Source organism: Pieris rapae, chromosome 24 (genome assembly GCF_905147795.1).
Source record: "Pieris rapae chromosome 24, ilPieRapa1.1, whole genome shotgun sequence".
Lineage (NCBI taxonomy): Eukaryota > Metazoa > Arthropoda > Insecta > Lepidoptera > Pieridae > Pieris > Pieris rapae.
In genome coordinates this window covers 95345-592265 of record NC_059532.1, presented here as the reverse complement: position 1 = coordinate 592265, position 496921 = coordinate 95345, and the positions used below count along the sequence as shown (strand labels likewise).

The 496921-nt window shown below is 33.7% G+C and overlaps 24 protein-coding genes and 3 non-coding genes across 36 annotated transcripts in view; 12 read left to right on the top strand and 15 right to left on the bottom strand.

The window, feature by feature from the left end:
- Nucleotides 1–19166: 19166 nt before the first annotated feature.
- LOC111001772 (serine protease snake) lies at nucleotides 19167–34525 on the bottom strand. The gene is made up of 11 exons (XM_045633795.1): nucleotides 34463–34525; nucleotides 31022–31092; nucleotides 30511–30611; nucleotides 29143–29234; nucleotides 28113–28201; nucleotides 26905–27050; nucleotides 25234–25340; nucleotides 23774–23923; nucleotides 22712–22844; nucleotides 20307–20438; nucleotides 19167–19392 (listed from the first exon to the last, which is right to left on the bottom strand). Exons 2-11 carry the CDS (start codon nucleotides 31080–31082, stop codon nucleotides 19225–19227), a joined length of 1179 nt encoding a protein of 392 aa, XP_045489751.1. The 5' UTR covers nucleotides 31083–31092; nucleotides 34463–34525; the 3' UTR covers nucleotides 19167–19224.
- A 3102-nt stretch (nucleotides 34526–37627) lies between these two features.
- Nucleotides 37628–44938, bottom strand: LOC111001770 (protein phosphatase 1 regulatory subunit 3C). Its single transcript, XM_022271776.2, has one exon. It carries the CDS (start codon nucleotides 44905–44907, stop codon nucleotides 44065–44067), a length of 843 nt encoding a protein of 280 aa, XP_022127468.2. The 5' UTR covers nucleotides 44908–44938; the 3' UTR covers nucleotides 37628–44064.
- Nucleotides 44939–54916: 9978 nt separating this feature from the next.
- Nucleotides 54917–54998, bottom strand: Trnal-aag. The gene has a single exon. It is a non-coding gene; the product is annotated as a tRNA-Leu (tRNA).
- Nucleotides 54999–64756: 9758 nt separating this feature from the next.
- On the top strand, nucleotides 64757–76705 carry LOC110991556 (serine/arginine repetitive matrix protein 1). 4 transcript variants are annotated; one of them, XM_045633663.1, is made up of 15 exons: nucleotides 64758–64876; nucleotides 65139–65266; nucleotides 66118–66218; nucleotides 66395–66515; nucleotides 67957–68028; nucleotides 68551–68721; nucleotides 69701–69827; nucleotides 70595–70704; nucleotides 71177–71288; nucleotides 71948–72150; nucleotides 72761–72946; nucleotides 73065–73192; nucleotides 73649–73758; nucleotides 73981–74124; nucleotides 75060–76705. In XM_045633663.1, exons 3-14 carry the CDS (start codon nucleotides 66119–66121, stop codon nucleotides 74026–74028), a joined length of 1488 nt encoding a protein of 495 aa, XP_045489619.1. In that variant the 5' UTR covers nucleotides 64758–64876; nucleotides 65139–65266; nucleotide 66118; the 3' UTR covers nucleotides 74029–74124; nucleotides 75060–76705. The 4 variants fall into 4 exon arrangements, with proteins under 4 accessions (XP_045489620.1, XP_045489619.1, XP_045489621.1 ...); XM_045633664.1 differs by lacking the exon at nucleotides 65139–65266 and having other exon boundaries at nucleotides 64757–64876; XM_045633665.1 differs by having other exon boundaries at nucleotides 64758–65266; nucleotides 69701–69818.
- Nucleotides 76706–83558: 6853 nt separating this feature from the next.
- On the top strand, nucleotides 83559–190845 carry LOC110995215 (protein slit). 2 transcript variants are annotated; one of them, XM_045633644.1, is made up of 37 exons: nucleotides 83559–83680; nucleotides 120337–120510; nucleotides 142793–142864; nucleotides 143393–143464; nucleotides 143766–143837; nucleotides 164554–164697; nucleotides 166190–166351; nucleotides 166501–166571; nucleotides 167279–167423; nucleotides 168808–168951; nucleotides 169810–169881; nucleotides 170787–170858; nucleotides 171021–171092; nucleotides 172670–172833; nucleotides 173360–173516; nucleotides 173908–173999; nucleotides 174271–174397; nucleotides 177738–177809; nucleotides 178283–178443; nucleotides 178849–178978; nucleotides 179054–179231; nucleotides 179699–179808; nucleotides 180249–180632; nucleotides 181278–181417; nucleotides 181959–182128; nucleotides 182483–182650; nucleotides 183324–183399; nucleotides 184024–184125; nucleotides 184682–184814; nucleotides 185574–185683; nucleotides 186099–186212; nucleotides 186686–186852; nucleotides 187767–187896; nucleotides 188837–188911; nucleotides 188982–189046; nucleotides 189210–189371; nucleotides 189630–190845. In XM_045633644.1, the coding sequence occupies exons 2-37, from the start codon at nucleotides 120350–120352 to the stop codon at nucleotides 189735–189737; spliced, it is 4554 nt and encodes a 1517-aa protein (XP_045489600.1). In that variant the 5' UTR covers nucleotides 83559–83680; nucleotides 120337–120349; the 3' UTR covers nucleotides 189738–190845. The 2 variants fall into 2 exon arrangements, with proteins under 2 accessions (XP_045489600.1, XP_045489601.1); XM_045633645.1 differs by lacking the exon at nucleotides 143766–143837.
- On the top strand, nucleotides 133719–133837 carry LOC123690395. Its single transcript, XR_006751058.1, has one exon. It is a non-coding gene; the product is annotated as a 5S ribosomal RNA (ribosomal RNA).
- A 2488-nt stretch (nucleotides 190846–193333) lies between the features above and the next one.
- On the bottom strand, nucleotides 193334–204403 carry LOC110995217 (suppressor of cytokine signaling 5). Its single transcript, XM_045633674.1, has 12 exons — nucleotides 204120–204403; nucleotides 202399–202466; nucleotides 202005–202101; nucleotides 200795–200896; nucleotides 199621–199700; nucleotides 198730–198799; nucleotides 198204–198279; nucleotides 197505–197594; nucleotides 196727–196841; nucleotides 196333–196511; nucleotides 195872–195989; nucleotides 193334–195439 (listed from the first exon to the last, which is right to left on the bottom strand). The coding sequence occupies exons 2-12, from the start codon at nucleotides 202421–202423 to the stop codon at nucleotides 195327–195329; spliced, it is 1065 nt and encodes a 354-aa protein (XP_045489630.1). The 5' UTR covers nucleotides 202424–202466; nucleotides 204120–204403; the 3' UTR covers nucleotides 193334–195326.
- A 471-nt stretch (nucleotides 204404–204874) lies between these two features.
- On the top strand, nucleotides 204875–215215 carry LOC110995214 (putative pre-mRNA-splicing factor ATP-dependent RNA helicase PRP1). The gene is made up of 10 exons (XM_045633622.1): nucleotides 204875–205050; nucleotides 205388–205512; nucleotides 205644–206796; nucleotides 207276–207412; nucleotides 207984–208121; nucleotides 209220–209342; nucleotides 210217–210316; nucleotides 210960–211050; nucleotides 212366–212528; nucleotides 214281–215215. The coding sequence occupies exons 1-10, from the start codon at nucleotides 205001–205003 to the stop codon at nucleotides 214406–214408; spliced, it is 2208 nt and encodes a 735-aa protein (XP_045489578.1). The 5' UTR covers nucleotides 204875–205000; the 3' UTR covers nucleotides 214409–215215.
- A 1794-nt stretch (nucleotides 215216–217009) lies between these two features.
- Nucleotides 217010–237957, top strand: LOC111000447 (gamma-interferon-inducible lysosomal thiol reductase). 3 transcript variants are annotated; one of them, XM_045633792.1, is made up of 7 exons: nucleotides 217010–217107; nucleotides 232101–232184; nucleotides 234192–234323; nucleotides 235563–235631; nucleotides 236269–236373; nucleotides 236712–236864; nucleotides 237855–237957. In XM_045633792.1, the coding sequence occupies exons 2-7, from the start codon at nucleotides 232107–232109 to the stop codon at nucleotides 237942–237944; spliced, it is 627 nt and encodes a 208-aa protein (XP_045489748.1). In that variant the 5' UTR covers nucleotides 217010–217107; nucleotides 232101–232106; the 3' UTR covers nucleotides 237945–237957. The 3 variants fall into 3 exon arrangements, with proteins under 3 accessions (XP_045489748.1, XP_045489747.1, XP_045489749.1); XM_045633791.1 differs by lacking the exon at nucleotides 217010–217107 and adding an exon at nucleotides 226650–226737; XM_045633793.1 differs by lacking the exon at nucleotides 217010–217107 and adding an exon at nucleotides 229261–229386.
- A 3750-nt stretch (nucleotides 237958–241707) lies between these two features.
- Nucleotides 241708–249757, bottom strand: LOC111000446 (zinc finger Y-chromosomal protein 1-like). The gene is made up of 7 exons (XM_045633754.1): nucleotides 249519–249757; nucleotides 248311–248396; nucleotides 247062–247230; nucleotides 245151–245482; nucleotides 243554–243738; nucleotides 242947–243112; nucleotides 241708–242435 (listed from the first exon to the last, which is right to left on the bottom strand). The coding sequence occupies exons 2-7, from the start codon at nucleotides 248370–248372 to the stop codon at nucleotides 241766–241768; spliced, it is 1584 nt and encodes a 527-aa protein (XP_045489710.1). The 5' UTR covers nucleotides 248373–248396; nucleotides 249519–249757; the 3' UTR covers nucleotides 241708–241765.
- A 3013-nt stretch (nucleotides 249758–252770) lies between these two features.
- Nucleotides 252771–254530, top strand: LOC123690353 (zinc finger protein 569-like). The gene is made up of 2 exons (XM_045633727.1): nucleotides 252771–252976; nucleotides 253140–254530. The coding sequence occupies exons 1-2, from the start codon at nucleotides 252792–252794 to the stop codon at nucleotides 254173–254175; spliced, it is 1221 nt and encodes a 406-aa protein (XP_045489683.1). The 5' UTR covers nucleotides 252771–252791; the 3' UTR covers nucleotides 254176–254530.
- Nucleotides 254531–257171: 2641 nt separating this feature from the next.
- On the top strand, nucleotides 257172–265507 carry LOC111000448 (myb-like protein X). Of its 2 annotated transcripts, XM_045633682.1 has the most exons (8): nucleotides 257172–257585; nucleotides 257750–257818; nucleotides 259015–259758; nucleotides 260538–260686; nucleotides 261214–261327; nucleotides 261877–261981; nucleotides 262933–263699; nucleotides 263946–265507. In XM_045633682.1, exons 1-8 carry the CDS (start codon nucleotides 257371–257373, stop codon nucleotides 265398–265400), a joined length of 3618 nt encoding a protein of 1205 aa, XP_045489638.1. In that variant the 5' UTR covers nucleotides 257172–257370; the 3' UTR covers nucleotides 265401–265507. The 2 variants fall into 2 exon arrangements, with proteins under 2 accessions (XP_045489638.1, XP_045489637.1); XM_045633681.1 differs by having other exon boundaries at nucleotides 262933–265507.
- A 1244-nt stretch (nucleotides 265508–266751) lies between these two features.
- Nucleotides 266752–273327, bottom strand: LOC111000444 (probable proline--tRNA ligase, mitochondrial). 2 transcript variants are annotated; one of them, XM_045633778.1, is made up of 9 exons: nucleotides 273093–273327; nucleotides 272569–272820; nucleotides 272300–272380; nucleotides 271520–271700; nucleotides 270457–270623; nucleotides 270183–270301; nucleotides 269510–269606; nucleotides 268541–268683; nucleotides 266752–267897 (listed from the first exon to the last, which is right to left on the bottom strand). In XM_045633778.1, the coding sequence occupies exons 1-9, from the start codon at nucleotides 273240–273242 to the stop codon at nucleotides 267726–267728; spliced, it is 1362 nt and encodes a 453-aa protein (XP_045489734.1). In that variant the 5' UTR covers nucleotides 273243–273327; the 3' UTR covers nucleotides 266752–267725. The 2 variants fall into 2 exon arrangements, with proteins under 2 accessions (XP_045489734.1, XP_045489735.1); XM_045633779.1 differs by having other exon boundaries at nucleotides 273150–273327.
- Nucleotides 273328–292493: 19166 nt separating this feature from the next.
- Nucleotides 292494–369797, bottom strand: LOC111000449 (RNA-binding protein Musashi homolog Rbp6). 2 transcript variants are annotated; one of them, XM_045633650.1, is made up of 4 exons: nucleotides 369675–369797; nucleotides 299132–299265; nucleotides 297489–297676; nucleotides 292494–294664 (listed from the first exon to the last, which is right to left on the bottom strand). In XM_045633650.1, exons 1-4 carry the CDS (start codon nucleotides 369740–369742, stop codon nucleotides 293981–293983), a joined length of 1074 nt encoding a protein of 357 aa, XP_045489606.1. In that variant the 5' UTR covers nucleotides 369743–369797; the 3' UTR covers nucleotides 292494–293980. The 2 variants fall into 2 exon arrangements, with proteins under 2 accessions (XP_045489606.1, XP_022125572.1); XM_022269880.2 differs by lacking the exon at nucleotides 369675–369797 and adding an exon at nucleotides 299836–299930.
- Nucleotides 369798–376899: 7102 nt separating this feature from the next.
- Nucleotides 376900–389578, bottom strand: LOC110993709. Its single transcript, XM_022260060.2, has 13 exons — nucleotides 389289–389578; nucleotides 388920–389079; nucleotides 386802–388156; nucleotides 386193–386311; nucleotides 385974–386104; nucleotides 385435–385542; nucleotides 384761–384878; nucleotides 384111–384246; nucleotides 382509–382668; nucleotides 381201–381303; nucleotides 380152–380262; nucleotides 378877–379088; nucleotides 376900–378240 (listed from the first exon to the last, which is right to left on the bottom strand). Exons 1-13 carry the CDS (start codon nucleotides 389456–389458, stop codon nucleotides 377095–377097), a joined length of 4029 nt encoding a protein of 1342 aa, XP_022115752.2. The 5' UTR covers nucleotides 389459–389578; the 3' UTR covers nucleotides 376900–377094.
- Nucleotides 389579–390238: 660 nt separating this feature from the next.
- On the top strand, nucleotides 390239–391698 carry LOC110993698. The gene is made up of 3 exons (XR_006751047.1): nucleotides 390239–390835; nucleotides 391044–391239; nucleotides 391411–391698. It is a non-coding gene; the product is annotated as an uncharacterized LOC110993698 (transcript).
- A 4245-nt stretch (nucleotides 391699–395943) lies between these two features.
- LOC110993707 (putative Dol-P-Glc:Glc(2)Man(9)GlcNAc(2)-PP-Dol alpha-1,2-glucosyltransferase) lies at nucleotides 395944–398212 on the top strand. The gene is made up of 2 exons (XM_022260058.2): nucleotides 395944–396171; nucleotides 396371–398212. The coding sequence occupies exon 2, from the start codon at nucleotides 396372–396374 to the stop codon at nucleotides 397815–397817; it is 1446 nt and encodes a 481-aa protein (XP_022115750.2). The 5' UTR covers nucleotides 395944–396171; nucleotide 396371; the 3' UTR covers nucleotides 397818–398212.
- Nucleotides 398213–400101: 1889 nt separating this feature from the next.
- On the bottom strand, nucleotides 400102–406125 carry LOC110993702 (phospholipid phosphatase 5). Its single transcript, XM_022260052.2, has 6 exons — nucleotides 405914–406125; nucleotides 404959–405145; nucleotides 404402–404471; nucleotides 403158–403286; nucleotides 401964–402131; nucleotides 400102–401307 (listed from the first exon to the last, which is right to left on the bottom strand). The coding sequence occupies exons 1-6, from the start codon at nucleotides 405988–405990 to the stop codon at nucleotides 401099–401101; spliced, it is 840 nt and encodes a 279-aa protein (XP_022115744.1). The 5' UTR covers nucleotides 405991–406125; the 3' UTR covers nucleotides 400102–401098.
- A 2035-nt stretch (nucleotides 406126–408160) lies between these two features.
- LOC110993706 (pyrimidodiazepine synthase) lies at nucleotides 408161–416339 on the bottom strand. The gene is made up of 6 exons (XM_022260057.2): nucleotides 416191–416339; nucleotides 412419–412592; nucleotides 411377–411543; nucleotides 410057–410159; nucleotides 409609–409742; nucleotides 408161–409536 (listed from the first exon to the last, which is right to left on the bottom strand). Exons 1-6 carry the CDS (start codon nucleotides 416216–416218, stop codon nucleotides 409417–409419), a joined length of 726 nt encoding a protein of 241 aa, XP_022115749.2. The 5' UTR covers nucleotides 416219–416339; the 3' UTR covers nucleotides 408161–409416.
- A 357-nt stretch (nucleotides 416340–416696) lies between these two features.
- Nucleotides 416697–418632, top strand: LOC110993697 (gastrula zinc finger protein XlCGF49.1). Its single transcript, XM_022260048.2, has 3 exons — nucleotides 416697–416910; nucleotides 417306–417388; nucleotides 418128–418632. Exons 2-3 carry the CDS (start codon nucleotides 417306–417308, stop codon nucleotides 418600–418602), a joined length of 558 nt encoding a protein of 185 aa, XP_022115740.2. The 5' UTR covers nucleotides 416697–416910; the 3' UTR covers nucleotides 418603–418632.
- Nucleotides 418633–423538: 4906 nt separating this feature from the next.
- On the bottom strand, nucleotides 423539–431971 carry LOC110993701. Its single transcript, XM_045633788.1, has 10 exons — nucleotides 431954–431971; nucleotides 431448–431497; nucleotides 430759–430844; nucleotides 429864–430008; nucleotides 427377–427445; nucleotides 427052–427162; nucleotides 426151–426332; nucleotides 425675–425799; nucleotides 425173–425292; nucleotides 423539–423788 (listed from the first exon to the last, which is right to left on the bottom strand). The coding sequence occupies exons 2-10, from the start codon at nucleotides 431453–431455 to the stop codon at nucleotides 423660–423662; spliced, it is 975 nt and encodes a 324-aa protein (XP_045489744.1). The 5' UTR covers nucleotides 431456–431497; nucleotides 431954–431971; the 3' UTR covers nucleotides 423539–423659.
- Nucleotides 431972–437696: 5725 nt separating this feature from the next.
- LOC110993713 (trypsin-1) lies at nucleotides 437697–455093 on the top strand. Its single transcript, XM_022260063.2, has 10 exons — nucleotides 437697–437855; nucleotides 439210–439307; nucleotides 447890–447966; nucleotides 448818–448951; nucleotides 450182–450333; nucleotides 451072–451184; nucleotides 451518–451670; nucleotides 452018–452147; nucleotides 453588–453719; nucleotides 454755–455093. Exons 1-10 carry the CDS (start codon nucleotides 437798–437800, stop codon nucleotides 454920–454922), a joined length of 1215 nt encoding a protein of 404 aa, XP_022115755.2. The 5' UTR covers nucleotides 437697–437797; the 3' UTR covers nucleotides 454923–455093.
- Nucleotides 455094–459145: 4052 nt separating this feature from the next.
- Nucleotides 459146–463062, bottom strand: LOC110993704 (grpE protein homolog, mitochondrial). The gene is made up of 6 exons (XM_022260055.2): nucleotides 462882–463062; nucleotides 462489–462645; nucleotides 462035–462148; nucleotides 461836–461955; nucleotides 461430–461513; nucleotides 459146–460907 (listed from the first exon to the last, which is right to left on the bottom strand). The coding sequence occupies exons 1-6, from the start codon at nucleotides 462968–462970 to the stop codon at nucleotides 460803–460805; spliced, it is 669 nt and encodes a 222-aa protein (XP_022115747.2). The 5' UTR covers nucleotides 462971–463062; the 3' UTR covers nucleotides 459146–460802.
- A 315-nt stretch (nucleotides 463063–463377) lies between these two features.
- On the top strand, nucleotides 463378–472055 carry LOC110993710 (pyridoxal phosphate phosphatase PHOSPHO2). Its single transcript, XM_022260061.2, has 4 exons — nucleotides 463378–463651; nucleotides 468959–469147; nucleotides 470547–470765; nucleotides 471231–472055. Exons 1-4 carry the CDS (start codon nucleotides 463508–463510, stop codon nucleotides 471369–471371), a joined length of 693 nt encoding a protein of 230 aa, XP_022115753.1. The 5' UTR covers nucleotides 463378–463507; the 3' UTR covers nucleotides 471372–472055.
- A 125-nt stretch (nucleotides 472056–472180) lies between these two features.
- LOC110993703 (sorting nexin-7) lies at nucleotides 472181–486852 on the bottom strand. The gene is made up of 10 exons (XM_022260053.2): nucleotides 486604–486852; nucleotides 485985–486123; nucleotides 485598–485717; nucleotides 484904–485045; nucleotides 483933–484015; nucleotides 477272–477363; nucleotides 476068–476196; nucleotides 475463–475662; nucleotides 474887–474932; nucleotides 472181–474489 (listed from the first exon to the last, which is right to left on the bottom strand). The coding sequence occupies exons 2-10, from the start codon at nucleotides 486117–486119 to the stop codon at nucleotides 474093–474095; spliced, it is 1344 nt and encodes a 447-aa protein (XP_022115745.2). The 5' UTR covers nucleotides 486120–486123; nucleotides 486604–486852; the 3' UTR covers nucleotides 472181–474092.
- Nucleotides 486853–487378: 526 nt separating this feature from the next.
- LOC110993705 (cyclin-dependent kinase 9) lies at nucleotides 487379–491221 on the bottom strand. The gene is made up of 5 exons (XM_022260056.2): nucleotides 490317–491221; nucleotides 489965–490050; nucleotides 489521–489658; nucleotides 489097–489176; nucleotides 487379–488433 (listed from the first exon to the last, which is right to left on the bottom strand). The coding sequence occupies exons 1-5, from the start codon at nucleotides 490996–490998 to the stop codon at nucleotides 488214–488216; spliced, it is 1206 nt and encodes a 401-aa protein (XP_022115748.1). The 5' UTR covers nucleotides 490999–491221; the 3' UTR covers nucleotides 487379–488213.
- Nucleotides 491222–494274: 3053 nt separating this feature from the next.
- Nucleotides 494275–496921, bottom strand: part of LOC110993696 — a 4503-nt gene continuing 1856 nt past the window's right edge. The window contains exon 3 of the mRNA XM_022260047.2: nucleotides 494275–494387. Coding sequence (XP_022115739.1) covers nucleotides 494275–494387 — 113 coding nt within the window. The remainder of the gene's footprint in view (nucleotides 494388–496921) is intronic.

Here is a 496921-nt window from a genome sequence, read left to right as displayed (position 1 = left end):
GCGAAGCAAGCTTATGACTAACGTCCGTCCGGCACGGCTGCGTAAATCTATCTGAAGTATACAAATAATAACTTAAAACTAAGCCTTAAAACTACACGCTGGTAAAAGGGGCCGACCGTCCCTTTTGATACCTGCGTAGCCGCCGACCGTTTCGTAGAATAACATCTGGCTGGCAGCTTCGTTTACCAGCTTTCTAAGTTGCATTGTTCGTTGTCCGTAACAAGAACCTTCTCCTGACAATAACAAAGACAACAATTTTTTGTTGTCTTTGAGCGAACGATTTCACTAATTCTTTTTTTGTTGTTTTTGTTGGTTGATTATTATATTATCGTTTTATGATATTTTGACTTATCGAAACATCAGAAATGTGTTGCAAAAACAGCATTTTTTAAATTATTTATTGGACCCCATAGATTTTTAGGAGCAGTGTTGGCCTAGTGCCTTCAGCGTGCAACTCTCATACCTGAGGTCGTAGGTTCGACCCCGGGCTGTGCACCAATGAACTATCTTTCTATGTGCGCATTTAACATTTGCTCGAACGGTGAAGGAAAACATCGTGAGGAAACCAACATGTCATAGACCCAAAAAAAAGTCGACGACGTGTGTCAGGCACTGTAGGCTGATCACCTACTTGCCTATTAGATTTAAAAATGATCACGAAACAGATTCAGAAATCTGAGGCCAAGACCTAAAAGAGAGTAAGACTGTGAGTAGTTATTATTGGACACTTCTAAATATTGGTTAGATCAGTGGCGTAGGTACCTTGGGCGCCACTCGGGAACTAAGCTATTGCATAGAATTTTTTAATCAACTTATTCAATTATTAGTAATATGAAAATTAAAAAAAAAACAATATGTGCAATTCACACATGGTAAAATTGAAACCTTCAAAAACAATTTTTTTATTATTAATCGTATATAAATTAATCATTTTCCATTATCTAAATGTGTTTATTATTTAAATTATTTAAATGTTCTTTTAAAACAGTATATTTTAATGATAAATTTTAATTTATCAGTTTAATATAAATTTTTAATTTGGCAAAAACTAAAACATCGAAAGTTTGAAATTCGATTAAATGAAAAAGCGACAGTAAAAAGAGACAGAAACATTAATTCATAAAATTTAACGTGGGAGAAAATGAGATAAGAGGCATATGCCTTATGCCTGCTATCTCATCGCTTTTTCAATTGCATCCGGTTTGAAATTACGATTCTAAAGAAGTTTCTCTATCTATCTCATTTTCTCCCACGTCAAATTTCGTCGTCGCTTTTTCCGTTGCATTCGGTTTGAAATCACAACGATTCTAAAGAAGTTTCACTTTAATAACGTGGATCGCATCGCATTTCGCTCAAACCAGTGAGCTTCCGCCCTACCCTTCAGGTGTTTAAACACCCTGCGCCGGCGCAAGCCGAGTTCCGAGTCTCGCAGTAGACGCCCTTGTTAGTTGTGGGAAAACGCCCATTTCGGCCGAGCTACGCTAGCCGAAACAATCCGAAGCTGAACTGTAAAAAAGGCGTTGCAATATTCTGAAGCAAATAAACTTTATTATTATTATAACTGACCAATTCAAGCATAAAATTGACTTTTTATGGATTAAGTTCCTTTATAATGAATGTGTAGTGGCAAATAAATTTAGCACGCTAATTAATTAGCAATTTCTCATGGTTCAAATTTGTAATATGTATGGTGTAGCTAATATATTGCGTTACGCACTGTCGCTATGCAAAATGAGTAACTATGGATACCCGTACATGTATGCAATTCATCTATATGTTATATCCAGTAGTAATACAATCATCATATATTATTAAATATATATTACCAACACACAAATTTACAGTATTAACAATATTCTACATAGTAATAATAGATAAAAAGGCATAAAAACCAATTTAGAAGGTTTGGTACCTGGGACCTTTGGATTGCGATACTTATTAAAGTAATATAACTATTACGTAGTCTTGAGGGGTGTAGTGCTTACCTGGGGTGTAGTGTACTCCAATAACTGGGTTTCTTATTACTTATGGGATATTTGTATGTTCGCAGAGTGAATTCACAGTAGCGATATTGTGTATAATATTATGTGTTTAATTTTTAGGTACTTTATTATATTTTATTAAATGTTTCTCCTAATTGTCGTATTGGCATAGGCTGTAAGGGTGAAACGTGGTGAACGTGCAACATTAGGCGTATGAGGGTAAACTTTTACGGAAACGTCAGAAAGATGTGCAGCGCTTTTTGCCGAAGAAAAGGAAGAGCGATTGTGACCGATTGAGAGAAGTGAGACGGGCCTTATGGAAATACTATTTTTATCATTTTTAATTTCGTTAAAAAAATTTATGAAATATTATTTATAGAATGCAAAATATAATTTATTGAAATCTCAAATGTAGAATTGTAAATTAAAATGTCACGTGAACTATCGAATAAATAAATTAATAATTTGTATTAATTTTCGACACTTAATTTAATGACAATAAAATTCATTAAATTCCTAACATTCCTTTTCCCTCCCTCTAAGTATCGGAAATCTAAAGTTTTAGATTTGTATAAATACGAACAAGACTTAAAAAATTAGTTTGCCAAAGAAGTTTCACTTCTGAAGGCATAAGTGAAACCTGTTGTGGATACATCTAATGTGTTTATTTTATGTTTTATTTTTAACTTTATTTTTATTGTCAAGCTGTGTCCGTTTTGTTTCCAAGTAAATAAATAAATAATAAATAAATAAATACACCTGAACTGCATCGCTTATTCAAACTCAAACTCAAAAATATCTTTATTCATATAGGTAAACATGTACACTTATGAACGTCAAAAAAAAAACAAATTAAATTTAATTGTAAATTTTCATTTACAACCAGTTCGCAAGTCAAGGGCGTAGAGCGGTAAGAAGAACTGGCAAGAAACTTTCCGTAACTCTTTTCAATCGCCAAGTTTTTAATACAAATTGTTTCAACTGGAGCAAAACAATCCCAAGGATTAGGAGCATTTAAGTATTCGTAACATTTATAAAAGGCTTTATTAATTAATTTACTTTTAACAAGGGCTTTGAATTTATTTAGTGACAGTTCTCTAATTTCGCTTGGGAGTTTGTTGTAAAAACGAATACAATTTCCATATAAGGAGTGGCTCGTACCATGACATCGAAAAACGAGACAGTTTATTTGACATATAGAAGTCATACTACGTCTTTTCGTTCACAAGAGACATTAATGAATAAAATATCTCTCAGTTACATTGTTAAAATAAAACGCCTGACAAAATTTATTAGCAAAAACACTCGCCTTATATTTAAATAAGCGTCTCTGTTAAGGATTGATTAGTGTTTTCGTATCGCCCGCGCGTTCGAGACATGTCCAGATAATAAATATAATTAATTTTTTTGGTAAGTTTATTATACATACAAAAAATAAAAATCATTTAATTCAGAACATTTTATATCCATATATTGTTAGAGTAATATGTATAACTAAAAATAAAATAAATCAGTGGCGCTACAACCTCTTTAGTCCTTGTCCTCAGATTTATGAATCTGTTTCATGATCATTTTTAACTCAATAGGCAAGTAGGTGATCAGCCTCCAGTGCCTGACACACGTCGTCGACTTTTTTGGGCCTAAGATACCTATGTCGGTTTCCTCATAATGTTTTCCTTCACTGTTCGACGACAGTCCATTGGTGCACAGCCCGGGATCGAACCTACGACCTCAGGTATGAGAGTCGCACGCTGAAGCCACTAGGCCAACTCTGCTCTCTAACGTTCTAAAATTCCAACACACAAATATATAGTATTTACAATATTCTTAATCCAGAAATTCCTTAATATATTCCTTGCCTTATAACTTAACTATCTCTTTTATAAATGTTTTCCGGATTTTTCTCTCGGCCTACACCCTCTGTCTTCTTTTCCGATGAGGGATGCCTACAGATTCAAATTTAATGCCGTGGAATAAGAGATACCCTGCATTATGTTCCATAGCAAACATTTTTTTGTTTTATGTAATTAAAGAATATTTTAAATACTGTATATATGTGCGTTGGAAATAAATATCCATTGGTAGAAAAGGCTTACCTAAATAGAAAAAGATTATTTTCTTTTCAGATCCAACGAAATGCTGCATCTGACAATATTGTTGTCAATATTGGCGTGTAGCCAATCTCTAAGTGAAGGTAATCTTCTTTAATTTTTCTAAAAGTACGACCAGTCATCAAAAGTAGAACCCGTTCACGAGTATGACGCATGGCCAGCCATTGGCCCCCTCGCCATATTTTAGGGAGAGAGACAACCCGACGCATGGACGCCGCCACAAGAAAAACATTTAAGTAAGCATGACGATCCTAGAAATGTGGACTTGGCTACACAAGAAAATAGTATAATAATTATACTGAAATAATTTGATACCAGATGTATCACGGTTTGTTCCCACTTTACATTTAAAAAAAAGTCCTAGATGTCGACGATCACCCCATAGTCTGAAAATGCAGCCGAGAGATTCTGTCGCGTTACCTATTTATACTGAAGCAATTCATATCCAAGCACTATGACCGTTTAAGTTTGTTTTATTAACTGTTTACAGGAGACAGCTGCACCAAAACCGATGGATCTCCTGGAGTATGCAGGGCCATAAATGACTGCCCATTCGCAGAAGATGACTTTCAAAGACATCTTACACTAATGGTAAGGAAGTTATAGAAATTTTTATTTGTGACTTTTAAGAACTGTTTTTCTATTGTATTAATTTTAACTTTCTATTATAAAAAAAAAATAAAAATAAAAAAATAAAAATAAAAAAGCCTTTTTATTTCCTACAAATATACGCTTACTTATCTAATTAAAATTAATACCATCTACTATATATATCATATTTACTACTAGATTATATTTACTATTACATTATTTTTTTGTATTATTTGCTAGCTTGGTTAGATTTTAGTATACTTAAATAATATTATTTGTAGGAACCCCATTATTGGGTGAAGGCCTCCTCCAAAGATGCCCATTTGTCTCTGTCTTACTTTGTTTTTGTTTGGCTATTTTTAATGTTGATCTAATTAATCGGTGGTCTGACGGATAGTTTAAATTTTTTTTCAAATAATAAAATTTCAGGGCTTCAAAGTTATTGAATAGTTTTGGTTGGTTGGATAATATATAGTAGATCTCATTTTTGTGTTGTCCATTTGGGGATCGCCACGTCCATCTCCGGCTACGGTTTTTCTTGAAGCATGTATTGATGATAGTTAAATTGTGTTCAAGTGCGTAGTCGACAAGTCTCTGTCCTCTATCGTTTCTTTCACCGTCCCCATGTTGATGCAGTATTAAGTATTCACCTTCTTTAGGAGCCCCTACCTTCGCATTAAAGTCGCCCATTAGTATAATGTTCTTATGTGTTATTTCCATAGTTTTATAAAATTCCTCTATTTCTTCTTCTTTTGCGGATTCTGTGGGTGCATATACCTGTATAATGGATATCTTAAATTCGTGAAGTATTAAATTTAGCATTGCCACTCGTTCTGTTAGGCCGATGAAGCTTTCGATGTTGTTTTTAAGAGACTTCTTAATAATGAAGCCCACACCAAATTTACCTGGTGTACTACCAATGTAGCAGAATATTAAGTTGTCATATTCCTCTATTTTATTACCAAGTCGTCTGATGTCTGAGATACCGATTACGTCATAATTGATTTTTTTTGTTGCTTCATTTAACTCCAAACAGCGTTCATGTGAAGATAGGGTCCTGACGTTGTAAGCTGCGATTTTTAATTTGGTTGTGTTTTTGTATTGTCTGATCACCGTCTGTGTGGCTTTTTTTTGGAGGGTTTTGGTCGTACTCTCCCGCGGTGACCGGCCGTATTGGGAGAATTGAGGTTGGGAGAGATTGCTATTCAGTGTTGTGTTGTGATGTATTCGTTTGGCGTTGAGTTGTTTCTGCTTGAGTGAGGATTAGTTTGGGCTTTTGTATAAAATAGTTCTTCATGCTTCCTTTGTTTTTCTTAGGTTGTTGCTTTTTAGTTTGTTGAACATCTTGGCTGCCGGGGTGAAGTGTCTCCGGGGATTCAGAGAGATTTCTTTTGTTTGACTGTTTATACAACGGTTGTTTGTTGTTCAATATAATAATTTTGTCGTACTTTATAAAGGCAGTATTGCCTGCATCTTTTTCTTTTTGAACTTGGACTTGAAGTTCTCTACGCTTATTTAAAATTTCGATTGGGTAGTCTTCTTTTAGGTAATATGAAGTATTTTGGAGGTAATGTTTATTTTTTTGGATTTTTAATTTGAATCCCAATGTGTTGAATGTTATTACTATAGGTCTAACTTTTTTGCCTTTTTTCCCCAGTCTTCTAACAGCTTCTATATTGTGAGTTTCGCATGGAATTTTGATGTATGTATTTATTATGTTTATGACCATTTCTTCGAGTCCATCGTATGACTTTTCGCTCTCTTCTACGCCAAACAAGATTAGATTTTTGCGTCTAAACTGTCTTTCTAGGTTGTTTATTTTTTTTGTTTGTTCTTCTAGGTTTTTCTCCAAAAGCTCGTTTTTTAGTTCTAAGTGATTAAACTTCTCGTTGAGGCTGTTGATTATTGTACATTTAATATCTTCTTTCATATCTAGCATGTCTTGTTTTTGTTGCTTTATATCTTGCTGCATGATAACTAACATATTTTTTATTTCCTCCATCGCCTGTTATGATGCACTTAGTGCCCTCTATGAAAGATGTATATATATTTTTTATATTCTATTTGTGATATTCTTATATTAAAATTAAGTGTTCAATATTTATTGAAAAATAAATTTTTGAAAGTTATGGTACTCTTGAGTGATTTGAACTCGAACCCAAAGAACGCCACCGGCACCGCAAGCGATTTGACTAAGTGTCTTTACTGCATATGCTTGAAAATATCGTACAAGTTACACACGTCACAGACACTAAATGAGTCAGTGTTATACCAAGTCTTGACACTTGTGCCGTTATTTTTTGCAAAAATTAGTTCACTTCACATCACTACACTATTCCACTTTAATATTGTTCATTGTGCACAATTCCTGCATTTTAGGTATTCTTTTCAACATAAGTTATCTACAAAAGTCACTCGTTTGAAGCGTTGTGATTTTGGCGAATTATTTATGCTTTTACAATGTTTCTCGGCGGAATAACATTTACACTTTTTTATCTCGAAATATTACACCACTTTTTCTACTTTTGAAACGATATTATTTCTTGTTTGATTTTAAAAATACAAAGAATTGGGGACACGATACGAGTTGTTTCACGTCTACCCTCAACCTCTCTTTATAGTTACTTCACTTTCTATTATAGTTACTTCCAATTTCCTGCATAGTATTAACTTATCTGTAATGCTAACATTTTCTCGCTGTAATAATAATAATAATAATGTATTTATTGCAAGAATATGGTACAAAATGTTAAGGTGGTACAATCGTAAGTCGTTCGTATATTCTGCCACACAGTGGCGCGTATATGTATCGTATATATCATACTTTATTAAATTTGTATAAATTACAATGTCTCACACAAATAATCATTTATTGAATAGTACATTTTTTCCAAAAGCAATGCACTAAGTCGCTTTTTAAAGACTCCAGTCGGAAGGTCTTTTAATTCTTTCGGTAATCTATTGTAAACTTTAATTGCCATACAAAAGATGTTTCTCCGAAACAGTTCTAAATTTATTTATATATGTGTGTGTGTGTGTGTTATGTGCGTGTGTATAGTTAAAAAAGCACCAGCTCTGTTGTCACCGGTACTATCTACCAGGCGCCATCTTTAATCTTCAATTAGCGTTTGGAATTGAACCTCATGGCCCAAGAGTCTCTACTCCAAAGTTACCTGTTATTTTCTGCCTGGTCTGCGTCTACCCCAGCCTTTTTGCATCATGTTATCAGCGCAAAATTTCGCAGCGAGCATTCTCTTGTGGTCTGAGAACAGGAAAAAACTTTGTGATGGCCAAATCTGGAGACGTTGGATGCCGCAGCAATTCATGAAATTTTGCCATTGAATTGTGACATGGTAATTTTGATCGTATATGCCAAAAATAATCCAGGATATTATGTCCTTTGATATCTTTAGGACTCAGCATGGATGGCAATAACAGCCAAGCCTGACTCTTCCACGTCACACGACCTGACTCTTCCACGCATAAATATTCAAAACCATCTATCAACAGACGTGCTACTGTCAACTTGTCCAGCTCCTAGGTCAAAGCTGCTCAAAGAGTTGAGAATCTGATGATTTTTAATTTTTCAGATATGCGGAAACAGTGATTCTAATCCAGTCGTAATATGCTGTGGGCAATCATTTGCTGATACCACACCTAAAGTTAGGGGGAGGTTTAGAAGGTGAGTAAAAGCGATGGTATAATTATCTTTGGTGAAAGATTTGACGGATCTTGTCAAAACTGACAAGGGCCTAAAAAGAGAACTGGTATTAATACTCTTTCTCTTTTAAATCGCTAAGGTTTACTCAAAATCTTTGTATACCTGCAGCCTTCATCATGCTCTTCATCACGTTATTATACCCAATTAATCCAATTCGTTTTTGTTTTCTGTACAAACATTTTTAGAAATACGACCTGGTTAATACTCAAGAGACCAAAGATTTTATACCATTTCAAGAGTTGGACCACACATAGACGTCAATTATATTAGAACATAAGCAAGGGTAGAAAATTGAATAAGGAACCACAAAATCAAATAAATAATAATTAAAACTTATAGAAACTTCACCCCCAAACCCTGTTCTGGAGTATGGGTTTAAGAAAACTGTAATATTTATTACATGGCGTTCAAATTTTTTATAGAACAGGGGGCAAACGGGCAGAAGGCTCACCTGATGTAAAGTGATACCGTCGCCCATGGACACTCTCAATGGGCTCGCGAGTGCGTTTAAGTGTATAGATATCGCCTATATTCTCCGGATTTATGTACTGGTTTTTGCTGTTTTCAATACATGGGGAAATACCCAATGACCAAAATTTATTATCAACAATTCCTAACGGCAGTGAGAGAACATCGATCGATTTCGCGGAGTGTGACACCCTATAACTTCGTTGTGGCTTCTAGAAGCCTGAATAACATCATATTAGTAATATTGATATGGCCACTATAATTTTATAGTTTAGTTAATTACGGGATTATTTCTGTTTACGTTAGTGTTTTATATTATAATATGTATAAGTATAAGCTGTTAGATTACGTAGAATTAAATAAATAAATAAATAGGATGTAACCGTGGACATTGATAACTCGTGTTTTTTATACAGAAATACTACTACAATGGTGCGACCCAAAGACTTTTCGTGGAAATGCAACAAAGCAGAGAGCAGTGGACGGAGAGCGTATAGTAGTAAGTTTCTAGTGTTAGACTTGTGTAAGGGTGCGTCCATATTACGTGTGGTTATTTTTTAAATCCCCCCCCCCCCCCCCCCCATCGCCCAATCTATATAAAAAAAAATTGTTTCTCAAATTTTACATTAATACATGAGTGACAGCCCCCGTAAGTAGTTAAGAGACACTTGTGTTGGGGTTGACTCGCTACTTCCCTGATACAAATACTAATAATTCTAAAAAGAATAGTTATGAACTTATTGTATGCATGCGTGTTCGTGTGTGTTTGTGCGCGTGTGTGTGTGTTTATGTGTGAGTGAGTGTGTTTGTGAGATTTTTCAAACTGGGTTTCTTACATAGACGCGTTGTTTATTAGTGTAAAAAGAAAAAAAACTACGACTATATTGCTGAGAGTTTAATTATAAGTGAAATAAAAAAACAATAGAATACATTAATCGTAACTACTGTGATTAAAAAAATAATATTAATTACTCTAATTCAGTCCATGGAGTATTATGCGCAGTCTCAAGAGAGATAATTGGAACCAACATATCCATAGGATTTTCAGTAAAATCATCTGCGTAAATGTACAGTTTTCTAGAAAATTTACATGTTTCTATAAATCAAACATACCGACTGATTCATTTGATTTTTTTTAATGTAGCCTTAATATGTAATCCAAATATGATAAAACGTTGATTTTGGATTTATTCAAAACCGACATTGTTTTACGATCATTACGATCAGTTCAGTGTAAATAGTCTAAGATCCGGGATTAGAAAAATATACCCTCATCTGTTATTTAGATAAAACAATTTTTTATAAGATGATTTCAATATCATGAACTTATAAAAACAACCTCTGCCATCATAAGCCTGCTGCAATTAATAGTAATTAATTAATTAACAACTAATTTATTTTTAATTTTTACTTTCTCATGTTAGTTACATGTAGTAAGTTAAAACCGTCAATATTTTATATGTTATATACCTCACTGTTGTAGGCACCCATCTCTATGATTGCTATACTTACTTGCATCCAGGTGAGAAAAGGTATATAAATGTAGCTTATTTCCCTCACATGTTAATTAAAAAATTTAAGTACAATAATAAACGGCGTAACTTACTACATGTAACTAACATGAGAAAGTAAAAATTAAAAATAAAGTATTTGTAAATTAATTCATTACTATTAATTGCAGCAGGCTTATGATGGCAGAGGTTGTTTTTATAAGTTCATGAAATTGAAATCAGCTTTTAAAAAATTGTTTCATCTAAATAATAGATGATGGTATATTTTTCTAATCCCGGATCTTAGACTAAAAGTAGTTAAATTTAACCTCAATTTCAGAATGCCTTGAATTCCAAGAGAAACATGTGGGCTCTTGCAGGCCTACTCCTGGTATCATGAGGCCAATCATAGGAGGAGAAGACGCTTATCTGGGGGAGTTTCCGCATATGGTGAGTAACTATTCCAAAACTGCGATTTGAGTAGTTAAAAAATCTGTGGAGTTAAAACCCTTGTTCTTGGACATCATTTTTTCTAATAGATACCTGATACGAATATTTTTGGGTGTTCGTGATGTTTTTCTTCAATGTACGGGCGACTGTTTACGCACGTAGAAAATCCATCCAGGCACAAAGCCGGGTTTCGAAACTACAAACTCAAGTCTCTGAAAGAAGAGAGGAGTATTGTCCCTCCAACATAAAAGAAGGATAATCGACCAGTTTAACTTGACTAGATGGCCCCAAGGCCCCAGTGGCTTTGGGATTTTTTAATGGATTCCAGCTCATGAATTTAAGGGCCATTACACACCAGCTCGGGCTGTTTTCTTATAGTGCCATCTCCTTGCGATTGACGATCATAATGACTATTTTAATTTTGGATGCCGCGCTTCTAAACAATTTTTTCGGGCTGTTTTGGCAAGCATAGCTCGGCCGGAATGGGCTTTTCTCGCGATTATCTATCGCCTGAAGGGCAGGATGAAAGCTCAATTGAGTGATTGAAGTGACGACCTCGCCGTCCACGTTGAAGGTGGTTTTTTAACCAAATCTGACTAGTCATGGCAGGTATTTGTACAATTGTAGGAGGGTAAAACTTGCTGAGTTTCTTGCCTGTTCTTCTCAGGGCCTCTTTTTTATAGAACAGAGGGTAAAGGCTCACCTGATGTTAAGTGATACCGACGCCCATGGACACTATCAATGTGTTAGGGCATGTTTCTTTAGGCTAGTTTTGCGAACGGATGGTGTAGTCTTGCTTGTTGTTATTTTGTAAACGTTTTGACATTCATAAGCATGCCCTAACACATCTAAATTGAATAAATGAATTTTGATCTTGATTGATTTTTGATTTTGATTTTGTAGATGTCGCTACAATTCTAAAGATTTGAATAACATATCTTAATTCTTCTCTTTCAAATGGCGTCTATTATATGATGAGAGACTTGGGGTGGAACTGAAGATCCTCTTAACCTGTTATTGAATTAGTCGGAGCGATTTGTCAGCCCCTGACTGATTATGCTGTCGTAGACCTAAACATACATAGTGACTAATAAGAATGTGGTTTTTTTTTTAATTTATAGGCTCTCCTGGGCTTTGGTCATCATGGTGATAAATTAAATTGGGTTTGTGGAGGTGTCATAATCAGCGAACGTTATGTGCTCACAGCAGCACACTGCACGTACAGCCCAACTTAGTAAGTAGAGTTTTTGCTGTTTTTTTTTTTTTTTTATAGAATATATTTTTTAAGTGATACATGAAATAGCTCGTTCCATAGGACATGTAATTTGAAATTATGGTAATTGTAATCAACGCCATCTATCGACGAGCAGCTGGTGTTCGTATTCCGCTGGAAATATACAAAATCCGATTCGTTAATAAAGAGCGTACCAATTCTTAAAAGGCCGGCAACGCACCTGCGAGCCCTCTGGCATTGAGAGTGTCCATGGGCGGGGGTATCACTTAACATCAGGTGAGCCTCCTGCCCGTTTGCCCCCTGTTCTATTAAAAAAAATAGACCGCCCCACCGGGAGTTAGTGTCTTGTCTCTCTGGCTGAGTGAATTCTACAAGAAATATTTATTTATTTAAAGTAATCTAACAGCTTACTTAATATATATTATAATACAATACAGAAAGCCAAAACAAAAATTTTAAGGTGTAAAAAATGTTTTCAGTGGACCTGTCAAGAAAATCCGAGTTGGTATATTAAAACGAAGTGATCCCGTGGATTCGTCTAAAGAATTCAATGTGATGCCGATCCAGCACCCACAATACCACTCACCGCTGAAATATCATGACATAGCATTACTGCGGACTGACAGAGAGTAAGTATAGTATGACCTCATTCCCGTTTTTTTTTTTTTTGAAGTGAACCTTCTTTAGAATCGTGATTTCAATAGGATGCGACAGTAAAAAGAGACAGAAACGTATATTTATAAGATTTAACGTGTGAGGAAATGAGATAGATAGAGAAACTTCTTTAGAATCGTAATTTCAAACCGGATCTTGTAATGGAGAAAGCGGCAGTAAAAAGAGACAGAAACATATATTCATAAGATTTGACGTGGGAGAAAATAAGATAGCAGGCATTATACAGCCTGCCGCTTTTTCATTTGATCGAATTTCAAATTTTCGATGTTTTAGTTTTTGCCAAATTAAAAATTTATATTAAACGTATAAATTAAAATGTATGATTAAAATATACTGTTTTCAAAGAACACACACATTTAGATAATGGAAAATGATTAATTTATATATGATTAATATTAAAAAAAATTTTTTTGAAGGTTTCTCTTATACCATGTGTGAATTACACATATGTTTTTTTTCACAGACAGTGAATGCGAATAACTCAAAAACTATTTAAGTTATCAGGGTGTTATCACTCAAAATGCTTCATAATTACATTACCCTCAACGTGGTTCGGATAAGACTGACAATAGAGAACTAAACTTACTAATAATTTATTAATAAGTAATGTATGTTTGGTACAGCATACGCCACTTGATAGTGTGAGTCCTAAGGAAGGTATAAATTTATAATTCATTATGGTTTTATGTAAATTGACTGAATTATAAGTATCGAAGAAGACGAAAAAAAATTGCCGATATCGGCCGCAATTTATCTGAAAGTATATCTCAAAATCTGCGCTAATTCGCCTTGGGATTCGCGACTGAGCATTGAAGCCGGAATTACCATCGCTGAGAGACTTTTATTTCTTTAAGTATTGAAATAGATAAAATACGTTTATTTTGTAACATAGGATCATAATGGTATCACTTATTCCGAGCCTGTTGGCATCCCTACTCATCGGCAAAGAAGACAGAGGGTGTCGGCCGAGAAAAAAAGCCGGTGTAAAAAACTCTCGGTACTCTTTAAAAAAAAGCCAACCATCAAACAATTCTACAATATTTAAAACAAATATAGCAAATTAATTAGAAGATAGATAGGGATTAGAGCAGTATTGGTCTAGTGGGTTAAGCATGCGACTAACCCAGCAATGGAATTTCTTTCGCGCATTGAAAATTCGCTGGAACGACGAACAAACGTTAGGAAACTTCAATCAACACAACGATGTGTGACAGACACTAATCACCTACTTACCTATTAGATTGACAAATTATGAAACAGATAACTGAGGCTCAGACCACTAAATATGTACCGCCATTGATTTATTTTATTGTTTTTGGAAAGAAGTTCCTTATCGCGCATTGTGAAAAGAGGCTAGACGGAAAAAAATATTACGCAAAAGTTGTCACGACACTTTTTGCTATAGTTGTTGTAATTCACCGGTTCTTGACCGATCATCGAAGTTAAGCAACGTCGGGCGAGGTCAGTACTTGGATGGGTGACCGCCCGGGAACACCTCGTAATGTTGTCTTTTTTTTTCTTTTCCTAGGGATAAGTAATGAAAACAACAAAATATAATACTACCATCGATGCAGTTTTTTCAAGACATAAATAAAATAGAATCCAAAACATATGTTTCCAACTTCAATTACCACAAGCCAATTATTACTAATGCCTACTACTGATTAAGTTTAAATAGCATTATATTTGTTAATATTAAAAAATATAAAAAATGTATTACAATTCCTTCACTAATTAATCGAAAAAAACTTCGTTCCATTCGGGTGTCCCTTGATCAAGTTTTTATCTTTTCAGCATAAAATTTAACAGGCACATCATGCCAGCGTGCCTTCATGATGGCGACGAGGCACTTGAAAAGCATGCCATCGTCACCGGTTGGGGAACTACGGTTTTTAGAGAAAAACATTTACCGGATGTTCTCCAAAAGGTATTTTGATTGAGTCTGTCATAGCAAATCAATTCCAAAGGTTCGGATCATTTAAATTATATTCGTCTTTATAAAAACATTCATACATAGATTAAGTTTATAGCTATTATTTTTAGAATTTGTATAAGGGAAGGAAATACTAATTTATATATAATTAATACTCATTAATATATATATTTTTTTAAAAATGTTTCTTTTATGTACTGCAACGAAGTGTTAATAAATAAATAAATATATTTTCAGGCAACAGTCGAAAGATTTAAAAGTACCGAATGTGATTATTTGAAGTACCGCCTAATGCCAAATGGATTTGACCCAAAAACACAGCTGTGTTATGGAGATCGAGTTTCCGACAAGGATACATGCGAGGTAAGGCTTTTTCTTTTGTCACAGGAGGCTTAATTGATGTTTAATGGTACCGCCGCCCATGGACACTCGCACTGCCAGAAGGCTCGCACGCCGCCGGCCTTTTAGAAATTGGTACGCTCTTTTCTTGAAGGACCCTAAGTCGAATTGGTTCGGAAATACTTCAGTGGGCAGCTGGTTCCACATTGTGGTGGTGCAGTAAGAAACGCTCAGTTGTGGAACGACGTACGGCGAGGTGATATGGTATTTTGTATTCTGTCTTGTTGATCAAACTCAGCTGCAGGTCCGAGCAACACCTCTGAACCCTTTCCATGCGGATACAGAGAGATCCTACATCTCTACGCAACGCCAAGGAATTAAGTCACTTGAAGGATTAACTGTGTTAGTTGTTAAAATAAAATTACTTTGAGTATTTAATTGAGGCATTTTAAATGATGACAGAGGTAAATAAAAAGAATTAGGATCCTTCAAGAAAAGAGCGTACCAATTCTTAAAAGGCCGGCAACGCACTCGCGAGCCCTCTGGCATTGAGAGTGTCCATGGGCGGCGGTATCACTTAACATCAGGTGAGCCTCCTGCCCGTTTGCCCCCGGTTCTATAAAAAAAAATGTACTCAGTTGTAATATATTGTGTTAATCAAAAGTTTTGTAAGCTTTGACTTGTGTTAGCTATATCGCGGAAGCTTAAAAGGAGTATTAAGAATATCCATAGTGCTGAATCTCCAGCATCATTACCACAAAAAAAATGAAATAACTTAAATGTAAATAATTTTTATCTGATCTTTTCCCTTCGCAAATGCTTGAACTGTTTTGTATATGTATTCCATCTTTGGCTATAATTTTAGTAATATATAATGTATGTTAGCTGTATTGCTAAATAGATGAGTACACATTTTTGATGTGAAACATCTATAGCCGCACGTAAAACCGATTTCTGGCGTGGCGACGCATGCCGTGGCGACGCGTCACCACGCTGTATGATATACAACAGTCTATATGCAGTAGAAAATTTTACATTAAAAATATTTATTGTATAAACATTATGAAAATAATGTTTATTCAACAAATAGTCATCGTTATCTGGAAAAATATCGTAATATTATATTTTATCATTATGACATATTTAGTTCCTATCACAGTCTGTTCTTTTCTGCATATTACTTTTACAAAATAATGTCGGTGTTTCACATCTGCCAGGCGTCCCGTGACGGCTCACATTTTTTATTGGTGGTTTGCGAGAGTGTCGTATCAGTTCTTATTCATGCCCTATATAATATTGACGTTCAGAAGAATACATTTTAAATTTTAAATTACATAATTATTTCAGGGAGACAGTGGTGGACCCTTGCAAGTTAGCCACCCAAGCGTTTGCTGTATGCACTGGGTCATTGGAATCACCTCTTGGGGCAAATGGTGTGGTATAGCCGGCAAACCCAGCATTTACACTCGGCTGGAAACTTACATACCCTGGATCGAAGAAGTTGTTTGGCCTTACCCCTAAACCGACTTACTTATCTCAATCCACTTTTGAACATCTGATATAGACCTGTTAATCCAAAACATATATATAATAATATTGATAAAAGCCAATAACCAATCGACGGTTTGTAATTGCCATCTGTCGATACAAGCTATCCATGGTAGGTGGGATCAGTGTATGTCGATAGACCTTTGTATAAAAATGACAGTTCAACTGAGCGAATATCCTATCTTAAGATTTTACACCAGTTTTTAAAATAATTAAAAAGCCTTTTGATGTTTTAAACATAGACATGTATATTTTAATATTATTTGTACGGTTTTTATTTACTTTATTTGGTTTATATTGATTATCAAATAGGAGTGTAAAGAAAAGATTGCATTCTATCCGTCGCCAAAAATGGATTGTCTTGTCGATTTGGTCATTTAGTTATCGATCGACTGTCACGGTCTTGATTGAAAACAATCTGAAATTTTGGATTAATTATTGGGTGTTTGACGCATTACTAATAATATATTATACCTACTGTTATCGACGATTTAAAAAAATAAATAAATCAATAACATGCTTTTTAGTTCTGGTCCTCAAATATGTTTCATTTGTCAATAGGCAAGTGCCTCCTGTGCCTAACACACACCACACTTTTTGTGTCTAAGTGTGCGTCCATACTGCAAGCCTAGCGCTTGCGACGACGCGAAGTATCACACGTATGAAACGCGCCTTTGTGTCCATAGTGACTAAGACTATGTTCACATGGCAAATCACACGACATGATGGTATTTTCATACAACTGTTTACATGAGCGAACGTTAACTTGCTTCAGCGACACACAAGTTTAACACAAAAATTTATTAATTCACTCTTTATAACTCAACGACCAAAGTTATTGTTAATTGCATCAGCACGTGTGCCATTATTCTCAGATTACAAGGGTAGTAATAATATAAATATAATAATAATATATAAAATATAATATAATAATAATAAGTAGGAAATTTTGGTCTCAGTTACTATTGACGTGATAACGTCTTATAATTCGATGGATCCGGCTGCACGCACGTAAATACATGACGCATGCGGCGTTACCTCGCTCTGAGGCGTTCCATTTAAGGCTTGAAGTGCAAGCGAGAGCGCGGAACGAGCGACAAAGAGGCAGCATCGGCTGCGTTCGGCAGCGTTCATCCGTAAAAAAATTACATAATTGTATTTATGCGTACAAACAAATGTAACTTAATTCAATTGTGATTTCCATTTACCTCCATCTCTATATATATCCATACCAAATAACTATCAAACAAATAAAATTAAAATTTTCTTTTGAAAAATGCAACCATTCCTTATTTTCTTATGACGTCACGTTCAACTATCTTCAGTAAACCGACTTAACAGACAACAGACTTTTAAATACATGTCTTTACTGAGACATCATCATGATCTAGCCCAGTGTTTACCCCAAGTTTTTGTGTGCCGTGCCCCCTTAGCCTTTCTTAAATTCTTATGAATTATTTTATTTATATTTTATATATTTCATAAAATATATTTCGAATGCAACCATAGATAAAAAGTAATTGCGTAGATTGTAAAAGCGTGCTTCTATTTCACCATGCCTCCAAAAAGATTTGTCCTCTATCAGCAGATAGAGGACAAATCTTTTTGAAGTTATACTTCTTTTGGCGCGATGGAGAAAACGATGAGAGTGAATTTTTACGATGCGTACACCGACACCTAAATTCGACATCGTAAAGTTATGTCTAGGTGGAATGGAAATCGATAACTATGTTCAAGTGTATCTTCTAGTATTTTTATATTTAGAAAACGTGTTTTGTAACAGTACAATTAAACAGTGTGAATAAACAAATATTATTTTGGTGTTTTTAAATCAATTTCATATACGACGGTGATAGTATTTACTAATAATTTGTTTATTTAAATACAATCTTTTTGATTAATTTTAATATTTATCGTTAATCACTAAGTAATACATTTTAGTTTTTTTTTTAAATACGACAAAGAAGTATAACTTCTAACGCGTGTGCATAAGCACACACACTCTTTTTTTTATTTAAAATAAAGGATTTTTAAATTTGAATTAGCAAATAAAAAGTTAAATATACGAATACAAATAAAAAATATACATAAATATATAAATGAAGATGTCTGCGTCTATTTCATTTATTATTTAAGTATGGAGAGATGGCGCTGATAAGGAAAAAATTGTGAACGCAGATTTAATGTAGTTAGTATTTATTTAACTTATAGTCTTGAAAAGGGGAGGCCTTTGCCAAAATAAATAAATAAATAAAAAGTAATCAATATACTATAACAAAATAATATACAAAGATTTCCGTGTCTATTTAATATAATAATATTTATTGTTATAATTATATAATCTTATATCTTTAAACGACACAACACTAAAGCTATTCCAGCATATAATAATAATAATAATATATTTATTTATTTATAATAATATATTATATATAATCTATATTGTTCATATTTCATCATTTTATTAGTATGTAATTCGTACTTAAATATAATTTCCAAAAATCACGATTTATAAAAAAAAATACCGAGCTAAGCTCGGTCATCCAGGTCCTTAAATATTTAATATGAATTGACAAATGAAACAAATCTGAGGGCCAGCACTAAAAATCAGTATTGATGTTATAATTTTTATTACAAAATTGTATAAAAAATCATCGGTAACAGTATACATAAGTAATACGTCTAAGGCCAAACAATATCTTCGATCCAGGGCACGTAATATTCCACCCGGGTGTAAATGCCCGGTTCCCCGGCTATACCGCACCATTTGCCCCAAGAGGTGATCCCAATGACCCAGTACATACAGCGGACGGTTGGGTGGTTCACTTGCAGGGGTCCACCGCTGTCTCCCTGAAAAAAAATATCTTTTCTTCTGAACGTTAATTAATTTAGATATTTCTAATATTTTTAGGGCATTAATAACAACTGATCCGTCACACGCATACCACTAATAAAAATTATAACCAATTTCTTCATTTTGTAATCCTACAGCTATCATAAATTATATATAACTACAGATATAGCCAAAGATGGAATACATACAAAAAGGTTCAAGTATTTACGAAAAGAAATAATCGATAAAAATTATTCAATTTAACTAAGTAATACCTAATTTTACTTTATTAGTAAGTTATTAAACCAATGTGTTGTGTATATGGGCGCATATCAAATCAATTCATTTATTCCAATTAGACCACCTAAAATGGCACTTTTGAAAGTTATTTTTTTTTTATAAAACAGAGGGGAAATGGGCAGGAGACTTGCTCGATGTAAAGTGATACCGCCGCCCATGGACACTCAATACCAGAGGACTCGCGAGTGCGTTGCCGACCTTTTAAAAATTGGTACTCTCTTTTGTGATCCTAAGGTCTAAGGTTCGGTGGGTAGCTGGTAGAACATAGTGGTACAAAAACTGCCTTAAGACGGACGTTAAGGTAATTCGGATATTATTTTGTATGCTCCCTTGTCCGATGATGAAACTCAGCTACAGGTATTGGTCCGAACAACTCTGAACACTCTCCATAATAAATGCGGTAGAAGATGCAGAGAGATCTCCCTTCTTTACGCTAAGGGATAAAACCGGAAAGTATCGATATACATATTTTGCGCTGACGTAGAGGTAATCGCCGAAATAAATTTAACCCCTCAGCGTTGCGTAAAGAAGGGAGATTTCTCTATATCTACATGCGAGTGTCCATGGCGGCGGTATCAGCATCAGATGAGCCTCCTGCCAGGGTGCCTCCTGTAAGATAAAAAAGCCGTACCTCACAACTGTCCTTGTTGGAAACTCGATCCCCATAACACAATTGGGTTGTTGAGTTATATCCTTTTGACATTAGGCGGATGTTCTTAAACTTTCTTTCACATTCGCCGCTTTCGAATCCCTCCACCGTTGCCTGAAAAGATAATCGCTGTTCAGTAATTAATTAATAATTCGACTCAGGGTCCTTCAAGAAAAGAGCGTACCAATTCTTAAAAGGTCGGCAACGCACTCGCGAGCCCTCTGGCATTGAGAGTGTCCATGGGCGGCGGTATCACTTAACATCAGGTGAGCCTCCTGCCCGTTTACCCCGGTTCTATAAAAAAAAAAAAATTTCATTTGAACATTGACCAACTTCTGATTGAGCTGATACGGCTCTAATTTATCTAAAAATAAATAGCTCTAAATTCTATAATAATAATAATAATTTATTTCAAGTTTGTTTCACAGGAAATCTTATATCTAATTGCGCTAGTTATATTACTATTTCTTTACCTTGTATAAGTTATGTTATGCGATCCCCACTATATTATTCATACTTCTATTTACCTAATTACTATTTATATATATTGTATAAGTTAACCATCTGTTTACGTTATAAGTTAAGATTATTATAAACAAAATTTATTTATTTATATATTTCACTACATTAATCAGGTTTATCTGAGGCTGAATTAGGTGTGAACCTGTATTTCAGCATACAGCGCCTAACCCCTTAAATATATCAGACAAAAACTCTAGCATCAAGTTCATGACTCATTGGCGAAACTTATATGATGTAATTTACAATCTATTTAACAAGTAATTCTATTATGGTGTGAAGTGTTCAAGTGTTCTCCCTGTGAGTAAGGTGAAAGGGTGTAAGTGTGTGTGTGGGAGAATGTGTTAAATACTTTATTACAAAAAAAAACTATTAATATACTAGCGGATCCGACAGACGTTGTCCTGTCTACACGTCTTTAATTTCAAAATTTCAATTTTTAATAAGCCATTTACATGAAAATTATTATTCAAATGTTATGACAATATCTAACGATCCAGCACATGGTCACACACGATATAACACAATGATAACAATACTTTTTTTAAATTTCGGGACAGACTAAAATTAAAATTCGAATATTATTTAAAATTTGACACTGCGATGGTAGCGCCGTCTGTCGGATCCAATGTAAAACATTCCAAAATCAACAACAACTAATAAATTGAAAATTAATTAAAAAAACATTGTTCAGCGGACAAAATTGTGAATCTAAACCATTCCCAGATCCCCTTGAACACACACAAAAAATTTCGTCTAAATCGGTCCAGTCGTTTAGGAGGAGTTCAGTCACATACACACGCACACAAGAAATATATATATTAAGATTATACCTGTATATAAATGATATAAATATTAAATATTATTTAAGTCCAATATAATATAAATAATACATACATAATAATAATTTTATGTGCGTGTGAATGTAAGTACATAGTTTCGGATATATAAAACAATAAATCTGTTGTTTTGTCAGTGGGTTTGGGTTCTTTGTTGTTAATAAATTGAGTCCGAGTTGACAGAGAATGTTCGTTTTATTTGAACAATATTTCAAAAGGTACCTTTTGAATCATATAATAATACTTGTTTTGATTAATAAAACTCGCAATACTTAACAAAAATTGATATAACATACTTTGAAGCCTCTTTCTGTCGCTTTTTATTTGCTTGCTCGCTGTACAATGAAGTTAATGCTAAAACAAATGACGCTTGCCAACTTCAGAAAATTAAATTTCATATCTACCAACTATATAATACAAAATAATGAGGATGGGATTGGGTTAGGTTGGGTTAGGTTAGCTGTCAGTTGATCAAACTTCCACAAAATAAATATCGAAAAATAACAAAAACAATAAAAAGAAAATTAAAAAAAAATCCCCTTTCCCATTCGGTTCGTTTCAAATGTGTAATGCGTGGGTGCTGTAGCTGTAATTGGCCCTGGCTCAGCATCATGCTGAAGAGCGGAATGTTCCACAGCGCTGGTCATTCTGCCAGAGACGACAGCAGCTAGTTTGCGCCACAGTCGCAAAAAAAGAAAGAAAAGGAATGTAATATGTCTATATCAAATATGTCTAATAAATACAAAGTAGAAAAAATAACATTAAAAGTTACCAGTGTACGTAATGCAATCTATAAAAACCTAAATAAAATAAAATGTTAAAAATAAGAATTGTTAAGAAGTAGTAAAGACATAATTCGAAATAATTCCCCCCCACCTCCATTCCTGTCAAGTTCTTTATTATTAAAATACTTTTAGGGGATATATATGAAAACTGATAAATAAAGACAGTGTTCAATAATGCAAAAGTTTACTTGAATAACTGACATATAGACTAATAAATTGCCGCATCAGCAGCGTACCTAAATACCTTTTGGAGTACATCCGTGCGATCCATATTTCTAAATACAGTCGTTCCCCAACCGGTAACGATTGCACTATTGTTGAATAACGCGCCGCCATCATGAAGACACGCTGGCACGACGTACTTATTAAGTTCTATACTAAAAAAAAACAGTGGTACAACCTTTTTAGGTAGACCTCAGATTTGTCTGTCTAATAGGAGATTGAGAACTACTTGAATTGCAGACAGTCCTTGGTAGTTTTGCAATTACATCACTAGAGCGCATTATGCGGCTAAATGCTCGACGTTGAATGTTCCAACTACAGCAAAGCTTCGCACAATTGAGCACTCTCAAAAGTAATGCAGAAAATTGACTAGTGTTTTTTCTTTAATTGATCGAAATTATCGTTAGTAATATTATTTATTGGTGAAAAATTTATAAGGCTTTCGTTTCGTCGTAAATTTTGGAAATCTTCTTCAAGTGCCCCTCCATTACTGGAGGTTGGCCGTCAGTTTCCTGAAACTCGTCTCGTCCCGCGACAGATGCAGCAAGCAAGCAATTTTGGAAATAATCAAAGTTAATAAAGTTGTTACTGCTAAAAATATAAATATTACACTGTACTTAGCGCAATCTGCTGATACATTTGAAAACAAATTCACGTTCCAATTAAGCTTCAGTATAATTCGGCATTGTGCGCCACTGAGTCGCATTATGTCTGTATCGGGGTCGATATTAGCAAATTTTTCGCGTCTTCGAAGCTCGTAATTCGGTCAATTTACAAAAAACCATATTAAAACCTTCCTTAGGAATCACACTATCAAATAATGTAAGCTGTATCAAAATGGATCCGGTAATTTTTGAGTTATTCGCATTGACGTGGACACCACCACCATGTGGAACCAGCTTCCCACTGAAGTGTTTCCTAAGCAATTTGACTTAGGATCCTTCTAGAAAAGGCCGGCTGCAGTCATGAGCTTTCTGGCATTGAGAGTGTCCATGGTCGGTACCACTTAATATTAGAGACTCCTGCCCGTTTGTCCCATGTTCTAGAAAATAAAGTGGGGTCAATTAGGAAATACTATACTTACTCTCTGTCAGTCCGCAGTAATGCTATATCATGATATTTCACCGGTGGGTGGTATTCTGGGTGCTTGGTCGCCACCACATTGTATTCTTTAGACGAATCCACGGCATCACTTCGTTTTAATATACCAACTCGGATTTTCGTAACAGGACCACTGAAAACATCATTTATGAAAATGAGGGCTCATCTGATGCTGTACTGCCTATGGAACTTCAATGCCAGATGGACAAGACACTTTCTTCCTCTTAATTCCTTTTCCTGATGGATATGAACTTCCAACTGTTTAACAACTTAAAATGGGTAACCATGGAGTACGATGACCTCCCTTTTTGGAGGTCCTGCAGTTACTCAAACTGAAAATTACTTTTTTTTATAAAGAACAGGGGGAGAATATGCGGGAGGCTCATCTGATCTTAAGTGATACCGCCGCCCATGGACACTCTCACTTTATCCATATAGCTAAGTACACGTCATTAGAAAATATTTTAAATTAATTTTAAATTTACATTTACTACCAGTTCGGAAGGGCGTAGAGCGGGCAAGAAGAGTTCTTACCAGTTGGTAAGAAACTCCCCTCCACTTTTTATATTGCCAAGTTTTAAGTCATACAGTAAGGACGAGTAGCCAATTGAACTAAAGCAAATCAATCCCAAAGAATCATTTAAATAATCAAATTTGTAGGCTAGTTTCTGTTTATACTATAAAATAAAGAGCGTAGTTCGTTGGCGGCCCTTCAAGATTTGGTACGCTGTTTCCTTGTTATGTGTATAAACACATGCATTACAATGTATAAGATGTGAGAGTAAAAAATACCTGAGTCAGGGTTTTAAGCTCTTCCTAAGAAACTTAATTATACATTTATTAAAATACATATATACATACATATATATAATTTAATGATCTTTTTGTTTTTTAACAGTTTTCAACTCGCGTTAGTGCATGAGTGTGTGTGTGGCTGCATATGAGCGAATGAGTAAGTGTATGCATGTGAGTGAGAGAGTGAATGAGTGAGTGAGTGAGTGAGTGATGAATGAAATGTGTACCTACGTATTAGGTCTCAGAAGCAATAAGCCAGTCCTTTTATCGTGTTTTTAAATTGTAGATGATGACCAAATGGTAAAAAAAAAGGGTAGATACAAAGCAGCCTATTAATTTTAATATACATAAAGTCTGCTTGCATACTGCGTATGCGTCAGTCCTTGCGGTCTGACTGACAACATTCATATTTATTTTCAAAAACAGCCTACAGGAGCGCTTTGTGTGTTCTCAAAATTACACATAAAGCTCGTCAAAATATTTAAGTAAATTATTAAAATGTTTTAATGATTTATTAAATCACTTGTTTCGTAAACGCCATAGAGAATTAATGTAATATGAAATTATGGTAATTGTTATCAACGCCATCTATTGCCGAGAAGCTGGTGTTTGTTTGGATTTGTTAAAACAGCAAAAAGCTTTACTTACTAAAATCTGCTGACCGTACAGTGACCTGCTGTGAGCACATAACGTTCGCTGATTATGACGCCTCCACAAATCCATTCTATTTCATCAGTACCATAGCCAAGGAGAGCCTGGAAATTAAAAACACCACTTTTTCACACACAATTTAAGTTTATTTAACAAATTTCTGTAAAGTTGCAAATACTAGATAATTTTTCGAAAAATAAGGTCATAAAAAAGTTTCATTCCTTGCGTGTTAATTTATTTATTTATTTATTTACACTTCGTTGCTAAAGAAATACAAATAACACAGTATATATAAATTACAAGGGATGCAACGGGCGGCCTTATCGCTAACAAGCGATCTCTACAGGCAATCCTAGTAAGAATAGAAATAAATTTAAAAAAATGATGGGTGCAAGAAGTGCAGAAGTTATATAAAAAACAAAATAAATTTATATTAAAATATAGAACCTAAATCTATTAGTAACTATATATATTATAATAACTAACTAAAACTAATCTTACAAAATCAAAAAAATAGAGAATTTACAAAACGAACAGGAGATACAAGAATTACACAGGTCACGATTGATCAGGATATGATAAGGTTAGGAAATATTTATATAGAAGAGTTTTAAAAGACGATAGGGAGGAAGCCAATCGTATAGACTCAGGCAGCTTATTCCACAGCCTAATGGCGGAAATCCTAAATGAATTGCCTAAGAAGGAAGAGCTGTGGGATGGAATTTCCAATAGACATCTATTGGAAGAGCGTAGCGTATAGTTAGAAGGACCTAAGAATTTTATATTTATAATATTGTTTACACTACTACACGCACAAAAGTCTAATGTACATATTAATAGTAAAAACTTTGTTTTTGAAGATTTTACTTCTACCACGTGTGAATTGCAGACATGTTTTTTTACTACTGATATCGCTTGGAATAGAAATAATAATAATTATTATTTATTGCAAGAATATGGTAAAAAATGTTAAGATGGTACAATCAAAAGTCGTTCGCATATTCTGCCACAAAATGGCGCGCAAATTTATCTTAATTTACATTCTACATTATTAGTCAAAGTCAATTCTTATATTATCTGTATCGTATATATCATACTTTATTAAATTTGTATAAATTACAATGTCTCACACAAATAATCGTCATCACTACATAGTATAAAACAAAGTCGCTTTCTCTGTCCCTATATCCCATTGTATGCTTAAATCTTTGAAACTACGCAACGGATTTTGATGCGGTTTTTTTTAATAGATAGAGTGAGATTCAAGAGAAAGGTTTATATGTATAATAACATCCATTAAATAGTGGAGAAGTACTGTTATTTTTGAGGTTTCTAATGTGATGTCGTAAATAATTACATTTTTTCCGCTTACATTGCAAACGCAGGCTGAACCCTACGAGTTTTATCAAAAGAATGTACTATGTACACATTGAAAAGCTCTACAGAAAAGTCCGTGATGGTATATATCTATATCTATATATATGGTATATCGCGTATATTATCGGAGCTTTCCAGCGACGAAAATAACAATACATAATAAAAACCTGCTTTTCATCAGCATTGCACCCGTGCGAAACTGGGGCGGGTCACTTGTTAATTATAAATAGTACATTTTTCCAAAAGTAGCATTAAGTCGCTTTTTAAAGACTCTAGTCGGAAGGAACTCACCATATGTGGAAACTCTCCCTCATACGCATCTTCTCCTCCTGTGACCAGCTGTTCTGGTTTGCGAGAGCACTCGTCAACTCTAAGGTTACCAGTCGTAGGTCCAGGACGGCATGGATACACATATTTCTCTTGGTATTCAAGGCATTCTGAAATTGAGGTTAAATTTAACTACTTGATACTGATCGTCATGATCGTGGCATAATGTCGGATTTGAAAAAAATCATTCTTATCTTATATATAAAATTCTTGTGTCACGGGGTAAGTAACCGAACTCCTCCGAAACGGCTCGACCGATTCTCATGAAATTTTGTGTGCGTATTGGGTACGTCTGAGAATCGAACAACATCTGTTTTTCATCCCCCTAAATTTTTTAATTTATGTTTTAGACAAAATTTTTCGTTTTTATTTTTCTACGATACACCATACAAAAATACATGCAACCCTAAATTTTCATCCCTCTACAATCATCCCTTATGTTTTTTTTGTTAATTATAAATTTAATTTTTTGGCTCAAAAACATGGCAAAACAACGTTTGCCGGGTCAGCTAGTATTTGTATATATATTATGTATATCAATGTAGTAACAGTAACACTGAAGTATTTCCGAACCAATTCGACTCCTTCCTTCAAGAAAAAAGCGTACCAATTCTTAAAAGGCCGGCAACGCACTCGCGAGCCCTCTGGCATTGGGAGTGTCCATGGGCGGCCGTATCACATAACATCAGGTGAGCCTCCTGCCCGTTTGCCTCCTTTTCTATAAAAAAAAACTAAACATAGCCAAAGATGCAATACATATATACAAAAAAGTTCAAACATTTACGAAAGGATTAATAAAAAAATATTATTGATTTGCTCCAGTTCAAACAATTTGTATTAAAAACTTGGCGTTTGAAAAGTGTGGCGGAAAGTTTCTTGCCAGTTCTTCTTACCCGCTCTACGCCCTTGACTTGCGAACTGGTTTTAAATGTAAATTTACAATTAATTTAATTTGTTTTTCTTGACGTTCATAAGTGTACAAGTTAGAAGTACAAGAGATTTTGATTTAATTTGAGTAAATACATTTAACTAAACAATACCTACATACTTCAACTGTGTTGTGTGAAGGTGTGTGTGATGTTCTTATGTAGGTGATTTAGCGCTATGGATATTCTCAATACGTGTTTTAAGCATCATCGACAGCTTACACAAGTCGAACGCTAGAAACTTACTATCATACGCTTTCCTTCCTCTTCTCTCTGCTTTGTCGCATTCCAACGAAAACTCTATCTCTTTCGGTTGCTCTGTTGTTGTTGTTTTTCTGTATATAAAAATGTGGTCACAATTCAACTTTAGGCGCGAAGCATACAGAAAAGGCATGTGAAGGCGCGGCGCTTGAGTATAATTAACAACGTGACGCTTATTAGTAGCGGCACGAAACTCTAGCGCTGACCGTTATTGCGCAGAAGTAAAAAATAAGGTACCGGAGGGGGACTAGCGGAATGAAGAGCGTCGATTGGCTCTCCAGTCGCATTCCGTCCCCCGCACCACAGCACACATTCGCAGCAATTCCTCCACGTATCGGCCAGCGCTAGACTTACGCGCCTATTGTAATACGTACATTTTGTATTGACGCGTTTTGAAGCGGCAAGATGCCTGCGCCGCGTCTTCACCTTACGCCTTTTCTGTGTTCCGCGCCTTATACGTCAAATTAAATGCCATTAAACGTGTAAATATGTTTGTATAGAAAACAGAAAGGAATTGTCTTCTTCTTATCCGGTACACTCTTAACAGAGCGGTCGTGATGTGTATTAGTGATAATAGAATGGCAGATGTGATGCGTTTAACGACGATCCACCATCGTTGCCTATTGGAGGTCATTCGAACCGAATTGTAATCAACGGCGGAACCAGGGGGGATTATGGGTCATGACCTTCCCCCCCTTAGCTGGTTCCAGGACTTAGGTGGACCACTGATTGAACATAATGATTATATTTTTATATATAGTCACCATCCAGATTTTATGTATGATATCTTCAATATTTAATTAATTTAATATAATATAATAACTTTGTATGATGGCTGGATTCGCCCTTGATTGTATAATGACGTGATGAGGAGCATGATGGTTTTACAAACATTTTGTTAAAACCTTGGCGATTTAAAAGAGTATTGCCAGTTCTTCCCTTTTTATGCCCTTGCCAGTTTTGGCAGGATCCGTCAATACTTGACCATAGATAAATATACTTGTCTTAGACTCACCTGCCCCGAAACCTTCCCCTAACTTTAGGTGTGGTAACCAAAAGTGATTGTCCACAGCATATGACTGGATCAAACTGGGTGTAACCGCATGTCTGAAAAATTTGTTTATTTACATTCTCTACTCTTAGGGCCTGTTTCACAATGTCCGGATAAGTTCCAAATAAGCTATTTGTTACTTATTGGTATGATAAATTGTATTTTTGCGTTTCACGACTGTCAGATAGCGCTATACGTCATGAAATTCGAAGTATCTTATTTGAAACTTTTATCTTTCGAATAATTTATGTGTTGCATAGCTATTTGGCACTTTATCCATACATTGTGAAACAGGCCCTTAGTGTTGGCCAACGACGAATACTAATACTCACCTATAGTGACCTTGTCTTTAAACATTTATTTATTACATTACACACATATCCTTACAGACTATATGCGATAATGTCGAGAAACATTAGAAGATAAAAGAACCTACATAGAAGATAAAAACGTTTGGCAATATCTCTTAATATATATAAATCTCCTGTCACGATGTTTGTCCGCGATGGACTCCTGAACTACTTAACCGATTTTAAATTAAATTGGCACACCGTGAGCAGTCTAAACCAACTTAAGAGATAGGATAGTTTAGATCTTTAATTATAGTCGCAATTTTATTTTATTGCAAATTATTTGTTTATTATTTCATACAATTCTATCACATGGTGCTGTGTTAAAAGTACCAACGTTTCACAAAGTTCTCCTACCGTTTCCTTTGAATAGTTTACTACTATGTAATATAACCTTAGCCACAGCAACGCTTGGCCGAGTCTGCTAGTATTATATAATTTTGTTATTTATGGCTTCGAATCTCTTCGAATTAAGTGTGGTAGTGACAAGAAAAATATGACGCGTAACCGAAAAATGTGACGGTAATTTTTTTCCAACGCCCATAAAAAAATCACTTTAAAAAAATCGCTTACGTTGCATAATCAAAAATAAACAATAGAGCAAAGTGATGTACTACAGTTTTGTACAGGGCATTTAAATTTATAAATATATTATTAATAAAGTGTATTTATAGATTTCTGAAGTATTTCCGAACCAATTCGACTTACGGTCCTTCAAGAAAAGAGCGTACAAATTCTTAAAAGGCCGGCAACGCACTCGCGAGCCCTCTGGCATTGAGTGTCCATGGGCGACGGTATCACTTAACATCAGGTGAGCCTCCTGCCCGTTTGCCCCCTGTTCTATAAAAAAAAAAGTATATTTCAAGAATAGCTTTAGGCTACCATCGTTTTACGACAGAATTGACGAATGGAACAACTAGTTTTAAAACCAATTCGTCTTTTTATTAAGAAACATATTTTAAACATTTCATTAAAAATTTACCATTGGTTTAAGATGTCTTCTGAAATCATCTTCTGCGTATGGACAGTCGTTTATTGCCTTGCAGACTCCAGGAGATCCGTCCATTTTGGTGCAATTGTCTCCTGTAAAAAGAAATGCCACAAAAAAGTGCGTGTGTTATAAATTTTATTTTTTACATTTACATACGTGCGTACAAAGTACATGTCAGAAGTGAAAATTATTTGGAAGTTAATTATTACTAAAAATACTAAAAACTTAAAAGCCAAAATAGATGATCATGTACCAATATATGATCACTCCATTTGTAAATATCTATATTCACACTATTTTTAAGTAAGTAATTTTACACCTAAAGAAGTTTCACTTCAAAAAATAAGTTTGTAATACCAAGTTCGCAACTCAATTTATCTATCTGAAAAAGTGATATACATGTTATACCTAGTCGGTTAATTTATTCAAGAGTATCATGTTATCTTCTATAGTTCGCCCTAAACACGCTAAGAGTTGATGAAGTAAAAATAAAGAACATTACCTTCATTTAGAGATTTGGTACACGCCAACAGTGAGAACAATATTGTCAGATGAATCAGCATTTCGTTGGATCTGAAAAAGAAATAATCTTTGCCTTTTTGTACAATAGATATCTGGGCGGAAGCCCCTCATCATCAGTATCAGCTATATCTTAAATAAGTTGTTATGTGGGTAGGAACAAAAGATTTTCCAAAGTCCCAATCAAAAGTTATTTAACCGCCTCTCGATAAAAGTATCTATCTCCCTTTCAGAATTGCATTAAAGCACAAATCCGTATAAATGCAGTAGGTGAAAAAAAATCGTAGGAGTAGTTCAATAAAAGCAGGAAGAAGATTTAGTGCTAAAGGGAAGAAAATTTCTGCGACGTCGAAGGACAGAACATATTTATGTTATGAATAATGTACTATATTGCGTGTTGGAAATAAATGTTAATCAATAATAAATAAAGATTGCATTTCTGGTTATCTACTCGTCGATTATAGTTAAAGATGATTTAATAACACACAACTTGACCTTTTGATAATACCGGTTCTGTATTAATTGTATTTCAAACGTAAACCATAAGAAACTGCTAAACGATAAACTTGCTAAATTGAATTTGTGTAAAACTAAAATGAAAAAGCAATCAAATCCACAAAAAGTATTTTATTTGTTAATTTTTAGTTTTATTTTGATTTTGTGATTATAAGTTGAATTCCTTTGGTAGATTACTTATAATCTAATGTAATTAATGCCATATTGCTTCGAACGAGTTTACATGGTACAGGTAAATTCAAGGAAATGAATATGCTTACCTTTCTTTTGCAATATATTTATGAAAATAAAATCTTTGTACACAAAAATAATTATAAGTTTACTCGAATAGAAACGGGCTGCAATTTCCCCGTACTAGACTATCTAATGTTAATAATTATTTTCTGGGAAAAGGGATACTCTTCTTTAATAAAATCCCACAGGCTCTTTTATCTCTGCCTTTTATTAAATTTAAGAAATGTATTAAAGAAAAGCTGAGTAAAAAGGCTTACTATAAAGTTAACAATTATCTGCTTGATAAAAGGGCCTCAGACTTAGCTGGGCAGAAATTAATAAAATTAATAAATTTCTAATTAATTTGCTATATTTCTTTTAAATATTAAAAAAAAAATATAAATATAGTAGTATTGTAAGCCGGTGTTTTAATGTTTTGCTTTTTTAAAAGAGTACCGAGAGTTTTTTACGCCGGCTTTTTCTCTCGGCCTACACCCTCTGTCTTCTTTGCCGATGAGTAGGGATGCCAACAGGCTTGAATTTAATTCCGTGGAATAAGTGATACCTGTATCTTATATTCCAAAATAAACATATTTTATTGTTTTAACGAGTTGTATTAACTTCTTACGTCATCCGCATCCTGATGATGATCCTGATCCCGTCTTCCACGGTCCATTTCACTAGACCCTCTCTGGTGAATGTCTCTAGCAGATACGATGTTCAATTGTTTAAAAAAAGAGTACAGCAACGCACACACTGAAATGTGTTAATGGCATGGCTGCCTCGTTTGCCTCGCCTGCAGAAACAGGGTTGGTGATAGGACATAGCCTTGAGGGACCTTAATTATTATTATTACTTTCTAAATATATATATTTATATATATGTAAAAATGTTATGTTGGTTATGCTTCAAAAACTCGGAAAGTTCTGCACCGATCGAGGTGAAATTTTTGGATTTAAAGGATTGTTTTAGGCCTGAACCCAAAAATTAATTCACAATCTCAGAATGAAAATGATCTTAGTTTTTTATTTTATTATTTTAATATTTTAATAACTGGTGTAAAGTTGAAATCTTAAGATAGGATATTGGCACAGTTGAACTGTCATTTTCATACAAAGATCTATCCACATACACCGATCCGACCTACCATGGATAGCTTGTTTCGACAGTCAATCAACAATTGGTTATTGGCACACTTTTATCAATACATATATGCATTAAGACGTCTATCTCAGATGGTCAAAAATGGATTGCGATATTGGGTCATCCGCGACCGCGAAAAAATTGTTTTTTTACAGCGCTCTCGCTAATGCACATAGAAATTGATTTTTTATAAACTATTAAATTTGTATAAATAAAAATTCTGATAAATAGCCTAGAGATGTCAGAACTCATGTATATATAGCTCTGTCTGTCTTTGATAACTGTACAAAAATCCGTTTGAGTAAGTTTATCGCATTTATACAAACATAAATTTTATCTTGTATTAAGTGTGCCAATACAATGTCTTCGCCGCGGTGACCTTGCAACTTACGACCTCCTTGGCTTTAGATGAACCAAAGTTTCCGGAATTGGACTCAAATTATTGTCTGTATCATTGACCTTGCGTTTTGCACGCAAATTATACTTTAATTAATCAATGGTTTTTCTATACCAATTGAAAGTAATAAATAATAATGCATTTTATTTATTTATTGCTAAATACAGCTAACATACTATAAAACAAAATATATCTCATATACACATGTAATCTTTATATTTTTATTTTTAATATATAGCAATTAAAAAATAGTGGTTAAACGTGAACTCGGAGGATCATATAGAGAAAAGATTCACAGAACAATAAAAAAAATTTCATTCCGAAAAACCGAACAGTCCCTGATATAGCTGAGCAAAATGTTCCATGATGGTATGTACTGAAAAAGTAAGAAATGATGTTCGCGGGGTCAGCTAGTCATATAAATATTTTATATTACTAGCTGCCCCCAATACACGACTCGCGCACATATTTAAAATACTTACACCAGCAGTTGAATTAGCTAACTCTTCTTCATCATAAAATTTAAGACTATATATATAGAGAGAGAGATAACTGTACAAGAACCCATGAGCTGTTTTAGAGTAGTTCATATCAGACGTGGCTTAGGTAAAGATATTCAAACGTTGTGGTACACCTTAAATACCATAACACACCAAGTTTATCGGGTTAGAAGGAGAAACTACAACTGTGGACCCAGCTAAAGTATTGCTGAATCGATGCGACTAAGGGTATTCAAAAGAACGAGCAATTCTTGAAATGCTAGCAATGTACTTGCTAGATCAAGCTTCTGTCAGAGTATATCAGTTTAATTGGCATTAATATAAAAGTTGTCATCATAATTTGACATGCAAATTATGATTAAGGACTCTTGAGTCTTTTTTAAAATGCGACACTTCTAAAAAGGCATCTAATATATAAATCACAAAGCATTTTAGCTGTGGCCTACACCAAGGGTGAAACCTTTGTCCTCAATTAATGAAAACGCACAAATAAATTTTCATTACAAACCCGTATTTACTAAGATCGAGATAACGTGTTCCACCTAAGAAGATCTTATGTAGCTTATTCCACTCGTTAATTTATTAAAAAAATCAGTATTTTAAAGTGTTAGATTAAATCAAGTTATTATTAGTATTATTATATAAATAAACTTACCAAAAGAACAAATCAATATATTTATTAACTGAACATGTCTTGCACACGCGCGTGATATGATTACACTAATCAATGCAACACAGAGACGATTAATTATTTAAAAATAAGCGAGTGACTTTGCGAATACACTATATCAGGCGCTTTTTATTTGAATAATTTTATTTAGAGATTTCATTTACATAGCTTGTCCACGTTGTATAAATATTTATTATCTGGACTAGTCTTGCATACGCGTGAGGCTCGAAAATACTTATCAATACAAAGCAGAGACGCTAATTTAAAAATTAAACGAGTGACTTTGCTAATAAATTTTGTCAGGCGCTTTTTAATTTAACTGAATTTAACTGAATACGACTTCTATATGACAATTTATTTATTTTTTCTATATGTCAAACCAAAAACGTTTTTGACATACAGGAGTGTAGCACCTGCAGTTTTCACAAAAATCCCTAGGACGACGAAACGCTAACACAGTTATTACAATTAAGGATATTCTTCTTGACCTGCGGGCCACACTGGTCGAGTAACTGTTGAAGGAACATGTCAAGTTTAAAGGAATTAGATTCTATTGAAAGTGTTCTATGACTGCGTCTTGGCTAAACCTGTGCCGCTTCCCGCCAGTTGCGGCGGCATACTTAACAGTTTTGGATGCATCTGGTCCAGCTCCATTCTGTCGATCCAGGCTTATCTGGGTTTCCAGGTTCAGCAAATATGCAAGGTATGCCGAAGGTATTATCAGAATTGTCTGAAATCTTTCAGTGCCTATCTGTTATCTAATAGGCTTTTTTGCTAGTAATCTTTATTCTATTTTTTTTCTAACATCAATACTATTATTGTAACATAACATATTTGTAACATATACTGTAGATATCTTAATATATATATTTCTTGTGTGCGTGTGTATGTGACTGAACTCCTCCTAAACGACTGGACCAATTTTGATGACATTTTTTGTGTGTGTTCGTGGAGATTCGAGAATGGTTTAGATTCACAATTTTGTCCGCTGGACAATGTTTTTTTTAATGAATTAGTAGTTGTTGATTTTGGAATGTTTTACATTGTATCCGACAGACGGCGCTACCATCGCACTGTCAAATTTTAAATAATATTCGAATTTTAATTTTAGTCTGTCCCGACAGTTAGCGCTGCGATCAAATTAAAAAAAAGTTTTGTTGTCATTGTGTTATTGTAGACCATGTGCTGGATCGTTAGATATTGTCATAACATGTGAATAATAATTTTCATCAAAATGGTCCAGAATGTTTTAGCTTATTAAAAAAAGTTTGAAATTTTCAAATTAAAGACGTATAGACAGGACAACGTCTGTCGGATCCGCTAGTAGTACTATATATGCGGTGACTCTTTGTAAATTAATAAGATATACATTTTACACTAAAGGTTCTCCATAATGAACTAACATAATATACAGAATTGTATAATTAACATTTATATAGTAATTATACTAATTTACTGTGAATGATTTTTAATAACGCCTGCAGTCTACAGTTGACCAAGATTGGTTGAATTAAAATGTGTTTTATTTAATTCCTGATGCAGCATATCTTGACATATTATGTATTTGTTTATAACGAAAAAACCTCAAAAACTTATCAAAACGAATCCTTCTAGATTTAGAGGTCTGGAGTCATGGCTCCAAATTATTTTCTAATAAAATAAAAAAACAAATTGTCGAGTTTTTAAATCATTAATTTATTGTGAAACCAAGTAGATTATTCGAGTGTTTGAGTGTTTAACAAACATAAAAATATATCAAAAGAAATGTTATTTACAAGTGTTTTCTAGTCGGAATTTAATACAGTGTTTTTTCAGATGTCGCTTTTGTAGAGGCACGTTTTCTCTCCCCTTCACTCTCCTTCACGATATTGCTACATAAAAAATGTTTTAAGTTGATCCCAAATATATTTTTTAGAACATGATGTAAACGGGAGGCTCATCTGATGTTAAGCGATACCGCCGCCCATGGACACTCTCAATGCCACAGGGCTCGAGTGCGTTGCCGGCATTTCTATAGAAAGACAAATCAAGACAAGTCTTTGTAGTGTCGTTAAATCGTTATCAGCTTAATCTTAATCACGTTGATCTCATTACGAAAGGCAAATGAGCGAGTAGAGTGGCTTTGTGTGTGACCAGTTGGGTCATACGAGTCTGGATTCGTTGAATGACCCAACTGGTCTACTAATACATCAATTATAATTTTTTAATGAGGTGTAAACGCACTAATGCAGGCCCGCATCAAGAATATCGAACTTGACGCGGGGACTGTGGGGCTGAATCTACACTCAAAACCCTCTGCTATTCAGAGGGGTAGCGAGACCCTACCCACCTCAGAAAACACCTCAGCCCATCACACGCCCTTAAGATGGGCCTTCGGGGTTCGCTAGGCACTAGGTGTCCTAGATTTGAGTATTAATATATTTATTTATTTATTGTAATCCTGAAGTATTTCCGAACCAATTCGACTTAGGGTCCTTCAAGAAAAGAGCGTACCAATTCTTAAAAGGCCGGCAACGCACTCGCGAGCCCTCTGGCATTGAGAGTGTCCATGGGCGGCGGTATCACTTAACATCAAGTAAGCCTCCTGCCCGTTTGCCCCTGTTCTATAAAATAAAAAAAAATCCTACAGCTAACATATAAGTAAATTATATATAATAACAAACACACTGAAAATATAGCCAAAGATGGAATACATGATACATTTTACTAAAGATTTACAAAAGGGAACAAACACAAAAAGTGTTCAATACATTTAACTAATTGTGATTCAATTTATCTAACTAAGCCTAACCAACCAATTTAGTTGTGTTGTGTAATGGTGTAAAAGTGTGGGTATGTACGTGATGGTGTGTATGTGGGGTGTGCTCATGATGCAGATGATTTTGCACTATGGATATTCTTAATACACTTTTTAACCACATTCCGCGATTACCTGAACAAGTCAAGGCCTAAACAGTGGTCATTGTATGTCCGGGCTACGCGATACAAAACTGAGTTTTTTGCATAGTTAGTGTTGATGTGAGGAACATATGCTCTAACTACTGTATATATCCTACTATTTCATATTCTTCGGTCTAATAGAAACTATTTACGTAACTCAGTCAGATATATATCTTTGGCTCTTGAAAGGTTGTAAAAAAATAAATTGAATTAAATAAAAAAAACAATATTTATTCATACAGTCATCAAATACAATAAATTATATTCACAACTAAAAGTACTTATAAAAATATAAATTCATTTGACATTTAATAACCTCTATAACATATACAACATATAAACTCCGTGGTCTACTTCAGCACATAACAAGGAGAAATAACATTACGAAGGAAATTAATCTTTAATTAACATTAACAAAATTATCTTTTAACACAAAATGTATATTAACTTACAGTGTCAATCATAACCATACAAAACTCTTAATGAATTAATCACTTGTACATAACTAACAATAATCACTAGATTTATGGCTTATTACTCAATATAATCATGTTTACATTAAATTGGTAATGTTCATTATATAACTACATAAATGGCTACGCATAGCCACAACCGGTTTAACATGGCCAAGCGCAGCCAAAACTATTTAAAAGTTTAGCTATGACTGGTTAGACTTGGCTAAGTTGAGCCAAAACCATTTACAAGTTTAGCTATGACTGGTTAGACTTGGCTAAGTTGAGCCATAATAGTTTACACATAAGATATAATATAAATGAAAAATTAATTACAAAAATAAATTACATTTACTTAAATAAACTTACTGAACTTAGAGTCTGAACGACGCACTAATTAATAAAACTTTCGCTGATATAATGTTCGGATCTGAGTTCAGGTATATCACTTACATGTCATTTAATTTGTTTATCAACATATAACCACCGCTTTTGAAAACGAAAACGTATTTAATAATATACATCAAAATTTTCGTATAAAAATAAATGTTTCACTAGCGATATTAACATGGCTCGCTATCGCTACCGGAAGTTAGTGAATCTAAATTAAGATATAAACACGTTTTCATTCGGAAAGGGTATAGTGTGTGAATATCTAGACATCTAATCAGTCTTTAATTTCACTTATCTTAATCAGATATAACGGTATAATATTAACTATAAGATAAATAGATTTGAATGATTTTCTAAAAATATAGTCCATATCGATCTAACGAGGCTTCTAAACGGGCCATGTTTTGTTGCTATGATGGCTGCGATAAGTGTGATTTCGTCAGCCATTGCCGGTATGTGTAGCCCGTTTAGGAGTGTATCATGGGCCATACTAATGCAGACATTGCAACACATGGCCCGGCCATAGATGGCTCGGCCATTAGCTGCATTATAACATTTTTGTGATGGCCGGGCAATCACTTGCAGCAGAACATGGCCCGTTTAGAAGCCCCATAACCAAATGCTTTCACTCTTACTTTCAATGGCAGGATATCAAAATGGCCGCTTCCTGTAATTGGCAATAAATCATAAAATATGTGCCGCTAGTATTAGACACAGATTATGCAAAGTGTCAGTCCATCGTGTCAAATTTTGATTGAACTAAAGGGACAATAAACATAATTAATTCTATACATTAAGTTATGTACATATTAATAAATGCATTAAATTTTTGACATAAAGTGACGTAGTTTGTGCATAATCCAACTTGGATGGACACCAATTGTCAAAATCAGTTGACAGTTAAATTAATAAAGTCTCGTAAATGCGTTACCACCAAATCGCCACATAAAAAGTGCAGAAGCGGTGAAACAGCGGCCTATGCATTCAAAAGAAGGGATTGATCGATATCCTTTAGTAGCAGACAGGGCGTCTGTCAATGATACTTGCTGAGGGAAGTATAATCACAGACTAACCACGGATACGGCTTCCCTGTTACCGCAGCCCGCCTAGGGCGGTTGTTAATAGCCTCGGGATTTTAGTGGTAAACACGCTAGTTCCAGATAACCCTCCTGCACTAACGGACGTTCCACAAAACGGTATAGGCAATGCTGTCAACTGTCAATGGTAATTATATCTAGAGTATACAAGCACTATAATCACGCGAATAAAGATATTACCACAAACAATACATAAAATTGAGTTATCGTAAAATCAATATAGATTGTAGTCTATAATCTCTGGAACTAAACGAACGATCTGATCGAAATTATTGACGTAATACGTAACGTGTGTTATAAAGATTGCTTAGGCCTCGGTTGCCAAGTGCCAACTGAGATCGAAATACGCATGGCCAAACTTCGATATTAAATCTAAAATTGTTTATGCTCAATTATTACTTAGGCAGTATTTACCACGTTGTCTATCTTTTTCTCTCATTAAGGATATTTCGTTACCAGGCCATAAAATTATTTTTAAAAAATATTGAGGATATTTAGCACAAAAACAATAGACAAGAGATTCTAGAAGTTATCTAATCGAAGAAAGTATTTCAAAATAGTCTACCTTGGGATTATTTTAATAAGGCTCAACACAGACGTTCCGTTTGTCAACGACAAGTCTTTTATATATATTATTTTGCTAATATATTGTACTTGAACTTATATCATAAAGATTTATATTGCTCATATTGGAATGGTAAATTATCTCTCAGTGAAAATTTGTTTCATGTTTCCATGACAACAGTCTAGGCAACAGTTCAGAAATATATGAAACAGTTTAATTTTGTTGGAAATCATACTATATTAATCTATGAATTTTTTTTTTAAGAATTTGTAAATCTGGAAAAAAACAAAAATCTCAAAAAAGTTCTCTCTCTCAAACTAATAATAACTCATTCCATAGAAACTATAAAACATCGAAGTAAAATTTAGACGTTTTGACCAATAAAATTTTGAGTCTGTAACGTTTTATTTGACATATGAATTGTCCGTTTACGCGCGAACTTAGCATGCCAACAAGAGGAAATACAAATGACCTTATGAAAGGTCATCGTGGCGTCGCCTTGAATTTAAATATTACACATTGATAGTAAGTGATACGAAGCGATATAAAAATGTATCGCACAGGTAAAACGTTACCATTTCTATGTTTTTGTGTAATATAGTGAAAGCCCGCGTTAATTCCATTGTAATGTAACCTATTTGTCAAAATAATTCTTTATTTGTACACACCCCAATCATTATTAAAGTTGTATAGTTGAGTTAAGGCAAAACGTTACAATGCGTGGCTGGGATTAAATTATGCGTCATTGTTTAATTGTAATTTTCGACTTTCCTATAGTTTACACCACATAAATGGCAAATTTTAGGTTTAGTGCGTCACTGAGTGGTGACGAACCGTTTTTCTATTGGGTTACATGGGTTCAAGAATCTCCAAAAATGGCGTGACGTAATGAATAATGCCCTATATGCTGCGGGAACTATTGACAATAGAGAATAGTGATTCTACAGCTAGTCTTTTATTAACATAACTTTTACTCATTTAAAGAAAATACTTTTTTAACGGATTGAAGTTATGTATTATTGTAAACTTATAATTATTTAAACATAATTTTAAATTTATCCGACGTTTTCTTTAGATTCTACAGCTTTTAAAAACGTCCTTGATATATAAAAAAATCTTTCTGCATTTAAAAGTCTATAGTCTATACCGAGAAAAATTTACAGAACAACGTGCTACGACCGAATGAATGAGGAAACCACAGGGTAGTTATTCATTGAAGATTTATTCAAATGACGCCACAATTAAGTAATAATAATATATTGCAAGAATATGTAACAATTATTATGTGTTAAGAACACTCGTCATTTCTCATATTCTGCCACACAAAATGGCGCGTAAATTTGTCTTCAAAGGAATTTTATATTTTACCTTATTAGTCTTATGAATTGTTCAATTCTTATATTGTTTGTATGGTACATATCATACGTGTAAGCGAAATTAGAGAATTATCAGTAAATTAATTAATAAAGCCTTTTATAAATGTGACGAATACTTATATATGATCCTAATCCTTGGGATTTATCTGCTCCAGTTCAAACAATTTGTATTAAAAACTTGGCGATTGAAAAGAGGTGCGGGAAGTTCCTTGCCAGTTCTTTTTACCCGCTCTAGGCCCTTGACTTGAGGACTGGTTGTAAATGTAAATTTATAATTAATTTAATTTGCTTTTTTTGACGTTCATAAGTGTACATGTTTACCTATATGAATAAAGATATTTTTGAGTTTGAGTTTATTAAAATATCAACTAGATTGTCTCGGGTTACTTTAAGATTGCGAGTACTTAATTCTTTTCTGTAACCAAACCGATTTTTAAACGTATCGGAGTTTTAAAATGTCAATTGTCAAAATTATAATGAAGGTTAACAACCTAATACAATAACGTTATTTAAATCAGGGGAAAGGTTAATTAAATTAATTAGTTTTAGGTATATTTTTAAATAAACATTCTAGAAAATTTTATATATATTTCATTTTGGTAACAATGTCTAAGTGAATTAGTAGACTTTTCAAATGAAAAGGTAAAAATCAAATAGTACTATTTCTAGAAACTTTGTAAGTAGTTTCTAGAAATTTTTACTCAAAAGGAATAAATTTTTTACCGGCGCTGCATTAGATCTGGGCTAAGTATCTGTTTCATGATGTGACTAATAGGCAAGTGGTGATAAGACACCTGTGCCTGACACACGCTTTTCGGGTATACGACAAGTTTTCCTTTACTGTTTTTTGAAATCAAAAATTGATTATAAAAGCAATTTTTTAAACCACATATTCTAGTGATCCCCGGTAGACCCGGACCGCGTTATAGAAAATGGCGTAGTAATATTCAAAAATTTTACGATTAAATAAAGTTATTTTGTCTATTTTTATAATCATTATAAATTTCACACTACAGAAATATAGCTAAATATATATTTCCGTTATAGGGAAATACTGCGTTCTATGGGGGACAGAAAGTACTAGTTATTATTACGTAGTAAAACATTACTCCTCACTCAAAGGCCGGCAACGCACCCACTAAGGGTGTCCATGGGCTGCGATTACTGCCCTTTATTATAGGGCTCGTTTGTCCCCCTATTATTAAAAAAAAAACTACTGTTAGAATTACTCTTAGTATTCCAATATTCATTCAACGGATAAAGGCAATTTAATTATTAACAAAATACCGATATTTCTAGTTTATACGTTTTTAAAATGTACTGTAAAACCATAGACTATATTTATCTATTAAGGCGTGGCAATCAATCAAACCTTTTGAATAAACATGATAGAATGCAAATAATTTCAATATAAGACGCTTTTTCTCCTTCAGAGGCCCTTTCTTAAACTTTTAACTTTAAATTTACTTTCAAAACATTATAAATTCACTAACATTCTGTACTTTGCTTTAAGATCTTGTTTGTGTAATTATAATCTAGTAGGTTATGTAGAAATTATTGTCAATTAGAACACACTAGACGCAGGGAATCCAAGTAAGTCTAGTACTTTTAATAGAATATTTTTATTATTAAAGGTTAATGACGTTCAATTTCCAAGAAATTTGTGGACTTACGAAAAATACATTTACCGAACTCATTTGTCATCGCGTGTGCTGTTTTTTATTTGATAATGGAGAACCAATAAAATCTATGTATTTTTTAAACCAATAAAATCTAAAAAAAACAAAGATACTGTGAATGTGTTTAACACAGAATTATTGACACAATTTGGGGTTTTATTTTTAACCTGTCCATATCGGTATTATATTTCACAGGAAATAACGGTACATATTGAAAAATTATGCTTATCCGCGCGACACGCCACCGAAACCGTGCTCCCAACTACAATCCAAACTTCAAAGATTGAAATCTTTTCATGATTCAAGAATGTGAATGAAATCTTTTCATGGTTTTGGAGAATATCAAACACGATATGGTAGCCAATGATGCGAGGATTTAAAAAAAATTGGAATAATAAATTATTATGTCCCCTAGTTTCCAAGTATACTTTAAGTCGCAGTGCCAATATATAATTAGAAATATACACCCTACAAAATACAATAAATAAAAAAAATTTGTTTCGTAATTGGTTTTACAGCTATCCTTTTGTTCGTAAAAGTAATTAGCATTAAGATCATATAACATATCTATAGAAGAGAATGTTTTTAACCAACACAAAATAAATTTAATGATTATTGAAATATTTTATGATACATACCAATTATTTACCATTGAAGTATGAAAGCATAAAAACTCAACAGTTTAATTAATTAATAAATTGATAAATTATTGTGATTGATGTAGATACATTAATGAAGATAATTTATCAGTTTTTGTAATATAATTTGATGGTTTGCTAATGACTCATTAAAATTAATAAATAGACCTACAGTTTAGTTTTTAACCTCTCAATATTATTATTAATCAACAAAATCTATTTACTTACATATAAATCTCATCAAAACCAGACATCTTTAGTCATAAAAACTATATTCCTGGTCTGCCATGTCATGACATGCCATGTAATGACTGTCAGAGCAAGAATCATGCAAAATTATTTACTCTGCTCCGAGTCAAAAGTAATTTAACAATCTTGCCGTCTCTGAACTGGACTTTACCATAGCACAATTCACAAAACTTTTGCACAAAATCCACGCAACACAATTCACCAATACGGCGTGTGACCAACGATGGAACCACTCCACGAATTACCATAATTTATCCTAGCACACGATATCGCTGGCGTTTTTCTCACTGACGACTTTTCTATCGTAAAATTTTCACCATTCCTATTATCCCAATACTCCTTATCTTTGCAGCGGAAGCACACACAGAACTCTAACTTCCTCGAATGTATGGGTAGCTGCAAACGGAAGCCAAATGTGTCGTAAGTTGATACACCAATCGTGTTCAAAGGCCCAGATTCGACAAATGCACAATATGTGTCCTCATGTGTACTCCACCCGTCGGATGATGCACGGATCAGAACTTCCTTCGCGAAATCCAAGTTCTTCACTTTGACGGTACCATCCACGGCGCCTTCGTTCTGTTTCACAATCACATTCTCCAACGCGACATAGTTCTCTGTTATTCTCCTTCTGAATTCTAAATAATTGGAGGCCGGTTGCGGGAACCTCACATCCCAAGTGTCAACCAGTGAAGGTTTTCTTTCCAATGGTGGACTGGCGACAATCATCAGAGCCCAGTATGGTGGTACATGGGACGGCTCAGTCATGACCTTCACATGCTCCAACGCGTAACCTCTGTCGTCCGCAAACACTACTCGTTTTTGCTTCTTCTCCGTTGATAACCGTATACAGCTTCTCGGTGCTGATGATTTTAATGACAATTGCACCGGTTTTAGCACAGAGAGAGAGGGCGCCGAGTAACCTCTAGATGTTAGTTTTGTTGGTCTTCTAACGGGAGCTGAATAGTCTGTTAGAAAACCGGCTGGCGGGCTGCACCCATAAAATATTTGTTCCGACGACAACATGTCGATAGCGGCCATTTTGAAACACGACACGCGTTACATGTGCCGCTCTAAGCGACGAACTAAACGGTTTGCAATGTGTTGTGTGTTTTTATAGCTGCGCTCGCACATACCACGAGCTTGATACGGGAAAGTAGAGTGACAATAATTTTGGAGAAGTCACGGATTATCATCTCTTTAATTTGGCAATAAGGCTTTTGTAGATATTTCATAAATTTCATAAAAAGTCAATAATACGGACTACAGTTCAACGTGACTACGTCATAATTAAACACTGATAAAGTTAATGCATACTTTTATTTATAAAATTGTATCATTTTTAATAAGTTAGCACTATTTTGATGGATACAAAGAGGGAGTTAATCCTCGGATAGCATACCTATCGAGTAGAAGAGAGATAGATGTGGCAACGTACCATAAGCGTAGGTAAAGGAAACGTCATGTTTTTTCATGCATGCTATGTTCATCTATTTACTAGACTTTATCATGTTAAAACTATAAGTTCTATGTGTATATACTTAACAGACGAAATTAGGAATGTCACTTTTTCGATTTTCGACTAGCAAACTCTTATTGTTTTAGTTTTAATCAAAATCATACAACTTAAAAATTAAAATTGAAATAAAAGAATTAATGAAAGAAAAGTCTAATACATTTAGATATTAAATACAAGTCTGTATTTATTTTTTTTTACTTTTTTAATCATTGTAGTTTTTATCAAAATTAATAATAATTGATATTTAACATAAATATTAAAATAACATTATCATGAAACTGAAATATTTGAAAATTTCACTTCTACCACATGTGAGAAACAGGCTTACAAATTACAACTAAACGTAAAGATATAAAAGTCGTATAAGATATTAAGTATGAGTGAATGTTAACAATCATATAATTATTACGATTCTACCCATGTTTACACAAAAAGCTTTTAATTGTCTAATTCTCTGAGACGTCTTTCTAATTTCCTTCCTATCCGCACTAAAACTATGATAGCACAATCTCTTCTGCTTCCTATTCTCGACTATGCGGACTCCTGCACCTCTGATATGAATGAAGAGCTACTCAACAAGCTCGAACGCCTGCAGAACTTGTGCATACGTTTCATATTTGGTCTTAGGAAATATGACCATGTGTCTAAGTTCCGCAGGCAGCTGGGGTGGCTACCTATTCGACTCAGACGTGACGCTCATATTCTTCAGCTTCTATATTCAATTCTTTTCAATCCCAAAACCCCTTCTTATCTCAAAAATAATTTCAAATTCTTAAGTCCTTCTAACTATACGCTACGCTCTTCTAATAGATGTCTATTGGAAATTCCATCCCACAGCTCTTCCTTCTTAGGCAATTCATTTAGAATTTCCGCCATTAGGCTGTGGAATAAGCTGCCTGAGTCTATACGATTGGCTTCCTCCCTATCGTCTTTTAAAACCCTTCTATTCAAATATTTCCTAACCTTATCCTATCCTGATCAATCGTGACCTGTGTAATTCTTGTATCTCCTGTTCGTTTTGTAAATTCTCTATTTTCTTGTATTTGTAAGATTAGTTTTAGTTAGTTATTATAATATATATAGTTACTAATAGATTAAGGATCTATATTTTAATATAAATTTATTTTGTTTTTTATATAACTTCTGCACTTCTTGCACCCATCATTTTTCTTTATTTATTTCTATTCTTACTAGGGTTGCCTGGAAGAGATCGCTTGTTAGCGATAAGGCCGCCCGTTGCATCCCTTGTAATTTATATATACTGTGTTATTTGTATTTCTTTAGCAACAAAGTGTAAATAAATAAATAAATAAAAAAAATAAATAACCAAAACTCAGGGGCAACACTAATTAAGACATTACTAGATTATTTGTTTACACTAGACGCAGAATTCAAGGGGTGCTACCTATAGCGATAATGATAACCTCTCATCTATTTTAATTAGCTTTAAGATAATTTAATATCTCGCTTGAAACATTAACTATTTTAGATTGTTTCTAGTTAATATATTTAGTGGAACCACGAGTTATTTATATTTTGTATTAATGTATTTAAATTGTCGAATCTTTCAATTTAATACCAAAATATACATATATTTAATGACACAGAATTCAATCTCCAGTCCTCCTTTCTTTTGCAAGCCTTTTACTATGGCCTACCTTAAATTGGTCTAGTGAGTAGGGGATTGTCCTCGGGATCCTGTGACTTCTACCTCGGTAGGTATTTATTCTTAACCTAGATAGCAATAATAATATTTTTTTTCTGGGACTCCCTTTCTCACTCTATCAATCGGTCTCACTCCCTCTCTCCCTTTACTTCGACAATAACCGTGCACATCTTGGTGACGTTCCGTAAAAAGTTAACCTCGTTTATTAAAAAAGTTTCACTTCAAAAATTATGACATGAAAATCCCACTATCACCAAAATCATGGCGACTGTCGTGTTCACGCGTCGAGCACAACGCTGCGCCTAGACATGGCGTGATCGCTGTTGGGACGCATTATTTTATTATTATAAGTTATTAATTCTATTCATAGTTTATTAATTATACACTTTCGCCCGTGTTGTAATTAAATATAGTATTTGTGATTGTGACACTGAATTCGTATGTTCTTTTATATGATATTGGTAAATATCGATCACAAAAACGCCCAAACCCAATAATTAATGCATAATCTCGGGTTGTTCTCAATCATGGATCAGTCCGTGACAGTCGATCGATCTCCTATTTGCATCCCAATAACAAAACCCTACGAAGACAATCCAGCTTTGGGACGGATAGAATGCAATAAAAATCAATATAAACCAAATAAAGTAAATAAAACCGTACAAATAATATTAAAATATACATGTCTATGTTTAAAACTTATCAAATAGCTTTTTAATTATTTTTAAAACTGGTGTAAGATAAAATCTTAAGGATATTGACACAGTCGAACAGTCATGTTCATACAAAGGTCTATCCACATATACCGATCCGACCCACCATGTTTAGCTTGTATCGACAGATAGCTAGACTAATCCGTCGATTGGTTATTGGTACACTTTTATCAATAATTGAATTAAGATGTCTATTTCAGATGGTTAAAAATTTTACTTATTACGTCATTAATAATTTAAACAACAAAATAATTTTATGCAGCCATTTTATGAAATTCTGACACAGAAATATCGAGTCACAGTTTATAAGATAAACGAAACTACAGAACTAATCATTACAGCTCATGGACATCCATGTTAGTTGCCAGCCTATATACTCTTTTTTTTTAATTTGGAGATGCTTGTAAACGAGCCTATGTTACTAACGGCTTCAGCGTTATAGGTACCTATACTCTTTTATCCAGGAATTGCACTGGAAATTACTACCAATGCAAACCGTTACAGACATTTTAGTTTAAATTTACACTAATAATTATTTATTTAAATATGAGTTAAAAATCCGTTAATTTTGATTTCTAATAGCTGATTGAATAAAACGTGACAACGTCATAAGAAAATACTGATGGAATGATTGTATTTTTCAAATCAAAATTTATAATATTTGTTTGATAGATATTTTGTATGGATATAGAAGCAGATGAATGGATTGTGCCTCTTTGTCGCTCGTTGCGCGCTCTCGCTAGCACTTCAAGCCTTAAATGGAACGCCTCAGAGGGAGGTAACGCCACATACGTCATGTTTTTTCGTGCGTGCAGCCGGCTCCATCGAATTATAAGACGTTGAAACGTCAAAAAAATATAGCTACATTAACAGCTTCTAATTTTAGTTATCAAATCAAGGGCGTAGAACGGAAGAGATCTGGTAATAAAATCTTCGCCACTTAATAATCGCCAAGTTTTTTTTTAAAATAAATCTTAGAGTTACCTAACACTTAGAGTTCAGTGTGCCTCGAACGAAGTCGATTTACCTGCGTAATTTTCCAATGTTTAGGGTTTTGTCGAACTACGACAACCATTGTCAAGACATTGATCTCTTCTACCACAAAAAGAGAGATGTCAAGAAGTACTTGGAGAAGCGGGAAGACTCCGATTTTTTTAAGTAGTAGTTTTTTACTTAAGTAGTTGATATTAATAAATTCTTATTATTATTTGTTGCTTTTTTTTACTTTTGCAGTTTTTAATTTTATTCTTTTGTTTTTCTTTTAAAGCTTGTTTTCTGTTTTTTATTTAATCTGTTTTGGCTTTGTGTAGTGTATTTGTATTTTGTATAATAATATGTATTAAGGAGCTGTTAGATTACTTATAATTAAATAAATAAATAAATAACACACATTTCCGAACCACGCATCGGACGCGTGATGCTAATTTTTTAACGGGCGTGTTACTCACGCGCCGATTGTTTAGGTAGACACAAAATTTTCGTGTAATTAGTTGCGTTATCACACACATGTAACACACAGGGTTGTCAATGTCAATCGAATTGCAGATTTATTTCCAACTCACAAATATACAGTATTATACAAGAAAATTAGAGAATTACATATCACTAAACAAAAACTCTCGTTAAAAGTAAATTAATCAATAAAGCTTTTTATAAATGTGACGAATACTTAAATGATCCTAATCCTTGGGATTGATTTGCTCCAGTTCAAACAATTTGCATTAAAAACTTAGCGATTACAAAGAGTGGCGGAAAGTTTATTGTCAGTTGTCCTTGCCCGCACTACGCCCTTGACTTGCGAGCTTGTAGTAAATGTAACTTTACAATTAATTTAACATTTTTTGACGTTCACAAGTGTACTTGTTTAGGTATATGAATAGATATTTTGAGTTTAAGTTGAACGTAAATCTAAGGAAGACTTATATTTGAGACGTTTCTTATTTTTTGCTTGCTTTCCTATTGGAAGCCCCAATAGCATTTCTTTGTTCGAGGGAGGAGAGACAGGGCTAACGTATCCACAGATACAAGTAGTATATAATACCTACAAATATAAAGTAGTAACAATATTCTTCAGCTTATTATTAAAAAAAAAATTTAAAAAAATCGGTGTTTTAATACTGTCAAATCAAATCATTTATTCCAATTACACCACGTAAAACTTGTACTTTTGAACGTTAAATATAAATAAAGATAATTATAGTTCTCCAAAAGGTAGTTTCGTGTGTAGAAAAATGGATAGGTAACTCCACACTTACTCTTTTAAAATTGGTTTTAACAATATTTGTATATTATTTATTTATTTATTCAATTACAGACATGGGTAAACTCACAATAAAAGTAGACTATTATGTAAGTTAAATATGTGAAGACAATGTACTGGCATGTATACTAATTAAGTACCAACTGTGGGGTTACCGGTACCTACCACGGAACTTTTTTTTAATTAGCAGTGCCCTTGAACCCCATGGCCCAAGACTACTCCAAAGGAAACCCGTGACCCGTTTATTTATCGTCTGCTCTGTGTTTGGCTGGAATTGGAAAAGGTTCACCAACCAGGTGGACCGATCAACAGAAAGACTCATTGTCCTCAAAATTATACACTGACATCTACTCCAGATGTTACCTAGCTGATCACGAGGCTGCGTGAGCTACTGACGAAGAGAGATGAAATTCGCCGAAGGCTCTGCTACTAAATATTCTGTATTATTAATAAAGGCATCTAATCATATAGGAGCAACCCTATATTCTCGTCTAGACAGATAGCATGTGGGAATTTCGTGGTGATACGAGAATATCGTATCAATATGATCAAGGACTTTTTAATATTTCATCATAATCCACATGTATATCACTTTGTATATGTAACAACACAAATATAGTATTGACAATATTCTTAACATAGTAATAATTAATAAATAGAAAATTAAAACTACATAATTTAAAAACTTTGGTATGTAGGTACATTTAATAATGGAATTTCCATTAATGTAATGTAAAATTAGAAGCATTTAATGTATATTTCTTTTTTTGTTTTGTTGTTCATGTAAATGAATAAATGATGTTAAATTTGAATTTGTTGCTTGTATAAATCAACAGTGCCTGGGCCAATTTTACCAATTCTTATTTTTTGACGTGACGTCTTATAATTCGATGTAGCCGGCTGCACGCACGAAAAACATGACTCATGCGGCGCTACCTCGCTTTGAGGCGTTCCATTAAAGGCTTGAAGCGAGAGCGCGGAACGAGCGACAAAGAGGTACAATCCTTCGTAATCGGTCACAGCCTCAGGCCTCATTAAAACAACCAATTCAATTGTTATATTTCCCTATCATTTAAATCTAAAAATAAAAATGTTTAGTAATTTAAAAAAATAAGAGTGAGAGGAAACAAAATAATTAACATTCTTGAAACTTTTACTAAATAAAAAAAACATTTTGTACAGACTTGGGAACTCCACGTTTTCTATCATCTCTATCACATATCTAAGCAAAACCGTTTGAGCCGAGGCCAAAACTCTTCGCTTTCTCTCTGCAAAGATTTAGTATTTCCTTCCAAATGACCGCGAAAACTGAACGTCGTTCGAAATACAAAAAAAAACAAAATTTAAAAATCATTTATTCATATAGGTAACACTTATGAACGTCGAAGGAAAACAAATGTATGTATATTTAAATGCTTCTAATTTTACATTTGCTGCCAGTTCTCAATTCAAAGGCGTAGAACGGAAGAGAAGAACTGGCAATAAACTCTCCGCCACTCTTTTTAATCGCCAAGTTTTTTCTTTTACATGTTTGTAAAGAGCTGCAACCATTACACCATGTTCCATATGACATCTTGACTAATAAAGAATAATAAAATAAATTAAAAACAAAGATTTGTCCTCTATCAGCAGGAAGCATGGTGAAATTCAATATGTCAACGTAAAGACATATAACTCTAAAACACTAATAGACGTACAATATAAACACAATAAACTGGACATAATGAACGAGTGTGTATTTTTAGGTATAACGATAGATAAATTTTGTAATTGGAAATCACATATTGAAAAATTACAGAACAAAATAGACCGTTTTGTTTTTGTGTTAAAACGACTAAGGGAAACTGTTAACCATGCTGCGGTATTAGCTGCTTATCATGCATATATTGCATCTATAATTAGATATGGAATTATAATTTGGGGAAATTCAGTCGAAGTGAATAGGGTATTTAAGGCCCAAAAAAAATGTATTAGAGCAATTTGTGGAGCAAATTGCATCGATAGTTGCGTGCCTCTATTTAAGAGACTCAAAGTGTTATCTCTTCCATGTATTTATATATTAGAAATGTCCCTGTTCGTACACAGAAATATACATTTTTTTAAATCGAATGTAGTAAGTAGTAGACATGGGGAGAAATTGGCTGTGCCAAAAATAAATTTAGAATTATTTCGGAAAAACGCCTTCTGTATGGCAATTAAAATTTACAATAGATTACCGAAAGAACTTAAAGATCTTCCGACAAGAATCTTTAAAAAGCGACTTAGTGCATTACTTTTAGAAAAAACGTACTACTCAATAAACGATTATTTGTGTGAGACATGGTAATTTATATAAATTTAATTATGTATGATAATTGACTTAATTGATATGAATCTGACTAATAATGTAAAATCTAAACTAAGATAAATTTGCGCGCCACTGTGTGTGGCAGAATATGCGAACGACTGACAATTGTACCACCTTGACATTTTGTACCATATTCGTGCAATAAATAAATTATTATTATTATTATAAAAATTCCGATTTTTTAACCTTCATTTAAACAGCTTGACTGTAAACGATAATAGAAAAATATGACACTTTCCCTGTGACAACAGCTGATAAATAACGCGTGCTTAGATAACATATTATCTAGTGTTTGTAAGATATTCTGTAAAAATGGGAAAATATAATAAAAACGTTAAAATAAATAATTCTGTGTTTTTTTTAGTTTCTAATGAAATTCCATTGGCTCAGCCGGGATTCTACGAGCTTAGAAATGAGAGTTACACTAAAGCTACTAGGATAACACTTCTCTTCTTTATTACTAATCTATTTTTTAATTATCTTGAATAATAATAAAAACCTAACAAGAATAATTTTAGAAAAACAATTGTCACTCCAAGAGCGAAAAACAAATGTTTAAATCAAGATTATATTGCGTCCTTGACATTGCTTTAAATTTGGAATGTCACGATAACAATTTGCGGCCATTGACCGTCCTCTATCTAATCTATGCTTTTGAATCGATGCCTACAATTGTTATAGTTACAACAATTGTTTTTTGTTTTATTACGATAACAATAAATTATTGTGTTATCGTAGTCACGTTTTTGTGAAACTTTTTGAAGATATACCTCTTTTGGCACGTCACAAAATCCTGACAGTCTGTAGTTAGTTATAGTCAACAAATTAAGCTAGATAATGCGTTATAATTAAACTTTCAATGTTTTAAATACTTTTTTTCTATTGTTGTGTCGTTTTTTCAAAAGCAGAATAAATTTTTTGGGCACATTTTTATCTTGTTACGCCAATGTAAAACTTCTAACGCGTGTCCAAAGGTATATATTTAGTGCGTTGGGAAAAAATTCTGAGTGTAAATTTATAGGAACCGTCACAAAAAACCGATACCCTGTAGTTACCATAGTCAACATTTTTTTTAACTTTATTTTACTAGATAATGGGTTATAATAAAACTTTAAATATATTAACTACATTTTTTCAATTCCTTATGTAGTTTTTTCTACGAACGTAGAATAAGGCGAAGGCTAACATTTTTAAAGAGATTTTTATAAATATTTTACGCCAAAATTCTTCTAACGTATTTTTTTAGTTCTCTTTTGAGTTTATAAAAACTTTTTTTGTATAGTACATCAAACGGCTCACCTGATGTTAAGTGATACCGCCGCCCATGGACACTCTCAATACCAGAGGGCTCGCGAGTTCGTTGCCGGCCTTTTAAGATTTGGTAGGCTCTTTTCTTAAAGGAACCTAAGTCGAATTGATGAATAAATATTTCCTTTTTATAATAAATATATTTATTTATTAGTTTAAAAACAACGTTTTAGCATAGAATTATTCAAGAAAATATGTCACAAAAGCAGCGGGCGTTACAAAATAGATTTCCACAACTGAGAAACGCTCATAGTATTTTGTATTCGGTCTTGCTCGTTGTCGACATAAATAATTGGCAATGCGCCACCAAGTCTTCATTAGATACATTGTGAGTACACCAAAATATACGTAAACTAAAAATGGAATTATCATCTTCTTAAACAATCTTGAAACAACCTTGTTTCGTTTATGGCGTTCCACATCTTATTAACGAATCTTCAAGAGTTTTTAACGCCCAAACCCAATAACATATCCCAATCCATTTTTGACCAGCTGAGATAGACATCTTAATCCAACTATTGACAAAATATGCCATGCTATCCAATGACAGTTCAACTGTGACAATATCCTATCTTAGGATTTTAACTTAGTTTTTAAAATAATTAAATAAAATATATATGTTTTAAACATAGACAAGTATATTATAATATTAACGGTACGGTTTATTTACTTTATTTGGTTTAATTAATTAAAATAATTCAAAATCATTTATTCATAAAAGTAATATAATGTACACTTATGAACGTCAAAAAAGAAATACATATACATTAAATGCTTCTTATTTTACATTTAACGCCAGTTCTCAAAACAAGGGCGTAGAACGGAAGAGAAGAACTGGCAATAAACTCTCCGCCACTGTTTTTAATCGGCTTGTGAAGCTGAAAAAGCTAAAGGATGCAAATACAGGGTGATGATTTTTTTCCATTCCCTCATCGCAGGGGACCGAAGAGCTGGCAGCTACCTCGGACAAAGAATTAGTCTAGCTATTCAAAGGGGGAACGCTGCCAGTATCTTCGGAACCTTATGATTATTAACTAGACACGGTGAATATAGTATCACCTACATATATTTGTAAAACAGACCTATTTTTAGTATTTTTCTTCATTCATTTACTTTTAACATTGTTTAAACCTTCCCTGAATTTATTTTTATTTCAGGATCGTCATTCTCGAATTTAACAAAGACAAACGAACAGCAATTAATTACTATATAGATCAGAAAAATAATTATAAAAATCTGGCAGCGGTGGGATTCGAACCCACGCCTCCGAAGAGACTGGTGCCTTAAACCAGCGCCTTAGACCGCTCGGCCACGCTACCTATACAAAGAAGATGATAAATTAAAACTATATTACTCTATCAATAAAAAATTAAGAAATCAAGACTACCGGAGACAATTAGATTAAATAATTTTATTAATGTAACTTAACATAACAATCAATTATACAGTATTAAGAATTTTCTTAATGTACATAGTAATAATCATTAAAAAATATATAAAGAAAATTAAAACAAATGTTAAAAATTGAGCTCTGTAGCAGTGTATCCACAATGTTATGTATGTGGCAGATTTTTGTAATTTATGTAACTAATTGTAAGACTAATGCTGTCAGCATATCCTCGCTGTATTGCTATTCTTATTCGTTACAGAGAGCACCATCTCTGGTTACCAGTCGCCAACTTACCTGTAATTAGCTGTGCCCTTGAACCCCACAGACCAGGAGTCTCTTACTCCTATAGGAACATGAATATTTTTAACGCCAGGGGGTCAGCCGTGGTGAAGCACACAAAACAAACAAAAAATGATTTGTGAATTTACATTTACTGCCAGTTCTCAAAAGGACGTAGAACAGAAGAGAAGAACTGGTAAAAAACTCTCCGTTCTTTTTAATCGCCAAGTTTTTTTAAACGTTTGTAAGGAGCTGCAACCATTACACCATGTTCCATGTGACATCTTAAGTAATTAGACATAGACAGAACCTGATTAACTCTTAGGCTAATTAGGCTGCAGCATTTACTGCCGTAAATAATACTACTTAGGTATGGTAGAACTTATCCGAGGTATCTCCACCAAATATATTATAAACTCCAAATGCGAATCCTCTAACACTTCGTATCGAGAAATCTGCTCGACTCATATAAAAATGAAGAAAGAGGACTTCTTTAAACACTGCAAAATATTGCCAATAACAGAAAAGTAAAAAAAAATGTGAGCTGTCACGGGACGCCTGGCAGATGTGAAACATCGACATTATTTTGTAAAAGTAATATGCAGAAAAGAACAGATTGTGATAGAAACTAAATACCTATGTCATAATGATAAAATAAAATATTACGATTTTTTTTCCAGATAACGATGACTATTTGTTAAATAAACATTATTTTCATTAAATATTTTTAATGTGAAATTTACTACTGCATTTAGACTGTGTATCATATAGCGCGGCGATGCGTCGCCACGGCATGCGTCGCCACGAGAGCATACAACGTATGGCGAGAGAAGGTTGCGGTATTTGCTACCGCGGCTAATAAATAGTCTACCCAATCACATAACAGATAGCCTAACACTAACCAACATAAATTCTAAACTAAAAAACTACTTTTACATGCATTTGTCGCGCTCCTAAACAAGACTGCTGTGGTTACATTAATACAAACCACAGCGGTTTTCTAATGTAACATATTGTAATATACTATATTATTTTGTAAAATAAAGAGAAAAAAAATTACAGGGATATAATATGTATTTCTTTATAACGTTTCATAAGTGTACATTGTGTTACCTAAATGAATTATGAATTTCAATACGATAATAAAATCCCTTGATCAACCTTACCAAAGGATAATGTATGTATTTGTTTACAAATACAAAAAATGTTCACAAAATTCGCAAAAGACCAAGACTACGCCATCCGTTCGCAAATTACCAAGCGGCCTTGTTCTGAGAAGAACGGATTCTGATCGGATGAGTCATGAATCTAAGCTTTTTTTTTATAGAACAGCGGGCAAACGGGCAGGAGGCTCACCTGATGTTAAATGATACCGCCGCCCATGGACACTCGAAGCTATAGGGCTCGCAAGTGCGTTGCCGGCCTTTTAAGAATTTGTACGCTCTTTTCTTGAAGGACCCTAAGTCGAATTGGTTCGGAAATACTTCAGTGGGCAGCTGGTTCCACAAAGTGGTGGTGCGCTGCAAAAACTACCATGAAAAACGCCAAGTTTAAAGTATACACCATTGCAAGACCGATATCTTGCGAGTGTATTTACCGACCTTCTGTACTCTGTTTCTTGAACCTTGAAGATTGCCTTTATCAGACAAAACACCCAATTTATTAAGTCAATATGCAGTTATTTTTGTTGAGTTATCACTGCGATAAACTTTGCCCGTGCACAAAACAAGAAAACAATACCTGATATTTTGTTATATGTTCTATTACATAAAAAAACGAGGGTGCTCATGATCACACGGCTTTCGCTTTCCTTCCAGGTTCCAAGCAAGCGCCTGCTTGGGAATATGATTGGGACCCCTACGAAGTATATGGTCTATCCTTGGATTGGATATATGTATGTACATAAAATAAATAAAATAAAATAAAATAAAAAAGCCTTTTTATTTCCTACAAATATAACTTTTTACATTGGCCCATCTCCAAGCGCTTACTTATCTAATTAAAATTAATACCATCTTATTTTTATTTATTTTCTATATTATTTACCTATAACTATTTTATTTATTATTATTTATTGTTATGTATGTACATATACATATATTAATTTTCTACAAATATTTAAATTTATTTCATGTTTTCATTGGTAAATTAATATTTTTGTGGTGTGTGGAGAGGAGTGGAATTACGTACAATATAATATGATACCTCAAACTTTGAAACTCAGCTGCAAGTAATAATACGAACAACCCTTTCTCCGTGGTAGAAGATACAGAGAAATACCACTTCTCTATGCAAGGCTAAAGGATTAAGTCGAGATAATCGGGAGGATTCTTTGTGGGAACCAGATATTATATAAATATATATATATATATTTTAAATTTAATTATTAGTAATCTAACAGCTTATACTTATACATATTATAATACAAAATACTAAGACAATACAGAAACAGAAAGCCAAAACAGATTACATAGATAAACAATTTATGTATATACTAGCAGACTCGGCCAAGCGTTGCTGTGGCTAAGGTTTTTGTTATATTACATAGTAGTAAATTAATCAAGGGAAACCGTAGGAGAACTTATGTGAAACGTTGGTACCACGACACGGACCTAAACTAAACTACCTTTAACTCAGCGCCATCTGTTAGAATTGTATCAAATAATAAACAAATGTTAATGTTATCGTAATTTTAGTAAGGATGCCTATTTTTTTTGAAAATGAAATATAGCCTATGTCACTCAGGAATGATGTAGCTTTCCAACAGTGAAAGAATTTTTCAAATCTGCCAAGTAGTTTCGGAGCCTATTCAATTCATACAAACAAACAAAAAATCAAACCTTTCCTCTTTATAATATTAGTATAGATATAGAAAACAGAAAACAAACAAGTGCATTAATAGATAAAGATACATTAAGAAAATAAAACTAAAGTAAACTGAAATTTAACATTTAAAAACAACAAATAATACTTAGAATTTAAAACTACTACTTAAACAAAATCAGAGTCTTCCCGCTTCTTCAATCTTCTTGACATCTCTCTTTTTGAGGTGGAAAAGATCAATATCCTGATAACGGTTGTCATAGTTCGATAAAACCCGAAACATTGGAAAATTACGCAGGTAATTCTACTTCGTACGAGGCACACTGAACAATTTTGAGTATCTTGTCGCATACGCAGGAGGGATTTCAAAAGAAATTAACGATAGCAAAGAGGGGCTATCTATCCCTCTCTATCTACCTATCTGCCCATTAAAAATAGCAAGTCTTGCTGAATCCGTCGACATTCTAGTTAGTCTAAATTAAAATATAAGCAAGAACCTGCATAACTATCGAAACATTGATATTTTTTAAAACAAAGAAATTTGACAAACTTTTTTAGTATATTTTCCACAGCTTTTTTATATTTCATATAATTTTACTTAATTTACTTCATGTGTAGCGAAAGTAATTAATATTATATAAGAGTCAAGGAAACAGTCATTTCCGCATTCATGCTTATCACATGATTGCAGCATGCTGAACAAGCTTTTCTCCCAGTGGTTTTGTGATTATATATATACTAGCGACCCGCCCCGGCTTCGCACGGGTGCAATGCTGATAATAAATACACTACAGAAAATCTGTGAACGTTGTATATAAAAATGTGGATTATCCATAAGAGATAGACATATACCATCACGGACTTTTCTGAAGACCTTTTCAATGTGTACAATACTTACAATACAGTACATTATAATCAAGTCATGTTATTATACATATTAACCTTCCTCTTGAATCACTCTATCTATTAAAAAAAACCGCATCAAGATCCGTTTCGTAGTTTCAAAGATTTAAGCACACAAAGGGACATCGGGACAGAGAAAGCGACTTTGTTTTATAATATGTAGCGATTTAGTAACGGAATGTTGCGTACCACGTGTTGCACCATTCCCGCTACCACCTCGCTGGGTAAAATGCACGCTAATCAGCGTATTGGTAGATGGAAGAAATCATGGCAACGTTAGGGACGGGTATTGTGACTGCAGAAGAGTTGTGCATCTGGCACAAGACTAGTGCTTCATGAGACGGTCAACCTCCAGTAATGGAGAGGTCCTGAGAGAAGATTATGTATAACTTTTCAGAATACGGTTTAAGATTCTTTTCTTCAGTGACGGAGAAAGAATTAAAGAGAACGTAGTGACAAAGACACGATTTATCCCGGCAACACACTCGCGATTCTTCTTATATTTAGAGTAGATACCCATGGGTGGCTGTATCACTATACATCAAGTGAGCTTCCAGCCCGTTTACCTTTTTGTGCTCTAACGCGTATTGGCAGCACCTATCGTTATCGCGTGTTAGGTTTTTTTTCGTTACGAAACTTCTTGCTTCAGTTGCCGCGCTCAAAGCCCGCGTTAAAATTTATGCAATAGCTTTATGTTTTATTTACTCGGTAACAAACACACACATTATTACTGATAATAAGGAAAATGTTTTTCTTTACTATCTTAAGGGTTAAATGTCGTAACTACATAAATGAAAGTGAAAATATAATGGCGCTTATTATAATTAATAAACAGTTTAAACTAATTCAAACTCAAACTAAACAAATGTTGTGTGGTGGAAACCACGGTAAAAGTTACACTTTTTTTCACATTATAGATATTTAACTAAATTTTTTTGGAATAATATTCCATTAAGGGTATAAAATCGCTTTATCAATCTTAATTTTATAATTGGAAAATTGGAATGATAATGGGACTAATAAAAGTTGACTAAGTCTCCAACTAATATTTTTATTGAATTCTGTGTCTTAGAGACTACGACATACATAATACTTAACAATTGTTTAGATAATATACACACATGAAATGAATAATAGTTTAATTTAATAATTTAATTCCTATTTTTAGCAAAACTTATGTTTACATATTATATTGTCGTACATATTAGATAGAAGATTTTATAAAATTATCAGTAGATTTCGTAATATGTATGATGTAATAAATCAATATACAAATGGCGTTTTTCTTTCTTTAGCGTTTTGCCCAATGTGCCCGTATTAAGTATTCATATTTATTTATATTTAGTACATATAGACACGGTATCAGTGAGGCCGCGCCCTAGGCTGTAGCCTAATTAGCCTTATGCCGCCGGCTTATACCGCCGGGTTTGCCGCCGGCTTATACCGCCGGGTTTGCCGCCGGCTTATACCGCCGGGTTTGCCGCCGGCTTATACCGCCGGGTTTGCCGCCGGCTCACAGACCGTATGACGCTAATAGGATCATCATCTTTTGTTGCGATTCTTGATCCATGTGCCTTGGCTTCCACAATAGTTCATTTTCTTGATACTTTTCTATTAATAAAAGTACTGCACTATCATCCCAGTTAAATTCTGTCATTTCGTTATTATTATGAAATGAACAACACTGCCATTCCGTATCGTGTGCCCACGGGCATGTATAGATGCGTCATTTATTCAGGCCCTAACTACACCCCTGAAGACTTTCAGTCTCTCCGCCACTCTTTAATTGTCATGTTTTGAATTATACAAATTGTTTGAATAAGCATTAACGGTGAACCGCTATAATATGTTTTCAATAAATAAATAATAATATTATCGTAATTGGTGTAATAATATAGAAAAACAACTTACTTTCACGATAAGAGAATTGAGTCAAAACAAAATAATGAGATAATGGTGGCGTGATTGTTATACACAAAAAATTGTCGTCAATCTCAGTTTATTTTACGATTTTTCCTTTATGTATAAAAACATAAACTGAAGTATTTCCGAACCAATTCGACTCAGGGTCCTTCAAAAAAAGAGCGTACAAATTCTTAAAAGGCCGGCAACGCACTCGCGAGCCCTCTGGCATTGAGAGTGTCCATGGACGGCGGTATCACTTAACATTAGGGGAGCCTCCTGATGTTTTCCTTCGCCGTTCGAGCAAATGTTAAATGCGCACATAGAAAGAAAGTCCATTGGTACACAGGGGATCGAACCTACGACCTCAGGTATGAGAGTCGCACGCTGATGCCATTAGGCCAACACTGCTCTTCGTATATGTCAGTAATATGATTAAATTTTCTCCTACAAAAACAAGTGAAACTCAAATAATAATGCGTAGAATCTATTCACTATTGCTGCACCAATATCTAGCCTGATGTAGAAATGATGAGGTACAAGGCTTCTAAGGTGTACGACTCACAGTTTCTTGTACGAAGCCGGGGTGTGTAGCTAGTGATACCGTCACCAGTGATGTAATCAAATACTCTGCGGTTAGTTATTGTGATAGCATTGCGAAACGCGAATCTTTTAATACAAATAAATCAAACTCAGACTCAAAATATATATTTATTCATATAGTAAAACAAGTGAACGTCAAAAAAATTTAATAAATTGTAAATTTACATTTACTACCAGTTCGCAAGTCAAGAGAGAAGAGGGCAAGAAGAACTGGCAAGAAACTTTCCGCCACTCTTTTTAATCGCTAAGTCATGCAAATTGTTTGAACTGGAGCAAATCAAAAAAATTAGGATCATTTAAATATTCATAAATTGTTTATCAATCAAAATAGATTTATTCATATAGATAAACAAGTACACTTATGAACGTCAAAAAAATTAAATTAATTGTAAATTTCATTTGCTACCAGTTCGCATGTTGAGGGCGTAGTGCGGACAAGAAACTTTCCGCCACTCTTTTCAATCGCCAAGTTTTTATTACAAATTGTTTGAACTGGAGCAAATCAATCCCAAGGATTAGGATCATTTAAGTATTCGTCACATTTATAAAAGGCTTTATTAATTAATTTACTTTTAACAAGGGCTTTGAATTCATTAGTGATAATTCTCTAATTTCGCTCGGGAGTTTGTTGTAAAAACGAATACAATTGTCATATAAAGTGGTTCAGAAAATTACGACAAACACATTTCAAAATTAACATACACAGAAAAATATAAGAAGCGGTGTCGTCAGTAAAACATTTGGACACAGAGTAATTCCAAGATAACTAGTAGTAAGACTTCTGTAGATTCTAAATCTAATTTGGCTAGTGTAGTTTCTAATAGTCACATATTTTTGGTCCACTTATCTTACCTTCAGATGAAGAGGTGACACGGGTTATATTAACATAATTAATTTGAAAACAGATTAATTAGCGCCAATCAGCCCGACAGCACGCTGTTATTACATGCACTATATATAATGCAATACTCGTAACAAACGCAGGCTGCAATTTCCCCGTACTATACGGTCTAAAGTTAGTAATTCTTTTTTGGGAAAAGGGATAGTCTTCTTTAATAAAATCCCAGAGGCTCTTTTATCTCTGCCTTTTATTAAATATGAGAAATGTAGTAGAGAAAAGCTGTGTAAAAAGGCTTACTATAAAGTTAGTGATTATCTAGTTCATAAAAGGGCCTGGGACTAGTCCTGGGCAGGCTACTTCTAATTAACTTGCTATATTTGTTTTAAATATTGTAGAATTGTTTGATGATTTGCTTTTTTTTAAAGAGTACCGAGAGTTTTTTACGCCGGCTTTTTCTCTCGGCCAACACCATCTGTCTTCTTTGCCGATGAGTAGGGATGCCTACAGGTTCGAATTGATTGACGTGGAATAAGTGATACCATTATGATCCTAATTGTTCCAAAATAAACGTATTTTATTTAATACATGTTTTGTATGCGTTTAATTGTTCACGCGATGAGAAATTTTGAAAACATTTATGTTACTCTCTGGCGGTAGTTTTGACTTGCATTCCTTAGACAACCTAATTCTTTAAACTCCTATTCATAAGACTGAATTCTATCACTCCTCCTTTTTTGTTGCAAAGTATCCTGCTATGAAATTCTCTACCAATCGATATTAGATGCGCTCGTCTTTAAATTTATTTAAAAAGCTTTTTTTATAGAACAGGGGGCAAACGGGCAGGAGGCTCACCTGATGTTAAGTGATACCGCCCATGGACACTCATCTTCTTTTTGATGATTTTCTTTCTACCTCGTAATTAGCTCTGCTTATATATATTAATTATTATAGGTAAACCTTTTTATTGGCTTTTAAATTTTTGTTTAAATAATTATTTTTATTTATTATTATTGCTATTTTTTCTTTGATTTTATTTATTTTAGATATTATATATTAGTTATAGTAACGTTTGTTTTGAGTTTTTTTTTTTTTGTTAATTATTTTGCATTTTTTGTACATATTCGTTGTTTCTCATTAGATTTGCCTGGAAGAAATCCTTATCAGTTTCAAGAAACTGACGGTCAACCTCCAGTAATGGAGAGGCACTTGAAGAATAAGAAGCCATGCCTAGCCATGCCTGTTGGTGGCTGGAATATTGACAGAGGCAAGAGACCGGTATGTTGTCTTAATATTAAGAAATAATGAGGTGTCGCCTTTCTACCAATAAATAAATCGTGTTTATTGTTAAATTACAATACAGATAGATCAAGGGAAATTCAATCTTATGTCTAATATACTAAGTTAATTGTTACTTAACAATATTCTGTTTGGTTCAAACGTGACATTGATCGTCTAGACTCTAGAATTTGTTCATGGTTTACTTTATAGGTTTTGTGATTAGTATTAAAATTATGAACCCAAGAGGTTTATTCCCACTAGTTATATATTTTGTTATATTATATACTAACTGAATTTATATTAGTATAAATAAGTAAGTAAGAAAGAGGAGTTTTATTGATTAAAACGTTTTATTCAATCGCTTTAATGGAAGAATTAGTTTTAACTAAATAATATAATATAATAATACTTAATTTTTTATTTAATCTATGCGAAATATTTACCTAGCTCGTTATCGCTAACGATTTACATTATTAAGTCAATAAACCTACATTTTTATCATTAAAAAATGAACCCAACCTTTTTATCACACCATAAATAATTATTAATTAAATGTATTTATAATGTTATTTAGTACAATGACCATTGATCACTGTTATCATAAGTTCCCAAATTAATTTATACTTATACTAAAATTATAAAGGTGTGTTTTGTGTTGAACGGGCTATGCATTTAGAATTGACCAAAGAGCTTTAATGATACAAATCAAATAGCTAAAATTTTCAAGAAAGTGCAATAAAATTACGGTGGAAAAATATCATGTAAGTTAACTATTATCTCTGTACTTTAGTTAGGCGATAAAATTATTATTAAAAGTAAATCTATACAGGTATAGCCGATGGTATAAGTTAATAAACTTGTTTTCTCGTAAAACATTTATATATATATTTTATATTTAGTTTCCGAACAAATTACAATACAGGTAACAAATTTGACAGTTGATAGTGATATATGCTGTCAATGCTTACTGTCAAGTTGGTTGTCATCTAATCAACTAATATGTCAGCCATCAAACTCAAAATGACAAAGTAATTATCTGAAAATTGAAATTGATGAAATCAACAAAATTCAATATGCACAAAATGGCCGATTCTTCGAGAAAGGAGTGTCGTGAATTTTACTGAGTGACCATCGGCTTATCATCATTGAACATCTGTGAAAGTTTTGGTGTTTTACTGGTTCGTAACTTTGTATTGTGATAGTATAAGGTGGATTTAGATTTGTCTACGCCAGGATTACATAGCACTATGGATTCCATAAGGGATACCCAGGAGGTGATTCGTCATCGTTTGGCCTATATCGCGAGGCCGCCGCCGCGTAGGCCCGAAGGTTGCATGTTCACCTGGCGTGGCCAATATCCGTACGCGCGATTGTTCCGTGGAAATCGCGATTCCGTCGCGTCGCGTTGTCGTGTTTCTAAGTATGTCGATTGGGTTGCAGCGGCGGGGTTGGCGTTCGCGTCTCGCCGTGTTACGCCGCTGCACGAGCCCTGGGGCTTTGCCCTTCCGCGTCAAGCCGCGCACGCGTTAGGAGCCCTTGCTCCAGTTAGAAAAGTCGGAGTAACCTAGGTAAGCTTTTCATGAGTTTTAGGTGAGTGGCTCGATGCGATCAATACCCGCCATCTTGGGAAAGTAATAATTATAGAATTTGAGTAAGTATTTCGTTAGTGGGTTCAATTAATTACTTATTTAATTGTATTTAATTTATCTGGTGTTTGCATTACACTACATTTCGGTGTAGGGGTCATTGACCTGGGTATAGAGTACTTCAAATTATTGTAGCTTTGTCTATATCTACATTTCACCTTTCTCAATTGAACTGCATTAATAACTGATAGTTTTGCTAGAAACCATTTATACTGTATATAGATAAAACTACTAATAGTTAAAATAAAGATATTGTGTATTCCATCTGGCTATATTTTTAGCCTAATATTATCTTATTATTTAGAGTATATTTGTGAATTATCAATAAAGATTTAAATAAATTACACTAAATTTATTATGATAATTTAAATTGTATTTCTAATTTTAAATGTTTGTTATTAAAATACACTTAGTTATATATTAAAAACAAAATTCAAGATTTAAAAAACTTGTAGACAATCTGTTAAATAATAAAATCATATTATACAATAAAAAATGTGAGTTACAGAATATGTGATTCTTCTATACTAAAAGGTGTGAAGAGGTACTATTAATACTATATGTGTTGTATTATTTGTGTTTGTTGTCATCACTCAATAATCATTAATAAGTGTTAAAACAATTTTTTAATTGATTATAATTGCACATAACTGCTTCGCGGGATTGGTCTAGTTAATAGAGATACTTTGAGAACACCTATGATACAATTTTCTAAATTTACAGTTACTTACTTATAAACAACACACAATTTAAGACAAGACAAATAATTGCAGAATGTCGTCCCGACGCAACGGATCGGTGTCCCGCGCTGCGGAAGCCGCTTCTAAGAACAGACTGCATATGGACAGGAATCCACAGCATGCTAAGATCACTGGTAATATTTGTTTGTTATTAATTTGTTTTACATTTTAAGCAAAAATATAAACATTTCAAAAATTATTTATATATATATAGTTCCATTTTTTATGGAATTTGATCATTTGACAGACAGGATAGAAAATCTTACTCAAGGTATTTAATGAATTCTCAATTATTAATAAATTGGAACAGATCCATCAAATCCTGCTGGTCGCCGTAAGGAGATTGACAATGTCATGAAGAGAGCCAGGCAGGCCTCACCTGGCAGCTGGGATAGAAAGCTGTTGCAGGTGGAGGAAAAGGATCCAAACAGGTGATTTATTATTTTAACATTAAAAACCTTCTTGGGTTAGTTGTAGTTTACACATATTATTTTTCAGGCAAAATTTTCTTTACAGTCTATGTTATTTATTTATTAAAATTCACCACATATTTAATGCTCTATGTACAGTATATGTTACAAGTTTTCTACTTCATACAAATATGCTAAACATGACTGTTACATAAAAAACACACACACACAAATTTTACTAGTAACTAAAGCATAAAATTACTAGTAAAATAGCGGATTAGGTTTGAATTTGAAATAAGCACTTAACAAAGAATTTCTTAAGATTGATAACCCCACTTCCAATACTAAGTTCAATTTAAGTTTCCAATATCAACACTTGCAAGCCCTCTGGCATCGAGTGTCTACTCGGACGGTGGTATCACTTAACATCAGGTGAGCCTCCTGCCCGTTTGCTCCCTGTTCTATAAAAAAAGTTCTTAATGTATATAAATAATTAATATAAGTAAATATGTAATATGTAATATATAATTGAAATATTATTATAAGTATAAATAATAATATTTCAATAGTAAAAATTAATAAGTGAAATATGTATAAATCAACTGCATTCACCCACCACTCCTTTTGAATTAAACTTGATTATAACGGAAACAATGCTTATCTGGAGCTGGATATATTATTATTAAGTTTGGTTTTAAAGAAAGCATTGTTATGTGTCTATCTGGAATGTAATCATAAATGATGTTTTGGTGGTAACTTTTTTCTGCATATATAGCATTAATTTAATGATCTGAGCTCAGGTTTATTCAGTCAAAGAGTTTCCTTTCTTATATTGAAAAAAAAAAATTGAATAGTGGCGCTACAGCCTTTATAGGACTCTAGGCCTGAGATTTCTGTATGTGGTTTATGATGTCAATGTAAGAGGCAAGTAGGTGATCATCTGTGCCTGACAACGTCGACTTTTAGGGTATAGAGCGGGTTTCCTTACAAGGAAAACCTTCACCGTTTTAGCAAATGTTAAGACAGAATAGAAATATTTGCACAAAAAAATTGAAATTGAGACCAATGAGTTTGAACCATTTAACCAAGGAGTTCGAAGAGTTTGAACCCCAGGAGTTGCATGTTCAAAATATTCTGGCATAAACTTCAGACCACTCAACATAACACAAATTCCCTAAAGAACTTTCTCCTGACTGGGAAGTGGCCAACTGGAATAGGCTTCCTCGAAGTATAATCTGTGCACCATCATTGAACTCTTTTAAAAATAGATTGGATCTCCAAATCTCAAAATACGCAGCTTATTAAGCTGCTAGTGTGTTTAAATATATAATAATAATAATAATAAATCACAAGGAAATTGGTATGTCTGCAATAGTTGTAGAGATACTATAAAAAGCTATTGGAGGTTATAATCCGTTCCGGGTTCTAACTCAAGTGTTGCTAAGTTCCTATTACTTTGTAGGTGGCGGCACACTGGATACAAGCAGCTGTATCTGGATGGAGGCGGTTCACCCAGATCTCCAAGACGTTCTAGGTAATTATTTTTCAACAATAGTATTATTGAGGAGAGTCTTTGATTTTCTTATTTGTTGGTTACGTCTACAGTAATCATTTACTTTTTTACACATACTATTGTCTATGCGTGGAAACGAAATGGAGTTTGAAGGTAGCTTGAGGAATCCTTCAAAATGCATTTCGTTTCCAGGCATAGACAATGTGGGGGTAAAAAAGTAAATGATTACTGTTGACGTAACCAACAAATAAGAAAATCAAAGAATAATAATGAACTGAAACTAATGAACGTCAAAGACAGAAATATACATAAAATGCTTCTGTAGAATGTAGAACGGAAGAGAAGAACTGCCAAAAACTAAACTCTCCGCCACTCTTTTTGATCGCCAAGTTTTTTTACACAATGTTTGTAACGAGCAACCATTACACAATATTCCATGACATCTTAAGTAATTAATAATAATAAAATAAATTAAAACAAACTTGAATAGTCGCAAAGCTTATAAAAGTTAATTATTATTCTAATGTATTTTTTAAATTACAGATCACCGGTCGGTCGCCGGTCACGTTCACCCGTAACCCGACGGTCAAGGTCACCGGTACGTCGCTCGCCTATTCGTAGATCACGGTCGCCGGTACGCCGGTCGCCGCGTAAATCGCGCTCACGCTCAATACGGCGAAGCCCTAGGCGATCACCACGTAGAAGCCCTGTCAGGTGAGTTTTTAGTGACTTTAATGACTTTGAAATAATAATGGTTTTATCATTAAAACTATTCATATATAAAAATGCAGTGTTGGTCTAGTAGCTTTAACATGCGACTCTCATGCCATTATTTATTTATTTATTATTATAAGTAATCTAACAGCTACTTAATACATATTATTATACAAAATACAAATACAATACACAAAGCCAAAACAGATTACACAGATTAAATAAAAAACAGAAAACAAGCATTAAAAGACAAAGTAACATTTAAAAGAAAAATCAAAAGAATAAAATTAAAAACTGCAAAATTACAAAAAAAGCAACAAATAATACTAAGAATTTATTAATATCAACTACTTAAGTAAAAAACTACTACTTAAAAAAATCGGAGTCTTCCCGCTTCTCCAAGTACTTCTTGACATCTCTCTTTTTGTGGTAGAAAAGATCAATGTCTTGACAATGGTTGTCATAGTTCGACAAAACCCTAAACATTGGAGAATTACGCTATTAATTAATTAAGTTTCAAATATTCCTCGTTCCTAGGATAAATAATTGAAGCAATGTAATATAAAATACCTTAATGTTACACACTTTACATTGTCCCTAAATTCCGTTACATAGAACAGTTATTACAAATCTCTTGTCATTAGCTGACTCCATTTATAAGAAATTGATAAGCATTATTTGGATTTTTGAGAAGCGTTTGATCAAGTAGGTTGATTAACATTTAACAATTAACATGGATCCCCAAAGTTGGCCGTAGTTGGATGTGGTTATGTTCTGCTTAACTAGTTTTTCTAGTTAACTATTGAATCATAAACAATATGTTAAATACAGACTATGTATCTCGAATCCATGCACAAGTTCTGGTGTAAGCCAGGGTTCAAATCTAGTACCGTTATTATTATTGATTGTGATTAATAATGTTAATTTTATAGAAAATTTTTTTTCCATATTGTCCTAAAAATTAATTTGTTTGTTTCAGACGCAGCAGCCCAGTGCGAAGTCCCCGTCGGCGGAGCCCCGTCCCAGCCAGGCCTAAGCGGGCTAGGCCTCCACCGCCGCCCAGGAATAGGCCGCCGAGCCCACCTGATCCTAGAAAGGTATTAACTGTATGTATGCCTTGAGGCAAAAATTTTGAAAACTTTTACTAGTATCATATGTACCCATGAGCATTTATACTGATTTTCATATGTTTGTCCACAAATTTTGTAGATAATAAAATTCTATAAAAATTTAATTAAGATCATTCAAGATTCAGTTAACTTGATGACTTTCTACAGTCGGCTTCACAAGACACTGTACTTTCTTTTGCTATCAAATTGAGGATGTTTTTACGTTTCTGTGGACGTTTCATGAGAGGCTATGTTTTTTTTTATAGAACAGGGGGCAAACGGGCAGGAGGCTCACCTGATGTTAAGTGATACCGCCACTATGGCTCTATCACATATTAGAAAATTGTAATTTGCATAATATTTACCATCATAAATAAATTTAGAACTATTTTAGTTGAGTAAAATTTTCAGGAAACCCGTTTTCAGGCGTTTTCAGTATCAAATTCTAGAATCAAATTTCTAGTTGTACCACACCTAGGCTTGAATCACACAAAAGAGAGAAACATGATTTAATAAATTAAATAACCCTTGGAGAAAACAATGAGGTCTTCAATCAAATCCCCAAGCTCTTAACAATAGAAAGATACTCTTCCCTCTAAGACCGGCAACGCACACACTTAATTGGGTTTCCATAGGCTGCTGGTTCCCTTTTTGGGTGTCCCGCTTGTTTGCCCTATACTATAAAATCATCCACATATACATACCCTTGTATAATATAAGTTAAATTATGTTGACATATTTTAAGTCGGTAATTTAATTTACAGTCCTCTTCGGGGTCATCAGCAAGCAGTTGTTCAGACGAATCCTGCTCTGTTTGTTCGGCTAAGAACAAGAAGACCGCTCCACCCAAGCCACCACCAGGTGTTAAGCCTCCGTGAGTATACTTATCATTTGATATCAGCTTCTGACAGGAATTGACAAAGAAAGGTTCATTACCTGCTGAATTTACCAGTCCATCTGCAAAAATTGCCTCAGTTCAGACACTTCTCTTTTGAATTCTTTTTGATTTCAATTGAATTGAATCTGGAGCTGAATATGTCGGTTAGTAGGCTGATGAACTTTAAAGCAATGTAAATAATTTCTATTGACGTAATCACCAAATACATTTACTATGAAATGGTATACTGCAATGTTATTAATTGATTAAATAAATAACTTAAAATTAATTAGGTACCTTTTGATGGGAATTTCTTTATGAATACAGAGTCAAAATGACTTTATTAATATTTATTTATTAACAAGTACACTTATGAACGTCAAGAAAATTGTATTTGATTGTTATAATTTTATAGTAAAATATTTTAATAACGTAGTATTTTTGGATTATATAACACTAATATTTTCAGCGTTCTCCCGTCACCATCGAAGCGTCCTTCTGGTTCCAGTGGTGCAGTGGTTCTACCAACTCGTGAACTTCTCAAGGCAAGGGAGGCCAGCAAGCGTACTCGAGAAGAAAAGGTGACATTTATATTCTACTAGCTGACCCGGCAAACGTTGTTTTGCCATGTTTTTGTGCCAAAAAAGTTTATAATTAACAAAAAAAAAAAAGGGATGATTGTAGAGGGGTGAAAATTTATTAGTATCGTAAAAAAATAAAAACGAAAAAATTTGTCTAAAAAATAAATAAAAAAATTTAGGGGTGGACCACCCTTAACATTTAGGGGGATGAAAAATAGATGTTGTTCGATTCTCAGACCTACCCAATACGCACACAAAATTTCATGAGAATCGGTCGAGCCGTTTCGGAGGAGTTCGGTTACTAACACCGTGACACAAGAAATTTTATATATAAGATATAAGTCTTGTATAGTCTACAAACAAGATGATATCAGTTTGTGTGGTTTGAAATTAGATACAATAGTTTAGATGTTATATATGATTTCAAGGATAGGTGATATTTAAAGGCAAGGTGTCTTCATAGGGACAATACTTAGACCACAAGTTTTGACAATTGTTATAAATGACTTTGCATGCCTATTTTTATATAATTGTGCTATAGTTTTTTTATTGTTATAGGCAAGTGGGTGAGGTTTTCTTCACCGTACTGATACTTGCATACATAGAAAAATACGATTAATGAACACGTCTTTCATACATTTAAATCCTCAAAATTTTAGGTGTTGGAATGGCAACGCTCCCAGCTGGCAGTGCGTCCTACCCCGCCCATACCCCCGGCGCAAATAAAAAGGGAAGGCGAGAGACGCCGAGAGAGGCCGGACAGAGCCGAACGCGGCGTCTCGCCGGCAGCCATCGCCGCCGCCCTGGCCGACAGCGATTCTGACTCCGAGAGTGATGCGAGCGCTTCCCCTCCGCCACAGAGGTTTTTTTTTTTTTTATAGAACCGGGGGCAAATGGGCAGGAGGCTCAGCTGATGTTAAGTGTTACCGCCGCCCATGGACACTCTCAATGCCAGAGGGCTCGCGAGTGCGTGCGCTGGTGGGTTCAGAAACATTGTTACCTTATGCTTGGAGACTATTTACTTACAAAGGAGGCATTTTTTGGAACTTAAAAAGGGCCGGTAACGCACTCGCTACTCTTAAACATTGGAGTGCGTCCATAAGCAGTATCACTTTTTGGCACCCGTTATAACCGTACCAATTTAAATAGGCCGGTAACGCACTCGAGAATCTTAAGGATTGAGTTTCCATTAACGGTATCATTTACCATCAGATGAACCTCCTGTCCGTTTTCCCTCGGGTCTATAAGTATCTATTTTTAAAAAGCCGGCAACGCACTCGCGGCTCTAGCATTGAGAGTGTCCACAGGCGGTGTCACTTAACATCAGATGAACCTCGTGCCTGATTTCCCCCGGGTCTATAAGTATCAATTCTTAAAAGGCCGGCAACGCACTCGCAGCCCTCTAGCATTGAAAGTCTCTATAGGCAGTTTGCCTACTTTTTTATATTAAAATACTTATTATTTTTTTATAGGCTTACACTCTCCGAGCGTTTTGGCAAGATGGCGCAATGGTCGGCTGCGAGATCAGCTCGTGTGGAAAATATGAATATGAGGATAACGAGACGCGAAGCAGGCCTCGATGTCCACATCGATCCGGCCCCGAGGGACGCCAGGCCCAGGTCTTTGAGTCCCGGGGAAAGACCTGATGATGATCTACCGTAAGTATAGAAACTGATAAGAACAGTGAGGAAACAGGAGATCAGGATACAATTATGTTGGGTCTAGAAAGGATGAGAGAGAGTCCTTGAAAATCTAATTAAATTGTTATCATTGCAGTGGTTTGGAACCAGCTCCAATAGGGAGTTACCCAGAAGAGTTGCTCGCTGTGGCTCCTGGTGGTCTACCTTCGTGGGATGATGTCAGGGTCAGATACGACTACTACAAGAGGCGAGGATATCTTAGGGGTGAGGGCTTACCGATACAGAAATTTTCTTAGATGATTCAAATTATATACTAAAATAGTTATTATTATAATCCACTGGGAATAGATAGCTATTTAGATTTATTTTCTTATTTTAGGTTTAAGGATTTAATTAGATTTATCATTGTAATGTATATTTTAATTAATTAACAATTTACGCAGAATTTGCAATTTTTATGATTGAAGTGTAATATTTAAAAAAAAGTACAGGGAATTTTTATTTATTGACACTTGGTTAATAATAAAAAAACTCATAACAAAATACATAAAAATTACAAGGATGCAAGGGGTGGCTTTATCGCTAATAAGCGATCTCTTCCAGGCAACCCTATTAAGAAAAAAAAATGATGAGTGCAAGAAGTTATATAACAATATATATAAAACACCATATTATAATATAGTCATCTAGTGCACTAACTAATACTGAAAATCATTTCAGGTCTATCCCTCGGTGATTATGTGAAGTGGGAGGAATGGTGGTACAAGTACCAGGAGTGGTTGAAGCGCGAAAGGGCATATGAGCGGTGGGCTGATGGGGAAGCACTGCCGGTAAAAAAAGTTAACATTTTTTGCTTTGCAACCGAAAAATGCATTTTTTTTACAACAAAAAAGTGCAAATTTTGAAAAAGGGAAAATTGGATTAAATTTTTTTTTTGTTTTACAACAGAAAAATACATTTTTTTTTGTTTTACAACAGAAAATGCTTTTTTTTGTTTTACAATAGAAAAATGCTAAGTAACATTAATGTAGTAATAATTTGTCTAATTGTAGGTGCGTCGCGACCGGCGTCGTCGCGGAGGCCGGCACCGGCGAAGCTGAGGGCGCGCCGCCCCCGCGGCGGTCCTCTGTGTGGACTTGGCCGCGGGGGCCGCACTCCGCTAAGGGTGCGACCGCTTCCACCGGACCGACCTGCAGGTATACAAACAGCTTGCACACCAGTGGACTTTAAATTATATGTATTTAATATTGTACAGTATATACACTTATATACTAAATATCTAAGAGGGACCTAAAGCCTAACAATCCTAATACATAAATAGTTAATATTTAAATAAGTATGTCTGCAACGGGAGACTAAAGGATGGAGCCCTCCAAGGATCAAATGTGGCATCACCTCGAAATCTGAACTGATATTAGTATAGACTATTAATTGCTGATTAAAGGTCTTAAGACAAAAGATATTTATTCATATATTACTTATGCAGAGATTAATCTATAAAAGGAGTAGGCAAAGTGGCAAAGACTCTTCATTAATTACTGTGGTGATGCCAGATAGCTTAGAGGCAATCCCACCACCTTGAACCTCTGATCCTAGGAAGACTATGATATGTAAGATCTGTTACCTGAGGTCTCTTGGTGCATTATATACTTATTTATATATTCACTATTTATGGGTTAGGGTTATGATCTAACGTTTTAGTCTGTCATATATTTAGTTATTCAGTGCAGCTTATTACATACACTACATATACTATGCACATAGTTCTGACATTTAAAACATAAATTGAAACATTCCAAACTGTATATTGAATAAAAATTACCAATTTAATCTTCTTCTAGTGCATCTATATGACCTTCTTTGTCAAAGGCCTCCTTCAAATCCCGCCATACATGCTATTTCTTTAATGTAGTCTATCCACCAGTTTAGCAGTTTTTTGATCCAATTTTCTATTCTGCTCACCATGTGCCACGCCCATTTCCACTTTAGTTTATTTATTGTTATTGTAACATCTGGTACCTTCGGTATTTTGCTTATTGCTGTATTCTTTATTTTGTCTCTTCTTTTTTTTCCCTATACATCGTCCCATCGCTGTTTGACATTGTAATTATATGTTTAAAACTTGTTACAGATGCACTTGGCGTGGTGAAATATGTGAAATTGTGTTAGTGTATAGTGAAGTGTCAAGTGTATAGTGCAAGGATAGTGTACAAACGGTTAACGGTGGTAATAAGACAATTATGACTATGCTGATAGTCGTAGAGTGAAGTTGATTTTAGATAGTATCATTAAATTAATGATTATCATTAGAATCATTGAATTAATTGCCAATTTTTTTTTATATTCATTAATCATTTATTAAGTCTTTGAAAATCTTTATTGTCTAAAATCAACTTCTAGAGAAAGATTATTTATTTGTATCTACTTATAAATCGAACATTAACTAATTGATTCATTACTAAAACATTGATTATATTAGGCAATTTATGAATCATATTAAGCAGTGAATTAGTTAAAACAGTGATTTAGAAAACTAAAACCGAAATGTTTATTGGTCTTAGAATTAGAACAAATGGTAGAATTTATTGAACAAATATATTCGTAAAATATATTTCTGTAAATTCTATAAATGCTTCCATGGCTTAGTGGTTAACGTATGTGGCGTTGATAGGTTTGATCCCCAGCAAAAAAATTATATGCCAGGTTAAGCACACAAATATAAGTACTGAAAATCAATTTCTGTTTAGGAAAATATATTCAAATGAATTTTGAAATGATTTATGCTATATAAATGAGGTACAATACTCAAATATATTATTACATGAAGAAAATGGTTTAACTTTAGTCTAAAAACAAGCCCGCTTCCAACAATGCATTATTTATTGCAATTTATCTCCCTCCCCCCTCCCTGTCATTAATAGTAAGCAAATCTCTCAGATATAATAGTATATAAACATATTAATTTATTTAGGAATCTACCAATATGCCAAGTAAATTCTATAATATATATGTTGCAGCTAACTAGCTTAATTAGCCTTTCAAATAATAGTCAAGGCTTAAACTAAATAGCACCGTTTAACTACCTATATATACATATATATACCTTTTTTTTAATGTATAGTTAAAATATTCAAACAGATTGGTTATCTCAACTGAACTAGTCAAAAATCATTAACTCCAGTTTTCTATTTAACTTTTGAGTGAATTTGTTCTCGGTACTCTTAAAAAAATATTTTTAATACTCATTGAAATAGTTCTAATACAATTTTTGTATTGCCATTTCAGTATTGAGGGTAGAATCAAATTTGTTATATATTTAATTGACCAAATGCTTGTACTTGGTAGCTTAGTTCAAAAATATTTTTGTGTAAATTTATATTTAAAAAAATTGTATAGGACCCAAAAATCTGTCTGTTTTATAGGTAATATATCTGTGGTCATAGATCTTTTTTTCTTTTTAATTTTATGACCTGGCAACCTAGACCTTTCAGTCATAACTTATTTGGAAAATGTTCTTGTCATAGATCAGACAATGATAAGACCACAGATTATTAAATGCTATTTTTAAGTACATTTTATAGTTTTTGATGACTTGACTATATTTGAGACCCTTGGAAATTGGTAGTGAAGACTACTCATAGTTAGCATTAAGCAATTCTATGGATCTTATATGTTTGTATTTTAAATTGGAAATAATTATTAGTTTTAAGTTTATAAGTACATGTTCGATGTTAGAATAATCATGTATGTACGTTGTACAATAAAGTATTTATAACTTTTGGTTTTTTACTTCAGTAGCCATTTTTTTTCTTAATCATCTCTAATATAAATGGAATCTGATAAAAGCTAAGAGGCTGATTGCAGATGGATTAAATAAAAAAAAAACTAATACAAATAATTTTGTTTTTTTTTATACCCCTCGTACACTCTTGACAGAGCTGTGATCACTATGTATAGAAAATGTGTAGAAATGAAACCACGGTAAAAGTGAAACTTTGTTGCACATTATAGACATTTTACTAAAAAATTTTGAAATAATATTCCATTAAGGGTATAAAATCACTTTATCAATCTTAATTTTATATCTGGAAAATTCTGTTATAGAGAGTACGACATACATAAAACTTAACAATTATTTAGATTATATACACACATTAAAATAGCGTGGAGCACTGACACAAATGAATAATAGTCTATACACTACACTATCAGCTGCTGCGAAATATGTGCGCCGCCATATTGGCCTTGGCTGCTATGACGAGCGCCTTTCGCTTTATCCCTACACCGCGGCCGACCGTCACGCGACATGCGCCACACAGACCAAGAAGTTTGAGACGATGTAATAAAAGTTTCACTTTAATAATATTAGAAGAACCAATTCGACTTAAGGTCCTTCAAAAAAAGAGCGTACTAGTTCTTAAAAGGCCGGCAACGCACTCGCGAGTCCTCTGGCATTGAGTGTCCATGGGCGGCGGTATCACTTAACATCAGGTGAGCCTCCTGCCCGTTTGCCCCGTTCTATAAAAAAAGAAGGGCAGATTTTTTCCGCCACCGGTGCTTATTGTAAGTCGTCTTGCTGAACTCATTGAGTGAATCTGGAATGGAATTAAAAATAATTTGCTTCAGCTATTTAATTTTACTTTAATTAATCTAAGCATTGGAAATAAGCCTAGCCCGAGGTTCTTGCCTTTCTTGTGTGATGGTCGCGATTCCGAACAGGCGGTAGCGTTGACTATTAAAAGTTATCAGGCCCTAGTCTAGACAGATTAACAGTAGTGTATGTAGAAAGTCGAAAACTAAGTTTGTATGAAAATGACATGTAGTGTCGACAGTTCGTACCAACTACAGCTGTCATTTTCATACAAATTTAGTTTTCGACTTTCTACATACACTACTGTTAAGCCGTTTTGACTAAGCCCCCAGGTGTTTCAACTGAATAAATGATATTTGATTTGACCTCCTACGGCAGACTTGATTGTCTGACAGTCAGAGGTTCCGTATAATGTAATTTTTAAAAACATGCCATCGTCTATTTCATAAGTCAAATAATCTTAGTTTTGCCAACGATCGACAGATGGCAGTATATTACAAATATGACTGGGATATCATTCGTAAAAGCCAGGAGGTGTTTTAGCCAGATGAGGTCCAACCCGTAAATAGCATATAATTGTTGGACAGAGAAATAATGAAAGAAGAATAAATGTCGTGGAAATAAAAGCTTAAGAAGTATGCCTCAACATTAGATGTTAGCATATTTCGAGTTCCCTTTGGAAAAATGGCGTGATAATATAAATAAATAAGATTAAATTTTATGTATGCATGATAATAAAATCATTTATTTCAAACCAATTAATGAGTCCATATGTTGTTGTATAGTAAAACTTATAACTATGTTAGTAAAATTATTAAAAAATATTTAATTAATTAGTCTACGTTAATTTGAGACACTCGGTACATGGGCATGAACCCAGTGTCTCAAAACAGCACATTCGGGCTTATTTGCTATAACCATCAGTATATTGTTGGTACTCGTACGAACCCCACGCATCAGTGCGGCTGTCCGTTTGATTTAAGAAAGACAAATTTATTCATACGCACACAACGATAAATCGAAATATCACTGCAATATGGTGCAATTTCGTATTCTGCCACGACACACGATGTAATTGCTAAGACCTGTATTATGGAGTAAGGTGATCTTCCGCCGACAAAAAAGGATTCAAGACCAGTCATTATTTTTCTTTTTTTATAAATAAAAGATTGCCAACTCTCAGCTCACTGATACATCGCTAAAATAACCGCGATATAGAACTTTAAGGATCTGTTTCACAATGTATGGATAAAGTACCAAATAGCTATGCAACACATAAATTATTCGAAAGATAACAGTTCCGAATAAGAAACTTCGCGTTTCATGACGAATAGCGCTATCTGACAGTCGTGTAACGCAACAATAGTGTTTATCCTACCAATAAGTAATAAATAGCTTATTTGGAACTTATCCGGACATTGTGAAACAGGCCCTTAATGTGATAAGCACAGGCAAACATGACATACATGAAGACAATACAATTTTATTTATTAATTAATACTTTAATGCACATAAGGTAAGCAAGATGTGCAAAATACATTATAAATAAAGTTACACATAACTAATACAGGAACAAAAAATAACTAAACTAAGGACACATGAAAGAAAAGTGTACATGAACGACAATTCTAGGCCAGTCTCACATCAGTTGGTACAAAATTTAAAGAAAGATAGAGAACATAGATAAATATTAAACAAAACAATTAGCATTACAAAAATAAAGGGGAGGGGGGCAGTGTTGGCCTAGTGGCTTCAGCGTGCGACTCACACACCTGAGGTCGTAGTTTCGATTCCCGACTGTGCACCAATGGACTTTCTTTCTATGTGCGCATTTAACATTTGCTCGAACGGTGAAGGAAAACATCGTAAGGAAACCGACATGTCTTAGACCCAAAAAGGCGACGTGTGTCAGGCACTGGAGGCTGATACTTGCCTATTCTTGAAATTTGAATAATTCAAAATTCAAAATTTATTTATTCATGTAGGTAACAATGTACACTTATGAACGTCAAAAAAAAAATGAAATGAATTTAATTTTACATTTACTGCCAGTTCTCAAATCAAGGGCGTAGAACGGAAGAGAAGAACTGGCAATAAACTCTCCGCCACTCTTTTCAATCGCCAAGTTTTTTTTTACACAATGCTTGTAAGGAGCTGCAACCACTACACCATGTTCCTTATGAAATATTGAGTAATAAAGAATAAAAAAAAAATTAAAAACAAAGATTTGTCCTTTATCAGCAGGAGGCATGGTGAAATAGGAGCACGCACTTACATACTCGTGAGAACAACACGCAAATACGTAGTATAAACAACTAATATCACCGCATACACGAATTCAAGTACGACCAGTCACCACAAGTAGCACTCGTTCACGAGTATGACGCATGGCCAGCCATCGGCCACCTCGCCATATTTTAGGGAGAGAGACAACCCGACGCATGGACGCCTGAGAACGTAAGACCTACAAAGGTTGTACCTAATGCGCACATAAAAAGGAAGTCCATTGGTGCACAGCCGGGTTTCGAACCTACCTTAGGGAAGAGAGTCACACGCTGAAGCCACTAGGCCAACTTTGGACTACGTTGGTGACTGATTCGTTTGCGCTGAAACAAACGGTACAAGGGACTGTCTGACGCGCCACGGACAAAGAGATGGCCCGTAGATTTACATTTGTATCTTTTTCATTTTTTTTATAGAACAGGGGGCAAACGGGCACTAGGCTCACCTGATGTTAAGTGAAACCGCCGCCCATGGACACTCTCCATGCCAGAGGGCTCGCGAGTGCGTTGCCGGCCTTTTAAGAAGTGGTACGCTCTTTTCTTGATTCGTGTTAATTATTTTCTTAATATACAATTAGGGACATAGAAGGCCTGGACACGTCCCTCTAAAAATATCTATTTCCTCGCAACTTAAGTGGTAATGACGCAAAAACGCGTATTTGGTTTTCAAACATAATTTTTCATTAGAAAAAAAGTCTTTTTCTAGATCAATTATGAACTATTGTGTGCTTGTACTCTGTTTTTTTGGAGTTTATGGCCTGGTATCTAGACTTGTAGGCTAAGTCTTGAGTATTTTTATTTGGTTTATTATAATTTTCCCACAGAATTTTTGATGAATTTATATAGAGGCACGTAATAGGATCTATTTTTTAACTGTACTCTGTTTACATACAACTAAAACGTAGAATAAAAATAGAATCCACAATCATCTTGGCAGCAGTAAATATGTCAAATCTGAATTTTTATTATGGCAGTAAATTAGCACAAAATGGCGGGCAACTTGTCAACTGTCATGTGCAATGCAGCGCGGTAAAACGCCGAAAAACTGCGAATATTGTGAACAAGAACGGAATTTATACTAAATGTTGTGTCAGCTAAGGATTTATTGTGGAAAACAAGCATTTAATTTTATTTAATATTAGTATTTGGACAGTTTATTTGTGAATCTTATTTATGAATCACGCATCTGTAGACCGTGGATGGAAAAAAGAGTGTGTGTACTTATGTACACGCGTTAGAACTTATATTTCTTTATCGTATGAAAAAAAAACTAAAATGTAGTAGTGATTAACGATAAATATTAAAATTAATCAAAAAGATTTTATTTAAATAAATAAATTATTAGTAAATACTATCACCGTCGCATATGAAATTGATTTAATAACACCTAAATAATATTATTCACACTGTTGCGAACACACGTGTTCTATATAATATAAAAATACTGGAATATGCAACTTGAACATAGTTATCGATTTCCATGCCACCTAGACCTAACTTTACGATGTCGAATTTAGGTGTTGGTGTGTGCATCGTAAAAATTCACTTTCATCATTTTTCTCCATCGCGCCAAAGTATAACTTCAATAATATTGCATTAAGCTTTATAGGAGTAATAAGAATATTCATAGCACTAAATCACGATGTCTCACCTCCGCCGCACAAGCCGAATTAGGTATTACTTAGGTGAATTGAATACATTTTTATCCTTTCGTACATATTTGAACCTTTTTGTATGTATTCCATCTTTGACTATATCTTTAGTTATATATAATTTATGTTAGTTGTAGCATTAAGAAATAAATAAATTATTAGAACTAACAGGGATCGATCCAAACAATTCTTCAGATAATATATAAACAAGTGTATGTTTAAAAAAATCAAAATTTTTATTTATCATTTATTTCATTTTTTTATCTAAATACTAAAGCAAAACAGAAGACTTTGGTAAAATACGGAAAACTCGCTCATACAGTAAAGAAAAACATGATAAATAAACCTTCATAATATGTCAAACGATCTGTTGTCTATGAAATAAAAAATATCAAAGAAAAACAATCTGAGCTTATTATATTATTTAATAATTCACGCCTGTATAATGACAATGTAACAGTTGTTATCAGGAATAACACTTGCCGGAATATGAAACAGTGTTAGCGTAGTGGTTTTAGCGTGCGGCTCCCATCCCTTCGGTCGTTGGTTCGATTCCCGGCCGTGCACCCCAACACTAAAGGAAATAGGCTTTAGACCCAAAAAGTTCATGTCGTGTGGCACAGGCTGTCTATTAACAAATGAATCAGATACAGAAATATGACTAGTATAACACACACACCGTTACACAACACAACCAATTTAGGTTTAATTAATTAAATTTAATCAGTTAAATGTATTAAATACTTTGTTTGTTTGTTCCCTTTTTTAAATCTTTTTATTATAATGTATCATGTATTCCATCTGTGGCTATGTTCTCGGTGTATTTGTTTGTTATTATATGTATTTTGTGTTAGCTGTAGGAGTACAATATAAATAAATAAATAAATAAACGTGATTTTTTATTTTAATATGTAAAAGTATCATTATTTGGAATGTATGTAATTACATAATCATTTTCGAACCCGGAACCAGTTTTCATCAAGCATGCATCCCTCTCTATGTGTGCACGTGTGCGTGAGTAAACACAAGACCCTTTGAAAGCTCTGCGCGTGTGTGCGTTAATACAGGTATCGAAATGGGTGACCAGCGTTGAAATTTTACCCATTATTAGGGTCATTTGCCATGGGTGATTTGGAATAATTATTAATATTCTGTTTAAATCATAGACCTGGTGCACAGCCCATCACTGACTGCTCATCTTAAAATAATAATAATCTTAATAAGCCATAGAATTTAATGGGCAACGTGGATCTGATAAGTTGTGTCTTCGATGCTATCATAACTATTTCTCAACCACAACTATAAACTTCTTTGTATACAGTACAATTAAAATAAAATAAAATAGATGCAACGGGTTTACTTATTTATATGCTTTTGAGTAATCTCTTCCAGTCACGCACTGAGAAAAAAATTAGATTTAGAGCACAAAAAGTGCAAAACTGAGACAAAAATTAAATATAATATACTAATGACATTTCTACGCTGACTACCAGTACGCAGCAAATAAACATGAAATAAACAGTTGCTGAGGCTAAGTTTTTTGTTATTTTACATAGAAAACTATCCAAGGGAAAGGATAGGAGAACTTGTGATACGTTGGTACTTTACAGCGCCATCTGTTAGAATTGTAGCAAATAATTTGCAATAAAATAAAATTGCGACTATAATTAAAGATCTAAGCTATCCTATCTCTCAAGTTGGACCAGACTGCTCACGGTGTGCTAAATTAATTTAAAATCGGTTAAGTAGTGTAGGAGTACCAATTCTTAAAAGGCCGGCAACGCACTCGCGAGCCCTCTGGCATTGAGAGTGTCCATGGTCGGCGGTATCACTTAACATCAGGTGAGCCTCCTGCCCGTTTTCCCCCTGTTCTATAAAAATAAAAGGAGTCCATCGCGGACAAACATCGTGACAGGAGATTTATATATATTAAGATTAATTATTCATCTCAAATAAAGCAGTTATCTTCTTATCTTAAAAAAAAAATATATATATATATATTATATATATATACAAAATGTTTTTTATACACAAATGCATTTTATGTATTACACTCTTGCAACACCGGTCGAAACTAAATGAAATTCCCGATCGGCCATCACAGCAGTTCGTGTTCCTTCCCCGTTCGTTACGCGTGTTTGTTTACACACAATTCTGTGTTACACTGTGTTTTGTGTTTCTGTGTCATTCCATACAATTGTGATTCATTTCTTCTGTTTGGAAAACGGTGAGCTTTTAATTCTATAGCTTTTATTCTTTCAAATCAATCTACCAGGGTATAATAAGATAATTTACATACAGAGAAAATGATAAAGCTTTATACAAATAGTTTAACAATTAGGTATTTGTTTTAATATATACGTCAACGATTTAATAATAATCTGAAATGACTCTATCAGAGGAATTTAGTAAAAGTAATTTAGAGACGATGAAAGCTTTAAAAATTAAGCATTTTTACTAAAAACTTGAGACACGATTTAATTGGCATAAACATAATTTTCTTAATTCATATTGTCAGTTTAAAATAGAAAGTTTCTAAGGCCGGCAACGCACTCGCGAGCCCTCTAGCATCAAGAGTGTCCATGGGCGGCGGTATCACTTAACATCAGGTGCCTCCTGCCATCCTGCCCGTTTGCCTCCTGTTCTATAAAAAAATTCCAACTGTATCAGAGTTCCGTAAAACCCTAATGATTGAGTAGGGGCTCTGTTAAAAAACATCGTCCCGATTGACGTGTAGAGTAAGCCTGCTGGAATCAAGATTTTTTTTTAAAGGCAAAACAACTTATACAATTTATAATAAGCTGCGCGCAATGATGAGAGAGATGAGAGCGTAGAGATGTAGGGTCTCTGCATCTTCTACCCAATTTACAATGGAGAGTATTCGAAGTAATACCAGTAGCTTAGTTTCTTTCACGTTTGGGGCACTATACAAAATTCCATCCGTATCACGACTGTCGCGCACTACCACTATGTGGAACCAGCTGCCCACTTTTCCGAAACACCAATTTTTATTAAGCTGGCAACAATCGCAAGCCTGCTGGCAATGTGAGTGTCCATGGGCGCTGGTACCAGTTAAAAGGTTAGCCCGTTTGCCTCCTATCACATAAAAAAATGCGAAGTCAGCTAAAAAAACCTTTCTATATGATGCGACTTTGAAAATTCTTTTTTAATTTTTTAAATTACGTCGAACGTGTCTTATCATCCTGTATTTATTTCTTAAATAGTTAATCGTTCAGCCCTAGGAAAAATTGTCGCTGTTTTTAAATATATAATTATATATCAATACTTTTAATTGTTTTGCAGTAATAATTAAGAAAAGAATATCACAGAATAGAATCTAAGGCCTTAGCACTCAACTTAAGTACACTTTAGCATAGGTATTGTTGAGAAATTTACTGATAAGCATGCGGGCGGATTTGAGTTGTTAAATTATCCTTTTATAGATAGATTCTATCTAACGTCGCTGATCACGGTCGTAATACAGTTTTTCTGAAAGCATCACTAGTGTCTCAATATTTTATTTTTATTTTATTTTATTTATTAAGTCTAAAACAGCATACATATTACGAATTCTACTGATAATTGTTTATAAAATCTTCTATCTAATATCTACGACAATATATGTAAACATAAGTTTTGCTAAAAATAGGAATTTAAAAAAATACAATTAAAAACATAAACAATATAAGACAAATACACAATAAAATAAAATTACCAAGAATTTTGGTACTTAAAGCAGACTAAAAAAAAATCATCAGCAAATCAGCGAATTAGGTTCAAGAAAGGCAAAAGGTTAATAAAAACTTTGTGTTTGTTTTTTCTTTTCTTATTTTGACAGTTGGGAAAGAGAACGCACGAGTTTGTAAAAGGTAAAGAACAAGCTGCAATACGACACTTTTTGAGCAACTGTATTAAAAAAAAAATATTTCCAGAACTCAGTCATCTTCTGTATATTAGACAGATAGTACAAACAAATTTGGTCCCTCTGCTAGCCTCTTAATGCTGGAATTTCGTTGAAGATAGCACCAGCTCTGGTGTCTTTTAAATTAGTTTGGTGATACCTGTAAAGTGGCGGATTATATTTGACAAATCCGCGAACAAACTGACAGAAAATGTTTTCATTTTTATGTATTTTGTAGGTTTCAATTGAACCTTAAAGTGCGAATTTAAATATTTAACAAAGCTACAGATATCAATATCATACACAAATAACACAACATTAAATACTACAGTTTAGTTTTAGTAAATTTAATTTTACATTTCACACACATTTAAAAACGTCTGTTAATCTAGTCCATTAAATAAATAAAATCAAAACATTTATTCATTTAGGTAACACAATGTACTAGACTATCTAAAGTTAGTAATTCCTTTTTTGGGAAAAGGGATACTCTTCTTTAATGAAATCCCAGAGGCATTTTTCTTTCTGCCTTTTAATAAATTTAAGAAATGTATTAAAGAAAAGCTGTGTAAAAAGGCTTACTATAAAGTTAATGATTATCTAGTTGATAAAAGGGCCTGGGACTAGTGCTGGGAAGGCTACTTCTTATTAATTTGCTATATTTGTTTTAAATATTGTAGAATTGTTTGATGATTTGCTTTTTTAAAAGAGAATACCGAGAGTTTTTTACGCTGGCTTTTTCTCTTGGCTTACACCCTCTGTCTTCTTTGCCGATGAGTAGGGATTCCTACAGGTTCGAATTTAATGGTGTTAAATAAGTGATACCTCGATGATCTTATGTTCCAAAATAAATGTATTTTTTTAATGTACACTTATGAACGTCAAAAAGAAATACATATTAAATGCTTGCATATTTACATTTACTGCCAGTTCTCATATCAAGAACGGAAGAGAAGAACTGGCAAACTCCGCCACTCTTTTCAATCGATTAAACAAGTACCAACTCTGAGGTCACCAATACCTTAAATCTCAAATCAAAGTACATAGATAAAAGACTCTTATATGTGTGACGTTATATTTTACGGCCGCAGACCGCGCAAGCTTTTTTACTTGTCCGATAAAAATATTTGTGATTCCCACGATATGTTATCATATATACTACAAATATATTCATGGAAATCTAAACATAAATTTCAATAAATGACTTGCAAATACTCCTCTTTGAATATCACCTCCTTCTTACCAAGTCAAAGTTTCGATCGCCAATTCTTGTCTAACGCCCGAACCCACAATCACACAAATCCACAATCTCAGATTGTTCTCAATCGGAGATTTTGGATTGTTAGACTGTGACAGTCCTTTCTGCATCCCAACCCTACGAGGATAATCCATTTTTGGTGACAAATAAGAGAATGTAATCTCTTTACACTTGTATTTGATAATCAATATAAACCAAATAAAGTAAATAAAACCGTACAAATAATATTATTAATATGTTATATGCTATGTTTAAAACATATCAAATAGCTTTTTAACTCTGTTAAAAACTGGTGTACGTTAAAATCTTAGGATATTGACACCGTTGAACTGTCATAGTCATACAAAGCTCTATCCACATACACCGATCCGACCTACCATGGATCGCTTGTATCGACAGATGGCTATTACAATCCGCAGATTGGTTATTGGCACACTTTTCAATATTTGGATTAAGATGTATCTCAGATGGTCAAAAATGGATTGATATAGGTTATTCGGTTTGGGCGTAAACCAGTCCAATCTCAACTATATTTAAGTCAGACTCCAGAAGAAGAGACAAATAAACCTGGCCATATCTTGTCCGGCTTTCATAAACTAAGACTGCTAGAAGAGGTAGTGAGATTTTCATTTTTTTTATATTTATTTATTTATAAAAAGACTCCTGCCTTAACAGGTGACCCTAAACTGCCACGAGTAAATAATAAGTACTTAATATACTTTACAAACGAAACACAAAAAAACAAACATATAACATTACATAATTAAAAATACAAGAAATTTACTAATTATAGACACGAACCAATAATAGAACTTTTGTCAATTCACTCAACGAACAATGCTATATGTTATCTATGTATTTCGTAAAGAAAATTAATACACAGAATAATATATAACATGAAAACACCTCCAGTAAATAAACTCAATGACGGAATGTCTAGACAGGAAATGTAATCGAATTGGATCTAGCATAAAAATATATCTTATATTTCCAGATGTTTTGTTCCCATAATGGTATGGATTTGGGGTGCACAGGTGCTAATAAAAAACGCACCTCGTACTGCACCAGAGATGGTTTTCTCAACAAATATCGCAATACCTTGCCAGCATTAAAATTTACAAGCTTTTTAAATCTGTCTTTATTTTCTGTGTTAAGAATATCTGTATGTGTTGTTAACACATTGAAAGCTTAAACATATATAAATTGATACAAAGTAATAGCCGGAAACCAAAACATTTTATGGTGAATTTTTATTTTAATATTAGGACCTGGATGACCGAGCTTTAGCTCGGTATTTTTTTTTATAAATCGTGTTTTTTGGAAATTTTATTTAAGTACGAATTACATACTAATAAAATTATGAAATAGGTATGAATATAATTATCCAATAAAGATAATTATATTCATATTTAAGTTTTTATTTGACTGACATCTTTAAACGAGTAATTCTATGTTTAAGTTGATAAAACACAAATAAAATGACATTTTCTAGAAATGATTCCTAGCTAAATCGATTTATCGCCCCTGGAACCCTCCGTATACTAAAATTCAAATATACAGGAATTATTCGTTTAAAGATATAAGATTTGTACGGTTTTATTCTGCTATTTTTTTCTCTCTCGGCCTTCAACCTGTCTTCTTTGCAAATACAGGGATGTCTGCAATAGAAATTTAATGACGCAAAGTGATTTGTAATTAATACTGTTTTTATTTTATTGTAATCATAATTTATATTCTGTTAAAATACTGTAAATCTTCCTAAAATGCAATAAATAAATGAATAAAATAAAAAAATAAAATAAATAAATAAAATATATCGTAATAAACATATTTTTTTTGCATTGCAAACACTTTTAAAAATTGCTAATAAGCCTCTTAAAGCCCGGCTAATCAGGCCCCGGACTAGCGGCCTTTGTCTTTGGACACTTAATGCACTTGAAGACAGACAGTTTAGTATTATGGCACAGCGTATTGCGTCATGAAAAGCTATAGTCGAAACTACGGAATAATACTCAAACTAAACGCGTAAGTAAATCTTATATATAAAATTGTGTCGCGGTGTTTGCGATTAAACTCCTCCGAAACGGCTTGACCGATTCTCATGAAATTTTGTGTGCGTATTGGGTAGGTCTGAGAATCGGACAACATCTATTTTTCATCCCCCTAAATGTTAAGGTTAAGTTTCAATTATAGATAAAAAAAAATATTATAAATGATATACATGGTTTATATAAACAATACCACGTTTGCCAGGTCAGCTAGTTAAATATAATAACTTAATATATAACGAAATGGTAATATTTTCATTTCGTAAAATGTTTACGCACTATTAGTCCAATCACGTAAGCAAACTGTTACTAACAGTTATACATGAAAGGAATTCAAATGTTTAAAACGATACAACCTTTTTAGGTCTTGGCCTCAAATATCTGTTTCAAGTTGTCAATAAAATAGGCAAGTAGGTGATCAGCTGTGCCTGACAATCGTAGACTTTTTGAAGTTCTACTTCTTTTGGCGCGATGGAGAAAAATGATGAGAGTGAATTTTTACGATGCGCGCGCACACCAACACCTAAATTCGACATCGTAAAGTTAGGTCTAGGTGGCATGGAAATCGATAACTATGTTCAAGTTGTATATTCTAATACACATTGGAAACAAATACTATATTTATAATATTCGTAACATACAAACAAACAAAAACATATGTGCTATTCACACGTGGTAGAAGTGAAACCTGCAAAACAAAGTTTTTATAATTAATCATATGGAAATTAAACATTTTTCACTTTCTAACTGTACTAAACTTTTCATTTAAAACAGTACCTATATTTTAATGATAATTTTAATTTATATGTTCCATATAAATCTTTACTTTGACAAAAACTAAAACAACGAAAGTTTGAAATTCGATTAAATGAAAAAGAGGCTGTATATTGCCTCCTATCTCATTTTCTCCCGCGTTAAATCTTATGAATATATGTTTCTGTATCTTTTTACTGTCTCTTTTTCCGTTGCATCCGGATTGAAATCACATCGATTCTAAAGAAGTTTCACTTCAAAAACACCTCATTTATGATTGCCCCCATAGTAATAATACTAATTATTAATTGAAACTTCACAAACATATTTAAAAAGTTTGTTCTGTGGCAGTGTACTTTTCTAGGAAAATAAATATCGATATATCGGTACGTCACTAGCGGCTGCAGTGGAACGATAAGCTGCTCAAATAGTGATGCGCATACAATCTGCATAAATTTACTTTGAATAATTGGGGATTGACTTACGAAGCATCTAAGGCTACTTTCACACTGGCATTTAGTTGTGTCCACTAATTGTCTATGAAGGAATTACTTCATCTCAACTAAAATATTAGGGTCAATATATGGGAGTCCTAAATGGTGACTCTGAATGTCATCTTAAGACCCAAAAATTGATAGCGTGTCACAGAAGGCTGACAAATATCCATCTCATTACATCTTCTTCTTCTTGTAGCCTCTCCACTACTAGAGTAGCGGTCAGCTCGTCATACTTCTTTTTATTCTGCGCCAAGATCTTTAGCTGTTCTATGCTGGCCATTCCCGGCCATCCTCTGAACTATTTAACTTACCAATATAGTACCGTGTTTTAAATACAAGAAACGCCATCTAATTGTTAGTATGAAAACTAATTCATTAAACACTTAGAGAAATTCTCAGTTTTATAAAATCAATCGAAATTTATTCATGAGATATATTTACATTTCCTGTTTCCAAATGATTAAACAAATCATCATCATGTTTCATCATCGGACTTAGAGGCAGATTACGAAATTCCACCCGTAACATCTCGACGTCCGACAAGTAAGTTTTTGCCGCGCACCACCGTTTTGTGGAACCGGCCACTAAAGTATTTCCTAAAAAAATCTATGGGTCTTTCAAGAAAACAGCGTATTAATTCTTAAAAGGCCGGCCCTCTGGCAGTGAGTGTCGATGGGCGGCGGCATCACTTAACATCAGATGACCCTCCTGCCATGTTCTATAAAAAAAATATATCAAAAGTGAAACTTCTTTGTACATTTATTATTAATAAGGCAAAAGCCCCATGTATTATATAAGTAAATAAAGATCTGCGTTTACTGCGCAAGACATTATGGGACAGAATTTCGATCTAACCAATAGCTATCCAATATACCATCAAACAATTTTATCTCGGTCTCTCTTTTCTCACTCCCTCTCAATCGGTCTCAATCGCTCTCTCTCTTTTCTTTGACGCTGCAAATCTTTGTGATGCGCCGTAAAAACCCTGCGCCTAAAGAAGTTTTATCAAAAGTAAATTGTAAAGAACTCTACGCTATGCTTATGATAAAGAAACAGCAAGTATGTCAACAATAATTATGAGGTCACATTACAACTGATTAATTACAATTGTCTTGTACGATAAACATAATTTATGACATTGCTTCGTAACATGGAAATAGTCGTCAAAGTTTATATTTATTTCCAACACACAAATATATCTAACCAAAATATTAATCATAATAATAAATATAAAAATTGAATAAATTGTCCCCGTAGTAGACTTAAATGCTGGAATTTTGACAGACATAACATTTATTCCAAACAAAAACAAACACATATTTACACAAAATAACAAAGAAATAAAATGAGATATCAAAAAAATAATAAAGTTTATTTTTTCTTTCGGCTCGTTTCAAATGTGTAATGGGTGTGTGCTGTGGCTGTAAATGACCCTGGTTCAGCATTATGATGAGGAGCAGAATGTTCCACAGCTGGTCATACTGCCAGAGACCACAGCAGCTATCGCCTCAGTCGCAAAGGAAAGAAAGAAAAATTTCTCGCTGTATGTATACATATTCGTGGTAACTGGTACTATGTACCAGGTGCCAATATAAATCTTTAATTACCTGTATAAAACAAAAATATCTTTAATCATATAGGTCAACAAGTACACGTCAACGTCAAAAAAAAAAATTAATTGTGAATTTACATTTACTGCCAGTTCTAAAATCAAGGGCGTAGAACGGAAGAGAAGAACTGGCAATACCGCATGGGCTAAGTCTACTCCGAAGGGATTTAAATCAAAGTTAAAGACGTAGTAGACGTAAAGACGAGGTGTATAACGGGAATATATGACAGTTTTACCTGCGCCCTTACCAGCCCATTACAATCATAAATATGACATTTCATGTATTATGGAACGATTCATAAATCGTAAAGTTTTAATTAAAAAATATATGCGTGGACTAGTGACCGTGAGAATTTAGTTTAGAAGTTAATTTTCGTAAAATGATATTAATAAAGTTAAATAGATAAAGTTTAACAAAAGGTTTTTATTATCATAGATATGAATACAAATAAATAATCTTTCATTAGATTGAGTTTTTGCAGAATTTCATTAATTGTAATAGATTTATTACTATCATTGTTATCCTTATTATATATTTATCTTATTAATGGCTTCGAATCTCTTCGTGGTAGGGACAAGAAAATGATGGCGCGAACGGAAAAATGCGGCGGTAATTTTTTTTCCAACGCCAATTTAGAAGTTTCACTTCTGCTGATTTTATAGATCTCTTTGACAAATTTAAATCCACTAAAGTAATTTTGAGCAGTGTTGGCCTAGGTTCGATCCCCGGATGTGCACCAATGGACTTTCTTTCTATGTGCGCATTTAACATTTGCTCGAACGGTGTAGGAAAACATCGTGAGGAAACCGACATGTCTTAGACCCAAAAAGTCGACGACGTGTGTCAGGCACTGGAGGCTGATCACCTACTTGCCCATTAGATTAAAAAATGATCATGAAACAGATTCAGAAATCTGAGGCCAAGCCCTAAAGAGGTTGTAGCGCCGCTGATTCGAAGTAGTTTTGAGTCTTGGAGCTCAATTGCAGGGGATAATTCAAGATTTCAGTTGTCTGATGATGCTGCTCGCTCAACCAACTATCGCAATACAAAATGTCAGCTTAGAAGTTAAAACAATCTGATTGAAACTGGAAACAGATTTTCATACAATTCCTTGTTCTTGGACATATATAACATATATAAGGCATTATAAGGTCACGATTTCGTTGCACAACTGTATATCATAATGTGTATGGTCTTACGGTTTTGTGCACCACTTTCTCTACGAACTCGGTATTTTGACAGTATCATGTTTATATATAAGTAGAAATGACAAATAATTTGTATTAAAAACTTGGCGATTGAAAAGAGTGGCGGAAAGTTTCTTGCCAGTTCTTCTTGCCCGCTCTACGCCCTTGACTTGCGAACTGGTTGTAAATGTAAATTTACAATTAATTTAATTTATTTTTTTTGACGTCCATAAGCGTTCATGTTTACCTATATGAATAAAGATATTTTGAGTTTGAGTTTGACTAGAAGACACTTTATATTTATCAAGGGATCCAATCCAATATATGTTACTCCATCATCATCACCTTCCCAGAAGTTATAGATCACTGCCGTGTTATGCTTTCAAGGGGAATGTGATATTTAAAGATATGGTATCATTAAAGGGAGAGTATTTAGACCATAAGTCTTGACAACAGTTGTAAATGACTTTACCACTTCCTTTGCAAATAAACGATTATTATTTTATATGTTTATTTATTCCATCTTCAAGGGATTGGAACCTCGTAGCCACTCTTGGAGGCTCCGAGGTCAGGCAGATGAATGGAATTTTTGTTTGTGTCTCGTCATAATTAAAACAATTTTGGTTAAAATTTGGACTGACTTTAACTGTACCCAGTAACTGCACTTCATTTATTTTACCGAGTTTCTACATTGTTCAGATATAAAGACGGATTTTGTAAATGACCTAACTCTCTCTCTACGCAGAGACATTGTGTCTATAAACTTGAGACTGCTTTGAAAAGTTGTTTTTGATCCTTCCTCGTTTCATCACCGTACGCGCCGTATTAACTCCAGATTTTATCCTTGGAAGTCTTCCACCGTATGCTTCACCGCTTTCAATTGGGAACTAGCGAACTGTGGAATCCACTCCTGTATGTCTTACGGAGATACGATCCCTCCCTCCCTCCCTCTTAAGGCGATAATAATCCTTTTTGGACGTATCCTATAAAAAAACACAAAACTTCTTTGATTTTTGGTTTGGGAGGATTTAGTATTGTCTTTTATTAACATAACTTTTACACATTTAAAGAAAAACACTTTTTTACGGATTATAGTTTTCAATAAATATTCTGTGAACGAAAATTTATTTTATGAAACGGCGAAGATACCATTTATTATTGTGCCATGAGAACCGGTACAAGTCTAGGTATTAATGCCAGTTATGGCTTTGTTGACTGCGCAAGAGTTGCATGTTTTAAATGTATTAATCAAGGCAATGTTTGTATTATTTATTTAAAAGCTTTTATAACTCTCACTCTGCGGTGATTCTGTATCTTCTACCGCATTTACCATGAACAGTGTTCAGAGGAGTTAAAAGAGAGACAGGCAGAATATGAAATTACACCCGTCATACGATGTTTATGCGTCACCACTATGTGAAATCAGCTGCCCACTGAAGTATTTTTATTATTTTATTTAATAATAATAATAAATATATTATATAAATATATAATACTAGCAGACTCGGCCAAGCGTTGCTGTGGCTAAGGTCTTTGTAACATTACATTGTAGTAAACTATTCAAGGGAAACGATAAGAGAACTTATATGAAAGCTTATGTGAAACGTTGTTTCTTTTAACACAGCGCCATTTGTTAGAACTGTATCAAAAAATAAACAAATATTTGCAATAAAATATTTGCGGGTATAAATTGAGATGTAAACTATCCTATCTCTTAAATTGGACCAGACTGCTCACGGTGTGCCAATTTAATTTAAAATCGGTTAAGTAGTTTAGGAGTCCATCGCGGACAAACATCGTGATAGGAGATTTATATATACATATTAAGATTTAATAATTTTATAGAGCAGTGTTGGCCTAGTGGCTTCAGTGTGCACCTCTCATACCTGAGGTCGTAGGTTCGATCCCGGGCTTTGCACCAATGGAGTTTCTTTCTATGTGCCCATTTAACATTTGCTCGAACGGTGAAGGAAAACATCGTGATGAAACCGACATGTCTTAGAGCCAAAAAGTCGACGACGTCTGTCAGGCACTGGAGGCTACATATACACCTACTTGCATATTAGATTTAAAAACGATCATGAAACAGATTCAGAAATCTGAGGCCAGGACCTAAAGAGGTTGTAGCGCCACTGATTTATTTATTTTATATTTTAAAGAACAGGCAAACGGGGAGGAGGCTCATCTGATGTTAAGTGACACTCCCAATGCCAGAGGGCTCGCGAGTGCGTTGCCGGCCCTATCGTTTGCCCTATTGTATGTTTGTTTTGTTTTCTATAAAAAAAAGCGAAATTGTCGCTGTTTAATTAAAAAAAAGACTGATGTTTGTACTGTTTGTATAAGGAATCCATGGATTCAAGAATCCCAAAGTGGAAGATTGCTTTGAAATAGTTTCCATATGCCCAATGGAATTAAATTGTTTGTAAAAATTTAAAAGGCTGTTCGTTCTGAATGTTTGAATACTTCATGTTGATCTCCAAAGAGGTCAGTTTGTCATCAATATTGACAAGCGATATGTTTGTGTGTTTGCATATCTCACAGTTAGCACCGGCAACATATTTAATTAACAATTAGCAAGTCGCTTTCTCCTGAAGGTTTTTCGTTACTAAAATTATAAAAAAGGGTGTGTGTACTTTTGTACAAGCGTAAGAAGTTATACTTCTTTTGGCGCCATGGACAAAAAAATGATTAGAATGAATTTTTACGATGCGCGCACACCGACACCGAAATTCGACATCGTAAAGTTAGGTCTAGGTGGCATGAAAATCGATAACTATGTTCAAGTTGTATATTCTTGTATTTTTATATTTAGAACACGTGTTTCGTAACGATACAATTAAACAGTGTGAATAATTAAATATTATTTTGGTGTTTTTAAATCAATTTCATATTCGGTGGTGATAGTATTTACTAATAATGTATTAGTATATCTATATATAAATCGAATATTAGTGATAAAACTGATTTGAATAAACAGTTTTGAGTGCATTAGTGCATAGAAAATTTAAGATTTTCCTTTAAGGCCCCTCTGAAACATTTTCGTTCAATTAACTTTCCTTTCAAAGTACGCCCACCTGGAAGCCTGCTGAACTTCCACCTCTTCATTGTTGACATCCCCAGATAGTTTACGATTTGGATAGTTTTTAAAACAGCAAACAATAAAAAAAATTGAAGTGAAACTTCTTTATAGGCGTTGGAAAAAAATACCGTCACATTTTACATTACGCGTCACATATTGACGTTACCCGTCACATTTTTACGTTGCGCATCATCTTTCTTGTCCCTACCACGGTTGATTCGAAGAGATTCGAAGCCATAAATAATAAAAATATATAATAACTGTAGCAATGGTAGAAATAATTCTATTACAATTAATGAAATTCTGTAATAATCTTAGTATGTCTATGATTTATATGTCATGTCATGTCTATGATAATAATAATATGTTTTAGAATGTATATATAAATAAATAAATAATAAAAGCCTTTTGTTAAACTTTATCTAAGTAATTTAACTTTATTTAACCAATTTCTGTAAAGTTGCAAATACTAGATGGCTTGTTGTTGATTCGGAAAATAAGGTCATAAAGAAGTTTCATTTCTTAAGTGTGTACACTAGTACATACACACATTGTTTTTTTACTCATTGCCTCCAATCCCTAGACAATTCTTTAATCGGATAAATAGGCATATCTTTAACAGTGACTTCCAATATATCGCATTTCTCTATATTGTATAAAAAATAATTTCGTCCATTTATTTGTAATGTTGACTTAGCAAAGTTGCAGGTGTTCTGAGATTCCGAGTATTTCCAATTGTTCTGTGAATTGCACTCATTGCACCTGTGTATTTGACGTTGTAAACACACATACTTTACATGTCTTACTTTCATAAATGTGTTTAATACATTGAGTTGATGAAGAGGTAATCAAAGTAAATATGTTTATAATGAAATATAAGATACAGGTATCACTTATTCCCCGTCATTTAATTTGTATGAGCATCCCTACTCATCGGCAAAGAAGACAGAGGGTTTAGGCCGAGAGAAAAAAGTAAAATAAATCAAATCAAATCAAATCGTTTATTTGCTAGTAATAGTTTATTTGTTAATAGTCTTACAATTAGTTACATAAATTACAAAAATCCGCCACATATAAATAGGCATGCAAATGTCATCTTATATTTTATTTATTTACATAAATACATTTATTATCCTTTCAGACATGTATGTACTTCTGTTCATGTTCTTATTTTCTACCTTTGTTTATTCATTGGTTTTATTCATTATGACACACTTATAAATTATGTAAGGGATTCCGTAGACAAGTAATAATTATGAATAATAATTATGAATAACAAGACTGGTTATTAAATCTTACATTTAGAAAAATACATTTAGAAAAATGACAGCGCAGAGTTAGACACCAATATTTTTTAATAATTCTTATCTAAAAAAATATAAAGAAGATTCGAGTTGCCCCTTGCAAAAAGAAGAAGTGTGGAGAATGGGAAAGAAACTCCACACTTATTCTTTTCAAATAAAATTTACAATACTTGTATAATAATTAATTATATGTGAAGACAATGTACTCCCAGAATAGAAAATATGTAGGTCAATTACTGTATTGTTCGTAAACATGTTCCTTACATATTTACTTAAAATTATACATAAAAGAGTAATAAAAAAAACATGAAAACAGTAATACAACATAATATAATAAAAAAATTCCATGTTAATGTCTATTTGAAAATTTCTTAATATTATTTGGAATTTGATTTTTTTTATGTAATAGAAGTAGGCTCACTTGATGTTAAGTCATACTCCACAAACACTAACATCGCAAAAAGACTCGCAAGTGCGTTGCCGGTCTTTCTAGGTACGCTCTTTTATTAAAGGACCCTAGTCGAATTGGTTAGGAAATATTTCAGTGGGCAGCTGGTTCCACATAATGGTGGTACAGCTATACTGGTGATACGGATGGTAGGTAATCAATCTAAGTAATTTCTTCCAAAAACCTACCATCAATTGAACAATTTCATTATTTAAATATATGTTATATTTATGCATTGCATGGTACACGGGAAATACTGATCTAAACGAACACGATGTAACAAACACACAAATATTGACATATGAAGATAGGGCGGGGCGACCTTCAATTCGGTCATAGACAATTTTATCGATAAGTCAACATTCAAAACTTCGACACTCTTGAATCCTCCTGCCCTAAATACTTCATATCAGTGGCATATCAAAGGTAGCGTCAGCAGCAACGCGCAGCCAACCCTATGGATCATTGTAGGTTATGTGAATTAAATATGTATGAAATGTACCATCTGTATCACCGGTCGTTCAACGACCGAAGCTTTTCTAAAACAGTTTTTGCCGCACTATGTGGAACCAGCTGCCCACTGAAGTATTTCGGAACCTTTTCTTTTTTATATATGTAATAAGGGGGCAAACAAGCCTGCGGGACGCCCAAAAAGGGCAGTCATCGCAGCCCATAGACACTTATTTTTAGTGGGTGGGTTGCCGGCGTTTGAGGTTGACCTCATACTCCCAAGCGAAATTAGAGAACTGTCACTTAATAAATGCAAAGCCCTTGTTAAAAGTAAATTAATCAATAAAGCTTTTTATTAATTTGACGAATACTTAAATGATCCTAATCCTTGGGATTGATCTGCTCCAGTTCAAACAATTTGCATTAAAAACTTGGCGATTGAAAAGAGTGGCGGAAAGTTTCTTGCCAGTTCTTCTTACCCGCTCTACGCCCTTGACTTGCGAACTGGTAGTAAATGTAAATTTACGATTAATTTAATTTGTTTTTCTTGACATTCATAAGTGTACATGTTTACCTATATGAATAAAGATATTTTTGATTTGATTTGACGCTCGAATTTTCAATAGTTAAAGGTCGAATCTCTCAGGGAAGACCCCCACCGGGAGTCGATCCCACAGTTCGCTAGGACTTTGTCCATCAAAGAGCGTATGAATTCTAGAAATAGCGATCTTTGAAGGACCCTAAGTCGAGTTAGTTCCGAAATACTTCAGTGGGCAGGTAGTGAAATATAAAATACCACTGAATGATTATCATATAATGAATGTTGTAACACCATTAACCTCGATAGGGGAACCACGAAATGTCTAACAGCGCCCTGATTTATCAGATTTGCCCAATATCTCATAGATACACGATTACACGATTTTAATACGACATTTTAATTTACCACTGCATACTAATGTCATAAATTCGCTAACAAGTTATTTTATTAATACGCAATACTATCGTAAATGGATGAACATGAAATATTAAGATGCTTGCGACTCTCATACCTGAGGTCGTAGGTTCGATCCCCGGCTGTGCACCAATGGACTTTCTTTCTATGTGCGCATTTGACATTTGCTCGAACGGTGAAGGAAAACATCGTGAGGAAACCGACATGTCTTAGACCCAAAAAGTCGACGACGACCTACTTGGTTATAAGATTTAAAAATGATCTAGAAACAGATTCAGATATCTGAGGCCAAGACTTTGAGGTTGTATCGCCATTGATTTTTTTTTAAAGATTTACAGCAACAGTATAACATTTTGGGTTAAATAAAATCTTCACATCTAGTTTTTCATGAAGAACCATGTCAAATATACTAAATATAATGTACAACAAAAAATAAAGAAACAGAATTTAATTTAGTTTAGTTTTTTCAATTAAAGGTTACAAAGTACATATTTTATCGGAATCGAAATATCGATTTCATCTCAAATATCTGCTAGAAAACAGTGTGTAGTGGTGTTTGACACCAAGCCCTCAGGCGTTGAGAATGTTCACTTTACATTAGAATAGCCTCCTTTAAAATCGTATAAGTATCGTTTGAACTGGTTGGATACAGTCGCGTGCCAAACTTCAATAAAACGCCATGTTTTGAACGAATTATTCTCACGTTACAAATGACTCACCTCTACCTTATTAATATAAATCTGTCATACCTACAATTATTTACGCAAATATCACTTTGGATTTTTTGAAGTTTTTTCTATGTTAGCCATTATTTTCAACCGCAGACCATATTTAGGTTTTCCTGTAACACTCCATTTTTGTAAAATAATGTCTACCAATTTTATTTCATAAATTCATCTATAAGTTTTGTTCTTTATGTAATTATTTAATATCAACTAGAATCAGTATAATTTGTTTCGAATTAAGACTAGAACACTCCAAGATTGATGTTGTATCTGTCAATTAAGTATATTATTGGGCCAATAAAAAAGTTATAAATACTATTCCAAATAGTAAAACAAATGGTTATCATCATGTAATGACAGAAACAATCCACAGCAGTAACCAATTAAGATAAGGATCCGATTCAGAAAGATTTACTACCACTTGTGTATGTAATTAATAGTTGTGGACCCAGAGGGCGGCCCAGCGAACACCCGAGATAGTTTGCTTTTTATATAGTTATAATCGATTTTATCGCGTTTTTTAATTACTTTTTTAATTTCGTTTCCCTTTTTAGGTCTGAATATTATTTATATGTTCAGTTTATCATTATTTTTTTTTTATTATTTCTTTTTGATGAATGTTTTAACCCTAGATGATTTTATTATGTCTACCTACATTTTTGTTTTGTAAATTTTATATAAGTACCTACATCTGTGCGTTCTAATAATAATTATTAATCTCAGTTTATAATGTTTTCTCAGTAAGCGAATTTTTGTACATAATTTATATGAGAAATAAAGTTATTCTAGCCTAAAACCAATAAATTTATACTGTATTCTTTGCAAACTTCATTACTGATTTATGTAATAGGAGGTAAGCGGGCAGGAGGTGATGCTATCCCCTTCCCAGTAGGTCATCCTATTGTAGTTCCAGTTTCCAAATTGATCAGCTACTTGCCTATTATTAATATAGTTAACAGATTGGTCTGACAGAAAGCATCTGTCCGACATAAGAGTTTGGTTGTGGACGCACTAAGACAAAAAAAAATAATTCTAAGAAAAGCTCCCAAAAATAAATTAAACAAAATGTGTCAGCATCAGACAAAGGAATATTTAGTTTAAGTTTAATATAAACTGGATCAATACGTCTGTCAGTCTGTCGCCAACGAAAACAACGGGAAATATTTATATTTTAGTTTTCATTTAAGACGCAAATAGGATCTCCTAAGTGAAACCACCAATGGATATTCAATGATGTTTTAAATATATATGCTCTTAAAGGAGTCAAAGAGAGTGTCCATGGGCGGTATCACTAAACATCAGGTGAGCCTCCTGCCTGTTTGCCCCCCTAAAAAAAGAGTTGATTACTTAAAATAGGCTAAGTTTATTTATTTATTTATAAAAACACTCCTGCCTTAAGTGACCTTAAATTGACAAGAGTGAACTATTGTTCACTCTTGTCAATTTAAAATACACTTTACAGACAAAACAAATTAAAAACAAACATATGAAATTACATAATAAAAAATACAAGAAATTTACTTCTATACACACTTACAAATAATATAACTTTTTCACTCAACGGACAATGAAAAAGGTCCGCTAACTTATGTATTTCGTTAAGTAAATTAACACACCGAATAACATATGTGCCCTTTGCAGAAGGTTAGTCCTAGCTGTGCCTGTGGGCACATGAAGTAACGGCGGGGGATGTCGCTTTCTGACGTACCCATCAGGTACATTGATGCTAAGGTACCGAAGTACTGCCGAATTACTGTCCTTGCCATGTAACAACTTTATTAAGTACATGACAAGCGCGAATTCTAGGCGTACTCTCAGTTCGTTGTAGCCTACAGAAGCTAAAGTCATACTAGGCAAAACGCGGGGGCTAGTTTTTAATATAATTAAATATTTAAGAAAGACGGTAAGCCGATGCCAAGACTCGTTGAAGGAATTCGAGTAAAAAACGGTGGGATTTGTAACTTAATACGATGTTTTGGTTTACGTCAAAATTCTTTCAAAGATTAGTTAAGTTTGTCTATTTTTATTTAAGCTTCGTTAACTCGTCTAGTTGACTGCATGGGGTAACTAAATGCATGGCTAAACTGGAGTAGATTCCGGATTGAAACTGAAGTCAAATGTCAAAAATCATTTATTCATATTCATAACGCAAAAAAAGAGATAGTAAATGCTTCTAATTTTACATTTACTGCCATTTCTCAAATCCAGGGTGTATAACGGAAGAACTTGCAATAAACTCTCCGCCATTCCTTTTAATCGCCGTTTTTTTTTGTTTTACACAATGTTTGTAAGCTGCAACCATTAAGTATTAAGTATCGGAGTAGAGCGAGGTAATGTGCCAGCGTTACCACAGGGATCTACATCAAATAAATAATAAATAAATCAGTGGCGCTTCAACCTCTTTAGGTCTTGGCCTCAGATTTCTGAATCTGTTTCATTATAATTTTTAAATCTAATAGGCAAGTAGGTGATCAGCCTACAGTGCCTGACACACGTCGTCGACTTTCTGGGTCTAAGACATGTCAGTTTCCTCACGATGTTTTCCTTCACCGTTCGACCAAATGTTAAATACACACATTGAAAGAAACTCCATTGGTGCACAGCCGGGGATCGAACCTACGACCTCAGGTATGAGACTCGCACGCTGAAGCCACTAGGCCAACACTGCTCTGAATCTACATTAGATACATTTTTATTTTCTATTTATGAATCTGGTACTACTGACCCCAATGCTTCGCTCAATGAATATCAATACAAAGAGGAAATGCCCACATTAAAGGGACTGCCACAGGAATCAAACTTTGATTTATTTAAAAAGAGTACCGAGAGTTTTTTACGCCGGCTTTTCTCTCGGCCAACACCCTCTGTCTTCTTTGCCGATGAGTAGGGATGCCAACAGGCTCGAATGTAATGACGTGGAATAAGTGATACTTATGTTACAAAATAAACGTATTTTTTACTTTTATTAGATTTTTATTTATCCATTTGTAAATATTATTATGTAGTTTAATAATATATTTATCATACACCTCCACTTTTAAACATTAAAATCGTAAAAAATCTTATTGCAGCGTTTGAAAGCGTGAACCCCATTGTAAAGAAAGAGACGAAACTAGTTAATTTTTCGGACAACATTATAATGCAATGTGTGAACTGGTGAAGGGCGGATGAAACCGGTTCCAAATAATCTGATTATTAAATATATTTACAATTACGACCAGTTTGTGCCACCTGCCATATTTTTAAAAACATGCGCCTTTGGGCGTGGCGATAGCTGTTTTATATTTTAAGAGCAGTATTGACCTAGTGCGACTCTCATGACAGAGTTTGTGGGTTATCTGTACCAAATCTTTGTGGCTTCAGACCCAAATGTGGACATATCGGGAACAGAAGGCTGGTTATTGTTTTATTTTGGGTCTGAAGACGGTTTCCTCACGATGTTTCCCTTCCAATATGTATGCAAGATAATGTGCAACTTTAAATGATTTAGCTGATGACGTCACACGTTAAAACGCGCTATCGAAGTAATTTCAATTAAGCATATATAATTCCTTTTCCAATTAAGTATATATAATTTCCTCCAAAATATTTATCCAAGATAATGTGCCACTATAAATGATGACGTCACACATTACAACGCGCAAACGAAGAAATTTCAATTAGGCATATATACCTACAAATTGTCAATCTTACTACTGGCTTAATTAGGGCAAAAACCCGCCTTCATTATAAAAGGCGTGGTCCTCTTCTTCGGACGTCCGTCCTACTCTTCAGGCGATTGACCACTCTGCAGCAGCCCAAAGCCGAGGTGTGTAGCAGGAGACTTAACCATTGATGCCTTTGGACTAGTCAGTGGTCAGACTAACCGAGGATACCCTAAGGGTGATGGAACAGCACACCAGCACTCCACTACTCCATAACGCTTTTTTTCATTCAAACTTTTTTTTTATAACCCTTTCTTTATTATTAGGTGTAGGTAAATAAAATGTGTTTGAAATACGTATTTTTCAAATGTGAGTATATAAAATTTATTTAGTGTTAAAATTTATATGTTAGCACTAGTTTTCAAGTGCACCCTAAGTGTACCCCACTCGCTAAATCTAAAATCAAACAGCGCCCCCTCACGATCCCTCTCCCTACTGACCGCTGTAAAGGAATTCGCACGGGGACACGATACATCTGATCGCATTTATCCGCGCTATCTCTTTGGTGCTAAAATAGGGTATCGTATAAAATCGTGTATCAAAAATAAAAAAATAAACTTTATTTTAGAGAGTATTTACAATATTCTTATCCTATATAAAGTCACTGTAGAATGACAACCGCGTATGTCAAACCATTTATTTTTTTATTCTAGACTCTAATGTCATTTAACTGGTATTGTAATAAAGTAAGGACCTATTTAACATTGACGAAATGAAACATTTTTTTCTTATATTACTACTTCTTATACTACTATAACTTTTATTTATTTTTCTTATATGGAAAACTGTTTAAAAAGATACAATTTTTACAGTATTTTTAACCTTTGTAATAATAATAATTTAAATAGTTTGGAGTATCTTTTCTAGGTCGTATAGATGTAGAGCGTCCTTTCGGCCACGTGTCAGGGTAAAGTGTACCCTGGCGCTTAACGGGTAATTCCTCGAGCCTACATATCCCGAAAAGTGCCTTAAAGGATTTATTTAAGTCTCAAATAAGAATATAACATTTAAAAAATTATCACAGATTACAAGATAAACGCTTCCGCCATTTTGGCGTACAATTGGCGGCAAAATGTCGTATTAGCTGGATCTGGATCTGGACTACTGGATCGTCTCCAAAACTTCTGTATCCGATTTATTTTCGGTCTAAGAAAGTATGATAGGTTGGTTACCCATTCGACAGCGACGTGATGCTCATATTCTGCATCTCCTATATTCCATCCTGTTCAATCCTAAAACTTCTTCTTATCTCAAAAATGATTTCAAATTTTTGGGTTCACATAACTATAGTTTACGCTCTTCCGAAAACTATATCCTTGAAATCCCATCTCATAACTCCTCTTTTCTTGGCGATTCCTTTAAGGTTTCAGCAGTTCGGCTATGGAATTCACTTCTCGTCACTATTCGCTGAGCTCCTTCTCTATCTTCCTTTAAATTTCTGCTGTATAAACATTACCTGTCCATGTCATATCACTAACTACTAACTGACGTGAGACCGATCTTGAATCTTGAATTGGATTGTCATGATTCATGTGCACTGTTTACTTTTTGTTTTGCTTTATGTAACTTGTATCAGTTTAGTTTATTTTTATTTCTTTTTGTTTCTGTTAAGTATATATTTTTTTGTTTTCCCTTTTTTATTTTTACACTTCTTGCCTACCTTATCTAATATACTCATAGTGGTTTTTTCCTTTACTAACAGAGGTTGTCTGGAAGAAATCGCTCTAAAGCGATAAGGCCGCCAGTTTAATATTTTCCTTTTATGTAATGCAACGAAGTGTTAATAAATAAAAATAAATAAATAACGTCAGTCTAAATTTGTTGATATTTTTATACAAATTATAAATAGCTCTAACACTGGTTTTCATTTCTATATCTGATCAGTATCTGTAGGATGTGTTTTATGCCTGAAATGTGTTATGTCATTAGTCTTGGACCTTAGGGAGGAGTTGCTGAAGCTGCTAGACCATTAAAACACCTCTAATATTTTAAAGAGATTTCTTAATCGAAATAAATTATTTATTGCAAAATATGTACAAGCGGAAAACGCCGCTAGTAATATTGAATATAATCAATCAATAGTCTTGGCTTTAAATTACATTGTATATTTATTCTAGTTTCAAAAGCTGTCAAACCATATTCTCTGTATGAAGTTTGACAAATTTTACAGTATTTAGTATGCTACTAATATCAGACTTGAGATACGAATAGGAGCATCTAAGTCTCTGAGTGCAACAGAAATAGTACAGTTATAATTCCTGTACGACAAAAAATAAATTTAAACTAACAAAAAATAAACATCGATATTTAAAAAACAACTATTATAATATTTGTATGTCATATGGCCATTGTAATATTGTTTAGATTCTGTGGCATAAAAGTTTCATACATACTTTCTATTGTCTATTCCATTGTCTGTTATCAATCCCTTTGTAAACGTCACATTGAAACAATACAGTTTTAAAACAGTATCTCTATATAAAAACATTTACGCAAAAACAATTTAAATCCACAGAATTATCGGTTTAATCTGAAATCACTAAAAATTAAACAATATCTATATAATACCTAATTCATGCAAAGACATGTTTTACGTCTTTACATAGAATGATGCGACGCCATCTTGGCGAAAGAGTTTTGCCGGGTTTTTAAAATGTTTAATATGAATATAGTTTTAAGAGAATTTAAAATTGCAATTTGTTTATTATATAGTCTCTGTAATTTTTTAAATGGACTGTAAATCAATTTAAATTGCTAATAAAATAAAATAAATATTCATTAAAGGCAAGATTTTGCGACTAATAATCGTAATTTTTCTGTAAGTTTATATAAAACTATAATTCATTTTACACATAAACCTTACAGAGGAATCTATTTGTCACAACTCAAACGTCCGGTCGGTAATTTTTGACTTTATATATATTTTTTGAATGCAGCAGTTATGTGAAAACTGCTACTACACATGTCCGTTTACCCGCCAAAAGTGCTGTCAAAACTTCGATAATTGTCAGTTTTGAATTTAGAACGCTATCTTGAAGTTCTAAAATGTTATCTTCATTCCCAAACCGAAATAGCAAAAAATGGGTCATCTTCCATCTCTTTTACTCTCTATGTTTAGAGAGAGATGTAATCGTATAAAAAGTATCATAGTTTTTTGTTTTGAACGGAAATTAATTTTTAATTTAGTTTATGACAGAAATACGACTCAGCTCTCATTCTCAGAGAAACAATAATTGTTTCGTAATTAAAAAGATCAGACAATCTATTTTAAATATTCTTTGACTATTCAAATGCAATAAATGTTGTATTTAATACATATAATATATATACATACTTATAACATATACACATCTCCTCATATACATATACGATCACTCTACAGTCAATAGAATATCCACGAATGGAATATAAAATATGTTTCAACTAGGCACACATAAAGATCTACAATTTTCTATTGAATTGATTTAGTTTGGAGTTGAAGTCTTACGAAGACAAATTTAATTATTTATTTCCATTCATTCCCTCCGACATTAACATAGCTCCCGGTGGAGCGCGCCCTACCTTTTATTAAATTTATTAGAACGGGGGCATTGACCTCCCAATGCACCTCCGGCATGTTTCTTAGACCCTGGTACCTCTTTGTTAGAATATAGAATGGATTGGATAGCGCTCGGGTTTCTATATTTAACCAGTCGTCAAAAATACGACTCATACTGCTGTAATGAATCATTTACTTAATAATTTATTAATTAATGTTATTTATATAGCGAGTGTTTTTTTAATCATAACTAAGTTTACATAGCAGCTAGATAATAATTAAATAAATGTTTATTTTGAGATTTTAATTTGGATATTACGAAAATGGAGGACACCGTGAGCAATTTCTGCAAAAACCCTACATCTTTTAGTCGATACCAACTCCGGGGAAATAAATACAGATAACACAACATTTTCTGCAGCTGTAATACTTTTTTGACATTTAACACCTTTGTCTTCAGTCACCGTGACCACGCACGCTGTTAAGCACGCGAAACGTCGGCTTAAATTTAAAATTATGTACAAATAATTATAAGTTTAAATACAAATACATAACTATAATCCGTTAAAAAAGTGTTTTTCTTTAAATTAACTATGTTTTTAATAAATACAAAAGAAGCAAATAATTACGCGATTTAAGACAAGCGAAACCGTTAAATTATAGACCTCTGCTATATTATATTATGAAAGCCTGGTAATTTTTAATTCGTCAATTAATTTTTACAATTAAAAAAACCTTTTTTATTATAAAGGGTGGTAAGCAGAGAGAGACCTTACTTACTCTATCTCTCTATCTACATCCACTTCCATGATATTCGCCATGCATGCTCATTATGGGTACAATTATATTGTCCCTGCAAGTACGTCTTCTGGTGCAAACGACAAGGCCCACCCAAAGAATTCATCATCCTTCATCCATCATCATTCTACGGCATTCTTTTCATTCTTTCTCAACACACATTAACAAATTTTACTGTAAAAAATTATCTACACTAATCTCATAAACTACTGGACCGATTTTAAAAATTCTTTCACCATTCGAAAGCTACATTATCCACGAGTAATATAGGCTATATTTAATTTTGAACAAAAGTAGGGTTCCGTAAGATATTACGGGTTTTCGGACACAAGGTGTAAAAAATCAACCAAAAAGTTACTTATTTTGCGTACCCTGCCTAAACTATTAAAGATAGAAACATAAAATGTTCTAAGTAATTGTAGATCTTATAAATATCTACAAAAAAGTCCGCGACACACTATACCTATCTATGTCGAGTGAGGCACAATAACCATAAATGATATACATGGCAAAACGACGTTTGCCAGTTCAGCTAGTATTCTATAATTGTCACACGATAGAAGACCCCATTTCTCGTCATAGATTAGTGGATCTGTCGTTAGTGCACCAAAGTTTGGATTCGAATCCGGAAATAAAATAAAAACATTACCGGCGTGAATCCGCCACCGTCGAAAGCTAAACGAGCGATAAACGCATCGTCATTACTGCCAAGTGATATATGAGGTACAGTGATGAATGAGCATTTAAATTTCTTTAAGCGTTTTCAGGACTTCTTTAACTCATGTTATCCTGGTAGCTAGAATCGTAACGAAAGGTTTAGACGCTAGGTATGACATGTTAAATGTATGTAATAAATATATATACATGTTAAAAATATGATTTAGAATCGTGACTCATGCATTAAGTGTCACTCCCGTATGTCAAAATCCAAACTTTGCATATAAAAGTAGAAGTAAGCGTAAATGATTGAGTAAGTGATCAGCGCTAACCATCTTATTTATTTATTTACACTTCGTTGCTAAAGAAACACAAATAACACAATATATATAAATTACAAGGGATGCAACGGGCGGCCTTATCGCTAACAAGTGATCTCTTCCAGGCAACCCTAGTAAGAAAAGAAATAAATAAAAAAAAATGATGGGTGCAAGAAGTGCATAACCAGAAGTTATATAAAAAACAAAATAAATTTATATTAATATAATTATAGAACCTTAATCTATTAATAACTATATCTTCTTATTATCATCTTGAGTATAAACTAGGATTCAGAAACGCGATAAGGGGCTAAGTATGACTTCCGAACGTCAAAATCCATTCATATCAGTCATCCATTCATATTAAGTCGTACTGTAGATTCATAAACTTAACTTGGCGATAAGTATGACTTTCATATGACAATATACATATTTGGCATACGTAAGTCGTACTAAATATATTCAGAAACGAGACCTAACGCTAAGACTGACTCCTGTAAGTCATTTGGGACATACAGGCATTTAATTTTGACACACGGAAGTCATTACTAATTAAAAAGAAACAATCTGTACCCAATTCAAAAATTCTTTCACCCGTATTATACTAATTTTGAAAATATTTTTAACAAATAAACATTTTTCCGTGCCAAGTTGGGACAGGCTTTATCATCTTCATCGACACACGCCAAACCACAAAACACAACTACGCAATAATAACAATAGATAATAAGCTAATTAGAGAATAAACGACTCGTTTTGAGAAAGCGCCATCTTTCTATCTACTGCTATGAAAATAATTATATACAATATTCAACCGTATTGCAATGGCTCATAGTATATTTTACAATAAACACAAATAGTGGAGTCAGCCTAACGAAGCACATGTGATGCGATCAGAGGTCAGGCATAGACAACCTTTGGCAATTAGTTATAATTGCTTTGACCATGCAGTGACTATGACAGATGTAAGAATTATTTTTATTTATTTCTGATGATATTTATTTAGTTACGAGTTATTAGGTGGACTAAATAGATTGGCTGTCTTAGACAAAACTTTTTGATAGAATTTCATTTTATTATTCAAAATGCCTTCGATACAACGGTCATACAATTTGCAAAAGCTTGTTGAAATAAATGTGTGTGCGCCTGGGTATCAGGAAACTAAATCCAGGATGCTCATTTTCCTCGGTATATTATATGCACTGGTTTGGCTGTCGCAGGTCAGTAAAATAAGAAAAGGGATGCAAGAATCCATCAGACTAAGACTAGCACTTACCATCGACGGTGGTGTATCCTACACCCAGCCCTGGATCTTTTAAAAATAATAATAATAACGGAATATAGGCAAATACGCGTTAGAATGGGACAGAACGCATACTGCGTCTCACATGTCTGGCGAGATCGGTGACGTAGCGGAGGTGCGTTAGAGTGGGACAGAATGCATACTGCGTATTAACATCTTTCTGAGGAGATCGATGACGTAGAAGTGCAGTAATTGCATAAGTTAATTAAAAATGTCTAAAAGGTGTGTCTTTTTTTTGTGGGGATATGCGTAAGGAACTAGCGCTACGATTGCCTCGTGGTGAAGCGTTATATCGCTGCTGCATACCCACTAAAACCCCACGGGGCCACCAGCTATCGCCCGAGGCAGGACAAGGAAACAGTGTAGCCTAGTCCGCATACCACCACGAGATCAGCTGTTGAAATCACAGTCATCTATGGCCATGAAAAACATACCTAAATAGATAGCAGAAGTTCGGCAAGCCTAATAGCAATCTGGGCTAACTAAAACTCTGTGTTTACATCTACAACAAAGAATAACTTAACTTCTAGATTTTCTTAAGTTAGAGATAGGTCACACTTCCCTCATCTAATAGAACGCCCCATGCCCCATTTGTTTTGACCTGCAGACCAAATGTTGATAAACCCTGATTAATTCAATCAGATATAATTTCAAAACAGGGCATGTTTATTATGCACTTTTTGTATTGTTTGATTACATTCAAAAATCACTTCGGTATGTCAAATGTTAGAAATTATTTACGTCATATTTGTCAGAAAAGTTCGCTTTATCTTAGCTTGGCCAAGTCAAGTGACTTGTCACAAAGGAATTTGGCACCAAACGAAAATTCAGATGATAAAATTACATTAAATACAGCATTAGTAATTTTATAAAACTTTGTTTTTAAAACAATTCAAGCTTGACAAGCGTCACATCATTCTGCTGTATTTTACACAATTGTCTTTTTGGCGCCAAATTCCCTTGGTCTATGCCAAGTCAAGCAACTTGACTGTAAGCTAATTTGGCGCCAAACGGTAATGAAGATACAATCATGTCATTTAGCATCAATCTATCATTTTAATGATTGAATAACAGATTACCTTCAAGTTCTTAGTTACATTAAGTTATTTTCTTTTAATTTATATTTCCTATTGATATTTCTTAATTATATTGATATTTTTTACTAAGAATAAGATTTTATATGACACATTACTTAAAACATTTATTAAAAACAATAAAAGTTTGACAAGAACACATTCGACTAAATTCGGAATTCGACCGTCTTAACTCCTTTATAATTAAGAATTTATAACGTTTTAATTAAAATTAACACCTGTTCCAATTGAAAAATTCTAAGAAAAGAATAATTTGGCGCCGATTCTCTTAATTTGTGATATTTTTTTAAAATATAGACTTATTTTACAATTTGTTTAAGTATTATTTGACACTACTGAAGCCCTATAGATACCAAAAATTAAACTTATACTAACAAAAGCTTTGTGAAATATTAAATTTTAAAGGAGAGCCCACAAGAAACCTGGCAATAAATAAAAGGTAATGCAGTAATGAATTGGAAAAGGATGGCCAGGATGATAGGCAAGTGGTAGAATTTTAGAGGCCTTCACTCCATCGGATGTCGTGTAATAATGCGAAACTAATGGACCTAATGTAATCCTGATTATACAGCTTGCCAGCTAGATAACTTAATAAATGAGAGGATAAGACCCTAAAACCTAACACGTAAATGAGGTAACGGATGGAGTTCTGCTAGAATCAGAGGTTTAAGGTAGTAAAGCTATTGTGCATCACCGCAATAATTAAGGGCTTGAAGAAGTCTTCGCCGTGAGGAAGCGAGAATAAGACAGCAATATTCAAATCTAATTCATTGTTTAATATCTTACTGTACCACTTACACCTATTCACTCACACATAATATTATTCTTTTGAACTGTTGGTGTTATGACCAACTTGAACCGTGTTAACAGTTGGTCAATGTTCAAGAAGTGTAGTAATCGAATAAAGGAAATTTTTATTCATCATTAATGAAACGTGACTGTCGTAGGTGATATAAATATCACATGCGTGAGAATAGTGTTCGGTAAACAAGAATGCGCCATATTCTAATTAATGAAACAACTGCTGTACTGTCATTTTAGACAAAGAGCTGCTGTCTTTATTATTTTTTATTTTATTGAAGGCCAATATATTTTTAAGCAAGTGTTTGCACTATGTAGAACCATCTGAAGTATTTCCGAACCTTCCTTTAAACAGCTTACCAATTCTTAATAGGCCGGTAACGTACTCGTTAGCGTTAGCGTCCATAGGCTTTATCCCTTAACATCAGGTGAGTACTAGTCTATCAGTACCAACTTTTAAAAGGCCGGCGACGCACTTAAATTAAATTACGCTTTAAACAACATTGTATTTACGACATCTCTTGGTCTTCATGCTTACACAACTGGTTCGTGTGAGTTCCCACGCTGACACATCACTATTCGTTTGTTCATATATTACCTCGGACGTGCTAATCATGCTGTGAGGCTGATTTTAACAAGAAAGGTGTATTTCATAATACATTAAGAAGAACAACTAAAATGGGCGGGGAAAGAGGAACGGAAAACAGCAAGCATTGGTGTCCAAGTAAACGCAAAAGAGAAAGACTATTCAGAAGGATAGACCAGATTAAGGATATTGCAGCATTGCAAAGTGGGACAGTGTAGACAGTGGCAAGATAACTTGACTTGACTATAATATGATAGCTTCACTTTAGTAATACTTTCAATACTGTAGACTTTAAAATTCTGCTTGGGTTTCTTCGTTCTATAGAAACCTCTCCAACCCCTATTCACAGGTTTGATAATCAAAGTCAAAGTCAAAATTCATTTATTCATATAGGTAATATAATGTACACTTATGAACGTCAAAAAAAAATTAAATGAATCTAATTTTACATTTACTGCCAGTTCTCAAATTCAAGAATCGGGCGAAAGATTTTAAAAGATATCTGATCTTCACTCGAACTCCGAATTGGCTTTTATATAAATAATTTTAATAATTATTAACATATTAAATTGTATTAACGAAATCAGTATTTATAAAAAAGCACGTAAACGGAAGAAAAAAGGAACGTAAAAAGAACAAAATCTAAATTAAACATGATAATTGTAGGATTATTGTTGAGTCCCGAATCCCGGCAGGATGTGAGGCAACGCGATCAATCAAAAGACGACAGCCTCACAGAGATTAAGAGATAATCGCCTCATGATTTATGACCTCACTTGTTACTTCGGTACTTGTAATAAAATAAGTGAAATGTAGTTAACTTAATGTTTATATTATGTTTTTTGGACCTTTATATCTTTATATTGCATTTTTTGGAATATTTAACACTTTATGGCTTTTTTGGCTGTTTTTAATACTTTTTACATTATTTTTACTGCTTTTTTTGCATTTTAAAATACTTTCTTGGAATATTAATACTTTTTAGTGATTTTTTTTAATTTATCTTATTTCAGCAACGTAATCTTGCATTTTTTACCAAATTTATCGTATTTACAGTCGCGTTAGTTCAATTAGTAATTATGTATTTACAAAACAGCCAAATTTAATAAATATAAATTTAATTGTATAAATTTAAAAAAAGTCTCAAAGGCCGGCAACGCACTTGCGAGATATGGTGCGATTTGCTTGACTTGACTCAGTTTCCTGGGTCTATTATGCCAGAAATTAATAAAACGTGTACAGACAATATCATGACATCATGAAAACTGCAATTAATTGAGTTGCGGCGCCGCCTTTCGCATTCACAATAGGGTTGCCAACATAACTATAATAATAATAATTAAGCGTCATATTTTATGCCTTGAAACTATTTATTTATTTATTAAGTACCTTATTCAATAACATACACATAACAAAAATAAAAAAACAAGTTACAAAAGTTATAAGGCAACGGGCGGCCTTATCGCTTACAAGCGATTTCTTCCAGGCAACCCTAACGTGAAACAAAGAAAATGAAACACCAACAGAGGGCGGAGTACAATAAATGCAAAAAAATAACACTACTACGAAACTATCATCCATCCATCCATTCAAGAATCCATCTATCCATTCAACAAAACACACTTTTTCGGGGACCTCCTGGCTTGACAAATTCAAATTGGTTGCTGATCTAATTTTATATATTTTGTTATTAAGCTATTGCATAGTTTTTATCGCGGGCTTTGAGCGCGGCGACCGAATCAAGAAATTCCGTAACGAAAAACCTAACACACGATGACGTAATATAGGTGCAGCCAATACGCGTTAGAGCGCGACAGAACGCATGCTGCGTATTCACATCTCTCTGACGAGATGTTGCAGCCGGTACGCGTTAGAGTGAGACAGACTATATAGGCGTGTTAGTCTGAATTGCGGTAAATATGTTCACTTAATACTTGAACCCCCGTATCGCTCGATGATATTATCTTCATAAAACTGTCATAGAGTTTGCTCTATTGTCAATATGTCAGTTACACTGTCAAAGTCAAATGAGTGATTAAATATCTATATATAAATAAAGCAATACACCCCATTTAGATTAGATTTACACCGATAAAGTTTAAATATTAATTATTAATTACTTCTATTAGACAAAAACAGATAAAACCCAATAGGTACATAAAACGTTTTATGAACCCATATTAATCATATAAATGTATTTACCTAAAATATCTAAATAGAACAATAAACTAAAAATAAAATAGTCTTGAACCCTATTAGACACGTAATTGTTACCAGACACAAACACTTTAATTAAATATATCTTATTTATGAATCATGATTTATTCATAAGCGAAAACGTTTATTGATTTACCATAGCCAAGTTTAAAAAAATATTGTACACAGATGTTTTGTTGCTCTATTGGCAATTAAATAGTTTATAATAAGATTATTAATTCAATTTGAAATTATTAAAAAAGATTGTCTATAAAGTCGGTTTACTGACGATAGTTGAACGTGACAACGTCATAAGAAAATACTGATGAAATGGTTGAATTTTTCAAAAGAAAATTTTAATTTTATTTGTTTTATAGATATTTTGTATGGATATAGAGGAGGTAAATGGCTCCAAAACATAAAATAATTATTCTGCCACAAAACAAAACTACGTCAAATGTTGTTCATAGGAAAGTTCTACAAATACATATACATACATTTCGAATGTTTGTATTTATTTCTAATAATTGTATATATTGTAAATCTATTAATTTGAAAGGAAGTAATTAAAAACTAAATAAAATTAAATTTTTATGATAACAAAAATAATATCTTAGACTTTCCACTGAGATCGCACACAGTCACAAGAGATCGGTATCGACGCGAGTGGCATATAAAACTATCTATCATGTTTTGTTTTAGGCTAGACAAACAAAATAACACAGCACATGAGATGAAAGCTGTCAGGCGTTACCTACATCAAGCGTGTTCCCTAATTGAAACGTCATCTTAGAAAAAAGTTCAAACGAATTCAAACCTCCTTTTCAATAGCTTCTCTATAGTCTGTGGATGTGACAATGGCGCGAGGCGTGAATTCAATACGAACAATGCGTTGACGGATGAATAGTTTTTTTAAAGAGGTTAACACCAAGGAGTTCGCATAGCTAATTAATTTTTAATGATCTTTAGTCTTGAGCAGCGTGTGAAAATATCAAATCTAATATCCAAATTGCTCAATTATAGTTGCTCGTTCAAGTATAGATTCTAGATAAATCTAATAAATATTAAATATTATTTGATTACATTATTTTGTAAGTTCTTAATAATAATAATAATCAGTGGCACTACAACTTCTTTACGTCTTGGCCTCGGATTTTTGATCATTTTTAAATCTCTGTTTCATGATCATTTTTAGGAAAGTAGGTGATCAGCCTCCAGTGCCTGACACACGTCGTCGACTTTTTGGGCCTAAGACATGTCGGTTTCTCACGATGTTTTCCTTCACCGTTCGAGCAAATGTTAAATGCACACATAGAAAGAAAGTCCATTGGTGCACAGCCGGGGATCGATAAATATTAAAACTAATCAAAAAGATTTTATTTAAATAAATAAATTACTATGAAATACTGTCACCGTCGTATATGAAATTGATTTAAAAACACCAAAATAATATTGATTTATTCACACTGTTTAATTGTACAAAACACGTGTATATATAAAATCGATCGCACTTATAATTAACTAAAAATAAATAAACTAATGTTGGTTTTTTTTTGGTTATTATTATTTGCGAGACTATTTTGACACTCCATTGTTTTAGAATTACACTGTTAAACAATGGAATCTCAAAATAACAAGTGTATTGTGACAAAAGAGGAATTGTTGAGAAAATATATCAATGGGCGGTCAGACAATTGGGTTTACAGTAGCAAGTAAAGAAAACCTTTATATTCGAATGCTTTATTCATCTTAAGCAAAATTATGCTACCTGCTATCAAATTCTATGATTCCAAATCGTTTATCTACTAAAGCCAATAAACGACATTATTTTTTTATTTATCAGTCAGTTCTAGGCAGTTTTTGCCGCGCACCACCACTTTGTGGAACCAGCTGCCCACTGAAGTATTTCCGAACCAATTCGACTTAAAGACAATCCATTTTGGCGACGGATAGAATGCAATCTCTTCGCTCTTTACACTCATATTTGATAATCAATATAAACCATAGCATACATGTACATATAATATTAAAATAATAAATAATATATAATAAAAGGGGGAACGCTGCCAGTATCTTCGGAACCTTGCCTAAAGGGACTCCTTTTAATAATATTTTTTAATAATTAAATTTTAAGGTTAGTTATTAGATATATTTTAATGTATTATGTTAAGATAATTGTAGTTATATCATTATATCACTTCTTATATTAATTACAAATATGTATATAACCACAGAATATATAATATATGGTATATTGTATATGCGTATATTAAAATATAAATGTTTGAAGTATATCAACTTATTTTAGAAACTGGTGTAAGTTATATTAACACAGTTGATATCATTTTCATACAAAGGTCTATCCACATACACCGATCCAACATACGATGGATCGCTTGTATCGACAGATGACTATTACAATCCGTCCATTGGTAATTTTACTTTTATCAATATTTGTATTAAGACGTCTATCTCAGATGGTCAAAATGAATTGGTATAGGTATTGGGTTTGGGCGTTATAATCGTCCTCGAAAATCCATTTCGTTTTAAAAATGTATGGGTAATATGTGTAAAATAGTAAATATTTACTGTTGACGTAATCAACAAATAAGAAAATCAAACCCACACCCCCCACCCCCATATTCCCACTTACATAACACAACACAACTAATTTAGGCTTGGTTAAATAAATTAAATCACAATAAGTCAAATGTATTAAATAATTTTTGTTTGTTTGTTTCCTTTTATAAATCTTTTTGTTGTAAAATGTATCATGTATTCCATCTTTGGCTATATTCTCAGTGTATTTGTTTGTAATTATACATAATTTATGTTAGCTGTAGGAGTACTAAATAAATAAATAATACTGGAACGGCCTCTTTCTGTATCCTACTACAAATTATCAATTATAGTTGACATCTGACTGCTCATCAGTCCATGAATAGCAGAGCTATGCTTGATTCTCATCCTCCTTTTTTAAACAGTTCTGGTGTTTGAACGAACTGTCTGCCTAGCTGCAGGCACTCGCTTCTAGAATAATTGTCTCTGTATGAAAAGGCGAACGACCGAGTTATTATATCTTTAATTAATTTATGAATATGGGGTCGACTTGGGTCCCTCACTTGACCCCAATCTTTTCATTGATTATTAGGTTATGATTTCCTTGATGCATATACTAATATTTTAATACAAAAACAGGAGGCTAATTTGTATTATATTTTTTTATAGGGCCTAGTCTTGTCTTAAAAAAAGGTTTCTAGTTAGGTTGACACACGTTTGTTTGATTAAAGACAAGGAATCATGTTGCAATAGAAATTAAACCTATGATAGGCCTTTAATAAGGTAGATCAGTTAAATGTAAAAATTCTGGATGAACTACTTAGATTTGAACCTGCGACCCGTTTAAAGTGAGCCGGCAATAACATTAAGCATTAAATATAACAATAATCTTACTATAACCGCTTTACTAGCCGTGTACAGATAGCAGAAAAAGTTATATTTAAAATTAGTGTTGTTTTTGCTTTAAAAAGAAACAGGTGAATATTGCATAATTCTATAGATAATTGATTCTGTGTTTATAGATTAAAACCAATTAAACTTTAATTCCAACACACATATATACAGTTTTTACAATTTTTAACACACATAGCAATAATAATAGTAATTAAAAATTAATAAATAGACAATTAAAAGAAATTTGGTCCGTTTGGCAGTGTACCTTTAACGCTGGCAGCATTTCCTCGCTGTATCGCGATACTTAATCATTGAAGAATGCACCAGTTCTGGAGATACCGGTACTATCTACTGGGTGCCAATTTAAATCTTTAATTAGCATCTGCACATGAACCTCACGGCCCAAGTCTACTCCAGAGATAGCAAATCGAATTTGGACCAATTAAATGTACTCAAATTATTAAGTTTTTGAGTTGCCCTTTTGAGAGAACTTCATCTAAATTGCACTTAAAAAACTCATAGCCGCGTTATCGTTTAAAAATACAGCTCCCGTCCGATAGAAGCCCACCATCTTTTTCATCCCTATTTATTTTGCGTTCATCATCCAATTTTTACCAGCTACCCTTTCAATCTCGTCAGCCTATCTCTCTTTTAGTCATACCTTGTCTATTTGACAATCTAGATAATACCTAACTGATAGATTAATAAGAAAGAATCCTAGACCAAGAGTGGTAGTGCCTCAAGGTAACTAACCTAAGCCAGTATTGTTCATTGTCTTTAAGTATCTGCTGTTTTGCTGTCGGTACAGGGAGCAATGTCTGAGCACTCAGGGTTTATCTGCCCGGTAATGGAGCACCACTCGGGAGATATTTTTGTAAATCCGCTTTGCGCGCGCGCACGAATAATTTAAAGGCTTTTGTGTATAAGCTTCTAGGTATAATATTTACTCGCCTTCATTTGGTTGTCTTCGTTGGTTTATTTTACTTAGTATACAATGCCGTTATAACTAGATGGGTACACAGAACTCCGCCGAGACCTGAGATTTGGCTCATGGGGCAAGCAATGATAAATTTAAATTTTAGATCGTAAAACCGATAATCCTAACAGCCAATGACGTTGTTATAAAGTTATTACTTAGTATTGAATGTTTAATACACTACATTATGTAAATAAATTAAAACTACATTCCGCAATCATCCTTTTTCTACACTAACAAAATCTGTTATTGAAGTTATACTTCTTTTGATGAGAGATTTACGATACGCGCACGCAAAACTCGCACTCACAAAAAACCGACACCCTGAAACTTTTGCAAATTTATTGTTATGCCAAAGAAGTATAAAAGTGGACTCGTAAGATTTTCGAATCCACTTCAACATTTACGACTTTAATTAATAATAATAAATAAATAAATAAATGAATAATAAAAGTCTTTATTCATTTTAAGTACATTTTCTTTTCAAAGTGTAAGATTTGGTAACCCTTTTAAGTAAAAATACCTGTGTCAGGGTTCCCAGCTCTTCCATAACAAACTTAATTACTTAAATAAACATTTTTTAACCCATTTTTTTAAGCGTTTCCTTTTTTTTCTTTTTTGAACCGTTATCATCACACCTAAGTGTGGGCATGAGTAAGTGTGTGGGTGTAAATATGTGAGAGAGTGAATGAGTGAGTGAGTGAGTGAGTGAATGAGTAAAGTGTATTACATCGTGGGTCTCAAAAGCAGCTCTAACACTGCATTAGGCGTGATCATAGGCCAGTCCTTTTTTAGGGGTTTTTAGGCGGTGAGAGGGTAGATGTTAAGCAGCCTATTTAATACATATTATATAATCTTATATATCTTTAAACGAGCAATTCTTGTATATCGGAATAGCAATTCTCGGAATCGGCTCCAACGATTTTCATGAAATTTAGTATACAGAGGGTTTCGGGGGCGATAAATCGATTTAGCTAGGAATCACATCTAGAAAATGTCATTTTATTTGTGTTTTATCAACTTAAACATAAAATTGCTCGTTTAAAGATGTCAGTCAAATAAGAACTTAAATATGAATATAATTATCTTTATTCGATAATTATTTTCATATTTCATAATTTTATTAGTATGTAATTCGTACTTAAATAAAATTTCCAAAAAACACGATTTATAAAAACAAAATACCATCATGTCATCCAGGTCCTATTTAATTACATGCAAGATTTTTGTAAATTGTTTCAGATGTCGTAGCGGTATGAGGTGGTGGGTGTGTCTGGTGGTCGGGTGCCTGGTGGGCGTGGTGGGCGTGGTGGGCGCCTGTCCATGGGCCTGCGCATGTAGACCTTCAGCTGCTGACTGCGCGCATCGTGCGCTCACGCATGTACCAAGGCCTTTACCGCCTGATACACTGAGATTGTAAGTTTTGATATAATAAATGCGTAATGATGATAATTGAGCCGTGGAAGAGTGTTTTTGTATCATCTGGACGACCTTTCTTTTCTGTGTCTTATATATAAAATTCTCGTGTCGCGGTGTTTGTGGTTAAACTTCTCCGAAACGGCTTGACCGACTCTCATGAAGTTTTGTGTGCACATTGGGTATGCCTGGGAATCGGACAACACCTATTTTTCATCCCCCTAAATGTTAAGGGTAGTCCACCCCTAAATATTTTATTTTAATTTTTAGATAAATTTTTATTTTTTTATCAAATGTATCAACGGAATTAAAAAATACATACAACCCTAAATTTTCCAAGCTCTGCGATCAACTCCTATTTTTTATTATAAATGGATATACATGGCAAAACGACGTTTGCCAGGTCAGCTAGTCACTACATAGTATAAAACAAAGTCGCTTTCTCTGTCCCTATGTCCCTTTGTATGCTTAAATCTTTGAAACTACGCAACGGATTTTGATGCGGTTTTAATAGATAGAGTGATTCAAGAGGAAGGTTTATATGTATAATAACATCCATTAAATAGTGGAGAAGTATTGTTATTTTTGAGGTTTCTAATGTGATGTCGAAAATAATTACATTTTTTCCGCTTACATTGCAAACGTAGGCTGAACCCTACGAGTTTTATCAAAATAATGCACTAAGTATTGTACACATTGAAAAGGTCTATAGAAAAGTCCGTGATGGTATATGTATCTCTTATGTATAACCCACATTTTTATATACAACGTTCACAGATTTTCTGTAGTGTATCTAGTATCAGCATTGCACCCGTGCGAAGTCGGGGCGGGTCGCTAGTATGTTATAAAATCAAACAGTGATTAAACAATCCGGAAGAAACTTGTCATAATCCAAGACAGTCACTCAGACACTAAAAAGGTTGTAGCGTACTAATTTTACTAAGAAAAGTTGATAGCAAAAGTTTTTCTGGTATTAAAAAAAGTCCACCATACATAAAATAGATATATTTCATGAAGAAGAGAAAAAGTAAATAAACAGCAAGAAGGTTGTATTCAATATTGTTTCTGTATTGGCTATTACCGCATTGTGAAGCGCACTAGTTCACGTGCCGATAACTTTCCATTTTCCTTTATTGCACTTTATTAGAATGGGGTGTGCACAGACTAATACATACAGAGGCTACTTTTATATTTATATACACTTTGCACAGAATAATCAAAGGTAACGAAAACAATCGACTAATCTAATATAATGTTTATTATGTAATGGTGTTTCGCAAGGATCATAGTCTGATCCATAATCCTTCCTAATGTAGCATTCTAGATATATGGATCACAGTTCCATGCAGTATTTTTGAAGTGAAATTTAGTTAGGCACATGATGGTATTTTTTTACAAAATGTTACGAAGATGTGCAGCGTTTTGTCGAAGAAAAGGGAGAGAGCGAGACCGATTGAGAGAGAGTGAGAAAGGGAGATCGAGAAAAATCACGTTGCTTGATGTATTCGTTTAGTACATATTAGAACTTTAGATAGAAATTCTGTCGTATAACGTCTTGTGTATTAAACGCAGATTTTTAGCACATAAGCACGTAAATAGTTTGTAAACAGTGTGAATATACAAATACATGGAGTGATCAGAAACTGGTACATTATCATCTCTTAGGGCTTTTACCTTAGTAATAATTAATTTAAAAAGAAGTTTCACTTCTGACATGTGTACTTTGTACGCATGCACTTTTTTAAAATTGACTTGTTTTATATAATAGTACCTGGATGGCCGAGCTTTGCTTGAAATTTTTATTTTTTTATAAATTGTGTTTTTGGAAATTATATATAAGTACGAATTACATACTAATAAAATGATGAAATATGAACAGTATAGATTATATATGCTGGAATAGCTTTAGTGTTGTTGTGTCGTTAAAGCAATTTAAAAAAAATAGTATTATTATTCGCCGATAGATGTCAGGAAGATTCATTTTTCAGTTTAAATTGGGACTACTCAAACACCACCTTTTTGTTATTTTCTATCATTTATTCCTAGCTAGATCGATTTATCGCCCCCGAAACCTCCCGTATACTAAATTTCATGAAAATCGTTGGAGCCGATCCCGAGATTCCAATTATATATATATATACAAGAATTGCTCGTTTAAAGATATAATATAAAAGTTAGACATGTGCTTTCACTTTTGTATTACCAAGCTGTACAACGTTTCTCTAAAATTCAATCATTTTAGGCAAGTTTCATACGAAACCATTTCATTTGACTGTTACTCCGACTTCTACTAAACAATCTTTTAATTTTGTATCTATTAGTAAAAGAATTTTTAAAATCTGTACAGGAGATCCAGAAATTACATTACAATTAAGCCTACTGATATTTAAAATGTTCAACATTTTTCAAGTTTAAGTATTATCTTAACGCCTTTAGTTTTTGTCAAACTCAAACTCAAAAATATCTTTATTCATATAGATAAACATGTACACTTATGAACGTCAAAAATCAAATTAAATTAATTGGAAATTTAGACATTTACAACCAGTTCGCAAGTCAAGGGCGTAGAGCGAATAAGAATAACTGGCAAGAAACTTTCCGCCACTCTTTTCAATCGCCAAAGTTTAATATATTTTAATTAAATAAGTGTTTGAACTGGAGCGAATCAATCCCAATGATTAGGATCATTTAAGTATTCTTCACATTTATAAAAGGCCTTATTAAAGAATTTACTTTTAACGAGGGCTTTGAATTTATTAGTGATAATTCTCTAATTAATTATCTCTCATATTCTCAGTCATATTCTCTTAGCATGATTTTGTTGTCTTGACAGACAAAGTGTTTATAAAGAAAACTCCAGTCCACATTACTCTGTAAGACAATTTGCGGGGGGAAGACCAATTTAGTCCGCGCAAACATACCTTTACACAAGGGAAGCATGAATGAAATAGTATTATTTTGAAATTATTTTAAATGGTGTTGTCTCGATCTTGATCTGGTGTTCTTTAACCCTACGGTTAGATTTATTTCTTTTTACCACCAGTAGAATGAAAACATCATAAGGAAATCAGTCTACTACATGTATCAGATACTTCTTGCTGATTAAGGAAATTATCACGAAACAGATGAGGATATTTCAGGCCCATACTATAGGTTGGCTGGTTTCATTTTGAATATATATATTTATATCACTCTTAAAATAATGCTTTGGACAATTACGGGCTACTCTCATTAATAAACAGTACCTGGATGGCCGAGCTTTGCTCGGTATTTTTTTTTTTAAATTGTGTTTTTGGAAATTATATATACGTACGAATTACATACTAAAATGATGAAATATAAACAATATAGATTATATATGCTGGAATAGCTTTAGTGTTGTTGTGTCGTTAAATCAATTTAAAAAAAATAGTATTATTATTCGCAGATAGATGTCAGGAAGATACATTTTTCAGTTTGAATTGGGAGTTCTCAAACACCTCCTTTTTGTTATTTTCTATCATTTATTCCTACCCCCTGTATACTAAATTTCATGAAAATCGTTGGAGCCGATTCCGAGATTCCAATTATATATATATATATACAAGAATTGCTCGTTTATAGATATTAAACATTTCTTTGTCCTTGGTGCGTCAGACAGTCGTTTGTGCAGAGGTTCCTTCAGTGCTGATGATGAACTATCCACTTAGCCCTAGGATGTCTGAGTTCAAGAACATGGGTTGTAGGGCTGCTTTCTTTTTTAAATATTTATATCAAAGTATGCAATCCTCCCTCAAAATGAACATTTACGAGCAACTGTCTCCGTAGCCCTGTCCGCAGCAGTGATTCAGTCACCCATGTAGTAGAGCGTTCTAACGTGGTTCTGGCTTCCCCATGAATAGAAGTCATTGGAATAGTGAGGTCGCTTCGCGAAGTCTGCAAGGAATCAGGAAGCGCCCAGGAATTTTTTGAGCTGGTTTCTCTGGAAGGAGCTGACTGGTGTTATTAGCCAGGACCAATTGATACCAAAGTCAGAGTCAGATTTTATGAAATACCAATACTTGTAGAAGATCGGAGGATTGGAAAAGGAGAAGAGAAAAGGAGAGAAATGAGAAATCGTCTCTCAACCGTAAATACCAGTTTTTTATGGAAGCGTATATAGACTTAGGTATAAGTCGAACCAATTCGACGGACAATTCGGGTGCGTAAGAAAAGAGCGTACCAATTCTTAAAAGGCCGGCAACGCACTCGCGAGCCCTCTAGCATTGATAGTGTTCATGGGCGGCGGTATCACTTAACATCAGGTGAGCCTTCTGCCCGTTTGCCCTGTTCTATAAAAAAAAAAACAAAAATAAAAGTGTGATACATAAAAACCCGGCAACGCACCTGCGATACTTCTGGCAGTGTGACCAGTATATTTTTTGGGTAACTGCGTATCCCACGGCTTGCATTTGGGTTATGCCATTAATTAAACGGTGTTACCAGCTTTAAGGTAATGCAGCCTTGTCTGCATCATCAGATTATAGAACTTATATGAGCGGAGTAAAAAAAGTTATTACAAAATTGGTAAATTGATCGTATGAAATCAAATTTTGTTGAGAAAATTCAATTTTCCGAACATTTCCAATATTTCCCTTTGGTAGTCAGCTATGCGATGTTAAAGTACACTCAACATTCGCTTGTGAGTTTGTATAGAGTAACAGAAATCAGTTTGAAATTCTGTATTTTTACTAAATGTTTTACGTTAGGGTATTTTGGTGATGACTCCCGTTAGACATAGACATAATATTTACTACTAAAACACACAGAAACACACAAAATAACAATAATAAAAAAATATAAAAAATAATGAAAGATAAAAAATTTTTTAAAGATAAAGGTGTACGATTTAATTGTGTAAGTGTGTGTGTTGTGGTTGTGATTGGCACTGGATCAGCATTATGGTGAGGAGCAGACCACAGCGTCAATCTCAATCACCTGAAGTAAAGAAGTGTATTTAGACCCTTAGCGTATTTATAATAGGTTCTGTGGGCTGCAACGAACTCATGCGCCGACATTTTGAGCTGACCATGCATCTGATATTTATTTATTTATTAAGTTTACAACATCATACATATTACTAAATCTACTGATAATTTTATAAAATCTTATATCTAATATGTAAACATAAGTTATGCTAAAAAAATACAATTAAAAACATAAACAAGATAAGATAATTAAACAATAAAATAAAATAAAATTACGAAGAAGGTTGGAACTTAAAATAGAGAAAAAGAAAAAGCAAAACAGCGAATTACGTACGTAGCTAGTTAGCGTACCTACAGGTTTGAGAAAGGCACCCAACAATGCTTTTTCTAAAACCGATCAGCCCACTACCGAATATGTCTGATAAAGTTGTTACATGGAAAGGAAAGCAATACCTGGGCTAGGCGTCACTATTCGAACCCAAAAAGGCATACATGACAATGTATGGAAATAATTAATGAACTGAGATTAACAGACTTTTTTTGGGCAAACGGGTAGGAGGCTCGGCTGATGTTAAGTAATACCGCCGCCCATGAAAACTCTCAATGCCATAGGGCTCGCGAGTGCGTTGCCGGCCTTTTATGATTTTTTTTCAATTGTCCATTGATTTGAAGTTTCAGTTTAAAAATTTTGATCTATTTAATGTTGTGTAGGTATTTAATTTGTAAAAAAAAGAAACTGCAAGTGCATGGCAGAGAGAATTGGCGGGATTTGGAAGCCTTTGTCAAAAAAGTGTTTATATGTTAATTACGAATACATAACGGCTATTATTATTATTTAATATATTGTTTTATGTGTAATATAAATGTAAATATGCACTGACGTAATCCGTAATGACAGGTTATTTTGTTAAAGTGTCAGAATCCTGCCCGAATTCACTTGTTAAAAGAATCATTGTTTAAAAAACGAGCCTTCAGGAAGCCCAAAAAGATCAGTCGTTGCAGTCCATTTATACCTATTTTAGGGTGCGTTGCTGGCCTTTGTATGCTCTTTCAAAATTGGAGGGATCACCAAAGGACTGGATAGTTCGCAAAAGCAAGTGTCTTCTTAAGTGATGGTAGACTTGCAGCCATCGAAGTGATAAGAACATAAGCATCCAAAATTAATGCTGCCAGCCTTAAGTAGATAAAGATGATTGTGTCAGTATTTCACAGTACTTAATTGTCTACTACAAGGTGTCAAAGGCTGGGCGGGCGTTTGGGCGGGCGGCTGGCGGCGCGCCAGGCGCAATGCGGATTCGACGTTTACAATTTATCTGTCATACAACCTGCATCGGTTTGTCTTAAAATGATAATTAACCTGAATCTACTGAATCTCCTGAATCCTTTTAATTTAATTTATAAAAAGGCAATTGCGAAAATTTCAAAATCATTTATTCATGTAAGTACGTAACATAATATACACTTATGAACGTCAAAAAAAGAAAAATATAATATTTATATAATATTTTTCTTTTTTCGTATATATACACTAAATATGCAATGTCCACTAATAAATGTTTATAATTTATTCTTACATGTTTTATTCCAACGTTCGTTTTTAACCAACACACAAATATTTACAATATTCTTAATGGTAATAATGATAATTAATATTTAAAACAATTAAAAAAAAATCGCTAAAAAATCTTTAATTAGCCTTCACTTGAAGACAATCAAAGTTGGAGGGTAGGCATATCTTCCGCCTGCTCTGTGGCCACGCCAACTTTTGTACTTGAGACAGGAGAGATGGGACAAGCAGGCGGTAGTCTTTAAAGTAACTATCATAAGTACAAGAGATTAGCATTGTTTCGGCTAAAAAAATACGTTTATTTTTAAACATAAGATCATCTAGGTATCACTTATTCCACGTCATTAAATTCGAGCCTGTTGGCATCCCTACTCATCGGCAAAGATACAGAGGGTGTAGGCCGAGTGAAAAAGCCGGCGTACAAACTCACGGTACTCAAAGGCTGATCCCCATGTAATTGTTTCACGACCATAAATATATAGGTATATATTTTTTATAGAACAGAGGGCAAACGGGCAGGAGGCTCACCTGATGTTAAGTGATCCCGCCGCCCATGGACACTCTCAATATCAGAGGGCTCGCGAGTGTGAGAGTATGCAATAAAAATATGTTTCGGTTGTTATGCAGGTTCTTGCAAATATTTTAATTTAGATACACTAGAATATCGACGGAATCAGCAAGACTTGCTATTTTAAATGGACGGATATATATTTGCTATTGTTAATTTTTTACCCTCCTCCTTAAGCGAAAAGGTACAGAAAATTACAATTAAAAATTATTATTAATAATTATTAAATAAGGCGATTGCTGCAGCCAAGATTGTAATCCACAGATGCCTTTTAAGTTACTGAAGACGAACGGTGAGCTTCCTCATCTGAGGATTAGTGATGCCGCCGCCCTAATACTTGATGCCAGAGGGCTTTCGAGTGGGTTGCCAGCCTTTTAAAAATTGGTACGCTCTTTTCTTGAAGGACCCTGTTGAATTGGTTCGGAAATACTTCAGTGGGCAGCTGGTTCCACATAGCAGTGGTGCACTGCAGAAATTGCCTAGATTAATTGCCTTACATAGAAATTTGACTGGTGCACAGGAGTTTCTAACTTACGACCTCCAGGTTAAGAGCTAAGTTGTGAGCTCTAGACCAATACAGTTTTTCTTAAATAAAATACTTTTGCCAGACTAAACCTTGTGAATATTGAATGAAAACTATAAAATTCCACTTGGGGTTCATCAGTTTCTAGGTTTTGGTGAAATTCATTCTTGTCTCAAGGCAATAGAATACATAATCCCTTACAGCGCCATTTCTGCAACATGGCACTGAATTCATGCAATCGTAATACTGTTTTTTGTATTTCATTTGTATAATATTAATTTATTTATTTTTTTACTTTATTACTTACCTACAAAAACATACACATAACAAAAATAAAAAACAGGTTGCAAAAGTTACAAAGCAACGGGCGGCCTTATCGCTAACAAGCGATTTCTTCCAGGCAGTCTTAACGTGAAATAAAAAAAAGAAACATCAACAGAGGGTGGAGTACAATAAATGCAAAATAATTAACAAATATTTAAAAAAAAATCAAAACAAAAGCCTCAAAATAACATGTTACTATAACTAATATAAAATAAAGTAAAATCTAAAGAAAAACTTTTTTGAATATATCGAGTTATTTAATTAATGTATTTAATAAAAATAATACGTTTATTTTTAAAGAAAGCGGTACATTTAGATTATTTAAAAAGTACAATCAGTTATATATAAATAGCCATTCATAACTGTTGTCAAAGCTTATGGTCTAATTTACTCTCCCTAATAAAAAATCTTTTATTATTTTTATGTAATCATAAATATTTCAAAGGGAATTGAAAGTATTACACCGAAGTGATCTTTAAGTTTATCTCTCAAACTCCCTGGCATTAAGTGCCCATGGGTATCACCTTAACGTCGGGTGAGCCCCATTTTTTGTAAAATTAAATGGCCGACAACGCACACGCGAACCTCTGGTATTTCAAAGCGGCTGTATCATTTAAAATCAGCTGAATCTCACTGCACAATTTTCTACAAAATTAAAAGGCTGGCAACGCACACGCGAGGCCTCTAGCATTGAAAGCGGCGGTATCGCTTAAAATTAGCTAAGCACCATTGCCCCAATATCCATAAAATTAAAAAGCTGGCAACGCACACGCGAGAATTCTACCATTGAGAGTGGCGGTATCATTTAACGTCTGCCCGGTTTCCCCCTATTCTATGCTAATTTTTAAAAGGCCGGCAACGCACTCCTCTGGCATTAAGTGTCCACAGAAAATCACACCAAAGTCAGGGACCAAAGATAATGACATCAAATCTGGCGAAATAAGCGTTCAAGTTAAATCATAACTCATTCGCAATCCGACACACAATTTGTATCAATTAGGATTACATCATCAAAGCAACATTTTAATTTACACATTTCGATAATACTTTTCGTTCAAATAGGTTTTATCTATCTATTTATTCTCTTGCTGCTAGATGGTTTCCTAAAATAGTTGAAATAACTTACTTTAAAATAAACTTACCCCATCATATATATTAGTTATACAATTTCTAAAAACGTCACAAATTTATAACATTTAAAGCCAAATAAAATGTGATAAATTTGATCCATATCATCATGGAAATTCTTAAAATGCCGGCAACGCACTCGCGAGCCCTCTAGCATCGAGAGTGTCCATGGGCGGCGGTATCACTTAACATCAGGTGAGCCTCCTGCCCGTTTGCCCCCTATTCTATAATAAAAAATAAAAAAATGATGCTTCATATTTTTTTTAAATATACTTACTTTAATTGAACAAATTGTACATATAGTAATTCTATTAAATAACTAACCTTAAAATTTAATAATTAAAATATATTATTAAAAGGAGTCCCTTTAGTAAATTAGTTTTAGAAATAAAACTAATTTTGTATAATGCCACATACTTTTCACCAGTATTAATAGATAGATAGTTAGATCTCTAGGTGCAGACATCCCATATACATGGGCTTGTAACATAATATGTCGCAGTAAAGTAGTTAAATCAGAGAGTTAATTGAATCTCTAGACGTTTTCATGACGACTAATATCGATCTTTAATTAATTGTCTAAAAAGTAGTATAGTAGTACATATATAGTAAATACAGATACATTTAATACACATAAATTTAACCTTTCACAGTCCATTGGCTGGCAAGCTGAAAAATATATATCAATCATGTGTATTTAAAATAAATTTATACTTTATTTAAACAATGTCGAAGCAATTTAAATTTTATTTTAAAAAAATTATGTTAATCAAAATAAACTTATTTAATCCAATTGTTATCACAAAACAAATGCTAGCCATAAAGAATCACTACTATTGTAAATCCAAACACAAAATCAATTTTTTTATGGCAATACATAGTTTTAAGTGTATGACAGTTTCATGGAAAAGGTAGGGGAATCACACGCGATTAAAAATAATCATATCAATCAATCATAAATATCACAAGGAAGACATACAACAAACAATATATGTACATAATCATATTAATAATTAGTATTTTTATTAATTCTGAAAAAAGATAATAATACAATAAAGGACAAAGCAAAAAGTAGGAGATTTTAGTGCGATTATATCAAAATCACGTTTCGCGCGTTTTTACCGTTACAATTTCTTTTTAATGGTGTATTATTGTCCGCCAGTACCAATATGTAATGTTTGAAACTGAACTCTTTGGTGAAATATTAACATTCCAAATTCAAATTATTTTAATCTCTAGATTAATTGTATAGTGCTGTCCTCTCCGGTTCTCAAATTTCGCCTGAAGATTTTCTACAAATATACTTGTGAATGCATAAAGAATTATTTTTAGACATATGGTGTGTTGAACTGTTTTATAGATATTGATGTCCTCTATAAAACCGTAGTAGTAGGATTGTAATTTGTATTCACAATAATTCAGTCGCAGAACAATGTAAAATACGACGCTTTTTTAAAAGTAGACTTTTCAATAAAAAATATTTTTGTTAGACATATGGTGTCGTGGACTTTATTGTAGACATTGAGGTCCTCTATAAAACTGGTACATCACCTTGCTCTATTGTCTATAGTTTCGTAGCAATACGATTCGCATTTACGGATATTTATTGGTTACGTTGCCAGAGGGCTCGAAAGGGCATTACCCTCCAAAGCACGCTCTTTGAAGGACCCTAAGTCGAATTGGTTCGGGAATTCTGGTTCCACATAGTGGTGGTAAAATCTGGTGTCCTAACGCCAGTATTAGGTACACTGCCACAGGGACCAAATCTGGTTTGGGTGAAGCCGTGTGGCACAGCAGGTCAAATCAAGTTCAACGGAATGTCTGAATTATTGAAAAATCAATAACAAAAGTTATAATTAGCGGGGCATACCGTACACTCGCGTAGACAAATGTAAATAATAATTTACTAAGTTATTAAAAATATACTTCTACCACTGGTGTCTGCCCATCTGCATAGTGCTGCAACCATAGCAGACACACATTACATACTTGAAACATATTTTGTTCCTTAAAAAATTGTCACCTTTTTTTTCTTTGATTATTCATATTTTGTGTGTTTCCGCGTGTGTTTTATTAGCAATAAATGTTATGTCTCTGTTTACCTCAGAGGCTGTTATTTCTTTACCCTCTGTAGGTGTTTTAAACGTTCCATATTAGGGTTGCCTGGAAATTTAATATTGGAAATGAATTTTGTACACGACTGTACCACAAATTTAATCAATGCACAGCCAAATAGTTTCGAGTTTGAGCACTCAAACTAAAGTTTGCGGACGTACGAATATCCAGATACCGGTCGTAATTTCAACGAAACGTTTTTCAGAGTTACGTGATGTTTTTTCTATACAAAGTTTCATATGTTTGACAGTGCTCAAGCAGAGATTGCGACTTGATACGAATTTGAATATGGACCTCTTCAGCTGTCCAAACTAATGACATTTGGGAGTCATACTTAGAGCTGTCTCGAATCTCTGAATACATACAAAAACGTAAAAAAATTTTTTTTATTCATAAATTGTATAGATATAAGATTTTGATGAACCTGTGACAGTTCAACAATTAAAATACCACAGATCCTAGAAACCCAACATTCTCAAGTACTAAATCTCAATCACTCGATTTATCGATAAAATGGGACATCACTAATGATTGGTCAATCAAATAATTTCTTTGATAGCCGGCTATTTACAATTATTACTTAATCATTAATGGCTCTACAAAGATTATTACTATAAATAAAACAATTTTTTTATGCGCCTGCGCATTTGACGTATTTAAAATGTTCCTGAAATTCGAATATAGTATATTGCATAGGTGTTTTAACAAACACACATATATGATCTCTGATCAGCAACAGAAAGCCGGATTGGCCTAGTTTCTTCAGCGTGCGACTCATAACTGAGATCGTTGGTTCGATCACCGGCGGTGCAACAATGGACTATCGTCTATCAATGTGCGCATATCAACTCAAATCAAAATTCATTTATTCAATTTAGATGCGTCTTAGGGCATGCTTATGAATGTTAAAAACGTTTACAAAATTCGCGAAAGAGCAAAACTACGCCATCCGTTCGCAAAACTACAAGGAGGCCTTGTTCTGAGAAGAACGGGCAAGAAACTCAGCAAGTTTTACTTTCCCTCTACATAACAATAATTCAAAGAAAAATGTCATAAACCACAACGTCATTTAAGTTACATATAACATTCGCTTGTAAGGAAAACATTGTGAAGAAACCATCTTCACAAAACGTTGACTTGTGTCAGGCATCAGAAGCACGAGTATCCTGTAACATTGACAAATCATAAAACAGACCTCTGAGGCCCACACCTCAAAAAGGTCGAGCTACCAATATTACGATCCAGAGAGACTAATATTGAAACATTTATCCATCTTTACAAAAGACATCTCTGTTACCGCAGCCCCCGTAAAATACATCTTTTTTTTATAGGACAGGGGGCAAACGGGCAGGAGGCTCATACGATACTGCCGCCCATGGACACTATCAATGCCAGAGGGCTCGCGAGTGCGTTGCCGGCCTTTTAAGAATTGGTGCGCTCTTTTCTTAAAGGACCCTGTAAATGTAAAATTAGAAGCATTTAATACGAATTAATTGTTTGACGTAAATGATTTATGTTTTTTTTACACACTGAAAATAGATGTATGTGTCAATATAAAATTCTAAAAGTCTTTATGCGTTTACAGTAAAACAAGAAATCGTTTCCCTAGCAGTTATTTTCAGTATTTCTGTAACAATTCAACTTTGCCTCCTGCCCGTTTGCCCCTTGTTCTATAAAAAAAAACTTCAGGTCCTTTAAAAGAGCGTACTAATTATTTAAAGGCCGACCGAATTCAGTTCAGGAATATGTGTACGTCATATTATATATAAATCTGTCAGAAAAACCGGAGTCATAGATAACAAAATGAGCAAAGCTATCGACTCGGGCGCAATCAAACCGAATTATGTAATTTCGTTTGAGTGATGTGGTTATACGATAGACAATTTCTATCTTTAATATATTATTCGTTTTGTTTTTGTAGCTGGAACGAAGTTCCTTATAGCGCAAACGGGGGCTAGACGGAAAAAATTAAGACGAAAAGTTGTAACGACACATTTTGCTATAGGTGTTCTATTTAATATTTTCGCTTTAGTTATAGCCAACGTCCATACCACGTTGAATACACCGGTTCTCGTCCGATCACCGAAGTTAAGCAACGTCGGGCGAGGTCAGTACTTGGATGGGTGACCGCCTGGGAACACCTCGTGATGTTGGCTTTTTTACTTTTTAATAAGTAATAAAAATCATTTTTGGAATCACTTAACTAAATTAGTGCAATAAGTGCAAAATACAGTTACATCATACATAAAAATATTCATTATAATATATTTTAAAAAAATGTTTCACATAAATGTCATGAAATTCTGCGCATTCGAGCTATTGAGCGATTGAGCGAAATTGAAAGAGCGATTGAGACCGATTGAGAGAGAGTGAGAAAGGGAGATCGAGATAAAGTCAAGCGAGAACTTATTATTTATTTAAATTTTGTATTATTAATCAATTTTTAATTAATTAAATATATAAACAAATTCCATACTATATTTTTAAAACTCTAGTGTACTGCCACTTACGACTTGACAATTAATTTGTGTTACAAAAATAAATCTTAGCAACCTCCGAGTTTCTGAAGTGGTTTCGTCTGACAAGACGTATATATCGCATCATATGGAAATGCAAAATGAAAATCCATATAAAGAAACATGTTTGTGTACTTATGTACACGGGTTATATACTTCTTTTGCGTATCAAGATAAAAATCTTTTTTTCAATGTTATCTTTCGCCTTATTTTACGTTTCTAGAAAAAAAACTAAACATAGAAAAAAGTTATTTAATACATTGAAAGTTTTATTATAAAGCATTGCTAGTTAAATAAAACTTTATTTAAATAACACTAATATTCTACATAGTTAAAGAAAATGACAAGTTTTCTTTTAGAAATGTTGACTTTGCTTACTTCAGGGTGTCGGTCTCAAAAGAACGTAAAAATTCTTTAAAGGCCGACAACGCACTCGCAAGCTCTATGGCATTCAGGGTCCATGGGCAGCGGCATCACTTATCATCGGGTGAGCCTCTTGCCAGTTTGCTCCCGTTTAATAACCCAATTCTCAAAAGGTCCGCCGCGCACTGGCGAGAACAATGGCAATATGAGGATGAACTTGAGTTAGGCCCCAAAAAATCGACAGCGTCTGGCACAGGATCGCCTAAATGCCTATTAGATTGAAAAAAGGTTGTAGCCTACAATAAAAATGACTGTACTTAATTCATTGTATTGAATTTAGACTCTATGGCTTCCAGTCCTCGAAAGACAATGTATAGACATTGGCCATATGATAAATATAAATTACGACATAGAGAATAGGATATGAACTACAGCTAAGAACTGTAAAGCAGTGGTCTGTGAAATGTGTTTTTAAATTTATGTGGTCATGCTGGTCCTCCATCGGACAATCATGGAGGCTTGAAGAGATCGATTGGTTGCTGATCTAATTTTACATATTTTTGTTATTGAAGTTATACTTCTTTTGGCGTGATGGAGAAAATGATGAGAGTGAATTTTTACGATGTGCGCGCACACCGACATCTAAATTCGACATCGTACAGTTACTTCTAGGTGGCATGAAAATCGAAGACTCTGTTCAAGTTGTATAATCCAGTATTTTCTATATTTAAAACACGTGTTTTGTATCAGTACAATTAAACAGTGTGAATAAATCAATATTATTTTGGTGTTTTTAAATCAATTTCATATACGACGGTGATAGGGAGGAAACTGGCATGAGGCTCACCTGATGTTAAGCGATACCGCCGCCCATGGACACTCAATGTCAAAGGGCTCGCAAGTGCGTTGCCAGCCTTTTAAGAATTGGTACGCTCTTTTCTTGAAGGACCCTAAGTCAAATTGGTTCGGAAATACTTCTATAGGCAGCTGATTCCATTCTGCTATTATTATAATTCCGAAATTGTATATAGTATGTTTTTTATATTTAAACTTAAATAGTTTTTTACGTCTATCGAATTTCCTTTATTAAAAATCGATAATTCATAATCGAAAGCCGATCTCAACACTAGACCAATATTTGTAAATCGGTTAATTACACGATTGATTGGTTGTCGGGAGCATTACCGATAATCAAGTCGATGAGATGGGATTAATTAATTACTTTGATTTTTTGTCATAGACATAGACGAAGTTCTTTTAATGCTGTATTTATTTATTTATTTGTAAACACTAAAGCTAAGAGCAGTGTTGGTCGTAGGTTCGATCCCCGGCTGTGCACCAATGGACTTTTTTTCTATGGGCGCATTTAACATTTGCTCGAACTGTGAAGGAAAACATCGTGAGGAAACCGACATGTTATGACCAAAAAGTTCACGACGTGTGTCAGGCAGTGGAGGCTGATCACCTACTTGCCTTTTAGATTTAAAAATGATCATGGAACAGATTCAGAAATCTGAGGCCAAGACCTAAAGAGGTTGTAGTGCCACTGATTTATTATTTTATATGTAAACACTCCTGCCTTTACAGGTGACCCTAAATTGACACGAGTAAACAATAATACACTTTACAGACGAAACACAAAAAAACAAACATATGAAAATACAAAATAAAAACTACAAGTAATTTACTAACTAACTGTAGGGACTAACAAATAATATTACTTTTGCCAGCTCACTCAATGGACAATCAAATAACAAATGTCCTTAACAAAATACATATTACATAAATTACATATTTAGTATCCTATCACAGTCTGTTCTTTTCTGCATATTACTTTATATCTAATAAATATTTATATACAATTACAAACTAAAAATATATCTAATAACTAACCTTAAAATTTAATTATTAAAATATATTATTAATAGGAGTCCCTTTAGGCAAGGTTCCAAAGATACTGGCAGCGTTCCCCCTTTGAATAGCTAGACTAATTCTTTGTGCGAGGTAGCTGCCAGCTCTTCGTTCTCCTGTGATGTCGACTAACCTTTTTGATAATTCCCTAAAAAGCTTTAATGCGCTAGGACCCCACGGACCACGGGTCTCGACACATAAATTATATGTACATATTTTGTTAAGTAAATTAACACACCGAATAACATGTGCCCTTTGCAGAAGGTTCGTCCTAGTTGTGGGCACATGAATTTATGCCAAGATGTGTCAAAAATGTATTTTTAAATCAAACACATCGCCGCCATGGATTGAATTAATACATTATAACACAAAAATGTGGCTGCATTGCATCTAAATCTTCACATGTCACTAGAGCAAAAGTATCCAGATGTATACAAAAACCACAGAAATTTCAATTTTCAATACGTGGCAAAATTTGACTTTGATTGATCAAGAAATCGTTAATTTAATAGCAATCATATAAATAGTTAAAGTATATTAGCAGATCACTGGTTTGACAGTGATTGTCCATAGACTAATGATAGATGCAAGTGTCGATGGTCTTTTAAGAATTGTTTCTCTTACGGACTCTGTCGAATGGTGATGAAGAGTTCCAGTTGAGGAAGTGGCTGCGAAGATATAACAGACCATAGCATTAGCTAGACGCAAGTGTCGATGGCTTATTTCTAATTCTATTCTCGATTATATTTAATATACAAGTTAGAGGCAGAAATAATCTAATATTATTAAAGCCGTATCGTCTTACATTATAATTAGACGTTGTTTTGATCTTCACTTAACTGGAACATTGAACCTTGCAACGTAGTAATTACTGTAACAAAATTTATATGAAGGAGTTGATTAAATAATTTTAGTTAAAGATACATAGATAAGATTATCATACTTCCCGCCAAAATGTTAGACAAGATGGCGTCGCGCACCTGTCACTTTAACACGCCAAATTTTTTACGTTTTAATTATACATTATGAACGAACTAAATTAAACTTATATTCAAATTCAATTCATTTATGTAACAATGTTTGAATAATAATTTAATATTATTGATGAATAAAGAAATACTACATGTTTCTAATTTTATATTAACTGCCAGTTCTCATATCAAAGGCGTAGAACAGACGAGAAGAACTAGCTAACTCTCCGCCACTCTTCTTAATCGCCAAGTTTTGAGTCATACTTATTGTTTGAACTAGCAAGTCAATCCCAAGAATTAGGATCATTTAAATAATCGTAAAATATATTACTTATATAAAGCTTTGAATTGATAATATATTTTTGTTATCATAATTATTTTATTTCACTTAGTTTTCTGATTTAGATAGATTTACTTAGACTATTAGATACTCGCAGTCATAATTTAATCAATTCTACTTATATCTTATACATTTTTAAATTCGTAATATTGTTTGCGCAGAATTAACATTTATAACACTACTAAATTTAAATATACTCTTGTTAAAATACATGATTTGAAAATTCTTTCAAGTAGGTCATGAAATAATATTTGTAATCCAGAATTTGTAGCGTGATTAGTATAAACTGTTTAAAATAAAATCAACAATTCAAAATGCAAAAGTTTCTTCTATAATATTAGAAATTTATTTGAAGAACTACAGTGTAGACAACATTTGACGTAGTTTTGCTTTGTGGTCGCATAATAATTTGATATTCTGGAGTTCCGACTGTATAGGCTAATATACAATTCAACGGCGGATTCAGGGGGCGTCATGGGGGTCATGACCACCCCCGAACTCCTTCCTGGACTTAAGTGGACCACTAATTGAACATAATGATTTTATTTTAATATTTTGTCGCCAGATTTTATATAACTACATACCTCCAATTTATCACTACATAGTATAAAACAAAGTCGCTTTCTCTGTCACTATGTCCCTTTGTATGCTCAAATCTTTGAAACTACGCAACGGATTTTGATGCGGTTTTTTTAATAGATAGAGTGATTCAAGAGGAAGGTTTATATGTTAAATAACATCCATTAAATAGTGGAGAAGTACTGTTACTTTTGAGGTTTCTAATGTGATGCGTAAATAATTTAATTTTTTCCGCTTACATTGCAAACGCAGGCTGAACCCTACGAGTTTTATCAAAATAATGTACTAAGTATTATACACATTGAAAAGGTCTACAGAAAAGTCCATGATGGTATGTCTATCTCTTATGGATAACCCACATTTTTATATACAACGTTCACAGATTTTCTGTAGTGTATTTAGTATCAGCATTGCACCCGTGCGAAGCCGGGGCGGGTCGCTAGTTTAATATAATATAATATAATAACTTTGTATGATGGCAAACGTATAAGTTCTTAACTTGACCACGATTATATGACCTCCTGGCGCCAAAGCTAGATCCGCCCTTGATACAATTGCCCATGTGTAGATATTGATACGTTCTATAATACTGTACAAAATATTTTTGCTCTGTCATCAATTGTTTCCACAGCGCACGCGATAACAGATTTTTACGGATATTTTTTACACCTTAGTTAATAATATTGCATTTTTATTAAGAATCCCTATTTTTTTAAATGTAATATATGTTTATGTCAATCAGTGAGCATGCGGCTTTCGAATAATGAAAGATTTTTCGAAATCGGTCCAGTAGTTTTCTCTTTATAATCTAATATATGAAATTCTCGTGGCAAGTCGCCCGCGCGGCCTATAATAATAATAGCCATGAACAGATTAGAGTAAAAACCGCCTTCACCGAGGAAGGTTAAACCTTTACTGCGTACTTCGCTCACTCCTGTGGGCTTCCATCCTGCCCTTCAGGCGATTGAACCCCCCGCGACGGCCCAAAGGTTCGAGTTTGCAGGAGCCCTTTCATGCCGCTGTGCTCGCCAAAACAGCTCTAGCTGAGCTATCGACATTTGGATTGTATGTTTCAAGCAAAGTTTAACTATAGAGTGTGATCGACCAAACAAACCAAACAAACAAAACACAAAAATTAATGTATTCCTAGGAATTATGAAATTTTTCGTTAGGTTTTTAATAAAACTATAAAAGTGCAATTGCGGAAAGTCGACACCGTTTAATTCCATTCCTGTCACATGTTAGTATTATGTAAAATTAAAGTAATATATAATTCTAACAATGAGCCCTTTAAGCCAACAGCAAGATTCCTTAAAAAAAATATCGTGTCACGTTCTACGAATGTTAGTTCCCATACTCCTCCGAAACGGCTCGACCGATTCCTATGAAATGTTTAATGCATATTCAGTATGTCTGAGAATCGGCTACTCTCTTTCAAACCCCTAAGTAATAAGTGCTGCGAACCAAAATTTAATTTTTTAGAAAAAACTTTTTTTTATGTGTATCATACACAAATACATATAACCCATAATTATATATATTAATATAAAATTTATTTACATGCCCTTTGCTGATAGAGGACAAATCTTTTTTTAAATTTGTTTTAATTATTAATTACTTAGGATGTCATGTGGAACATGGTGTAAGGGTTGTAGCTAACAAACATTGTAAACACAAAATTAAATAGAGTAGCGGAGAGTTTATTGCCAGTTCTTCTCATCCGTTACGCCCTTGATTTGAGAACTGGCAGCATTTTGAGAAGTGTATTACCTAATTGAATAAATTATTTTGACTTTAACACGGCTTTTGTTTTCGTTAGATTCATTTTCGATGTAACAGTTATTAAATAAATACGCTGCAAGAAACTGTTCAATTAGACTTTTTACTAATTTAATTCCAGTAGTATTTTCAAAATAAATTACAAGAAGCGGCTCTATTTTATTTAATGATACTCATAATGTAACATGCATAATTGTGCCACAGATAAGTTAACAGATAGGTAATGCCACCATTGTACGCTCTTGATACATTGCTTTTCTTTTAAGAACCTCTCTTTGATAGTCACATACGGGCTGTTCATTACGTAAATAAATAAATAAATAAGCAAATTTACTGTTATTTATCCCCCCCTCCTCTTGTAAGCCAAAGTAAGCAAAGCTCTAAAAAATAATACATAAACGTATTGATGTTTTATGAGCAGTGTTGGCCTAGCGGCTTCAGCGTGCGACTCTTATACCTGAGGTCGTAGGTTCGATCCCAGGATGGAATTTCTTTCTATGTGCGCATTTAACATTTGCTCGAACAGTGAAGGAAAACATCGTGAGAAAATCGACATGTCTTAGACCCAAAAAGTCGACGACGTGTGTCACTCACTGTGCATTCAGAAATCTGAGGCCAAGACCTAAAGAGCTTGTAGCGCCACTGATTTTTTTTATTGATGTTTTTTTGAATCCTTGAAAATGCATTTTGGGTTGTGGGTAATATGTGTTAAAAACTAAATAATTACTGTTGACGTAATCCCCAATAAGAAAATCAAAGACCCCACCACACCCCCTATAGCGCTGAGAGAGTAATTAAGTGTGCCCCCCCCCTGTTACATATTAGTACAGAAAAACGTTACGTTCTGTACCCAATAGTAAAACGTTTCGTTCCCAGTGACTCATTTACCCTAAAAAAATGCCATTCATGTGATATAAGGTACCCCCCCTCCCAATCCCTTACGAAATACTTGAATTTCGTATTATCCCTCAATGATTAAACTCAGCTGCGAATCTATCATCTGTATGTATACGCTCCTGGTAGGATATATACGGAAGCATCTACGTATACATAACATGAGACCTTACATACATAGAGACCAACAAAAGTCCACATCTGCACTTTGAATAGTCTATGACACTATCCCGGTGGGCGGTCAATCGCGCCCGCGCAGTAATGTGATATCAGTGATCGCCGGGGGTCCAAACCCCTCGTAATGTATGGTACAACATGCGATGTTCTGCAGTATTCATGTACTAGGACGAAATCTGTAACGAATTTATTGGACTATAATTATTTATATATACTTTAAAGAACAGTGAGCAAACGGGCAGGTGATAAGGATAAGTGGAACCGCCTATGGACACTATATGTCAGAGGGCTCGCCATGTCGGCCTTTTAAGAATTGCTTCGGAATTATCTACTAGCAATGCTAGAGAACTCGCGAATGCGTTGCCGGCCTTTTAAGAATAAGTACATTATTTTCTATTCATAAGTCGAATTGGTTCGGAAATATCTACTGCAAATGCTAGAGCACTCGCGATTGCGTTGCCGGCCTTTTAAGAATTTTTACGTGCTCTTTTTGAAGGAGCATAAGTTGAATTGGTTCGAAAATACCTACTGCCAATGCTAGAGCACTCGCGAATGCGTTGCCGATCTTTTAAGAATTGGTACATTCTTTTCTTGAAGGAGCCTAAGTCGAATTGATTGCCATTGAAAAAAATAACATTTTCTATCGTAACAATGATAACTTAATATAGTGGTTAAGTATTCTTAAATTTTCTGATTTTCTGCGCAATTTTCTTTAATAATAGATATTCACAGGGCAAGGAAAACATCATGAGGAATTTTTTTTTAATAGAACAGGGGGCAAACGGGCAGGAGGCTCACCTGATGTTAAGTGATACCGCCGCCCATGGACACTCTCAATGCCAAAGGGTCGCGAGTGCGTTGCCTGCCTTTTAAGAATTGGTACGCTCTTTTCTTGAAGGACCCTAAGTCGAATAGGTTAGAAATTGGCTTAGACCCAAAAAGGCGGCGTGTTTTAGGCACAACTGATCACCTAGCCTATGAAGAATACAGAAATTTGAAGCCCTGACGTAAATAGGCCCCGATTAAATTAACTGGTTTAATTACAGATGTATAATAATATACTAGCAAGCGTTACCATGGCTAAGGTTTTTGTTATATAACATAGTAGTAAACTATTCAAGGGAAACTGTAGGAGAACTTGTGTAAGGTAGATAGCTTATGTGAAACGTTGGTATTTTCAACACAGCGCCATCTGTTAGAATTATACCAAATAATAAACAAATTTATTTATTTCTTTATTTATTTATTTTGTACTCCTACAGCTAACACAAATTACATATAATAGCAAACAAATACACCGAGAACATAGGCATAGATGGAATACATGATACATTATATAACAAAAAGATTTACAAAAGGGAACAAAAAAACAAAGTATTTAATACAATTAACTAACTGATTAAATTTAATTAATTAAGCCTAAATTGGTTGATATCAAATATTTATTTAAAAACATTGTAAATATTGCGGGTATAAATTGAGATGTAAATAAAATTAAAAATTGGTTAAGTAGCTTAGGAGTCCATCGCGGACAAACAACGTGACACGTGATTTATATATATATATATATAATTGTTACAGGGATCTGCAAGGAAATAACATCAGTCTCATAGTGCAGAGTGATTTTCAGAAGCTGAAAGATTTGAAGACATTGTAAGTATTTCATTTGTATTACTCGATTATCAAAAGGCTACAGTAGTCCATGGACACACGTTTTCGTATTTTACGTTGCAGGCCTTTGAGTGTGCTCCTTTCTTAAATACTCAAAGGTCTCGTTAGGAAGAACAAAGCTAGTGGTATATATAAGCTACCCAAACGCATCTTCTTAGGTCGTTTTAGATGCGTTGCAGGCCGTTGATTATGGTCTTTTCTTAAATACTTAAAGGTCTATACAACAAAAAATAACAAAAATATGTAAAATTAGATCAGCAACCAATTGATTTTGTCATGGCCTATATCATTGTAATATGGAGCAGGACCTCCCGATCATAACTAAATTTTAAAATGTCAAATAGAAGACCAGGAAACAGGGAACCCTGTGACAGGCTGCAGTATCTCTTTTATCAGTCCAACTAAGAATTCTATATCGTAATTGTTAATGTTTCGTCTGTCAACATTTAGTTTTCATAAATTGATGCCTATTACAGTAGTGTATTTGTGACATTATTTATGTGTTCACAGACAATTACAAGAAAACCAGATTCACACAATCGAGAGAGATGCTTTTGTGGAACTGACTGCGTTGGAGACTCTGTAAGTATTTAGAATAAGCTAATTACGAATGTAATATTCAAATAGCAGAACTTTAAGGTACTATTTGAAGGGGTATTCATTGAATCAACAGACAGTAAACTCTCAAAACTGACAGCTGTCAAACCCCACGTCAGACGTCAGACATTGGCGCGCATTGTTGCGAAGTTTTGGCGCTCATCGGAACCGAAGAAATAATAGATTACATTCGTCGTTTACGCGCCAATTTTTCAACTGCCAATATTAAGTGTAATCTGTCGATTGTAGGCAAATGACATTAATCAATGGTGGTTTGAATTTGCAGGAAACTTTACAATAATCGGCTGAACCACTTGCCCGAAGGTCTTTTTGTGAGATTGAGGCACCTACAACGTTTGTGAGTAGTTGGTATGGGCTGCCCCCCCCCTCCTCTCATCACCGGTGTGGTAAATGACTGACAGATTTGCAGTTTAAACAAACAAAATATATTTATTTCCAACACACTAATATACTCAATTTAATGTAACGCCTCGACAGTGAGGAAGTACCAGCAGTAAAGACTTTAAATTTATTTTAATTTTCTACTTATTATTTATATGTGCATTATAAATTAATTTAAATATCGATCGAATATATATCTTCTATTATATATTCATAGCAACAATATGTATATGATATTATATTGTTTTAGCCTAAAATTGGATTTTCCATTAATTATAGGTATATTTAATTCTGACGTCATAAATATTATATGTAATTTTTTGTTTAAACTGTCAAATCAGCACAAAAAGTCGTTCAGTCTGTTCATTCTACTCTTGACGAGTTCCCTCAGTCTTTGCGTCTTCTGGTGCTTGAAACTCATTCTGGCTTTAGCAAACCCCTCGCTTCCCGGGCTCTCGATGACATCCATCCGTCAAAAAAATGACACATGTCAGAGTTGACACATGTCTATTGCGTTTTATTAATAACTGTACAGTGCCACATACTTGGTCACCGGCTGAAATTGGTACCGTCGTCGCCATTTTGATTTGTCAGACTGACATTGTCAGTTGACACTGTCAATCAACTAAAAAGTATTTATTTGTACCTTGCATTATTCATTATGACAAAGTTTTGATTATCTAACTGTTCTGATTAACAGTGTTAAAAAAATAATATTACAACAGATAACACACCGACCATATCAGTTGTTTTACTATGTCATTGAAATAAATTTTTAAGAGAGATGTAATTAATTTTAATGATTTTTTTTATTTACTGGTAACATTAATATCAACAACGAATCTCTTACCGGCCAAGAAAAGTATGTGGCACTGTGATTCGTGATGTAAATTTAATTTGTGTTTTAGTCTCAGGCAGATTATTAACAAAACGTATTCATTAAAAATCATACTTAAGTAATACACTCCTTTACCGGGCTTTAAGTGGTGTACGGTGTAACCTCGTGCTAATTAAATTATATACCTAATCCAGTGTACATAGTAACATTAATTATAAGTACATAATTCGACTAGAGAGGATAAAATGTAGCTCGTCTGAAGTTCTATTAAAATCTAAAAAATACGTCAAATGTCACGCAAATAATGTTTTTTTTTTATTAAAGATAAAAAAGTGTGGTCAACTGTTAGTCAGATAAGATATTTTGTTTACAGCATATATATAGAATAGAAATTTCCTAAAAAAACATTCTCCAAATCTACAAATACGCGCAATTAGCTAGTTGTAAATTGTTGAGGAGATAATTTGACACTTGTCATTCATATTATATAATCACTAGCTGCCCCTGCGAATTTCGTTTCTCCTTATTGCCTAGCCTAAGAAGAAGAAAGACTATTCGGTTTTCCGGAATGAAAACTTTTTTGGTTTTTCTGTAATTTTTTCTCTATATAAACCTCAGAGTTCAAGTCTAAACATTTTAACTAAAAAATAAGAAATAGTATTAATTGTATGTGTTTTTGTATACTGTATCAAAAAAAAACGTTCGCTGGAGCCGTTTCGGTGGAGTATCAGACATTGTGACACTAGAATTTAAGTTATTATAATATACTATTTTTAAAGAACACACACATTTAGATAGTGGCAAAGGAATTATTTATATATGATTAATTATAAAAAAATTGTTTTTGAAAGTTTCACTTCTACCACGTGTGAATTGCACTTATGTTTTTTTTTTAATCTGACAGTCAATGAAAGATTTAACAAATTTTTGAGTTATCTACGAAGGAAATACAAGTACACAGATAAGGAAGAGATTTAAATTGACCCGGTTCGGTTCGTCTTAATCAATGATATTACTAGAGCCCTGTACAATCGTACAGACATTTAACTCAAGTATTCTTTACTACCGGATGATGTACACTCGCGCACAAATTGCATTTGAAACGGATACGAAGGAATTGGACAAAATGTTAGAAATTCCCAAATGTATGTTGTACCCAAATGCGATAAATAAACCGAACACGATTATATATATTATGTAAAATAAAATATAAATAAAGGGCGTTAAAATATCTGTATCGTCTATAAATTTATTTAAAATCTTCTTTTCGTTCATTTTTCTTCTGCCATGTAATTAGCTACTACTTATTTATATTAATTGTGATTCAATTAACATTTGGCAATTTTATGTTTATACCTATTTTTTTATTTAATTTTAGTTATAGTTTTCAACATTTTTTTAAAGTTAAAAAAACCACATCTGTACGCGACTGTCCACGGCTAATACGGTTCAATGGTAACGTGAGGACGCAGCTAGTGTTGGGATCACGATATATTAACGTCGATAGCGTGACTCTATGTTTGACGGAAGAGATTATCGTCGGTAGCCATTTTTATAACCAATTGAAAGGATTGTTAAACGTTGCATGTGCTTATAATGAGGATTACAAATATATTTGTATTGAATAAATAAGACGTAGAGACAAAAATACTAAAGGGAATGCTTATACTCTAACTTTAGATACTTTATTCATATAGGTGAACTAGCAGACTCGGCAAAGCTGTGGCTAAGGTTTTTGTTATATTACATAGTAGTAAACTATTCAAGGGAAACGGTAGGAGAACTTATATTAAAGCTTATGTGAAACGTTGTTTCTTTTAACACAGCGCCATTTGTTAGAACTGTATCAAAAAATAAACAAATATTTGCAATAAAATAAAATTGCGACTATAATTAAAGATCTAAGCTATCCTATCTCTTAAGTTGGGCCAGACTGCTCACGTTGTGCCAATTTAATTTAAAATCGGTTAAGTAGTTTAGGAGTTAATCGCGGACAAACATCGTGACAGGAGAGTTATATATATTAAGATAGTTAAATCATTTGTAATTTTGTATTTGCTATCACTTCACAAGTCAAGGGCGTAGAGCGGGCAATAATTACTGGCAAGAAAGCCTCCGCCACTCTTTTAATCGCGAGTTTTGAGTCGCACAAATTCTTTGAACTGGAGCAAATCAATCAAAATTATTGCCAAATTTATAAAAAAAGTTTTTTCCTGGCTCAGCATTACGCTGTGGAGCAGATGTGTTCCATAACGCTAGATATAAATATATAGTAAAAAAAAATTATTTGCATTGACATGACTGAAACTTTCGTGATGTTAGTTTTCGCTGTATAACCAATAACGGTGATCGAAGTCACCTCCTAATCAAACACCATGAGGTCTAGGCACTGAAGCTGAAGGATTCTCTTCCTATCTTCTTCTATGTTCTATCTTCTGTCTTAGTTAAGTCATTTGGCAAATGGGTCTTCGAATAGCGACATTGTATATTTTAATCCAGCTAACTCCAGACAAATAAATCCAGGATTAAGTCCTTGACGTGAAATGTAGTATTCTTTCCCAATAACACGTTGTATATAAAAAAATTTATTTCTATCTACCAGAATTGGAATCATGTTTTTCACTTTCCTCACATCAACACAATTTTATATTAACCACTATCCACTGATCCTTGACTTGGAACTATCGCGGCTTAAAAAAAGTATTAAGAATATCCATAGCGCCATCTTAAGCACACCACACAAACCATCACACAACACACAGGAATTAGTTATTACTCAGTTAGTTTTAATAAAAGTCAAAAGTCAAAAATCATTTATTAATATAGGTAACACAATGTACATTTATAAACGTCAAAAAAATATACATTGAATGCTTCCAATTTTACATTTACTGCCAGTTCTCAAATCAAGGTGTAGAAGAGAAGAACTGGCAAAATAAACTCTCCGCCACTCTTTTTAATCGCCAATTTTCTTCTTGTTTTACACAACGTTTGTAAGAAGCTGCGACCATCACACCATGTTTCACATGACGTATACAAAAAAAATAAACACATTTAATGACACAAAAACAAAACTTTTAAATGTATTTAACTTTTTGAACCTTTTTGTAGTAAACATTTTTCTGTATGTATTCCATCTCTGGCTATTTTCACTGTATCTGTTTGTTATTATATATAATTTATGTTAGCAGGATTACTAATAAATAAATAAACTAACTAGAACTATTGCCACACGTTTTTGTTTCTTAGGTAGCCATTGTGTAGTTACTAATCTTTACACATTAATGTTTTTTTAAATATTTGTTTTGAAACTGTTTAAAGGCAGTTCCAATATTTCACTAGGAATCATGTTATAAATGTATTTTAGCCCATAAATGAAGTATTTATTTTCTGCAACCTGTACTGGCTGGTACTGTAAGTAAATACTTACTTAATAAACTTAGTATATAATTATTTGTACCCTTTGAAGCCATCTCTTTAGCCTCTTGGGCCATGGGGTTTAGTGCACGGAGGCTAATTAAAGATCTGAGGTAGAGTTGATGCTTTTCTCGCGAATAATCGCAATATACGGAATCGGCTGCTTTCGCCCGAACCCAATAATTAATCCACAACCTCTGATTTAAAACAATCTGAGATCAGACCGTGACAGTCGATCGATCTTCTATCTGTATGCTAATAACCAAACCCTACGAGGACAATTGATTTTTGGCGACGGATAGAATGCAATCTCTACGATCTTTACACCCATATTTGATAATTAATATAAACCAAATAAAGTAAATAAAACCGTACAAATAATATTAAAATATACATACATGTCTATGTTTAAAGCATACCAAATACCTTTTTTATTATTTTAAAAATTGGTGTAAGTTAATTATTACAATGACTTTAGACAATATTTGGATTAAGTTGTCTATTATTGGGTGTGGGCGTTTAACTACCACAGAAAAAAATTCTAAATTAACACTTATCATTTCTTAAATCAAGCCTATAATGAAGGTGAAGCAGGAAACTTCACATCAAAAGAAAGTGTCATACAAAAACTTAACCTAAATTCTTTGATACGATTTTTACGTTTCAGAATTTACCTAACTGAAACCAAATCAAAATTTTCTATTAATTTTCCTTATTATTTTCTTTTTATTTTATTAAATATTCTACAGCTACTCATAAAACAATATTCAAACAATTATATTCTATACAACGCAAAATACACATTCAAGTATAAGGCACAGTTTCACCTATTTATACAAAAAATATAACAAAGCCCAAATTCATACTAAATTCTAAATTATAAGTCATAAAAATCATTGATCATTATAATAAATACGAATTACATACTAATAAAATGATGAAATATGAATATTATTTTTCGATCTTACCGACAGAATATAATTAATAAAAAAATAAGCATGAATAAAATGATATTTTCTACAAATGATTCCAAGCTAGATCGATTTATCGCCCCCGAAACCCCTCGTATACTAAATTTTATAAAATCGTTGGAGCCGATTCCGAGATTCCAATTATATATATTTATACAGGAATTGCTCGTTCAAAGATATATTTAATATAAAGGAAGAATAAAAAGGCCATTATTAATAAAAGATACCAATGTTTTTTAATAATTTTTTAAAGCATTAAAAATGCTTTAATAAGATCGAACCTACGACCTCAGGTTTGAGAGTCGCACGCTGAAGCCACTAGGCCAACACTGCTTTATACTATTAGTGTTTCTAAATCTTATAAATGAAACAAATAAATCAGTGGCACGACAAGCTTTTTAGTTCTAGGCCTCTTCTGCATCTGTTCCAAGTTTTGTCAATCTAATAGGCAAATAGTTGCTCTCTTGTGACTGACACACGCCGTCGTCTTTGTGTTTAAGCCAAGTTTTCTCCACGATGTTTTCCTTCGTACGAGTGAATCACAGAAAGTCCATTGATCCAAAGCAGGCTAACACCGCTTTTTTTAATAGAATCTCGCTGTTGGCCTTAACGGCCTTTACAGCTAAGCTAGCCAAAACAGCCCGTTTTGGCGAGCTTAGCTCAGCCGGAACTAACACTGCTGAATGTTTTAGATACTTTTATATAATTACTAGCAGACTCGGCCAAGCGTTGCTATGGCTAAGTTTTTAAATAAACTATTCAAGGGAAATGGTAGGAGAACTAATGTGAGAGCTTATGTGAAACGTTGGTACTTTGAACACAGCGCCATCTGTTAGAATTGTATCAAATAATAATTTAATTTAAAATCGGTTAAGTAGTTTAGGAGTCCATCGCGGACAAACATCGTGACATGAGATTTATATATATTAAGACTAGCTTTAAACTTAATTTAGGATTGTATTAATACAATTTTTTTGTAAATACAGAAATGTTTTATTGCTTGCAATTGCGAATTAAGAATGGCAGTATTAGGCCTCTTCTCTTGAGCGCCAATATTGCAATAACATTTTTTGATGTGGTAACACATTTCTTGGATCAAGATCAAAGGCTGGATATGCATCTCCTCATTCACCTCAAGATCAGAATATCTTGATCTGACACGAATTCGATGTAAAATGCGTAGTTTTATCAACAGATGGCACCACATGCTATTTGCAATCGTAAAATTTATGTATTGTTATTTAATAACTTATCCGATATTTTATGACTTTTTGATTATTCTGCTATTCGGAGTGGAGAAGAATCCACCAAAAAAGAGACTAACATCGCTCCAGTTGATCTTGAGTTATAAGTTGTGTAGCAAACACAACTTTGTTTTATATATTTAAATGTGGTGAATTTTACTTTATTTCTTAATTTACACCCTTGATTTGAGAACTGGCTGTAAATGTACAATTATAAGCATTTAATGCAAATATTTGTTTGACGTTCATAAGTGTACATATAATTGTAGTTAATTCTAATTGTACCTAATAACTAATTTTAAAATATATTATTAAAAGGAGTCCCTTTAGGCAAGGTTCCGAAGATACTGGCAGCGTTCCCCCTTTGAATAGCTAGACTAATTCTTTGTACGAGGTAGCTGCCAGCTCTTCGTTCTCCTGTGATGTCGTGTGTGATATGACTAAATAATTGTTGACTTCATCAAACACAACATATCAAGACTCAGTAAAAATCTCAAACAATATCTTGTTAACCTGTCTATGCTGATACAGAAAATATTCTAATTGTACAAATAGTTTGAATATGAATGTGTTATGTAGAAATCATTAAGTTAAATACAGTTTACATGTGAAAAGGAAAAGGCTGCCTACAACATAGGGAATACTAATGTGGGGGCCAGTGCACTATAACTTATATAAGAAAACTTTATTAGATTTATTATGTCTAATAAAGTTTCTTTCTTTCTTTTAAAAAAGAGTGCCAAGAAAAAACATGACGTATGCGGCGTTACCTCGCTCTGAGGCGTTCCATTTAAGGCTTGAAGTGCAAGCGACAAAGAGGCAAATTATGTGTGTGAGTGCAATTGACAAAAAAAATGACATAAGTCATTTATGCGTACAAATAAATGTAACGTGATCAATTCAATTGTCATTTCCATTTACCCCCTCTATATCCATACAAAATATCTATCAAACAACAATTTTTTTTTAAATGCAACCATTCCATCAGTATTTTCTTATGACGTCACGGTCAACTATCATCAGTAAATCGACTTTACATCCGATTTTTTTTAAATAAAAGTATTATTTTGGTTATCGATAATGGTACATCACTCACACCAAATTGTTGTCTTGTGCCATCGTTTGGTGACATTGATTTATGCGCTGAGAACTGAGCAGTTTCGAAATGTGGGGGACTAGCGCCGATACCGGAACTCAATTTGGTTCTCCTGTCATTGGTCTGGTTCAGCTATGTCTTAAGTGACACATATTTTCTTGATGACTGGAAATCTTCTACAGTACATTTCACAAGGCATTTTCTTTGGCGTCTTCCCTGAGAGATACGACCTCCAACAATTCAAAATTCGAACGTACTCCCTTAAAGGCCGGCCACGTATCTAAAAGTGGGTGTTTATGGGCTGGGATTACTTTTATGGGCGTCTCGCAGGCTTGTTTTTTTATATATTAAAAAAAAGTAATTAACTAATAAAGTGTTTATTAAAACCTTAACATAATAATCGTGCGACTCTCATACCTGAGGGTCGTAGGTTCGATCCTCAGCTGTGCACCAATGGTCTTTCTATGTGCGCATTTAACAGTTTTAACAACTAAACAGTTTTTACGCTACAGTTATTTCAATAATGTTATAGTTTCTGTTATACCTATATTATATATGTAGACTTAAGAAATGTATGCCATTTCTAGCAAATGTTTTCTTTATAAAAAGGAAATTCTTTGACATTTGTTTGAAAATGTCATATAATATTCAAATTGTGAATTGTTTTGGGGAACGTCTTGTTCCCTAAGGAATTGAAAGGTTGCATGTAGTAGGGAACTCTGCACAAATACTGCAGAGGGAAAATAAATTGAATTCTTAAGAACAAGCATTTTGTGACTTTAAGAATTCATTTATTTGAATAAATATACATAAAAACCATAATAATAATAATAATATATTTATTGCAAGAATATGGTACAAAATGTTAAGGTGGTACAATCGTAAGTCGTTCGCATATTCTGCCACAAAATGGCGTGCAAATTTATCTTAATTTACATTTCACATTATTAGTTACTTTATTAAATTTTTATCAATTACAATGTCTCACGCAAATAATCATTTGTTGAATAGTCAATTTTTCCAAAAGTAATGCACTAAGTCGCTTTTTAAAGACTGTAATCGGAAGATCTTTTATAATTATTTCGGTAATTTATTGTACACTTTAATTGCCATACAAAAGGTGTTTTTCCGAAACAGTTCTAAATTCATTTTTTGCCTATATCTACTTCTTACTTCGACTACATTATACTTAAAAATATGTATATTTCTGTGCACGAATAAGGATATCTCTAAAATATAAGTACATGGAAGATATAAAATTTTGAGTTTTTTAAATAGAGGTACGCAACTATCAATACATAATGAATTATATATCAAAGCCTTCCTCGGGGACCACACTACTAATTACTGAAAACCGTATAAAAATACATCCATTAAATTTTGAGTTCTTCGTGCGTTTATAGTTAATTTCGTAATATAGTATTTATTGAAGAATAAAATATTATAAATAAGAATCTACACAGATTACATAGATTTGCACAGACCATCATAGAACTTAAAAAGATCTTTTATCTGTGGATTTCTTTGTGCACAAATAGCATATACAAAACTCAATCCCGCTTCCAATAAAACTTCGTTCAAATGTAAATGTGCATTGTGTGAATTTCCGCGGGAACTGCATTGACTGGCATTTATAGGTGAATTATAAATCTAATCATTTTCAATTCATAGACAAGTCATCAGCCTGACCATAGATTATTGCACCGTAATTTAATTTTACGACCTCAGGGTTCAGTGGAACGATCACGACTCGTAAATTACTGTCATGATTATATAAAAATAACGCATTTATAAGAAAATGCTGAGTCACACAGTAATGTATTCAACGTCACGAAGAAGTGCTTCATATTTTCTTACCTCCTGGTACTTCACTGGCCTCTACATACAGGTGATAAAGGAAATTCCTTTTTAAAAATAGAATAAAACGCACTAAGTAAAAAAAATAAACCTGGGAGTTAGTTGTAGCGCCATTTGGTTTAAATAAATAAATACATCGATTAAAAAATACTCTTGATAATATGTTCTTGACTCCTTGTAGTTACTTCACTGGCCTATATAACAATGTTAATATAAATATGTTAAAAAATCCTTTTTAGAAAGTCTCTAAAAACGATCTTCCGAATAGTCTTTAAAAAGCGACTTACTGCATTATTTTTAGAAAAAATGTACTATTCAATAAATGCTTATTTTCGTGAGACATTGTAATTTATACAAATTTAATAAAGTATGATGATATATACGATACAGATAATATAAGAATTGACTCTGACTATTAATGTAAAATGTAAATAAAGGTAAATTTGCGCGCCATTTTGTGGCAGAATATGCGAACGACTTATGATTTTACCACCTTAACATTTTGTACCATATTCTTGCAATAAATAAATTATTATTACAGGCGTTCGATTTCTGTATATTTCGTCACTCAAAAGGCCATTTTCACACGATATTTTCAGTGTCAGTCTGTTAAGAAATACAATAATTTGTAAATAAAATCTTCATGGTAAAAACGTAACAAATATGTTGATTTTTCACGGTAACATAATAGACTATATAGGTATATATAGTGCGTATGTCAAAGGGTGTGTTGTACTTATAAGTGTCTTGAAGTGAACTGCGACCCCTGAACTACACTATACGACATTTTTTGTAAATTATATTCAGAGCTAAGGATAATAAAGAGCTGCATTATAGAGAATTGGAGGAGAATGGTGAAGATAAGAAGAAGTTCGCAACTATAACGGATTGAACACAGCTTATCCGGAGCTGGATATATTCGGTAGTGGGCTGATCGGTTTTAGAAAAAGCATTGTTATGTTGTATGGTACGCTAACTAGCTCCGTACGTAATTCGCTGTTTTGCTGATGATTTTTCTTTTTCTCTATTTTAAGTACCAACATTCTTTGTAATTTTATTTTATTGTGTAATTATCTTATCTTCTTTATGTTTTTAATTGTATTTTTTTTAATTCCTATTTTTAGCATAACTTATGTTTACATATATTGTCGTACATATTAGGTATAAGATTTTATAAAATTTTCAGTAGAATTCGTAATATGTATGATGTTGTAGACTTAAATAAATAAATAAATAAGATAAGCTGGACCGAAAGAAGACCAATGAAGAGGTGATGTTCGGAGAAAAACGAAATCTGCTAAGTACTAAAACCGGAAAGGGAAGATGATTGGACAACTTCTTTCGGACCATCTTGGAGGGGAATACAAGGCAGGAGAGACAAGGATGACCGGATTGGCTTACATAGACCTGATTAAGGAAAAAACTGAGGTACACACAAAACATATTCTGTATTAATTTCTTGACCTCCTGGAGGTCAAGAAATTAATACAGAACCGCACTGAGAGGCGATTAATCATCAGACAAGAGCCCGGCTCTTAAATTTGAAGAAGAATTATAGAGACGCTGCTTTGGTTTAGTGCATCAACCTAAGATTCTTGAGGTCGTAAATTTTTGCTGTCATTTTCATACAAAGGTATGAAAATCTAAAGCTTATCTAAAGATTTTAACTTACTTGAAATATGTAATTAAAAAACTATTTGATATGTTTTAAACATAGACATGTATATTTTATTATTATTATTATTTGGCTTATATCAAATATGAAATATTAGTGTAAAGATTCAGATTGTTTTCAATCTGAGATTTTTTAATTTCGCTTTAAAACATGTCGCATAGTGTACACTTAAAGCTCGTTTAACGGAGCTTTGTGTTCTACGCTCGATAAGCAGCTTCTAAGGCCAATCTGCTTTTGAGTTTATCAAGAGAAAGAGGTATTTACTAGTATATATTTACTTAGAAGTCGCGAACTTTTCGTGTTACAACAAGTGTGACATTTGACAGCTCTCTTGTGTCTTGAAATACGAAGAGGAATACAGGTCATGGCATAACCTAAAAGCTGAGACCTCTCTTATGAAATAATAGCCTGGTGTAATATAATTATAATACTCCCACACGACATTTCAGAGCCAATTAATTAGGGCAATTTCGCTGAGAGCTCAAACGCCATCTTGTGGAACGCCACAAAATGGCGGCCGCAATTCAATATTTTAACTGAAACGTGATTGCCTTCTTAATTGCGCAATAAAGGAAAGATTAATATATGTATGAATATTAATATTAAATAATTATTAAACAATTTGTATGAAGTTTTGTGAAAAAATAAATAAAGATTATTATTATTATCAAAAATTCACCAAATTAATCATTACTAATGTTACTAATGTTATTGAAAAATCAATTATTGAACACAGAATATTTATAGGTTGTTTGACAATTTTTAAAAACCATTAAAGATGAAATATTTATTAATGATTTATATTTCTGGAGAATTATTTTTTTTTGAGATAAGATTACGATTTATTATTTTACCCGCCAAAACGCTTCTCTAGACAATATAGCGTCGTACCACTCTAATGTCGTCTCTATAATGTCACAAACAAGAAAATAAACGCCATGGTTTTGTTATAATTATCATTCTTAATTTATATATATTAACAAATATGTATAATGCATACATATTATATTATTCAATCAATAACACTCTCTGATGAAATGAAACTCCACAGTATTAGACTACCGACTAATCTGTGACCTTGTGTCAATATTTTTGTCAATTGTTTGACAAATAACTGATTATTACAAGTTATTTTAAGCCTAACACTTTTAAAACTACTTTTTATAAACTTTAAAAAACACGAATTTTCCATCCTGTCATGAACTCAGACAGAGTCTGAGTTGACTGACAGCGATGTCAATTGTCATCTACAAAGCTTTGCAGTGACGCATGACTGATGTAATAGGGATGCTAGATTTAATTAGCCGACTTGAGTACATATCCTTTACAAAAACATTTTTGAACGAATTTTTCGTAATATTCAGACGCCGACGCTATTACAAGCAGTTTGGCGCGTTAGATTTTTTTATTTAATTTCAGATAGCAAAGTTCTATCAGCAGTCGTTAAGTATAGGAAGAATATGGACAGTAGGGTCTCTCTCTCTTATGGAATAACAATTAACGGGAAAAAAAATTTAAAAAAAAGAAAAGGCCGGCAACGCACTTGCGAGCCCTCTGGCATTGAGTGTCTCTGGCATGGGCGGCGGTATCACTTAACATCAGGTGAGCCTCCTGCCCGTATGCCCCCTGTTCTATAAAAAAAAAGATTGTAAGACAGACCAAGAGGGGAGAACTTCACCGATAACAAGGATCTCTATTTCTTAACAATAAATAAATAATAATAAATCAGTGGCGCTACAACCTCTTTAGGTCTTGGCCTCAGATTTCTGAATCTGTTTCATGATCAATTTAAATCAAATAGGCAAGTAGGTGATCAGCCTCCAGTGCCTGACACACGTCGTCGATTCTTTGGGTCTAAGAGATGTCGGTTTCCTCACGATGTTTTCCTTCACCGTTCGTGCAAATGTTAAATGCGCACATAGAAAGAAAGTCCATTGGTGCACAGCCCGGGATCGAACCTACGACCTCAGGGATGAGAGTCGCACACTGAAGCCACTAGGCCAGCACTCCTCTGCATTGCATTGCAACATTGCTTATCAAATAGTCGTAAATTTGACCTGACAAATTCTAGACTTCTACAAATCATATAGAGGCCTCACGTTCATGGGCAAGGTAACAGTTGCCTCCAAGTTAGATTGTGTTTCCTTGGGAGTTTTAGGCTGTGGGCCTCAAATGTAGACACTAATTAAAGGCACCAGCTCTGGCCACCAGTACCAAGTGCATTATATCTTTAATTCGACTTAGGGTCATTCAAGAAAAGAGCGTACCAATTCTTAAAAGGTCGGCAACGCACTCGCGAGCCCTCTGGCATGCAGAGTGTCCATGGGCGGCGGTATCACTTAACATCAGGTGAGCCTCCTGCCCGTTTGCCCCCTGTTCTATAAAAAAAAAATTAGCAGTGCATTTAAAGTCACGACCCAAGAGTTCTCCAGAGAATTGGCAAAAATAAAAAAATATGTTTTAATTCCAATGTATTTATTATATACATTAAAAGTAATTACAAGTTACTTGGGAGGCAATAGGTGGCTTGTATCAATATTAAGTTACAATTATGTAGAAATATATAATATTAAACTAAATAAAAAATAACCCAAAAATTAAAGATAAAAAGAATGCTTTCTAAACACAATCAAAAAATTACAAATATTAAATAAGCTAAAATGTTTTTATACAATTTAAAATTACACTCAATACGTAAAGAGAAATAAAATGAGCGTCATTCCCGTAAGAGGGACCGGAAGTCCTGTAGACTGAGCGCCGGAAGTGCGGCCATCTTACCGGAAACGAGGAACGCTAATGAGTTTTGTTTGAGCTTTATTGTTTTAGAAGTGGAAAATAATTGATTAAAGTTTATTAATGGTAGAATTACTTTGTAAACATAATTGCTACTCGTGTAATCAGTGAAATATACTAAAACTATTTATTATAAAATATAAAGATGTTAACTAAATTAATATTTATTTGTGTACACTCCGTTACATTTGCAGAAAAACAAATAACACTACATAACGCAACGGGAGGCCTTGTCGCTAACAAGCGATCTATTCCAGCCAACACTAGTAAGAAAAACTAAAAAATAAATATGGGTTAAGTGCAATATAACCAAATCTGATAAAAATAGATATAGAATCAAAAACCTTCATAATACATAATCTAAAAATTATTTATTATTTTTTCCTTATAAAAAAAACCTATTATATTTCTAACACACATGTATAATGCATTTACAATATTCTTAACCTACATAATAATAATAAGATATAATATAGAAAGCAAAAATACATTTTAAAATATGGTATGTGGTCACCTTTAATGCTGGCATTGCTATATTTCGAATCGTTATTTAAAATATTTCGAAATATCATCGTTAAGGAAAGTACCATAATAAAATATATGAATGGAAGAAAACCGCCAAAATGCTGTTCTAGACAAGATGGCGCCCAGACGTCAACGTGTCAAGTTTTATGTGTAAATTGTCATTCTTACACATTATATTTTGATCATAAACGATTCGAACGTCTTTGTGGAAATTATATTATAAATGGTATAAATCTAAAACGAATATTTATGTTAAATACTTAAATTAAAATATAGCATACAAATATAATATATTTACAATATTCTTAACCTACATATAAAAAAATTGATTTAATTTTCTGAAAGAAAAACCTCGTTAGGAAACTGGCTAATGGCTTGCCTTAGACTAAAAAGTGGACTTGTTGACTTGCCCATGATATCGACAAATCATGAAACAGATACAGGAATCTGAGGACCACCCAAAAAGCCACTGATTATTTTTTTTTTATAAAATATATATTAAACAGTTCCTCATTAATATGTAATTATCTCTTTGTACTTCTACCATTTGGCGGATTTTCCCACTATTGCACCCTTAGTTTCTCACCTAACAAATAGTTATCAAAGGGTTCTTAAATTTAAACGTGGGTTAAATAGGGCTAAGGACACACTGTGGCTAAACCGTTGCGGGTTTTAACCGCGCTGTTTTTGTGTAAAGCTGGTGCGTAGTGTGACTTTCTGACATTTAAATCATCTAGGGCATCAATGAAATGGGATGATCAATTTAAAAAAAATGTAATTGCCTATCTGATACCTAATCCGCACTCATCATTTTTTTAAATTATTGTTTTCTTTTCTTACTAGGGTTGCCTTGAAGAGATCGCTTGTTAGCGATAAGGCCGCCCGTTGCATCCCTTGTAATTTATATATATTGTGTTATTTGTGTTTCTTTCTAGCAAAATATATAAAATAATCCGCTGTTTTATTCCAAACGGTAGTTTTGTGTGGAGAAGAATTGGCGAGAAACTCCATGCTTACTCTTTTAAAATATGATTTACAATATTTGTATACATTAGTTAAATAATTATATGTGAAGACAATATATTCCTAGAATAAAACTACTATACAGGTCTATTATTGCATTGTTAGTATACATGTTCCTCACATATTTACAAATATCGAAACAGTAGAATATTGTACATTAACGAGTAATTAAAACAATAAATCAGTGTATTATAAAACAAAAAACAAATATGTAAAATTAGATCAGCAACCAACCAACAAGCAGGACTAGCATGTTTCCAAGCATTCTTATCTTGAATATATATAATCTTATTTGTAATATGCTTGTTAAAAGTGTACTTTTAATAAAAAAAATATTTTGTTAATTTAGTTTTAATATGTCACAACAAATATTTTGAAATTTAACACAGTACAAAAATTTTGGCACATTTTATTTAAAGAAAAACACTTTTAACGGATTATAGTTATGTATTATTGTATTTAAACTTATAATTATTTGTACATAATTTTAAATTTAAACCGACGTTTCGCGTGCTTTACAGCGTGCGTGGTCACGGTGACTGAAGACAAAGGTGTTAAATGTCAAAACGTATTACAGCTGCAGAAAATGTTGTGTTATCTGTATTTATTTCCCCGGAGTTGGTATCGACTAAAAGATGTAGGGTTTTTGCAGAAATTGCTCACGGTGTCCTCCATTTTCGCGGACATTTTATTTACCATAATTGTCATGAATTAGATAGGAAAAGATATCTTATAATATATACTGTAAATATAGCATTATGTATGACATGGTGAACTGTAATAAACAAAGTAAACTTAAATCTAGATTTTTTCGTATGAAGTTTGACAAATTTGGCAGGACGTAAGATAGGGCGAGAAAGCGGTGTGTGAAGCAATGTCTATATTAAAATGCTAAAATCAAACTTGAGTTTTACCAACTTTAGTAATTAATTAAGACAACTTACACATATACAATGTGTTGTGTTGTCCTTACACTATTTTGTTTGGTTTAAGAAAACTGTAAAATTTAAAATATCTTCTTTATTAAATTCAAACTCTATAACTTTGCCATTTCAGCTCTCGGATCCGAGTATTCGGCACCCAATGTGCTGTATGGCGACAAACCCATTTTTTTTTAATTTCAATTTCATTAATTGTGTAAAAAATTCCTATGCGGTTTTGCGGTTACACAGTGTGTCTAAGCTTTAGAACCGCCATTTTGCGCACTCGAAGAAGGCGACACAAAGACTAATAGCGCTCTCAAAACACAATACTTTGGAGTACTCAAGAGGAATAATTCACACTTTTGTGTTCGACTCCGACATTTGTGTCACCTGCTTCGCGAACCCTCATCGACTATTTGACAAGTTGTCCAAACCCTGCACTATTTATTAGTGATTGTAAAACCGATATTTTAAAAACAATTCTTATCGGTTTTCTGTTAATGTCTGATAATTCTACCTAGGGGCCTTCAAGATAAGAGCATACCAATTCTTAAAAGTCCGGCAACGCACTCGCGAGCCCACTAGCACTGAGGACAGTATCCCATAAGCCCGATAATTTTTTATCTATTTAAAAAAAACTATGCATTATTAGTATGGCCGAAACAATCGCTATACAATCGAAAATTCTGCTATATTTCTCAGGCATATTATCGCTGTCTCGCTATACGATAGCCGTTATAAGTGATTTTATTAAAGAAAAGTATCGCTTTTCCCAAAAAAGAATAACGTAGAAAGAATAAAGAGTATTAACATTGTATGTTCTATTGTAGTAAACATATAACTATTTTTATTATTAAGACATATACTATAGCAAAAATATTGCTGACACAAACATTCAGCCATGTGCTGAAATGTTTTTGTATTTTTGGTATATAGTCGGCCATCTACCCACATATTTCATTAAAAGTGTAGCCCGTGTAGAAGACGCCTAATATATCAAATCAAATCAAATCAAAAATATCTTTATTCATATAGGTAAACATGTACACTTATGAACGTCAAGAAAAACAAATTAAATTAATTGTCAATTTACATTTACAACCAGTTCTCAAGTCAAGACGTAGAGCGGGTAAGAAGAACTGGCAAGAAACTTTCCGTCACTCTTTTCAATCGCCAAGTTTTTAATACAAATTGTTTGAACTGGAGCAAATCAATGCCAAGGATTAGGATCATTTAGGTATTCGTCACATTTATAAAAGGCTTTATTAATTCATTTACTTTTAACGAGGGCTTTGAATTTATTTAGTGATAGTTCTATAATTTCGCTTGGGAGTTTGTTGTAAAAACGAATACAATTTCCATATAAGGAATGGTTTATCTTCTGGAGCCTGGTATAAATATACATGTAGTTGGAACTAATTTAGAATTGAAATTTAACATGAATGTGAAATGAGCGGAATTGTCTTGGAATATTAATACCGCAGTGGCCTAATAGATTTCAGACAGAGAGTAACGCGGCTGTGGAAAATGGAGGCGGCCTATAAGCGTCAAATAAAGAATACGGTATCGCTTCTAAATGGGGTTTGGTAGAGTGGGAAATATATATTTATTTACCAATTCAATTCCACATTTATTTTATTTTTACATTTAGGTACAAAAACAGAAAACAGATTGAATACATACCTACATTACAGTTATTAATAAATTTATAACTATCAAATGTGCATTAGAAATTATCAATTTTTATTGTATGGTTCAGTATTTTGGCTATAATGGCTTACTCATAAGATATATACTGTGGCGGGTTTTTTCTAGAACTATTTAAGATAAACATTTCCATCATACATTACATGTAACTCTAGCGGTTTTGGCAGCGCATGCCAGAATATCTCGCAGATGGTTGATTTTTTTCTACTTGGCATTTTTGACAATTTACACATTATATTTATTAAATGTAGCCTATATGTGAGAGACTTTAAATTAAAAAAACAATGCAACAAGAATTGCAAAAATACATATTACAAATACAATAAGAAGGAAAAAACATACTTAACAGAAACAAAAAAAAATAAAATTAAAAATAAATTAAACTGATATAGGTAGGATACATAAAAAAAAAACAAAAAGTAAAAAGAGACATGAATCATGATAATCTAATTCAAATATACCTTATTCCTAACCTTAAAATATAATAATTAAAATATATTATTAAAAGGAGTCCCTTTGGGCAAGGTTCCGAAGATACTGGCAGCGTTCCCCCTTTGAATAGCTAGACTAATTCTTAGTGCGAGGTAGCTGCCAGCTCTTCGTTCTCCTGTGATGTCGACTAACCTTTTTGATATTTTCCTAAAAAGCCTTTGAGCGCTAGGACCCCACGGACCAAGGGTGTCGACGACGAATGGGACCAAATCCTATATTTTAGTCTAATGTATGAAGTATATTATTGTAAATAAAAAAAACAGTGGCGCTACAACCGCCTTAGGTCTTGGCCTCAGATTTTTGAATCTGTTTCATGATCATTTTTAAATCTAATAGGCAAGAAGGTGATCAGCCTCCAGTCCCTGACACACGTCGTCGACTTTTTGGGTCTAAGACATGTCGGTTTCCTCACGATGTTTTCCCTCACCGTTCCAGCAAATGTTAAATGCGCACATAGAAAGAAACTCCATTGGTGCACAGCCGGGGATCGAACCTACGACCTCAGGTATGAGAGTCGCACTCTGAAGCCACTAGGCCAACACTGCTCATATATTACTGTAAAGTTTAAATAAAATCCATTCAGTTGTTTTTACGTAAAAGAGTAACAAACATCCGTCTATAGTAACAAACTCGTGTTTATAATATGGGTAATGCCTCCTCCCTGATATTCGTTTTCGGGTTGAACGCCGGCGGTCTTATTAATTATTCAGCTGCAGATATTTGGAACTCATGCTCCCTTAGGTAGATATTTAAAAGCTATTAAATACATAGAATATGCTAGAAATATGAAAGATATTTATTTAGTTTGATTGCTGAGACTTGTGACTTCTAAGCTCACGCGTAATTAGTAACATTCTTATACCAATTCGACTTAGGGTCCTTCAAAAACAGAGCGTACCAATTCTTAAAAGGCCGTCAACGCACTCGCGAGCCCTCTGGCATTGAGTGTCAATGGGCGGCGGTATCACTTAACATTAGGTGAGCCTCCTGCCTCTTTGCCCCCTGTTCTATAAAAAAAATTGTACCAATTTTATACACATTATTTTTCAAATTGAAATTGCCACTTGTCAAGGCGGATTTTGATTCCTAGTGATTTTTAGGATAGTGTGAGAACAGACTGAGTAATGATGATAGTATAATATAAAGCATCAAACAAAAAGTGCGGACGGACAAAGTACACATGTAAAAAGTTATTTTTTTTATAAATTAATAATTACTAAGGTAAAAGGAAAATTTAATTAAAAATTTAATTTAATTATTAGATTTACAAAGAAGTTTACACCCCAATTCTCAATTTCTGAAGTGAAACTTCTTTAGGCGCATGAGGTTATTTTTTACGGATGACGTCATGAGATGTGCAGCGTTTTTGTCGAAGAAAGAGAGAGCGATTGAGAGAGAGTGAGAAAGGGCGATTGATAACACGCTATTGGCCGATGTATTCGTTTAGTACATATTAGAACTTTAGATGGCAATTCTTTCGCACAACGTCTTGGGCAGTAAACGCAGATTTTTTATTTATTTATTAATTAGCAAGTATACAATGTGCATATAAATATACAAATGGAGTGATCATATACTGGTACATGATCATCTATTGGGGCTTTTACCTCAGTAATAATTAATTTACAAAGAAGTTTCACTTTTGACATGTGTACGCACGCACATTATTATTAACATGTATTTAGAATTAGATTTAAAATGTCTAAAAACCTGTATAAATACAATTCACACCAAATATTTGTTTTTAAACGGTTTTATTTAGCTCACCCCGTTTGTTTTATTTATTCTTTCTTCCCCAGTTTTATTTTAGTCTAGTCTATACATATGTTGATAATTCCTACGACTGTATCTATTTTATTATTTTTTGGTTTTTAGTACATTTATCTTAAACATTGCAATGTATGTTTAACATAAAACCGTTTAACTTAAAAAGTGTTTTAACCTATTTTTATTTAGTTATAAGCACCTTTTTACGAGTCTTTCTTCCGACCTCTGTCCTTCGCAATATATATAACATTCTATATTTTAATGCTATCAGATCTCCAATAGCCTGCAGCGATCCAGATATATAATTAAAACATCTTTTAAGTTATAATTCCCTCGTGTTCCAGAGACCTAAGCCGTAATGACCTGTCAGCGATCAGTCGACGAACGTTTCGAGGTCTTACAGCACTAAAGTCGTTACACCTGGGATGGAATCAGATAAAATGCATCGACGACAAAGCGTTGGAACACCTCAAAAGTCTGCAATACCTGTAAGTTTATTATTTCCTAGTACAATAGTACTTATTAAATATAATAAGTGTTTTATTATAGAAACCTGAGGCTTACGTCTAAGGGTTGGACCACATCTGGCAGCACAGAATCGCCTTTTACCGTCGTCCTTTCTCTTTCTGTCGCTTAGAACTGCCATTTGCTAGACCGAGACAGAAAGCATAATGCGATAGCGCGCGAATCCTCGAGGTGATCGGCATCACGGACAAAATGCAACGGTCGGCAGGGAGACTCCGGAACGCTGAAGCGCGCGATAGCATGCTGTGGCATGCTGTCTCACTCTATCGTACAATGTGCCACCCATGCTGCAGCATGCTAAAGTTACCATCAATTACAGAGAGAACAGCTTTATGGTTAATAAGTTTAACAGTTTAACTTGCGATATTGACCTATTCGCGTCAAGTGTGGCGTCGGCAAGGAGAGCTATAACTTCTGAGCTCCTCAATGGAATAAATAGTGAATAGATAGAATAAATACTTACTAGGCTATATAGAATCAGTACTATATGTAAAGATTTGTTTATGGCATAAATATAATATTATAAGTATCAGTTAGTAAGTTAGTTATAAGCTGTACATCTTTCGAAATAAATAAAAGTACCTGGATGGCCGGTATTTTTATTTTTTTATAAATTGTGTTTTTGGATATTATATAGAAGTACGAGTTACATACTAATAAAATGATGAAATATGAACAATATAGATTATATATGCTGGAATAGCTATAGTGTTGTTGTATCGTTAAATCAATTTAACAAAAATAGTATTATTATTCGCCGATAGATGTCAGAAAGATTCATTTTTCAGTTTAAATTGGAACTACTCAAACACCACCTTTTTGTTATTTTCTATCATTTATTCCCAGCTAGATCGATTTATCGCCCCCGAAACCCCCCGTAAAAATCATGAAAATCGTTGGAGCCGATCCCGAGATTCCAATTATATATATATATATATATATATACTAGCGGATCTGACAGACGTGTAGACAGGCTACACGTCTTTAATTTCAAAATTTCAATTTTTAATAAGCCATTTTGATGAAAATTATTCTTCAAATGTTATGACAATATCTAACGATCCAGCACATGGTCACACACGATATAACACAATGATAACAAAACTTTTTTTAAATTTCGGGACAGACTAAAATTAAAATTAGAATATTATTTAAAATTTAACACTGCGATGGTAGCGCCGTCTGTCCGATCCAATGTAAAACATTCCAAAATCAACAACAACTAATAAATTGAAAATTAATTAAAAAAACATTGTCCAGCGGACAAAATTGTGAATCTAAACCATTCCCAGATCCCCTTGAACACATACAAAAAATTTCGTCTAAATCGGTCCAGTCGTTTAGGAGGAGTTCAGTCACATACACACGCACACAAGAAATATATATATTAAGATATACAAGAATTGCTCGTTTAAAGATATAAGATAAAAATAAAATTTCTGATTTCCATTCCAGGACATTGAGCAACAACAATCTGACATCACTGTCAGTGGAGGCAGCGCTGGTCGCGCGTCTTCATGCTTTGCGATTGGCTGACAATCCCATTGTTTGTGATTGCCGAGTTGCGCGGCTCAATGCCGCAGTTCGGGCCGCTGGTGTCATGGGCGTGGGGGCCAGGTAACTTTGGAGACATGGCCGTGTCCTGGATTCGTATGGCTGGATGGCCATTCGTATGGCTGGACATGAAATTCATATAGTTTCTCTGAGATGAAGCATTCGTGGGTGATAGTTTTTTTTTGGAAGATCATAAATTGAATTTATTGCAGATGCCAATCGCCTGCGGCCCTGCGTGGTGCGTTCCTCAGCGAAATAGAGCCTCACGAACTTGTATGTTCTGGTAAGAAACCAATTACTATTTATTACCTTATTCAATAAAGAGCAATCCGAGCAGCTTGATCCCTTGGTTTTGTGTAGAGATGATGAAGGATTTAACATGTTCAGAGAAGATGGTTTAATACCAGCTGAGCTGAAGAATTTGGACGAAACTAATTCGTCTTAGGGTCCTTCATATGTAAAATTATCTATGGGCTTAACACTTAACATCAAGTAACTGATAATTAATATGATTGCACGCCTATTTTATATATTATATCCTGTGGTGATTTTAAGCTATTGCATAGATTTTATCGCGGGCTTTGAGCGCGGCGTACTGAAACAAGAAATCCCATAACGAAAGTAAACCTAACACACGATGACGTAATATAGGTGCGGCCAATACGCGTTAGAGCGGGACACAACGCATATTACGTCTCTTATCGGTCTGGCATGATCGGTGACTTAGCGCAGGTGCGTTAGAGTGGGACAGAACGCATACTTCGTATTCACATCTCTCTGACGAGATGCGATAGCTTAAACACGGCACGAGTTAGTGTCAGGCAGGCGTGTTAGTCTGAATCTGGTAGAATAGTTGATTGAATTATTATCAAACAAATAATACTGCATAAATAATTATAATTGCAGTCCCCTAGTGCCAACGTTTTTTTTATAATTAAACATTCGAATGTACCACATTCTTTGCAAAATAATTTATGATTATAACATCAGGTCCAGCGAGTGCTATAACATCAGAATGCTCATCGGAGGCGCGATGTCCTGCCGCTTGCCGATGCGCTGGTGATGGGACTGTGGACTGTCGGGAGAAGATGCTCACACGGCTGCCAGACAATATTCCACACAGAGCTACTGAAATGTAAGTATCAATATTGGCTTATTTACTTTATTTATTTATTTATTTTTATTTTATTTATTTAAGTATTCCTACAGCTAAAACGAGAGTAAACACAAATTATAGAGGGAGGAACTTTATGGTTAGAGCAGCAAACAAATTTAATAACTTAACGATGGATGATATGTTCGCTTGGAGTGTGGAGGCAGCAAGGAGAGCTCTGGTACAAAATTATTTTAACCAGGATGAATGAAATGTATTGACTTCATTTTCATTGTCAACAAATTAAATTCTGTTTTTCTTTTTATTGTTTTGTTTAACACTAAAAGTGTTTAGGTACCTTCTTGTTATATATTAAATATATATAAAATATTAACTATTTGTGAAGATTTATAATTGGCCCATATTGTTATGTATATATATATATATATATATATATATATTCATCTATTTTTGTATTGTGTTGTGAATCTTCTGAATAAATAAAAATAAATAAATAATCACTAAGCAATATCCAAACATTACACACAAAAGCCAAAAAGGAATACACATAAAGCACAGTTGTAAGATTGATTGGTTGGTAAATTAAAATATATATTTAATATTAAGGAACAAACAAATCCATAATTAGTAAAAGATACTAATAATGGCTTTACTTTACTCTTCTAATGAAAAGGTATTGAGAGGTTCAATTGCCTGATGGGTACGTCAGCAAGCGTCATCCTCTGCCGTTACTTCATGGGCCCACAGCTAGGACTAACCTGAAATGGGCTCATATGATTCGGTGCTTTAGTTAACTAAATACATAGGACATGGGTTAGCGGACCTCTTTTATTGTACGTGAGTGAGCTGGAAAGTTATATTATTTGTTAAAGCCTATAGTAGTTAATCTTGTATTTTACCTTATTTTTACTTTATATACTACTTATACTTATTTATTTATTTATTTAGTACTCCTACAGCTAACATAAATTATACATAATGACATACAAATACACTGAGAATATAGCCAAATATGGAATACATGATATATTTAACAATAAAAAGATTTAAAAAAGGGCACAAACAAACAAAAATTATTTAATACATTTGTGATTGTGATGAACGAAATTTTGTTAAGGAAAATGTAAATATTGTCATATTATATCCTATTAGAAAGCGGTTTCTTGATTGTCTTGCTTTTCAGCATAGGCCTCCCCAAGTGTTCTCCACAAAGATCTATCTCTTGCTTTCCTCATCCATGTAGCTCCTGCCACCTTTTTAATATCATCTTCCCATGGAGAAAAGAAAAGAAGGAAGATGGGAAGATGTTAGACTACTTATAATTAAATAAATAAATAAATAATTATTTCGATACCTAATCCCAGTGAAATAAATATTTCAGTATTAAATTGAATTAATCTTTCAGACGCTTGGAAAACAACGAGCTAACAGAAGTTGCAGCTGGCGCGTTTTCATCAGTAAAGCGAGTTGCCAGGATCGATCTCTCCAACAACAAGATAGCTGACATCGCCGGAGATGCCTTTAATGGACTAGTTCATCTTACTTCGCTGTAAGTTTTTGATAAACATCGGTGGCGTAACAAGCTTTTTAGGTCTGAGCCTCAGATTATTTAGTTATTTATTTATTTATCCTTTATTGCCTTATACAAAAACACACATAACAAAAATAAATAAATAAAGATTACTGTATGTGTCTGATGATTTGTCAATCTAATAGGAAATCTGTGAAATGGAATGAGATCATTTATTTGCGAAGATAGGGGTACTATTAAATAGATTAATTATAAAAAGCCGCACAATTAATTTAACATAATGTCAAAATGTTAAGTTATTTAGAATTATTACGAATTATATACATAAACTTATGATATAGATACTCGCCCACGCTATGAAAGCATGTTTTTTTTAATTTTCTCGAATTCGAATAATTAGAAGTGTGATATTTTTATTATTATTTTTGTGCTTTATTTGAGAAAAGATAGGTTGTTACAGATTATACTATAGATAAAGCATTATATACTGAACTGAAAATCGGTTTACTAGTTGAAAGTGACAACGTCATAAGAAAATACTAATGGAATGGTTGCATTTTTCGAAAGAAAATTTTACTTTTATTTGTTTGATAGATATTTTGTATGGATATAGAGAAGGAGGTAAATGGAAATCACAATTGAATTGATCCAGTTACATTTATTTGTACGCATAAATACAATTATGTTCATTTTTTTGTCGATTGTGCCTCTTTTTCACTCGTTCCGCGCTCTCGCTTGCACTTCAAGCCTTAAATGGAACGACTCAGAGCGAGGTAACGCCGCATGAGTTATGTTTTTAGTGGGTGCATTTCGTAAATAATTCGTTCAACAAAGTCTTGTCTTAAATTGTGTTTTGAGAAATTGTTCCTCTTCCAGAGTGCTGTACGGGAATAAAATTAAGGATTTACCATCAGGGATCTTCCATGGCCTGACATCTCTGCAATTGCTGTAAGTTCAATAACATATGTATACCTGGAAGCAGTTGCGTAGCTACCTTGTGTGGCACCCGGTGCGGAAGTTGGTGGTGTCACCCCATCGAAAGTAAAAAAGCAATAAATGTTATATAATAAAGGACATGGTTCATTTATTAAAAGACCGCGAGTATGGGGGATCCCCCACGACAGCAGACTCTTTAGCGGGAATCCCCGAATTCTAAATAATGCTGAGCTAGTGCTAGTGGAGAAATCCATGAATAAGAAATTTTTATGCTAGCGATTTTTTAATATATAATAAATAGAGTTATGACTGTAATGTTTTCCCTTTTTATCACAGCGTTAACACAATTTGACAGAAAGAGACGAGATTTCTTTATTAACTAAAGAAAGAAGAGAGTATTTTATTATATAAATATCGTAAATGTTTTATTTAAAGCAGTTTAATAGTTTTCCATGTGTAATATTAATAAAAGCCCGTTTTATTTCCAACCATGAAAATAAAAATAATAATGTACAGCTTAGATATTTTACATTTTACACATTATTTTTATTTCGTTTTCCTGTATTCCCTATATCTTAACTACCTTCAGCGCCATGAACCGGAACGTCTTCATGGGTAAAGGCTCCTGGAGCGGGAGTTGAAAAAAATCTATGGCTTTCTTTCTCCATTCCTGCTACCGCTTCTATTTCTTCTATCCTTCTTTTTTTTGAACGCCCTTTTCTCTTCTCCACATTCCTTTCCATATATTTGTCTTTAAAGCCTACCTTTTATCTGTGTATCTTACTACCCCGCCCATCGTCACTTGTTTTATAATAATGTAAGGCTATCACTTTTGTGTTTCGTCTTATGTTTTCTCTTTTTATTTTAGTCTAAGTTTTGCATAGAAATGATCGATCATTCTTAATTTCTGTCAACAGGTTATTGAACTCAAACGAGATATCTTGCGTGCGCAAGGATACATTCAGAGATCTACAAAGTTTGAAATTATTGTAAGTATAAAAACAATTGCTATTTTTGAGGGAAAATAAAAAATAAGGTTTTATTTATATATAATAATGTCATGAGAGGTTGAGTGAACAAATTTTTGTGTTCTCTGCTTTCGGAAAAAGAGCCGTGATAATAAATTATAATAAAATAATGTTTATTTTCAGATCTCTTTACGACAATAACATTCGCTCGATTCCAAACGGCAGTTTTGACGCGTTAATCTCTATACAGACACTGTAAGTAGCTTTAATGAATATTTATTTACTTTTTCATTAAAAAATAATAAGATATTTTGATGTCAATTATATGTAGCCAAACTTCACAATTTAATATATTTTTTAAAACAGCGCCATCTGTGCCATGCATGAAACAACTCGTGGTCATGTGAAACCTTGAATATTTGGGTGCATTTTTGATATTTTGGAATGGTTAGGGAATAATTTTGCAGGAATTTCTTTAATTATTATTTATGTGGTAGAATAAAATATTTATTTATTGCGCTATCGTACACAAACATAACAATTTATATTAAACTAACAGACTCGGCCAAGCGTTGCTGTGGCTAAGGTTTTTGTTATATTACACAATAGTAAACTATTCAAGGGAAACGGTAAGAGAACTTATGTGAAAATAAGATAGCTTATGAGAAACGTTGATACATTTAACACAGCGCCATCTGTTGGAGTTGTGTCAAATTATTAACAAATAATTTGCAATTAAATAAAATTGCGACTATAATTAAAGATCTAAGCTATACTATCTCTTAAGTTGGACCAGACTACTAGACACGGTGTGTCAATTTAATTTAAAATCGGTTAAGTAGTTTAGGAGTCCATTGCGGACAAACATCGTGATAGGAGATTTATCTTATCTTATCTTATATCTTTAAACGAGCAATTCTTGTATATATATATATATAATTGGAATCTCGGGATCGGCTCCAACGATTTTCATGAAATTTAGTATACGGGGGGTTTGGGGGGCGATAAATCGATCTAGCTAGGAATAAATGATAGAAAATAACATAAAGGTGGTGTTTGAGTAGTCCCAATTTAAACTGAAAAATGTATCTTCCTGATATCTATCGGCGAATAATAATACTATTTTTTGTTTAAATTACTTTAACGACACAACAACACTAAAGCTATTCCAGCATATATATTCTATACTGTTCATATTTCATCATTTTATTAGTATGTAATTCGTACTTAAATATAATTTCCAATATACACAATTTATAAAAAAATAAAAATACCGAGCAAAGATCCAGGTACTGTATATTAAGATTAAATACGCCGCGCCAGCTACTCTTCACGGGTCCTGAGTGCGAGTTTAACATTTTTTACGCAAAAAAAAGTGTACAACGCTGCTAAATAAGTTTTCACTTCAAAAAGAAAGATTTTCTGGAGCCTGGTTGGTCGTAAAACAATCTTGCTAATTAATATGATCAAGTATTTACTATACATACTTAAAAACTCATTTATAAAATTAAATGTAATCGGTAAGAATATTTTTTTAGTTAAATTTTTATTCATATTAATCAAAACTGTTTATCAATCAAGGGTAGAGTGATATTTTTTTTTAATTTCGGTGCTTGTATAGTGCCCCGGCGGAGAACACCCAGAGGGGGATTCCCCGCCGCTAGCACTAGCACTTGTGGTACCCTCCTGAGCTGTTCTGTTTGTCCTGTAACATTTATATTTACCATAATTGTCTTGAAATACAAAAGATGGCTTGTGAGATACACTATGTATCTCAATACGCATTACGTGTCAACGCGCGATTCTCTTTTAATGTATAACAACTTTTTCAGACATTTGGGACGAAATCCCTTCTCATGCGAATGTGGTTTGCGCTGGTTAGCGACGTATCTTCGAAGGAATCCAATCGAGACATCAGGGGCCAAATGCGATGCCCCTAAACGACTCGCGAGAAAACGGATCGACGCGCTTCGAGAGGATAACTTTAAATGCAAACGTGAGTGTAACAAAAGAACTTCCCGCGTAACTTGACAGTTGGCACGGATTGACAATTGACAGCGCGCGCGCATTTATGACAAAATGGCGGTGAATATAATGATTTTATTACGTTGGAATATATTACAAAAATAAGTGAGGAAGTGTCTGACAGAAGTGATACTTAACTAATCTAAATCAAACTATTTAAGTATGTAATATTCCGAGGATCAATCGAGGTTATATGCTCACTATCAACAGAAAATGTAACACATACTAAACACAGAGTATAGAGGGCGTCTGCCTGAATTATGGTGCTACGGGTTAGAGTGAGAGAGGAGGAGCCTGTCTACCATTGCCATATGAGTGAAAGGGAAGCTAGCAGACTGGCGTCGTAACGCGTTACGTAACGCGTTACGACTGGCTGTAACGAAGCGGTTTATCCTTCCAAGAAGTTTTTACTTCAAAAAAAATAATGCATTGTTTTAAATGAAACCAATATAATTTTATTACCATAGACAATACTTATTTAATAATAAAATTAATAGCGGGCGATGATGCCGCCGAAGTATGCGGCGACGAGCCACCCTGCCCAGTGCTATGCGCATGTGCACGTGGTGCTTGGGGGCGGGGCTTACGTGTGTCCTGCGCCCGCGCAGCCCTTACTGACATACCTCGGGACTTGCCACTAGACACGCATACATTGTAAGTATCCAGGCGAATAGTGTTGCCATATCAAACAATATTTTTAGGCTTTTTAGTTTTTTTTAAATATATTTTTGTAAGATGTATAAATGTCATATTTAAGATAATTTAGCGTGTTATCTATCTTGTTAGAAATATTATTTTAGTAAAATACTAGTTGTGCTCTGCTGTTTCACCAGTACATTTTCACGTAAGTACATGAAAGGCGGGTCCATTTTATGGCAGTTTATCATTGTTTGCCTTCAATGTCAATGTCACATTTGTCTTTGATGCACATTCATGTTTTCTGTTTGTCGTCTGTTCATTGCAAGTGTTTGGGTGTGTTTCTTTAGTTTGCCTTAAATTTGAAATTTATCTGTTTTAAGTACACTTTATAATTCTTTTATTTCAGAATAATGCCAGACAATAATTTAGGTCAAATCAAGTCAGACGGGCTGTTGGGACGACTGCCAGATCTCACGAAACTGGACTTCAGAAATAATGGTATCAGATAAATTCAATCAAATATAATATTTTCATTAAAATCTTAGAAATTAAATTGTTCTTTTTAAAGTCAAATTAAAGGAGTCGGTACCTCAAATAAGGTTTTATACTTCCTAGTAGAATGCGCCGACTTTATGGCTTCCAATTTTGACTTATCTGTGGCAATGGCTGCAACGCGCTCATTTTGGCGCCAATCGCCATTACGTTTTACTTTTAATATTTTTAGACTTTATATAATTTTTGTGAGTGACTATTATAATGTGCTATGCAGGTATATCAGTGATAGAAGATAACGCGTTCGACGGTGCCGCAAACATTCAGGAGCTGATGCTGGATGGAAACCTCATTCAGACGCTGACTTCGAGGACTTTTCTTGGTTTACACAGTCTTACTTTGCTGTAAGTTTTTACTTATTAATACCACGATCGACTTACAAAATTTTTTTATTTTTGATTTTGAGTAAGTTGTTAGTCTCAAGTGACTTGCTAGTCTCTAGTCTCTGATAGTCTGTAGTCTCTGGTAGTCCCTAGTCTCTGACAGTCTGTGTAATCTCTAGTCTGTCATACCCTTAGATGAGATAGAGACTGTCAGTAGTGATATGGGACATTTTTTTTTTTAATTTATGGCAATAGATAATTTATGCCAGTTTCAAGTAAAAGGCAGGGAATATTGGACAATTTATGTTAAATATCCTATATAGTACATTTGTACATCATTTTATTATACAAAGATCTACAGATTATTTTCCGGATTGTCTGCTTTTAAGTGACATCATAAGGGTCCCATATAATTTTTTTATTTTTTTACGATTCGACATTAAAAGTACATAATATATCCTTTAAAGTTTAAAAATCAGTGGATTTTCAAACCTTTGTGGGTATGTATCTGTTTCATGAATTGTCAATGTAATAGGAAAGTAGATGATCAACCTATACCTGACACGAATCATATCTTTCTTCATGACATTTTCTTTCACCGTTCGAGCGATTGTGAAATGCAAAAGGAAATTTCTCAATTATTATAATTTTAAAATGAATATAACTTGTATTAGAGCATGTAGTAGAGCAAATTGTATTGATAGTTGCGTATTTGGAACTGTTTCGGAAAAACACCTTTTGTATGGCAATTAAATTTTACAATAGATTACCGAAAGAAGTAAAAGATCTTCCGACTAGAGTCTTTAAAAAGCGACTTAGTGCATTACTTTTGGAAAAAATGTACTATTCAATAAATGATTATTTGTGTGTATTGTAATTTATACAAATTTAATAAAGTATGAAATGTGCGATACAGATAATATAAGGATTGACTTTGACTAATAATTGTGATAGTAAGAGGGTAGGAACGAGAGGACAGACACGGTTGGTGTTTGCCGATAATTGGACGTGTCGGTGACACAATTAATATTAACATTTTGGTTCTAGTGTTTTTACTGTGTTGAGGGGTATGTGTTTTTTTTATGGGGCTTCTAAACGGGCCATGTTTTTCTGCAATTGATGGCTGCACTATTGGCAATTAATTGTCCGGCCATCACAAAAATGTTTTAATGCAGATGATGGCCGAGCAATCTATGGCCGGGCCATGTGTTGCAATATGTCAGCAATAGTATGGCCCATGATGCAGACTCCTAAACGGGCCACACATACCGGCAACAATGGCTGATGAAATCACACTTGTCGCAGCAGCTTATATTAATTTTAAAAGAACAGAAAAAGAAGAGATTGAGGATTCGACCTTATTTAAATAGGCGTGAAACTGTAGACAATTTGAGTCTAGCAGTAATAAGCCTTGATAATAAATTATTCAAGAACTTGGCTAGAATTTCAAAAGGCGACTTTGACTTTCTCTTAAACAAAATTGGACCAAAAATAAAAAGAAATGATACAAACATGAGAACAGCAATACCTGTTTCATCGCCATCACGAGATTTGCGATAACTCTACGGTTTTTGGCAACAGGAGATTCATTTAAAAGTTTTATGTACCTGTTCCGTGTTAGATGTTAGATTTCAAGTAGAGTGTTAGATTTCAACTTTTATACAAGAGGTGTGTACAGCTATTATAGAAGGATTAAAATAATACATCAAGGTAAGTTAACATAGGTTTATTAAATATGTTACGCATAGGTAGTAACTATTATGTACTTTTTAAATTTAATAATAATAGGTATCTAGTAGCAGCATATTCGTTTTTATTTTCGCCAGCATCGCGTATAATATTTTGAGCCTTTTAGTACGTGGTTTTGGAGTAGTATCGACGGCTTCCAAAGTGTCGGTTGTTTCTGATTCTACGACTTCACGTGGGTCAGCACTGATGTCAGTATGTAGTTTCAGTCGCCTGTGAATGCATAAAATTTTTAGTATATCTTTAAGCCTTTCAGATGCCGTCAGGAGTAACAGAATGGAAATAAGTTGCAAAAGATTTCGAGGGAAGAAGTTCAATTTATCAATCGATATGATACATACCTAATACAGAGATATGTACATTTATAATGACTAAAATATTTTATTAAAGATACTTACGTTAGAAGTTTTCATTTTCACTATGTAATCCTATATTCGTGGTATTTTGAGTAAAGAGAAACGATATCGCATCTTAAGCAAACCACTTTACTGTTTTACCGCCAGCACTACCACTTTTCTTCTTTTTCTCCTCATTATTTGCGTAAGTTCTTAGGCTTCTGAATTTTTTGTAAGCCTCGTTACTTGTTATGCCAAACTTTTCAGCGATTTCATTCCATGCATCTTTTTTAGAATTTCTATCTTTGTATGAGCCGGTTTTTATATCCCACAACTCGGGGTGCAAATGTATTTCTTCAATAAAATCAGTAATTGTCTTGTTAGACCAGTAACCATTTTGACGTAGTTGTCAAAATGCAGCTGATCGCAAAACACAGAATATAGCAACAGGCACACTTCACTCATAGCAAACTTCATGTCGCGTAGAAAAGGATACACTATGCCATAACAAAGAGAGTGACTGAAACAACAATAGAACTGGCTGTGCAATATTGCAGTTGAAATCGATAGCCTAGCGATCGTTCGGCAACCCATCGGGGCCATATCGGCCATAAGTGGCTACACAAAACATGTTTGGCTATATGGCCGGGACATTACTGCAACATTGCATAGTGTGGCTGACATTGTTTGCAATGTTGCCGGGCCATGTGTTGCAGCCATCAATTGCAGCAAAACATGGCCCGTTTAGAAGCGCCATAATGGCGCTTATTATTATTATCTTGTGGCTTAATTTTGTTTTAGTATTTGAAATGTTCTTTTTCTGGTTTGTTTTTTTAGCTTTATGAAATGCCCTCAAATTTAATATTCATAAAACAAATGTTTGGATGAAGATAGTGTCACTGTGTTGTGAACACTCCTGTACAATACAGCGGGTTTTGGTGGGATGACCCAAGAATAAAAATTCTCCTGGCGCCCATAACCTATTAGTTAAGGTTAATTTTAGTTTATAAGTTTAGTTAATTAGTTAATGCATGTTAGTATTTACTTAGCTTAAGGTTTGTCATAAATATTTCAAAATGTGTTTATTTTGTTTTATTTTATAGTTAAAAAACCCATAACATTTTTTTTTTGTAAAATGTCATGTAAAATGTAAATTAAGATAAATTTGCGCGCCATTGTGTGTGGCAGAATATGCGACTTACGATTGTACCACCATAATATTTTGTACCATATTCTTGCAATAAATAAATTATTGTTATTATATGTTGTTAATTTTGCAGATCTTTGGGCGACAATAAGATACGATGCATTGCGCCAGGTTCCTTCGACCACCTCACCATGTTATCCACTCTGTATGTATTTGCAATTTTGAAATTCATTTAAAAAAACTTCACAAAACTAAATTATCTATTTGAACCTGACGCTGAGATTTGAAGTGTTCATGAATTTCTCAGAATTTTGAAGCAATTTCTATTATTCCAACTAAGAGAGCGTTCAAGTATTGGTTAACCAAATTTGTGGGAGAGGGGGGAAAGGGGGGGTACTTTTACTCTTGTCGTTACGATGCTGGGTGGGGATTGGTAATATTAACTGGGTGGTAACGAACCGTTATATGATTGAGTACACAAAACCCCCCCCCCCCACATTTTTTGGGCAAGGATCTCCAAAAATTGCGTAATACTTTAACGCTCTCTTAGCTGACACTAGTTCCTGCGCATACGCACTCCTAGAAAAGACGTATATGAACAGTAGGATAAATTATGATGACAGGATTTCAAAGATGGTGTTATTCTATATTAGTCTAAAAGTTAAAATTGTCTTCCAGCACTCTATCAGGCAACCCAATTCAATGCTCATGCCACATGGCATGGCTTTCCGGCTGGCTTCGGTCTCGTCGCCTCACACCCGCGGCCCTCTGCGCCTCACCACCCGCCCTGGCAGGCACTGACTTGACACACTTGGAAATTGCAGATTTCAAGTGTACAGGTATGTACACCTGAGAAAAACTTAATTTTATCAAAGTACTTTTTTGTCCCTTTCTTTCAAATTGTTATTATGCTGTTATGGAAAGAGATAGATTTACTTTTGCAGGTGAAATCATATGAACTTCTATTATATATATTTTTTTTTTATAGAAAACAAATGGACAGAAATCTTACCTGACCTAAAGTTATGCACTGCTAAAAGGCTCGCTAGTGGGTTGCCGGCCTTTTAAGTTAAGCTCTTTTGAAGGACCCTAAGTATTAAGATGTTAAGTACTACTGCCCATGGGCTTATTGCCAGAAGGCTCGCAAGTGGGTTCCCGGCCTTCTAAGTTAGTGTTCTCTTTTGAAGGTCAAAGTCTTCAGCACGATAAATTGACATCCACCCATAAATGTGATTCCTTTTCAGCCGAAGATGTGGGTTGCCTGCCATCAGACTACTGCCCCGAGGGTTGCACGTGTGCTGGTAGCGTCGTTCGATGCGCAAGAGCAAAACTCACCGCCCTACCTTCGCGTGTTCCGCCCTACACCACTGAACTGTAAGACTTCTTTGACAACTCTTTTCAACTGGAACCAGTGGAACAAAAGACTATAATGGTACATATTACTTGCAGGTATTTGGAATCCAACGAGATTAGTAGCATATCATCAGAACAGCTCCGACACTTGGTGCATTTGACGAGGTTGGATTTATCCAACAACAAGATATCAGTTCTATCCAACAACACATTCGAGGGTTTGACCAAACTGTCCACGCTGATTGTGAGCTACAATCGTCTAAGATGTGTGCAGGTACTCAATACCAGCAGGGTTATTATGTAAACTGTACATTTTTACTTGCTAAACTGGAATCGACATCAAAAACAACGATTCCAATAGTTTCAACGTTGTACAAAAGTTTAAATTAGCTGGAACAATCAATAAACTAGTGATTCCAGCATATATCATCATTAATTTAGGTGGAATCTGAACTTTATGTAGCCGATTCTAATCACTGATGATTCCAGTAATAATGATGATGAAAAAATTCCGTAATTGTCTGGAATCGCGAATATGATTATAATAATTACATATATTTAATGGAAATGTGTGGTCTCAATTCCATTAATTCCAAACCTTGGAATCATCATATGACGATTCCAGTATAAACCATGCCGTAACACAACTATAATTGTCTGGAATCGCGAATAAATTCCTAATTCCAATAATAATAATTTTCCAAACTTCCTTCAAAACCTTTAATAAACAAAACATTCCAGAGAGACGCTCTCAAAGGCCTGACCCAACTTCGAGTGTTGTCCCTTCACGGCAACAATATCTCAATGCTCGCTGATGGTGTATTCCGTGATCTGGAATCCATCTCCCATGTGTAAGTATGCCCTATTTTGTCTCTTTCTGTCAAATTGTGTTTATGCTGTTGAAAAAGAGACAGTATGACTTTTATTAAAAAACAATCAAAATAAACGACCAGCCATTTTGATACTTAGGTCTACCATTTTATTACCACTTCTCAATTCAAATGCCTATTTGATTGAAAGAAATCTGTATCTGCCGACAACGCACATGCGAGCATTAAAATAACATTTTGTATAAGTTCTATAGCCATTAACAAATCATCTCTAATTGTATAATATAAGTCCCTCAAATAATAAAAGTATGACGATTACCACGTAAACAATCTTGACGTCTTCTGTCATAGAGAATGGGGCGACGCCATCTTGTGTAAGCGTTTTGGCACGGTTTCTTGAAATATTTAAAATAACATTGTATTAGACCTTACAGTCACTAATCAAAAATGCCCCTTTTTAGTGCTCTAGGCTCAAACCCACTGTACTGTGATTGCTCCCTCCGCTGGTTGGCGGATTGGGTGAAGTCGGGAGGAGAGTTTGTGGAAGCGGGAATAGCGAGATGTGCTGCCCCCTCCAGGATGACTGACAAACTGCTCCTCAGCACTCATCCGACAGCATTCACTTGCTCCGGTGAGCCACCCGCCGACATAGTGTCGAAATGCAACAAGTGCTATCGGAACCCATGTGCGAATGGGGGCAGTTGTTCGCCAAGTCGCGCTGGCGGATTTACGTGCACATGCGCGCGCGGTTACCATGGCGACACGTGCCAATACCAGATCGACGCGTGCTACGGCTCGCCCTGCGCCCATGGAGTCTGTCAGTTGCTGGAGGAAGGACGGTTTCAGTAAGTTTTTTTTTTTTTTATTGGACCACAAAATTTGGACAAACACATGTCAACATCAACTTACATACGAAAATATAAAAAAAGCGGTGCCGTCCCTACATGAACATGTGGACACGACCAGCGAAATTAGGTAAATACAACAAGTGTCAAAACAAAAAACAATCAAAAAAATTGGTTGCCTGTAAAGTCGGTATACGGGCGAAAGTTTTACGTGACAACGACTTTGAGTGGTAAAATAATTTTAATGTGAATATTCATTCGTATAGTAGGAAGAAGGATGAAATAATAGTAACAATTTAAAACATTTATTTATACAAAGAATTATATTTAAAACATTAATTTATACAAAGAATCTCGCACTGAATTTCATATGTCTGTCTCTCTCGCTCTTAGGCGGGCTAACCATGCCCGAGTGGAAGGGACGCGTGCCTCTCACTCGCTCTCATTGTGAGCGCATAACGTGAGCGGAGCGTAACGCAGTTTCTTGAAGTGTCACCCGGCAAACCAATTTATAAGACGTTGTCACGTCAAAATTTAAAAATAATAGCTATAAAGAATTAAAACACAAGTTATTTAATTATATCCAGTGGCGTTACAACCTCAAGTACAACTCGACATAAATGTAATTATAATTATCATTTGCAGCTGTGCATGCTCAGCGGGTTACACGGGCGTGCGATGCGAAGCGGACATAGATGACTGCGTATCCCACAGATGTCAGAACAATGCCACGTGCCAGGATCGACTTGAGGGCTACGCTTGCAAGTGTGCGCCTGGATATATGGGTGAGACATACCCATGTTAAAAAATCATTAACATAAACATCATTTTCATTAACATTATCATTAACAGTTAGCTTGTTTAAATTTAAATATCGTTAATGTATGTGATATATTTATTGATTTCTTTCTGTCGTTAACGTTTAAATTTTATGTATATGTATTCCATCTTTGGCTATATCTTTAGTAATATATTTCATTTATATTAGCTATACGATTACGAAATAAATAAACATCATTATCATTACATCAATCAAAATATGTTTCCTATGCTTGAAATTCTTACGCATAAAACTGAATTTCTCCTACACAGATTATTTCATTTATAAGTTACTTAAATTTCTCTGTCTGTATTAAGTTTTATTTATTTCGGTAGATTTTGACTCTAAAGCATGTATGTTTTTTATCAATTACATTAAGACAATCAAGAGATTATAAAATAATTTCTCTTTATTTAATAAAATAATTTAAAAAAGACTTTCACTGCGACGTAGAGATGTCTTTTTCTTCTTTCTTTACATTTGTGTTAATAGAAACATAAAATTAGGTGAATTCTGCGAGAAGAAAATCCCATTCTGTACTTCGGAGTTCGCGCCATGCGCCAACGGAGGCACCTGCGTAGACCACGGCAGCCACTACTCCTGTGCCTGCCCCAAGGGTTACGCCGGCCAGAACTGCACCCTCAACCCTGATGACTGTATCAACCATATGTGCCAGGTATAGCTTGTGGAATCTTTTTGGCCCAGATCCATCTTAATTCCCTTCCTCTAGCAGCAGTCTTGCAACCCCACAGTCCCAGCATCAAGTATACGTAAATCCTACGTATTCCCATTCCCGAGTCCATTTAATTCCTGACCCTGGAAGATTGATGAACTGTATTCTGGGTTAATGACTTTTCCATGGCATCTTCCCGAGGGGAAGGTGCAGCAGATGCATCCATGGATCCATGCACTCCAGATGCACTCCCCTTCACGGGGGGCTTTGGTCCGTTTGGGGCATACCACCAGATTTTACCCTCGAGACGAGAGTCATGGTAACTTTAGATATGGAAAAAGACTTTTTTCGCCGTAGAATGGAGCGACATGTGTGGATGGATTGGACGAGTACCGCTGTGCTTGCGCCAGTGGTTATGCAGGGCGGTACTGCGAGGCTGCGCCCCACGCCGCCCTCGGGACTTCGCCATGCGCGCACCACGACTGCGTGCACGGGGTCTGCTATCTGCGTCCACAGCAGCATTTGGTAAGACATATATTTTTATATGTATAAAATCTTATTTCATATTTACAATGCGCAAAGATGATGAGAACTTGGAGATACTGATTGTGGTAACAGAAGGCAAAGGATCATGTGACCGTTCACCAACCAGATTGACCGATAATACTCATCGTAAGAGAGACGCTGGAGAGAAACCGATGGCCACAGTCCGCCCCAGGTGTTTCCTTGCTGACCATGACCTTAGACATGAGCTATCGACTGATAAGAGATATATATATATATGTGTCGCGGAAGCAAGACATTATTCATCTTCGATATTTGGATTTTATGTTATTAAGTACCTACTAACTTTGACTTATTGACAATTTACAATGGGTCTATGACATAACATGGTGTTGCCATTGTAATAAAACTAATGAGGAGTATTTCTACATAATCTCTGACATAAAAATAGTTTTTATTACATTTTTTTTAAATACGTGACTTTTATTCTATGAAATTTATTCCCAAATTTAACATTAACCATAACATTAAATTAAAAATACTATAGGGAATATTTAAGACTTAAAAGAAGCAAAAAACCGTGCTTTTATATTCTTTCTTTATCAAATAAACAGGGGAAACATCGAAAAAAGGCAATTTTAGTTACTTGCCTCTGAGGTAATATCTATTTAAAATATTTTTTCCTATGTTACAGGACGACATAATGATGGATCGACCCCTTTTGACGTCAAATAATGATTACCTTTGCAAATGTGCGCCAGGATACTCGGGTGAGTGGCTTCACGTGGTAGAACCCTGGCTATGCACCAATGGACTTACTTTAGCATTTAACATTCGCTTTTACGAAGGAAATCTTGCCATAGAGTATAGACCCAAGTCGACAGTGTGTGTCTGATCTATTCTTGCCTATTAGATTGAGAAATAATTAAAAGTACCAATTGTTAAAAGGCCGGCAATGCACTCGCGAGCCCTCTGGCATTGAGAGTGTCCATGGGCGGCAGTATCACTTAACATCAGGTGAGCCTCCTGCCCCTTTGCCCCCTGTTCTATGAAAAAAAAATATAAAAATATAAAAAATAATGAAATAGATACAGAATTGAGACGATGGTACCCACAGATTTTTTTCCTAGCTGTCGTTCCCCCCCCCCCTGCCTAGAGGAGGGGGGGGAACACTAGAGTCAGAAAAAATAAGCAAATCTCTCAAAATCTCTGTAGGAATCCTCGAAAATCCATTTCGTTTTCAAGCATAGACAATGTGAGGGTAATATTTATAAGTAAATAGTTACTGTTGACATAATCACCGAAAAAAAGCACCCTCCCCCCCCCCCATTTTAGTGCTTGCGTAATAGTTAATAGCTTGAACACATTAAACCATTAATATCATTCGTGGACAGGTCGCTTGTGCGAATACCTGACATCACTGACGTTTAACCACAACGACTCCCTGGTGGAGTTAGAGCCTCTACGGACCACGCCCAACGCTAACATCACCCTAGGTGAGTTATAACAGTGTTAGTTTTACAGTTAATTATAAAAATTAATGAAAATTCTGAAAAGAACAGAAAATCTACCAGGTATCTTCTCTTAAACTGTGCTTATTTTAATACAAAATTTAAGGGTTATATACAGAAAGTACTCTGATACGTCAAATATGTCTTGACTATTGGGACATATTTGGCATATAATATAAACACAAATATGTTTAGTATAAAAGTAATAACGTTTGCCCCCTGTTCTATAAAAAAACGTAGTATATATATGTGTGTCATTTACAGTATATGTACCTATATGATTGTATATATGTATATACTGCGTTTTTCAAGGCAGTTTTTGCCGCGCACCACCACTTTGTGGAACCAGCTGCCTACTGAAATATTTCCGAACCAATTCGACTTAGGGTCCTTCAAGAAAAGAGTGTACAAATTCTTAAAGGCCGGCAACGTACTCGCGAGCCCTTTGGCATTGAGAGTGTCCATGGGCGGCGGTATCACTTAACATCAGGTGAGCCTCCTGCCCGTTTGCCCCCTGTTCACATGTACATCCGTATTGCAGTGTTCAGCAGTGTGCAGCAGCATGGCGTGTTGGTGTACGTGGGGGCTGGGGAACATCTGGCGGTGGAACTCTTTAACGGAAGGATAAGAGTCAGTTACGACCTTGGGAACCATCCTACGTCCACTATGTACAGGTATTGATACATTATTTACTTTATAAAAAGAGCGTACCAATTCCTAAAAGCCAGCAACGAACTTGGAAGCCTTGTGTCCATGGGCGATCCACACTTGATCAGATGAGCCTTTTGCCCGATTGCCCCTGTTGCCACTGAGGTCTTCGGGCTAGGCTTTTCTTGCCTCCGCAAACCTTATATAATTAAAAGTACTCTTTTGCTTTCCACTGGGCCATTATAAGTACTCTTAAAACGTAAACACGGGCAATATATTACTTTAACTTTTATTATTATTATTTTAACTTTGCCTGTGTTACCTCTTCGGCTTCGTATTACCGTTTTCACTGTGTCTTCTTCAACCGAAGAATAGAACTCTCCATATGGCATACTCTTCTTTCTTGGCGTCCACATGATTGACACAGAAGTATGTATGTGTTGTATAACTCAAAGTAATAATAATTATTGTGCCATTTATTCTTTTAGAAATTTAACCACTTTTAAAGAAGCTTTTATAGAGATTTTTTTCAAGGGGATTGCTATAGACTATAGGCCTCCTCCTGGCTTGATCTATCTCTCTATCTAAAGCATTTATCTTCCACACTTCTCCACCAACTGGCTTTGACTCTCTCTATCTTGAACATTCTCCCACTAACTTGTTTAAGCTCGTCAGTCTACCATGCAAGAGTACTTCTATTTCTTACTTCTGGTCCATTTTCCCTCGTTACCCTCTTCCATTTGTTACACTAAAACTAAAGTAAACTGTATATGTATCAATCGCAGTTTTGAAATGGTGTCAGACGGCGCCTACCACAAGGCAGAGTTATTGGCTCTGGGGAAGAACTTTACTTTACGTGTCGACGACGGACCAGCGAGGTCAATTATCAACGAAGGTAATTTTAATCTCACCTGACAGCATATATTTGGTAGAATCTTATGAATGGACTAAAATATAGTTTTTTGATACATATCTGCAGCTCAGTTCCGCTAATGTTTTAGAGGCAGTTTTTTCGAACCACTCCTATGTGGAACCAGCTGCCCACTGAAGTATTTCTAAACCAATTCCACTTAAGATCTTTCAAAGAGCGTACAAACTCTTAAACGCCGGAAACGCACTCGCGAGCCCTCTGGTAATGACTGTCCATGGGCAGTAGGTATTTCCGAACCAATTTAACTTAGGGCCCTTCAAAGAGCGTACAAATTCTGTTAAATGCACTTTCCTGGTTTTGTCTATGGGTATCACTTAAAATCAGCTATGCCTTTTGCCCGTTTGCCTCCTTTTAAAAATAATAATAATTATATTTAAAGGCAATAACGAATACCTGCGAGTAGACCGCGCTTTGTACCTTGGAGGAGTCCCCGAAGACGTCGCGAGAGAAGCCTTCTCCAAGTGGCATTTGAGGAATATTACCAGTTTCAAAGGTAGGTTCTAGTTGTCTGTTACAATATCGTTTTCAGCTTCCACATGAATGTATTCAACGAAGAGCAGTTCAAAACGTCGACAACCAGTAACTTTCTGCGGGCTTAATGGAGATTGACTCTGCATCTTCTACCGCATTTACTATGAAGAGTGTTCAGAGGTGTTGTTTGGATGACACCTGCAGCTGTGTTTCATCATCATCGGACGTCGAGACAGAGAAATTCCTCCCTCTCCATCTCGAGGCCTGTCGTTCCACAACAGACCGCTTTTTAAGGCACTCTCTGCTACGCACCATCTCTTTGTAGAACTAGCTACCAGTAGAGGTGTATCAGGTTCATTGGTATCATTTTCGGCAAATACCTCCATCAAATCTTCCCACTTCTACATTGTCTCCCTCTTTTCCTATTGTACCTTGGGCACCAGTTTATCGTTCCACTTATCACGAGTCAGAAGATGATGAAACTCCATTTATTAGGTTGCCTGAAGGAAGCGTGGATGAACCACAAACGCGTGGACTTCGTGAACGCGGCCCGTATGGTGCGCACGGGGGCCGGGTGCGGGGAGGGGCCTGGGGAGAGGGCTGACGGGGCTGGCGCCCCACCCTTCGTTTCCGCGCTTCAAGAGGACCAGATGCACAGATCGGTGAGTATTTGTGCCAATTAAGATTAACCGATCTGTTGATCGGTTTCAATATTTTAGCAGTTTCTCAAGAACTCTTTGCTTTCCATCGTCCCTAGACAGTTTCATATTGGTTCATTTAAGCGGTTGAACAGGCATCTCCTGGACCGGCCCTCCAATAGGCTGCATCTTACATCACATGGGAGTGTGGCCAAACGTCTACCCAGTACAAATTCCCGTAGCCGTAATATTCATTTTCACCTGATCCTCTAAGGAATTTTCTATTGTCGTGAGGAAACTGGGGTTAGACTTAAGAATAAATCTCAGATCAAGACGCAAAATGGTCTCATGGAAATGACAAAGAAAATTTTCAATAAATTTGGGCAAAGATGACAAAAATGCTGATGATCCTACAATGCTGCAGATGGCAGCCATTAAAAAAGTGTCAAATAGTACAAGAGGTCAAAATTAAACTTAGCTGGTAATCAGAGTGAAAGACCTTGATATGACTTTACATTAGATGAGCCTCCTGCCCGTTTGCCCGTTTGCCCGTTTGCCCGTTGTAATAAAACTGTGCGTGACAGCATCACGATGTATTTAAAAAACTGTAAAATAGTTGTACGTCAGAGTAAAAAGCCGGCAACGCATTCGCGATCCCTCTGACATTATCCATAGGTATCACTTACCATTACATCAGCCTCCTGCTCGTATGTGGGTGACAGTACCACGAAGTATTAAAAAAATTACAAATAGTACAAATTAGTATCAGAGTAAAAGGCCGGTAACACACTCGCGAGTCCTCTGCGAATTAGTGTCCATGGGCGGTAGGTATTTCCAGACCAATCCAACTTGGGGTCCTTCAAAAAGCGAACCAATTATTACTCGGCTTGTTCACTAAACCAAATTTGTCTTAAAACATAAATAACGGAATGAATCAGGACCCTTGCGTGCCCAACCCGTGCGGCAGAGGTGGGCGTTGTGTCCGCGAGGAGCATTCGTCTTCTGACTTCACGTGCCGATGTCGCCCTGGTACTGCCGGAGCTCAGTGCGAGCTGCTAACTTCGCTGGGTAAGTTTTTGCGCATGAGGGTGATTCTTTACACAACGTCACGAAGATGTGCAACAATTTTGTCGAAGAAAAGGGAGAGAGCGATTGAGAGAGAGTGAGAGAGAGTGAGAAAGGGAGATCGAGAGAAACACGCTATTGGTTTATGTATTCATTTAGTAGTTACATATTAGAACTTTAGATGTCTAGTCTCTCGTATAAAACGTATGCAGTAAAAGTAGATTTTTTATAGAACTCACTATGTATGTATGTGCGTTAAAAAAATAATCTCAATGACTGCCTCGACATTTTTTATTTAACGTTACATATTATATTATTCAGTGGCGTTACAACCCTTGAGTCTTGGCTATATATTAAGGAGATTGTCATGGAGATTATGAAGTGTCGTTTTAAATAATACTACAAAAAAGCATATGAATACGTTCTGCAGATAAAAAGTTATTTGAGTTTGTCAGTATATGTCAAATCATTGCTGGCTTTTACTGAAAAATTAAAGTAAAAACGCGCGAAACGTTCTTTTGTTTGTTTGGGATTAAATATGATACCTATAATGTGTCAGCTAGTATTTATGAACCTAAAGTTATTTGAATTTGGAATATTGTTAGTACATCAAAGAAATTGGTTACGAAAATTGTAATTCAATACTGGCTGTCAAGAATTACATTAAAAACTTTTTTATCTTCTTATAAGTCAGCATTGAAATACAATTATTTTCGTAACCAACCTCTTTGGTGATTTACTATAAATAGCAATGTTCCAAATTCAAATAACTTTAGAACCCAGGGACGTATGCAGGAGACTTTTTGTCCCAGTATTAAATAAAAGTTTACAACACTCCTCATGAGAATCCCCTTAAACCTATTTTTTTGTTTTACTTAACCAAGGGTTGTAACGCCACTGTATTATAAATTAGTATTGCCTATTGAGTTGTTTGGACTAACAGGTGGCGCTCCAGTCATAACACAGAGCAAGTTACCGCCTAGGAAACAAACCATCAGCAATGTGCAGGCTTCACCTGGTAAGATTGTCAATTGTATAATACACACATAAAAATGAGGCTTATATATGACTAATGAAATTAATTTCAGCGGCTCCTGCTAAACCAGCAGATAGGGCCTCGGCCGCCTCACCACCTCAGGCGGCTTGTCGAAAGGTAAGTTTTGTGATGCAATAAGTTTAAAAACAAATATATATACATATATATAGTAAGAAATTAACAAATAAAATTACTTTAAAAAAAATAGATTATGTACACGAAATTAACCACACAATTTCTATTAATTATTAAACTTAATTATATTGACTATCATTTATAGGAAGCGACTCGGGAGTTCATAACCGAAGGCTCGTGTCGCAGCCGTCGCGCTGTGCGTGGAGCCCGATGCGTGGGCCCCGGGGGGCGTGGGGCTACGTCTGGGGCGTCGGGGGCCTGCCCGCGCTCACAGTGCTGCGCGCCGAGGAAGACTAAGAAGAGAAAGGTATATCAGCATATTAATTATAAATATTTAACTCGGAATATAATCAGAATAATAAGAAGTACCTGCCGCTCATGAACATTAAATGTCAGAGGGTTCGCGAATGCGTTGCCGGCTTTTGAAGAAATGGTACTCTATTAAAACCTTAAGTCGAATTGGTTCGGAAATACCTATCGCCCATGGACGCTAAATGCCAGAGGGCTCGCGAGTACGTTGCCGGCCTTTTAAGTATTGATAATTAAATATTCTTTAAATTTACAGATTCGACTTGTATGCTCTGATGGCACTCGATACACCAAAGACATAGAGATCGTGCGGAAGTGCGCATGCGGCAAGAAATGCAACAGAAGCACGCCGTTCCTGCACTAATTTGACATAACGCCATCATTTTTGACATTAAAATAACACTGCCGTCTCATTTAACCACAAATACTGCCCAAATGTATTAACAACGACCTAAATGGCCTAATTTGCAACAACTATACTTGGGGCCCCTGATGAGGCCCCCGCAAGGCAAGGAAACTTTCAAACTTTGTCGATAACCTCAATTTTTATATCATAGATTAGTTTAGATATAAGTACCCCAGTAGTTGTGAGTTATGTACTCAAAGATTTAAAATAGCTTTACTGTTGGCATAATATTATTTGCCCTAGAGGCTGATCTGGCATTTGAAACATAAATACTTCAGAGCCCTTAATATATCTATACTTAGGCCCTAATCTTTTTTGTATAATATCTTTAAGTATGTTAAGCAGTTGGATTTTTATTAACAAACCTCAGGGCCCCAGGATCATGTACGGCCCTGAATACTTTGACTTGAGGAAGAGTTTATTTAATATTTTTTTTAATATCAAAACCTCTCGTTTATAAACAAACATCGGGGCCCTAAAATCAAGTATTTAATATTTAACTTGATTTCAATGTTTTATGAATATCAAAAACCTCACATTTATTTACAAACTTTGGGGCCCCAAAATCAAGTACGGCGGAATTATTTAATAAATATCAAAAATCAGACATTTATTACAGTACTTTAAAATATTATATTTTTATTTACAAACATCGTGACCTTAACATCAACGGCCCTGGATATTTTGACGTGATTAAGAGTTAATTTAAATATCTATTATCGCACGTTTATTTACAAACTTCGGGCCCCCAAATATTATGTATGGCCCTGGCTAACAATTCTTGCCTGTTTCGAATTAGATAAGAAATTTTGTATAAAATATTTATTAATATTTCGTTGCTAACGCTAATTGTAAATGTGTAGTATAGGTTTTTAGCATTCCGTATTTATTTCTACCTTCGGTAGCCATTCAGTATTAGTTAAATCTACTGAGGAATCGAATCCTTCGTAGATCACTTAAGTAAGCTTTAAGTTGGTCATGTGGTCGCATGCGCTTCTGTAATCTATTATGTAATATTGTCTATGAACTTTATAATTTATTGATGTAATAAAGACGATGTTAGATATTCTGTGTTTTATTATGCCTTTAGATATTTTACTTACTGTACTAATTTTATTCTGTGCTGTTTGAACTCAATACAAAAAGAACGAACAAATTATAGATATAAGAGAGCTAAAGATGTAAACGTTTCAAAACTTCTGTGCACAATTGGCGGGAAATATGTAAATGACGCTTCGTGCTTGGAAATTGAATCCTACTAGTGCAAATATAAGTAAAACAGTTTAGTATGTTAGCTTTTAATGTTTTAACTAATAAAATATCGACATATTAAAAAACTATTCGATAAATCCGATATAAATAAATTGTCGATTCATTTAGGTAATATCATAGTCTGTGGAGGCAAAATTGGCGGTAAATGCATATGTGCGTTGTGCAAAAATTTCGGTAATTGGTATCGCAACAGTGCATCTGAATCAGGCGTGTCATCACAACTATCAGGCGTATGTGGACTTATTAAACTTGGACAAATATGTTTACTATTAATATAATAATTTTCCAAAACGAAACATTCAATTTATGTAAATTTGAAGATATCGCCATTTTAAAAACAACAATTGATAACTCCTGGAACGGTCATTTCAAACATCTGTAAAAATATTCCAATATGAAATGAATTTCTTGGTAAATGTGATTTCAATAGCGTTCAGAGTGCTTCCATGTATCTAAAAAGAAATAAGCATGTTGTCGGCCAGTAAGGACAGACTTCGCCAGGTGCAGATGTAGGCAGACTAGATCTATATAAAATTAAATAGGCTGTTTATCCACGCGTTCACCGTCCGCAATTTAAATGGTTAAAAGACTGTCTTCTCACCTTACGCAGATTTGGAGTAGCTCCTGAGACCTTATATGTAATATACCTACTTACACATTCGCTTAAAATTGTTAAGCGTTTTATGAATGGGAATAAGACAGAAGTATTTTACACTTATAAGGATTCGTTAATCGTACACAATTAATTAACACATTATTTATTTACCTTTAAATACATTTTATTCACTCTGCAATCTGAATTTAGTTTTTTTTATTTCCGCAAGATTTTTTTATTCATAAATTTCCCAATATCCCCGATTCTTGTGGTGCGGGACCTTATTTTATACACATATTTTGTACTAAAAATTTATTTATATGAATAAATAAATTTTGACTTATATATATACATACACACATTAAGAAATTTCCCAATATAAATATATTATTATAACACTACTTATAAAGAATTTTGTTGTTTTAGCGGTATGGGCATCTGTACCATTTATCCCACTCCGATATCGTTTTCCCGCCTTTGCTAAGGCGTCCGCTCTCTCATTTCCCGGTATACCAATAAAGTTCTACGTTGATGATCAGGGGGTTAGAGAATAAAATTCAAAAATTGTTTAAAATAAATTTATTATTCAATATAATTTGTACGCTTCGCGCTGATTACATCCTCAATAATACAATTCATTAATGAAAAATACATTTACAAGTCTAGTCTACCGGTTCCCTCAACCTACTAACCATAGAGAATTGGAACCGAATATTCGATAATTCGTATTGCCAACATTAATTAGGCGGTTACAGGCCAACTACATTTACAGAGCTGCCAACATAAATAGACTGTCAAACGTCAATGTCACAGATTAAAAAATTATATAAACGCGAATTTAAATCTCGAATTTTCTAGTTATGTAAATAATACATATTCGCGTTTATTCTGTGTCATTAGTCAAACATCAGTGTTGCCTACTTCATCGCGATACCATTTATGTTGGAAGATATTTTATATTAGTCCCTTAATAGGGGTACGTTTACGGCTCGTTCACACATGCGAGTCCGTTTTAATAATTAATGCTTTATGTGTGACATGGACACTCTCGATGCTAGAGGGCTCGCGAGTGCGTTGCCGGCCTTTTAAGAATTTTGTACGCTCTTTTCTTGAAGAACCCTAAGTCGAATTGGTTCGGAAATGTATCCGTGAACGTATTTTTTTTACGGAACGATCTTTTTCGCTGTATACAGAATACTGTTGAAGCCTTGTTGTATGTACAAGAAAAAAACTATTTTAAAACAAATGGTGACTTTCACCAGTATAATACGCGTAATAGAACTAATTTGAGTGTGCGACCAACCAGGCTCCAGAAGATAAACCACTCCTTATACGGAAATTGTATTTGTTTTTACAACAAACTCCCAAGCGAAATTAGAGAACTGTCACTAAATAAATTCAAAGCCCTTGTTAAAAGTAAATTAATTAATAAAGCCTTTTATAAATGTGACGAATAGTTAAATGATCCTAATCATTGGGATTGATTTGCTCCAGTTCAAACAATTTGTATTAAAAACTTAGCGATTGAAAAGAGTGGCGGAAAGTTTCTTGCCAGTTCTTCTTACCCGCTCTACGCCCTTGATTTGCGAACTGGTGGTAAATGTAAATTTACATTTTTTTTTGACGTTCATAAGTGTACATGTTTACCTATATGATATTTTGAGTTTGATACTGTGCCATGTGTGAAGTCGCTCATACATACAAAAAAAACACGTACACAATAAAACGGAGACATGTGTGAACCAGCCTTAACTTCATTAAAATAATATAAAAATGTACAATACACGTCCTACGCAAATTCACTAGCCATTTGTGAATTTTCATATTAAACTAAGTATAATTTATTTAAAACTAAACAAATTTTGAGAAATTAAAGTTTTTTTTTATAGAACAGGGGGCGAACTGACAGGACACTATTGCCATTAAAAAAAAAAGAAAAAAAAAATGTTCCCAAAATGGCCAGTGAATCACCGCAAGACGAGGTTTTAAATCTTAAACAAAGTATTTACACTTATATATAGTCACTAGGAATTACATAATTTGCAAGCTCAATTGTCAAAATGTACATGTTGAGGCCCTTTGACGTGTCAATTGTCAAACACTGAATCTGACAGTTCGTGAACAGGACAACACTGTCGAATACTAATTCTTTGTTGATATGAAATATAGGCGATTTTAACTTCATATTAGATTTTTTTTAATTTAGTTCTAGGCCTCAAATTTTATAAACGTGTCAACCTAATAACCAAGTAGGTGATCCTGTACCTGGCACGCAGTCGACTTCTTACTTCTACGGTAATTTACTCAAGAAGACTTCACTTCAGTGTTGCCAGATGAAATGACGACATACCCCTAGACTAATTTGAATTCCTCCCAGAAATCCCCTAGGATACACCCTACTCCCCTTAAAAATTAGAAAGAAAACCCTAGAGGAAAATCCCTTGATCTGGCAACACTGCTTCACTTCACCAATAAAGCGAATATACAGGCGGGATTGAGCCATTAAAGGGGCTTAGATAGCAGTAAAGAAGAAGACTGAAGACTAAGAACTAAGAAATACTAACTAAGAACTCATTGACCAAACATGAACGCTAAAAGAACTATTGATTTCTTATTGGTAGACTAAGATATTTCAATAGCGCGTGTTAATAAGCCATCAGCGCCATCTCTTGAGGAAATATAAAACTATCAACAGTGCTGCCGTCCCAGTTAAGACATTTGATCTTGAGGCCATTGGAGACTTCATTAAATTCCGAAAACTCGTATAAAAATATTACAATTAAATAACATCTAGGGAAAAATAGTCAACTAATTGAGAAATGCATTATCCATAACGTTTCATAGGATTTTGAATGTTGCCATTTTAAACAATTACAGTATCGCAGTACCAACTAGTCTATAGTCTATACTAATACTTTCAGGGAAGACTTAAAAATATTCCAGATTTAACCCTATACCACGACTTATATTTCGATTCCACATTTGACAGCTACTGTAATTTTTTTTTTAATTTATTTATTAACCGGATACAAAGTCCATTGGCATATTGTCATTAAAATAATGATACCACATATAAAAGTGTAGTGATGTACAAAAAAATTTATAAACACTAAATTATTGACTTTTATTTAAATACGTAATTATTCATAATAATGATTGATTAATTAGTAATCGCTGCTTTATTTTATAAAAAGTTCATATTTTTGTTTTTAATTACAGTATTGTTTATAGTTTTTTTGTGAACTTGAGTGAATCTATTCGCTTTGATTTTCCATCAAAATGGATCCTCAGCCAAGTACATCACAAAAAGGCGTGGAATCTTGTCTTCAAGAAAAAAAAAGCGTCCAGGAAAAGCTTTCACTGAACTTAATAAAATCGTCATAACTAAATTATCCGTTCAGAAATATTTAAATTCCTGATATACTTGGTTTCTATTTAAGTAGTAGTTGTTTAAATAAACTACTATAAATCAGGGAAATCGATCCGGAAATATTCCATTTCCGTCAATAATTTTACACTGAAATTGTCAAATGTGGAATCGATTTAAAAGTTTTAGTATAGTCCAAAATTATTCACAAATTCCTCTTTAGTCAAAACTTACGTAACATAAATGATAATTATTTTAGATATTTTCGCTTTCTTCAACTTAACTGTATTAAAAAAAATTAATCTAAATGACGTCAGTGCGTCAAATAGAGATCCGTCTCTAGTCGTCTCACGCGCACCCTTTGGCGATAGTGGTACTCCTTGAGGTAGGCTCGGAGGCGACCTGGAAGTGGCAGCTGCTCTACACCTGGAAAATCATTCATTCATTGGAATACCAGGAATTGGAACAGGTGAGCTGTATTCAAATCGTTTAATTTCAATCACCACCAATTTCAGATTTATTTATTTATTTTTTATTTATTAACACTTTGTTGCATTTCATAAAAGGAAAATATTAAACATAATTTTATGACAAGCAACTGGCGGCCTTATCGCTTAAGAGCGATTTCTTCCAGACAACCACTTAATGCGAATCAAACTAATTTTTTTTTGAAAAAAAAAAACAAAAAAGTAAACTATATAACAAATTAAAAAATATATAAAATATTTAAAAAAATAATAAAACAATTATTGAAATTAAAAAAAAAATACTTACCTAAATTCATTGAACTTTTTAACAAAAAAATTTTTTTTTTCCTATTCTACTAAACTATAAAGAATGCGTTTCTAAAATGATTACCGTCGTAATTGGTGTGCGACACGATGACGGCCCTGGCCAGCTGCTGCAGCGAGAAAGGGTTACTCCGGGGAAGGGGAGCCGTCAGCATCGGCTCGAAGAACATCACGCACGCGGGGTCCTGGAATTTTTTTAAATCATTTAATTATATCATTCATTTCAATCATTTAAATGTGTGTTGTATGTTTGAATTTGCATAATGGACTAGCGGTGCCAGTCTGGCTTACTAATACTTATAAAAAAAATTCTTGTCACAATGTTTGTGACCAACCTCCAAAATGGCTTAACAAATTTTAATGAAATTTTCATACAAGTCTGAGAGTGTTCTCAACAATTTTTTTACAACAGGGAGCAAACAATCAGGATAGCGTCGCCCATGGACACTCAATACGAGGGCTCGCGTATGCGTTGCCGGCCTAAATTGCTGAAAGACTTCAGTTCTCAAGATGAAAGGGGCGTTGTACCTTGTAGTGCTCGATGAGGCCGGTGACTGTGGGCGCGGCAAAGACGGCAGGGTCGTGACAGTCGAAGCTGAAGCGGTGGCGGTAGTGCTCGATGCGCGCGTGAAGAGACCGCCCGTACTTCCGAAAAGACACCGAGAAGAGATGCTCCTCCTGGGCCGAGTCACGAAGCAGGAACGTACCTGTTCGACGGAATTAGAAAAAATTATTGTGAGGCAAGGGGTATGCATGTCCTCAAATAATTTCGGCTCGAAGGACCAAAAAAACTTTTCTTCCGTAGTATTCTTACAACTATCATTTTTTGACATATCGGGGATGGCAACACCTTTTTGTCCTGAGACATTTTTCAATTTCTATACGAGTCATTGGTTATTTTCAAAAATATCCAAAAACAAACCTTCAGGCTTATTGTCCAAGAGCCGCTCAGCCTCGTAGCGGTCCATCTTGCCCCAGTAGAAGGAACAGGCCGTTATCTCTTGCAAGTCGGGAACTAGACAATGCTTGTAATCCACCTGAAACACAATTTTTTATAAAAAAAAAAATAAAACAAATTTGTGAGGGTATTTAAAAAATATCATCAATATATACGGTACCAAAAATAAAATTAATAGTTTTTTTTTAATTCAATACAATTCCAATAATTTGCAATATGCGAGGGTATTTAAAAAAATCATCAAAATATAGTGTACCAATAATAAAATTAATAGGTTTCGAATATTTTTCAATTTGTGAGGGTATTTAAAAAAAATCAACTATAGAGTAATTATACAATTGGTAAACTCTTTAATTATGTGAATCTTTAAAAATACACAAAAAAAAATGTGTGCCGTCACGGGACGCCTGGCAGATGTGAAACATCGACATTATTTTGTAAAAGTAATATGCAGAAAAGAACAGATTGTGATATAAACTAAATAGGTCATAATGATCAAATAAAATATTACGATATTTTTCCAGATAACGATGACTATTTGTTGAATAAACATTATTTTCATTAAATATTTTTAATGTGAAATTTACTACTGCATTTAGAGTGTCATCATATAGCGTGGCGACGCGTCGCCACGGCATGCGTCGCCACGCCAGAAATCGGTTTTACGTGCGGCCATAGATGTTTCACATCAAAACTCGAAAAATGAGGTTATATACAATATAGAATAAGTTGGAAGGATTACCTGCGTGTGCACCTTGGTGGGCTTGGTCAGCGTCTGCTGAAGACCAGGCGCACGAAGCAGCAGCGCACGCAACTCGCCACCGCAGACCACCTGTAACCAATGTCTCTTAGTGAAAAACTTCTCCAAGACTGACTCACACAAAAAAAATATATTTAAAAATGCACATGGGCATCCAACACTTCCAGGGGGCATAGACAAGATTCCTTAAGATGTATGTAGAAAATCGAAAACATATCATTTTCATATAAATTAATTTTTCTACATACCGTTAAGTCATCTTCACTCAAGAGTTACACGTACGTATACGTGTGGAACGACCACTAGTTACGTACATACGTACACATGTCACAAGTGAAACTTCTTTGTAAATTAATTATTACTAAGCCCCAATAGATGATCATGTACCAGTATATGTTTACTCCCTGTATTTGTATGTATATATATGTGTGTGTATACGTGCTAATAATAATACATGTACGTAACAAAAACATCAACCAATAGCATGTTTGTCTCGATCTCCCTTTCTCACTCTCTCAATCGGTCTGAATAGCTCTCTCTCTTTCCTTCGACAAAAACGCTGCACATCTTCGTGACGTTTCATTTAAACGAAAAAAACATTAAGGGCAAACGAATTTCGCGGATGTATGTATGTTTGTTTATTGTTGATAAATAATGGCATAACAGTAATGAACTACTCACTTGGAAGCGTCGTATGGAGCCATCCGCACTTTGGGCCAACTCATTGGGTCGACCTTCTTGTGGGACCTCCTCGTTACTAAAGAAAGAAAGAAATAGAATAAAGAACTTTATTAGACTTGGATTTTACTGGAACAGCATTCATATAATAAACACGTTGCCATGGTAACCATATAAAGGGCGTTCACGTATTACGTAAGCCTGGAGGGGGGATGGTTTTTCACATTGTCTAGGATGAAAAGACTAATGCGTCAGGCACGAGTGACTGACACGTGCACTTTTTCTATAACACTCACTTGTACTAGTAAATATCAAAATAAAACTAAAACCCAAAGACCCATGTGTCCGGCACAGGTGGCTGACACGTGCACTTTTCTCTAACATTAACTTGTACTAGTAAATATCGTAAGATAATTAAAACCCAAAAATACATGTGTCATACACAGGTGGGTGACAAACTTTAAAATCAGTTCAGCAGTTTCTGTGTTTGATACAAACACAGCAATATCTCCTTATATAGATTAAATACCTTCTCGGAGTGACTGACAACACGTAGACTTCAGCAGTTGGTTCACCATTCTCATTGCTCTCTTCACTCTCTGAAATATAACAACACTCTTGAGTATATTGAAGGCATCGCAAGCGTGACGCAAATATAAGACGTAATTAAATCATCAAATAAAATATTAATTTTTAAAATAATTGTATAATTCTTAAAATAAAAATAAAATGCTTAAAAAATAATCATAATTTCCGGATTTAAAAACTATTTATTTATTAGGAACTTTGGCAACTGTAAGTAAATTTATAAATAAACTAGTGGATCCTTACGTTGTTCTGTACAAGTTTTCCACACAAAAAATTTCATCAGAATCCATCCAGCCCTTTAGGAGTTTAATTGCAATCACAGAAGATTTATATATTTGTCACAGCCAACTAGCTGCTAAAAATAAGTACCGACTGCGGCGCAATCTGCCGGACGGATTTGTTGAAACAATTCAGGGCGCTACCGAAACGCTTACAAAATTCATTCAAATCGGTGCAGCCGTTTTAGACGACGGCAGTGACATACACACGTAAAGTAAAAATATATGTATTTTAGAATTAGATTAAATTTAGGGGTGAAATACCCTTAACATTAAGGGGGTTGAAAAATTGATGTCCGATTCGCAGACCTAAATCCACACAAAACTTCACGAAAATCGGTCGAGCCATTTCGGAGGTGTTTAATTACAACCGTGACACTACAGAATTGTATATATAAGAATTATATTTTTTTTATTCTTCTACAACTTATCTGCTCATAGTCAAAAGACTGACTGCACTATGCGCTCTTGAAAAAAAAAAGAAAAAAAAATAGTTTTGAAAGACTGAAATTATAAATATTAATTCAACTTAAAATAAATAATTTTAAAAATACCTGTATTAATAATATTTATATTAATGGCGTCCAACTCGCGTCTGAGGTCCCTCGCCCCCAATGTCAGTACTGCAGCCAATCTGGAATTTATTTATTTATTTATTACATAAATACACACATTATCTTTACAGACTATGCCAATGTCAATGTGGAGAAATATTTAATTAAATATAATAACCCAATTAAAACCCTGAGGTCAAAGGCTCAAATCCCAATGGACCATGAACAAGTACATTGCGACAAAAACAACCAACCAAAAAAAATCCATTGCATATGTCATGCACAAATGACCGATCAAATTCTCAGATGTCCTTGTATAGACTATCTATAAAAAAATAAGTAAGCAAGAAAATGATATAAATGTGATTAAATTTTACTTTATTAGTCATATGAATTGGTCCCATCACCTTTTGGTGACAGAGTTCCTTTACCGCTGGCAAAGGAAAGCCAGGTCCAGGTACCAGGTCATGGTCACCGGTACTATCAACCTATATAAATCTTTTTTCTTTCTTACAGAACGAGGGACAAATGGGCAGAAGGCTCACCTGTGTAAAGCGATACCGCCCATGGACATTCTCAATGCCACAGGGCTCGCGGGTGCGTTGCCGGCCTTTTATAAGTCGAAACCCACGGCCCAAGTCTCTATTAATTTTCTCTTTATTTATTATTATTACTAGCGGATCCGACAGACGTTGTCCTGTCTACACGTCTTTAATTTCAAAATTTCAATTTTCAATAAGCCATTTTGATGAAAATTATTATTCAAATCACATGGTCACACACGATATAACACAATGATAACAAAACTTTTTTTAAATTTCGGGACAGACTAAAATTAAAATTCGAATATTATTTAAAATTTGACACTGCGATGGTAGCGCCGTCTGTCGGATCCAATGTAAAACATTCCAAAATCAACAACAACTAATAAATTGAAAATTAATTAAAAAAACATTGTCCAGCGGACAAAATTGTGAATCTAAACCATTCCCAGATCCCCTTGAACACACAAAAAATTTCGTCTAAATCGGTCCAGTCGTTTAGGAGGAGTTCAGTCACATACACACGCACACAAGAAATATATATATAAAGATTACTAGGTACGTTAAGAATATTGTAAATTTTAAATAAATTTTAAATCTTAAAAATAAAAAATAATTTTTAATTAGCTTACCTATCATCATTACAGGCATCGCTGACCCTCCTATAGGCCGTGCACACACACGGCGCTCGACGCCAGCGACGACGCCGACACGCACACTGTCGACCACTCCATCTGCGGACAAATTTTTTTTATTAGAACACCTAATAATGAACACTGTTGCCCATGGACGCTCACTATGGCAATGCATGGTGCAGTTGGTACACTATTTTTATGAAAAAAGACCTTGTACACTCTTTTCCTGAAAATAAAGAAAGAGTTCGTACACTTTTCTTAGAAAAAGGTGCTGTTTTCACTAAAAAAGAAAGAGTTGTTACACTTTCCTGAAAAATGGACTCTTTTTCTTAGAAAAAGGTACTCTTTTCCCAAAAACTCTTCCGAAAAAAATGGTACACTCTTTTTTTAAAGAGCCAAAATCAAATTGGATTATAAACACTGCGGCTAGGTCCAAATAACTGCCCATCCCAATTAAAAATTTCCATTAATCATATATGTATTGATTGATGTATTTATTTGTGTATGTATACATATGCTAGTCATATTGCCTTGGAATGCCCCAATGGAAAGAAATATAGAGATAGCAGAGGAAATGGAAAATGAATGACAAATGTAAGAATTTTGAAGCCTTTCGTGGAGGTTATGTACTAACATTAAACCCTATTGTGTAATAACTATTTTTATATATTTTAGCCCATAATACTCACTGATTATGTAACTTTTAACTATTGAAACTACAGACACACAGACTGACAGTTTTTAATAACATTGATCATGCATAAACCTACAAAGTGTTTTCTTTATACATAACTAGATGTCGATAGAAGAATAAATTACTATTTTGATACATATTTAACACTTCTTTATCTATTAACATATTGTCAAATTAAAAAAAATCTGTGGCACTACAACCTCTTTAGGTCTTAGCCTCAGATTTCTGAATCTGTTTCATGTTCATTTTGAAATCTAATAGGCAAGTAGGTGATCAGCCTCCAGTGCCTGACACACGTCATCGACTTTTTGGGTCTATGACATGTCGGTTTCCTCACGATGTTTTCCTTCACTGTTCGACCAAATGTTAAATGCGCACATAGAAAGAAACTCCATTGGTGCACAGCCGGGGATCGAACCTACAACCTTAGGTATAATAGTCACACACTGAAGCCACTAGGCTAACAATGATCGTCAAACTAAAGGTAGAGTTAAAATCATTAATCAGTTATACCTGTCAGTCACAGCGCTGACATAACGATGTACGCTACTCGGTGACTCCACGTATCGGCGACGCTCCCACGCACCACAGCCACAGCTACACTCACCACCTGAAAAAATTAAAAAAAATTACTAACTAAAAAAAACAAAAAATATTGTATAGTGTAGTGGAGATAATATCTAAGATCACTGATAGCAACATAGCAAGTCAAAGGTGAAAATTGACACAGACTATATCATCCACATATATCAAAGTACATTAGAAAGAGGTAATAAATATGTATGCATATGACATAAGTATAATAATACCATCATAATAATAAGAGCAGTATATACAGAAGTATAAATCTACAGGTATATTTTAAAGTATTGCCTTAGTTACTTATGTTATTATAATATAAACTTACTCTTCCTAGACGTTTGTTGTCCCATGTTTCTATTGGTACTATGTGTAGTTCACCCAGCAAACTACCATCTGAAATTAAAATAAACAGTTCTATTATTTATTTCTACAGTAATTTGCAATCAGTCCTAAGGCTATGAGCGAGCCGGTCTTCTAGCTCTAGAATAGGGTGACGTTTTAGTCGACACATATATATGTATATAATATATGAGATAAAAAGCTATAAATTTGATTTACAGGTGTTTAAATTTCTACTGATTATACAGGCTCAATTTCATTCAACCTTAAAGACAAAACTAGCTTAAAAGGATTAGCTCATCCTTAGTAAGTATTACGCATTATGTAGAACAATAATTTCTCACATTAAACAATGGTTAGTGTTTCATTACAAAAGCAATTATTCCACTGCATTAAAATGGATTAATCTAAGTATGATATAAGCAATATAACCATAGTAATACGGCTACCTAGTATAACTTGCTACATAGTAATATGGCTACCTAGTATAACTTGCTACATAGTATATCAGAAATAATGATGATAACCCAATAGGGTGAGAAGTATTTTGGTTGTTTCAGCGAAGTGGAATCAGTCACTCACATAGTGCTGGAATGCGAGGCTCTGGCTAGTCAACATACAAAAATCCTTGGACCAGTGAAGTCTCTCTCTGTCAAGCCTGCAAAGTGCCCAAGAGACATATGTGCTTATGAAGAAACTAAGCTGGCTTAGCTTGCCAGGACTTTACACACAACAGACCTAGTGGATCTGAGTGTGGAAACTGAGTCCACAGACCTTTAACCTTTTTAATTTAACACAGGGTGAGAAGACATCTTCTTCTCTTAGTTCAACAGAGGATGACTTATTTAAGGTGTTGTGCATTAGAACAATACAGCATTAATAAAATTACAGTCAAACAATAATTACATTGGACTGGAGTTACAAGATGAAAGTGAAACTTAAAGAATGATAAATCTGTTTTAATCCTAAGAATTGCAAACACAATAATGTGTGACTCAAATCAGTACATAATAGCAGAACTATTAAAGTACTGATTAGTGCAAGGCAAAAGTAGAAAGTGAATGATAAAAGTATCATGCTATCAGCCTCAGATTTGTAAGTTTATTGTTATAGTAAGCATTCCTCTTCTCAAATTATTAATAAAATTAATGTTTTTATATTTCTTTAGGCTCATAAATTAAACCATACTAATTAAATTTATTTATAAGAAAATTGAGGAAATTAAGGAATTAATTAGCTCTTGTCCTATAGACCCTAAAATAATGTTTAATTTATAAGACCAACACATAATTATGACAACCTATTAAGAGTTATGTTATTCAACCTAGAAAATAATATATACCGAAAAGAAAATGTTTTGAAAATGTAGAAATTCATACACGGAGTGAATAACGGAGACACTTTTAGCAAAAAACTAAATATTTGCAATATGCTGCAGAAGTTTAGAGTGTTTCTGTGAGATGTTTTGAAGATTTTATAATAATCTTTTAAATATTTCACGCAGCCCCTAATATCATACGTCAATTGTATTGATGTGTTAGCAAATTAAACATCAACATTTATGTGTACAAAAATAAACAAATAATATTTCTCTACATCCGCCATCTTGAATGGGTTATTTCATAGCATGATCTAATTTTGTCTATTATCACATTAATAATTGTAAAAACTATTACACATGTGGAAAATAATTTAAATGATACTTACGTCTGCCAAAATAATATATTTATTGCTTTGTCGTTATCAAAAATATCATATGAAAAATCTCTTCGTAGGTCGGCTGTACTAAGCATTTGTCGTTGCAGTAATTAACACAAATATCACTGTATTTATTAACACACATCAAAAAAGTAGTTCAATAATCTTAGAAATACTAAAGAAATATTTACAGAGAAAATTAAAAGTAATTAGAAAAACACATTAACAAAATACGAATAAAACGCAATACCTTTCGTGGTGTGACATTTTGTTAATCTCTTTAATATTATTTGACGTCTATTATTTCCTTGGCGTTTGGTTATACAGACACAAAACCAAGAAATGAAAGAGTATCAAAAATCCAAATGCTAGTTTTGTCTTATCCTTATTGCTCTATGAACCTGATAATTCGCAGAAAAACCTCACTAAAATGAAGAATTAAGTTGACTTTAACTTCCAATGAAATCCTAATGCTATAAAATTATGTTTGTTATGTTTTACTTTACATAAGTTGCTAGTTGTTTTCTTTAGGATTAGTCTTTAAGGTTAAACAAATATAGATTTTTTTTACAAGAGTGATTAATTTTACTCATTTTTATTTAATTAATGCTTCATATTAGATATAATTATGACATTACAACTAACACGTTTCGTCTTCAGAATATAGTATATACTCTCTATAATACGGTATGTCTATGGAATACCATAGACCAATTTATCATAGACAAGTTAATAAAAGACAAAGTTGTAGAATATTTAAAAATATTGTTTATGTCCGATTGACGCCATTTTGTAGGTAGTCGTTTGTTATATTAAAAAAATTAGGAATTTCCTCGTTTCAAATTCAATTGAGTTTATTTATCGAAAAAGTTGTATGTTTTAATTTCAAAATGTCTAAACGGAGGATAGAAGTAATGGATCCTTTTATTAAAAAGAAACGGTGAGTCGCTGTTGCATTTTATGAAATCTGGTGTAATCAGGCATGGTTGCTAAAATTTTATTGTTTTCGAACACTACAGCGTGGTTCAGTATTAATTCTAAAAGCTCTTGTAAACCCGTATTTCATTCATTTTAAAGAGTATCAACACTATGGAGTAGAACAAAGTCATGAAACTGCACTATTTATTAATTATATTGTGTGTGTGTGTGCCGTAATTTAGTGCGGTTAATTTAATAAATAGAAGTATAAAGGTTTTAATTGAGACAAATCAAACGCGCGCTTAATAAATATAAACAATTCTAACGTGATTTCAAGTTTGTTACTTATTTGTTTGTAGCGAGGAAAAAGCTGCGGCTCTTGCTAAATCCGGTGGCAGTGGTGAAGGGTCCTCAGACACCGGGGCCAACCTAGGAACAGCTCTATCTAGCACCTCAAGCGCGCCTGGGATTAATTCATATACGGGTATGGTAAACTTGTGTTGCTTTGTTGGTATGGTGAAGAAAACATGCAACATTTTAGTTAGGATATCTCACTAATGATAAAATAATTTACAACCTATCAATGATCTTACTAAGAAATATCTTTATTTTCAGGTCTACCACACTCCCCACGCTACCATGAATTGTTGCAAAAACGACTGGGTCTCCCTGTATGGGAGTATAAAAATGATTTCATGCGTCTCCTCAACACACATCAATGTGTTGTGCTTGTTGGAGAAACAGGATCTGGTAAAACTACCCAAATTCCTCAGTGGTGCGTGGAATTTGCTTGTGTCACTGCAAGTAAGTCCAAAGGTGTTGCCTGTACTCAGCCAAGAAGAGTAGCAGCCATGTCAGTGGCTCAAAGAGTGGCTGAAGAAATGGATGTAGCATTAGGACAGCAAGTTGGTTACAGTATCCGTTTTGAAGACTGTTCAGGACCACAGACAGTATTAAAATACATGACAGATGGTATGTTGCTTCGTGAGGCAATGTCGGACCCAATGCTAGATCAATACAGAGTAATTTTACTTGACGAAGCTCACGAAAGAACATTAGCAACAGATATTCTAATGGGTGTCTTGAAAGAGGTTATTAAGCAGAGACCAGACTTGAAACTAGTTATTATGTCTGCTACACTAGACGCTGGCAAATTCCAACAATACTTTGATAATGCACCACTAATGAATGTACCGGGACGAACACATCCTGTAGAAATCTTCTATACACCTCAGCCCGAACGCGACTACTTACAGGCGGCCATACGTACAGTAATACAAATACACTTATGTGAAGAAGTTGCAGGTGATATTCTTCTGTTTTTGACTGGTCAAGAAGAGATTGAGGATGCCTGTAAGAGGATCAAACGGGAGGTTGACAACTTGGGTCCTGATGCAGGTGAACTAAAGTGCATTCCATTATATTCCACTCTGCCCCCAAATCTCCAACAGAGAATTTTTGAGCCTGCACCCCCAAACCGTCCCAACGGTGCTATTGGAAGGAAAGTCGTGGTATCAACAAACATAGCTGAAACTTCTTTAACGATAGATGGTGTAGTGTTTGTGATAGATCCTGGTTTTGCTAAGCAGAAAGTGTATAACCCAAGGGTCCGTGTAGAGTCTTTACTGGTGTCTCCAATCAGTAAGGCTTCTGCCCAGCAGCGGGCTGGACGTGCCGGGAGAACTCGCCCCGGAAAGTGCTTCAGGTTGTACACAGAGACAGCCTACAAGAATGAAATGCAGGACAACACATACCCAGAGATTTTGAGGTGAGTTATTGTAGTTTATAAAAGTAAATAGAATAAAACTTCTACTAGATGCACTTCAATTTATACTTTTACTTACTACTAATTCAATCATTAATTAGTAATTATATTTTACATAATATTTAATTCATAGTATTTATTGTTCCCAGTTTAAGGACATGCTTTAAATGGTCATGTTTATAAAAGTAGGGCAGTTATATCTTTAGGAACTTGTTTACACCTAAAACTGGTAAAATTTTAAAAAGTAAACTGTTAATACCATTGGTCTTTCAACTCAAATGGATTCTTTCTATATACATCTTAACACTCGCCGAAGGAAAGTATTGTTATGAAACTCACTGACACATTGACTAAGAATTTAGGATATAAAGAAAATTGATGAAGAATTCAGAATACTGTAGCCATGCCATAATTTTATTGCTGGTTTTATGCTTGAAAGAAGCATATTATGAGTACTAATTCCTACTGCCCTCCGTTTGCAGATCAAACTTAGGGTCTGTAGTTTTGCAGTTGAAAAAGTTGGGGATTGATGACCTCGTGCACTTTGACTTTATGGACCCACCAGCCCCCGAGACGCTTATGAGGGCTTTGGAACTGCTTAACTATCTTGCTGCTCTGGGTAAGTTAAACTCTATATAATGACACTCGAGGGATTGCAAGACTCCGTAAAGTAGTTAAATCAGAAAGTTAATAGAATCACTAGACAGTTAATTAAAGCTCAATATTCAATCAAGTTGCTTGGAGGGGAGGCCTTCACCTGTAGAAGGGATCTTGCAAAATAATTAGGATATAAAAATATATATGTGTTAAATAGTATTAAGTTTACTCTGTTCTTTTTGCAAGAAATAAATAGCCTTTTTTATTTACTTATTTATTCAATCAAGTCGCTAGCGTTTCGATTTAAAGCAGCTTTGAAAACTTTTAACTATCTGTCTGACTGAAAGGCAGTGTGTTGATTAACATGCAGTCCCTTGAGTGTCGTTATAGACATACAATTGGATTAATACCAGGTTAATTATAATTGATTTATACCAGGCTTGTGCAATTACATAAATATGTGTTAGTCTACAAATTTCTGGGAAACTGATCTGATTTTGTGAACAATTTTTTTAATACCTAAAATTGTGGATAAGTATTTCAAGAAATTAAAATAAAAGTTAATTATTTGTTTATACTTTTATGTCTTGTAGATGATGACGGAAACCTAACAGACTTGGGTGCGGTGATGGCAGAGTTTCCCTTAGACCCCCAGCTGGCGAAGATGTTGATTGCCAGCTGCAACCACAATTGTTCCAATGAGATTTTGTCTATCACAGCCATGTTGTCAGGTAAATATAAATTTTATTAAAATGAGTTTCTATATGTTATAAATAATAATAAATAAAATAGCCTTTATTACTGTTAAAGTTACTATATATATGTACATTAAAATTATAGAATGTCCCTAATAACAGTGTGCCTTTCGGCAAAGGCCTCCTCCAATTCTTTCCACTGTGTTGTGGTATTTTAAGGTATTTTCTATTTCTTCTTATCTTTCAAGAATACTCGAAACAGAACTAAGTCAGTATATGTCATGTTTCTTTAATGTAGACCACATTAAAGAAACAGCAGGTGCATCAGCAGGCACATCCACTAGTTTAGTAGATTTATGCTCCACTTCTCTATTCCTCTTGCCATGTGCCCCGCCCATTTCCCCTTCAGTTTATTTATTGTTATTGTAACGTCTGTTACCTTTATTTTTCTTAATGCTGTATGCTTTATTTCGTCTTTTGTTTTTTATCATACGTTGTTCCATCGATCTTTGACACACAATTGGAATCCAATATTCCTATAAAGTAATAATAAAAATTAATAAAAAGAAAATTAAAACACATTTAAATAGTTTGGTCCCTGTGTACCTTTAACACTGGCAGCATTTCCTTGCACTAGCTCTGGAGTCAATTCGAAATCATTAGTTAATTTAGGTAACTCAATGTACACTTGAGAAGTTAATAAAAGAAATATATAAAATGCTTCTAATTTTTCATTTATTGCCAGTTCTCAAATCAAGGGCGTAGAACGGAGAAGAACTGGCAATTAACTGTCCTCCACTCATTATTTGCCAGTTTAAAGTTATTATATTGCACCATGTATATTATTGCTAGTAAACATTTCTTTAGTTAATTAAAAATAGGGGTTGATCATAGAGGGGGGAAAATTAAGGGTTGGATGCTGTGCCATTAAAAAAAATGCCTAAAAAATATAAAAACATCAAGAATCGGTCGAGCCATTTGGAAGGAGTATGGGAACATTGTGACACGAGAATTATATACATATAGACATACAAAATTACAATAATCAAAGAAAGAAAATAAATAGAGATAACATTTTTTCTTAAAGAACAAAGTTATGTTTTTAGTATGTTATATATATGAGATTAATTTCAGTGCCCCAATGCTTTGTTCGGCCAAACGAGGCGAGGAAAGCCGCAGACGAAGCCAAGATGCGTTTTGCCCACATCGACGGAGACCACCTCACATTACTCAACGTTTATCATGCGTTTAAACAGAGTGAGTTGATTTAACTTAATAGACTTTTTCTTTTTTTTTTTAATCTTTATTATTTAGTAATTGGTTTTTTTATTACCAAAAATTGTTTTGATTTTTTTTGCTGTTTTTTTAATTTACACAATGAGCTAATTTAACTTAGTCTTTGTTTTTTCTGTTTCACATCCTGTGTTATATTAAGTTTTTCCAAATTGATCTAAAAATTCTTGTTAACTGTTCATTGTTTTGCTGTTTCTTTTTTTTAGTTTACAGAATGAGCTTTTATTTTAAAGACTAAGTTAAATTATATTATATAATTTAAACTTTGACTTTGGTTCGTTCTATTTCACTTCCTGCATCATAATTATTAAGTTTTTCTAAATTCTTAATCAACGAATCTCCTTTTCTTATACAATTATCATTTTTTTAGTTTTGGTAAAAAAAAATATATATTTCTTTTTTCATTGTTTTTTTTTTTTTTAATTGTGTATTTGATCAATGAGTCTAGTTGAATTTTATGATTTTTTTAAATTGTTTTTTTATAAGTCTTGGTAATTTTGATTACCTATCAATTCTTTTAAATTGACAAACAATAGTTCTCCTTTTTGATTCATTTATTTTATGTTTTGGTAATTATTCTAAAAATTCTTGTTACCTGTTCATTGCTTTGCATTTTTTTTTTCATTGACTAATGAGTCTCGTTAAATTCTTTGTTATATTGATTCATAAAATATTATCTTTTTTTAGAATAGTTGTCATTCTTAGTAATTTTGATTACCAATAAATTCTTTTAAAATTTAGCATTAACCTATAATAAATAATTTAGAATTCTCTCTCGCTCAAATTAGGTTTTATGGTGTGATAAAAAGGTCGTTCTAACTAAGAATAAAAATTTCAGACATGGAGGACCCCCACTGGTGCTACGACAACTTCATCAACTACAGATCACTCAAGTCTGGAGACAATGTCAGACAACAGCTAAGCAGAATTATGGACAGGTAAGAAGTTCTCCATGGCTAAGATGATGATCATTCACCGAGTTGTTTTAGCTTCGATAGACTTTTGGATAGCATTTGTCTCTTAAATTTTTTTAAAGGTATCTAAAAACATTTATGTAAAATATACATTCGAATTACTATTCACTAACAGTAAAATCAAACATAATTATTTATATAATGATTACAGTAATATTGCAAACTACTCTATTATGTATTTCTTATGTTTCATTTACAGATTTGTTTTTAATTTTTTATGGTACATATACATCCGAATTATAATTTAGTATTTATCTAAAGTAAAATAAAAAAAAAGATTTTTGCAAATGAGGGTTGCAATTCAATCTAACTTCTAATATCTATATATATTATTTTTAAACAACATTTATTTTTTAATTTTTTTTTAAGTATATTCGAATATAATTCAGTGTTTATCTAAAGTAAAATAATAAAAGATTTTTTAATGTGTATAAGATATTGGAAACAAGAAATATATATTATTTTTAGTCAAAAGATTTGTTTCTATTTTTTTAGTATATATTAGAAATACAATTCAGTATTTATTACCAGTAAAATCAAAAATAAAATTCTTCAAATGAGGGTTAGTAGTGGACTACCCTCAATTAATTATTTTTTTAATATTCAGATTTAACCTGAAGAGGACAAGTACGGAGTTTGCGAGTAAAGATTATTACATTAATATTAGAAAAGCCCTCGTCAATGGATTCTTTATGCAGGTTAGTAATTGCATGTAATACTTATAATGGTTGGCAATGGATAGACTAAAAACTTAATTTAAAGTGAAACTTTAGGTATATGAGGGTAAAACTTATACGGAACGTCACGAAACTGTGCAGCGTTTTTGTCGAAGTATAGAGAGAGAGAGAGAGAGAGAAAGGGTGATATAGAACAAAATAGACGATATTCGTTCAGAAGTTACATATTGGAAATTTTGTCGTACAACTTGTGCAGTAAACGCAGTATTTTATTTATTTGTATTATCACTAATGTATGTTAGTATGTATTTTTTTTCTATCTCCCTTTTTCGCTCTATCTTTATCGTTCCCTCCCTTTCCTTCAACAAAAACGCTGCACATCTTCTTAAAAATTTTACTCTCAAGCGCTTTAAGAAATTTCACTTTAAAATACAATTACTAACACTATTCTGATTGTTTCTTTCCATTTATCGACACCTCTTTGTAACGTTGTTTGACAGTTAACGTTTTCGACGCTGATTTCTTTAAATCAAAATAATAATAGTTTATTTATTTTTCTCCCATATAACATTAACAATAATAATTAATTAATAATACAGTGACGGTATTGGGAGACTGGTTTCCAAACTAGGTAAGAACCTGTGATATGGATAACCAGGCTTCCATTCCATAGCAAGTCATATACATAACAACATGGAAGTTTGTAAGTGTGTATGTGAGTGTGTGCTGCAAATGCTAGCAACTTGATTGAAAATCGATTATTAATTAACTGTCTATAGTACGGACGCGGAGCACGAAGAATTTCGTACCTTTGACCTTTGGGCCTACTGCCAGTGGTTAAAAACATTTTTTTTATAAGTACGAATATTAAAAACGGTAGCTTTGATTTTTATTTAGACTAAACGGCTTGATGAATTTATAAAAAGGAAAAGTTATGATTGCGACTAAGATTTGGTAATAAAAACAGAAATACTCTTAAAAAAAACATTTAATTTTAGTCAGAGGCATCTATTTCTGATGAACTATCAGATGTTTCGCCAGATACGTTACTACTTATATACTATACTATAACATATATACTACTTATAACAAAACAAACCAAAGTACATGTGCACCACCGCATGTCTTTATGGTTATGACTAAAAGGTTTACAATCTCTGAATACGGCGGTCACTGCATCTGTGTGAGCGCAACGGCAATATGTTTATGCGCGAGCGACAAAGACATAAGATGACGGGTCATACGAAATTCTTCGTGCTCCGCGTCCGTACTATAGAGATTCAATTAACTACCTAACTGCACTTGATTCAAATGTGACGTTAAATTATGTTTTCAGGTAGCTCACCTGGAGCGAAGCGGCCATTACCTGACAGTGAAGGACAATCAGATCGTTCAGCTCCATCCCTCGACCTGCTTGGACCACAAACCTGACTGGGTTATTTACAATGAATTTGTGTTGACCACCAAGAATTATATACGAACTGTTACGGATATTAAACGTGAGTATTGCATTATTTGGCTTAGAGCGGCTGGAAAATACGTATGAAGGGAGATGGGGCTTACAGTTAACTTTCTTAGTCTTGCCTACTGGGGGGGAGAAGAGAGGGGGGTTCTTTGGTGATTACGCCAACGGTCATTATTTAGGTTTAAAGGTTTTGATAGACTCTATTGAAATATATAATAAAGATTATTCAAATTCAAATCATTTATTTGCTAGAATTAGTCTTACAATTAGTTACATAAATTACAAAAATCCGCCACATATGAATAGGCATGCAAATGTCATCTTATATTTTATTTATTTGATCTATTGAATAACAAGACTAGTTATTAAATCTAACATTTAGAAAAATGACAGCGTAGAGCTAGTTAGACACTAATATTTGTAAAAATTCCTATCCAAAAAATACAACGATTCAAACGTTAGGCTTCTTTTTCTTGTATTTAATAACATCTGAAGTGATGTTCTCCACGTTAATTTCAAACCTATGATCTAGGTAGTCGCTAACCTAAAGTATTATTATTACTAAAGACTTTATTTCTCAAAAAAATGAGAATAATACTTTAGGTAATTGTCGTTCCCAAAATAATCACAATAAAATGTAAGTACGTACGTAACATCACTCGATTTAACGGCAAATTCTCTAAAGCGTCGATATCAATCGATCAACTTTGGTTGGTTTATAATGATACACTCTACATAGCATCACACACACTCAATAACGACAACAATTGAGTAATAAAAAGTACCTTACCTTACCTAAGCAGTTAATTATTGGAAAATTATTTCCTTTATCACAAAGATGCCTCAATATAACAAGATATGAATAAAATAAAAATACCACAAAATTGCTGCAGCAACAGACGTCAGACACCAAATAAAAGAAATAACAGACCATACGCAATAGTGTTCAAAAAAGATTGTTTGTGTACTAGTGTAAGACTAGTCTGAAATATACTTTTTCTTTTTCTTCTCTCGACGATTTAACGACACCTCTCTATAACGTCATAAAATGCACAGTGTTGTTATGTAGGGGTTACACTGTATACATTTTATTAATAATTTGAATTGTAAATTAATGTATATATGTATGCAGGAATTGTGAAGGTTTTTGTTTTAAGTGAAAATACACATTTGAGGGTAGTTCTCTAAAACTTAAGACCACTTAACATAACACAAATTTCTTAAAGAATTTTCTCCCAAAGCGGGTAGTGGCCGACTGGAATAGGCTTCCGGAAAGTGTAATCAGTGCACCATCATTGAACTCTTTTAAAAATGTATTGGATATTTTCTCTTACTTACTTATTAAGCTTTAGTGTGTTTATCTACGTAAAAAAGAGTGTGTGTAGTATAGAAGTATAACTTCTAACGCGTGTATATAAGTACACGCACTCTTTTTTCTGACCTGGCAAACGTTTTGCCATGTATATCATTCATAATAAAAAATAGGGGTTGATCGTAGAGGGTTGAAAATTTAGGGTTGTGTGTATTTTTTAATGCTGTTGATGCAGTTGATAAAAATATAAAAAATTATCTAAAAATAAAAATAGGGGGTAAAAAATGTATTACCCTTAACATTTAGGGGGATGAAAAATAAATGTTGTTCGATTCTCAGACCTACCCAATACGCACACAAAATTTCATGAGAATCGGTCGAGCCGTTTCGGAGGAGTTTAACCACAAACACCGCGACACGAGAATTTTATATAATACAAGATAGACTTTTATCCAATTAATTTTTTTTTTTCAGCTGAGTGGCTCCTACGCATTGCCCCACAGTACTACGAACTAAATAACTTCCCGGTGTGCGAAGCGAGACGGCAGCTGGAACTGCTGCAGGAGCGTCTCGACTCCAAGTCCTACCAGGAGGGCTTCTAAATTTACTTGGGGCCCCAATGGGGGCCTTCCAGTAGTGGGTTCCATTAAAAACTAAGTGAATGCGTGACTTTTATATGTGCTAAGTTAGTAAATGTATTGGCACCTCCTGAATACACCAAGATAACTGGCTTATTGATGCATAGGATCCTTTGCCAGTTGGGAATCATCATTTTTATAAAGATTTAAAAAAGTAAAATGTTTCAATTTCTAATATCCTGGAATTTAAAAAGCCGGCGACGCATAGACCCTGCCGTGGCACGCGTGTGCGTTGCCGGTTGTATCGCTATTTGAAGGACCCTTCTCAGCAAAAAAAAACTCAAATCTTTAGGAATCCTAAATAACTGAATTTAAAAGGCCGGCGACGCATAGACACATTGTCTAACTTGCGAGTGCGTTGCCAGTTATATCGCTATTTGAAGGACCCTTCTCAGCGAAGAAAAACTAAAATCTTTAAAATTCTAAAATCCTGGAATTTAAAAGGCCGTCGACGCATAGACTCATTGCCATGGGTCGCTGAAGAATCCTGCAAATAGTGCTACTTTATTTGCAGGATTCTTCAACGAGGCATAACTGAACATTGGGTTAGCCGTCTGCCTCATCACAAAACTCCCCAGCACCGATGCCACCAGCTCGTTGGTGATGACTTTTGGTGATGAATAGAATTTAAACTAGTAATCTTTCCCTTTGTAATTAATTTGATAGTTTAATAGATTTTGTTCGCAATATCCGAAAGGGGTTTATAGCATTTTTTTTTTTGCTAAATGTTGGGCGATGTTACAGAAGTATGCTAATTATACTTTAATACAAGGTTTTGTTTTATTTAATCCTTCTCAATAATGATGGATGCTGAAGGCAGATCACCCAGGATTATAGGAAATTCAAAGAAGAAAGAATAATTCACAATCTGAGATCAGACCTGACAGTCGATTGATTTCCTATCTCCATCCAAATAACCAAACCCTACGAAGACAATTTTTTAGAGACAAATAGAATCTCTTCGCTCTTTACACTCATTTGATAATCAATAGAAACCAAATGAAGTAAATAAAACCGTACAAATAATATTGAAACATACAAATATCTACTATATGTGTCATTTTCATACAAAGGTCTGTCCACATACACCGATTCTCCGATAGCTTGTATCGACAGATGGCTATTATAATCCGTCGATTGATTATTAGCACATTTATCAATATTTGGATTGAGGTGTCTATCTCATATGGTCTAAAATTAATTGAGATATGATAGTTTGGACGTTAGGTAACACAATGTACACTTATAAACGTCAAAAAAGAAATATACATTAAATGGTTTTGAATGTAGAACGGAAGAGAAGAACTGGCAAAAACTAAACTCTCCGCCACTCTTAATCGCCAAGTTTTTTTTTACACAACGTAGTCCACGTCATATATAATGCTATATCTACAGTATATTATGTTTGCTATCTTTTCTAATTTATGATACGGGGCGTTCAAGAACATATTACGTAAGCACTATAAGGGATTTTAGGCGATTACGTCCACAGTAAAAATTTACTTTTTTTAGCATTACCCACATATTGTGTATACTTGAAAACGAAATGCAATTTTGAGGATTATGTATATTTTTGAGGTGAAACTTTATCAGCGTTGGAAGAAAAATTAACGTCACATTTTCACGTTAGGTGCCATCTTGTCCCTTCCACGGTTGATTCGAAGATTAATAATAACAATACATAATGATAGTAATAATTCTATTACAATTATTAACGAAATAATCTTACTTGTAATAAGGTAAAATGAAATAATTGTATTATTTGTATGTGTATGATAATAAAAGCCTTTCGTCTTTATCGAGTTTAATTTTATTTAACCAATTTCTGTAAAGTTGCATACAGTAGATCAATTTTCGAAAAATAAGGTCATAAAGAAGTTTCAATTCTTACGATACAATTCTTACACATTTTTTGCGAGATTTACTACTTTTGCTGACTAGAGAAGGGGCGGGGGGTTTATAAATTGCAGTAAGTCTGCTTACGTCATACATGAACATTTATTTACTCAACAAATTTTGAAAATAATAAAAACATTACCTACACTTACAATTTTTTTGCCTCTTTGCTTTAGCTTATTGTATAGTTATACACGACATCACATAAAACAACAGTATTACCAGCTTTTCTAATTCATGACAATTTTGGTAAAGAATGTTACAAAAAAAAAGGTTTTGAAACCCTCCGCGCGGAAGAAACTTTGTAAAGTGGAAATGAAAATAGGAAGGGGTAGAAATTGATATTTAGTGAACACATTCTGGCTTTAAGACAAACTTTATTTACATTGCTTACAATTCATAATTAGGTTTAGGTTTAAGGACTTTTCTCAAAACAGACAAAAATGCCACTTACATGAGAAACAATACTTCAGGTAAACATAACATTGTAATAATAATATTTACACATTATCACAAATCGTACCTGCAACAAAATGACACTAAAACGTTATTTTGCGCGTTTTTTTTACAAAGAAACAAAAGACAATTATTTGGTCTATGCGCTTTTCTAAAATAGTATGAAGTGATTACATACTCTTTGGTTCACAATGGAGAGTCGGCAAAGCAAAAGTATAAATTACGGCCAGACGCCAGTATAGACGCTAAGCTCTCGCAGTGCGCGTGTGTTCGAACTGTCAAACTAACTGCTACTTTTTGCCGCGCAAAACGTAAGTTTTTTTTCCTTAACCAAACAGGTTCTAATTGTACTGTACATGTAACCTTGATATGGTGTACCAACGCTTTGTGAAGCTACTTCAAGTTGCTTAATAAAAGTCTTAGTATTTTTATACGCAATCATTATTAGATATGTATGTACCTAAGTGAAAAGACAAGAAACTTTCAAATTTCATGGTTTTCCGTTCAAAGATACTTTATTTCTCAAAGATCACTTAGCGAGATAATTTAGAGTTGGTTAGTTATGTACATGTGATATGATTTATTTGAAGATAAGCTATATAAAATAAAAATATTAGTTTCTGCGTACAATATTATTTACAAAAGTGCAAGTAGCTCACATTGGTGTTACAACAGGCATTATGTGACTATTGATTAGTAATAACTTTTTAGACTCGTTCTCTGATATAAATAAATGCTAGATAGGCATTTATGATGTTTTGTAATATTTATTCCACTAATAAACATTTAACTTTTAACATTGATTTATGTATTTTTATTATTGCTAATTAATAGGTATGTTGTTAATTATGTGTTAACGACCAAAACCTTTCAAATTGCATGGCTTTTATATTGTTATTTAACTTATAAGCACTTTTTGTACACGCAATACTTTTTTAAGTGCTGATAAATCAATCGTTTAGCGTACAGTATAAAATGTTGAGATTTTATACATTTGGTACACAAGTAAATAATAAAAATTATTGATTTAAGAAATTATAGGCTACATGTTAATGAAACTTGTCGAATCGCTTATATCACGTTGTTTAGACAGACAGACATAACATTTATTACAAAGAAAACACACAAACATACACACAATAACAATAATCAAAGTTAAAAAAATATTAAAAAGAGATATTAAAAACAATAAAAAGAAGAAAATTTTTTTTTTCTCTATTATATCTATTCGGCTCGTTTCAAATGTGTAATGCGTGTGTGCTGTGCCTGTAATTGACCCTGGCTCAGCATTATGCTGAGGAGTAGAATGTTCCATAGCGCTGGTTATTCTGCCAGAGACCTTATCAGCTAGTTTGCGCCTCAGTCGCTAAGGAAAGAAAGAAAAGGAATGTAATAAATACCAAATAAAAAATAATAGTAATAAAACTGACTCGACTTTATATCCGTAGTTTAAGCATTGAATGTGTTAAAACTTTTATGAAGAACGTAATTTAAACTCCAAAGAGAAATCCTTTAACAGATTTTCTTCAACATAGAAAAATAAAGAGTTGTAACCCAACTTATGTATAGTAGCACATAACTCAATTAAAGTTAGGTAAATTCGTAAACAATTTTCTCAAGTACACAAGCATTGTTATTGACGTGTGTATACGCAACATTTGGTTGAATGGTCAACCTAAAAAAGAAATATTACATCAAAACTGTTTCAAATACAAAATCATTTATTCATTTTGGTAAGTAATAAATAATTATTTAATAATTCGACTTAGGGTCCTTCAATAAAAGAGCGTACCAATTCTTAAAAGGCCGGTAATGCACTCGCGAGCCGTCTGGCATTGAGAGTGTCCATGGGCGGCGGTATCACTTAACATCAGGTGAGCCTCCTGCCCTTTTGCTTGTATTTGTTATATAAAAAAAAATTAACGCTTCTAATTTTATATTTACTGCCAGTTCTCAAATCAAGGGCGTATAACGGAATAGCAAATAAACTCTCCGCCAGTCTTTAATCGCAAAGTTTGTTTACAAAATATTTCTAAGGAGCTGCAACCATTACACCATGTTCCACATTACATCTTTAAGTAATTATTATTATTATAGTCTCCTTATTTCCATAATGAATAATATATTTTAAACAAGTATATCGTGATTATACATAATATATGATTTATTATTACATAATACGTATTAAAAATAAACTATTACTATTTCATTTATCCTTAAATTTAAATTCCAATCATAAATAGTAATGTCAATAAATGTTAAGTAATAAATAAATTAAAAAATCAAAATCATAAATCGATACTAGCGAACTAAAAAAAATGTTTGGTGCATAAGTAATGGTAATAATAAACAAATAAAAACAATGATTTGTCCTCTACCAGCCGCAGACATGGTTTAAATTCAAAATGTCTAAGATTTGACATGTGTCTATAACATCTTAGCATCTAAACGATGGACTGATAATAAAAAAAATATTAGAAAGCTCGCTCGTTGGTTCTCACGAGTATGTAAGTGCGTGCTCCTATTTCACCATGCCTCCTGCTGATAGAGGACAAATCTTTGTTTTTAATTTATTTTATTATTCTTTATTACTCAATATGTCATATGGAACATGGTGTAATGGTTGCAACTCCTTACAAACATTGTGTAAAAAAAACATGGCGATTAAAAAGAGTGGCGAGTTTATTGCCAGTTCTTCTCTTTCGTTCTACGCCCTTGATTTGATAACTGGCAGTAATTGTAAAATTAGAAGCATTCTATGTATATTTCTTTTTTGACATTGTGAACATTATGTTACCTATACGAATAAATGATTTTTGATTTAATTAAAACAGTGGTTTTGAGGCATTTTAGACGTCTATAAGATATGTTTAATATTGAATATAAGATGCTTACATAAACCACATCATTAAATTTATATTGGTATATATCCCTTCTCATCAAAGAAGACAGAGTGTGAACTCTCGGCTCTCTTTTAAATTATCGTACAAAGTGACTATGGTAAACAAAAATAGAAGAAACCAGAAAAGAAGATCGATGGCGTAGTTTTGCTCTTTCGCGAATTTTGTAAACGTTTTGGACATTCATAAGCATGCCTTAAGGCTTGAACAGTGCTCAAATCGGTCAACTAGCCCTAGTTTAAATTAAATTGTTGGAAGAACTGTCGCTCATATGCATTTGAAAAAAATATATATTGTGGGTTGAAGCCTACTGTATCGATTGATAAAATCAAAAAAGATAAAAGCAATACCAATTTCCCAAAAAAAAATTTACCATCGAACCGTAGATTAGACATAAATTACAAATTCGCTCCAAAACGGTTTATGCGATTTATTTTAATCTTACACGTATTATTAGATATAGCATATATTATTATTTTGATAAAAAAAAAATTGTATTAATTCGTTTCCTGGGCATGGAAAGTAATAAAAGGTAAATAAACTCAAGCGCAATGGGCTTCCCTCCGCAATTTCACACCCGCGAGCCCTGCATGCGGCTTGTCTTCAGTCCACCTCAACGCTTTGCGACGGGAGGACTACGCTTGTGTGTCGAAGCCAATAATAATTAAATATTTGCGTATTTTAGTTTTTACCCGCGGATTTTTTTAGAAATGCCAAAATAATATAAAAAGAAATATCAAGTGAGGCGAGGACATGAACTTCGGAAATTATTGTATGTTATAAGTATATGTATATAAGTACCTACCCAAACAAAACTCAAATTTAGAGTTGTCAAGTTTCAAGTGCAACTTGTACAACCAAGTAAAATAAGTTGCTGAACCTGATACCTGATGGAATCTGAAAGTGGGTACTGGATCTCGAGGATGGTAAGCAGTAGACATACCGTCATTGAGCTCGTTGTAATCAGCTCAGCGAGACGATACTAGAAATGTGACTAAATGAACCTGATGATGGACTCCGAAGGTGGGTACTGGGTCTCGAGGATGGCAAGCAGTAAACATACCGTCATTGAACTCGTTGTAATCAGCTCAGCGAGACGATACTAGAAATGTGACTATATGAACCTGATGATGGACTCCGAAGGTGGGTACAGAGTCTCGAGGATGATAAGCATTAGACATACCATCATTGAGCTCGTTGTAATCAGCTTAGCGAAACGATACTAGAAATGTGACTATATGAACCTGATGATGGACTCCGAAGGTGGATACTGAGTCTCGAGGATGGTAAACAGTAGACATACCGTCATTGAGCTCGTTGTAATCAGCTCAGCGAGACGATACAAGAAATTTGACTATATGAACCTGATAATGGTCTCCGAAGGTGGGGACCGGATCTCGAGGATGGTAAGCAGTAGACATGCCGTCATTGAGCTCGTTGTAATCAGCTCAGCAAGACGATACTAGAAATGTGACTATATGAACCTGATGATGAACTCCGAAGGTGGGTACTGGATCTCGAGGATGGTAAGCAGTAGACATACCGTCATTGAGCTCGTTGTAATCAGCTCAGGGAGACGATACAAGAAATTTTACTATATGAACCTGATAATGGTCTCCGAAGGTGGGGACCGGATCTCGAGGATGGTAAACAGTAGACATACCGTCATTGAGCTCGTTGTAATCAGCTCAGCGAGACGATACAAGAAATTTGACTATATGAACCTGATAATGGTCTCCGAAGGTGGGGACCGGATCTCGAGGATGGTAAGTAGTAGACATGCCGTCATTGAGCTCGTTGTAATCAGCTCAGCGAGACGATACTAGAAATGTGTTATATGAACCTGATGGTGGACTCCGAAGGTGGGTACTGGGTCTGATTGACTCTGATTTCATTTTCGGGCTTAGATATAACATGCTGCACTCGTAGGTTTCAGAACCAAGAAAAATATTTAAAATTTCAACTGGAAGACGAATCGTTGAAATTGATTATTTTTTCAATAAACTCAAAGAAATATAGTCGTATTATAGTAAATATTACCTAATATTTATTTAATATTAAATATTAATAAGTTCATATAGTCACATTTCTAGTATCGTCTCGCTGAGCTGATTACAACGAGCTCAATGATGGTATGTCTATTGCTTACCATCCTCGAGATCCAGTACCCACCTTCGGAGTCCATTATCAGGTTCATATAACACATTTCTAGTATCGTCTCGCTAAGCTGATTACAACGAGCTCAATGACGGTATGTCTGCTGCTTACCATCCTCGAGACCCAGTACCCACCTTCGGAGTCTATCATCAGCTTCATATAGTCACATTTCTAGTATCGTCTCGCTGAGCTGATTACAACGAGCTCAATGACGGTATGTCTGCTGCTTACCATCCTCGAGATCCACTACTCACCTTCGGAGTCCATCATCAGGTTCATATAGTCACATTTCTAGTATCGTCTCGCTAAGCTGATTACAACGAGCTTAATGATGGTATGTCTACTGCTTACCATCCTCGAGATCCAGTACCCACCTTCGGAGTCCATTATCAGGTTCATATAACACATTTCTAGTATCGTCTCGCTAAGCTGATTACAACGAGCTCAATGACGGTATGTCTGCTGCTTACCATCCTCGAGACCCAGTACCCACCTTCGGAGTCTATCATCAGCTTCATATAGTCACATTTCTAGTATCGTCTCGCTGAGCTGATTACAACGAGCTCAATGATGGTATGTCTACTGCTTACCATCCTCGAGATCCAGTACCCACCTTCGGAGTCCATTATCAGGTTCATATAACACATTTCTAGTATCGTCTCGCTAAGCTGATTACAACGAGCTCAATGACGGTATGTCTGCTGCTTACCATCCTCGAGATCCACTACTCACCTTCGGAGTCCATCATCAGGTTCATATAGTCACATTTCTAGTATCGTTTCGCTGAGCTGATTACAACGAGCTCAATGACGGTATGTCTACTGCTTACCATCCTCGAGATCCAGTACCAACCATCAGAGTCCATCGTCAGCTGATGATGATGACTCGGTTTCGGTATTTTAGCAATACTGACATTAAAAAGTTTTAACCTCAGAACGAATTAAACATTTAAAAAAATCATGTATGTACTAGTTAAATAATTGGCAGCCACCATTTTTTCTAGACCAATATTTATTTATAAATTTTTATATTTAGCTAATAATTGGTTTCGTATTCACGTAGTTTTGTTAGACTATTCACTATTTTGTTAGACTAGATGGCGTTAGTAAATTATTGTTTGTAGTAGAGGTCAAATCCTCAAAGTCATCGGCGTATGTTAGAGTCTTAAGTCGCATCTAAACTGAATAAATAAATTTTGATTTGATTTGTTTTGAAGCAGCGTATCTCCTTCTTTTCTTCGGCTCTTTCTTGCATTAAATAACAAAACTGAACAAATACTTCGCCAGGTTCCAGAAGCAGAACTTTTTCACAGACGTGTGAGCCAGCTATCTTTCGTATCGTATCGCAATTATATTTAGTCAATATAAGTAAAAGAATTTTAGAAAGACTACAGAAAAACTTCGTTAACTAACATCAGGTGTGCCTCCTGCCCCTTTGCCCCCTGTTCTATAAAAATAGCATAAAGAATTTTATGTAGCGTTATCAGTGATTTGATACGGTATATTTGTATCGTTTTAAGCGTTTATTTTTATTTTATAACAGTCACAGTTAAACGAGTATAATAAAATCAGAGCAATATATAATATTAAGTAGATATTATATGATATAAGGTGTGACGAGGCGTTTCATGCCCGAACCCAATAATTCGAATACAATCTCAGATTAAAAACATCTGAGATTGTGGATTGTCAGACCGTGACAGTCGATCGATCGTCTATCTGCATCCCAATAACCTAACTCAATCCATTTTTGGCGACGGATAGAATGCAATCTCTTCGCTCTTTACACTAATATTTGATAATCAATATAAACCGAATAAAGTAAATAAAACCGTACAAATAATATTAAAATATACATGTCTATGTTTAAAACATATCAAATAGCTTTTTAATTATTTTAAAAACTGGTGTAAGTTAAAATCTGAATTCAAAGGTCTATCCACATACACCGATCCTATTGCAATCCGTCGATTGGCACACTATTATCAATATATGGATTAAGATGTCTATCTCAGATGGTTATAAATGGATTGAGATAGGTTATTGGGTTTTGGCGTTAGACTCATTATGTCCGTGGTGCGTATGAGGATTTCTGTATGTTACCAACCATGGCCACAACAATAATAACCATAATATAATAATATCTCTTACAAATTACATAGTATTTTGTAACCATATACATTAACCTACTTTTGAAATGTATATTATGGTTTCATGATATGCTTTTGATTGTCCAGTTTTAATATAATATATACAAAAATATATATCTTTTGGTTCAATTAAAATTGTATTTATGTTAGTTTCAATCACATGATTTGGTAGGTGACTTCATGGATTATGTGTATCGTTAATAATAAATATACAATGTGTGTATTTATTTATATACACGCGTTAGAAGTTATACTTCTTTGGCGGCTGGGAAAAAAATAAAATGAAGTAGTGATTAACGATAAATATTAAAATTAATCAAAAAGATTTTATTTAAATTAATAAATTATATTATATACTATCACAGTCGTATATGAAATTGATTTAAAAAAACCAAAGTAATATTATTCACACTGTTTAATTGTACTGTTACGAAACACGTGTTATTAGTATAAAAATACTAGAACATACAACTTGAACATACTTATCGATTTCCATGCCATCAAGACCTTTAACTTTACGATGTCGAATTTAGGTGTTGGTGTCGTCGTAAAAATTCACTCTCATCATTTTTCTCCATCGCGCCAAAAGAAGCATAACTTCAATAAATTTTCAAGCATATTGTACAAAAATCTTATGATGCTAAATTATTCAAACACATAATGCCGTGCATTATGAGTCATATCATTATTGGCATTGAGAGTGTCCATGGGCGGCGGTATCACATAACATCAGGTGAGCCTCCTGCCCGTTTGCCCCCTGTTCTAAAAAAAAAATATCACTACATTATTCAAATATATTTATTTGTGTACGAATTATTTATTTATTTATTAGCACTTACATTACAATATACAAATTAAACATAATTAAATGAAGAGGAGGGTTACTGGCGGCCTTATCGCTTTCAAGCGATCTCTTCCAGGCAACCATAAAAAATATAATAATAAATTATACATAGACATAACATTTATTACTAAAAAACACGAACATTAAAGAAAAAATAACAATAATCAAAAAAATATAAAATGGAATGTAAGATTTTTAAAAAATATTATAATATATAAGAACAACACATACACTAAATGTGTGTTGTGGTTATGGCCAACATATCAGTATGTCATTTTGACATATGACAATTGAGAGCATAAATAAAATAATTCTTCAATTGTCAGCTTCCATATACTTAGCAACAATGAGTGTGATTTGAGTTTCGTCTCGACGTCCGGAGATTAAACTCAGCGGATATTCACCCCAACTCTGGGTCAATCCCAATGATAATATATTTTAATTTGTATTCTGAGGTCATATAAACATAGATATGGATTATATTACACTTATCACAGGCGCCAAGTCACTTGTCATATAAAATTAAGTTTTATAAATTAAACATTCGATAAGTAAAGTATTTCTATATAAAGGCTTTTTAGGGAATTATCAAAAAGGTTAGTCGACATCACAGGAGAACGAAGAGCTGGCAGCTACCTCGCATAATGAATTAGTCTAGCTATTAAAAGGGGCAACGCTGCTAGTATCTTCGGAACCTTGCCTAAAGGGACTCCTTTTAATAATATGTTATTTGTTTTGAGTTGTATTTGAATTGTATGTAAATAAATATTTCTATATGTAAAGTATCAAAGCTATTATTTAGAAATTGTATTCATAAATGTACCTAATTTTAAGAAACAATTATCTTTCATGTCCACATTTTATAAATAACGTAACTTAGCTATTATTATTACATTATTTTAATGTTTCTATTACATGACATTATAAAATATATTAATATACAATTACAAACTAAAAATGTAGAACTAATATATTTCTATATTATATAGTAATATCATATAGAAATACTTATCACCTCGACGTCCGCCGTCCCACATCTGAGCGTTTTTCTAGCCAGTTTTTGCCGCGCACCACCACTTTGTGGAACCAGCTGCCCACTGAAGTATTTCCGAACCAATTCGACTTAGGGTCTTTCAAGAAAAGAGCGTACTAATTCTTAAAAGACCGGCAACGCATTGGCGAGCCCTCTGTCATTGAGAGTGTCCATGGGCATTACTTAACATCAGGTGAGCCTCCTGCCCGTTTGCCCCCTGTTCTATACGAAAAAATCATAACGAACGATTAAAAAGAGCGGCGGAGAGTTTATTGCCAGTTCTCTGCCATTCCTTGATTCCACGCCCTTGCTTTGAGAACTGGCAGTAAATGAAAAATTAGAATCATTCAATGTTTTCTTTTTTGACGTTCTTAGGTGTAGATTACTACATGAAAAATGATTTTTGAATTTGAACAATTATACTAAAAATATAGCAAATATTAATATTTTTTAACGAAACATTTCATTCGAGACCAAAGGATAGCAATGGTTTAAAAAATTAACGGATCGCACGGATCCGATTGGGCGGCACCGCTAGTATGACGCTCCACTCGGATCCGAGAAAATGTTAAAAACATTATAAATACTGTATTTAATATCTGTAGACTTGGTACTCCGGAGTCTGAGCGGCCGTAGCACTCGAAAGGCCCTAAGAGCCTTCACATCAAACGCGTCCTGTATTTAATTGTTATGATTACTAATAAACATGTCAAGATTATTAAAGCTTGGAAAAGAAAGCTATTAGCATAATTTATTTACAAAGCATTATCTTGGTTCAAAGATGGGTCACGATTATCAGTTCATAATGTCAGTGTGATGAGCGTATTGAAGCAAGTCATTTGTGTTCTAATAAGAAAGGTAACAAAACATTTTGATAAATATAAAATTATTATTATTATCTTAATATATATATTTCTTGTGTGCGTGTGTATGTGACTGAACTCCTCCTAAACGACTGGACCGATTTAGACGAAATTTTTTGTGTGTGTTCAAGGGGATCTGGGAATGGTTTAGATTCACAATTTTGTCCGCTGGACAATGATTTTTTAATTAATTTTCAATTTATTAGTTGTTGTTGATTTTGGATGTAAAACATTGGATCCGACAGACGGCGCTACCATCGCAGTGTCAAATTTTAAATAATATTCGAATTTTAATTTTAGTCTGTCCCGAAATTTTAAAAAAGTTTTGTTATCATTGTGTTATATCGTGTGTGACCATGTGCTGGATCGTTAGATATTGTCATAACATTTGAATAATAATTTTCATCAAAATGGCTTATTAAAAATTGAAATTTTGAAATTAAAGACGTGTAGACACTAGACAGGACAACGTCTATCGGATCCGCTAGTGTTATTATAAATAAAATAAATCAGTGGCGCTACAAGCTCTTTAGGTGTTGGCCTCAGATTTCTGAATCTGTTTCACGATCAGTTTTAAATATAATGCTCAAGAAGGTGATCAGCCTCCAGTGCCTGACACATCGTCGACTTTTGGGTCTAAGACATGTCGGTTTCCTCACGATGTTTTTCTTCACCGTTCGAGCAAATGTTAAATGCGCACATAGAGAGAAAGTCTATCGGTGTATAGCCGGGAATCGACCCTACTACCTCAGGTATGAGAGTCGAACGCTGAAGCCACTAGGCCAACACTGCTCACTTATTACTTATGTTATTATAAGTCTAAAAATAATCGGTTGTCTGTAAAGTCGGTTTACAGACGATAGTTGAATGTTACAACGTCATAAGAATATACTGATGGAATGGTTGCATCACAATTCAATTGATCGAGTTACATTTATTTGTACGAATAAATACAATTATGTCATTTTTTATCATGGATTGTACCTCTTTGTCGCTCGTTCCACGCTCTCGCTTGCACTTCCAGACTTCAATGGAACGCCTCAGAGCGAGGTAACGCTGCATGCGTCATGTTTATTCGTGCGTGCAGCCGGCCCCACTGAATTATTAGAAGCTGTCTTGTCAAAAATGAAGGTTAGGAATAGTGATACGTGAGCAAAACTAAAAACTAATTTTATTCATATAGGTAAAAAAGTACACTTACGAACGACAACAGAAAAGATGTTAAATTGATTCTAAATTTAAATTACTGTCAGTTCGCATATCGAGGTGTAATACTAAAAGGGATTTATAGTAATAGAAATTAATATTCAAATGGCCGAATCTGGTGCGATGCGGTGAAATCCTCGTTCCATCAGATAGAAAGTTCAATTGACTTATAACGGTTAGGTGCGAAAATTTTGTTTGGCACAAGTTATAGGTCACAGCGTTTTTATGAGATTAGAAAAAAATAAATGTCACAAAATCATTTTTAAAACCATCAGATACATACCCACACTTTTAAACCATCAGACAACACAACCAATTTAGGCTTAGTTAAATAAATTAAATCACAATTAGTTAAATGTATTAAACACTTTTTGTTTGTTTGTTCTCTTTTCTAAATCTTTTTCTGGTAAAATGTATCATGTATTCCATCTTTGGCTATATTTTCAGTGTATTTGTTTGTAGTTATACATAATTTATGTTAGCTGTAGGATTACTAAATAAATAAACCAAAACAATTTAATTATGTTGGGTTAAAATTTAATTGAACAAGTTAACCTTGTACCTCGGTCAAACAATATCAATGATAGATGCAACAATGAAATAAATTGACAAATAGAAAAAGCATGAAAAAGTTTATGGGCGGTTAGAGAAGTAGCAGAAGAAGTATAGAAATTAATAGAAAGCTTTTCAATGCTTGTTTACTATCTGTACTGACATATGGATCTCGAAAGCTTCAGGTGTGATCGATGCAACGATGTACTAAATTCAAAATCATTTATTCATGTAGGTTACATAATGTACACTTATGAACGTCAAAAAGAAATATATTTTAAATGCTTTTTATTTTATATTTACTGCCAGTTCTCAAATCAAGGGTGTAGAACGGAAGAGAAGAACTGGCAATAAACTCTCCGTCACTCTTTTTAATGGCCAAGTTTTTTACACAAGGTTTGTATGGGGCTGCACTCATTACACCACGTTCCATATGACATTTTGAGTAATAAAGAATAATAAAATAAAAAAATTAAATTAGAAATATGAATATAATTATCTTTATTCGATAATTATATTCATATTTCATAATTTTATTAGTATGTAATTCGTACTTAAATAAAATTTCCAAAAAACACGATTTATAAAAAATAAATCTCGGTCATCCAGGTCCTTTGATTAAAAAGAACAACTAAGGTAGCAGATAAGAAGCAGAAATAAAAAATAAATATCTGCCTAAATTTATGACGGCACAATCGCGAAATCCTGTCTCTCATACCATTTGTGTCACGGTCGAGTAGTTAAAGGAATGGACAATTGTGAAAGTGCCGTCAGTGCGACAGATCATTGGCCACTCAGCAACAATAAAGACAAGGTGCTGGCTTAACCAGTTCCAAAGTGAAGTGAATTATTACGTTTCTATAACAGTAGTACCTTGATCAGGAATGTAAGTAAACAACACGTGAAAATGATACAATATTTTGGAAATGATAATTATTTTGGAACATAGTAATATCTTATATATAAAATTCTTGTGTCACGGTGTTAGTAACCGATCTCCTCCGAAATTTTTCGTTTTTATTTTTTTACGATACACAATACAAAAATACATGCAACCCTAAATTTTCACCCCTCTACAATCATCCCTTATGTTTTTTTTGTTAATTATAAACTTTAATTTTTTGGCACAAAAACATGGCAAAACAACGTTTGCCGGGTCAGCTAGTACATTTATAATTCTATTATCTATAATAAATTTATTTTCATGGTTTGTGTGTGTCCTATTTTGGCAAACTCCTCCAAATCTCTCCATTACTATCTTTTCCACGCTTTGGCAATTTGGGCAGCTTAATAATTTGTTCTGCCAAGAAGGTCTGCCAAGGATAGAGAGACTATAGAGATATATATGGTTAGAGAATGAATTATTGTTTTTGCTTTGTAAATAGATTTATGAATATAGTAATATTTATATAGTTTGATAACAATAGCATTTAAGCGTAATGGTCAGCGAATGAAGCGCTTTTATTATTATTATAATACTAGCTGCCCCCGCGAACTTTGTTTCTCCTTAATGAGATTTTACTGAGCCTACCTGTTTAGAACATACCAACATGGAACATTTTGCTATACTATCCCAGAGACTGTTCGGTTTTCCGGAATGAAATCTTTTTAGGTTGTTCTGTGAATTTTTCTCTGTATAACCCTCAGAGTCACAACATAAGTTTTAATTATGAAATAAAAAATAGGGTTGATTGTAAAGGGTTGAAAATTCAGGGTTATATGTATTTATTAAGGGGTGGATTACCCTTAACATTTAGGGCGATGAAAAATAGATGTTGTCCGATTCTCAGCCCTACCCAATATGCACACCAAATTTCATGAAAATCGGGAAAGCCGTTTCGGAGGAGTTTAACCACAAACACCGCGACACAAGAATTTTATATATAAGATAGTTTACCAGACTATGTAAAGTTAGTAATTCTTTTTTGGGAAAAGGGATACTCTTCTTTAAAAAAATCCCAGAGGCTCTATTATCTCTGCTTTTTAATAAATTTAATAAATTTATAAAGACGTGTAAAATGGCTTACTACATATAAAGTTAGCGATTATCTAGTTGATAAGATTCTGGGACTAGTGCTGGACAGGCTACTTCTAATTTTATGATATTGATGAAAAAAAACGTATTTTATTTTATTTTTATTTATTATTTTATGCGATTGAATATTCTCTTATTACGGGTACGTTGGAGCATGGGGCCTCGAAAACCGCGGGGCCCGTAGTATATGCTACTCTTGCGTGCCTAATCCGGCACTGATAAAACACCGAACAATCAGCCATATAAAAATAGGCATGCAAATGTCTAATTAGCAACATATGATAATAATAAGTTAAGTTAATTATACCGTAAAAACTTATAGTTTAGTTACACATATTAAAACTGTTTTTATTTAAATTACATAGAAATCATTACCTAAGCAAAACAAATATTTATGTATACACACTACAATAATGTTCCTAATAATCATTATTTTATTGATATTAAGCTTTCCATATCGGCATGCTGAATGATTTATCAAGAAACTGTATTTGTGAAGTGTGATTTGTCATACGGTATTTTTAATATGTTAAGTTCATGTCATTTTGTGTCCTCCAACGGAATGAATGCATCCAAATTCTTCCACTTGTCTCTCACCCTCGCCACCATTTACCCTCGATTCCTTTTATTACATTCCCAGGTTTCTGATGGTTATGCTTTGTGGACTCAGTTTCAGTACTTAGACCTATAGCTCCGTTGTGCATGAAGTCCTGACTAACTAAAACAGCCTAACACCTTCCAAAAGCACAGAAGCCTTCACAGCTTCACGGAAAGACCTCAGTGTTCCGAGGATTTCTGCACGTTGTTTAGCCAGAGCCTCAAATTCCAGGAATACGTGGGTGACTGATTCCTCTGCGCTGAAACAAAATATAAACAATTTAATCACTAACTCGATTTTATCACTACATATTCTAACAAAGTCGCTTTCTCTGTCCCTATGTCCCTTTGTATGCTTAAATCTTTGAAACTACGCAACGGATTTTTTTTAATAGATAGAGTGATTCAAGAAGATGGTTTATATGTATAATAACATCCATTAAATAGTGGAGAAGTACTGTTATTTTTGAGGTTTCTAATGTGATGTCGTAAATACATTTTTTCCGCTTAGGTACATTGCAAACGCAGGCTGAACCCTACGAGTTTTATCAAAATAATGCACTAAGTATTGTACACATTGAAAAGGTCTACAGAAAAGTCCGTGATGGTATATGTCTATCTCTTATGGATAACCCACATTTTTATATAAAACGTTCACAGATTTTCTGTAGTGTATTTAGTATCAGCATTGCACCCGTGCGAAGCCGGGGCGGGTCGCTAGTATATGTATAAAGCAAAGGAAGATATAGCGGTAGCTGGTAAATAAACAACAACAAATAAATAAATGACGTTCATGACGTGGAATAAGTGATACCATGATTATCTTATGTTCAAAAATAAACGTATTTTTTTTTTAACCCCTAGTTTTAGTTATGTTTTAAGGTAAATTTCTACTGTGTGATCCATGACCGTTAGACCCTTAGTTGAATGTAGGATCAATGATTCTAAATTATGTTTTATTGTTGCAGTACAAAATGAGGTCACTGTTAGTAATATGCGCACTCGCATTCATGTGTGGCGTGTTCGCCAAGAGCAAAAAGGATGACAACAAGGTTAGTAGAGTTGAATATGATTTATTATTTATTTAAGCAATCTTAACCCTCGTCTCTTTGTGTCAAAAATATATGTGATTAAGACTAGAAAAGAAATCTTTCTTTAGTTAAAACTTAAAACGGTGCAAATTTATATTTGTCTTAAGTTAAAGCCGGCGCACTCACGAGCCCTCTCGTATTGAGGGCGACATCTCTTAGCAGGTTAGCCGCCTGCCTATTTGCCCCGTTCTTGACTTTCTTTTGAGAACTAGCGAACTGGGGAATCGACTCCCGGTGAGACAACCTCAGTGTACTCTATCGTGAAAAAAAGCCGACAACGCACCCACGAAAAATGTACATGGGACTAGTGGCTACCCTTTTTGGGCATCCCGTTTGTATAAACAAATCGAGCTATATTCAGTAGTCCATTTTGTACACGTGTCAAGATGGATATAATAAATTGTGAATAATATAAATCTAGATATATATTACAATGAGTTTTTTGCTTTTATGGATACCGGATATAGGCAATAAAGGCGTTGTAAGCAGATACTGACCGAGGTTAGGTGTTCGACCTAGTGCGTGTTTCTTCGCACGTCGCTAATATTTTAAATTTCCAAATAAAATATAGAAATCTATGACTGGTATATGTTTCATGATTATGTATAATAGGCAAGTAGGTGATTATTGCTATAATAATACTGTATATGTATTAAATATAAATACTGTTATATAAAAAATGCGTGCGTAAAAAATGTGTATTTTTTACGCACGCATTTTTTATAAACTTCTTTGTAAATTAATTATTACTAAAGTGAAATCCCCAATAGATGATCATGTACCAGTATATGATTACTCCATGTATTTCTAAATCTATATTCACACTGTTTACACACTGTATGAATGCGCATAGAAGTTTCACTTCAAAAATATTTTTGACATAAGCCTAACTTCTAAAACTTACTCTGGAACAAACTTATAATTGATTACTCCAAGAGCTAAAAGACATCTATATTTTATTTTAAAAAATTATAACGCATAATGCAACCTGGCACTACAATTCATTTTAGATATACGATATTCGTTATTAAGAGCAGTGTTGGCCTAGTGGCTTCAAGCGTGGATTGATTCACCAATGGATTTTCTTTCAATGTGCGCATTTATCATTTGCTCTTACGGTGAAGGGAAAACATCGTGAGGAAACCGACATGTCATAGACTCGACGTCGACGACGTGTGTCAGGCACTGGAGGCTGATCACCTACTTGTATATTAGATTTAAAAACGATCATGAAACAGATTCAGAAATCTGAGGCCAAGACCTAAAGAGGTGGTAGCACCACTGATTTATTATTATTATTTATATTCGTTATTGACATATCGAAGGAGCGGATGCGTTACGATATCGTTTTAAACGATAGACAATAAATCTCGTGCTAGGCTAGCAGCTGCGCAGTACGCGCAGGTGGGAATGAGGTCATTACGTTTTATATGATTTATTGTTTTATTTCGCCCTTTGCGTGTTTGTGTATTTGCATGTTCTAGCTTATGTTGAGGTCAAACACCCGTGTATAATAAAGCCTGGATAATGTAGTTTTTTAAATCATAGTTAAATGGTCTCCTTCTATGCTCATCACTTACGCCCGAACCCAATCATTAATCCACAATCTCAGATAGAAAACAATCTGAGATTGTGGACAGTCGATCGATCTTCTATCTGCATCCCAATAACCAAAACCTACAAAGACAATCCATTTTTGGCGACGGATAGAATGCAATCTCTTCGCTCTTTACACACACATTGACATTTCGGCGAGTTTTATCAACCATATTTAAGTTATATATATATTATATATATATTATTAGGCAAGAACTTCTATTATAATGAGGTTGTATAATTATTAAAAACACAATCAGCCTATAAAAATAGTCATAGATAGATAGATGTAGATGGTAGGAGATGCGTTGCCGGCCTATAACTGTCCTCTTATAATTAACTGTTTAACTGAAACTGCTCTCATGTTTCCAGGTGAAGATAGCAGTTTACTACGAGTCATTATGCCCAGATAGTAAGGCCTTTATCACAACTCAGTTGGCACCAATTTGGAGGGAGATGCGCGGATCTGTCAAGGTTAAGCTGGTGCCCTATGGAAAGAGTACTGTAAGTATTTAAAAACATTCATTCCATAGAAAAATGGATTTGAGGAAATTTTAAATTATGTCTAAATATGAGTGTAAACTATAATTTTAAATAAAACTAGGTCAAACATATGTATATTACTATAATATTATCTTTATATACATAATTCTATTATATAGATTTGAATGATAATTTTATAAATTTTCGTTCGTCGGATTTTTACAAATCCGCCCGGCAGATAGCGCTGCAGTCGGTATCTAGGTTATTAATTATCTATACAGCAACTAAACAGCTTTAAAGAAAACACTTTTTTACGGTTTAAAGTTATGTATTATTGTAAACTTATAATTATTTAAACATAATTTAAATTTAACCGACGCTTCGGAGTTCCAACTCTCCACCATCCATAAAAACTCCGGGGAAATAAATACAGATAATACAACATTTTCTACAGCTGTGATACTTTCTGACATTTAACACCTTTTGTCTTCAGTCACCGTGACCACGCACGCTGTAAGGCACGGATAAATTTCAAATTATGTTTAAATAATTATAAGTTTACAATAATACATAACTTTAATCCGTAAAAAAGTGTTTTCTTTAAATGTGTAAAAGTTATGTTAGTAAAAGATAATACTAACTAAACAGCTGGTTTTTCATGTACTAGTCTCGGATAGCTTAACTTGGCGCGTAACCAAACGATCTGGGTTCGATTCCCTGACTGCGCCGTCCGGTATTTTTATTGCAATGCAGTGCGAAGCCTGGAAAGATCTCTAGAATACAGTACAGTACAGTTACAGTACCCATAGTTTCACATTATTAATGACGACACTGCTTTATTTAAATCAAAATGCTAGCGACTTGATTGAATATCGAGATTTAACTACTTTACTGTACTTTATAGATATATAATGAAACAGACGTATTAATACAGAATTTATGATTTTGTAACTAAATAACTAGTGTTTTGTTCAGTCGACCATGTCTGTCAGTTTTTGGAGCCATGCAAATGTTCTCATTGCTTACCTAGCCAAATTATTTCTGTCCATCCAGAAGCACTCCGCTCCATTTTCCACTCCTTCATTGCTGAGATACCCAGGCACTATATGATTTGGTTCCTCTATTTAAAAAAGGAAAGGAGTGGAACTTCTACTCTCCTATCACTAGATAGTTTAATATAGGTTCATTAGGGCAGATAAACCTTCTGAACAGGCTCTCCAATAGTCCATGTCCATTTCTATATAAAAAGTATATTTTCAGCACGACAAACCAAATGGAAAATGGCTGTTTAACTGTCACCATGGAGAGGACGAATGCTACGGAAATAAAGTAAGTTATATTTATTTATTTATTTAGTACTCCTACAGCTATCATAAATTATACATAATTACATACAAATACACTGAGAATATAGCCAAAGATGGAATACATGATGCATTTAAGAATAAAAAGATTTATAAAAGGAAGCAAACAAACAAAAATTATTTAATACATTTGACTAATTGTGATTTAATTTATTTAACTAAGCTTATATGGACACGCTTTTGGGCCAGTCCATTCTGACAAATGGTAAAAGAAACAAGGGTAGACCAAAAGAACGATGGACGAGATTAGGAAGGTAGCTGTCAAAATTTGGATCATGATGGCAAATAAAATAGGGCGGGAAAGACCTTGTTCCAGGGGCCGCATTTTTAAGTTTAGGCCAGCCCATTTGTCAGAATGGAATGGCCAAAAGAGTGATGGACGAAATTGAAAGGGTAGTCAAAAGTTGGAAGACAATGGCAAATACAATAGTGGAGTGGAAATAGGAGGATTTATCCCGGACCGAGACCGCATCTTAGAGTTATAAAATTGTAAACATAATATACTTTTGTATACCACTTGATATTTGTAATATTCAGTCTATGTAGCTTCCAATAACTATGCCTAGGTTACATAATCTGATATTTCATTTTGTTGATTTTAGCTGCAAGCATGTATTCTTAAAGACAAGAAACTGCAGGATACAGACAAAATGGAGATGGTTATTTGTCTGATGGGCCAGACTAATCCTGACAAATCTTTAGATACTGTAAGTAAACCCTATTTCCAATAAATAACTTTACTTTCTTTAAGTATTCGTAGTTTTGAGGTTTTCTATATAATTTGTACTTAGATTCAAAATCATTTATTCATTTAGGTAATGCAATGTACAGTTATGAACGTCAAAAAAGAAATATACATTAAATGCTTCTAATTTTACATTCACTACCAGGTCTCAAGTTATAATAGACGAGAAGAATTGGCAATAAACTCTCCGCCACTCTTTCTGCAGTTATAATAGCACTGCAGTCATTTATAACATTTGTCAAAACTTGTGGTCTTAGTACTCTCCCTATAAGCATACCCTTAAAATCGTCAAATTTTTAGTGTCTGCAACAAGTCAAACGTGAAGGAGAATCAGACAAACTGAAGAAATGTGCGGCGGGTGAACAAGGCGACAATCTGCTGGCGGCTTATGGAGATAAGACAGATGTCGTTCAGCGCCCTCTTTCGTTCGTGCCCACAGTTATTATCAACGAAGTGAGTAACAACTCGGTGTTTATAATTTAACTGATTTATTGTAGACAAAATAATAAATATTTATTGAAGTGAAAATTCTTTACGCGCGCTTGACTTGGGGCAAGCTGGCAAACGCGTGACGTAAGCGTTACGAAAAGTGTGATCGGGCAAGGCGAACGGAAGTTGAGTGGGAGATATAATCAAGAGACAGCAGGGCACGCGCATGTTTTCATTCTCTCTTCCTCCCTTAGGCAAATATGTTCCGTATATCTAAGCACAATAATTAATAATTTTACAATCAACCACAGTAATTACTATGTATCCAAATGAATAAAAATAACAGATCTATGTAAAAATATTAATTTACCAATGAAAACGTGAAATAAATTTAAATATTTTTAGAAATTTGATATATGTATATGTACATACATGTATATATTGTACACACACATATATACATACAGATGGAGCGAAAGAAATTTCACTTCAGTCGTGTGGTCATAAACACACTCGTTTTTTTTTCAATTAACATATATCTACAGTATATGTTACAAACTAGCTTTTAGAATTTATGACCATTACAGTAAAGATAAATGGGCCCAAATCAAATAGGAGTTTATTTTTTTGAACTGAAACTTATTTATCGGCGTTGAAAAAAATTACCGTCTCATTTGCGTATCGCGTCACATTTTTCCGTTGCGCGCCATTTTTTCTTCTATCACGGTTGATTTGAAGCCATTAATAACAAAAATTTATAACGATAATAATGATAATAACATTATTAGAATTTCATTAAATAGAATTTTTCTAAGTCTTGAAAAAACCTTTTGTATTATATTAACCAATTTCTGTAAAGTTGCATATAGATCATTTTGACTAAAGCTTAGCTTTAAGGAAAAATCTCCGTGTCTATGACAATTTCAATAAAAAAATGATCATAAATAGTTTTGTTGTCTGTGATCGTGTTTCTTAGCCCTACATAATAATAATTTAATTAATCTTCATTCACAGAAATTCGACCAAGCTATACAAGATGAAGCGATAAAAGACCTCAAATCCGTCGTTTGTCGGGTCGCCATTAACAAACCCGCGTCATGCTGAGACAATTGTCAAAGATAAAATGACGTATAAAAAACATTTATAGTGTGTAACTAATTTAAGTATTTTCTAATTATTGTACAATACAAGATTTTTTCTAATAAAGTACTTACAATAGTTTATTACTCTTTTATTTGTGTTAAATGGCTAACTGTTTTTAAGGCAGTTTTTGCCAGTTTATGGAACCAGCTGCCCATTAAAGTTTTTCCTAACCAATTCGACTAAGGGTCCATCAAAAAATTCTTAAAATGCCGGCAACGCACTTGCGAGCCCTCGGTCATTGAGTGACCATGGGCGGTGGTATCACTTGACATCAGGTGAGCCGCTGTTCTATAAAATAACCGAAAAAATATTAACTTTTTAATACCTACCAATCTAACGTCTATACAGAGACAAGAGACTAATGTCTAGTCACAGGTAGATAAACCTCAAGTCTTCATTACTGATGTGTCTGTCTTCGAAAAGCCCTTTGCGTCAACTTGTTCAACGTCAATCCCTGATGCCACACATCTGCAGCTTGTGTGGCATCAGGGATTGTGAGACCCATACTTGTCCTAATTTGATCCACTATTACTAATATTATGTAAGAGAAAATACTGCCTTTTTGGTTGAACTATCTAAAATAGCAATTTTTGAAGTTATACTTCTTTTGGCGCAATAGCGAAAGAGTAAATTTTTACGATGCGCGCGTACAACGTCACAAAAACCGACATCCTGAACTTTTAACATTTTAGTTTTGTGATATTTAAATAAAGTTATTTTAAAGTGAAATTTTTATTACATCGTCTCAAACTTTTTGATCTGTGTGGCGCATGTCGCGTGACGGTCGGCCGCGGAGTAGGGATAAAGAGAAAGGCGCTCGTCATAGCAGCCAAGGCCAATATGGCGGCGCACATAATTCGCAGCAGCTGACAGTGTAGTGTATACTTAGACTATTAGTCATTTATGCCAGTGCTATTTTAATGTGTATATAATCTAAATAATTGTTAAGTGTTATGTATGTCGTACTCTCTAAGACACAGAATTTTCCAAGTATAAAATTAAGATTGATAAAGCGATTTTATACCCTTAATGGAATATTATTCCAAAAATTGTTAGTTAAATGTCTTATGTATGATAAATATGTGAAAAAAGTTTCACTTTTACCGTAGTTTCATACAACCACACAACATTTTTTGTTTATGTATTTCATCTTCGGATATATCTTTAGTCACATATAATGTATGTTAGCTGTGGGATTACGGAATAAATAAATAGACAGTGTTGCCAATTCTAAATAGGTTCTAGAAACAATAAAACACAAGTTCATACTTAAGACTTATATCGCAAATTATTTACAATATTAAATATAAGGTAAGTAATACATATTATTTAATAAATTATGCAATAGATTGCTACAAATATCAACAATTAGATACACGCAAATTAAAAAATTGAGCCATTTTAATTCTAACAATGACAAGATACGTCTATTTGACAGATTCCAAAACTAAATTGCACAGAACATCTAATGGATTTTAAAGGTTTTATATCACTTTTCGTGGAATTGTGTTTGCTCTTATGAAGAGAAACAATTCTGTTCTATACTTATATATGTGAAATCACAATTTTGTAGGAATTAAGAAATCCTCTTTATCAAAGTCCACGTTGGATAGTTTTTCATCTCATATGGGAAGCTCACAAAGACACGCTATTAGTTTTTTGACGTGATAACGCCGGCTTCATTCACGAAAAAATCATGTCACGTTAAGTTCCGCCGGGCGTGCGAGCGAGAGCGCGGAAAATGGATAGAGAGGCACGATCGACCTAAGCATTTCCGTTCGAGTAAAACAGACTGTATGTATTAAGAAAAAAAATTGAATTAACGCGTGCAAATATATGTTATTGAAATTATTAAAGAAAAATTTTTTCAAACTCTTTTATAAAATGATAATTTAGGGAATTATCCCTAAATTATCATTTATGAATACATAAATGATAATTTATGAATTGAACTGAATGTAATGCAATTTTACATCATGCAAAATTATCGTTCGTATACAATCAATTTTTTATATAAATAGAAATTAATTTTAAAATTTTATACAATTCTAGCATTAAACTTACAATACTGCTGTTTGAAAAACTGAATTTGATGTTCATTATTGATATTTATGACGAATAAAAAGTACTGTGAACCAAAAAAGGCGCCAAAGTTGGCCCAGCCACAGATTAGAATTAGGGCATCGAAACTTGGTTCAATTCTGAAAACCCGGGTTTTCGGGTCTAAGAGTAATCAAAACCCGGGTAGACCGGTTTTTTCGAGCATTTCGATCTTTTGGCCTCAATCAATTGTAAGCATTCATGGACCCGTGAATGCGTATGAGACCTAGGTTTCGAAAACTGCTATCCCTTGCAAAATTTGGTGAATGTAAAGTGATCCCTATATATCTTCTATTTTTCATAGATGACCATTCATCGAATGATATCGAAAACTTCTTTTCATCTGACAGTATAATTTTTATCTCGTTTATTATTTCTAGCTTCCTTTTATCAAAGTCTTTGAGAATTATGTGGCGAACGGTATCAGCAGTAGTTGGTAATTTGTTGCCGGTCTTTTCAGAAAGGTACTTTAAATCTTGTGATTTTGAGAACGTTCTAAGAGAAATTCCATCAACTGCAGCCATATGAGACACCATAACCTGCATACTTGGGTTGGCATCAGTCTCAAATGGCGCCGGTATTCATCACCCGCGCAACGATATACCCTCCCCTCTCAACTGCTCCACAGTTCACCCCTCTCATGTCCTGAGATGGACGCGCATTTAACTTGCATGTCTTGTTTATGGATAGGAACGTAGCAAGGAAGCTACTTTTTGTGTCATAAATAATAATTTATCAAAGCGAATTTTTATTCAATTTACTTATTATTACATTCAAAGTGCTTTTAACTTAATAAACAACAAAAACAAAAGTATAAAAAAAAACCCGGAAAAACCCGAAAACCCGAGTTTTAAAAATTGAAACCCGGTTTTTTTTGTAATCCTCAGAACCGGGAAAACCCGGGTTTTTACGGCCCGGGTAAACCCGGGCTCGATGCCCTAATTAGAATGTCTATGACCTAGAATAGACACGACGCGTTTCCTAGAAAAAATACTCGGTGGCATAAGCAATGTTTTTTTTTAATTCTGACTGTCTCCGATTCTTAAACTGACGTTTATTAGCGATAGTCACAAATGTACACTTTACTACGAGTTTTAAAAAAAACTCATTCACAAAAAGATTCATTTGACTTGACTTGCACGCGTGTTTGAGAAAATTGCAGGTATAGGCTTTTGTTTTCGTCTCTGGTAGGTAAAAACTGTAAATAATCTGACATAAACACCCATTTATAGAACCCATACAAGTTTAAACCCACACAAGCTTTAAAAGAATTTCAAAAACCCGCTAAAACGCGTCTACAAGATGGCGTCAAACCTGTGACGTACATTGCTTGTAAACACACTTCAAGTTTATCACCTGGCGATTTGTATTAAATTTTAACGATAATTTCAGTGGAAATTTAACTTGCTTGCTAACTTGAAAACTCCCAAAGAAATATATTTATAATGATGAAGAATGTCAAATTTTGAAAAATATAGTTTCATATAGACTGAGACATATACTACTATAATCTGTGATTGTTTTGTGTCACGAGACTATAAAAATCAATATTACATTATGGATTAGTTTAAATCAATTATTTATACAGATCTCGATAACAATTTCTTCATTTTGACAAAGTTAAAGACATCTGTCACACACTTGACACTTGACAGTTGACATTTGATTGACACATTCACACTTTACGTCCAAGCCGACGGGACAAAATCCCTATCAATAGCCTCATCGTGAAACCGCTTCAAGTGCTTGCTGTAACAGCTCTTGCTGCCCGTTCTATAAGAGCAGTAGCCACATGAGAACTCACTCTTACAGTTCTTCATGTGGTTCGCCACGTTCTCTTTCAAATTGCTGAAGTACCCGCACTTGTCACACTCGAAGTCGTTCTTCGCGCCATGGGTCCCCATGTGGTAGACCAGGCTCATGTTATGTTTGGCCCGGTAGGAGCATAGAGGGCACTTGTACTTCTTCTCTCGGTTTCTTCTTTTTGTGTTCTTGCTCTCGCGCGTATGCTTCTCTTTGTGCCTGTGCATGAGGAGCCAACTGGATGTGTGATAGTTGCACATTTCGCACATGTGTATCATGTGTGTGTGTTTGCTCATGTGGAGGGAGTAATCCGCCGCATCCAGGGCTGAGTATTTGCAGACTTCGCACTTGTATTTGTTCACTAGAATCTTGTTGATTGCGGCTGTTTTCTCGCATTTCTTTGACTTTTTATGCCTTTTCACCAGCTTTAAAAGTGGTATGTCGTCTTCGTCTGTGGCGTCCGAGACAGATATTGTGTCTATGTGTGGTTCTTGGATTATTACTTCGTCCTCGTCACTCGATGAGAGGAGACTGATGGGGTCATCTTTTCTAGAAGATAGAAAACAATCTCAATTTGAAATTTTGATTCTTAAAAGGACGGCAGCGCGCTTGCGAGCCTTCTGGTAGTGTGAGTGTCCATGGGCGACGGTGTAACTTAACATCAGGTGAGTCTCCTGCCCGCTTGCCCCCTGTTTTTTAAAAATAAGCCTCCCGCCCGTTTGCCCCCTGTTTTTTAAAAATAAGCCTCCTGCCCGTTTGCCCCTGTTCTATAAAAAAGGCTCCTGCCCGTTTGCCCCCTGTTCTATAAAAAAGGCTCCTGCCCGTTTGCCCCCTGTTCTATAAAAAAGGCTCCTGCCCGTTTGCCCCCTGTTCTATAAAAAAGGCTCCTGCCCGTTTGCCCCCTGTTCTATAAAAAAGGCTCCTGCCCGTTTGCCCCCTGTTCTATAAAAAAGGCTCCTGCCCGTTTGCCCCCTGTTCTATAAAAAAGGCTCCTGCCCGTTTGCCCCCTGTTCTATAAAAAAAACACATCCCTTTTTAAATATATCATTCAAAAACTCACTTTTCCCCCAAATCGATACAATCCGAGCTGGAATCCAGATCCAGATCGACCTGTTCTATATTCTGGTCACGGTCAAAGTCAGCGTCGTGGTCCAGAGGGAACATGCTGGGATCGATCTCCACTTGAACATTCTCCAGCAGCATGAGGCAGTCTTCGTTGGTTTGGTCTGTATATTCAAAGAGAGAACGAAATAATTCCCAAATTCCCAATAGAAGCTCTCAAAATCCACTAAGAGATGGCAGCACACGTTTTATATTTTATACTAAAACGCGGTAACAAGTTAACCGCTAAGTTGATGTATAAGTTTTTTTTCATATAAAAACATTCAGTCAGTCTTCGTGACGGTATGTAAAAATTTTACTTATATGCGTAGAGAAGTTTCAAAAAACTCTAAAACATGAAATAATTTTGGCGCACGAAAATTACGTAAAATTTTGTGTGTGTAAGTTCGAAGACAACTGCCACAAATAAATGTCTTCTCTAATATTATACACGAATGTTTTTATTAAAAAAAGAAAATTTTTTTTTTGAAATCAATAATGAATAAGTACCTGTAGAATATTTTTAAACTAACAAATATAAAAATGAGTATTAAATATTAATATACCTTGATTTTTCCCACCAACAGAAATCTCCACATACTTCGGCTCACTCTCCCCTTCTCTTCTGTCCTTCTCTCTTTCTCCTCTTGTCTCTCTCTCTGATATCTCGGACAACGGCCGCGTTTGCTTAATATGATAATTAGTTAAGATATCTTCAATGTCTTTGTTTGGTGAGAATTCTAAATCTATACTGAAAATTACAATAAAAAATTAAAACATTTTAATTTTGAATTAAAAAGAGTTTCTTGCCAGTTCTTCTCACCCGCTCTACGCTCTTGACTTACGACCTGGTAGTTAATGTAAACTTAGAATCAATTTAATATATATCTTAATATATATATTTCTTGTGTGCGTGTGTGTGAACACATGTGACTGAACTCCTCCTAAACGACTGGACCGATTTAGACGAAATTTTTTGTGTGTGTTCAAGGGGATCTGGGAATGGTTTAGATTCACAATTTTGTCCGCTGGACAATGTTTTTTTAATTAATTTTCAATTTATTAGTTGTTGTTGATTTTGGAATGTTTTACATTGGATCCGACAGACGGCGCTACCATCGCAGTGTCAAATTTTAAATAATATTCGAATTTTAATTTTACTCTGTCCCGAAATTTAAAAAAAGTTTTGTTATCATTGTGTTATATCGTGTGTGACCATGTGCTGGATCGTTAGATATTGTCATAACATTTGAATAATAATTTTCATCAAAATGGCTTATTGAAAATTGAAATTTTGAAATTAAAGACGCGTAGACAGGACAACGTCTGTCGGATCCGCTAGTATATATATATATATATCTATATATATCTACGAATCAATCAATCTTACAACTGTTCTTTATGTTTCTGTTTCAATGTGTATTCCGTTTTGGCTTTTGTGTGTAAGTTTGGATATTGTTTAGTGATTAGCTGTAGGAATACTTAAATAAATAAAATAAATATATAAAAGATTGTTTAGACTATCGAAGAAGCTAGAAAGAAGTATTAAGAATATTCATAGCTCTAAATCACCTGCATCATCAGCATCACACACACCATCACATTATCAGCCAAATTCTGTATTACTTTGTTAAATTGACTCATTCTTATTTATCCTTTCGTATTTTTGGACTTTTATGTATATATATTTCATCTTTGGCTATATTTTTAAGAAGTTATATATACTCAATCAAAAATATCTTTATTCATATAGGTAAACATATACACTTAATGAACGTCAAAAATAAAACAAATTAAATTAATTGTAAATTTACATTTACTACCAGTTCACAAGTCAAGGGCTGGTAAGAAGAACTGGCAAGAAACTTTCCGCCACTCTTTTCAATCGCCAAGTTTTTAATACAAATTGTTTGAACTGGAGCAAATCAATCCCAAGGATTAGGATCATTTAAGTATTCGTCACATTTATAAAAGGCTTTATTAATTAATTTACTTTTAACAAGGGCTTTGAATTTATTTAGTGATAGTTCTCTAATCGCTCGGGAGTTTGTTGTAAAACCGAATACAATTTCCGTATAAGGAGTGGTTTATCTCCTGGAACCTGGTTGGTCTATATTGATATAATTTTTGTTAGCTGTAAGATTACAAAATAAATATACCTACTTCTTAACGCTTCTAGGTGACTTTGTACAGCTTCCCTCTGGACTACTACATTTGTCTTCACTCTTGTCTATTCTTTCTATTTCCCCGGTTTGCTTATCTGTACTGTCTTCTTTGTTTTTGTTATCATTATCTGTTTCGTCTTTTTTTGTGTTTTTCCTATCTTTATCTGTGATGTCTTTCTCTGTATATATTCTATCTGTATCTGTGTTTTCTTTATCTACATTTACGCTATCTTTATCTGTGCTTTCTTTATTTTCGTCTATGTCCATTTCTAGTTCATTTGTGGATTCGTTATCTGTGTTCTGTTTTTCAACTTGGTTTTGTGATTCTTTCTGAAAAATAAATATCTTTGTAATTAATATACGCCACACATACGGTGGCTGTTATATACCACTTTTCGATTTATTTATTATGTCTACAACGTCGTATATATTACGATCTCTGGAAATTTTATAAAATCTTCTATCTAATATGTACAACAATATATGTAAACATAAGTCTTACAAAAAATAGGAATTAAAAAAAATTATACAAGATAAGACAAATACACAATAAAATTACCAAGATATTATAGATTCGATTTGAACTATAAATACATATTTTTTTATGTACATGAGGCACCTGATGTTAAGTGATACCGCCGCCCATAAAAACAAAGCCAAACACCGGCCTAAGCCAACATTACAAAACAATCGTATTTCAAACATTATTCTTGTCACACTTGACTTCTTCCTGCTTCATTTGGTATGAGAGAATCTTTTTTAACTTATCTGTGAAGCCAGAGAAACTTATAAAGTATTGATAGCACAAATGACTATATCATCCAAGAATATTTGTTAAAAACACGAGGAAATCTTTATTAGAGGAATAATTTTGTGCAATGTTAGTAATACTCGTTTGCCAATAATACTTTCCTATGTAATAGATCAACAATCACAAACTTTTTGAAATTTTATTTAGATCTTCACAACAATCGTGAAGATAGTTTTAGTTTAGATTGTAAACCAAATAATCACAAAAGTTGATGCAACTGTTATAAAACAAATAAAGAGTGGTAAAATATCCCTATTATATATTTATATATAAGTGAACTAACATTATAATAGTTCCGCGAATAGTGGTATTAAATTATTTGCGTTTTATTTAATTTAAATTAAAAAGAGTGGCGGAGAGTTTATTGCCAGTTCTTCTCTTCCGTTCTTCGCCCTTGATTTGAGAACTGACAGTAAATGTAAAATTAGAATCATTTTATGTATATTTCTTTTCTTTTTTTAACGTTCATAAGTGTACATTATGTTACCTATATGAATTAATGATTTTTGTTTGTTTGTTTGTTTAAACACTCGTCTAAACAAACGTCGTAATGTGTTACTGTGTCACCCGTAATAATGTTCCAACAGAGAAACAATCATAAAACGCTTTAGTCTAGATAAATTACTGTAATGTAAATGTAGTTCTTTTTTAACTTTTTACACTAAGTAAATTCAAAACAGCAATGCTTAAATAGGAAAATAGCTTTCGTTACATGTATGTTGCAGCCAACAGCCTAGCCTTTTAACTATACACCACTTACGTAGCAGCCTGAAATATATTCAGCCAGTTGATCAAACAGCCGGATCAACAGCAACATCAGAGTCAGATTCAATAATTTTGAATTTTTTTAATTATAAGCGATACTCCTAACGCCGTTAACAAATATCAAGAAGGATAATGGTCCCAAACAGGCTCCTTGGTGAACACCAGAGCAATTAAGCAATGTTGGGAGGAGACTCAGCGCCTCCAACAACCACTGAGTTTGGATACTTAAAGCATATACAAATATGAATAGATTTTGGCACATGGGAATAACAGACCCTTTCCTAAATATCATCCAGTCATACCCTACCAATGTAAAGGATTGTATAAACTCACCTGAAATAAACACGGTACAACTTTAGGCTTAAGCCTTCGCTTGCCTCTCACAAACATATATTGTTCCTCCTGAAAATGGCGACTGCACACCATTGCGTCATCTGTGAGCTTTGCTGTACTATTTATTGCATCTACCCACTTTTTACGAAGAGTCCGACTTACTGGTAACCTGAAAAAGAGGGGTTAAGTTTTGAAACTACCCACGACGAAGACTCCATACGTCAAAATTACATTTTTGTCTTTGTATAAAATCTAATTACAAATTTTAATTGATAAATTTATCATTTATACGAATTATACAAATATATAATGATTTTCGCTTTTCTTTACAATATTTTCTGTCAGATTTCTGTATTTTTTCTGTATCGAACCTTGTGCTTGACACGCCGTCGAATTTTTGGGACCAAATCATGACCGCTTTACTAACGATGTTTTCTTTCACTGTACGAGTGTTATATGTTCACATAGACAGAAAGACCATTCACAGCCGGGGATCGAACCTACGACCCCAGGAATCAGTCAGAGAAACCACTAATCCGACATTGCTATGATTTCGGATTTAGTGAAGAATAATATAATAAAATCCAAGCTGCTATTAAATGCATATTTAAGAATTGCTCCTAATAACCTTAGTGTAACAGTATCTTTAGATTTCTCAATCATTTTGTTATTTTTCTAAAAAATAGACAGTCCTTTGATACTATCCATTTTGGTGTCTTAGGCATACTGTCTCCTTACTGTTTTTCTTTACCATACATTATGATAAACCAATTGGAGTACAGAGTTTCGATAGGCCTTCAGAAACACTATCTAGACAGTCATGCCAACTCCTCCAGAATGATTCCCTAGGACCATTTAAATGCCCATAAATATTAATTAAAAAAGTTTATCTTGTACACTCGGTTTGGAAGGTTATTTCAAATATTAATTAAAAATATGTTTGATATTTCAGTTATGTTAGTTTAGTTGTAGTAAATTGAGTTTATCTTTAGTTCAGTTTGTTGGTTAGACTAATATAAATCAATTAAAAAGAAATTTTCAAGAAAGTACCCCATAAAACTCTCTGGGCGACTTGATTCCCAAGTCTAGAAAATCCCCAAGTTGGCATCACTGATCACAGTTCAACCTTACAAGCATCAGCTAAAGGACTTGGTAATTAACGAGTGTCAAAGATTTCCTTGCTCTGTTTTCATGCATACTACATGACCTTGATTCGTAAAAAATATAATTATTAATATACAGTACATACTTAAAGTAGAATAGTTGTTCTTTAACATTAAAACAGCCATCAACACAGCATTCTTCTGTCATTTTCACTTAAGCAATTTCCATTACCTAGAAATATATAAATTTATTAATGGAAGGCTACTAACACTTGGGTATAAACAATATATTTATTCCACGCCTTAATAGTATTTTTAGATCTCTATTTGTCTTATGTTGTGAAATAATGAAAATACAGAAACTGAGTAATTGACTGTGTTAGTTTTTATCAGCTAAATTTTTGTAAGACTAAAATACATGGCACTAGTAATATGTTTAGAATCGTTTTCATACGACCCATAACTCTTTTACAGATAGGTTACATAGTTAAATACTTCTATAAAAAGGATGGCTAAAAAACAAACTATTTTGTTCATCAATTAGTTATACTTATGAGTGCAGGTTGGTTATCTTTATTGGACCATATAGCATTTGAGAATATATATGTACTCTATAGTACAGTATTAGTACATGTATGATATATATGAACCAAATTTTAATTAAACTCTTCATTTTCTCAAAGGTCAAACCCTCAACATTCTAGAAATAAACCTGAACCATTGGGAGACACTAATAATAATATATGATGTGATATGGACAAATTTATTGACTAAACATTATGAATTGTTTAATTTATATGGAAGAAGCAAAATAATGGCTTGCCATGGGTTCTTAAATTGTTTCTTTTTATTATTATGTCTTCAGACCTTTGTTTCACTTGGACATTAATGAAAATTATAAAGAATTGAATAATACAAATTAAAGTAGTCACATGTAAAAACTCAATATATTGTAATAGTTGTTAGAAAATTGTTTCATTTATTTTATTGTAAAACATTAAAATATTATTCATTAATATATTATAATACCAATTGGAACAGTAGAAAAATTATATATTTAATAAAAATTGAGTTCTAAAACACAAGACATAAGGACGGTTTTTGCTACTACAATAACATGTACAACGAAGAATAACTTGTTCCACAACCCTATTCTGGTATTGTAATAGCGAGTAGTAAATCAAATATCACATCAACCTTATTACATGAGCCATAAGACGTATTTTGGAAAATCATTTTTATCGTTTGTAGTTGAATCGTCGCAAGCAATTATAAGAATAACACCGTCGCAATAATTACGATCAATTAATTATTATTGATAATTTAAAAATTTTAGTTGTATAAATTTAAGTACCCGGTATAGAAGTTCTTCGGTATTGGCGCGCCAAATATTTGTAAACAAACTTTTTAAAAAAGGTTTTAATACACATACACAGAATTAACCATGTTGTTACTATATGGTAACAGTAAGAAATATTTTATGAATGAGAAAGATGATTTCTTGCTGTAATTATAACACTTTTGAATATTTCAATACTGTTTACATTCGTCCAAACATGAAAATAAATGTATTTTACACAAGCCACTTTTTCATTTATCTTGACTTGTGACAATTGACTGTAAGGATTCTTATTTTTCTGAAGTTTATCGCCTGGCCATAGAATAAAATAGAGATTGCGGTGACTAGATCATAGGCAACCCAAAACCATCTAGTGAATTAGGATTTCTCGGAATATATCTGTGGTTTTAAGTGTAAACACGAAAACTATATTTTTATTCAAATTTTAATTTTTAATTCGTAAACAAAAATTAAGTCTTTATTTATTTATTTATTTATTTATTTACACTTTGTTGCATTACATAAAAGGAAAATATTAAACATAATTTAATGACAAGCAACTGGCGGCCTTATCGCTTTAGAGCGATTTCTTCCAGACAACCACTGTTAGTAAAGGAAAAAAAAAACCACTATGAGTATATTAGATAAGGTAGGCAAGAAGTGCAAAAATAAAAAGGGAAAAAAAAAAAAACAAAACATACTTAACAGAAACAAAAAGAAATAAAAATAAACTAAACTGATACAAGTTACATAAAACAAAACAAAAAGTAAACAGTGCACATGAATCAGGACAATCTAAGATGAAAAAGATCGCTCTCACGTCAGTAAGTAGTTAGTGGTATGACATGGACAGGAAATGTTTATAAAGCAGAAATTTAAAGGAAGATAGAGAAGGAGCTAAGCGAATAGTGACGGGAAGTGAATTCCATAGCCGAACTGCTGAAACCTTAAAGGAATCGCCAAGAAAAGAGGAGTTATGAGATGGGATTTCAAGGGTATAGTTTTCGGAAGAGCGTAAACTATAGTTATGTGAACCCAAAAATTTGAAATCATTTTTGAGATAAGAAGGAGTTTTAGGATTGAACAGGATGGAATATAGGAGATGGAGAATATGAGCATCACGTCGCTGTCGAATGGGTAACCAACCTAGCCGCTTACGGAACGCAGAGATATGATCATACTTTCTTAGACCGAAAATAAATCGGATACAGAAGTTTTGGAGACGATCCAGTTTGTTTAGCAATTCCTCGCTCATATCGGAGGAGCAAGAATCGCCGTAGTCCAGTAAAGGCAGGAGGAGAGATTGTGCCAGTGAGGTTTTAGTACTAAAGGGAAGGAAATTACTGAGACGTCGGAGGATACTAGAGGCACCATACAATTTGCGGCTAACTTCTTTGACATGCTGCTCCCAGGATAAGTTTTGATCAAATAAGACCCCCAAATTTTTAACTGCACGGCTTATATTTAAAGTTACGCCGTTGATATGTATAGGTGGTACAGTGGCCCAATCAATTCTCGTCGTGAAATAGGGGCTGCCAATGATTATGACTTTACTCTTGTTGGGATTGATTAGAAGACCAAAATTTTTGCTCCAGTCAACTATCTTTGCCAGCTCATAGTTTGTGGAATGTATAGCCTGCGGGAGATCATCGAGACTTGATTGAACGTAGATTTGGAGATCGTCAGCGTATAAATGAAAATTAGTAGAAAGACGGGACGTTAAAGAGTTAATATAAATAGCGAAAAGAAGAGGAGAAAGTACGCCACCTTGCGGTACGCCAGATTCAATGAAACTCCATTGAGATACGCAATCGCTTGTCTTAATGCACTGGCGGCGCCCATTAAGATAGTTAGAGAACCAGTTAACAGCATGTGAAGAAATATTTATAGACCTAAGCAACTCCATTAAAATTTCAAAATTAATAGTATTAAAAGCGTTGCTGAAATCTAGTAGTGTGAGAATTGTGAGTTGTTTGTGGTCCATGCCTTCGCGAATATCATCGGCTACCCTGACCAGAGCAGTAGTCGTGCTATGTCCAGATCGAAACCCGGACTGAAGTGGACTCAGTATGGAATTTTTGTTAAGGAAATCATTTAATTGATCATGTATAAGGCGTTCAAGTACCTTGGATAGAAAAGGCAGAATTGAGATGGGTCGAAAATCAGAAAAAGTACTAGGATTAGCCTTTTTGGGGATAGGGATGATAAGTCCATCCTTCCAGCAAGAAGGAAATTCACCTGTAGAAATGGAAAAATTAAAAATATGTGTGATTACAGGAAGTATAAGAGAGAGAATAGGTATGATCATAGCGCGACCAATCAGGTCAGAACCAACAGCATTGGAATGAATAGACGAAATACCAGATTCAACGTTCTGGCAAGAAAATTCAGCGAATGAGAAATATGGAAAACTAGGACGAGGGAGAGATGATATATTCTCAAGTGTTAAATCCAGATCGATATTACTTAGAGTAGAGTGAGAGGTAAAATGGGCGTTTAGGCTGTTTACCTCGATATCGGGAGATATGGAAGCACGTGGCGGCTTACCGACACCCAGAGATTTTAAAAAATTCCATGTTTTTGAGGGATCCCCACTTGACACTGAGTCGTGAATGTGTCTTCTCTGCGCATCCCGACAACGCGTGTTGCAACGGTTGCGCAAGGATTTGTAAAATACACGATCCTTGTCCGTTTTGGCTGTTCTCATCTTGGCTTTAGCACGGTTTTTTTGTTTAATCAAAGTTTTGATTTCATCATTGAGCCAAGGAGCAGGTAAATGCTTGAGTTTAACTGGCCTCAAAGGGGCATGAATATCGAAAAGATTAGTAATGGAGGAATTTAGTAGATCAACTTTACCATTGAGGGTGGGACACTCGTAAATCGTGCTAAAGTCGATTTTAGCTGCATCAGTAAGCAGACGCTCGGAGTCGATCGCAGCAAAATTACGCCTAAGAACTACGGTGGGTTTTAGTTTGGGAGGTTTAAGATTGAGGGACAAATAAAGGAGATCGTGATGAGAAAAGGCAACAGCAGGAAGTTGGCCATGACTAGTGACTAGGTCAGGAGAAGAGGTAAATATAAGGTCCAATAGGGAAGGAGTGGAGCCTGGGACTTTGTGCGTGGCGCTAAGTGGCAGGTTATGAAGATTATAAGAGTCAGTGATGGAGAGCAACTTTTTCGATCGACAGTCGTCTTTTATTAAGCAGGTATTGAAATCACTTGTATCTTTAATACATATTGTCACATTAAGAGCTGTTGTTAGACATTTTTCTAAAGATCCGATACGAAATGGATGTAAATAAAGACGTGGAGGTGAAAGAACAGAAAAGTTTTAATTTACAAGGGGTAATAATTGATGAAAGTAATGATTCTGGGGAGAAAACATCCTTAAAGCAAGACTTAAAACTGGAGCCCGAACAATATAGCTTCGACTCAAATAACTTCAAGAAATACTTTTTGCGTGAGACTAAACTGTGAGTACTAATTACAAACAATTACACTAAAAACATCATGCAATTAAAAGGAACATGATTATAATAGTGTCAGAATAACAAAGCGCTTAAGAAAAAATAACTTAATTATTTTAAAAGTAAATCATAGTTGTGTTCCCTACTAAAAATGTATAATTTTTTTTAGTAAGCCTGATGCCTATATTGAAGCTGACACTATAAAAAGCAAAAGGAAAAGAAGTAAAACCAATGCAATAACAAAGAATATTATAGAAGATTTATATATTTGTGATGTTTGTGATTTCACAACATCATCAGAAATTGGAATGACTGCACATATAAACAGTCATATTAAAATTATAAATAAATATAAATGTAATATTTGTAAACAAGAGTTCAGTACAAACACATTATTAAAAAATCACAAAGGTAAACATGAAGATGAAACATTTCTATGTAAAAAATGCAAACTTGCATTTTCAAATCACAGAGCATATCTTACTCATTTGATAAATCATATGACAAAGCCACCCTATACTTGTTATGAATGTGATTATGAATTTGGAAAACGACTAAGTTTAAAGGCTCACATAAAGAGTCATTTTTCAGACGTTGAAGTTCAATGTCCTATCTGTAAGAAAAAAATTGAAAAGAGATTTATGAATAACCATATTCAAGCGCAACATTCTGCAACTGAATGTATTGAATGTCATAAAATTGTGTCAAAGAATAACATTGATTACCACATGGCAGTACACACTGGATTAAAACCTGTCCAATGTTTATATTGTGGCAAGGGGTTTATAAACACATCTCAAAGACTAAGACATAGTAGAGTACATACACAATACAGACCATACAAATGTGAAATTTGCGACCAAGCTTTTCCACAAAATATAGACTTACAAAGACATATTTTTAGCAAGCACTCATCACATCGGTATGAATGTGATACTTGTGGTAAAAGGTTCAAACAAAAGAACTCATTGGCTATGCATATCCGCATACACACAAACTACAAACCATATAAGTGTCCTAATTGCCCAGAAGTGTTTACAGTGTTACCATCTTTAAAATCTCATTTTTATGCAAGACATATTAAAGAAAACAGATTTCATTGTGAGACATGTGGTAGTAAATTTAAGACGGTACAGGGCTTAAGAAGGCATAAATTGGCTAAAGCACACCAAAGAAATGAATATAAGTTAAGGATGGAGAAATAAATAATCTTTATCAAGAATATCAAGTCATACTAAATGATTTTTATAAGGCACAGATAATTGACAAAAATGTATTTTATATAGGCAGCTTATAACTAGAGTTTTGAATCATGAACTTTAAAAAAGCAAACTTTTCAACCAATCTTCAAGTCTGTATTATATCGGTATCACCCAATTACTCATGTTAGTTTCCATTTCCAACTAACAACAAATGACAATGTCTGCAGTAAAGATAAATGCTTATTATATATTAATTATTATATACTTGTAAGCAAACTACATTGACTTAGTTAGTTACAAGTGTAAAAGGGACAGTTATAAAGACAATTTAAATTCCTAAGATTTAATGTAGGAGAAAATGAGATGTCATTATATTTTTCTACGGAAAGTAACGCTTACTGTGTAGTTGCCGCAATTTCAAAATAACAGTTTTACCGCGTTTTATACTTCCGTCAGCGCCATCTAGTGGCACATTATTTGGACTGATTCAAGTCAGTTTCTTAAAGGCTTATTACACCACGCGATATTCAGACAGTCTTACTAAGATTCAGCCTAATGTAATAAGAGTTAGCCAGTTAGCCTGTCTAATTAGACCGACCGAATGGGTTCGGCGGTGCTTACTGGCTTACTTGCTGAATATCGTGTAGTGTAATAAGACTTACCACGCTAAACCATTCAGTCAGCGCTTGGCAATCGCAGAGCAAAGACGTTTGTACATGTTTGTTTTCTGTGGTCGCGTGCACCATGGCGTGTTTGCAAGAAAACAAAGTACTTTGGAATGTTTTTTATTTTTTATAGATAAAGTTAGCCAACGCTCGACACACTGATACATTGGTAAAAACAAACATGAATCTTAAATTTAGAAAAAAGGTTCGGACAATCAATCTTATTATAGAATATCTTAGCTGCAAACGATGTGTCAATAAATTTAAATAAATTTTCTGCGATTCTCTAATGACAATATACTAAAGTGTGCCAGCCTGGTTCTGTTCTTGATTTGTACCGAGACATGCCATTTTTATTGCCATATTGAATGTATGGAGTATCTATTAAATTACATATAATAATATAAATTACTAATATAACATTTTAATAGTCAGTCAAACTCGGCAACTTCTACTCTAAGGTAGTTTCTTAAGTCACATGGCGACATCCGTCACCGACTACGTACGCTTTGCAAATGAGTAAAAATGAGTTAGCATGCGGTATTCAGTCCAGTGTAATAGCGAGCTTGCTAATTAGATTTTAAGACAGTCTTAAGTGCTTATTACACTATGCGATATTCAGACTGTCTTAGATATTCTATAATAAGATTGATTGTCCGAACCTTCTTTCTAAATTTAAGATTCATGTTTGTTTTTACCAATGTATCAGTGTGTCGAGCGTTGGCTAACTTTATCTATAAAAAATAAAAAACATTCCAAAGTACTTTTTTTCTTGCGAACACGCCATGGTGCACGCGGCCACAGAAAACAAACATGTACAAACGTCTCTGCTCTGCGACTGCCAAGCGCTGACTGAATGGTTTAGCGTGCTAAGTCTTATTACACTACACGATATTCAGCAAGTAAGCCAGTAAGCACCGCCGAACCCATTCGGTCGGTCTAATTAGACAGGCTAACTGGCTAACTCTTATTACATTAGGCTGAATCTTAGTAAGACTGTCTGAATATCGCATAGTGTAATAAGCACTTTAGTAGTACATACTTATTTAGAATAGCATTTACCTACTCGTTTTATTTGATACTGATTCTTGTAATTATTATTAGTAAATTTATACTTAAAATGGAAATCCATACTAGTAATATGTGACCAAATTAAAATTCCACTAAAGAGGGAAGGTTCGCATCCTAGCTTGCATTTTTTTTGTTATGCATATGGCTAGATCTTTCGCTTAATTTTGTATTTTACAATTTTGGAATAAGTAAATGAATACCAAATTAATTATCCTAAAATCTGGTCTATTTTATATAAAAATAACAATGTTGTATAAGAGAATAGCAAGGTGAATAAAAAAATTCAACAGTTTTAAAATAAACTATTTTAATTTGCTGTTTGTTTAAATTCCCAAAATATACTTATTGATTTATTACTTTTAAAATAAGTACCTAACTGAATAATAAATTTTCTGCCATCGCGTCATTCCATAAATGTAAATTTAATTTGTTTTTTATGACATTCATAAGTGTACATGTTTACGAATAAGGATATTATGAGTTTGCATATTCATTAACAAAGTTATAATTATTGACATATTGTGCTGATCTAACCTTTCTTTCTACTTCTTTAATCTGTGTAAGTGCTAATGTGCTTTACATGAATAATAAGTATATTTAAATTATGATATTTAGAGCCTGTTTCACAATGTATTGATAAAGTGTCAAATAGCTATATATATATATATAATAAAATATAATAGCTAGGCATTTCATTACTTACTTATCCGGACATTGTGAAACAGACACTTAGGGCTTGTTTCACAATGTCCGGATAAGTTCCAAATAAGCGATTTATTACTTATTTGTAGGATAAACAGTATTTTTGCGTTTCACGACAGTCAGATAGCGCTATTTGTCTTGAAATGCCTAGTATCTTATTCGGAACTTTTATATTTCGAATAATTTATGTGTTGCATAGCTATTTGGCACTTTATCGATACATTGTGAAACAGGCCCTTAGTATTACGGAATTTATCAATTGACCTTTGTCAAAAATACTGATAAAGACTGATGGCAGTAGCACTCAAAATAGCGTGACAATAATTTGACAACTTTAGGTAGCTATTTTGTGTACCTAACAAATGTATTGTTTAGGTATACACGTCTTTTCATAAGTATTTCGACTTAAGGAAATAATAATAATACTTCGACAGAGTATCCGTTTGGTACCGCTTTATTTAGGATTTTGGAATTTCATATGTAGGGAATATGAGTTTTATCATAGACTGTTCAGTGACATTTAAAAAAAGGTAAGATTTTTTGTCTGCTGTCAAAATTGGCGCGATCGCAGAGCCGAGCTGTCACCGAGCGGCCGAGGCTATTGCCTATTACTCTTTAGATTTGGAATTATGGAGGCATCGTTTCCTATCAAAGTTAAAATTGCATCTTCTAAAAACTAGGAACTTCAAACTTTACTAGTGAAATTAGATTTTCGCTGGTTTTTATATCATATAAAATTGTAATATTATATATAAGTGAAATGCTATCAAAGTATTCAATATACGGAGGAGGACGATGGCGGGAGATTGATTTAGAAACTGGTCGCGTCGCAGGATGGGCAGGCTCCAAATTTGTTTATACAAAACGCGGCAAATTAATAGTCCCTAAACCAAAATCTGTTTTAAGAGGATTGATGGACCTTGCAAGTGGACACATAAGCACGGTTAAAGATGGTTTTCAACTATCACAATTAAAGTAAGTTTTTTTATGGCCCTCGCATCTTAACATACTTACGAAGCTTTTGTACAAACACGCAGCATCCAATTGTTTATTAATATTTATTATTATTTTATTTTAATAATATTTAACTGAGCTGGTTTATTTGTGTATAACCAATAGAATATATGTTTTTTTTTCAGAAAGAAGAAGAAACCTAAAAAGTCGCCAAAGCAAATTAAATGCAAATGTGACTATAAACATAATCATGTGTAAGTTGAGCCTTACTGTAATCTGAATCTGAAATGTATTCCATTCTTAATTTGCATATACAACAGACATGATAATTGTAAACTTATTTTGAATAACTTAGGGTTTCTTTCACAATGTCCGGATAAGTTCCAAATAAGCTATTTAGTACTTATTGGTAGGATAAACAGTATTTTTCCATTTCACAACTGTCAGATAGCACTATTCGTCATGAAAAGTGAAGTATCTTATTCGGAACTTTTATCTTTCAAATAATTTATGTGTTACTATTTGTTATTTGACCCTTAATGTAATTGGAGAGAAATGGAGGAAGTGCTTATCCAAGATGACATTTCCTCTAAAAAACATTAACCCAATCTATTAACCCAATTTAAGCTACTTTTAATTCTATTAAGTCATAATACCTGCTTCATTTTTATGCTTTCTTTTGACTGAAAAGATATAATATGTTAATTGTCCTTGCATTGAACAACACAAACTGTAAACTCTATATAACATTCAAGGGACAACAAATTTTAATGTTATAAAGAATTGTCAAATGGGAAGAAGTAAAATCTGTAATAGAAAAAGCAATAGTTTATTTCAGACTAGTGTTAGTAGTACATAGAACACAATTCTTAATCCTAATTTTTGTACGACGTCTTACTGCACCAGTAATTATGTTATATTTTTTTAATCAATATGTCTCAATACCTTGTGATATTGAAGCATCTTTGTGAAATGAACGGATTTCTTATAAAGTTTGTTATGTATGATGCTGATAGGCGAGTTTAGTATGGGTTAGGACAACAAAGCAACATAGTAATGGACACAGCTCTGCAGTTTTAACTGATGTCAACAACTTAAAAAGCACTTTTTATTATTTCATTGTCAATATTGAGAGTAATGATATCTAGACTGTATTATGGAAGATAAAGCCAAGCCAAGTGATCTGTAATTTCAACGCTTTAACAGTTTTGTTGGTTAAGCACGGGACGTTTCATGGAGTTTACACTGTATTTACAAATATATAGGATGCCAATAAATCTTAATTTAAGACTATTGTATATAGTGCACTATAATATCAAGTTAGTATATGGATTGAAATGTTGTAAGGTATGGAAAACATAGGCACATCAAACCTAGCCATTCACAAATAGAAGAAAATCAACATATTATTGTAGAATTTTTAACACTTTTTTAAAACTTATATTTTCAGTTTTGCAGCTCCAAATGACCAAATTCTACAAGCAAATATAGCTAATGCCTCTATTCAGTGCAACATAGTGCCTGTTAATAAAACACTGAATAAATTAAATATAAAAGAGTGTATGGATAAAGATGTTAAAAGTGTTGCAAGTGTTGAAAGTATTATCTCAGATAACATTGCAAGAGCAATAACAATATCAGAAAGTGATGTTGAGACATTCCGAAGCTACATTGTACACAGTACAAAAAATATATTCAATGTTGATCTCTTTATGTATGATGCCAACGACGATTACAAACGGAGTGTATTTTATAAAATAACACCAATTGTTAAAGTTCAAAGGCATCCAATTATACATAGTCTTGTCAGACAGAAGCAATTTAAAATTAAACTAACCACTGCAGAAATGAGAAATAAAACTAAAACGCTTACAAAGAATAATTATTGTGAGCCAAAAATTAAAGTTATTAATCATGTCGATAACTCTGACAGTGACGTTTTTAAAGAAAGAGAAATAGTAAAGCCCAACAAAAGTGTCATTGAACATCAGAGGTTGGAGAATGTAAATAAAGATTTAATTGTTGAAAATAAAGGAAAAAGAAAAGCCGCTGAAGTAATAAATCAAGCTAAAAGATCAAAACTTAATAATAGTGATAGTTTGAAGGAGAACAATGACAACGTTCCGACAGACAAGTTTGGAAAACCGATAAATAAAGTGTTTTTAGTTAAAAAGTGGACTGTTAAAAATAAGAGGTAATGTGGTTAGATTGTAAGTTACTTTTATTACTTTAATTAACTTATAAAATAACTTAAGCCGGCAACGCACTCGCGAGCCCTCTGGCATTGAGACTGTCCATGGGCGGCGGTATCACTTAACATCAGGTGAAAAACCTAACAACCGTTGCTTACGGTAAAAACTAAAAGAAAATAATCAAACTCAAAATAGCTTCATATAGGTATAAAAGTAAACTTTAGAAACGTCAACAGAAAAGATGTTAAATTGATCCTAAATTAACATTTACCAGTTCGCAAATCAAGCGGACAAGAACTCTCAACCCGCTACTCTTTTTAATCTTCAAGTTTTTAATACAAAGTTTTGAGTCTTAAGTATTATATGATTTGGAGCAAATTAATTATTATAATCATCAAATTTATGAAATGCTTTATTAATTAATTTGTTCAGTGATAATCCTCTATTTTCACTTGGGAGTTTTATTCCATATAAGAAGTGGTTTCTTCCGAAGCCTGGTTGGTTGTACGCTTAGATTAGTTCTGTTATTATTATACTGAAAAACCTTCACCGTCACCTTTTTTTAAATAGATATATTTTGGTATATCAAATATTTTCAAAGACAAATTCAATAATAATTTATTCATATCTAACACAATGTACACTTATGAACATCAAAAAAAAATATAAATGCTTCTAATTTTACATTTACTGCCAGTTCTTAATTCAATCATAGAACGGAATAGAAGAACTGGCAATAGATTCTCTGCCACTCTTCTCTCGGCTAATATGTATTTATTAGTTCCAGAAAACGGCCCACAAATGAGTTCTCATTATTAGAAGACGAGGCAATCGTTGATTGGATAGTTAAAAATAAAAAGGGGAATTTGGTGAACGGTAATAGAATGTGGAAGGAAATGGAACCCCAACACTTAAATGTTACCGGACAATGTGAGTATGTGTTGATAAAATTTTTGGGACTGGGGCCATTCAAGTGTTATTTAAGCACTATAGACAGACAGACATAACGTTTATTACAAAAAACCCACACAAAATAACAATAATCAAAGAAAAAAAAACTTTCGGCTCGTCTCAAATGTGTAATGTTGTGTTCTGTGGCTGTAATTGGCCCTGGCTCAGCATCATGATGAGGAGTAGAATGTTCCACAGCGCTGGTCATTCTGCCAGAGACCACAGCATACGGTTGCGCAAAGGAAAGAAAGAAAAGGAATATGATTTTTTTCCTAGTAGAAAAAAAAAATATATAGCGTCTTTTCTTGATTTTCTTATTTGATTACGTCAACAGTAATTATTTTCTTTAATTACTTTGAAATTTATAATTTCGAAGATTTTTTCTCTTACTATGTATTTTTTTTCCTTTGCCTACTTTTACTGATAACTGACAAGGGGAAGTTTAAAAAAAAATGTTTTTTTTACTTAATAGTATATAATACATTGGGTTAACTTTGTATGTTCAGATCGTTCTTGGCACTCCCTTCGCAACCGATACCTGAGACATCTCCTCCCAGCTCTCGGTAGCCTCAGCTTGACTCCTTCACAGGTCATTGATCTCCGGGCAGCGGCTGCTACTGGTAAGACATTCCCTTTAGATATACCTATTTAACAGGCATACACATTTTAACCGACTTTAAAAATATAAACAGCATTCTAATAGTATTTTGTAAAGTATTTGCGAAAGAAACAAGATTCTTCCCAAGATTGGTACGCGAAGCAATTGAAATCAAAAAACACGCCAATTTCAATAGAGAGGCCTAAAATTATCAAACACCTGGAATCCAATAATATCCAAATTAAAATCTCAATACAAACAATCCGCGAAAATGGCGGACACCGTGAGCAATTTCTGCAGAAACCCTACATCTTTAAGTCGATACCAATTCCGGGTAAATAAATACAGATAACACAACATTTTCTACAGCTGTGATACTTTTAAACTGTAAAGCCGCCGAAACGTCGGTTAAATTTAAAATTATGTTTAACTAATTATAAGTTTACAATAATACATAACCTCAATCAGGTCAAAAAGTGCCTTCTAATGATGAAAGGATTTGTGTAATCGGTCCAAAATAATGTTTTCTATTTATAATATAAGTATACTATATATAGAATTATAATTTCAGGTGAACTAAAAGCAAATAAAATGAACAAGAATAACTCGATATACAGAACCGAGCCAGTTCGCAGTGCTTGGAATGCCCGGCCCCAAAAGCTGAAACATTCTGATGGTGAGTTTAGATTTTATCGACCGAATCAAGAAATTCCGTAACGAAAATAAACCTAACACACGATGACGTAATATAGATGCTATACGCGTTAGAGCGAGACAGAACGCATACTGTGTATTCATCTCTGACGAGTCGGTGATGTAACGTAGGTGCGTTAGAGTGAGACAGACTATATAGGCGTGTTAGTCTGGGTCTGGTAGAGTGGTAGATCGAATTTATATCAAAGAAAGTACTGCTTAGTAAATAATTTTAATTGCATAAATTGATAAAAAATGCTATATTTTAATTTATTTAATAAATTGTCTTGATATATGATTGAACCTTATGATCTAAACTCTGATTTTACATTCCGTAAAATTTTGACATTTCATAAGTGTTGCTACTAAAATATCTCCACCGAATTAGGGACAAACTTGACCCTTTTGAGGGCAATAGAAAATAAAATGCTACGATTTTTTGAAGGTTTTTGCTAAAAATACCTACTTAATTACTGTAGGGACCTAATACACAAATAACAAATATTTCAATATCACAAACAATATGTCGAATTAAGATTAACTACTTTATATTATTCAATGGATGGCATACTTACTTATACCAGCTTAATAAAACTTTTAAAATAAATAATATGTTATTTTTACTGTTTGTAATGAAAAGGGTTCTGTTTGTAATCAAAATAACCTTCGCCGTTAAACAGTTTCTAATGTGGAGCACCACACTTAATAAAATGAAGACATTCACTAACAAATTTAATATATGTATATATACTCAGATGTTCAGACTAAAGAACAGGGGACAAACGGGCAGGAGGCTCACCTGATGTTATTGACACCGCCGCCCATGGACACTCCCAATGCCAGAGGGCTCGTGAGTGCGTTGCCGGCCTTAAGAAAATATTATTTTAATCATTCACATTCACAATATTCTGTGTAATATTTTTTTTTATTCCAGATGAACCCTTTACGCCGCCTAGAAATTCAAACTTAGTATCATCGAGAAGTAAATTGCCAACATATTCAGAAATAACACGAAGATTTGCTGAAAAACATCGTTCGACACCTAATTCTGAAGAGAATGTCACAAATAATAAAGTAAAACCAAGAGACGGTGATCAGACAAACAAACAACCAAGAGTTAGTCTGAAAATCATTAGAGTTGACACAAATTCTAATGAGCAAGGTTCACTTAGAGTAGTGAACATTGATGACAAGCAAGACAAAAAAACAGAAGAAAAATCAGTTAGCAAATCACGTGAAAAATCTTCAAGATTTGTGAGTAGCAGAGACGAGAGCTATGGTGTAGAAAAGAAGAACCGTAGAGGTCGCAAGGGAAATGAAACTGATACAGATGAAGAAATTAAAAACAATGTTAATAAAAAGTTTGAAAATGATTTGGGAAGTGCCGACAGATCTGGTTTAAATAATAAACATAAAAATCGCAGAAATAAAGATGATTCCGACTCAGAACAAAGAAATGAAAATCAAGGACGAGAAATCAGATCTTCAAGGAGACTTCGACATGAGAAATCTGGTGTAGAAGATACATTAGGACAAAACAAAAGTAAAATGGAATCAAATCCAGAACAAAAAAATCAACGCCAAGGTCCTAAAACATTGGAGAATAGAGCTTCATCAATTAAAAGCCCGGAAAAATCTCTTACTGAAAGAAGCATAGGGCGACGCAAAAATGGTCGATTTATTGCAATAAAAAGGTATAAGGAAAATTTCAGTGTGGATAAAAAGAATCTTAGTCAGCTCAGAAGTAAAAGTGATTCAGACTCTGAACCGGAAAAGAAAAAGAAAGATGACAATGGTCGATCTTCTGCAAGAAATATGGATAAGGAAATTTCCAGTGTCGATAAGAAGAATCCTAGACAGCTCAGAAATAAAAATGATTCAGACTCAGAAACAGAAAACAAGAAGAGAGATGACAATGGTCGATCTTCTGCTAGAAAACGGGATAAGGAAATTTCCAGTGTGGATAAGAAGAATCCCAGACAGCTCAGAAATAATAATGATTCAGACTCAGAACCAGAAACCAAAAAGAGAGATGACAATGGTCGATCTTCTGCAAGAAATCGGGATAAAGAAATTTCCCGTGTGGATAAGAAGAATCCCAGACAGCTCAGAAGTAATAATGATTCAGACTCCGAACCAGAAAACAAGAAGAGAGATGACAATGGTCGATCTTCTGCAAGAAATCGGGATAAAGAAATTTCCCGTGTGGATAAAAAGAATTCTAGACAGCTCAGAAGTAATAATGATTCAGACTCCGAACCAGAAAACAAGAAGAGAGATGACAATGGTCGATCTTCTGCAAGAAATCGGGATAAAGAAATTTCCCGTGTAGATAAGAAGAATCCCAGACAGCTCAGAAGTAATAATGATTCAGACTCCGAACCAGAAAACAAGAAGAGAGATGACAATGGTCGATCTTCTGCAAGGAACCGGGAAAAGGAAATTTCCAGTGAGGATAGGAAGAATCCTAGACAGCTCAGAAATAAAAATGATTCAGACTCAGAACCAGAAACCAATAAGAGAGATGACAATGGTCGATCTTCTGCAAAAAATATGGATAAGGAAATTTCCAGTGTGGATAAGAATCCTAGACAGCTCAGAAATAAAAATAATTCAGACTCAAAACCAGAAAGCAGAAAGAGAGATGACAGTGGTCGATTTATTCCAAGAAATCGGGATAAGGAAATTTCCAGTGTGGATAGGAAGAATCCTAGACAGCTCAGAAATAAAAGTGATTCAGACTCAGAACCAGAAAACAAAAAGAGAGATGACAATGGTCAAACTTCCAGAAATAGAGATAAATCTGGTAAAAGTGATAATACATTATCTAGAAGTAAGAAGAGAGACAATTCTGACACAGATAATAAAGAGAACGGCGCCGATAATAAGATGTATCTGAGACAGTACAAATATACATCTGGCGCCAAAATGGAAACCACAAAGAAGCGGGAAAATGGAAATATTAGCAAAAATAGGAAAAATAACAAACCTGTTAAAGTTGATAGATCTAAACGAAAGTATGTAGAAATCTTAGATTCAGAGTCTGAAAATGAACGGGAAAAGAAAAATAAAAGAGACAGAAGATCATCATGCTCTGATAGTGATTTCGTAAAAATATCAAAAAAAGCGACGAAGAGAAGTCGTAGTGTCGAACAAAGCGACAACAGCGATTTCAGTGTTAACACCTCTCATTTGTCAATGACGTCAAGGAGTGACTTTGACAGCTCCAATGACAAAGACAAGAAACGGTTGACAAGACAAAGCCACAGAGTCGAATCGGGCAGAGATATCGTTTTTGAAATTAGTGACAACGATGAAGCGTATGCCAGTAGGTCAGACACAGAGGTCAAAAATACTGGGAAAAGGAATTTAAGAAAACTCTTCAACCACAGAGCACTCTAATTAATCAAAAACGTCCGCCATCTTGAGTGTTGACTCTGTGTCTGTTAGCGAAAATGGATGTTAAATGAGGATATATTATTTTTTTGAATAAAGCTATTTTTGTGTTGTATTTTTTTTAATTCGAAATTTAAACAGTTTCTATTTCCGCTTCCGTGTTAGGGGCTCTAAGCCGCGTTTTAATTATGCAAATTATTGCATGCCTGTATGACGTCACACTTTTAAGAAGTGATTTGAATTGCAACGTGTATACAAGTTTTTAGTGGCTTAAAGATTGTTTATTATGGGGGTTGTTCATTAAAGACGTTATGAATTTTTTAACCCCTCCCTCCCCCATGGTGATACGAAGTGAGGTTTAAGACTACCCCCCAAGCCCATCAAAAATCACGTGTATTTTTAATACATACAAAGAATCTTTAAATTTTTATAATATTTTTAAGTTTCTAGATAGAAAGGTTGCTTTTGACTGGCATAAAAATAATTTTAAAAGAATGGTGTAATAATGCGAAAAACGTATTATATAGTTGTAGAACAATTAATATCTTACTATACTATACTAGTGACCCGTCCCAGCTTCGCACGGGTGCAATGCTGATGAAAAGCAGGTTTTTATTATGTATTGTTATTTCCGTCGTTGGAAAGCTCCGATAATTATTTACGCGTTCGATCGCTGCTAAATAAGCTGTAATGGGCTGTATAGATCTATATTAAATGAACAATGTATTCAAGGTATTTAATTGGTTAAGGATTAATGCTGTATTGGTTAAAATCGCTTCAGCAGAAATTAGCCATTATTTGTCGTAAAAAGTAAATGACAAAAAAAGTTATTGTGGGTTATCCATAAGAGATAGACATATACCATCACGGACTTTTCTGTAGACCTTTTCAATGTGTACAATACTTAGTAGATTATTTTAATAAATAAAACTAAAAAAAATAAAACTCGTAGGGTTCAACCTGCGTTTGCAATGTAAGCGGAAAAAATGAAATTATTTACGAAATCACATTAGAAACCTCAAAAATAACAGTACTTCTCTACTATTTAAGGGATGTTATTATACATATAAACCTTCCTCTTGAATCACTCTATTTATTTAAAAAAACCGCAAAATCCGTTGCGTAGTTTCAAAGATTTAAGCATACATAGGGACAGAGAAAGCGACTTTGTTTTATACTATGTAGTGACTATACTATTCGTGATTTTTCTCGAACCTTACGTGATTATACTAGAATAGTCTCACTACTATTGATTTAAGAGTAGCTGAGAGTTTCTAGTCGCCCGCTTCACGCCTCTGAATTGCGATCAGGTATATAAAAAAAATGTAAGTTCCTTTAAAGCAATGATAACACAATCAATTTTTTAAAATTTATTAAAATACAACTGTAATCTCCTAACCTAATACAGAGTTGAATCTAAGTAATACAGACATTGACAGTGACGTCCTTATGTTTTTGACGTTCGAAAGTGACAGCTTAGCTTATAGCACGAAATCCGGCTGCAGGATCAATGCGTTCCTCGGTTTTTCGGTAGAAAACCAAATTTTTATGTAAATTTCATAATTAGGAGAATATATGTGTACCAAGTTGCCTAGCAATATTTTGGCTGCTATTATTTTCAATTGATTTTTGGAAAAGTCATACATATTTCAATTGTTTTTAAATTGCAAGCTAAATTGAAAAAAATAATCCTGCAGCCGGATCTTACACGATTAGAGTATGCCCTTGGAATATTGCGACTATTTTATTTGAAGTCTGTTAAAAGTACGCAGCCAGTAAATGAAAATTAACGATGATAGGGAGAATAATTTGTAGTCATGCATTATCTTAATAATTTATTTAAATATCTTAAAAAATACAGTTCTAGGCTTAAATATAACACACCAAACTTAGGAACAACTGATATTATAGGTTTTGTTACTTGTACTATTAACTTAGCTAAATGTACCTATACCTAGCAATCAGAACCATTTGATAATTAAAACCTTCAACTTTGCTATTGTTATTAATAATGCAAGGATAAAAAATAAATACATTTTAGTTGTATTTCAGAGCTAACTGACAATGTCAGTCTGACATTTCAAAATGGCGACGGTAGTACCAAGCCAAGAAATGTTAGCAATGTAAAATAGGTTTATTTAATGGCTTTAATTTGTGCCAACTGTGCACAAGGCCTTACCTTTAACATAGAAAAATAGGTTTTTTCTCTAAATGTAAAGTATTACAATAAAATGTTTTTTGAAATCCTGTCAAGCCTATTGTATGAAACGTCAACCGTCTGTCACAGACTACACATTGTCAAACACAAATGTCAAAATCATATTGACGTCATTACTCAGACCGAGATCTGTCACGCTGAGTGTCAGAAACGCCATTTATCATATCCATAAGTTCGTTAATGTCACCTAATATTGGTTCCCGTCGACCGTTGGTGTAAAGTTCGTATCTTGGTGGTGTTTCGATTGAATTTCGACCACAAACTATTATGTGAGGGTAGCCCATTCTATGGAAGAAATTACCACAAATTACACTTTCATTATGTTAATATATTTTTATGGAGAAGAAATCGGAAAGGTGGCTCATCTCATGATAAATGATATCTCCGCCCATGGACACTCTCAAAGCTAGAGGGCTCGTAACTTGCCTTTTAAGAGTTGGCACGCTTTTTTAAGGACTCTTAAGTCGAATTGGAGTATCAGTTATTATGTTACGTCGAGGTGACAGTTCCCCCCCCCCCATTTTTTATTTTAAAACAAATTATGGCATCCGAAAGTTTATATATATAGTATAATAAACAGCCTCATTTGGGATTTCAACCTGACCTTGGGAGCTGCACGGCATCACTTAAGATCAGATGAGCCTGCTGCCCATTTTCCTCTGTTCTATAACTACGAATTCTTAAAAGGCAGGTAACGTACTCGCGAGCCTTCGAGCATAGTATCCATGGACGACATTACTTTACATCAGGTGAGCCTGCTGCCATGTTCTATAAGTACTAATTCACAATAGGCAGGTAACGCACTCGCGAACCCTCTAGCATAAAGTTTCTATGGACGGCATCACTTAGTATCCGATGAGCTGCTTGCCTGTTTCCTGTTACATAAAAAAAATACTAGGAAATAATATTTATCATAAGTAATATATACCTGTCCGCCATTAAGAGTCGTTTTCCAATGGTCAATGTATGTCTGTCATCCAAAAGCACGTCATCTTTTAAAATCCCATCCAACTTTCTTGCTACACCCTCTATATGATTTAAGCCGTGCTTTGACCACTCTTTTGAGCCCTCCTGTATAAGTTTAATCAAATTTGAAATTAGGAAGATTCATTAAAAAAAAGTAGTGACGCCACCTTTTTAGGTCTGGGCATCAGATTTCTGTATCTGTTTCATGATTCGTCAATTTAATGACTTAGTGTCCTTCAAGAAAAGAGCGTACCAATTCTTAAAAGGCCGGCAACGCACTCGCGAGCCCTCTGGCATCTCAATGCCAGAGGGCCTGTCCATGTGTCCATGGGCGGCGGTATCACTTAACATTAGGTGAGCCTCCAATCTAAAAACACATTTGTTGTTTTACAAAAATAATGACAACTTTTTAATTCGACTTAGGGTCCTTCAAGAAAAGAGTGTACCAATTCTTAAAAGGCCGACAACGCACTCGCGAGCCCTCTGGCATTGAGAGTGTCCATGGGCGGTGGTATCACTTAACATCAGGTGAGCCTCCTGCCCGTTTGCCCCCTGTTCTATAAAAAAAAATTAATAGGTGATCAGCCTCTAGTGCCTGACACACGCCGTTGAATTTTGGGTCTAAAGCAAGATTTCTTCACGAAGTTTTCTTTTACCATTCGAGCGAATGTAATGAAGAAAGTTTTGAAAAATTGGTGCACAGCCATGGTTATACGACTTCATTGAGGAGAATTTCGCTGAAAGAATAACATTAGCAGTGCAAACAAATGTTAATCAGATTAAAAAGTATTTCACAATACTTATATTTCACCTTTACAAAAATATCATCATAATAAACAAATATCAATATCAATATCGAAAATATCTGTGGTTTTTAAAAATACAACATCTGAATATGGCGGCCATTTTAAGTTCTAAATAATAAACTCACCTTAGGCCCAATAACAATCGCGGCGAAGGGCGCTATACACTTCGGCCATCTTATCTGACTGTCGCTTGACAATGCTTCTAAACTAGCAGCTAGTAATCTGTCAAGGAAAATGGCAACACTTTCTGTATGTAATGAATTTAAAAAAAATATGTGTGTGTACCAGAATACACAGGTAAGAAGTAAAACTTCTTTACGACATATCATTTTTCTACTATTTGCAACTTCACGAAAATGGGGTAGATAAGGCTTAAGCCTTAAGAAAAACAATTTTTTCAGTCATATTTATTAATACTTGCTAATTTTAACAGATTTATATACATTCACTGATACTTACAATCAAAAAGTGAGGTTAACCTCAAATAAATATGAAAATCGTGCTCATACGTGTTGAATTTATAAAACTAAACGTATAATCACTCTCACTTTTCTTGTAAATTCACTTAAATGTGCAAGTCTTTTTATTATATCACTTTCAATACTAATATATTGTTGTTATTATTATTATATATTACATTATATTCTTTACGTCATACTAAACTTCGATAAAAAAAAGCAAAATGGCGCGTAACCGAAAAACGTGACGATTTTACAAAACTTCTCCCATACGTCGATAAAGAAGTTTCACTTCAATAAATTAATAAAAATTCATAATTGCAACATCCCCATCTATTACCTTGTTATACCAATTCCATAGCAAGACATAATCAAAGGTGACGGGTTTGAGTCTGGATGAATACATTTAGCTTGCAAGGGCTCGCTGTATTTTGTACCAAGAATGAATGTGTGACCGACCTGTGGATGTAAATTTTAACTATCAAATGGTAACTTTCAAGTATTTCTGCTATTTTGGGGTGTATAATATAATGGGGCGTAATCTGTCGTAACCTTAGCTTAATAAGCCGTTAAATTAACAGCCTGGTCTGCGACATAACTACTAATTAACTCACCTCAACGGTTTGAACTACATCCGTCTCGCTCGCACACTTCTCGCACTCTCCGCTCCGCTGTACGTGCGAGCAGGACGGGCATATGTTTATCGAGTCCTCACCCGCGAGTGCTGGGAGTTGCCATTCGTGGGATAACGAACCTCCCATTTCACCGGTCGGTGCTACCACTGAACAAAAGTATATCTATCAATGATTTCTTAACAACTGTCAAAATTGTTTTTTTTTTTAATCTCGGTCGTCAATACATATACAATCTGTATCAAATTCATTTATTCGTTCAGGTAACCTATACTTACGTCAATACTAACTACTAACGCCAATAGATGTTTTTGAACTGAAACTTTTAATTTTTATGGAGGAAACGTCACAAGGATCTGCAGCGTTTTCGTCGAAGGAAAGAGAGAGAGCGATTGAGACCGATTGAGAGAGAGTGAGAAAGGGAGATCGAGAAAAAATACATGCTATTGGTTGATGTATCCGTTTAGTAGTTACATACTAGAACTTTAGATGGAAATTCAGTCGCATGTCTTTTTATTTATTTATATTATAATTAGCATGTATAGTACAGGTTGTAAATAGTGTGAATATATATAATAAATTTATTCACACTATTTACTTATTAATATATATTTATTTATTAATATATAATGCATGGATTGATCATAAACTGGTACATGATCATCTATTGGGACTTTTACCATAGTAATAATTAATTTACAAAGAAATTTCACTTCTGTCATACTTTGTATGCACACACTGATTTATTATTAATTACTCAAGATGCCATGTGGAACACGGTGTAATGGTTGCAGCTCCTATCCTCCCATTTAAACTTGTCCATTAAAAAGAGTGGCGGAGAGTTTATTGCCAGTTCTTCCGTTCTACGATTTAAGAACTGGCAGTAAATGTAAAATTAGAAGCATTTCATGTATATTTCTTTTTGATGTTTATAAGTGTACATTGTGTTACTTAAATTAATGATTTAATATCATAATTTATCGATGCAAGGCGAATGGTGTTATACAAGGACCTATACTTGTATCACTAACTTAACTAAACTTACATCTATGAACGGGTAGATCCAATAAATCAAACAGCCGTCTGTATACTTCAGTAACTCGACTATATGTATTATGCGCACATTGTATATTACTATGAAATCCATACAAGTCCATCATAGTAAACTCTCTCGCTCTTAGTAAACCATGCTTTGGTCGGAGCTCATCTCTGTATTTGTTTGTTATCTAAAAAGAAAGTCATTTACTTTTAATTTTTTTTAGATAAAAAAAAACTGGTGAAAATAATTTATTTGTTTTTTCATTCATACAACATTTAAAACAAACAATATAATTTCCATTAATCGGAACTGTCCGGGATTAAGAAAGAGTAAAAATTTCGACTTTCTGATATTTTACAGTTTACACCACATAAATGGAAGCACACTGGTTAACGAAACGTTTTATCATTGGGTACAGACGAACGTTATGGCGCGTCATGGGGGGGTTAAGCCCCATGTAATGACAGATTTTTTAAACTCTTTATAACAAATTTCAAGGGTCAGAAAACTTTTCTTCGTTATAGAGAGTTGTTGTTATAGGGAGATGTAAACACCCGAAATATAACCAATTACAATAATTTATATATATAACAGGTAGAAAAAGCTAGGCCTTTATTATTTTGGTTCCAATCGACGGTACTAAATATACAATTTAAAAAAATATAAGCTGTATGTGATCTTATTTGTCACGATCAAAAATTAAATGGGCTTTATTATTATTATGAAATTGTTAAATTCTCTTGTATAAATTATTACATTATATTTCCAATAAAATCTCCACCATACCTGATACAAAAGAAGTGGTAACTGTTTATGTGAGAGAGGTCCAACATCTGCAATAAGATCTGCAATAGCTTCTTCATGAGTCTAAAAAGTTTGAAATCAGAGTTGTGAAAAAATAATAATTGTTCTTTCCTTCTTCTTTAAGTTTGAACTTTGTGGCTACAGTATGTTTGTATATAGTATTTTAATTGATTTAACTGTTATATATCCATACCAAATAGGTTTGAATAAGAATTTAAAATCTTAAAATGAAATACTTAAAATCTACTTACAGGTGCCAATAAATACTTTTTATCATGCCTATCTTTGATTGTAAAGAGTTCTGATCCAACACTGTCTAGCCTTCCTGTTTTCTCCCACAGATTTGCTGAGGTTAGGCATGGTAATGATATTCTTTGTGCCTGCACACTTTCTAGGCAGGAATTTACTAATAGTTCAAGCTTATCTAGGGCTCGCCTGGCTAGTGGCAAAATTGTGAAGAAGCCAGAGGTAGTTGGACGGATAAGACCACATTCTAGAAGAAGCTGAAATGTTTGAATACTTTTTAATTATATCCTTTCTCAGTTGTCTTAAGGTATATTACTAATTTGTTACATAGTATTGCGTTTTATTCTTGCTAAATATGATACATACTTAATGTTTTTATTAATTAAGATATAAAATGTAATTTTAGGCGACTAAACAATAATAATAATACTTTCAGTTTGAAGCCTATTAAATAATAAATATATAATAACAATTTTTCCAAGAAATATTTTTATTACAATTAATCGAAATATTTATTTGAAATTCTGACCATGTTTGAGTCATGAAAGATGCATTTTAATGTAAAATAGATTTGTAAATAAATTACTTTTTGGCTTTTACAAGTGATTTCTGTATTTTTTATTATTGCACCCTTTGGTATAGTAATCACTGGTTGAAATATTTGAGATAGATATCTCATGTTTTTATTCTTACTTAGTTGTATGCTCTATAAAATCTTACATAAATAAACAAACTTTTTATTTCGCCCGGCTATTTACAATTTTAGAAATTGAATTTGAAATTTTAGAAGAGGTTATGTCAAACAGATAAGACGTATAATCAACTGCACAGTTGAAGTTGTCATTAATGACTTCACATATTTGAAACTGGTGACACAAGATAAATAATAAAATTAAAATTAACGAAATTATATTAATGAAATTTAATTAATAAATACGTAGTGAGTTTAAAAATATTTCCCTATCTTGTGCTAATATAAACATTTTGCGTTAAAAATGTGCTTGAGTACAAGATGGCGCTAAACCAATAACCAATGTGTACACTGTACAAAAAGATGGCATCAGTAAGCAATAAAAATATTTTCTTTTATGTACTTGTAAATATATAATATTTGTTTCATTTTTTCTGAGGAAATATAAGTGATTACAAAAATAAATTGAGTAATATGTTTATTATTAGCTTGAGGAAGCGATTCCCATCCCTCTGGTCGTCTGCCTATGTGCGCATTTTACTCTAAGTCGTAAAGATAAAAAAAAAATCGGGAGGAAATGGATCACATACGTAGACCCAGAAGGTTATAGCACCATTGGTTTTTTTGTCCAATAAGCCTTTACTATATATAATCCCTTCATGTGATGGGCTTAAAAGACCATGGCTTGGAATGCTTTAGTGGGATGAAAAAAGAGAGAACGCCCACCAGAAACCTAGGTAGATAGAATGAAAGGGATTGCGGGAGTTGTGTAACCTAACATTTCACATTAGTTAAGTTACATGTTAGTGTTATATGTAGTTATGTCTAATTTTAGTCGCAGCTATAAAATTAATCTATTAACTCAAAAAAACTCCCACGAACTCCCAACTGATGCGCAAACTAGCTGTGGTCTCTGGCAGAATGACCAGCGCTGTGAAATATTCTGCTCCTCAGCATAATGCTGAACCAGGGCCATTTACAGCCACAGCACACACGCAATACATGCTTGAGACGGACCGAATGGGAAAAGGAAAAAAAAACAAAAAAAAAATTATATATTGTTGTAAATGTTATATGGGAGAAAAATAAATTAATAATAATAATTATTATTATGTCTCATTATATATTTTATTTTATTTTTTCTCTTTGATTATTGATATTTTGTGTATTTACGTGTGTGTGTTATTTTAAAGTTACGAGATTGGGAGATAACTACTGATTTAGTTACTGCAGTTTCATGATTCTAAAGCGAGAAGACCTAAAAACTTCTGTTTCAGAAAAGTTGGTCTCTTCGATGAAAAATTTTACCTCCGAGCGTCGCATAAAGCAACTGCAGCCCTGTTATATTTGAAAATTTTTGAAGATAATAAAATATTGAATCGAGTTGCCATTAAATTCAGATTACCCATTTAAAAAGCTATTAATTAGCACATTAACAGGCAACAATGCCATATTCCATTCAGAATAATGACGCGGCGAAACAAATCATTTAACCCGAGATAAGCGGAATAGAAAACCAGTGACTCGCGACACGCTCATCGCTTGAATTATAAGGGTCATATCACGTTCTTACGGGAGGCGATTGTACAGCGTGAAAAGAATATCCATCGCATAAAATAATTTGCATATGCATCCTACATATACCTGACATAGATATCTACATCACACCATCACAGCACTGCCAAATAAGGTATTACACGTGTTGAATAATTTTATTGATTTTATTCTTTCGTAAAAGTTAACTGTTTTAACTTTTTGTACCTATCCGATTTTAGTTATATGCTAGTTATTTATATTAGCTACGAAATCAATTTGCTTAGGTAATCTATGTATATAAAAACTAACTGTTCGTTTGTCTCGCTAAACCTCAAAAAGCCATCAATGAATTAAAAACTAAAATTTTATAAAGAAGGCATATTATCTCGAAGGCGATAGACTATAAATAATTTAACTCCTCCCAAAACAGTTACGGAGAATCAACGGTAAGAGGTACCTGATACATGGCTGAAAGCGGTAGACATGGTTTTCAAAACTCAGAAGGACATGGACAGGAACTAGGGCCAGATAAAGTCACCAATGCGCCTCTAAGGAATTATTATACCTACTCTCACCATACTGAGATTTATATCTTTGGGTCCTTCAAGGCAAGAGCGTATCAATTCTTAAAAGGCTAGCAACGCACTGACGAGCCCTCTGGCATTAAGAGTGTCAATAGGCGGTGGTATCACTTAACATCAGGAGCCTCCTGCCCATTTGCCCCCTATTCTATAAAAATTTAAAGTACCTGTAAAAAGGCTTTTAGTAATATTTCGTTAGGGATATTTTTTAATTTAATAAATTAATATAATAATATGCTTTATAGTATATAATAATAAAATACAATAATACAAAATACAATAAACGCTCGCTTATACAACTTGTTTTTCCGGGCTTATCACGTTCACACGTCATTTCCTCCGACCAGTCAGTAATGGCAAAATGTAAAACGGGCAACACCGGATCGTTATTTTAAGGTTATATACCTTTTTGCGGGAATCGTCGAGTTCCGTTTAGCACTAAAGTTTATCTTTACTTGTATGATCACAGTTATATGTAAACTGTCCTTTTTATTATCTGTGACTCGTTTAAAATTTTGTCTACATAATAAAGTCCTTGTTTCTAAAATCGTGATATTTTTTTGATTACTGCTCTGTCTGCAATAACTGCAAACCTTTTACTTTATTAAACCTATTTTTCGATGTCTCATGAACCATTTAATGATAAAGAACATATTTTTAAATCAAAAATTAAAAAAATAAAAGTGCGAGCGTTCAAAGTACCTACATATGTCAGAAGTGACACTTCTTTGTAAATTAATTGTAACTAGAGCAATAGTTGATCATGTACCAGTATATGATCACTCCATGTATTTGTATATATATATTCACACTGTATACATGCCAATGATAATATAAAAATTATGCGACAAAATTTCCATCTAAAGTTCTAACATATAACTACTAAACGAATACATCCACCAATAGCGTGTATTTTTTGGCGATCTCCCTTTCTCACTCTCTCTTAATCGGTCTCAAAAGCTCTTTCCCTTGTCTTCGACAAAAACGCTGCACATCTTCGTGACGTTATGCTTATGCGCGGCAAAGGCATTAGATATATGACATTTAGAATATTATACAAACTTATTTAAGAACAGTTGTTTACAAATCACTAACTATAATATAATAATTATAGCCAACGAATTGTATATCCTCCAAACGCTAAACATACAGATTCTCAACCTATAGCAGCTTAGAAATTATGAACAATGTATTCTATGGAACTTTTCTTTATGATATATAATGCGTAGTTAAAAAAATCTGTCAGTCAAGATTGTAGTTCATATAGAAATTATATTAATATAATCTAGACGCAGACCGCTAAAAGCCTGTATAATTAATTTGAGCGTAGACACTGGATTAGTGTTATTAATCCGTCACTCTAAACTCTAATTCGTCTAACTCGGCCATAATTCATGGCAACACAGGTGTGTGACGTCATATCCAGAATGTATTACCAGCATTAGTTTTGAATTAATTTAACTCGACCAGAGTAAATTATGTTACAAATAATAATAAAACTGGCTTCTGCCTGGATTTTCAGTAATAGGGCAATTTTTTCTGACCGTTTCAGTAATAGTAGTTAGGTTTAAAGACATTTATTCTCATAATAGCCACTTACATGAGAACACTTATATGCTAACGTTACAATTTGAAAAAAAAAAGAAAAAAAAAAGAAACTTGGTAGAACTTGGATGAACTTTCATTAGATTCCGTAGATTGGGATCACTCAATAGATAGTCTTTTAATCTTAATTTAAATATTGCTAGGCTGCATGCACTTTTTACATTTTTGGGAGTCTATTATACCGCAGTTAATGAACTAAATAACTTTTAATACACAACGATGGTTCTAGCTAAATAAAAAATACCTGTATATGAGAAATGTCATAGGAAATAATATTGTATAACTACCACTCCGGCGGCCAATCAGTTAAAATAAATGTATCTGCCTTCTTTTTATTAAAAGTATTTCTTGTTATGAGCCGTTCAAGTATTTGTAAGCACTATTTTCTTTGATTTTTGTTATTTCGTGATTATTTAATATTTTACACATATTACCCACACATAGTCTATGCTGATAACGAAATGCATTTTCCAGGATTCGTACAAAAACTTAATACGTTTATGTACTCTTCAAAGATTTGCTTACTTTTGCTAACTGAGAAAGGAAGGGGGGATTAATTTCGGTATATCTGCTTTATACTTGATATATAATATAGACATGTAATATATATGTGGAACCAGCTGCCCACCGAAGTATTTCCGAACCAATTCGACTTAGGGTCCTTCAAGAAAATATCGTACAAATTTTTAAAAGACCGGCAACGCACTCGCGAGCCCTCTAGCATCGAGAATGTCCATGGGCGGCGGTATCACTTAACATCATGTGAGTCTCCTGCCCGTTTGCCTCCTGTTCTATAAAAAAATAGCGATATTGCCAGTTCTTCTCTTCCGTTCTACGCCCTTGATTTGAGAACTGGTAGTAAATGTAAATTCACAATTAATTTAATTTTTTTGACGTTCACTTGTTTACCTATATGAATAAAGATATTTTTGTTTTGTTTTGAACAACCTTATTCGAAACGCGGCGAATATAAGGTTGTTTGTCTATACTAATATTATAAAGAGGAAAGGTTTGATTTTTTGTTTGTTTGTATGAATTGAATTGGCTCCGAAACTTCTTGGCAGATTTGAAAAATTCTTTCACTGTTGGAAAGCTACATCATTCCTGAGTGACATAGGCTATATTTCATTTTCAAAAAAAATAGGCATCCTTACTAAAATTACGATAACATTAACATTTGTTTATTATTTGATACAATTCTAACAGATGGCGCTGAGTTAAAGGTAGTTTAGTTTAGGTCCGTGTCGTGGTACCAACGTTTCACATAAGTTCTCCTACGGTTTCCCTTGATTAATTTACTACTATGTAATATAACAAAAACCTTAGCCACAGCAACGCTTGGCCGAGTCTTCTTATATATAGTAATAGAGTATAGAGCAGCAACTCCTTGGTTCTCATCATCCGCCAACTTCCAAAAAATAGACTTATTGATTCCTGATACACAGTATTTAAATAAATTGATAATCGTATTATTTTCTTCTCTTGTCAAGACCGAATAGAAATCACTCAAACTCACTCACTCACACCGCTAGCCCTGTGACTCAAAAAGTATATTGGCCTTTGAAATTAGAATCTTCCAGTGCCGCCTCTCACCTATTCCTCGCCTTTAGTGGCAGCAGGTCTCTAGGCCGACTTTCTTCGCCATTCCTCCGACATTCGCCAACCACTGGTCCGCCTGAATTTAGTCTATGCGCTCTTTGTGCCCCCCCCCCAAACATAGTCTCATATCTTTTTATTTCATTATTCTCTTCGACATAAACGCCTGACATCTTGGTGACGTTCCGTAAAAATTTTACCCTAATATGCCTATAGAAGTTTCACTTCAAAAAACTCAGTTTTGTATCGCATAGCCAAGATATGCAACGACCAATATTTAAATCTTGACACCTTTAAGCTATCGCGGAATATAATTAAAATTGTATTATGGAGTGGTAAGAAGATGTAAGGATCACACCGTCACACCACACAGCCAGGTATCACTAAATGTTTGAACCTTTTTGTGGGTAAATGTTCTGAATTCCATCTCTTATTATATAACTATTATATTATATAACTTTGGTAGCTAGGATTACGAAATAAATTTTAACTAACAACTAATATAATATAGAGTATAATTTACATTCAATAAAATATACCCGTAATTACTGTAAACAATTAAAAATTCTCCGTGCACGTTTCCCGCGTTTGTCAAACTTTTTCTAAACTCGAAATGGCCGCGATGGCGGTTTTTCATATTTTTTTAATGTCTCACTTTAATGCATGTTTCCATTACACGCTTAATATAATCTAACATAATACTAATTAATTGTCATTTTGTACATTTACAATGTTCATAAGGTAGAAATAATAATTAAAAAGTCGGTTAACTGACGATAGTTGAACGTGACAATGACATAAGAAAATACCGATAGAATGGTTGCATTTTTCAAAAGAAAATTTTTGTGTTTTTGGTATATTAATATACCTTGATTGCCATACAAAAGGTGTTTTTCCTACACAATTCCAGATTAATTTTTGGCACAGTCCATGTCTACTTCAAATTATTTGTATTCTAAGATACGAGGATTGTTAAGGACCTCATCTGCAACCATGGTAGGTGACACACGGCGGTTTCAATTGACAACCCCTTAAAAAATAAAAAAGAACAGCTATTTATTTATTTATTTATTTATTTAGTACTCCTACAGCTAACATAAATTATATATAATAGCAAACAAATACACTGAGAATATAGCTACAGATGGAATACATGATACATTATATAACAAAAAGATTTACAAAAGGGAACAAACAAACAAAACTGTGATTAAATTTAATTAATTAAGCCTCAATTGGTTGTGTTGTGTTATGGTGTAAAAGTGTGGTTGTGTACGTGATGGTGTGTATGTGGGAATGATATCACATCATTTCCTATCCTATATTTCCTATCTTTAATGCTGTTGTTTGTAAACGTCAAAATAATAAAAAAAAGTTTTTTGTTTTACAAAACGGTTGTAAGGAGCTGCAAATATTACACTATGTTCCACAGGACATCAAGTAATTAATAAAACTAAATTAAAAACAAAGATTGGTCCTCTTTCAGGAGGAGGCATGAGGCACGCACTTAAATTATCTTAGGAACAATACGCAAATACATAGTCGTAATAATTGACACCGCATATGCACGAATTCAAGTACGACCAGTCACCACAAGTAGCACCCGATCACTAGTAAACCCCAGAGACAGACACAAGAATATGATTTAGTATTTTATTTACAGATTTAAACCCATATATGTAGCTTTAAAGTTTCTTGAATCGTTGTTTTTCAGGCAAGCAGGAGATTAGCCCACTGTGCCCTAGTCTGATAGTGGGGCTGCCACTTTAAAGCTTCCAGACAAGCTCGGTTTTATGCGGGTTACCTCCCTAGTGAGTAGATTCTGTTTTAAGGCGCAGAATGCTCGCCTTTTGCCCTGCATCCTTAGCCCAGCTGCAGCTCTAGGTAGTGGGCACGCGGAAGCGTGGCTGCAGCAGGTCCCAGGGTGGACGACTAGGACGTGGATGACTCGGACTGGCCGGGGTTCTGCTTACAAAAATTAAATGGATATCGCCTCACGCATTGCCAAGGACCGAGCAACCTTTGCACAACTTCGGCCTGTATGGCAGTCACGGATGCTGACGCGTCGAATCAAGTTTAAAATATTCGGATCCAACGTCAAGTCTGTGCTGCTTTATGGATGTGAAACGTGGAAGGTCACCAAAGACATCTCGCACCGACTCCAAGTCTTCGTCAACCGCTGTCTTCGCCATATTCTGGGTATCTACTGGCCTGAAAAAATCTCCAACGAGCAACTTTGGGAGCGCTGCCGAGAAACCCCGATCAGTCAGCAGATCAAGAGGCGCAAGTGGAATTGGATAGGCCATACACTTCGAAGGGATCCCAGTCATATTCCCAAACAGGCGCTTGATTGGAACCCGCAAGGAAAGCGAAGGCGTGGCCGTCCCAAACAAACCTGGCGCCGTACAGTAGCGGACGAGGTAAAGAGAGCTGGTAGGACTTGGAGCGAGGTGAAGCACGAGGCGCAAGACCGAACGGGATGGAGGCTCGCTGTGGACGCCCTCTGCCCCACCTAGGGGTTATAGGACATAAAGAGAAAGAGATGTAGCTTTAAAACAAAAAAAAATGTCTTATGGATCCGTACTGTAATTGATGGAATGTGTAGGTACATTATAATTTTAAAAGACTATTTACTTTTTACATTACGTAACCTTTTGATTTAAATTTAAGAATCACTTTAAGATTTTATTGTATTAAATCTAGACTTGGATTCTGACACTACAAGTTCTTATAATTAAATAAAAATTTCGTTGACAATGGAAACGCGTAAGACTCCAAACTTTCATATATTCGCTGTATGTTTGCTAACGCCCGTATAATGGCAACACCGATTTGAATTATTCCCACGTACGTCGGAATGCGCTTTGATTTTTTAATCACAAAAGCGCGGTCAAAATTTGTTCCGTCGGTATTTTTGTATTACAATCATTTTGTCTTTGTTAATAAATGTTTAAAAATTGCTCATTCCTTTTATTTATTATAACTTAAATTAATAATATTTAATGATATTTAATAAATAATATAAAAAATAAAAAGAAACCATTTAATTCTTACAGCTTATAAAACAATATTGTATATTGTTATTATGTAGTGATGAAGACAATTTTCCGCAGCTCAGAAAGTTTGCAAGAAGATTGATTTGTGCGTTTGGAATCACTACATAGTATAAAACAAAGTCGCTTTCTCTGTCCCTATGTCCCTTTGTATGCTTAAATTTTTAAAACTACGCAACGGATTTTGATGCGGTTTTTTTAATAGATAAAGTGATTCAAGAGGAAGGTTTATATGTATAATAACATCCATTAAATAGTGGAGAAGTACTGTTATTTTTGAGGTTTCTAATGTGATGTCGTAAATAATTACATTTTTTCCGCTTACATTGCAAACGCAGGCTGAACCCTACGAGTTTTAGCAAAATAATGTACTAAGTATTGTACACATTGAAAAGGTCTACAGAAAAGTCCGTGATGGTATATGTTTATCTCTTATGGATAACCCACAATAACTTTTTTGTCATTTACTTTTTAAGACAAATAATGGCTAATTTTCGAAGCGATTTTAACCAATACAGCATTAATCCTTAACCAATAAAATACCTTGAATACATTGTTCATTTAATATAGATGGATGATATACAGCCCATTACAGTTTATTTAGCAGCGATCGAACGGGTATATTATCGGAGCTTTCCAGCGACGGAAATAACAATACATAATAAAAACCTGCTTTTCATCAGCATTGCACCCGTGCGAAGCTGGGGCGGGTCACTAGTTAATTATAAATGCGAACAGTTCTCTTTATTGATGAGAGTCAATCAACGCATAACTTGGAAAATTATTTACGTATTTGTATCAGTGGATCAAGGATATAAATACCGATGGATTAGTTTCCCAAATTCCAGCTCAAATTTCTCATTGATTATGGTGTATTTAAATTTCGTAGTTTGTAACATTTTCAAATTTAATGATTTAACCATAGTGTAGTCATAGTCATAGTCATAATATCTTTATTCATTTAGGTAAACATGTACACTTATGAACGTCAAGAAAATCAAATTAAATTGATCGTAAATTTACATTTACCACCAGTTCGCAAGTCAAGGGCGTAGAGCGGGTAAGAAGAACTGGCAAGAAACTTTCCGCCACTCTTTTCAATCGCCAAGTTTTTAATACAAATTGTTTGAACTGGAACAAATCAATCCCAAGGATTAGGATCATTTAGGTATTCGTCACATTTATAAAAGGCTTTATTAATTAATTTACTTTTATCAAGGGCTTTGAATTTATTTCATGACAGTTCTCTAATTTCGCTTGGGAGTTTGTTGTAAAAACGAATACAATTTCCATATAAGGAGTGGTTTATCTTCTGGAGCCTGGTTGGTCGCACACTCAAATTAGTTCTATTACGCGTATTATACTGGTGAAAGTCACCATTTGTTTTAAAATCGTTTAAGTTTTTTTGTACATACAACAAGGCTTCAAGAATATATTGACCGGATAATGTCATAATATTTAGGGCCTGTTTCACAATGTATGGTTAAAGTGCCAAATAGCTATGTAACACATAAATTATTTGTAAGATAAAAGTTCCCAATAAGATACTTCGCATTTCATGACGTACATCTGACAGTCGTGAAACGCAAAAATACTATTTATCCTACCAATAAGTAATAAATAGATTATTTGAAACTTATCCGGACATTGTGAAACAGGCCCTTAGTTCCTTAAATCTATTCCATACCGACTCCCTCGGGGAAACACAACAAATACCCCGAACAGCCCGCTTCTGCAACACAAATATGGATTGAACCTCTGCAGCAGCACCCCACAGTAGAATACCGTACGACATAACGCTGTTTACGACATCACATTAGAAACCTCAAAAATAACAGTACTTCTCCACTATTTAATGGATGTTGTTATACATATAAACCTTCCTCTTGAATCACTTTATCTATTAAAAAAAACCGCATCAAAATCCGTTACGTAGTTTCAAAGATTTAAGCATACAAAAGGACATAGCGACAGAGAAAGCGACTTTGTTTTATAATATGTAGTGATATAGAATTTTAGCCAGTTTCATTTTTCATAACAATATAAAATTATAACCTATATTTTATGTATAAACGTACTTATATAATAAATTAATCGGATCCTTTTACAAATTCCGCACCAATTTCCTATCCATTAAATCTAATAATGCATTTCCTAACTTTTTGCATGGCTGACCCAAGCGAAATTAGAGAACTATCAGTAAATAAATTCAAAGCCCTTGTTAAATGTAAATTAATTAATAAAGCCTTTTATAAATGTGACGAATACTTAAATGATCCTAATCCTTGGGATTGATTTCAACAATTTGTATTAAGAACTTGGCGATTGAAAAGAGTGGTTTGACCTTGACTTGCGAACTGTTTGTAAATGTAAATTTACAATTAATTTAATTTGTTTTTTTTTGACGTTCATAATTGTACATTTTTACCTACATGAATAAATATATTAATTTTGAGTTTGAGTTGGTCGCACAAACCGTACAGTCCGAGAAAGGGAAAAAAAGAAAAAAAAAAGAATCTATACACTATGAAAGGAGAACACAAATACAATATATTTGCTTAATATACGAAACGTACATTATATAACTGGGCAGTCAGTCAATTTTCTCGCTGGGGTTGTTTGGCTGTCAGAAACAAGAAAACAAAATCATTCGGATCACTGAATGAGCTATGGCGATGTCACCGACACGAAAGCATTCTTTTCCAAACGTGACAACATTTTTAAAGCAAATATTTCCGTTGACATAATTTTGTCTTTGTAAAAAAATTAATACTAAGATAAAAGCCCAAATAGATGTTCATGTACCAGTATATAATCATTCCATGTATTTGTATGTTCACACCAAGCAACAAGCAAGCAAGTATACAGCTAATGATAATAGAAATACCTAAATAAAAAAAATCGTTAGAATGCTTCGGTTGCTTACCATCGAGCTTATTATTGAGATTTATCTGAGTAAAACAAAGTAAGTTTACAAGTTTTTGAAGTGAAACTTATTTAGGCACATGAGGGAATAATTTTATGAAACATCACGAAGATGTGCAGCGTTTTTGTCGACGGAAAGGGAGAGAGCGGTTGTGACCGATTGAGAGAGAGTGAGAAAAGAATATCGAGAAAAAATACACGCAATTGGTTGATGTATTTGTTTAGTCGTTACATATTAGAACTTTAGATAGAAATTCTGTAGCGTAAAGTCTTGTGCTGTAAACGTATATGGGATGTTCTATATTTATAAAACAGAACCCATTTTATCTTTGTTAAATTGATATATTTCTTCACAAACAACGGTAATTAATTTATATTCTAATAGAAACGCTCAAAGGAAAAAATACATGCTCACTCATCTTAAAAGTCTGTTCTGAGTGACGTCTGCTTTCTTCTTTTCTAAGTGTCCTGTATTTATATTGCCACATACATCACAATCGTATAGAAAATACTACACCATATAGTATGTACATTTTTAGCGCGTATCTACGATACGCTACACGTAGATTTTTTATTTATGTATATCATCATTAGCACGTATACAGTGTGTAAACAGTGTGAATATAGTTATATATGTAAATATAAGGAGTGATCACATACTGGTACATGATCTATTGTGGCTTCTACGTTAGTAATAATTGATTTACAAAAAGGTTTCACTTCTGACATGTGCACTTTGTACGCACGCATTTTTTTCTACGTCATCCAGTTGATAACGGAATTAGAATACTCGTCAATATTGTCGTAAATTAAATGCCTATCCCGATAAAGGATAAGGCTTCTGAAAAAGGCACACATGATTCGGTGTATTAATTAAGTTAACGAAATACATCGATTAACGGACCTCTTTCATTGTCCGTTGAGTGAACGGGCAAAATTATATTATATATTGGTATAGTAGTTAGTCAATTTCGTGTATTTTTAATTTGTAACTTTGTTTTTTCTAATTAATTTGTATTTTTGCTTTTTTTGTTTTGTCAGTAAATTCTATTCACTTATTGGAAGTACACTATTGTCAATTTATATTTGTAATTTAATTTTATGACAATATGTTAATGTTTTTATTATAAACATCAATATAACATCAGCACGCCTATTTAAATATGGCTGATTGTACAGATGTTCATAAATCTTTCAAAATGTATCAAAAAAACGATTTCATTTCATTTCAAAGACTTTGCTCCAACTTTGATTTTGTTCCGTTTGGAATCGAGAATCTTCGGCCCCGAAGGGTTCTAGTGCACAGCCAACTTAAGATTAAAATTGGCGCCTGGTACTATCCGTGGCTGGTTTTACAAGCTCAACGAATATCGCAATACAGCGAGGAATTGCCAGCATTAAAGGTACACTGTCACAGGGATTTTAAATTTCTTTTCAATTCTTTTTTCATCAATTTTTACTAATTATTATTACTTTGTAGGTTAAGAATATTGTAAATACTGTATATTTATGGCTTTGAATTAAAGAATATTAATTATTACATAAAAATATTAAAGTTTTTATAACTAGGTAGGTACCTACGCCAACTTTCGTGGCGAAGCATTTTGAAGGGTTAATAAATATATGTATTAAATAGTATATTTCGTGTACTGAACAACTAATTTTACACAGTTGCGAAAAAATTAAGCAATTTATTAAAACTATTTGCTTCTTTTCTCTTCTCTCCACGCAATAAATTCGTTGAATACAAAATTCGTGGAAAACATACTAGTTTGTCCTTGGCAAGGCTTACTATTTGACATTTTTACGTCAGTCGTTCATTAGATATGAAGCTAGTAGGTATCAATGATTGTGAAAAAGGCTAACAAAATTCCTAGTTTTGATTGTAACCATTAAGAGAGCAGTTTTGGCCTAGTGGGCCACTCTCGTCTCTGAGGTCGTAGGTTCGAACCCCTGCTATGCACCAACGGCCTTCTTATGTGCACATTTAACATTCTATTGGCTTGTCTTAGACCCATAAAGTCGATGGCATGTGTCAGGAGGCTGATAGCCTACTTGCCTTTTAGATAAACAAACGATCATGAAACAGATAGAGATTGTTTATTTATTTTAACTCCTAAGAAACTTGGCTCAAGCCTAGAAATTAAAATGAAGGATTTAGTGCAGCTTATAGCCATTGTAGTAATAATTTTAGTATTGTGCTATACTCAGTAAGGATAAAATAAAACACCAATTCGAATTAAAACAGATATATTCAATAACCATTTTGATAAGATGCGTCCATTCCGAACTATCTATAGCTACAGACTAGATACACAATGGGGCTGCTTTTGAGAAAACATATTTAAACACAGGTTTTATTTTATAATTATGATCATTTCATTTACTCTATGGTTACATCACGGGGATACGAGTCTTTTCGACGAGTTTTCTCCAAGCAGCTCCATCACAATAATGGCAACACATTCTAATAACATTGAGCATAGATATATTCATTTTTAGTGACAAAGTTTTAAAATGAACTTCAATTGTTTACGACTACTTTTATAAAAACGTCACTATAAGAATTTAGTTAAACTTTTAAATATTAATTTAAAATTGTGTTGCCATATGAGATATGTCGTAAAAAATCTATACATTCAATCGCAAACTACATCTAATATAAATATGTATAGAAAGATAATTTTGATTAAGTTTAATTTTACAAATTCGTGGGGCATTTTTGTATCATGTTGGGTTGAAACGAGTGAGCTTGTAGATAAAGAAATTGTATTTTATTTTACTGTAGACATTTTGAGTTGAATAATTATATTGTATGTAATTTCAAAATTTTAGACCATAATAAAATACAATTATGAACTATTGACATTAGTTTTAACTTCACTCGTTCCCCTCCCTCGTCTCCAAATTACTGTCAGAAACTATGCTTTTCAGAAATATCAAAGGGAGAAAAACCTATTTCTATGTAAGTATAAATACACACAGTTTGAAATAACAATCTTATCTATATTTACAGTTAAACTATTCTTACGCAACCTCTCTTTGAGGGTATCTGAAAATTTAGTCTACCTTCGAAATTCGTTGAGCGATCACGTGTATTTTAAAGCGGTTTTACTTTTTAGGTTAGTAAAGAGGTCGCGTAAGCCTGTTTACAAAACAACATGTCGACTAGTATTACTAATAGTACAATATTGCATATACTTTCTAAAATACAGGTTTTAACATACAAGAAAAATGAGGAATTTAATGAGTGTGATGATATTGTCACACGAGGCACTCTGATTAATTTTACAGGATCTACTAAACACTGATACTTATCTACATCGAACAAAAATGCACTTGTTCAGATCTAGTAAGAAAATAAACTGTCAAAGCGCGCGGTAATAGACAACTATCAAAGTGACAGTTGGCCGTAACAGATACAAACAAGTGCGGTTACAGATTGAAATCAATTCTAGTGCATCCCAGCCAATCGGGATTGTTAAAAATACAAATGTGACTATTCAGTCTATATATTAAGGAAGACGCCGAGCCTCAACTTTCAATATAGTTAAAAATACTTTGTACTACAGTTGGGTACTAGCTCCATTTATTTGTCAATCACAATATTTTCATCTAAATTACACTACGAATGATCTAATTCGTTGGGTTAAGATACCCTGATCATAATTTCAACGGTTCAAAAAGAATTGTACAAAAAATATTGTCTCCATTTCCAAACTAATTTGGTCCATTGTCTACGTCTATAAATCTCTAGCCTTTAAAGAAAGCAAATTTAAAACAAAACATTCTATTAAGGCACAATCTTGTGTCTCCGGGGTACATGATACCTGATATGCCTCCAACGCTACACTACTCTACCTCAACGAAAACTAAGCGACCGGTTCCAATTCACATCTCCAAACTAAACTATGCTACGGTATCGAAAAACCCAGCACCCAAAACCAATGCTATTGCTACACTATAATACTGGGATGCACTTTACTATAGGAATACAAAAAATGAAGCATAAATAACAGCTGAGGGTAGATACGAATCTGACAGTTGACCTTGACGCTCACCAAATCTTCATTCTTCGTTTGTCTCTGCCGCCGGCCGGACCTGTTTCATGCAAATCTTCTACCGCCTCCACTGTCATGCAAGTTCTGTCCTTACTAAACTACATGGGGGGTCATGGTTTTCCGGTAAAGCGTCTACCTACGTAGTAAAATAGGTACGGAAAAAGCGATAAATGAAAAAACAACTGTGTTTTTTACCATTTATTTCTAATAATCGTCTAAGTGAAGATGAACCATATAGAGGCTTTGATGGAGGCGCGCGGCCAACTACCCTCTAGCGATCCCAACTATTATTCTATACGTAATAAAACTACACAGTTTGTGAATACATTAACATTTACCAGTAAAGCATACTTAGAGCCATGAAGTCCATTCGCATATTGAATTAAACTTTATTAAAGTTCCATAGTCATCAGAACGTTGTTTATCTACCGCTCTAGAAATTACAAAAACGTCAAACGAAGACAGTGAATCTGAATATCCATAGATTATTCAAGTATGTAGTATGTATTGCTTGACTACGGAACCCTGTTACTAAGTCCATGCGTAGGATTTAGTTATTAACCATATTTGTCTACAAATGAAACCTATTGCGCCCTCTACCTCCACAGAGTATACATGATGAAATCATATTGCACTTTATTCTAATAGCAGTCTGTGAAACAGCCCATCTATTCTATATTTTTTTTTCTACAATAAAATGCCTTTTAAATAAAGAAGGGAATGTTCATATACAGCCACTATACTAGGTTATATTTATCTGACAGTGGACTATATCTCAAGAGATTGTTACAGCAACCGCCGACGCAAACTGTTACGTTATCTCCCAAAAGTACCCACATCAAGTCAAAGTAAATCTTTAGCAACGTGATCGCTGCAACAGTAAGATATAATCATAAATAATTTAAACTAGCTACAAACTACAGAACTCTGACTACAGACTGATTCAAATATAAGAAATAATATTACATTCTAAATCAATAGTAGACAATATTTAATAATATAGATATAAATTTCCTTTTTAAGTACCTTATCTCCAGCTATAAAGATGAAACTTATTAGACAGTGAATGCCGGCGTCGCCGTCTTATAGATTAGGGAGAAATTAAATTATTCGTTGAAAGCAAACACGACCGCACGCCTCAAGCGGCGAACGCCTACTGAGTACATTAGTACTAATTTCAGGTCAAAATACAAGTACCCGCTACTAAATACATCGACTTATTATACAAAAATATAATAATATGTAGGTGTATAATAACTCATCAAGCAGTCCCAAGGTGCCATCACCTGTTTGCATGAGCTACTTCTGTACAAATGTTGCCAACTTTCTCCTGCTTAAGTGCATTTAAGTCTGGCAATACCTGTTAGATGTTGTACGATGTCTTATCATACACTTAGCGTAACCGTAATTATTGCTTCAAGTTATACTTATATTATGTATGTAAATTTTCAAAATCACTACACTACTCACTACACTAGCATCTGCCGAAAACACACGGAATTAAGATATTGTTGTCTGTAACATTATTATACTGATCAAAAACTTGTATATAATCTTAATGAATACTATTTAACATTGGTCCAGAATAACTGGAGTCGCGTAAGCAATGACATCCCTAGATGCCAAAGTGCTCGTGCTCAATGGCACATCACTACTGCAGAAGCTTGACAGATGAGTTTAGGCGAGAAGTTGAGCAAGATAGAGTCTGTGGGATTCCGTCCAATTCACCACCAACTAATTAAAATGACTAGAAAAAGGAATGTTTTTGTCATATGGCAACTGAGGCAATCCAACCTTCATTATTGTCATAATCTTAATCTACTCTGTTTTGGCAAAGTAAAATTACTCAATTATTTGCCGCCATTTTGAGCAATGCAATTTTGGCCTGTTTTTGGCAAATCAGATTAACGGAAGACTTGTAGCACAGAACGTATAATCAACTTCGTTAAATTCGCCTCTTAAATGTGCAGGGCATGCATTTTTAAACTTTAGTGTCATCACCATCCGATCCTCTCGGCGTCATTAACCCATACCTTGACCATACGTTTTGTGGCTGTAGGCCTCAAGCGAAGCGCACTAAACAGGTCTACGTCTACGTGTCTACGTAGTGGCGGCGTACGACGTCCTAGGACGCCATCATAACCGCCGTAATAGCACGGTTCACAACCAAGTGCGGCAAATGCCTGTAAGAATTGACAGTGACACTGGAAGATGCATGTTCTCGACCCCATGCCAAGACCAGAGAAGGTTAGTCACAAGATAACTATTTACCATGCTGCGCATCGAGACCCCACTCCTTCGTATGGAAGTATGCACTCAAAAATCTACTAACCCAACGTGCATAAGCTAACCACAACACTAAGCGCAGGAAACGCTGAACGAACACTCGCGTCGATCGACGGCCAACAGAGGAACAATATTCTGGAATGAGACCATTTTTGGCCATCCATCGAAACGAAAGTCCGGACATACGCGGCCCAACTGCATTTAGCACTGTGTATACGACGTGTACCCTCAAAAACTATGGAAATAAAACACACATTTCTAATATTATTCAATGTAATGACACAATCTAAGTGCTTAATTACAGGTTACGTACGAGCATACTAAATAAAACTACTTCTAACATACCTCACACGTCCAGTGTTACCTAACTAATAATACAAGTGTATTAAAAAAATATAAATAAACTATGTTAGGCTGCGAGGTTGCCGCCCAACGGTCCAATATATGGCGAGTTGCCAGTACGTCTTCAAAATGGCGGCATAGCTTCAAATATCAAATTCTAGACTTCCAGATATTTTTCTTATTATCATCATATATTTGACCGTTGGGAAAGAAAATTTCTATAAGTACGTATAAAAAAATTAAGTACAGTTTCTTGGGCGAACCGCTGGCGATGACTTTGGCACGACGCGCAGCGGGTCACCGCGGAGGGCAACGACGTCACAATAACTTTAATACTGAGAGTTTGGGTGAAATAAAAATATACAAAAGTTAAACCAACAAAGCAAAAGTACCGTCACACTTTTATGCCGACTACCCACATTCAGCAAATTCGTCCAATCCAACAATTGGCAATTTTTTTTTACTTTTCTTACTCTTTTCAATAGCTATTGGGCGACATAAAAATGCGAGCGAATAATCTCTGAAAAAATCTAGCCTACTTACAATAAGAATACTGCTAAGGGTATATACGCGTTTATACCAACTATAGCCCGGATTTGCCATATCAGATTGCCGACATCGCAATAACCCAATTCTAACACTGAGCTGTCAATGTCAAAACAGCATCTATAACCAAACCAGGGCTACGGAAAGTCGACCTATGCAGGAATGTGGTCGACAAAGCTTTCGCATGCACTTGACTACTCTCGCCACCTGCCTCTGCCTGGCGTCACCAACTCTAATACCGAGGAATCTGGCAAGATTTACGCTTTACGACAAATATCCATTTTGAACTTTGAGTATCAGAAATTCTACCCCATAAACAAAAATTTCTCCTGGATTTTCAAGATGTGCCGGTTGGGGTGAATATTTACCGCTAGGGAAAAGCAATTTCAAGGCTAAGTACTAAGTAATCACTGGCAGGACCACGTCCCGGAGATTTTGACTTAAAAACTAGGAATTGCACGAACACAACCATCAATTCGTCTTTTTAATAATACTTTTCTAATCACAGAATATAAATATTCGAGTATTGCTTTAAGTTTTAGATTCTAACTACTTAAACTACGAAATTAAGTACGCACGCGGTACCCTGGAGTCCAAGAAACTGTCAAATTAAATTAAACAATAAATAAACAAAAGCTTTGCCATTGAATTTTAGGATATATATATACTTTTTTTATAGAACAGGAGGCAGGAGACTCACTTGATGTTAAGTGATACCGCCACCCATGGACACTAGATGCCAGAGGGCTCGCGAATGCATTGCCGGCCTTTTAAGAATTTCTAGGCTTTCTTAAAGGAATATTAGAATACATTTTGAGAGAGGCAAGATACCCGGCAAGATCATGTAGAACCACACCTGGTCGCATGTTCTATAGACTCCAGAGCATCGTCAAATTTAAAGAGACACGCTATAATCACAAAAATTAAGCAAACTTTTCTTTCGAACCCTCCACCCGAAAAAAAAATTACTTACCATTAAAAAATTAAAAATAGGGCAAGGACCATGTAATGTCGGACTGTCGGAGGCAGGCAAAGGCAGGCATTGTCTACGGCTGTTCTATTATTGTCGTACACAGGTGTTAGTATGCATTCACGTTACTTATCTATGACGCTATTTGACATTTGACCACACACAACGATTTTCTCACTTTGAAAAAAAAACTACAAAAATGTGGGTACTTCCAAAATGTACGTACTACCCTCAAAGTTTTACAAAAAAATTTAAGCATGGAATCGAGTGTCGTCGCATGTGTGGTCCTATCGAACGCTATTCGGTCCGATTCAATTGTCACTTGTTGTGATTTTTGAGATATTTAGCCTCTTAATAAACTTAATTTTAAGATATGAGTTATAATTGAGATTCATTAAGTACTCAGAGGAACTGGAACAGTTGCCAAAATGTATCGCTTAATCTAAATAATAGGGAAAATTGAGCATTGCTACTTGAAAATATTCAACAATTTCTCTTATAATACTGAGGCGGTACATTCAAACCGTGCCAATTAAATCACGTCCACATTTGGCCAACCTAATTTACCTAAAATTAATGTCAGCTCTCAAAAATCACGACAGAACAGCGTCGTCTACATCATAAAATGGCGTACAAATGATTGCTTTTTCTGTTAGATATGTATAAGTGGCGAGCGAGCGGCGGACGCCGCGCGACGTCACGGGGACGTCCGGCGTGGGGCGGGACGTTTCCGTTTCTGAAGAATCGTCACTTTAATGCGGGTCGCGGCCTATATGCGAATAGCGATGCCGTCTCCAACACTGGGTCGAGGGTCCTTCCATTCTCCCCGGTCTCATTCCGAAATAAAAAAAAAACGTTTTGGCACAACGCGTGGCAATGGCACGGATTCATATAATACTGATCGTTCCGCCGCGGCGTCGCGCGTCGTCCGCTCGTCCGCTGCACAGCTGCGAGATTCACCATCCTCAAATATCGCCAAACGTGCACTAAAACTACGAATACGAATAAAATTCAAGACAAAACAAGTTTCAAACTAACAAAATAAAACTGAGATCTTCGCCTTACAATAATAAAAATGCGAATCTTTGCGTCGGGTCCCGCGTCGGGCCAATTATTGCTCAAAACCTAACCTGAGCCGCGACTCGGCAAGTTTAGTAGGAACCGTTTTTGAAAAAAAAAATCGCAGCGCGACCTAAACGAAGGCGGGTGGGGTCGCTCGATCGGCCTAGATGTACATGGGCACTCCGTACATCGCGCTCCAGTCGATGCCCTGGAAGGACGACATGTCGACGCCGGCCAGGGAGTACGAGGCGCCGAACTGCGGCAAGGCGGGGGCGGGGGCCGGGGCCGGCGGGGCCACGAGCGCCGTGGCCGCGGTGGCGCCGGAGGGCAGTGCGTACGGAGCGTAGCGGTAGGCGTGGGCGCCCACCGTGGGCACGGCGCCCACGCCGCCCGCGTACACCAGACCGCGCCCGGGCCGAAGGACCAATCTCTTGCCGAGGGCGAGGGGCGTGGCGGCCACCGCCTCCTTCGGCTGCGCGCGCTTACACTCCACCTTCTTGTTCTTAATCGTGTGGAAGTGAATGTCGCAGACGCGCTCGACCGCCTCCTCGGAATGGAAGGTGACGAACCCGAAGCCGCGATGGCGCTTCGTCTGCTGGTCCATGAGCATCACCGCGTCTTCGACGAGGCCGAATTGAGAGAAATAAGCTCGGACCTCCTCCGCGGAAGTGTCTTGCCCGACGCCGCCCACGAATATCTTTTTTGTTTTAGTCGGTTTCGGGGCAGATTTGGGCGTGGCGTGTTTTGGGTCGATGCGTTTCCCGTCCAGAGTGTGCACCGGCACGGCGAGCACTTTGTCTACTGATGAGGCCTCCTGAAATGTGATGAAACCGAAGCCGCGCGAACGCTGCGCGGCCTCCTATTAGTATGACTTCAGAGCGCCCGAGTACCGTTGGTAGTGTTTCTCGACAAATTTTACTATTGAGGGTAGATGTTTTTATAGACTACCCTCAGCAAAAAATAAATATATTAAAAACACAACTACCAATGGAACTCGAGCTGAAGTACAGCCATAGAAATCAAAATATCAGTTGCAAAACAAAAACGATATTTAGATTTCAATTGACAAACTAAACAGGGCAACCTAAAACACAACCTACGTATACTTGAGTAATTCAAGGGTTTTGTACAGGAATTACGTTCATGCGTTCTGTTACACTAGATTAGTCTTAACTAAAATATGGTCGGGTACCGTTAGTGCTAGAAAATTGTACAGTTAAAATCTATTTGAAATACTCTTAAACCCATACATCACTAGCTCGTTACCGTGACTAAACCTACCGAGCAGTATCGCTACCATCTTGGGAGAGATTTACATTGAATTATCTAGACTAATTACTAAATTTTGTTAATTTCAAACACACGAAATAGCTATTACTAACAAAAAAGTTTAAATCGCGTTTTCCAAATTTAAATAGGTCCACTATTTTTAGAACGAAGCTAGAGAACATTAGAAATGAAAACTTCGATGTCAATTGTCAATGTCATGTGTCAACCTAAAAATCTAGTAAAATGTGATAAAAAATAGTGGACGTATTACAATACCAACTAAAGACTGGGTACTAACGGATTACCGGAAGAAAGAGATAGTTTTAGTCTATGTCGACGTTAGTGAGTCTAGCATGCCAGTGTTAATCCGCCTCTGTATAGCCCAACTATGTCTACTGTATCATAAACAAAACTTCCATGTAAATATTTGATATTTATAAAAAAAAATTATGTCCCGAAACCCGTCCAGGCAAAATACGAAATTCCACTCGATGTCCACCGTTCCACAACTGAGCATTTCTAAGTCAGTTTTTGCCGCCACCATGTGGAACCAGCTGCCCACTGAAGTCTTTCCGAAACAATTCGAATAACGCCCGAAACCAATAATTAATCCACAATGTTTTCAATTTGAGATCAGACCGTTACCGGCGATTGATTTGTAACCCAATAATCAAACCCTGAGAATACCATCCATTTTTGGCGACGGATAGAATGCAAACTCTTCGCTCTTTACACTAACATTTGCTAATAATCAATATAAACCAAATAAAGTAAATAAAACCGTAAAAATAATATTAAAATATTCTTGTCTATGTTTAATACAAATCAAAAAGCTTTTTAATAATTTAAAAAACTGGTGTAAGTTAAAATCTTAAGATAGGATATTGGCATAGTTGAACTGTAATTTTCATACAAAGGTCTATCCACATACACCGATCCGATCTACCATGGATAGCTTGTATCGACAGAAGGCTATTACAATCCGTCGATTGGTTAATGTCACACTATTATCAATGTTGGATTAAAATGTCTATCTCAGATAGTCAAAAATGGATTGCGATACGTTATTGGGTTTGGGCGTTATGCGTTTGTTGGCATTGAGTGTTCATGAGGTTTAAAAATTCTGGACACACACAGTTGGCATCACTGAACATCATCAGATTACGTACATAAAAAAATTCAAGATAAAATAAATAAATATATGATAAATTCTCACAGAAAATCGAAATAAAGTTTGGTTTATGATACAACCACGCACCCTATATCCCCCATTCAATATACACTGACCGCGTTTCGGACGCCATCTTGATACAACAAACTGTTTTTTGAAAAAAATATTTAATTTCATTTGTACATTTTGACGAGTGTGCAGTCATTTACGACAGCGTTGAGTATCTAAAAACACCTAAGGTTTTTAATTCTTTGATAATACTTATTTATTTTATGACACTGAATTTTACGACAAGAACTGCCTAAACACGTAATGTACCTAACATTACGAAACTGGGATAAACATCCATCCGGGTTCATCCAAAAGGCTTCACCCGGATGAGATATCTACTGCAGCATTATTGGTAAATCACAAATGGCTGATAATCATGCCCATTAGAAAAATTATCACAAAACTGATGCAAAAAATCAGACCGAAACTTATTTTTTTATCAAGTATTAATTCTCCTGAAAAATCCTGCACTGAACCCACGACCCCAAGTTAGAAAGTCGCACTTAACCTCTAAACTAACACTGCTTTATAATCATCAATGTGGTCCCTTCATAACTGTTATATTACAAATTTTTTTTATTTATTATTGTCATATATTAGTTTAAAAAAAGATTTGATTATTTAATATACTATTTAAAACTTTTATTTATCATAGGGACTGTCATATTCATGTTTGCGGTAAACGATGATTCTTCAGATTATAAGACCTAGCATAAATAAATTGTTATTATAAATTAAACATAAACCTTATTAATTATAGACTAATATTAAAATTTAAGTTAAACATATTGACTTTATTAAAAGCATAAAGCCTTGAGCAGGTTAACTCTGAAGCAACCCATCAAAAGGAGAACCTTCATATGTGATATACAAAACCATAATTTTGAGAAGCAAATGACAATCAAAACAAGCCCTATCATCAATTTATAATTTTATCTTTAACTCTTGTTAAAGATACTTAAATTTTGTATTATTTAAAAATATTTTAATAGACCAACAAGCCACAAAAACATTTTATATACTGACAATAGTTCATCACAATATCCTAACCAAAAATGCTTAAAAAAACTGTTAAATTACTCAGACACAGTACTCATATATTTTTACTAAAATGTCATAGTTTTCCTGCTCAAAACCAAAAATATCTTTGACATCCACCAAGAAAACTGCCAAAACTTACCTGTGTGACAGGATCTTTCATGATGAGAACATCTGTGACAGCTCCAAACATAGCAAAGTATTCCCTGAGCTTCTCAGAGCTGGTCTGCCAGCTTAGCCCTCCAACAAACAGTTTACTTGGTGACGGTGATGTGGTACCACCAGTGTTTGTAGCAACTGGGGTTGAACGGCCTGATGATGGGGAGTTTTCTGAAGATGGAAGAACACAGTGTCACCTTACAACTTAATGAGATAAGTGCTAAGATTTTTATACAATTATTTACACAGATATGTTTCCATGAAGCCTTGAAATTATTTGAGAATTATTGTTTAAAGATTGAACTACCCAAATAAGAACTTCTTTAAAGGATATCATATGAATCATATGATATGATGTAATGTACATCATAATTAAATATGATTTACTCATATAGGTAATGTTATGTGTACATAAAAGGGCCAATACAAACATTAATAACAAAAAGATTAATGCTTCAAGATATATATTTACTTAACTGTCTGATGTTGTTGTTGCAAATAAATTTCTTTACATTGAAAAATATACCTTATTGCAAAGAAATAAAAGTATTTGGTAGCAAATTTAAGTAGCAGTAAATTAAACTTGCAATAAAACCTGTGGTAGAGCCCAAATTACAACACAAAAGATCATATTATATTTCAAAGAATGTAGTTTAATACCCAACTCATGTTCAGTATAACAACCTCATAACTATGAGAGGACTGTGAACCTGACTCTAGATTAACTGTTCATCATTTATTCACACAACTATAAATTTTATGAATATTCAGGTACTCAGTGGAAACAAATTAAACCTTATTGGATTATTAAGAAAATTAAAAGACCTTTACAGCTTGTGTCATGAAAGCTTAAAACATATTGTTTAAATTTGACTTGGTACACATAGCCATTACAGTTTTAATACACACTAAACAAACAGTTTTGCATTAACAGAAACAGTTGAAAATGACTTTTTCATTTCTTTTTACTTTTTCCTATGATAGTAGCAAAATTATGCAATTATTAAATAAAAATTTCTGAATGACTAGTATAGAATATGTTATGCAATTTAAATGCAATGTGATAAACATAAATTATTTATTAAAGCAAAAATATTACCAGATAAAAATTTATTCTAGACTAAGTCATGGAAAAATCTATCTAAATTTGATGAGAATATGATACATTTTCAATGTTCTCTAAGTTAGCACTTCTCACAACATTCCATCCAGGCATAAGGTTAAAGAAATTTATGTCTTCTGATGTACTGATTAAGTTAGATCTTCAATGAAGTTTACAAAATAGTACTTTTAATATTTCTCTATACTAACATAACTTTCCCAAATAATGATTACATAGATTTTATTACATGAAATCCAACCAGAAAACAACTGCTCATCAGCAATACACAAACATAAAAATTGATTTTAATCTAACATAATATGAGTATTTTAAAGTAATTTTTATTATAAAGTATAAATATTATAATTAATTATAAATCCAGTCTATACTTCTGCTCCAATCATTATAATTGAAAATTTAAGCTTTCAGCTTTGAAATCTATGCTAAAAAAATGTTATCTCTAAATGCCAGTTTGTAGTTTTAAGGATTTTTTACGTACACAGTTTTAAGTAAAGAAAACTTACTTATTTGTTGAACAGCAATCTGTTGTTGCTGCTGATGAGCAGCAGCCGTAGCCGCAGCATGGGCAGCGGCCTGTGCGCTCAACACATGAGCTGCCAATTCTCCGTCCACCATCTCCAAGCCTCCAAGCGCACCGCTAGAATACACCATCATTTTATCACTAAATCACAGAAACCACAAATTACACAATATCACGCTTCAATAAGCGCGGCGACAGCGAATAATCCGCGTCAAGACGCTTTCTATTCAAATAAAAACAAACGAAAATCAAGAAAAAAGCTATCTAAGAGCGTTCGAAAACCATAAACAATTTAGAAAAAAGAATGTTGTCCCTATTTGTTGTAAGATTTCTATCATAAAACAAATATCTTACATCCAATAATACACATTCATATTAATAAATTGTTTCTTTGAATTTGTCCATAATCTATTAAAAATTATTTAAATTATCTTTTTTCCGTTAAATCCTTTTGTTTTTAAGTATGAATATTAATGAGCAATGACAATTGTTATTTGACAATAATTAATACCATTGACCATAGAGCCTAATAACAAAGATCAATTTCACATTGAAAGGGACATCTAACATCGCAGTTCATTTACAGGCAAAATTCGTTAAAATTACTGAGATAATATTTAGTAAGTAGAATGTTAAATGGAGAATAATAAGTTCTAGGTCGTTACTTTTAACCCCATAAATACGTACATTGTGTATTGAAGTTGTTTATTTGCAATATAATATTTCTATTGCAAATATTTAATCACATTAGATGACACACACGCCTCCAATAACTTGCGAGCGTCCCTGGATGCGAATTGTGTAGGCGCGGCTTTAACCATGACAGTTACTTAAAATATAATGGCGGCAACTTATGGCGGGAAGAAATATGTAATAACTAATAATTTTGCAAGCTTTTGTGTCTATGGGTAATTTTAATCACGATATTGTGAAATTAATTTTGTAAATTTTAACATTGCTTATTATATATATATTTATATTTTATTAAACCTTTGAAGCAGATTTCCTGCTTCGTTGCAAAAAGTTTGGGATATAAATCATATTTCGTAATCTTTATTTTGTACTCAAAAAGAAAAAATGCGCAGATCGCACCTGTAGCTCTTTGAATTATAAGATTTTCATAACGGAGAAGCGCTGAAAAATGTGAGCCTAAGCTGATGTCAGAAAAGTTTTTGACTAATAACACCTACTTAATTACCTACTACATTTAGGTTGGCAAATGGTAACAAAAAAGATTTAATACAATTTTTTTTTAGATGGAAAAGAAAAATTTTCCTTCTATGTTAGGTATAGATTTAATTAAAAACACTTTTTGCACCAAATGTTTTTTCAATTTTTTTCTTAGAGGTGTCTAATATCCATTTTGTTGACGAAATGAGATATAGAATGAGAGCTATTGAATTTATCGTACTATTACGGTTTGTTTCCATTAATATGAATTAAACAAACTTTGAAACAATATGCCGACTGTCGCCCGCGCCGAATGGCAAAATAGCTGTTTATAATGCCGATTGCCGAAAGGCGCGATCTTTGAAACCGCTGCGTGCTCCGCGCTCTAAGCATTAGCCCCCCCCCCGCACTTCCCTTTAATCCTTCAAAGGCGTTAGGAGTGAAGACTTTAAAAATATGCCACACGAAAACGATTGTTTAGTACGAATTCTCTAGACTGACGTTGAGTATTTAACAATATTCTCTCGATGTATTATGTATCCCAATACTAATTATACAATTTGTGAGAGTGTGAGCGTGTCTGTGTTGTGATAAGGTTATATTTTCAGGTATTCCGAATGGGAATTTTTGTTTAGAGGGATTTTTATTTACAAATCACTGGATTCGTTCGTTCGAATTGCCATCAATTGTGCAAGGCGTATTATTATTTAAGTTAAGAAGTGAATAAATGTCAGGTCTTATTGTAGTAGACAGAGATGTATTTTGAATCGATAAAATGTCATTTAATGGTAATAAAATTATTATTAAAATTAGAACAATGTATTTTAAGTTTTGTGACAATCATTATTTAATGAAGTTACTACAAATTTTCTGACAATTTGATGTGTAAAAAACAAAGTACAATAATTAATGGTAACGAATAACAATACAAACTTCTTCGGTCTCAGATTTCTGTTTCATGATCATATTATGTGTTAGGGTTTCTAAAATTGTATAATGAATACGTTGCTATATTTACCATAATTAATATTTATGGTTGGTTTATATGGAAATAGTTGATATATACTTATTGGATTTAATAATTAGAATATATAAATAACACTTCTATTGTATGCCTTACAATTGTCTTCAATGTTCCTGCGGAGACGCTAGCAAATCATAGTAACGGATTGGGCTGTGATACTTTATACTTTGTACAACAATATCCGGTGGTTTTTACAATAAATACAAGTTTGTTATAATTCAGGTAATTTAATAAATAGATGATTTGTATTATTATTATCTTAAATTATTAGTACTTAAAATATATACAATGATGTATATTTAATGTGATTTTGTAAATAATAGTTTCATTGACAAAACCTACGATTGGTGGTTTTTTCTCGAGTAGTGAGGCGGGAAAATATCGGGCGTTGATTGGTGAAGACTTCAATTGGGGACTTTCTGTCCCGGTGCTCGTCGATCGTACGTTGAAGGAAAATATTGTGAAAAACTGGCTTGCCTGTGACGAAAAAAGGCTACTAAATGTGTGTCATGTACTCATGTACAAAAGATTACTTATTTGCTGTCCAAATATGCACTACTCTTTGACAATAAAATAAAATTGTCATACGAATACGATTCGCAGGCCCTATTATAACAAGTCTTCATTTCAAGTCCTCAATTAAATTAATTTACGATTAATTTTCAATTATAATTCCTTAACAGTTAACACTTGCTTATTACTGACAGTGTCCACTTAACATCAGGTGAGCCTCCTGTCCGTTTGCAACGGTCAGGAGGTCTATAAAAAACAATTGAACTAAAAAATCTGAGGCCTAGGCCTGTTTGTGAGCGCTGTTGTTTTTTTTTAAATTTTTATTTTATTTTATGTGATCTAGGAAATATAGGTTTCCAGTGTATGGGCTGCGGCTGAATTTTTCAGTGTGCAATTACAGTAATGACGGAAAACATCGCGGAAAACCGGCGTAATTGGACAGAAAATCTTCAACGCCAGGCGAGTGAATGAAAAGAATGGATGCAGAAATCTGATGTTCTGACCTGAATGAGAATACAATAAGTATAAAATAAATAAATAAAAAAGTCTTGTATTTCCGGATGTCTGGCCTTCCTCGGCTTTCTCCAATGAGTTCTATCATTGGCATTTCTGATCCGTTATGACTCCAAGGTCGAGCTGTCTTCTAGCCATCGTGTTTTGGGCGCCCCAGTTATCTAGTCTCATTCTCTTGGATACCAGAGTGATTGCTTTACCACGTCGAATTAATTTAAAATTATGTAAAATTATTTATTTAAAGTTTATAATAATACATAGCTTCAATCCAGTAAAAAAGTGTTTTCTTTAAATATTTTAAATACTTACACTTATTCACACATACATAATATGATTCTAGTGTTGGTTGGTGTATCGCACTGAACAACAATCATTAGTAGATTTAACAAAATATTTCTTTTTTCTACGGTAATAAAACTTACAAACAATTTTCGAGCGTAGACACTAGAGTCCTAAGCTGGGTTAAGCAATAAATCAGTGTAGCCATCCTCAATTTATCTTATAAGAATCTATTGTAGCAACTAGCAACCCCTCCGTGACAGATGTCCACAGATAAGACATAAATGTAAATGATATATGACTTTATGCCTACCTCAGTGTGTACTACAATATAATAATAATTAGCATTTTATAATATAAAGAATGATCTTTGTCTGTGACTTATGGAATAAAGCCTGAATGAGAAAGCGTCTTAGTTAATTGCAAACCATTATCCGTGGACTACAACGCCGCGATCTTTTTTTCGCAATTGCTTTTTTTGATATAATGTTTTAGAACTGGACTGGCAGCTCGTTTCACAACGTATGTGTAGTGCATTAAAATGCTCTCTGGATTGCCAGACGTCACAATTTAATATAATCTAATATTGCTATTTACTTTAAAAAAATGTTTTAAATTTTTTGAGCGTTTGAATCTTAACCCAGTGTTCTTGTTGTGTGTAGTTCTGTCTATAAACACAATCAATATCTGCAAAATAACCATGGTGAGTGAACTATGTCTTCAGGTAAGATTAAGGATGAGACACAAACGAGACTTAGTGCTAAGCTAAGCTTTTCTTCTGTGTATCGAAAGAGTAATGTTACCCTAATCGTCTACACTTAGGCTAAGTACATCTCCTGACCAATTCAATATTTTTGGAAAAAGAAATGAATCATTTACTTAATGTCAAATCGCATATGAGGGTTTTTTTATTATAGGGGACCAACGTGCGAGAAGGCTGATCTGATGTGACGTGATACCACGCCCGTGGACACTTTATGCCAGAGGGCTTGCGAGTTAACTGCCTATTAAGAATTGGTTCTTATAGAGCAGGTGGCAAACTGTCAGGAAACTCCTGATATTAATACCGCCGCACATGGACACTCAATGCCAGAAGCAGTGCATTGCCGGCCTTTGAAGAATTGAGACGTTCTTGAAGGACCCTAAGTCAAAATGGTTCGGAAATACTTCAGTCTTCTAATATGTCTACTAAACGATCTCCATTTTCTTCATAAAAACGTTGCACATCTTCGTGACGTTACGTAAAATAATTACAATTAAAGAAACTAATTCTTTTAAGGCAATATCTTGTAGTGTCAATGAATTATTAGACAGTGCAATCCCATCGTCCGCTAACAATAGATTCCAAATTAAAAGCAGATCAAATCGATTCGAGTAATCTGTGCCAACACTTTCACTTACTTTTTCCATCAAAAATAACGGTTTTTCTGAACAATAAATGTTTATAGGACAATTTAAAGCTTTTAAATGCTTTGTTGATGTAATGTAATGAAAAATTGTTGATGCCTGGTAGATAGTATCGGTATCCAGAGCTGGTGCTTTCCCTGACGAATACAGAGAGGATGTACCAGCGTTAAATGAACACAGCATAGTCATAATATCTTTATTTATTTAGGTAAACATGTACACTTATGAACGTCAAGAAAAACAAATTAAATTAATCGTAAATTTACATTTACCACCAGTTCGCAAGTCAAGGGCGTAGAGCGGGTAAGAAGAACTGGCAAGAAACTTTCCGCCACTCTTTTCAATCGCCAAGTTTTTAATACAAATTGTTTGAACTGGAGCAAATCAATCCTAAGGATTAGGATCATTTAGTTATTCGTCACATTTATAAAGGCTTTATTAATTTATTTATTTTTAACAAGGGCTTTGAATTTATTTAGTGACAGTTCTCTAATTTCGCTTGGGAGTTTGTTGTAAAAACAAATACAATTTCCGTATAAGGAGTGGTTTATCTTCTGGAGCCTGGTTGGTCGCACACTCAAATTAGTTCTATTACGCGTATTATACTGGTGAAAGTCACCATTTGTTTTAAAATCGTTAAAGTTTTTTTGTACATACAACAAGGCTTCAAGAACCCAACTTATTAAATTTGTTTTAATGTTGTATGTATTAATTTATTTATTACTATTATTACTATGTAGATTAGGTGTGTATGAATTTTATAAATGAATGTATTTAAAAAAAATATTGAGAAAAATCGTTCCAATCCGATTGCAGTATAATATTTTTAGCTAAAGGCAATATTAAAGCGAAAATTACTCTGAAACAAGGATATATTCAGCCGTAGTAAGGAAAATAGTATTTACACTGGTTTATTTTATAATTAAAAAAAACATATGTGCAATTCACACATGGTAGAAGTGAAACCTTCAAAAACATTTTTTTTATTATTAATCATATATAAATTAATCATTTTCCATTATCTAATGTGTGTGTTCTTTTAAAACAGTATATTTTAATGATAAATTTTAATTTATAAGTTTAATATAAATTTTTAATTTGGGAAAAACTAAAACATCGAAAGTTTGAAATTCGATCAAATGAAAAAGCGGCAGTAAAGAGAGGCTGTATAATGCCTGCTATCTCATTTTCTCCCACGTTAAATCATATGATGAATTGATGTTTCTGTCTCTCTTTACCGCTGCATCCGGTTTGAAATCACGACGATTCGAAAGAAGTTTATCTATCTCATTTTCTCCCACGTTAAATCATATGAATTAATGTTTCTGTCTCTTTTTACTGTCGCTTTTTCGTTGCATCCGGTTTGAAATCACAACGATTCTAAAGAAGTTTCACTTCAAAAAAATGCTATAGAAGAAGTCTTACATGAGACAAATTATGTAAAAATAAAAACCAGTTCTTGTCATATCTATTTACGTCAAATAAGACCATAACCTGTAGAGAATAGAAATAGATAACGTTAATCTAAAGCCTTATGTTGACTACAGTACCTAAATGCGTTGTTATTCAATCAAATCACATTATTTACAATCACTAAATATATTTAGCAATGAAATATATTCACTTTTACATTAAATAAATAAAATATGCAGAAGATAAGGCAAAATATGTATAATTAGTTGTTTTCGACCACTATCACAATATGTATTTTCATAGTGAAATAATTTCATAACCTCTAGAGAAAAGTAGTTGATAACGTTTTTACAGTCTAAAACGATTACATGAGAAAAATCTGGTCTTTTTCTTATTTTATAATAAACAAATAGATAAATAATATAAAAAAATATTATTTCGACCTCTGTAATATCTATTTACGTCAAAATAATTGGTAAAAATACCATTACGTACCATAAATTTTCACATTATAATTAACTGTTTATTATGTCATGATAATTAATATGACATTTGCATGTCTACTTTATGCGATTTTTTTTAGAACCTCTTTTCAAATAAACGATTTATTATTAAAAGTAAAATAGAAAAAAAACAAATAGACATTTATATTATTGACAATTGATATAAAACTTTAAAAATGGAACAGTCATCCTGGATCGTGTTACGGAGAGTTCGTTGACCTCGAGGGAAGCTCTTACTTCAATCATAAATTATATTGTAGGTTACTTTTAATGAAATATAAATATTATTTGACATTTCATTTATATTAAAACACATTACGAAAGGGGATAAAATTAAACGAATGCAGATCAATATTTTTGTGTATTCGTTTAAAAAGTATAATTCTACGCCCAGGTTTCTAGACTGCAGGCAATTTTAATAGCTCGTATTGTTGAACGGAATATTATTCGTTTAATATAATCTATTTCAAACTTTTTCTATAAATTATTATTTGTGGTGAGTAAAACTTCTCTTTGTCTATATAATTGTTTATGTCTGATTCGAAGTGGGCGTAGGTATAAAAATATCCATGGTATCGAGGTCATTACCTCATCTTGACAGATAAAACCCCTAAATAGAGGAATATCCTAACATTTTTGCCAGATCGATAGCTGATTGAGGGTGTTTTCTATTGAGGGGGTGGTTGACTGCGCATGCGGGAGAAAGTGGGGCGCGGCGGTCGTCCACGCTGCCTCAAACGGGAAGCGACATCACCTCAAAAGCACGTGTCTGATATATTGTCCTGTCACAGCAGTACGTACAAACTACTGCTATGTCTGGACATACTACCAAACGCGTTGCAAACTCAACATCAAGAATTGTGTGTGGCAGTGATTGTGTCAAGAAAGATCGCGCATAAAAAATACAGATTATCGATAAATACAGATTATACAAATATCGATTGTCATTCTTTTTACAGTGTTAATGTTTATAGTATTGTAGAGTATTCTTTTTGAAATGTAAAATGTGTTAGTATTGACTCGTTGTGTACGCATGCGTACTGCATCCGCCATTTTCTTAGGGTTAAGCCCTCGCGGGGTGAATCTCGTTCTATAATCTCTGGTACCGAATTTGTATAAATTGTGTTTTTACATTATTGTATAGCTTTGTGTGTGTAATTTATTTTCATAATTATTAAATACGTCATAATGTATAATTTTAATCTATGCATAGATAAAAATTTACACTTTCAGCATTTGTTTAATTTTTTTTTATCTGTATTTATAATATGTAATAAATATCGTTTAGATTATAATACAACTATTTGTACTCTGTGTGTAAATATAATAATTAAATCTGTAGAAAAAATATATAATTCAAATATTCGTTTTTAATAATTGTATGACGAATCGCAGACATATGGAAATATATATGATAGAGAATTTTATTTAATAAATCTATGCCTACTAAAACCGATTTTTTTTTAATTGACCAATTATATTAATCAACTTAGAAGTTAGAACCGAACTGTACCATCTTCATACTTCAAACGTTTTAAACATTATTTATTGTAGTTTCTTCATTTGAGTAGATATGTAAATTCACTGAAATATAACTCACAAGTAAAAAATCTAGCCAAAATTTACGGACGGAAGTTTAAAATAAATATTTAAGATTATTTATTAATCACTAAACTAGAGATGGTTATTTTTCGTTACGTTATTACGTTTCAAATTATATTTATAGTTTCAAAACGCATTTCTAGACAAGATCACACCAATACTTATGGCGAACCATAAATACCTAAACATACTTCAAATGCACTTAATTTGTTAAATATACAAGTACATATTTACCCTTAATCGGGGATATTTTAATTTTCATATATAAATAGACAGTGTTTTATAGTTAACTTATGATTCGAATCCAAGGAATCCGAACTATGAACCTATAGACAATGAATAATCTTAGATACTTCAGAGATGTAGTTTTAGGTTTGATGTAATTTTATTACTATATCTAATCAAATCTGCTAATAATATTGCCATATTTGCCGGATTAGGTTTATATTATTATTATTAATTATATTATTAGGTATGACAATACCTCTTAAGGCTTAGCCTTACTTTATCATCACTACATATTATAAAACAAAGTCGCTTTCTCGGTCCCTATATCCCTTTGTATGCTTAAATCTTTGAAACTACGCAACGGATTTTCATGCGGTTTTTTTAATAGATAGAATGATTCAAGAGGTTTAATATGTCATGATATGAGTGTTATGTATAATAACATCCATTAAATAGTGGAGAAGTACTGTTATTCATGAGGTTTCTAATGTGATGTCGTAAATAATTACATTTTTTCCGCTTACATTGAAAACGCAGGCTGAACCCTACGAGTTTTATCAAAATAATGTACTAAGTATTGTACACATTGAAAAGGTCTACAGAAAAGTCCGGTATGATGGTATATGTCTATCTCTTATTATCCATAAGAGAACCCACATTTTTATATACAACGTTCACAGATTTTCTGTAGTGTATTTAGTATCAGCATTGCACCCGTGCGAAGCCTGGGCGGGTCGCTAGTCTTAGTATAAACTGATGATTGTACTGACACTTTTAAAAAAACCATCGCGCTTAGGAGTTGAGAACTAAGAAGCCATTCGACACTCAAGAAAGATATTGGTCTATAGTTCTATATATTTATCCTTAAACAAATTGGCACAAGATTTAAATTTCAAAACTAAAGTCTTTCCGCCTTGACATATTTATGAATGACAGGCATGGAAATTACAAGTGACATCATTGTCGATTCAACTAATCTGGACAGTATTGTGTCACAAATTAGTTAAATCGACAGATACGTATGCAAATCAATATTCGAAATTTTTCATAATATAATGATTATTAAGAAATATATTTTACTTCATAACGCGCTAATGTCATATGTACAGATAATCTCAATAACACTTTATTTGTACTGTAAAAGTATATTAAAGTATTGTTATATCGTTTAATAGATTCAACAAAAGCTTTTTAAGCTAATAAAGTCTAAGTAAACTAAACTTTTCAATTGTTAAAGTTATGAGCCAGCACTATTCCATCGTTTTTCTTGTCATTGCTTAGGGTGGGCTTATATGTCAACCACGCAAATACGAGATACATAAGAGACAGATAGCGGTATCCGTTTGCCTTCTGTTCTATAAAAAAATCTATGCGGTTTTCAAAAACTGCCTGTAGATATTGTGATGGCAAAATCGAAAAATTCGAATCAACATCGAAAATGAAATGTAACGAAGTGTTAATAAATAACTTAAATAAATATGTCAAGCGAGGCAATGAAATGAAAGGTACACATAACAGCGACGCTCTTACCGGCCAAGAAAAGTATGTGGCACTTTACACTGATTTGTCAATGATATTGTTAATTTATGCTCTGTAACATACAATGGCAGCTGAGAGTAATATCAGTTGGCTTAAATAAAACGTAGATGTCATGAAATGTGCTTTAATAACCAAGTGATTCCGTAAAAGAGGGCATGAAGCCCCACCCTTACACTTCATTAGTCTGCCACGCCTGTATCAGATCCGCCATGGGAGACAATTTTCCTCATAATGACTGGATATTCACTAAACGAGCCCAATGGCTGACACAGTGGATAATTGATTGGTTTATCGGAAAACTTAGATCGGTTACGTTGCAAAAATTTACGATAGTTTGAACATGTCACTATGAATGGAACGTAGATTTTTCGAAGGCAGACGATGGCGAGTGTGTTGTCGGCCATATAAATATTTATTAATGGCGTAAAAAGAACAAAGTAGTAAGTGGGTTAGTAATAAGCTGTAAATCGTTCTCAATAAATAAATAAAAAATATTATTAAATATTATAATACACTTTGTTCTTAAAGGAATATTATAATACACTTTCTTCTTGGTTCCCCCTATCTGCCAGCAGATCAAGCGAGGCAAGTGGACCGAAGTACGTAAGTACGTAGTAAGAAACAGTCCGAAGACAATATCTCCAAGCTAGTGCATGATTGGAACCCGCAACGAAAGAGTGCCCAAGCAAACCTGGCGTCATAGATGGAGAAGAGGCAAAGAGAGTCGGAAAGACGTGGAGCGAGTCCAAATACGAGGCTCAAGAGAGCAATGGGGACCGACTGTGGGGGCCGTCTGCCCAATCTAGGGGTTATAGGACATTGAACTTATACCTACATCGTATCGCATCAATCTTGTTATAGTTATAATAATAACGATCTATACTTCGCATATTCTGCCACAAATTTGTCTTCAAATAAAGAATAGCAGTTACACTATTATTATAATCAAATCTTATATTATTTTACCACTTAATCATCAAATTATTAAAATATATTAAGTATCAAATGAATATTAATTACAATATTTCACGCAAATAATCATTAAAAATTTTTTTCTAAAAGTAGTACATTATAACAGACGTAATATTTATGTTTTCGTAATAAAAATCGTGTTATCGAAAAGTCATTTACGTATAAAATTACAAAAATTGAAATCATCGTTATGGCCACACCTAATGGTGATTTGCCAGCTGTGATTTGGGAAAATCACCGACGTTTTCCGTGAAAAAATAATGATTAATTATTATTTGACAGTACGAAAAAATGTGTTATTGAAACATGACTTCGCCAATAACAAGTAATATTATGTTGGTGTTTAATTTTTTCACAAACTATATATAAATTTACCGTGTAAAAAATCTTGACATTTACATAACCTATGCCACGCGACGCCATCTTGTCTAGACAAGAGATTTGACGCATTTTTTAAATTATCTAAATTGAATTAAAAAAATATATATTTTGTACAGATTTTATATTCACAAATAAATAATTTTCATTTGTTTTAATTTGTTTTTATTCAGGCTATTAAAACATTTTTATAATTTCAAAGGCATGTAATGAACTTCAAATATGATAAAATCTGTTTCTTTTTGAAATATATTTGAGTCATCGAATTATGTTCTGTGTTATTATATAATTTATCTACAATAAAGTATATGGAGGAACTGTGTTTTGTGTGTATTATTTACTGTATTTTATGTGCTTGTAGTAAATTGTTAGCCATCACAATGTGTATATGTGTTGTGTAACAATGCACTTGATATAAACATAAGTGCTAAAAAGAATCACAATACTAATTATAAATATCTAATTATATTTTCATATTCGTTGTTATTGAAGAATGCTAGGATTTCCAAGAACTCAATTAATATATGTAGATTATCTTGCTCAGCGGAAAACTGGAAGTCTACTGAAGACTAAAGCAGGTTTTTATGAAAAGAACGATTCCGGAAAAGCAAACAAAAGTAAAGCAAAATGTCCCAAATATACTAAAAAGGTAGTATATGTAAAATCATATTAATATGAAACGATGTTCGTGGTAAAAATCTTGTGGAAAAATTATTCTATAAAATTAAATCAATGCATTAGCTCAGCCCGCCATTTTTTCGCCGTCATCGGCCATTTTGCCAAAAACCAACCACAGATACCTAAGTGTCCTCTAGTCTATAATAATAAATTAATATCAAAAGCAGTCATGAGCATAGATAATAATAGCCAATGAGCAGCGCCCTGCATTTTATGGCTTAGGGATGACAGTAGAATATTAATGACCCTAAAAAGGTAATGGCCTATATATAATACATAGCGTACTATAATCTATAAATAAAACATAGCTGAAGAATTTGTATAATTGACATTTATGGTGAACTTATATTATTGAATAAATTATGATATGTTAAAAAAATTACTAGCAAAACAGTGGATTAGGTATCAGATATCAATGCTTCTTTTTAATCGTTCAGCCTCCTACTAAATCGAGCTCTGGGTAAATGTTTATTCTGTTATATTTGTGAAGAATTTCAATGAGAGGTGCTCTGAACTTGAAGCGGTTTGGAAAAATTCTGCTGATTTCGAGCCTTGGGAATAAGAGACGAAAATGTTTATGTTCTGTATTTGACCATGTTATCTAGTGGAGGCTTGAATTCATTATGTACCTACAAACTATTGAGTAACCATGAATTTAAATTGAAATTCAGATATATTTGACGGAAATCTATTTTTGTATTTCAAGCCCTTGACTGGAATCAATGCCAAAGGAAACGTATCAGAGCTGTTAACGAAGCATTTTAAAGGCGAAGGAATGACGTGGTGTGAAACTAAGAGAGCTGCTCAGGATGGTTTCCCTTTGCCCCATTTGGGCAACATAGAACTTTAAGTAATTCATATTCAATGGTAGTAAAATAATTTCAGTCAGTAAATATAAAAAATGAAAAAAAGAATATCTTGAATTAAAAACTAATGTTATTTTTGATAACTATTATTAGAATTATGTCATGGCAGCCCTGAGTGACCCTGCGTTTTATGACCTCGCAGATGACAGGTCATATTTATCATTTCACCCTAGTCTGCGTTTGATGGCTTGCTTAATGGCGGGAAATTTGACAGTTGGATAATCTTATCTTTTTACGCAGTAACATAATCTGCGATTCTTTTTCAATGACAGCTTGTAAATTTACCTTCTATTACTAATTAGAAATTTGTTTACTATATATTTAAATTTGATATCTACTACAGTGTTGTTTAATTATTGCATATAAGTAAAATGTCTACGCTTCTTCCATTAATAAAATAATGTAATTTCATTTTATACGTAAAGTTTTATTAAGCTATTATTTAATTAAATTTATGATCATCATTGCGTTTATTTCCATTATCTTACCAATCACCGAGAAATAGGTTCGTCAGCATACCTGAAAAGAAACAAAACTTTAGTAAAGCGTCATCTATATTCTGTGAATTTAAACTTAATTTGATTATAGTAGTACCAAAGTGTGCAGCCAGATGGCGCTGAAATCAAATTAAAAACTATTGATTTTTCATCATAACTGTAAAAGTTGTATTTTTAACTGCTAAAATTAGCTACATTGAGAGATTATTTCCGATAGTTCATCTGTATTTCTTCTACTCTTGGCTCTTAAAAACTTAACAACCAAAAAATTTAAGCAAAATTTCCGGGTTTTGTATTCTGGAGTTAGAAATGTAAAATAATTGAGGAATAACATCGCATCACTAGATTGACAAGTATGCAATGTTTTTCCTCCAATGATAAATGGTTTTATACACATTTTAAGCGTCAAACACCGCAAAATATTCAAAAAGGTACCGTAACAGGTGCTGGCGACGCTAACCACGCCATTGATTGGAAACCATAAAGCTATCCGTCAATTTAAATATTTTTCACATCAAGCACACGCGGTGAGCTTGGGTACAGGCACTGAAAATACTTAATCATTTACTAAAGTATATTTATTTTATTTTTCCTCTCAAACATTACACATGTGAGGACAAGAAGACCAGACCAGATCCATGCTTGCTAAGTAGCTTGCAATATAGCACAACTTTCGGGACTCTTTGTATCAATAAACGCCCAAACACAATAACCAATCTCAATCCATTTTTGACCATCTGAGAAAGACATCTTAATCCAAATATTGATAAAAGTGTGCCAATAAACAAACGACGGATTGTAATAACGGATATTTGTATGAAAATGACAGTTCAATTGTGCTAACATCCTATTTTAAGATTGCATTCTATCCGTCGCCAAAAATGGATTGCCTTCGTAGAGTTTGGTTATTGGGATAGGAGATCAATCGACTGTCACGGTCTGATCTCAGATTGTTTTCAATCTGAGGTAGTGGATTAAGTACCGGGTTCGGGCGAAAGTTGTATATATAATAACGAAAACAATATAATAAATTACTTTTATTGTGTGGTTGACAATTTTGAGCTGTCAAAATCCAAAAATGTCAATAGTCACAGCTCGCGAATAGACTGATTTTTAATTAACATCGTCAAAGAGTTCCTCCTTCTACAATTGAGCTTTATTTAAGCCAGTTTTTGCCTTCTGAAGTAATTCCCAACCATACTTAGCCTTCAAAGAGTGCAATAATTCTTAAATATGCTCGTGGCATTTTCCATGGTTATGTTATGGTATTACATAACATCCGATAATAAAAAAATACCTACTCCATAAAATACTAGCGACGGTTGCAATACTGCCACTAGATTATTATTAAAATTTCAAAAGTTATATTAAGTGTTCAAACTTGGTAATTGAATCGAGATCTAGCCTAGATTGTAAAAATATTTATGGCTAAGCGTGTCTCTGCAAAATATTCTTCTTACGTTCCGAGATTATATGCAAAACTTCTTGGTGTATTGTAGTTTATTTAATTTAATGTTTATAATATTGGTGGCGAACATTAAGTATATAATTTGCTAGTAGGAATTGAAGTTTGGATCAATATTACAAAATATTCTTTTTGAATCAAGGGTTTTACGCCCGAACCCAGTAATTAATCCACAATCACCAATTGATAACAATCACAGATCAGACCGTGACAGTCGATCGATCTCCTATCTGTATCCTGATAACCAAACCCTACGAAGACAATCCAATTTTGGCGACGGATAGAATGCAATCTCTCCGCTCTTTACACTCATATTTATATAACCAAATAAAGTAAATAAAACCGTAAACATAAAATTAAAATATACTTGTCTGTGTTTGGAACATATCAAATAGCTTTTTAATTATGATAGAAACTGGTGTAAGTTAAAAACTTAAGATAGGATATTGGCACAGTTGAACTGTCATTTTCATACAAAGGTCTATGCATATACACCGATTCGACCTATCATGGATAGCTTGTATTGACAGATGGCTATTACAATCCGTCGATTGGTTATTATATATAATATGGATTGAGATAGGTTATTGGGTTTGGGCGTAAAACAGGCATTGATATGATGCCAACTTTACAGAATGTTCTTTCAAGAACCAACCTCAAATTCCCATAAATATCGATTAAAACCCCTAAAGTTTTTATTAAATAATTTGATAGCCCTGCTTTGGTTTAGTTTTTTAGTTGGGTTCGAGACTTAATATAAATTGTATAAATGTAGTCAATCAATTTAACATCTTGTCTGTTGACTTTCATAACGATATGAATAATGATATTTTCTGTTTGAGTTTAAATAGAATCTTTTTTTTAAATATATAATAGGGCGGGAAACGAGCGGGACGCCCAAAAAGAGCAGTCATAGCAGCCCATAAACAATCATTTTTAGTGGGTACGTTGCCGGCCTTTGAGGGAGGAGTACGCTCGAATTTTGAATAGTTGGAGGTCGTATCTTGCTTTTTAAACATTATTTAAGTATTTTGAATAAAGTAAATCCCCCTTCATAAATGTATCCTCTTGATCTCCCATGGACATGTTGATTTCTAAATTTGTAGAAGCCCGAGATGAACTCACTGCTACGCACTTGTGGGGGATCTCCCCTACCATAAACAAGATGGTTTAGATGCGTCACAGCTTATAAATCGGCGTATTTAGATCGCACACAGAGTGTACACTGTGCCGCATAATTGTCAACAAATTTATGATGTGTTTGTTCCGTGTAAGTTATTGGTTATCAAGAAGAAATTGTTTTTCGTGCCACGAGCCATCTGAATTTTATTAGGATTTTTTTTATATAGGACAAACGGGCAGGAGGCTCACCTGATGTTAAGTGATACCGCCGCACATGGACACTCTCAATGCCAGAGGGATCGCGAGTGCGTTGCCTTTTAAGAATTGGTACGCTTTTTTCTTGAAGGACCCTAAGTCTAATTGGTTGAAAACACCAAAAATCGATATTAGAGACATCGCTGCCTGCCGTGTAACAGCCGGGTAACGCGGAACTGACAATCACGTTATATTTCGTGTTTCCCACTGCAGCCTCAAAACTTTAACGATCGATATCACTACATAGTATAAAACAAAGTCGCTTTCTCTGTCCCTATGTCCCTTTGTATGCTTAAATCTTTGAAACTACGCAACGGATTTTGATGCGGTTTTTTTTAATAGATAGAGTGATTCAAGAGGAAGGTTTATATGTATAATAACATCCATTAAATAGTAGAAAAGTACTGTTATTTTTGAGGTTTCTAATGTGATGTCGTAAATAATTACATTTTTTCCGTTTACATTGCAAACGCAGGCTGAACCCTACGAGTTTTATCAAAATAATGCACTAAGTATTGTACACATTGAAAAGGTCTACAGAAAAGTCCGTGATGGTATATATGTCTATCTCTTATGGATAACCCACATTTTTATATACAACGTTCACAGATTTTCTGTAGTGTATTTAGTATCAGCATTGCACCCGTGCGAAGCCGGGGCGGGTCGCTAGTTGTCATTATAAAGAAGAAGCAGTGGGACTCGGGGTGTTTAAAACATTGCTCAAACTCAAAAATATCTTTATTCATATAGGTAAACATGTACACTTATGAACGTCAAAAAAAAACAAATTAAATTAATTGTAAATTTACATTTACAACCAGTACGCAAGTCAAGGGCGTAGACAAGTAAGATTGCTACACCAATGGACTCAAAAATTATCTGTAATCTGTGGATTAGGTGGCAGCACTTTTCTTTAACAGTCATCGCTAGAGACGATGGCAGCAGGATATCTTTGATCCCTTAGGGGATGGGAGAGAGAAACCCTATAATCACACTGATTATAGGTTTTCTCTTCTTTTCTTCTCTCGCTGTGTCAGCGAGTTATTATTTGTGTTAAAAAGGCCCGTGAAATTAAATGTAAATAAATGCTACGACGCTACGCCGTAGCTGCTACGAACAGCATTGTCAAGTATTAAAAGAAATCTTCCGTCTATTAAAAATCAGGGCATTTGTAATAAAAGTGTAATATTAAAAGGTAGTATTGTTATTAAAGAAGCATTGTTCGCCTTAATTTAAATAATTTGTATTTTTATTTAGCTACATACTTGTTATTTGGCCTCAGATTTTTGTATCTGTTTTTTTATAGTTCAGGGGGCAAACGGGCATGATGCTCACCTGATGTTAAACCACCGCCCATGGACACTCACATTGCCAGGCACTAGCCTCTTAGGAAATTATACGCACTTTGAAGCCGCAAATATTTCAGTGGGCTGGTTCTGATAAAACTGCCTAGTAACGTTCAGTTGCAGAAAGACGGACGTTACAGCTCTTTGTATAGAAGTCTAATTTTGTGTGTTTGCATGTGTATTTGTGTACTAATGTGAAACAATCTTAGTGCATCAATAGTTTTTTACTGTCTTTGCTGGCTGAATAATAAATAAAGTAAATGTACATGAATTTAATTATTAAAATTATTTCTTAGATTACAGTATAGCTGTGGTAATGTAGCTTCCATTATCGTCTCGTTAAAAAACGTTTAACTGTCAAACTTCGTAAGCAAATAAACAAAAAAGATTGACATTATGCATAACTTGGTAACGCGCCATCTGTTGACAGAACAAGGAACATAATTACAAAATGATGTTCTTAATTATTTATTTTGCTCTTTTTCTGACGTTTTTCTACTTTACCAAAAAACTCTAGTATTATAATTTATTTTATTGTGAGATTATTTAACTTATATATGTTTTAATTGTATTTTTTTGTAACACTTTTATTTTCTCTAATTGTCATACATTTTAGATGGAAGATTTTGTAAAATATGTCGTAGATTTAGTTCTACAAAAATCAAGATATATAAACGAGAAATTATTTGCCAATAAATATAACAATGTTATTTTGTGGAACACAATAAAAATAGGGTTCGCATCAGAAGAGGTTATGAAATAGGCTGATAAAAACACGCGTGGCGCCTGTCTGTCTGTCCATGTATTGATTATACATCAGAGGCATAATTTTATGTATATTATATCTAAGATAAGGAAAGATGAAAATTGTTCGTATTTCCCAACCAATTCGACTAAAACTTCTAGAAAACTGGGTACCAGTTGTTAAATGGTTGGCTACGTACGTTCTAGCTTTGATTTCCCCCCAGTTATATAAAAAAAGTTTGGTATTTCAATTGAAAAAAAACTAGCGACCGAATCTAACAACTGTAATCCATAAACTTAAACGTTTCCCATGAATCATTCTAGATATTGGTAAAACTCGAAATAAATTTTGTGCAGTAGTTTTTGAGTTAGACTTGTTTTAGCGAACATCGTTTCGCCTGATTATGAGTTTACTTAGTCTACCTTTTTTAGTTATAAACATATGGAACATTTTACAGTAGGTAATAAAAATAAATAATAAAAATTATCCTCAGAGCTCATGGAATAAATAAATTATAGAATTGGTCCTGCCGTATTCAAGTTTTGCATTTGACGTATTTACGATTTATTTTCATTTATTTCATTATAATAAAAGTAAAATCTATCTTTCATCAATAGAGCATTTCATCAGAAACAACAAATTTTAGCTAGTCTTTTCTAAACCAAGATGGCCGCGATGTTCAAGTCGAAACTAGCAACGTAACATATGCACCCCACAATTTTAATCACACAACAAATGGCAAGATTTTTGCGAGAAATTCTTCATTTTTCATTCAAAAGCGTGCTTTTAATACTGCACCGTCAATATGGAATGATTACTGCGTATAAAGGTATGTCAGAGGTTACGTATGAGATGTGTTCTGTGCGAATATTCAGCATATTTTTAAAAAGTTTTCACTTGTCAACTGACAACATTTTGTGAGTGATCACTACATAGTATAAAACAAAGTCGCTTTCTCTGTCCGTATGTCCCTTTGTATGCTTAAATCTTTGAAACTACGCAACGGATTTTGATGCGGTTTTTTTTAATAGATAGAGTGATTCAAGAGGAAGGTTTATATTTATAATACATTCCATTAAATAGTGGAGAAGTACTGTTATTTTTGAGGTTTCTAATGTGATGTCGTAAATAATTTCATTTTTTTCCGCTTACATTGCAAAGGCAAGCTGAACGCTACGAGTTTTATCGAAATAATGTACTAAGTATTGTACACATTGAAAAGGTCTACAGAATAGTCCGTGATGGTATATGTCTATATGGTATATGTCGCGTATATTATCAGAGCTTTCCAGCGGCGGAAATAACAATACATAATAAAAACCTGCTTTTCATCAGCATTGCACCCGTGCGAAGCTGGGGCGGGTCACTAGTTATTTATATGTCGTAAATCGGAAGATAGGCAATTTTTTTTTAATTTATGACCTGGTCCCCTTTAAGTCATAAGTCAGCCAATGAGAGGGATAAATCTATATATATACTAGCGGATCCGACAGACGTTGTCCTGTCTATACGTCTTTAATTTGAAAATTTCAAACTTTTTTTAATAAGCTAAAACATTCTGGACCATTTTGATGAAAATTATTATTCAAATGTTATGACAATATCTAACGATCCAGCACATGGTCTACAATAACACAATGATAACAAAACTTTTTTTTAATTTGATCGCAGCGCTAACTTTCGGGACAGACTAAAATTAAAATTCGAATATTATTTAAAATTTGACAGTGCGATGGTAGCGCCGTCTGTCGGATCCAATGAAAAACATTCCAAAATCAACAACTACTAATTAATTTAAAAAAACATTGTCCAGCGGACAAAATTGTGAATCTAAACCATTCTCGAATCTCCTCGAACACACACAAAAAATTTCATCAAAATTGGTCCAGTCGTTTAGGAGGAGTTCAGTCACATACACACAAGAAATATATATATTAAGATATATAAAAGAAAGTCGTGTTAGTTACACCACTTATAACTCAAGAACGGCAGAACAGATTTGGGTGAAAATTGGTATGGAGGTAGCTTAGAGCCAGGAGACGGACATAAGATACTTTTTATCCCGTTCGACAGCGTTCCCGTGTGACTTGACATGAAACGTCAGTCACTATAAAACGTGGTATAACAAAACAGAATCAGACTTGGAATAACAAAACGCTAATGATAGCTATGTAATTGACGTATAATGACAGCTATGTAATGACGTATAGATGACAATTTGATATTTGTAAGAAATCAATATTCAAACTATTTCTATTAAATAAATAATTAACAATTATAATGTAATGATAGTTCCATTGCCCATTCGTATAATGAATGATTAATGTAGTAGGTATTTAATTTTTAGTATTTTTTTCCAATAAAAAAAACTGCTTATTATCTGCGATTAAGGCGTAACAAAGTTCGCCGGGTCAGCTAGTATACAGATAAAACGTGGACTTTAAAGACTACTACCATATGAAAAGGACCAAGGGGAAGAAGAAGAGAGGGAGCCGTAAAGATGGACAGAATATGTAGAAGAGTTAGCGACTGGAGAAAGTCATGGAGTCATATTTGAAAAAAGCTAGAGTAAGCCTTTACCCATGAAAAGGTTCAAATTGTACTGAAGAAAGCTAGGATACGAAGAAGAAAATTGTAAAACAAATTTAGACTATAAAATGCATATAATTAAGATCGTTTGGTAACACTATATATTTAAACAATTTGTAGCTCTAAATTCTATAAAATACATATATTTTATTATACATATTTGATATCCTTATTTTAAAAGAATCCATACCCATCCACTTTTATACTGCACACGGCGACGCTTAACCGGAGTTATCGCATTTCTATTTGTGCTAAAATTCAGATTGCAGTGTTATTGATTTAAGCAATATTTAGCCGTTCCGCATATTGATTATAGGGCTGTCTACCGCGTTATATTTTCGTATTTGTAATATTTAATTCTTGTCTATTGCCATTCTGTTTGTTCTCTATGAGGTCTCAGTGTTTTAGGAATAAAACTACATTTCTTAATTGTATTAGGTGCTTATATGAACTTTACTTTCGAAAAAAACATATACACAAGATATAATATATGTATTACAATATAATAATTATATTACTCTATAATTAATCAAAATAGAACAAAAATTCCGGTGTAAAAATTAGTTTATAATATTATGTTATTTTAATTTTAGCTTGAACAAAGAAAACAAAATGGCGGTGCGTCATTTGTCATATAGACTTTTCCCGCGCAATAATTTGAAAGGATGTCTTCTATGGAAGAACGTAGAAAGAAGAAAGACTGCCTGCGCCATGGGCGAAAAAAAAGATTCAACCAAAGCGAGAATTAAAAAAACAGTTGTTAATTGTCAAATCAATAAATTCGTTTCATAAAGCAATCGTCGCAGCCCTAACAGATGAAAAATGTAGTTTATTTACTGTATCGGAACAACTTGAACTCTGTATCAGTATATTTCAGGTCAAAAATATTTAAAACATGTATATTTATCAATATATTATTGAACCCCTTTTGAATAAAGTTATATAACCCCAAGCCTTATAAACCGTGTCATTAATTTAACATTAATACTTTTAAATGATCTGTGTCCCGAATTGGCCCGTAATATTATAGGACACATCTCCCAAGGGGAATCTTTGTACCGTAGAAATCACAAGTTTGCCAAGCATCCGACAATATATAATGTAAATAAAACCTAATTATGTAGGAATAAAGAAAATAATAATCTCGGAGAAAGGTCTCTATGGAAATGAAAATGACCACCAAGTATTTCTTATCATCAGCATATTTCTGTAACTACGTAAGTATAACTTTAAAAACTACAGTTATTGAGCCAGCAGCTCACAATAATAATATTATGTATGTGTGAACGCCATCTTGGTAGATTATTAATCAACACGCTGGCTTTCGGTCAGACAGATAAAATTAAACGTTTCGACGTTCGACGCTGCTTAATTTAAATCATAATCCTAGCGACTTGATTGAGTATCGATCTTTAGTTATCTGTCTAGAGATTGAATTAACTCTCTGATTTAAATACTTTACTGCGACATATACACAGACACAAATAAATAAGTGTAACTCAATTTTAAATACACATTCACACACAGATAGTAGCCACCAGGGATTTCCACATGCCACGGTTCTCTACCTCTCTCGCTTCATCCACTTTCATGACATTCACCATGTTAGCTTTTATATATTTATAAAATTTAATAAATTTAAATTTTTATAATTTTTTTAAATATACAGTGTTACCAAACGATCTTAATTTATTTATATATTTATTAACACTTCGTTGCATTACATAAAAGGAAAATATTAAACATAATTTAATGACAAGCAACTGGCGGCCTTATCGTTTATAATTAAATGCATTTTATTATCTAAATCTGTTTTACAAATTTTTCTTGCTATCCTAGCTTTCTTCCATTGGAACCTTTTAACTTGTCCTGTGGTCCACGACAAGGCCTACCCAACCCGACCTTACCATCCACGGTTGCCTTATCTACTTGTGAACTACTTTTCAACCATCCTTCACACTAAACCAAAGCACTCCCTTTTATATCCTTGTCTCGTTCTAAATCCCGTTAAAATATAAGTGTAGATAGGCCAGTCCAGTTTTCACCGGTGCATTGTACATTTTCTCATTTTTATTTCGTCAAATGTATTAAGTTTTCAGTGCTTTGTGATATTTCAACAAAGCCTCCATTTATTTGCATAAACTGGGTCAGACTCTAGCTGCTCTTTAGCGTGTTTCTATTACAAATCCTATTTAGTTCCACGGGTATGCTTGCTAACACCAAGCTTCTATAATAAATTGTTTATTTGCAACAAAAGTGGTACATTCAAATTGATTATTAAAAAAAACATATAATCAGTTATTTAAAAATAGCTCTGCAAAGTCATTTATAACTGTTTACAAAAACTATGGTCTTAATACTCTCCCCTTAAAGACACCTTGCCTTTAAGTATCACCTTCTCTTTGAAAGCATAACACGGCAGTGATCTATAACTGGGAAGATGATTAAATAGTTTGATAGCCATGGTTAAACATTTTTTTAATATACAAGCAACCCACAGTGTTTTTTTTTTGTCAAAATGTACTAGTTTTAAAAGGGGCTAGGCCCGTTTCCTACATCATCCCTATGACCAAGACAGACAGTCCTCCAAAAATTGATATTTAGAAAAACATATTAACATTTAAATTTTATTACAAATCACTGATAAAAGTGTGCTAGCAAACTATGAATTAAATGTTCATTCTAATAAAACAATATATCATCCAAATAGTTTCTGTATACCGTTTCCATTACAAAACGTGGCGTAGGTATCTAGTATTAAGCATCGCTTTATTAAAACACAAAGGGTGCTTCATCAAAATTTTGCGGTTAACGCAGCTACGGTACGGTACCATAGAGGTACCGTTGAAGCGGTTAACTGTCACAGTGACAACTAGAATCTATACTCTATTACAGTATGGTGACTATTTAAACACATTTTTCACATCTGAAAGTCACGGAGGTCAACTGTCAAAGTGACATCTATAATCTATTGTCTTTCAATGAATTGATACGCTCTTTAAAGGACCCTAAGTCGAATTAACAAACAAACAAAAATCATTTATTCATATAGGTAACATAATGTACACTTATGAACGTCAAAAAAATAAAATAAACATTAAATGATTCTAATTTTACATTTACTGCCAGTTCTCAAATCAAGGGCGTAGAACGGAAGAGAAGTATTGGCAATAAACTCTCCAACTGATTCGGAAATACTTCTGTGGGCAGCTGGTTCCAAATAGCGGTGGTAGTTAAAAACTCTCAGTTGGGCTACGATCAATATGTTCGAACGCGTAAATGTATTTTTAAAGTACTCATTGCTAAAAACAACTCAAATAAGAACGTTAAATTCATTAAAATACCCTTTAAAAGTTTTAATTGAAATCCTCTGTCACTTCTTAATAATTTTTCTTTATAAGTTTTTTAGGCTCTTTAATGTCGTAACATTCCCGATTAAAGAAAATGAGATTCGCTTTTCGTGAATGTATGTGAAATGTTAGACATTGACACAAAGAAGGCGCTGAGCTTATATTAAATATATAGTCTGTGCCTGATAAATCTCATAGACATGGCGGTTTCTACTATACTTACACATATTGTTGCGCAGCAATGGTTTAAGCTAAAACTGATCTATATATTATATATACTAAAATAGTTCTCCATTTTTATAATATATTTATTTATATTTTTTTTTATTTATGTATAAAAAATTATTAAGGGCAAAATTTAGTTTTTACATTTGGCATATCCATCGACCATATAAAATCTTTTACCATAGACATTTCTCGCGCCATTCAATTCCCGCCATGTCAAACTAAGCTAACCACAGAATCCTTTGTTTTTTATGACACGTACGGCTTACATTCCTATCAGCATAAAGACAATACGAACAGAGACAATGAATGTTAGAAAACTGGTTTTCATTTGTTTTTGATACTCTTGTTTATAACATGAATATAATATAAAAGTTTCGTGTTTTGCTTTTTTGTGAATTGTATTTCTTATTTAGTACAGTTACTATTTTGTATACTAATGAAACGAATTTAGGTTAGTTTCCCCAAATAACCGCAAAGTTTGGCAGGAAATAATTTTGACAAGGACATTTGTTAAAAAAAAATAAGTCAAAGAAAAGGGAAATGTAAAATCTTAAGCCACATTGTCTAAATCACAAGAAGTACAAAGTCCATACAAAGAATCTTTAGAATTTGACAATGACAAGGGTTAAGCGTGTTTCTCCCTTATCCTCTATAATCTATGGCCATCGAGAGCGGAACACTTGACTCAAGCGTGCTTAAAACTACTTGAATTTTGAATTTTAAAACGTGCTGTATCTTGTCATCTGTGTATCAGCAATTTGTGATTTATGCTAAAATGGCGGCATGCCGTTTAATATTCCAAAAGATTATTATTATATGTATTCTTGCTCGCTAATAACACTTTACACTATTTGAAAAAAAAAAACATTTTGTTGTGGTCAATTATTTATTTAATTTTATATTGTATTTATTATTTATATAGCATTAAACAAGGAATGGTCAAGGGCGTGTGTCAAGGCCCAGGACCCAGATCGCCTATATTGACAAATCATGAAACAGATCCATATTTATATAATCAAACTTGTAGTAGCTGTCAATAACTAAAACTGTCGTATTGACTCGTAAATTTCTTTTTTTCTTTTCGTTTGACATGAGATCGTTCTTGTAAACTCAAACTCAAAATATCTTTATTCATATAATATGTAAACAATTATGAACGTCAAAAAAAAATTTAAAGTAAAAAAAATTAAAAAAAAAAAAAAGTAAAAAGTAATTTACATTTACTACCAGTTCGCAAGTCAAAGGCATAGAGCGGGCAAGAAGTAGCGTTAATAATAATTAAAAAGAAACTTTAAACGTATGTTGTTCCATCTATCGCCATGCTTATTCAAACGAAGAGATCACCAGCTCCAACTTAAATGTATCACAAATTAACAAAACTACTTAAGCAGCAGGAAGAACAGCTTTGGCTACATCCCGGCCTGCGATCAGGCTTTCAATCACTGTACCCTATGGCCATATAGATGTGAAATAGACTTTGGCGCAGTCGACTAACTTTGATCGCAAAAGGCCCCAAAATGGCCTGAAAAAACAACGCCATAGTCCGCCCCTGCCCTATCGGAAGCCACATAACTCGAGTGTAACCTCACAAGTGCCGAACAAGTGTCAGGCCTCATCTATTTCCGTGTATTGGGGACATACCTATTTCAACCGACTTATAATGTTAGTAATACGATGGATTATCGTCACATGGAAAAAATATTACATTGTTTTTTATTGTATATTTATTTATTTATTAAGTCTACAACATCATACATATTACGAAATCTACTGATAATTTTATAAAATCTTTTATCTAATATGTACGACAATATATGTAAACATAAGTTATGCTAAAAATAGGAATTTAAAAAAATACAATTAAAAACATAAACAAGATAAGACAATAAGTACACAATAAAATAAAATAAAATTACCAAGAATGTTGGTACTTAAAGTAGAGATGTATAGGCAAGGCAGCAAGACAGGACATCTAAATATGACTATCATCGGTCGGACATCCATATTTACTGGATGCGTTGCCGGATTATTTTTGGTTTATTTTACAATTTGAGTTGGTTTCACCCAGGGAAGATACCGGAAGTAGACTCCACAGTTCGCTAGTACTCAAAAGAAAGTGTCTTCTGAAGCAGACCGTGAAAAAGATCCAGTCATCAAGGTTGCATATGAAATTATGAATTAATACAGCTCTTAAGGTATTGAAAGACGAAGGATCAAACCAAAGAACTCTTCAGAACACTCAATACTTTACGTAAACTGTATCACTAAGAATTAACTTTAGAAGGACTTGTAGCCAAACATTACACATTTAAAACATTTAATCAATTCAAATCGTAAATGTGTGAACCAAAGACGATATGGTTCTAGCTCTTTATTGTCTTTATCTGAATAGCATGTTAGGGCATGTGGTTATGGACTTATGACCAACACACGTGTAACTAACGGCCTACACGGCAAGATGTCAAATACATCAATGCAAATTGTCCAACCACTAGTATTCTGTGCGGCAATCGTCTGAGAATTTTTATGTTGACAACAGTAATGCTACGAAAAATAAACACATTTTGGTGAAAGAATGAAATAAATGACCATGATCGTGGTTTGCATTTGGTTTTTTTTTATTTTATCGACAACTGTCTGACAATTTTGACAAATGTCAAAAAATTTTGCTCAGTAACTTTTAAATGAATAAATAACTACAGGGATATTTGCGTACAATAACTGTAGGGTCGCTTAAAATATATGAATACCGTAGTATATCATAATTTAAATATAATTAATATCTAAAAAATAACATTTTCTAGACATAATTATAAGTTTTTACTCATATAAGCTTTTGAGACAACGCGATATCAGCAACAAGACTACGTTAATACAAATACTAAAACACTTGCATAATGGATAATTAGTTAAATTAAGTTTTTGTATCGTTATAAACTATAAATATAGTATCATTTAAACAAATATTTAAGAGCATCAATATAATATAAGGGACTCTTGAAATTTGACATTTGACTTCGTTGTAAAGCCGGAGCAATGCTTGTGTATCACAAACGTATGGTAGAAGAATCGTTCCGCATATCAGATTACATTTATATGATAACAATAGGTCATCCGATACGTGACACAAGGCTGTGTTTATAAACAGCTAATCCCTAGGTCTAAAGTACAAGGGAAATTACCTATAAAACCTCATGACACTATTTTTTTTATATAGATACAGCGAAAGATGGAATACATATATATAAAGGTTTAAACATTAACGCAAGGAAAACATCAATAAAATTTGTTAAATAATATAGTCGCAATTTTATTTATTTGCAAATTATTTGTTTATTATTTCATACAATTCTAACAGATGGCGCTGTGTTAAAAGTACCAACGTTTCAAAGACACAGACCTACCTGCACAGCTACCTTTCACATAAGTTCTCCTACCGTTTCCCCTGAATAGTTACTATGTAACAAAAACCTTAGACACAGCAATACTTGGCCGAGTCTTCTAGTATTATATAAATGTTCCTAATTCAAACAATTTGTATGACTCATTTACTTAGCGATTAAAAAGAGTAGCGGAGAGTTTCTTGCCAGTTCTTCTTGCCCGCTCTGCGCCCTTGACTTGCGAACTGGTAGTAAATGTAAATTTAGAATCGATTTAACATTTATTTATTTCCAGTAAATTTTCATCTTTCCTGTTGACGTTAATATGTGTACTTGGTACCTTTATAAATAAAGTTATTTTGGATTTAAGGTTTTTAATTAAAGTTTCAGTGATGTCTTCGATATAAAATTGTTTCTACTACGTATTTGCGTGTTGTTCCCACGAGTATGTAAGTGCGTGCTCCTATTTCACCATGCCTCCTGCTGATAGAGGACAAATCTTTGTTTTTAATTTAATTTATTATTCTTTATTACTTAAGATGTTATATTATGGAACATGGTGTAATGGTTGCAGCTCCTTACAAACGTTGTGTAAAAGAAAAATCTTGGCAATTAAAAGAAGTGGCGGAGAGTTTATTGCCAGTTCTTTTCTTCCGTTGTACGCCCTTGATTTGAGAACTGGTAGTGAATGTAAAATTAGAAGCATTTAATGTATATTTCATTTTTGACGTTCATAAGTGTATATGTTACCTACATGAAAAATGATTTTGAATTTTGAAACACGGCTACATAATGTTATTGATTATGTGTAATTTAAAGTATTATTAGCGAATATATCAAACATATAAATCTTTAGTACAATCTAAATGGCTTTAAAACAAATTTAAGTGAAAACCCGTGGCCCCTTAAATCATAAATTTCCCCAAATTATTACGAAAATTCTCCCGAACACTAAATTTGCCATGACTCGAATACCACAGATATTATGCCGCAGACAATAGAGCATTAATTAATTTAATTGTCGCCGTGTTATGCACCGGCCTTATGATTGATAGTCAAGGGATTATATTGTTATGTCTTGGGTTCATTTCCTGAAAAACTTGCTAAAATTAATAAAATAACTATCGTTAAAGACAGAGTTCAACTCCCAGAAAGAAAGAAGAAGAAGTAGAAAATGTTGAATTATCTGTATTTATTTTCCCGGAGTTGGTATCGACTAAAAGGTAGGGTTTCTGCTGAAATTGCTCACGGTGTCCTCTATTTTCAGTCGAAACGTATAATATAATATGTTTAAATAATTATAAATTTACAATAATGCATAACTTCAATCCGTTGAAAAAAAGTGTTTTTCTTTAAAAACAAATATTTGTTAAATTTGAGTTATAACCTCTACCTAAACATTATATATTATAACTAGTTTATTTGCAAATAAAATGGTACATTAAGGAGAAAAGAAACCGCACAATCATTCTTATAAAAGTAGCCCTGTAAAGTAATTTATAACTGTTATCAAAACTTATGGCCCCAATACTGTCCCCATAAAGACACCTTGCCTTTTAATAGCTTCCCCTTGAAAGCACTACACGGCAGTGATCTATAACTTCTGGGAAGGTGATTAAATAATTTGATCACCACATGGCACAATTAAAAGACCAAATAAAGACCCAAATCCGAGCACATATCTTTGTGAATACCCAAAATAAAACCCTGTTCGGCCGAGTTAAGGTTCATTTTACAAAATAACCGTAAAAATTTTTTATCGATTCATGCAACTTCGCACTACGCACCCCTTTATAAACAGTATTGGTAATAATAATAAAGGCATACAATACCGGGGACACTCAGAATCGTTATTTAACGGTAGTTAAGTTTATTTAATTCTAATCGCGTGAAATTTGGCATTTTATATATATCAGTTATTTAGGAACTTGCTGAAAAATTAAAAATAAAATAAAAAATGAAAATTTTATTTATTCGACTCAAAACAAATATTACATTCTACATATAACAGTATTCAATGTGGTTAACCTTATAACATACATCTATGAGCACTAGCGTATAAACTAGGTCTAGCCTGTAGGCTTAAACGCTAATTTCTTCCAGTGTCATTAAGAAATTGGTTAAACTGTTTGCCATTGGAAGTTTATTTTTGTTTATTTAACCAAATGGTGGTGGAATCAAATTTAAATTGTTAGATTGGAGTAGGTGTGAACTTCGACAAAATATTTTTATTTTAAATCTTGTGAAACATGGATATGAGATGAATTTAGTATCGTTGTTTAATATGGACTGAATTGTTTAGTATTTATTATAAAGATTGTCTTTTTATATTAAATTTACAACAATATATTATTATTAAGTCTGAAGTAAGAAATTTAAAAAAAATTGTTCTATTCTCTGTACAGTTTTATCGCCGCCAAGATTTGATTGACATCGAACAAAATGGACTGACAGAACATTAATATAGATCTTAGATTATGAAGACTGCTGCCAACGCGTCATTATTGTTTCTAATAATAATAAAAACTGCTGAAAAATTTTGATGAATTTAAATCAACTCAATTATATACAGGTATAATAAACATTTTGGGGGCTTAAAGATATGTGTGATATCGTCGATGTGTGCAGGTTCATAGTTCATACGGGCATTCAACTGGAAGAGATAACATTTGGATATGTTTCGAATGTGTTAGGCTAGACTAGACTGAAGCCTAGAGCACATAAAATACTAATAATTTACTTATTCAAGCAGACCTATCCATAACTTTCTTTGCTGTTTTTTATGTTACAGGTGGTAGATAAGAAGAAGGCTCACATAATGCTAGGTGACACCGCCGCCCCAGGACACCAGATGCCTCTTTAAAGAATTCAAGGACCCTAACGCCCAAAACCCAATAACCTATCTAAATCCATTTTAGAAAATCTGATACACATCGTAATCCAAATATTGATAAATGTGTGTCAATAACAAATCCACGTCTTGTAATAGGCATCTATCGATACAAGCTATCCATGGTAGGTGGGATCGGTGTATTTGGATCTTTGTATGAAAATGACAGTTCAACAGATCTAATATTCTTCAAATACTTTCTTCTTATTCTTAAGATTTAACTTACACCAAAATAATGAAAAAGCTATTTGATATGTTGAACATAGATATGTATATTTTAATATTATTTGTAAAGTTTTATTTACTTTATTTGGTTTATATGTATTATCAAATATGAGTGTTTGGTTATTGGGGTGCAGATACCAGAGACCGTGTAGTGTATGTAACACTGGCACAAATGAATAATAGTCTATAGACTATTATTCATCTATAGATATATAATTATTAGTCTATAGACAGCGTTTGTCCACGCTATTTATGTGTATATAATCTAAATAATTGTTATATATTATGTATGTCGTACTCTCTAAGACACAGAATTCAATAAAAATATTAATTGGAGACTTAGTCTACTTTTATTAGTCCCATTATCATTCCAATTTTCCAAGTGTAAAATTAAGATTGATAAAGCGATTTTATACTCTTAAGTTAAATGTCTATAATGTGAAAAAAAGTTTCACTTTTAACGTGATTTCATAAAACCACACAACATTTTTTTATTATGTATTCCATATTTGGCCATATCTTTAATATAATTGTTTTCTATTATACAGTGAAATTTATTTATTTTTTTTGACCAAGAATTATGTACCAATTATTGAAGGTTTTTCCAATTAAGCAGGTTTAAAATTATAGTTATCTCATTTACCGAGCCGGAACGCCTGTACAGGTCGAAATTTTCGTTATTCTATTTTAAGAGTTTTGAATTTGATTTGAAATAAAATAAACATAAATACGGTGAAGCTTATGATAAGTAATCAGTGATTGTTTGATTGCTAGTTTCTAAAACATGTTTTTCGATAGAATAAATTTAATCAAAAATATTAGAATAATCAACGTTTAACATTTCAAAATACTTATGTAAGCTTCTAATCATTTCATTGCCTCGCGCTTCGAAATTCTTACTGTAGCATCTTCATCTTCTTCTTACGTAACAACGATGTTATTTTTTTTATTTGTTTATACATATATACATTCTAAAACAATGTGTATGCCTAAAAAATACAAGAAAATAAAACATCACGAATTTAACACATACACATCAATTACATTAGAACTTAAGCAATATATCAAAGGAACAAAAGAATTATATATTTTATTATTATCATTGAGTTTATTTTCTTTCTATAGAACAGGGGGCAAACGGGCAGGAGGCTCACCTGATGTTAAGTGATACTGTGGGCCTTTTATGAATTTGTATTTTTTTTGAGTTACTGTAAAAATAGGAAATTAATAAATACATTATTTTATTAGATGTATTTCATTCTGTAAACGCGGCACAGATATGCCTGCCCCTTTATGCATAATGCCTCTTCCAAATCCCGCCTTAATTATTATAATTATATGTAAAACAAATGATATCATGGCAATACACGAACTGAACACGCAATTGTGTTACAACTGACTTTTCATCTCCATTTCCATTCTAAGGATTTAGCTTTTGTATCGGAAAGCATTTCCTTCTAACAAAACGCTGTTATGCACAAACGTACAATGCTACGCCATAAATCGCCATTCAGCCATTGTTGGGCGGGCGGGCGGCGCAAATTAAATCTTTTATTCTATAATCTATGGCCGTATTAGATCTACATACAATATGGATTCCAATCTTGCCTCTTACTATATATTTATATAATAAAATTATGTTTAACTCCTCCAAATTACGCCTCTGTCTGCAATGTTATCTTTTGCCACGTTTTACGTTTGTAAATAAAAAACACTAACAATAGAAAAAAAGGTATGTATTTAATACATTGAAAGTTTTATTATAAAGCGATATCTAGTTACATAAAATTTATTTAAACATCACAAAAAATATTTCTACATAATTCAAGAAATTGACATTTTTTTTTAAATGTTGACTATGCAAACTTCAAGGTGTCGGTTTTTTGTGACGGATCGGACGGTTAGCTTAACCGTCCGATCCGTCACAAAAAACCTTGTTTAGCGTATAAAATAATAAAATCCTAGTTTAAGCGTTTTTTTTTAATTATTAACTGACATTTTCCTTAATGAGCTATTTTTTTTTAAATTTATTGTATAAAATTAGTGTTGACCTAGTGGCTTCAGCGTGCGACTCTCATACCTGAAGTCGTAGGTTCAATCCCCGGCTGCGCACCAATGGTATTTCTTTCTATGTGTGCATTTAACATTTGCTCGAACGGTGAAGGAAAACATCGTGAGGAAACCGACATATCTTAGACCTAAAAGTCGACGACGTGTGTCAGGCACTGGAGCCTGATCACCTACTTGCCTATTAAATTTAAAAATGATCATGAAACAAATTCGGACATCTGAGGCCAAGACCTACATAGGTTGTAGCGCCACTGATTTATTTTATAAATATTAAGCATAATTGTAATGTATTCTATAACATATAGCTTGTAAACTTTTATCTGTCATATTATATGTGTGGTTTTAAAAAAACAAACAATGATTTCTCTACGGCACTTTGGTTTATTTTATTCGAAGTAATATACCGTATAATTGTTAAGTAATAAAACTTCGCAGCTGCTTAATAAACATTGATTAAATTCTTTCGCGTTTAATCAGAAGGCGTAAATGTAATTTAGAAGTGACGACAGTTTATTTGAATTAATTATGCCCTTCTAATGAGTATGTTACTGCTACTCGGGAGATTTAATGCCACAAAAGGTGTGACTGTTGTCAATAAATTTTTCACGTACAAGTCAGGGTTATAGATTAATAAAAAAGGCATGATTTTTTGTCTGTTATTAGTAATATCTATTTTTTAATGTCTTAACAATAGTTTTATTCATGTAACTAAACGTGACAATTAAATATGTTATTTAAAATTTTCTTAACCTAGATAGTAATAATAAAAATAATTCAGTCTTGAACCAATATTGGTTTTTGGGCCTAACGCCTGCTAGCTCGAGCGAGTTAACATTGTTATTTATGTAATAGGAAGCAAACGCCAAGGAGTTTGATATTAAGTGATACCGCCGCCCATTGACACACATTGCCAAAAGGCTCGCAGGTGCGTCGCCAGCCTTGCAAGACCTTAAGATTAGTTTGTATGTTCTTGTTTGCTTGCAAAATAGCGGTGGTGCGAGGCAAAACTACCTTGACACGCTTATTTCTGCAACGATGGGCGTCGAGGTGATATGGATGGTATTTTGTATTCTGACCTCTAATAATGAAAAAGAAATAGAAAGAAGACTCTGGAGAATGGTGCAAGTTGAAGCCCACATAACTCCTGGTTTTTAAATGAAAAAGCAACAATATTTATTGCGGTGTAAACATTATCAATTTCACAGTTCGCGTTGCGTAAACTTTATTGGCCAAACTCGTAAAAGTAAGATTGTAGCTATACCTACTCATTACTCGATAACGAATATTCATTTTGCTCTGGAGAAGTGGCGCTAGAGCCCATGGGCGCTAGAACGCCAATTCTTCTCTTTCATTCTCTCTCTCTTTTCGGTAGCTTATGGAGGACCATCGTGGTCAGCGAGAAAACATCTGGAGCGGACTCAATGGACGGATGGAGTGGCAGAGAGAGCGCCTCTCTTTTTATGGTTCACAGGTCTCTCTCTTTCTTATCGGCTTGATCTCCGGCCTGATGAATGTAATACAACTGGATGATGCGAGAAAAGCAGAGACCAGTGGCAAGTTCAGATCCGCAGTGCCAACCGTGGAAAAGCGTGATATAAATAAAAAATAAATTATTATCAAAGGCTCCCATATAAATCAGAATTATTGACAAATAAAATGTCCTCCTAAATCAAAACAGTTAATTAGTACGTGCAGGGAGTCGAACGGGCTAAGTGTTATTTACAAGAGCTGGCTTCGCGCCAGACATATGGCGCTCGGCGTTTACTTGAGAAGACAGCGGTTCTCAAACCACGAAATATTTTTAAAATTTAAAATGAAACCGTAGAAATACTTCCGTATTGCTTTGCCAGTCTCATGTTTGTAGTCATCGTTTAGTATTCCCATTAAAAGATTAAAACTAAAACTGTGAAGAAAGACTCGGTGGACATTTTCATTGAAGTCCTTTCGCCGACATTATCAAATCAAATCAAAATTCTTCTATTCAATTTAGATGCGTCTTAGGGCATGCTTATGAATGTCAAAAACGTTTACAAAATTCGCGAAAGAGCAAAACTACGCCATCCGTTCGCAAAACTACCAGGAGGCTTTGGTCTGAGAAGAACGGGCAAGAAACTCAGCAAGTTTTACCCTCCCTCTATCATTTCCTTCATCTATACTAATATAATAAAGAGGAAAGGTTTGATTTTTTGTTTGTTTGTTTGTATGAATTGAATAGGCTCCGAAACTACTTGGCAGATTTGAAAAATTCTTTCACTGTTGGAAAGCTACATCATTCCTGAGTGACATAGGCTATATTTCATTTTCAAAAAAATAGGCATCTTTACTAAAATTACGATAACATTAATATTTGTTTATTATTTGATACAATTCTAACAGATGGCGCTGAGTTAAAGGTAGTAGTTTGGCAAGACGACGTTTGCCAGGTCAGCTAGTTCCTACATAATTATGTATTTACACTGTCACGATGCTTAGCCGACTCATGCGACTCCAATACAAAGGGTCCCCTCGGGAGTTGTGTCCTATATTGTGGACTGCTGAGGAAGTGCATGAATCTGGTTAGCAAGTTCTCAAGTGATTTTGACACGTGTATATCCTTTATAACATTGTCATATGTGATTATCCTCATTGACACATGTATGAAAAATAAAATGAATTAATAATTTAACAATACTTTCAGCACCCCCTATCCCTGGCACAAGACAACCGCTGGCTGCATCCAATGGCTGGCAGCTTCCAGCAGTTTTCGGAAGTCTATTGGCATGACTATAGCATCTCTTACTAATTACTTATCTTTTTGTGTGAAAATATTATTTCGCAAATAAGGAAACGCCTCTTAAACCAATATCTTGTTATATTCACATGTTATATTAATATACAATCTTTTGTAATGTCTCTTAAGAATAGGATAAATATAAAATGTATATATTTTTGACATTAAAAATATAAACTCAAAACTAAAACTTTCAATTCGCTAGTGGGCTAGCCGGCATTACTTGAAGGATCCTAAAACTTTAAGTTTAGCCTCAGTGTAATTTTATTGCAATTTTCTTTCCTAAGTTTGGAAAGCTCTGTCCGTAGGCTTTAAGTTGCACCGGCAGTGTCGTAAAAACGATACCAGACGTCACTTGCTACACTGAATTATGCTTTACTAAACTTAACAGCACGTTTTTACTTAAGTGTGGAACTACTGAACCATTTCTTACTTCGTTATTTTAATAAAATTGCTTAAAAACTTTTTTTTTTTATAGAACCGGGGGCAAACGGGCAGGTGGCTCACCTGATGTTAAGTGATACCGCCGCCCATGGACACTCTCAATGCCAGAGGGCTCGCGAGTGCGTTGCCGACCTTTTAAGAATTGGTACGCTCTTTTCTTGAAGGACCCTAAGTCGAATTGGTTCGGAAATACTTCAGTCGGCAGCTGGTTCCACAAAGTGGTGGTGCGCGGCAAAAACTACCTAGAAAAACGCGCAGTTGTGAAACGACTAAAAATTTTTGCGTTAAAATCATAAATATATATTTTACATGTTTAGAAATTAAATAGACCCAATTTTATTGAGTGTGAAAATCATTTATTTGTAAAAAAATCTATACGTCATCGTCAAAATGCGACGCCATCTTGTCTATAGCGTTTTGGCGGGTTCTTGAAATTATTAATTAACATGCCAATACTTAACGGAATTAGAACTATGTATTAGAATACAAAGAATAGAACCATGATGGGGAAAAAACTTTCTGAGAAAATAAACATTTCAAAAATAAAAATCACACAAAAACATAAGATGTAACTATGTATTACAATTAAAAAAAAACTAAAATGGAAGTAGGCTGGGCATACCCAGAGGACAGTCAAAATGGAGCAAATCATTAATAAATTGGTACATAGGTCCCATGAAGAGGAAAAGGGGGTAGTAAGAAATTTATGGCGGCAATTGGAGGAGGCTTTTGTCAACAAAAGGCGAAAAGTTTTATTATCAGTTCTAAAAATGGTGGTCCTGCAAGCAAAAACTCTGGGACTTGACTTCTGTATCTCTGACATGATTTATCAAATAGGTGAGTAGGTGAACAGCCATAGGGGTCCATGAACTGAGACTGCCTTTTTTTAAGCGTCCCGTAGGCGTTTGCCCTTATTAAATGTAAAAAAACTCATGGTACCATTAATTACATATAATGGCTGTGTATTTCTTATATGTATAAGTAGGTAATAATTGTTTAGGTTTATATGGGAATTTCGTTTTTTGGCTATTGTATAATGTAATTGTATATAATAAGTAGCTGTACCAATACTGAAAAGTAAATAAATAAATTAATGAAACTGAACCTATAGTTATCTCAACCTAGTTTCTTAGTCCAGGTTCGAAAAATGTTTACTCTTAAATACAGATGTTGCGTCGTTTGATAGCAATTAATAATTAATTTGGCATCCATCATACCGTCAGATGGCGTCTGACAGTTGACAGATGATAGATGCACCATATGCATTGATGGTGGAAAATATGGATTAGCGAAAACATTTTTAACACAAAAACGAAATTAAAATTAAACTCTACAGGGTTTTAGAGAGAAAATCCTTCGCAGCGAGATTTATTTTAATTGAAATTAAAGTAATTTTAGTTTGGTTAGAAATTGTATGAAGTATTGCGGAATATTTATATAAGTTCGTAGCGAATTAGATCGTTAACAGGCCGTAAACTAAAACAAAGCATGTCAAAACAAATCAAATCAAACCCAAATTGTTTATTCATTTAGGTAACAAAATGTACACTTATGAATGTCAAAAATTAAATATACATTTAATTCTATTTTTACATTTATTGACAGTTCTCAAATCTAGGGCGTAGAACGAAAGAGAAGAACTGGTAGGAACAATTCACACGTGGTAGAAAACCTTCCAAAATGTAGGTTTCAAAATAATGAGACGAATGTGACGTTTTTCACTGTCACAGTATTAAGCTTTTAATTTAATTGTTATTTTTATTTCAATTTAAAATATTTTTTAAAAGTTCAATAGGTATCAATTATAAACTTAATAAAGAATAAATAATTAAAGTTTAATTCGAAAAGCTTCGTCGAAACGAGATTTAACGTGGGAGAAAAGGAGAAGGACACAATATACAGTGTTTAAACTTTACATTAGTGTAAGAAGTAAAAAGAAGAAGAAAGAAGTTTTTACTTCTTAGTTTTATAAGTGTGGTGATTTCCTAAATCTTCCGAGTGACGCCCCGAGAGTATAGCCAGACGTGGCACTCCTTTGACTGTTATATTGCATTAACATTTCATTATTCGCTTATATGTATTCTGTACACAAGTGGTTAATACAGAGTATAAATAAAGTCCTCTATTATTTATTACCCGGAACCGTAGAAATATTATAAGGTACTAGCTTTTATAAGCTAAAATATTGAAGAACGCTACATGATTTGGTATATTGAATACATATACTACGTATATGTTATGTTTATCACTTGTACCCCGGACGCGTGCTCTAATATATGATCTAAATTTGTGTCTGATGCTCTCGTCGCACGCGCTTGATTTATATCATAGATCATAGATAGGGCTGGCGTTTTCTTTGTTTATTTAAGTTCACCAAAATATATAATGCTATATCTACAGTATTTCACAAAATATTTTCTAAATTCTATTATGTTGAACATATATTCTTATACGATGTGCAACAAGTCTGCTCAACAGCATATAGAGATAGGGCCAGTTACAACCACAACACACACATTACACTGTAAATGTAATATGTTTCTTAAAAATATTTTTAAAAAGAAAAACTTTTTTAGGCGCATGAGGGTAATATTTTACGGATGAAACGCAAGATATAATATTAGCGTCACGAAGATGTGCAGTGTTTTTGTCGAAAAAAGGGAGAAAGCGATAGAGAGAGAGTGAGAAAGGGAGATCGAGAAAAAATACACGCTATTGGTTGATGTATTCGTTTAGATTATTAATATTAGAACTTTAGATGGAAATTCTGTCGCAAAACGCCATTTTTATTCATTTATACTATTATAAGCAGTATATACAGAGTGAATATAGACATACAAATACATGAAATGATCATATACTAGAAATAATTAATTTTTAAAGATGTTTTATTTCTGGCATGTGTACTTTGTACGCACGCACTTTTTTGGTATTATTATTTATTTTTATTATTATTACATATCATAAATGGAACTAAAAAAATATAAGTTAAACAGCGGATTACATAGTTTTATAACGTTTTTCAAACCAAGCGCTGGATAAGTTGTTCTTTTGAAAAACAGCTTAAGCCCCTAGGTTGCTGACAGACGCAACTTGGCAAATTCTGCTGATTATGAACCTGGTAAAAGAGGCGGCAATGTTTATGATAGTGGTAACTGAACATTCAAAAATTTGTCATAAGAAACACCGGCTATCTCCGATTGACACATCGTTTTAAATTTTCTAAATCGCTGATGGTATGGTGAGAAAATCTTGTACTAATAAATGCAAGAGAATAAATATATGGTTTAATGTATAAACTCACCGAAATCCTTTTGTTAGTATTAAAATTTCACTGACCTGAAACAAAAATATTGAATCAGACGAAATCTTCGCAGATTTTAATCATTACCATCATGTGGATTTTTTTTTAATTTCACCTCTTACGTGTGTTAGTACACGCACACATTTTAATTATTAAATTATAAGTAATCTAACGGCTTATACTTATAAATATTATAATACAAAACACTAACACAATACAGAAAGCCAAACAGATTACACAGATAAACAATTTATGTATATAAAACAGAAAACTAGAAAGTGCATTAATAGATAAAGATAGATTAAAAAAAACTAAAGTAAACTGAAATTTAACATTTAAAACAACTAATAATGCTTAAAATTTAAAACTACTATGTACTTAAACAAAATCAGTCTTCCCGCTTCTTCAAGTACTTCTTGGCATCTCTCTTTTTGAGGTGGAAAATATCAATATCCTGTCATAGTTCGATAAAAAATATTTTTTTTATTTGTTATTATTATACTGAATATTGTACATGATATTTTTATTAAAACAGCGAGGACGATTGTCCCAACCCTACCACCAATTTAGTAATAAAATATGAAATGCTTCAACCGAATTAATTTACGTAATTACGCAAATATCGTATCTTTTAAAATAGATTTTACTAATCTATATATAACAATTTATTGGCGGAGAACATATATACCTAGGATTTCAGGCACCTCTCTTTGGAATTCTTCGCAATTGTAACGGAATAAACAGTACTTTTCCTGGATATTTTCAGTAGTGGGGTGAACAATTTTGATGAAATCATTAAGTACCGATATCGCATCCAATGTTTTGCTGCTAATTTTTCTCTTTGTTTAACATTAATTGGTAGTATTTTTATAGATAGATGTATAATATAGTAAACTCCAATAAATAAATGATATATGTAAATTATACTCCACAAAGGCGCCTTGCGTATGTAGTATTTATTAAACAAACTTTAAATATATATAATATTGTAAATAGAGGCTAATTATATTACTTACAGGCGGTAATTTAAGAATGTTTGAATAACTATCACCTTCAAGAAAAGAGCGTACCAATTTTTAAAAGGCCGGCAACGCACTCGCGATTGCTCTGGCATTCAGAGTATCCATGGGTGGTTTAACATCAAGTGGGCCTGTTTGCCCTTTTGTGCTTTAGACAGTCAGACAGATAGTGTTTACTAATAATTTATTTATTTTAATAAAATCTTTTTGAATTTTAATATTTATCGTTAATCACTACTGCATTTTAGTTTTTTTTTCCATACGCCAAAGAAGTATAATTTCTAACGCGTGTACATAAGTACACACACTCTTTTTTAATTATTTTTGATTACTAAAAACTATATTTCTTTATCTATTTAGCAGAATGAATGGAATTTTTTTATTATTTTTGTTAATTGACTATATTAGTTAAGTAGTTCTTAGCTCTGGGCCTCACATTTCTGTATCTGTCTCATGATCATGTCTTACAGCCGGATTATCAGTCTTCTGTGCCTGACATACGCAGTCGACTTTTTGAGTATAAAGATAGTTTTCCTCACAAAGACAACTTGAGCGAATGTTAAATGCACACATAGAAAGGAAGTCCATTTATGCACAGGATCGAACCTACGACCTCAGAGATGAGAGTCACACTAAATATAACATAGACAAGCTACTGAATGCTTTGGGCTGTCAGTGATTGGACTGGTCAGTGATTGAGGGAGAGGTCTGGTGATGACCGCGAGTGACCCGGAACCGCATATTTTGAGCTCTTTATGTCGGATATAAGCCAGGGTCCCTTGGGTACAATGCCTAGCGAACCCCGAGGGCCCATCTTAGGGCGTGTAAAGGGCTGAGGTGTTTTTAGTGGGTTTCTTTACCCATCTGAATAGCAGAGGGATTTCAGTGTAAACCCAGCACCACAGTCTCCGCGTCAAGCACGATATTCTTGATGTGGGCCAGCGTAAGCATAAAAAAATAGTTCCTCAAGGTTTAACTCCTGGTGAAGGAACACACCGGTGATCAGTACCTCTTTATCCTGAACGTTTTTGAACTCTGAGCGCAAATTTCCGATGTAAAACATCAATCCAAGAAGCACTCTATGCAATAAGTACTTGCGATAAACCTGGCAAGTATTTTCAAAAGCCTAAAAGCATGATCTCGAAGCTTAAAAGCTGTATTGTGTACGAGCTTATGCAAGTTAGAAATGACGGTACTTTAAATCAGTGTTTTTCTCTAGAGACGATAACTCAAAAAATATCCAACGATTTTTGTAATATTTTGTTCAAGTATTACCTACATAAGCACTATAGGTTAGAGGGGGAGGGGTTATTACTTATTATTAACTTTTTTATATAAGTATACTAGTGAACCGCCCCAGCTTCGCACGGGTGCAATGCTGATGAAAAGCAGGTTTTTATAATAATAATAATAATAAAGTCTTTATTCATTTTAAGTTGGTACATCTTTCTTTTCATAGTGTAAAATTTGGAAACCCTTTTAAGTAAATATACCTGTGTTAGGGTTTATTATGTATTGTTATTTCCGTCGCTGGAAAGCTCCGATAATATACGCGTCCGATCGCTGCTAAATAAGCTGTAATGGGCTGTATAGATCTATATTAATTGAACAATGTATTCAAGGTATTTAATTGGTTAAGGATTAATGCTGTATTGGTTAAAATGGCTTCGACTTATTAGCCATTATTTGTCGTTAAAGTAAATGACAAAAAAAGTTATTGTGGGTTATCCATAAGAGATAGACATATACCATCACTTTACTTTTCTGTAGACCTTTTCAATTTGTACAATACTTAGTACATTATTTTGATAAAACTCGTAGGGTTCAGCCTGCGTTTGCAATGTAAGCGGAAAAAATGTAATTATTTACGACATCACATTAGAAACCACAAAAATAACAGTACTTTTCCACTATTTAATGGATTTTATTATACATGTAACCCTTCCTCTTGAATCACTCAATCTATTAAAAAAAACCGCATCAAAATCCGTTGCGTAGTTTCAAAGATTTAAGCATACAAAAGGATATAGGGACAAGAGAAAGCGACATTGTTTTATACTATGTAGTGATGTATTTTTCTTTGTTACACATATTACCTATATTGTCTGTGCATTTAATTTTCGTGGATTCCGATGAAAAAAATAAAACGGTTATTATCGGTAATTTATTTATTAAGTTAAGTTTACATCATACATATTACTAAATCTACTGATAATTTTATAAAATCTTATATCTAATATGTATGACAATATATGTAAACATAGGTTATGCTAAAAAAATACAATTAAAAACATAAACAAGAAAGATAATTACACAATAAAATAAAGTTACAAAGAATGTTGGAACTTAAAATAGAGAAAAAGAAAAATCATCAGCAAAACAGCGAATTACATACGTAGCTAGTTAGCGTACCTACAGGTTTGAGAAAGGCACCCAACAATGCTTTTTCTAAAACCGATCAGCCCACTGCCGAATATATCCGTTATTAGTACTACATATTTTTGAAAAATTTGGCTACTTTTGCTGACAAGAGGAGAGGGGGATAGTACAGTAATATCCCCCCTCCTATAATAGACGCAGTAAATCAGTTAACGTAATACTTGAACGGCTACTAATACCATAAAAATCAAGTATAAATAAAGGTTTACATTCAGATTAATTATAAACTGCACAATCTGCCGAAAAATAAGCTATCCAAATACAAACTCGCAAATAATAGAGGCCTCATAACATATATTAGCATGACTTTGAGGCTCAAAAAGTTTAACACAGACACACACGATCATTACAACTCTCATCTGACAGTTTACAAATACATGTGCATACACACCCATTCACACACTCACTCATACATAAAATATTAAAAGTCATAGTTGAATCACAAAAGTTACTTTGTAAAAAGTCTTTTAAATATGTACCATGGAATAATTGTTATCTAATTACCCACAACATAGTGACCCAACTTATGTATACATATTTAATTTCGACTTTATTCGCTTAGTATAAGAATAGTGAATGTCTTGTGAATACATTTTCAAAAGAGTTTTACGTATGAAATTACTATTGTGTATTCCAAATGGATACCAATAAATATATATGTTGCGGAAACCATTGACAATAGAGCGAAGTGAAGTATGTACTACATTTTTATAGAGGAAATCAATATCTGCCAAATGGCTATCATTAATTCTTTTTGCATTTAAAAGTCTATTTATAGAAATTTCTAGAATAGCTAGTGAAGGATAATGAATGTAAAATAAAAATTAAAGTGCCCATGCGCAAATTAAGAGACGATCTTTTATTATTTTATATTTAATTATTTTTACTATGTATATTAAGAATAATGTAAACTAATTACAAGACGAATTATAAATATAAAACAATTGATAATTCAAGATCCATATCACACGGTCCAATGGTTTTTACGCTTGACTGCGCAAAACGGATGCGCCCGCTACGGAAATACAAGATGGCGGCGATCTATAGATCATTTATAGATCAATGACGTTTTATTGATCTGCGGAAAGGGATTTATTGCTTGATTTCAAAGAGAACTCGTAAATGTCGGTCTGGATTTCTCTGATGGATTTCGTTAGTGTGTCAATATATATGCATTATTGTTTTTTATTTTATTGCTGAAATACAAATTATTTATTTTTATTTACTTATTTATTCCACTACATTTTTCTATCTTAACAGTTACTACTAATTCGATAGAACTCCAAAATAATTCCCACACCAATTATCCTACATACAAACATAAAAAATTAAACTTATATGCCTAAATCTTATAACTAACAATAAATCAAGCAACTCCTGTGAACTCAGCCAGTGTACAATCAAATATTATATATGATAACTAAGGTCTACCTCAACAGAAATTTCACACGTTTCACATATGTACTTGAATGAATGAAAAAATGTCTGCCCCATCTGCCATCCCGGTTCATTATTATTTAATTTAGGCGTTAAAACACTGCATAATTAGACGCGGAGCATGACATATTTAGTTTTTTTACACAAAAGAATTTAATATAAATTCCAGAGTACCGGGCAAAAACATTTATCAAGAAACTATTTAATAAACTTGGAATATTTCGCGTTTTGACAAGATAGTTGGCAAGATGGCTGAACTTCCGGCGGAACAGGAAATTTATCTTGACGACATCCGCGCCTTTCGCTTGTTTTTCACACTGTTTATGTTTTCTTGGGTAATATCGAATATATAGTTATAATAATGTAGAATTATACTCAGAGAAATATATAGATACTAATTAAATATAAGTTTGCATCAGTTTGATTGTACCGGTGACCCCAGCTGGTGCTACCCTTAACGAATAAGCATCGTAATAAATAAATAAATCAGTGGGGCTACAACCTCTCAGATTTTTTGAATCTGTATCATGATCATTTTTAAATTTAAAAGGAGAGTAGGTGATCAGCCTCCAGTGTATGTGACATGTCGGTTTCCTCACGATGTTTGCCATCACCTTTCGAGCAAATGTTTAATGCGCACATAGAAAGAAAGTCCGTTAGTGCACAGCCGGGGATCGAACCTACGACCTCAGGTATGAGAGTCGCTCGCTGAAGCCACTAGGCCAACATTGCTCAAGTATCGTAATACAGCGAGAAAATGCTGCCAGCATTAAATGTACACTGTCACTGCTACCAAACTTATTAAATTGTTTTAATTTTCCGTTTTATATAATATATAAGAATTTTGTAAATAATTTATTTATTAATTACAGACATGGCTAAACTCACAATAAAATAGACTATAATATATACAATACAAAATTAATTAAAATAACATAAAACACAGTTTATTCTAACCCCTAATACTCTCCAAGTATACCCTCAAATCAGAGTACACTGCCGCCATACGCTCACCAAATAGGTCACTCTCCGGTGAAGAGTCGAGAAACCCATTTAGCATCGAGAGTAGTCGAGGAATGGGAGCTTGTTGACGCTGGACAGTGCGAGCCGATCGCACAGCAAAGAGGTTATGCCTCCGGCAGCGGTAATAATTGTCCGGAACGTACAGTCTGATGATTTCCCCCATCAAGTATGCGCTTTCCGTTTCGTTTTTAATAACGTTTAGACCAAACCTTACCACAGCCAAATCCCTACGAAGCTCTAACGAATTGTACCCCAATACCCCCATCAGGAACTTAGTAGGGTAGAGGTAAGGAAAAAAATTGTACCTTCGTTTGTACAGGTTTCTAAGGAACTTCTTTTGCACCCTTTCAACCATATCCCCATAATACTTTTCATAAGGGGACCATATGACGCAACTGGTTTCAAGAATTGGCCTTACCAAAGATGAATATAGTACCCTAGTGGCAGTGTCCGATAGACCAACTGAATTTCTCAGGACAAACCCCAACCTTCTAAATGCAGCATCCGTTATCATCCGAATATGCTCCGCAAATGAAAGGTCAGGAACAAACAAAACACCCAAATCGCGGACTCTGTCTACGCGCCTAATAACTTCAGATCCTATGCTATAGTCGCAGAGTATTTTATTCAGAGAGGCACTAAAGGTTATCACTTCACATTTGTCATAGTTGAGATGGAGGTTATTTAATTCACTCCAATGTAGCAGTTCATCCAAATCACGTTGCATACATAGACAGTCATTGTCAGTCTTAATCTTTTTAAAAATCTTAACGTCGTCGGCACATAATATAAAATAAAGATGTTAATGACTCAATATACTCTTATTATTTAATGTACATTAAGGTTATCCGCAATCCTAAGGCAGATCAAATTTGTGGCTCCACGCATAACTTAACATTAATTAATACTATCACCGGACGATTGTTTTTTTTTATAGAACAGGGGCAAACGGGCATGAGGCTCACCTGATTTTAAGTGATACCGCCGCCCATGGACACTCTCAATGCCAGATACTTGCCTATCAGACTGACAAATCATGAAACGGATATAGAAATATGAGACCCACAGCTAAAAAGTTTAATTTTTTTTAATGAGGCTTAACTATTAATACAATAGTGCGATAATTTTATGCAAGTGTGTATTCGTTTTCGATATAAATTCACATTCTTCATACCCATTTTGTTGCGAGTGAATTAAATCCCAATAATGCGTGAGACATGTATCTGGGTTACAACGGAAAAACTTTAATGAGCGCGGAAAATCTGCTCCACTTTGAACGAGTAGCTTTAAAATCGACTTATCTGTTAGTTCGCTGTGTTTGTTAACATTTTTTTCATTATTTTATAGAACAGTGGGCAGGAGAATCACCTGATGTTAATTAATAATGCCCATGGACACTTTATGCCAGAGATAGAGATAGGCCTTTTAAGAATCGGTACGCTCTTTTTGTTCTGAATTTGTTCGGAAATACTTCAGTGGGCAGCTGGTTTCACATAGTGGTGTTTTGCGGCAAAAACTGCCTTGAAAAACGCTCAGTTGTGGAACGGCGGACGTCAAGAAAAGATCCTTATCTAACGAACAATGTGTATGACTCAAATGATTAAAGAGAGTTGCGGAGAGTTTCTTGCCAGTTCTTGCCCGCTCTACGCTTTTAACCTGTGAACTGGTGGTAATTAAGAATGTATTTAAAAAGATCAGTTACGTTCATAAGTGTACTTGGTGACTGATATATATTTGAGTTTCAATTTCACGGAACACATATGGAAATCTGATGCCCTGACTTATTCAGAATATTGGACGCCATTCTTTGACGCCATAAAATTCAAAGAATTTAATTATATAATAATACTAGCAGACTCGGCCAAGCGTTGCTGTGGCTTAGGTTTTTTTTATATTGCATAGTAGTAAACTATTCAAGGGAATCGGTAGAACTGATGTGAAAGGTTGGTACTTTTAACACAACACCATCTGTTAGAATTGTATCAAATAATAAACAAATAATTTGCAATAAAATAAAATTGCGACTATAATTAAAGATCTAAGCTAACCTATCTCTTAAGTTGGACCAGACTGCTTACGGTGTGCCAATTTAATTTAAAATCGGTTAAGTAGTTTAGGAGTCTATCGCGGACAAACATCGTGACAGGAGATTTATATATATTAAGATTTGATTAGTTATTGCCATATATTATAGCCTATTTTATAAATAAATAGTTTTGGACGATTAGGTAAATATATGTCTCAATAGAGTAATCGTGATCGAGCATTATATTAAATGTCGCATATATTTCCCACGATAAAGTCGAGAATTGGGCGTGGTTAGGCATTAAGAGCAAATCAATAGAATATGACAATCGCCCACGTCTGAAGGGAGCTCAATCACATCCACAGACATTTGATTAGACTCCCCGAGAAATCCCGGCGACGATCAGTGCCAAATCAGGAGTGACGTGTTATTGTATGGCTAAAGGAAGATGGCGGACAACGCACTCAAAAGCACTCTGGCATTGAGAGTGTCCATGGGCGACGGTATCACTTAACATCAGGTGTCCTGTCCGTTTGCCCCCCGTTCTATAAATAAAAAAAACGCTCTCTGCCCAAACTAGGGCTTATATTTATTTATTAAACACTACAGTTTATTTATTAATCCAGTGGAAAATTTCAGCAAAAATTAAAAGTAGAAAACAATTTAAAGGCAGACAATCAGGACTGAACCCACTAGAACAAGAAACACTTAAGAATATTTTTTCGGTTCAACACACTGAAAAATCTAAGAATATCCAAGAACAATATAATAATATTATACATCGAATTAAAACCAGTGTCGAAAATTTACCAACAATACCAGGGATAAAGATAAATAACTATATTATAACTGAAAAATTAAGAGATATGATAAATGAATATGCCGCGCACGCCTATGTCCAACGGTGGACAAACCAAAACTTAACTGAATGACGTTTTATCATCCCTAAATTGTAAAGTTTTTTGGAAATAAAGGCCATTATTATTATTATTATTATTATTATTATTATTATTATTATTATTATTATTATTACATCCAGTGGCGTAGCTACCTTGGATGGCACCCGGGAGTTGATAAGTTTTTTAAGATAAATGACATGGACCGTGAGTATGGGACGGGGAATCTTACGAATTTGATTGTTTGATAGATATTTTGTATTGATATATGTAGGTCAATGGAGATCACAATCGAATTTCTCAAGTTACATTTATTTTTACCAAGTTTAGAGAGAGACAGATGTCGAACGCTGCCTAGTGCCGAACACGGAGTCCAATTTTAGCTGGCCAACTCACCATCAGACAGTATGTGAGTCGACTAAAACGTCACCATATTCTAGAGCTAGAAGACCGGCAGTAGGTCTAGGCAGAAGATGAGTAGATACTTCCAATGGGAAGTCACTCCACATGACAGCACCACATAACAAATTCTCTCATAGCCTTAGGGCTGATTGCAAATTGGAAAGAGAAAAAATTGTGCCTCTTTGTCGCTCTTTCCGCGCTCTCGCTTGCACTTCAAGGCTTAAATGGAACGCCTCAGAGCGAGGTAACGCCGCATCGAATTATAAGACGTTGTCACGTCAAAAACACGAGCATGCGACCATCTCTTTGGCTGGCCTATGCTTGGCCGAAAACAATTTATGATTTGAATGTTCTATTTGAGTAACAATAAATAATGTGCAATGTCAGACAATCATTTGTGTGTTGTCATCTGTTTTAGTCCATCATGTTTTGGACACGTGCCATTCTCCTTCACATCAGTAATTGCTAACCGGGTTATAACAACGTCTGTAACCACATTTGACGGCTTTTCAGGAATTAGTACGCACTTTGAGGGACGATATGTTGAATTGATTAGGCGCGCATTGCTGGCCTTTGGAAAATTGTTACTGGTCTGGGTATTGGTCTTTGAAGGACCCAACGTCGAATCGGTTTGCAAATATTTCAGTGGGCAGTTGGCAGCTGGTTCCGCTGCCCATAAACCAAGAATCCCAAGAGGAATTTATTTTGAAATACCTACCACCAAACAAGCTTACTGAATGTCAAAAGGCTCGCAAGTGCGTCGACGGACTTTGAAGAATTGGTTACTTTTTCATTTAATTATGTTCAATCTTTATATTGTAATGTAACGAAGTGTTAATAAATAAATAAAACTGGAATTTCGTATTCGTCCGAAAACATACGATTATTTTTTTATAGAACAGGGGGCAAACGGGCAGGAGGCTCACCTGATGTTAAGTGATACCGCCGCCTATGGACACTCTCAACGCCAGAGGGCTCGCGAGTGCGTTGCCGGCCTTTTAAGAATTGGTACGCTCTTTTCTTGAAGGACCCTAAGTCGAATTGGTATTATTTTAGGTCGACGATCTTTAATGTATGTATGTATTTGTATGCATTCATCTCCTCCACATGTATCGAAATTCTTTCACATATTCGTTCTAAGTTATATACTCGTTAATATTTTTCCACGATTGGTTATAACTCCCCTGTGTTCTGTCAGAACCAATGAACCTTTAAACTGCTGAGGCAGCCTGATTAAACGCTGGGGAAAATCGGATTGCTGTCACCTATAGATTAGCTACATACATATAGCTTCGCAAAAAGTTTTATTTTTATAGAATAGGCAGGCAAACGATCATCAACAAGTATTTTAGTTGGTCTGTTGTCGCGGACGGGAGGGACGGGAGCATTCTCTCTTTTTAAACAATTGGATTTTTTTTATAGAACAGGGGGCAAACGGGCAGGAGGCTCACTTGATGAGTGATACCGCCGCCCAGGGACACTCTTAATGCCAGAGGGCTCGCGAGTGCGTTGCCGGCCTTTTAAGAATTGATACGTTTTTTTTTAAACTATTGTTCGACTTAGAAGTAATGATTTTAAAAGGAACAGATAATTAGAAAATTTTACATATCTATTTAAATTGTATTAATAATCTTATATCTTTAAACGAGCAATTCTTGTATATATATATAGAAGAATTGCTCAATTTATTTAATGAAGAATTGAGATTTCAATTATATATATATATATATATATAATTGAAATCTCGGGATCGGCTCCAACGATTTTCATGAAATTTAGTATACGGGGGGTTTCGGGGGCGTTCCTCTCGATTTGGGTCACCAAGCTTGGATATTCTTTCCAACTAAAAAATAATTATCATAATACGTTTAGCTATCCACGAACACAGAAAAAAATAAATGGTCTAATTAAGACTACACAGAAACATTGGAACTTTTGACAGTTTTAATATTATACTGATATTAAAAACACTAATAGGAGTTTCACTAGATCTATAATACAAGTAATAAATAATATATTATTATTTATATTATAGTACTTAGCTCCGATTACTAAGCATTCCACCGGAATATCGCTTCCATAACGATCCGAAGCGAGCGCTCTTTGCGTTAAATGGAACGCAAACCTAATGACACATTCTTTCTTAATTAAAACTCGCAATAGTGTCATAGATTTTCATCAAGGATCTTTACAACTAATGTAGACACATTGAAGATTAAGATTTAAGTAAGAGTAAATAGCTTTTATATACAAAACAAATAATTAAAGGAAACAATCAAAATAATCCTTTCTATACAAATAATATATATTATAATAATATACAATAAAGATTGCTTGCTATGGTAATATTATTATTATATAATCTAATTTCTCTTAATTACTACTTAATTGAAATTACTAAGAAAAGAAAATATCATATTTTAATTCCATACATAATTGACGACTTTATTTCTGACGAGTTCATTAATTCTTTTGCCGCGCAAGAGATGGCGTTACCTGTATTTAAAATTATTATTAATCTGTCAAATTAATATGATATATTATAGTGATAAATAAGTTTATTAATGAATTGAATGAAACTTAATGAATATTGAATTAAACATAGTTTTGTATCACGCCCGGACTTACAACGACTACTAACGCCCAAACCCAATAACCTATCTCAATTCATTTTTGACCATCTGAGATAGAAATCTTAAGAAAAATATGGATAAACGTCTGCCAATAACGAATCGACGGATTATAATTGCCATCTGTCGATACAAGCTATCTATGGTAGGTCGGATCGGTGTATGTGGACAGATAGTATGAAAATGACAGTTCAATTGTGCCAATATCCTATCTTAAGATTTTAACTTACACCAGTCTTTAGTATAATTAAAAGCTATTTGATATATTTTAATCATAGACCTGTATACTTTAAAATTACCTATTTTTACAGTTTTATTTACTAAATTTGGTTTATATTGATAATCAAATATGAGCGTAAAGAGCGAAGAGATTGCATTCTATCCGTTGCCAAAAATGGATGGTCTTCGTAGGATTTGGTTATTGAGATGGCAATCCACAATCTCAGATTGTTTTCTTTCTGAGACTGTGGATTAACTATTGGGTTCGGGCGTAAGCCTAGACTAGAAGCTATCGCTTATTATATTATATATTATCTTAAGGAGTATTAAGAATATCTATAGCACTAAATCACCTGTATCATAAGCAAACCATACAAGCCATCACACAACACATTCAAATTAGGTTTTACTTAGTTAAATGTATATAATATTTTTGAATTTATAGTTCTTTTGGCGCGTTAAGAAAAAATGATGAGAGTAAATTTTTACGATGCGTCACAAAAATCCGACACCCTGAAGTTAGCTATAGTCAACATTTAAGTTTTTTCTACACATGTAGAATACTTTTTTGAAAAACTTAAATATAACTTCTAATACACTTCTACACACACTTTATTATCTATTTTTTATATTCGTTAACGTTTGAACCTTTTTGTACGTATTCCAACTTTACCTATATCTTTAGGTTAGGAAAAAAATATATAACAGATTTCATCTCAACCGATAATATCCAATGAATATTTATTCCTTCCCTTCCGTGCCCCACTTTAACCTTTAACCTAAGTTTAATCAATTTGATTAAATCCATTACCAAGATTTACACATATGTACAAATTCTCAACATCTGCCAAACTCGGAAATGTATGCCAGTAGTAATCAAGAGCGTAAAATAGGCAATAAACTATGTCTATCTTTTATCTATTGCACAGTTTACTTTCTATTATATTATTTCTATATTGATTTAAAAGATTGGCGGAGAGTTTATTGCCAGATCTTCTCTTCCGTTCTACGCCCTTGATTTGAGAACTGGCAGTAAATGTCAAATTAGAATCATTTAATGTATATTTCTTTTTTTGACTTTCATAAGTGTACATTATGTTACCTATATGAATAAATAAATTTTGACTCTTGACTTTTTTGACTTTTGATATATTATCCGACTCCGACACAATTTGACTTAGGCTTATCAAAGAATTGTTACGGCATTGTTATTCCAGCGTCGAACCCACTACCCCTTATGTTATTTTTGAACTCGTCCACACAACCAACGAACTTTACTGATTATCGTAAAAGCTGTATTCTATTGGTTTAATTTAAATACATATTGATGACGAAGGAGTTATTACGACAACATATACTGACCTTAGTGTGAAAAAACTATAATTATATTAAAATAATAGATGTAAAAAACCTCCCGAACCGGAAAGTATAGACTATGACACAGAGTAACTGTTTATAGAGATGTCAAACGCAATGTTACTGTGTATATTATTCAATACACATGCGTATATCGGTGATGTAAAACATCGTGAGGAAACCGCCTTTCGAAGGAGTATGTCAGGCACAGGCTTTTTGGAGATAACCGATCCTACGGGACACCCATCGCAGCACATGGCACCCATTTTAGTGCGTAGCCAGCCTTTGAGGGAGGGAGGATATTATGGGATCCTTTTAATTTACGTTTTGCGAGAGTTTCGCAGATCAGTGATAATTCTCTGATTTCGCTTGGGAGTTTTTTGTAAAAACTAATACATCTATCTCTTTCATGTTTATAATATTACTGGGATAATGGCCAATTTCAATAATGTCTAACGATTTGTAAACAAAATCAAAATTTGCGTAAATGTGTACGCGAGGAACTTAACTCAAAATAACTTTATTCATTAAAAAAAATATTGTAAATTTACATTTACTACCAGTTCACAAGTTAAAGGTAAGCAAGAAGAACTGGCAAGTTTCCGACACTTTTTTTATCGCTAAGAGTCATACATATTGTTGCCTATAGAGTATGACTTTCTAGAATCTGGGATTATTAAATACCTGATAAAGTAATTAAAAATTTTCGCTTTTAATAACCTCTGTACATAATTACTCTATTCAGGTAATGAACCAGCTCGATCGTTGACCCCGCTCGAGGACAACCGCTGCATTCGCGTACGTATACGCTGATTTTGATTTTGTTTACAAATCGCAAGTAATTATTAAAATTGACCATTATCCTACTAATATTATAAACGTGAGTTTGTAAGTATGGATGGGTGTTTGTTACTCTTTCACGTGAAAACTACTGAATTGTTTTTAATGAAACTTTACAATAATATAGCTTATACATCAGAGTACATATATTTACATATATGTGTGTCCAAACGTAATACAATATTTAAAAAAGGTGCCAAAGGTCATACAAAAAGTAGTTAAAAGAAATTAAGTAGTGTTTTTTTAATACCTTCGACGACTACATAGTCGGGGAATTATCCAGAAAATATTTAAATAAAAGTGCCAAACACAACCTCTGAAAGCACCTATAAATATATAACAAGTGATTTCTTAATTTCTAAAAAAAGATATGAGAATATATTTTATTGGAAAATTAAATAGCTGTTTTCAAAATGTTAATTTACTTATCATATATGTTTTTAACCTTCTCTGGAGTTCCATAAATAATTCAAGAAATAAGCCAAATCGAGTTTTAGCGAGACTAACGAACAGCAATTCATATTTATAATATATATATATATGTAGTTGTTCCCACGAGAATAAAGGTGTTCAGAATGCTCCTATGTCCCCATGCCTCCTGCTGATAGAAGATCTTTAACAATCTTAAAATTGGGATTGATTTGCTCCAGTTCAAACAATTTGTTTTAAAAACTTGGCGATAAGAGTGGCGGAAAGTTTCTTGCCAGTTCTTCTTACCCGCTCTACGCCCTTGACTTGCGAACTGGTGGTAAATGTAAATTTACGATTAATTTAATTTGTTTGTCTTGACGTTCATAAGTGGTACATGTTTACCTAAATGAATAAAGATATTTTGATTTGATTTGAATCGGAGACAAATCTTTGTTTTTATTGATATTATTATTTATTACTTAAGATGTCATGTGGAAAATGGTTTTTTTATAGAACAGGGAGCAAACAGGCAGAAGGCTCATCTGATGTTAAGTAATACCGCCTCCTATGGACACTCTCAATGCCAGAGGGCTCGCGAGTGCGTTGCCGGCCTTTTAAGAATTGGGACGCTCTTTTCTTGAAGGACCCTAAGTCGAATTGGTTCGGAAATCAATCAAAAATGCTTCAATCGGCAGCTGGTTCCACAAAGTGGTGGTGCGCAGCAAAATTTGCCTAGAAAAATGCGCAGTTGTGGAACGGTGGACGTAATGGTTGCAGCTCCTTACAAACGTATTTAATTTAAAAAACTTGGCGATTAATAACATTGGCTGAGAGTATATTGCCAGTACTTCTCTTCCATTCTACGCCCTTGATAACTGGCAGTAAATCTAGAATTAGAAGCATTTTAATGTATTCCTTTTTTTGAAGTTCATACGTGTACATTGTGTTAACTATGAATAAATGAATTTTGACTTTGACTTTTGTGAATTGTCAAAAATATCAAGTAGAAAAAAATCAACCATCTGCGAGATATTCTGGCGTGCGCTGCCAAAACCGCTAGAGTTACACACATGTATTGTATGATGAAAATGTTCTTAAATAGTACTACTTAAAAGCCCGCCACAAATCTTATGAGATGATGCAACTGTATTTCTTGGAATCACCATGGATTCAAAACTTCAGTGGTCCCCTCATATCAACGGATTGGCGAAGAGACTTTGTTATACAGCTTACGCGGTTAAAAATTCGCTCACTGATGTCGATACAGCTAGACTTGTTTATTTTAATTACTTTCACAGCTTAATGACTTATGGCTTATAGTGTAAGTCTATAGCCAAAATAGTGAACCATAACTACAATATAAATTAATATTTAAAATGCACATTTGTTAATAAATTGATTGCTAAATGGAAATAAATACTTTTTCGCTTCTAGTATTAAAATTATCTAAATATGACTATCAATCTACAGCATTTGGCAAAAAAAATTATCCTTCACACACAAAGTCGCTACCAGCTAGTGTAAAACAAATTGTTTAGACATTAATAATCTAAGTATCAAATATACAGTAGGAATTTACAATTTTATTAATAATAATAAAAATGTATGAAAAGAAAATTAAAACTAATTTAAAAAATTGGTTCCTGTGGTAAGTACTAATTTACTAAAATATCAGTTGCACCTTTTTTAGGTCAAAGCCTCAGATGTCGATTTAAAAAAAGTTTTTCTCACGAGTTTTCATATCAGAGATTCTTTAAGCACATACAAAGACCATTAGAGGGGATCGAACCTACGACCTTATAGAAGAAAGGGGCTGTTCAAATATTACGCTAGCAGATTTCTGACAAGAAAATCTCGAATTTTCCTCGTAAATGCATTTCTTTTTCAAGCATAGACAATGAATGGGTAAAAAAGTAAATAATAACTGATGACGTAATCACCAGAAAAGAAAATAAAAACCCCTCCTCTTACTCTATATAGTGCCTTAATAATATTTGAGCCTTAGAAATCTATTTTTACATATAAAAAGATATGTTCGTTAGCGAATTATAAATAAAGGCTATTGAACTGGCCGTGACAAAGACCGCGGAGGCAGCCATTGTTATGTTCATTTGTTGACTATCTATATTATACCAACACACAGTTATGGAAAGATATTATCACAAATGTATCTGTTCCACACGTATTCATTAAAAACAAGTTTAATCTGTGGCATAACAAGATAAAAAATTTATTCGAGAAGTTTATAGAACGAGAAAAACGACACTCATCTTAGAAAAAATAATGTTTACTATAGGTAACTTCACGGTGTCGGTTTTTTGTGACGGTATGCACATGCATCTTACAAAAAGAAGTATAACTTCAAAAACACTAGGCAAGTCGGTCCTTACGAAGTCTGCCCGTTCGAGCGAATTTTATATTCGCAAGTCCATTGGTGCACAGGAACATAGAACCTACGACATGAAGGATGAGAGAGAGAGAGAGAGAGACATACAGATTTAGCCAAAAGCGTTAATAAAATTAAGACTCACCAATCTTCTATTAATAGTTAAATAGAACTGACCTGAAACAAGAGAAAATATTAACAATCGAAACAAAATTGGTAAATAATATATTTGTATATTGTATTGTGTGATTTGGGTTTATCGACGTATGCTTCTATCTTGGACAGACCAAATACGATACGTGCTGGACAGAATGCAGAAGAACAAAGAAGTGCTATGAAGGACAGGTTTTACGTAACTCTAAAAAAAAATTAAATTTTATTTGTTTGATAGATATTTTGTATGGGTATAGACGAGGTTAAGGTCAAGTTACGTTTATTTGTACCGAGTTTGGCTACTCGGACGCCAAGTAGGAGAGAAAGAGATGCCAAGTGCCGAACGCGTAGGCCGATGGTGCCTCTTTGTCGTTCGTTCATCGCTCCCATTCTCACTTCAAGCATTACATGGAACGTCTCAGAGCGATGTAACGCCGCATACGTCATGTTTCGTGCGTGCAGACGGTCCATCGAATTAGAAGACGTTGTCACGTCAAAAATCCGACCTCCTTCAACTAATCATACAAAGCAAAGTGGCAGGTAGAAGGAGACCTGGCTGCAGATGCATGTATAACCAAGTTAAAAAAAGGCATACAGCATTGGGTGCCGAATACTCGGATCCGAAAAATTTGTTTTATTTTTAAAGAAATATACATATTTTCAAATATTCATATTCACTTAATCAAAACTCGCCATAAAAGTTTTTGTTTCCGTCTATTAATTAGTATCCCACTTCTGTCTTAGAGATGGTGGGGTATAGTAGAAAGAACACGGGTCTTCTAGTCTTTCTGGGGCCGGTGATCTAGTGATTTTCAAGATTTCTTTGTACCTACGTGAGACGGCGAAAGCCAAGGTCATTTCCGATACTAAGAGACAGAACCGGTCTGTTGCACAGATCCCTATTAAAAACGTTGTCTACTGAATGTTGTCTCCGACTCATGGCATCTTCACATGCCAAGTGAATTCACAGTATTTACATTGTGTATATTTTTTGTATTTGTGTATTAATTTATTTATACAAAGTAAAGATAAAAATAATTAAAAAAGAAATACAAAACAAATAATTAGTTTGGTCCCTGTGTTGTTTGGTACCTTGCTGTATTGCGATATGGTAATATCTACCAGACGCCAACTTAAAAACTTAAATATTTAATTAGCAGCTATGCTAGCAGCCTATGCACCTCAACCCCACGACCCAAGAGTTGTCTTCGAAGAAAATCTAAGTTATTTTGTGTATCTTCTTCTTATAGTGCCATCTCCTTGCGAAACTTTGGCGACCATAGCTATTTTAATTTTGGATGCCGCGCTTCTGAACAATAACTTGGTGCTTTTACCAAACCATGGTCTCAAGTATATTATATAGTATTGTGTATCTCATGTATTTAATATTACAGAATAATAATTATTATTTTTTGATTTAGTATGTACATTAGATGTACTGGTTTAATTTAGGATGCCCCAAAGTCAAAAAAGATTTTTCTGGGTATATAAATTATACATAAAAAAAATTCTATATACACAAAAAATTACAATAATCAAGACGCTTAGTATAAACTATATATAAGATTTTAGTGTATATGTATTCCATCATTGGGTATATTTGTGATTTTTATTAACTTATTTCTATATTAGGATTACTGAATAAATAAATTGTGAAATTTATTTTAGTAATTTTAACCAATAATTTTATATACTGGCAATTCTCATTTCAATCGCAGAGCAGTATAAATATTGTCTATCGTCGTTTTGATTTTTAATTTTAATCTGTCAATCTCAACAGGATATATTATAAATAGCTGAACATCTGGCGATAATCCAAAATAAACGACACCGCGTATGCTTTGAATGATGGATAGTGGAAAGAAATATCATAAATTCATTCATAACCTATTTTTGAGGCCAAATTCATCTGTCACCAACCCAGGTTCTCGTCTTCTTCTTCGCTAAAAGAACAGAATTAAGACTACTCCAGAGCTTCATTTGGTATTGGGATCAATTAAAAAGAAGCATTGCTAAGTGCCTAATCCGCTGTTCTAGTAGTTTTTTGTAGCATTTATGTTTACTGTAATTGTCATGAAGATCTCTTGGAGTTTATAATGTAGATTGTAGATATAGCATTAGATGATGTAACATCATCACTACATAGTATAAAACAAAGTCGCTTTCTCTGTCCCTATGTCCCTTTGTATGCTTAAATCTTTGAAACTACGCAACGGATTTTGATGCAGTTTTTTTTAATAGATATAATAGAGTGATTCAAGAGGAAAGTTTATATGTATAATAACACCCATTAAATAGTGGAGAAGTATTGTTATTTTTGAGGTTTCTAATGTGATGTCGTAAATAATTACTTCTTTTCCGCTGAGATTGCAAACGCAGGCTGAACCCTACGAGTTTTATCAAAATAATGTACTAAGTATTGTACATTTTTATATACAACGTTCACAGTTTTTCTGTAGTGTATTTAGTATCAGCATTACACCCGTGCGAAGCCGGGTCGGGTCGCTAGTATTTAATAAATGAATCTTTACTAATGTTATAAATACAAAAGATTTGTTTGTAGACAAGTATGTTTGTAACGAATTGGCTCAAAAATTAATTGATCGATTTTAAAAATTCTTTCACCATTTGATTACTTGCGTATCACTTATTAATTAAGCCTATTTTATGTCTACAGCCTATAGTATCAAAGTGCGTGCTCCTATTTCACCATGCCTCCTGTCGATAGAGGACAAATCTTTGTTTTTAATTTATTTTATTAATATTTATTACTCAAGATGTCATGGAACATGGTGTAATGGTTGCAGCTCCTTACAAACGTTATGTAAAATAAAAAAAACTTGTCGAAAAAAGAGAGGGAGTTATTGCCAGTTCTTCTCTTCCGTTCTACGTCCTTGATTTGAGAATTGGCAGTAAATGTAAAATTTTAGTTGAACCATTTAATGTATATTTCTTTTGACGTTCGTAAGTGTACATTGTGTTTACTAAATAAATACTGATGAATAAATGATTTTTGACTTTGACATGACTTGGGTTGTGGGGTATAATTGCACAGACGCTAATTAAATATTTCAGTTGGTATCTGGTGACCCCAGAGATGATACTTTTGCTCGACGAATATCGCAATACAGAGAGGAAATACCAGCATTGTGTATTATTATTATTAGTACCTGGATGGCTATTTTATTTTTTTATAAATTGTGTTTTTGGAAATTATATATAAGTACGAATTACATACTAATAAAATGATGAAATATGAACAATATAGATTATATATGCTGGAATAGCTTTAGTGTTGTTGTGTCGTTAAAGCAATTTTAAAAAAATAGTATTATTATTCGCCGATAGATGTCAGGAAGATTCATTTTTCAGTTTAAAACCTTTTTGTTATTTTCTATCATTTATTCCTAGCTAGATCGATTTATCGCCCCCGAAACCCCCCGTATACTAAATTTCATGAAAATCGTTGGAGCCGATCCCGAGATTTCATTTATATATATATATATATATATATATATACATATACAAGAATTGCTCATTTAAAGATATAAGATTATATAAGTAGGTTATTAGAATATTGTTAATCGTGTGTGTGTTGCAAAGTTTCTTCTTTCTGTTACTTCACAACTATTTAACTAAACTATAAGTTTATGTATCTAGAAACTAACTGGAAATAACAAAATGTCTCCTCATATAAAAACTACACCAGTATATATAAATGAAACAAGTTATTCCTTTCGCCCAGAATGGGCAACGTCTCGTAAAAATCTAGCCGGTATTAATTGTTAAATATTGTAGAATTGTTTGATGATTTGCTTTTTTTTTAAAAAGAGTACCGAGAGTTTTTTACGCCGGCTTTTTCTCTCGGCCAACACCCTCTGCCTTCTTTGCCGATGAGTAGGGATGCCAACGGGCTCGAATTTAATGACGTGGAATAAATGATACCATCATGATCCTGTGTTCAAAAATAAACGTATTTTATTTTTATTTATTTTATTTAAGATCCATCGTCTGTTGGCTAGGTATTAATTCCTCTTCCCTAAGGCCAGTCTGGAATAAAAATAATTCGAGACATCTCAAAACCACTAGGCGAAGTCAAAAAGCGTATTAATTGGAGACGGAATAAACAAAATTGAGTCAAAGCGAGGACGCAGTTGACATACTGCGACAATTTCAAAAAGAAAAATGGGTTACAATTTACCTTCTTCGTAAATTATGTTTTTCGCTAATTATTAGCTGGCTTCGCTACTGGGTACTGACCACTGTGACTTCTGATCAAATCTAATCATTTATTCCAATTAGACCACCACCATGGCACGTTTGAACGTTAAATAAAATATAAAGATGATTCTAGATTCCAAAAGGTAATTCCGTGTGGAGAAGAATGTTAAAAAAAACCTAATCTATTTGAAAACCTAAACCTTCACGAATCATTGTAAATATTAGTGAAATTATTTTATTAAACTATAAAGTAGTTTAGTTTAATTCTAGATTTCTTTTGGTGTATAGAATATTGATTTTCTTTTCTTTTAAATTTACATACTTGAGATGTCATGTGGAACATGGTGTAATGGTTGCAGATCCTTACGTTAACATTGTGTAAAAAAACTGCGAATAAAAAGAGTAGCTGAGAGTTTATTGCCAGTTCTTCTTGATATGAGAACTGGCAGTAAATGTAAAATTAGAAGCATTTAGCATTAAATATGTATTTCTTTATTATTTAAGTGTACATTGTGTTACCCATTTAATACATAAATGATTTTGACTTTGATAACAATCAAATATACGGTATTTACAATTATATTAACCTACATTGAAAAAATAAAACAAATTTTAAAACAGTGCTCCCTGTAACCTTTAACGCTGGCAGCATTTCTCGCTGTATTGCGATACTTATTTGTTAAGTAGACCACTAGCTCTGGGTTCACCAGTACTCCAGCTGTCAACTTAAATATTTAGCTGTTCACTTGAACCACACAGCCCAAGAGTATCTACTCCAAATGGAACACAATCGAAGTTGAAGGAAAGAGATATGTAATTTTGTTTTCAGTTTCGTATTGTCTAAGTGTTATCAAAATCAAAAATCATTTATTTATTTAGGTAATTGTTAACTTATGAACGTCAAAAAAGAAATATACATTGGATGCTTCTAATTTTACTGCCAGTTCTCAAATCAAGCGTTTTCTTTTATATGTGTAACTGTATTACTCAAACACCAAACAACAGGCGAATTTACATAAACTGTATCAATTCAATATCCGAAAATATAAATCTAGGCAGTTCATTTAGATGGTTAATAAAAACGTTGTTTACTATTGAATCTTCAGTGTTGAGTGAGTGGTAGGATAACCATGTTTTATGCATTTCTTGGGTTATTTTTTTTTTTATATTTTACTCTACCATGCCATCGTGTCCAGGGACTTTATATATCTCACAATTTATTTTTATTTTTTTTCAACAAACAAAAAAAAACATTTCACTGCTACTATTTATGAAATAGTGTATTCGCGTCGGGAAATACGCCTCGACTACATCGGTAATATTTTTATTAACAATATTCATGGGTTATGTCAATATTGTTGGGTTATTAAAGAATTTCTGATAAAACAATGATTATTCTTTCCAGTGGATTTCTAACCAAACAGGGGGCAAACGGGCAGAAGACTAATTTGATGTTAAGCGATACCTATGAACAATTGACATCGCAAATGCCTTTTAAGAATTTGTACACTGTTTGAAGGACCGTAAGTCGAATTGGTTCGATTACTTTAAACGTAAAAACATCCACTTGAGGCACGACATAATATAGATGGAATTTCGTAGTCTGCCTCTACAATGATGACAAACTCAGCTGCATAAATCCGACCAAGTTGAATACTCTCCGTGGTCAATGCAGATGAAGATGAAGATACACATCTTTACGCAACACGAAGTGATCAAGATGAGATGAAGAAGGTAACAGATGTTGCAATAAAAATAAACTTAAGTGGTAATGGGCGTCACATGGCAAGAGAAACAGAAAAGTGGTTCAAGAATTAATTTTATTATTATTATTATAGCAGACAGTGCAGCAGACACTGTTAGTTAAAAATATTGAGATGGCTAAAATTATGTAATTGTCATCTCGCACCGTTGAAATTATTTATCCGAAATCCCTTTTACAAATAAATGTATGGTCACTGTACACAATGTAAACACATTCTCACAACACACATAACATTCCAATACTTTGCTTTAGCCCGAGATTTTACTTAATTTCTTATGAATTCGTCATCACTAATGAATTATATATTGTTAATAATATAAATAATTTATTTGCAAATAAGCATAGTGGTACAGTCAGATTGATTTATAAAAATAGGCATACAAAGTCATTTATAACTGTTGTGAAAGCTTATGGTCTAAATACTATCCCTATAAAGACACCTTGCCTTTAAAAACCTAATCACCTGCCTCTTGAAAACCTTAACTTCTGGGATGATGATTAAATAGTATGATCGACATGGCGTAACAAATTTTAAAAATATATTGGTATATGCAGTCACTAATAGGCGTGTTGCATCCCTCGATAGTTAATATAATTTTTTTTAATTAAAATCAATTTAACAGGACAAGCGTCGTTTGTTTTTACGCCTTGTGGACAGGTATAAGGTATTTGGACGATATCACGATGTCGTCCTTATATTCTGTAGTAACTTCTACAAAATTTAGCTATAACACTAATTCAATGAAAGAGTCCGCCATTATTTTGTATTAGGAATTAAACATACATCATTATATTCTGTAAAAACTTTTAAAAAATTTAGCAAAACCCTAATTCTGAGTCCGCCACTTTTTTCTTCATCAAATATTCGTGTACTGATATCGAATGCCGGGCTGTCAGGAACTGACATATCCGTTTATGAATAGTTCACAAAGCATTATCAAAAACGTTTGGTTACTTAATATGTTTATTTGTGTTATATACAAATGTATCATGTAAGAAAATGCATGAATAACGGAGCACTCGCGTGGAAATTCTTCACTTTCTATTTTCTTACATCTGCTGTAGGGCTGTCATTGGGAAATTGATTATTTCTTTAAAACAGGACGACCTGTGATATTATCATGCGTGGAGGAAAGTGTAGTGCGATTCATCAACTAACTGGCTAGTGTTTTTAATAGAATCTCACTGTTGGCTTTTACAGCACAACCTCCTTTGATACTCGAACCTCGGCTTGAGCCGTGGTCAACTGCCCCGGTGTAGGTGTTTTTTTTAATTTGATAAGATCCAGTGGTTACCGAGAAGTAGTATATATTTCAAGATAACTGAGCGCGATTTAGTCATCAGTATTCGTGGCCTCAGATTGTAGGTATCGCTACATATGAATTTATTAATAACATATCGTTTGTAATATAATAATCGTGTTTAGCGAAATTCACTTAACAAATAAAAATAAGACGGAGTCTATTAAATTTTTGTGTTTATTTTTACTAAGTTAGAATTTAATTCTATTGCATTTTTCAAATTCTCATATGTAGATTATATCACATAACATTTTTATTTAATTATTAATTTATTTTATTATAAAATACTTTTTCAAACTAAATGTATGGTGTAGAATATCTAAATAAATAAAAATTATAAGAAGACAACCCTAACCACTTTTTATAAGGCAATTGTGTCAATTTTAATCGGAATTTAATTGTAATCGGTAGAGGAAGTTAGTGTTACCATTTTTCCAATTAACACTTAAAAAAAAACCACTGGCTGCTTCTAAAAAAATCCTTAGCGCAGTCTTGTTGCATAGTCAACAAAATCCATCTCTTTTCTTCTTAGCGTAAGCTCAATTGGACAGAAAGGGGAAAAATATAAAGACATTGGAGGTGATTAGATTTATTGTATTATCATCTAAAGGTAAATAAATGATAAAAATAATATTCTACAATCGTGATTTAATCCTTTGGTTAGGCAAATGTACAAAGAAAAAAATAGTCGTGTTTCTAAAATATGTATTAGCTCTTTGTAACTGAATATTAACGGTCAATGTCATTAGATTTGTTTGGCGCCAAAACTAACACGACCACAGATCAGTTAAAATTGAATATGTCATTGACTCGGAGCGTCTCTTTAAGCAAAATGTTATAAAACCTCCATGCGCACAAACTTCATGGAAGTGATCTGTAAGGTGATAAAAATTGTTGTTAAATTTTTATATTGTGCAAGATTGGACATCCGCTTGTAATGCCAATAGGTAAACAATAATTTATCTAGATGAGATTTGAGAGAACATCCAAATGGTCAGTTGAAAAAGTCTTTTAAACATTTTCAACTAAAAGCTCTCGGACGTAAAACGCAGATCAAAGGAAATGATTAAGCGTTTTCAATTTCGTGGTTTGTCTAGTGACTGCCATAACATTGCACGTGATGTATTACGCACGTAATGCTTGTGAACTAACGTTGTTCTATACATATTTATTTGAGTTAACTCTAACGCCCGAATCCAATAATTCATACACAATCTCATATTGAAACCAATCTAAGATCAGACCGTGACAGTCCATCAATCTCCTATCTTCATCCAAATAACCAAATACTATGAAGACTATCCATTTTTGGCGACGGATAGAATGCAATCTATTCGCTCATATTTGATAATGAAATAAACCAAATAAAGTAAATAAAACCGTACAAATAATACTAAAATATACATGTCTATGTTTAAAACATATCAAATAGCTTTAAAATTTATTTTAAAAACTGGTGTAAGTGAAATTCTTAAGACAGCATATTGGCACAGTTGAACTGTCAATTTCATACAAAGGTCTATCCACATACACCGATCCGTATGACCGTCGATTGGTTATTGGCTGGCACTTTTAACAATATTTAGATTAAGATGTCTATCTCAGATGGTCAAAAATGCATAGAGATAGGTCATTGGGTTTGGGCTTAAGTGGAAAGAATACAAATACCGACAATCTGAGCTTAAAACTGCAAAAAAAAAATAGAAATCAGTTACGCTACAACCTTCTTAGGTCTGAGTCTCAGATTTCTGTGTCTGTTTCATGTGTGATGCGGATGGAATTTTGGATTCTGCCTCGACAATGATGAAACTACTGCAGGTAGGTCCTCCGAACACTCTACAGTAAATGTGGTGAACGATGGAGCCCGACATACTCAACGCAACGCCAATCATACCGCTCGTTATCTGAATTCAGTAGTCTACATTAAATGGTATATGATGTTCACATCACTAGTGTATGTTTGGCACCAGTGCTATGATAAATGGCACAAGGTTTAGTTTCAGTTAATGTATTGTTTGTTCGCCTAGCATTTCTTTAATGCTACTTTACTTGTAATTAATATTTAACACTGACATTATATGTTTTGTACATTAGAGAGAGGTTTCACAGTTCTTAGATGTGGTAAAATTTTATGAATCTCTGCAACACATCTAGCTTTGAAGAGTGAATCTCAGAAAACGTGTAATTTATATATTTGTAGTATTTATTTGATTTTATTTTTAAGAATTAAAAAACTGGATGCAGAACATGGAAAGTAACAAGAAACAGCGCAATGGGCGACCTTTCCAAAACTGCTGGCCTGTACTGCCTCCAAGCTTGTGTGAATGAAAAATGGCGTCGGCCTATACCTGGGTTCCTAATAAAATTGTAACTTGTGTTTCGCTAGAACGCTTTAAGGAATCCAATGTGTGCAACGCCTGGTTGTAATAGACCCGTTCTTTGAAACTTGGACCCCTATTGGTTACTAGAAGGATAATTGCTTTAGGTTATCTTTTATATACAAGTCGATTTTTTTTAAGAAAAATCCGATTCATCCGCATACCTAACACTAAGGGCGTGTTCAGAAAAGACACAGTGCAAGTAATGACTCCCACATGTCAAAATCCAATAAATTTTAGTCATACCGGAGGGAGACAGTCTCTATTTTGAATCCTACTCAACCTGCAAATCATAGTATAATGTTTAAATCCTGTTGGATATTATTGAAGGTTTATTAATATTATTAATAAGATACAATGGTTAACTCTAACATGATATGATGCACAGACTACTCAACGTGAAGACTGGCATATATATGTCAGTCTTATTTTCACAACGTAATAAAAAGTTGGGCGTTAACTTGAATTGGCCAGTTTTCCGTTGATTACTAATTATTATGAAATCTCCGTTCCGTTCTATTTAATTTTTATTATTACGATTATACCATATTCATAAAAATATTTTTTATAGATTAGGTTCCAGACGGTGTTTGGTCAGTGTTTGTTTAGTGCCTTCATCCCTGAGTTTCAATGGGCTTTCTGTCTATGTACGCATTTAATCGCTGGAACGGTGAATGAAAATATCGTGATTGAACCAACATGTTCAAGAAGTCAACGACGTGTCAGGGATAGAAGGGTGTTTACCACTTGCCTATAAGATTGTCAAATGATGAAACTGGTACAGAAATCCAAGGTTTAGACCTTAAGAAGTTTAGGCATCACTTGTAGCTTCATGATCATTTGTTGATGCGTACATGGTCAGAAAGTCTAGTCCAACTATGACAGAGCGGAGCTATGACTATTCAACCAGTGCTGGATTATCCACGTAGCAAGAGTAACAAATGCTACAGGCCCCGCGGATTTAGGGGCCCGGCGCTCTACCCGTAATACAAAAATATACAGCAGCGTACTATGTCTTGCCTTCCACTTAAAAAATTGTCACGTTAAGTCGTAAAAATAAGTAGGTATTTTATTAAGTAGGTACTTTATGTTCTAAAGTTTAATTATAATGAATATATTTAGACTAGCATCTATACCACGTCTACCTTTCGGCCAATTTTTTTTTTTGATAAAAGTGTCTTAATCATCTCACTTTGTTGATCATGATTTGCTTAAATAAGTCTAATTGAAAGTGGTACTATTTCTATGTTAAGATAGGAAAATTTACTGGAAATAAATAAATAAATAAATGTTTGCCAACAGTAAATCCAAAAATATTGATTTACTTTATTAACCCTAAAAATATACCCTAATTAAGCAGGGCCCCTGGATAAAATTTGCTACAGGCCCCGCATTCAGTCGATCCCAAGCTGTGCACCAATAGCTTAGGCATGATAGTCGCACGCTGAAGACACTAGGCCAATCCTGCTCACTGAACGGATATTTATAAGAAATTCATCAAATTTTTAACTGATACACAAAAGGCGTTGAAATACCTTCTTCAAATTGACGTTCATAAGTTCCCATGTACATGAATTTTTAATTGAATTGTCAATAAATAATTAATCAGACTGTTTTTTGGTATATAAGATATCTTATTCGATTTATATATTTTTCTATGTGGAATAATAGAAAAATATACATTCAAAACTAAGTCTGGCTTCGTAAAAAAACCTATTAGATTTTGAAAAACAGGCGTCATTGTCGTATTAATTATGGACTAAATTGTCTTGTACATAAGTTTCATTATTAATTAACTATAAATCCTATTTGATAAATCATTGTTCTTTGTGACACAACAATAACAATTTGCTTGCACAATTTGAAATAATTGCATAATTAAACAGATTGTTTACAGTTGAGAATCAAAGAGGAATCATCTGGATTTATCTGATTTTTTTGTGTTCAGAGTTCGTTTGATGATTTGATAATTAAAATGCAAATACTAGACATTCAATTAAAATTTAAATAATATTCAATAAAAGTTTAATAATAAAAAAATTACAACAATTAAATCGTCTTCAAGCAGACTTTAGGCCCGTCGACATGAATATCTGTAAAATCACATTATATAAATTTATTTACATGTCAAAAAATATCAAATGTAGTTAAAAATAAAACATTTTTTTAATTCAGCGTAACATTACATGTACCAAGTTCGCGGCAACAGATGGCGTGAACATTCAATAGCCGAATCATGTCAAATTGTCAGCTGTCAACTTGGCATTCACTCGCTGACAATAACAAAACGTCATGTAATTAATACTTCCCGGTTTTTTGCAGCTAAGAATATTGATCGGAGTTTTCTAAACTATTACAGTTATAGCTACAATCTATGGTTGGTTTGATTTACGCTAAAAACGCTAAAAGTTATGGACTTCATACAAATAATATGTATTATAAATATTTTTTACAAAGAAGCAAATTAATATAAACGTGGTAATCTCGTCTAATTTAAAGTTTGCAACATTATAATATGAATGTTGGATGGTCCGTTATTAGAGCGTTTATAAATTCGTGGAACAATGCTACTATACAATAATAACATATAGTTATACGTAGTAGGTATGCATTTGTATTCTTTGGTAATTTTCATTTGTTTATAACAAACTTGACAACTACTACATTTTATTATTATTGTTACGACATTAGTAAGCGGAAAAATAGAAGATAAGAACGCAGTGTCTTGCTTTTGATAGACTGTTAATAGTTATTGGAGACTTATGTTAAATATCCTTACTATTAAATTAGGTAAGATTTATTTATTATAGTCTTAAGTTAGTCTAGATGTTAAATGTCGTTTACCGAGACGACAATTCTTTAAAAAAAATACTGTCATTTATTTCGGAAAAATAAAAAAAAGCATGCAAGACATTTTTAATGAATAAAGACGAAATGTTTTAAATAAAATAATTTAAATGTTTTTAATGATTAATGTACTTTTAAATATAGCAAGATGTCAAGTTTAATTATAAACTGTGGAATCTAGAAGCTATAAACGAAACTAGATCATATTTATTTGGTCTTGATTTCAAATGTTCGTCATTATTGTGATTAATTGTCGTGTAATGATTGATTTTTGTCTGTGGATTATTCGTAGGTATTTAACATTCAATATAATGCTATCATAAAAATATTAATTGAATTCCATTAATATCAAATACGCATTTAATTTCTAATATCTCAATCATTACATTCATTTAAAAACATACTAGACACTTTGATTGTAGCAACTACAAATTTAATTAATTACAAATAATGATTTAAAACATCATACTAATCTGTGGATTATCATTAATTTTAAAAAATTTATTTCGCAAGGGTTGTCACAATCGTTAAAATGCGACATTGCAAGGATTGTTGCAAGTTACCAACACAAACATTGTTCTTGCATTACAAGCGGTTTTCAAGAGTCACGACGTACCCCAGATATTGTTTGGAGTAATTGTATTACAAAATGGAGTTCGCCTAAGGTTCTATATACATATCCTAAGCTGCCTATCTGTTGCTGCAGACGGCAGGGGCGGCGGCCTGTATATCAACCTGTACCACGGCTAAACCACGACGCGTTATAAGTCATTGTGTTTACAACAAACCTGTCCTTCAAAGGGCTATATGGATTATAAGATATCTGACATTGTAACGTGCAGCCAAGCGGCTCGTCGAACAGAATCTTGTCACATTCACAGGAATGAGAGAAAAAAAATTAAGCGTTGTATTGACGTTCTGTTAGTCGACTCGCTGTAGCGGCACAATGTCGCGTTGAATATCACACATACACACAGACACTATACACTTAATACACATGCCGGCTCCTCACCTGAGCCTAACTGGCGGTGGGATGTTGAAAGCTGGGTACAATTTCGCGTTAGGATTCTCAAACAGCATTGCGATTGTTTTGTTCACCGCGCGTGCATTGTGCACCCGTCCGCGAGTTGTTGCGGCCGGCCGAACACTACTGACTGGCGGTGTCACCCTCGCCCCGCCGTGACGTCACCAGCTGTTGGTTACAGGCTACCCTTCGCCGTCCTTCTCTTTCCGTCTTGATCAGAGAGAGAGGCATAAAACCGCAGTCCGCTGTGCCGACGTATTCCTTGAGCGATACAGCCCTCGTTCATTTTGTAGGGCTTCGTTGCGCCTAAAGTAATTCATCGCGTCCATTTTAATTGATGTTATTTTCAAATACCTGAGAGTACAGCTGTTTCTAGCTTATTTATGAAACTTCAATCAATAACGTTTGGGCGATTCTAAGAATTTGAAGTATTTTCATTCAGGTTTTTAAGTATTTCTCTATACAAACATTTCAAGCAAGAGTAGCTTACACCTAGCTTAAACAAAGATGTATCTCTAAAGTATTCCATCTATTCTGACCATTATATTACAGTAAACTGGACCTTGGCTGAGATGAAAGAAGATACTTCCTCATACGAATTACGCATAAAACCATGACTTGCAAAGAACTGAATAAAAAATCGTTTCTTGAAAAAAACTGAGTAACTTTGTTATACAAAGCATTTATTCGTGTTATTTTGATCTAGTTTTTTATTGGAACAATAAAAATGGCGATAAGTAAATTGATTCAAAATTTATACAGTGTATTTACTCGGTAATATACAAAATATTAATAAGGATTATGATTTATATACAATATCTTTTATGTCAACCATTTTGGTGCTGGGGATCTAGACGTGATATTAAAAAAAAATCACAATTAATATATATTTTATGCCATTATACATGGCATAAAATATAATCAAAAATGAAGTGAATTGTTAAGAAATTTTCTTTTGAGTTATTTTCTCGAATAAAGTTGACTTGGGCATTCAGGCATGATTCCCCGAACAGTAGTCGGCCATCTTATTGGTATCTAATGTCCATTGTTTTCATGTCTTGGTGGAAACATTCCTCTTGTTATTCCCTTAGCTAGGATATATAATTATAAATCAAATGAAAAACTGTTTATTTCACTCCATTTGAAAACCTCACTACAAGACATGTCCTAAAAATTGTTGAGACGGAAATGCCAAAGAACCCAGTGTTTTATATATATTATTAATAAAAATCAAATCAATTCACTTAAACTGAGCATCGTTCGTTTATTTCTGTGAAATTGTGAGACAGAAAGAGATAGAGCAACGTTAGACATCTCTTTTTAAAATTGCATAATTTGCGACAGCCCTACGCTAACTTAATAATGACAATTTGAAAATCATTATCATTATTTAAATGAAAGTTATTTGTAATCATTAAAAATTCGTGAAGAAGCCGTTTTATTATGCATCGCATTTTACTATATTTAATTAATGCAATTACAATATTAAAAAGTAGAACATTTTGATTATTAAATATGTTAACACCTGCATACATTTATTACTTTTATACTAATAATTCCATAGCCCTTATAAGAAGATTTAAAATAAATTCTTAATTCGTAAACTTATTAACGAAATTGTCGACATATTCCGAACTTTTAGTTTATTGTTATAAGGTACATACTAATATAATATCTATACATAAAAATAACCAAAATATTAGGAATTTATTTACAATCATGAAAACAATATGTCCGAACTCTGCCAAATAAATGCAAATACAGAATAAAACAGTAATCTTCGGCAATCAATAGATAGCGCAGGCAGCGGATATTTTATTTTCAACACACAAATATTCAATATAATAACAATATTTTTAAGGCCTGTTTCACAATGTCCGGATAAGTTCCAAATAAGCTATTTATTACTTATTGGTAGGATAAACAGTATTTTTGCGTTTCACGACTGTCAGCGCTATTCGTCATGAAACGCGAAGTATCTTATTTGGAACTTTTATCTGTCGAATTATTTATGTTTTGCATAGCTGTTTGTTACTTTATCCATACATTGTGAAACAGGCCCTTAGCCTACTTTGTAATACTTAAAAATTGACAAATAGTAAATTAAAACGAGTAAAAATAAGTTTGGTCCCTGTGGCAGACCTGCTAATGCTGGCATTTCCTCGCGTATTGTCATAATTATTTCCTAAGTAAAAGCACTTGGTTCGAGCTGCTTCTGGAGCTTAAACTTGTGGTGACTGGTCGTACTTGAATTCGTGTATGCGGTGATATTAGTTGTTTATACTACGTATTTGCGTGTTGTTCTCACGAGTATGTAAGTGCGTTCTCCTATTTCACCATGCCTCCTGCTGATAGAGGACAAATCTTTGTTTTTAATTCTATTATTCTTGATTACTCAAGATGTCATATGGAACATGGTTGCATCTCCTTTCAAACTTTGTGTAAAAAAAATTGGCGATTAAAGAGAGTGCCGGAGAGTTTATTGTCAGTTCTTCTCTTCCGTTCTACGCCCTTGATTTGAGAACTGGCAGTAAATTCTTTTTTTTTGACCTTCATAAGTGTACATTATGTTACCTATATGAATAAATTATTTTTGTTTTGTTTGTTTTGTTTAAAAGCTTGGTGCGTGGCACATCTGTACAAAAGATGGCAAGCAAATGGATGGGATGTCGTTGAACTCTTGGAAGATGATGAGGCTTTTGTATGCTCTTGTGAGGCTACTTGTGTGGACACGTTAGCCCCATCTTTCGTACAGGCCTAAAATCTGGGGCGGCAACAGAGCGGGAAATAATTAACGGTTTAAATAAATCTCTTGGAGTAGAGACTCTTGGTGCGTGTGGTTCAAGTGCAGAGCTAATTAAAGATTTAAGTTAGATAGTACGCCTGGTAGATAGTATCATGACCCCAGAGATGGTACTTTTCTGGCTAGTAAAGTATCGCAATACAGCAAGAAAATGCTAGCTTGAAAGGTACTCTGCCATATGGATTAAACTTTTAAAATTTATTTTAACTATCTTTTCAGTAATTATTGACTAATTTATAATCAGTTTTAGTCAGCCACTTTATTAATAATTTTATTTAATAATTACTGATTTTTGATGAAATTTATTAAATGTATATAACAAACGCTACTGAACATCCTTCAGGCTGTTAATTAAGTTGGCTGCGACATATACATCTCGCTGGAGACGATTCTTGAAAAGCAATCGTTATATCAAAGTAAATCATTGCTTAAATATCAATACGATAACCATCAGAGAACCACATAGGAGGTTAATTCTTCATCACAGTTTTATTGTTAACCTGTTAACGGGAATACTAAATGATGAGCATTTGTGCGGGATTGTGTGGGATATTTCTTTCTAATCAAACGTGTACTGGAGAATATAAAATGTTAAGCTTGTCCTTATATAATAATAGATAATTATGTAAGAAATTTATTGACATGCGTCAGCCTGATGTATGGTCAATATATTCTTAAAGCCTTATTGTAGTATAATAATCGAACAAGAACTAATCTAAGGATACCAGCTCCAGAAAATATACCACTCCTTGTATGGAAATTGTATTCGTTTAACAAAAATCAATTAAGCTTTTTATAAATTAGATTATTTAAATGATCCTAATACTTGGGATTGAATTGCCTTTCAAACAATTTGTATCAAATCTTGGCGATTAAAAAGAGTGGCGCATAGTTTCTTACCATTACTTCTTGCCCTCTCTACGCCCTTGTCTTGCAAACTGGTTGTAAATGTAAATTAAAAATAAATTTATCATATTTTCTGTTGACGTACAGCAGTGTACTTGGATACCATGAATAAAGTTATTTTGAGTTTGAGTTTTAGTCATTTGCTTGGATTACGACTGTACCAATGGATATCAATGGATAACTGTCTTAAACCCAAAACTGAACGACATATGGTATAGGGCAGTTATACATTCCTGCGTCTATTTCATTGAGTTTATTATAAGAACCTGTTAGACCGAACCTAGACCAGTTTGTCAAAAATCTCGAAGAAGCCTGGTGTAGTAATAATTTATATGCCTGAATATTGTACAAAAATATTAGGTGGTACAATCTAAACCTCGCATCTTTGCCACAAATAACGTCGTGCAAATTTATCTTGCTTAAATAAAAGGATTGCATTATTTTAATAATAGCATCACATTACTAGACTATCTAAAGTTTATTTGTAAAATTTGGGAAAAGAGATACTCTTCTTTAACAAAATCCCAGAAGCTCTTTTATTTCTGCCTTTTAAGAAACTTTAGAAATGTATGAAAATTGTGTAAAAATGCTTACTATAAAGTTAGCGATTATCTAGTTGATAAAAGGGCCTGGGACTAGTGCTGGGCAGGCTACTTATAATTAATTTGCTATATTTGTTTTTAAATAAGTATTGTTGGATGATTTGCTTTTTTTAAAAGAGTACCGAGAGTTTTACGCCGGCTTTTCTTTCGGCTTACAGCCACTGTATTCTTTCACTCAAATAATCATTAATAGAATAATACATTTCCAAAAGTATCTACTATTTGTAGCATTGTAGCAAGTAGCATTTGTTTCATATTAATCGAATCTAGGCTATAATAAAAATACTTTAAAACTATGTGTTTTAAACTATTTTGTCAGTTTTTATAAACTCTAGAATAAACATCTTAGAATATTTTTGGTAAATAAATACTTATTACCAAAAAGTGTTTCAATTTAATGCCATATATTTTGGCATAAGCAGTTTCTCGCCCTACATTTGTCAATTACAGATAGTGATAGCAAAAAGTATTATTGGCAAGAAAGACAAACGATTTTTACGGTTACAAGATGTCGGTTTCCTCAATGTTTTCACCGTACGGGCAAACCTACTAACAAATGGTTATAACAATACCTTTTAGATACCGTTACTTAATCTCGGAATATTTAGACACGATCACGACTAAGACCGCATTTCATAACCGCGAAATAAATTGTCGATTGATAAACTACAAGACAAGATATGAAAACTTTTTTACAAATGCAAAATTGTAAAAAAAACCTAAACTTCTAACGAGAAAATACACGTGTGGCACTCGGAGACTACCGCGGTAAAGCTATTGCATAGCATTTTCAATCAACTTATGCAATTATAATCATTTATTTACTTTTTATTTATGCAGTATTTTTTCTTTGATATCAATTCAATCTACCACTCTACCAGATAAACATGCCTATAAAATATTACAAGGATTGACTATATTATGACTCATATGTAATATCTATGTAAAATTCAATTTAAGACAAATTTGCACGCCATTGTATGTGTATAAGAATATGCGAACATTAGATTGTATTACCAAAACATTATTGTATCATATTCTTGCAAATAAATATATTATTATTATTAAGTCTGTCTCACTCTAACGCGTACCGGCTGCACCTATATTACGTCATCGTGTTAGGTTTTTTTCGTTACGGAATTTCTTGATTCAGTCGCCGCGCTCAAAGCCCGCGATAAAATCTATGCAATAGCTTAATAACGAGAAAATTATAATTGATGTGTCGACCTTTTTAGGTCTCAGCCTCAGATATCTGTTTCATGATTTGTAAATCTAATAGATCAGGTGATTAGCGTCCTGCGTCTGACACACGCCTATCAAATTTTTGGGCCTAAAAAAGCCGGTTTGCTCACGATGTTTTCCTTCGTCGTTCGAGTGAATATTAATCGCGCCCATATAACATGGTGACTAAAAAGAGTGGCGGAGAGTTTAGAGCGGCTATCCTATGACTCACTCAACACAAAATTCAATGGTAAACAACGTTTTTATTAACGAGATAAATAAACTCCCTAGATTTATATTTTCGGATATTGAATTGAAACAGTTTATGTGAATTTGCCTGTTGTTTGGTGTTTGAGTAATATAGTTATATATAAAAGAAAACCCTTGATTTGAGAACTGGCAGTAAATGTTAAAATTAGAAGCATTCAACGTATATTTCATTTTTTTTCGTTTATAAGTGTACATGTTACCTACATGAATAAATGATTTTTGAATTCTTGTTAGTAAATTAAATCAAAGTATTTGTGGAGGATGGTAGGTATGCTCTTGTCCCATTTAAAGGGAGACCAAATCTAAAGGTTCCATTGATTGATGTGAAGATGTACTTTATTCAGCGCGATTTGAGGCGTTAAAAATGGTGAATTGCTATAAAGTGCGAAGAACGGTCGAGAAAATTTGTTTTAATAGAAGGCGAACGGGCAGAAAGCGCAAATGATGTTAAGTGATACCACTGCCCATCTCTCGCAGGTGTGTTGAGGGCCTTTTAAGAATTGGCTTTTTTTGAAGGACCCTTGAATTGGTTTGGAAATGCCTGTGGTCAGCTCAGCCTGGTTCCACATAGCGGTGCAATGCAAGAACTGCCTGAAAAAACGTGAAGCATACGTATTGGCAGGCAGTAGTCGGCATTGGAGAAAGTAGGTAGATTTGCTACATCAAACATGCAGGGCCTAGCCAAGCGCCTACACTGTTTTATCAACAGTCAGAAAATGTATTCATACCTAATAACTTTAGTTATTTCTTTAAAAGTACTTTGAACCTACTACCTATTTCATTCTTTTTTTTTAATTAAGACAAATTATCAATTATGGATATATGTATAAGAAGCATTACTCCATAATTTTGTTTCATCTCTTAACCCCGATTTGCGCAAATAACACTTGCGTACTTAAAAAAGCGGGAATCATTTTAAATGTTTGGTAAACTCAAAATATCTTTATTCATGGTAAACAAGTACAATAATGAACGTCAACAGAATTGATGTTAACTTTACATTACAACCAGTTCTCAAGTCAAAGGCGTAGAACGGGCAAGAACTGGCAAGAAACTCTCCGCCACTCTAGTCTTCACGCGAAGAGTTGTTGGACATATGCCGCTTATTGGAGGCATCATCAAGCCCCAGATTTCCCTAGCACTCAATCATAGATATCTCTATTCAAAATCGGTTCAGTAGATTATAGATTACCCCCTACAAGCTCACAGACACACTTCACCTCCCTATTAATAGGTGTTGGAAGAGATCGCTCAGGCATTAGATTGCAAATAAACATCTTGTTTTACCAGGAATCGAACCTTATTAAGCAAAATATTTATAGTTTGTCAGTTCTACAGGTAATAAATATAAATTGAAACACAAAAAGTTATTATCATTTTAATTTCATAGATACAAAATAATCTTAAAAATTCTAATGTTAATGGGAAATATATTGAATAGAAAAGTTAAAAGTAATTTAAACAAGTTGACTTTAAAACTGAAAAAGAAAATGGGTTTTATATATTTAAAGAAATTCATAAATTGATTTAAATCCTCAATTAAAAATTTGTGGACTTATATATCCACTCCAAATCCAACAAAATCTGGATTAAACTGGTTTTCGAGTCAATCATCAAAATTTGGTTGTTTGACGCGTCTGGACCTCGTAACCTCTTTCTCCAATTTCCCTGGGCTGGTGGCTCTCAGCAAGGCCTTTTTCCTTAGCGACCTCTTCGGTTCGGATGGAGTCAGAAATTCAGGTTCCAGATTCTTTGGCCTCAAATAGGTCCTCGGTAAGGGAGTGAAGAACTGCTCCTCTGGCGATTTCGGCGTGAAGAACTCCTGCGGGGATTCCTCCACTGCTATTTTGGGTCTGGATCGGGAAGGTCGTGGGGTTATGGTCTCCAAGTTCGGTTTGGATATCTTCGGCACTGGCACTTTGAATTTGGGCTTCGCCTTTTGCGGGGTCTCCTCCTTTTTGTCAAAATCCAGTAGCTTATTGATTGGCTTCAATCTCTTGGGCACCTCTTCATTTACAACAATCCTGGGAGTCTGAAGTTTTGGCATCACCTTCGTCTCCGGCGTCTTCGGCACTTGCGTCAGCATCAAGTTGTCAAACTCCACCTCCAGATGCTTCATCTGCGCCCTCTTTGGCTTCGACAAGTTGCACATCGCAATCATCAGGTTCGATATTTCATTTCTGACATACGCGTCGACGTTCTGACATTTGCCACATATTTTCGCTGTCAACTCGTTGGCCCTCTCCAAATGGCCCATGGACAGCTCGAAGAACGCAAACTCCATCAGAAAGTCCACCTCCATCGTCCCCAACTCCTCCAAATACCTCGTTCTGACGGCATCGGCGATGTAATCCTCAAACATGGAGTTGTCAATGGATTTCAATTTCGCTTCGGCGAGTTTGAAACTTTCCGTGGCGCCTTGGAAGTAGTTCCTGGCGATTTGGGCCTCCTTCGACCGGAAAAACGTGGAGGCTTCCAGGGAAGTCGTGAGGCATGCCAGGATGGAGCACGCTGGGAGCATGCACGCGTAGCACGAGCACTGGACATGGTCCAAAAAGGCTGGCATGTGAAAAGCTGGCACAGAGGTATACGAGCTGGTGGGACTCCTGTCGCGAATGGTTAAGCAATTGAGGGAAACTTCAATATTTTCATATTTGAACGACTTCGGTGGAGTCTTCTTGGCATCCACGCTTTGAGGCTTAATCTCGCGCGTCAAGCCCAGGATATATTTTAGACGGTTGTCGATCTTAATCTGGAAAAAAAATGAGTTCAATATTTTTAGATCTGGGCCTCAGATTATGGTATCTGTTTCATGATTTAATCTAATAGGCAATTAGGTGATCAGCCTACTTTGCCTGACACACGTCGTTAAATGCGCACATGGAAAGATATCCGGGAATTGAACCTACGACCTCAAACATGAGAGCGATCCCTACTTAATTGGCTACAGAGCAGTTGGCAGGAGAGAAGTGTCAAAATCCCTTCTTCCTAAAAAACAAAACCCCATATCCACCTGACGACACTTTCAGAAAACAAATTCTATTCCTTCAAGATACCAAGGTGCCAATAATTAAAGGCTGGCAACGCACTCGCAAGCAATCTGGCATTGGGATTGTCCATGGGCGGCGTTACCACTTAACAGTTAAGCCTCCTGCCCGTGTGCCCCTTTTACTGTAACAATAATCAAAAGGCCGGCAACGCACTCGCGAGTCCTCTGGCATTAAGAGTACATGCACTTAACATCAGATAAGCCTAATGCCCGTTTGCCCCTTGTTTTATAAGTAAGAATAATCAAAGGCCGGCAACGCACTCGCGAACCCCCTTTAACAGTACATGTTAACGTCACTTAACGTCAGTTTGCCATACAGAAGACATTCCACATGTTTACCTTCGCATCGTCCGGTCGGCATGGGTCACAGAGGAGGGCGAAGAGCCTGCCGTGCGCAGCGGAGCCCGAGGGCGTTAGGGCTGCGCCCGCCGCCGTTTTGGCCCTCCGCCACAGTTTCAGACGATTGCACACGGACGCACACGTCACGCTGGCCTGCTGAATGTAGAATCTTATTTGGAGCTGGTGACGACGACGCGAAAGCCATGTTGTTTCTGAAATATTAAAAATGACCCAATTCTAGTGTCTATGTTCACTAACAAAAGGGGCAAATAACCCTGCGGGATGCCCAAAAAGGGCGGTCATCGCAGCCCATAGACACCCATTGTTTGCAGGTGCGTTGCCGGCCTGGAATTTTGAGCAGTTGGAGGTCTCAGGAAAAACCGCCAACAAAAACATGGATCTTTTATTAACTGTCTAGACTCTAGAGACTTAATTAACTCTCTGATTTTACTACTTTACTGCATATGTATCTTCTCCACTCTTAGAGGAAGCGAAAAGACAAAGGAATATACAAATTATATTGTTATAATATCTTATATACTTAAAGAAAACACATTTATTTTTTGAAGCTATGTAAACTTATAATAATTGTTCTACATAATTTTAAGTGAAATTAATTAAAATCTCAAGACGAACAATCCGCGAAAATGGAGGACACCGTAAACCAATTCTGCAGAAACCCTTCATCTTTAAGTTGATACCAACTCCGGGGAAATAAATACAGATAATGTAACTTTTTTTACAGCTGTGATACTTTTTGACATTCAACACCCAAAGGGGTGTCAGTCACCGTGACCACGCATGCTGTAAGGCACTCGAAACGTTGGAAAAATTTAAAATAATTAAGTTTATAATTATATATACATCGCTTCAATCTGTTGAAAAAGTGTTTTTTTTAATATGTTTTTACATATATATACATATCTATACTAATATTATAAAGAGGGAAGGTTTGATTTTTTGTTTGTTTGTATGAATTGAATAGGCTCCGAAACTTCTTGGCAGATTTGAAAAATTCTTTCACTGTTGGAAAGCTACATCATTCCTGAGTGACATAGGCTATATTTCATTTTCAAAAAAATAGGCATCCTTACTAAAATTACGATAACATTAACATTTGTTTATTATTTGATACAATTCTAACAGATGGCGCTGAGTTAAAGGTAGTAGTTTGGCAAGACGACGTTTGCCAGGTCAGCTAGTATGTTAATAAAACACACATACACATAACATTGTTCTTGTGAGATACTAGTATGGGAGCAACCAGACACTTACCAGTGGGCTGTGCGGTCAAATAGTGCCTCTGAATGATGTTCACAGCGGAGAGAAGAGACACATCACTCATCATCACACCCAACTCCATTATTTTGCCAATTGCGAGATCCACTGAAAATTAAAAAAAATTGGTGGTCAGAATGGGAGGTGTTAGGTTTTTTTCGTTACGGAATTTCTGGATTCGGTCCCCACGCTCAAGGCCCGCGATAAAATCTGTGCAATAGGTTAAAAAACTTATTGAACTTCTTAGGAGCATCAGGGTAAAAATTTTACAGAACGTCACGAAGATGTACAGCGATTTTGTCGAAGAAAAGGGACAGAGCGATTGAGAGAGAGTGAGAAGGGCGTATTACCATATAGATATTTCGTGAAGAGAATGGATGAAATATTAATATTTTATATATATAAAATTGTATTTAAATTATTATATTAAATTTATATATGTATATAGAATTGTAAATTAATATGCCTCGTGTTTATATTATCGAAGGAATAAATTTAAAAAGAAATATATAATTTGAATTAATTTTCCAGACTTAATATTTTAATGACAATAAAATCCTAACATATCTTTATTTTTCCCTCCCTAACCCCCAAATCCATTAACCTATCTCAATCCAGTTTCGACCATATGAGATAGACATCTTAATTCAAATATATGTAATGTCCATCTGTCGATACTAGCTATCCGTGATAGGTCAGATTGGTTTATGTAAATAGACCTATGTATGAAAATGTCAGTTTAACTATGCCAATATCCTATCTTAAGATTTTAACTTACACCAGGTTTTAAACCTAGACATATTTATATATATTTTAATATTATTTGTATGGTTATATTTGCTTTATTTGGTTTATATTGATTATCAAATATGAGTGTAAAGAGCGAAGAGATTGCATTCTATCCGTCGCCAAAAATGGATGGTATTCTCAGGGTTTGGTTATTGGAATGCAGATGAAATCTAGGTCTAATCTCAGATTGATAACAATTGTGGATTAATTATTGGATTCAGGCGTAAGAGGGGAGACAATAATATAAGTAAACTTACAATGTACACCAGGAAATGTTTTAATTAGATCCACTACACATTTCTCAGCCTTCCTTAAAAGCTGAGCCGCTATTGATAGCTTTTTACACCTAGCATAGTAGATCTGGAAAGAGAATTTGTCAATTTACACTACATAAACTACGTAATGTAGTTCCAGAAGATTGACGTACATTTTATATATCTTAATATATATATTTCTTGTGTGCGTGTGTATGTGACTGAACTCCTCCTAAACGACTGGACCGATTTAGACGAAATTTTTTGTGTGTGTTCAAGGGGATCTGGGAATGGTTTAGATTCACAATTTTGTCCGCTGGACAATGTTTTTTTAATTAATTTTCAATTTATTAGTTGTTGTTGATTTTGGAATGTTTTACATTGGATCCGACAGACGGCGCTACCATCGCAGTGTCAAATTTTAAATAATATTCGAATTTTAATTTTAGTCTGTCCCGAAATTTAAAAAAAGTTTTGTTATCATTGTGTTATATCGTGTGTGACCATGTGCTGGATCGTTAGATATTGTCATAACATTTGAATAATAATTTTCATCAAAATGGCTTATTAAAAATTGAAATTTTGAAATTAAAGACGTGTAGACAGGACAACGTCTGTCGGATCCGCTAGTATATATATATAAGTTCAAAATCATTTAATATCTCTTTTATCATATATTTAGACGATATTACCACTAATACAGTATTACCATGTAGACATTTGTCAAAATTACCGTCGTAATGTGCTGTTACTGTTTCGTCGGTAATTATGTTTCAGTGTAAAATACTACTGTAATCTACATTACAATTACTTATTTTCTTACGAAAATAAAATAAATAGTTTCATTTAGTAGATATATTTGTATGTGTAATGTACTTGCTATCCTAGTAATATTAATCAGTGCTACAGCCTCTTTAGGTCTTGGCCTCAGATTTCTGAATCTGTTTCGTGATCATTTTTAAATCTAATAGGCAAGTAGGTGATCAGTCTCCAGTGCCTGACACACGTCGTCGACTTTTTGAGTCTATGACATGTCGGTTTCCTCACAATGTTTTCCATCATCGTTCGAGCAAATGTTAAATGCGCACATAGAAAGAAACTCCATTGGTGCAAAGCCCGGGATCGAACCTACGACCTCAGGTATGAGAGTCGAACGCTGAAGCCACTAGGCCAAAACTGCTCATCCTAGTAATATTAGCATTCTTTAATTTTTCCTGAAAGATTTAATTTAAGACTTTGTTTGGGGCTAGTGATTTGTAATTGTGTTGTGTGGTCAAAATTAAATGTGTGTGTTAAACTGGATATACTCACACCAAGCTCACACAGGAAGACCAATGCTGTGTTTGCGGTCTGTCTGTCCTTGAGCAAGACGGCGCAGACCTTCACAGCGTTCATTGCAATGGCGTTGAATTCGTTTCGCTCGTCTCCAGCATGGAAGAGCAGAACGCCCGCACAGCGGACAAATGATACTCTGAGAGTATCAAATCAAATCAAAATTTATTTATTCATAGGTAACAATGTACACTTATGAACGTCAAAAAAAAGAAATATTAAATTACTGCCAGTTCTCAAATCAAGGGCGTAGAACCAAAGAGAAAAACTGGCAATAAACTCTCCGCCACTCTTTTTAATCGCCAAGTTTTTTTTTACACAATGTTTGTAAGCTACCATTACACCATGTTTCATGTGACATTTTGAGTAATAAAGAATAATAAAATAAATTAAAAACAAAGATTTGTCCTCTATCAGCAGGAGGCATGGTGAAATTAATAACTATTTCACCAACACGCAAATAAATAAAATAATAATAATAATAATAAAAACGTAGTATAAACAACTAATATCAGCATTGCATTTGACCTGCAGTTTCACATTTTCTTTTTATTTAATATGTGAATTTATTTTTTATGGATTAAAGTTATGTATTATCTTATATCTTTAAACGAGCAATTCTTGTATATATATAATTGGAATCTCGGAATCGGCTCCAATGATTTTCATGAAATTTAGTATAGGGTTTCGGGGGCGATAAATCGATTTAGTTAGGAATAAATGATAGAAAATGTCATTTTATTTGTGTTTTATCAACTTTAACATAGAATTGCTCGTTTAAAGATGTCAGTCAAATAAAAACTTAAATATGAATATAATTATCTTTATTCGATAATTATATTCATATTTCATAATTTTATTAGTATGTAATTCGTACTTAAATAAAATTTCAAAAAAACACGATTTATAAAAAAAAAATCGTCATCCAGGTCCTTGAATTAAAACTTATAATTATTTAAAATTATGTTTAAATACAATAATACATAGCTTTAATCCGTGAAAAACTGTTTTTCCTTAAATGTGTAAAAGTTATGTTAATAAAAGACAATACTATGTGAATTTCTGTTTGGACTTATATATCTATTTCTTTGATATTGTCTTTTATAATCTAATAATCTCTGTCCTTTTCTATTTTTAAAGTTTTTTGGTGCGTTAGGAAAATTTTTAAAAATTACAATGCACGCGCATACCGTCACAAAAAGCCGACACCCTGAAGTTAGCTATAGTCAACATTTTAGCTTTGTCTATATTGTTAGTGTATTTTCTACAAACGTAGAATAATTTTTTTTATCTTGTTACGCCAAAGAAAAATAACTTCTATTTATTTTTATTTATACATGTTTACTATACTTTTTTTTTTCATTTATCCATGCTTTTTTTTATTTATTTTTTTCTATATTACATTATTTATTTATTTATCTATGGTTTTTCTTTCTTAATTAGGTTAAAATGTATTTATCTTTGTTTATTTAATGTGTTTTTTGATAGGAATTATTTAAACTAATCTGTTTCTTTACCTATCTTTTCTAAATTATATCAGTTTAATTAGATGTATATATATATAAAAAATGTCTGCCTTACTTGTCTCCAACGAGATTCGCCAGACGCAGCCCAATGTGCGCCAACTGAAGGGCGTGGCCTGTTCTCTCGAGGTGTAACAATTGAAACATTGTCATCTCACACAAGTACAGTACGTGGGGTAGCCGGTTCGATGACACTGAAAAATATATATATTTTTTTAAATTCTGATAATTTATATAAGACTAGCGACCCGCCCCGGCTTAGCACGGGTGCAATGCTGATACTAAATACACTACAGAAAATCTGTGAACGTTGTATATAAAAATGTGGATTATCCATAAGAGATAGACATATACCATCACGGACTTTTCTGTAGACCTTTTCAATGTGTTCAATACTTAGTGCATTATTTTGTTAAAACTCGTAGGGTTCAGCCTGCGTTTGCAATGTAAGCGGAAAAAATGTAATTATTTACGACATCACATTAGAAACCTCAAAAATAACAGTACTTTTCCACTATTTAATGGACTATTCGCTAGGCGCGTTTTAACCCTGGGATCGCAGTTTTGAATCCCAGCTGTGAACCAATGTGGAGATTACATTTCCTAAGATAAAAGTAAAAAATGAAATTGATGTCTTGAACTCAAAAATCAACATGTCTTCAGATCTACCCACATTTATATAAAGTCAGAAGAGTTAAATTGTCTCACCATTTTTAATTTCACTTTTGAGGGTAGTCAACAATTCCACGGCTCGTATGGAATCCTTCGAAGCGTTGTATTCGTCCAAGATACTCTTGTACACTGTGCTTTTACTGGGGTCAAACGTCTGAAATATACATGTTATAACAGCATGAGTTTATAAGTGCCCCTTATAAAGTGCCCATTTTATAGAAGAGGCAAACCCATTTATAGAATAAAAGGGGCACATCCATTTACACTATAAATGTTTTTTTTTAGAATAAACGACAATACTTTATTACGAAAAAAAAATCTGGGTCTGGGCCTAAGATTTTTGTTTCTGATTATTTATCATGTGCTAAATGCGCACATGGACAGAAAGTCTATTGGGGCACACTCCGGGATCAAACCTGACGAATTACAAAAATGAGTTTCGTATTTTGGGATTTTGGGATTTTCGAAAAATCTTACAACCCCCCCCCCCCCCCCCCCATGTAACACCCCGTAACGTAATGCACCCAATACTAAAACGTTTTGTAATAGTAACAATAACGCATAATTAATTCTCCGCTCCGTATCGTAACAATATAACCCCCCCCCCTTTCCTGCCCCCCCTAATTCGTTATGAAACACTAGAATGCCCCCTTACAGGGGATGTACTGTATTGGGAAAGTATTGAAAAAGGGGCGGACATATACACTTACATGTTCTGCTTGCTTCCACCCAAATCTATCCGAGGCATCTTGTAGATCGTGTTCAGACTTCATCATCAATAAAGCGATGTACACCATTTTGTCGTTTAATGGCAATTTCTGAAATTATATTGCATAGCATAATTATATAATTAAATTTACATGAATATTATCTATGGAAATCCAAAAATACTGAAAGATTTTGATGTAATTTGAACTGTTCTTTCATTTTTTTTATAGAACAGGGGGCAAACGGGCAGGAGGCTCACCTGATGTTAAGTGATACCGCCGCCCATGGACACTCGATGCTAGAGGACTCGCGTGTGCGTTGCCGGCCTTTTAAGAATTTGTATGCTCTTTTCTTGATGTACACATACAGTATTAAGAAAATATATTTAGGCAAAAATTTTGTGAACAAATTTGTATTTTATAAGTAAAGGACAATGCGATGATTTTTTTTTTAATAATAGATACAGTAAATATATGTGTACGTCTTTTACGTATTTTGTCAGCGTATCTACGACCAAGCCAACATTGATATTGATACATACATCATATTCCATATTTTCAATAATTGTTTTGACAATTTCTTTAAAATTCGCTTCCTGTATCGTTCGTACCACATCCGGAGTCTTCAATATTAAATCATACAAAATATTTTTTAATATCGTCTTGTCTTCAGCTGAAAATTAAAAAAAAATATTGCTATTAAGAAAATTCAATTTTTTTAGCTTTCTAAATTGATAATATTGTGTAAAAAAAAAACTCACAAAATGTCCATTCATATTTGTCCATCATCATATTATTCAAAGATCTGATAACTCCTGTTATTGGCACAAGGGACGGCCAAAGTTTCACATAAATTGAGAACTCTTGCTTCAATAGATCACTGAAAACACACATATGTGCAATTCATACATAATAGAAATGAAACCTTCAAAAACAAAGTTAACAACAAAAACAAAATAAATCACTATTTAAATGTATTAAACTTTTTTTAAAACAGTTTATTTTAATCAATTTTAATTTAATTTGACAAAATAAGTTTTAAATTCGATAAAATAAAGAAGCAGCAGTAAGAAGAGGCTGTATAAGTACCTCCTATCTCACTTTCTCCCACGTTAAATCTTAAGAATGTATGTGTTTGTCTCTTTTTACTGTAACTTTTTCCGTTGCATCCGGTTTATCTATCCGAATATAATAGAGAGATCCAGAGGTTGTATGTATGTACCAATGGATGAAAAGAAAATGTACGTACTTAAAATAAATAAAGACTTTATTATTATTATAATTAATGTTAGCAGAGATCACCTCCAAGTTAAGTTAAGCATATGGCCACTAATGAGGTAAATGATTGCTATATGGAGCTGAAAACTCACCTAAATTTGACCTTCCTCAACATTGGCACTAGATTCTCATATTCACTTATTTCATTACAAGCATCGATAACTGACATTAGTTGTATCCCATCATTATTATCCACATCACTATTCACTGCTTTACCCTTTATATCAAGCACTAAACTCATATATTTCTCCAAATTTTGCCCATTATCAAACACCATACTTAAGAAAGCGTCCTTTAATGCATTCACATACAATTTTTTGTCCGCTTCACAAATACTTTTATTGTATAATGCTCGACACAAATTCTTATTTTGAGTTTCGAATTCATTTTTTATACAAAAGTCAAACAGCCGTATGGCAAAATCATATTGCTGAGATTTGTAGAATTGTATCGCTGTGTTGTGTGTATCTGAGACGAGTTTGGCGTAATACTTTTCATGATTTGTACACTTCAAAAGTCTTAATGTTTTTAAAAGTTCATATTGCTCATCTATTATTGAATATAGAAGTTTCTCCTTCGTATTCAAATTAATTATATTTTTCACTAAAAAACTTAAACGTAAGGCATCATGATATCCTGTTTGTATCTTACAGTTTTCACATTTAATAAGTTGTTTGCAATTCTTTACTTTTCCCATCAGAAATAATATTAAATTGAGGCAATTTTCGTTTAATTCATATTTTTTTCTTTGGTAATATTCTATACATAGCCTCAATAATTGATTAAGGTATGGATATGTCGACAGCATTATAGATTTATATCCCAGTTTTTCAGTTGTCTCACAAGAGACCAGCATATTGCGAAAAACATTCTCTGCATCTCTTGGTCTACTAAAGATGTACATAAATGAATTTAAATAGAATGTCTGCAGACAATGAAAAATATCTGGTCTATGCCCAAGGAGGGATAGACATGTCCTAACAATTTCATCTAACGGTGAATCTTTAAAGTCACATTTTGACGATATCTCTGCTATGACATAAACACACTCACTGAATTTAGTATAAATCTCATCTATGTTTTCATCTTTCAATCCACTTAAGTCATATGATCTAATATTATCAAAAATAATTTGATATGTCTTATTCAAATTACTTAAAGAAACATCCGCAAATATAACATTCAATTTTTTCACAATGAAAGGCAAGATATTTGTACAAAAATCACTTTGGTCTGTGTAAATTTGTATCACTTTTGATAAATCCTCATTTAGTTTTGGAAAAAGTTTGACTATGGGTATCCTCAATGGTTTTAGTTTTTCTATATAATTTATTCTATCAGCTAAAACACTCCAGTATGTTTTGTGGTATTCCTTAAGGAGTATATCTGACTCAAATGGCATAATTGATATTTTGAGTACCAATTCCGGTGGTATAGATGATACATTCTGAAACATAACATTGTAATTTAAGTAACAGCTTATGTTTCTGTTTCAATGTGTATTCTGTTTTGGCTTTTGTGTGTAATGTAATTGTTTGGATATTAAATTTTAGTGATTAGCTGTAGGAATACTTAAATAAAATAAATAACTAAATTCCTACAACTTCTTTTTTCTCATTAGGTAGCAACCAATAAATAAAAAAAACTTATAATGATTTGTAATAAATTACTAGTATATTACATGTATTATTAAAGCAGTATATTTTACTATATTTAAAAGGCCTATAATTTTAAACAAATTAAAAAATAAAATACAATTTATTTGATTAATTGTGGCATTGACTTTTACATCAAAACCTTCTTAAGGACTTCTAAAATCATATTTTAATTAAATATTATTTTTTCCTTTAGAACCTCTTCTAAAATCATATTTTAATTAAATATTATTTTTTCCTTTAGAACCTCTTGGGCTTTGGGATTTAAGTTTGCATCACAGGTGACACGACCCTATTAAACATTTGTTCACCTGAAACAATGTACCAATCACCCCAGAGCTGGTTCTTTCCTCTCCAGTTTTATACTTCCCCAGGGACCAAACTATTTAAATATGTATTAATTTTTAAATTAATGATTATTATTATTATATGTACTATGTAGGTTAAGAATCTAATGGTGGTTTCAGATTTATTATATGTCAACATGGAGAATAATTGTTTCTATGTATATTTTAATATGTATCAATAATTATTATTTTTTATGATTTTTATTACCTGTTTGACAATATATTTATGTACATGGTAAATGGCTGCCAGGGTCTTTACTTGTGGCTCACCAGTCACACCTCTTGTATGCCTAACACAATCTATGCACAGTTTTAAAAAGTCCTTATTATCTATAGAATGCCTCCATGATGGAACTTTCTCAAGATTTCTGAAAATAGAAACAAAATTAGAGACCCTATGTAACTGTTGCTCCAAATTTCTTGATTCGTTCTCGCCATTTCTTTTATTTTACATATAAAAGAGTCATTAAACCAAGGATATTTTCATAATTTATGTTTATATTCCTATCTGAATGAATTTCATTATTGTTTCAAATAGGCTTTGATTGTAAGGAATGACTAGCTTATAAATACATACCGGCATAATATGCACAGCACATTAAGAGAAAACGAAGTCTTTTCGTTCGAAGTTAACTTATTCAATACCGTATGGTACTCCTCATGAGCAGCAGCCAAATCACAAAAATCTTTATTGGAACCGTGAGCTTTAAGCTTTATCACAAAATCGTTGCAAATCTTTTCGGTCATATTATATCCAGGTCCTCAATAGTTAATACTTAATAAAACTTTCAAAACATAGCATGAACTCCGAATACTGATATCCGTTACATTTATATTTAAATTTCTGTCCTGAAACAATAAACAACTTCAAATGACTTTGGCGTATGTGATTCAATCAATGTCATTATTTCCAACAATTTGACTGACATACGACTTGTAATGGACTGTAGCGTATCGTAGATACGCACTAAAATGTACATACTATATGGTGTAGTATTTTCTACACGATTTTGATGTATGTGGCAATATAAATACAGGACACTTAGAAAAGAAGAAAACAGACGTCACTCAGAACAGACTTTTAAGATGAGTGAGCATGTATTTTTTCCTATAAGAATATAAATTAATTACCGTTGTTTGTGAAGAAATATATAAATTTAACAAAGATAAAAATGGGTTGTGATTTATAAAAATATAGAACACCCATAAATGGTGACCCCGACGTGATCATCCCATAAATGGTGACCCCGACGTGATCATCCCATAGGACCATCCATATAATCTGTATGGCCATCCATACATTCGACTATTCGTTTGGAGTTAGTGGGTCACGGGGCACGCCTGCTGCAATAGAATATTTTATTACAAGTACGGATAGCCTGTCATTGCAGAGTTCTGACAAATGTATACCTGTAGTATGTAGAGTATGTAGAGGCGTATCCGAAGATGAGCTTTGACACTATTGACAGTCGGAACAAGTTGCAATGACGGTTCCGCACGTGTACTGAACATCTATTTTTAATACAGTTGCGAAAAAATTAAGCAATTTAATAAATTTATTTGCTTTTTTTTTTCTTCCCTCCACGCAATAAATTCGTTGCACGTAGATATGAAGTGACTTTTTTACTTTTCCGATAAAATGTTCTCTTAAAAATTTTGTGCAATTATATTGAGTAAAAAAAAAATTAGTCAAAATTACTCATTTTGTGCAACAAACAACTCAACTCTCAAGAACATTTTTGGAAAATGTGATATAGAATTTAAGGCTTATACTTATACATATTACAATACAGAACAACTGTTATTTTCGTTTGCCTAAAAATATCAATATTATTGATTATTCTACCTCTTATTACTTGACGACCCTGCTTGCTCAACGGATTTTGTACTTGCTTAAACGACTGACCGCGGCTATTCTCACCCGGACCGTACTCGCTGACAAAAAATGGAGAAAAAAAAACAGAAGCCCTATTCGGAATTTGAGAGGCAACTGCTTGTACAGTTGGTGCAGTCCAATATTGGTATTCTGGAGAACAGGAAGACGGATGCCGTTTCCCAAAAAAAAAACACGAGGCTTGGGAAGAATTAACAATGGAATTTAATAACTCTAACGTGTCACATACTGTAAGTAATCAACCAACATACACTATGTATAAATATCAATATGCTGTATGATAATTACAAAGATCTACATACATACTCTAGTTAGGTACAAGGATAACATTAGCCAAAGCAATGCCATGTAACCTTTGTAGTAAATTTTGGTTTAATAAAATTTTCATATTTTTCATATGAACTTTTATATTTTAGTTCCTTTTTTTTCCGATTTCAGGTTGTTTCTAAACAATTAAAAAAGATGTGGCAAAATATGAAGGCAAAAGCTAGGGATACCAAAACCCTTGAAGCCCAAAGGAAGAGAACAGGAGGAGGACCTGCACTGCCTGAAATGGATCCAATGGCAGTCTTGCCACATAGAATGCCGATAATAGATATACCTACAGACTGTGACACATTAACTACAACAGAATGTAAGATCATTTTCCAAAGATATAATTCCTCATCATTTTCTAACAACTCACACCCACTACTGAACCTAGGCCATCACCAAAGTATGTGATGGTACTTACACATTAATTTAATCTTATCTTAGCCAATAAAACATTCCTACATGTTAACATATTTGACTGTTTACTTTTTAGCTAATACTGATCATGATGATGATGATGAAAGCTGGAGACCAAAGAGGGCAAGAGCGTCCAGTATAGATCCCACATTTGAATATGTAAATCAGCTGGAAACAAGCCACAACTGGACTAAAGAACCTCGGTTAACGGAAACCAGTGTTGAGGTCACCACTAAAACTGAATCAGCAAGCATAAAAAATCAATCTTCATTTACGGACCTTAAAAAAAAATTGATGTGGCAAGAATTGGACAACAACAAAAAAAAATTTGAGATAGAAATGGAACATTTAAAATTAAAAAATCAGTTAGAAATAGAATTTCTTCAACAAAAATATAAATTATCTTTAGAAATTTTACAGTTAAAAAATGAATTGGAAAGTAAAGATTAAAATGAAACAAATTTTGTTTTGATTTTCTTTATTACCAAACCAAACACTTACCAATTTAACTAATTGGGCAATCACAGATTGCCAGAATGCTAGACCAGTAGGAGATATTTCATTCTTTTTGAGTTCTTCAACTTCTGGTGTCTGATTAGCAAGTTCGGCAATACAGCACAAGCAATAATTATATTACTGGTATCTCCGGATATCTGGTCAATTTTGATTTTAGTCCTAGCTGCAAACATAAAAATTCGTTCTCACCGTACAGCTCGTATGGATTTTGGTTGTTATTGTTCCGAACATATACTTTTGGCATTCATTTCGGCTGCAGTTCCTACCCTTTCAATGTTTTCTATTGAAGGTAGAACCCTCTCTATATTCTCCATTTTGTCACTTTCGATAAAGCCAAGTCCAAGTCACAAAGCCAGTCGTTGTTTTAAAGAAATATTAAATATTTGTAAGCGAACAGAAGCAGCACCAGTGAAAAAGCGGTTGAAAATTTTGAATTGTAAATACAAGTTGTCATGACATTGCGATCCGTTCTACCAATATTATTGTCATCTCTTCAATACATTTTCTAAAGGTAACTTGTAAATGTCTAGTTATTGCAATAATAAAATAAATATAGAACAATAAATAGAAAATAGATGTGTACCGTTTTAGACGTTTAAATATTTGTTATTGTTATATTTTTTTTAAGGATCAAAAACGGTATTTCATAAAATGAAACATAAATTTGTATTTTGTCATTTTCTGTCTTGTGCTTAGCTTAATCTCACCGTTAAAATGTCAATAAATACTAAAACATAGTTTATGCTTACTTTAGTGTGCACTAAGCAATGTTTTTCGTAAGTAAAGTTTGAGCTAAGTCTAAAGGCGGTCTATAGATCTTGATTCTTGCCCTCAGACAATACAGAAAGCCAAAAAAATTACATACATGAACAATATATGTATATGAAACAGAAAACAAGCAAGTACACTAATAGGCAAAATATATCTTTGCCTATTAGTATACTTGCTTGTTTTCTAAAAAAACTAAAGTAAACTGAAATTTAACATTTAAAAACAACAAATAATACTTTAAAACTACTACTTAAACAAAATCAGTCTTCCCGCTTCTTCAAGTACTTCTTGACATCTTTCTTTTTGAGGTGGAAAAGATCAATATCCTGATAATGGATGTCATAGTTCGATAAAACATTGGCGAATTATGCAGATAATTTGACTTCGTAAGAGGCACACCGAACAGTTTTGTGTATCTTATCGCATACGGAGGAGGGATTTTAAAAGAAATTAACGATAGCAAATAGGGGCTATCTATCCGCCCATTACGAATAGCGTGTAAAAGTAGAAAGTCTTGCTGACTCCGTCGATATTCTAGTGTGTCTAAATTAATAGCAAGAACCTCCATAACTATCGACACATTGAATTTTTTAAAACAAAGAAATTTGACAAACTTTTTTTATATATTTTCCACAGCTTTTATTTTACATAATATAGAGACCAAAATATAATACTTGCATACTCCAGCACGCTTCTGACTTATGCAAAATAAAGGCTTTTTATGTTTTAAAATGACTTGCATGACCACTTGACAAATCCTAACTGCTTATACGAAATTTTTAACAAAAACTTTATAACTGTATCAAAACTATTTGAGGAACTAGTAACGATTTTTTAATTAATTAATTTATTTATTTATTGTATAAATAATCTTAATAGTAGAAGTTTGTATGGTGGAAACATAAACTGGACACAGTTTTTCTGTCCACCAGGACGTCGAAAATATTTAGTTAATTATAATTAAATTAATAAAGTGACATAATATACAACAAAACACCTTTACCCTCAAAAATTGCACAAACAACGCACTAAAACAATCGAAACACCGCCGCTTCATACATAGCCGATGCAAGAAACCTGTTCTTGACGAGAATTCTCTATCGACTACAGGATGTGTTCTAATATTCAAATATGAATTAAATGACGAAGTCTGATTTTTGTTATGCGTAATTTATAATTGTTTGGTTTATGTAATAATTTTTTAATTTAAATTTAATATTGTTTCTAGTTATATTAGTAAATAGTATAGCTGGTAGCGAGTTTATTAAATTTGGAATAATATAGTCTAATGTTTTTTTCCCATATAAATTATTGTATTTGGGTAATAGAAATGCATTTTTTAATTTTCTACGTGTTGAATAGTGGTACTGAGTTTTAATTGTTTTAAGATAATTTTCTGTAAAGTAGTTTTCGTTTAATAATACTAGCTGCACTTTCTCTAGTATAGGTATAATTTTGAAAAATGCAAATAGCTTTCTGTAGTCCTCTTTATATTGTGATTTTATTTTTATGGGAGCAATAGTTTAAAATACGTAGTTGTAATGCAAATATTTGATTTAGATAAGTTTTGCATGTTCTCCCGTAGCTTGAGAGTCCGATTGGCGAAGAGTTTATTGCCAGTTCTTCCCGTCCGTTCTACGCCAATGGCGTAATAAGCGTAATAATAAACGTAGAAACATTTTATTTCTAGTATTGACATACTGGGAGCTAAAGTTGAAACTGCCAGTACTGCGTAAGTACCTCCTTCTGAAAATCCTGATTACCTATCATCAATCTGCGAAATAGCAGCAAGACTGCCCCAATGCTCAGTGCCGGGTCTATTTCTTTATACAATCGTTACAGTCGACAGGACGACGTTGTGATTGCTATAATAAATATCCAAACGAAGCATCCGCAAAACTATAGAATTGCTAGACAAAATAGGATTATGCTTAACAACGTCGAGGATAGTGGTAAGCCCGTCTAAATCAATTCATATTACGTTCACATTAACAAGAGAAGAGAGCTTACCGTTTCTATGGAAGGAGCTATTTTGCCAAAACGGTATACAGGCACGACCTTATACTTTGGCGTACACCTGGACAAAAGGTTTAACTTTACAAGAACATATTATAAGAGCCAAGAAAGAGCATGGTTATAAGCTTCGTAACATGAAGCTATTAGGCAGAAAAGCCGCACTCAGTCTGAATAATAAACTTCTTATTTATTAAAGTGTCATAAAACCAATATGGTCTTTTGGGATACAACTCCCCAGAGTTGTCCGTACTAAGATGTAGAGGTAGATAACATAATTAGACAGTTATTGAAAATTTAAGTAATTTATTACATATTGATATGAATAGGAATATAAACTTGGCTCCCCTCGTCACTGAAATCCGCGAAGTGCTCGGAGACCACCCCGGAAAGGAAATCAAACTTTTCTGGGTTAAAGCCCACGCGGGCAGGGAGGGAAATGAGAGAGCCGACGAGCTGGCGTAGGAAGCGACAAAAAGCCACAAAAACAAGCCGACCTACGATCGCTGCCCGCTGTCGCACGTAAAACGCCTCATAAGGGCGGAAACACTGCAAAAGTGGGCAACAAGATATAAAAATGAACCCACGGGTAAAATAACAAAGATGTTCCTCCCGGATGCCATCGCTGCATACAAGATCATCCGAAACTTACAATTCAGCAGCCCGTTGACACAAGTGCTCACGGGACACGGAGGCTTTTCCGCTTACTTGCACAGATTCAAGCTGAAGGAGAGCGCAGAGTGTGTTTGTGGACATGCGGTGGAAGACGTCCCGCATATCCTTTTCGACTGCCCTGTCCACCTGTATAAAAGAATTAAATTGGAAAAAGAGATTGATGTGGGAAAACTCGAAAGGTCGAATATAGCTTTGGAATTAGCAAAAAGAGATAAAAGAAATAATTTAGTTAAATATTTCATAGAAATAGGGAGCATAGTTATTAATAGAAACCAGTAAAATTTAGTTGTAAATAATAATTAAAAATAGAAATAATAATTTTTATATTGATATTCCACGGCCCGGAGATGACCTCGTCCGGGGGTAGGCCAAGTAGGGAAAAAAAAAATATATATATATAAACTTGGCTTTCGCCTTCGCTATCGCATCTTCTGTATTAAATTCCAACTACGTGGACGCATCGACGTTTTTGGAAAGTTTTTATAGTGGCTTATCCTATAAGTCCACCTTTATAAACGGTTGCTTGAGCTTTTAAGTTATAAGCACCAAGTATCGTAAATTCAATTATTTAGTTCCAATTAGATATCTGTCGTCTGTGGCAGTATCTCGCTAACTATTCTAGTCTTGCTTGACGCTTGTTTGTATTGAGAAGGTACTATGTAATCTGTGGTGCTTAAAAACCGCCTTTTTCGCCGTTTTCTAAAAACGAAAAACTTAAATTGAATATAAAGAAAACGACGTAATGATTCGCTTACCACTAAGTAAGAAAAAGTAAATATCGTCATTACTCAATTAAAGTTACCATTAGTAGAAACCACTCCACTTAGTATCAGAGTAGCTAGGGTGGTGTTGTGGAATTCAGGTAAATTTAGTTTTCATTAAATAATATAAGTGTAATCTCTATTTCAAAAAACATTAGTTGTAAATTTCATGAGATACCAGTAATCATTTGCATGTTCAATAAAAAGTTAACCTCTCTTTAAACCTCTCTTCATAACGTCTAATGACTGGGCCGTCACTTAGAAATTGAATTGTATTATAAATAAGTTGTCTTCTTGCAGAATGTTGGGGAGTTCACTAAAATTCAATTTAATTCTCCTGAAGGCTGTAAGCGTCTACTACTTCATATCACTACAGATCTTTGATGTTATATATAAAGCTCAACCAGTTGTTATTGATGAACTCTTTCATATACCACAAGGAATTGCGTTTTGCCAATGGAATTTCTCACATTGGGACCAAAAAATCACAACACTGCCAGGTCTATATCTAGCAACTTCCATATACCCACTATTAGACATAACATGTACTGCATATAATTTAAAATTTATTAATTTGATAGCGTCTGGTGTAAATTTAATAATATTTGCATTTTTGCTCAAATTTATTTATGGTAGCAATACAGGTAGTCAAATCAAAGTTATTGTACAGGCGGTCAGCTTGGCTATACTGCCGCCATTGTATTTCTTTTCATTTGTTTATTATACTGATACTTTATCTTTGCTTGTTTTGTTAATTTTCACAACAATGTCTGTGGTATATAAGAGTTATTGGTTGGTATTTGTGTGTGGTGCCCTATCAGTGATCATGAGACAGACTAATGTGGTATGGGTTGCCATGGTATTTGGCCATAAAATTCTGGATTTGCTCATTCGTACCTCACGAGTGTTCGGTAATCAATATTTAAATAAACATGCAATAAGACATAGTATTATAGCTCATAACATTGATTCATCTAGATTAAAGAAGTATTATGATTTAAAAGATGTACTTATTGCTTTAGGATATCATTTAACAACATGTTGTGCAAGTCTGTTTAAATTCCTAACAGTATCTGATTTTATTATATTGTTCCAACAGCTGTCAGTGTTGCTTGGTTTTGTAGGGTTTGTGTATATGAATGGTTCTATCGTAGTTGGTGATAAAACTGCCCATCAAGCAACATTACACTTACCACAATTGTTATACTTTTTGCTGTTCTACGGTATTTTTGGATTGCCTTATGTGCTTGGCAGGTTCACATCAACCGTTCAATTAATTTTTAAAAATAAGTTTAAAGTTATCTTGCTAGCCATTATAATAGCAATAGTAGTACACTATAATACACTTGTGCATCCATACTTATTAGCAGATAACCGACATTACACATTTTACATATGGAATCGTTGGTTTGGTAGATATGATTATGCCAAGTATGCGACAATACCAGCCTACATTTTCTTACTTTTTAGTTTATATGATAATTTGAAAGACCAAAATTGTATTTCATTTTTATTACCCTACACAGTTTGTTTATTTCTGATGCTGGCATTACAGAAATTGGTTGATGTTAGATACTTTTTAGTTCCCTACATAATCATACGTCTAAGATTTGTGAAGTCCTCATATAAAATAGTTATTTTTGAATTTCTTTGGTATTTGGCAATTAATATGGCAACATTTTATATATTTTTCAATAAAGAAATCATGTGGGCTGATTTTAAAGAATCACAAAGAATAGTTTGGTAGACTCTCTGACATCAACAATATAAGTTAATTTTATTTACTATTAATATATGTATTATGGCATGGAATTATTTTTATTGCATAGACAACAGTAGCATTAATATATAGTACAAAAAAGTCCAAAATTATTTATTACTCTGTGATGTATACAGGCAATATATCCAGGCTCATGAGATTTTTTTTAATAACATTTTAAATTGCTATCTCCAGGATGTCTATGATCTGATGATTGATATGAGTACTTCATTTATGTTAAACTTTTTCAATGCATAACAAAAACATATTTAAATTTGTTTTTAATTTGAACTGTATATGTTTAGTTTATAAATGTCTAGTCGTAGTTAACATGCATTTTCTGTAATAATTTAATAATGAATATGAATTTTATTAATTAAATAAATGGTAATAATTCTGTTTTCTTTTGTGGAAACGTGTTTTATTTATGTTTTACAGAGTTTTTAAGACATATCTATCATAGATATTTGTGTAAATTATTTTGAGTTAAAAAGAAAAATCACTGGTACTACGTAAGAAGAAGGTAACTCGGTTTGCTAGTTTTAAAAGTTAAGTAAAGTTTTTTTTGTAAAAAAAAAATGCGCAAGTAATAAGTCCATTGGGTCATTCCCACTGCTGGGGATCGAACCTACGTCCTCAGGAATAAATGTCGCACACTAAAGTCACGACGCCAATACTCTTAAGTAAATTTACGTTCAATATTTTTTTATTAAGCCAGTAAATTGATACATATATAATACATTTTGCACAGAACAAACCATTGGTGCACTGTCAGGGTTCAAACGCATGACCGCGAGAGTATAAATAAATGGTTCAGTCATTTTAAATAAAAGGCCAATTAATAATTATAAACATTTATTATAAATTACAAAAAAATTTGCTACTTAACCTGGTAACATGCATAAAAATGCGGAATAGAATTTAAGTTAAAACTTTACAATAATGTACTTCATACCGGGATACACTGTTCAGAGCCAAGTCTCGTATTTGTACGTAGGAGTAATTAGTGTGTACATGCGTAGGGACAGAAGTCGCTTTTTCCATACGCAATTAATGGCGATAGTGAAAAACAATATACGATCAGGGTGGTGGGATCCCCAGAAACTGCCATTTAATAATGATATCTTAACACAGCCCATTTTTGGCTTTTATACCTTAGAGCAAATTTAATTTTATATTTAAATGCTTTTTATCTTAAATTTAATAAAAGGTTTAAAACATTTGACATCTATATAAGTACACGTACCTATGAGGAATGAAAATTACTATCGGGATCATTGTTAATTTACGCCCGAACCTAATAATTAATCCACAATCTCAGATTGAAAACAATCCGAGACAATCGATCGGTCAAACGGCAAACCCTATGAAGACAATCCATTTTTGGCGACGGATGGAATGCAATCTCTTCGCTCTTTACTCTCATTTGAAATCAATATAAATAAAATAAAACCGTACAAATATTATTAAAATATATATAAATATGTCTATGTTTAAAATAGGTATATCAGATAGCTTTTTAATTTTTTTTAAACTGGTGTAAGTTAAAATTTTAAGATAGGATATGGGCACAGCTGTACTGTCATTTTCATCCACACATCGACTATCCATGTTAGGTCGGTGACATGGATAGCTTCTATCGACAGATGGAGGATAACTTATTTTATATTTCCTGAAAAAAATTGGTTTTGTTTGTACGATTCCCCGGGGCAAGCGATATGTTTTTTAGTTTTCATATTAAAATCGTTCTCCTACGTAATTTAAGCCAAAAGAATGAAGTCGGTTTAAAATATAAATCTAAAAATAAATTATCACATATCCCACTCACAAAACAACAAACTTTATAATATTTATTATTTGACGTAAAAGAAATGGCGCGAACCAAGTTGTTATTACAGATTATAATGCGATTCAAATAAAACGATCTAATTAACTATTGGGCCAATTTAATAGATGACATTTGACATATATCAATTTTGGCTAAAGTGAATAGACTGGTTTTATGTGTAATTTAGTTATTATGAAAAAATATTAAGTATTTTAGTATATTAAACGATTATTTAAATAATCCTAATCCTTGGGATTGATGTCTTCCAATTCAAACAATTTGTATGACACAAAACTTGGCGATTAAGAAGTGGCGGAGAGTTTCTTGCCAGTTCTTCTCACCCGCTCTACGCCCTTGACTTGCGAACTCGCAATAAATGTATCGTTTCATATATATTTCTTTTTTGACGTTTATAAGTGAATATTGTGTTACCTTTATGAATAAATGATTTTGAATTTGACTATAGATATTGGCTAAGTAGGTACTTCAAACTTTTATTGCAATTATACTGATATCTAGTAGCAACTTTTGTTTCTACTGAAATATGTACCTCTAGGGTACAGAAGAGATTCATAGAAGAACTAAAGTTACTAACAAGCAAAAGAAGAACGGATGGCCATGGATGGTACTGGGAATTTAGCGGAGACTCTATTTCCAAGAGTGGATGTTAGCAGGCTGAAAGTGGTTCTTTCATCACTGTATACCCGAAAGCTTGATCAGCTGTTCTACAGCCTAACTAAACAACGCCGTTTAGCTAGCACCCTAAATGATGTTCAGTCAGTTGATAAAACAGCTAGGCAAATGACATGGATCGATGGAGTTTCATTACTTGACTAGCCTGTTAACTGTTAATTTTAATTTAGTTTCACTTTCTGCCACTAAACGCCACGAAACGAAACTACCAACTGTCAATATGGCGTCGGCAAACCACAAATTTGATTCTGTTTTCCAAAGTTTAATGAAAAACAACAAGTAAGAGATAAGTAAGGAAGAGTGTAGTGACAATAATAATGTGAATTTGACTCAGACAATTTAATTTTACTTTTAAAATTAAAGAAATAAAAGATAATTCTTTTATTATCTTTTATTTTTGCCACATGATCACTCTATCTTACGAAGGGCCTAACCATGAGCCAGTTTTTTAAATGTTGTAACAAACGCTATAGCTGAATATGTTTAAGGCCGCTAGTTAAAAGGCTAGGCTGTTAGCGAAGTTTGCACACCGTTTGTCACCTTTTTTGGGGTGACACCCACCCAGTTCCTCAATTTTAAGAACAATGTACAAACAAAAAAATAAATAAATCGCTAGCATATAAATTTATTTTTAGGGATTTCTCCACTACCTCAGCTGTATCTTACTATATCAATAAAGTATTTACCCGACAAACTCCACAACCCACCTATTATTATTTGAATCGCATTATACCGTGTACCCTCAAAATTAAATCCATTTATCTTCTTTCTTCAGCAACGGCGAGGTTTCCTCCTTTTCTTTCACCGGACTTATGTCCGGTTTTCCGTTAAAATATTTGACATGTGACGTCGAAACAATGTATGGAACGCCCGCGTTGTCCGAACTGAGAGGGTTGTAGTATTGGCGATAACAAAATGTCGATACTGACAGACCAAGTATCGATCCGACCAAGACATCTAAAATTTAAATAAATCAATCAGTGGCACTTTTTAGGCCCGGGCCTCAGATTTCTGTATCTGTTTCTCTACAATCTAACTGGTAAGTAGGTGATCAGCTTTCTGTGCCTGACACAAGGCAAGTTTTCCTTACGATATTATTCTTCACCGTTCGAGCGAATGTTAAATGAAGAAAGTCCATTGGTGCATAGCTAGGGTTCTAAGATTTCAAAGAAGAGAGTCACACTCACTTAAGGTAAGGTAAGGATATTGTGCCAAGCTGTTCTTGACCTTTTACCTTTCACCAAACGAATGATTAACTTCTATACTTGACATTTTTTAAATGCCCAACTATGAGATGTCAGTTTTTAAAACATCGTGTCACCGATGGCTGATCACTGGAATGAGCGTCCATGTGCGTTACGCAATTTTTGACACACACACCCCCCCCCCCCCATTTAACGTGCCACAGTGTGACTCTTAAACCTAAAAGTTGCCATTTATTTATGTGGTTTAAAATATCGGAAAGTCATAAATAATATTTACAATAACGCTTAATACAATCCCCAACCCGCATTGTAACGTTTAACTCCCCACCAACCCCCAAAATTCGTTAGGTAACACTTGAATGTATGTATTATTAACATATAATGGTATATAGTAGCTGTCATCCCTACCTTGCCAATGATGATGATAATCGCATGTCCGTGATAACGCGATGCAAGATGCGAGTACCAAAGGAGCTAAAGTGACTGAGACTCGAACCCCCGACCCTCTGCCACGGGACAACACTCCCAAACGGCCACAGAGCCATAAAGACGCTATACCCAAAGAGCAGAATGATACTGAAAAAAAAAAGTTGCAAGAATATGGTACAAAAATGTGTTAGGTCGTACAATCGTTAGTTCTTATATTCTGCCACACAGCGGCGGGCAAATTTGTAACTAAATTTTTTTACATTATTAGTCATATGATTTGGTAATAATTAATAATTCTTGTCATATCACACATTATTAAATTTACATCAACAGTGTCTTAGGCTTAAATTATTTATTGAATAATAATTTTTTTCCAAAAGTAATACACCAAGTGGATTTTTATAGACTCTATTCGGAAGATCTTTTAACTATTTTGAAAAATTGTTGTAATCCCTTATTGTCATAGAAAAGTTGTTTTTCCTAAATAGTTCCAGATTCAGACTACTTCTTACTTCGACTTAAAAATATGTATATCTCTGTTCACGAATGAGGACATTTCTAAAATATACATACAGGGAAGAGATAACATTTTCAGCTTCTTCAATAAACGCAACTATCCAGACAGTTTGCTCTAATACATTTCTTTTGAGGTTTAAATACCCTATTTACAATAATTCATAACAATTCGTAAACAACCGAACGAGCCAAATGAGTAACTATTGCACATGTGCACTTGTAGCAAGATTCTTAAGAATATGTTTGGAATTTCATTAAGTTAATCTTAAAATCTAACAATAGTTTTCCTTATAGAAAAACAATAACCCTTACTCATCGCAACTACCTGCGCACGATAACATAAACATTCATATATCTCTGTCAATGAGTTTTATAGCCCGACGACTCATTTTTAAAATGTGTTGACAATAGTATAATGGATCTGAGTTACTTAATTGGAATAAATTATTATTATTGTACCTATTTTGGATTCGTGTGTATGAGGTCACGCGAGTGATGAAAATTATCATTGTTTGAGGGTAGACCTTTTTTTTTTTACTCTATCTGATTTACAAGCTTTTTTTAAGATGTATATTGTTTTAATTGCAGAATTAACCAGGTGTAATCGTAATAAATATAGGAAAATAGATCACGTGGATTTTGGACAGGTGTACTTACAACTGCTGTGACCGCTGGGAAATGACTTCCTTCCTTCCATAATGTCAGCGGGATCTCCAGTACATTGAAGATTTGGAGATTCCAATCCATCGGGGTAGCATCGGTAGAAGAAATCCGGGCGTGGTCGACCTAAAGAGTATTCCTATTCTATATTGTATATGGTAAAAGCTATTTCAAAAGAGTATGATAGTATATTCTGATCCAAATTAACTTATATAGGTAAACAAGTACACATATGAACGTTAGAAAAGAAATTAATTTAAATCTAAATTTACTACTAGTTCGCAAGTCGCCTAGAGTGAAACTGGCAAGAAACTCTGCGCCACTCTTTTTAATCCCTAAATTTTGTGTCATACAAATTGTTTGAATTGAAGCAAATCAAACGAAACTACCAAACCACCAACTAGAATTTTTAATATTTTTGAAATTATACTTCTTTTGGCGCGATGGAGAAAAATGATGAGAGTGAACTTTTACGATGCGCGCGCACACCAACACCTAAATTCGACATCGTAAAGTTAGGTCTAAGGTGGCATGGAAATCGATAACTATGTTCAAGCTGTATATTCTAGTATTTTTATATTTAGAACACGTGTTTCGTAAGGGTACAATTAAACAGTGTGAATAAATAAATATTATTTCATGTTTTTAAATCAATTTCATATACGACGGTGATAGTATTTACTAATTATTTATTTATTTAAATACAATCTTTTTTTTAAATTTTAATATTTATCGTTAATCACTACTGCATATTAGTTATTTTTTTCCATACGTCAAAGAAGTATAACTTTTAACGCGTATACAAAACACTCTTTTTTTTATACTTGTAAGACTTTTAAGTAGGCCCAATTGAAATAAATAATTTGATTTTGACTTCATCATCACAATTAAAAAAAGCAAAGCAATAAATGAAAAAGTTTGTTAAAACGCGAATAATTTCGAGAGCTTGCCTCGTTTTGTTTAATTGAAAAGTTTTTTGGGCTGGATATTACCTTTATTGAGGACGACTTGGGCTGAATTTTGTAAACGTTTTTGACATTCATAAGCATGCCTTAAGTCGCATCTAAATTGAATAAATAAATTTTGATTTGATTTGATTTAACGCGTGTGAAACGCAGGACATTGCTAAACTTACTAAAACAATTTACTACAGAATATTATAATCTTTTAAGTATTCCAATAAAATTTCTTTCAGTAATCTAAGTGACAACACATGAAGATAATGGGTCACAGAAACTAACCTACAATAAGCTTAACCGTGTCTGTCAGAACGCCTGTGATGCCCAGGGACAGTGACCATGCCAGAAGAAACTGAAATATTAACCATTATGAGTATACATTACAAATAAATTAATATTTGTATGAACTACTTACATTAAGAATACTGATGCGCATTAAATATCTAAACAATCATAAAAATAAAGGTTTCTTTATTTGTCAAAAAAGGCAAGATGGTGATCAGCCACCTGTGCCTGACACACGCTGTCGACAGTTTGGGTCTAAGGCAACTCATTTTGACAATGTTTTCCTTCGTTTGAATATTAATTGCGCACATTGAAATTCCATAGGTGCACAGCCAGGGTTCAAACCTGTCACCTCAGAGATGAGAGTCGCATGTTGAAGCCACTAGGCCATCACTGCTCTGATAGGTGACCTATTGTCACTTTTACAGGAGTCATAAAAATTCTTTAGCCAATATAAACGAAAATTGATTATAGTCACAGAATGCTATCAGCATCCTAAGATAATTTAAATACCCTGAAAGATACTAACACCTTTTAATTTCTGAGAGACTTACCTCTAAGGCATCGTTACAGTCACTGCAAAAGGCCCAAGCCAATAATGAAAGTATGCATGGCACGGATAATACAATACTCCACAGAGTGCTTGTGGGAACATAGGAGTCGTGACGAGGGAACTTACAGCTGTCATGGAGTTCTGATGGCTGAATTACCCTAGTGAATGGCGACATTGACTCCATGTAACTGTAATACAGCATATTATTGGTTATTTGCCACATCGATTAGCATGAAGATATTCCAGTTTCTTTTCTCTCTTTCTAAGGAGTATAAAGGGTTCGTAGTGCAACAGGATTAATAAAATTTAGTATTATATTTTATGTGAAAATATTTGGTATTATTGGCTAAAATCAACTAGAATATGGTACATATATTTATGTTGTTAACTGTATCAGACATTCAAATTAATGTTATATTTCTACAACAGTTTGTAAATAACCAGTGAGAAAGATTGACAGCAACTAGACAGTTAGTAAGTTTACCCGTCAACTTGCTGCATATTTGATACAATAAATACGGTGTAATATTAAATACACAATCAATCATATGAATACAAACTTGACTATAATAGTGTTGTTATTTATTTAAATAACACACAACAACCCATAAGGTATTGTACTATGATTTGATTTATCACTCTTGACTTGATAAAGTAACTAAATAAAACTAAATTTCTTAGTAAAAAAACACCATCGCTCGGCCGGCATGCCAGATATGTGGGATTAGTTTGTATAAGAAACAACAATAAAATAAGTATTATTATAGACGAGATATAAATAATACTTTATTATTTTAAATTTATAATATCTACAATATCGAACAGTAATATCTAGTTTCTTCATTTGAATTCTATTGAAAAAATTATTACTGACGGAACACTGCATAATAAAAACTAAGCAACATAAATACGATTCATTTCAAAACTAATTGATAAACAATAAATACGTGGCTTACCAAAAAGCTGACAAAAAACCTATTCGGAGAACTATTTCCACTAGCAAGTTAACACTGGCGGAACGGATGAGCGGCATTTTACTTGTGTGATTCAGAACCCGGTAAATATCGTATTTAATATTTAATTTTGATACTAAACATGTTGTACTTGCTATTTATTTGCTTGACTTGATTTCGGTCGATTTTGAACTCAATGGAATTGATGACGTTTATGTTGACATCAATTGACAATTAACAAATGTCAACTGACAAGTGAAATATTCAATTAATGCTATGCAAATTTATACATAAAAAGAAACAATATAACTATGTATTCTGAAAATATTATAACTTAAATATAAAAGTAGCAAATTAAATGTCCATGTAATGTTACAACCAGATGATATTTAAGTAGAGAAAGTTTACGACAAGCGACAATGTATATTAAAGTTCACCGACGAAGCATAAGCGAATGTCAGCCCATAGAAAAATACTTGACAATAATCGGGCCCAAGCCAAAGATCAAAAATCTTAATGTTCATAATATTCACTTTATTGCTTAAGTAGCACACAAAAAACACAATGATAATTGTAATTAAAATGACACTTATAAACTAAAATTGTGTGTATTAAGTGCTCTTTGATATAGTTCTCTTTTCACGAGGAAATAGAAAATTGCCGCCAAAAACAATATAATATAAATATATAAACTGGACATAATGAACGAGTGTGTATTTTTAGGTATAACGATAGATAAATTTTGTAATTGGAAATCACATATTGGAAAATTACAGAACAAAATAGACCGTTTTGTCTTTGTGTTAAAACGACTAAGGGAAACTGTTAACCATGCTGCGGTATTAGCTGCTTATCATGCATATATTGCATCTATAATTAGATATGGAATTATAATTTGGGGAAATTCAGTCGAAGTGAATAGGGTATTTAAGGCCCAAAAAAAATGTATTAGAGCAATTTGTGGAGCAAATTGCATTGATAGTTGCGTGCCTCTATTTAAGATACTCAAAGTGTTATCTCTTCCATGTATTTATATATTAGAAATGTCCCTGTTCGTACACAGAAATATACATCTTTTTAAATCGAATGTAGTAAGTAGTAGACATGGGGAGAAATTGGCTGTGCCAAAAATAAATTTAGAATTATTTCGGAAAAACGCCTTCTGTATGGCAATTAAAATTTACAATAGATTACCGAAAGAACTTAAAGATCTTCTGACAAGAATTTTTAAAAAGCGACTTAGTGCATTACTTTTAGAAAAAAACGTACTACTCAATAAACGATTATTTGTGTGAGACATGGTAATTTATATAAATTTAATTATGTATGATAATTGACTTAATTGATATGAATCTGACTAATATAACTATAGTATGGGGCGATCGTCGACATCTACGACTTTTTTTAAATGTAAAGTGGGAACAAACCGTGATTCATGTGGTATCAAATTATTTCAGTATAATTAGTATTATTACTATTTTCTTGTGTAGCCAAGTGCACATTTCAAGGATCGTCATGCTCACTCAAATGTCATTGCTTGTGGCGGCGTCCATGCGTCGGGTTGTCTCTCTCCCTAAAATATGGCGAGGGGGCCAATGGCTGGCCATGCGTCATACTCGTGAACGGGTGCTACTTGTGGTGACTGGTCGTACTTGAATTCGTGTTTGCGGTGATATTAGTTGTTTATGCTACGTCTTTGCGTGTTGTTCTCACGAGTACGTAAGTGCGTGCTCCTATTTCACCATGCCTCCTGCTGATAGAGGACAAATCTTTGTTTTTAATCTTTTTTTTATTCTTTATTACTCAATATGTCATATGGAACATGGTGTAGTGGTTGCAGCTCCTTACAAGCATTGTGTAAAAAAAAACTTGGCGATTAAAAAGAGTGGCGGAGAGTTTATTGCCAGTTCTTCTCTTCCGTTCTACGCCCTTGATTTGAGAACTGGCAGTAAATGTAAAATTAAATTCATTTAATATTTCTTTTTTTGACGTTCATAAGTGTACATTGTTACCTACATGAATAAATAAATTTTGAATTTGAATTTGAATAATGTAAAATCTAAACTAAGATAAATTTGCGCGCCACTGTGTGTGGCAGAATATGCGAACGACTGACAATTTGTACCATATTCGTGCAATGAATAAATTATTATTATTATAATATAAATATATTTTCAAGTTAGCCAGACAGAAATTTATAAATTTCGATAGACTATTAAATTAATGGTTTGTTCAGGTAAGTAAAACTCATTTTACATAACTCCTTTTATTTTATACTTAACTTTACCAATATAGAAAATATAACATTGTTACAACCTGTGCGTTATTTGTTGACTTAAACCTATGCGACTTCGAAGTAATTAAAAAAAGTACAACAAAACTTACAACATTAAAAGTTATTTTATTAGATTCATATCTCACAACACAGAAATTTTGATTCCCTTATTTATTGTATTTGGAAATATTACAGTAAATAAGTAACTAAATAACTTAAATTCATTTCCGGTTTTGTAAATAAACGAATTTAGAAATCGGAAATGAAAATGTTAGATAATGTTGAGTTCCATAATTCAAAATGTATTTTTATATAACTTTAAGTACATAATATTATACCTTAGCTGCACCCATACAAAAACTAACATAAATGAATTTACAGATTTTTAATTCATATTTAAAAATTATGAAAATATAATATACTCTTGCTTTTGAAAACAACATGTAAACAGCGAAGAAACGAGTTCCAAAACTAGCTAAGCTAAATATTAAATAAAAACAGTTCCTGTACCTCAATAATGGGCGACATGATTTGGTTTTTTAAAAATAATTTTATGGCCTGGTACGACATGAATTGACGTCTATTTTCATAAACAAAATTCATAGAGCATAGTTCCGTGAGTTCCGTTTAATCTGTGTATTGATGAGGATATTTTTTCACTTATAAATATCACAATTTTTAGTGTAAAAAGATTAGTGTAAATATATATTAAATAAAAAAAAGTTATTGAATAAGCATTGACATTTTAAGATAGATACTGTCAACAAATCTTGTATCAGGTAGTTTCAATAATTTTGATTTAAAAACAATATTTTAGAGATATTATAGATTTGAAATAATAAAAAATAATAACCAGCCCATGCCTGAAACACACTTAGGTGAAGAAGCTTGCATCATTACGACTAAGTGGCTACAGCATACCTTACATGCCGGCAACGTATAAGCAAACCTGCTGCTGTAAGGTGTCCACAGGAGACGGAACACTGAACTTTGACAGTTTGCCTCCCGTCTGATAAAAATAATATATCTATGCCTAAACGCGTTGACAATTGACATGACATTGACATTTGAAAAATCATAATCGAACTACGACTTTCGTAAGTCTCGACTTGACGTGTTTCCTTACGATGTCTTCTTGCATATGTCCTGTATTGAATAATCCTTATAAAATTACAAAATTAAATAAGGCGATTTAATAAAAAATCTTTATAGCTTCTATAGCCAAGTACTTCTAAAGATAGAATCCCATGGAATGCGTTTTAACATTTTTGTAGTAATCGAAGTATTCTTGAGGTGACCGCGAATGCTTTTTCACCACGTCATCTAGCTGCATTAGATCACCCCAGTCGGCCTGTGAATATGAAAGTTGCTGTTTAATCGGTAGACCGGTAGAAAACTCGGTAGACCGTGAAGATGTACTTACAAAATTAGGAAAATAGTGGCGTTTATCGTCAAACTTCCGCTGGTCGACTACCCTCATGAGGTAAAGGCGTTCCAGCCATGGCCAAATCATATAGTCCAACATCCCCGGACGGTTCCCACCAAAATAATTTGTACCTAAAAATAATCATTGTTATTTCCAATCAGTATTCCCCGAGATCGTGCAATTCCCATCTGGACTATAGATGTTTCTAAGGTTTATTAACACCTAATCTTAAAAAAAAAGGACGCGGCAGGATGATCAGCCTGTGACAGACCAGCTGCTCCTCCAATGATTAGCTCGAAGGTACCACTGCGTTGTACATGTAGCGGGAAGACTTCAATAACGGAATTTACGTCATTTCACGGGCATTAGGGCACCTGATGTTAAGTAATTCCGCCGCCCATGGACACTTACATTGCCAGACGGCTTACAGATAATAAAAACTCACCCCTGGACGCCAATTCCTTTTCGAATATATCCATTGTCTGCAGTATTTGTTCGCTGCCGAATACGAAGTTTGTATCGAAGCACTCCAAACTTCCTTTGATTAACTGAAACATTATATTATATAGATAGTTATAATATCTTGACGACGTATAGAGGGTAGGCCCAAAAAATTGTGAGAATCGTTCTCGGAAGTTGTATGTAATGGCCTAAACATAAATCGTTGTTATTCAGCAAAACACATATATGGCTTGTTATTTATTTTTTAAGTGATAACTAAAAATATAGGAGGATAAAACGTTCGTTAGGTAACGCGTTACGCTAATCTGTCTAGCTTCCGTTAGCAAACACTATATTATATTACTACAATATTTAAAACAAATAATTAAATTCTTATTCCTAATTGTTTAATAATTTTTTTTTCAATTCTTTTTCTAGTATTCAGTGGAGCGTTATGGTGATAAGCTAAAGTGTTATTTGAAGCGTTAAATGTAATAAATCTAAATTAATATCAATTGTTCTCGCACATTACCCACATGACGCCCACTCAACCCGTCGATGACAATGACAAGTGACGTCATATATAACCTTTTTTATTGAATAAAAACTTATTACATTTTGAATTGTTTAAGCTTTCGGAAGTTTAAATGAAGTATGAAGATTATGTATAAGCTAGATGCAGGTGACTTTCACACCATTACATAGCACAGCAAATTTTATAGATTTTTCAATTTGTAAACATTTGAACCTTTTTGTATATATATTAAAGACGCATTCTATCTTTGGCCATATATTTAGTTATATATAATTTATATTAGCTGTTGGATTATGGAATAATTTAAAAATATGATTATTATAATTCAATGTAAAAAAAAATTTTTATGTTAAAGGGGGCAAACGGGCTGAAGGCTCATATGATGTTAAGTGATACCACAGCCCATGGACACTCAATGCCAGAGGGCTCGCGAGTGCTTTGCCGGCCTTTTAAGAATTGATACGCTTTTTTCTTGAAGGACACAAAGTCGAATTGGTTCGGAAATACTTCAGTGGCAGCTGCTTCAAAAGAAGATTAAAAACATTGTCGGAGAGTTTCTTACCCACTCTATCCCTTGACTTGAGAACTGGTAAATGTAAATTTAGAATCAATTTAACATCTTTTCTGTTGACGTTTATAAGTCTGGATGAAACAGATGGAATTTCGTAATCTGCAGGTATCAATCCGAACAACTTTGAACACTCCATTGTAAATGCGGTAGAAGATGCAGACGAACCCCTATAGATAGGCTCTTACAAAGATTGCAAGTGTAGAAAATATTAATATTACCTCATTAAATCTCTCAATGAGCAATCTGTCCTGTGCCTTCCCGAAGGGATCGCTGGAATGCAATGGATTCCGCGGGTATTTCTCGTCCAAATAGTCACAGATCACCACACTCTCAAACAGATATTTGTCGCCATGGTCTGTCGGTACTTCCAGGACTGGGATTTTATCTGTGAAAGTTTTAAAATAAAAATCAGTGGCACTAGGTTTACAGAGTGGTGGAGGAACTACTGCAGGTGAAAGCCAGCAAGCAGGAGGGGCATAGGCAGCACTGGAATCTTCTCATTTCGGAGGCCAAGATTTTTTTTAGCGATCACGATATTTTTAAATATCATAAAGAATTTAGTGATATTCATAAACGAGACTGAGAGAGAACGAGAGAGAGAGAAAATCCAATACATTATTAACGTATTCTGGATCTCACCAGGCAGAATTTATCACGGAACACTGTGGGTATTATAAAAGTTTAAATAAAAAGAAATCATCCTAAGTTAAAGCTGTTTTATAGAAACGGGCAGGAAGCTCCCTTGAATACTTACAGTACCAGAAGGCTCGTAAGTGCCACCTGATCTTAGTCGAATTGGTTTGGAAATACTTCAGTAGGCAACTGGTTCCACATAAGTGTTGCAAAATTGAGTAAATTAAATTTTTTTTTAATATTCAATACTAGCTGAACTGGCAAACGACGTTTTGCCATGTATATCATTTATGGTTATTGTGCCTCACTCGACATAGACAGGTATAGTGTATCGCGGAGTTTTTTCTAGATATTTATAAGATCTACAAATTCTTAGAACATTTTATGGTTCTATCTTTAATAGTTTAGGCAGGGTACGCAAAATAAGTAACTTTTTTGGTTGATTTTTTACACCTTGTGTCCGAAAAACCCTAATATCTTACGGAACCCTATTTTTGTTCAAAATTAAATGTAGCCTATATTACTCGTGGATAATGTAGCTTTCGAATGGTGAAAGAAATTTTAAAATCGGTCCAGTAGTATATGAGCCTATTCATTACAATCAAACAAACAAACACCCCAACTCACATCTCCTGTTATTCTCCTTGAACCACGCTGGCAGCCTCAACGGATCCAATTTGTACACTTCATATTTCGCCTTCTTCGCCTCCAATACCAGAAGGACCCTGTGACCGTATGGGTTCATATCTACATGGTACAGTCTGAGCTTGTCTGCTGGCAGTGCTGGTGGCGGGAGAGCACCTGGAATTGGTACATATTTGATAGAGGTCATGAACAACAGGGCAGTGTTGATCTTGGGGTTATATGGGCGTCTTTGACTGTGCAAATTTATAATTAAATAAAAAAATATAAAAAAATCAGTGGCGCTACAACTTCTTTTTCTGAATCTGAATCTGTTTCATGATCATTTTTAAATCTATAGACAAGTAGGTGATCAGCCTCCAGTGCCTGACACACGTCGTCGACTTTTTGGGTCTGAGACATGTCGGTTTCCTCACGATGTTTTCTTTCATCGTTCGAGCAAATGTTAAATGCGCACATAGAAAGAAAGTCCATTTGGGCACAGCCCGGAATCGAACCTACGACCTCAGGTATGAGAGACGCACGCTGAAGACACTAGAACAACACTGCTCTATATAACTGAAAACTTATAAGTCAATGACGCTGAAAATCTTTTTAGGTCTTGGCGCCAGATTTCTATATCTGTTTCATAATCATTTGTCAATCCAATAGGCAGGTAGGCGATCCGCCTCCTGTGCCTGACACACAGACATTCTTTAAGGTCTATAGCTAGTTTTTCTTCACCGATCGAGCGAATGTTAAATGCACACAGACAAATGCACAACCGGGGATGGAATCATCAGAGCCAATATTTCTTTTTATTTAATTTATTCTCACTTCGTTGCAAAGAAACATAAATAACACAATACATAAAAATTACAAGGGATACAACGGGCGGCCTTATCGCTAACAAGCGATCTCTTCCAGGCAACCCTAGTAAGAAAAAAAAACAATAAATAAAAATGATGAGTGCAAGAAGTGCATAAACAGAAGTTATGTAAAAAAAAATATATTTATATTAATCTATCGAACCTTAATCTAGACTCTAGAGAGAGAAATTTACTTGGTGAAAATCAATAAAAATGATGTATATACTTGGAAAATGATCTTTACACAGTCAGGTTGATGTAAATCTTTAAATAGAACACTGTATTTATATAAAACTAGGTTAATTATTATGCAACATATTCCAGATGAGTTTTGTAAACATATATTTAATAGATGATTGATATTATAGCTACTTTCACAGCGTTATATCCAACAGTTATTCTAATGTGGGGTGCTGCTGCAGGTTCAATCCATATTTGTGCTGCAGAAGCCGGCTGTTTGGGGTATTTATTTTTAAGGGGATAGTAGTAGATAGGGAGGTACGGAAATTCAAAATCATATTTTATTCATGTTGGTAACGTAACATAATGTACACTTAAAAAAAATTAATTTAATGTATTTAAAAGCTTCTAATTTTAAATTTACTGCCAGTTCTCAAATCAAGGGCGTAGAACGTAAGAGAAGAACTGGCAATAAACTATAACTCGGAATAAGTTTAAGGAATTAAATATGACATCATCTGGTCAATATATTCCTCAAGCTTTGTATGTACAATACAAACGATTTAAAACAAAATGGCGACTTTCACCAGTATACTCCAAACATAACAAATCTATCCACGACCAACTAGGCTCCAGAAAATAAATTAAAATCCTTATCTGGAAATTGTATTCGTTATTATAACAATCAATAAAGCTTTTATAAATTTGACGATTATTTAAATGTTAATGTAATAATTGAATAATCACTTTTCACTAGAATTTAAATCTTATTAGGAAATATTCTTTGGATATTTTCCTTAACAGGAGAATTAGTATTGGGATGACAGCCACGCGAATAACAAACTAAAATCATTAATTCAAACGTAACTAAACTCACAAGATAATGCATTCAAATGATAACGTGTTACCGTAACATAGAAAGATAACACTAGTTCCGCTTTATCTATAAAAAAACTTCCCCAACATACTTTATTTTATTCTTATCACAAAGGCATAATTGGTAAAAAAACTAGCCTCATACATAAAATACCTCGGTACTTTTAAATAACATTTTGAAGTGAAACTTCTTTAAGTGCATGAGGGTAAAATTTTTACGGAATTTCACGAAGATGTGCAGCGTTTTTGTCGAAGAAAAGGGAGAAAGCGATAGAGAGAGAGTGAGAAAGGGAGATCGAGAAAAAATACACGCTATTGGTTGATGTATTCGTATAGTAGTTACATATTAAATAAAGTTTAAATATATAATAAGATGGCAATTCTGTCGCATAACGGCTTGTTGCACACGCAGATTTTTTGTTTATTAATTTTATCATTAGCACGTATACAGTGTGAATAAATACTTAAAGTGATCAAATACATGATCATCTAATGGGACTTTTACCTTAGTAATAATTAATTTACAAAGAAGTTTCACTTCTAACATGTGTACTTTGAACGCAAATCGAAATCCAAGTTTAAAGTTTTGACTATAAATTGATATCTACTGACGAACTCTTCATTACGCTGTATCTTAATAAGTTAACAATTTAAAGAATCCATAAAAATTTTATTTATCTAGAATTGATTTTTTTAATGTTTCTAGAGTCTGAAGAGAGAGAGAGAATATTCAATTTTGCCTCTAGATATTTTCATATTTGCGCTCCGACCACTACCGCAATCATTTTGTCTATGATCAATTGTACTACGCGAATTCTTTATTTGTATTGACACTATTGACACGCTTGATGATACGGAGTAAACCAGGGACTACGTCCTTCATCTAATTATGACGCGGAAAAGACGTGCTAGTAGAAGAAAAACCAACCTGGTTGCTTTTCGAGTAATAAATCTAGTCTAATTGAAATACGAATCAATGATACGAAATTATTGCTAATGTTTTTTTATGTTACAGGAGTTAAACCGGCCGTAGGCTCAGCTAATGTTTAGTGATACTTTTGAGTTATACTTTTAGAGTTTATTGGCAGATCTTCTCTTCCGTTCTACGCCCTTGATTTGAGAACTGGCAGTAAATGTATATTAGAATCATTTAATGTATATTTTTGACGTTCATAAGTGTACATTATATTACCTATATGAATAAATGATTTTTGATTTAATTTGATTTGACTGCCGCCCATGGACACTCACATTGCCAGAAGGATTGCAAGCGCCCTGTCGGCCTTTTAATAATTGGTATGCGACCTGAACGACCCTAAGACGAATTGCTTCAGAAACACTTCAGTGGGTAGCTGGTTCCACATAAAGGAGTCAAAAAAATTTACTTAAGAACGCGAACGAAAGTTATTAAGTTATTTTTATAGTACGTAATGACATAATGTTCTTCTGTTCGGCAATTGCGTTTCCAAAGAATAAAAAACGTTTTTTTTTCTTCACAATATTCTTCAGGTACCTACATAACTACCTACTATAGTTAAAAAAATAACAGTTTTGAGTAACTTATTCAAACATCGTTAACGCCACTAAAAGCCTACTTCACTTCGTAATACGTATCTACACAATATCTCGACCATGACCTAGTATGTTGATTAATCGATCTACGATTGTGTCAACTTGCACAGACTGCATAACAAACAATGATATCATCGTGCACCAGCTGTTTTTAATTATAAAAATAAGATACTAATGAAATATCATTATAACACAAAAGAATTCACCGTAGAAATTTAATAGATTAAAATTAATAACAATTTTATTACTCGACTTGTATACAGTCGATTGTTAGTACTTACCCGCTGTTTTAAACTGATAATGAGACATTTTTCACTTATTCACAATGGAAACGTTTAATTAAATGCAATTTTATAGCGAACTACTCGGACGCACCGGCATAAATGTGGAAATAGGTACGTCACATTTAAATTAGGCAGTATGACATCATGGTAACCTGAATATAATTATACTTTCAATTTAAATTGATATAAATATTGTATCTATTCCCACGTTACTGGAGAACTTTTTTATTTAGACGGGTTATATTTTATAGACCTTCTTCATACCTAGCAACGGTATTGCCAGTTGTATTTAAACATTAATAAATGTACATGTAGTATAATATTAGTTTAATTATAATAAAATATATGTTTTAAATAAATATTTGCTTTACAATACTTTCGATAAAATTAAAGTAATTTCTTTGTTCGTACTGTTTTATTTTTGGAACAAATTCAATGTTGATTCTGTCACGTTTGATGTTTGTTCTGGCACGGTGACATTAGGCATTGACACAGTAATCATTAACTTTTTTATTTGTGCGTGTAAACAACATTGTACCTTCTTGTGTTGTTGTCGTTTATTAAAGTTTATATTTTTACTGTTACAATTACTTTAAATGAGACCTTATGGTACAAGTTTTCAGGCGTATAAATCACTATAAAGAAATGCATGTAGAAAAACATTTCATAAGATGGTTTGATATGATTTATTGGAATATGTGTTCAAACTTATAAAATGTAAGCAAAAACAAAGACCATCGCTCTTTAAATGTATTAAGTTTATCTTTAAGCTTTGGTACTCTTATAATCTTGTAAACATATCGTTATCAGTTGTCAGGATACTATAGAATTGTATTGGCTAAGTAATACAAAAATATGGAATTTTAACAAATTTTATAATTTGTATGAAAACTGTCAAGTTTTAGCTGGCACTTTTCGTTTTGGGTTTGAACTTGCCTGTGATTTTAAGAAAAAAATCCTTTGTGAGGGACACAGTATGTTGGCTAATATCTGATACATATTTTGGTACGCAGAAAAGACAAGATACATAAATTTTCATTTTAGTAATTGATACATTTCCATATAACAAGTATATAGCAGACTTTATTCCATAATTCTTACTCTCATTTCAGATGGGAGATATTGACGTTTCTGATCCAATAGAAGTTAAATGTGAAATTATTGAGATCTCGGACGAGGAAGATCCTCCACAAAAGTATGCAACCTTGTGTTAGAACTTAGTGTATAAGGGAATTTTTAACACATCGTAGCAACGCTGCAGTTGCTTAATGTTTCCCTGGTTTTAGCAATAATTGTTTTTTAAGGAAGCGCAAAGGCTTATTAACATTCCTATTTACATTATGTGTATGATCATGCTATATACTAAATTGTCATTGACATCTAAAATGGAATAGTTGCATCGTACAGGGTAGAAATCTCATAAGCAGGAGTAAAGCAAGTGATCTTTTTAAATGTGTCAGGGGCTAAAGGGTTTATGGTCATTATCTAATAACATAATTATATGCTTTCTGGTCTAAAATGGCTCTCTATACCTTAAATTTTTTATAATCTAAAATATTTACTTATAAAAGTACCTTAAATTTGTTTGGCTTCACCTAGTGGTGTAATAACCTGTGACAAAAAGGCTGCCCTTTTGGCATGTGTGTTTGTGAGCATCTCGACTCTAGAAGACTAAAGGAGGTCACCACCAACTATTTAGCAGTGTGATTCCTGCAGGAAATCATATTCCTATATCTTTTAATGACATTTATAACTCCCACAAGTCTGCTGCATACTTGTACTCACCCTGCATAGTCCAAAAATGCTGATAATCTTCAATACCCTTAAAAGAAAATTGCCCTGTCCCATCCATCGCCCAATATGTGTAACCCCCTTGTTTTGTATAATGTAAACCATTATAAAGGTCAGCTTCTAAGGTAATTTTGCTATTTCAGAAAAAAAAGAAAACGCACAGTACAAAAGAAGCCTCAGGCCTGTCCAACATGTGGCAAAGTCTTCTTGACAGGATATGAATTAAGAAAACACAATAGAACACATACAGGAGAACGTCCATACATGTGTTCCCTGTGTGGAAAGACGTACACACAACCCGGACATTTGAGCATTCATGCGCTATCACATACAGGAGTCAAGAATTTCAATTGTACAGAATGTGGGGCAGCGTTTTATAGGAAAGCTGATCTGGATAGACATGAGAAAATCCATACTGGAGTCAAGCCGTACCAATGTGAAATTTGTGCAAAGAGCTTCACACAGAAGAATAATATGCTGATGCATTATAAGACACACGTTGGGGACAAACCCCACGAGTGCCTGGTGTGTGGGAAACGGTTTATAACTAAGAGTAAATTGACGTTGCACTCGAGGAAACACGATAAAGATAAAAAGAGAAAAAACGATTATTTATAGTTAATAAATTATTTTGGTTTTAATATTGTCTTTGGTTGTTGTGATGTTTTAATAAAACCTTTTTATACAATCTGTAGCATTAATCCCCTTGTTAATAAGTTTTTCTTTCATAATTTGCTAAATTTGAGCCAGCCAGTATTACAGGATAATGTTTTAAAGAAAAGAACATTAGAATTGATAAATAAGAACACATGACAATCTCCAATAGCTCCCAAAATAAAGAATGCCCCGCCGGATCTTAAAACTCCGGACAGGCCCACGCCCTGATTTTTTTTTTCTCTTAACCAATCAACGCCCGATATTTTCCCACCTCACTACTCGAGAAAAAACCACCAATCGTGGGTCTTGTCAATAGAACTATTATTTACAAAAAACACAATAAATATACATACATCATTGTATCTATTTTAAATACTAATAATTTAAAATGTTAATACTACAAATGGTTTATTTATTAAATTATATATAACAAACTTAAATTTATTGTAAAAACCACCGGATATTGTTGTATAAAGTATCGCAGACCATTCAGCTTCTGTGATTGGCTAGCGCCTACGCGCTATATAAAATTGTAGCAAAAAAGCTGAAGAAAGTTTACTACTTAGCTATTTTGTTACCCTTGACCAAAATTATGTAGTATGCAATATAAAGTAGATCGACTCATTTTTTATGACAGGTTATGCCTAAAGTCATTGATATACAAAAACCCAAGATGCACACTCAACGTCTAAAAAAAGTCCTCAAAAAATGAGCGCAACATTCTAAATTGTGCGCTCATTTCAAATAGTCTCGCGTCGCTCGCGTCTGGGAGCAGACGTTAAAAATGTCAGTATTCTCTGAGAAATTGTAAAAATATTACGTCAAGGAGGCTAAAAAAGGATGGGATATCGTATTTTCGGTAAGTAAAAAACTTTATTGATTGGTTTTTGTTGTTTTATGACTGATTATAACAAGCAATATGTGATTTTTATTTATTTATTCTAAAAACATCATTCAACGCACAAACTGTATACGGCCAACTTCAATGGTTGCTTGTTAAGTGTTAGAACAACGCAGTCTTCTTTTTATTTTAGTCGCAATATAAAAATGACCCTGTTCTAATAAGTGGAGTCGATTATTTTTATTTGTGTTTTTTTTATAAATAAATTTATGTACTATTGAACTTTTTGTGTGTAGTTTTTGACAAATATATTTACGCTAGTAAAGTGGTCCGGAGATAGCCAATTTAACATTTTTTTTTATGTTCGTAAATATTTTGATATTGCTTACAGATTGAAATACCGGATGATGGCGGTGATACTGAAGTGTCTCCTACGAGTTCAATGTTTAATTTAGAAATTCAAAAGAAATTCAAATCTCCTACCACTTCTCTAAGCACGGGGTCAGTTTTGGATACACCTCGAAAAGTTCGTATTAAAAGCGAACTTAACAAATGCCGCAAAAGGTTAATTAGCAAGGAAAAATTCATTAAAAACTGAAGAAAAAAGAATTCGAGACTTGTTAAAAAGACTAATTCACTAAAGAAAGCGTTAAATGTTTTAAAAAAAATGTTTAAATCGTTTTGAACCAAATATTTGAATAAACAATTTTAACAGTTATTATTTGTTTTTTTTATATACCCATAGGCTACCCAAAAACATATTTATGCACAAATAAAAGTATATTTATGTGTTTAAAACACAATTTAACAAACTCTTAAAATACTAAATAATAATAATAATAATAATAATAATAGCCTTTATTTCCAAAAAACTTTAAAATTAGGGGACAATAAAACGTCATTCAGTTAAGTTTTGGTTTGTCCACCGTTGGACATAGGCCTCCTCCTTCCGGTTCCACTCGCGTCTGTCGCGGGCCAGGCGCGGCCAGGTAACCCCGGCGACTGCGATGATGTCATCTGCCCAGCTTCGGCGTGGGCGCCCCTGCGGCCGGCTCGTGCCGCGCGGGTACCAGTGCAGCACTCTCTCGCTCCATCTGTTGTCACTTGTTCTTGCTGTGTGCCCTGCCCAACGCCATTTCAGGCGGCACACCATTTTTGCCGCGTCTATTATTTTTGTTCTTTGTCGTATCGCTGTACTCTTTACCCTGTTTCTGAGACTTAACCCTAGCATGCTCCTTTCGGCTGATCGTTGAATATTTGAATTTTCTTTATTAATTCAACTGTGATAGGCCAGGATTGGCAGCCGTACAACAGTGTAGGTGTCACAACTGAGTCCATCACTTTTTTCTTCAGTGATAGACTCATTTGAGACTTAAAAATATGCTTGTGTGACCAATATGAAATCCAGGCTTTTTTAATTCTTCTCTCTACCTCCTCTATATAATGGCTTTTAAACGAAATATTTTGGCCAAGGTAGACATACTGGTCGACGTATTCTATATTTCTATTGTTGACGGTTATACTATATTTTATGCCATTTGTCATTATACATGTTTTTTCAGGGTTCATTTCCAGCCCACACTCTTTACTTATGTCTTCTAGGGTACGCAGCATGTATTGTAAGTCTTCATGCCTTTCAGTTATTAGAACAATATCATCTGCGAACCGAAGATGGCTTAAATTTTCGCCATTTATATTTACTCCTAACCCTGACCAATCCAGCTTTCTGAAGATAAATTCCAGAAGTGCGATGAATAAGTTTGGCGACACGGGATCGCCCTGCCGAACACCCCTTTTCAGTGGAAACATGTTACCTTTCTTCTCCAACTTCACTGTGGCTTTACTTCTTTGGTATATCTTTTCTAATAAGTTAACATATTTATTTTCTATTCCTTGTTCTCGTAAAGCTAACCAGAGTTTGTTATGTAAGATTGTGTCAAAGGCTTTGGAGTAGTCCACATGACTTGTCTAAGTGTGAATATATGATCTAGAGTTGAATATTTACTTCTAAAACCAGCTTGCTCTCTTGGTTGTTGGAACTCTAGCTCCATCTTCATTCTGGTAAGGATGATATTTGTAAAAAGTTTGTAAGTGGATTGCAATAAACTTATAGGTCGGTAGTTATTGATGTTCATTGGGTCTCCCTTTTTATATAGTAATGTTATTACAGATGTTTCCCACTGTTTAGGTATTTTTTCTTGTTTTAAAATTTCATTGAGTAGTTCCGTGAGAGGTGATGTTAGAGGTTCTACTATTGCTTTAAGTATATCATTAGTTATGTTATCATCTCCAGGGCTTTTTGCAGATTTAAGTTTCATAATGGCATGCCTGATTTCACTTTCCAGTAGCAAAGGGGTCTCTTCATTTTTATAACTTTCTAATATACCATTATTACTAATATCTAGTGGTTGATTTTGCAAACTGTACAGTTCTTTGTAGAAATTAGTGGCTATATTTAGTATATTATCTCTGTTTGTTATTGTTGCGTTTGTACGACTTTTTAGTGTTTGTACCCATTGTTTCGTATTATTTATGCGTTTGTTTCCTCGTTTAACTGATAGATTTTTATCTATTTCTTCTTCTAATATTTTGAGTTGATAATATTCTTTATTTCTTTTTATATTTTTTCTAATTTTTCCATACAGATGCTTAAGACGCTTCTTTTCACTTTCTGGTTTGGTAGGTTTATTTTTTAGTTCAGTTCTTTCACTTATCATATCTCTTATTTTTTCAGTTATAATATAGTTATTTCTCTTTATCCCTGGTATTGTTGGTAACTTTTCGACACTGGTTTTAATTCGATGTATAATATTATTATATTTTTCTTGTATATTCTTAGATTTTTCAATGTGTTGAACCGAAAAAATATTCTTAAGTGTTTCTTGTTCTAGTGGGTTCAGTCCTGATTGTCTGCCTTTAAATTGTTTTCTACTTTTAATTTTTGCTGAAATTTTCACTGTTGCCCGAACCATACGGTGGTCTGTTGGGTGGGTGGTATTAATTATATCTATATTTTCGACGGTATGATGATAGGGTCTTTTAATAATAAAAAAAGTCTATTTCATTAGCGGTTCGAGTATCTGGTGATAACCATGTCCATTTATTTTTGGTGTTTTTCTTGAAATAAGAGTTCACAATAAACAGTTGTTTTTCTAAACAAAAGTCAATAAGTCGTTTGCATCGCTCGCTTCTCTTACCGTGTCCCCATAAACCCATAACCAACTTTTCATCTGGAGTGGCTCGGCCTATTTGTGCGTTAAAATCTCCAAGCACAATTGTGTATGGCAGAATATAGAAAATATAGAAAATGAAAAATATAGTAAATATAGAAAATACTAAATAGTAATGTATAAAGAAAAAAAAGTCATGTTCGACTCCACTCAATACCTTGTCCTACCGACCACGGTCGGTCGTAAAATTTTATTGGTTTAAGTACACTGCGTTGTAATAACAACTTTAAACAATTCGCGTAAGGTTGATTTTGTAATAATATATGCTTGTAATTTATAGAAAGAGACAGAAATAGTTTTCGGGACACTTTCGAGCGTTACTTTTATTCGAGACTGTGCATCTTGGGTTTTTTGTATATCAATGCCTAAAGTGCGCAAAACGGGACCTAATTTAGATCAAATAATAAGTAGGCAATAAACAAAACACTTTTTTAAAGTTGGTTTTTTTTTTAGTGAAACTTAGTTAAAAATAACGAATCACAAAATGTAGATATCCAAAATGTTTATTTATATTTATCAGAAGAACTAATTTGTTTAAAAATAAGAATGAAACTCTTGGCACGTTTTTTTTATATATTTCGCTGTTTAAATCGGGACACGGGACAATTCTGCGTCCCAAAGTCCATTTCGGGGACACTGGGACTCGTAATTGGAAAAAGGGACACATTAATTTGATTTAAAGGTATGTTATATATACATATACATTAAGAAATGGCAGCAAGCGAATGGAGAAATAAAGCCATTTACAGATAGAAGATAGAGATATTTAGAAGACGCTGGAGGAAGCTGTACACTATATTAGGTTAACAAGAATAAAATGTCTATAACAAATCTAAACTGTTTATTTTAGTTTGTTTTGGAATTAAACGGGATTTTATTATAATTTTTTGAAATGTTTAAAATGAAACTTTTTTTTTAATGGCTTTTATTTATGCCAACTGAAAAACTTAAATACGCCATACATTTATTTCATCAGTGATCCACTTGTCGTAGTCGCTTATCTGTGTATATGTTATGACATTCTCGGTATTACTCAACATTATTCCGTGTAGGAAATATTTCTCGACTTGTTGACTCTGTAAATAAATCAAAAAAAATATTATTTCAATCGAAAATAGAATTCTGACATTTCATCAGTGTTGTTGGTAATTAGTTAAAAAAATTGACCTATTTGGGGGAAATAAATAATGGAATTCTCCGTATTTTTTTATGTTTAACCTACAAAAAGCTAAATCTCAATAGAAAAATCACAAATATTCAAATATCACGAACAATACATCGAATTCATCATGACTGTAAAGAGGCACCCAAAATTATTTCAAAAATTTAAAGATACGTCCTTGCATTTACCGAGGGATCCAACTCTGCTGCGGGTGCCTGCATGTTGCACCACGCTATATTCTAAATAAGAATTAAGAATATAAGAATATTTAATCACCTTCCTAGAAGCTATAGATCGCTACCATGTAATGTTTTCAAGGGGAAGGTGATTGGGTTCTTAAAGGCAAGGTGCTTTTATAGCGTGGGCGACTACCTAGATCATAAGTTTGAAATTAACGCGGGGAACATCACTTCAAATGTTATTAAATACAAGAAAAAGAAGCCTAACGTTTAAATCGTTGTATTTTTTAGATAAGAATTTTTGCAAATATTGGTGTCTAACTAACTCTGCGCTGTCATTTTTCTAAATGTTAGATTTAATAACTAGTCTTGTTATTCAATAGATCAAATAAATAAAATATAAGATGACATTTGCATTGGCGGATTATTGTAATTTATGTAACTAATTGTAAAACTATTCTAGCAAATAAACGATTTGAATTTGAATTAAGTTTATTTTATTTGAATTACTTTATTGTTTTCTTTAGCGGCCATCACTGCCTACTAATTCCAGGTTTAGTAAACCTTAAAAAAAAATACATGTTCCTTTACTTGAGCGTTGTTTACTGTTTTGACTGCACCGCACTCAATAAAATCCACTAACAGATAACATGTATACATGCCGGCCAAAAAAAGTGTGTGGCATAGTTTTTGCTTAGCGAGTCTGACATATTTAAACTAATTAGATATTGTACAAATTCTTAAAAGGCCGGCAACGCACCTACGAGCCTTCTGGAAATGTCAATGTCGATGGGCGGCGGTATCACTTAGTATCAGATGAGCCTCTTGCCCATCAGAACAGGTTCTATAGTAAAAATCTACAATCTCTACGACTTCAATCAGTACCATGACAAATCAAATCAACACAGTTCCGAGTAACGTAGAAGTCCCAAAATTTAATTGCCTGGGGACAACTACTCCTTAAATATCCTCATGATATTTATGGGCGTGTAGCGTTCTGATCGTGATCGGCAGCCGTTGCCTCTCTATTTATCTTTCCTATGTTGCTCCTAAAGAGACAATTAAGGTGGAGCTGACATCACAGAAGAGCAAATCAGTTCAGCTGTATAATGGTCTTACCTGATCTGCACAAAATAGTCCACTGGCTGGTTCAGGAATAAAATCATGACGTGGCACCAATGCACACATGGTACCCTCTATATTGTTACACTGGTTTTGTGGTGGTATAACAGCTGTTATCTGGGGAAAAAGCAACAGCGCCATTTAGGTCAGGTCTGAGAGTTCTGAAACTGTTTCGTGATTATATTTAAAAGAAATGTAACACCGACACCTAAATTCGACATCATGAAGTTAGGTCTAGGTGGCATGGAAAACAATAACTATGTTCAAGTTGTATATTCTAGTATTTTTATATTTAGAACACGTGTTTCGTAACGGTACAATTAAACAGCGTGAATAAATAAATATTATTTTTGTGATTTTTAATCAATTTCATATACGACGGTGATACTAATAATTAATTATTTATTTGAATAAAATCTTTTTAATTAATTTTAATATTTATCGTTTTTTTTATTTGAGAGTCTATATACACCAGAGACTACCAGCGAAGCCTACTTACAGTAATATCATCACGCGTTACAGCGACACAAGTGGTTCCCACTTCCGGTTTTCCTTCCGGTCTACACACAGGGCGAGAAAAATTCACAGGTGTCTCTAGCTTTAGAAGTGCGATGTCGTGTTTTTCTGAAATAAAACAGCTTGCCAGGATTGAGACTTATATAACTATATATATATATAACTGTGAACATATATAGTATGTTGGAGAAAAAGTCTTTTTGCATTATAGTATATATTAACTTGTAATCAAATATCTATGTATGTACTTAAAGTTTAGATTTTTAAAGAAGATAATTCCAAATTCAAATAAGGAAAATCTGTAGTTTTTTGTTTTTCCTACCGTCAAAATGAGTGAAATTAATGAAGAAATTCGATACTTATTGGCGCACTTTTTTCAATATTTGGATTGAGATGTTAATCTCAGATGGTCAAAAATGGATTGAGATAGTTTATTGGGTTTGGGCATTAGTTACTTACCATGATCAAAATTAGGATGTATTTTAAAACTGGCAATGTTCGCTTCTCTGCTGGGATTTCGCTCGAATCGAACGCTCAAATTATCTTCCATGTTCGTTACATGTGTCAAGCAGGTGGCCGTTGTGACGAGCACCTCCGGGTAGAAGTGTATGTATGACACCGGACACAATTTTGTGTCCTCGCTGAAAACAGACATTATGTGTACTAATTTATTTAACAACAAAATAAGCTGCCATCACAGATTACTCCAATGCAGTCATTATATTTACATCACAAAATATCCACCATTTAAATTTTCACACTAAAAAATGGGGAAGGCCTTTGCCCGTGGGCACACAGAGTCAGTTATCGTAGATCAACAAAAACAATACCTATAATGTATATATTGATTCTGATATAAGGCTATAAATAAAATAAAAAAAATATCCACCATCTCCCTCATCCTCCCATGTCCGGGAGATGGGGGTACCTATGTAGTATGTACCTATGTACCTACGTACCTACGTTCCTATATACCTATGTGCCTATGTACCTATATGCCTATGTACCTATGTACCGGCAAACATCTTGATGTTTCATAGGTTTTTTTTAATAGAACAGGGGGCAAACGGACAGGATGCTCATCTGATGTTAAGTAATACCGCCGCCCATCGGCCAATGCCACAGGGCTCGAGAGTGCGTTTAGAATTGGTACTAATTTAGATGCGGCCAGCCTTTTAAGAATTGGTACTAATTTAGATGCGGCCAGCCTTTTAAGAATTGGTACTAATTTAGATGCGGCCAGCCTTTTAATAATTGGTACTAATTTAGATGCGGTAAAAGATATAAAGACTTCCATATCTTAACGCACATTGGTCCTTGTTTTTTTACTGTTAATTGAATCTAGGTAAATACAACTTACGCATAAAGCCAGGCCCTCCAAGGGTATTGGCCGGGGAGTACACTTCTCAACGTTGGTCTGACGCTTCTCGGTTCACCTTCAGGGTTGCTAATCCCGCATTTCCCTAGACCCCTGCGAAATAATCACGTGACAATTGACTCCAATGCGTCTCCATCGTACAAACCACATGATAGTATCGAGGTTTTGGTTGGTAAAAGGCTTTTGATTAGCATTCATGTCTCCAAGATGAGTATGGATCTGCATGATTAACCTAAGTTATGAAGATATTTAGAAGTCTCTAATTCAGCAGAATTATTATTAGGACGTCATGTTAATTCATACAAACCTTAAGCTAGTAACTTCATTTTGGTTAACACAACACACTTCAAGCGGTGCGCAGTTGTCGTCCACAATTCTGTAAAAGTTAAAGCCAATCAAATCAAAATACGTTTATTCAGTGTAGATGCGTCTTAGGGCATGCTTATGAATGTCAAGATTGTTTACAAAATTCACAAAAGACTACGCCATGCATTCGCAAAACTACCAGGAGGCTATAGTCTGAGAAGAACGGGTAAGAAAATCAGCAAGTTTTACTCCCCTCTACATAACGTTTTTTAAAAGGATACTGGCATAAACCACGTCATTAAAGTTCTGTTCTGTGATTTACCACATTCACCGTCACACACATATTTACAACACTTCAACGATAACGAAAATAATATAAAATTATAATTATTATTAGAACTATTGCCACACTTTTTCGCCTTCTCATTAACTGTGTAGTCAGTAACCTTTACACATAAATGTTTTTTTAATATGTGTTTTGAATCTGTTGAAGGCAGTTCTAATATTTCACTAATTATATATAGCAGCGTTAACTTAGGCCCACAAATGAAGTATTTATTATCTGCAACCTGTGAGATGGCTGAAAAAGTTTTCCCTTATTTCTTGTATTCCTATTGTGAATGTCACTGTTCTTTAAAAGAGAACTTATATTACTAAGCACAAAAACTGTACGGATGTCGATATATTGGGAAGGTACTATCAAAATATTGATTTTGTTAAACAAATTTCTAAGTGAACTGCCTAGTTACAAGCAATAAACTGACCTTATTTCAATTTATTGCTTAAAACTTTGTGCTTTTGCACATTTTGTAAGATAAAATAGATTGTTTATCTGCTACTTTGCCCCATAAAAGAATTGCTTACGACATAAGGCCGTGAAAATGTTAAAATATACTATTCTGGCAGTTTCCTCAAGTTGCCTAATTTTTCTAATAGCGTATGCCGCAGTACTGAGCTTGTCAAAAAGTTTAGTGATATGCTGACTACATTGAAGTTTATGATCTATTGTAATACCTATAAATACCGTAGAATCAACTAAATTTAGTTTTTCATTGTTCTATTTAAGCTCTATAAATAATAAATAAACAAATAAATATAGCCAATTTTGTAAGTTTAAATATTAACAATCTTGTAAGTTACATTTTATCTTATTTCTACTTTATATACTACTTATACTTATTAACGAAATTTAATTAAGGTAAATGTAAATATTATCATATTATTTCCTATTAGACACCGGTTTCTTGATTGTCTTGCTTTTTAGCATAGGCCTCCCCAAGTGTTCTCCACAAAGATCTATCTCTTGCTTTCCTCATCCATGTGGATTCTGCCAACTTTTTAATATCATCTTCCCTTTAAGCTCTATAATTGTTGTTATAACATAAAAAGTAAATATTATGCATATTGTTTTTGTGGCATTTCATTGTAAATTACTTTCAGAAAACCAGGACAATATTTTAGAAAGTGTATTTTTTTTGTTCACATCGCCAAAATTTGTTTGATATCTATTTAAAATTCAAGCTCAAAAAAAGTAGATTATCATATAATGGCTTTGCATAAGAAAGCAAATCGTCAATATATATAAGAAATAAAAATTGTCCCATTATTGATTCTTGTGGGACTCCCATTTTAATATGAGATCCCGAAGATTTAGTTCCATTTATATCAACTTTATGAGTTCGACAACTTAGGTAAGAGGTTATTAAGCTAAGAGCTATAATATTTTTTTACCATCGTGGTCAAGTTTGCAAAGCAGAGTCTTATGGTCAACACAATCAATCGCCTTGGACAAATCACAGAAGGAAATTTACTAAACATAAGTTTCTAACGGTTGCTACGAAGCTTTTATCATCATTAGAACGAAGCTTTTAGTCAATATTACTGTTTTATAAAAAAAGCAGCATCAATAATGTATTATTTTGCTTATTTGAAATATTTTTTTTGTGAAAAGACCTACGCTTAAGCGGACAGTCTCACTGATGCTTGGAGTTCGTGCGAGTACCAACAATATCCTGATGGTTATAGCAAATAAGCCCGAATGTGCTGTTTTGAGACACTGGGTTCATATACATGGCCATGTACCGGGTGTCTCAAATCAACGTAGACTAATAAATTAAATATTTAAATATTTTTAATAATTTCACTAACACAGTTACAAGTTTTACTATACTAACAATATATGGACTTATTAATTGGTCTGAAATAAATTATTTTATTCATTTATTTAAGCAGTTTCCACGATGGGTGTAGGGTAATCTCATTAATAAGGGGAATCGACCGTTTATAAGATTGGCAAAACCACACCACCATAGGCATGTGTGTGCCAATGGACTTTGTATCCGGCTAATAAATAAATTTAAAAAAAAATAGGCATGTCTAATGTGACCTTGATACCAGACCATAAACTCAAAAAAAAATATATCAATAGTGTGTTGAATCGTTTGTTTTGTTACAAATAACTATGTATGGATAAATAATAAATGCTTACAATCGTCGTGTATGCGAATTAGCCTTCGAGTGCTGAAGGAACCTTGGATGGTCACAGGTGAAACAGTCGTAGCACCCCTGCCACACACTTCCATCCGTCGGCTCTATCTTCGAACATTTAAGGTCCTCAATTGATTTTTTATTATCTGTAAACAGAAAATTAATTTCGATGACTTTTATAACTAAACAACGATTTTTATAACATTTTAAGAGCGGGCACAAAACAAAATCATTAATCGTAGATTTAATGTCATCTAATGATGCTTGAATATATATTCATAATGTATGTAGAATGCAAATATGTATTCATAATTATAGCCAAGAAAGCGATAAACTTCTTCTTTACAAAACTTTTGATGTTAAGTGATACCGCCGCCCATGGACACTCTCGATGCCAGGGGGCTTGCGAGTGCGTTGCCCCCCTTTTAAGAATTGGTACGCTCTTTTCTAAGGACCCTAAGTCGAATTGGTTCGTCTGATATCGAAATCCTGCAGCGGCTGCAAAACAAAACCCTACGAAATATGAGCGGTGCGCCGTGGATGACGTTGCGTTTTTCTTGGCAGTTTTTACCGCGCACCACCACTTATTTCCGAACCAATTCGACTTAGGGTCCTTCAAGGGTACTTTTTACGCACGTATTTTTTTATATAACAAACGGGCCTGATGTAAAGTGAGACCTATATACACTTTTAGCCAGTGGAGTCGCGAGTGCATTGCCGCCCTTTATACTCTCTTATTTTGAAAGGCATAGAGTCAAATTTGTACAAAAATACTTCAGTGGGCTGCTGATTGCTATTCTTCTATTCTGTCAGGACAGTGATGATATTCAGCTTCAGATATTAATGCGACGAACTATTATGCAACAGTTAATTAATAATCTTATACATGAACTTACTATTTGAAGACATAAATATACTGTCCAGACTCGACTCGTCATTTTGTGCCTTTGCAGACCCAGCGATGGCGAGAAGACAAATATATCTGAAACGTACATAAAGGAATTTAAAATGTAGAAAATGCAAAATTCTTTCTTATCTTAATCATTTTTTATTTAGGAGGTATTTCATTCCTAGCTTTCATAAGCAGAGGATTTTGGAGGACTTAAAAAAATTATTTATTTATTTATTTATTCCACTACATTTTTCTACCTTAACAGTTACTACTAATTCGATAGAACGCCAAAATAATACCCACACTGATTATCCTACATAAAAAAAAAACATTAGAAAATTATACTTATATGCCTAAATCTTATAACTATCTTTTAATTTTAAATTTAAACCATAATTTTAATTTTAAAATTATGTCTAAATAATTATAAGTTTAAATACAATAATACATAACTATAATCCGTAAAAAAGTGTTTTCTTTAAATAAATAAATAACTGTTTGTAAATATTCATCAGGGATAATTCTGGTGGTGAATGAATTTCAAATCAGTAATGTTTTAAAGCCTATTTAATGAACACAGATCTTTCGTTTTTATAATATTCGTGTTGATAAAACATCGCAGGTACCGGTTTTTGTTTAATACTTTTTGTTTAATATTAGATTTATAATTTAGTTAAACAATTTGTGACTTACCTAATCATATTAGCTTATGTATATATAATATTATTCAGCTTTTTGTTTATCTGAAAATATGTTTAAAATATAAAAAAAAGATTTTATTCTATTGGATTATGTGTTGTTAGATTATCAGTGAAACAAATTTGGATTTGTAAGCATAGTAGAGTTTGAAACAAAGAGGGTTATTCATTATATTATGTGAACTTTTTTTAATAATAAAAAGAAACTTAATCGATAAATTAATTTTGTACATATTTTCGAATGTTCCCTCGATATTTCCGATTTTTCCAATCCAAAACATCCTAAAAAACGGTAGATAACCGAAAACTTACAAAAAAACAAAAATATGGTTGGGTTGAAATGGTCTCAACTTTTGCTCACAAAGTATTTAAAAACAATACCTAATTGACTAAGAGAATTAAATTTAAAATCTTTATAACATAATTCTAAACAAATGTGTTTGTTCATACGAAACATTGATATGTTTATGTTGAACAAGGAAAAATATTAAAATAACTCACCCGTGTGGTCACCAAACAACGACTGGCAATGGGGAAACCTGATTTTAAGTAAATTAATCATATAACCATCTGCCCCGACTTTGTCTGATTGAGAGTGTCCAGTGACTTATTATTTATTTATTATTATATATACAACTAGCAGACTCGGCCAAGCGTTGCTGTGGCTAAGGTTTTTGTTATATTACATAGTAGTAAACTATTCAAGGGAAACTGTAGAAGAACTTATGTGAAACGTTAGTACTTTTAACACAGCGCCATCTGCTAGAATTGTATCTAATAATAAACAAATAATTGCGGGTATAAATTGAGATGAAAGCTATCCTATCTTTTGAGTTAGATCAAACTGCACACGGTGTGCAAATTAGATTTATATCGGTTGCGTAGTTTAGGAGTCCATCGCGGATAAACGTAACACGTGATTTATATAAATGTATTAAGATATACAAATATACATACGATTTTATTACATATGACAAAAAAATCTAAAACATAATTAAACTAAACTAATATGTAGGTAACTAATACAGTAATTTGTAACTGTCGTAGTAGTAAAAATAATTAAAAAGATAATAAAAAAGGGCACTTTCTGCAGCACACAACCGATATATGGAAATTACGGTCCGTACAAAGTCCAAAAACCCCGGCAACGCACTTGCGAGCCTTCTGGCTTGTGTCCACGGACGTCGGTATCATTTAGCATCAGGTGAGTGGTTCCTGCCCGGTAGCATAATTTTACATAAAAAATTAAGCCTCATAATTTCCTTGAATATACAAAAGATACACATGAAATTGTATACAATATAACAGTATTTTTTCCAAGGACCTGCTTTTAAAGAAATGTCAAAATGTTCAAAGACACACGCACTCGCGAGTTCTCTGGCATTGAGTATATTTTGAAGTGAAACTTCTTTAGAATCGTTGTGATTTCAAACCGGATGCAACGAAAAAGCGACAGTAAAAAGAGACAGAAACATTAATTCATATGATTTAACGTGGGAGAAAATGAGATAGATAAACTTCTTTCGAATCGTCGTGATTTCAAACCGGATGCAGCGGTAAAGAGAGACAGAAACATCAATTCATCATATGATTTAACGTGGGAGAAAATGAGATAGGAGGCATTATACAGCCTCTATTTACTGCCGCTTTTTTTTTGATCGAATTTCAAACTTTCGTTGTTTTAGTTTTTGTCAAATTAAAGATTTATATTAAACTTATAAATTAAAATGTATAATTAAAATATACTGTTTTTAAAGAACACACACATTTAGATAGTGGAAAGTGATTAATTTATATTTGTTTTTGAAGGTTTCACTTCTACCATGTGTGAATTGCACAAATGTTTTTTTTATGTTAATTAATTTAACATTAAAAATAATAACATTAAAATTAAAAATATATACGGCCATGGGGGCACTTAACATTAAAAAAAAATTCCGTTGTCACAGTTGACAGTGTGTCAGGCACAAAAGGTTGATCACCTACGATTACGGTTACAGAAATTTGAGGCCTAAACCTCAAAGGTACATAAAGATGAACAAAAATTTCAATAATATACACATCTTTGGGCCCGATTCAGATTAATGTTGCCATCTTGGAGTGTCTGAGTCATCTTGTAGTCGCTTTTTTATTTAATTTATTAATTAATTATCATACTACTTACTAAGACAATATAGAAAGTCAACACAAACAAAAAAATATGAAACAGAAAATATAAGTAATTCATAAATAGTCAAATTATATATAAAAGAAAACTGATATTAAACATTAAACATCGAATGTTACTGCAAAGTTAAAGTCTTCCTGCCTCTTCAAATATATCCTTACATCATCCTTGTTGAGATGGAAAATAACATTCTAATAATGAGTCTCATACATTCCTCCACAGGTTTGAGTCACGCAGGACAATACTGGTCTATAAGAGCCGAAAACATTCTTGTTCTATAGTACTTTTTATTTCACTTCCACGTACAGACAATGGAAGTTATATATGTATATATATTGATTGGTATAGGTTAAACATAAACATACTGATAAGTATGTTTATGTTTAACTTAGAGATAAACGAAAGTGATTCACTATAATTGTATCTACGTATTTAAATCAAATATGTGAATTAAAATTTATTTGGTTCAGAAAAAAATTACGTTAAATTCAAAGTAAAATAACATTTTTTTTTCTAGTATTATCTTTTCTTTAATTTTTTTTCTTATTTACTAATAAATTTCTGGTAATTTTGTTTTATTTTGTGTTATCTTATGTTATATATGTTTCAATTGTATTTTTTAATTTCTATTTTAGATAAACGAAAGAGATTCACTATTATTGTATCTATAAATCAAATTTGGAAAATTTTTATTAATAATATATTATAATAAAATATATTATAATATTAATTCAAAGAAAAATAACTATATTTATTTACGAGTATTAACGTCAACAAAAAGGTAGTTAAATTGATTCTAAATTTACCAGTTCCCTAGTCAAGGGCATTTAGCGGACAAAAAGAACTGGCAAGAAACTCTCCGCAACTTTGTTTAATCGCTAAGTTCTGAGGCATAAATTGTTTGAACTGGAGCAAATCAATCCCAAGGATAAGGATTATTTATTAATCGTCAATTTATAAAAAGCTTTATTCATTTTTTTATATATTAAGGATGATTTATTAATACAAAGAGCACAATCACTAATATTCTGTTTTAATATTAATTGATTTACCGAAATAATTAAAAGATCTTCCGACTAGAATTTTTAAAAAGCAACTTTTGGAAAAAATGCACTATCCTATATATAAATGATTATTATTTGCGTGACATTGTAATTGATACAAACTTAATGAAGTATGGCAGAATATGCGAACGACTTACGATTGTACCACCTTAACATTTTGTACCATATTCTTGGAATAAATAAATTATTGTTATTATTATTTAATGCCATATATAAAAATGAGGTCGCTCTTCACTAGTAATGTTAATTAATTAATATTACTAGTGAAGATGGAAGAGATATTTATAGGAGACTAGCGGATCCGACAGGCGTTGTCCTGTCTATACGTCTTTAATTTGAAAATTTCAAACTTTTTTTAATAAGCTAAAACATTCTGGACCATTTTGATGAAAATTATTATTCAAATGTTATGACAATATCTAACGATACAGCACATGTCTACAGTCTACAATAACACAATGATAACAAAACTTTTTTTAATTTGATCGCAGCGCTAACTGTCGGGACAGACTAAAATTAAAATTCGAATATTATTTAAAATTTGACAGTGCGATGGTAGCGCCGTCTATCGGATCCAATGTAAAACATTCCAAAATCAACAACTACTAATTAATTAAAAAAAACATTGTCCAGCGGACAAAATTGTGAATCTAAACCATTCTCGAATCTCCACGAACACACACAAAAAATTTCATCAAAATTGGTCCAGTCGTTTAGGAGGAGTTCAGTCACATACACACGCACACAAGAAATATATATATTAAGATATAAGAACTAAATAGTTCTACAAAATAAATAAATTAAAATACTCTTTCTATATCCTTTTCTTACTTTCACTAAAAAACTATAATTTAACACTAATTTAATGAACTTTACAACACAACATGAGCAGTGTTGGCCTAGGGGCTTCAGCGTGCGACTCTCATACCTGAGGTCATAGGTTCGATCCTCGACTGTGCACCAATGGATTTTCTTTCTATGTGCGCATTTAACATTTGCTTGAACGGTGAAGGAAAACATCGTGAGGAAACCGACATGTCTTAGACCCAAAAAGTCGACGAGGTGTGTCAGGCACTGGAGGCTGATCACCTACTTGCTTATTAGTTTTAAATCTGATCATGAAACAGATTCAGAACTCTGAGGCCAAGACCTAAAGAGGTTGTAGTGCCACTGATTTATTTATTTAAAAAAAAATGTTTTAAATAAAGCCATCCATCCATTATTCGTCAACTATTGTTACGACTCGTACGATTTTAAACTAATACGTAGTTTAAGATTATCATTCCTAAATGTTCATTATTAGATTTCCCTAGTGTGTTTACTTACGAACTTACACAATTCTGGGGCTATCAACTCCCCTTACAATGATAATTTAAAAAATTGCACCTGATATGAAATATTCGCAATTCTGTGACAAAAAAGACGTTATTTGGCGGCGGTGAAATAATTAAAAAATTTAGATAGTTATACATATATGAATTTTATAAATATATGGGGTTTACTGTGACTGATAAACTCATAAGTAAATAAAAAAAGAGTTTGTGTATTTCTGGAAACGCGTTAGAAGTTATACTTCTTTGGCGTATGGAAAACAAATAACTAAAATGTGATTAACGATAAATATTTAAATTTATTAAAAAGATTTATTTAAATATATAAATTATTAGTAAATACTATCACCGTCGTATACGAAATTGATTTAAAAACACCAAAATAATATTTATTTATTCACACAATTGTGCTGTTTCGTACACGTGTTCTAAATATAAAAATACTAGAATATACAACTTGAACATAGTCATCGATTTCCATGCCACCTAGAACTAACTTTACGATGTAGAATTCAGGTGTTGCTGTGTGCGCGCATCCTGAAAATTCACTCTCATCGTTTTCTCCATCGCGCCAGAAAAAGTATAACTACAATAATAAAACTTTCATCTCATATATATTCAATGCCAGTTCTCAAATCACGGGCTTACAACGGAAGAGAAGAACTAGCAACAAACTCTCCGCCACTCTTTTTAATCGCGAAGTTTTTTGTTTTACACGACGTTTGCAATCTGCTGCAATCCATTTTCCACATGACAATTTGAATTAGTGTTAGTACACTTTAGTCTTAAGTGCTTGACAGTGGTATCTGGAACTACACAAAGTGTTATCGCTAAGAAAGTTAAGAAGTGTTATTAGAAACTTTATGTTATACATATATCCTAATTTTAGTTAGTTTTAAATTGCATATAAGTCCTTGTGAAGGGACAATTTGTATAAAAGATTTTTTTATAAATTGTGTTTTTTGGAAATTATATTTAAGTACGAATTAGACACTAATAAAACGATGAAATATGAATATTTTTCTATCTTACCGACAGAATAATAAAAAATAAACACGAATAAAATGACATTTTCTAGAAATGGTTCCTAGCTAGATCGATTTATCGCCCCCGAAACCCCCCGTATACTAAATTTCATGAAAATCGTTGGAGCCGATTCAGACATCAATTCTTGTATATATACATTCTTGTATACATTTGTATGATCATTCCATCGAAAAATCACAATCGAAAGAAGAGTTATAATTGTACGTGTTCCAAATTCATAATAATTAAAAAGTTGAAGAAAAATTCTTGCAGATAAGACATTTTTTAATTAATGGCAATAATTAACTTTAATAACTTTATGCCAGTTTCAAGTCAAAAGTGGTGAACTTTAATAAAATAATATAATATAACAAACAAAAACACACTTTTAAGCACACAAAATAACAATAATCAAAGAAAAAAATTAGAGATATCAACAACATAAAAAAAAGTAATCTTTTCCCATTCGGTTCGTTTCAAATGTGTAATGTTGTGGCAGTAATTAGCGCTCGCTAAGCATTATGCCAACATACTGACATTCTAAGTAATTGTTATGTTTTGGTAATTAAAACATTTTAGTAAATAAAAGAATATTCATAGAAGTGATTAAAACGTAAAACCAGTTAAAACTAATTAATTGTTCTCTTGTCACGTCTTGAATCTGACTCAGTCACAACGCGGCCTCAACGCCGTTAACACACAACAAGAAAATTTACAATAAAATTGCATTTTCGATGCATTCCTTTCTGTTTTAATAATGTTATTACTGTGTGTGTTTGTTTTGTTTATTTCTTATTCCTCTGGACAATACGAAGGTATGTTAAGTAATTTAATAAATTAAGTTAATTACATTTTAATAACTGCAAAAGTGAACCCTGGGGTAGTGTGTTTGAATCATGGCTGTGATTTGATGGATGATTAAGTAATACATCGTAAGGAAGAGTATATATAATCATAAAAATCTAGATCGGAGCCTACTTGTTAGTAATGGAAAAAAACAGCTGGGAAATGCCCGTATGGCAAGGAAAATTATAAAAACCGACGACAATCCTATTGACCGGAGACTGCATTGTTTCTTTGTTTGCACCAAAAAATGTGTACTTTGGATATAATATCGGTTTCCTTACGAAGTTTTCCATCTCCATTGTGATTTTCACACGCAAGTAAGCAGCAGTGTTAGCTCAGTGGCATCAGTGTACGACTCTCTTAAGATCGTAGGTTTGATTCCCGGCACCAATCGACTTATGTGCGCATAACAATAGCACGAACGGTGGAGGAAAATCCCTTGAGGAAATGTTGCATTACATTCAAAAAGTCGATGGCGTGTATTAGGTACAGCTAATATACTTGCCTATTAGATTGACAAACCTTGAAACGGATTCAGAAATCTGAGTCCCAGGCCTAAAAAGGATAATGCTTCGTCTTTTATTGAAAACGTTAAGTTTAATATATTTTTTATTACGATACGCTGCTATAGACACTAAACTGTTAAATTTGTTTTGAATTGATTAGTAATAATTATGAATTATTCTTATTATTTCTTTGTTGGGTAAGGACATTGTAAATACTGTATACTTGATTGTTGTAAAATTATTAATTTTAGCTGGGGTCATTTGTTTCTTTAGGAGAGGAAACAATTGTTATACCTACTAAATACACTAAAATATCGGTTAACGCCCAAACCCAATAACCTATCTCAATCTATTTTGGACCATCTGAGATAGGCATCTTAATCCAAATACTGATAAAAGCGTGCGAATAACCAATCGACGGGTTTTAATAGCCATCTGTCGACACAAGCTATCCATGATAGGTCGGATTCGTGTATGTGGATAGATCTTTTTATGAAACTTACAGTTCAACTGAGCCAATATCCTATCTTAAAATTTTAACTTAAACCAGTTTATATTATAAATAATAATTAAAAAGCTATTTGATATGTTTTAAACATAGACATGTATATTTTAATATTATTTGCACGGTTTTATTTACTTTATTTGGTTTATATTGATTATCAAATATAAGCAAGTAAAGAGGGAAGAAGATTGCACTCTATCCGAGGCCAAAAATGTCTTCGTAGGATTTGGTTATTGGCGTGCAGATAAGAGATCGATCGACTGTCACGTTCTGATGACGCGAGATTGTAATATGTTACTTCTTGTTTTGCAGGTGACTTTTGCTACCAGAATGGTGTCCAAGGAGTTTGCACTATTTTGGACAACTGCCAACCAGCTATAGATGACATTAGACGTAGACGTCAGCCACAGGTTAATCTAGCCTCCTTGAAACATTCATCCTTACAAATATTCTCATACTTTTTTATGGAACTCCTCGTCCAATTGGCTTCATCATTATCTTGAGCATTTTTCTCCCAATCGCAACTTCGCTTTTCTCAGGTAGCCTTTTCCACCCCATTACCCTCTGTCTCCATCTGCCATTGTTCATGGGAGAGGTGTTCCTCATTTACACTTTTTGCAATGGATAGTGCATCAATAATTTTTGTTTCCTTTCCTATTCCTCTTCTTTAGAACGAGAGGCGAAAACATCCTTTAAACATCTGAATTTATTGTCAAGATTTTTCCTAAAAATCTCACCATATAACTATTTATCGTGATAGTGAATTGTTGTTAAAGAAATCTTTCCCAGTCCAATTGTGTTTCACTTTGCGCTTAAGTTTAAGCGGTCATTAGGTTTAAATACGTTAAACTTGTTCGAATTGATAAACTGTTAGTAATAATAACGATTAAAACAATACTTTAAAACCCTAACTGAAAATATCTTGAGACGAGCGCCTTGATCCCTTGGCGTTGCCTAGTGTTCAGAATGTAGCTGCAGCTGAGTTTCAGCAGACGTTTAGGCAGAATGCAAAATACCATCCAAACAAAATACATTCCAGAACTGAGACTTTTCTAAGGCATGCTTTGCCGCGCACCATCACTATGTGGAACCAGCTGCCCACTAAAGTTTAACCGAACTCGAGTAAGGGTCCTTCCGGAAAAGAGCGTAGCAATTCTTTAAAGCCGGCAACGTACTTGCGAGTACACTGGCATTGTGAGTGTCCATAGGCGGCGGTATCACAGGTGAGCCTCCTGCCCGTTTGCCCCCTGTTCTATAAAAATAAAATTTAAAAAAAGTAATTATATAAAGCCGGCAACGTACTTGCGAGTACACTGGCATTGTGAGTGTCCATAGGCGGCGGTATCACAGGTGAGCCTCCTGCTCGTTTGCCTCCTATTAGATTAACAAAATTATATCTCGAGAAATGAGAAATTGATATGACATTAAAAAATATTGGTTCTACAGGAAAACAATTGCCTGTTTATTATCGGCTCCCCCGGGATTTGAACCCAAATATCTATGGTCGAACGTGTTTAATACTAGGCTATTGAGTACTGTACTTGATGGAAAGTACAGTTTCACTAAGAGAAATCTTTACGAAACAAGTCTTCATTTGGTTAAATGTCTTGAATATATGTCGCAGTCGTATTGTATAATCCGCCGTATTACATTACGGCTAGCTGTTTTCAAAAACAGAGCCGTTTTGTAATGCGGCGTTTTAACCACTAGCCGTATTGTCATTACGATACGTTCTTCGATAAAGCGGCCCACGTTTAGCCGCATTGTATTACAACTTAAATTTTAGGGTGACAATACTTACAAAATCAAACATGCTTAAAGCGTAAATGAATTTTAATAATCATAAAAAGCTTACACAGATTTCTTCTTTCGACTTACAAACAGTTTATCATAAACATTAAGTTACCTAAATCACAGGGCACAGTCATCTTGAAATAATTAGCTACATTACTACAAATGAACTTTTCCGAACATAAAATTTTAATAATCATAATATACAGCTAACATTTATTTTTACGATATTATTTTCAACAATTATTATTCACTAATTCACAAATTAAAGTATTTGGCTTCAAACATTTTTTCTTAAATATAATAAATCAGAGAAAGTCATCTTGAAATAATTAAGTACTACAATTTAACTTTTCCAAACTATCGCTTTGCAAAACATATGGCGCTCCAAAGGTCAAAAAAATATCAATTAACTGTTGCGCCACCTCAGTTGCCTGTTTAGACCGCAACGGATGCAGTTGTAGGAATTTCGTGGCATGGTCTTGGTAGTTTAATAACCATTTGTAACCTTCATCTGGTGCTGATTGAAAATCAATGAGATCAACTTGGCCCCTATAGTTAAAATCTTTTGAAATAATAGGTTTTGATACAAGGTTTTTTTTGGTAAGTTTCGTTTGGATTCGCAGACTGGGCATAAGGCGACATATATTTCAATTGCCTTTTTTTGAACATAAAGTCTATTTTTTATAGCGTACAGCATTTTGTCTCGCCCGCCGTGGCCACTTTCCTTATGGATTTCCATTAAAATGTCAAAATACTGCTCCATAGGTACCAATCTGATAGTAGGATCATCAGGAGTTTTTTTTCTTTAAACTCAAATAATCTTCATCGGCCACATTCATAATATCATATTTTTGTACCAATAATATTGTGTAGAATTCCGTCGAACACCAGAATCCATAGCCACCCTTGCAGTTTTGATATGCATTATAACCTCTAAAACTCGGTCCTTTGTCCACGGTTTTTTCACTGTTCCACATTAAGAAGAATAGAATTTTTTTAATTGCACTTCAAAATTGTTCTTAAGTTCACTGTTTACCGACAGATTTAACACGTTTCCTTTGTTTAATTCACTTGTAACTTCGCAATTTAGTAACACACTTTCTGCATCCAACGCCATTGTTGTTGTTATGACAGGCAGCGCCACGAGTGTTAAAAATTGGAACTAAAAACTGACAAAGAGGCGGCTAATCCCTCGCTTTATTACATTACGGCTACCCGTATTGAATGACGTAAGGCGACGAATACGTTTCGGCGGGTTTTCATTTAGCCGCATTCAATACGGCTAATGGTTAAAACGCCGCATTACAAAACGGCTCTGTTTTTGAAAACAGCTAGCCGTAATGTAATACGGCGGATTATACAATACGACTGCGACATATACATTTTTGAAGACTGTCTTCTATTGAAATATGTGTATTTGTGTAATTCAAGAATAATATTATTAAAAAAAAAACAAAAATAATTTATTCATGTAGGTAACATAATGTACACTTATATAATGTTAAAGAATTAAAAATATCAATTTGTCCATAACAATAATGTATTTGCAAGAATATCCTAAAAAATATTATGTAGGTATATATAATTCTAAACTCTGCATGTGTGCCACACATATTGCAACTTTGTGTGACATGTTTAAAGCTTTTTTAAATTTAAATTTTACATGCTAGATATACAATCAATCACATAATCATATTATTTAAATCTAACTAACTAAATATCGCGGTTGAAAGTTTGACAGAAGTAAAAGTCAGTGTGATTGAAATCAATATTGTTTAGTTTTGAGGTTATTGTAAAAAGGGATTGATAATTATAAAAAATAGACTTTTAATGACGTTTCTTTATTTTTAGGTAGGATATTGTTATTTAAGTTAAAGATAATGTAATTAGTATAATGTGTAAGTACTAAAATCTTTATTTTCAGAGAAACACAATTGTTTATTTCGATTTATCAATTCCATATAAAATAAGATATACAATCTTATATATATTATTACATTGATTTACTTCAGTGGCTGTTATTAGAGGGATGTTCATATAAAACTCTTTATTTGAAGTTGGGTGTCAATCAAGTTATAGATATAATTAGAGGTAGTGGGTTGCGACGCTGAATAAACAAAAATCTAACGACGTAAGAGTTCATAAATCTCTGTCACTTATGTTATCGAACATTAACGGAAACAAGAATGATAAATAACAATTTATGAGTGTGGGAAAAACTAAAGAGGTCATTTTGGCTTCAAACGTGCGACGATTACATTTGATTTGGGTCTAATTATTAATTAATATATATGTAACTTAACTAATGCTGGGTTACATAACTCGTTATCAAATTGATAATAATGTTTTAACAAATAATCTAAAATATTCAAAAAGTACTATTAAGTCGATTATAAACTCTAGTAGGAAGATGTTTGAATGGTTTTGGCAAATTCAATTCAATTGAATTCAAAATTATTTATTCTATTATTTATTATTTTAGGTAACTTAATGTACACTTATGAACGTCAAAACTAAATATACATTAAAAGCTTCTAATTTTACATTTACTGCCAGTTCTCAAATCAAGGGCGTAGAACGGAAGAGAAAAACTGGCAATAAACTTTCCGCCACTCTTTTTAATCGGCAAGTTTTTTTCTTTTATACAACACTAGCGACCCGCCCCGGCCTCGCACGGGTGCAATGCTGATACTAAATACACTACAGAAAATCTGTGAACGTTGTATATAAAAATGTGGGTTATCCATAAGAGATATACCATCTATATAAAACTCGTAGGGTTCAGCCTGCGTTTGCAATGTAAGCGGAAAAAATGTAATTATTTACGACATCACATTAGAAACCTCAAAAATAACAGTACTTTTCTACTATTTAATGGATGTTTTTATACATAGAAACCTTCCTCTTGAATCACTCTATCTATTAAATAAAACCGCATCAAATTCCGTTGCGTAGTTTCAAAGATTTAAGCATACAAAGGGACATAGGGACAGAGAAAGCGACTTTGTTTTATTCTATGTAGTGATTTGTAAGGAGCTGCAACCATTACACCATTTTCCATATGACATCTTGAGTAATCAAGAATAATAGAATTAAAAACAAATATTTGTCCTCTATCAGCAGGAGGCATGGTGAAATAGGAGCACGCACTAACATACTCGTGGTAACAACACGCAAATACGTAGTATAAACAACTAATATCACCGCATACACGAATTCAAGTACGACCAGTCACCACAAGTAGCGTTCACGAGTATAATTATAAATCTCGCCAAACAATACAATTCTAGAATTTTTGGCGTATAGTCACCCCTACAATTAAAGCCACTAATCTATAATCTCAACTACTGTAGTAGTATTACTACTCTGATACTAACCTTGTCAAATAGCCAATTCATGTAATGTATGAAGTATCGTTTACTTGACCACCTAATTGTCGCCATATATTTTGTCCTCAAGTGAGTCAATGGATTTTTTAATGCTAAAGGAAATACCGAGAGCTCATAGTGATCTAATTTTGTTTTACGCAATATACATATAAGTCGCGTAATATTTGAGTCATTAAATATTTCTTGAATAAATCTTTCCTCCGACTTATATTCTGTTCCCTTTGGGGTATAATCTCTTGGGGCGTGGGGTTCATGTGCGCTAATTAAAGATTTAAGAGAAGAAAAAAAAGGTGTGTGTATTCTACGTTTGTAGAAACAATGCTAGGACTAAAATATTATAAAATGTTGACTAACTTACTTCAGGGTGTCGGTTTTTTGTGACGGTGTGTGCGCGTATCGTAAAAATTTACTCTCTATTTTTTCCTGAGCGCCATAAGAAGATTAACTTCAAAATACTAAAATGTTGATTATAGCTAACTGGAGGGTGTCGGTTTTTTGTGACGGTGTGTCCTAAAAATTTACTCTCTAATTTTTCCCTGAGCGCCAAGAGATATATAACTTCAAAAAACTAAAATGTAGACTTTAATTGCAGGGTGTCGGTTTTTTGTGACGGTGTGTATCGCATCGTAAAAATTTACACTCATAACTTTTTTTTCCTTGAACGCCATAAGAAGTATACTTTAGTTACTTCAAAAAATAATTAAACGAAATTGTATTAAATGGTTCGTCGCCTGAGAATGCGCAATGTTATTTGAGACTTGAAGCTTTTTTGCGACCTTTGTCGCGTCGAATGCGCGAAACAATTATCGTTATATTTCAGACAATTTACATAAAAATGTAATAAATTGTACAGTTATATCTTCCACGGGAATTTATTAATGTAAACCGTACACAATTCCGTTAGCCTTCTGTCCAAAAAAACCGCAGATAGGAATATTTAAATTGTATTTTTATAGTACAGTGGGCAATCGGGCAGGAGGCTAATCTGATGAGATATCCATGGACTCTCTCAACGCCAGAAGCTCGCTAGTTTTATTTAAATTTATTCGGAAATACTTCGGGAAGCTGTACAAAGTGCGGAAAAAACAAACTTAACTTAAAGTTTTACTGAAATGTAACAAGTATATATGTGGTAAAATTGTTTATTAGCTTTTATCATTAATACATATAAGGATGTATAAAGTATATCTGGAAAGCGGTTTAAGTGGTTCAGGTTTACATGTTCGTAAATTATCCTCATTTTTCGAGGGGAATGACCGCTCGGAGTCTTTATGCTATAAAAATATTACTTTTATGTTGTACGCCATTAACTCAAACTCATAGAAAATTCAAAATATCTTTATTCATCTAGGTAAACATGTACACTTATGAAGGTAAAAAAAAACAATATATAATATGTAATAAGAGTTACAATACTATTTATACACAAATAGAACATTTGTGAATAATATAAACATTCTAAATGACTAAATAATGTTCTTTTTACGTATTCTGTGTTGAAACCACTCCTAACGTGGAAATTTTATTCGCTTAAACAACAAAATCCCAAGCGAAATAAGAGAACTATAACTGAATAAATTAAAAACACTCTTGATTTTTTAAATAAGTGATTTGCTAAAGTTCAAACAATTTGTGCGTCTCAAAACTTGGCGATTAAAATATTGGCGGAAAGTTTGTTGCCAGTTCTCCTTGCCCGCTCTACGCCCTTGACTTGCGTACTGCTAGTAAATGTAAATTTAAAATCAATTGACCATCTTTTCTGTTGACGTGTACTTGTTTACTTATATTAATAAGTTATTTTGAGTTTTGTTGTTCTTCATTAAACAATACGATTTAGGTTGAAATCATTACATTATTAAGCATATCCTTAAATTATTTAACTATCCGCGTTATTTGACGACATTTTGTTTCATCAACACAATATCCGTACAAAAGTACAATAAGTACAAAAGTTGGCAATTCAAAAGGGCGGCGGCCATTTTTGTTTATAAGCTTCTGCAATTTGTTTTTTAGTTTTTATTGCCGTTCATAAGTGTACATAGTTATTAATATGAATCAATTTTTATCTGTACATAAATACACCACCATTCTTAAACATAACTTTATTGCTAATAAAGCAAACAGTATCCAGCTAATTAATTTAGCTAACTGTTAAACATTGTACAAACGTAAGGACCTGTACGATCTCGTTCTCAACGATATTCAAAGGATAAATACAAGATATCGACATCAAACTGCTGACGAAGGTCCGTCTTGAAAAATAACATCTTTCTTTCTCCAGACCTGAACTTGGCTAGTGGCTAGATGCAAAACCTTGAGCTCGTATCGACGGTCCACCCTAGTATTTCCTTCTACGTGCGCCATTATTTCTTTTTCGATAAAGGACAACGTGCGGTGTGTCAAATTGAAATTCTTTGTAAATTAATTATAACTCGAAGCCCCAATAGATGATCATGTACCAGTATATGTATTATCCATAGTATTTATTCACACTATTTACATACTATATACGTACTAATGATTATATAAATACAAAATTTGTGTTTGCACAAAACGTTATGCGACAGAATTGCCATCCAAAGTTCTAATATGTAACTACTAAACGAATATATCAACCAATAGCGTGTGTTTTTTGTCGATCCCCCTTACTGTCTCTCTCAATCTTTTTCACTATAGCTATCTCCCAATTATACGTATTGGGAGATACGGGCTCCATGGCATTATACGTATTGGGACGTTCGCTCTATCTCGCTCTCTTTGGATCTTTCTCACTATTATAACGTAGAATCTGGTCAGTTCATTCCGAAACCACCAATGATATCTACAATAGCTGATACAATCTACACACAATAGGGGAGATGGGGGGAACTGGAGCCTACTAAGGAAAAAGTTCAATAAAAGCCAAATTTATTGATACTTTATTAACTTTTTATTAGAAACTAAATCCTTACTTATTCGACTATCGTTTAATCACAGCGTTAACGTAACATAATTTGGCATTTTGCCACATATAAACTTAAGAGAAAAAAACAGGAACGCTATCATTGCCCGCAAAGTCGGGTAATGAGAGCGATCCTGTTTTTTCTTTCTAGCCTATAATTTCCCATATGGGTAACGGGAGCTACTTAATTATTAAATCAGCCTCAAATATTTCTATCTCTGTCTGGAATCTCACTTGTTCATATAAAATGTAATATAACGTAGGTATTTCCAATGATGTATAAAAGAAATTACGTTATGTTTATGTTACGTTATAAGAAAAAATCATCTAATTTTATTTCTGATAAATATATGCTCTTTTTCAACGGATTAAAGCTATGTATTATTATAATTTACATTATTTTATTTTTTTAAGACGTTTCGCATGCTTTACAGCGTGCGTGGTCACGGTGACTGAAGACAAAATGTATGATAAATAAATGTTCTTTGGAAAGCACTAGGTCATCATAGGGCCATCAGATGCAAAGTTTATGTCTTAACTGTTTAATTGACATAAGGATAAATGTCTCTGCGTAACAGGTATTTCATCACCAACAGCATCCAAATAGAATGGCCTACCCCTAGTTGCTGTTTACCTGTAGTAACACCGGACGTTAAATATGCCAAAAGGTGGGCAAATACGTTACTGGCCTTTTAAAGAATTGGTTCGAAACAATAGTTGTGGTGCAGGGTTACAGGGTGGAGGTGCTAATACAATTCTTGAGCATTTTCACCAATTTTCCATCTGCAAAAATGCAGCATTTTCACCCGCAAAGCTAATGTATCCAAAACTAACATATTAAAATAAAGATTAATTTTGTCTGTTTCAGATATGCAGTTTTATAGGCGTGAATACAATAGTGTGTTGTGTTAATAAACGTCAGCCTGTCGCCACAACAACTAGAAGGTAGGTGAAACTAATTTTTCTAACAGTGCTCGAACCCTGTACTTTTCAATGGCGAACTGTATTCAACTCTGACAGGAACCTAACACACATAACACAGGAATTAAGGACATAAGTTGGCGTCTGGTAGATAGTACCGGTTTTGTAGTAGTACCAAAGTTGGGGCTTTTCTCGCCAGCATTAAAAGTTTAGCACAAAGACCAAACTTTTTAAATTTAGTACTAGTTTAATAAAATGTTTCATTGTTATTATTACTATGGCTAAGAATATTGTATTTACTGTCTATTTGAGTTTTATAAATGAATGGTTTGATTCTGCCATAGTTCTAATATCTGAACCAAGGGCTCTTGATATTCCAAGTTCAGAGTCTGAATAATGTTTAACAAGTCATGTCTTTCCTCCAATAGTATATTTATCGCCAAAAAGCAATGCTTTATCAACACGAAATTCCCTGTATACATTTATTAAACAACAACACTTCCTTCACTCAAAATACTTAATCTTACTAACTAATAGACGACAGTTGTCAAATTTATATGTACGTGTCTTGAAGATATGGACTAAGTAAAATCAGGTTTTAAACACTAGTAGCGCCATCTATGACTATTTATTCTTTGACTTAAAACGGGGCATTGGTTTAATTTAGGTCAAATAGTAGAAGTAATAGTAAAAAATAAACATTTTTTAAAGTTTATTTAAATGTTTATAAGTTACGAATCACAAAATGTTTAGTTATATTTATATTTATCAGAAGAACAAATTTATTTTAATATTCGATTTTCTTTTATCAATATCTACTTTGTCTTGTAGTAGTTAAGGATCTCCATATTAATGGTTATTTTTTTACTTTCCAGGCCTTCGACAACATCTACAGAGTATGTTCCGCTAGAGTACGATTATAAGGAGACAGACGAACCCTCCGAGGGTTCTTGTGAGAATTTGTGGTCTAATATGACCGCCACTAAGACGGGAAAGAAAGCCTGGGACAGTATGTTTTTTATTTATTTATTTATACTTTGTTACCATAATATACATAATTATACATATAAAAAAAACAAAAGCTAAGTAGGTTACATAAGTTATTAGGCACCAGGCGGCCTTATCGCTAACAAGCGATGTATTCCTAATATGGAACAATAAAAAAAAGAAACACCTATTTTCTTGCAATATTATAATAATCAGGTGTATTTGAGATTGAAACGTTTGTCAGACACAGGCTGATCACTTTTTAAAGAAATGGATGCAATTTACTGCCAAGAGATTGTTATTTAATTGTTATAGCATTTTTTTACCGTCAATGGTAAAAAAACGCTGTCATACCTCCGTCAATGTTCGAGCCATTTTGGAGTTAACAGGCATCGCTAGAGACGGTAACTTTGATATTTTATTATTAGCTTTAGTTTCTACTTGTATGGACACGTTAGCCCTGACTTAACTCCCTCGGCCTAGACAAAAATCATTTATTTTTTTTAGGTAACACAAAGTACCAGTAGATAAACATCAAAAAAAGAAATATACTTTATTCTAATTTTACATTTACTCCTGGTACTCAAACCAAGGGCGTAGAAGGGAAGGGAAGAACTGGCAATAAACAGTAAACTCTCCATCACTCCTTTTAATCGCCAAGTTTTTTTTCTTTTATACAACGTTTGTAAAGAGCTGCAACCATTACACCATGTTCTACATGACATCTTAAGAAATAAATAATAATATAAATTAAAAACAAAGATTTGTCTTAGATTGTCAATAAAAGATACGCCATGGGCCTAATTAAAGATTTAAGTTGGTGCCGGGTAGGTGACAACAGCTGATATTTTCCTTAACGAATCAGTATCGCAAAACAGCGAGAAAATGCCAGCATTAAATTTTGTTTTCATTATTACTATTGCTTAGAAAAATTGTTAATACTGTTAACTGATTTACCCCCCATGATTGATACCTAAAAATCGCTTCTGCCCAGGCTGGGGCATTTGTTGAAAGAAGTTTGCCGGTATCTGTACTGTATATTTGTGGGTTGGAAGTACATCTTCTGCAAAATAATTACTACGGCCCCAGAGTCTTCCCAAAGGGAAAATAAAACAAAATTAGATCAAACACTCTTATTATTTATTTAAGCCTTTTATTATTTATTTAGGAAAGTGTTTTTTCGTATCAGCTAAATTCAATTACTATTGACTAAAAGGTAAGTTTTATTAATGGCTATTGTTTTTTCTTTCAGAATGTATAGAATACCAGCAAAAGTTAGTTTACCCCTGCGAACGCGGGGTGGCGCTGACTGGCGAGATGGCAAGAGTCAGCAAATGCAAGCACCATGTTACTGATTTAATCGTGGGAGGAGTGCAGGCTGGAGAAGACGAATTTCCTCATATGGTAGATCCTTTATTATATATAAGTAGCATAAGAGATTTATTTGTTCACTAACTTAGACATACAAACAATCAAATTAAACTAAAAGTCAAAATAACTTTATTCATATAAATAAATAAACTAAATAATAAACCATACAAACTTCTACTATTTAAGATTATTTATACAATAAATAAAAATATATATATACCTAGGTAACCAAGATGTAAAACTGATTCTAAATTTACATTTAATACCACTTCGCAAGTCAAGGGCGTACAGCGGTTTAGAAGAACTGGCAAGAAACTCTCCGCCATTTTAATCGCCAAGTTTGAAGAGATAATCTATTTCATTTTATTTTCTGTCGACTAATTTTACAATAACTGTGTGGGGAAAAAATATTTTATTAATTCCTACAAAATTACGTATTTATATATTAATCGCGGATGCTTGGCGGAGCATGACTTCTTTGATACAAAAAGGCTTCCCAGGAGTTGTGTGCTACATTGCCGGCTACTCAATTGTGAGGAAGTTGCATCTGGTTGCCTTTTTAGTTATCACGACATATTCACACGTCTATATCGTTTCTACTACATATATTCTTAAGAGTCTGGTTTTTGTAATTTTAACAAGTGTTATGATTGAGAAAAATGTACTCAAATCTACTAAAATACACCCCAACAAATCTATGTAATGCAATCTTGTGTAAAGGTCTATAGTAAAATTAATAAAAATGCAAATAAAATAAATAAATATTTGCAGGTACTTCTAGGCTTCGGCGACTCTCCAGACACGGCTCAGTGGGACTGTGGCGGCACGCTTTTGAGTGAGAGATTTATTCTCACAGCGGGACACTGCACCTACAGTCGTTACAAGTGAGTCTAGACTAATACCATAAATAAAGCCTCATTATTAACTTAAAACATTCATTCTTCATCACAATTTCTTAGAACACTTTCAGAATTCATGGCGTTATAATTAACTATGTATGTATTATAAATTGAAACTATGAGCCGAGTGTACATTTGGTCATATTCAAATTTATTTATTTATGAAAGAAATATATATTTAATGTTTTTTTTTAAGTTTCATATATTTATTTCGACATCCTACACCTAACATAAATTATATACAACAAATAACAACTATACTAAACAATAAAAACGCATATTACAAAGTTCTTAAATGTCATAAATACGTGTTTCCAGTGGTCCAGTAAAATATGCTTTGCTCAGCGTTTTAAGGCGGACAAATCGAATTGACAAGAACAACTTGTACGGGATTCAACGTGTCATCAAACATCCGAATTACGATCCGCCGAGACGTTACAACGATATCGCCTTGCTTGAGACGGACAGACCGTAAGTTTACAATTAATAATATATTATAACTAGCTGACCCGGCAAAAGTTGTTATGCCATGTTTTTGTGCCAAAAAATTAAAGTTTATAATTAACAAAAAAAACATAAGGGATGATTGTAGAGGGGTGAAAAACGAAAAATTTTGTCTAAAAAATAAATTAAAAAACTTAGGGGTGGACCACCCGTGGATTTTCAGACCTACCTACACACAAAATTTCATGAGAATCGGTCGAGCCGTTTCGGAGGAGTTCGGTTACTAACACCGTGACACAAGAATTTTATATATAAGAGATTACTTAACGGTGCGTTATGTTTTTATCGTGAGTTGTTTGTTAAACTTTTCCCAGGATAGCTCTTGGCCAATCCGCTGTCCCGGCCTGTCTAGACATCGGTGCACCTGCTGATTATGAGAAATCTCTTGCGACTGGATGGGGAGCCACCGAGAACAGAGGTGTCTCATCTGATGTACTGCAAAAGGTAATTTAATGTTATCAACTTCTTCTTCTTCTCATTCGGTACGCTCTTGCCAGAGCGGTCGTGATCGCTGTGTGGTAGAAGGCGCAGATGTCATGCGCTTCACGGCGTTTCGCCACCGTTATCAACTTAGGGGATATCAAAAGCCTGCAACACTTTCATTTAATAGATAGGACAACGGACAGGAGGCTCACCTCAAGTGATACTATACACATTGCCAGAAGGGTCGCAAGTGTGTTGCCGGCCTTTCAAAAATTTGTACGATATTTTTTTGAAGGACCTTAATTCGAACTTTCAGTGTCAAGTGGCGTTTAGAAGCCGTTGAATAAAATAATTCCATCCTTAAAGGCCAGCGACACACCCTTAAACCTTTAACACGACTGTTATGCACTTCTTTAAATGTCTGATAGTTGGCACAACTTGATTGCCTTGAGATCAGGTGAGAAACGGATTTGTTCTCAGTTTAATGTGGTTAATTAGGGCCTATTTTCTAGGTTATAGGTTGTGACGTTTTACCGCCTTTGCTTCTACAGTTGTTATGTCCTAGATTATATTAAAAGTCCAACTATTGTTGAATTTGCACGAAAAATGATTTTTGGATCTAATTTTTCAGTACAAATTATTCACAAACCATTCACTTCACAGCTTCAAAATCCGTCACTGAACGTAAGAATTAAAATCAGAGACAATTGATTTTATTTTGAATTTGATATTTGTATTATTGCATGTATTTGCAAGAATATGGTACAAAAATTTTATGGTGCTACAATCTAAACTTCGCATAATTCACACGGAATTTGGCGTGCCAATTTGTCTTCCTTAAAACGTAAAATTGTATATACTAGATATATATGACATTACATTACATTATCAATAATAATTAAATAAATTATTTATTAATCTATCACTACATGATTATATTATTACCATAATTTTAATGTTTCATTCAAATAATCGTTAATAGAATGTTTTTACTAAATTATTATGTACTCTAATTGCCAAATACACAAGTTATTCTTACAATACAATTCCAGATTCATTTTTAGCATTTCTCCTCTTTTGACTGACTTAATATAGAATTATTGTTAACAAATAAGGACCTTTCTAGAATATAACACAGCGATAAAATTTCAATAGCAGCAGGTAGCTCCTATCAAGACAAATATTTATTTGTTTTTTTTAATGTTAAATTTCAGTTTAGTTTAGTTTTTTTTTATGTATTTTTATCTATTAATGCACTTGCTTGTTTTCTGTTTTATATACATAAATTGTTTATTATGTAATTTATTTTGGCTTTCTGTACTGTTTTAGTGTTTTGTATTATAATATATAAGCTGTTAGATTACTTATAATTATATAAATAAATACATTAAAAGCAAACCAAACAGTTTCGCAGTTTATCACTCCACAATGAACATTATAAAACTGTGTGATGGATTTTAGGTGATCCTGCATAAGTTTTCGACGGACGAGTGTTCAAAGATGTTTGGCCCAGATCGACTCATGCGTAGCGGCTTCGACCCGCGAACCCAAATCTGTTACGGGGACAAAGAAAAGTCGAAAGACACCTGTCAGGTATTTAATTTTACTTTTAACAAAGATTTATCGAAACAGGATTTACATTACGTGTATACTCAACAGATTCAGGTTTGTGTAACTTACAAAATACACTTAAAAACGTAGAAAGTATATATATCATGCCACCGGGCCGTCGCACGCGGAGGCTTATTCGGAACGGGTCAGGAGGCAAGCTGTTGAAGACTCGCTGCGAAATAGGATATATTTTTCCAACTCTAAAGTTCTGCTCTTAGGTGGATAAAATTAAAGTTAGATTTAATGCCGTGTATCTAAAATTGCATGGTTATTTTCTCTCTTAATGTTCAATAATTTAGTGTCCATTTCTAGATTTTTAGTTGAAGTAAACGTTTAATAAACGAGGATTTTCAGTAAGACAAATTGAATCGCAACCCCATGCTTCTATCAAATTTAATTATATAGTTATAAGTTTATTGCCAGTTCTTTTCTTCCGTTCTACGGTCTTGATTTGAGAACTGGTAGTAAATGTAAAATTAGAGGCATTCAATGTATATTTATTTTTTGACGTTCATAAGTGTACATTGTGTAACCTACATGAACAAATGATTTTTGATTTGAATAAAATATGTAATTTTACAAAAGAATTTTAGATTATCATTCTAACTGATAACGGAGACTTCAGTACCTTTTTATGTATTCAGAAAGACATAAATCTGATGCCAAGACTTGGTTATAGACATTCCTTTGCCTGATAGTAATTTTACTCAAGCAATTAAGTATTAGGTAAGGTAGGTAGTTCATTACGTGTATTTTTAATATGTAATTAATATCGCATGTTTTGTTTCATCTATAAATTTTATTCACTTACTTCACATTGTTATTATTTTTAGTTTTTGTAGTTATTGTCGCCTGTTAGGGCAGAAGTTATTTTTAAATAAATAAAATAAAGAGAATTTACGATGCGCTAACGTCTTTAGTAACCAATCTTCAATTCAATTGGTCAGAGGTTTTTACAAGTTGAATACCTTTGACATATGCGGGAATTAAATATATTTAGAAATTCGACAATTGCAGGGTGACAGTGGAGGGCCTCTTCAAATAAAACATCGACAGATCAGCTGCATGTACACTGTAATTGGGATAACGTCTTTTGGCAGAGCCTGTGGAGTGATAGGCCAGCCAGGGATATATACTAGAGTCGCTGAATATGTACCCTGGATAGAAAGCGTCGTCTGGCCATAGTGTAAAGAAGAAAGTGAGAAATGTGAAGATGCGATATTTTTTATTAATCATATAAGATTAAAAAATAAGGAGAAACTAAGTAAATAGAAGATCAAATATAATAATGAAACTAAAATAGGTACAGGTAAAAGTACGACATACAGACGAATAAGTTTATTCGTTGTTTTTATATCCACAAAATAGTTATAAAATAAAATAAAATAACCTCATAGGTATTTCATAAATATTTATTGAATATAAGGTGAAATCTTTTGAATCATTATGTGTTATCAATAAATTATTATTAATAAAAAACTACATTTATCCCTTATTTTCCAAGCTTGTACCAATCCCCATTTTTTAACAGCGATCTAAGTACCATAATAATCTTTATATGGCAATGAAAGGATTGTCAAGTCAACTATGAACTGTTTCGGGTCATAAATCATAATTATCTGTCTATCTCACTCGCACTTACAGGTCTGACAGGTGTAGTGATGTGCGAAAGCATTGTCGGTATCGATTACGGAATAGGTACGACAAGCTAAAGTATTAATAGGAACAGGTTTTCACTATCTATAAAAAAAGATTTATTTTGTGAGATAAAATTGTTAAACTGAACGCATCCACTTAATATTATGTAATCTGTATCTGTCAATGTAGTCTGTTATAATAAATATATCGCCCCTGTCTGTTCCAAGATATTGAGCGGTTCGCACCATTGTCTAACTCAGCTGTTTTATTTATTTCTCTTTACTAAATTCCTACTCTAAAATAGTTTGTAACAGGTTATGGGCCCAGACGCCCGGATAGAAATAGGGAAGTAGGATTTATAAAGTGATAGGCATCACGTTGATGCAAATTGATTTCGTGATACGTCGCGACGTCATTAACTTTTCAGCTTACAATGGCGGACCCCCGTTTTGCTCAAATTGATCGTTTGGCGGGCCGTGATAATTATCCTACATGGAGTTTCGCGGTGAAAACCTTTTTAGAGCATGAAGATTTGTGGAAATGTGTCGAGACATCGGGCATGGCTTTTACGAAGACCGAAGATACGAAGGCAAGGTCAAAAATAGTCCTTCTAGTTGACCCTATGAACTATGTTCATATCCAGGATGCCACCACGGCTAAGGAGGTATGGGATAACCTGAGAAAGGCTTTTGATGACTCCGGCTTGTTGAGGAAGGTAGGTCTTCTGCGAGAACTAATTACAACAGATCTGGAAAGTTGTGGTAGTGTTGAGAACTATGTCAACAAAATCATCACATGTGCACACAAGCTTCGTAATATAAAATTCATTGTAGATGATGAGTGGCTCGGCACATTATTATTAGCCGGGTTACCAGAGTCATATAGTCCTATGATTATGGCTATGGAAAGCTCAGGTGTGTCCATCACTGCTGATTTAGTTAAAACAAAGATTTTACAGGATGTAAAGTCTCCGGACAACTCATCTGTTTTTTTTTCAAATTTCTACAAAGGCAAGGCAAAGAATAGTAAATGTTCAGGTTCTAAAGCAAATAGTAAAGGTCCCAGGTGCTTTAGGTGCAATAGGCATGGTCATTTAGCCAAATTTTGTGCCTCAAACAGCTCAAATCAAAAGAATAAGTCTGAAACTATTAATACTTCTTCTAGCTATGTTGCAGCGTTTCCAGCCTCACCAGGCCTAGAGAGTGGATGCTGGTACATTGATTCAGGAGCTGCAATGCACATGACAAACAAGAGAGATTGGCTTTATGACTACGGACCTGCTTTAGTAACAAACATTAAAGTTGCAGACAACAAAATATTAACAGTAAAAGGCTGTGGTAAAGTAAATATAGAAACATATGATGGTGAAAGTGAATTAAAAATTGGTACAATACAAGTAAAAAATGTTTTATATGTGCCAGATTTGGCTGTTAATCTTCTGTCAGTCCGCCAAATGACACAGAATAACTGTCAAGTAAAATTTAGTAAGAATACATGTAATGTTTATAAAGAGTCTAAATTAATTCTCACTGGATATATAAAGAACAATTTATATGTGGTTCATAATGAAACTTATGCTTTGATGTCATCTGTACATCTATGGCATCAAAGGATGGGTCATCTAAATTATAATGATCTTCAGAAACTTAATGAGTCTACAGATGGAGCAGATATAGAATCAAGTAGAGAGGAGCATGTGGTATGTAATACTTGCTTAAAAGGTAAACAAACAAGGCAACCATTCAAACATGCTGGCACAAGGGCTTCCGCCCTCCTGGAGTTGGTGCATTCAGATGTATGTGGGCCAATGGAGGAAAAGTCTCTCGGTGGTGCCAGATATTATGTCACTTTTGTCGACGATTGGTCTAGAAAGGTATTTGTTTACTTTATCAGCTCTAAATCACAAGTACTCGAAAAGTTTAAAGATTTTAAGCTACTAGTAGAGAATCAATTAAATGCTAAAATTAAAACACTAAGATCTGACAATGGAAAGGAGTATGTCAATGAAGCATTTGATAAGGTTTGTAGGGATTCTGGTATCAAACGTCAACTCACTATACCCTATACCCCCGAACAGAACGGCATGAGTGAGAGGATGAACCGAACTTTAACAGAACGTGCTAAATGTATGCTTATTAATTCTGGCCTACCTAAGAAGTTTTGGGCTGAGGCAGTAGCCACCGCTGCATATGTTATCAATCGCTCACCAACAAAGTCTTTACAATATAAAACTCCTGAGGAATTATGGTCCGGCATTAAACCTAATATCAGTAACATTAAAGTGTTTGGTTGCAGAGCTATGATGCATGTGCCAAAGGAGAAGAGGTTAAAATGGGACTGTAAGTCAAAAGAGCTTATATTTGTAGGTTATTGTTTAGAGTCCAAGGGTTATAGATTGTTTGACAAAACTGAAGGAAAAGTAATAAGAAGCAGAGATGTAAACTTCCTAGAAGAAAGTGTAAATAAAGATTTTGCTTTTCTACCACTTACTGAATCGCAAGTAGTTATAAATGAAGATAATTTAGATGATACTACTGACATGACTTTAAAGGAAATTGATAGTGCAGTCTGTGCAAGTGATGATGATTATGTCCCGGAGCATTCTATATCCAGGAGTGAATCACCTATAAACAGAATTAATTTAAGGCCTAGAAAACACAGAGCTATGCCTACCTTGCCTACCTTCCTCTGTCAGAATGAAATTGAGAAATCTATTGAGCCAGATCCTGAAACATTGGAATGCTGTTAAGAGGTTATTTCGATACTTACAAGGTACAAAGTATCTACAGCTTGTATACAAAAGTAATGTTGATGAAGAAATCACTGGATACTCAGACTCTGATTGGGCTTCCTGTACTGAAGACAGAAAATCATGTACTGGATACATTTTTAATTTCCAGGGTGCAGCGATATCTTAGAATTCAAAAAGGCAGCAAACTGTTGCCTTGTCCACTACTGAGGCAGAGTATATGGCGCTCTCAGCTGCTACTCAAGAAGCTATGTGGCTGAGACAGTTGCACTGTGAACTGTGGCCTTCTTTAAAGGTTACACCTATTACTTTGTACTGTGATAATCAAAGTGCTATTAAACTTACAGGTACTTACAGTTATCATGCTAGGAGTAAACACATTGATGTTCGTCACCACTATCTGAGGAACAAAGTTGAATGTGGTGATGTCAAGATTGAATATGTGGGCACTGATTCGATGGTTGCTGACTGCCTCACCAAAGCCCTACCGAAGCCCAAACACCAGCACTTCCTCATCGCTATGGGTTTGCGTTCAAGGGAGGATGTTAAACTGAACGCATCCACTTAATATTATGTAATCTGTATCTGTCAATGTAGTCTGTTATAATAAATATATCGCCCCTGTCTGTTCCAAGATATTGAGCGGTTCGCACCATTGTCTAACTCAGCTGTTTTATTTATTTCTCTTTACTAAATTCCTACTCTAAAATAGTTTGTAACAAAAATGTTTGTCTCGACGTTATCATAGAGAAATAAATATATTATCTGTTGTGGTGACCGCCATCTTTTTTTACATTATTAATCAACCCGATGGCTTTCGGTCAGACAGATACTTAAATGTTTTTAACACCGCTTTATTTAAATCAAAATGAGATTTAATTTCCTCTCCGATTTAACTATTTTACTGCGACATATATAATAATACTCACTGACTCCGACCAGTCATACATTAGTCTCTGAATTTGACCCAAAGTATTTCCTAAGACCTGCTCGGTGAAGACTGAATGGTCAAGAAAACAAGTTTAATAACAAAATTTTATTCAACAATACATCCATCCATTTTTACACAACCGTCTACATCTACACTACATTTGGAATACAAAATTAACAAGACTATTTCTTCTTCTAAAACTATTTTACAAAGAATCCCAAGTATAGTCGGGTAACTGAAGAACAAACCTGTTCATAGACTTTAGAATAATTGTATCAACGATAATGTTATCAGGGACTATAAAAAAGGTTTTATTTAGTCTTTCTGGGCTTGCTAATTTTAAATATTTTAAAATATAAATTAGTTAATAAAGCTTTTTATAAATCTGATGAATATTTAAATTAACTTGTTCGAGTCCAAACAATTTGTATGACTCAAAAGTTGGCGATTAAACGTGGCAGACTTTCTTGCCAGTTCTTCTTGCAAACTGTTAATGTGAATTTAGAAACTATTTAACATCTTTTCTGACTTTTAAAAGTGTACTTGGTTACCTATGTAAATAAAGCTATTTTGAGTTTAAATTTATAAACTTAATCCGCTGCATACCTGCCTCTTAATTATTTGAATTTGCTATTTAATATATTATGTAGCAAGTTATATCTTTCAGTTACCCAACTATACGTTAGTTTAAATGCATGAGCATCGCCTTTAAATAAAAGCCCCAACTTGGAACCCTGAGGCACACCACCCTTATAAAATACAAACAAATTAAAATGTGTACATTTGTCTGTAATTATATCAGAAAAGATCCACATTTTAAAGTGGTAACAATAGTCTATGGTCATTTTACAAAATTATAAAAGCATTGCTGAAAGCAAAATGAAAAAATGATTTAATTGCAAGAGATTATAAATGAAGAGTAATGTTTACATATTGTTACAAACTTGGGTTAATGTAATATATTTTGACTTTTGTGCAATTTAGAGATGGCAAGCAATCCGCCTCTCTCCCGATTCTTTCATGACTTTAAAAAATAAAAAAAATTAAACAAATGAAGTATAATTTTTTTCAAAGCATGTCTATACTGATTTTTCATTCCGTAGAATTCTTTAATTTCATGTGTTTACTACTCATATTTACTAACTCAAGTGAGGTAATACAAGAATAACAAATATTTCAATATCACAAACAATATATCGAATTAACATTAATAACTTTATTTTATTGTAAATTTAAAGAAAAAAAATATTAAAAATTATTATTAATTAATTGTTTAGCTGGTTATTTATTCCAGGTTTAGTAAATCTTTTAATAATATAAAATGTTACCTTAACTTGTGAGTTTTTTACTGTTTGTGATGAAAAGGGACGTAATTCATTTGCTAACATATTATGTTTAGACTCAGATGTCCAGACTCGTATTGAAATTGTAAAATGTGTCCGGCCAAAACACTTTGCCTACATGTAAAAAAATGTCAGCTGTCAGAATCCTACATAATGAAAAATCTGAGAATAGAGGAGTAATTGAGCCGGAATCTCATCATCAGGTATTTTTATTGGAAAGGCTTTTATGCGTAAAAGGAACACTCTGTAGTTTAAATAAATCGCCAACAGCTGTAACAACAAACGCTCAGTTTGTAACAATTTGCTTACATTACCAGAAACGTTTTATAATCGGACATTTGTCTTTTGTGTCATTGATGAAAAGAATAAAGGAGTGTGGTCCCAGTGGGAGTCCTTGCAAAACATCACTTGGCGACACCAACCAATGCCGGTCTCACACATCGCTCGTGCAATTTGTAGCCAACTTTGCTCACAGTCACTACTGTGCCGGCTTCTGCACCTTCCACTTCCTGAAAATCATTTAACATCATGTGCACATTTGAACCCGATCTGTTCATCAATTAATTTTTATATAAATACTCTTACCATGCAGAAACCCTCACTACATATTTAGCATGATAAATCCAGATAATTGATATGTGAACTACAGAAGGTACATCATATCACTCACATCTACTTGTCTATATAAAAAATGATCCAAAATAAATAGAGCTAAGCGTCAAAGGATTGCCACACATTTACAATACACATAAAAAACAAAGTAAATTAGCTTATTTTCAGTATAACCTAATAAAAACTAATAACTAGTTATAAAAATAACTAGTTTCTAAGATTCAATTTTCAATATCAAAAATTTTTTTTTCAAAAAGTTTCTAAGATTAATGGTCGTTACAGAAGTCTAGTCTCTTGAGAATAATGGATTTTTCAAACATAAGAGAAGACTGTTATGACGGACGGACTCTCTCGGTACCAGGTTCTCAAAGAAAATGATGAACTGTAAATAAAAATCATTATTAAATAAATTTTATTACCTGTTGGAATAGTGCTTCATGTAAGTTGGGATCAAACTTTTCTTTAAGAGGCGATACAGCTACAAGCCCGTGTCGGGCAAAAACCTGTAAATATACAATATTGTATATTAAATTATCAGTCCAAATATAGTGAACTTCACTACATAGTATTGAGCTTTTTGTCAACAAATGAGACTTTCAAATTTAAATTTCCTGATTAACGTCACATGTAGCTATTTTTACAAGTAATTTTATAAAGACTGAATGTTTTTTTTAATGCTATATTGTGATAGCTTATATGTATTAGATATTTTATGAATGTGAAATATAAATAAATTAACAAAAAAAAAATAAAAAAAATTGTATGATTTTCCTGTCCTCTATCTATGTTTATGAAGTTTTTCTCAATAACTTTTTAATAAATTACCTGTGAAAGTTGTGCTCTCGTAAGCTTAACTCCATCTGCCAGTGATCTTAATGCAGCTCCAGCACCAGCCTCAGCACCTTCTGGTACACTCTCTGCTGCCGCTGAGAGAGTGTCTGCAACCTGGAATTTTAAGTATTTTTCTCCATTATTAGATTAAGAACTTAGTTTATAAATATTATAAAAAATAAAAAGCACTTACGTCAAGTAAGTCCTTACAGAAGCTCTGTATCGCAAATGACTTAGCATCTTCCACTTGCTTCATCATTCTACGTCTAACATTCTCGCAGTCGGCAAGTGATCTCTTGTATTTATCCTGGAGATTCATACATCAGCAATAGATCAGTTTAGTAATTAAAATATAATTAGTACAACTACACAGATTCAGGTGTGCTTGAAATTTTCATTAGTATATCTAACCAGATAAGTATAACCTTAGTATAACCTATTAGTATAACCTCAGTGCGTTCTAATTAGTAGTTTAGTATACATATATATATATGTATACATCGTATAACATCAAACCTGAAAGCTAAAGATATCAAACTAAAACAATGTCAGAAAAAATGGAAACTAAATGTTAGTGCCAATTTCTTTTTAAAGGCACAGAATATCACCATTGTGTAATATGATATTAAATAGTTTTTTAGTCTTACTTCAAAGTCCTTAGATTGTTCTTTGAAAGTGTTAAGCTCTGTAGTAAGAGTTTCAATCTGTTTATGGCATTCTTCAATTGTACTTGGCAATTGTTTACTCTGTTTTTCAGGATCTTCTGCAGCTTTTTCTTCTACACTGTAGCAGCGGATAGAACCTCTAGAATAAAAACTTGTACACATTTTTAAATGGAATGATAAAGTCCACTGAACTAGGCTGATGCAACAATTATTTCACATCATATAGAAGATAAACTCGTAAGAATCACTTATACACATTAAAAACTACTGAAAAATATACAATTTATTGCTATCTTGTAATTTATTTGTCTGTGATTTATATTAAACACAACTAACTTAGCTTTGAGGTTGTAAAAACAGTTGCGCAACTATTACCTGTAGTAATTTGTCCTTAAATTTTTCAGAGTCGAATCTGTTACACATTTTGCTAACCGGCCTATTGAATACACTTTTAAAGAAGCCATAGTTGTTACTAAAATTAATTTTCTAAAGTAGGAATTTAAACACGTAAGGTTATACAGATTTTTTTTCCTTAACTGTCACTGTCAATGTCTATGCATACAGCATATTGCATTTACATTTTACATCTTGACAGACCAGGATACCCTAAGTAAAAGGAAACCTATAAAGTATTAAGAAATGTTGTTCTTGATTTATGAGTTGAGTTTATAAAAGATAGAAATTGCTATTTTAAACATATATATAAAAATTCATATTTAAAATATTAGCAATTTCAAGTTCACTGTCGAATGTCAATATCAAATAACTCTAGGTCAAGGAAAATGTCACTGGCAAGTGGCACTTCGAAGATGCTTCATAGTAAGAGTCTAGGAATTCGCAAATATTCGCTATTTACTATCATGCGGTAAGTTTCGGAAACATTGCAGAAAAATGAGGGAACTATTAAAACTAGATCGGTTACCGTACGGAGCTCAGTGAGTTTCACTTTTTAGTCGGGTTATTACATCATCGCGGTTAGTGCGTTGGCGCGAAATTTAAATATGGCGAAATTAGCAGTGTTTGATTTTGATCATACGATCGTGGAGGAAGATTCAGATGCGATAATAATATCAAAACTGAGAGAAAAACGGCCTCCACCGGAATATGATTCCGGGACCCGGGATTGGACACCCTATATGAGCGTTGTAAGTTTTGAAGTTTTTGAGGTTTGACGTCTAGCTATTTCTTAATATTTTACATAGATTAACTTTATAATAAAAAAATAAATTTAATAAAATGCGAGCGTACTTGTACAATAGATAAATTTTATGAAACACAGTTATTCAAAAGAGTAACCCTCTTTATACATATTAATTTAATTTTTTTACATGATATAAAATTCTGTTTTCAGAGTATTTTTTACTATTATACAGTTTTGAGCAGCTTGGTGCTCTATAAATTAATAAATAAGCTTTTCATATGATATTCACCTCTTTTAGGGAAACATATGAAAAATTATGGATAAAAGTCTTGTTGTGACATACCTATTTTACTTACGTGAAATAATTACACTTTTTGTTTATTAATGAATGTTTTTAATTGAAGTTTTTATGACAGCTATTTAGTTAAACAATTGAAACGTTAATTATACAGTATTGAAACACTGACATTCTGTTTTTTTGTGTTCTGTTTTAAAATCGGCCACACTTAATAACATAGTCGCGATGTCGACATATTTATTATAAATATGATTTAATTATAAATTACGCGTCACTCTGAAGTCTATTTCAGAGACTATAGCAAATCTATTTCTACGAAATTAAAAAAAAAAACACGTCAGGTTTGGTTTTTCCCAAAAAGCGTGGGGTCTCCTAGATGCACAACGAAAAACCCATGGATTACACATCAGAGATTGACTAGGATTTTGCTTATGACTAAGTATAATGATATCATAACTTGATGACTTGCTAAAAGTCTCATTGTTACTAAATATTGTTTCACTAGGAAAACTTCCTTCCTTAGCTAAATATTCCGGTTGTAGGCACAAGCAAATTCGTAACGATAAATCTGGTACTGAATTGAAATATAGGTAACTTAAGTGCCAATGGACTTTGCATCCGGCTAATAAATAAATGAAAAAAATAAATAAATAGGTAACTTAAAAGAAATGAAGCAGTAAATAAAATTTCGAGGCTTTTTGGCGAATAAATATGTCGCAGCCAACTAGTTTAGCCGTTCAATTAACAGTCTAGACGTTTAACACAGCGCCCTTTAACTAACGGCCTGAAAGATATTCAGCCGAAGCGTTTGTTACGACATTTAATAAACTGGCTAATGCTTAGGCGCTTCGTATGATAGAGACATTATTTAATAGAAAAAAAATTTCTTTTAAAATTAAATTGCTTGAGTCAAATTCACATTATTATTGTAACTAGACACGTTCTTGGTACTTGTTTTTCATGAAACTTTGGAAAACACCATCAAAGTTGTGGTTTGCCGACGCCATGTTAATAGTTTCAAGAGTTTCGTTTCGAGTTTTTCGAGAGTGACAGAAAGTGTATTAAATTGTAATTAACAGTCAACAGGCTAGGCAAGTAATGAAACGCCATCGATCCAAGTCATTTGCCTAGGTGTTTGATTAACTTGCTGAACATCTTTTAGGATGCTAGTTGTAGGCTGTTAATTGAACGCGAGCTAATTAGGCTAGTTGGCTGCGACATATATAAGATAAATCGACGAAATGTATACGCACCTAACGACGCCACCAAATTTTAAGTCGTGTTTGTGTCAGAACGGAGCTTTTGTAGAAGTAATTAAAAATACATAATCATATTTACTGAGTTGGCTGTCATTCCTAATATCTGCTGTTATTTTTTTAAATCTACTAGCGACCCGCCCCGGCTTCGCACGGGTGCAATGCTGATACTAAATAGACTACAGAAAATCCGTGAACGTTGTATATAAAAATGTGGGTTATCCATAAGAGATAGACATATACCATCACGGGCTTTTCTGTAGACCTTTTCAATGTGTACAATACTTAGTACATTATTTTAATAAAACTCGTAGGGTTCAGCCTCCAATAATCCAATCTAAAAAAAATTAATTATTTACGACATCACATTAGAAACCTCAAAAATAACAGTACTTCTCCACTATTTAATGGATGTCATTAGATACATATAAACCTTCCTCTTGAATCACTCTATCTATTAAAAAAAACCGCATCAAAATCCGTTGCGTAGTTTCAAAGATTTAAGCATACAAAGGGACATAGGGACAGAGAAAGCGACTTTGTTTTATACTATGTAGTGATAGTGATAGTGATATAATGTTTTATATTATTGAGAGGTAAGGATGAAGGGTCTTTTGAATTTGAATGAGACATTGAGGATTTATTTTTATTCTTTATCAACCACTCAACATTAACATAAGCTAAATAATGAAATATTAATTGCTATGAAACAAATTAATGCGAATTGAAACAGTTGAAGACTGCCTGCATCTAGCCTACTCTCGAGACGTAACTCCCGACAGGAAATCGCCACGCTTATAAAACTAAGAAAGCCTGAGTGAGCAAAATTAAATTTATGACCCAGGAACCGCACAGTTAAAGTAAAAAAAACATCTTCCACGTCATTAAATTTGAATCTGTAGGCATCTTTTCTCATCGACAAAGAAGACAGAGGGCCGAGAGAAAAATCCGGCGAAAAAAACTTTCGGTACTCCTGGAAAAAAGCAAATCATCAAGCAACACATATCTTAAAAAAAATATAGCAAATTAATTAGAAGTAGCCTACCCAGCACTAGTCCCAGGCCCTTTTATCAACTAGATAATCGCTAACTTTATAGTAAGCCTTTTTACACAGCCTTTTTTAATGCTATTCTTAAATTTATTAAAAGGCTGAGATAATAGAGCCTCCTGGATGTTATTAAAGAAGAGTATCCCTTTTTCCAAAAAATAATTACTAACTTTAAATAGCCTAGTACGGGGAAATTGCAGCCTGCGTTTGTTTCGAGTATTAACATTGTGCGTATGTTCTATTCTAGTAAACTTATCACTATTTTTGTATACATACATAATATTTTCATAAATATATTGCGAGTAATATTAATTTCCTTGAATTTGTCTCTCAGAGATTCCCAAAATCTACATCTCTCACATAACATCGTGATGAAACTTGTGTCAGACGTAAAAAGTCTGTGTTTGTCAGGCATCAGAGGCTAATCACCTACTTGCCTTTTAGATTGACAAAGCATGAAGTAGATAGATACAGAAATCTGAAAATGTGTGTCGCCATTTATAATATCTGTATAGATGTAATTTTTTGATCTTTAAATTATTTCACTTGAAACGAATTCAAGTTGAAAATGCTGAATTTTAGCATTTTCTAAGAAAACGTTTCGAAAATAACCTTCGTCATTTCCTTGTTATCTAAAATTAGAATTTCTCGATAAGAGTAATCGTTTTTTGTAATCAATTTATCCACCACGTACTGAAATATATATATTGTTCTTAGATAGTTAATTAAAGTCGCGTATGTAGTGGAATATATGATAGATAAGAAGGCACTTTTTATATTTAATAAGGCAAACAGGCAAGAGGCTCATCTGACGTTTAGTAACACCGCCGCCCATGGACACTCACATTGCCAGTTCTTCTCTTCCGTTCTACGCCCTTATTTATTTCATATACATTTCTGTTTTTGACGTTCATAAGTGTACCTATATGAATAAATTATTTTGAATTTACGATGCCCGCCTTTTAAGACTTGGTGCGCTCTTTTCTTGAAGAAATGTCGAATTGGTTTCACATACTGGTGGTGCAAAAAGTGCCTTAAGAACCGCTTAGTTGTGGTACGGACGTCGAGGTGATACAGATGGTATTTTGTATTCTGCCTTGATGATGATGAAACTCAGCTGCTGGTTTAAATCCGAACAACTCCTTTGAACACTCTCGAACTATCAAAAGTTCAATTACACTTAAGATCCTTATAAACATACATTGTAGTGCATATTTGCCTGGTCAAAGACCAATACCCGAACCCAATAATTAATCCACAATCTCAGTTTGTTTTCAATCTTCTAGCTGCATCCCAATAACCAAACCCTACGAAGACAATCAATTTTTGGCGACGGGTAGAATGCAATTTCTTCGCTCTTTACACTCGTATTTGATAATCAATATAAACCGATTAAAGTAAATAAAAGCGTACAAATTATATTATAATATACAGGTCTATGTTTAAAACATATCGAATAGCTTTTTATTTATTTTAAAAACTGGTGTAACTTAAAATCTTAAGATAATATTATATTGGCACGATTAAGATGTGTATCTCAGATGGTCAAATATGGATTGAGAATTAAGATAGTTTTATTTCGTTTGTTGTCGTACAGATATAGAAATTTGTAGCTAAGACCTAAAATCTTGCAGCGTCTTTATTTTTAATTTATATTTACGTAAAACGCGATTTTTTTAAATCGGAAACAAATACATATGTATGTGTGAAGACGTGATTTGGCAACGCTCCCAATGGCCATGGCCTCCGTCATTGCCACTTGGCGTACGATCTACGTTAGTATATTAAAAATAATAAAATATATCTACTAATATTTTTTGAGGATTTGTTGTCTAGGAATTACTCAAAATTAAAAAATGTGCGTGCGTACAAAGTACCTATACATGTCAGAAGTTAAACTTCTTTGTTAATTAATTATTACAAATGTAAAAGCCCCAATATATGATCATGTTCCAGTATATGATCACTGCATGTATTTGTATATATATATTCACACTGTGTACGTGCTAATGATGATTTAAATAAATAAAAAATCTGCGTTTACTGCGCAAGACGTTATGCGACAGAATTTCCATCTAAAGTTCTGATATGTAACTACTAAAATATAAAGTTTCACTTCATTATACACACATAATATGATTGTATTTTAGGAAGAGTCTCAAATATAGTACCTAATTGTTGTTTTTAAGGAGAAGCTGTCTTTATTGTGTGGGGCGAGTATTAAGACTATAAGTTTGACAACAATTAATAAATAACTCAACTTATTATTATGACATGAAAATTATAATCGCTCTAAATGTACCGATATTTGCAACTAAACGTTATATTTATGTAAACTTAATTAAAGCAATGAAGTATCCTCTGAGGGTTTTCTTGAATATATTCTTAATCAGTTACGCGTTAAGCTAAAGAATTTCACCAGCGTATAGATTTTGTTAAATTAGTGATTATTTAAAAATAATCAAAGTTTGAAGTATCGAAATGAGGCAATAAAAATCAAATGAAAATGTCATTAATTTATGTAACATAGTGTGTTCTCAGTCAGTTAGCAATCAGTTATCAAAGGGCGTAGAACGAGAAAAATTCTCTGCTGCTGAATTCTTAGGATTCTTCAAGAAAGGAGCATACCAATTCTTAAAAAGCTTCGCGAGGCTTATGATATTGATAATCTCCATGGGTATGTCGTTTGAAGTTAATATATGTTTGCAGGTATTCGAGCACGCGTTCTCCGCTGGCTTCCACCCATCAGAAATCTTGGACAGTATTGCCAGTATGCGTCCGAATCCTGGTATGCCGGAGCTGATCACCACACTAGCGGAGCAGGGTTGGGACGTCGCAATACTAACCGATGCGAATACAGTCTTCGTGAATCATTGGATAAAGGCGAATGAGCTGCAGGTAAAGAAGCATCTAGAAGGTGCATCTAGATGTTCTTTGTTTCGTTAGTGGCGCCGCCAAACTTCCTCCAGGATATGTAATCCTGGGTGACGGTAAGACCTGTAAGGGCCTTGATAAGTCTAGCCAGTAGGGGATCGGGCTCAAGGTCTGGTGTCTACTGCAAGCACGATGAGTTCTTTCGGATTTTCTGGATCATTCCGTGTTTCATGTCCAGAACAACTTAGAGTGCGTTGGTAACAAAGTGAAAACTTTTGCCCTGTAACTGGTTTAGTAGGTACACGATTTTAGCAATTAGTTTTTTAATTTTTATATGGAAATTTGTAGTTTTTTTCTAACGATTTTAATGGGTTTTGCTGTTGCTAGTTAGATAAAATTCGTTTTTTATATGCTAATAAAGAAGACGTTGATAAAGATGCGAAAGGCAGAGCTTAGGTGTTTGGTGTAGAACGGATAAATGAGAAGAGGTGAACAAGTAGGATGAATGGCATATGTGTGTGGTGAGGTTGGGTTGGGAGGCCTTGTCGTACCAGAACCAAAAGACGTACGAGAGAAGGGTCAGGTAAAACAGACGAGCATGGTGAATGTCATGAAAGTGGATGAAGCGAGAGAGTAAGAGAACCGTTCTAGATGGAATACATGGATGGCGAGGATTATACACCAGAATTTGGAAGAGTCCTTCACTCATGGCATGGAGTAAACGTAATGTAGATTATCTAGTACACAAATACAGGTCATTTTTATAATTTGAGCGATGAAAGAGTTCTGCAAAAAATCTTAGATATAGATTAAAGAATACGTTGTCTGTGGTTCTTAGAACTTAGAATAGTTTTATTAATGCAATTATGAAGTTCGTACTAACAACGTGCCATGGTGAATTAACTCGTCTGTGACGTCATCGAAACGTGTGATTTTTGTGTAAAAACAATACTAGGGTGAACCTTGGCGATAAACTTCAACAATGATCATTACATATTCATATGGACAATTAGTCCCTCGGTATTAAAACACGATAAAATTGTGTGTATCGCCACAAGTATTGCCACATTAAATTTATTTGAAATGTATTGTTTGTTTTGTTTCTCATTTCTTAACCATTTAATCACAATGCGTCACAGCGAAGCTTATAGAATAATTATTTGAAAATATATAAATAAATAAAGTGTTAAATGGCACATAGATAGAAAGTCGATTGGTGCATCCGGCTCGACCCCAGGGGTGAAGGTTGCACATTAGGCCAACACCACTCCATCAATATATTCTATGTTGAGTTGAAACCCGGGGGTTGAAACTCCAGTTCAGGTCTGGAGGTGATATCAGAAGTCCAGACCTAGCAGAATGAGAAGATGGGGAGAAGTTGAAGCACCGCTGGCGTTTTTTTATTTTGAGAATTTATTTTCAGGACGCGATAACAACAATAGTAACAAATCGTGCTTTCTGGCAAAATGATCGGCTGTTCATAGAGCCATGCATGCGTCAGACATCTTGCCGTCTCTGTCCCTCGAACTTGTGCAAATCGATTGCGCTGGCGCAGCTTTGTAAGAACAAGAACTACACGCGTATTGTGTACAGTGGCGATGGGCGGAACGACTTCTGTCCGTCGACAAAGTTGCTTAGTAATGTGAGTATTACCTTTAATTTAAATTATTTATATGTACCCTCTTTAGTTGAAATTAATTTTGCAGTGCTTGTAGTCTTATCGATTGTTTTTAATATTCTGCAATACAAATATGAAGCCTATTTATAGAGGTCTCAGTTTGGAGTATGGAATTCGTCTTTTTGCAACTACCCTCAAAATAATAACTTAGCTGAGTAAAAATATATATGTATTAATTATTTAATTTCTCATAAATCAAGGGTTTCAATTTTAAAGTACTCATAGCGTCGAGTTATTAAAACATCATTGACGCTTTTAATCTATCTCTTAATCAAGTTGTTTCTGGTCAAAAACTGGTGCTACAACCCCTTAATTGGGCATCTACGGATCACATCAGTTTCCTTGATTGTATTGCTTGGACACCTGCACCATTACGAGAACATACAATAATTTTGACGATTATTTTAAAAATGTTAATATTTTGTTCAGGGAACAGTATTCCCGCGAAAAGGATACCCTCTCGACGAGTTAATAAAGAAGACTCTGGCAACACCGGAACCACAGATTAAGGCCAAAGTTGTCCCCTGGATTGACGCTTACACGATTATCAATGAATTGTTTCCGAAATAAGTTTGACACTTACTTTTTGAGCCATTCGTTCTAAGGGGTAGTAAGTATGGTTGTATTTGACGTGCGTAAGACTTACTTACCCTAAGAACAATATAATTCCGATAGAATTTGCAATATGAGTGTTAGTTTTCTTTAGCAAAACGTTTTTGATGATAATTTTAATTTGAAATGAGTTATTTGTTTTTTAAATATGAAACCGCACAAAACCTAGAAATAATAGTGTGAATTGTAATTTTTAAGGGAAGGGTTAATCTAGAAACATTCTAGGAATATTTTATAGCACTTATAATATAATAAGAAGTTTGTCTTAAATAAAAATATCTTTTTTCATAAATAACACTTTTTTTAGACTACTATACAAGTATTTGTGTTAAACTGATGTAATGGTCTCTGCATTTTAAAGGCCGCTAACGCACTCGCGAAGGATGGCATTGAGTGTTTATGGGCGGTGTCACTTAACATTAGATGCGCCTCCTGTCCCTTTACCCTTAATAACGGGCATAATGACCACTTTAGAGAAAATTAACGATTTACCATTCCACTGACAGAGGTCTGTTGTTTATGAAAATAGTTGTTTTTAATGAACGCACCTTTTAATGTATTAATTGCTTTAATTAAAACTCGAATATATAAATAAACGTCCATCGCACTAAGCTTTAGTGAAATGTTTTAATAAATGTTTGAAAAAACCTGTGTTTTTATTGAAACCCGCCAAAATTTACACTTCAAAGAATTTGACAAATGTTTTATTTTAAAGTCTTGATTTTATGCTTACACTATGGGGTTCTTTGGTTTTAAATAAGAAAATGTTGAGTAAAAAGTGATTTATTTCAATAAATACAATATTTACATGATGCCGATAAAGTTTCGACTTAAATAGTACTCTGTGGTCGTACATAATTGTTTAGGCTATTTGACAGTAGGAAATATTAAGTACCTAGCATTAAGACTTAATATTTCCGAGTTTAAAAGCGTAGGAACGTCACTCTGGGATTCTCGAATGAACTTATCTTACGTTTCTTTCTCTGATCTATTAGATATAATGAAAAACGTAATATTAAGAGTAGTCTTTATAAAAAAAACTCATAATTATATTTCATATCAAATGACACCAAACGGTCGAATGACGTAGCTTGCAAATGTCATCGCTTGTCTCATACCTTCATGGAGTTTAATTAGAGACTAGCGATTGAATATATTAGTGTAATTTAAGAATTATTGAATCATGGAGTTGGTTTACATGTTTACAAGCATGGTACGTCACAGGGACTGGTGTGACGCCATCTTGTTTCGAAATAAACTTGCTTGGAAGATAAATTTGAATTTTATAGCCAACATTGGTCATACAAATATTTAAACTTGTCAGATAGCATTTGAAACGAACTATTGAATATAGCACGTGTTGCTAATTTAATGGAAATATATTAAACATCTTCAGTCTAAGTTGCTACTGTGGCCAGCGGCAAGCTGATCAAGCGATGGATAGACCATACACTCCGAGGGATCCCAATCTGGCTTGATTGGTAGCAGCAAGGAAAGCAGAAGCTTGGCCGACCCAGTCACCGTAATGTTGCTGATGAGGCAAAGAGCGGGAAAGCTTGGAGCGAGGTGACATGACTCCTAGTTCATAGGAAATTCAAGCTGATGCGGTCAAATAGCTCAAAGAAGAGAGAAATATTCTGTCTCTTTTCAAGAAAGTTTAGTTAATAGTAGTCAAGAGTGCCAGTGACGTTCATTCTCGATGATTCTTGATTTTATACTGGCAAATAGCCGACTACAGTGTCACATACTTTTCTTGAAACTACCGTCGCCATTTTGGTGCGAATAATTTACCATCTACCGACATCTAATAAAATCCAACTGTAATTATTTTTATTACTTGCTTTAATAATGCCAGAGTTTTAATCATCAAACAGTTTTGATTGCTAGGTATCTTAAAAGATATTATATTATATCGGTGTTCCTAGGTTTGTGGCACATTTATTTAAGCCTAAATATTCTAGAAACTGGTATACATTGTTTTATTAGGATATTTAAATAAATTCTGATGTTATCCTGGGTTCCAATTATTCCCCTTATTATGGTAAACGTTTCTTTACTGGCAACATTAATATACTAGCCAAGAGAAGTATGTGCCAATGATGCCATCTAGTGACGAAGAATGGAAACTAAATTATAAATAACTTTCATTCAATATATTGGTTATGAGGTAACTATTTCTACTTTATATTTGGCACTATTATTATTAATAAATAGATTTAAGTACAATTTGTTTTATATCTAATATTATGCACAAGATCTCTGCCCCTCCAATGGGGCAATGGACATTTCTGTTCCTGACTGGAACAGCTGCATTAGTGCTATTTGTTTTATTGGTAAATTGAGACATGTTATGAAAGGGATGGTTCATTTGGGGTATGGGATCTAGGATGTACACAGAAAAAATTAAATATCTTGATATTAAGTGACACCGCCCTCAAACTCTCTATGCCAGAGGACTCGCAAGTGCGTTGCCGGCTTTTTAATAATTGGTACTCTCTTAACAACCTTAAGCCGATTTGTTTCGGTAACTCTCCAGCAGCATGAAGCTAAAACTTCCTTAAAATGGAATTTGAACCATTGGTTAAAATTTAACTGCTATTTAAACTCTCAACCAACAGAAACACAAGAAGTTCAATGGGTGATCTGCTTGAACACATCGCAGAACAGAGTGTCGCACAATCAGGACAACTCCACTTCGGTGAACTTCTGCAGAGGGTCCGCGAACTCCTTCTCCTCTTCCGAGGACTTCTCCTCCTTCTCCTCTTCCTTCTCCCCGTTAATTCCGTTCTCCTTCGTCTCTTCTTCATTATTCCCGTCGCCGAAGTCGCTCTCGACGTCCGTCGGACACTTGGAGGGGGAGAGGTTCTGCACGGCCGTTTTCGATACGGTTTTGAAGAGTTCGCCGACGTTCGCCTCGTGCGAGAGTTCCAGGGCCGCTTCCCAGGCCATCAGCGACTGAGAGTGGATGGCCACCTGTCTGTCGGCCAGCTCCAGCAAATGGCTCTTCACTTCCCGCCGTGTCTTCGGGATCCAGTCGGATAGCTCGGAGCGGAGAGCCTCCGAGGCCTGTTCCAGCCTGCAACCAGATTTCGTTCTTCTTAATGGTGAATAATCAAATCAAATACAATAAAACTTATTTATTCTCCGGGGAATCCCGGGGAACTAAATACAGATAATGTATCTTTTTCTACAGCTGTGATACTTTTTGACATTCAAACACCCAAAGGGGTGTCAGTCACCTTCTTATACTTTACTGGATACTTTCAATGCTAGAAGACTCGCGAGTACGTTGCCGGCCTATTAATAATTTATTATACTCGTTTCTTCTAAGACAGAGGGCAGCTGGTTCCACATAGTGTTGGAAATAAATGCCTTTGAAATTCTCTCTAAAGTCATCGAACCCACGACAAAGACATTAAATATGCAAAATATCAAATTAATAATTAATTAAATAAAAAATATTCTTAACATACCTGTTATGACTGTCACCTGTAGCATTGTTGCCAGCGACGTATGCAGCTGAAATTAAAAAATATAAACTGGCAACACTAGGACGAAAATACAATTTATAGTCTGTGGTTACAGCGTCACTTATCTATGGTATCTATTATGGCACCTTTTTACTTTTACCGGTTTTACTTTTATGGCACCACAAACTTATTAGGCGTGGGCCACAGATTTCTGTATTTGTTTAATGATCTCTTATGCCTGACACACACCGTTTTGGGCCTTTCAAGTATTACGTAAGCACTATAGGGGGAGTGGGAGTGGGGGGGGGGGGGGGTTCTTTAATTTTCTTATTTGGTTATTACGTCATCAGTAATTATTACTTTTCTACCCAGTACCCACACATTGTCTATGCTTGAATAATAAAGTATTTTCATATACCTACTTCCTAGAGAGCTTTTCTTACTTTTGGTGAAAGGGAGAGGAGGAGGAGGGGGGGGGGGGGAATTGCCGTAAATCTGCTTACGAAACACTTGAACTTGATGATGGTTTCCTTCACCGTTGGATGAAATAGCCTACTCATAGAGCCTCAAAACACTCACCATGCATCGCATCTCTAGCCTTGATCTTGTCCAGGTGGGCATTGGCATATGCGGCCAACAGGGGCAAAATGGCTTTATACTTGAGCGGGGCTCTCTCTCGGGCTGCAGCTGCCCCGGCGCACCCCCTGGCCACGGCAGCGCAGGCCCGGGAGCTCCGCCCCCCCACTTGACTGGCCCACGCGTCGCAGGCACGACGCATACTGGAAGGTGTATTTCAGTTATATTCTATATGTAATATATATTATATATATTATAATATATAATATATATAATATCGTCTCGTCGATTTAGGAGACACTTTCAGACTAATAGCGGCAGCTGAGTTTCATCGTTGGATGATGAAGTAAAATACGAAACCCGTACCATTTCTCAAAAGCCGTCAACACACTTGCGAGGTTGAATAAACATCAGCCTCCTGTCTGTTCAATTCAATTATTTTTTGTTTTTTCTTATAAACGGAAGGCAAATGGGCACGAGGCTCACCTGATGTGAAGTGATACCGCTACCCATGGACAATCAATGTCAGAGGGCTCGCGAGTGCGTTGCCGGCCTTTTAAGAATTGGTACGCTCTGTTCTTGAAGGAGCTATTTTCCTCCTGACTCACCCTGTATACTCGTTGCTGAGAGAGACAGACCCCTTGTACAGCTTGTTGGTGAGCGTGCAGAGTGCTGTCAACTTCACCTGCAACGACTGCATGTAGTCACCTGCCGAGGTGAACTCCGGATCTTTCACTCTGGAAACAAAGTACTGTTGTTTGCACTAATCAATCTTTGTAGTGACGTCACCGACTAGTCGAGTTTACGCGGCATGCTTATGTGTTTTTTTTATGTTATAGGAGGCAGACAGGTCACCTGATGCTAAGTGACACCTCCGCCCACGGATACGCACTGCCAGTAGGCTCGCAAGCGCGCTACCTGCCTATTAAGAATTGGTACGCTTTTTGAAGGACCCTAAGTCGAATTGGTTTGGATATACTTCAGTGGGCAGCTGGTTCCGTAGTAGTCTTACCCTAATAGCGTCTTGAAAACTGTTATTTGATCAACATATTATATAAGACTAGCGGATCCGACAGACGTTGTCCTGTCTATACGTCTTTAATTTGAAAATTTCAAACTTTTTTTAATAAGCTAAAACATTCTGGACCGTTTTGATGAAAATTATTATTCAAATGTTATGACAATATCTAACGATCCAGCACATGGTCTACAATAACACAATGATAACAAAACTTTTTTTACATTTCGGGACAGACTAAAATTCGAATATTATTTAAAATTTGACACTGCGATGGTAGCGCCGTCTGTCGGATCCAATGTTAAACATTCCAAAATCAACAACTACTAATTAATTTAAAAAAAAACATTGTCCAGCGGACAAAATTGTGAATCTAAACCATTCTCGAATCTCCACGAACACACACAAAAAATTTCATCAAAATTGGTCCAGTCGTTTAGGAGGAGTTCAGTCACATACACACGCACACAAGAAATATATATATTAAGATAAGTTTTTTTTATTTAATGTTAAAATGAAAGACGGGCGTGAGGCTCATCTTTGAAACTCGACTAAAAAAAGTATAAATGTTTTAATAGTTTTACAAAGTATTTATTGTATAAAAACATCATTCATTAAAATTTCGTTAACAAAAAATTATCAACTATTATTACCATTCTCCCCATTAAAAAGCCCTTAAAAAGATTCATAGATAGTAGAACATATATCAACGGACCTCTTTTGTGAAACATTCTAGTGCGACAAGGATAAAACGACATGCGAGAGAAAGAGACATAAGATTGAATTTAACTCACCTAGCGCCATTGGTGACTTTCGCCTCGTTGTTCCCATATAGCGCTGTACTAAGCCCCCATAAATTTAATGCGCTGTTTTCACTTTTAAATACCTGAAATTTTACTTGATTTAATCGTTTAAAAGTGTTTAGTCGTCTCCAACTGTCAAATTGCGTCAACACTGTGATGAAAAGAGAGGACCATACGTTTGCCTACTTACAGGATATTTTAAATAAAATTTTTGACGTGATAGCGAATAAGGGTGAATCATCATCGACCAATTAATTTCATGCTCCCGTTACCCTCATTGTTCGGATATGCCGCATCTATCTCTCTTCCTCGAAGACTTAAGTTTGGAATCATTTTATCTATATTTAGCTCTGACGTTAGCAGGTTTAACTATAGTCCATAAACCGTCTTTACAGGTAACCATTTTTTTTAATACTTTACTATAAGCCTAGTGCTACCCCAATTATAGGCGCATACAACATTCTGATTTAATGAAGCTTATACACACAAAAAAAATAATCAAAATAAGACAAAAATTATCTTCTTTTATAATTAATAATAATATTTAGATTATTAAATAATTAATATAATATATATATATATATTTAAATAAGTAAATATTATCCTTTTAACTAGCTTATCCTTTTGGTTTTTTTGATGTTTTTCTTTATTTTTTCTCGTGTTTAGTTTCCCTAGCTTTTACTTGAAACTGGCATAAAGTTATGACTATTGCCATAAAATTAAAAAAAAAAAGGTATCATATTTGTTGTTGATTAATGTCAATACATACTCTATGGTTAAAGTGGGTGAATATAGATTATGGCGTTCTTGAAGGATTATGGGTCGTTTATCAAAGAAACGATAGTAATTAGCACAAATATAACTTTTTATTTGGTAAGAAGATGAATGACAGCAAGAACACTTAGTTACAATCAACCTTCATATAATATAGTGTTGCCACCTAGTTAAATTTTCAAAAACTATTTTACTTAAATTGCTCAATACTCCCACTAAAATTTAAACTAGGTACAAATAAAAAAAATAAACTCCTACTGAAATTAGAGTTGTGAAAAGAAAAACAAAATGTGATCTCTTAAATAGATAAAAGCTTGAGTTGGTAACGCTTTAGTTAACATATCTGCTAATTGACTGTTACTAGGAATATAATTTAGTTTAATTACACCCAACTCAACCTTTTCCCTTATAAAATTAAATTTCACATCTATGTGTTTGGTTTTCTTATGATAAACAGGATTGCTAATTAACTTAATTGCACTCTGATTATCAACATACAATGGAACAGATGTAATATTTTCACCTAAATCTAATAATAATTGCTGTAACCATAATATCTCTTTTGCAGCTTCACAAGCAGCTACAAATTCTGCTTCAGTTGTGGAGAGAGCAGTAGTCTTCTGTTTCTGGCTACACCATGTTATAGGTCCCCCATTCATATTAAAAATATAACCTGTAGTAGACTTACGCGTATCTACATCACCTGCAAAATCTGAATCCGAATAGCCAGTGAGATCACTACTTTCTCCATAACATATACATAAATCTTTAGTATTTATTAGGTATCTAATAACACGTTTAATGGCATTTACATGTTGTTGACTTGGATCGTTTACATATCTACTCAAAACATTTACAGCAAAAGAAATGTCAGGCCTTGAAACAGAGCTCAAAAATAACAAGGCTATAATATATAGCAAAGATAATAGAAAATAATATAAGGCAAATAATATAGCTTCTCTGTATGGAAAATTAATAATATTTTCATCCATTTTCTTTGAAATAACAACATTTACATCTGCAGGGGTACTGGCAGGATTTGAATCAGTCATACAAAACTTCTCTATTAATTTTTCAATGTAATCTCTTTGATAAATACAGATACAATTATTTACTCTCTCTATTTCCATTCCCACAAAATATTTCAATTTTAATTCTTTTATTTTAAATGTTTGTTTCAAATATTCTATAACTCTTTTAATCATTGAGGAACTGGAAGAGACTACAAGTGCATCATCAACATAAATTATTATGAATACTTTCACCCCATTGAAAATACCTACATAAACACAACTGTCAGCCTGAGATTGCACAAAACCATATTTTATTAAAAACTCAGTGAATCTTCTATTCCAACAACGAGACGCCAGTTTAAGTCCATACAGTGATTTATTAAGTTTTAGGATACAATCATTTTTAAATGAAATTCCTTCTGGTACTTCTATAAAAATATTCTCTTCCAAATACCCGTTCAAAAAAGCAGTCTTTACATCAAACTGTTGAATTTCTAAATTATATTTAGCTGCAATAGAAAAGATAATTCTTATAGAGTCATATCTCGTTGTTGGAGAGAATATTTCTTGATAGTCAATATCTTTTATTTGATTAAATCCGCGTGCACATAAACGAGCTTTAAACCGTTTCACCTGATCATTTTCATCCTTTTTTATAGCAAAAACCCACTTTGTAGTAAGCGTACGTTGACCAGACCTCTCTACTGGAGTCCAAGTATTATTCTCTTCATGTGCAAGCAATTCTTCATCAATAGCTTTCAACCAGTCGTTTCTTTGTGGACTTTTCATTGCTTCAGCATACGTTTGTGGCAGTGACAGTTCAATTAGGTTTGCTTCAAAACGTCTATTAATCCTTGGTCTCAAATTTATGTTGCTTTGAATTAAATCATCATCTAATTCTTGAGAAGGTTCATATGTAGGGTCATTACTATTACAACTCAACATGGTATCTTCATTCTCTGATGATGAAGTTTCCACAAGAGTATCCTCTACATTTGTTTCTTGCATTTGATTTTGTTGTCCTAATGTCTTCACTTCATCGTCAATGTATATTTGTGTAATATTCTTCCTTATCTCTGGAACATTATGTTCTTCAAAAATTACATTTCTTGATATTTTAACCTTTTTGGTTTCTGGATTGAACATCCTGTAATTGTTATTATCATACCCAATTAGTATCATTTTCTCACTCTTTTTGTCAAGTTTAGTTCTTAGCTGATTAGGAATATGGACATATCCAATACTTCCAAACACCTTCACATGGCCTATATGAGGTTTGATGCCGTTCCATAATTCAAATGGTGTTTTCTTAGGAGTTTGGCTGGAGGAAGTCCGGTTTAATAAATATACTGCACAATTCACAGCCTCAGCCCATAATTCCAGTGACACATCCCTCGCGTACAACATTGAACGTGCACTCTCCACAATGGTACGGTTCTCTCTTTCAGCACGCCCATTTTGTTCTGGTGTATATGGCGCAGTACACTCATGAATTATACCTTCTTTGCTGAGATAGTCATTGAAGGTTTTATTCACATACTCTCTTCCATTATCAGTATGCAATATTCTGACACTATGCATGTACTTATTTTTGATCATAGCATTGTATTTCATGAATATGTCCATCACATCACTTTTATGTTTGACAAAATATACATGCCTGTAACTTGTAGCAGCATCCTTAAATAATATAAAGTATCTCATACCTTGGATAGATGTATGACTCATAGGTCCACAGACATCACTATATACAAGGTCACCTGGCTGTAGTTCTCCTCGTATAGATTTGTGAAATGGAAATCTGCACTGCTTTCCATATGCACATGCTTCACAAACAAAATCAGTTTTATCACTGTTATTCAGTTTCAAGCCTTCTACCACATTATCAGCACTCATACTCTTGATTTGTTTTAGGTTAACATGTCCCAGTCTTTCATGCCACATTTTAATGTTATTTTGATCACTTTGAACTAAGTTACATGTATCTGAGACCACAGCTTTAATTTTCAATTCGTATAAATTATTTTCTGTTATTGTTGCACACATTACCAAGTCATTTCCTTTGTAAATGAATGCACCAGAGTCTTTCTTGATAATGATATATGATTTACGCATTATCACACCTTCTGAGAACAGATTTCGTCGCAAATTCGGAACATACAATACATCATGTAGTTCACTGTTCTCCCACTGTCCATTGACACATCTCTTTATTAACACCTTGCCAATGCCAGCCACTTCCACTGATTGTTTGTTTCCTAATGTCAATGATTTCTGGTTACATTCCAATAATTCTACAAAGAACTCCTTTCTATAGGTCATATGTGCAGAGGCACCACTGTCTAAAATCCACACATTGTCTTCAGCTTCATGGAATTTGGTTTCTACATTAAACGCTACCAAGTCTGCACCTTCCTGTTGAGGTTTTCTATACTTGGATTTCTTTGGAGCACGACATTCTCGAGAAAAATGTCCTCGTTTCCCACAATTATAACATTCAAATCTGTGTTTACTGTTTTTATTTTGATTTGAATTACTAGCATTTCTATTCAGCTCACTTTGTTTTGGGCTATTTTTACATCCTTTCTTAGCCACAAGAAGAGCGGTTTCTTGTTCTTCTTCACACTGTAAACTAGCTTCTTCATCTAACAAACGAGCAGTGAGATTGACAAGAGTCTGTTGCTCTGGATCCAAAGACATCCACGCTTGACGGAGTGATCTATACTTATGAGGCATTGTTCCAAGTATTTTTGTTATCACAGCCATTTCACTAATACTTTCGCCACTTTCTTTTAACTGCTTGGCCAATGATTCCACTTTAGAAATGTGTTGAGCTACACTGTCATTTGTAGACATTTTATACTGATAAAACTTTTCATGGATCAACATTTTACATAATTCACTCTTCTGTTCGTATATTGATTCAAGTTTTGTCATTATTTCCTTAGCAGTTTCACAATTTTCTATTAAAGTTATTTGTTTGAAGTCCATCGAAGATGTTATAATAAACATGGCCATGCCATCATTCTTTGTCCATTCAACATTATTTCCAGCCGGTTTAGGCACTGAAATATCAATCCCTTTTGCTTTTAGGGCACACTTTATCTGGAATTTCCATTGCCTAAAGTTATTTCCATCAAATTTTTCTAAGTTTATTGACCGCATTGAATCCATTTTGAGGTTATTTTGTCAATTTCTTCACAATACGATTGTAACTTTTTCTTTGCTATTTTTCTTAAAACTTTCAATTGCAGAATCTACTGGGCCCATAACCTGAAGGATTATGGGTCGTTTATCAAAGAAACGATAGTAATTAGCACAAATATAACTTTTTATTTGGTAAGAAGATGAATGACAGCAAGAACACTTAGTTACAATCAACCTTCATATAATATAGTGTTGCCACCTAGTTAAATTTTCAAAAACTATTTTACTTAAATTGCTCAATATAGGTTGTCATGTGTAAGTTGGCGTGTGGCAGAAAAAGGTACTAATTTTGACAGTTGTGTTGACAGTTCTAACAGCTTGGTAGCCTCACGTGTGTCGGTGCTAATAATTTGTGTTTTAAAGTGTAAAAATCATTACGAAACATGCCAAAAGTAGTGCGGAGTGCAGCTAGAGAAATTATTCTAGCTGTAAAACGTTTTTGTGAAGAGGAGAAACGTAACAATGGGCCGATTATTCCATTTCAACAAGTGAATGCTCGAACAGCGGCTTTGACAGGTAAAGTATTGCCAGTTAAAAGTGATATTTATATCCCCAAATTTAGGGAAAAATAATAATTGCTTTTGAAAGTAAATGTGATTGATGGATAACTTAAAATAATTTTTGTTTTATTTAAGGTGTTTCTGAAAGAACCGTGAACCGTATAGTTTCAGAGGGAAAAATCATGGAAAGTAATTTTACAGCGAGAACTGAAGTCTCAGAAGGTCAGAGATGGATCATAGTGAATGCCGGAAGTGAGAAAGGTTTTATCCCCAATAGTCTTTTGTGTTTCAAATCTAAGACCAAAAGTGGAGATTATCACGACGAGATGAATGGAGATAACTTCAGTAAATGGCTACAAGAAAAGCTTATCCCAAACTTAGAGCCCAATTCATTAATAGTGATGGACAATGCGTCATATCACTGTATTAAAATAAATAAACGCGTGACAATGAACAGTAAGAAACAAGAGATGCAAGATTTCATAAAAAAAAACAATCTTTCATACTTGGAAACCATGAAAAAAGCAGAATTGTATGAAATTATAAAAACAATCAATCAGGAGAATGTCTACTTAATTGATGAAATATTAAAGAAACATGGTCATAAGGCTGTAAGACTTCCGCCTTATCATTGTGACTTTAATGCAATAGAATTCATTTGGAGTTCGTTCAAAAGAATATTTGCAGACACAAATGTTACTGGCCTCTCTGAAAACATGGAACAGAGAATCCATAGTGCATTTTCCAAAATAACTGCTGAAGAATGGCAGAAACACTGTAATCACGTTATAAATGTTGAAAATAATTATCGTATGACAGACAACCGCCTTGAAACAGTAATGGAACCATTTTTAATTGATTTGAATAGCAGCGACTCAGATTCTTCTGACACAGATGACTCTGAAGAATTCATGGAAGGAATAATGCCTCTAACAGACCATAATTACCATAAAAAATAATTTTTTGTTATTAAGTTTTTTATTTACCTTTAATGTAATATCTAAGAATATCCATCAATCCAAACTAAACAAAAAAAGTGGCAACACAGAGGGTTGTAGGAGGCGCCGCCACTGGAACGCCAACTTATACTTGACAGTCTATAGTTCTTAATCCAAATTTAGTAACAGATTAAAAATATATAGAGTGAAAATGAGTCACCTTATCAATATCATCGTCTGGGGTGGTCACAAACAGTCTGAAGTCGTCGCTGTGTGTTAAAATTGGGTGTTTTGCAATTCTCTCTGGAAACAAATAGTTTATGGACCTAAAATAATGTTATTCTTTAGAATATTGATAATCATAAAAATATATATTATTAAATAGGGCCCAGTCCAAGTATTATCAAAATTGGTTCAGTTTTTTTGGAGGCATCCACGCATTTACTCATACCTTGATTAACAATCACGTTTTTTTATTTGCAGTTGTTTTTTCTATTTATCCCTAAATAGTTTATAAGTTATTAGGTCATAGGTTCAATCACCGGCTAATAAACGAAACGTCTTTGTATGTGCGCATTTAACATTCGCTCGAACGGTGAAGGAAAACGTGAGAAAATTTTCCCTTAGACCCAGAAGTTGGCGGCTTTTGTCAGGATTAGAAGGCTAATCAACTTCTTGCCTATTAGATTACCAAATTATCATGTAACAGATACAGAAATCTGAGACTGAGACCTAAGAAGGTCATTAATATTTCTTTTTTAGTTTTCCTGAAAGAGATTTAGCAGTTTTTGTCGCGCACCACCACTATGTGGAACCAGTTACCCACTGAAGTATTTCCGAACCAATTCGACCTTAGGTTCTTCAAAGAGCGTACTTCTTACCAGCGACGCCCTCTAGCATTGACGAGTTTCTATGGATATCACTTAACATGAGATGAGCCTCTAGGCAATTGCCTCCAGTTCTTAAAAAAAAAGCCGGAAACGTACTCGCGAACCCTCTGACATTGAGTGTCCATGGGTGGAAGAATCACTTAACGTAAAATGAGCCTGCCTGTTTGCCTCCGATTACATAAAAAGAAGACTAGACAAGATATTATTAATATATTTTCTATTTACAAACACATAATTGGTTTAAAATTACCTTGCAACATAACACATCCACAAATAAGAAAATATATTTTCCTCAACTCACCCATAAAAGCGTCAAGTGCTAACGCTCGCACAGCGACGAATGACGGCGAATATCTATCCAGCTGCTGCCTCGCTGAATGCAGCGGAGGCAGCGGTGGTATAGCCACTAATGGATGGGCGGCAGACAGGCGTTTGTGAAGAAGCTATAATATACCTAATTATTTCAATCATTGCACTTAAATTTAATTTAATGATTTCATTATTTATATTTTATACCAGATTTATAATAATTAAAATTAGGTCCGTCTCAACTCTGAGATGAAGTTCATGAGTGTAACACCTTCCTGCCTTATGTTTATATTTGTAATATTCTTACAGAATATGTCGGCACCACTCTTCATTGCTTACTAAGATAGCCAGTAGTCTGCGGGTAGTTTTCGACATACAGTATGCCAATGGCAGATTAACAAATTTGCAATAGATTATGACGTTTTTTTGAAGTTGCCTCTACAATTTTCATATTCTAGAAAAGTTTTCAATCCAACAATGACATTGAAAATGCATATCAAATAATATGTCAATTGTCATTGTATTTTGAATTTGATTTTAGCACAAAATGATGCACCAACTATCCAGTTTACAGTTACCAGCCTCCAACCAGAAGTAGGACTGACATGTTGATAGAATAGATAGAAAAATCTAGTTTCACACTTTTCCATATAAAAATTAGATTTTAGTTTTAACCTGTGAATTACCTTAAAATGGTTAAACCGTCGCCTAACGAACGGTGGTGCAGGCCATCGTGCGCAAACGCATCTTACGCGAAATGTCACAAATGTTTCTAGAGTCGACAGCTGCTTCATGGGTGCATCTACCTAAAAATTTGCTATGTATAGTAATTGTAATAACTTGTAATGGGTGTCACAGTATGAGAAAAATATGGAATAAGAATATTTGTTGTACAAATAAATTTCTTGTAAAGAATTTAGAATTTACTTTTGCTGTTGCTGAATTTAATTTAGCTGTTAGCACCATCATTTGCAAACAACATATATTTAAGTTTTGTGAAAATTCAAAATTGTGTGAATTTATTCACAATTTTCTTTAAAAATCATAAAGTATTTAAATACTATCATAATTACCTTAACAGCAATATCATATCCAGTCTCCATGATAAGGGGAGAACCCTCTCTATCATCGGTGACACTGCCCACTTCTGTATCAGTTGTGTCCACATCATTCAAATCTAAAACTGCTGAACTACTTTCACTTGCCATTTTTCTAGAAATATAACAGAAAAGGAAATTATTAATCTTAGTTCATGTTTTATATATACTAGCAGTACCCACAAACATTGTCCTGTACACACATCTTAAAACACAAAAAAAACCATTTGAATACACACAAATTTCAATCAAAATCACATGTCAGGGAAAAGTACTAACTTCAATGTCTTTTCCAAAATAATTTCAGCAAAATATGTATGTACTTTCATTCATTTTTTAAGAATTAATGCTTAGTTACTACACTCATTTAACTTTTAAAAAGTTATAATTAAATTACATTACTTTACTAGTAGTTGCCATGACAATATATTTCTTTAAAGCTTAAAATAAATGTGTTTTGGGTAGTAATAATGTATTCATCATCATTTCATATTCCACCAAAGAAATGGTTAATAAAAACCTTTTTTTACATATTTAAAAATAAAACAGACCGTAAACAAATTGTTAAAGTAAAAAACTGGAACAGAGTGCTTACCTTTCTTATTTTATTAAAGGTATACAAAATACGAAGAGTGTGAAGTAATGTGAAAAGGGGGCGTAGCTATCTAGTTTACATAAGATATCTGATATGGAATAAATAAAAGTAGTTCAACCTAATTTGCAATTTCGCGATCGATAATGCAACTACATGCACTAGATTCAATTAAATTTAAATAATATCACATCACCGTATTATATTTTCGTACTAAATGAAATTGAAATAAGTTTTAATACCAACAAATTAATATATTTTGCCAAAACATTTTAATTTTGAAGAATAAGAAATAATAATTTAGAATGTAATAACAAGATCAAATAATTTTGATTCATGAAAGTGGTAACTAACAAGTAAAAGTCAGCTGAACGATAGAGATGTCAGCCGTCAGTTTTGACACACCTGTCAATAAATTCATTGACAATTTTAATGTACATAGCATAGATAATAATGTGCTATGCGACTCTACAATGAACAATCTACATATTAATATGTTACTATGTAGCGACTAGCGGGACATAATATTTATAAGTTTATTTCTTTAATGCATGAAAAATGCCAGGTTGAGTCTTTACATTAAATGACTGTTTTGCTAAATATTTTGAGAAATAATATATTGTATTATGGTATGATATAGACTCCACGGCCCTCCACAGATTTATCTTTAACAATGCACTTAATGCAAGCCCTTATCAATGGCTCATCAAATTTTTAGGGATGTAGAGTATGTTATACCACACACAATTATATGCTAAGGAATTTAATAAAAAAAATATCACCACTGTTGTACAACAATTTATTTGGCCTTATTTTATATTACATTAACAATAATAAGGAACACAATATATTCAAGAATATATCACATTTTATTTAATACTATCTATCTAAAATTTACACATTATTCCAGTTACTAGGGGGGGACAGAACTCTGTATGTTTTAGTCAGTTTTCCTTTCCTTTCATTATTCACAATTATTGTTGGGCAAATTTTTTGTGATGGGTTGCAAATTAATATAAAAGTTTCTTCACAATTATCGTAAACAATACACAAGAAAGTATGTCAAAATCTTAGTGAAAATTCCTATTTCCAGTTTCCTATAAAAACTAGACATGAGAAGTACCTGAATGGATTTTCAGGTTTCAGTTGAGCAACTTTTACCTTGCCATTATTCTCATATTTATACTTTAACATAATAGCGATATATATGTATATAATATATCACAAAATCTGTTATACAAAAATAATCAATACTATTATGTATCAAGATAATAATTCACATTTTTTTTATCTTTTTATGTGATTAGGTAGGAAAAAGATACTTTTGTGTGTACATATTATAATGATAATCTCACTATTAAATCAAGTTTTCCCAAATAGATTAAGTTACAACATAGAATTTATCATTGAAAGTCCAATCAAGGGTAAAGTTAGTAATGCACTCATCATCAAGTTCTAGAAACAATCTTAAATCATAAGTCATATTGAATAGTTATCTTAAATCACTGTACAGTGTCTTACCATTTATATCGTAGAAATCAATGTTCCGTTAAATATGGGAACCGTGCCCCGATACACAATTGCACTTCACACTGAGCCCAAAGTCAACATCACTAAAACACTCTATCCTGGTATCCTGAGTCTTGAGGTGGTGGGTTGGGCTTGGCCTGAGCCCCAGGCACATGATGATGATGTCGGAGATGACCAGGTCGACGAGGTGGCGCCAGATACTCAAACATACTCTGTGTATGTTGGGCCAACATGTTAGCCAAGTCACAGGGCATCGGGTCAGTCCAAAAGAAGTCATGGTTGAGTGCTGTGTCTGCGTCATATCTGAAATTCATAATTAAGACTAGAGTAGACATTCTTGGGGTATGGGGTTCAAATGCACTGGCACTAATTAAAGATTTAAGTTGGTGCCCGGTAGATAGATTTTTTATTAGATTATTAGATTACACTGCCACAGGGACCAATGTTTTTAAATGTGTATTTTTAATGATTATTATTTCTATGATATTCAAGAATAATGTAAATACTGTATATTTTTGTGTTGGAAATAAATCTTTGTTTACATAAGACTTAACTTGTTGAAATATTATGTATAACTGTAAATAATTAAAACATATGCAAAAGTGTCCTTATGGTTATAATATATTGTAAATAACAAGTACTTTTGACATAAGCCTATTTATGTTTAACAACTTTTGAATAAATATTTCGCTAATATAGTGCTCTGATACCATGCGATGCTGTAATACTGGTGAAGTAAGGCAGCAGAAGCACCTATCATTTCCATTGCACAATATACTAACTAATTCTCACCTAGTGTAAACTTGACTTATTAATTTAAATTTTATATATGTATTATAATCTCTGGTGGTCCATTCCCGCCAAAGTTTAGCATCACAAAATTCATGTAAATGAAAATATTTTGCATAAATGATTCAGTCATCTTTATGAGATGATTTCGTCATAAAATGAGTGCATTAGGAGTACCTCTTCGCTGGGTCTAGTTGCAGCAGCTTGTCAAGTAAATCACAACCATACGGGTCTTTGACATATGGCTTTAGTCTTTCCTGAAAAATATTTATCATTAATATCTAATATTTAGTATAACAATTTAAACACATGAAAAGCCTGATACTCTCTCTTTTAAAGCTGAATTGTTTATATTTAAATATAAGGATGCTTATATAAATAAGAATATAACTTTAATATTAGAACACTGTCTACAGATATACATAAATTTTTGTTCTATCAAGGGTTAAGGAGTTATGAGTTAACCACACACAACTGGTTCCAGCTCAAAGAAAATCTATTCATTCACTCACTAAGGGTTCAGAGACATTTGCCCAAGTGTTATCAGCTGACAGATTTTTAATAAGTAATAGAAAAATTATTATTAAAATACATGGCTTACCTTAACTTTCCTCTTTTGTCCCTTTGGCAACTCCATCTTATTGTATAGGTCTAAACTTTCCACTCCTGGCCATACATCTGGGGTACACGACCCACAGAGCTGAGAAATTAGTATTAATTGTTGCTGCTCTGTGGGACCCTGAAAAATCAAGTATTTCAACACAGTTTTCTTTATTCAACATGGTTTTCAAAAACAGTGTTATTTAAAAGAATCTACTTAAGCTTTAATTTAAATTTGTTTTTAGATTCAGTAATTATTTAATTATTATAATGATTATTAGTTGTTCTTAATTATTTATCAGTTTTAGCAAGTAACATAATGCCAGGCATTGTTTTCTATTGCAGTAACAGATTAGAATTTTGGACTAATTTTTATTTAATTGAAAATCTGATATCTGCAATTGCAGTATTAAAGGAACACAGCCACTTCCACTTATATAATTACCTGCATAATTGGAGACCTGGTCCACATCTCAGCCATAATGCACCCTGCACCCCACATATCTACTGGTGGTCCATAATTACGATCCCCTAAAAAAATCTTATTGATCAAAACTGTGTGAAGGCCTTCAGGGTTTGACCTAAGGATTGCACTAAAATGGTCTACCCATGCAATCAAAAAGGTGCTGAAATATCTATCGAAATTATGATATGGGGATTCTGAAATACTACTTTATTATTTTTAGCTAATTTATGAGAAAAATAAACTGGGACTCACATATCCTAGGAGTCATGTAATACCTACAATATGGTAGAAGTGTTCTTTATTCTTTAGAATTAATTCTGGGATATCTTACCTAATAACAATTCTGGGGGGCGATACCATAATGTGACCACCCTGTTAGTGTATTTATTGGCTTGTCCTGACTTAGCAACACTAAATGCTCTTGCCAAACCAAAATCAGCAAGTTTCAATATTCCATTCTTAGTAATAAGTACATTTGCAGCTTTCATATCTCGATGCAAAATTTTATTGCTATGAATGTAATATAACCCATTCAACAACTGCTGCATAACTTTTTTAATCTCACCTAAACTAAATTTTACATTTACATTCGACAATAAACCTGCCAAATCGTGTTCACAGAAATCGAAAACTAAGTAGAATGTTGACCTATATTTATTGTGTAATGTAGCCTTAGTTCTGCATATTTCAATAAGATTTACGACATTTTCATGTTTCAGAAGCTGTAATATCTTAATTTCTCGCAGTGCTGTGATGGGAAAACCTTCTTTTTCGTTATCCATTAAGACCTTTTTCATTGCAACAAATTTTTTACTGCTATTTCTAGCTCGCGCTTTGAACACTTCTCCGAAGGTTCCTTGACCGATCTTGGCAACTTTTTCATATTTAGAAGACTCATCACAGAATGGAAAGTCAAATTCTTCGATATATTTCTCTTTTTCTCTCATATTGAGAATAGTTGAACTCGTGCTCAACACGGGAGCAGGCTCCCGTGGAGCGTTAACGTTTTGCATTTTGGATGCAATTTTGAAGGCTTTTATAAATATAGATTAACGGAAAAGAATCAATAAAAACTTGATTATAATTTATTTTGAATGTATTTGTCTAAGAAAAACTTTTTATACATTTAAGCATAACACAATTATTACCTATTGTGAAAAATGAAGATTTAAAAAAAGCTAAAAACAACACGTCCTAATATTGTCGGTTTTCGGTGGGTTGATATTGACAATTAAGTTGGCAATTGGCATTGACAGTTGGCATAGAATGTAGAAAGTTTAATGTTGCCTGTGGTCCGCGTTTTCTTGGCAACAATATGGGGAGCTCATAATTATAAATTATAATACCCATTTGCGCCTTAAATTAATACAATTTAATTAAATAATGTACTACATTTTTTTAAAGTTATGGTAAATTAGATAATTTATGCAATTAAGTTTTACATAATATATGTATATTATAAGCAAAGGCTGCATTTTTCAATGCAATTTAGACTTCAAATTAGAAATAATTGATATCTATACGAAGATGTGCAGCAAAATACAATTACTCTATTAATATTATTAATTAATATGAATTCTAATTAAAATCTTGACGAGTCTGACAAGTACTGCTGAATGCTACAATCTAAAGCATCTCACATATCGATTTTATACCAGTCAGCAAAATTGTACTAATAATAAAACATTAAAATATTCAGACATGTAGCCAAATATTTTTTTAGACTAAAATAATTGTATCTATTAACCTAGCTTAAACCTAAAAATGTTTTACAGAAATGGTTGTGGTTTTCTGAGAAAATGGCAATTGATGTAGGAACGATTATTCGACACAATTAATGGAAATAGTGGGTCCAGAACAAGCAGCAGAAAGCGTTTGATCGTAAAATAAAAATTAATGTAAGATGTAGACGAAAGCTACGCTAAGCTCTTAGGTACTTTCTCAAGCATAATAATATTGATTTATAACAATTTTTCGTATCACTTCTTAATAAAACAGTAATCTGATTAGTTTTTTGGTTCTTATTTAACAAGCGCTTTGATTTTATTATGCATAAACTGCAAATAATTAAAAAACACAGAAAAAGTGCATTGATTTCTATAGTCGGAATTTTATTTATATTAAAAAGTATATGCCTGTCCCAGCTTATCACGGTTAAACCAATTAAATATTTGATAACAAATATAGCTTAGTATTTTTTTTTTCAAAATGTATCACTACATAGTATAAAACAAAGTCGCTTTCTCTGTCCCTATGTCCCTTTGTATGCTTAAATCTTTGAAACTACGCAACTGATTTTGATGCGGTTTTTTTAAATAGATAGAGTGATTCAAGAGGAAGGTTAATATGTATAATAACATCAATTAAATAGTGGAGAACTACTGTTATTTTTGAGGTTTCTAATGTGATGTCGTAAATAATTACATTTTTTCCGCTTACATTGCAAACGCAGGCTGAACCCTACGAGTTTTATCAAAATAATGCACTAAGTATTGTACACATTGAAAAGGTCTACAGAAAAGTCCGTGATGGTATATGTCTATCTCTTATGGATAACCCACATTTTTATATACAACGTTCACAGATTTTCTGTAGTGTATTTAGTATCAGCATTGCACCCGTGCGAAGCCGGGGCGGGTCGCTAGTATTTAAATAAAAAATAAGTCTCAAGCTATTGTTTTTTATTATATAAACAAATAAAAATAATCTTTTCTATTTATAATTTAAGATGTAATTTGCGACAAATGCGATAAAACGTCATACGGTATTCAAATAATCTTCGATAAACGCTTTCACTTTTTTCCTAATAATTAATCAAATATTTATTATTTCCTAATTATGATTAATGGAGTTCCAACTGGATTCAAGTAGCCCAATCGAGAGAAGACTGGCTATCTTCGGAGGAGGCCTTCACCTACAGAGGAGTTCTTACAGAGTAAAGAATAATTGTTTAAAAGTAGGAAAAACTAACACAACTAAATTTAGGATACAAATTTAATTACTAACACTAATATGTAAGTAAAATAACTTAATCCAACTTCTTGTTCTGCTGTAAGAATTAAAAGGCTTTTTTATTTTTATTTTATTATTTTATAATTATTATTAATTTAATGAAATTAATAATAGTTGCATATCTATTTTGTCGTATTTCTTTAAAAGTTCACGACATAATTTTAGTAACTTTACGTAGCTCGTTTTACAGATAGACAGGCTGCAATGGACTAGTCGAGAATGAAAAAAGAAAAAAGGGTAGACCAAAACAGCGATCGGACGACGAGATAGAAAGGCCGGCTGGCGGAGATTGGATGTTGACGGCAAATATAATATAGTGTGGAAAATGCTAAAGAAATGCCTCATTTTAGAAAAAAATGTATATTGCTTTTTATATGTTGTACTTACGCTACATATAGATTAATGCTTATTACTATGTCTTTATCTAATATATATATATATAATTCTCGTGTCGCGGTGTTTGTGGTTAAACTCCTCCGAAACGGCTGGACCGATTCTTATGAAATTTATTAGGCATATTCAGTTCTGGGAATCGGCTACTATCTTTGGAACCTCTAGGGATGTCAGCCTAATATTTATTTTTAGACAATTTTTTTCATACGGCATACAAAAATACCAACAACCTTTAATATTCACCCCTCTACAGCCCCTATTTTTTTTCGTTAATTAAAAGCTTATGACATGAACCCTGTAGATCATATAGAGAAAAATTCACAGAACAGCCTAAAAAGTTTTCATTCCGGAAAACCGAACAGTCTCTGGGGTAGCAAAATGTTCCATGTTGGTATGTACTAAGTAATAAAGGTAAACTAGGCATTAAGAAACGAAGTTCGCGGGGCAGCTTGTTATATATTAAAAAAAATACAGTGTAACGACACTCTGTATAACGACACTCAAAGAACTATGCGTTTTTTGGCGTTATAGAGAGGTGTCGTTAAACGGAGAGACGAAAAATCAGAATTAATATTAGCAACCCAAAAGATACTTTTTATAACTCAAATGTTGTCGTTATTGAGAGGTTGTGTGATGCAATGTAGAGTGTATCATAGATGGTAGACAAGCTAAACCAACCAAAGTTGATCGATTGATTTCGACGCTTTAGAGAGTTTGTCGTTAAATCTAGTGATGTTACATGAAGTTTACACTGTATATCCATTTAAATTATATAACATTCGGCTTGTAATGTAAGATATAGCGCTAGATTTATTGTACTTAATACTTTTGGATTCTAGATTACACATGGCAAATAAAAAGCTGTCTAATAAGAGATAATATAATCAAATTGTTTTTGTTATGTCTTCTCCATTATTCTTTATATCTTGCATACTCTGAGTGGAAACACCAGCTCTCTCAACGATTACCTTAATGTTGTTTTGAAGTCTCTCTTTATCTGTAACGAAAAATATATTAGGTATCGACTGGGTGCGATTATCTGTAAAATGATTTGTATCGAGTTGTTAGGCATATTCACCCATACTCATAATGTATAGTTCTTGATTCCGATAACGTCTAAAAAGGTCGAATGCACTTATATGGAAGTTTCACATAGATAAGCCAAGTTAGTTAAAGTTAGTCAATTTTATGTTAGTTATAAGCTAATACTTTAAACGATTAAAGTCAGTTGTTATCCATCTTCAAATATCGTAACTTATCCATACAACAACCTATTGGCATGACCCTTTTATATATAAAGGATGGGAGGGTGGGAAAGAAGCAGTCATCACACACCATGACCCATTTTAGGGAGTCTTTGGGGCAGAATGCTCTTTTTAGATTAAAATTTAATAAATAGACCAGTGCCGAAGCCTTCAAAAATAGTAAAAAACGAAAAAAAATTACAGTAGGATGAAACCCATTAGAAATGCAGGGGAATATGATCAAAATGAAAGGAAAAATAAATTACGGTCGATCCGAGTTCGGGAAGTGGGAGGGGGGTGACTTTTAAGGGGGAAAAATTGTTTATCTTGATTTCCGGCGAAACTACCAGTCCTATGGAAAAAAGTTAAATGGCAAAGTTGTAGGTCATAAAAAGATCTACAACTTTGGTATTTACAATTTTTTCACATAACCTCAAAATTTAGGTGAAAAATTCAAAAAACCAAGTTTTTGGTTTTTTTATTTATTTATTTTTTAAAAGTTTTTTTTTTCTACGAAATTTGGTGAAAACTTACCTTATTATGTCCCAAATATACTGTAATTTATTTGATTAAAAATATTTATTTTTTCACCTCATTTTAACTTAATATCAAAAAAGCACCCTAATTTTCAATCGAAAATTCTGACGTCAAAATTTCAGCTTTTTTCAAAAAATTTGGGGGCTTTTTGTTCGTTGAAATATCTACTTTCTGATGGTGTAAAAAAAATATACATTACTATAGGAAATATTATTAGAAAATGCAAAAAATTGAAAAAACCTCAAATTCGAAAATTTTCTTTTAATTATGTACAATTTTGAGGTATTTATTAAAATTTACACTTTAATTACTCAAAAAACGTAAGATTTCATGCTTCATTGATAAACGAAAAAATTGCAAATTAAAATATACTTCTATAATTAACAAACAAATAAGTTAATAAAGTTAATATTTAATAAGACATCTACAATATTTTGAAAAAGTTGTAGAATCTTCTGTAAATAATATTTGTAGATGCCTATTTATTGCTGTTTTGAGATAATTTATATACCTGAGTGACCTTCGGTGAATTTTGAATTTTTCTTTGAATAAAGTAAATTTCTCACAAATCACTTAGAGTAACTCAGCCTGCAGGTGTATTTTTAAATACGATGTTGTACACTACTCTGTATCTCGAATACTGGCTAACGGTTTTTACAGCTGCTACGAAATAGCAGGTAGCAGTAAGGCCCAGACCCTCCTAGGTCCATCCCCACTTCTCAATGAAATAACTTACACTGGGCTAAAATTCACCGAAGGTCACTCAGGTATATAAATTATCTCAAAACAGCAATAAATAGGCATCTACAAATATTATTTACAGAAGATTCTACAACTTTTTCAAAATATTGTAGATGTCTTATTAAATATTAACTTTATTAACTTATTTGTTTGTTAATTATAGAAGTATATTTTAATTTGCAATTTTTTCGTTTATCAATGAAGCATGAAATCTTACGTTTTTTGAGTAATTAAAGTGTAAATTTTAATAAATACCTCAAAATTGTACATAATTAAAAGAAAATTTTCGAATTTGAGGTTTTTTCAATTTTTTGCATTTTCTAATAATATTTCCTATAGTAATGTATATTTTTTTTACACCATCAGAAAGTAGATATTTCAACGAACAAAAAGCCCCCAAACTTTTTGAAAAAAGCTGAAATTTTGACGTCAGAATTTTCGATTGAAAATTAGGGTGCTTTTTTGATATTAAGTTAAAATGAGGTGAAAAAATAAATATTTTTAATCAAATAAATTACAGTATATTTGGGACATAATAAGGTAAGTTTTCACCAAATTTCGTAGAAAAAAAAAACTTTTAAAAAATAAATAAATAAAAAACCAAAAACTTGGTTTTTTGAATTTTTCACCTAAATTTTGAGGTTATGTGAAAAAATTGTAAATACCAAAGTTGTAGATCTTTTTATGACCTACAACTTTGCCATTTAACTTTTTTCCATAGGACTGGTAGTTTCGCCGGAAATCAAGATAAACAATTTTTCCCCCTTAAAAGTCACCCCCCTCCCACTTCCCGAACTCGGATCGACCGTAATTTATTTTTCCTTTCATTTTGATCATATTCCCCTGCATTTCTAATGGGTTTCATCCTACTGTAATTTTTTTTGGTTTCAAAAATTATCGACACTGGTCTAAAATTGATTGAAACAATTGGATCTTGTATCTCCAGGGGAAGACGTCACCGAGAGTCGATACCTATCTACTAGGACTATTAGTTTGCAAAAGAAACTGT

Bases quoted from the DNA above. Each gene is read 5' to 3' on its own strand.
- LOC111000449 (XM_045633650.1), bottom strand. From the start codon at position 369,742: ATGCTGTTTGAGAATCCTAACGCGAAATTGTACCCAGCTTTCAACATC. The intron at 299,266-369,674 runs GTGAGGAGCCGG...GGTGTATTCTAG, and splicing joins CCACCGCCAGTTAGGCTCAG to CGGTGCGCTTGGAGGCTTGG. The intron at 294,665-297,488 runs GTAAGTTTTGGC...GAGGCCGCGCAG, and splicing joins TGAAAGATCCTGTCACACAG to CGTTCGCGCGGCTTCGGTTT.
- LOC110995214 (XM_045633622.1), top strand. From the start codon at position 205,001: ATGTCTAAACGGAGGATAGAAGTAATGGATCCTTTTATTAAAAAGAAA. The intron at 205,051-205,387 runs GTGAGTCGCTGT...ATTTGTTTGTAG, and splicing joins CCTTTTATTAAAAAGAAACG to CGAGGAAAAAGCTGCGGCTC. The intron at 209,343-210,216 runs GTGAGTTGATTT...TAAAAATTTCAG, and splicing joins TTATCATGCGTTTAAACAGA to ACATGGAGGACCCCCACTGG.
- LOC110993713 (XM_022260063.2), top strand. From the start codon at position 437,798: ATGTTATTACTGTGTGTGTTTGTTTTGTTTATTTCTTATTCCTCTGGA. The intron at 437,856-439,209 runs GTATGTTAAGTA...CTTGTTTTGCAG, and splicing joins TTCCTCTGGACAATACGAAG to GTGACTTTTGCTACCAGAAT. The intron at 453,720-454,754 runs GTATTTAATTTT...CGACAATTGCAG, and splicing joins AGTCGAAAGACACCTGTCAG to GGTGACAGTGGAGGGCCTCT.
- LOC110993705 (XM_022260056.2), bottom strand. From the start codon at position 490,998: ATGCAAAACGTTAACGCTCCACGGGAGCCTGCTCCCGTGTTGAGCACG. The intron at 490,051-490,316 runs GTAAGATATCCC...AGATTTTTTTAG, and splicing joins CCCCCCAGAATTGTTATTAG to GGGATCGTAATTATGGACCA. The intron at 489,177-489,520 runs GTAAGCCATGTA...AATATTTTTCAG, and splicing joins GACAAAAGAGGAAAGTTAAG to GAAAGACTAAAGCCATATGT.
- LOC110991556 (XM_045633664.1), top strand. From the start codon at position 66,119: ATGTCGTCCCGACGCAACGGATCGGTGTCCCGCGCTGCGGAAGCCGCT. The intron at 68,029-68,550 runs GTAATTATTTTT...TTTAAATTACAG, and splicing joins AGATCTCCAAGACGTTCTAG to ATCACCGGTCGGTCGCCGGT. The intron at 73,759-73,980 runs GTAAAAAAAGTT...GTCTAATTGTAG, and splicing joins CTGATGGGGAAGCACTGCCG to GTGCGTCGCGACCGGCGTCG.
- LOC110993706 (XM_022260057.2), bottom strand. From the start codon at position 416,218: ATGTCTCATTATCAGTTTAAAACAGCGG. The intron at 411,544-412,418 runs GTGAGTTGGGGT...AAACTTTCACAG, and splicing joins CAAGGAGAATAACAGGAGAT to ATAAAATCCCAGTCCTGGAA. The intron at 409,743-410,056 runs GTGAGTTTTTAT...GATTATTTTTAG, and splicing joins AAAGGAATTGGCGTCCAGGG to GTACAAATTATTTTGGTGGG.
- LOC110993702 (XM_022260052.2), bottom strand. From the start codon at position 405,990: ATGCCGCTCATCCGTTCCGCCAGTGTTAACTTGCTAGTGGAAATAGTT. The intron at 402,132-403,157 runs GTAAGTACACCT...TTTTTTTTTCAG, and splicing joins TCCCAGCGGTCACAGCAGTT to TATCATTCTGCTCTTTGGGT. The intron at 401,308-401,963 runs GTAGGGATGACA...TTTAAATTTTAG, and splicing joins TTATCATCATCATTGGCAAG to ATGTCTTGGTCGGATCGATA.
- LOC110993701 (XM_045633788.1), bottom strand. The intron at 426,333-427,051 runs GTAAGTTGTATT...GTCTGTTTTCAG, and splicing joins TGGAGGGCCTGGCTTTATGC to CGAGGACACAAAATTGTGTC. The intron at 425,293-425,674 runs GTAAGTAGGCTT...CTTTTTCCCCAG, and splicing joins TAACGCGTGATGATATTACT to ATAACAGCTGTTATACCACC.
- LOC111000446 (XM_045633754.1), bottom strand. From the start codon at position 248,372: ATGACAGAAGAATGCTGTGTTGATGGCTGTTTTAATGTTAAAGAACAA. The intron at 243,113-243,553 runs GTATATTAATAT...TTGAATATACAG, and splicing joins TGTTGGTGGGAAAAATCAAG to ACCAAACCAACGAAGACTGC. The intron at 242,436-242,946 runs GTGAGTTTTTGA...TCTATCTTCTAG, and splicing joins TGTATCGATTTGGGGGAAAA to AAAAGATGACCCCATCAGTC.
- LOC111000447 (XM_045633791.1), top strand. From the start codon at position 226,696: ATGAGCGTATTGAAGCAAGTCATTTGTGTTCTAATAAGAAAG. The intron at 236,374-236,711 runs GTAAGTAAACCC...TCAAATTTTTAG, and splicing joins CTGACAAATCTTTAGATACT to TGTCTGCAACAAGTCAAACG. The intron at 236,865-237,854 runs GTGAGTAACAAC...CTTCATTCACAG, and splicing joins CCACAGTTATTATCAACGAA to AAATTCGACCAAGCTATACA.
- LOC111001772 (XM_045633795.1), bottom strand. From the start codon at position 31,082: ATGCTGATTCATCTGACAATATTGTTCTCACTGTTGGCGTGTACCAAA. The intron at 29,235-30,510 runs GTAAATTTTTAA...CAAATTTTTCAG, and splicing joins GAAGACATCTTAAACCAATG to ACATGCGGTTACACCCAGTT. The intron at 25,341-26,904 runs GTGAGTTCCTTC...TTTAATTTCCAG, and splicing joins AGGGAGAGTTTCCACATATG to GCTCTCCTTGGCTATGGTAC.
- LOC111001770 (XM_022271776.2), bottom strand. From the start codon at position 44,907: ATGGCCGCTATCGACATGTTGTCGTCGGAACAAATATTTTATGGGTGC.
- LOC110995217 (XM_045633674.1), bottom strand. From the start codon at position 202,423: ATGGGACAACAAACGTCTAGGAAGA. The intron at 198,800-199,620 runs GTATTTTTAAAA...GTTATATTTCAG, and splicing joins TATAAATATTATTAATACAG to AGAGTGAAGAGAGCAATGAG. The intron at 197,595-198,203 runs GTGAGTAGTTCA...CATTGGTTACAG, and splicing joins GCTCCATACGACGCTTCCAA to GTGGTCTGCGGTGGCGAGTT.
- LOC110993697 (XM_022260048.2), top strand. From the start codon at position 417,306: ATGGGAGATATTGACGTTTCTGATCCAATAGAAGTTAAATGTGAAATT. The intron at 417,389-418,127 runs GTATGCAACCTT...TTGCTATTTCAG, and splicing joins GAGGAAGATCCTCCACAAAA to AAAAAAAAGAAAACGCACAG.
- LOC110993704 (XM_022260055.2), bottom strand. From the start codon at position 462,970: ATGGCTTCTTTAAAAGTGTATTCAATAGGCCGGTTAGCAAAATGTGTA. The intron at 462,149-462,488 runs GTAAGACTAAAA...ATGAATCTCCAG, and splicing joins AACAATCTAAGGACTTTGAA to GATAAATACAAGAGATCACT. The intron at 460,908-461,429 runs GTAATAAAATTT...AATGATTTTCAG, and splicing joins ATGAAGCACTATTCCAACAG to GAAGTGGAAGGTGCAGAAGC.
- LOC123690353 (XM_045633727.1), top strand. From the start codon at position 252,792: ATGGATGTAAATAAAGACGTGGAGGTGAAAGAACAGAAAAGTTTTAAT. The intron at 252,977-253,139 runs GTGAGTACTAAT...AATTTTTTTTAG, and splicing joins TTTTTGCGTGAGACTAAACT to TAAGCCTGATGCCTATATTG.
- LOC110993709 (XM_022260060.2), bottom strand. From the start codon at position 389,458: ATGACCGAAAAGATTTGCAACGATTTTGTGATAAAGCTTAAAGCTCAC. The intron at 384,247-384,760 runs GTGAGACAATTT...TATATTTTTCAG, and splicing joins CAAAAGTGAAATTAAAAATG to TGTCATCGAACCGGCTACCC. The intron at 382,669-384,110 runs GTAAGGCAGACA...TGATACTCTCAG, and splicing joins GCGAATCTCGTTGGAGACAA to AGTATCATTTGTCCGCTGTG.
- LOC111000444 (XM_045633778.1), bottom strand. From the start codon at position 273,242: ATGAGATATCTATCTCAAATATTTCAACCAGTGATTACTATACCAAAG. The intron at 272,381-272,568 runs GTAAGTAGATTT...CAAACTTTTTAG, and splicing joins AAAAGTATTTATTGGCACCT to ACTCATGAAGAAGCTATTGC. The intron at 270,624-271,519 runs GTAAGTTTAGTT...ACTTTTGTTCAG, and splicing joins GGATCTACCCGTTCATAGAT to TGGTAGCACCGACCGGTGAA.
- LOC110995215 (XM_045633644.1), top strand. From the start codon at position 120,350: ATGAGGTGGTGGGTGTGTCTGGTGGTCGGGTGCCTGGTGGGCGTGGTG. The intron at 178,979-179,053 runs GTAAGACTTCTT...TATTACTTGCAG, and splicing joins CCGCCCTACACCACTGAACT to GTATTTGGAATCCAACGAGA. The intron at 188,912-188,981 runs GTAAGATTGTCA...AATTAATTTCAG, and splicing joins CAATGTGCAGGCTTCACCTG to CGGCTCCTGCTAAACCAGCA.
- LOC110993710 (XM_022260061.2), top strand. From the start codon at position 463,508: ATGGCGAAATTAGCAGTGTTTGATTTTGATCATACGATCGTGGAGGAA. The intron at 463,652-468,958 runs GTAAGTTTTGAA...ATATGTTTGCAG, and splicing joins GGACACCCTATATGAGCGTT to GTATTCGAGCACGCGTTCTC. The intron at 469,148-470,546 runs GTAAAGAAGCAT...ATTTATTTTCAG, and splicing joins TAAAGGCGAATGAGCTGCAG to GACGCGATAACAACAATAGT.
- LOC110993707 (XM_022260058.2), top strand. From the start codon at position 396,372: ATGTTGGGGAGTTCACTAAAATTCAATTTAATTCTCCTGAAGGCTGTA.
- LOC110993703 (XM_022260053.2), bottom strand. From the start codon at position 486,119: ATGGCAAGTGAAAGTAGTTCAGCAGTTTTAGATTTGAATGATGTGGAC. The intron at 476,197-477,271 runs GTGAGTTAAATT...CTTTGTTTCCAG, and splicing joins AAAGTCACCAATGGCGCTAG to AGTGAAAGATCCGGAGTTCA. The intron at 475,663-476,067 runs GTGAGTCAGGAG...TACACCTTCCAG, and splicing joins CTCAGCAACGAGTATACAGG to TATGCGTCGTGCCTGCGACG.
- LOC111000448 (XM_045633681.1), top strand. From the start codon at position 257,371: ATGCTATCAAAGTATTCAATATACGGAGGAGGACGATGGCGGGAGATT. The intron at 257,586-257,749 runs GTAAGTTTTTTT...TTTTTTTTTCAG, and splicing joins TTTCAACTATCACAATTAAA to AAAGAAGAAGAAACCTAAAA. The intron at 261,982-262,932 runs GTGAGTTTAGAT...TTTTTATTCCAG, and splicing joins AAAGCTGAAACATTCTGATG to ATGAACCCTTTACGCCGCCT.